The sequence below is a fragment of the Hemitrygon akajei genome, chromosome 12, assembly GCF_048418815.1.
Source record: "Hemitrygon akajei chromosome 12, sHemAka1.3, whole genome shotgun sequence".
NCBI lineage: Eukaryota > Metazoa > Chordata > Chondrichthyes > Myliobatiformes > Dasyatidae > Hemitrygon > Hemitrygon akajei.
The window spans coordinates 88757368-89247802 of record NC_133135.1 but is presented as its reverse complement, the minus strand read 5'-3'; the positions used below and the strand labels follow the sequence as shown (position 1 = coordinate 89247802).

General features: G+C 40.9%; 1 protein-coding gene across 11 annotated transcripts; it reads left to right on the top strand.

The window, feature by feature from the left end:
• The first annotated feature begins 56644 nt into the window (after positions 1-56644).
• On the top strand, positions 56645-477808 carry rasal2 (RAS protein activator like 2). Of its 11 annotated transcripts, none has more exons than XM_073063630.1 (19): positions 56646-56995; positions 194087-194211; positions 220357-220483; positions 301728-301825; positions 348805-348923; positions 379423-379576; positions 405954-406052; positions 410780-411334; positions 419361-419505; positions 427381-427525; positions 428572-428808; positions 429286-429487; positions 437726-437907; positions 441246-442122; positions 444124-444255; positions 457493-457695; positions 466743-466830; positions 470916-470946; positions 472752-477808. In XM_073063630.1, the coding sequence occupies exons 1-19, from the start codon at positions 56863-56865 to the stop codon at positions 472964-472966; spliced, it is 3867 nt and encodes a 1288-aa protein (XP_072919731.1). In that variant the 5' UTR covers positions 56646-56862; the 3' UTR covers positions 472967-477808. The 11 variants fall into 11 exon arrangements, with proteins under 11 accessions (XP_072919739.1, XP_072919731.1, XP_072919730.1 ...); XM_073063629.1 differs by having other exon boundaries at positions 437705-437907; XM_073063634.1 differs by lacking the exon at positions 56646-56995 and adding an exon at positions 177065-177119 and having other exon boundaries at positions 437705-437907.
• The last annotated feature ends 12627 nt before the right edge of the window (positions 477809-490435 follow it).

Genomic DNA, 490435 nt, shown 5'->3' with positions numbered 1-490435 from the left:
CTCCATGGACTCTGTCTGCACTTCACACTGCTTTGGCAAAGCAGCCAGCACATTCAAAGGCTCCACTCATACTAAATATTCTCCTCTCCACCCTACGCTCCCCCCCCCCCCCATTGGGCAGAAGATACAAAAGTATCTCTCACCAGGATCCTATTGTTGTAAGACTGGTGAATGGTTCCCCAGTGTTATGTTTGTTCTTAATAAAGACAAACGTGCATGGGTAAAAAAACTAACACATTGACCTCCACATTTACAGAATGGCTTCAGCTTGACCACATTTTACTTGGGACACTCCAGCCTACCAAGAGCGTGTGTGTCCCATTCACCAACATCACTTACTGTGCCGGGTGAACTGCCTGCATTGCACACTGAAACTCTTCATTATGTACACACAGAGGCACATCTTCCCCCTTTAAAGAAAACAAACACAATAGTATGTCCTCATAAACCTGTAAGACACAATAATGCTTTCCAACAAAGATGTTTACATTAATTTTCAGTTGTCATAAATGAATACAGACCCTGAATGTACTCAACCACTCTCAATCTGTCTCTGTGGTGGCTTTATGATCCCTGTTGGATTGCTATTTGATTCCACAGATGTCTTGCTTTCATTTGCTGCACAAAATTAGTGTCTTTTTGAGAATTCTGATCAACATGTTCCTTCTTCCTGCCAAGATCCTATCTGATCATCTCTGTTCTTGTTCTTGCTGTGTGACCATAATTCACCTCACATGCCTCATAATGGAGTCCTGGACTATATCCATGTGATCAGTGAGTCTTTGCGCAAGTTACAACTGAGTCTATCTCAATTCACAGAGCACATTCTGTTGGCTGAATATCATTGATAGCAACTCCTCCTGTTGGCTTGTTTTCAACTGTAACTGTTGTTCTAACCTTTGGATCTGTGTGCTCTCCCCATCTTCCTTTTTATTTTTCCTCTTCAACTTTGGAAAGGATCGTGGAGTCTTCAACTGGAAGTCAATGAGAGACAGATTTTGACCCAGGACTAGGAACTTCTTCATCATGATCACTCTGTTTAGCACTGGCATCCTGACTGTAAAGATGATGTAGCTGGTATGGATGTCTATGGAAAGTGGAATTCTTGTGCCTCTCTTGCATTTCCTCTCTGGAGCTCTTGTGGATACTGTTACAAGGTTCTCGTGTTACATTAAGTAAGCATCCAAGCCCCTCGAAGACAGTTGCCTACTCTTCCATTAGTGTTGCATGGTCAACAACCCTTCAGCAGGACTGTAGAAAAAAAGCTGAGGAGTAGATTTGAAAGGTGGGGGAGGGGGAGAGAAATACTAGAGGCAATAGGTGAAACTTGGAGGGGAAGGGATGAAGTGAAAGAGCCAGAAGGCCATGGAAGAAAGAAAATGGGGGGGGGGGGGGGGGGAATAGCACCAGAGGGAGGCGATGAGTGGGCAAGGAGATAACATGAGAGAGGGACAAGGGGTGTGAAGCTCAGCTAAGTATTGGTCAAAGCTAACACCTTCTTTCTGTTCACAGGAAATAATTTATATCGTTCAAACATTATGTTTTTATTTGGAACAAAATAGTCCTCAAATTTTGTCATCTGAGTGTCCAATTTAAAGACTGTCTCATCAATTTCAAAACTATTATATATATCTAAAGCATCTTTGACAATTACATGTAGAAAGATAGACACTTTCAATTTTCCCTCTGTGTCTCTGGCTCTACTCACTGCTAAATATATAATGAATAATTGTTTGAGGTGTTTCCAGTTATCACTTAGGTTGCCAGTAAACCGCATAGCTACAAGAGGATTTAGGTTATCCATTGAGGGGATTTTTAGGCTCCCACCTCATTTTCTTGGTGAATTTCAGAACAGCATGTTCTCTTGCCAGCAGCTTCTTTCTGTTGTCTCCTTCTTTGTTGCTCACGGTATTCAGTTACACTTCATATTTAGACCTCACGCTGACTTCTGACACCATGCTTTTTCTTAATAAAGACAAACTTGTGTAGGTAATAAATTAACACATTGTTTATTTACAGAATGGCTTAATCTTGACCACATTTTACTCAGGACCCTCCAGTCCACCAAGAGCATGTGTGTCCCATTCACCAACATCGCTTCCAGTCTGAGTGAACCACCCACGTTGCACACTGGGAACTGCAATTCTTTATTATGTACACCATGTCATGTTTGTTCTTGATAAAAGACAAACTTTGAATGAGTTTAAATGTTAACACATTTATTGATATATCCCTGTCTTGGGCTTCAAACTCCACACTTTAGCACGCACTCGCAGTTCAGCATATCACCTCTAGTTCCTGGTGAACCGCCCACAATGCACACTGGGAACTGAAGTTCTTTATGATGTACCTGCATGATAACACACCCAATACGATAAGGTGGACTGTTGACCTTAAAATCTACCTTGTTATGATCTTTCATGATGTTGTCTATCGGCACTGCATTTTTTTCTGCAAATGTAACACATTATTCTACAGTCAGTTCTTTTGCAATCCAAACTATTGACTTGTAATTTTAAGGAGAAAGGATGGCTTTTGAACTGGGCCTGTCAGAATGTGAAATGTTTGGGATAATTTTGAGAATTTTGGTCATGCATTGTCAGGACGCAGAGCTCACCAACTCACAAACTACTCGCCCACTTGCCTCATCAGGCTCCACCTGCCCTGTCTGTGGAAGAGTCTGTAGGTCCAATGCTGATATGCATCGTTGAATTCAAGGTAGAGTCTTGGCTGCCTGTATCACCTCCTTGACACTCCAGCTATCACTAGTTTATACATTTAAACTATGGTGTTATCACCTCTTGGATTTTCTTCTTCATATAGCTCTCAGCCTTGCAAATGCACTGCAGGGCCATTAGCTGCTTTTCAAACATTTGATTTCATCTTCAGAAAGGAGACAAGGAAAATATTAAGCACAGAAAATTGTAATGAAGAGCCATGAACGACATGGAAGATGGTATGTGAGAAAGTAAGAATTAGCACTAACTTGCAATTTGATATATACTTGAGAATTTTATGTCAATAGTTCACCATCAGCAGGTGTAATCTGGATAATCCTGTTCACTGCAGTTCAAGAAAAGAATCATGTAACACAGAATGGGTGCAGAAGATGCATTGCTGGTAATGAGCAGTCTCTGTTGAAAAGAGGTTGGGAAAGGTCAGACTGTTCTCTCTACAAGGAGAATCAAGATAATATTGACAGAGAAAAAATACTCCCGCTGGAAGCCTTGGATTCAAAATTATTAATAATATAGTTTAAGGGGAGATCAGAAGATTTTCTTTCATAGTTGGAATTGTTGAGATCTGGAAAATCCTACCTGAAGAGGTAGTGGAAAATTATTCTTTTAGGTTTTGCCAGAAGCATTGATTGATTCTGTTATGTAAGTTATGTCAGTTAAAATTACAGGGGTTGACCAAGGGAATGAGAGCATTTGAATCTTCATCCTGTTAAAGCAGAATGACTTTTGCCAATGCTGTATGATTTTATTATTCCAAAAAGTTTTTAATAAATCAACAATCTTATTTAAACCTCTGAGATGTTTCATATGCAAGAAAGGACACTTTTATCCACCAGATGGTGATATTGCCTTTTATTGACACCATCTCTCGACAGGCACCAAATCATAGCCACATGATAAGAAACAGGAAAGTTAGGATTTTAACTATGTCATTTTTCTACCATGTATGAATCAACGAACAGGAATTTTTTTAAAACCTCATGCAAAACCCAAGCTACTGGCTCATCTGTCTGGCAGTTTCAGTGAAAGGAGCAAAGAAAGGACAAAATAGAATGTCTTCAGCAGCCTCAGCCCTAAACTCTGGACTTCTCTCTTTTACAACTTCACACTTGTGCACTTCTGTCCTGAAAGAAGCTCATTAAAATCCACCATCTGTCCGAATACATCTCCGTGCAGCACTCTGAAAGAGTCAATTTGATAACATTCCTGCAGAGTGCCTTGGGATGTTTCACCATGTTAGAAGCTGTTTATAAATAGCGGTTGCTGTTGTGTGTTCTCATTACAACATTGGAATATTTTCAAAAGCTGTGGGAAATTTGTTTGCATCGTTAGTTTCTACACAATGTGCTCTTACTTTCACTGGTGATCGCATTTCTTCATTCAGAGGCAGCATCATCTTCAAACAGAATTTGTCTGTAATTAAAGTCTGCTCCAGTGGTGCCCTGGATATTGAGTGAGGAAAAATTTAAAAGCGTTCGCATTTGTCTGGTGTCTTCAGTGTGTTGAGTTCATTGAAAAAGCCTTGAAGCCTTTGAAATGTAACTTTAGCAACCTGATTCAGACCAAGGAATTTCTTTGTAAATGTGTGTCTTATTTATGCAAACTCAAGAGTAGTTTTTAATAGAAATATTTTGGGCATCTATATCCATGCCATCTTGAAAGTACGGTAGTCTTAATTTCGCGACAATTAAGGAGAAACTGGTCATTGAGCATAGAATGACTAATGTTAATTGAGGTTATGATAGAAATGCATTTGTTGTTTAGTGCATAGCAAGGTATGGAAATATTTTAATTCTGTGAGAATTTGTATTGGTCCTTTGTGTTCAATAGTGTCTGTTTTTTATATCTTTAGGTGTTTTCTATTTTTGCCTAACTGCATATTTGTTGCTGTGTTTATGCATGTGTCTATGTCTGAATATGGCTGTGTGTATTTTCATTTGTGTATTACAAGGAATGGGTGTCAATGGCAAAGGAAACTTCTACTGCTCATCTGAAAAAACAAACTGCTGGAGCAACTCAGCAAGTCAACCAGAAACTGGGAATGGTGGGGCGTTGGTGGGGAATTTGGACTTGAAACAGGAAATGTCAAAGTTTTGAGTGGAGACCCTGCATCAGGATTCGAGATTCTGGAAAGGGAAGGAAGTTGATATAAAGAGAGGAGAAGGGATGAGACAAGGGTTGAAGGGAGGACCATGGAGGAGTTGGGGATGATGGGCAGATGATATCAATTACTGCTCCAGTCTCATCCCATCCTCTCTCAATATTGGCTTCCTTTCCTCTGGCTTGTGACTGTGGGAAATTGTATGTGCTTACAGAGCCTGTAAGCTCTGAAAATATAGTGCCTATAAAATGTATTCACCTCCTTTGGAAGTTTTCATGTTTTATTGTTAACAACATTGAATCACAGTGGATTTAAATTGGTTTTTTTTGACACTTATCAACAGAAAAAAGCCTTTTGTGTCAAAGTGAAAACAAATAGCAACAACGTGATCTAAATTAATTATATATATAAAACACAAAATCATTGATTGCGTAAGTATCACCTCCTTTAACATGGCACACCAAATCGTCACTGGTTCAGCCAATTAGGTTTAGAAGTCACATAATTAGTTAAATGGAGGTCTGTTTTTAGAGACCTGTGTACAGTCAAGGTGTTTCAATTGATTGTAGTAAAATGGAAGGTCCAACTGCTGGTGAGTCAGTGTCCTGGCAAAAACTACACCATGAAGACAAAAGAGCATTCTGAGCAACTCCATGAAAAGATTATTGAAAAGCCCAACTCAGGAGACAGATACAAGAAAATTTCCAAGTCACTGAATATCCCCTGGAGTACAGTTAAATCAATCATCAAGAAATGGAAAGAATATGGCACAGCTGTAAATCTACCTGGAGCAGAATTCCTCAAAAACTGAGTGACTGTGCAAGGAAGAGACTAGTGAGGGAGGCCACCAAGAGACCTATGACAACTATGGAGGAGTTATAAGCTTCAGTAGTTGAAATGGGAGAGACTGTGCCTACAACAACTGTTGCCCAGGTGCTTCACCAGTCACAGCTCTACATGAGAGTTGCAAAAACCTGTTGAAAATAGCACACTAGAATTCTCAGCTAGAGTTTTCCAGAAGGCAGACTCTGACATCAGCTGGAAGAGGTTCTATGGTCTGATGAAACCAAAATTAAGCTTTTTGGCCATCAGACTAAAGGCTATATTTGGCATAAGCCAAACACAACACATCATCAAAAACACACCAGCCCTATCATGAAGCATGGTGGTGGCTGCATCATGCCGTGGGGATGCTTTGCTGCAGCAGGCACTGGAAGGCTTGTGGAGGTAGAGGGTAAAAGGAATGCAGCAAAATACAGGGAACTTCTGGAGGAAAACCTGATGCAGTCTGCAAGAGAACTGTGACTTGGGAGAAGATTTGTTTTCCAACAAGACAATGACCCCGAGCACAAAGCCAAAACTACACAGGAATGGCATAAAAACAACAACGTTAATGTTCTGGAGTGGCCAAGTCAGAGTCCATACATTAATCCAATTGAGAATATATGGCTGCACTTGAAAAGGGCTGTTCACTCACAATCCCCATGCAATCTGACAGAGCCTGAGCAGTTTTATAAAGAAGAATGGGAAAAATTTGCAGTGTTGAGATGTGCAAAGCTGATAGATGTGGTGATATTTTGTGTCACATGTAAGAATGTAATTGGACGGAGCCCAGAGCATGCGCAGAACTGAAAGTATGATCTAGAAGTGTGGCAGTGTTAAACATGGTTGCTGTTTTCTGTTGTAAATAAAAGTTATAGTTTCTATTCTTCCGGAACCACGGTACATATAAAGAACACAACATTGTGTCAGAAGTCAGTTTGGAAGAATAATTCATTTTGCTAACGTGGGAGAAGCGAAGATAATCGGAAAAAAGAATGCAAACTTTTTCGTTGTTTGCTAACAGCTTAAAGAATGGAAGTTTTGCAACCTCCGTCGATGCTGCAGCTGACTGGAAATGTAGCTGAAAACTGGAAAAGATTTAAACAGCATTTTGAAATTTATTTATTGGTGATCGGAGCAGATAATAAAATGGAGAAAACAAATGCTGCAATTCTACTCCACGTGATTGGGGATGACACAGTTGAGGTATATAACCATTTTACTTTTGAGAATGGAGATAATTTGAATCTAAAAGCAATAATCATTTTGAAAATGCAAAAAGCAAAAGCATTTTGTATACTGAAGCACAATGTGACGTATGAACAGCACAAAGTCTTTACAAGCAAGCAGAAAGCTGGTCAAATGTTTGATCAATTTGTTACGGAATTGAGAAATCACAGTAAAACATGCGAGTTTGCAGAGCTTACAGACTCTCTCATTGAAGACAGAATTGTTTGCGGAATTCTGGATAATGGTCTGAGAGAAAGACAGTTAAAACAAGATTTGAATTTGGAAAAAGCTGTAGCACTCTGCAAAGCTTCGGAGACAGTGATGTCACAGGCTAAAGAGCTTTTTATCAAAAATGGCAGCATAGACACTGTGAAGTGCGAACATATTAGAAAAAATAATGAAGTGACAACGAAACCGACGGAGAGCAAGACGCCATCTGAAAGAAAAAAACTTTGTGATTGCTGTGGGCGGCAGCACTGACCTAAAATGTGTCCAGCGTATTGGAAAGTGTGCAACAACTGTGGTAAGAGTATTATTTTTCACGCAGTTGCATAAGTAGAAAGCAAATAAAACACGTAAATGCAGTGCTTGAAAATGAATGTGAGGAGTTTTATATTGCTGTGCTTTGTGAAAACAAACAAAGTAAGAATGACTGGACTATTCCATTGCAAGTGAACTAAAACATTATTCTGTTTAAATTGGATACCGGAGCACAAGTAAATGTTCATGCAGAATCTGAGTTTAATGCATTAAATCCAAGACCAAAGTTACATCAGACAAATATAAAAGTGACTGAGTATTCAGGTACAGACACTCCAGTTAAGGAACATTTGTGGCGAAAGTATCACACAAAAATAGTGTGCACACGCTTTCATTTGTGGTCGTGCCAAAAAAATGTACAGTCAATACTGGGTTTATCTGCCTGTGAGAAACTGAATTTGGTGAAAAGAGTCTTAGTCCTGGACAGTGACACAGAGTCAGAATACAGTGACTTGATGAAAGAGTGAGAGAGAACAGAATTTGATTCCAATGCCCCAAAAGTAAAAGAAGTCATAAAGGAAAATCCCAGACCCATCCCTTTGTTACCAGCATCTGACAAAGCATTGTCACCAAAACTAATCTTGCCGGTACAGTACAATACTGATCTGAAGCCAAAGAGTGACAAGAATCAGGACCCAATTGAAGAAGTGAAAGCACAAGTGAAGGAATTGAGAAGTTTTATTGAAATAATGAAGTCTCAGCATAAAAAAGAGATTACACAGCTAATGAATGAATTGTGATTTCTTTGCAAAGATCTCAAGAAAGAGCCAGCTTCAGAGTTTCAGTTAACTGATGCAGACCAGACGAAACATGAAAATAACAACGAAACACAAGAACTGTGTGAACCACTTAGAAGGTCTAATCGTGTTCATAAACCCCCAGAGAGACTGATAAACATGTTAAATTATGCATTTGTTTTGATTAATGTTGCTAATTGTTTTTCTTTTTAAGGAAAGAAGGATGTGGTGATATCATGTGTCATGTGTCAGAACGTGATTGGACGGAGTTCTGAGCATGCGCAGAAATGAAAGAGTGATCGAGAAGTGTGGCAGTGTTCAATGTGGTTGCTGTTTGCTGTTGTAAATAAAAGTTCTAGTTCTTATTCTTCCAGAATATAGTTTGTTCTTAGAAACCCACAGTACATATAAAGAACACAACAATAGAGACTTATCCACACAGACTCAAGGCTGTCATTGCTGCCAAAGGTGCATCTACCAAATACTGACTTTAAGGAGTGAGTAGTTATGCAATCAATTATTTTGTGTTTAACCTTTGTAATAAATTTAGATCAATTTGTAGAAATTTGTTTTCACTTTGACACAAAAGAGTCTTTTCTGTTGATCAGTGTCAAAAAAGCCAAATTAAATCCACAGTGATTAAATGTTGTAAAACAATAAAACATGAACATTTCCAAGGGGGGTGAATACTTTTGATATGCTCTGTATTTCTATTATAATTACTTCAAAACATTTCAGAAGATAAGGTAAAGAACTGAAGTGGAATTATGGTCCATGCACAAGTAATTATACAGTCTACACATTAGTGGTGATAATGGCAACCATAGGAATAAATCACATTCCTCCCCTCCTTTCAATGAAGCATTACCCACTAATACTCAGCACTTATGCAGTCTTCATTCTCAATGTCCACACCAATCTCACACCCAAACCAAAGGTCATTTCACCACCACAGTGGAAAAACCCATACCTGTTACTCACAGTTTCCGAGCCTGCAGGGTTCTACTGATTGTCACCACACTATCAGTTATTTCGCTAATTTAGTTTACTGTCATATACACTGGGATGTAAGGAAATTCCTTGATCAAATGAAGCTTACAGAGTGACAGCATACATGATAATAATAAATACATTAATGTATATAAAACAAAAGAATGGTACAAAATATAGTGTGGTATTATAGCAGCAAACTGAAGTAGGGCATAAGGAAGTGTTAAATGGAAGAGGTAGAAGCAAGGGTTAAAGAACATGGCTGCACAACAGGAAAGGGGATGTGAAACAGGTGACTGTTCCAGAAGTCTGATGGCATTGAGAAAGAAGTTCTTGAGTCTGGTCACCCAGGCTTTCAAGCTCCTCTATCTTCTCCTAGAAGATAAAAATGGGAATGGCCAGAGTGGTAAGCATCTTTACCTACACTGTTAGTCTTATTGATGTAACACACCATGAAGGTGGACTGGATGGAAGGAAGTGATGAGCCTCTGACAGACTGTGCAAGGTTTACTTCTCTCTTCAGGTTCCAATGATCCACAGCAGAGCAGTTGCCAGTCCAAACCAAGATGTAATCCATCAGGATACTCTCTACGGTGCATCTAGAAAGTCCAGATAATCCCTGTGGATAATCGAAGTCATCATCCTCTTAACGAAATGTATAGCTGATGCACTTTCTTGATCATTTATTAATATGGTGAGACCACATCAGATTTCTGGTGATAAGTTTGCCAAGGTAGTAGTTAATCATCTCTACAGCAGCCCTTTGATGAGAACAGAGTAGGGTTCACCACTCCCAGCTCCCTGCTTCCTTTGGACAAGAGCCAGCTCAGGTGTGTTGATGACATTAAGGGTTAGATACCATTTCACAAGATCAAGTTGGCACGGAATTTGAACCTCTCAGGGAGTAGAACAGAGGAGTGAGCATGGCAACCCTTGGGAGCACCGGTACTGAGAATTAGGATGGATGAAATGTTACCACCATTTCTACCAACTGAGGCCTGTTGGTCAGAAAGTCAAGAAGCCAGTCACAGATGGGGTCCCAAGGCCAAGGTCCAAGAGTTTACAATGAGATCCTGTGTTATGGTGTTGAAGATTGAGTTGAATATGAATAATATATTAAGATGTGTATTCTTATTGTCAAGGTGATCCAAAGCTGAATGTAGTGCAAGGGAAATGCATCCTCTGTTGATTTTTTTTTGCCTGTGTGTAAAATTACCTCCAGAAGGATGCAGGTTTGAAAATGATGGAAAAGACCAGATGATCATTCAAACTGGACTCAATGGGATACACAATGCCCTACAAGTCATCTTTAAATGTGAATTACCCTTAGAGAGTAAGACCATATATTTTGGGTATATACCTCAAGAATGGTTGAAAAGAGATAAATATTTAATGAATATACCGTTGGTGGCTGGTAAAAAGACTCTTACTAGGAAATGGTTATCACAGGAGAACCCAACTTTAAATGCACGGATGGAAATCACAATGGACATTTACAAAATGGAGAAGATAACAGCATCTGTTAATCATAAGCTGGAACAATTTGATTCATACTGGGAAAAATGGTTTAACTACATAATACCTCATAGGCCTGATTTTATTCTCACAAATCAATGAATATGTTGTAAAAAAAAACTTGTACATAGTTTTCTCCTTTCACTTGTTCTTTCTTTCCTCTCCTTTCTATAAGTGTATACCTCAGATCAATATTATGTGGAGATTTGTGGCATATATGACTATATGATATATATGTACAATATCTGAAATACATCTTATGGAAATGTTTGTTTGATGATAAACTTCAATAAAAAAGAAATTACAAAAAAAACCAAACTGCACTCAACACCTGATGTTGGGCAGCCACAGTCCATCTCCAAACTGTGTTCTCAGAATCCTTCCATACACTGTGTAAGTGAGAACTGGATTTGTGTGTACACTGCTGCTTTAGGTCAATTAATTAAAATGAATCTCAAGGTTGTATATGGTGACATTTCTGTACTTTGATAATAAATTTACTTTGAAATTCATTGAAGGTTCATTGTTATGGACCTCTACCTCTCTCAGTTTGTACTTACTGGTCAAATTACAAGCAAAAAAAACATACATCTCCTTAATGGTTCGAAACAGCCGTGCATGGAACCTTGAGATCAGCAGCCCTCACAACCCCATCGCCAACCTCATCTTCCCTCAAGTACTGGCACTTCAACAATATAGTAGATATTTGGCATATTTACTACAAGGAGAGCAAATCACAGTATCCCTGCAGGTGGTCAAAGTGCTACACCTGCCTATTTACCTCCTCCCTAACCTCCATTCAGGGCCCCAGGTGAGGCAACACCTCACCTATGAATCTGCTGGGGTCTTCTATTGTGTCAGTGCTCTTTTGTGGCCGTCGGTTAGACCAGTCGTAAATTGGGAGACCGCTTTGTTGAACACCCCTGTCCATTCACGAAAAGTGGAACTTCCTGGTGGCCAAACATTTAATTCTGATTCCCATTCCTGTTCCAATATGTCAGTCCATGGTCTCCTCTGGTGCCACGATGAGCCCATACTCGGGGTGGAGAAGCAACACGTTATATTCCGTCTGGGTAGCCTCTAACCTGATGGCATAATTATCTATCTCTTCTTCTGGTAAAAAAAATTACCTTCTCCTCTCCTCTTCTATTCCCCACTCCAACCATTCACCTCTTCTCACCTGCCTACCACTTACCCCGGGTCTCCTCCTCCTCCCCTTTCTCCTAGGGTCCGCTGTCCTCTCCTATCAGATTCCTTCCTCTCAAGCACTTTACTTTTCCTACCCACCCTGCAGCAAGAGGCTGCATCACAGGCACTGCCCTCCCACCATTGAAAGCATCTTCAGATGCTGAATGAAGAAGATGGCATCCCTCATGAAGGATTCCTATCACCCAGAACGTGTAGTTTTCTCACTGCTACCTTCAGACAGGAGGTACAGAAGGTACCTGAAATCCCAGAGCATCCGGTTCAATAACAGTTACAGCACATTCCTACAATGAACCTGCACAATCCCTGCACTGCGGTGGGAGGGAGAACAGCCAGAGGTCGTGGTTCATATTGGTGCCAATAACATAGGCAGGAAAAGGGAAGAGGTCCTGAAAGAAGACTACAGGGAGTTAGGAAGGAAGTTGAGAAGCAGGACCTCAAAGGTAGTAATCTCTGGATCACTGCCTGTGCCACGCGACAGTGAGAATAGGAATAGAATGAGGTGGAGGATAAATGCGTGGCTGAGGGATTGGAGCAGCGGGGCAGGGATTCAGATTTCTGGATCATTGGGACCTCTTTTGGGGTGGGCGTGACCTGTACAAAAAAGACGGGTTGCACTTGAATCCCAGGGGGACCAATATCTTGGCGGGCAGGTTTGATAGAGCTGTTGGGGAGGGTTTAAACTAGTTTGGCAGTGGGGTGGGAATCAGAATGTGAGTGCAGGGATTAAGGTAGAAGGACAAGGGCATGATGCTAAGAGTTCTGAGTTGATGAGGAAGGACAGGAAGGGGACTAAACATAATTGTATCCAGTTAAAGAGGCTGAAATGTGTCTATTTCATTGCTAGGTGTATTAGGAACAAGGAGGATGAACTTAGAGCATGGATTAGTACGTGGAACTACGATGTTGTGGCCGTTACTGAAACTTAGTTGGAGGGAGGGCAGGATTGGATGATGCAGGTCCTGGGGTTCAGGTGTTTTAAAAGGAATAGGATGTGAGGTAGAAAAGGGGGGGAGTGGCATTGCTGATCAGGGATAGTATCACGGCTATAGAAAGGGAGGACGCTGCAGAGGGAGTGTCCACTAAGTCGGTCTGGGTGGAAGTTAGAAATAGGAAGGGATCAATCACTGTGCTGGGAGTAGTCTATAGGCCCCCAAATAGCCCTCGGGACACCGAGGAGCAGATAAGTAGGCAGATTTTAGAATGGTGCACAAAATACAGGGTAGTAGTTATGGGTGATTTCAAATTCCCTCATATTGACTGGCACCTCCTGACTGCAAGGGGGATAATTGGGGCTGAATTTGTCAGGTGTGTTCAAGAAGGATTCCTGACACGGTATGTGGACCAGCCGACAAGAGGAGAGGCTATACTGGATCTAGTTCTGGGTAATGAACCTGGTCAGGTGACAGACCTCTTGGTGGGGGAGCATTTCGGTGAGAGTGACCACAACTCCCTTAGTTTCAGCATAGCTATGGAAAGGGATAAAATCAGACGAAATGGTAAAGTGCTTAACTGGTGAAGGGCTAACTTTGAAGGGATGAGGCAGGAACTAGCGAGAGTAAATTGGAAACAGATGTTCAAAGGGGAAAGCACAGAAGTAATGTGGGAGAAGTTTAGGGATCACTTGAGCTGGGTTCAGGATAGGTTTGTCCCACTGAGGCAAGGAAAAAATGGTAGGAAAAGGAAACTGTGGCGATGAAACACATGAGGCAACTCGTCAAGAGGAAAAAGGAAGCATATGTTAGATATAAGAAGCAGGAAATGGTAGGGGCTCATGAGAAATATAAGGTAGCCAGGAAGGAGCTAAAGAAAGGACTTAGGAGAGCTTGAAGGGGGCATGAGAAGGCCTTGGCATGTAGGATTAAGGAGAACGCCAAGGTGTTCTATGCGTATGTGAAGAACAGGTGGATGACGAGAAGAAGGTGGGACCGCTAAAGGATAAAGAGGGCAACATGTACCTGGAGGCGGAGGAGGTTGGAGAGGTCTTAAATGAATACTTTGCTTCAGTATTCACAAGTGAAAAGGATCTTGATCAGGGTGAGGTTGAAGTAGAGTGGGCCTGTGTGCTGGACAATGTGGAGATTACAGAAGAAGAAGTGCTGGATCTTCTTAAAAACATCAAGATTGATAAATCCCCAGGGCCGGATATGATACACCCCAGGTTGTTGTGGGAATTGAGAGATTGCTGGAGTATTAGCTATGATCTTTGAATCCTCTTTGGCTCCAGGGAAAGTGCCGGAGGACTGGAGAATGGCAAATGTAGTTCCCTTGTTTAAAAAAGGTAATAGGGAGAAACCTGGGAACTATAGACCGGTGAGTCTTACGTCGGTGGTATGAAAACTACTGGAAAGGATTCTTAAGGATAGGATCTACAATTTAGAAAAGTACAGTCTGCTCAAGGATAGTCAACACGGCTTTGTGAAGGGAAGATCATGCCTCACGAGCCTGATTCAGTTTTTTGAAGAGGTAACAAAAGAAATTGATGAGGTTAGGGCAGTGGATGTAGTCTACATGGACTTTAGCAAGGCATTTGACAAGGTCCCTCATGAGAGACTCATCCAGAAAGTCATGAGGCATGGGATAAGTGGAACCTTGGCTGTTTGGATAAAAAATTGGCTTAAATGAAGAAAGCAGAGGGTAGCTGTGGAAGGAAATTATTCTGCCTGGAGGTCAGTGACCAGTGGAATGCCACAGGGATCTGTCCTGGGACCCCAGCTATTTGTGAGTTTTATAAATGACCTGAATGTAGAGGTGGAAGAATGGGTGAGTAAGTTTGCAGATGACACAAAAATTGGAGGAGTTGTGGACGGAGCTGCAGGTTGTCAAAGGTTACAAGAGGATATAGGCAGGCTGCAGAGTTGGGCAGAAAAATGGCAGATGGAGTTCAATCCGGATAAGTATGAGGTGATGCATTTTGGAAGGACAAACCAGAAGACTGAGTATAGGCTTAATGGTCAGTTACTTAAGAGTGTGGATGAACAAAGGGACCTTGGGGTTCAAATCCATACATCCCTCAAGGTCGCTGCACAGGTTGATAGGTAGTTAAGAAAGCCTATGGGATGCTAGGCTTCATTAACAGGGGGATTGAGTTCAAGAGTAGAGAGGTCATGTTGCAACTCTACAAATCTCTGGTAAGACTGCACTTAGAGTATTGTGTTCAGTTCTGGTCACCTCATTATAGGAAGGATGTGAAAGCTATGGAGAGGGTGCAGAGGAGATTTAACAAGATGTTGCCTGGTTTGGAGAACAAGTCATATGAAGCAAGGTTAGCAGAGCTGGGACTTTTCTCTTTGGAGCGTAGAAGAATGAGAGGGGACTTGATAGAGGTCTACAAGATTATGAGAGGCATAGATAGGGTGGATAGTCAGTGCCTGTTTCTCAGGACACAAATAGCAAACACCAGAGGGCATATGTACAAAATTAAGAGAGGGAAGTTTAGGGGAGACATCAGGGGTAAGTTTTTTACACAGAGAGTTGTGAGTACCTGGAATGACTTGCCAGGGATGGTGGTGGAGGCTAAAACATTAGGGGTATTTAAGAGCCTCTTGGACAGGCACGTGGATGAAAGAAAACTAGAGGGTTATGGGGTAGTGTGGGTTTAGTCCTTTTTTTAAGGATTATATGGGTTGGCACAACATGGAGGGCTGAAGGGCCTGTACTGTGCTGTAGTGTTCTATAGTTCTATGGTTCTATCCCAACCCTACCACAGCAAAGGATCACTACAAATCACATTTTCCACTGTATAATATCTCTGATTATGACTTTATTTTTGGAACACACACAAAATGCTGGCGGAACAGGCCAGGCAGCATCTATAGGGAGAAGTGCTGTCGACGTTTCAGGCTGAGACCCTTCGTCAGGACTATCTGAAAGGAAAGATAGTAAGAGATTTGAAAGTAGGAGGGGGAGGGGACAATGCCAAATGATAGGAGAAGACTGGAGGGGGTGGGGTGAAGCTGAGAGCCAGACAGGTGATTGGCAAAAGGGATACAGAGCTAGAGAAGGGAAAGGATCATGGGACGGGAGGCCTATGGAGAAAGAAAGGGGGAGGGGAGCACCAGAGGGAGATGGAGAACAGGCAGAGTGATGGGCAGAGAGAGAAAAAAAACTAAATATATCAGGGATGGGGTAAGAAGGGGAGGAGGGGCATTAACGGAAGTTAGAGAAGTCAATGTTCATGCCATCAGGTTGGAGGCTACCCAGTCGGTATATAAGGTGTTGTTCCTCCAACCTGAGTGTGGCTTCATCTTGACAGTAGAGGAGGCCATGGATAGACATATCAGAGTAGGAATGGGACGTGGAATTAAAATGTGTGGCCACTGGGAGATCCTGCTTTTTCTGGTGGACCGAGCATAGGTGTTCAGCGAAATGATCTTCCAGTCTGCATCGGGTCTCACCAATATATAAAAGGCCACACCGGGAGCACCGGATGCAGTATACCACACCAGCCGACTCACAGGTGAAGTGTCGCCTCACCTGGAAGGACTGTCTGGGGCCCTGAATGGTGGTGAGGGAGGAAGTGTAAGGGCAGGTGTAGCAGTTGTTCCACTTGCAAGGATAAGTGCCAGGAGGGAGATCGGTGGGAAGGGATGGTCGGGGGGGATGAATGGACAAGGGAGTCGCGTAGGGAGCGATCCCTGCGGAAAGCAGAAGGGGGGGGAGGGAAAGATGTGCTTGGTAGTGAGATCCCGTTGGAGGTGGCGGAAGTTACGGAGAATTATACATTGGATCTGGAGGCTGGTGGGGTGGTAGGTAAGGACAAGGGAAACCCTATCCCGAGTGGGGTGGTGGGCGGATGGGGTGAGGGCAGATGTGCGGGAAATGGAAGAGATGTGTTTGAGAGCAGAGTTGATGGTGGAAGAAGGGAAGCCCCTTTGTTTAAAGAAGGAAGACATCTCCTTCGTCCTGGAATGAAAAGCCTCATCCTGAGAGCAGGTGCAGTGGAAGCGGAGGAATTGTGAGAAGGGGGTAGCATTTTTGCAAGAGACAGGGTGGGAAGAAGAATAGTCCAGGTAGCTGTGAGAGTCTGTAGGCTTATAGTAGATATCAGTAGATAGGCCGTCTCCAGAGATGGAGACAGAAAGATCAAGAAAGGGGAGGGAGGTGTCGGAAATGGACCAGGTAAATTTGAGGGCAGAGTGAAAGTTGGAGGAAAAGTTAATGAAGTCAACGAGCTCAACATGTGTGCAGGAGGCAGCGCCAATGCAGTCGTCAATGTAGCGAAGGAAAAGAGGGGGACAGATACCCGTATAGGCTTGGAACATGGACTGTTCCACAAAGCCAACAAAAAAACAGGCATAACTGGGTCCCATGCGGGTGCCCATGGCTACACCTTCGGTTTGGAGGAAGTGGGAGGAGCCAAAGGAGAAATTATTGAGAGTGAGAACTAATTCGGCTAGACGGAGGAGAGTGGTGATAGAGGGGAATTGGTTAGGTCTGGAATCCAAAAAGAAGCAGAGAGCTTTGAGACCTTCCTGGTGGGGGATGGAGGTATATTGGGACTGGACGTCCATGGTGAAAATAAGGTGGTGGGAGCCAGGGAACTTAAAATCATTGAAAAAATTCAAAGCATGAGAAGTCTCACGAACATAGGTGGGAGATGGCCTATCTACTGATATCTACTATAAGCCTACAGACTCTCACAGCTACCTGGACTATTCCTCTTCCCACCGTCTCTTGCAAAAAAAATCCCCTTCTCACAATTCCTCCATCTCCGCCGCATCTGCCTGTTTTCCATCTCCCTCTGGTGCTCCCCTCCCCCTTTCTTTCTCCATAGACCTCCCGTCCCATGATCCTTTCCCTTCTCTAGCTCTGTATCCCTTTCACCAGTCTGGCTCTCAGCTTCACCCTACCCCCTCTGGTCTTCTCCTATCATTTCGCATTTCCCCTCCCCCTCCTACTTTCAAATCTCTTACTATCTTTCCTTTCAGTTAGTCCTGACGAAAGGTCTCGGCCCGAAACATCAAAAGCATTTCCCCCAATAGATGCTGCCTGGCCTGCTGTGTTCCACCAGCATTTTGTGTGTGTTGCTTGAATTTCCAGCATCTGCAGATTTCCTGGTGTTTGACTTTATTTTTGCACTTGGTTTTTACACTCTTTTTTCCCCCTCTCTTAGCTGTCTTGTAGAATTCATGAACAATTTATGTAGGATATTTATTTACACTACACGCTGCATCCGCAAAGGAAACAGCATTATGAAGGACCCCATGCACCCCTCATACAATCTCTTCTCCCTCCTGCCGTCTGGGAAAAGGCTCCAAAGTATTCGGGCTCTCACGGCCAGACTATGTAACAGTTTCTTCCCCCAAGCTATCAGACTCCTCAACACTCGAAGCCTGCTGACACCTTGTCCTATTGTCCTGTTTATTATTTATTGTAATGCCTGCACTGTTTTTGTGCACTTTATGTAGTCCTGTGTAGGTCTGTAGTGTAGCTTTCTCTGTGTTCTTTTTTTGCGTAGTTCAGTCTAGTGTCATGTACTGTGTCATGTTACACCATGGTCCTGAAAAACATTGTCTCATTTTTACTATGTACTATACCAGCAGATGGTCGAAATGACAATAAAAGTGACTTGACTTGATTTTGTCTGCTCTGTGTTTTCTGTACTTATGTGCCTGTGTTGTTTTCTTTTGTTCCTGTGCTGTACTTGTACACGTAGCAATAAACTCACTGTGCTTCATCCTTAATCATCAAATCCAGTTCTTCGTATCCACTCTCTGTAAATGAGTACTCTCCTTAGATCTTTCTTTATTCCTCAATAATCCTCACTCATTTCCAATATCTTCCCTCAATTGGGACGAGAGACTCAAATGTCTCCTATCTTTCCTCTTAATTCAGGTACTTTGCCACAAAGTATCTACCTTATGTTTACTTCCTTCCTTGCAGTTGAATAACTCCATTGTATCCCAGTGACCAAACTCAACACAGTGTTCAAGGTAGAGACACAAGAGACTACAGATGATGGAATTTGGAGAACACACAAAACGCTGGAGGAACTCAATCGATCGGGCACCTGTGGAACATCTATGAGGAAAATGGACAGTTGACATTTCAGGTTAAGAACCTTCGCCTGGTCCATTTCCCTCTGTAGATGCTGATTAACAGAGCTCAAGCTGCAGTGTGCAGAGCTTTGGACAATATTAGCATGACAGCTCTCTTGGTCACAGGAGTTCAACGGATCATTGGGTTTGTAGACCGTTTTGTGCATCAATCAGATATTTGAGTCTACACTCTGTAAGGTTTCCTGAATCTTTTTCAGATTCATTTTAGGCTATTTTGGTTTTATTCATAGTGTTAAATAATGTTTAGTTTTCCTTCTTACATGCTTAGTGTCCATTAAATTTAATCTTCCATTGATCTCTGCCCTGCATTCAAATTTTGTTCAGTTATTCTGTAATTTCTCAGCTGTATCATTTGATTCCATTGATCATTCCAGTAGATCATCAAAAATCTGAGTTATTTACATAGAGTGCAGGTCATTAATATCAATGAGAAACAGATGTTCTCAGCTCAAAGAGCTGGTGCTTCCCTACTCTGATCTCGCCTTCTCTCTCAACAGGACTCCTCGAGAAAGCCATAGACACCACCATCTGTGGGTTCCTCTCCCAGCTGCACACCGTTCTTAATCAGGTTTCATATCACCGGCATATGTCATGAAATTCGTTAACTTTCACCACAACAGCACTGTGCCAGTAACTTCACCAGAAGTACTGCAGCAGCGAGCAGTTAGAGACGGACAATAAATACTGACCTCACCAGCAATGTCCAGATGCTGAAAATTAAATTTAAAAACCTACCATTCTATCATTTCACTTTCTCATCCATTCCTTTTCTTCCGAATTGTCACAACTGGAATGTATTTACATAGACTCTCTAGCTTAACCTTCTCATCATCCAGATAAACTCTTTGCCCAGGTATCGCACCTGAATGGACTGATCTGCTGTTCATCTCTGGTTCACATTGAATCCTCTCTCTGCCATGTTGCTGCAAGTTATGTCTTCACCTTCTTCGCCTTTAATTGATACCTAATAAGCCCTAAAGTTAATGCCAAGAAGATGAACAATTGAGTGTCTCCCAAAAGAACATTAGGACAAGAGTGAAACTGCATTAAACCTCTGCAGATACTGACTTCAGGTCACATCAGAACAATTTTGTTCTCACCCATTGTTTTTATTTTGCCCCTAGCCACTGACTGATACATACCAAAGGGATTTTGCAACTATCATTAAATTTGAGACACCAGAGACTGCAGATGCTGGAATCCACAGTGCCAGAAAATCCCAGATTATTGGAGGCACTCAGCAGGTCACTCAACATCTATGGGGGAAAAAGATTATCAGCATTTCTGATCAACAATACCTTTCTCCCCACAGATGCTGCTCTATCTGATGAGTTCCTCCATCAATTTATGTTTTCTTCCATCACTCAATCTGATTTTGAACTGAGACTGCTTCCCCTTACATTTCTATGTCCAAAATGCCTTTGCCACCTCTCTAATACATCCATGTTCCCCATATTTCATCTTATCAGATGTTGAAACATGATTTTTTTAAACTTTTGATCTGACTTTCAAGTGTTCCCCTGCCAGCCTAAATCCATGCATTCTGAAAATTTCAGCTCATCTAAAAACCTGCAGTCAATATTAGGTCCTGTTCATTTATCTCCTCTGTGCTCACCAATCCATAGACTGACTCTTGTTTGAACAGGGAGCACCTTGATTACCAAATTTTCACTATTTTCCAAATCCTTTCATGGCTTCACCCCTCCTGTTCTTGCGATTATCTCCAGCCTATAACAATCCAAGGCGTCAGTGTACTTTCCCAATTTTAATTTTTCCACCAGTGGCGGCTGTGCCTGAAGCATTTGCAGCCTTAATCTCTGGGATTCCCTTCCAGAATCTCTACACTTCCCAAGCTCTTGCTTTGTGCTTCTTATTATCTATTTCTTTACCATGTTTTTGGTTACCTGTTCAAGAATTTGCCCGTTGGCTGAGTATCCGTTCTTGGTTGTTCACACTCCCTTGACTTGCCTTTTTATTTAATTGGAAGTGTTAGTTAAATGCAATTTATGCATATGTTTGTGAAAGGGAGAGAGAGAGAGAAAAAGTGTCTCTCTTGTGCAAGCATGTGATGAGTGTGTGTTGCATGTGTTCGACACACAGGCACACGTGCAGGGCATATCTGTATGTGTGTGTGTGTGTGTGTATATTTCTATTATACACATTCAAGTTTCTTTTTATTCTTTTTATAGCCACACACCCAAATGGGACAGAATCCAACTTCTGTGCAAAAAAACAAGTGCTGCATTGTTCAAATCGAGTAAATAATTTCTCAGTTCAGAAGTTTCACTGTGGACTCCCACATGCTTATCAAGAATAAAGAGGGAGGAACAGTATCTACACTCAAGACTCCAGCATAACAAAGCCCCCTTTATGAATTGTTTGTTTATTTTACTTTTCAAGGTATTTATTACTCATCTTCCTGTGAGTAGCAAGCACAGCCCCAGGGCAGGGAGATGTAATCAGCTGCTAAATTTACCTGGATATACTGGAGAAATTGAAAAGAGGAAAGACTGAAGCCAAAAAAGCCCCAAACACAGCGCACCATAGCAACTTATAGAAAAACAATTTCTTCGATTCAGTCTGTGAAAACTGTTCAATTTTGTCATTAGCACAAAGGAAAGGCAAGGTCAATGTTAATTTTCCATCCTCAACTATCGGAGAACTGTGTGATTTGCTCTGTCAATTGACAGATCATCTTGAGTGAACTGCAGAGCTGTTTGGAGTCAGGTATTAACTAGACAGGGTATGGGTGGTAGATTTCCTTCTCAAAAAGGCACACATGAATCATATTTTTTTAAAAAAAAGAAAATCAGGTTATTTCATGATCAGCTTTCAGCCTTCAGAATTCAGCTTTAATTAATTAATTTGCATGCACCCTCCCTGTTGTGCTCCCCACCCCCAGGGATTTAGACATATTTAAGGTATCATTTTTGAACAATGATTTTCCTAGTTCTGAAACAAAACTCTCCTATCAGGCTCCATAAAGTCTGAACTGAATCAAGATAAACTCTTATTTATGCATATTTTTAAAAGAAGGCAAGTTACCACATGACAATTAATAACGACACTTGCAGCTCGTAAAGAAAGTAATAATTAATTTATTTCTGTTTATACCTTCTCAGATTTGGCCTAACACAATAAAAAGTACTGCCAAATGTTGTATGTGCAACCTCTGCATTCTTGACTGCTGCATTTGGTACACATTTTTCCACAAAGTAAAGAATTGAAAATGCAGGGTGACTTGGACAGGTTGGGTGAGTGGGCAAATGTATGGCAGATGCAGTTTAATGTGGATAAATGTGAGGTTATCCACTTTGGTGGCAAGAACAGGAAGGCAGATTACTATCTAAATGGAGTCAAGTTAGGAAAAGGGGAAGTACAACGAGATCTAGGTGTACTTGTACATCAGTCAATGAAAGCAAGCATGCAGGTACAGCAGGCAGTGAAGAAAGCTAATGGCATGCTGGCTTTTATAACAAGAGGAATTGAGTATAAGAGTAAAGAGGTCCTTCTGCAGCTGTACAGGGCCCTGGTGAGACCCCACCTGGAGTATTGTGTGCAGTTTTGGTCTCCAAATTTGAGGAAGGATATTCTTGCTATTGAGGGAGTGCAGCGTAGGTTCACAAGGTTAATTCCCAGAATGGCGGGACTGTCATATGTTGAAAGATTGGAGCGACTGGGCTTGTATACACTGGAATTTAGAAGGATGAGAGGGGATCTGATTGAAACATATAAGATTATTAAGGGATTGGACACACTGGAGGCAGGAAGCTTGTTCCCGCTGATGGGTGAGTCCAGAACTAGAGGCCACAGTTTAAGAATAAGGGGTAGGCCATTTAGAACAGAGATGCGGAAAAACTTTTTCACCCAGAGAGTGGTGGATATGTGGAATGCTCTGCCCCAGAAGGCAGTGGAGGCCAAGTCTCTGGATGCATTCAAGAGAGGGTTAGATAGAGCTCTTACAGATAGCGGGGTCGAGGGATATGGGGAGAGGGCAGGAACGGGGTACTGACTGTGTATGATCAGTCATGATCACAGTGAATGGCGGTGCTGGCTAGAAGGGCTGAATGGCCTACTCCTGCACCTACTGTCTATTGTTTTACAGTTTTTTTTTGTGGTTTGAATTGGAAGAGGGATGGGAGCAGCTATATAGCATGTTGGTGAGATCACACTTGTAGTACTGCTTATAGTTTGCTCCTCAAGGAGGAATGTATACCAGCATTGGAGATCATTTGGAGAAGGTTCACAGGGTTGATTCTTGAGATGAAGGAGATGCTTTATGAGGAAAGGTTGAATAGATTTTCTTATGTATTCATCAGAAGAATTGTAAAGGCATTCATTTGAATATATTAAAAGCTGAGATGGACAGAATTTTGGACAACAGAGATGTCCTGCATTTTGGATACCTGGCAAGATTTGGTTGCATCACAGTCTGGTGCGGAGGCTCCAAAGCTTAGGGCTGCAAACTTAGCCAGCTCCATCATATGCTGGCCATAATTCTCCCCATCATCAAGGGCATCTTCAAGAGGTGGTGCCTCAGGAAAGTGACATCTACCATTAATGACCCTCAGCATTTGGGACTTGCTCTCTTCTTGCTACTACCATCAGAGAGGAGCTACAGGAGCTTGAACCCCCACACTCAATGATTTAGAAGCTCCCTCTTCCCCTGCACCAACAGATTTCTGAACAGTCCAGGCCACTACTTTGTTTTTGTTTACATTATTTATTTACCTCTATTATTTATAGAATTTTATTTTTGTTTTTGCCCTGTACCACTGGCACAAAATAACAAGTTTCATGTCATTGGACAGTGATAATCGATCTGACCGATTCTGAAGTTGATAATCATGATGAATAGTTCAACGGGCTGTTTGAGCTCCAGTTTCCTTTGTGCTCATGACAAAATTAAACAGTTTTTATAGGCTTCATGTGGCCCTTTTTCTTTATACATTTTCATTTTCAAGAAAATATTGTGCAAAGAACATGTTGATTTTAGAGATGTGCATGGCTTATGTTAACCATGTACATTGATATGAGTGGAAAGCATCTTACATTCAAACACACAATATAAGTAGATATCAACACACACAAAATGCTGGTAGAACACAGCAGGCCAGGCAGCATCTATAGGGAGAAGCGCTGTCGACGTTTCGGGCCGAGACCCTTCGTCAGGACTAACCAAAAGGAAAGATAGTAAGAGATTTGAAAGTAGTTGGGGGAGGTCCCACTTTCCTTTTGGTTAGTCCTGACAAAGGGTCTCGGCCCGAAACGTCGACAGCGCTTTTCCCTATAGATGCTGCCTGGCCTGCTGTGTTCTACCAGCATTTTGTGTGTGTTGTTGTTTGAATTTCCAGCATCTGCAGATTTCCTCGTGTTTGCATATAAGTAGATATATTGAGATGTGTTTCTTAATGTATAGAAATAGTTTCATTTGATAACCAAGACATTCTTAGGACTATCAAAAGCAGAGAGACTGTTTATTTAAATGAAAATTGATTATTTCCAGGGTAAAAGTTATTTCAAGTCACTCCAGAACTTTGTCCAGACACATCCCATCAGGAATCACACATTCAATGGCGACGTGTTTTTGGCACCAGAGGTGCCTCAGTCAGTGCTGTTCTTTCAGCAACACAATTTTAAGCATTTCTGTTGAATTTGGGTCTGAACCAAGGCAGTCATTGGATGCTCCCGAGACACTTTGTTTCTTTGTTGGGGTTGGGGTTTGTCTGCACACCATTAATTGAAGGAACATTCCAACTTTGATCTACAGTATCAACAGTCTGCTGAACACTCTGGAAACTAGTGACTTAATCTGAATCCTACTTCTATTGACCTTGGAGGTTGATTCCCATTTCAACACTTCAAATGTGATAGGCCTTACACTGGTACTGCTGCTGGTTTCCTGGGAGCTATCAGACGGTCCACAAGCGAGATCAACAAATCTGAGAGAGGTGGGATATAAATGCTCATTCTCACATACCACATCCACAAGGAATCTATGAATCTATTCTAGTTCTGATTCTGATAAACCCATACACCCACTTTCAAGGAAGAGCCATCACAGTCTCAGGTTTACTGAACCAAGCAGATCCAATGATGTGACCTTCTACAGACCTCCAGGCTCACTCCAGTGGCTGAACTGCTTTGCCGGTCAAGACTGAGGTCATGCTCAGACTTAAATGTTCTTGTTTTGGTGATTACAGCATTGGAAGAACACCTGATTTATCTACACAGATCACTCTTAAATACAGAACCTCAGACCTCTCGAAGAATAAAGGTTGGTGAAGACATCATGAGCAGCATAGTGATGCAGCAAGTAATGCTGCTCTCTATCAGCTCCAGTAACCCAAGTTATGTTGGGTCCTTGGGTGCTGTGTCCGTGGAGCTTACACAATTTTCTTATGACCGTGTGGATTGATGCCAGATGCATCCTAAAGATAAATTGGCCACTGTAAATCACCCCATAGTCCAAATCAATGACAAATTAAAGGATAAGTGATAGACATCTGTGAAAGGATAAGCTGCAGCTCTATGTGAGAAATGAAGAGGAGGTTGGAAATGCGAATCCTCTGCTGGGACATCTAATTGTGTGAATGACCTCCTTCTGTGTCATGGTTTGTAAGATGGGGAATGACTATTAATCAGCAATGTCAGACTTAAGGTTTCTTTCTTCTTCCTCAGTTGTAGCTATTTCAATGAATAGTTCTCTCAGATGTTCTCCTGAGATGATGCTTGTACCCAACCCATCTGTGCACTCTTCTCCTTAGACTGTTATTAACAGCAGAACTTGCTTTTTCTGCCGTCATCTACCATGGCCCATGATCCCAATAGGAAACACATCACAGTAATCAGATTTCATCTGAACCTCTCGCTGAAAGAGTAAAAAAATATACTCACATTTAACTACAACATAATTAGGTCATGGGACGTAAGAGCTTTAAAGCATTCATAATACATTTATTTACCATTGGGATGTTTTGTATACAGTAACCAAATTACTCACTTCAAATATGTGATTACAGATTTTCTTTGATTCAGGACCTTTCCCCAATGTTCCCACCAAAGTGTGCTTGTGTGCATACAGACACATCTTTTGCTGCTAATGCACAAAAGGTCACCCTCTACCTCTTCGGCATGTTAAGTATATATCATGATAGTGTACCATCACATTTCCTTTTCTGGTTTCTGATGCAGACGATGTTGACAATGTGGAGTTTGCATTATTTTTTTCAGCAGGTTTTAGAAATGGCTTATTTATACTGTTTTTATAGATTATTGATTCTCTATGTCAAATTCCAAAGAAGCAAAGGGTGTGAAGCACAAATGAATTGCTAGTTCATTTAAAATGGAATGGCTTAATGAAACAGTAAAAACTGCTACACTGAAAGCTCATGAGGTCAGGAACGTGCAGCTATGAGAAATATTTACATGCAATACAAAAATTGGTGTTATCTGCATGTATTGTCTTGGTGTACAAGTTGCTGGAGTATTTACAAGTGGGAAGAAGTGCAGTGATACTTGAAAACTTAACTTTTTAAAGTGTCATTTAGCAAGTAAATCACATACATACAGTGTGCAAAAGCTCTGGCAAGAAAATCCTTCATTATTCACCACAGGCCTGCTATGTATGTTTTGTGAGAGTGTAGATGAATGAGAGCAAAATCGATCAAACCCACAAGAGATCAAAGTTCTTATTGACAGTGTTTTGCTAGCTGTTAAAATGAATACTACTCTATAAAATAATTCAGTGCACACATATTTTTATCACTGGGCAAAAAATTGCACAGCACAAGATTTTTGCACAAAAATTAGCGGGATCATTACTTTCCCCTTTCTTTCAGTGTTATCAAGGTTAATAAAGTGCAATGGGAAACAGCAATGTGCAGTAATTTCACAAGGACCTAATGATAGAGATGCAATTCATGTGCGTCTGCATGCTCAAAGGTCTTTTAGTATACATACAATGTAAATTGTGAAGTCACAGGAACGTCTTTTTTGAAACAGTGCTTCACATTTAACACAAGAGATTCTGGAAATCCTGAGTAAGACACACAAAATACTGGGGAATATATCAATTCAGGCAGCATCTATGGTGAGGAATAAACGGTTGACGTTTATTCAACCCTTCAGTTCACCACCCTGCTTCCCCATTGTGCTCACTTTCCATATTGGCTTTATTTGTTCACTACTCTATAATTGTACATTCCTCATTCCCCTACCTTTGCTAGATCTTTATCTCTACCTGCAAGGAGGTTGCTTCCTCTACACTGGCGTGGACAGTGACTGTCCATTGTGGATGCCTAAACTTTGCTGTGTCTGCACAGTGCCAGGGTGGGTGGGGGCATTTTGGGATAGCTGGTTCTGGAGAACAAGTGGGAGCATTGGCTGAGAGCTGGTCCTGAATGACATCGCAAAGGAGGACAGCAGTTTCATGCTGGCAATGATGTTGTAATTCTCACATACATGTGCAACAGGGTGAGGATCTGGTGTGGCCCAAATCACGCAGCTGTGATGGAAAAACCTCCAGACATGTACCAATCCTGGTCACCAGCTACCACAACAGAGCTGAGTTTTGACACAGGGTCATTGAGCACCATCATGGGCATAAGCCTCCCCACCATTAGAACATCTTTAAAAGCCCATGCCTGAAAAAGCTGGCATCCATCACTAAGGACCCTCACCACCTGAGACATGTCCACTTGTCATTACTACCATCAGGGAGGAAGTACAGGAGCCTGAAGGCCCACACTCAAGGTTTTATGAACAGCTATGTCCTTTCTGGCATCAGATTTCTGAATGGTCCATGAAACTATGAACACTAGCTTCCGATTCCTCTTCTGCACTATTTATTAATTTATTTATTGTTTGTTTGTTTATTATTGTAACTTACAGTAATTTTTGTCTTGCACTGTATTTCTGTCGCAAAACATTAAATTTCATGACATATGTCAGTGATAATAAACCTGATTCTGATTCTGGTATGAAACATTCACTCTGTTGCTCTTTCCACACGAAACACCCCGGTTCCCTTGGCTGCGTGAGTCTAGGGAAGACACTTTCAAGTCCCACCAAACTCGTGAGATTGAGATGGCTTCGTGTAAATGCTGTGTAATCTGCTGTCCTGTTACAAATCAGTGCCACGAAATAACAGACAGTACACTGCATACGGTTAAAGGAATTATATTTATGAATCTTAACTAAAGGGTTAGTAAAGAATATGGAAAAGAATAGGGCCAATTCCAATTAAACAGTCAAATGTGCACAAGCTGGAGCTCATCTTGAACTTCTCTGTCACACGCACGCTGGGCCCTCGGTCAACGTGAAAGCCCACACTACCTTCTGAACGTCGTCCACAATCCATCTCAAACAAACGGGTCTCCCACTGGATCGTATGCTACGACCGGTTCTCCCCAGTGTCTTCTCTCTTCATCTCCTCTCGAACAAAAGCTCCAAGCCCAACCTTAGTGTCCATCACCAGGGAAACCTCCCCTTAATCCGACCCATCCTAACCGGATGGCACACATCTCTCATCTCTTATCTTCAACAATAACCCAAACAAGCTGAAAACAAGCTGCTCTTACAGAACTGCCTGAAATGAAATACATACAGCATAACAGTAAAAATATGAACTAAGGCATTACACACAGATGCTGCCTGACCTGCTGAGGGCTTCCAGTTTTTTTTTTGTTCTTCATTTACTATATAGCTTTCTGACCCCTGATAGTTCTTGTGTTTTATTAGGAAGCTGCTCTCTGATCACAAATTAACAACAACCTGATCCTAGTGGACAGTAAAATGCTCTTGAGTGACAGTTAGTATCATCTGGTAAGATCAGCCTGAATCCAGAGAGAGGCAAAAAAAATGGTCTGGAAGGTACCTTCATGGAAGTTGCATGACAATATATCAGCTGCAGTGTAGAAGCATTAATGGTGTCCAGCAACAGGAATACACACTGTCCTCCAGTGTGAAGGTGTTGCTGCTTTCTGACTCTGCGTGGCCTTGTACTGAGTTGGAGATGAACTGTTTCCAATTCCTTGCTGTCTGATGTATTTGACCTAGTTTGCTGTTCCCTCCTCAGGCAGTTTTGAGGATGAGAGCACAGTAGTCATGTCTGCTGTTACAGCTCTGTGTATGCATGAATCTGACTTGTCAAGGCCAGTACCTATAGCTCAACCCTAAATGGTACAAAAAAGTCCTGGCAAGCTGTCTCTGTGAACTGCAGCATTCCCTCTAGAGGTGGGAACACCACAATGCTGTTGAGCAGGGAGATACAGAATTTAGATGTGGCAATTATGAAGCAACGGCAAGATTTTCACAAGTCAGAATTGTGTCTAACTTGACAGGGATCTGCAGGTGGCAGCGATTTTTTCTTTTCTTGTTTTGATGGTAGAGGTACTGGATTTGGAACTAGTTACGGGAGTACATTTTGTAGATGACACATATTGCAGTCAAGGTGGTGGAGAGAGAGAGAATATTTAATGTGGTAGATGGAATCCAGTTGAGATGTTGAGCTTTCTCAGTGAGTTTGAAGCTGCTTTCATCCAGACATGTGGGGAGAGTATTCAACTACACTTCTGTCTCGTTCAGTGTATATGGTGGAAGGAATTTGGGCTGGCAGAACGTGACTGACATGCAGTGGGATACCCACCCCCGGCAGGCTTCTGTAGCCATATTATTCACTTGGCTGGTCAGAGTTCAAAGTTCAAAGTAAATTTATTATCAAAGTACAAGGATATCATCACATACAGCCCTGAGATTTATTTTCTTGTGGACATACTCAATAAATCCAATAACCATAATAGGATCAATTAAAGACAACAAACTGTACAAATACAAAAAGAAAGAGAAAAAGAAATAATAATAACAAATAAACAATAAATATCAAGAACATGAGATAAAGAGTCCTTGAAAATGAGTGCATAGGTTGTGGGAACAGTTCAGTGATGGGGTAAATGAAGTTGAGTGAAGTTATCCCCTCTGATTCAAGAGCCTGATGGTTGAGGGGTAATAACTTCCTGAACCTGGTGGTGTGAGTCCTGAGGCTACTGTACCTCCTTCCTGATGGCCTCAACAAGAAGAGGGCATTACCTGGGTGGTGGGGGCTCCAGATGAAGGATGCTACTTTCCCTGCGACAATTCTCCGAGTGGATGTGCTGAAAGTGGGAAGAGTTTTACCCATGATAGACTGGGCCACGTCCACTACTTTATGTAGCATTTTCTATCCGGGGCATTGATGTTTCCATACCAGGCTGTGATGCAGCCAGTCACCCATCTATAGAAGCTTGTCAAGGTTTTAGATGTCATGCCAAACATTAGCAAACTTCTAAGGTAGTTTTTGATCATTGTTAATTGAAACTGAGCAGTATAAATGTACCTTTCTACAAAGTCTTAATTCTAATTTACACACTTGGTTTTTCATCATTTTAGCAACAATTGCTAAATGACTGTAAGTCTTATATCTTGTGGATGATTGTTTACCAACTGAAACACAAGCACGCACATCTGAATTCCAAATTAGTTGCACATGACTAATGAGAAGACTGTGTGAGGCACTAAATGAATTAGTGAGGGAGGTGGGTGGAGACGGTATGCTCTAATTTTGAATTGTTTTGTTGGTCACCAGGGTCCAGAGAGTTTTTTAAATCTGGAACTCACAAGGAGTCTGACAAGAGTATTTCAAGATAGCATTGCATTTCTCCCCTCAAAAGGAAACACTTAGGTTCCAGGCAGGAACTTTCCTCAAATCTCTGAATAAAATCAGGAACACTGTCTGGAGACAGATGGCCACAAGTTCTGTCGCTTGATCTGTTGTTTAGCATGGTGGAGACCACTTATGCAGCACCCCGCAAGAAGGTTTACTCTCAATGAAAGGAAATCAACTGAACAATACACTTAGTGGCTGCCAAAACTCATGAATGTAATGGTCAAGGCAGTACATTTTGGAAGCAGTACAATCCATCGCTATTATTGATTCCACTTCTTCCATTTAAATTTCCTCGGGGTGAAGGTCAAACAAAAAAAAATCACAAATTTAATCATTTAATTGAGCAACATTCCAGAATACTCAGTGACCTTTTTGCCTCCATATTTTACTTATCTTCCTTGTTCCCAGGATAAGAAATGTTATGCTCCACGCAGCATTAGCCTTTGCATAGCATTTTTTTTTGCTTTATTAAAGAGTTATTGATTATCATTTTAACTCAGAGGTTTTCTTGTTTGCTTTCCAGCCCACCCACGACCAAGGACTTACATTGCATAGATCATAAGGAGATAGTGGAGGTGTTAGCCAAGATCCAAACAAAGTAATATCCCAAATATAATAATGTGAAAATGAGATCTATGTCTATATTATATTAGGAACATTATTCTTAGAAATGAAGGAACCTCTAATTGAGTCACAACTTGCACTTTTGACATGAACATATGAAGGTTATGCGAAATGCTACCTGCTGAATTGTGATTAAAAATCCCCTTAAGCACAGAGAGGTGAGCTAAACAGTTAAGGCCGATTAAGAGGAAAAATCTTGTACAATTTCTCATAATTTCTCATTTATGTGAACAAAATTAGTCACTGATCGCCAACCTTTCATTAAGAATATAATTGTTTCACACAGATTTTCTTGATGTGTTTAATGATTGGCGCATAGTTTTCCTTTCTAGTTAATTTGTTTCTCCTATTATAGTTTGGTCAAAGTTCCAGCAGAAATATTTGGCAAGTGATTTGGTTTGTGTCCAGGTCCTGTTTCAAAATCTTACAAAGAAGGTCTCTGTGATTCAAATGCATCTTTTGCCTCTAACACTTCTATGGATTATCAAAGAAAAAATTCTTTGACATTAATGAACAAAGAGATAAAACAGGGTCAATTGTTTTAAAAAGAAATGCAGTAAGCTATCAAATAAGACAGTGAGGATGTCGAGATCTCCCATAGAATCACAGAAGGAAACAAAACAGCAGAAGACCATTTGGCTCACTGTGTCTATTCCAACTCTTTGAAATAGTTGTCCAATTTATCCTTTTTCCCACTTTGCTGAAAGCCACACTAATGTTTGAACATTAAAACAATTCTGCTTTGATACTTACTAATTGTTTCCACCTCCCTTAAGGCAGGATATTCCACACCATAATAAAATAATGTGCTATAATCCCTTCATCCATCCTATGCTTCTTTCGGTTAATACAATACACTACCACAGAAAGCAATTTCTCCTTTACCACGCTTCAGAAGAGCTTCATGATTTTGAACACCTCTATTGAATTTCCTCTGATGAAAAAAGAACTACTTTTATATCTGATATAAATTAAGATTTTCAACTGTTGAGAAAATCTCCAATGCACCATCACCAACACCTTGACATCTCTTTTAAATTGCATTGCCCACTATCGAATTCCACCATTTGTTTGTTTTTAGAATGGCAGCAAGAGAGTCCTTCAGTGACCACTGGCAAACAATGGAACACAAGATCAAGGAAAGATGGAAAATCAACTCTTAAAGAGGGAAAAAGGATAAGGATATTGTTCAGAGGAGTATATAGAAATTCGTCAAATGGAAAAATATTGCTCTTTCTTTCTAAATCTGTTTATTTTATATAATGAAAAAAGGGAGTCACAAAACTCACTCCCGGTGTGCTCTGCTCACTCTACAGGATGAGAAAGAACTCAATCATTCATGCACCCTTGACATCAAATTGTAATCTACCTGAGCGTTGATACGGATGAAGAATAACACATGGGAAAATCAACTGAATAGAAATGCCCAGAAGTTGGAAGATGAACAGAAGATCTTAATTTTCCAAGTGTTTCAAGCTCTTAACATTTGGCTCTGATGACAAAGTTGCTGCCAACAATTTCCTGAATTAGTAGAGAAATAAATCTGGCAGAAAGTGTTCTCTTCAAAGACAACTCCACATTTAGGGGGAGGGAATGGGAAAGTGACAGTGGAAAGAGGAAGGAATCAAATTCATTCTCAGATGGACAGATCTTCCTCCTCACGGGTAGGACTGCACTCATGATCTTGGGAAATTTGTAGTTGGTAGTCACGGTTATTTGAGCTGTCCCAGTAAAACATGCATTGAGGAAGACACCAGGTGCAAGCAGCATAGGAACAACTATTATGCCTTAAAGCAGCAGCCTTCAATAAGTACCAATCACCCCACACTAACATCCACACCAAAACTGAGGCAATAAAACCCCAACAAGATTTCTGAACAACAAATGCCACATTTTTAGAGTTTTATTGTATGGCGTGTGCAGTTGGCTTTAATTCCTTCTTTGTTCAAGCATAATCAAAGGTCAATATTTTCATTTATTATCAAAGTATGTTTGCATAGTACGGGAGAACTGTCTTCTCCAGATAGCCATAAAACGAAGGAAGTTAGTTCAGAGGGAAACAGCAAACCCACACCTTCCCATACTGAAAGGAATGGCAACACAACCATCAAACCCCACCACTAAACTCCCTCCTCCAGCATCAAGTGCACTAGAACACTGACCTCCAAATACCTCTCTCCTCACACAAAAAACTAACAAAAACACAACAAGATCATCAAACCCCCTGATCCTCTCCCCATGCACAAAAAAATCCTGAGAAAGAACGGACAAAAACACAGAATATAAAAACCATAAAACTGAAAAAGTCCATTATCCATGGTCCAAATGCATAAATGGTGACATCCTCCAACATCATTGAAAGACAGACACAGAGGCCTACCCTCCAGGCACACCAATGGCCACACAGGCTCCTTGTTAAAATGGATAACCATTTAAAAAGGTGTACTATCCAATCCTCTGGGAATTCCTTCCAGTGATGTAGCTTAAAATATGCCTCCTCCATGTCTGAAGTGGTGAGCTTTTGAAGGCAACCTTTAAATTCAGTGTTGTTTGTCCCTCAAAATCACATTGGTGGAATTTTGTGTCCTGGTCAATATATTGAGGAGGTCCCTGAAGAGCTTTATCAAAAATGGATGCTTGGAGGTGATTTTGGCTTCAGTCATCTTTGCACAACTACTTAGATTTCATTCCACATGATATACTGAACGAGGAAGTACCTCACAGCTAACATCTAAAAGGTAGCACCTAAATCCCACTATTTGGACTTCCCACTGTTTTATGTGGAACCTCATTTTTGCCAATTTTCATAGTCCTTCCCCATTCCCCTCCACCCCAGTTCCCAGTTACACAGATGGAATATATAAATGCCAGCAATTGGCCAGATGTCTTAAAAAAAGAATTGAATTGAATGGAATTGATTTTATTACTTTCATCCTACATATACACAAGGAGTAAAAATCTTTACGCTACGTCTCCGTCTAAATGTGCAATGTGCAATTTATAGTATTTTATAATAAATAGTATGTACAATAGGATAGTCAATATGACATAGAAATACAGCTGTATCAACATGAATTAAGCACTCAAATAGCCTGGTGGAAGCCTGTTGGTCCTGGCTTTTATGCTGCGGTACCATTTCCAGAATGGTATCAGCTGGAACAGTTTGTGGTTAGGGTGACTCGGGTCCCCAATGATCCTTTGGGCCTTTTTTACACATCTGTCTTTGTCAATGTCCTGAATCGCGGGAAGTTCACATCTACAGATGTGCTGGCCTGTCTGCACCACTCTCTGCAGAGTCCTGTGATTAAGGGAGGTATTGTTCCCATACCAGGCAGTGATGCAGCCAGTCAAGATGCTCTCAATTGTGCCCCTGTAGAAAGTTCGTAGGATTTGGGGGCAATAAGTACATAAATAAGTACTAGTGTGCGGGAAGAAACCAAACTGAGTGAACAAAATTAGATGACTGTTGATGTGAGGTAGTATAATTTTTTTTCATTCACATTTGGAAGAACAAGAGTACTTGCAAAAACACAGTTATCGAATTATGTCAGGAGATACTACAAGTAAAACCCATATTACATGATCACCGAAGTAAATGTAAGGCAGGGTGAGTTAACTACTTTACACTTTTTTCTCACTTTTATGATCTGTGGAGATCACAGGTGAGTTCAACATTTATTGTCAATCACTGGTTGCCCTTGAGGAGGTGGTGAAAGGCTGTTTCCTTTCGCTGCTGCCATCCAGATGATAATGATGTGGCCCAAGTGCTGTGTGGTGTGGAATCTGAAGTTTCATGAAGAAATGGTGATCTGTTTTCTTTCAGGATGGTATTTACCATAGAAAAATATTTGGCCAATCACTACAATGTGCCTGGCAGCTATTAAATACTCTGATCATGGTTATATGTGGTGGAGGCAATTCATATTTATGATGGAGAAAAGCATGTCTGGCATGGGCCTTGTAGATTTCTCATTTAAGAACACAGAAAACATGAATAGTGCAGCACAGTATGGGCTCTGTGGCCCACAATGTTGTGCCAACCTGTACAAATTTACTCCACAATCAATTTAACTCTTTACTCCAACACAATTCATAACCCTCCATTTCTCTTGAATCCATGAGCTTATCTAAGAAACTTCTAAATGCCCTATTGTATCAGCCTCCAATACCAGTGTGTTTGAGGTACCCACCGCTCTCAGTGTGAAAAATGGATGACCTCTGGTAGTTTCCATTGCCCACTATCTGTGCCTCTCATAATCTTTGACAATTCTGTGAAAGCGCATCTCATCCTCCTTTGCTCCAAAGAGAAAAGTCTGAGCTCTTTCAACCTTTCCTCATTGGACGTGCCCTCTAATTTAGCCAGCATTCCAGAAAAATCTCGAACTATCTCCGACCCCAAACTAATGAAGACAGCGCATCATATACCTTCTTAACTGCCCTAACAGCTTGCATGGCAACTTTGACAGATGTATGGGCTTGGATCCCAAGATCCCTCTGTTCATCCACACTTGTAAGAATCCAAATTGTCTCACTTCATTTTTTTTTTGGATTGAGCTCTATCTGCCATTTCCCTGCCCAGTTCTTTATCCTGTTGTAAACTTAGTGACATCTGCAAACTTATTAACCCATCCTTCCAATTCTTCATCTAAGCAATTTATTTAAAAAAAACGAAAAGAGTAGGGTGTCAAAGAACATATCCCTGAGGGACACCACAGGTTTATTCACGTAGGGAGAGGCCGATATGCCCATTAGATTTATGCTGGCTCTCAGAGCGATTCCACATGTTCCATTCCACTTTTCTGTCACCTATTCTCTCGCACATACACATCAACTCTTCATGTCTTGAAATGGGAAGGAGAACCGCCAGAGGTTGTGGTACATATTGGTACCAGCGACATAGGTAGGAAAAGGGAGGAGGTCCTGAAAACAGACTACAGGGAGTTAGGAAGGAAGTTGAGAAGTAGGACCTCAAAGGTAGTAATCTCAGGATTACTGCCTGTACCATGTGACAGTGAGTATAGGAATAGAATGAGGTGGAGGATAAATGCATGGCTGAGGGATTGAAGCAGGGGGCAGGGATTCACATTTCTGGATCATTGGGACCTCCTCTGGGGCAGGTGTGACCTGTACCAAAAAGACGGGTTGCACTTGAATCTAGAGGGACTAATATCCTGGCGGGAAGGTTTGCAAAAGCTATTGGGGAGAGTTTAAACTAGAATTGTTGGGGGCTGGGAACCGAACTGAAATGATGGAGGAAAGGGAGGTTGGCTCACAAATAGAGAAAGCTTGGAGAAAGTGTGAAAGGGAGGACAGGCAGGTGACAGAGAAGGGACGCACTCAGACTGATGGTTTGAGATGTGTCTATTTTTTAAATCATTTTTTAATTAGTTTTTCTATACATTTTACAAATTAAAAACCCCAAATCCCAATGAGGAACATTAATACAGTGCAAAATTAAGCATACAATGACAATATGCTACAAAGGAAGAGAATTTGACAAAAAAGCACCCAAATTGAAGACAAGTAAACTTAGTATCCTCCCCAAGCCCCACAACACAAAAAAAAACCAACTCCAGACCAACCACAACATAATATAGAGAGTATAAATCAGGACAATAAAACTCCCAGACTGTGAATACACTTAGCAACAGAGGATAATAATGCCTACTACCAGAAAAAAAAAGGGAGCTGAAAGCAAGGGACCGAAAAGAAAAAAAAACCCTAGTCAAGAGGAAGGTTATGAAAGTACTCGATAAAAGGTCCCCAGACCTTATGGAACTTTAGATCCGAATTAAGAACTGAATAATGAATTTTTTCGAGGTCCAAGCAGGCCATAATGTCGTTAAGCCATTGAGCATGAGTGGGCGGGGCAACATCTCTCCATCTAAGGAGGATCAAGCATCTAGCCAGGAGGGAGGCAAAGGATAATATTCGGCATTTGGTCGGACTCAGACGTAAATCTGTCTCGCCCCAGAAACCGAACAAAGCAATTAAGGGATTTGGTTCTAGGTGCTGATTCAGAATACACGATAACGTAGTGAAGACATCTTTCCAAAATTTCTCCAAGCTAGGACAGAACCAGTACATATGGATGAGAGAGGCCACACCCCTCTTGCATTTATCACAGAGCGGACTAATGTTAGGGTAGAATCGAGATAGTTTAGATTTATGACAATCTTAAACTGTAAAAGGCGAGCACAAAGAGAGGTTGAGTTAACCGATTTGAGAATCGAGTCCCAGCTCTCATCGAATAAGGAGGTATTTAAATCCTGCTCCCAGGCCATTTTAATTTTATCCACAGGGGCCCGTCGTAAGGCTGCTAATTTATCTCGAATAATTGATATTAAACCTTTACCTAGTGGATTAATGGAAAGAAATAAGTCCATAGCGTTTTTCGCAGGCATTTCAGGAAAGTTAGGAATTAAAGGAGCAATAAAGTGTCTAATTTGGAGATATCTAAAAAAATGAGCATTGGGCAGATTGAACTTAACAGAGAGCTGCTGAAAAGAAGCGAAGCGATTATCAATGAAAAGATCTTCAAAATGTCTAATGCCCTTCCTATACCAAACATGGAATGCTGAATCGTACGTAGTAGGTAAAAAAAGGTGATTATGTGCGACAGGGCTGGAAACGGAAAAACCATGGAAACCATAGCATTTCCTAAACTGAGCCCATATACGCAAAGTGTGTCTAACAAGAGGATTAGCTATTAATCTGGACAGACTACTAGGGAGTGCAGAGCCAAGAAGTGCAGAGATAGATAATTCTTTAGTGGAGCTCAACTCCATTGCCACCCAATTAGGGCACTCGGGTTGGCCGTGGAAGAAAGACCAAAAGGTAGCACAACGTATATTAGCTGCCCAATAATATAAACGAAAGTTAGGTAAACCCATGCCACCCTCTTTTTTAGATTTTTGGAGATAAACTTTATTAATTCTAGAGCGCTTATTCTTCCACAGATATGACAAAATAATAGAGTCTAAGGAATCAAAAAAAGATTTAGGAATAAAAATTGGGATAGATTGAAATAAGTATAAAAATTTGGGGAGAACATACATTTTAACAACATTAATACGACCTACCAAAGACATAGATAGAGGTGACCATTGTACCAGACTCTGTTTTGTAGCATATGAAAGATTGGCAAAGTTTTCACGAAAGAGATCTTTAAACTTCCTTGTGACTGTAATTCCAAGATAAGTAAATTGATTATGGACTACTTTAAAAGGGAGATCATGAAATGTTAGTTCTTGTGCTTCTTTATTAATTGGGAAAAGTTCACTCTTATGTAAATTAAGTTTATAGCCAGAGATCTGGCTAAACTGGTCAAGAAGTGAAAACATTAGAGGTAAGGATGTAGACGGATTTGAGAGAAAGAGTAATAAGTCATCAGCATAAAGAGAAACTTTATGCTCAACACCCTCTCTCCAAATCCCGGTCAATTCAGGACAATTTCGAAATGCTATCGCCAAAGGTTCTATAGCCAAATCAAAGAGAAAGGGACTTAAGGGGCATCCCTGACGGGTGCCACGTTTGAGATTAAATACCTGGGATTTCTGAAAATTAGTTAAAACAGAAGCAGTAGGACACAGGTACAGCAATTTGATCCAAGAGATGAAACTTTGACCAAGGTCAAATTTTTCTAAGACTGCAAAAAGGTAGTTCCACTCTATACGATCAAATGCTTTCTCCGCATCGAGGGAAATAACACATTCAGGAATCCCAGTTGGAGGTGAGTATAAGATATTGAATAAATGCCGAATGTTTAAAAAAGGGAGACGGTTTTTAATAAAACCTGATTGGTCATCAGAGATAATGGAGGGAATAACGGTTTCTAATCTATGAGCCAAAACTTTAGCTAAGATCTTTACATCAACATTGAGCAAAGAAATCGGCCTATACGAGGAGCACTCTGTTGGGTCTTTGCCCTTTTTTAATAGAAGAATAATAGATGCCTCATTGAAAGAGGGTGGCAATTTGCCATAATTAAACGAGTCAGATAATACTGAAAGTTACTGAGGAGAAAGAAGTGAAGAGAATGATTTATAAAATTCTACAGGGAACCCATCAGGTCCAGGAGATTTCCCTGAGGACAGTGCAGAAATTGCAAAAGATATTTCTTCTGATGATATAGGCGCATTGAGTTTGGCTTTAAAATCAGATGAAAGTGGAGGAATATTCAGATTCTTTAAAAATTGATCAACAGAGATATTGTCATTCAAAGATTCAGAGGAATAAAGCCGAGAATAAAAATTTTTAAATGCGTCATTAATTTCTAAATGATCCGATGTAAGGTCTCCGTTCTCCTTCCGGATCTTTGTAATATGTTGTTTGGCTTTGGAACGCCTCAGCTGATTGGCTAGAAATTTACCAGACTTATCCCCATGAATGTAAAAGCGACTCCTGCTTTCGAGAAGTTGGCATTCGACAGGTTGAGTAGACAGAAGATTAAATTTAGTTTGGAGTTCAACACGCTTCTTGTATAATTCAGGGTTCTTAGTTTGAGCATATAGTTGATCCAATTCTTTAATCTGGTTAACGAGGTCTAATTGATCTGCACAGGATCTTCTGTTGAGATTTGCTGTGTAAGAGATTATTTGACCCCTCAGATATGCTTTCATGGCATCCCAGACAATCTGGGATGGCACTTCAGGTGATGTATTAGTGTTAAAATTAAAGGTTATCTGATCCTTAATAAATTTTAAAAAATCATCATCCTGTGGCGACCCAATTACTAGCACACTCGAACCGGCTGACAATTAGCCAGAGTGCAGGCACAAAGGAAGATAGCCTCAAGGGGTTTCAGTACATGCCTCTCGAGGTATCGGGTGGGGGAGACAGGCTTTAAAGCAAGACTGTGAATTTGAAATAAACTTACTCTTTGGCTGCAGTTTATCGACTCCGTGTCGTTATTTCAGCGCTGCGTGTAGCACACCGCTACAATCCGATAATAAAGTTGAATCAAACCGCCAGTGTTTATTCCTCTGAGGGAGACCAGGAAAGTTCAGAGAGAGAGTAATTGGGGCATGTATACTCTGATAGTCACGAGAGTGGGCAAATGGAATAAGTTGGTTATCGAGTAAGAAATAGTCAATTCTAGTGAAGGTATGGTGAACATGTGAGAAAAAAGAATAATCTCTCTCAGTAGGATGAAGGAAACGCCATATATCAGAGATACCAAAATTAGAGAGAAACGATTGGATAGCTAAGGCAGATTTAGTAGGTGATCTGGTGACAGAGGATGATTGATCCAGATTAGGATCTAACCAACAGTTTAAGTCACCACCCAGTATAAGAGAGTATGAGTTTAAGTCTGGTAGTGAGGGAAAAAAACGTTCAAAAAAGTTAACATCATCAAAGTTGGGGGCATACAGGTTTGCTAGTGCAACTTTAGTGTTATATAGTTTACCAGAAACAATAATAAAACGGCCATTTGTATCAGATATTTTATTATGGAGTTCAAAAGGAATATTTGAGTTAATAAGAATGGAGACTCCCCTAGCTTTAGCGGCAAAGGATGAATGAAAATGCTGACCCGCCCACTTGGACAGAAGCCAGGAGTTATCAAAACAACGAATATGAGTTTCTTGAAGGAAAGCAATATCAGCTTTGAGTTGTTTAATATGTGAGAATACCTTCCTCCTTTTAACAGGGTGATTCAATCCCTTTACATTCCAGCTCACGAATTTAAGTGCACTAGCCATTTTCAATTACTAATGCATAAAAGGCAGCAGGCATATAAAAAGTCAAGCAATACAATAGCAGTCTGGGAGCAGAAATGTAAACATAGATTCGTAAAATCAAAACATAGACACGTCCTGAGCAATAAAGAAAAACAATAAATACAGTGAGTGATGTTGGAACTGGAAACTCCCCCATCCACACAACCCAAAACTAGACGGCTACCAAAAAAAGCAGCTAGCTCTACCAAAAAATTAACCCAAATACAACTTCCAGATCTGTGTCATTAACAGCAGTTCCGTATAAATACTATAGCAAATGGTAACTACTTTATGCACTAGAAAATATAACTACAAATTGGAACATCTTCTGCAGAAATATAAGACTTAATACAGAGAAAATCGGAAGAAAACCAAAACTAACCTAACCGCGAAAAATTATAGAAGAATAAAGTAAGAGAAAGGGGAAAAAAAGGGGAGGAAGGGGAAAATTATAAATTTAAGAAGAGTACTTATCAACCATTTACAGAGAGGAGAGAAAAAAAATCAGAGATTAAAAAAGGGCAAATATAAATAAATAAATAAATAAATAAATATATAGATGGATAAATAAATAAATAAAAAGAAAAAGAAATCAGCAATTAAACTGTGAACCAACAAACAGGGAGGCCTTCACTAAAGACTTCAAACCTCCAAAACAAGTTAGAGTCAGTTGTAGAACTCTATAGATAAAGTTATACAAGAATAAATTAGATTACACAAGTACTATTTAAACGTCCATAGGGAAACATTAAGCACAGAATGTCTATTTAAAAAAGACACACCAAATCCAGGGAGAGATTGTCAACAGCCCTTAGAGTTTCAATGAATAATGTCTGAGTGATTCAAGTAAAGTCTAAGTCCAGAAAAAGTAATTTTACTACGAGAAGTACTTATCCACCATTTTAGGAGGTCCGATCGGGTTCCGAAGATGACTGGATAGCCGGAAGACTTGCCACAAATGCTTCAGCCTCCTTTACTGACTTAAACCACTTATATTTTCCAGTATTACGCTTGATTCGTAAATTGGCAGGAGTGCGAAGAGAGGGTTTAAAACCACGATCAAAAAGCACTTTCATTACGCCTTTAAACTCAGTGTGCATCTTTAAGGTTTGGGGTGCAAAATCTTCCACAAAGCGAATGATTGTATTTTGGAAAGTAAAAGTACCTCTGCGACGTGCCTCCATAATCAGACGGTGTTTTACCTGGTATTGATGAAAGCACAAAATTACCGGTCGCGGGCGGGAGCCCAGAATTCCAGGGGGAACGTAGACCCTGTGTGCCCTTTTGAGCTCAGGCGGGATTGGAAGCAAATCTTTCCCGAATATCTCACAGAGAAACTCGGCAAAAAACTTCATGGTTGATCCCTGTTCGGTGGCCTCTGGCAACCCAAGAATTCGAAGATTACAGTGTCTGCTGCGATTTTCGAGATCCATCATTTTGGAAAGGAGTTTGTTACATTTTTCCTCTAGGCTGGAACAGAGAGTCTCCAAGTATCGAACATGACTTTCTAAATCTTCAGAAGTCGAATCGATGCGAAATAAGTGTTCAGCATGTTCGTCCACTCTATCGTTGATCCGATCCAGTTTGGCTTCCAGCTGTTTGAAAGCGGTTCTAAATTCCTTTAAAATATCGTCTTGGAGCTGTTCCAGCGCAGCGAGGGTCTCAGCCGACAGAGCCGGAACTTCCTTTCTCCTGGATTTAGAACTCTTGCTAGACATTGTAAGGTAGATGTGTTCACAGGCAAGTAAAAGAAACCGAAAAAGTTCCTAAGGTTTTAAAAATGGAGACATTTAGTGCAAAGATAGCGACAATAACGGAACAAAAGTTCAGAGCAGCTAAGCAATCACCATCTTAACGAAAGTGAGATGTGTCTATTTTAATGTGAGGAGTATTATGAATAAAGTGGATGAGCTTAGATCGTGGATCAGCACTTGGAGCTATGATGTTGTGGCCATTACAGAGACTTGGATGGTGCAGGGGCAGGAATGGCTACTTCAAGTGCCAGGCTTTAGAAGTGTCAGAAAGGATTCTAGATTTAAACTCTAGTTTAAATCTGGCGATGATCTTTGCATCCTCAATGAGGACGGAAAAGGTTCTGGAGGATTGAAGAGTTGTGGATGATGTTCCCTTATTCGAGAAAGGGAGTAAGGACAGCCCAGGAAATTATAGATCAGTGAGTCTCAAGTCAGTGGTTGGTAAGTTGATAGAGAAGAGCCTGAGAGGCAGGATTTATGAACATTTGGAGAGGCATTATATGATTAGAAATAGTCAACATGGCTTTATCAAAGGCAGGTCGTGCATTACAAGCCTGATTGAATTTTTTGAGGATGTGACTAAACACATTGATGAATGTAGAGCCACAGATGTAGTGTATATGGATTTTTAGCAAGGCATTTGATAAGGTACCCCATGGAAGGCTTATTGAGAAAGTAAAGAGGTATGGGATCCAAGGGGACATTGCTTTGTGTATCCAGAACTGGCTTGCCCACAGAAGGCAAAGAGTGGTTGTAAATGGGTCATATTCTGTATGGAGGTCGGTGTGCCTCAGGGATCTGTTATGGGACCCATACTGTTTGTGATTTTTATAAATGACCTGGATGAGGAAGTGGAGGGATGGGTTAGTAAATTTGCTGATGACACAAAGGTTGGAGGTGTTGTGGATAGTCTGGAGGGCTGTCCAAGGTTACAGCAGGACATCAATAGGATACAAAACTGGGCTGAGAAGTGCCATATGTAGTTCAACCCAGATAAGTGTGAAGTGGTTCATTTTGGTAGGTCAAATATGATGGCAGAATATAGTATTAATGGTAAGACTCTTGGCAGTGTGGAGGATCAGACGGATCTTGGGGTCCGAGTTCATAGGACGCTCAAAGCAGCTGCGCAGGTTGACTTTGTGGTTAAGAAGGCACATAGTGTATTGGCCTTCATCAATCGTGGGATTGAGTTTAAGAGCCCAGAGGTAATGTTGCAGCTATATTGGACCCTGGTCAGACCCTACTTGGAGTATTGTGTTCAATTCTGGTCGCCTCACTATAGGAAGTATGTGGAAACCATAGAAAGGGTGCAGAGGAGATTTACAAGGATGTTGCCTGGATTGGGGAACATACCTTATGAGAATAGGCTGAGTGAACTCGGCCTTTTCTCCTTGGAGCAACAGAGGGTGAGAGGTGACCTGATAGAGGTGTACAAGATAATGAGAGGCATTGATCGTGTGGATAGTCAGAGGCTTTTTCCCAGGGCTGAAATGGCTAGCACGAGAGGGCATAGTTTTCAGGTGCTTGGAAGTAGGTACAAAGGAGATGTCAGGGGTAAGTTCTTTATGCAGAGAGTGGTGAGTACATGGAATGGGTTGCCGCGACAGTGGTGGAGGCAGAAACGATAGGGTCTTTTAAGAGACTCCTGGATGGATACATGGAGCTTTGAAAAATAGAGGGCTATGGGTAAGCCTAAGTAGTTCTAAGGTAGGGATATGTTCGGTACAGCTTTGTGGGCCGAAGGGCCTGTATTGTGCTGTAGCTTTTCTATGTTTCTAACTCCCCTGACTCTCCTGCCACCCACCTATAGTAGGGGTAATTTTCAGTGGCCAGTAAACCTTCCTTCTAACCAGAATGTCTTTGGGATGTTGGACAAAAGGTGTGCATTAGGAGGAAACACATGGTCCCACATAGAACATGCAAGCTCCACACAGATAACATCTGGGGTCACCTCTGGTTTCTGGAGCTGTGAAAGAGCAGCATTTCCTCCTGGTCCAGTGTGCTGCCATTGTTATTATGGAAATCCTGGCTTGGTCTTCAAACCCTCAACTCTCAACAGATGAACTTCTTGTGCAGCCATGGAATGTAGTGGATAGAAGATAAAAAATATTTTGGAGTCAGCAGGTTGTAAACCATGCAATAAGATGCTCTCACCATCAAAATCAGTGTAAGGATTAAAGAAGAGTTGCAAGTACATGATTGACTCTGGGTTATCTTCGGGCAGATTGACGAGTTTGCAGTTGAAACAGGGAGAACCCAAGTCTTCCTGGTCTAACCTTGCTGAGCTCTGAAGTGCTGTGTTAGTAACACTGCTCACTGTTAGGTGATTGCTGCCTCTGCAGCAGGTTAACTTTAGCATGGGTATTGGATGACATTTGAGAGGGGTTTTAGGTGGTTGCTGTAGTCAGAATCTTCATGAGGGCGAACCAACTGCAGCTCACTCTCAGTCATCAACGTCATGTGGGATGGGTATTGCTTCTAACATATATCAGCTTCTTTAGGACACTGACCAGCCAAGTAAGCAATACAGATGAAAAAAACCATTGTTGCCCTTTCACTGGAGCTGCAACAGCTTTGAATATGGTTGTGAAGTTGTGCTATTAAGATCATTTTGATGGATCTAAGGGCAGACAATTGCAGCATGGTGGGGCATTGTCAGGAGAGGTGTTCAGGGGAGGCCAGAGCTCAGGGTGGTGCTGACAGGTATGCACCTGCTCGGGCTAATCCAGGTGCATGGTCTTCAAGTAGATCTGCTACCAAAATGTAACCTGGTGCAGACGATGCTCTGGCCCTTGGCTGAGTTCTTGCAGTGGATATGCTATTCCTCTCCATTAGCTGTATTTATGCATTATCCATAGAATGACATCCATGTCAGATAATCGAAAGTCCACTCCAGTGATTTTCACAGCCCGATGATGTCAAAAACTGTTCTGCAGCCAATTAAATACTTTTAAAGTGCAATTACTTTAAAGTAAAGCACAATTACTTTGAAGTAAAGCAGGAAGCATGGCAATCAACTTGTGTACAACAGGCTTCCACAAACAGCAGTGTGACAATTACTGGATAACCCCTTTGGTGTCAAATTGGAACTGCAATGACACCAGGGATCACTCCTCTGCCTTTCTTTTAAATAATTTAATGAGCTCTTTTATGTCTGTGACAATCTAGATGGGATCTTGGTTTCAAGTCTCATCTCTACCATGTCAGACCAGATATTTTTGCTTAAGTTAATGCAGGAGAACTTGAACCAAAAAGCTTCTGTTTCAGAGGTAAGGTCACTAACAAATGATGTACAATTGACACTAACAACATAAAGATATCTACAACAGAAATATAACTGAGCTCAAATACACAGCAGACGATTGTCGCAGTCTCCTGTTGTGTTCGATTTTTGCTTACGTTTATATTGGTCGTAGCTGAAAGGGACAAGCAATAATGGCCCTGACCATTCTGAGTATGATTGGACTACATTGTGAGTGGCTTGAGTTTAATCTGTTTAGGTCAGAATTAGAATCAATAGGTTCAATATGTTTCAAAGGGACATTTAACGTCAGAGAAATGTATACAATATACATCCTGAAATTCTTTTTCTTCGCAAACATCCATGAAAACAGAGAAGTGTCCCAAAGAATTAATGACAGTTAAACATTAGAACCCCAAAGCCTCCCCCAACTCTCCCCTCATACGCACAAGCAGCAGCAAAGCAATGACACACCCCCAACTCCCACCAGCAAAAAAACATCAGCACCCTCCACTGAACACTCAGGCATGCAGGAATCATCAATAAAGACACAGACTAGCAGTACCCCAAAGACTACTCATTCACCCGGTAATTCGACATACCACAGCCTCTCTCTCTCCCTAATAAAGGAAAAAAAGAGGGGAGACATAACAAACAACTTGCTTAGTTATGATGTTTAAAGTCTGTTGCGTTGCTTTTTCCAAGCTCTGCGCCCAGAGAGTTAGCCCCAGGAAGGCGCAGCTCTTCGGACACACAACCCATGGTAGCCAGCCTGCTGCTCCTGATGTTCTGTGTTCTCCTGTGACACTTCAGTCAGAGGCACTGGCCTAGGATCAGCCCATCTTCAGAGACACGGAAATCCAGAACCCGGAGGCGTACTCGTCTTCCAGGCCACGTCCTTGGCATATCAAAAAGCAGCCGGTCATGAGGCCCTGAGAGCGGGTCACATTCCGGCGAAGAACTGAAGTCAGAGTGTAACTCCAGGTCTGGGTCTTCAAAAGAACCTTGAAAGGGAAAAAAGAAATATCAAAGATAGAAATAGAGCTGTTTCCGAAGATGCAAGTAAAGGAGTCACTGTTTAGCACCATCATCCCTTTGCTCTGCCCCTCTGATAAACTCCGATAGAATCAGTTTATTATCACTGACATGTCAACATGAAATTTGTTGTTTTGCAGCTGCAGTTCAAATTTCCAAGTTTTGAAGTAAATTTATTATCAAAGTACATTTATGTCACTATATACAATCCTGAGATTCATTTTCTTGCAAGCCATCACAGCAAATATGAGAAACAGAACAGAATCAATGTAAAGACTGGACCCAACAGGACGGTCAAATAACTAATGTACGAAAGATAACAGACTGTGCAAATGCAAAAAGAAAGAGAAAAAAGATCATAATAAACAAATAAACAGTAAGTATCGAGAACATGAGATGAAGAGTCCTAGAAAGTGAGTTCATAGGCTGTGGGAACAGTTCAGTGATGGGGTGAGTGAAGTTATCCCCTCTGGTTCAAGAGCCTGATAGTTGAGGGGTAATATTTGTTCCTGAATTTGGTGATACGGGTCTTTAGGCTCCTGTACCGTTTTCCTGATGGTAGCAGCAAGAAGAGAGCATGGCCAGGACGTAGGGGGTCCTTGATGATGGATCCTGCTTTTTTGTGACAGCGCTCTGTGTAGATGTTCTAATAGTGGCAAGACATAAAAATTACCATAAGTTACAAAAATAAAGAAGTCTATGGTTTTATTGTCTTGTGGTAATAAAAGAACTCAAGGTATCGTTCGTGGATATTCAGAAATCTGATGGCAGAGGATTGTCCTAAAGTTTACAGTAAACATAGTTGCATTACAGCCCAGAAGAAACATTGTAAAGGCATTAAATATATTTTAAAATTTTCCTTTTTGTGCTTTATTTACTTGTCCTGGAGGAAATGAGGTTACTCAACTGTGAGTCAAAAACCAACTGAGATTGGATAGCTGTGTTTAGAATGATGACTCTAATCTTCTTGCCTCCATCCAGCAAAGTAGTGGATGGACAAGAGATGGAATGGGACTAGCAAACAGCCCTGGCCATTGAAAGGTGAGCCATGACATGATAGAACAATATAGTGGCATCATAAAGAAAGCATACAAAAAGTGAATAAAAATTAAAACCAGGTAGTGGACTCAGTTGTCCATATCTGCTGTTGCGTTCAAGATCTTTTCTTGAAGACCATCCACTGACTCTGCAGTTCACTGTATCCTGGTGTTTACCAGATGTCTCATTTGAGCTTGAATAGTCACAATGCAAAGCCTGAGGGTTGGCCTTCACAAGATCCTTGAGCCCACCTTTGGACAGTGCACAAACCAACAAGTGCCTGAGATGTAAATCTCAGGAGTGCAGTAGCGCTTTTCTCGACTGGGTAGGTTACTGACTAGCCAAGTTGGCTACAGAGGTAATTCAGGATCTTCTGGGTGGTGTCCCTGCAGGAGGTTGTCCAGTTGGCCTCCTGTCCATTCTGGTCCCACTATCAAGATCTGTGTCCTTCCTGGCACACCTGCTTACACATAGTTGCAGCAGTAATGTGATGTGTATAGGGTGGCTGGCATCATCTGTTTGCTTCATCCTCAGCTTCAGATGGTAGGTGGTACTATTCCAGTGAGGAGTGTGGATATACAAGCAACACACACAGGATGCCAAAGGAACTCAGCATCTATGGAAAAGAATACAGTTGACATTTTGGGCTGAAATCCTTCTTCATCACTGAAAAGGAAGGGGAGAAGTCAGAGAAAGATGGGAGGGAGGGAAGGAAGTAGTACAAGGTGGCAGGTGATAGGTGAAATTGGGAGAGGGAGGGGTGAAGTAAAGAGCTGGGAAGTTGATTGGTGAAAGAGATACAGGGCTGGAGAAGGGAAATCTGATAGGAAAGGACAGAAAATCGTGGAAGAAGGGGAAGGGTGAGGAGCACCAGAGGGAGTGATGGGCAGGTAAGGAGATAAGGTGAGAGAGGAAAATAGGAATGGGGAATGGTGAAGGGAGAGGGGGGTTGCAATAACTGGAAGTTTGAAAAATTGCTGTTCATGCCATCAGGTTGGAGGCCAACCAAACGTGTTAAGGTGTTACTCCCCCAACCTGTGTGGCCTCATTGTGGCAGCAGCGGAGAGCATGGATTGACATGTCGGAATGGGAAGCAGAATGGAAATGTGAAGGCACCGGGAAATCTTGCTTTTTGTAGCGGAGGTGCTCTGTGAAGTGGTCTCCCAATCTACGGCAGGTCTCACTAATATACAGGAGGCCATACCAGGAGCACCAGATACAGAAGATGACCCAACAAGTTCGCAGGAGAAGTGTTGCCTCACTTGGAAGGACTGTTTTGTAGTTAGGGAGGAGGTGTCAAGGCAGGTGTGGCACTTGTTTGTCTTGCAAGGCTAAGTATCAGGAGGGAGATCAGTGGGGAGGGACGAGTGGAAAAGGAGTCGCATAGGGAGTGATCCCTGTGGAAAGTTGGGGAGATGGAAAGATGTGCTTGGTGCAGGAATCCCGTTGGAGATGGCGGAAGTTATGGAGAATTATGTGTTGGATGCGGAGGCTACTAGGGTGGTAGCTGAGGACAAGAGGAACCCTATCATTGGTGTGGTGGAATGAGGGCAGACGTGTATGAAATAGAAGAGATGTGGGTGAGGGCAACACTGATGGTGGAGAAAGGAAAGCCCCTTTCTATGAAGAAGGAGGACATCTCAGTTGTCTGAAATGAAAAGCCTCATCCTGAGAATAAATGCAGTGGAGACAGAGAAACTGAGAGAAGGAGAAGGCACTTAATAAGTAACAGGGTGTAGTCCAGATATCTATGAGAGTCTGTGGATTTAGAAACGATATCAGTAGATAGCTTGTCTCCAGAGATGCAGAAAGAGAGAATGAGAAAGGGGAGAGAGGTGTTGGAAATGGACCATGTAGATTTGAAATTGAAATTGAAATTTAAGTTTTATTTCAGTCAGTACAAACCTAACAAAAAGCATAATTTTCAATGATGATTTCATAAGCCAAAATTAAATAATACAAAACTTTGAAACAGACCAAAAGGGTGTAGGCTGAAGCCACAGCTTATTACGCCTACCCCTCTTACTTATACAAAAACATATATGGCATCAATCATCACATCAAAACAATCAATTTCATAATCTTTTAACACAAAATCCAATTCCAAGTTGTGGTGAACTACATATACCTGTCTGGACATGCCTCCCCCCCCCCCCCCCCCCCCCACTGACTGCTCCTGTGGCTCCTCCCATGGACCCTGGTATAAAGGCGATTGGAGACACCGCCCCGGCCTCAGTCTCCAGGATGCAGTGCAGTGGTCAATTGCTGCTTGTTCTTTCTTCCAGCCAATAAAAGCCTATATCTCGCCTCACGTCTCTAAGAGTTATTGATGGTGCACCACAAGTATAATTTATTTACATTACTCCCATTCATTTTAAATCATGTATTTTATATTCATTAAACTATTTTAAAATAATTTTTTAAACTTGTTAAGTGTGGCGCATATTTTTAAATTCTTACTACAACTGTTCCATAGATTCACCCCTCTGACTGAAATACAACGATTTTTTACATTTGTTCTTATCCTTTGTTTTTGAAATATACACGTTCCTCTCAAATCAAGTTGACTTTCTCTCATTTTAAACAATCTTTGGATACTTTGTGGCAACTGTCCATTTTCTACTTTATACATAATTTGTATTATTTTAAAATCTACAAAATCTCTGAATTTTAAAGTATTTAGTTGAATAAATAGTAGATTGGTTGGCTCATAATAACTTGTCTAATTTAAATTCATATGGCTTTCTTTTGGAGTAGAAAAATTGAGTTTGTCTTTGTTTTGTACATATTTCCCCATACCTCTACACAGTAAGTCACGTATGGGACTATAAGTAAACAGTATAATGTATACAAAGATTCCTGATTTAAGAAATCTTGCACTTTGTACAGTATTGCAATAGATTTTGACATTTTTGCTTTGACATAATTTATAAGTGGTTTCAGCTTAATTTATTACCTATTACCACTCCTAAAAAATTTGTTCCAGATACCTTATCAATTTCAACATCATTTATTCTAAGTTTACTATATGAGTTTGGTACACAGTTTCCAAATATTATGTATTTAGTTTTACTTAGATTCAGTGACTTGTTGGTATCAAACCATTTCTTTATAATTTTTAGTTCTTTCTCCACTGTATCCAAAAGTTGTTTCAGATGTTCCCCACTACAAAATATAGTTGTATCATCAGCAAATAATATACATTTTAATGTCTGAGAAACCATATATATATCATTTATATACAAAATGAACAGCAATGGACCAAGCACTGAACCTTGTGGTTCAAGTTACCCTCAAAAGTTTTGAATTTGAGTTGTTTATATGTACATACTGATACCTGTCTTCTAAATAACTACTTAAACCAGTCATGTGCCACCCCTCTAATACCATATCTTTCTAATTTTGTTAATAATAATTTATGGTCAATAATGTCAAATGCTTCTTTTAGATCAAGGAATATTCCCACTGTGCATTCATTTCTTTCTATAGCATTTGATATTTCTTCTATGAAATCTATTAATGCTTTTGTAGTGGTTCTTTTTTTTCTGAAATGATATTGCTGTTCACAGAGTATATTATGTTTTATTATAACATCATTTAATCTCTTACAAATACTTTTTCCAATATTTTGGAAAACTGTGAGAGCAAAGAAACTGGTCGATAATTTGAAAATACATGTTTATCTCCAGCTTTGTATATTGGAATGACCTTGGCTATTTTCATTTTACTGGGAAATTTTCCAGCAATCAAAGACTGATTACAGATATGAGTCAGTGGTTTCACAACAAAAATAATTATGTTTTTAATTAAATACATATCATATCCATTCCAATCTGTTGATTTCTTGCTCTTTGATTTATATATTATTTCAATTATTTCTTTTTCCTCAGTTGCTGTAATAAACATAGTGTAAGTGTTTATATTGATAATCTTATTATTTACTCCATCTTTATTGCTGGGTTCAGTAATTGATTTAGCTAATTTGATTCCCACATTAACAAAAAAATCATTAAACCTATCTGCAACCAAATTAATATCCTTTATTACCATATCATTGTTTGAATTGAAGTAATACGGGTAAATTGTTTTTCTTTTATCCTTTTTAATAATTTCATTTAAAATTCTCCAAGTATTTTTGGGCAGGGTGGATGTTGGAGGCAAATTTGATGAAATCGATGAGCTCAGCATAGGTGCAGGAAGCAGCATCAATGCAGTCATCGATGCAGCATAGCAAGAGTTGGGGACTGATGCTGGCGTAGGCTTGGAACAGGGACTCTTCCACATAACTGACGAAAAGGCAGGCATAGCTGGGACCCATGTGAGTACCCATGGCTACACCTTTGGTCTGAAGTAAGTGGGAGAGCTGAAGGAGAAATTATTGAGGGTGAGGGCTAGTTCCATCAGATGGGAGAAGAGTGGTGGTGGAGTTGTTGGGTCTGTTGTTCAGAAAGAAGCAGAGAGCTTTGCAGAGAAGCAGATGCAAAAGCTGTTGACAAGTTATTGGCTTAAAGGTGCTAGAGTTTGTGCCATATAAATACACTGCCGTTGATTTAAGTTGTTGTCATAATGGGCAGAACAGTTAGGAGAGCTGTTGCCTTGTGTCTCCAGCGATCCAGGCTCAATACTGATCTCTGGTGCTGTCTGTGAGAAATTTGTGCATTCTTCCTGTGACCGCACGGGGTTCTCTTGGGTGTTCCTGTTTCCACCCATAGACATTCAAGTTGGTATGTTAGTTGGCCAAAGTAAACTGTTACTCATGTGTAGATGTGCCACAGTTGTTGATGGGAATGTGGGAATGTAACAGGCTCAATGGCCCGAAGTGACTCGCCAGGAAATATGGAAACATAAATGAAACTATGTGCGTGTGGAAGGATTGTTTGCAGATGGGTAAAGGAATAGCGTAGTCCTACTAGGATACCATCTGTAAGCTGGATTCAAAGGGTGAAGAGGTACATTCCTTGGAATTTACTGCACATTGGTTGATAATTGAAGAAACCACGATCAGTTGGCACATAGATACTTTTGGAAGCTCATTGTTGTTGGGCATATGAAAATCAAAAAGATGCAGGTGGTGGAAATCTGAAATAAAATAGATTATGTTGGAGATACTCAGCCGGTCAGGAAGAATCTCTGGAAAGAAAAACAGAGTTAAGCTTTCAACTCAAAGACCCTTTCTTAGAATAGTTATGGGGGAAGGTGTATCTTGATTACTTTTTATTGGGACAGAGTAAGCTGATAGTAAACAACAATGCGGGGGGGACTCTGGTTTATTGAGGAGAAATACTGGTGGGTTGTTGGTGAGACAGAGGGGGAGGGTGGTGGATTCAGTTACCCACTACGATGATGGGACAGGGATCTATTCATATAATTATAGGCATCAATTGAGTTAAGTTATTTGAGTTGGGGAAGTTTGTGTATCAGAGATTTTTTTTGAGCAATAATGAAATCCTGGAGACACGCAAATTAAGGGCTGCACTAACCTCCACCCAAAAACACCACTGGCCTGAAAAGTACTGATAAATCCAGACATTAAGTATCGCCACATCATTATTGTGGGTATGTGCAAGGTGCAATCTGATTGTAGGAGGTTTGCTTTGGAACAATGGTGGTGACGGTGTCCTGAGAGATTGCAGATGCTAGAATCTGAATCAGCACACAAAGCACAGGCAAAACTCAGCAAGTCAGCAGCAAATATGGAGGGTAATGGACAGTAGACATTTTGGATTGATTCTTTATCTGGGCTTGGTGTGATTATGGGTTCTGTGGTCTGGGAGTGAGTGAAGGCTCCATGAAGGGTAATTCAAACTGGCACAACACACACCTATCAACTCATTTAATTGTGCATATTGTGCATCCTTATTTAAGATGACGTAGGCTGTAACCAGCAACAATATACCAGTTCAACTCAATTGGTAACTGAAAATTTTAATGTAATTAGTTTTGCTACAACAAGTGTATGGGACATTGGAAAAAAAGTTGAATTTCCCCATGGGGATGAATAAAGTATCTATCTATCTATCTAAAAAACTGCTGATGTTGGAATTACAAAATAAAACAGAAAATGCTGGCAACATTTAAGCAGCATTTTGGTGGAAAGAAAAATAGAGTTAAGGTTTCAGGTTAAAGAACTTTTATCAAAACTTGGAAATGAAGAAAACAATTTGGTTTCAAGATGTAGAGAGGTTGTGGGGGGGGGGGGGGGGGAAGAAAAATGATGGTCAGGTTCAGATGAGTTTATTGTCAAACATACCAGGGTGTAATGAAACTCCTTGTTTGTGTGACTCACATTGTAAAAAGTGTAATAAATACAACAATAAATTTAGCAACAAGGCCAAAATGGCACAAAGTATCAAGGTGAAAACTGAAGTAGCTCAGAAAAAATACTAAAGCGACATAAACAAAGAGGTGAAGGTAAAGGTTGGGGAGGAAATTTGGAAGAGGTAACTGGTTTGGAAGTCTGATAACAATGGGGGAAAATTGTTTGAGTCTGGTATTCTGAGCTTTAAGCTCCTGCATCTTTAAGAAGGTGGAAGAGAGACAAGGGAATAACCGGGGGGGGGGGGGGGGCAGGCATTTTTGACATTACAGTTAGCCTTCCTTTGGTGATGCACCACAAAGATGGACTGGATCGGAGGAAGTGATGGACCTCTGATGGACTACAGTTTTTGCTACATTTGTGAATTGTGCTGGAATATTAAACAATCAAAGGCTGAATTGCTTCACAAGGCAACTCCTCCTCACAAATGGCAAACAGCACGCGAGGACTAAAGATGAAGTGTTAACAACGAGATAATCCATCTAAGCCTCCACTTGAGTTCTCCACCACCAAGTCATTGGCAGTTCAATTTACTCTGGATCACATAAGGAAGCAGTCGATGCACCAAAGCTGACTGCACCTTTAGTTGCGAGGTCTCAGCAATGGAAAGCATTGGCATCGACTTGAAAGTGTGAAAAGTAGCTTGTATTATATATATATATATATATATATATATATATATATATATATATATCCCATCTTCAACAAGTAGAACAAACCCACTTTGGCTATTTACCATGTGCTCCTGATACTCACAGTTGATAGAAAACTGATGACAAAATCCACAAACAAATGGATGTTACTGACCAATTTACTGACCAATGTTACTGAGTCAATTTATTAATTGACTCACCTTGGGCTTTACCAGAATCACTCATCTTCAGGTATTATTACAGCTTCAGGCCAAACATGGTCAAGTGAGATGAGACTGCGTGCTTTTCATTTGAATGAGGCTGGTATGTTTCAGATCAATGGTAATTTGAAGAAATCTCCATCAACAGAGCATTGCTCTTGCAAAGGTAAATGGTTATTGTGGTAGGAAGCTGGTCATTTCAACCTCAAGGTTTATATCAGTTTTGTATCCTAGGTTGGACCATCTTCTGTTATTCATTGAGGATCTGTCCTCTATCACAAAGTTGGGCAGGCAATTGTTCCATAATAATTGCATTCAATGTTTAATTCCATTCACCTCCTCAGATAATAAAACAAATGAAGGCAGTAAGTAATATCTATGTGGTCACTTTCAAGTGTAAGTTTACCAATTTCTCATTAACATTCAACAGCATAATTCTATATTATCAATGCTTTGTGTGCCACTATTGGCCAATAGTTTAATCTAACCAGCTATATAAATCACGTGGCTATAAGCATGGCTCAAAGGAGGGTTATCCTACAGCAGGCTGTTCATTTCTGGACATTGTTCCACCATGTGTAAGGGAGAAGTCAGAAATACGCTGGGAGTATTTTCTTGAATGGGTCTCTCAGGAAGCTTAACAGTGATATGAACAAAGTAGACTACTCTCCCACCAAATGATCCTGCTGTTAGGGATGGGAACATTTACTCAATAGATGATTGGAGAACTACCAGAGTTATGTTTTTTTTTAATCTTTCATTTGTTGCAATTGGCTGAAGATTTTCTGGGCAAAAATCTAAATTAGGATAATATATAACACGGGGGCTGGAGTTTTAGGAGAAAGATTAAAAATTGGGAAGTTGTCCTGGATAGGTGATTGAGGCACAATCTCACCTTTAGAGGAAGGAGTAGTTGTAGCAATAGTGTGTGGTGAGGTCTGGTGGATGAGAGCATGGGAGATGAAATAAGAAGAGGAGAGAACAGATGGAGGGAGGTAAGAGGCTATGATGGAAAGGTGTCTGATGAAGGAGGAAACGGAATTTGGGGGATCAGCAGCAAAGGGAGTAGGGTTGAGTGCTGAAGGGGCTGGAGCTGTGAGAAGGTGGTTAATGAAGGGGAGGAAGATGAAGAGGAAAATATTTGAAGGGAGAAAAGAAGATTGAGGAAGACAGGAAAAGGGACATTGAGGGATGATATTGCGTTGGAAGGGTGAAGTGAAGAGTTGTGTGGATCTGTGGGTGGACCTGTTAAACCCAAGTACAACGTTGGGATTTGTGACTGAGTTCTCAGGACCCTGGGCGTGACTGTGGGATCTCTGGTTGGGGTCGATGGCTCTGGATATGATTGTAGGGCTGTTGCTTTGTGCGATGGCTCTGGGGGCGATTGCGGAGCCTGTTGCCATGGCTCACTGTGTGCAGTAGTTCTGGCGCCGGTATCGGCAGCAGTTCGTGTCCTGATCCTGGGCCGATCCGATTGATTTGTTTCCCGTTTGCTCTCTCTTCCCTGCTGCTTTGCATTGCTTGATTGAAGCAGAAGTTGGGAACGTCCGCCGAGGCCCTGGGCACTGGTGTGGAGGTGGCCCGGAGCTGGGCTTTCTGTTCGGACGAGCCGGCGCCGGCAGGATTGCAGCCGGCATGGAAGCGCAGGATGGAGCCGGGAGGCTGGACCTGCTGCCGGCTGCCGGGGTGGAGGAGTCCGCGCTAGACCCGGTGGAACGGATTTTACTGGAGTCTGTATGTCAACAGCAGGGATGGATCAGGGTGTACGGTAAGAGGGGGAGCAAAGCTTGAGGAGTGAGGAGGGGGCAGTGGACAGTGGATGGGGTGAAGGTTCTTGGCATGGATGGGAGTGGCGGGGACAAAGGTCGGGGCAGGGGTTACAGCTGAGTACCGGAGGCACTGGGTATTGGATAGGGTTGGTCATACAAGTTGCTGGGGATTACAGGGAAAAGGTCAGTATTTTGGGTGAAGAACGAGGGCCATTAATCAGGCGGGACTGTGGAGAGGGACGTAGGCCGTTGACTTTATGGCTGATAACTCGTGAGTGATGGTGGAACCGGACACTGATGGGCGCCTTTCACAGACGAGCGAGCTGGCAAGACTCGGCTTGAGAGACTGTCTCTGTGATTGAGGAATGAGTTCGGAAAATACCGCGAAACAGGAGGGGGGAGACGACCACATGAAAGGGATGCGAAGCAATGGGAAGCAAGAACAGGAAATGAACGAGCTAACTTTATAATATTCTATTGAATTCACTTTTTTATGTTTTGCAAATTGTATTCTAAACGTTAGGATGTCTGAGTGCTGTTTGAGAGAGTGCCTTTCTCACTTAAAACATACTTCTAGTCAAATTGGCACATCAGAAAGTATTAGCAGTAATATTATGTGGGTAAAGTTTTATAAACTACAACGCTACAAACTGTGATATTGTTTTTCTGATGTAATTAGTGATAAGATACCGTTGGTTAACTTGTTTTTTTATTTAGAGTTCTCTTTACAAAACTAATAAACAATTTTTGATTACAAGAAACAGAGCAGCGTGTATAAGCAAAATACTAATTTTAATCTTGGTTATTTCAACTTTGCAGTCAAGTGAATGAGTAAACGGACTTTGCATTTCATTATTCCAATCTGACAATTAATACTTTTGGAATGTAACAAATGAACCATGATTAAAAATGAGCAGTTGCTCAACTCCATTGATGGTTCAATCTTAAGTTCAAATTGTGCTCATTGTTTCTGGTTCAGCAATTATACCTTGTATGTTAGATGAAGTATTCCATTTAGTCAATGAAAAAGATGTTTGCCTCATGACACACCGGTTACAATTTTGTGTTAAAATTATTTTGTTCATCTTTATATTTAAGGTATAAAGAGTATTTTGTGTTCATGTTAGTGAAGGTAATGGAAAAGGAAATCGGGTGCCAGAATGTAAGGTGAATTATGAGGGAAGAATCTTGGAACTGGAGAATTATTTAGCTTTGGATTTGTCCGTGCAGGAACATTGTACAAGCAGGACACTCAACAAATAGGAATTCTTTTCTGATGAGTAGTCGAAACTTATAGCTTTAAACTAAGACTTATGGAGAGAAAAAACAAATGGTATTGATCAGCTGTCATTTTATGGCCTGGAGTTTTGAGGAGCTTCCCAGTGGGTTTATTAAATGTGTTATTAAGAAGCTGAATTTGTTGTATTTAGTAGAAATGTGGATACCAATTAACTATAATGACAGTAGATGAGGGAGAAGAAACTTTGTTAGAAAAAGTTTTGAATTGCATAGAGAGATCTGCTGTACATGTGCATCATTAAGTGTACCAAGTGAAGCACACACAAAATGCTGGCAGAACTCAACAGGTCAGGCAGCATTTAATAAAATGAATAAATAGTTGATGTTTTGGGCCAAGACTCCTCATCAAGACTGGAAAGGAAAGGGGAAGAAGTGAGAATAAGGAGGAGGGTGAGGGGAAGGAGGACAAGCTAGGTGATTGGTTAAGCCAGGTGGGTGGGGAGGGGGTATGACGTGAGAAGCTGGGAGGTAATAAGTAGAAAAGGAAAGGGCTGGAGAAGAGTGGATAATAAGAATCTGATAGAGTGGATAATGGAAGAAAGGGAAGGAAGAATGGCAATTGGGGGAGGTGATAGGCAGGTGAGGAAGAGGGGTGCCAGTGTGGGGAAATGAAGAGGGAAGGGTTGAGAGGGAAAAACTTGATGGAAGTTGAAGAAATTGATGCTTATGCCATCAGGTTGGAGACTACCCAGACGGAATATGAGGTGTTGCTTCTCTAACCTGACAGTGGCCTTATCGTGGCAGCGGAGGAGGCCACGGTCTGATATGTCGGAATGGGGATTGGAATTAAAATGGTTGGCCACCAGCAAATTCTGCTTTTTGTCAAGGCGTTCAACAAAGTATAACTTTGTGGTTTTTGTAGTTGAATATCTTGCTGATGTACAGTGTGTTCTAGCACACAGTTTGGGAATAAAGTTTGTGTAGAGTGCCAGGGTTCTGTCACACCACTATCCCATGAGGAACCACTCCCTTCAGGAAAAGAATGGGGGAGGGTGAATTAAACATGGGTAGGGCTGGAGTTAGCTGTCCTTTTGAAATTCATCTGAGTAACACTAATGAATGCAGTGTGATTTCATCTTCTGGCAGAATAGTAAGTTTGAAGTCATGCTGACTCAATCCCAGCTGACAAAGTTTGACACTTTTTCAACATGTTGTATGTTCTTTAGTTGGCTAGTCCAGGAACAAAAGACTAAAACTGCCTTTTTTGAATTCTTTGTTATTGATTTCTTTTCCCCTTCTGGGTAGCCACTGAGAAACTAGCCAATATCAGAGAGGAACTGAAGTAACCATCCTCATCTGCTTGTCTCTGATAGGCACAAATGAGTGCTTGCTGGATAAATGCAGACTTATTATTAACTCTGCTGTAAGAGGGTACTGTGAAACGTCCATATTAATTTGCACAGACTCATGCTGGTTTGCTAGCTGCTATCTGAGTAGCAACTTCAGTAAGCAATAGAACCTCTTTAGGATTTATTTACATCATAGTTATTTTGTGTTAAATCTTAAGAGTCTTCTTGCATGTGATTTATTGTTGGTTTGCACTTATAAGTGCAGTCCAATTCTAATCCTGGCAGGTGCCCCTTAACAGCTGGTCTGTTGTTAAGGGAACAGACTAAAACAGAATGGTTTGTACTATCCTATTTGTGTGGAATAAATGAAATTGAAATGACTAAGTTTAAGTAAATCAGAATTGTAACAAATTTAAATGGTATCACCTTCTGAAGTTGTTGTATATAGTGTGCTATATTTCAAGCATTTCAGTTTGTGGGCAGTGTTAGGTGCAAGTAGAAGTGTTTAAGGTCAAGCTTATCATCTGCTTCACCATCCATGAATTGCTTTTTGTTTAGGTGTGATGTATTTAACCAAGATTAGTGTCTTCAATGGCAAGGAATAGTTAACTAGGCATGCCATACTAATGCTTTGAAGTGCCTCAACTTGCATGAAATATTGATTTCTTAAATCAGCCATAAGTAACTTTTGATACCAGTCAAAATATTAGAGTCTGAAATTTTTGGGCATTTTCAGTACTTTATGAATGAAGGACTGCCTTGATATTTCGCAGGACCTGTATGTTTCAGCTATTCGTTATATTCATCATATTGATCAACTAGTGTATTCTACTTTGCTGTTTAAAGTGTAAATATTAAATACGCTTTTAAAACTGGATTATGGACCTAATCTGAATCGAAATGCTGTTGTCGTGTATCACTCAGGTTTGCTTGATGATGTTTGGCAATGGTAGGGAGAGAATATTATTATTTTTGTCCACTCCAACAAAAATGCAGATAGCCCTCAGGAAACATCATTTAGCACTGGTTTCACTCAAATGTTATTATTGGAAGATTGTTATAACAAAGGATTGAATGTAGTGGGTGGAGCTGTAGTGAATGGGATGAAGTAAAAGGTAAAAACAGTGAAATTGAAAGATTAACATAAAATACTGGAAATGATGTGAAAATCTGGGTGCTGCTTGCATGACCTGTGAAATTATAAAAATAATTTTAAAAAAGAGGTTTATTAGAAGTATTGTCATCTGCCACAAAGGCAGATTATCCAAAAGTGTTTATGGGCACAGTGATTGCAAGCAGAGTGTTGAGAGTGAAGAAAATTTGTTCAGTACAGTATATGTTACTTAATGAAGCATTTTGAACTTTGGTCCGGAGAGTAGTTTCATCAGAATGTATGGTGAAGTGCTCAATCTTGAGGTTATGCTCATTCAACTGTCCCAGAACTCACATTTTAATTTTATCCTTTGTGCATTATCATTGTGCTATTTTTCAAGAAATTGCCCCATATTCCCTTCCATACACTTAAACATGTTAGCAAGCTGAGAGAATATTGTGAAATGTCTATATTCAGTACATGTAGGGATTTAGGAATTAGGGGCGATTGAACATATAGCTTAAATTTTGGAAATTGTAGTTTATATTACTTTGTTCTCCTTCTTTGGTAGACTACATATGTTATTGATGCCATAAAGTGTCCTTAACACTTCTAAAACAAAAGAGATGATCATGGACTTCAGGAGATCAAAGGACAGAGTACACACCCCTTCCATATACATGGAGAGGTAGTGGAAAGTATGGAAAACCTAAAGTTCCTTGGAGTTATGTTGTTAAATCAGCTGACATGGACCACCAACACCTCACTGCTTGTAAAAAAAAAAGCACAACAAAGACTCTTCTTCCTCAGAAAGCTGAAACAGGCCAAACTCCCACAAAAGCTGTTGCTTAACTTCTACAGAAGCACAATTGAAACCATCCTGACCAACAGCGCCACAGTGTGGTATGCCAGCTGCACAGCCGCTGAGCGACAAGACCTGCATCGTGTGGTGAAGGCGGCCCAGCAAATTGTCAGGATGGAGCTCCCAGGACTGGACACCATCTATTCCAGCAGACTCAGGAGGAAAGCAATCAGCATAACCAGAGACACCACGCACCCTGGCCACTCACTATTTGATCCGCTGCCGTCCAGCAAAAGGTTCAGGACACTAAAAGCCAGAACAAATAGACTGAGAAACAGCTTTTACCCCAGAGCTGTGGTCTCCATCACACCACTCCCACAGAACAATGACTGAAACTGTGAGCACACACATGCACACACAAGGACTCAAATACTTGCACTAAAGGCACTTTGTGCATTACTGTGATATTCTGCCGCTGCTGTAACTTATTTTCTGCTACTTATCTATTTAATACTGTTTTTCTATTACTGTCTTGTTTTTAGCTACCGCTTTGTTTGATTGCCTGAGAGGAAGCCAAACAGAGTTTCATTGTACCTATGTATAATGACAATAAAGATCATTCAATTATGTATGTTATTGATTCTGTTTCTACAGAAATGGCTATAAATTGTAATGAGAACTTGAAGTGAGGATGCAGCCAAGTATTCTGGATGATCTTCTGAAACTTATTTCAGGGCTTGGTAAGGATGGGAATTATGAGTTCAGAAGGATGAATCTGTATGCTTGCCTGTCTTTCATAGTTTTCCTCATAGCCTATTTAGTGAAAAGTGCAATGTCCTGCTTGGTATCTTACATAGCTAGTAGAAATAGCAGACATTGAATATCTGACAGACTGAATAAAGCATCATTATTTCTAGATTTGCAAGTTTCTCTGTGGAAATTAGATTTGATGTCTTATTTGTTGCTATACTCAGAAATATTTTTGTTGTTTGTTGTTGAATGCCAATAAGAGGATAACAGGTTCTGTATCAAAGAAGAATCATTGATCTAACCAAAGATTTGATTTTTAAAAAAGTAATACACACAACCTGATTTTCAGCATCTGCAGATTTTCTCTTGTTTGTAATTTGATCAAGAAAGTTGGTTTTGAGCAGTCATAGAGCTGGAGATGCATGACGGTTTGGAAGAATGGAAGTTGCTGAAACAAATTTTCAGTGATTCCAGTGAAAGCAGAAATCCGTAGCTATAAAACAAAATGTTTTTGGGACAGTGTACTTGAAGACTAAGCGATTATTGACTTGTGAGATGGGGCCTTGTAGAGGAATTTGAACAGAAAAGTTATTTTTGTAAATGGATTTTGGAGGATAAATTAATATTAGACTAATGGGCAAAAAATTATGTAAAAATTAGGTAATACAGAAAGCTGATGAGGAGGGCATTGGAATAACTTAGTCTCAAGTTGATGTGGGAGTGAAAGGTTCAATGATAGTGGCTGATGTTAAATGTACAAAAAAAATGGCAGAGGTAGGCAATGTTCCTGAGGTGAAAATTTTTTTTCTGCATTAATTGGGATTTTTATTTGAGGTCTGCTGAATCCTAGTCAAAAGTTTGTTAAAGGATAGCATTCTTTGCACATGGAGTTAAAATTCATGAAAAAGCTTTATCACAATGAATTCAGCTGGGTGTCTGGTTAGGTTGAATAGGTTGAAGTACCGAATTTGTATGTGTTGTGGTCATAGAGTCACTGCTTCCAGTTTGCCAATGACTGTATCAGGAAATGGTTTGGCTGTGTGAACCTCAGCTCAGGCTGACTCTTCAATGATGCTTTTGTTCAGCTAGTTCAATCATTACTTTGGTGTGGCTGGAATTAGTCTTTATGTTGAAAGAAAATGAAGTAGAAATGTACTATACAATGAAAAAATTGGACCATTTGAGTACTCTGGGATAGGAATAGGATTCAAATGAATTGAATTTGCCATAGTATGGGGAAGTCAGTGGTAGTATGGCAGCAATTAGTGATTGATGTACTTTGATCTATTTCAAAGCATCATTACAATAGAGCTATTGCAATTGTTATATAGAATTGTTCATCAGATACCCTCCTTGTGAACATATGAACACCCAGAAACATTGAAAACTAACAAGATCTTTCCTAGATATTTTCAGTTCCTGTTTCTCAGGTTTAGTGGATTATTCTGCAAATATAGAACAAAACGATGTTTGTATTGAACTAAATCATTGAATTATTTTGTATATGTCTGTATTATGTTAGAACTAATTTTAATCACAACATATTTTAATTGTAAAATCACGAATCTACAAAAGTATAAAATAATAACACTAAATTTGTTTTAAATTTTGTTTATCAGTTTCCATGTTCCTAAGTTCTGTCCCATAAGATCAGCATTGGGTACATCAGATACTTGGTATGTGAAATATATATTCCATTGGTAATTTAAAGGTCTTCATTCTGGGCAGTTGGGGGATAATACATGACGGGGGATTTCTCTGTGCAGTTCCAGTATTTTCAAATTTTAATACTGTTTTTGTGTCATATGTCAGAAATCACTATTTCAATTTGCTATTTAGTGAACTGTCAGTCGGATGAAATGGTAACTGACTTAAGGTCAAGTGCTAAATTTGTTCCTGTATTTCTCTTAATAGTTTTTCTGAGCTTATCATTTAATAAGATACTATCACAGTGACAATCTACAGAAACATAATCAGTTTTACTATCACTGGCATATGTCGTGAAATTTGTTGTTTTGCAGCAGCAGAACATTGCAATTCATAATAATAAAAACTATGAATTAAATAAGTATATATAGTGCCTTGAAAATCTATTCAGCCCTCACATCTATTTTCACAATTTTACTGTATCAATTTCTAAATTTAAAATATATTGAAGTAGAATTTTTTGAGCTAATCTACGAAACATTACACGTCGTGTTAAATCGAAAGAAAAATTCCTAAACCTGTGAACAATTTACCAAAAATTAAAAACCAAAATTTTGAGACTATAAAAGTATTCATCCCCATTGTAATTACTAACTTTCCTCAGGTGAAATTGGAGGAACACTTACTTTAAATGAGTTAATAAGACTAAATACAGTACCTCCTTTCTCTGTAAGGGCTAACAATATGGTGGATTTTCAACAGACCATACCAAAATGAAGACAAAAGAACATTCAAGACAAGTCAGGAAAATAATAATACAGAAGCTTAACTCTGGGGAAGGGTACAAGTCCATCCTAAAGTCACTGAACATACCTCGGAGCTCAGTGCAGTCCATCATGATAAAGTGGAAAAGTATGAAACCATAGCCATACTGACTAGGTCAGGCCACCCTGTTAAACTTAATCACCAAATTTAGTCACCAGAGAAGTATGACACTTGTAAGAGTGGCTACTATGATGCATCAATCACTCAGAGTGAGCTGCAGAGGTCAGTGGCTGCAACTGGAGATAAAGTTCATGGCTCCACAATCTCTAAGGCCTTGCACAAAAAGGTAAGGCTATGCTTGCCCATAAAGACTTTGCACAGTTTCATTTAGAAGATACTATAAAGATGGGAAAGATGGTCTCATGGTTGGATGAAACTAAAATGGAATGGTACGTATGGTGTAAATCTAATACTACGCATCAGCCAGGTAACACCATCCCTACTGTAAACTATGCTTGAGGTAACCATCATGCTACGGAGATGCTTTTCAGCAGCAGGGACTAGAAATTGGTCAGGATTGATGGGAAGAGGGATGCTGCTGAACACAGTGAGATCGTGGATACAAACATGCTAGCTTCTGCCAGAAAGCTTAGACTGGGGAAGAAGTTTGTCTTTCAACAGGACAATGACCCAAAGCAAACATGGAATGGCTTCAAATGAAGAAAATTTATGTCCTTGAGTGCCAAGTCAAAGTACTGATTTTAACCCGATCAAACATCTCTGGCAAGACCTGAAGATTGCCATCCACTGTTAACTTGGCACACTTTGAGAAATTTTGCAAAGAGGAATGGGCAGTTTTTCTATTATAAGATACATATTTTACTTCACCTATGATGACCCTGTCTGTTTGTTTTTATCCTGTTTGTTCTATTATTGGCCAAACAGTAAAAATAAAGTTTAAAAAAAAGAGGAATGGGCAAATCTTGCTCCGTCACATTATGTAAAGCTAATAGAATTTTATCCAAAAAGACTACTGGCTGTAATAGCTGTGAGAGGTGGTGCAACTAAGTAGTGAGCAAAGGTGGATAAATGCTTTTGAATTGCTGACATTTCAGTTTTTGAAGTTTTAGTTTTTCATGCTTCACAATTTTCTCTGTTTTTGGGCTCTACTGTGAAAAAAGGAGCAAATACTCAGTAAAATTAATAAATAACTCATTGTAATACTCATTTGTGAACAAAGGATTGGTGTCTGAATACATTTTCAAGGCACAGTATAAAAAATCAAATTAAATAGTGCAAAAATAGAGAAAAAGTAGTGAGGTTGTGTTCATGGATTTATTGTCTATTTGGAGATCTGATGTCGGAGGGTAAGAAGCTGTTTGTGAAGCATTGAGTGTGTGTCTTCAGACTCCTGTACCTCCTCCTCGATGGTAGCAATACGAAGATGGCATGTATGGCATGTCCTGAATGATGGAGTCCTTAATGATGGCTGCAGCTTTTTTGAGGCATTGCCTTTGAAAATGTCCTCAATGCTAGTGCTCATGATGGAGCTGGCAGGATTTACAACCTTCTGCAGCTTTTTTTGATCTAGTACAATGGCTCCTCTATACCAGTCAGTGATGCAACCAGTTAAAACGCTCTCCATGGTACATCTGTAGAAATTTGCAAGTATCTTTGGTGATATACCAATTTTTCTCAAACTGCTGCCTTCTTTGTAATTGCATCAATATGTTGGGCCCAAGATAGATCTTCAGAGATGTTGATACCCAGGAACTTGAACCTGCCAACCCTTACCAGTGCTTATAATCTTGATGAGGACTAGTGTTTTTTTCCCTCAACTTCCCCTTCTTGGTCCACAATCAGTTCCTTGATCTTACTGATGTTGAGTGCAAGGTGGTTGTTATTGTTGCAACACAACTCTATCTTGCTCCTCATCACCACCTGAAATTCTTCCAACAATGGTTATGTCATCATCAAATTTATAGATGGTATTTGAGCTGTGCCTAGCCATACAGTTGTGTGTGTAGAGAGAGTAGAGCAGTAGGCTGAGCAAGCATCCTTGATTACCGGTGTTGATTATCGAGGAAATGTTATTTCCGATCTGCTCATACTTTGGTCTCATGGTGAGGAAGTCAAGAATTCAGTTGCAGAGGGAGGAATAGTGACCCAGGTTTTGGAGCTTGTTGATTAGAACGGAGGGTATGATTATGTTGAATGCTGAGTTGCAATACATAGACAGCAGTCTAACATATTGTAGATATTACTATTGTACAGCTGATCCAAGTCTGAGTGAAGAGACAGGAAGATTGCATCCATTGACCTCTTGTGGCGATAGGCAAATTGCAGTCCATCCAAAGTCCTTGCTTAGGCAGAAGTTGATTCAAGCCATGACCAACTTTTCAAAGTGTTTCATCATAGTAGATGTGAGTGCCACTGGATGATAGTCACTGAGCCAGCTCACCCTGCTCTTCTTGGGCACTGATATGGTTGTCAGTCTTTTGAAGCATGTTGGAAACTCTACTGCAGCAATAAAAGATTGAAGGTGTCATGAACAGTCTCACCATGGGTTTGGCACAGGTTTTCAAAACCCTCCAAGGCAAACCATTAGGGTCTGATGCCTTGTGAGGGTTCACCATCTTAAAAGATATTCTGAGACAGAGATCACAGAGTTGCTAGAAGCTACAGGAATTCACACGGGTAGTTTTATTCTCCCTTTCAAAGTGTGCATAAAAAGCATTGAGTTCATCTTAGAATGAGTGTTTAAAATAAAATTAAACCTGTGCAAGACACACAGTAAATCATGCAATACACTATTTATACATTTATTGATATAATTTAAAAGATCAAATTTCTTCAGTAGTGTTTTGTCATTTTTTAAAAAAAAATGTTTTAAAAATGTACATTCTGTTGGGAATTGATCAATCAATGAAGTATTGAAAGTTATAGTGATCAGTTCACTCTGCCCACCCCTGAATGAGTTTTCTGGCTCTTCTCTTATAGTAGGAGATAGAAATTTGAGCATCCTCACACTTTGGTAGGAAATGAACACCTCTGTGACTTGTGTTAATACCAAGTTCTTATAATTTAAATAAGTGATTGTGATAAAACAGCTGGTAATACATCACAGGTATTATCTTGCTACTCTGTGGTTAACAATGAATAGAGATATTTGAAAACTGATATTGCATAAATAGTAGAAAATGACAATCAGGCCTTTTAGAAGTGATTTTTGAATTGCCACAGTTATACACTTGGCTCATTTTTATTGTCACTTCACGACTGGAAATTCAGCTATGAATTTCAGCTTGGCAGTTTAAAGTTTTCTTATGCTAGACCTTCTATTTGATTTTTCTCAACCTTCACAGGTGTTTTGTACCTTTGACAGCACCATTTGCAGAACATAGAGCCCGCTGAAATTGTAAGGCTACTCTGTATTTGGGCAGGTGGCATTTGAGAAATCTAATACGTAGAGCAATGCAGTTGGTGTCTTTAACGGCGTGTGGTGTTTTCATTACTCAGGCTGTGTTGCCTAAATTAACAACTCAGTGGTGTTAGTGTCACTTCAAGAATTTGTTGCCAGAGCATGTTATGAATGTCTTCTTATAGATAGTAGATTCAGATTTATAAATTACTTTAATTTTATAAGATATTTGGACATAAATTAGTAAAAAAAAACTGGACTGTCTGGTGTTGGTAATTCTAATTAGAAGGCTTGTATTCTTCTGGAATGTGCCTGACATGGTCTCTTCTACTCCCAACACTCCATAGTTCCCTCTTTTGGAGGAGCACAGAAGAATTTAGCACAGGTATAAAATACAAATCTGATCCAAATCTAAAGATTTCAAAATTTATTTTTGATATTGGACTCAAACTTGAAATATAGTCATGTTGTGTCATGTAGTCAGGCTCTTGAACCGTGGTTTCAGCTTTTTAGCTGAATTTCAATTCCTTTGGTGATGCTTTTACCAGATTGTTCAATCATATTCAACATTGTTTTAAGGTGCTGCTGTTAACACTGATATTGAAAATAGTTTGGTATGTTTGTGTGTTGAATACTTGTTACCTGGAAACCACAAGTCACAAATATTTACTTGCTCCTGTGAATGATGTCACTGTTGCTTTTTAACAGCCACAGATGAGACTTCACTGAACTTGGTGCTCCCATTGAAAGATGAAATTTTCCTTTATATATGTGTTTTCTTACTATTAATTACAGTAAGGAGCCTTAATCTTTAGAAAGCATCAACAAACTAGATGGGGAAATTGTTTTTTTTGGAATTCTCTTTGTTTTGGATACAGTCTATGTAGGGTCCAGGCAGTTAGTTGGTGTCACTGAGGGAATTGTCAACTTAGTACCCTAGCCAGCTTAATTTTTTGTAGGGCTGAAAGTGAGTAACTTGGATTCAGTGACAGTTTAAAGCTTGAAAAAAATCAAGCATAAAGGAAGTAGCAGTTAATGTTAAAAGAAAAATTTTCCACATCACATGTTTTCAAGCATAGCAGTTATATTTTTCAAGCAGCTGACCTTCAGCAACAAGGCTCTTGTGTGTATATCCTCAAATGAAGCCTCATTTGAATTATGCTCTGTTACTGCAGTGAGGCATCACTTGTCATTATTTCACAAACTTAGAGAATCCCTGAATGTTCTTGATGAATTGGCTTCGTTCTTTGAAAGATTGGAAGATCTGTAAAGATGGTAGCTTTTAACTATTTCTTATTCCTAATTCTCTGATGCAAAAAAAAACTTATGACTTCACATTTGCAAAATTTCTGAATTGATTTGATTTCCTTGTGCATAAATTAGCAAACAGTAAATTTGTGATAACTTGCAAACAGTAAATGTGGGAAAGAAAGTTTAAAAAGAGCTTAACTTTTTTATTTGCAAGTTTTAGTCAACAATGACTCTGTTAATTTACTGAGTCTTTAAGCATATCTACTGTTAGATCTATTTTGACTGAGGTACCATTCTTAGATACCACGTTTTACAAGGGTGTAGAATGTTTGTGCTGTTATTCTTCTGCACCAAAAACTTCATAAGCCAACTGCAGTGATAGTGAAACATAAAAATTAAGCACCAATCCTCATTTAAGAAGGGGAATAAATCAAACCAAAATTGGTAGATGTAAGGAAAATTTTAGATTGTGTTCCCCGAAGTGCAGGAGATTGAGGGGTGACCTAGATTGTACAAGGATTTATGCATTTCACTCAGGGGAAAATTGGCAAGATTTTTGTTTAGAGTTGCAGCAATGCTGCCAGGATCTGAGATCCTGTGTCAAATCTGCTTAAATTCTTAGTGAATGGTAACAGCATTATTAGATGATGTTTGGCAGTTATGTGCTCTCATCAAATTTTTGATTGACTGTGAAACAAGGCTAGTTTAGATTTAATTGTATGGATTTGTGACTGATGTTCTCCTGTGTACTGTGAAAATTGTCTGCTGTTTTATTGGCAGAAAGTTGTCATCAGTAAGAGGAATCTGCTTTGATTGATTGCTGCTTGATTCGTTGCTTAATAATTTATTTGGTTTCATTTGTCTGACTATGAAAAAAGCTTGGGGAATGGTTTTGGCTGTGGCAGTTGTCTCTTATTGTGGGGAAAATGCTGTCTTTATACTTGGGTCCAAAAACTCAAGGCCCTTTATCAAAGGAGTGCAAATAACCAGGGGTTTATGGGTGGTACCTTTTCATCTTTGCACACCCACAAGAGCTACCCTGGGAGAATTGTCAAACAAAAAGGAAGTTTTGTATTCCTTGGAGAGACAAATTCATTATTAAGATCACTTATTTGGGTAGTATAGGGTCTCAATTGATGCATTTCTATCCTGATTTGTTCAATATTTAGGTTCTCTATTGGGTATATAAAGGAGAACAGGGCTGGAAGTTTTAACCCTTTGAACAAATTTGGTCTGAGTGGTAATTATCAAGAGCATTGGAATACACACAGACGAAATGCCAAGTATAGAAATGTAGTTATTGTTGGAAATTGCACTTCATTTGGGCTGGGACTGATGTCCTTGTGGGATGTTCTTGTGGAAAAGTTGACCATTGTAGCTGAAGATAGTTTAAGCTAAACTGACAAAAGGATTGGCACCAAAATATTAAAAAAAGAGGAATAAGGTGAATTAAGAAGTGAGACTGTTGACTAGCACAAGACAGAATGTGGTATTATTTGGTACTAAAAGCAGATTTATTGTAAACAAGAGAAAATCTGCAGATGCTGGAAATTCAAGCAGCTCACACAAAATGCTGGATGAACTCAGCAGGCCAGGCAGCATCTATGGAAAAGAGTACAGTTGACCTTTCAGGCCGCGATCCTTCAGCAGGATTTGTGAAGGTTCTTGGCTAGAAACATTGATTGCACCCTTTTCGATAGATGCTTCTTGGTCTACTGAGTTCCTTGTGCATTTTGTTGTTTTGATCAAACTTATTATCACTGTTATTTGGCATGATAAATTTTTATGGATGTGTTGTGCAGAGTGTATTGATTGGCTGCATCACAATCTATGTCCTTGACCAGAAAGTTCTATAAAAGGTAGAGCATACGGCCCAGTCCATTGAGCACATCTATGTGAAATGCTGTTGTAGGAAAGCAGCATCCATGATAAGGGACCCCCAGCAGCCAGGACATGTTCTTTTTTTTGCTGCCACCTTCAGAAAGAAGGTACAGGAGTCTCAGGACTTACACCACCAGGTTGAGGAACAGTTACTACCCCTCCCTCAGTCATCAGGCTCTTGAACCTTCTTTATTTATTATTATTATTATTATTATTATTATTTGCACAGTGTTGCCTTCTGCATTCTGGTTAAACACCCTATTTGGGTAGTCTTTCATTGATTCTGTTACAGTTATTATTCTATAGATTTGTTGAGTATGCCCACAAGAAAATGAATCTTAGGGTTGTAAATGGTGACATATATTTACTTTGATAATAAATTTACTTTGAATTTTGACGGATGATGTGAACTGTGCTGTTTTGTTGCTGCAGTACAGCATAAAAAGGTAAAATTACTATAAATTACAAAAGTGTGAAAAAAAAGGTGCTCATGAACCTTTCAGAAATCTGGTGGAGGGGAAGAAGCTGTGCTTAAAACATTGAGTGTGGATCTTCAAGCTTCTGTACCCCCTCCCTGATGATAGCAATGCAACACGTTATGTCCCAGATGGCGAGGGTCTTTAATGATGGATTCTGCTGCCTTGTGGCACTGATGCTAAAGGTGTCCTCAATGGCAGGGAGGTTTGTGCCCATGACAGAAATGGATGGATCCGCAAACTTCTGCTGCTTCTTGCCACTCTGTGTAGTAATGCTGGTCAATTTTTTCTCTACCGTATATCTGGAAGAACTGGCAAGAGTCTTTGGTGACATAATAAATCTTGTCAGATTCCTAATGAAGTATAGCCACTTGTATGCCTTCTTCATGATTGCATTAATATATTGGGCCCAGGATAAATCTTCTGAGATGTTGATGTCCAGGAATTTGAAGCTGCTCACCCTTCCCACCACTGAGCCCATAATGACTGAAAGCTTCTTGACTTTCCCATCATGAGTTCCACAATCAGTTCCTTGATCTTGTTGACTTTGAGTGAGGTTGTTGATCTCATTCAACTGATCTATCTCACTTCTGTACACTACCTCATTGCCAACTGAGATTCTGGCAACAACAGTGGTGTTATTGGTGAATTTATCATTGGTGTTTCATCAGTGCTTAGCCACATAGTCATAAGTGTAGAGACGTATCTTGTGTTGATTGTCAGTAAGGCGGGGATGTTGCTACTGATCTGCACTGATTGTGGTTTCCTGATAAGGAAGTCGAGCATCCAGTTACAGTGGCCCGGGTTTTGAAGTTTGGTGATTAGTACTGAGGGGGATGATAGTGTTAAATGCTAGATTTAGATGCGTTTGTATAATTGCACAGAATATGTTGTTTGTTGGTTTTCTGCAAGCATAAATAGCTCTGTGGGAATATAATGTCCTGCCAATAAAAGAAAAATGATGGTGAGTTGGCACTTAATATTCACAGGTACAAATTATAATCTTTTTTTCTCAATATGGAATTGAATACATTTTAAGTGCGCTTAGTTTCGGGGTTATGGGAAAAGGGTGGAGAAATTGAGCTGACTGGATGGGTTGATGAAGAGTTGTTACAGACTTGTGTTTTTTCATCTTGGATGTATTTTTAGGTTCCAGGATTTGGCTCCAATTCAATACAAATTTCAGTAGTTGAGAAGATGTATCTGGGGGCTTGAAAATGAGGAGACTTATTTTTATCACAGAGTGTAATTTACTTGAACTAGATCAGTGGTAGGACGATTTAGGAGTTTAAATTAATCCACATTAATTCAGGGTTAAGTTAGCTGATGCGAGTTATCATTTCAAGATCATTGTCTTTGAGCAGATGTGAAAACTGTGTAATGGTGATGTTTTCCTGCTTTGCTTCAGATGGGAACTGGATAAGTTCTTGAGAGGGTATGGATGTTTCTGGAACTATGAATATCTGTAGTTTAAAAGAATAATATAAAAACCTTGAAAATAATCAGCAGGTCAGGGTACAGCTGTGGGACAAGATAAATAAGCTAATGTTTAACATCCAAGACCTTTCGTTAGAACTGTTCTGATGAACAGTCTTCAACCTGACATGTTAACTCTTTTGAGGTCAAGCAAACTGGCCTATAATTTCCCTTCTTCTGCCTCCCTTCTTGAAGGCTGGAGAGCCATTTGCAATTTTCCATTCCTCTGGAATCATGCCAGAATCTAGTGATTCTTGAAAGATTATTACTAATGCCTCCACAATCTCTTAAGTTACCTCTCAGAACCCTGTGGTGCAGTTCATCTGGTCTGGGTGACTATCTACTTCAGACGTTTCAGCTTCTCAAGTACTTTTCAGATTCAGATTCAGTTTATTGTCATTTAGAAACCACAAATGCAATGCAGTTAAAAAAAAAAGAGACAACGTTCCTCCAGAATGTTATCACAAAAACGTATGACAAAACAGACTACACCAGAAAATCCACATAACGTTTGGCAATCCCCAGTCCAGAGTCTGGAGAGACTGCTGCGTATTAATATTGCGCTACCATTTTAGCACATTCTCCGGAAAGGAGCTCCAAACCCACCAGACAAACAAGACCAAAAACTAAAGCTACAAGACCTGCACAAAACCACATAGTTACAATGTATAGTTACAACAGTGCAAACAAGAGCATAATTGATAAAAAACAGACCATGGGCACAGTAAAAATAGTCCAAAGATGTTAAAAGACTGTAAGTTCGAAAGAAAACCACCACTCAGTTTCCAGAAGTCCTCAGGGTCCCAATAGACTCGTCATCTCACGCAGGCGGTAGAAGGGAATACTCCCGCTGTGGACTTCCACGGCGCCGCCCGACTCAGCCTTGCAGACGCAGCACACAGTGAGAGCGACCTGATTGCAGCGGACTCCGAGTCCGTCGAACCTCCGAGCCTCCGACCATCCCCTTCGGCACAACTTCTCCGAGCACCATCCTCTGCCAAACGTATTAAGACGGCCCCGCCAACGGCCATTGGCAACCCGACCCCGAGGACTGGGGGCCTGTTCTTCCCAGCAGAGACCCGGACCTCACAGCAGCAGCAGCACGAAGAAGGTCTTCCTGGAGATATTCAGATGTTCCTCCGTGCTCCCACGTCCGTTTTCATCCAATTATGATTGCACACGGCACCCCGCTTCACAAATAACAGATAATCAGCTCTGGAGTGGCCACTGCAAGCTGCGTCGCGCCGCCATCTTGGATCATAATTTCCCCTGGTAATAGCAATTAAGCTTGCTTCTGTCCCCTGACACTCTCAAACTTCTGGCAGACTGCTAGTATCTTTAACAGTGGAGACGGATGCAAGGTACTTATTTATTTCATCCACCATTTCTTTGTCCCCCATTACTACCTCTGCAGCATTTTCCAGTGGTGTGATATCTACCTTCGCCTCTTTATATAGATCTGAAAAAAAAACTTTTGGTATCCACTTTGATATTACTGGCCTGCTTACCTTTATGTTTCATCTTTTCCTTCTTTATGACTTTTTTAGTTGCCTTCTGTTGGTTTTTCCAATCTTGTAACAACCCAGTAATTGTTGCTGTATTACATGCATTCTGTTTTGTTTTTATCATTGTTGACTTCCCTTGTCAGCTATGGTTGTGTCGTCCCACCTGTAGAATACTACCTTGGGATGTATCTATCTTGCACATTCTGATCTCCCTCCCCTGAAACTCTAGCCATTGTTGTTCTGCCATCATCCCTGTCATCCCTGGTAGTGTCCCCTTGCAATCTACTTTTGCCAGCTCCCCTCTAATGCCTGTAATTCCCTTTACTCCACTGATAGATATTTACTGATAGATCTGAATTTATCTTCTCCCTCTCAACCTGTATGGTGAAGTCTATCACATTATGATCGCTTCTCCTCAGGCAGGGGTTCCCAACCTGTGGTGCCGAAAATGGAATTTCGGGGGTGCGACAAAGAGTGCCTTGTGTCCTTGAGTGACGAGTCATCACTCAGCCAGCTGTCAGTGTGCCTTGAGAAGTGGTAGTAACGTTTGTCCCAAGCACACTCCAGTCTCCCACTGCCCGGTCGAGAGAGACATAAACTCACTCCAGTCTCCCGCTGCCCGAGTCAGCGTTGAGGATTCTCGTCAGTGTTACCTGGGAGTTACACCTCAGAGTTGAGGAGTCTCATCAGTGTTACCTGGGAAGTTGCACCTCAGAGTTGAGGAGTCTCATCAGTGTTACCTGGGAAGTTGCACCTCAGAGTTGAGGAGTCTCATCAATGTTAGCTAGAAGGTTACATCTTAGAGTTAAAAATCATCTCATAATGCCAAAATCTTTATACATCCCGAATCAACCCTCAAGTAACGACTTCGCGTTAAAACCAAACCCGCAGACAGTAAGTAAATTATTCAATTATAAAATTTTAAAAAGCCGCATTTTGATAAAAAGCAGCTGAAGTCATTCATTTGTATTTGTCTCAATGCATTAAAGAAGTTTTTGAATTTTGAAGGTTTTTTTTCTCTTAAAAGGTTTTTTTCTTGAATTGTTGATAATTTTGAATTGTGTTAGTTGAGGAGGTATCATGGTTAGCACCGAGGACTTTGAATCGTGTGATGGGAGTTCATATCTCCGGTAATAATTGGAAATAGGTGTGTAAAATCAGTAGAGAGTAGCCTAATAAGTCGCGTCGCATCCCCGTAGCATTTCCACCTGACGATTTATCTTGGCATAACCGCAGATAATATCGTAATATATTCGAAAGCGTATTTCTCGCGATACTTTGTTATAGGCATGTCTGGTTGAGTAAAGCGGTCATCCCTGACTTAGTCAGATAGTTTTTCTCATATTAGCTCATATTTTTCTCTTTACCCTTAACCCTTCATCATGCCAAAAAGGAAATGGAATGATGACTATGTGTGCTTTGGTTTCACTTGCACAACAGGAAATGATGCTTGCAAAAACCCCAGTGCATTCTTTGTAGCGTTGTGTTTTCCAACTCAAATCTGAAGCCATCCAAGCTTCAAGAGCACTTCAAGAACAAGCATGGCTGAGCTGATGTTGAAGGACATGATGTTGGGTCATTGAAAATCAAAAGAGCTCGTTTTGATTCACAAGGAACTCTTCCAAAATTAGGTTTCGTTTCTGTTGAAAAACCACTACTTCTTGCTTCATACCAAGTGGCATATACACTGGCCAAATCCAAGAAGCCCCATACAATTGCGGAAGATCTCATCAAGCCACGTGCACTGGAAATGGCAACAATTATCCTGGGCAAAGAAGCAAGAAAAAAATTTGAACAGGTGCCCCTATCAAATAATGTCATTCACAACTGTATCAGTGATTTGAGTGAAGATATTGTGGACCAAGTCATCTCAGATGTCAGAGCTAGACCTCTTAAAATCTCTATTTAGTTGGATGAGTCAACTGATGTCTCCAGTTGTAGTCAACTCATCACATTAGTGAGGTATGTCAATGATGGTGCTGTAAAGGAAGATTTCTTGTTTTGTAAAGATCTGAAAACAAACACAACTGCAAAGGATATGATGCAGCTGGTGAAAGACTTATTTGCCAAACATAATTTAGATATCAAAGTCATTGGTTCTGTGTGCACTGATGGGGCACCTGCAATGCTTGGAAATAAATCTGGCTTTTCTACATTGATGAAAAAGGAGATTCCAGACTTGCAAGTTACCCATTGTTTTCTTCATTGGCATGCTTTGGCATCAAAAACATTGCCTCCAAATTTGAAGAAAATCCTTGATACTTGTGTGAAGATCATCAACTGGATCGGGGGGGCGTGCTTTGAACCATTGCATCTTCAGATCATTTTGTGAGGATCTGGGAAGTGAGCATTCAGTTTTGCTTTTCCACACAGAAGTCCGTCGGTTGTCACGAGGACAAGCTTTAACCCGCTTCTTTGAACTGCGGGAAGAAATCAAAGTTTTTCTGGAGGAGTGTGAATGTAATCTGGTTGGGGCAATGGAATCACAGGAATTCGCCCAAATGCTGGCTTACTTAGCTGACATTTTCACTCGTATGAATGACCTGAGTGTTTCTCTTCAAGGAAACATATTGAAGGCTTGTGAAAAGTTGAATGCCGTCAAAGAAAAGTTACGTCTTTGGCGTCGAAGGATGGAAAGAGGCAGTCTCTCAAATTTTCCTTCACTAGAAGAGATGGTTAATGATGCTGGATCCATAACTCCTATTGTGCATGAAGAAATTGTGGCTCATTTGGAAATGCTGTCAGAATCGCTTGATGGGTATTTTGCTGCTGGAGACCTGAAGATTTCAGAAGAATGGATCATGAATCCATATTCCAACAATTTGGAGAAAATGTCAGATGATGAAGAGCTGAAGGAAGATCTTATTGATTTGCGGACAAATTGAGCTCTTGAAATGCAATTTGAAAGCAAGACTTTGGAGGAGTTTTGGTGTGCAGCACTGGATATGTTCCCAATACTTGGTGGAAAAGCACTCCGTGTCCTCATTCTATTTGCAACAACATACTTGTGTGAATCTGGATTTCAGTTCTCTTTTGTCAATCAAGACAAAATCTAGGAATCGCCTGAATCCACAGGCAGACCTGTGGATCGCAGTCAGCAAGAAAGTTCCACGTTTTGACAAAATCATGAATGAGAAGCAGGAGCAAAGAAATCATTGAATTTTATGTTCACAATTGGAATTGATTTTACTGTTTACAATTTTTTCTGATAAATTAGAATCTAATTGCTCAATTTATATTTGCATTTTATGCACTGAGTTAAAAGCTTATTTTTTTAAGTTCAGTTTGTTCACCCGCAGTATTGTATGTGGTTCAATTTGTGGTTCAAAAATTAGAAATTAGACTTCTTCATCTTCAAATGTGATATTACTTTTGTAGGGGGTGCGAACATTAATCAAACATTTCCTAGGGGTGTGGGGCATAGAAAAGGTTGGGAACCACTGTCCTAAGGGTTCCTTTACCTTAAGCTACTTAATCAAATCTGGTTAATTGCACTGCACCTAATCCAGAATTGCCTTTTCCCTAGTGTGCTCAATTACAAGCTACTCCAAAAAGCTATCCTACAGGTTTTCTACAAATTCTCTGACTTGGAATTCAGCACAACCTTGATTTTCCCAATTCATCAGTATATTGAAATCCCCCGTATCTTGCCCTTTTGACATGCATTTTCTATTTCCCATTGTAATATGTACCTTACAGCCTGGGTACTGTTCAGAACCCTGTATATAACTCCTATCAGGATCTTTTTACCCTTGCAGTTTCTTAACTCTATCCACAAGGATTCTACGTCTTCTGATAATATGTCACCTCTTTTTGAGGATTTGATTACATTTGTTTTTACTAACAGCCACCCCACCCCTTCTGCTGATCTGTCCATCCTTTCGATACAGTTTGTATCCTTCAATGTTAAGCTCCCAACTATGACCCTCTTTCATCCACAATTCAGTGATGCCCACGATGTCATACGTACCAATCTCTTAACTGTGCTAGAAGGTCATCTATTTTGTATACTGTATGCATGCAATATAACACCTTCTGTCCTTATTTGTCACCCTTTTTGATGGATTTTCCAAAACAAATTTTAAAAAAATTCAATGACTCATAATAGAATGACACAAACTGAAAATGTTATTCTTTCTTGAATCAAGAAAAAGATTTCTCAGTGAATTTACCACCTGAATAGCTATGCTAAATGGGCCCAGACAGTCTTAAATTCCAACTGAGGAGTTCAGAGTTTAATGATCTCATAAAATAAATCTGTTTTACCTGGTCATAGTGTACCTGCAATATAAGTGGAAAATTCATCAGAATTTCTTCACTGTGGAGTTATCCTGTGCTAAAAATACCCATGTGTTCATGTTAGGCAAGGAGAAAAGAGATATCTTGCTGCATCTTCTGTCACTGGTCAGTTTAACAGTTAATTTTTTAATAATTTCTACTTCAAATGATGTGTCCTGCATTGTCTTACATATGGAGCAAAAAACAAATGACAAAACAGATGGCATTACTTAGTTTAGTGCACCATAGCATTGGTGGATACAGGTAGGCTTTCATCTTATACACTACATTTGGGGTATTGTCAATCATAGCAAATTGTAAACTTTAAAGAAGTCTTTTGTAGTTCCCAAACTTCAGCAGTGACAAGCAAGGCTGCTATTTTGATTCTGTCATATTCCACTGCAATAAAGGTGGCCACATTGCCATTTGAAGCAAATACAAAAATTTTTAAAAAACAACAAATAAGTTATTTAGGAGCACTGATGCTACAAACAGTGAATAAATACCAGCAGCAGGCCTCAAAACATACTTCACATACTGAATAATTTTCTTATTTCAGTAAATGGAACTTTGTATTTGGTTCTTTTGCATTATGTATACAATTAAATTCCCAATTTCTAGAAGGCATGAATAAGCCTTTTATTTTGTTGCAACAAAAATGCTTATTCTTTATTTTTTTCAGGTTCATTCAAAGCAATGGCTTTTCATATCTACAGTTTCTATTCAACAACCATAGAGTGATACTGTTAATATCTCCCTTGAGATAAAATTTGCGATTCATTTAGGGAAACTCCTTGTGGCCTCCACATTCCATACCCACGATTGTACATCATGTTAAAAGTGATTTATACATTTCAGGAGAAGACTGAAATTTCACAATTGATGATAAGCCCCACGGTCTGCTCAGATAATCAACTAAGCTGTTCATGGTTAAATTCTTACTGGCCAGAGCCCAGTATTCCAGCATTTGGTATTATCAGCATATTATTAAAGCCATTTCCTCATAAATTCACTTTGACCTGTTAAAGATTAAACATTTACACAAACAAAACATGAAGCATGACTTCACAAATATTTCAACATTTAATTTAGGGAGGACATCCTGTTTTGTGCTACTAGACATTGTCCATTACATGAGAATCAGTGCTTGACTTGGTGACAGCGCTTATTATAAAATAAAAATTTAAAAGGAAAAGAAACAAATGGGAAATGAAAAACAGAACCACAAAAGTAATATTTCTATTTGGATGCAGAAGTGCAAACTAAAAACTGAAAATGCTTGAAGTATTCAGCAGGCCAGACAATTTCTATGTAGAGAGAAACACTGTTTAGCTGTCATTAGGCAAAAGGAAGATATACAATTAGAAGGAAGGGAAAACAGATGAAGTAACAAGAAGTGTGATTAATGAAATGCTGTGGAACTGTACTAGATGTAAAAGCAAACTAACCATCCAAAGGAAAATGATGGGAATGCCATAACTATAAAATAAAATTGCCAGAAATTCTTTTTACTGTAATTTGCAAAACAAATGCTAGGTCAGGGTTCAGGGGTTTTACTATCAAAAATTAACAGCTGGATTTTGGAATAATCAAATGACATGACCATTCTTATGATTCTGTGATGGATCCTGCACACAACAGTCATCAGCAAATATGCTCTATTCTGGAAGCAACACACAAAGCTAATCAGGATTTAAAAAAAAATCAAAACTTATAACAATACCTGACCATAATTCAAATGAGAAATGAACTGAGCCTCCTTGCTGAATTTCAACACAAAAGTGAAATTGACATAAAATTTTCAAGAAGGTACAACAGGCAGGAAAAGGCAAGCAATCTCTAAGTAAGTCCTCCATGTTATAAATCCTTAAAACATGCTTTTAATCACAAGCAACACTTAGTTTCATCAGTGAGTTAAGTCCAAGATCTCATGGCAACAACTCTTGATTCAGTCAGAGGCATGTGTTTGATTACCTCATTGCTGCAAAAGTGTCTACGTCTTCTATGCCTTAATAGGAGATGATGACACCCTAATTCCAGGATGTTAAATCACATGGGATCAAGGGCAAACTCGCCAAATGAATACAAATTAGGTTGTAATAATGTGAGTCAGAGGGTTGTAGAGGAGTCCAGTTTTTCCTGACTAGAAGCCTGTGGCCAAATGTGTACCACAGAGACAGGTGCTGTTGTTTATCATTTATATTGAGATTGTAGATAGCATGGTAAGTTTGCAGATGACACTAACATTGGTGGTAGAATGAACAGTAAAGGTGGTTATCAAGGACAGGATCTTGATCAATTGGTCCATTTGGTCAAGGAATGGCAGACAGAGATTTAGTAACATAAATGCAAGGTGTTTCATTCTGGTCAGTCAAGCCAGGGCAGGATGTACATATTAAATAGTAGGGCATTGGGAAATGTAGAACAGAGAAGTCTGAGGGTGCAGTGACATAGTTCTTTGAAAGTGGTGACACAGGTAGATAGGGTGATGAAGAAGCCCTTTGGCGTCTTCTTCATCAGTCAGAATATTGAGTATAGGATCTAGAATGTCATGTTATAGCTGTACAAGACATTGGTAAGGCCCCATTTGGAGTGCTGCATGGAGTTTTGATCAGTCTACTATACAAAGTTTACTATTTGATTAGGAGAGCCTGCATTAAGGAGGCCTATATTCTCTGGAGCTTAAGAGAATGGAATTTGATCTTAGTGAAAAGTTTTCCTTGACTGAGAAGTCTAAAACTAGTGGCCACTGTCTCAGAATAAGAGGTAAACTGTTTGGGTTGAAATGCAAAGAAATTTCTTCAAGCAGAGAGCATGACTCTTTGGACATCTCTTACATAGAGGTCTATGGTCATTAAATTGATTCAAAACTGACGCTGAATAGTTTTGGCATATGAAAGAGAATCAAATTATGATTCTGGGATGGTGTAGGAAAATAGAACTATGGTTTGAAGGTCCATGATACTGATATATGACAATACAGTGACGTGCAAAAGTTTGGACACCCCTGGTCAAAATTTCTGCTACTGTGAATAGTTAAGTGAGTAGAAGATGAACTGATTGCTAAAAATCATAAAGTTAAAGATAAAAAATTATTTTCAACATTTTAAGGAAGATTAGTGTATTTGTTTTGTACAATTTTAGAGTGAAAATAAGGAAAGGGGCACCATGCGAAAGTTTGGGCACCCCAAGAGATTTGAGCTCTCAGATAACTTTTACTGAGGTCTCAGACCTTAATTAGCTTGTTAGGGCTTTGGCTTGTTCACAGTCATCGTTAGGAAAGGCCAGGTGATGCAAATTTTAAAGCTTTATAAATACCCTGACTCCTCAAACCTTGTCCCAACAATCAGCAGCCATGGGCTCCTCTAAGCAGCTGCCTAGCACTCTGAAAATTAAAATAAGTGATGCCCACAAAGCAGGAGAAGGCTATAAGAAGATAGCAAAGAGTTTTCAGGTAGCCGTTTCCTCAGTTTGTAATGTAATTAAGAAATGGCAGTTAACAGGAACGGTGGAGGTCAAGTTGAGGTCTGGAAGACCAAGAAAACTTTCCGAGAGAACTGCTCGTAGGATTGCTAGAAAGGCAAATCAGAAACCCTGTTTGACTGCAAAAGACCTTCAGGAAGATTTAGCAGACTCTGGAGTGGTGGTGCACTGTTCTACTGTGCAGTGACACCTTCACGAATATGACCTTCATGGAAGAGTTATCAGAAGAAAGGTCAGAATGATTTGTTTAGCGTTACTGCAAGGGTTCTCGCTTCTTGATCAATATTAGGCATATCATCCTCACAGATCAATTCAAAATCTGAGACATTTTGTTGGTTGATTCTCGTCATGGAGGAATATAATTTAAAACATTTTGGCTCAGGCTGACTTTAGATTGTCTGCTAGTGAATCAGGTTTAAACGTCATATCTGATCAAGCTTCCATAACATGAACCAAGATTGTTCTTATAACCACTGCCCATTCCTCTTGCTTCAATACTTATAGTTATTAATTCTGAAGAGCTTTTGATTTGTAGTGATTACCATAAGTTATGGTGAATAATCAGAAGTACTTGATGTGGGTTAAGTATTTCTCTGTTCCTCTTATCTACAGTATTCACCATAATTGACTCAAGCGCTTGGAGGGAACCAAAGGATTAGTTACTTGGTTATCACTAAAATATCCAACAACTTCTAATGATTTTGGAAAGGACAGCTTTCCTGTGCAAACGAATGTATTCTTTTCTCATTTATGGGAAATTAGCCTTCTGTCTCTAGATAAATAAACAAACCCACAGATCAGGCTTCAATTTTGCATCTGTTTGCAAGTACTCATTTGTCAAAAGCAATTCCAGTTAAATATTGTGGATTTCCTTTGTGAACCTGCAAAGCATCTACAATGTTGTGTATTTTTCCCAATTTAACCACAAAACTCAGTCAGCATTTTCAGCCATCAAAATATAATCTTCTCAGGATATTGATTACAGATAGGAATGTTTAGGGAAAAGATTGGTACACTAACTGCTTTGATCTTAAAGACTTCTTGCAGATTCAATTCTAGGTTGCATGCTTTAAGAACTTTCTTATCTGCCAACATTCAATCATAAGCAATAAAATATAATTTAAGAATAAAAATTAATGGCCCAATTGTCCTTTGATCAGACTAAACCCCCATCAAACCCCTCAATCTGAAGGAAACAATTCAAAAACCACACTTGAAAGCATGATTACTGATTTAATTTCTCCGTGACAAGTAGGACCAGCAAATAATTGCTAAATACAATGAAATTCTGTTAATCTGGCACACTTAGTAGTGGTGCCAGAGTGGCAGATTTTTCATACCATTTGATGTTATTCCAAATTGCAGAATCTGGAGAATTATTGGTCATAATCTTTCAGTGAATTGCCTACAATCTCATGGGGGAAAAACTGAGAAACTGCAGTAGTGTTAAATTTCAAGTCTTGCAGATGTTGACCAGCATGTTATTTCCTCTTCATTATCTTAAGGATAATCCTAACTGGACCCAGAAACAATAGTATTAACAATTGCCACTGTGGGCTTTGTTTCCTGTCTGTCCTGCTCCCCCTATCTGGAACAGATCTGTGGAATTCATGGCCACATACAGTTGTGGGGACCAGGTCATTGGGTGTATTTAAGGTAGAGGTAGATAGGTTCTTGATTAATCAGTATGTGAAAGGTTATGGGGAGTAGGCAGGAGAATAGAGTTGAGGGGGAAATGAATTAGCCACGATGAAATGGTTTAGCATACTTGATGGGCCTAATAGTCTGATTCTGCTCCTATCTCTTATGGTCCTATAAAACATCTTTTACTGGATCCTGCTGCTTTTCACAGAAAACTATGAGCTTTTGATTATAAATACATGTCAATTGTAATTTCTTATGTAATTTAATTTCATAAGTAAGAAATTACTGTTTAGTGTGATTAAGTGGGATTAATTCTCTGAGTGCAATCATTTAGATTAGATACATTGTTTCTCTCTGCTTTCTTAGCAACTGTTTGGAAACTTGGCTGAGGTCTGCTGACATTTCCAAACTAATAAAAATGACTCATTTTGCACTTCTTATAGGTAATCATTCTCAGAACAATCATTTGATTTTGCATTGCATTTCTGGGAGACAAATGTGATTAGTATATTTGTGGATGACATAAACTTGATTGTATAGTGACTAGCTAGGTTGTCAAAGGCTACCTCAGGATATGGATGTAGTGGAAAGTTGGACAGTGTGTTTGCAGATGGAATTCAATTCCAACAAGTGCAAGGTAGTGTGTTTTATTAAATCTAATAAGGATAAAAGACATTGAGAGAATGATAAGGTGCTAAAAAAGATTGATGAACAAAGGGAACTTGGGGTTCAAGTTCATACTTCTCAGAAAGTGACAACACAGTAGATAGTGTGGTGAAGAAGATATATGGCAAGCTTGCTTTCATTGACCAAGTCACAGAATATAAAAGTTGGTATGTTAATATTGCCACTTTACAAACCATTAATTAGACTGCAGGCAGAGAAGTGTATGCAGTTCTGGCACCACAGTCTACAAAGGATGTGGTTGAGATGGAGCGTATAGATCAGGATGTTGCCAAGATTGGAGGACTTTAATTAAAGGAAGCGATTGGATAGACTAAGCTTGATTTTGTTAGAGGAAATGAGGCTAAGGGGTAAACTGAAGTTTATAAAATTGTCAGAATAGGGTAGATAAATTTTTTCCATGGTTGGAGTATCATAAAAAAGAGGGTATGGGTTTATGATTAGAAGGAGGAGATTCAAAGGGGAATTTTTTTTAATGTAGTGAGTGGTAGATATTGGAACATGCCACCAGAGTCAGTGGTTAAATCAGATACAATCACTACATTTAAGAAACATTTAGACAGATGGTTGGGTTGAGTTGTTTTCTGAACTTGACAATTTCCTTGCAAATGTTTTGTCACCATACAAGGAGATGACATCATTGCATTGTGATGCTCCTCATATGGTGACAAAACGTTTGCAAGTAAATTGCGGGGATCAGAGAGCAATCCAACCCAACCATCGACCACTTGAGCTACACATTTTCTGCTTTTTCCCCCCCCCCCCCCCCCATTTTGACAGGTATTTGAATTGGCAGTGCAAGGAAAATGGGATTAGTATAGCTGGCCAACAAGTTTGGCATGAATGTGGTGGACTGAACTACCCATTTCTGTGCTCTTTGATTCATTGTCTCTGCATGATTCATTTTCTGGATTTTTGAGTGAGTGAAGCTTCGATGGGGCAGAATTGGGTGCAAACAAAACAGTCTCCTTATGCTGTATACAGAGGAACCAACCGGGGTAGGAACACTGGACCTCTTCTTAGAAATGAGGCAGGCTAAGTAATTGAACATAGAACATAGAGTAGTACAGCACAGTACAGGCCCTTTGGCTCACAATGTTGTGCCGACCCTTAAACCCTGCATCCCATATAAACCCCCACCTTAAATTCCTTCATATACCTGTCTAGTAGTCTCTTAGATTTCACTGGTGTATCTGCCTCCACCACTGACTCAGGCAGTGCATTCCACGCACCAACCACTCTCTGAGTAAAAAAACCTTCCTCTAATATCCCCCTTGAACTTCCCACCCCTTACCTTTAAGCCATGTCCTCTTGTATTGAGCAGTGGTGCCCTGGGGAAGAGGCGCTGGCTGTCCACTCTATCTATTCCTCTTAATATCTTGTACGGGCAGTCCCCGGGTTACGTACGAGTACCATTCCTGAGTCTGTCTTTAAGTCGGATTTGTACGTAAGTCGGAACAAGTACACCCGGCATTATTTAGCGTCAGTTAGTCAAACGTTTGTCTTAGTATATAGTGTATATTTTACCTTTCTATGCATATAAAACACTTAAGAAACATATGTATTCCAATAATTAAACCACTGCGTTGCTTAGTAATAATTGTAGCTTTCATTGGGGCAGGGCCTTTCACATGCTCCATTATTCACACTTTATCCGTTATCCTTTAAAATTGTTCCGATTGTTGACCGACTGTAACCTAATGCTTTTCCAATGACCGATGGCATTTCACCTCTCTCCAAACGCTTTATTATTTCCACTTTATTTTCAATCGTAATCGCTTCCCGTCAACGGAACAGAAACACTGTGGAGGGCGGGTCCCAAGCTGTGCCAGCTTGCGAGGTCCGCTGGGTCCTAAGGACCACTGCATTGAATTCCCCGGGTCCTAAACTGCTCCGCACTGAAACAGGTTAAATGGGACAAGTGGGGGCTGTACTGGGTTTGGGTATTTGATCCTCCACAATATTCTGGGTGGGAATTTAAACTGGAGGTGGCAGTGTTATTTTTACGAGGTCGAGTTGTGAGCTCGACATCAACCCGGCACGGATGGTATGGGAGTCTCTGGTTCGACATCAACCTGGCATGGGAGCAGTCTGTCTCTAAATCGAACTCGGGAACCTCCGTTCTCCAGCCCGGAGCTGATCTCACTGCGCCATCAGCTGACCGGAACGGGGGGGGGGGGGGCGTGGGGTCAGGGTGAATCTTACTAAGAAGAATTTAAGCCAAATACAAAGTTAAACACTCAACACAGTGTCAACGGCAATGACTTAAAATGGTCGACGGCGTCGCGATCTGACTTAAAATGGCGGACGGCGTTCTCCTTCCTCGGTTCGTAAGTACGAGTTGTCCGTAAGTCGGACATTCGTAACTCGGGGACTACCTGTATACCTCCTATCATGTTTCCTGTCATCCTCCTTCTCTCCAAAGAGTAAAGCCCTAGCTCCCTTAATCTCTGAATTAATCTTGAACTGGCAATTGAGGAGCACTTTGGGTCCACAATTCTCTCAATTTTCTAATAGTCATCAAAAAAAAAGATAGAGCAGGTCCACATGTTAAAGTCCTGAACTGGAGCAGGCCCAACTTTGATGACATTAAACAGGATCTAGCTGGGGTCGATTGGTGTCCCTATCTAAAGGCAAGGAACAGTTGGCAAGCAGGAGGTTTTTGAAAGGGTCATATCAGAGGTCCAAGGGCAGCATGTTTCTTTTAGTGTGAAAGGTAAAAATATGAAGTTCAGGGAACCCTGGCTGATAAGAGGTTTTGAGGCTTTGCTGAGGAAAAAGAAGAAAGTGTAGACTGAATTTAGGCAGATGGTTATGAATATACGGTAAAAAGTTTAACACCAGACTTAAGAGGGAAATCAGGAGGGCAAAAAGAAGGTATGCTATGGATTTGTCATGTAGGGTTAAAATAATCCTAAGAGGTTCTTCAGTTACATCAACAGTAAACAAGCAATTTGGTCTTCGAGAGATCACCAAGGTTGCTTATGTGTAGAGCCAGAAGAAACGGCTGAGGTTTTTGTATCTCTATTTCTCCTTTGCATTTACTAAGGAGAACATTATGGATGCCAAAGCAATGAGGGTAATAAGTCTTGGATCATTGGTATATTAAGATGGAGGAAGTATTTGCTGCCTTGAAGTGCACTGAGGTGGTCACATCTTCAGGACCTGACCAAGTGCATCCCCAGACCTTATGGGAGACCAAGGAAGAAGTCAGAGGCCTTGTAGAGATATTTACTTTGTTGTTAGCCACTGGTGAAGTTCTAGAAGAGTGAAGGGTGGCTAATATTGTTTCATTGTTCAAGAAGGTTAGCAAGAACAGGTCAGGGAGTTAAAGGCCAGTGAGCCTGACTTCAGTTGTAGGAAAATTATTGGAGAGAATTCTGTCAGACAAGATCTACCAACTGTGTGTGGTAGGTCTGACAAATCTTTTGGAGGTTTTCAAAGAGGTGGGTAAAGGGAGTGCTGGAGGTAGGACAGTAGATGTCTATTTGGACTTCAGTCAGGCCTTCGACAGCTGATTTTAAAGGTCAGATTGTATGGGATTCGGGGAGAGCAACTGAGGTCGATTCAGAACTTGCTCTGTGTTTGGAAGTAGAGGGTGATGGTTGAAGGCTGATTCTCTGAATGATAGATAGATAGATAGATAGATACTTTATTCATCCCCATGGGGAAATTCAACTTTTTTTCCAATATCCCATACACTTGTTGTAGCAAAACTAATTACATACAATACTTAACTCAGTAAAAAATATGATATGCATCTAAATCACTATCTCAAAAAGCATTAATAATAGCTTATAAAAAGTTCTTAAGTCCTGGCGGTAGAATTGTAAAGCCTAATGGCATTGGGGAGTATTGACCTCTTCATCCTGTCTGAGGAGCATTGCATCGATAGTAACCTGTTGCTGAAACTGCTTCTCTGTCTCTGGATGGTGCTATGTAGAGGATGTTCAGAGTTATCCATAATTGACCGTAGCCTACTCAGCGCCCTTCGCTCAGCTACCGATGTTAAACTCTCCAGTACTTTGCCCACGACAGAGCCCGCCTTCCTTACCAGCTTATTAAGACGTGAGGCGTCCCTCTTCTTAATGCTTCCTCCCCAACACGCCACCACAAAGAAGAGGGCGCTCTCCACAACTGACCTATAGAACATCTTCAGCATCTCACTACAGACATTGAATGACGCCAACCTTCTTAGGAAGTACAGTGGACTCTGTGCCTTCCTGCACAAGGCATCTGTGTTGGCAGTCCAGTCTAGCTTCTCGTCTAACTGTACTCCCAGATACTTGTAGGTCTTAACCTGCTCCACACATTCTCCATTAATGATCACTGGCTCCATATGAGGCCTAGATCTCCTAAAGTCCACCACCATCTCCTTGGTCTTGGTGATATTGAGACGCAGGTAGTTTGGAGGCCAGTGACTAGTGGAGTGCCCTAGAAGTTGATGTTTGGACTTCTGTTACTCATTATTTATGTAAATTGCATGGTAGCATAGTGGTTAGTGTAATGCTTTACAGCCCCAGAGAACAGGGTTCAGTTTCCATCACTGTAAGGAGTTTAAAAGTTCTCCCTGTGACTGGGTGGGCTTCTTCCGTGTGCGCTGGTTTCCTCCCATACAGGTTAGCATTAGGAGTGGCAAGCTATGTTGGCCTCAGAAGCATGGTGATACTTGCAGTCTGACCACAGCATACCCTCAATTATGTTGTTTCTTGATGCAAACAATGCATTTCACTGTATGTTTTGATGTAAATGAATAAAACTAATCTTCTAAATCATTTGGATATGGAAGTACATGGCATGAATAGCAAGTTTACTGGATGTGTTATTGATAGTGAAACAGTTTACAATGACTTACAAAGAGATTTTGATCAGTTAGGGCTGAAGAATGACAAATCGATTTCAACTTATCTAAGGGTAAGGTGACGTATTTTGGACAGTCAAAGCAATGGAAGACCTATTCTGTGAATGGCAGAGCACTGACAAGTGTTATCTTACAGAACAGAGGGACCTGGGGGTGCAAGTGACACAGTGACAAGATGGTGAAGAAGGCATTTAGTATGATGGCCTTCATCAGTCAGACCATCAATTTAGGAGCTAGGACTTTATGATGCATTTATATAACTTGGAGTATCGTGCTCAGTTTTGGCCACCCTGTTACAGGAAAGACATAGTTAAGCCAGAAAAGGTACAGGAGAGATTTCTGAAGATGCTGCCTGGACAAGAGGACCTGACATGTAGGGAGAAGTTAGCAATGCTGTATTTTTATTCCCTGGAGCGAAGGAGAATGAAGGGTGACCTAGAAGTTTACAAAATTATGAGGAGTAAGCCTTGCAGAGTAATGGGCTGAATGCGGGCAACTTGGACTTGTAGTGAGAATGCTGTGGTTGCCATGGACTAGCTGGTTTGAAGGACCCATTTCCTTTTTGGATTATCCTAGAGTAGACTTGGATTCTATGTCAGGATGAAATCTTCTTTTTCATATTGACCGTGATGCCACTTTTGTAGCTTTCAATGTTGTTAGAATTCATTTATACCAGGAAGTTGTAATTCTGAAATTTCTCTGAAATTTATTTCTGCTATTTTGCCTGTTTTATCCATTTATACCTCTTCTCTAAAATTATCCATTGCCTTTTCCAGGTCATCACTTAAAATGTGTAACCTTGACCTGACTCTGACAGAGGAATATTGTACCTGGAAACTTTACATTTACACTTGCTTGTATCAATTACTGTTGTTAGAGGGCAGTTGTTTACCTGTTTGAAAACCCAGTGAAACTGGCTCTAGTTTTGTGGCTAAAGTTAGTAAAATCAGGACAAATTGTGATTTGAACTTTTGTCCAAACAATTGATCATTATGGAAACACATCAAGTCTTTGTCTCCTCTAGTGGCAACCTTATTCAATGAGTGGCTGAGCCATATGCATCTGAAAGTTGTTGACATCAATTTTTCTTTATATTTAAAGGAGAATGAAATTGGTCATGTCTGTGACTTTGTGGATGTATAGCTAAAGTTCTGGGTGCTCTCATTAGGATTGGCCAGCATTAGATTGATTTGTGAATTATTATGTGCTTTCGTATTATGATATTATCAAGAGATACGATATGAATAATGACTGTGTGCATGAAACAGGCCTCATAGGAGACTCCAGATCCTGCAATCTGCAAAAAAATAACAAAATGCTAAAATATCTCTGAGGTAGAAGTGGACATTTTAGTTGGGACCCTGCATCAGAGCAGAGAGGGAAGATGAAAGATGACCAGTATATGTTTATCTCCAGGTTATGAACACCCAACTTGTGGACATCCATGCATATTAACAAACTCCCATATTTTTAATAAATTTGACAGTTTGGTGTACATACGTAGATATGAGCATTCCTCTGAATGGTAGAACTGCTTTCCTCTTTCCCTATTTACTTTTAGTAGCTGTTCTTTATCAGTTGCTCTTTGATGCCTTTTCTTACAATACTCTGGATGCATGGTTGTGATGTTGAAGGGTGTCTGTAAAGCCAGAAGGTACTTGTTACCCAGGAACTGTCAATATAACATTATGGATGGGTTAGGATAGTGGCTGATAGGTTAAAGGAATGATGGAATGAGGATGTGAGATGAAATCATGTGCGGGAGGGGATGGAACTAAATGAGGTGATGGGCAGATGGTATCAAGTGGAAGAAAGAGAGAGAAAAAACACAACAAATGGAATGGAATAAGAGGTATTCTTACAATTTGCATTTGGCCACTCCAAAACAATGGAGAAAGCTAAGGGCAGACAGGCTGGTATGGGAGAGAAGGAAAAGTTAGAATAATATATACCCAGAAGCTTGAGCTGGCCATTGCAGACAGAGTACATGTTCTGCACAAAACATTTGGCTTGTCTGTTGTTTTCATCCTTTTCTTCAAAGACAGAACAACAGTGGAGTTCCTCACCTTTCACTCCATGAGCCTTTGCATCCAACACATCATTCTTCACCATTTCCATCAGCTCGATCATAATCCCGCCACCAGTGACACTTTCTCTTTGTTCCCCTGCATGCCATGGTAGCATAGACGTTAGTACAATGTGATTACAGCTCTGGGCTTTGGAGTTCAATTGCTGAAAGGGCAGGAAGGGCCTACACTGCACTGTATCTAAATTCATAAATAAATAAATATCACTCTCCACTCCTTTTCTGCAAGAACAGCTCTTCTGAGGACTTTCAGGTCTGCTTATCCTACCCTGCCCACCCCTCCCCAACCTCTGACACTTTCACCTACAACTTTACGAAGTATAACACCTGTCCTCCTGTCCTCTCATCACCTCACTTACCACCGTCCAGGTTATCTTAACACTCCTCCAAGATGGACAGATGCTCCTTTGCCTATCTTCCAATTTGTCAACTGCATTTGGTGCTCACGAGACAGCCTCTTCTACTTTACCCATCCTTTACAGAAATAGATTCAGGAATGCTTGAGATGCCTATTGACTCTTTTAGCCTAGCAGTTTTGAGTGCAGTTAGTGCTATCTTCATAAATGTGTCAATTAAAAATACTTGAAAAAACAAAGACTGGAAATTCTCAATAGGTTTGGTAGTACAAAGAAATAATGTTAATTTTCTCAGCCAGTGACACTTTAGTAGTTCAGCTGCATTGATCCCTGTTGCCTCTTGCCAGTGCTTTCTGTTTGTATTTCATATTTTCAGTAACAGAGGATATTTTAGTTTTGAATCTTTGGTGGAAATTGCTGTTAACCTTTATTAACATCTCCAGAACCACAGTCAATTTTTGTAAGTATATGGAGGTGTGTTGATGAACACTTTGAGGTGAATGATTATTTAAGTTGGTTTCATCAATTTATTTAATAAAGTAGCTATTTATGGCTAAAATAGGTAATTATTTAACTGCCTTTTAGTGGTTTTGTTGTCAATATTTTGTGCGTGAAATGTGCAGAATCAATTTTCAAGAAAGTGGCATGGGTAGATTACAGAGAAAAATTGTGGGCTGTACTATTGTTAATGATCCATGGGACAGATGAAAGGGTTTGGATAGAAATATTTCTTTGGCTTGATTGAGTCTCTTATCCTCGGGGTGTCTTATGATTATAACTACTTTTACATTGTTGTTTGTGATATTTTATGTGATAACAGGAGATTTACAATCCATGTAAGCATATGGCTCATCGGTATTTTTAACACTACCAAAACACTTTGCTGTTTTTATGGATTTTCACTGAATATTGTTCATGATTTTTCAAAGAACAGTTGTTAGCCATTTGAGAGTAAAGGATAATTAAATATTTCACTCAGAAAGATTTCATGTTGAAACTTGCCACTTGCACTGTTCAATTTCATGTGTCTGCCTTCAACAGGTTCTGAAAACAGCTGATGCAGTTTCCTGCACTGTAGCAACTTTGTTCAAATTGTGCAAGTGCCATTATAAGGCTTTAACCAGAGTTCTTAAGGTCTTGAGGTAATGGGAGACTGATGTTCAGTCCAGAGCTCTTTGAGTAGCTTCATCAGCATGCAAGTTTTCCTTTTGGCTTTTTTTTTTTCAAGCATATTTGGGATTCAGGCTGCATATCTCACCATCCACAGTGGCAGTTCTTGAGCACAACCAGAAGTGCAGGTCTGGAAATCAAAGATGTCTATCTCTGAATCAGTGGAAACATATTATGTGAGTAAGCAAGAGGTCCTAAGCCCTGTTTTATCCCTCCATTACTGGCAACCAAGGCTTTGGGTGTTTTAGTCCCAAGATTTGGAATTTGCTTTCTTCTCTCAACCTTATTACTTTTTCCTTTAAGATTCTGTTTGAGACACACCGTGGACCAAATGTTTGACTACTCTTTTCATAATGCTTACATTTGTTTAATAGTATGCCTGTTAATATTCAATTGCACCAAATATGCTAAATTAATGTGTTGTTTTCGTGTACTTTTGTGGTGTTAATTTTATATCCCCAGTGTAACACTTTTGTTATTGTTTTATTGTAAGGTCTCTGATGTTTAAGTAGATGACCCTTTTGTGTGCTGACTTTGGTGAAAAATTTTAATCAATAAAGGATGTTGATGGCATTGTCAAACAAAAGAAAATCAGCAGATGCTGGAAATCCAAGCAACACAGACAAAATGCTGGAGACACTCAGCAGGTCAGGCAGCATCCATGGAAACCAGAGCAGTCACGTTTAGGCCCTGGACTTTTCAGCTGCTCAGATGCTTAGATGCTGCCAGACTTGCTGAGTTCCTCCAGTACTTTGTGTGTTGATGGCATTGTATTTGCTATGTATGTTTTGGTAGTGGCAGGAAAACTAAAAACCTAAATCAAATTTTCCCTTTACCCCATAAGATATACTGTTAAATTAATTAAAAATTATGAAAAAGAATCTTTTTAAGTTTGTATGATTGATTTGAGGTGTTAAAGTACAAATTAATTAATGTTCCATCTATGTTTCCAACAATTTAAATTGCAGTTTTTATCTCTCTGCAGTTAGAATTTGAGAATATCTCGAATTCCTTGTGCCTTTCTAAATTTATTTCCAATTTTACTTGGTGGGGAGATGAAAACAAGTTAATATAAGATATATATATGTGTGTGTGTGTGTGTGTATTTATTAGAGGTACAGCATGGTAACAGGCTCTTTTAGACTACAAGCCCATATATATATGCCATTTATACCCATGTGACCAATTAACGTACTAACCCACACGTCTTTGGAATATGGGAGGAAGCTGGAGCACCTGGAGGAAACAGACGTGGTCACAGGGACAACGCATAAGCTCCTTTCAGATAGCAGTGGAAGTGAACTCTGGTCACTGGCACTGTAAAGTTAAGCTAATTTTTAAGCTACCATGTTGCCCAAGTTAGTGCACAATATTGATAGAGTACATATTACAGTACAGTTAGATGCAGTAAGAGCTGTTTCATTATAGTGGTTTCTGCTGATATGGTGTGTTTGATAGTTGAAGCAGAAAATACTGCAGAAACTAGAAACACAAAACCAAAGAAGAGAATGGAAAATGCCGTTGCTGATGTATTTGGTCTAAATGCTGTTCTGAGCTATTTGTGGAAGCATCATTAACGGAAGAGCTGGCAAGGTATTGCCAAACAAGACCTAACCTGCACTTGTTCATGGGTCCTAGGGTAGTGTAATTCTCATTGTTGGTTTACCTGGACAATTTCTTAATTGAAAGAGCAGTTTTGTACATAAGAAATATGTCACCTCAGATTGCCTGATTGATGCAACCTGTAGTGAATGCAAGGGCATACCATCTTTTGATTTGATATGTAATCTTATTTTCACCCAAAGGTTCATTACTTCTACATTTATTAACCAACTCTAAAGTAACTCGTACAAGGCTGATGAACTTCTTGCAATGATCACCTCTGACCCAATGATGAAAGAAAGGTAATGGATGAAAAAGCTAAAGCAAGTTGCTCAAGGAAACTACCATGAACAACATTTGGAGCAGTATTTTGGCATGTTTGTCTCTAAATGACAATTTGTAACTCTAATCATTGAAATATTTTTCTTTCCCTCTTCATGACATGCACTGCACTTATCAGATATCTTCTTCCCCAGCCCTTTGCCTTTCACCTCCCAGCTTCTTACTTCATCCCACCCTCCACCATCAGCCTGGCTTCATTTATCACCTTCTTGCTAGTCCTCTTTCTCCTCCCCCCCCCCCCCCCCCCCCATGCCTTCCTTTCTAGTCCTGAAGAGTCTTGGCCTGAAACTTCAAATCTTTATTTTTTCCATAGATGCCTGACCTGCTGAATTCCTCCTCCAGCATTATGTGTGTGTTGCTTAAGATTTTTTGGGTTTATTAGTTGCATATTTGGCCATATATTGTGAGGGCAGTCTCTTTTAACTTCCCTCTAGAATTGAGCTGTTTGATCTTGTTTCAGACATGTTTGTGATAAAGTCTGGAGACCGGTGGTCCTGATGAAAACAAACTGTGAACAATGAAGCAGTTTATTGGTATGTCCACATGATAGCACAATCAATAACACATTCCATTGCTTTGTGATGGCTGAGAGTAGACTGCAATTGTTAGCGGTATCGGATCAATCCCTTCTTTTGAACAAAACATTGTGCAGTTTTCTACATTATTGGCTAGATGCCAGTGCTTTAACTGTACTGGAGCAGCTTGACAGGAGGTACAATTCCCAAGTACAGCTCATCATTACTCCATCCAGGATGTTGTCTGATCCCATGACATCTGCCAAATGCAGTGTTTTGCAGCCATTTATAAACATGTGAATTAGGAATGGGAATAAGCCACTCAGTTTTTTGAGTTGCTTTGCCATTCAATATGACTAGAGTCTGATCTGATTGCATTCTCAACTCTACATTCCAGTCTGTCTTTCACCCACTTCTTAAAAAGAATTTCTTGATGCCGTTATGAATGAATCAAATTGGCTTCTACGATCATGAGAACTTGGTGAAATAGCTGAGATGAATCATCATTTGGCACATCTGGTTTAACATGGTTGCAAGCTCTTCAGTGCTGTCTTTCATATATGTATGTTAGGTCTTGCCATCACTGAGGATGAGGATGATTTTGGAGCTACCCCCTTGCCAAGATATTTAATATCCACGATTCATGATAAGCTGTGGCAGGACTACAGAACTTTGTGATCTTCACTCATGATTGTGGGATTGCTTAAATCTATCCCATTTTGTATTTGCTGCTTAGCACATGTCACCTTGTCTTGCAATTTCACCAGGTTGGCACCTTAATTTTAGGTGTGCCTCGTACTGTTCTGCTCATTGTCATGGTTGTTCTCCAGGCTTGATTGTGACGATGGAGTGAGTAGGATATGCTGAGCACTATAGCTAGGGATTGTAATGGTGTGGACTTCTGCTGCTGTTGATACTTCACTGTTGTTCCTCGTCGCGTGTTGTGGCATATTGGGCAGCAATCTTGCTGTTTCTTTAATGTTTGTTTTCTATCAGGCCAAGTTGCTAGCTCAATGCAGTCTTGCACAGATGGAAAGCGTGCAAGGATCCAGCCTGACTTGAACCCGGGCCCACTTTCCATGAAGCCCATTGCGGATGCCACTACACCACCAGCTGGCTAAGTTGATATTTCATTGCATCTTAAACCAATAGCATCTGTTCATCCATCCAGTTTTCATGCACGATGAAAGGTTTCCTCATTGAAACGATGGAGCTCTGCAAGTAGGATATGGTGGCTGCACCTATCATGTCTGTTCGAAACAGGTGTAGTTGCAACTGCTGGACTTATAAGGTAGTGATCAAGTCCTCCTCTAGATCAGGGGCCCTGATATGTACATGGTATTCAAGATGCTACCTCACAATGAAATTGCAGTTACTTTAAAATGACTTCACAATTATTCTCATCCTCTTGCTACTATTCCAACTTATTGTTTGCTGTATATCTATTAACTGTGCGTAAGGGCATCCAGATCTCTGTACCTCAATGTTTTCAGTTTCTGTGCCTGAATTTCCAAGTGTTGCTCAAGACAGAAGAGCAGTGATTAAAGGAAGTTAGTAAACACGAGGAAATCTGCAGATGCTGGAAATTCAAGCAACACACACAAAATGCTGCTGGAACACAGCAGGCCAGACAGCATCTATAGGGAGAGTCACTGTCGACGTTTCGGGCCGAGACCTATAGATGCTGCTTGGCCTGCTGTGTTAGTAGGTGTAATTGGGAGGTTTCAATACCCATTGGTGATTAATGCCATGAAAATGGTAAAAGGAAGGTGCAAAAGTCAGCAGCAAGAGGCTGTTGATCTAGTTGGTTAATAGAAGTTCTTTTTAAATGTAAATTTGTTAATGAAGAATTGTAATTGGATTGTAATGAAAGATGTCACTGATATCCTTAAGGGGATGAAAATTGCCATTTTTACCCAGTCTGGCCATGTGTAACTCCAGATGTTTAGACAAAATGAGAAACTCAGTGTTAACACAGAAAGACAGTGCAGTCTGCGTGTTGAAGGGTAAAATCTTACAGCTGTTTTTTCTAGTGTGACTCCAACCATAGTGTTTCACAGGGAGGCCAGGTGTGAGCATTTCAGCATGGCAGAATGCAGAACAAGCTCTCTTAAGTGCAGACAGCCAGCTGCAATTAGAGAACTGTTTTGACAGCTGGTGAGGCTCCACCCCACTATCTACAGCTGTCGTGGTTATTGCATTTTTGTACATCTTTGACAGTAAAAAATTCACTAGCACTTAGGATCTGCTAAAAGAAAGCAAATTGTTATTTTTGGATCTACTCAATAAAACCAGCCAGAACACTGAAACTAAAATCATACAACACACACAAAATGCTGGTGGAACACAGCAGGCCAGGCAGCATCTATAGGGAGAAGCACTGTCGACGTTTCGGGCCGAGACCCTTCGTCAGGACTAACTGAAATCATATCTCTATTTCATCTTTCTCCTTGCAGGCATTATCCTCCATTTATTTTAACGGGGTTAGTTGTGCCTACATCAGTTTTCATCCCCTTCCGCACAATTAATAGAAGTTAATGACGAGACCATTTCTCCAATATTTTGTGAAATTCACCATTGTATTCAGTGCACCAACATAAGCAATGACTGTTTAAAGGAAACAGTATTTGAAAACTAGCAACAGCTCTAGGTAGATGGGTCTCGGTCAGAAACGTTGGCTACTCTTTTGTCACGAATGCTGCCTGACCTGCTGAGTTCTTCCAGCGTTGTGTTCGTATTCTTTGATCCACAGCATCTGCAGTTGTATTTTTGAGCTCTAGGTAGCATTGGTGCCTGTCCTTATCCACACCATGAGATGGGGACTATAGAAAGAGTCACTTTAAGTATATTCCCTGCAGGGAGGTCCAAATTATACTCTCTCTGCTCTGCTGGGAAGGACATGATGTATGTTTGCCCTTCACCTGATTCCTGAAACAGCCACTCCGATCTGAGCAGGCAGGAAATGATTCCTGCTATTCAGTGCTGTCCATAATCTTTAGGAGCAGAAATAAGTGTAAAATCTTTGCAAATAGGTTAAACTAAATTTGATTTCTTGTATTTATTGATTCTGCAGGTGGGAAACAGATTAGGGAGTTGAACTGCAAATGTAAAAAGAAGTGGGATAACAGTTAAAAAGTGAATTTTTTGAATTGATTTTTTGTAGTTTTATCACTACTTGTATGAAACAAAAATGTAGTTTTATCTCATACTCATGTTAAAAAGAAAGATATTTAACACAAATTTAGTATTCCATCCTCCTTCTAGTCCATCATTAAAACAGAGGGCCTTTCATGGAACACACACAAAATGCTGGTGGAACGTAGCAGGCCAGGCAGCATCTGTAGGAAGAAGTACAGTCAACGTTTCAGGCCGAGACCCAGGGTGCGAGACCCATTTTGTGTGTGTTGCTTGAATTTCCAGCATCTGCTGATTTCCTCGTGTTTGGGCCTTTCATGGAGTTGTGTGGGGCTGGGATGACAGTGTAGATTGGTGGTGGTGGTTCATGTCAAAGCTAAAAACTCTTAATCTAGACTTAAGAAAAGTTCATGTATATTATCTATGTTTTATGAGATAGAATGGGGCAAAAATAATAAGAATCTGAAAAGTCTGAAACTAAACTTTGTCCTGTTTTATCATGGTAAATGCTGCTTTGTGCCAGAAGTATCACCAAATCATCAGTTGCTTCACCCCCGTTTAAAACACTGTTTGTTATAAAATTATTTAAATTAGTATTATGAATTGATCAGTAAGTACAATACTTGCAGCTGCAATTATTAATTGCACAATTAACTGAACTACATGTTATTTCAGAAATCACCTTGAGAAGAATAGTCAAGCCATGAGTTACATGTTCCATTTGTTTACCATTTTAATTAGCAGACAGGGATCCACATTGCTTTTTATTAGGCGACTGTGTAAAATGGTGTCTCATACAGATACACACTTCCTTACCATTCCTGGATTTCAAACAAAGCATGGCATCCTTTCCCCTCCCTGGCTGTTTTTTGAAGAGGCAGAGTCGTCTACCACACAGAAACTCCACTGCGCCCCAGAGCCTAGGTTTAATTATGGCATGCAACCTCTTATTCCTTATCTCAGTCACACTGATTGTTTCTAGAGTCCCACTCTGCTAGTCACTTCATTCATTTCTGCTTCACCCTCATCAGCACAGGGCTGTCAGCTTATGCAAGGGTTAGGAGATACTACTCAGGTTTAGCTTCAGAGGTCTTGCTGGATCACTACAAGGTTGACTACAATGTGGCAAATGTATTTGGTTGATTGTTGCTCATCTCCCAATATAAGAAGCAGTTGCTGAAGTTGATCCCCAAGAATAAGTCAGTGGTGGGAACCAAGGAAGAACTTTTCCTCCTGTGTCAGAAATCCAAGTTTCTTAACCTGGACTTAATTCTGCAGGAACTGTTTGATTACTTGGTCAAGTTGCCACTTTATGTTTTTGATCAAAGTAACATCAGTAACTTATTTGGCATTAAGCCACAACACTTGGTATCTACAATAATACAGTTCCAATTAGGATAGCTAGATGGGGCTGTGAGTTTCTCTTTCGGTCCCTGTGTCATGATAATATTATTTAAAATAATGATCAGGAACATGCCTGATAAATTATGACAATGATTCATCAAAGCTCTGAAGATGAATTGAACATGAAGCTACAGTACTGCTCTGTGTAGCACAATTTATTAGTGCTGTTGCCAAGCACTGTACTCTGTATCTAGGTGTTGATCTTTCATCTCAAGAACCATGTATTGAAAGCATAAAACTGTTAATTTGCATACTAATCAATATGTATGGCATTACAGGCAACGAGTGCAATATAATGAACCAGGAAACAATGTGGTCTACTCCAAAGTAAGATGTCAGTTAAAAAATTGGCATATTCTGAAACTCTGAAAAGAGTACTGGGGATACACAGCAGGACAGTCAGCATCTGTTGAGAAACAGTTAACATTTTGTTTGATGATCTTCAGTAAGATTCTGATGAAGAATAATCAACTTGAAATGTTGATTGTTTTTTTCTTTAGAATGATGCTACCTGATCAGCTGAGTATTTATAGCAAGCTGCTATAATTAGCAAAAAAACTTTTTAAAAAAAGAAGTCTTCTCCATAGCAGAAAATTCCCTTTGATTTTTAAATGTATACTAAATTACTTTGCCAGCAAGAATTCCCTGTCATAAAGATATACACAAGCTTTTGTCTGATCATTTCAATTAAAAATTATATTTTTAAAAATTTCAAATTCTTAATTACAGCTTGGTTTATAAATACCTGTTTTTCATGCTTGGATGACTAGTAGACAGAATGCAGAGATACAGACATGAAGTTTGTTGTCTGAGAAAATTCTATACTGTAGCTGATTGAGGATCATTTCCCAATGGTACTGAATCCCAGTTTTTAAGCGTATTGCTGTTCTGGCATACACATACTCTTAATCTGGGCTTCATGTCTGTTCCCCATCAGTAGCCAAAGATGGTGCATCTAAATCTGTCATCTCCTTGAGCTATCAACAATGTATTCTGCTCAACAAAATACTCTTTCATTCTAAATATAACATATTCTCAAGTCCATTAGTGATATCATTTCCAGCCCTTTTTGTAACTTACAACACCACCTTTATTCAGGATGTTAACCTTCCCTTTCCTGTTATCCAGTCAGTTAGTTGTAATATAGGAAATTCCTCGAAACTCTTTTTCCAAACAGGAAAACCACTTCCAGGCTTTGTAAAATAAAACAGAAATAAAGCTCCACAAGATTTGCTTAAAATTAAAGATTTAAAGTCATTATCCATACACTGACAAGAAGGGAATGCCATCACCTTTAGACTCCTGTTCATCGTTAACCAAGAACTTAGAAATACAACTATATTTTAATCATAGAATGGCCAGAACCGTGGAATTTCTAATCAAACACAGGGAGTACTTTCACCACCAATCGTTGAAGGCAGCAGTTCACAATCACCTTTTTGAGATGAGCATTTTCAATTATATTCATATTTCAGGAGTAAATAATAATAGATCATTTCATTTTCTAAAGAAATTTTGTTTTTTAACTATCTATGTACCCAGGGATATTCTCTGCCATTCATTAGCTTTGGGTAAAGCCAGCTAATGGAATAATTTTGATGCTTTTCTTCTTGCTGGTCATTTATGTCTTTACCTGAAAGTTATTGTAATTAGGAACAGGAATGGCCAAGTTTAATTTTGAACCATTGTTTTAAGTTGCTGCCCCCCCAGTAATCTTCTTATAAGGCAGTGAAATCTCGTCGTACTAAGATATCGAAAATTTAAGGTAGTTAAATTAAGGTAGTGCACAGAACCTTCATGTCAAAACTTAAGACTATTTTCCCAGCCAAATTGATAGAGAAGCTCAAAATCGCAATGACCTAGTAAATTCCATTCCAAGTTGTGGCCAAGTGAAGAAATTGTCTCTTGTCACATTTGAATCCGTTGGCATGAATATATGGTATCATTGTGCACAAGCCTGTCACCTGCAAGTTAATTGATTTGTATTTTAGCAGTGTACCTACCATATGTGCAATTGAAGGGGGAGCAACATACCTTCAACAAGTAGTAAGTAAAAACTTTAGAAGAAAAGGGAAACAAGCAAGGAGAAGTTGGTTGAACAACACAAGGAATGAAGCTATTTTAGGCTGATGGAAGCGTACAGGAATATAAAGGAAAAACTCATGTCAGCCTACTTAATTGTACAGTTGCTTAATGATGGGTGATCTGTCTCATCTTTTCACTGTCCAGATGAATTTACTGGTTTTTTTTCTGTTACTGGGCCAAATCCTGCTAATTGGATCAAACGAGCCCTCCTGCAAGCTATTGTTGCAAATTGTGATTTTTGCTTCTGAAACATCTTGGAAAGTCCTCTAAGTAAGAGATGTTGTTTAGGACCCTATCACACCTGCCTTTGCCTTTAGTCAGAAAATCTCACATTTCTACAACAGATTCCCATCCTCACTTTACCACCAACTTCATTGGTGACCCCTTCTTTTTTGCTGCCCTTGATTTATTGATTTACTTGATGCTTGACAGTGAGAAGATGGAAGACATTTTTCTCAAAACCTGCCAGATTTACAACATCGCTTTGAATTTGAGTTAAATTTTTAGACATGTACGTGTTCCATTGACAGGAGTAATGCGCATGCGTGCAGACAGGGTGTGGGGAATGGTGGGATGTAAAGGTGGTGGCCCTTGGGTATTGAATGGAGACATTGAAAGTAAAGTTATTTAAGCAAAAGGAAAACTTGTCCTTGTTTGGGTGTTAACACTGGGAACAGGAGTAACATCTACATAGAGGTTGAGCACTGGTTTGCACCTTTCTTATTTCCTCTCCTTTCGAGATATTTGAGTGGATAAGCTTTTGGTTATCTTTGTTATTCAACTCTGCCCTGAGTGCTGTGGATCAATTATGTTCAAGTCTGAAATGGAAATTTGGTCTCTGAGATAAGAGTCTTAGGTAATTTTAGTGAATGGCAAAACAGACTGGGGAAATACTGTACATAATCTGTTTTGCTCCTGTTAATATTTGTTATATGTCTTTATTACAGGCTCTTTTTGTGGTTCAGTATATTTTACTTTTGGATAACACTCATGTGAAGAACATATGTATGTTTCACGGATCTCTCTGTATATCTATCAAGGTCATTGGCCATATTGTGATACTGGTTTAATTGGTGAATGTAGGATCAGCATTCATAAAGGATACCACGTGGATGCTGTATGTGGTCCTTTTGCTATGTAAAGTTATCATATAAATGAAAGCTGTTCATTTGATGTGTTGTTCAAACCAGTGCAGCAATTATTTCAGATTGCTGCTGATCTACAGTTTCATCTCAGCATTAAGAGATCTGAAAACCTTGACACTTGCTGACCTTGAACTCCTAGGCAATGGATTTTGAAACATTGCTGCAACCACGTGCCAACATACTGTAGAACAATAGTATGTTAAATAACAGAGATGCAAATTTTGAGATACTGTCATTGTTTTAAAAATATAAACAAATCTGCATTCAAGACTATGGGCAGGATCATTTCCTGCTCTCTTGGGAAGAAAATGGTTGGACATATTTGGCTTTTGTATATTTTTCCCCTCTATGTCAATATTTAGATATAATGGAGAAAGGAAGAATGCCTATTTTAATAGATGTACATATGTTGATGGAGGATTGTAAAATGATATTAACCACTTGATTTTATTTTTCAAAGTTAATCTTACATCCATTTAATTGTCTTTTCCATTGTCTTTTAACCTCATTAAAAAGAACCAACAAGAACTCCTGTAATATGTTTCTAGTTGACTTGTGAACTGCAGTTGGCAGAACAAATTAAATTGCAACTTGCAGCTCAAACTCTCAGTTTTATACCTTTGAAATTACCGAATAAATTAATCAGCTGATTTGCAGTTCTATTTATCAAGAGTTCTCCATGATCCTGGCCGCAGTTTACATACCACCATCGGCCAACTGTAATCAGGCACTTCAGACGTCACCAAACAGGAAACAGTCTACCCTGACGCATTTCAAATCAATCAGGGGCTTCAACCAGGCTTGTTTGAAGAAATCTCTGCCCAATTACCAAGGGTCCCAATACGCTAGACTACTGCTATACCACGATAAGGATTGCATACTGTTCCATGTTCAGACTGCATTCCAGGAAATCTAGTCACTTGGCTGTCCTGCCTGCAGACAGGCAGAGGCTGAAGAACGAAGCCTCAGAGATAGGGACAACGAAGAGGTGATTGTGGGAGGCAGAGGTGTGGCTATGGGATTGCTTTGAGTCAGGTCACTAGGCCATGTTCAAGGACTCATCATTGGATCTAATGAATACACCACAGTTGTCACATAATTAATAAAAACAGTTATTAAGTGTGTCCCCACAACATCATTCAGAATCTTCACCAACCAGAAGCCCTGGATGAATCATGGGATTCACAATCCGCTAATGGTCAGATCAGAGACCTTTAGGTATGGCTATCAAAGATGCAAGAGGTCCAGGTACAATCTCTGGAAAGCCATCTCATGGGCAGTGCAATTCTGGATTAAGCCTGAATCAATGAAGGATGCTTAACAGCTGTGGTATTAGCTTGAATGCTAATACCTCTTACAAAGTGAAATCAAGCGACATAGGTGACAACAGGGCTTCACTTCCAGATGATCTCAGTGCCTTCTATGCTTGCTTTGACCATCAAAATATGGAGGAGCCTTCATGAATTCCCACAGGCCCCGATAACCCTTTGATTTTAGATTCTGGGGTTGATGTGAGAGCATCTTTCAGAAGGGCGAACTTGCAAAAAGCATCCGGCTCAGATGAGGTATGTGGCCGAGTACTAAAGACCTGTGCTGATTAGTTGGCTGGAGTATATCTTTAACTACTCGCTTAGGCAATCTGAGTTACCTACTTGCTACAAGCAGGCCTCGATCACACCAGTGCCTAAGAAGAATGTGGTAACCTGCCTCAACAACTATCATCTAGTAACACTTAGATCAGCAGTGATGAGGTATTTTGAGAGGTTGGTGATGAAACACACAACTGCCTGAGTAGCAACTTAGATCTGCTCCAATTTGCCTACCGGCACAACAGGTTCACAGTAGATGCTGTTTCATTGACTCCTTATTCAACCCTGGAACATCTGGACAGCAAAGTTGCATACATCAGGATGTTCTTTATCAACTACAGCTCAGCATTCAACACCATCATCCCCTCAGAACTCATCAATAAGCTCCAAAATCTTGGTCACAATACCTCCTTGTGCAATTGAATCCTCAATTTTCTCACTTGCAGATCCCAGTCAGTTCAGATTGGCAACAACATTTTCTCCATGGTCTCCATCAGCACAGGTGCACCACAAGGCTGCGTGCTTAGCCCCCTGCTCTACTTGTTTTATACTTATGACCGTGTGGCTAAGAACAGCACCATTGCCATATGCTAATTAGCTGATGACACTCCTGTTCTCGGCCAAATCAAAGGCAGTGATGAATTGCCATATAGATGAGAGATTGAAAATTTGGTTGAATGGTGCCACAACAATCATCTAATGTCAGCAAAGTCAAACAGTTGATTATTGATTACAAGAGGAAGAAGTTGGAAGTCATTGAGCCAGTACTCATCAGGGGCTCAGGGTTTGGAGATGGAAAGAGTCAGTAGCTTTAAATTCCTTGGCATTATTATATTAGAGGATCTGTACCGATACCAGCATGTAAATGCCATCACAAAGAAGGCATGGCAGCGCCTTATCCTTCTTAGAAGTCTACACAAATTCGGCAAGTCATCTGAAACTTTGACAAACTTCTATAGATACAAAGTAAAGAACATCCTGACTACTTGCATCATGACCTGGTATGGAAACAATGATGCCATGGAACGGAAAATCTTACATGAAGTGGTGGATACAGTCCAGTCCACACAGGCAAAGCCCTCCCCATAACTGAGCACATCTGCAAGGAGCACTCCACAAAAAAAACAGCATTCATCATGAAGAATGCCTACGATCTAAGCCACATTCTCTTCAGTCAAAGCTGGTGACAAAGCAGTATGTAGGAGGTAGATGGGGAATCTGGCTCAGTGGTGCATACAATCTCTCACTCAGTGTCAGCAAGATCAAGGAGCTAATTATTGACTTCAGCAGGAGGAAACTGGAGGTCCATGAGTCAGTCCTCATCAGGGGATCAAAGGTGGACAGGGGAAGCAGTTTTTAATTCTTCGGTGGAATCATTTCAGAGGACCTGTCCTAGGCACAGCATAAGTGCAATTATGAAGTGAGTACGGCAGCAGCTCTGCTTCCTTAGTTTGCAGATTTGGCATAGCATTTAAAACTTTGACATGCCAAGTCAAGTTTGTTGTTATTTAACTATATACATGTATGCTGTCAAATGAGACGTTTCTCCAAACCAGGGTGTAAAGCACAGTAGTACATATAACACACAAGAACTTATTGTGTGTTATAACTTATTGTAAGGATAAAATCTACAGATGAATTACTCATAAATAAACAAATTAAAGTGCATAAATTAAACATTGTGGGGCACAGAATGTATTAGCAAACAATACTTCGAATGTGATATGGCAGGGAGTTCAGAAGCCTAATGGCCTGAGGGAAGAACCAGTTTCCCATCCTGAGCATTCTTGTTTTTATGCATTGGCATCTCCTGCCTAATGGTAGAAAGTCAAGTATGATGTTGGATAGCTGGGTGGGATCCTTAGTAATACTAAGGGCCCTATGTACACAGTGTTCCTGATAAACGTCCCCGATGGATGTTAGGGAGACCCCTATGATCATCTTGGCCATTATCACAGTCCTTTGTAGGGATTTCCGGTCTGATGCTCTGCTGCTCCCATACCAGATGGAGGTGAAACTTGTCATGATGCTCTCAGTGGCACTCCTATAAAATTCAGTTAAGATGAGGTGGTGGCAGGGGACTGTCAGTTGCCTCAATCTCCTTAGGAAGTGGAGGTGCTGCTGTGCCCTTCTGTTCAGGAAGGTGATATTAAGGGATCAGGTGAGGTCATCTGTGATGTGAACTCCCAGGAACTTAGTGCACTTAACTCTCTACGGAGGAGCCATGTTTTCTTAGAGGGGGATGGTTCCTTGGTTCCTTCCTGAAGTCCACAATCATTTCTTTGGTCTTCTCCACATTCTGACTTGGGTTGTTCTTCTCACATTAGTCCCCCTGCTTTTCCACTTCCTACTCTTTCTCATCATCATTGTCGATGAGGCCAACCACTGATGTGTCATCCACAAACTGATGACATGGTTTGAGCTGAATCCTGTGACACAGTCATGTGTCAGCAGTATGAACAGAAATGGGCCGAATACACAGCCCTGGGGAGCACCAGTGCTCAGTATAATAGGACTAGAGATGTTGCTGCCCACATGAACTGACTATGGCCTTTCTGTTAAGAAGTCAGTTGCAGAGGGAGGTGTTGTGACCCGGTAAGGACAGTTTCTGGGGTACAATGATGTTAAATGCTAATCTGAAGTCTGGCATATGAGACCCCATTTTCCAGGTGGGACAAGAGAGAGTGGAGGGCAGAGGCATTTGCATCATCAGTGTGTCAATTTGAGCAATAAGCAGATGGTAAAGGATCCAACCACAAACATAAGAAAACCTGCAGATGCTGGAAGTCCAAAGCAACACACAGTATGATGGAGGAACTCAGCAGGTCAGGCTGATGTTTTGACTGAGTCCTTTCATCATGACTGATTAAGGGTCTAAGCCCAAAATGTCAACTATTTACTCTTTTCCATAGATGCTGCCTGACCTGCTGAGTTCCTCCAGCATTTTGTGTGTGTAACTTTAGACAGGGTCCAATGTAACTGGGAGTGAAGCTTTAATGTAGTCCATGACCAGCCACTCAAAGCATTTCATAATGGTTGATGATTAATGCCCCCGGATGATAGTCATTTAGACAGGTTACTGTCACCTCCTTTGGCACTGGAATAATGGTTGCTGCCTTGAAAAACAAGGGGACACTAGACTATTCCAGAGAGATGTTGACAAATTTCTATAGATATGTGGTGAGAATATATTGACTGACTGCATCAGAGCCTGATATGGAAACACCAATGCCCTTGAGTGGAAAATCCCATGGCCCAGTCCACCACGGGTAAAGCAATGTCACAGGAAAGCAGCATCCCTTATTAGGGACTCCTTACCGCCCAGAAGATGCCTTCTTTTTGCTGCCACCATCGGGAAGAAGGTACAGGAGCCTCAGGACTCACACCACCAGGTTCAGGAACAGTTATTAACCTTCAGTCATAAGGCTATTGAACCAAAGGGGATAATTTCACTTAATTTCACTTGTTCCATCATTGAAATATTCCCATGACCTTTGACTTACTTTCAAGGACTCTTCATCTGATGTTCTTGATAGTTATTGCTTATTTATTTATCATTTCTTATCTTCTGTATTTGCAGTTTGTTGTCTTTTGCACATTGGTTGTTTGTCCTCTCAATGTTGATTTTCTTATGGTTCTTGGATTTGCTGAGTATGCCTGTAAGAAAACAAATCTCAGGGTTGTATGTTGTGACATACATGTACTTTGATGATAAATTTACTTTGAACTTTGAATTAATTAATATTATCCGATTTGCTCCCACTGTAGTTCAAGCAAAAGTGTTAAAATATTAAGATGTTTCAGTTCCGTTTCTCATTTGTGTCTTGCGATTAAATCTGGCATTTAAAAATTATGCACAGTTTGAATGAAGAATATAACAAATAATGTCTGCTATTCAATTATGTGCTGCATTGGTTTTGGAGAGAATTTTAATCATGACAGATGGTAAAAGACACGTCTGTCAGACCATGAAATGTGATGGTTGTTAAAGTTGTTAAAGGTGAAGTGAGTATTTTACATCAAATATATATTAGAAGAGGATAAAGGAAGAAGGATAAGTGTGTTCCTGTTGCTGTATTTTGGAAATCAATTTTGAATAAACAGCTGTGTTCACTGATCTTGGTCCATCTGTTCAGTTTGCTACAGAGCATCCATTTGTCCTTCACTTGAAGAAAGGTTTTGGCTGAAGTTTCAAGTGGTATTTTGTTTTTAGTGTAGTTGCCTATTTATGAAGCATTCATTATCTCTACTTCCTTTAAACACCACATGGTTTGAAGAATTTTGGTAAGTGCCTTGTGTCCGTTGATTTCAATGGGACATCCTGTTAAGTTGAGGTTATTTGATTAATTTTGTATTATGATGTGTATCACACATTAGTCACCTGGTCAGTACTGAAGATTAGCTCGCTGTAAAGTCTGCTACTGATGATGTTTCCCGATCCACAATTAAATATTTTAATTCTACCCTATTTTTCTATAATAGTAGTATTTCATTTGCTGTTTTCAGTCGACTGGGTTTTGAAAGTGTGGACCTGTTTCTGTCTATAGGTGAAGGCGTTTCTATTATTGCAGTTCATCATCAAACAAACATTTTCATAAGGTGTATTTCAGACATTGTACATATATATCATATAATCATATATGTCACGAATCTCCACATAGTATTTATCTGAGGTATACACTTATAGAAAAGAGAGGAAAGAAAAAAACAAGCGAAAGGAAAAAACTATGTACAAGTAGGGAGTGATCTTTTTTTTACAACATATTCATTGATTTGTGAGAATAAAATCAGGCCTATGAGGCATTATGTAGTTAAACCATTTTTCCCAGTATGAATCAAATTGTTCCAGCTTATGATTAACAGATGCTGTTATCTTCTCCATTTTGTAAATGTCCATTGTAATTTCCATCCATGCATTTAAAGTTGGGCTCTCCTGTGATAACCATTTCCTATTAAGAGTCTTTTTACCAGCCACCAACGGTATATTCATTAAATATTTATCTCTTTTCAACCATTCTTGAGGTATATACCCAAAATATATGGCCTTACTCTCTAAGGGTATTTCAAATTTAAAAATGTCTTGTAGGGCATTGTGTATCCCCCTCCAATAGTCTTTGATAACAGGGCAGTCCCAAAAAATATGATAATGATTTGCATTTTGATTTCCACAATTTCTCCAGCAAACAGGGAGGTTACTATCATAATGGGATTTCTGAGAGGGTGTAATAAAATATCTTATCAAGTTTTTCCATCCAAACTCCCTCCATTTCTGTGAACTGGTACACTTCCTCCATATTGTCCATTCTTCCTCAGATATAATTATCCCTCCTTCCTTCTCCCATTTTGTTTTAATGTATGAAGTCGAATGTGTTTTGAGATTTGACAAACCCTTATACATGCTTGAAATGATTCTACTACCGTTATCTGAATTATATGCTTTTCTAAATAGCTCTGTCAAGTATGTACTTGCCTTGGTTACATTTTTAAGCGTCCTATTAACATATTGTCGCATCTGTAAATACCGATAAAAATCTTATTTTTCTAGTAAGTGTTTCGCTTTAAGCATTTCAAAACTGAACAGTGTTCCTTCTTTCATTATGTTGCAAAGAACTGTTATTCCTTTAGCTGTCCAGTCCTTAAATCTAGCATCCAGTTTATTCGGTGTAAAATCCAAGTCATATGCACATCATTTAAGAATTGCAATATCTCCCTCTAGATTATATTCTTTTATAGTAATTTTCCATATTTTAAGAGTCAATTTCACCCATGGGTTATCAATAGTATTTATGTACCTTTGCAGGTTGTTATCAGCCAAAATTGCTTGTATGGGGATGGGAAGTACCCGCTCCTCAATGTTTTTCCATTGAGCGTCATATGATGGGTTACACCAACATATCACAGCTCTCAACTGTGCTGCAAAATAATAATCTCTAAGAGAAGGTAGGCCCCATCCCCCCCTTTTCCTTTGCTAATTGCAAAGTTTTGAGACGAACTCTGGAGGTCTTCTATCCTGCCAAATTACCTTGATAATATCTTGTTCCATTCATTGAATTGATTTTGATTAATCTCTATTGGTAAGGTCTGAAAGAGATATAACAGTCTGGGCAGTATATTCATAGACTCAATCCTTGAACTGAGACTGAAAAAAGGAATCAGGTTCCATCTTGCCATATCTTTCTTAATTTTTTTATATAAAGGCTGATAATTACATTCTGATAATTTTGCCAAATCTTTTGGCATAATGATGCCCAAATATTTGAAAGACTGTGTTTGCCATGCCCAAGGATATCTACTTTCAATTTCTCTTGGTGGGCTGTAGTTATATGAAAGTAATTGGGTTTTATCTATGTTGATCTTGTATCCTGATAATTCACTATATTGTTCAAAGGATTGCATCAATTTAGGTAAATAGTATGTTGGTTGCCCTAGATAGATCAAAATGTCATCCGCATAACAAGCCAATTTATGCTCTGTCCCTTTAATAGTAATTCCCCTGATATTTTCATTTGGTCTGATGTTTTGAGCTAATGGTTCCAGATATAATGTGAAGAGTAGTGGTGACCATGCACAACCCTGTCTTGTGCCCCTTTCTAGGGTAAGACTATTTGATAAATATCCATTGATTTTAATCCTAGCAGTAGGGTTGTCATACAGTGTCTGTATAGTTTTAATAATTGTGTCTTGGAAACCAAATCTGTGTAAAACTCTAAAGAAAATTCCAATTAACCTAATCAAATGCCTTTTCAGCATCCACGCTTATCACTATTGCTTGGATTTTATTTTTTTGTATATGATCCATAATGTGAAGTGTCCTTCGTATATTGTCTTGTGTTTGGCATTGTCGTATAAAACCTGTCTGATCGTTACGTATCAGTATGGGTAGAAACTCCTCTAATCGTTTGGCCTTGATGGAGGTAAATAATCTATAATTACATTAAGAACGGATATTGGTCTAAATGACCCGCATTCCATTGCATCTTTGCCTTCTTTCAGTATAGCTGAGATTATTGCTTCCTTCCAACTGGATGGCATTTGTGCCTTTTTTAGAGCCCAGTTCAGTGTGGGGAGTAAAACAGGATCATTGAGTAGACTTGAATTTAGTTTCCAAATAGTATTCTTTGGTTGTAGGTCAAAATCAATAGATAAATATATATAGGTGCATGGTCACTTACATCTATTGTCTCAATTCCACAGGAGTTTATTTTGTCTTTGTCTTTTCCAAATGTTATGAAATCGTCTATTCTTGTATATACAGAATGGGGAGCAGAATAGTCAGTGTAATCCCTTCTGTTGGGGAAAAGGTCCCTCCATATATCAATTAAATCAACATCCTCAAAAAGTGTATTAACTGTCTTATGTAAGGATTTTGTTTCATAGGTTTTTCTATTGGAAGAGTCTAACTTTGGTTGTAATTGTAACTTTAAGTCTCCCCCACATATCAGGAGACCGTTTGTTTCCGCTACCATAATTATCAGTAATTTTCTGAAAGAAACCAATATCATTTTCTGGAGGTGCATATATATTCAATAGTGTAACTGAATTTCCATCTATATTCCCCCTTACCAGAATATATCTGCCCTCCTTGTCTCCCATTTCGAATACTTTTTTAAAATTTAGCTTACTTGAGATAAGAATAGCAACTCCTCTCCTATGTCCTGATTTATATGAGGAGTAAAACAAATCAGTGAAGCCCATTCTGTTTAGTTTTCTATGCTCATTATCACTTAAGTGAGTTTCCTGTAAATATACTACATGGGCTTGTTCTTTTTTCATTTTGGATAAAATTCTTTTACATTTGATTGGATTTAATAGCCCATTGACATTAAAAGAAATGAATTTTACTTTGTCCTTAGCCATCTGTATTTATGTCAATGTATCATTGAAATTAGCAGAATAAAACTTAATCGATCTACTCCCTGAACAAATAAGAACCAAGAAACGCAAATAATAACAAAAAAAAGGTAACGAAGCTGTGATTCCAAGGCTGAGGTCTCTAGTAGATGGCCCTGGGTTGAGCTAGAGGAAATGTCTAGCTGTGGGGGATAACTCCTCCTATTTGTGAGTTGAGGGCCCCCATTGCAGTATCCATAAAAGTCAGTGAACAAATCCATTACACAGAAAAGATTTCCCTGTGTACTCCTCCTATACATACATACATACATACATACATACATACATACATAAATAGATAGATAAATATCTATATATACACACACACATACGCACATATATATTCTCATTTCGGTGGGGGAAAAAGGAATAAGTGAGCAAATAAAGAAGAATAAGTGAGTAATATAAAATCCACATTATAATAAGTATTTCTCGAGATAGGTATATCAGTGTCTACTTTTGCTTCCGTTTAGCTTCTCAACATTTTTAAAGTTAGCCAAACCTTATGGCTGTTCTGGAGGGGGTGAGGGCTGTCTTTGGAAAACTCCCAGTCTCTTCCTGATATACTTTTCTTGCCCTCCTCCCATCTCCTGCTTTCTCGATTCTCATAATATTTCCCAAGCAGAGCGGGATAATTCCTCTGCCAGGCTTTCACTCGGTTTGATCACGCTGACGGGCAACCCTCTGGCCTTCATGTCTGTAGTCGCCTCTTCCACTGTCTGATACAGTTGGATTCCATCTTGATAAAACCCTCCAAGTTTAGCAAGGTACGGAGTTTGAACTCTAATCCTTTCTTGCTTTAGTATTCGCTTTACTTCAGAGTATTCTTTACGTTTCTGCAGCACCGCAGGGGGGTAACCTTGATCGAAATATATTAATTTATCATCTAAAAACACCCTCTTCTTACCCCAGGCCCTTCGTAGAATCTCCGCCTTGGTACTGTATTGAAGGAAATTAATTACTATTGAGTGTGGCTTATCTTCTCTGCCTCGGGTAGGCCGCGGGACGATCGCGCAATGCGCCCTCTCGATTTCCAGCTCCATAGTCAAGGGAAGCTTGAGTGCATCCCGCAGCAACTTTCCTACAAACTCCGTCATAGACAAACCCTCCGCTCCTTCAGGAACATTGTATATCCTGATATTTTATTGCCGTGATCCTCCCTCCTCTTCAAGCAGTTTACCTTCTTGTTGATTTAATATTTTTATCGTCTTACTTAGCATCTGTTCCACGTTTTGCACGCGATCTTCCACCTTCTCAATTCGAGTCTCTGCCACAGCTATTTTTTGATAGATGTTGGTGAGCTCTGATTTAATATCATGTAGCTGCTGTTTTATATCTTTTTGGAACTCCCGTATCTCTTTCAAAATTTTGATCATATTTGCCCCTTCGCCTGAACAAGGCCCATCGTCAGCTTCGCTACACGCGGTCGGGTAGGAGAGCTGCTCGCTGCACCCCTCTCGTCCACAGGCTCCGCACTGTTGCTTTTTTTATTTCCATTTTTCCCCATTCTTGCCCCTCTTATTAGTTCAAATACTTTCGAAAAATCCTATATTTGATTGGTTAATGGGGCAAAGTATGTGTTTTTCCGGAGGAGCTATTGACTTAAGCTGCCATTCTCGACAATGATGTCACCGGAACCCTTCAAGATTGTATTTTTCCAAGGTTTAAATCTGGAGAAGTATACAGCCTTCAAGACACAGTGCAGTTTTCAAAACTATGACTTGGTATTTGGACCGAAAGTCAATACCCCAGCATGAGTTTTTTTACTATTTTACAAAAATCTAGTTGTGTAAATCAGATATTACTACATTATACCATAAGATATAGGAGCAGAATTAGGCCATTTGGCCCATTGGGTCTGCTTCGCCATTTCATCAAGGCTGATCCTTTTCCCTCTCAGCCCCAATCTCCTGCCTTCTCCCTATATCCCTCCATGCCCAGACCAATCAAGAATCTATCAATCTCTGCCTTAAATATACTCAGTGACTTGGCCTCCACTGCTGCCTGTGGCAATGAATTCTGCAGATTCACCACCCTCTGGCTAAAGAAACTCCTCATCTCCGTTCTAAGTGGATGTCCCTGTATTCTGACACTGTGTCCTTTGGTCTTAGACTCCCCCATCATAGGAAACATCCTCTCCACTCTGTCGAGGCCTTTCTTGGCATGTCAAGTAGGTTTGCGTGCTCCTCTTTGAAAACTACATTGAACTTACTTACTTGATTTGTGTTTGAAAAAGAATTTTATCTCAAGTGAGGCTTATCAGCTGATAAGCCAACAACAGTATGTGTTTTTCACTAATCAGAAACATTCAGTACATGATGGAATACAAATGAGAAGGTACTGCAAAAGTGTTTAACTAGGTCTGCCTGCTATGTTCTGAAAATTAAATCTGAAATGCTCCATGTACAGAAGTTTTCATGCAAGTACGTTTTGTGGGTACGTGATAGATTTGAAGATTACTGATCTATGCAGAGCAATATTCCAGTTCTGAAGAGAGAAATCAATCTGTTTGCTTAAATTTTATGCTTGGGCTTGCAAAGGTTTTGATTGGTGGGAAAATAAACCCACAGTTGAGGTAGTATGAGGAGTGTGTATAGTAGGACCATGACTTGGTTTCTTGCTCTTAGGATGTTTCTAAATAGCACTTTCTATTGTTGTGGGTCATTTGCCAGTATGAGCTGTTGCCAAATGCCAAATTTTTACCTAATGCCAAAACCTATATTTGCTCCAATAAGTGACCAAATGTTGCATCTCTCATCTCTGCTTAATAAAAGTCTGTGTCTGATGACAAAAGGACAATGTTAGTTCTATGTGATAAGCTCTGTTACCACTGTGCTGCATATGTCTTGGATTTGTGTATCTGTGCAAATTCATTTGCAACTTTCCTCCTTTTCTCATGAAATACCCTAATTTTTACAGAGAGAAGTTGCTGTAGCTTGTTTTTTTTTCTTGCTCTTTAAATAGATGGTTTACTGAATAAACTAACCTGACTGGACAGGAATTTAAAAGGAGAGATAATTACATATTTCTGATTTTTAACGTGTAATATTGTGTTTCACAAAACTTACTCGTTTTGAGTTCCTTCCTGCTTAGGTTATTCTATAATTATGTCACAGGAATTGCTCTTCCTGGTTTCTTGTTCCATGTTACTGTTGTCAGTTCATTTTTCCATGGGTGCTCTGCTGTTTGCTGTCATTACAATTTAACATATTTTTAGTTCAACTTTCTCCCAGTTTAGTTTAACCATTCCATTGAGAAACAATGTGGATTTAAGAATTGGTGCTCCAGCACTGATATGTTTTTCCCATGGCAACTGTTGTCAACATGATTAACAGGCACCTCTTGATGCAGCATTTGTTGACCTATATAAGAAACTTTGACATGGTTAGCAAGAATGGTATCCACAAGATCTGTTGACAAATGGCTCTCTGCCAAAGCAGCTCTTAAGTGTTAATATAGCCAATGCAAATAATGCAGAAATCAGCAAAACTTCTGTTGACTTTAGCAAGCATATCTCACACATAGTTCACTCAAATATAATTGGATGCAGGCAGTCTTCTCTGGCTGATATACAAGAAATGCATGCCTCAAGCTCAGATAATGAAGGCTACATTCTTTGACCAACCCAAAAATAGCTATGGTTCTGTGAAGGCCAAATCTCTGATATAGTGACAAGGTCAAGCAAGGTCTTAAAAGATCAGAGACAACTTTAAGAGCCTTGTCCACATTTGCATATGCTGGACAAGTCAGGTCAAGGGTGTTATCACTGTAGAGACCCACCAGTGTACAAGTTGAAGCCCCAGAAACAGTGGACTTTTGTACCTCCATATGGTAAGTGTTCTGAAGGTTTGTCATTCATGCATGAGATTCTTCTTGTAAAACATTGCTAACCACATTTGATTGACTATCAAGTCTCATAATTTTTTTAAGATGTTGGATGACTTTTGGAATATATTTATTCCATAATTATTAATGTTTTCTTTTAATTAATTCTGTTTTATGTTCATTTTACTTATTTTGTTTACACTTAGGTTTTTTTTTGCAAATAAATCTTTCAAGTTGAACAATTACCACTTTCCTGGTTTTTAAGCCTTGGGTTCTTGATAGCTCAAAGCATTTGCTTCTTTCCGAGAGATTTTGCTGTCAATTCTTTTGGTCCGTTCTGCAAGGACACCATGTTATTCTGATTGGGTGATTGGTGTAAATGTTTTCAGTCCCAGTATTGTGTCTGATGAAAAGGAACTTATTCCATCGTCAGTCCTTCAATTCTGTGTTTATTCTTGTGACTTGTTTGTTTCTGTGTCAATTTGAGTGATGATGGTATTAATCCAGTACTTTTTATGTCATTTTCAGAGCATTTCAAAGAAATTATTTGTCAATGAAGTAATTATAAATGATACCCCTTCCTCAGGATCTCAAATAGAAATGTCCTACGGTTCGAACAAGGATTTGTTCTGACATGGTTCACTGACTAGTTGATTTTCCACTTGAATATACTCATCTTCTTAGGTACACCATTAGGATTGAGTTTGACTTTCATATATATCAGTTTTATGGTTTCTGAGCTGGGTGGTGAGGCAAATGTGGGAATAAAAAGCTTTTGCATGTTGAGTACCCCTTGTATAAAAGTCCAAAATCTGAAACATTGAAATTTCAATTTATTTTGAGTGCCAACATGACCTCACAAATAAAAAAAATTCCATGAAATGCTGGGAAGGTTCCCAGACAATGTACAGGTCTGTGTGTATCACAGACAGTTCTGAGAAGTGACCTCACATATGTGATGAACAGAAATTAATGAAAAACAGAAAAACACAGCATAAAGCAAAATATGATCATGTATCGTCAGCATTGTAGTGAACGTATGCCATTTAATGGTGTGCTGATCATGAAACAAAGAAGGATATATCACAACAAACTGAAAATTGAAGGTAATTGTGAATCTTCAGCAGGCTGATTGCTGAAATTTAAGGAAAGCCACAGCAGTAAATTTTTAAAGCGTCTGCTGATTACAGAAATCTAACACCAGAGCAAGTCTATGATTCTGATTGGTCTGTACCTTACATAAAAACTTTAAAAAAAATTAAAGTACAAATGCAGTGTAGTGTAACCTTCTAATCAAAACGCAGCATCATAGGTGGAGATTGAGAGCCTGCTGTAGTTTGTTGTTCAACTGCTGATTCAGGTATTCTCCTAATACTGCTGTGCTGCTTTTGTTACCCCCACACATTATATCTTCATTATATTAATGGTATGCAAGAACTTTTATATACATGTGATGAGCGAGTGTAAAACAAAGATTGCTTACTGGTAGCACTGAAACTCAAAGTTGGAAATGATGGCAATCCCACTCTATCTCATTATGTATTCCAAAATGCAAAACACTTCTGGCCTCAAGTATTTCAGATAAGGGGTACTCAACCTGTATTGTTCATAAAGTCCAGTAAACTATTCTTTTTTGTAGAATTTTATTCATGACTCTTTACTTGGTTGAAATTGCATGAATCCAGATTAACAACAGTATAGTTACCTAGAAAGCTACTCAGTTTAAAAGTAGTTATGCCTCTTCCTGATTATGCCAGTGATGTCCATATTTGATAAGAGAACAATAAAAAAAATGAACTGCATGTTAACAGGTCATTGACAGTTCTAGCTATTGAATAATAATAGTTAACTCAACTGCAGGAGGTTCTGAGGGGTTAAAGATAATGAATGAGGAAAGAGAGAGGAGTAAGTGAAAACATGAACGTAAAGAAATGGGGTGGAAATAATAGGTGGTGTTTTACAATGGGTAAGAACAGGAGGCTCCTTGAGAAACTGAGGTTGAATGGCAAATGCGACAGACAGTTGGAAAGTATTAGTGAGAATTTGCCTCAGTGCCAGCATGATTTTGTTGTGGTATTCTGTGTTAAAAGTCCTTGTATAAAGTAGGAGGGGGAATAACATTGCTAAATTCAATTCATAGCAGATGAATGTAATTAAAAATTTTTAAAATCCTAGCAAGCAATTGCTGAATTTTATATTATTATCTCAAACCGGAGAGGGAACAAGCATGTGCTCAGTACTTTTATAAACAGCGTGTTCCAATTCCAACCTCACTCCTTCCAAATGCTCTGCTCTCCGCTCCCTCCGCACCAATTCCAACCTCACTATAAAACCTGCTGATAAGGGGGTAGCTGTTGTAGTCTGGCGTACTGACCTCTACCTGGCCGAGGCACAGTGGTAATTCTCTGATACTTCCTCTTATTTACCCCTTGATCATGACCCCACTAAGGAGCACCAGGCCACTGTCTCCTATACCAACACCAACCTTACCAGCTCTGGGGATCTCCCATCCACTGCCACCAACCTCATAGTTCCCGTTTCTACCTCCTAGCCACGATCCACAAACCTGCCTGTCCAGGTAGACCCATTGTCTCAGCTTGCTCCTGCCCCACTGAACTCATTTCTGCATACCTTGACACTGTTTTATCCCCCCTTGTTCAATCCCTTCCCACCTATGTTTGTGACACTTCTCATGCTTTGAAAATTTTCAATGATTTTAAGTTCCCTGGCCCCCACCGCCTTATTTTCACCATGGACGTCCAGTCCCTATATACCTCCATCCCCCACCAGGAAGGTCTCAAAGCTCGTTGCTTCATTTTGGATTCCAGACCTAACCTATTCCCCTCTATCACCACTCTCCTCTGTCTCGTGGAATTAGTTCTTACTCTCAATAATTTCTCCTTTGGCTCCTTCCACTTCCTCCAAACCAAAGGTGTAGCCATGGGCACCCGTATGGGTCCCAGTTATGCTTGCCTTTTTGTTGGCTTTGTGGAACAGTCCATGTTCCAAGCCTATATGGGTATCCGTTCCCCCTCTTTTCCTTCGCTACATCGACGACTGCATTGGCGCTGCCTCCTGCACGCATGTTGAGCTCGTTGACTTCATTAACTTTGCCTCCAACTTTCACCCTGCCCTCAAATTAACCTGGTCCATTTCCGCCACCTTCCTCCCCTTCTTGATCTTTCTGTCTGCATCTCTGGAGACGGCTTATCTACTGATATCTACTATAAGCCTACAGACTCTCACAGCTACCTGGACTATTCCTCTTCCCACCCTGTCTCTTGCAAAAATGCTAACCCCTTCTCGCAATTCCTCCATCTCTGCTGCATCTGCTCTCAGGATGAGGCTTTTCATTCCAGGACGAAGGAGATGTCTTCCTTTTTTAAACAAAGGGGCTTCCCTTCTTCCACCATCAACTATGCTCTCAAACGCATCTCTCCCATTTCCCGCATATCTGCCCTCATCCCATCCGCCCGCCACCCTACTCGGGATAGGGTTTTCCTTGTCCTCACCTACCACCCCACCAGCCTCCAGGTCCAACGTATAATTCTCAGTAACTTCTGCCACCTCCAATGGGATCCCACTACCAAGCACATCTTTCCCTCCCCCCCCTTTCTGCTTTCCGCAGGGATCGCTCCCTACGCGACTCCCTCGTCCATTCGTCGCCCCCATCCCTTCCCACCAATCTCCCTCCTGGCACTGATCCTTGTAAGCGGAACAAGTGCTACACCTGCCCTTACACTTCCTCCCTCACCACCATTCAGGCCAGACAGTCCTTCCAGGTGAGGCGACACTTCACCTGTGAGTCGGCTGGTGTGGTATACTGTGTCCGGTGCTCCTGGTGTGGTCTTTTATATATTGGTGAGACCCGACGCAGACTGGGAGACTGTTTTACTTAACACCTACGCTTTGTCTGCCACAGAAAGCAGGATCTCCCAGTGGCCACACATTTTAATTCCACGTCCCATTCCCATTCTGATATGTCTATCCACAGCCTCCTCTACTGTCAAGATGAAGCCACATTCAGGTTGGAGGAACAACACCTTATAGACCAACCTGATGGCATGAACATTGACTTCTCTAACTTCCGTTAATGCCCCTTCTCCCCTTCTTACCCCATCCTTGATATGTTTAGTTTCCCCCCTCTTTTTTTTCTCTCTCTCTGCCCATCATTCTGCCTGTTCTCCATCTCCCTCTGGTGCTCCCTTCCCTCTTTCTTTCTCCCTAGGCCTCCTGTCCCATGATCCTTTCCTTTTTCCAACTCTGTATCCCTTTTGTCAATCACCTTTCTGGCTCTTAGCTTCATCCCACCCCCTCCGGTTTTCTATCATTTTGCATTTCTCCCTCCCCCTGCTACTTTCAAATCTCTTACTATCTTTCCTGTCAGTTAGTCCTGATGAAGGGTCTCGGCATGAAACGTCGACAGCGCTTTTCCCTATAGATGCTGCCTGGCCTGCTGTGTTCCACCAGCATTTTGTGTGTGTTGTTTGAATTTCCAGCATCTGCAGATTTCCTCGTGTTTGCTTTATAAACAGCTTTGTGTGTTTAAATTTAAAGTAAAATTATGATCAAAGTATGTGCAGTATATGCCACCATATATTCTCTTGAGATTGATTTTCTTGCAGACATTCATAGTAGAATGAAAAACTAAACACAGACTAACGAACAGCCATTGTGCAAAATAAGACAAAATAAAAATAAGATGCTTCCATACCAGGCCACGATGCAAGCAGTCAGGCTACTCTCTACTTTGTATCTATAAAAGTTTGTCAAAGTTTCAGATGACTTGCCGAATTTGTGTAGACTTCTAAGAAAGCTAAGGCGCTGCCATGCCTTCTTTGGGATGGCTATACATGCTGGTCTCAGTACAGATCCTCTGATATAATAATGTCAAGGAATTTAAAGTTACTGACCTTCTCCATCTCTAGTTCACGATTCCCTGGTGACTACTGGCCCACTGACCTCTGACTTCTTCCTCTTGTAGTCAACAGTTAACTGTTTTATTTTGCTGACATTGAGTGAGAGGTGGTTGTTGTGGCACCATTCAACCAGATTTTCAATCTCACATCTAAATGGCAGTTCATCACTGCTTTTAATTTGGCAATGAACACACCTGTGACTTGGGCTAATTTTTATATAGCATTGGAGCTGTACTCAGCCACACAATCATAGGTATAAAGCAAGTAGACTGGGGGCTAAGTGCACAGCCTTGTGTTACACCTGTGCTGATGGAGATTGTGGAGGAGATGTTGCCAATCCAAAGTGACTGGGTCTGCAAGTGAAGAAACCGAGTATTTGCACACAGAAGTATCAAGACCAACATTGATGTGAGCTTCATATACATTTTTCCTTAAAATTATTTATAAAAAATGAAAACAATTGAAATTAAGAACACATTTAAAAGTAATTTTTACTTCTGTTGTGGATAGAGAAATGTTTATGCTGCATTTGCTGGATAAACAGCTTGTTTGGATGTCTCAAACTTACTGTGGTGTAGGTTTTTTAAAGTTGTTAGAGCATTTACAGAACTCATGATTTAGCTGCTTTTATAGTTTTACACTTAATGACTAACAACAAACTTTGTAGATCTAATTTCATAGCAGAGACAAGCAGTTTAAAAAGTATTTTGTAATATTGCATGCATATTTTAGCAATATAACATTTGAGTTTTTCCTGATCCGTGTATAAGGCATGATTGGTGTGTAACTATCAAGACATACAAAATGCTGCCTGTGTAAATCTGTAATTGGCCCCAACATTTCTGTTTTTCTTTCCAACATGTTCATTGGCAATGAACGTGTTCTAGGTTCATATACTGTTATTTTGAACATCTGGGGGATGAAGCGAATCACAGTAGAAGTTGGATTATGTGGATTATGTGTTGATTGGTGGCTGGTAGTATCCTACATGTTTTAGGTGTGTTTCTTGAGTCAGACAGGCATTCCCTAAGCAATCCTGAAGAAGTGTCTGAAATGTCGGCTGTTTACTCTTTTCCATAGATGCTGCCTGACCTGCTGAGTTCCTCCAGCATTTTGTGTGTGTTGCTTTGCCTGATTCAAAGCCTGGAAAAAAAATTGTTTTAAGTTGCTAAATATTTGCTTCTCTTCAAACTTCCTCAGGAATTTGCTGGCAAGTTCAGGCCTTACAGAATTGACTCTTGAATCCTATGAAATGTTGTGTTTGGATCAGGATTGTGGTTGCCTAAGAATCTTAATATAATGTGGTATAAATTTTTGTTCTTGGAAAAGTGTTTGTCATTATTTAATGCAGCAATTCAGACTGAACACAAAACAACAAGTACAGTTTTGCAAAGCTAATGTTCCAGATTTTTTTAACTTTTGGCATAGAATTGACAATGTTACAATTGTGCATTCGGCTAGGCAAGTGACGGGTAGGTAATTGGAAAATTTTTACTCTAAACATGATTTTTGTGGACTGTTCTCCTCAAAGCTCGAGTTGTTATTTCATGTAATTCTGTGCTCCAGTTATGGTTGAGTGAGGAGCAAAATTGTGGTTACATTTCTAATGTCTTAGAGCTGTATATTCTTGACAGTTGATTAACTTCTGTTTATTGTGGGATTGAAATCAGGAGAATTGTTTTATGAGCTGGTCTTTCTTCTATTATTTATCATACTAGTTGGGAACCTTTTCCAGCTCTGTTTAGGAGCAACAATGCAACCTTTCAGAAAACATGCTAGTGTACTGTGGTGTCAGATGAATCAGTTTGATTTGGATTGAAGTACAGCGCTAGCAATTGGGGGGGTGGAGTAATATGCTAGAGTTCACATTCCATTACATGAGCTGGGTCGTTTACATTCAATTAAATAAATTGTGGAATTAAAAAAATCTCTCCAACAGTTTACCCATCTCTGATGTAAGACTCACTGGTCTATAATTCCCAGGGTTATCCCTATTGCATTTCTTGAACAAAGGAATAACATTTGCCACCCTCCAATCATCTGGATGACTTCTTTGGCTAAAGCCCCAACAACCTCTTCCCTCAGTTCCTGTAGTACGTGGACAAGTGGAAGAAAATGGTGGGAGTTCATGTGAATATGAGGAGAATAAAATTAAATTAATGTAAATGGATACTTGGTGGTTGTTGTGGGTTCACTGGACCCATGTGTCTGTTTTAGCACCCTGTGGATCTATGGATTTCTTACTCAGCACAATCACTAACAAGATATCCAGCCCATCACCACTCCTGATCCAGCATAGTGACACCGAAACTGCACTTAAATGTGAGCTTATAACTTTTGGAGAAGTGCAGGGAAAGAAGAAAAAATAATAGAGGGGTTTTTGAATGACATTTAGTTTTGTGTGTTGTGAAAGGGTGTGTACACTTTAATTGAAACACTCCTTTCTAAAAGTTGCACTGCTTCTAGTTGTGTCACTCATGAAATTTCTGGGTTGTTAGATCAGAAATTTTGGGGATCTCCAGGCTGGAGTGAGCCTGACATTAATCGAGGTTTTTCTTCCTATGTATACTTTGGTAATAATTAAAATGTTTGAATTGATGTGCATTAACCAGTTCTCTGCAAGCAAATTAAAAATTAACCAGCAATTAACTTAAAGTAATTTTGTCTTATTTCTCCTGTTTCTTAGTTACTTTTACTTTTTTTTGTAATTTCTATTCAAAATTATAAACTGACTTAAAGCTGTTTTGAGTTTCAAATCCAGTTCTGTAGAACTGACTTTGGATCAGTCATCTCTGAAGGCCCTTTTGTGTCAACAATTTGAGGTTGCAAAACCATCAAGACAAGATCCAGATTTTTCCTAGACTAGTTGACTAGGCTTGAAGTGCCTGGAGAGTCAATGCAATGCTGAATCTAGCAGATAAAAAGGTTAAGCAGTGAGCATGAGCTGGATGAACTTGATTTTCACAAGAAATATTCATATTTTTTTCTTACTTTGTGTTCTAATGGTGTGATTTTCCACACTGATGTTTTTAATATATTAAAAATATATTTCTTAAAGATGACTTTACAGAATGGTTGATTAAACCCTGGTCCATGTCTGTTCTTTTTCCTACACTTTTGCTCTCTGTCTTCCCTCTTCATAGAACCATAAATGGATCCCTTTTATCCTTCAGTTGAATTTTTCCAGCCTCTGCTTTGTAAAGATCATTCTCTGTTATTCCCACAACCTTTAGGATGATGCTACCTTCAAAGACATCTTCCTCCTCTCTGTGTTCTAAAGGAAGTGTTGCCTTCATGATCTGTTCTTAATTTGTTCCCAATAACTAGTCTGTATCTCATGGAGTAACACCTCAACTTTCAATTATGCAGATTTTGCACCCAGACGAACTTCAGACTGAGTTCACCAATTTTATGCTACAAGTGTTTTATTGATTACAGTGATTGATGTTGTCAGTTATAGGTACTTGTACATCGTATTTTGTTTCTCCTTTTAACCATTCACAGCACTTTTTGGTTTGCATCTCTCTTATGTCAATTAATCATTCATATTTGTAATCCTGTTAATAACCTTACCTCAAATTTTTACCTCCCCCACCTTTTGCAATCACATTATCTATGTATTTGCTTAAAACCAAATGTATTTCAAATTTTGGCAATTGCAGAAAAGTAGTTCAAACTGAAAGCTTCACTGGTTTCCCTCTACCAACAGTGAGTATTTCCAACATTTTCTATTTTATATAGACTGCTTTTTTTTAGATTTGTCAAGAAAAAGTGAATCCATACTGATCTGTGATGTGGGCAACTATTTCCTCAAGTGTGGAAAATGTAGTCAAAAACAGATGGAGGATAAATTCCTTTTCAGGGATGTACAGGGAGTTACTTTTCTGTGAGTGGAGTTTAGGGAAGCATTAAAAGGAAGTGGTGTGGTGGGGCCACTTTGAACAACAAACCTGCATGTGTAGCCACTGAAATTCCCTGTTTCACAACATATAGAGACCGCCAATGGGAGAGTTTGTGTTCTCAGTTGGAATCTTCAGTTAAGTTCTGCGGTGCTCGTGATTTATAAATTCAGACACAGTGGGGATTGAGATTTAATTTAGGACAGCATGACTCTAAAATGTTCCATGTTATTTGAAGCACTTCCTGTATGTGTTTCATGTTTTCACAAAACTCCTATAGCAGGTGTATTTTTAGTAGCTGCTTTATCGGACTGGCTACTGTCACAGGAAATGTTTGAATAGGGAAACAGATGGCAATTGTGATACTGAAGTAAATGATTAAGGCATGTGCTGTTTCTGTTCATCTTTCTCTCGGCATCAAATTAATTAATAATTTAAGCTTTGTTTACTACAGCTGTAGTAACATTTGTGTACACGTAGAAACTTGAGTCAATGTTTCTGGAAGTTCGGTTCGTGAGTGCAGGCAAATGGGCAGGCGACGGCTGATCTGACTAGTGGGCAGGTAGGTAGTTTGTTGTGTATTGTATTCTTCCTGCTTTTACAGAGTGTGATGCCAGTGCATTCACCCAAGGTTTTTTATATTGTTTGAATGCTCCTTCCTTCACTAGACTGTACAGGTGTGGGTCACAGATCCAAAGAGTTCGTGGGGAGGATATATTTTAAAGTCCATGAGTGCTTGCTCAACAGAACTGACTGAGTGTAATTAGAGCCTCGATGCTGGGGATGTTGAACTTGGACGCTGTTGTGAGTTTGCTGTGATGTGACTCCTCAGATAAGAGAAGCAGTTTACATTTTCCATTAGCTTTTATTTTTAGAGGGCAGCGAGGAAAAGTTGGTCAAAGCAGGAGGAAGGCCATTATCTCAGTGGATTAGCTTTATTTATTTGTCACATGTAAGTTGAAACGTACTGTGAAATATGTCATTTTTGTCAAATCAAATCAGCGAGCCAACATAGTATGCCCACAATTCACTAACCCTAAATGTATGCCTTTGAAATGTGGGAGGAAACCGGAGCACCCAGAGGAAACCTATACAGTCACAAGAAGAATGTTCAAACTCTTCACAAACGGCAGCTGGAATCAAACTCTGATCTTACAGTTGGCGCTGTAAGGCGTTACACTGAGTGCCTGCCTGCTGGTCAAATCTGGCATTGTATGCTCAGAGATGGAGCCAAGCTGCTTTGTCTTGCAAGTGTTGAGTGTAAAACCCATCCTATCATATGCTTCAAAAAACAAATTTGAAATGGCTTAGTGCTTGGGTTCTGAGTACACAGCAATGCAGACATCTGCTCTTTCTACGTTGGCTTTGCAACTCACAAAACTGGAATGGAAACAAGTGAGGGACTGTTGAAGAAAAAGAGTGCAGTAGGGGAGCGTTCAATTTGAGATTGCGGACCTTAGCCTGCAGATTTTTATTAAGGTTTGAAGCAGCTAGTTGTTTATGTGTGTTAACTGAAGACTTAAAATTCCAAACTCACTAATGGAGGCAAAAGTGTTTCTTTAAAAAAAATCACAATATTACAGCTCAAAAATATTTCTACATGTCAGCAACATAGTTCAATCAAGTTCTTAATTAGAGGTGTTTGATATTGTTGGAGGTGTTTAAAGCAGGTGAATCTACTCAATAGCATCAGGACCTCCTTTTGGAGTTGAGGGGAAAGGGGGTAGAAGAAAAAATATCGTGAACGTACAGCAACATTAGCAGTTTTCCCAAAGGATACCAGTATTCTGTTCCCTTCAGAGTAATTGCATCTTTGCAAAATATTTTCACTCAGTTTCTAAATAGAATCTTTGAAGATGCTGTGCCTTAGAAGCAGAGTATGGATTTATATTTTGAGTTGCTTTTCATAGTAAATGTGAAGAATACATGGGAAAGAACAAACAGCTAATGTGATAAGAGTGTAGGTAAACAAATTGGTTCCCGCACTGTCATATTTACGTATTACTAATATGGTTGTTACTTTTGATTGGGAATAAATCTATTACCTGTGCATCGGGAGAAGTTTCTTGAATATTGTAGTGATTTAAAGTTTAATGAACATTTAGACCAATGTGGCTAGAAAACAAAAATGCCAATAGTATTAATCAGCAGCTGTATTCTGAACATTATCACTACAACACTGGAGAAAGCAGGCAAAACACAATTGCAAAGTCTGTAGTAATGAGTGCAGGTCTTCCAGGGTTGTGTAAAATGCTTTGTTGCAACATATGTGAAGCATTATATTTTACACTTTATTTTTAAAGTTGTATTTTTAAACCCTTGTTGGGGTTTAACATTTCTTGTAAACCGTTTGTACTAGTTTGGTCAATTTACTGAGAAATCAGACAATGCTTGAAAGAGCACTTCATTTACTATATTGCAAGAAAATCATTTTTCAAACTGACACATAGGTATCATGGAAGGTCAGTTAAACTGCACGTTTTGATTTCAGCCAGACTCCACAAAGAATTCTGATGTGAAAAACTGAAAATTGGTACTGTAATAAAATAAATGCAAGTTTCACGGTATTGCTGCTCTCTTTGAAGTAAATTTATTATCGAAGTACATATATGTCACTATATACAACCCTGAGATTCATTTACTTGCGGACATACACAGAAAATTCAAGAAACACAATAGAATCAATGAAGGACCACCCCCAACAGGAAGGTCAAACAAGCAATATGAAAAGGCAACAAACTATAGAAATACAAAAAGAAATAATAATAATAATAATAATAATAATAATAAATATGCAATAAACACCAAAAGCATGAGATGAAAAGTCCGTGAAAGTGAGTCCATAGTTTGTGGAATCAGTTCAGAGTTGAGCTAAGTGATGTTATCCATGCTGGTTCAAGAGCCTGATAGCAGCATTGAGAAGAGAGCATGGCCTGGATGGTGGGTGTCCTTGATGTTGGATGCTGATTTGTTTCGCTGTGCTTCTTGTAAAAGTGCTCAGTGGTGGGGAGGTTTTGCCTGGATGTTCTGGGCTCCATCCAGCATGTTTTGTAGCCTTTTCCATTCCTGGCCATTGGTGTTTTGCATAGTTAATGCAACCATTAGGTTATTTTCCACTGTGCATCTATAGGAAGGTTTTATGGGGCATGCTAAGTTTGTATAAACTTCTCTGAAGGTAGAGGTGCAGTCATGCCTTCTTTGTGATGGTATGTGCTACGTGCTTGTTACTTCGATACACTCAACTGAGTCAGAGCAGCAACCATATGTATACTGTATCTACAAAAATCACAATCTTCATGACTAAGAGCAAAAGACAATGATTACAAACATCAAATGACAATGTGAGAAGTTTTGCTTTGGACCACTGTTGCTATCATCACTATAAGGAATAAGCTGCATTGGAGCATAAATAAATTCTTTTAGGCACAAGAATTTGACCTCTTCTAGATCTGTTTGCAGCATTGTACTTATTTTGCTTGTTACAATAAATCTGTACAGTTCTTTCTTATCTTCTTCAGCCATTTTTTTCAAATCACATTTGGGTTCACTCGCCTCAATTCTGAACTGATTCCACAACTAAGGACTTGACAACTCATGTTGTTGGTATTATTTATTTATTTGTCTTTTATTTATGCAATTTGTTTTCTTAAGGCCCAAGATCTTAAGGCACAAACTAACGGAGATGGGAGTAGACTCTCACATGGTGGATTGGATAGTGGACTACTTGACAGATAGACCTCAGTATGTGCGGTTGGGAGACTGTAGGTCTGACACGGTGGTCAGCAGCACAGGGGCACCACAGGGAACCGTACTCTCTCCGGTCCTGTTCACCCTGTACACATCAGACTTCCAATATAACTCGGAGTCCTGCCATGTGCAGAAGTTCGCTGATGACACGGCCATAGTGGGGTGTGTCAGGAATGGACAGGAGGAGGAGTATAGGAAACTTATACAGGACTTTGTGATATGGTGCAACTCAAACTACCTGCGTCTCAATATCACCAAGACCAAGGAGATGGTGGTGGACTTTAGGAGATCTAGGCCTCATATGGAGCCAGTGATCATTAATGGAGAATGTGTGGAGCAGGTTAAGACCTACAAGTATCTGGGAGTACAGTTAGACGAGAAGCTAGACTGGACTGCCAACACAGATGCCTTGTGCAGGAAGGCACAGAGTCGACTGTACTTCCTAAGAAGGTTGGCGTCATTCAATGTCTGTAGTGAGATGCTGAAGATGTTCTATAGGTCAGTTGTGGAGAGCGCCCTCTTCTTTGTGGTGGCGTGTTGGGGAGGAAGCATTAAGAAGAGGGACGCCTCACGTCTTAATAAGCTGGTAAGGAAGGCGGGCTCTGTCGTGGGCAAAGTACTGGAGAGTTTAACATCGGTAGCTGAGCGAAGGGCGCTGAGTAGGCTACGGTCAATTATGGATAACTCTGAACATCCTCTACATAGCACCATCCAGAGACAGAGAAGCAGTTTCAGCGACAGGTTACTATCGATGCAATGCTCCTCAGACAGGATGAAGAGGTCAATACTCCCCAATGCCATTAGGCTTTACAATTCTACCGCCAGGACTTAAGAACTTTTTAAAAGCTATTATTAATGCTTTTTGAGATAGTGATTTAGATGCATATCATATTTTTTACTGAGTTAAGTATTGTATGTAATTAGTTTTGCTACAACAAGTGTATGGGACATTGGAAAAAAAGTTGAATTTCCCCATGGGGATGAATAAAGTATCTATCTATCTATCTATCTTTAGCACATTTGACCATATTTAGTTGTGCAGTTTTGTCATAAACTCTATTGTATCCCTTTTTTCTGTAAATATCCACAATAAAATGAATCTCACTGTAGTATTTGGTGAAATATGTATGTTTTGATAATAAATTTATGTTGACTTTGAGATCATGACGGCCATGACAGCACTTGACATCCAGTCAAACTGCAGTTTATTCTTTAGAATTTCTGAATGACTCTGATGTTAATATCCTGTTAAAGATGAGAAAATTTAACTGCATTATTAATACAGCTTGGAAAATAAATGTAACTAAAATATTAGTCCTTCTAAGTAATCAAGACCAATAAAACAAAATAATAATTAAAAGGCAGACTTTCCCTCCTAATATTTTCCCTTTCACTCCCCATTACATACGAGGTGTGTTGGATCTTTTATCAAGTCTGACTGGCACAATGTCTAAGAAATGATTTCCCCAGACCTGGGTGAAGGGTACTTTTAGCAGAGTAAGGCTCCTCTACTGAACTTCTCATAGAGTCTTGTGATCGAATGACTGGCAGATTTGACCTTCCAAATTTGAAATAAAACTCTTACCTTTCAGATTTTGTTGATAAATTATACAAGTGTCAAGTAGTTAGTGCTTGTGCAGTTTAATTTCCTGTTTCAATCTGTTATTTCTGATTCTTTTGTGCAAAGCTGAGACAACAATTTGCCACAATTTTATTTTAAGAATGCTTTTTTTCCCTCATCCTTTGAATGGATGCAGGACATCCAGAATAATAACTACTGAAATATACTTCCTTATGTTCTCAGTATGCCTTTAGCTGTAGAGTGTTGGGGATGGAAGACCTGTTTCTTAAAAATTTTCCATTCCCTTAGCCTTAAGTTTTCTTCTTCAATATTTGATTTGATACCACTTGGAATTTCACTGTAACTTCACATACACTTGGGCCACCTGTTCTGCATAACAAACTTCATCACCAGCCGGTACCCATATTCAGTGTGTGCAGGTAAAGGGAGAAGTCTTTATAAGTGATACACTTGAACTATTGCAGCAGACTTCTTCAATAGCAAGAAGACATGTTGTAATGCAAGAGGCAGCACCAATGCAGTCGTCGATGTAGCGAAGGAAAAGAGGGGGATGGATAATGGTATAGCCTTGGAACATGGACTGTTCCACAAAGCCAACAAAAAGGCTGGCATAACTGGGACCCATACGGGTGCCCATGGCTACACCCTTGGTTCAAGAGGCTTTGTGGAACAGTCCACAAACTCGTGCTGAGCTCATCGACTTCATTAACTTTGCCTCCAACTTTCACCCTGCCCTCAAATTTACCTAGTCCATTTCCGACACCTCCCTCCCCTTTCTTGATCCTTCTGTCTCCATCTCTGGAGACGGCCTATCTACTGATATCTACTATAAGCCTACAGACTCTCACAGCTACCTGGACTATTCCTCTTCCCACCCTGTCTCTTGCAAAAAGGCTGTCCCCTTCTCACAATTCCTCCGTCTCCGCCGCGTCTGCTCTCAGGATGAGGCTTTTCATTCCAGGACGAAGGAGATGTCTTCCTTTTTTAAACAAAGGGGCTTCCCTTCGTCCACCATCAACTCTGCTCTCAAACGCATCTCTCCCATTTCCCGCACATCTGCCCTCACCCCATCCACCCGCCACCCCACTCGGGATAGGGTTCCCCTTGTCCTTACCTACCACCCCACCAGCCTCCAGGTCCAACATATAATTCTCCGTAACTTCCGCCACCTCCAACGGGATCCCACTACCAAACACATTTTTCCCTCCCCCCCCCTTCTGCTTTTCGCAGGGATCGCTCCCTACGCGACTCCCTTGTCCACTCGTCCCCACCATCCCTTCCCACCAATCTCCCTCCTGGCACTTATCCTTGTAAATGGAACAAGTGCTACACCTGCCCTTACACTTCCTCCCTCACCACCATTCAGGGCCCCAGACAGTCCTTCCAGGTGAGGCGACACTTCACCTGTGAGTCGGCTGGTGTGGTATACTGCGTCCGGTGCTCCCGGTGTGGCCTTTTATATATTGGTAAGACCCGACGCAGACTGGGAGACAGTTTCGCTGAACACCTACGCTCGGTCCGCCAGAAAAAGCGGGATCTCCCAGTGGCCACACATTTTAATTCCACGTCCCATTCCCATTCTGATATGTCTATCCATGGCCTCCCCTATTATCAAAATGAATCCAAACTCAGGTTGGAGGGTCCAACCTGATGGCATGAACATTGACTTCTCTAACTTCCGTTAATGCCCCTCCTCCACTTCTTACCCCATCCCTGACATATTTAGTTGTTTGCCTGTTCTCCATCTCCCTCTGATGCTCCCCCCCACTTTCTTTCTCCTGAGGCCTCCCGTCCCATGATCCTTTCCCTTCTCCAGCTCTGTATCACTTTCACCAATCACCTTTCCAGCTCTTAGCTTCATCCCACCCCCTCCGGTCTTCTCCTATCTTTTCGCATTTCCCCCTCCTCCCACTACTTTCAAATCTCTATCTTTCCTTTCGGTTAGTCCTGACGAAGGGTCTCGGCCCGAAACGTCGACAGTGCTTCTCCCCATAGATGCTGCCTGGCCTGCTGTGTTCTACCAGCATTTTGTGTGTGTTGTTGTTTGAATTTCCAGCATCTGCAGATTTCCTCATAGGTTACACTATTGGGTTTTAAATTTGGTGTTCAACATGAAGTACTGTACATGGGTTTAAAATTGGAGAAATGAGATTTTGTGTATTCTAAAAGATGAATATGTTAAAATTAAACACATTAAAAGCACATTTCTTTTCGGGACAAATTTGGATGATCATTCTAAGAACCAGTTCACAGTGATAGGAATACAGCCAATCTGAATTCTGACCAGTGGTGCCGAAAAGGTAAAACAAAATCAAAGATTCTTTTAGAATCTGATAAATCAATGAATGCTTAGAAATAACCTACTGTTGATGTTTTGAAAGAAAAATAATTGGAGTATATTTTTGAGCATGGGCCTCAATGACTCAGATGAGACACATTTAGCCAAGGACTATCTAAAATGTATTGTGTTTGATATTTTGGAGCAGCATTCAGTTCATGTCTCACAAACAAATATCAGCTGGCTGCAGTGCCACACCACCAATCCGACCTTCAGTTTGTTTTTGTCTTCACTCAATTTTGATCAAATTGGTTTTCAAGCTAGTTGAATCATAAAGAAGAGCCAGATGTGAAATCTGTCTGAGAAAGTAATATCTAGGTGATGTGTGGCTGCTCAGCACTTGCATAGGGCCTTGACAGGCACTTGTGCAAGTGAGGTGTTCATGTGGATAGGGAGCTTGCTGAATCTAGATATAGCTGTGATATAAAGCATTTGGAGAAAGAAAAATTCAGGCTGTTCTGATGCATAGATCTCTCAAAGTAGTTGTATGAGAAAACTGGATCCTTTTCCTCTTTTGCTTTGAGTGTGTTACTTTTTTGGTACCAGGGTTAAAACTTGCACTAAACATTTTTAGAATATTAAGTGGGCACGCCAAGGCCAGCATTAATTATTTGATAAGGTGGTGGCGAGGCTTCACCAAGAGTAGCTGCAGAGTGTTTCAGGATTCAGGTTCTCCGAAAAGAAACTCGGGTTGTGTAATTACTACACATCTGACTTGATGGTGGAGGTTGTGGGGTTGAGAGGTGCTATCCAAATAGCCTTGGTGAATAATGGCTTTGGACTTTGTGTGGCACACTACAGACTTGGTGTATCAAAATGGACAAGGGGAATATTTTGTGAAGGTGCATGGAGTACCAATCAAGGATATCACTTTGTTGTGGATGGTGTAGGATCCAACTGTTTGCCATTTTCTTTGCAGTTTAACAATTAATTAGCTGCTTGTATTTTAAGTAATTCTGCAAATAATTTTGGAAAGCTTCTTTGTCTTTCATTAAGTGGCTAGTATTTTCTTATTGGTTAACTTTTTAATGCAGTATTGGTTAAATGTATTCTAATTGTACTATTATCGATAGAATGGAATTTTTCATATCTTTATGGTATAAAAGTAGTTGTTTTGTGCTAGGCACCATCTTTTTCTTCTTTAGATCCTCTCTTCTTCAAGTAATAAGACCCCCATGTCATTGTTCTCTTTGTTCTACCAACTCCTAATAAAATAATCATGAAGCAACAGATTTTATGCCTCATTCTTGACTTCTAAAAGAACCTTGGATTTAAACACCAGAATTCCAACAAACTGGAGTGGCTAGCGATGATATTCCGAAGCTTAAAATTTGTTACACTTGAAGACAAATAGATTTTTTAATGTGCAGCAAAAGGGGTAAGAACTTCCTGTGTTCCTCTGCTGTATGAGAGAAAAGTTCTGGCTTCAAATATTTGATGGATATCAGGATTGAGAACTTCTGTGCTGCTATTTAAAAGAGAAACAGCTGTCGAAGTATTGGTTGCAATCTATTTGGTCCTAACCTATTTGGTTACAATCTATTTTGGTTGCATGACACTCTATTTTGGTACCTGGTGACAATTGTGATTGTACAATCTACTTGGCTGTAATCTATTTGGTCATGATCTATTTGCTAGATCAATCTACAGTTGTGGGATCAACCTATAGAGACGAAGTGGATTTCTTACAGCTGTAGAAACCTCCATCAAGAATGAACAACTGCTTAAAAAAAACTTATGGATGCCATACAACGGCCATCAGAAGTTACTGTATTGAAATGTAAAAGCTACCACCATACAAACAGCAAAAACTTTGATCAAGGACTATATTCCCAGATTGGGGATTGCCATGCCATATTGATGCTGACCAAGGAACACACTTCACTGTGACTGTTTGTCAGGAATTGTGTCGACTGATGAACATTGAATAGTCTTTTTATAGTACACATCACCCAGAGTCATCTGGATAAGTTGAACGAATGAGTGAAACCACTGAACGATTGACTAAGTATCATAAGGAAAATATACTATGGCCTATGGTCTTGTGTAGCAGCAGAATAACCCCAAACAAGAAAACTAAACTATGTCCATTTGAAGTCGTTAGTGGGTGTCCTATGTCACTGCTGGGAGCCCTCAATCTTAGAGAGGCAAACAATTTAGTTAATAATTGTATGAAATCAATCCAAGCTGTACAGTCTGCTTCTCAAAGGGTTTCTGCCACTTGGGAAGACCTAACAGAAGGAGGATACACCCTGATTCCTGGTGAGTGGGTTCTGATTAAGAAACCTCATAAGGAAGTACTGGGAGTTTGATGGGAAGGTCCTTACCAAGTGCTGCTAATTACCAACAGTGAAGGTGGAAGATAGAAGTAAATGGATACATGCCTATCACTGTAAGTGAACGGAAGTGCTATCTGGCAAAGACAGTAAATGCTGTGGTTAGTATACTGGTAACCTCTGTTGCTGTGGCTATGCTGCTGGGTTACAGTGAGCAAATCACTAACCAGCTGGAAGACTTCAAACAAGTCAACAACCATTGGATATTGTAAAGTTTATTCCAGTATTATTTGTTGTTACATTTTTGCCAATTTTCCCTTCTTATAATGTGCCAGTTTAGATGATTTGTAATGTATACTTGTGTTATTGACAATGAGAAATATTACAATTCTGCAAATCTCTTGTCAAGTAGTAAGAAATGGTGTAAGTTCATGGACCAGTGTGAGCCTACATCTCACTTCCATGTAGTTGGTTAGAATCTCGTTATTTCAGGTATTTTTTTTCTGCCATGAGACTTGCACGCACCTTATCTTTACTTCCCAAGTCTAGAAGTAAATGTGGCATTTCAGAAAAGATAGTTTTCCATCAATTTTATTCCTGTTTTATGGTTTGTAAGGAATATAAGAGAGATTAAAAATGTTCCTGCAGCCTTGGAAAGAGTAAGCAATGACACAGCTGAAGCCTTGGGAAAAGTAACAACAGAAATGGTTGCTATGCATAAGATGGTCCTTCAAAATAGTATGGCATTAGATATCGGCAGTTAAGAGGGGGGGAATTATGTGCAGCTATAGGCAAGGAACATTTTACTTGTATCTTCAGATTCATCAGGTGTATAAGTAATTTGGCTGATCATATTTTTAAAGAAGCAGCTAAAATACATCGATCTGATGGATGGGATTTCTTTGATTGGATTCATTAAAGTCTTGGAAGCTGGGGTTACTCAATATTATGAGTCATATTATTCATACTAATATACCTTATCATAACTTACATCTATTTTAGTTGTTTAAAGGCGAACATAAACAGAGTATTCAAATTCTTGTAATCTGCCTAACCATGACATGATCTTATGAATAGAATCATAAGACCATAGAACATTACAGCACAGAAACAGGCCTTTTAGCCCTTCTTGGCTGGGCCGAACCGTTTTTCTGCCTAGCCCCAGTGACCTGCACCTGGACCATATCCCTCCATACATCTCTCATCCACGTACCTATTCAAGTTTTTCTTAACTGTTAAAAGTGAGCCCGCATTTACCACTTCATCTGGCAGCTCATTCCACACTCCCACCACTCTCTGTGTGACGAAGCCCCCCCCCCCCAATGTCTCCTTTAAACTTTTCCCCCTTCACCCTTAATCCATGTCCTCTGGATTTTTTTTCTCCCCTAGCCTCTGCGTAAAAAGCCTGCTTGCATTCACTCTTATCTATGCCCATCATAATTTTATATACCTCTATCAAATCTCCCCTCATTCTTCTACGCTCCAGGGAATAAAGTCCTAACCTATTCAACCTTTCTCTGTAACTCAGTTTCTCAAGTCCCGGCAACATCCTTGTAAACCTTCTCTGCAATCTTTCAACCTTTTTAATATCCTTTCTGTAATTAGGTGACCAAAACTGCACACAATACTCCAAATTCAGCCTCACCAATGCCTTATACAACCTCACCATAACATTCCAACTCTTATACTCAGTACTTTGATTTATAAAGGCCAATGTACCAAAAGCTCTCTTTACTACCCTATCTACCTGTGACGAAACTTTTAGGGAATTTTGTATCTGTATTCCCAGATCTCTCTGTTCTACTGCATTCCTCAGTGTCCTACCATTTACCTTGTATGTTCTACCTTGGTTTGTCCTTCCAAAGTGCAATACCTCACACTTGTCTGCATGAAACTCCATCTGCCATTTTTCAGCCCATTTTTCCAGCTGATCCAGATCCCTCTGCAAGTTTTGAAAACCTTCCTCACTGTCCACTACACCTCCAATCTTTGTATCATCAGCAAATTTGCTGATCCAATTTACCACATTATCATCCAAATCAATAACCAGATGACCAATAACAATAGACCCAGTACTGATCCCTGTGGCACACCACTAGTCACAGGCCTCCACTCAGAGAAGCAATCCTCCACTACCACTCTCTGACTTCTCCCACTGAGCCAATGTCTATTCCAGTTTACTACCTCACTATGTATACCTAGCAACTGAATCTTCCTAACTATCCTCCCATGCGGGACCTTGTCAAAGGCCTAAAGTCCATGTAGAATACTTTGAAGAATATATAGTTTGATACTTTATAACCTAAGTAGTTCTTTGATTATCCTATATGTAACATATATGGCACAAGTTTTTTTGCCTCTGAATTTTAAGATGTAATGAGTCTAAACATGTGATTTAGAATCAAAGGGGGAATTGTTGGATCTGACTGTTTAATTGCTATTTTCTTTGCAGTTGAACAATTAATTATCTGCTTGTATCTTAAGTAGCTGTTATATGCTTAAGAGTTTAATATGCCTCTAATGGCTATACAAAGCATAATTCTGGAAAGCTTTGTATTTCATTAAGTGGCTAGTATTTTCTCATTGGTTAACTTTTTACTATGGTTTTGATGAAGTATTTTCTATTATTATTTATAGCTTAGAATGGAATTTTCTTAACGCTATGGTATAAAAGTAGCTGTTTTGTGTAAAGTGCCATCTTTCTATTCTTTAGATCCTCTTTTCCTCAAGTAATGAGACCCCCCCCCCCCGTTACTGTTCTGTTCCTGTTCTCTTTGTTCTATCAACTCTTAATAAAACGATCGTGAAGCAGCAAGTTCAGTGCCTCATTCCTGACTTCTAAAAGAATCTTGGATTTAAACACCAGAATCCAGCAATGGTGTTGAATTTTTTGAGTTTTGATGGAGCTCTATTCATCCAGGGAAATGGGAAATATGCCATCAGACGAGTTTTGTGGACAAGAAAAAATCTGCAGATGTTGGAAATCCAAGCAACACCCACAAAATGCTGGTGGAACTCAACAGGCCAGGAAGCATGGAAAAGAGTAAACAGTCGATGCTTCAGGGCGAGACCCTTCAGGAAGGGTTTTGTGGAAAAACTTTATTAGCTATGTTTGAAGGCAAGTGGTTTTTTGCTTGAAGAATTTTCAAGTGAAAAGGATTTTGTGAAAGAGGAAGTGTAAAATTCAGTGTTAGATGAAAATTCCACATTCCAAGGTCTTGTTTCTCAATCTGTCTGCTTGAGTAATTAATCTATAAATGTTGGATGTTGAAAAGTGCAAAGAACTAACTTGGTGTGATTTAAAAACTAAAATGACAGTGATAAAGAACTCAACATCTGTCTGCTATACCAAATTACATCTTGGTAGGATTTCAGCCATAAACCAAAACTGTTTTAACCTGTCAAAAGGAAAAGTCTTCACTGTCTATTTCCCCCCAACAGTCTCTTTGGGAATAAAATAAGTGATGTTGGCGGAAAGTCCACCTTGATGCACTTTTTTGCAGAGTAGTCATGATCTAGGAATATGTTCATAATGCATTGCACATTGCTTTTGTAAAATTTAATAATATATTGTATTTTTGTATTTGTTAAAAAGCTAAGTTCTTGGAAGAACCTGAATATCTCCCTATGAATGGAGTGAAATTTTAGAATGAAAATTTCCATTGCATGTTAAATGTGTGAAAAAGCTAATACAGTTGGAATAATATTAGAATTGTGTTTGCTGAAGTGTTGTTACCTTGCTGTGATGCTGCTTCAAGTATGTTTTGCTGACAAAGCAACCCGAAAAGCTAAAACCTGCATTTGAAACCTGTTTTTATTTCTCAAAAGGATTACTAAAATCTATCAGTGGTGTGGATCTTAGGTGTATTGTTACTGAATAGAGCTTTCTTTGTTAGAGTTGTTGTTGTTATTGAACTAAGGATTCACACAGATTATGGCCTTTTCTAGATGTTTGTTTTTGTTTGGATTTGTAGGTTTTGGAAGGTGACCTCTGATTTTTGCTCCCAGTCAGCAAAGACCTGCACTGGTTTATTTACCGTAGATTCCGGATTTTAAGCCGCTACTTTTTTCCCACATTTTGAACAGCTTTGAACTTTGCGGCCTTTAAAACGGAGCGGCTAATACATGATTTTTTTCATGCCGCCTCGTAAACATTTTGCCTCATAACAGTAGACCAATAAAATTGATGAGTAGTTCACAGAGGTCCAATGAAATTGTACGATAAATCAAGCGCACTTTCACAATTAAATTATTGTAAATCAGTCATTTGTACTCACCCTCATCAACATGGAAAACACTCGAAGCATTGTGCTGCCTTATGGCAGTTATTTAGTTTATAATATTTTTGCTTAGTAATTCATTTTCTAGTTAAAGTTAGAAGAGTTTTAACTATATTTGTTTTCTGTACTACATCGCGGGATGCTATGACGTCACACCCGGTTTCGCGGTGTCTTGTGGGAAAACGCCGTTTGCGAATAAACGGAAAGGTGGGGGTCGAGCGGCGGAGCGAAACGCTGCTTTTAAGTTAAAGGCAATCAATAACTTTTCCTGGTAGGCTGCAGTATATATATTTTTTACCAGCCGTTAGGAGATATTGGAATGTTGTTCAGTAAAGAAGTATACGCAACGTATATTTAAAAGTAGCCGCGTTACGGGCACGGTTCGAAAAAAAGCATTTGCAATATGTATTTGTTTTTGTTACCATATGGATTTAATTAAAAGTTAAAAAATCTTCACGTGTAATATCTTTCTGTGTAAATATCTCATATTACAACGTGGGACACCTTCGGCCGAAAATCCGGTGCGGCCTAAAATCCGGTGCGGCCTTTACAATTAAAAAATTGATTTTATTTCTAAAATTAGAGCCAGCGGCTTTTAATCAGGTGCGCTCTGTAGTCCGGAATCTACGGTAGACTGATTGCTTCTTTTGAACCCTTCATCTATTCTTGGTGATACAAGAGATCACAGACATTGGAACCTGGAGCAACATGCAATCTACTGGAGGAATTCAGCTGTTATGTGGCATCTTTGGGAGGAAAGAAATTATGAACGTTTCCGGTTGAAATTCAGCATCAGAACTTGGTGTCTAGAGTACAGTCGGCACTCCTTATCCGCGGATTCCACATGCTCAAATTCAACCAACCATGAATCGCGAAAACCTGGAAGTGCTCTTCCAGCACTTGTGGTCCGAACATGTACAGACTTTTTTTCTTGTCATTATTCCCTAAACAATGCAGTATAACAACCATTTTACATAGCATTTACATTGTATTAGGTATAAGTAATCTGGAGATGATTTAAAGTATATGGGAGGATGTGCGTGGGTTATCGTGGATCGGGATCGAAAAAAATCGGAAGTTCTCTTACTAAGTAAGTCGGAACAGGTACATCCGGTATTATTTAGCGTCAGTTATTCAAACATTTGTCTTAGTATATAGTATATATTTTACCTTTCTATGCATATAAAACACTTAAGAACGTATGTTTCAGCGCCGGACTCGAGAACGGAAGTTCTCAGGACTCGGGACAGATTGCTCCTGAGTGCCGGGTTGATGTGGAGGATCAAAAACCCAAAACCCCAAAACCCAACAATTAAACCACTGCGTTGCTTAGTAATAATTGTAGCTTTTATCGGGGCAGGGCCTTTCTCACTTTTTCTTTTAAAATTGTTCCGATCGTTGACCGACATAGCCTAATGCTTTTCCATAGACCGATGGCGTTTCACCTCTTTGCGATCGCTTTATTATTTCCACTTTATTTTCAATCGTGATCGTGATTATTTTCATGAACAGAAACACTGCGCATTCAGAGCTCTGGCACCGGGTCTTAATGTCCACCACACTGAAACAGGTTAAATAAGGTCTGGGGTTCCGCTGGGTCCTAAGGTCCACCGCATTGAGACAGGTTGAATAAGGGACTTGAGCATCCACAAATTTTGGTATCCACGAGGGGTCCTGGAACCAATCCCCCGCGGATAAGGAGGACCGACTGTAATTTACTGCCAAAGTGGTGACACTGAAATTCTAAATTTTCTTAAGTACTTGTAAGTATTAGTAAGCCATGTAGCGGGAAAGCATATTTGATAGTTGATTCGAGCAGCTCACACAAAATGCTGGAGGAACACAGCAGGCAGATGATAGTTGATTTCTAAGTGAAATACAGGTAATAAAATATTTGGGTGTATGCTGACTTAACTTTGCCAATCACACGGCAAAGCAAATGGTTTATCAAAATTTGTTGGCTGACCTGATGAGGTTAAGCAAGATGACTGATGAAGGTTCCTGTTTATCTTATAAAGGGTCAAATAAGTTTTACATGTTGATTTGTTCATTGAAGATCAATGAAGACAACTTAATAAAATTTTTGATTTGATTTCATGGTAAAGCAGAAGATAGATTTTTCATAAATTTAAAAAAAGCTGTAGGTAAGATCCAAGGAGTTACATTCAGTACATTTAAAAGAGAAAAGGTAATAAATCTGGGCATGGATCTTAGTTGGAGTTAAGGTACACTTTTTAATAAAGAATTCTTACAGTTTTTAGAGGCATTTAATTGAAATAATTTAACATCATTGTGCTGTTTGCTTGGAAATTGTGTTTACTTCTGAGCCAAAAATAAAATGTCATTATTCTTTTAACTATATCTCAAATTTATAGTTGGTATGTATAACTGCAGATTTCATGGATGAGATAACTCACAGGGGATTATCAAAAAAAAACTGACCTACATTGCAATCTGCTAAACATCAATCTGGAAAGTGGAATTTTTAATTTGGTCACTCTTATGAGTCCATTACTGATCCATTAATGTGCAAACTATATGGGCATTTGTAAATGTTATAAAATTTTGGGCTCAGTTTTTGACAGGATTTGAAATTGAATTTCTGCAGCTTGATTTGTCTACATAGCACTTATTTATCACAGAACAAGTTAGTGTTCAGAACTCATCAGGTCCACAATAAAATGAATATTAAATCATGTCAGACTTCAAGCTAATTGCAGCGTAGAGATCACTGAGCCAATAAACAAAGTGTGAGATGGGGGCACTGTCAGAGTTAAATTGGAAGGAATCCATTGTTATTGCAGTTCAACATAGGGCCAAATAACCGACTTGGTGAAAGTCATAAAGAATTGGATCTACTGGAAATCTGAAATAAAAACAAAAAATGCCAGAATTTCTTGAAAAAAAAATCTTACTTCCTGCATCTGCATCTCTGACAATTTTCATGTTTGTCTTTTGTGGCCTCATGACTCTCAATAACTCTTCCATGTTGGCCATTGTAAATTATAAAAATTGTTCTGTTGATATTCTTGTTATTATAATTTCCTTTAAAGTCAAAGAAAGTTATTATTGAAGTCCTTGTATGTCACCGTATACTACCTAAGGCCCCTGTATCTCCTACCTGATGGTAGTAGCAAGAAGAGTGCATGGCCTTGATAGTGGCCATGCTTGATAATGGATGCTGCTTTTTGTGGCAGTGCTCCTTGTGAATGTGCTCAATGATGGGGTGGGTTCTTCCTGTACTATACTGGGCTGTATTCACCTCTCTCTGGAGACTTATCCATTCTTGGGCATTGGTAATTCCATACCAGGCTGTGATGCAAGCAGTTAGGCTCCTCTGCAGTATGCATCTCTAGAAGTTTGCCAATTTACGTAAACTTCTTAGAAAGTAGAGAATAGATTATCACATGTACATTGTTCTTTCCCAGAATTCAATTTATGGTTTGAGCAAAATTTGAGAATAGGAAAACCGGTTGTTAATTACTTCAAGGTTCAAATTTGTAATTAGCAGCAAAGCTTGTAAGGAAATGACACTGATGGAAAGGTAAAACTGATCAGGTTCGTGAAACCACTTCAGATTTGAAAGTGCACATTTTCTGTTACTGTTGTCCAAAAATGAGAATGTTAAGGCAATTCATCTCTGCTACTGTTAACCAACCTGGACTTCACTGCTGCTCTCAATTGCTTCCCATTTAAAGCTTTTATGGTCAGCCATGTCACATGTCCTGCTGCTGGCTTCTCCTGTAGCTTGCTTACAGTGTTTATCTAATCACACTAATACAGAGTGGGAATAAGGAGTTGTTGCTGATTGGAATTCTTGGCAAGTTAAAATATGAAATGTGAGCAGAGGATTTTATTTGATGGTTTCAAAGCATGTAATTTGAACTGCACTGGCCACTCCTTTTCTAAGTCATGATGGCCCATCAGCTGTTGCATATCTCTTGAAATAGATACTTAGTCTGTTTTATGATCTTAACACGTGATGCTTTGAATGTCAAAACTTCCCTATGAATTGGACTGATGGCATTTCTGTATGCTGGTGCAGCTGTATGCATTGCATTCATCGCTCTGGAAAAGGCTTTGTAAAGTTCATCAGTGTGAACTGAAGTGAAATTCAATGATTTAACTTCGGTTTGGTGATCAAGTATTACTTGACAGGGACGACAAAATAGGCATAATGTACTGAGGGCCTGATACAAATTAGATCTTGTTACTTGATGGTTTGAAAATATCAGTGATTGGGTGTGTTTTTGCTGTGGTCATATTAAAATTTTTATGCGATGGTAAATGTGTTTCAAGAGAGATAGCTTGATATCTCCTTACCTGCCTATCACAGCCCTCTGGTGCACATTCCCTTTTCTTTCTTCCATGGTCTTCTGTCCTCTCCTATCAGATTCCCTCTTCTCCAGCCCTGTATCTCTTTCATTAATTGACTTTCCAGCTCTTTACTTCACCCTTCCCCCTCTCCCAGTTTCACCTATCACCTTGTGGTTTTTCCTCCTCTCCTCCAACTTTCTTAGTCTGACTCCTCATCTTTTTTCCCAATCCCGATGAAGGGTCTTGGCTCAAGAGGTTGACTGTACTGTTCCACAGATGCTGCCTGGCCTGCTGAGCTCTTCCAGCATTTTGTGTGTGTTTCTTGAAGTGTGTGCCTGCCAAGTTCTGTTATTTCAACATTTCAGTGTTTCACAGTATGTTTGTAGCTACGAATGAGGTCATTCAAAACATTGAGTCTGGACTGACTTGATTAATGAGTAATTCTAGATCATCCCACACCTCAACCCAACCTGGTAGTCCTGTAAATTCATTACTTTTAAATACTTACCCTGCTTCCTTTTGAAGGTGACAGTTGAATCTACCTTCATTATGATCTTAAGCACTACATTCCAGCTGTAACCTCTCAGTGGGTAAAAGAAAAGAAAATCCCAGTGGTTGGTTCTTTAGCTTGTGACCTTTGTTCTTGATCCCTCTGCCAACAGAAGCATTTTCTTACCATACATTTTGGCCCAATTAGTCAGTTTCATGGAAGCAGTTAAAAAGGTACAAAAACATACAAACTACCATTTAACGAAGTAACAAATTCTATATTCAAATGAAATACGGAACAAATTAGCATATTGTTGATACTACTACAGTACCATAAAATTTTGTATTAGTTCCTAGTAGTTATCGACAGAGGAATTCATCCGGCTTACACTGCCATACTGTTTTGATTGACTGTAAATGAACAAGACCGGCACAGACATCTGGTGTGGATAATGGACTACCTTTTATACAATGCTTTCAACGATTGCAACCTCCAAATCTTGATTTTCATTGTAATATTCAAGATGATTATCGATACTTGTTGAAATAGTGAAATTGTTTCATTTTCACTCTTGGCTGTTTGTGGCATCTTCAAACCTGAATGCTTGAAACCAGAGTGAGTAAAACAATTCTGAATTGTCTTGGGGCTTATTTCTCGCTGATTACCAGTGACACAAATGCATGCAACTGATGTTGTTTAAAAGCTGTTTGCTTGAAGCATGGTGTAATGTGTATGACCACAACAAATGCACGCGACTGACCCTCGTCAGAAACTGCTTGGCAACAGTTTCCTGTCCCAATTAATGTCCCAGATAAAGGAAGGGAATCACTGCTATTTTCTTGATTAATTTTTGTTCTTTTTAAGAGTTGTTCCAAATAAGTGGCTTCCCTGATTAACCGATGGCCCAATTAAACGGAATCCACTGTATTTATTTTTCTTATCGACTCAAGGACTTTAGAAACGATCTATCCCTCTGTTTCAGTTCTTTGGAATGATTTTGGTAAATATATTCTGCAGGCTCCCCAAAACCTTTACACCTTTACAAAAATAAGGCACCCAGAACTGTGATCAGTCCTCCAGTACTCCAGCTGTGGCCAAGCCTTTGCATTATGAATGTTCATCATGACTTCTTGTATTTTATGTTTCTATTTATAAATTAAAGCTCAGGATACCATATGCTTTATTATCTTCTTTGTTACCCTCTGTAACAGAAATATGATAGCAGAGGGGAAGAAGCTGTTCCTTAAATGTTAAATGTGGGTCTTCAGGCTGCTTTTTTTTTACCATCAATACATTCATTTCACCTGCCTGTCTCCATCTCCTTGAAATATATTGCCCTCTTTCTCACAGGTTACTGGGCTTCCAAGTTTTCTATCATCTGCACATTTTGAAATGGTGCTTTTTATAGCCAAGTCCAAATCATTGATACTGACACCTAGAGTTTCCCCACTGGACACTTCCCTCCAGTTAGTACTGCCCTCTGTGTCTGTTACTTAGTCAATTTCTGTCAATGCTGCCATCTTACACATGACTTTCAGTCTAGTGAAAAGAATATTATGTGCCCCCTTCTTTTGGAAGTGCATGTAAACCATATTGGACAGAACAGCCCTTTTTACCATTTCATCAAAAACCTTGACCAAACTAGTTGAGTGTGTTATATCTTTAACAAATCAATGCTGGTTTTCTCTAATCTATCAACACTTTTTCAGGTGACCACAGATTCTGTTCCTGATTATTAATTCTGAAACTTCCCTGATTTTTACAGTAAAACTGATGAGTCTGTAATTAACTGGAGTTACCCCTGTATCCTCTTTTTTTTTTCAAACAGTTGTAACATTCTGACCCTGAGGTTCTCCTTGAATGAGTAGATGTTTGGTAGTTTAAACCAGAGCTGTGCTTCCCTCAGCAATTTGGCATGCAGACCATGTAGCCAGATGGTCTATTGATGTGAAGTGTAACTAGTCCTTCTAGTTCCAAATTTTTATCAATCTTTTGGACGTTCAGAAACTCAATTACATCTTCCTTTGCTGGTGAACACTAACAAAGTTTCTCATGTTCTCTGCCTTGATGAGTAAATTTCCTTTTGCTCTTGTCAGCCCCACCTCTTTTAGTCATTTTCTGTTCACATGGTTATGGTATCCTTTTATGTTTGTTACTAGTCCATTCTCATTTCATTTTTCACTTGCCATCTGAACCTGGTTAACATGTACGTATTAAAATTCAGCATCTATCAAATGCTTTATTTTGCACCTTTTTTTAAAACTGTGCTTTTCGCCATCCTGGAGCTCTGGCATTGATATTTTTATCTGCCTCAGGAGAACTTGCCTCAGCTGTGGTTGAAACACAAACACTTTAAAACCTCCCTGTTGCTCAATTATAGTATTACCTGCCAAGCCTTTATTTCACTTTACATGGACCAGATCTGTTCTTATTCATTGAATCGCACCCTTCCCCAACTGACTGCTTTAATCTTGGGGTGGTCTATATCCCTCTATTTAACAATTCTGTTATCACCATTTCCTATATGTTCCCTCACTGACATTTGCTGACTTGGTGTGGCTCATTTCCCAGGATGTCATTCTTTACTGAGATTCTCACAGTAACATTGTTCTTAATGTTAAAACTTCTCAACACTCAAAAACTTCTATAGTTGTACTGTGGAGAGCATTCTGACTGGCTGCATCACTGTCTGGTATGGGGGTGGGGGGGGGGGGGCTAGGGCTACTGCAAGGACCGCAAGGAACTGCAGAAGGTTGTAAACCTAATCAGCTCCATCTTGGGCACTAGCCTACAAAGTTCCAAAGTACTTTAGAGAGCGGTGTCTCAGAAAGGCAGTGTCTATTATTAAGGACCTCCAGCACCCAGGGCCCTTTTCTCACTGTTACCATCAGGTAGGAGGTACAGAAGCCTGAAGGCACACACTCAGCGATTCAGGAACAGCTTCTTCCCCTCTGCCACCCGATTCCTAAATGGACATTGAATCTTTGGATACTACCTCACTTTTTTTTAATATACAGTATTTCTGTTTTTGCATGTTTTTAATCTGTTCAATATATGAAATTGATTTATCTGTTTATTTATTATTATTTTTTATTTTATTTATTTTTTTCTCTGGTAGGTTATGTATTGCATTGAACTGCTGCTGCTAAGTTAAATTTCACATCATATGTCAGAAATAAAGTCTGATTCTGACAATTTGTTAATAGCAATGATTTACATCAGATGTGTCTTATGTTATTTGTTGTTTTGATCTATCGCTAAGTTTTAAAGCTTGAAGTAGACACTTTACGAAACATTTTGAGAAATTAACAACATAGTATTCAGTTCTATTGAAGTGCAATATTTATTTCATGTTCTTCATTCCTTTCATAAGTTGAAGGTTTGTGTTATCTTGTCAGTAATACCTGAACATTGATCAAAAGAGATTGCTGCACTCCAATTTGAGCAATGTGGGGAAAAAAAGGTTTCTTTTGTAGAGGTTAGCTTTGGATTAGAATGAGGCTGTGTGTTTTTTTAAGGAAACCACCAAAACAAATTTTAGGAGATGGCTGTTTAATTAAACAGATGGGGATAAATAAATTTGTATTTGAGCTTACTTTGCCGGCAATCAGCAAGAGCTCAAGAACAGCAGCGATAATCTGCACAAAGCTAACAAGGCTGCGAAACAGTACAGGGATGAGATTGAGTCTAGATTCACAATGAACAGCGCACATGACTTCTTGTGAGGACTGCATACCATCACAGACTTCAAAGCCAAATGTAGTGGTGCTGCCAACATCGCGACCTCTCTCCCAGACAAGCTCAGTCACTTTTATGCTCAGTTCGATGTCGCTAACTCTGAGCCTCCGAGGAAAGCCACTGCTACAACCTGCAATCTGGTCATCTCTGAGGCTGAGGTATGCAGATATTTCCAACGAGTGGACAGTCACAAAGCTGAGAAACCGGGCAGCATGATGTGCACAGCACAACTGGCAGGTGTGTTTGCAGACATTTTTAATCTCTCTCTCTCTCCCAGTGTAGAGTGCCCTCCTGCTTCACATTATCCACCATTGTCCCTGTACCAAAAAAGACCAAGATAACGTGTCTGAACGACTGGTGTCCTGTCACACTTACCTCAAATCCTCAATGGGGATGAGAGGGGATCTGATTGAAACATATAAGATTATTAAGGGATTGGACATGCTAGAGGCAGGAAACATGTTCCCGATGTTGGGGGAGTCCAGAACCAGAGGACACAGTTTAAGAATAAGGGGTAGGCCATTTAGATCGGAGTGGAGGAAAAATGTTTTCACCCAGAGAGTTGTGGATCTATGGAATGCTCTGCCTCAGAAGGCAGTGGAGGCCAATTCTCTGGATGCTTTTAAGAAAGAGTTAGAGCTCTTAAAGGTAGCAGAGTCAAGGGATATAGAGAGAAGGCAGGAACGGGGTACTGATTGTGGATGATCAGCTATGATCACAGTGAATGGCGGTGCTGGCTCAAAGTGCCAAATGGCCTACTCCTGCACCTATTGTTTATTGATGCTTATGTGAGAATGCTGTTCTTGGACTACAGTTCAACATTCAACACCATAGTTCCATCCAGGCTCGACAATACAGGAGCCCCTCAGGGCTATGTACTAAGTCCCCTCCTTTACTCCCTGAATTCCCATGACTGTTTCGCCACCCACAGCTCTAACCTGCTAATTAAATTTGCCGATGACATCACATTGATTGGCTTTATCTCAAACAATAACGAAGTGGCCTACAGGGAAGAAGTCAACTCTCTGACACAGTGGTATCAAGAAAACAACCTCTCCCTCAATGTCACAAATTCAAAGGAACTGGTTGTGGATTATAGGAGGAATGGAGATGGGCTAACCCCTATTGACATCAATGCTTCTGGGGTTGAGAGGATGAACAGCTTTAAGTTCCTGGGCATCCACATCACCGAGGATCTCACGTGGTCTGTACATACCAGTTGTGCGGTGAAAAAGGCACAACAGCACTTCATTCATCTCAGATAGTTGAGGAAGTTTGGTATGGACCCTTAAATCCTAAGAACTTTCTTCAGGGGCACAATTGACAGCATCCTGACTGGCTGCATCACTGCCTGGTATGGGAACTGTACCTCCCAAAATCGCAGGATTCTGCAGTGAGTGGTGCTGATGGCCCAGTGCATCTGTAGTTGTGAACTTCCCATGATTCAGGACATTTACAAAGACAAGTGTGTAAAAAAAGGTCTGTAGGATCATTGGGGACCTGAATCACCCCAACCACAATCTATTCCAGCCGCTACCATCTGGGAAATGGTGCCTCAGCATAACAGCCAGGCCCAGCTTCTTCCACCAGACCATCAGACTGATTAACTCACGTTGATTTGAGTGTTTTCTAAATTACATTTACTGTTCTATTTATTATAAATTATTATAAATTACAGTAGATTATTTGGTGAATGAGATTTGTTATATTGTCTGATGGAATGTGATCATCCAATTCTTACCAAAACACAAGCAAAACAGCAAGAAAATCAGACTCTATTTTAGTGTTGTGCATGTTGAGTGATGTCTTTGTGTGCTAAATCTCCATTACTACCTCATCAAACACAATTAGAGCAGAGTAATTCATGTAACCTTGCAGGTAATATTGTTGCATGAATGAAGTCACTGGAGAAACGTACTGGTAGATACAAAGCAGCTTCTTTATTCGACAAAACAAGGTACATCAGGGCATCTTATGGAGATGCTGTCGCTCAAAGGTCTGGCTGGGCCAATGTGGAGCTCAGTATTTTATGTACCAAACATCAAAGGACAATTCCATATTTACAGTAAATGGACAATGATTTCTTTGTAACTACATACAACCTTCACAGTTGTGATTCGCATCCACATCACAGACATCCAAATAAATTTTAATCAGCATTGTCTGGTTTGGAAACCATTGTTCAGAGCTGCACTTCAAATTAAATCCACAATACATTTTCAGATGTGAAGTCTGGTGAATGTATGTGTTTAGGACACATGCATTGCTAAATGTATGTGTCTTAAACCTAAAAATTGCTCTAACAATCCACGTATCTGAGAATTAATATTTATTTCTTAAAAAAAGCTCTGACATGTAATTTCATAATGCAATGGTAAGAGATTATCTTACCCATTGAGCCTTTAATGACTTTGTCTCTGATTGATCCCATTCCTCTGTTCTATTCCTGTAGTTCTAGAAATGATTTACAAATATGTAGCTATTCAATTCCCCTTTGAAAGCTTTCTTTGACATTTTACCTACCGCTGGCTTATAGACGGTGGATTGCAGTTCATAACTACATTCTGCATAAGTGTTTTTTTCCAATATCCACCACACCTATATCTTTTGCTCATCAGTTCCCTTATTTTAAAACCATTTGCCATGAAGCAGTACCTTTGTGTTTACTCATAGCAGTTATGATATGCATAGATTTTGTGTTTTGGCCTAACTTCCTTCTTTGCTTCAAAGAAATCAAACTCATTTTCTGCAGCTGAAATCAGTCATTCCGAGAAATATTGTAGGGAAACTTTCCTCCACCACTTCTGTGTACTACTTGAATTTTCATGACTGTCTTTAGAATCAATCCTCGGATTGTTGCTAAACCAATGTTTTATAACATTCCAGCTTTTGTGTTCTACTTTTTAAATTAATTCTAAATTACTCTTACAAATGCTGCCACTTTCAAATATTTCTCAATATATGCATTCAGATCTTCTTATAAGCCATTTGTATCTCTGCCATTTAGTTTACATTGACTCTTGTTCTTTTGCCAAAAATATCACACCTCACTCCATTAAAGTTCATTGTTCCTATCTATCAATGACTTAGTGTAGTTTGGTAGTATTCTCTTTGAAGTTTTGTCAAGATTCTGTGCTAACTGCACAAACATTTGCCTTTCCTGCTGCTGTGATATAGACTTGGTTGTGGTTCAGTCCTCCATTAGCGTTCCTTCAGCAATGAAACAATTAAAATTATTTCTTTGCTACTTGTCAGTATGGAGTGAGCCATGTGCAATGGTAGCCTGTGAGGTCTGGATTTAGGGGGCTGGAGTACTTAGCATAGCCTCTTAGATTGAAATTCCTCTGTTTGGCTGCACAGCTCTCAACCCAGAGATTTCTGCAACCAGTATAAGGTGGTTGCTTGCCAATATATCCTAATACTATTCACATGCTTGTAGAAAACCTCTGGATCTTCTTTGATATGAATTGTGATTTTTAAAAAAAATTTCCCTTCCTATTTCCCTTTCCATGGTCTTTTTCAACCGGGTTCATATTTGAGCTATTTACCTAATGTGCCTCATAAATCTTGTTTTATTTCACCTTATTCCTTATTTCCTTTATTGTTAAAATTCAAATTTTGATTTCCTTGTATTTACCCTTTTATAAATATATATACTCTACATCTGAAATGTTACTACTTTAATGTGTCGCCCATTATCCTCTTTCAATTTTTGTACATGTATTTGGTTCTACAGCATCTTGTCTAAAATTTTTCTCCAGTTCAAGGTTTTGCTTCTCTCATGCTTCTCTCTTACACCATCCCCTAATGAAACATTATTTCCAATTCTGCTGCTGGCTAACCCTCTCTTATTCCTCTTTTCTACTGTTATATGTATTTGCTTACCCCAATGCCATTTTAGTTCAAACCCTTCCAACTACATGATTATTATTATTATTATTCCAACTACATTTTAGTTTTTCGAGGAGGTTACAAGGAAAGTGGATGAAGGGAAGGCAGTAGATATTGTCTACATGGACTTCAGTAAGGCCTTTGACAAGGTCCCACATGGGGGGTTTGTTAGGAAGATTCAGTCGCTAGGTATACATGGTGAGGTAGTAACTTGGATTAGACATTGGCTCAATGGGAGAAGTCAGAGAGTGGTAGTGGAGGATTGCTTCTCTGAGTAGAGGCCTGTGACTAGTGGTGTGCGTGCCACAGGGATCAGTGCTGGGTCCATTATTATTTGTCATTTATATCAATGATCTGGATGATGATGTGGTAAATTGGATCAGCAAGTTTGCTGATGATACAAAGATTGGAGGTGTAGTGGACAGTGAGGAAGGTTTTCAAAGCTTGCAGAGGGATTTGGACCAGCTGGAAAAATGGGCTGAAAAATGGCAGATGGAGTTTAATGTAGCCAAGTGTGAGGTATTGCACTTTGGAAGGAAAAACCAAGGTAGAACATACAAGGTAAATGGTAGGGCATTGAGGAATGCAGTAGAACAGAGGGATCTGGGAATACAGATACAAAATTCCCTAAAGGTGGCGTCACAGGTAGATAGGGTCATAAAGAGAGCTTTTGGTACATTGGCCTTTATAAATCAAAGTATTGAGTATAAGAGTTGGAATGTTATGGTGAGGTTGTATAAGGCATTGGTGAGGCTGAGCTTGGAGTATTGTGTGTAGTTTTGGTCACCGAATTACAGGAAGGATATTAATAAGGTTGAACGAGTGCAGAGAAGGTTTACAAGGATGTTGCCGGGACTTGAGAAACTGAGTTACAGGGAAAGGTTGAATAGGTTAGGACTTTATTCCCTGGAGCGTAGAAGAATGAGGTGAGATTTGATAGAGGATTAAAAAATTATGATGGATATAGATAGAGTGAATGCAAGCAGGCTTTTTCCACTGAGGCTAGGGGAGAAAAAAACCAGCGGACATGGGTTAAGGGTGAAAGGGGAAAAGTTTAAAGGGAGCATTAGGGGGGTCTTCTTCATTCAGAGTGGTGGGATTGTGGAATGAGCTGCCAGATGAAGTGGTAAATGCTTGCTCACTTTTAACATTTAAGAAAAACTTGGACAGCTACATGGATGAGAGGTGTATGGAGGGATATGGTCCAGGTGTAGGTCAGTGGGACTAGGCAGAAAAATGGTTCGGCACAGCCAAGAAAGGCTAAAAGTGAAGATAAATTGAAAGAAGCAAGCTTGCAATAATCTTATTCACTGTGAAAAGGTAAATATGTAAATTATTTGTGCCTATATTTCACATGCATCCAATCAAAAATATCGTGTAGGGGTGACTTACTTTAAGCAGTGGTTCAAAGCTTCAAATACTAAAAAGCCCACTAAATTGGCATTTATTGTTAATATAGTGCCTCTGTTGGCAGACAACCTTTTAAATTGATTTAGGTGTGAATCAAGTTCACAGTAGAAATTGTCTAAGTTAATGTAAGTGCCTATTAAACTGATGTTCAGAGCTGTCAGTATAGCTGTCATTTGTGAAGAAATGGAAGAATCTTTATGGAGAATAATTTGGGTTGGAGTAATGTGCTTTGGTAGATTCAATGGACAAAATTATCAAAGTTTCTGCACATCTGGTAGCCATATTGTATAATTCTACTTGGTTGCTCTTACTTTGTATCCCTTTTCTAAAGCTTCACTGGTTCTGGCATTTAAAGTGCTTATCCAAGTGGTACAAATGTCCAGGATTTTTAAATTATTGCTTTGTTGTGTATTGAGGGTTTCTGCTTAATAGGAAATGGACTCCAGATCCCCACCATTTATTTAAGGTAAAGATGATTTTGGTTTAAGATGGTGCTGGTGAAGAACAGCAACGATTTGCTGGTAGCAAACAAAACTATTAACTACATTATTAATCACAATTTTTCTTGGAAATGATCACTGCACTCAATACTCCGTAACTTCAGAGTTGAGTTTTTGAACCCGGCATTTTTGTGGTATGCACTGAAGTTTCAAAGCTGTTAGATGGTTGTGGCATGGTGGTTATGGACTGAATCGAGCTAATGGAGCCCGAGAGCGAGGATTGGTTTGCTGTCTGGCCAATTTAGGCACCAACCCAGATTGGAACGGTTGGGTATGGGCCGAATTCAGGCTGTTGGGCCTGGGCATGAGAGCATATTGATGTGGCTGGACCTGGGTTCAAGATCGAGGAACGGACCTGAATTATGGCTGATTTAAGCATTGAGCCAGATTGAAAAGGTCAAGTTGTCAGGGCCAGAGGAGAGCGGTGGGCTGGTGTTCATCTTGCTTCTCTGCGTGGTTTACTCATTTGTGCGCTGAACTGAGCAGTGGTCTGTCGTGGCTGTGAACTCACTTTAGTGAACTTCAGTTCTGAATGTTCTTTGTTTTTATTGCTGGCATGATTTGTTTTTTTTCTGACACGTTGGGTGTTTGATGATCTTTTTTAATGGGGGAAAAAAGAAAAAAGACCATTCTTCTTTTTTCTATTAGGTTTTGTAGCTGCCTTTAAGGAGACGAATCTCAAGGTTGGGTATAGTATATAGTATATATACTTTGATAATAAATGTACTTTTAACTTTAAAAAATTTATCCTCAGCTCCCCTCTTATCACTGTCCAAATCCAATTAAATTAAATCTATTGACCTCTCTGCTAAAGTACACATGTCGTTTTCTGTTTGCCCCTCAAAAATTTATATAGTTCAATTAAATCTTGCCTCCTTTCTTTCTCAGAAAATTACCCGAGTCTTGATGTCTAATTTAATAGCTATAATGCCAAAGCCCTAGCAACATCCTCTTAAATCTACTCTGTTATCTTGTGCAATTATCTTTCTCCATGCAGTGCTACGTAGTCAGAAAAGCATCCAGTACTTAGCAGTGGCCCAGTTTCTGTTTACGTGTTCTCTGTTCGTGTATTTTATGCTTTGGCAAATGAAGGTTTCCGAAATAAAGTTTTCAGTATGCCTTTTGGATCACCACACTTATCTTAATGGATTTGTGGACAGAATCCAAGATCGATCTGTTCCTCGACATTTCTCAGTATCCTACCGTTTCATCACATACAGCTTTACCTTGTTTGCCCTTCTCAAATGCATTACTCACACTTGTATAGATTGAATTCCACTTGGACCATTTGTGCTAACCTGAACAATCCATTGATATCTTCTCATATTCTTAAACATACTTCCTTACCGTCGAGTACACTGCTAATTTTGATATGTACACACTTTTAAATGTGCCAGGTGCCTTAATATATCATATTTTGTCATTTACATTACTTCACATTCTTCAGTGTAAATGCTTATGTCAACTTCCACTTCATACAGATGGATGCAATATCTTCCTTGAGAATGTTCACAGTTTGTCATTTCAGTCTTGCAGAAGAGCATCTCTAGACGTACAGCATGTTGAACTTTGATGTGGATGGCAAAAGCAGCAGAAGACCGCTGCAGATTCCAATCCTAGACCTAATAAAGTGGCTACTGAGTGCCTTCATGAATCCCTGGCATGCTTTCAAGGTTTTGTCATTGTGATAAGTGTCTGCATTTCATCCTCCTTTCTTCAGAGTCTAGATGCTGTATTGACAAGATGCTGACTTTCTTATTGCTTCCTGAGAGTGGTGTCCCTTGGGAATTTTCTACCCTAGAGGGCTGTGGAGACATAATGACTGATTGATAGAATTCTGGATACTCGAGGCACTGAGGGGTATGGGGACGTAGCAGGCTAATTGTGTTGAAGTAGAAAGTTAGCCAAACTTTCATGGAATGGAGGAGTATATTTGAAGGGCCAAATGGTCTACTCATGCTTCCATTTCTTATGTTCTTAAGTGCATTGCTGTTTTATCTTACATATAGAAATCATCTGTGTTTTATTGTGGGAAATGAAAATAGATGTAGCTTATTTAATGTTCATGGGTTAACGCCTGGCACTGCAAGAGGAAAACACTGTGTATATTTAGAAAATCTAGTGTAGTGGTCACCAACCTTTTTAAGCCCAAGATCCCCTACCTCGGCCTTAGTAAAAGGCAAGATCGACCTACCAAATCGTTTAGAGAAAAAGCAGCTCAGATTATACTTCCAACTTGAGGCCCTTTATTTGGGCTAATTGTATTTTAATTACATACAATGCTTTTGTCGAACTTTCAAATTAATTCAACCAAGAAAACACTGTAACTAGCAAATCAAACAGGCCATAGTGGCATTGAGCTCATCCAGTAACGCCTTGAATAAGCGGTGCTGAAACGCTTTTGCTCAAATCAAGTTTATCAGTTTGACCACCGCTGAGGTTACATGAGAAAAGTCCACGACCTTCCCAGCCAAGGCTTGCTGATGAATCACACGCTGATAATCCAGGAAGTCGAGAAAATCAGGGTCATTATGGCACAGTGCTATAAAAATCAATGCGCACACCACGCATTGCTGGGGCCTCATCAGTAGTAATTGCCACCAGTTTATGATTGGAGATTTCATTTTCACAGACATTTTTTAAAAAACTCATTGTAAATATCCTCACCTCTCGTTCTCTCCTGTAAGTGCAAAAGAGTGAGGAAGTCCTCCTTTGTTGTAAAATCCTGGAAAGCCATTCTGACAAGTACAACAAGCTGAGCTGTTTGCATTACATCCAGGGATTAATAGACCTGTAGTGAAAAATATTCACAGAGTGACAAGTCCTTTAACACTTGTCTATCCACATCCTCTGAGCAGCATGTTTGCTGGGCCTTCAACCCCGATTTCAGCTCCTCAACTTTCCCGGTGTTGGTCAACTGTTACTCAGACACTAGTATTAGTTTCAGGGGTATGCAGGCTAATGACACCATTGTTTTTGTTTCCCATTTCTTGTACATTTGGGGAATGTTGGAATTTAAAGGGGGAGAAATGTTGTAATGTGAGCATTATAAAGATAAGTTAAAACCAATTAGGATTACAGTAATATAGCAATACTCCCGCTATGGAAAACTGTTTGTAAAGAGAGATTGTTTCCGGGGTTGTGGGATTTTCCTTCCAGTCTTTTCTGCCCGGTGGCGCATTGGTGAAAACTTCTGTATGCGAATATTGTTTTACCGTCCTAGATAAAGTTGTTCTTTTTGGGCATGAAGTTGTCGAGTGGTCCTTTTTCAAAGTAGAAGTTACTACATATTTGTATCAAAAGGTTTATCAGGCATAATGTATTTGTGTATTTATTTTTCATTTTTTTTCGGGATCTACTGGAAAAGTCTCGAAGATTGACTGGTTGGCGACCACTAATCTAGTGGTTTGAACTCTGGGTGGGAAAACCCAGAGTAAAACTAATTAGAACATTTATATTTATCGTCTCCATGAATCAAATTTATGTGCTTAGGAATATTTTCAGCTCTGTTTTAATCAAGCTTATTGTGTCAGTGAGCTGCCAAACAATCAGGCTCATTATCTGAATCAATGAACTTTATTTGTCCAAAGGAAATTGAGTGCAGATGTAACTGAATGTCTATGTGACTATCAAGAGCAAATGTAATTGAACAAAAGCTAAATACAGCAGATGCTAAATATAGAAATCCAAAATCATAAATTTGGGATTTGGTTGATCAGGGCAGAATTCAAAGCTCATAATAAGGCTCAGCAGCAATACAGATCCACAAAGCCTACAGAGCTGAAATTCTGTGGATGATGGAGAGTCTTTGAACCAAAACATTCTCTTCCCACAGATTCCCAACAGCTACACATTTTTGATCTTTCTCTGCATTTCATACACAAGCCACTAAAATTCCTTGGTAAACCAACAAATTTTTATATGCAAAAAGGTTTTTTTCATTTTCTTTCTTTCTTTGAATTCCTTTCATTTTCACACTTCATGCCTCCTTTGCCACCTTTATATTAACTCTTTTAGCTCATCTGCATCCCTTTCCAACTCTGTGTTGTTCTCGCAGTTTATTTTTCCTTTGAGCTTTTTATCAGCAAACTTATATCTTGTATTCCATATTTTCATTAAAATCATTAATATAGATTGTAAATACCCAATGCTCTGTAGTAATTCTTGTCAAAAAATAACACCTAGCCACCATGAAAGGAAGTTTTGTCGACTTCATGTAGTTTGAAAAATGTTCCTGTTGATTGTGTTTTATTTAAATTGAACCAAAGAAAGTGTGATGATTGTGGGAATGTGACTTAAATAATTGATTTATAATGTGTTTTCTCTATTTTCCAAACAAGTGAACTGGAAAAATGAACCAGTTAAGGTGGCATTAAATCATAGATTGTATGGCATCCGTTAGTCTCGCGAGACCATAGATCTGTGCCTGTGAAGTCTTCTCCAGGGTGCAGGACTGGGCAAGGTTGTATGGCAGACCGGCTGTTGCCCAGGCAGCAAGTCTCCCCTCTCCATGCAACAAGTGTTGTCCAAAGGAAGGGCATGGGCTGATACAGCTTGGCACCAGTGTCATAGATTAGCTGTTTTCTAATTACTGTATATATTCTAAATAAAAACACAAAATGCTGGCAGAACTCAGCAGGCCAGACAGCATCTATGGGAGGAGGTAGTGACGATGTTTCGGGCCGAAACCCTTCATCAGGAGTCAGGAGGATACTAAGACCATCATGTACTGCATGACTATCCCACCATTGAGTTGCGATGAAGTTGGCCATTGGATACCATTATCATGGAATTGCCTGGATTTGTTGCGTACTGTTGCTCTGAGACGGTGTGTGATCCAACAAATGGACTCTGTGGTTGTCTTGGACATTTTTATTATGTTTGCAAGACCCTGTTGGACGTCGGTAATACCACAAGTCCGGTTCAGTGGTGAATCTGATGGCAGGGGAGTTGCGTTGCCTTGGTTGTGGAGAGGACTATGTTGAGGCCACAGTATCATTTGTTGCAGGTGCCCGGGGATGAGAGCCGAACCTGTGTAGGAGGGAGTTTGGTCTTCTGTTGGGCACCCTGGAACCTGTCCTAGGTTGGAGGCTGGCGCCTTCCATCTGTGCTGCTGTTCAGTGTTCACTCAGTGCTGCCCTCCTGCTTGGTGGAAGAACAAGCTGGACAAAGACAATTTACAGTAATGCCTCTCAGGAACTTGGGCTATAATATTTGTTCTTTGTGACTGCGTGTTTTTTAAAAAATCGGAAACCATATGCATTATTTATGCTATGTTCAGTGTTCTGTGTGCTATTAATAGGTTTGGACCTTGGCCATGGAGGAACACTGTTTCATTTGACTATATTCATTTGTAGTTGAACGATAATTGAACTTGAACTTGAAGCTTGAATGGGTGACAAAGTTTTATTCCTGGGATTTAAGAGTATAATGAAGGAGGCTGACCAGTTATGCATTAGAATAGTCATGACTTGAGTATAAAGCATAGGCTGAGATTTTGGCACCGTATTGGTGGAGATGGACGATGTTATGGAGATAGCAATTTCCATAATTTCATGGCTGGAATAGATTTTCTGAACTTCATTGCAGCGTCATGTGACGTCAAAGTTTATGCAGTCTTGTTCAGTTGCAGTTGTGCCAGAAGAAGAAAAGGATGTAGTTGGCGAAGAAGGTTGTTGATAGCAGGTGAAGGTCATGGCTTTTGCTCTTTTATTTTAAATTAAGAGGGAATATCTATTCATCTATTGCTGCATTTCAAAAAGGTGTTTGACAACTTAGTGACAGCTGGAGATCTCGAAAGGTGGCGTTGTCTGTCAGCAGTGTGATGCTGTGTTTTGTTAAATAGTGATGTGCTAATATGGAATAGACAAAGATGAGGTTTAAATGCATGGACAATATCAGATGGTGTGAAAAGCATGAACCATACATGATTTTTATTTTATTTTGAGATACAGCACAGAACAGGTCCTTCCAGCCCAACGAGCCTTGCCACCCAGCAATTGGCTTATTTAACCCTAGCATAATAGGACATACGTGGTAAATGTATAAATGGTAAATCCAAATAGGACATACATGGTAAATGGTAGGGCATTGAAGAATGCAGCAGAACAGAGTGATCTAGGAATAATAGTGCATAGTTCCCTGAAGGTTGAATCTTATGTGATAGGGTGGCGAAGAAAGCTTTTGGTATGTTGGCCTTTGTAAATCAGAGCATTGAGTATAGGAGTTGGGATGTAATGTTAAAATTGTACGAGGCATTGGTAAGGCCGTATTTGGAGTATTGTGTACAGTTCTGGTCACCGAATTATAGGAAAGATGTCAACAAAATAGAGAGAGTACAGAGAAGATTTACTAGAATGTTACCTGGGTTTCAGCACCTAAGTTACAGGGAAAGATTGAACAAGTTAGGTCTTTATTCTTTGGAGCGTAGAAGGTTGAGGGGGGGACTTGATAGAGGTATTTAAAATTATGAGGGGGATAGATAGAGTTGACGTGTTATAGGCTTTTTCCATTGAGAGTAGGGGAGATTCAAACAAGAGGACTGAGTCGAGAGTTAGGGGGCAAAAGTTTAAGGGTAACATGAGGGGGAATTTTTTTACTCAGAGAGTGGTAGCTGTGTGGAACAAGCTTCCAGTAGAAGTGGTAGAAGCAGATTTGGTATTGTCATTTAAAGTAAAATTGGATAGGCATATGGACAGGAATGGAATGGAGGGTTATGGGCTGAGTGCGGGTCAGTGGAACTAGGTGAGAGTAAGCATTCGGCACAGACTAGAAGGGCCGGGATGGCCTGTTTCCGTGCTGTAATTGTTATATGGTTATATATAATCACGGGAGAATTGACAGTGACCAATTAACCTATTAAGGGTATATCTTTTGGACTGTGGTAGAAAACCGGAACCCCTGGAGGAAACCCACACATTCACGGGGCATGTGTACAAACTTCTTACAGATGGTGCCAGAATGGAGCTCCAAACTCTGACACCAAGAGCTGTAATAGTGTTGCGCGAACCACTACTCTACTGTGGTGCCTATTGCCTGTGATTCAGTAGACCATTTGTAATGAGATCCAACCCATGTAGACACTGGAGAAGGATGACCCTCCAAAGTTCCCTAGATTGGAAATTGTAAATAATAACACTACATCTTAAGAATGGAGGATAAAAGAAAGTAGACCAATTAGCCTACAATTTATTGTTAACAAAATGCTGAATTCCTTGTACTGGAAGCAATTAGGACATCTAGAAGGTTATAATATGATCAGCTAAGTACAAAGTATTTTTATGCAAGGGAGTTGTATTTTACAAACTTTGCTAAGTTATTTGAGCAAGATGGAGGATATTTGGCTTTCTTGTGGAAGGTACAAAAGGATGTATTCATTGAGTTGAGGGCAATTTATTAGCATGGATCAAAGAGGGAAAAACTGAGAATGGAGTCATTTTCAGATTGGCAAATGTATTTGTAAGATATCTTTTATAAATTTGGCATAGCAAGTTGGACATGGTCAGTCTGTTCTCTTGATTGCAGAATTTTAACAATAGAGCTAATAGAAAAGCATTCAAATGTAAGCATTTTCAACGCCAAGTAATTTGGAGCCCTCATTGATGACAACAAGTTGAAGGTGAGAAGCACCGGTGAGTCAGCAATCATAAGCAAAACACTGCAATTGTTGGATGTTTTAAATGTGTTCAAAGTACAAGATAATATTTTAAGTGTGGTATTTTGTCGGACTTACCAGTGTAAATATGGCGGCAGGGTCTACTGCTGAACTGTACAGATTTTTTGTTCTGTTGATGAATATTGCTTAAGTGCTTATAATTTTATTTTGTCACAATAAACTTTGCCAATTCAGACAGATGCAGTTATGCATATGCTTGATCACAGAAAGTATTTGCTTACACTTCCAATTTTAGGAGACATGTTCTTTAATTATATCAGTCATTTTCATGTGATCACCATTCTGTCTCCTACTTATTGTTTCTGTGGAAGTCAGATGCATAAAAACAAGTGAACACTGAGCTGTTCTAGGCAATGAATGTTTTAGCTTTTGCGAAGTGCTGTTTTGTGAAATATTTTATGCTCCTTCAAAATATGATTAAAGTTATTTTAATATGAAGGGTATATATAAGTAGGGATTGAGCAGAAAATGATTTGCTGGCATTGATGGATGAGATTTCAATTTTACTGTGTATTTGCCATTACCAAATAGTTCTTCCCTTTCAAATGCTTTTGGAAATTGTCTTCAGATCAAAATGTTGAAAAATAATTTACATTTAAAACTGAGGTAAGTGTGATTATTTGAAACAGGAGTTTTAGAAAGACAGATTTAATTTTCAGCTGAGTGTGTAAGGAATGTCATGGAGATGAAAAAGCTGTAAAGATAAATTAAATTAATGGCACAATTCCAAAGCAGATCTTCCATTTTCAAATAAAGTCACTTCATCTCATTTTCTTTCACTGCTGTGTAATCTTGCTCAGGCCACAGTATTGGATGAATTTAGAGGCTATCAAATGCTTCTGATTGAAGGTTTTTGTCCTGATTACGATTGTGTTAGCTGCTTTTTGACGTAGATGTTCTTAATTCCTTGTTCAGACTTTCATTACAGGGTATTTGACCTGTGCTCAAATTTGCACGTACTGAACAGGGAAAAAAGTACTCATGTACCTGGTCACAATTGTAAGTCAGTATGCAGAAGAGTAATCATGAGATAGAACACAGTATACTATGGTGTACTAGTTCTCCATTGTGCTTAGTATCCATTCAAAACATACAGAAGATTGTGAGTAATGTTCAGTTACATCTGTGATGAGCAGATGGTAGCTGTGTTTGCACTAGAGGAGTATTTTGGCCACAGATTAGCATTTTTCACATGAAGTATCTGAAGCATGAAATCGATCTGTTGAAACTGCATTTGTTGGATAACAAACTGGAAAATGCTCTTCACACACTTGCTAACAAAGGATCAATGATTAGATATTATTTTAAATCATGATGTTCTCCACAATATTGTGCTGCTAGGGAACTTCAGATGTTCTTGGTTGATAAGTGAATTGCATTTACGTTGCAGGACTTTTTGCATTATATAACTGATATTTAAGTTTAAATTGTCTGAATGAATTTCCATTATCAGATAGTCACTGCACCTGTCAGCTGCCAGTTTAAAACTGAAAATGGGAGGGGACTTGGGATGGCATGTGATAATTAATATGGTGGTGTCTGGATACATAATTGTGCAGCATTTATTAGAAATAGAGGCTTAAGTTGACAGCTTTTTTGAAAAGTCTGTATAATCTAAAGTTGATTTTGCTTTAAAAAATGAAACCAGCATGAGCATTTTGTTTTATTTAAAGAGAATGCATCAGGTTACTATCAATATGTTTCTTAAGACTATGAACATTTTTACCCTTGGGTCAAACCATCTGATCTGCTTTTCCTGTGCTGTTTTCTTGGTATCAAGAGTTGTGCCCTTTGTTGTCCCTGTCCACCTCTAATGCAAGCAACATCAGGTGCTGAAATCTTTATAAAAAACAACACACACAAGATGCTGGAGGAACTCAACAGGCCAGGCAGCATCTATGGAAAAGAATAAACAGTCGATGTTCTGGGCTGAGACCCTTCATCAGGACTGGGAAAAAAGATGTCAGTGTAAGAAGGTGTGGGAGGAGAGGAAGAAGTACAAAGTGAAACCAGGAGAGGGGAGGGGTGAAGTAAAGAGCTGGGAAGTTGAATGGTGAAAGAGGTAAGGGGTTGGACAAGGGGGAAACTGCTAGGAGAGGATAGAAGGCCATGGAAGAAAGGGAAGGGGGAGGAGCACCAGAAGGAGGTAAGGAGCAGGCAAGGAGATAAGGTGATAGAGGGAAGCTACCCAGATGGAATATAAGATAATGCTTCTCCAACCTGAGTGTGGCCTCATTGCGGCAGTAGAGGAGGCCATGGACTGACATATAGGAATAGGAAGTAGAATTGAAATGGGTGGCCAGTGGGAGATCTTGCCGATATACAGGAGGCCACACCGGGAGCACCGAATACAGTAGATGGCCCCAATAGACTTGCAGGTGAAGTGTCACCTCACCCGGAAGGACTGTTTGGGGTCACCATCAAGCCTGCAGATAAGGGGGAATCTGTAGCAGTCTGGCGGATTGACCTCTACCTTGCTGAGGCCAGGCAACAACTCTGAGTCCTTCTCTTACTTACCCCTCGAACAGGTCCCCACTAAAGAGCACTAGGCCATTTCACCTGCACTATCACTGACTGTATTAACTCTGGGCATCTTCCATCCACTTCCACAAACCTTATGGTTCCCTTACCCCAAACCTCCCATTTCTATCTCCTTCCAAGATCCACAAACCTGACTGTTCAGGTCGACCCATTGTTTCCTCCTTTACCTCCTCCCATAGATGCTGTCTGACCTGCTGAGTTCTGCCAGCATTTTGTGTTTTTTTTTCCCATTGTTTCTGCTTATCCTCACCGAACTTTTACTCAACTCTGTTTTATCCCTCCTGATTCAGTCCTTTCCTACCTGTATCTCTGACACTTCAGATGCTCTGGATCTTTTCAATGATGTTAAGTTACCTGGCCCTGATCGTCTTATTTTTACCGTGAATGTCCAGTCCCTTCCTCACCTCCATTCCGCATCAGGAGGGCCTTAAAGCTCTCTGCATTCTAGACAACAGACCCAACCTGTTCCTGTACACCACCACTCTCCTCTGTCTGACAGAACTGGTTCTCACTCTCAATAATTTTTCCTTTGTCTTCTCCCACTTCCTTCGAACGAAAGATGTAGCCATGGGAAGACGCATGGGTCCCAGCTATGCCTGCCTTTTTGTCGGCTACATGAAACAGTCAAATCTACCTGATCCATTTCGGACACCTCCCTTCCCTTTGTCAATCTCTCTCTACGTCTGGAGACAGTTTATCCATTGATATCTTTTATAAACCACTGATAATCACAGCTACCTGGACAGTACCTCTTCCCATCCTGTTACCTGTCAAAATGTTATCCCCTTCTCTTAACTCCTTTATCTTTACTGCATCTGCTCTCAGGATGAGGCTTTTCATTCCAGAACTAATGAGATGTCCTCCTCCTTCAATGAAAAGGGCTTTCATCCATTATCAGCACCGCCCTCATCTGCATCTCTTCCATTTCACACATGTCTGCTCTTACCTCATCCACCCACCACCTCACCAGGGATAGGGTTACTCTTGTTTTCACCTACCATCCCACTAGTCTCTACATCTAGCACATAATTCTCCAATGGAATACCACATCTTGCCCTCCCCACACACTTTTCACAGGGATCACTCCCTATGTGACTCCTTTGTCCATTCGTCCCTCCACTGCTGATCTCCCTCCTGGTATTTACCCTTGCAAGTGGAACAAGTGCCACACGTGCTCCGACACCTCTTCACTCACTACCATTCAGGGCCCCAAGCAGTCTTTCCAGGTAAGGTGATACTTCATTAGATGTTGTATCTGTATCTACTGTATCTGGTGGGCCCATTGTGGCCTCCTGTATATTGGTGAGACCTGATGCAGATTGGGAGACGGCTTTGCTGAGCGCCTATGCTCCATCCGCCAGAAGGAGCAGGATCTCTCTGTGGCCACCCATTTTAATTCTACTTCTCATTCTCATTACAATACATGGTCCATGGCCTTCTCTACTGCTACGATGATGCCACACTCAGGTTGGAGGAGCAACACCTTATATTCCGTCTGGGTAGCCTCTAACCTGATGGTATGAATATGGATTTCTTGAACTTCTGGTAATAGCCTCCCCCTCTTCATTCCCCATTCCTGTTTCCCTCTCTCGCCTTATCTCCTTACCTGCCTATTACCTCCCTGTGATGCCCCACCCCTTCCCTTTCTTCTATGGTCTTCTACCCTCTCCCTTCTCCAGGCCTTTATCTCTTTCATCATTTAATTTCCCAACTCTTTACTTCACCCCCCTTCCCAGTTTCACCTATCACCTACTACCTTGTACTCTTTCCTCCACTGTACCCTGACTCTGACTTCTCATCTTTTTTTTCCAGTCCTGATGAAGGATCTCAGCCTGAAACGTCGACAGTTTACTCTTTTCCATAGATGCTCCCTGGTCTGCTGAGTTCCTGCAGCATTTGGTGTGCGCAGCATCTACAGATTTTCTTGTGTATGCCAAAATATTTATGCTGTGTCTGTACGTGCCTACAAATAAAGTCAAGGTGTTTTTGTGAGCAGTCATAATTATACGTGCAATGCTGAATCAAGTAATACATATGGAATTATGAAAACTCACACATTTGTTAATAAGAATCATTTTCAAAGTGGTATTGTACAGAGCAAAACTGTACTTATTTCATTTGAGATTCATTTATGTTGATCCCTTCATTAATGGTTTTGTTTGTTCAATAAACGTTTAAGACTTTTAAAAGTTTTTAAGATGATTTTTAGGTGACCACATGCTATGTGGTTTCTGCTTTGATTGCAGCTGTTCTTGGAGTTCTAAGTCCCAACTAAATTGTTCTTGGAAATCTGAATGGTCATTGGAATTTTTGAACATAAATCCATACTGAAACCAAAGAAACGTTTATACTGTATAAACAGTCCTTAGTTCTGCAGCTGTAATTCAGGTTGCATCCAGACAAAACCACATTCACACTGACTGGCTTAGATTAATGATTGCCCAAGGGAGCTGTGTGCATAACTTGGTACAAATGAGAACATATTCCTTTGTGAATAAGTTAAATATATTACACTTTGAGAAGGCAAATTAAGATTCTATGAAATAGGACAAAGCAAATTTACATTGTACCTTTAAGGTTAAATGAGTCTGTTGAATACTTTGAAGGTTGCAAGTTATGTGTCATGTCAAGAGAAAATGATGTGAGGCTTCCCCCTCCGTCATGCAGTCATGATGCATTTCAGCTTAAGTAATTGATTTCTGATTTTGAATTCAAAAAGAACTCAACACCTGTAAGAAGTCAAAATAATATGCAATAAATGCTGAATTTTTAATATAAATTCATTGTCAACCAAAACTGGGCAAGTTAATTAGGCTGGCGTTGTATTACTTTCATCTTTTTAATCATTGGTAAATTTACATTACACAGTATTTAAGTACTCTAATAATTTCACCTTTTCAGCCCTCTAGATGTTAAACTTTTCTCTAGCTGGGGAAATAATTTGCATTCTCCATAAGGACTTTTTTTTGAGAAGATTTAGCTCCAACTTGTAAAATCAGCTTGCGAAGTTGAGCATGTGGATATTGAAATGTGACTTTCTGAAAATTAGATCTCTCTGCTGCCCTGGCAATTTTATGGAACACTGTCCTTAGAGAAACAACAAAAGCTCATATGAATGGATGTAATGCTGAGCTAATTGGAATAGGCATCTGCTCTTTAAATAATACTTATTTTGTCTTTCAGCAGATTTTACCATGTCTGAAGTTAGGCGGGGAGGAATTGGGGAGCTGCCACCCTATTGGCTGACATTGACAGCTGGGAATATGTTGCATAACAAGATTGGTTGATCAGTATATAAAAAAGAATATGACTGAGCAAAGTCAGTATGGATTAATGAAAAAGGCATTCTGTTTGACTGCTGTTTTAGTTCTTTGAGGTTGTACATAGTAGGGTAGAAAAAGGGACGTGTACATGTCATGTAATTTTCAGGAAGTTTTCAATGAGGATTCAGGCAGGAGGTTGATGACCAAGTTAGGAAAATGTGAAATTGTTGTTATATTTTCTCTCTGGATTGATAATTGGTAACTCAGAAAACAATGAATAGGAATAAATAGGTCCTCCTCACCTTTGAAGATTGTGATCTGTAGAGTACTGCAAGAATTGGAGCTTGTGCTCCAAATATTTAAAATCTACGTTAATAATTTGGCTGAGGTGACCATATTTCCAAGTTTGCTGGGAATAGAGAATTCAAAGAGTCTCCAAGGAGATTTTGACAAGCTGAGTGAGGAAACAATATCTTGTCAGATGGACTACAAAGTGGAAAAATGTGAGGTTATCCATTTTGTTGCAAAAATGGAAAAGCAGAATACTTTTTGAATGCTAAGAAATTGGGAAATGTTGATGTTCAAAGAAACCTGGGTGTCATTGTACGTGGCTTACTGAAATCAACAATGCAGTTGCAGCAGTAATATAGAAAGCAAATGGTAAATTGGCATTTATCGCAAAAATATTTAAGTACAAGAAGAAAGATTTCTTACCATGATTTTATAGGACATTGTTGAGACAGCACCTGGATTATTTTGTCCAATATTGATTTCGTTATTGGAGATGAGTACAACAGAATAATCACCAGACTGGGAAGGCATGTTTTGTTTTATGATGAAAGTTTAAGTAGGCCAGGCCACCATTACCAGAGTTTGCAAGAATGAGAAGTGCTTCATTAAAGTGTACAGAATCCTTGGTATTGATGAACAATTAATGTTTTCCCAGATTTGGGAGTCGAGAATTAGGAGTCCCAGTCACAAATTAGCATTGACCATTTAGGATTAAAATGGGGAGAAATGTCTTTTAATGAGAGCATGGTGAATCTTTGGAATTCTCCACACTGCAGAGCAGTTGAGACATCAATTGCATTTAAAATGTAATTAATCAATGGAGTTTTAGATATTAGAAAAATCAGGAATATGGTAAGAAAATGGTGTTGAAATCGAAGCATTGAGATTCAATGCTTCTTCAGAGTGTTGTAAAGCATGAAGATGTACAGATGCATCAGCATGAGGGAAGAAAGTAGGTAGAAATCAGTCGGCTTCTTGCCCACATTTAATATGATGCTGAGACCTCACAAGGTTTGTCAGGTTCACTCCACCTGCCTGTATCCCTGTCTGTGGAACAGGAGGTATCCAGCGATTGGCAGAGTCTGCCGTATTCTGTTAAAGATAGGATTCTAAGTATAACTATGTCTAGTGGTTGTTTAACTCATTCATGGAATGTTGGCGGTCAAATGTTTGAGGACAATTTTGCATGTTTGAGTGGGCTGGCTTTGACCTTGTCATACTAAGGTCAATCCCAGAAAGCCATTACTGGTTTTATTCTTTTTTCATTTTAACATTGCTATCATAATAGAGCTGAGTGATTCGCTATACTAGTTCAGTGGGAAGCTGAAATTGACTACATGGCTATGTGTCTAGAGTTACTTATGTACAGCTCAGAATAGGTAAATGCAACAGATTTCCTTAGAGATGTTTTTAACTATAATAATCTAGTAGTTTCACAATTGCTTTTATGTTTCGTTTTTAAATTCCAGGTTATTTTTAACTAAATTTAAGTTCCACAGCTGCCGTTGTGGGATTTGAGCTCATGTCTCTGGATTGTTAGTGCAGGCCCTGCAGTCCAGAAACTTAACCATCATGCCAGCGCTGTTCCTTTCTTTAACTTTTGTGGTCCATTTATGACTAAGGAAGATGATACAGCAATCCATATATATTCCATATAATCACAGTTGTCGAGAGTATCTTAAAGGGCCACGTATAAAATACTTGAGGTTCTCTGAGATTTGTTTCTTTAACAAACATAAATTATGCAAGTGGTAAGAGCTCTCAAATGTGAATGAGTATTTTTATTGCATCCTTTACTGCTGTCACATTATTGGTCATTTTTAGCAGGTAGCTAAACAACATGATTAGTTGTTCCCATCTTCACATATGATTTCTTTGTTTTTATTAGATATTTGGTCAACTTTTTTGCAATGCAAGCAAATTTAAAAATTTCATTCAAAATTTACAAACCTCAACTAAATTGTATGTGTCTGTGGTGACTTTTCTCCTGTTAGCAGAGATGTAGGTACTTTTTTTATTACATTTTAAAGATTTCCTTCAAGTAAGAATAAAGTGCAATGTTGTCGAAGAGCAATTTAAAATCAAAATTGGACTTGGACTAGATGCATTAGTGAACAGTCTTCTCTTCAAGGAGTGATTATGTTCTTTAATGTTGGCAGCAGGCATATTAAAACTATGATTCATTTACTGAAGCACTGTGAAATGTTTGTATTTGGAAGTAGTTTGGAAGCATCCTCAGTTTGTTATTTCTTACTTTCATTTGATAAATCTATCTCATTATATGGTACTTTTACTGTTAAATGGAAGTATGAAAAAGCATGGGGACAACTGATAAGCCTTTGCATTCTTAGCCAGTCTATCTTGGGTGACTTTTGTTTATGACATCTCTCTAAGTACTGTGAAGTGTGGATTTTAAAAAAGTTTCTTTGAGGAAAAAATACTTCGCTAGCTACTAACTAATTTAAACAACTTCTCAACATTGTTGCTGTCTGGTTATTAGTCAGAACAGTGTCATGTTACAAATAATGTTTTCACAGTGATGCAGTTACTTGCACTGAAGTGAGTTAGACCTCAATTATGTTCCTTATCAGATCTTTACACCACTCAAACTATAGACATTAAACAAAACAACTTTAAAAGAGAAGCAAATCATAAGCATGAGAAAGTCTGTAGATATTGGAAATCCAATGCAACACACACAAAATGTCAGAGGAAGTCAGCAGGTCAGGTAGCATCTATGGAAATGAATAAACAGTCAATGCTACAGACCGAGACCCTTCTTCAGAACTGTAAAGGGGAAAATGCCAAAATAAAAAAAAGTGAGTGGGGATTGGGAAAGAGGCTAGCTGGAAGGTGATAGGTGAAACCAGATGTATGGGAAAGATGAAGGGCTAGAGAGGAAGGAATCTGATAGGAGAGGAGGGTGGACCAAAGGAGAAAGGGAAGGAGGAGGGGACCCAGGGGGAAGTGATAGTCAGGAGAGAAGAGGTAAAAGTCCTGATTGGAGGAAAAGAAGTGGGGAGAGGGTGGGATTTTTTTTTTACCAAAAGGAGAAATCAATATACCATCAGGTTGGAGGCTACCCAGGTGGAATATAAGGTGTTGCTCCTCCACTTTGAGGATGGCCTCATCTTGGCACAAAAGGAGGCTATGGACCGTCATATTGGAACGGGAATGAGAATTAAAATGTTTGGCCACCAGAAAGTTCTGCATTTGGCAGATTGAGCAAGGATGCTTGATGAAGCGGTCCCCCAATTTCCGATGGATCTCACCAATGTAGAGGAGGTCATGAGGAAAAGAGGTAAATGTTCTGTGAGAGATTGGGTGAAATATGAAAGATTTTTCTGGTTTCATGTTACCATCGACTTGACAAATCAAGTTTAAGTATGAGCTGGAAGTCATTGTCTTTGCTCAGTAAGGAAATGTTACGTAACACAATCCCAGAAAAATAACTATACCATTGATGGTGCCATCTCAATAAAAGTGTTAAATAAAAGATAGGCTGCAAATATTTTAAATACTTGTATAGTGGTGATATGCACAGATGAAAAGCTTTGTAATTCTGCAATGACCAATCAATGTAATGCAATGAAATGGCTTTTCAGAACATTTGCATAAATATTTTTAGTTATGGATTTCAACATTTCTGTTAGCAGTACGTGCCTGTGTGGAAGTTTAATAGTTATGCAATGAGGAAGATGGTAGTTATCATATCAGCTATTACATAATGATTTGGTATAATTCCATAGTAAAACTTCTTCTAACATGATTTCAAGAACATTACTCTTTTTTTGCTTGAAACCACAGATTTTGACTTATAGGGGCTAGATACAATTGAGCTATCTTACTCTGGTTGTGGATGAATGGGTTTTCTGAATTGGTAAAATCTGCTGGATTGAAACCTGGTACTTGATGTATATTATTTGGATATGGCCTGTTTGACTTGTTTTCTTGGTCAGAAGTGACTTGTAAGGCTGGACCAAGTAGGTTACAGTGGAATGAAATCAACAACTCAGTTGTGGTCCAGCAGGCCTTTGAGGTTATCTTTTCACTGGGTGTTGACTGCCTCCTTGTCTTTGTTCACCTTCATATTGGGCCCTCAAGGTAATTTGGGTCATGGTGGCAAAGTGCCAAAAAACCACCACCAAACATAGCTCTTGGTGAGTTGCTGAGCCTCTGTCCCTCAATTGTTAGATTGAGGATTTTCTCCAGTACTTCATCTTTCAGGTGCTTATATTAACGTTCCTTTTCTCTTGCTGAATGGTGGAGCTAACTGGTGGATCTAAGTGAATGGTGGATCCAGATGCACTTTGTTTGTGGTTTACTAGTTTCTTCATCTTATGGTCACTCTCATTGGACCATTCCTAGTACTTCCTCAAAGAAAAGCCAAGAGACTCCTTACATCACGGGTTTCCAACCTTTTTTTATGCTATGGACCCTTGCCATTAACCAAGGGTTCTGTGGACCCTAGGTTGGGAACTGCTGATTTACAGTTACCAATTATTGTGACCTTTTGGGCAGCTCATAAACTATTTCTTTTGTGGCTTCAACTCAGATTGTTAACTGTTTTTGTTTCCACAAATGCCACATAACTTGCTGAGTTTTCCAGCATTTGTTGCTCTTAGCATCTACAGATATATCTTTGATTTTGATAAGTTGCCTTTGAAACACTGCCTCAGATGAGCTACCTTTTGAAGAGTGCTTCAGAGCTTCAACATTGATCTTCTTGGGCAACACTTCTGTTGGTGTTCATGGTTGAGGACCTGGTTGATAGAGATGATAGAGCAGATTCAATTATGGATGGTCTAACTGTTCCTGTCATGGTGTGTGTGATGTCTGGCAGTCCCTCATGTATTGTAATCACTGCCTCTGTTATGATTCTGGTTGTTGCTATGTGGCTTTGCTTTTGTCCCTTCAATGGAATAGAATGTTCATTATGACTGGACTGTTCTTCAAGCAATTTCTTGTCCTTAAAAGAAAGGAGACAATCTCCCAAAAAAAAAGCAATAAAGAAGTTGAGGTTGACCAGGAGGATCAGTATGTCTTTCTTTTAGATGCTGACAATGTTTCTCTTCAAGTTTGAGGTGAAATTCTACTTGCCAAGATCAGAGAGCAACCCAACCAAACCATCGACATCGGAGTTACACATTTTCCAAATCATTTCCTACAAATTATATGCTTTGAAACATTTTATTTTAATCATCAGGCTTGATGTATAGGATATTATAAAGTCAGGTCAAGCAGTATCAATGGAAAGAGAGACGATAGAGCTTCATGCTGGTGATCTTTCATTGAGTGTTTTGAGGAAGTTCTCTCTTAATTTACATTTCAAGCCACAATGCTATTTTGTTTTTGACTGACCCAATCATCATTATGAGTGAGAACAGCATTATCACTGAATGCAGTTTTTGTTTGTAAAGGTATGTACCACATTTAAGGTGGAACCTACATTCTGATGCTGCTATAGTGGTGTTACTCAGTTTTTTATTATATTCATTCAAGGGATGTGGGCTGAGCCAGCATTTAATGGAGATACGAGAGAGTGCATATTGCAAGGATGGGAGCTGCCATCAGTGTACTGGAGGAACTCACCGGGTCAAGAAGGAGTCGAGTCTGAATTTAGCCTTGTAGGTGGTGGATATGTCAGCTCTGGGAAGTGAGGAGATAAAGATACTTGCCAAAAAGTTTATATCTGAATGTACTTGACACTTGTCATTTCATGGGGAATCAAACTAGGGGTAATTTATACTGTTACAGGAGAGTGCCATTCAATTGCTCTCAACTATTCCACCATTTCACTAAATAATGCCTGAACTACGGTTTAATCACATATACCAGCAATGGTTTCATTTTTCATTTGAATCTTGAAATACACTATCAAACCAGCTGAACATTTCATTAGGATAGAGTTTACGATTTCCACTTTGTGTGAAGAAGTGCTTCATGACCGCCGTACTGAACACCCCTTATCCGATTTCAAGTATACGTCCCTTGTTCTGGACAGCTCAGTTATAAAATCAAACACGGCAATTATTATAGTAGGCTGCATGGCCCAGAGAATCTTGCTGACTCTTTGTGCAGCAATTGAGTTAAGTCCTGTTTCTCTGATGCTTATCTGTAAGTACCTACCGGTAATTCTTTTTCAAAAGGTAGTAATTGAACCTCCATTCGCAACGCTTTCAGATTGCGCCTTTCTGCTTATTCAGCAAGTGTGCATGCACAAATTGAATAAGTCTGGAAAATGGATGTTGTTCAACCCCATGCATAATGATTGTTTAATATCTTCAAGTATCCTTAATTGTGATGTTTTCCTCCATGTAAGATTTGAATCTTCTGTTAATCACACTAAATCTTTATCCTTTGGTCCTTGATCTTTTGCTGAATGCCTAGTCCAGAGAAACTAAGAATGATATCATTTGAACACCTACAACACATTACTTAGATTCCTCTACTCCAGGGACAACAATCCATGTTCTCATATCTATCATAAATGAAATCCCTTATCCCAGGAAATATACTTGTAAATCCCCCATATGGCCTCTTTATCCTCAAGAGTGGTAAATAGATTTGGATGGAATGACTTTTAAGGGTGATTTATTTCTTTTCTCCTCATTATATCTGCCAGATATTTAAATCATCTAAAACATAATTATGTTAATCCTTATCTTATTGTTGCATATTCAGTAGGATGTATACCTGTCCTATATAAATTCCATTCACAGTTAACACTTTTAGCCCATGTATTATTGAGAATATTGTGATTACACATTTTCCAAGATTATGATCCCTTTTCTCAATGAGTGGTATGCAAATAGCCTCTGACAATCAAGTTCAGCTCCTGGCCTTCACAAGTGAGCTCAGTGGAGCCATTTCTACTGACAGGCAAGAGGGCAAAGGCAGGTTACTGGCACTTTAAATCCAGTTGCTTTGGGCAGTTGGGGCTCCTCAGCCATGGTAGGAGAAGAAAGAGTCTGATCTCAAACGTCTGCTGTGGTGGCTATATCCACTCATGATGAAGGAGTAAACCCCGAGGGAAAATATCTGGAGCTGGAGTCCCTAAGACAGTCCTGTGTTGAGTTCAACAATGACTGGCAACTCCTGTGATGACACTGGTTCCAGAATGTGTCGGTCTCTGCAGCTCCTTTGGATTCATCAGCTGCATGAAGAGGGGAGCCTGCTGCATGGGCTTGCTTTCCATATCGTACTGCTCTGGCTTGCGTGTCATGTCAACAGCTGGGATGCAATATCCACGATCGATCCTGACCAACAAGAGCCTCAATAATGTGCAATCTATTTTCCACAGGGAATATGTGATAATGCACAGTTTTAATTTATTTAGCCTTCAGTATGTGTTTCTCTCCAAATAGAATTTTCAAAATTAAACTTGTAATAATGATTAATAACAGTTGAAACTGCTAAGTAAATATAGGTTTTGTTTTGCATATTCAAACAATCAAAGTAATATTGAATTTCTATAATGAAATGGCAGATTCTTAACAGTGTGGAGGAACAGAGGTCAACTGAGGAAGATCTGTACCAGCAAGGCGGCTGGACCGGATGGAGTATCCCCACGATTACTGAGGGCCTGTGCGACTGAGCTGGGAGAACCACTACAGCGCATCTTCAACATGAGCCTGGAGCAGAGAAGAGTACCCAGACAGTGGAAAACATCCTGTATTGTCCCGGTACCGAAGAAACCACAACCAAAGGAGTTGAATGACTTCAGACCTGTTGCCTTGACGTCGCACGTGATGAAGACCATGGAGCGGCTGATAATACAGAATCTGAGGCCACAAACCAGGCACGCCCGGGATCCTCTTCAGTTTGCGTATAAGGAGAAGGTGGGAGTGGAGGATGCTATCACGTATTTGCTGCACAAATCCCTCTCTCACCTGGATGGGGTCAGTGGTGCTGTGAGGATTACATTCCTGGACTTCTCTAGTGCCTTTAACACCATCCAGCCCAAGATCTTAAGGCACAAACTAACGGAGATGGGAGTAGACTCTCACATGGTGGATTGGATAGTGGACTACTTGACAGATAGACCTCAGTATGTGCGGTTGGGAGACTGTAGGTCTGACACGGTGGTCAGCAGCACAGGAGCGCCGCAGGGGACCGTGCTCTCTCCGGTCCTGTTCACCCTGTACGCATCAGACTTCCAATATAACTCGGAGTCCTGCCATGTGCAGAAGTTCGCTGATGACACAGCCATAGTGGGGTGTGTCAGGAATGGACAGGAGGAGGAGTATAGGAAACTGATACAGGACTTTGTGATATGGTGCAACTCAAACTACCTGCGTCTCAATATCACCAAGACCAAGGAGATGGTGGTGGACTTTAGGAGATCTAGGCCTCATATGGAGCCAATGATCATTAATGGAGAATGTGTGGAGCAGGTTAAGACCTACAAGTATCTGGGAGTACAGTTAGACGAGAAGCTAGACTGGACTGCCAACACAGATGCCTTGTGCAGGAAGGCACAGAGTCGACTGTACTTCCTTAGAAGGTTGGCATCATTCAATGTTTGTAGTGAGATGCTGAAGATGTTCTATAGGTCAGTTGTGGAGAGCGCCCTCTTCTTTGTGGTGGCGTGTTGGGGAGGCAGCATTAAGAAGAGGGACGCCTCACGTCTTAATAAGCTGGTAAGGAAGGCGGGCTCTGTCGTGGGCAAAGTACTGGAGAGTATAACATCGGTAGCAGAGCGAAGGGCGCTGAGTAGGCTACGGTCAATTATGGAAAACCCTGAACATCCTCTACATAGCACCATCCAGAGACAGAGAAGCAGTTTCAGCGACAGGTTGCTATCGATGCAATGCTCCTCAGACAGGATGAAGAGATCAATACTCCCCAATGCCATTCGGCTTTACAATTCAACCGCCAGGAGTAAGATATGTTAAAGTGCCGGGGTTAGGACTCAATGTATTTAAGTAAACTACTTAAGAACTTTTTAAAAGCTATTATTAATGCTTTTTGAGAGGGTGATTTTAGATGCATATCATATTTTTACTGAGTTAAGTATTGTATGTAATTAGTTTTGCTACAATAAGTGTATGGGACATTGGAAAAAATGTTGAATTTCCCCATGGGGATGAATAAAGTATCTATCTATCTATCTCTATAGATCCCTCAAAATTGCAGTGCAAGTGATTGGGAGGTTAAGAAGGTGTATGGCGTGTTGGCCTTCGTTAGCCAGGGGATTGAGTTCAACAGCCACGAGGTAACATTGCAGCTGTATAAAACTCTGGTTAGACCCCATTCCAAGTATTGTATTCAGTTCTGGTCTGATTAATGGGGTTTGCACTTCAAATGTGCTCAGATACCTGTCCAGGTTTCCCCTGCTATCTGAAGGTAGAACGTTCCTATGAAATGGTTCGTAAGCCGGAATGTCGTAAAGTGAAGAAGCAATTACCATTTATTTATATGGAAAAAATTTGTGAGCATTCCCAGACCCAAAAAATAACCTACAAAATCATGCCAAATCACACATAAAACCTAAAATAACAGTAACATATGGCAGGAATAATATGATAAATACACAGCCTATATAAGGCAGAAATACTTTACTGCAATCATTGCAGCACTGTCTAGTGTAGCGTATAATCTCACTACGTAGCGGAAGCAGTCTCTCCAGTAACCTTTAAGCTATGAAGCTGCCAAATCATACCAAGTAGCACATAAAAATACACAGCCTATATAAAGTAGAGGTAATGTATGTAGTGTAGTTTCACCTACCGGAATCGGGAAGACAGCGAGCACACTGATGATGGTGTGTTAGGCTGAGGTGTTGGAGGTTGGGGTGCTTGGCAATTTTTTCCAATAAATTGCAGTTTCATCACAATTAAACAGTTGCTTACACGAATAACCACCTTCTGTAATTATTTTCTTCAGTTCTACTGGGAACTTTTTGGCAGCTTCAGTATCAGCCGAAGCACTCTCTCCAGTAAACTTTAAGCTATGAAGCTGCTCTCGCCTCAGAAACTGATCAAACCACCCATGACTACCTTTAAATTCCACTTTCATCACCATCGTCCAGTGCTTTCTGTTTTAGCTTATTCTGCTTCCCACCCTCCCCCCACCTTCTTTATAGCGCCCCTGCCCCCTCCCTCTTCAGTCCTGACAAAGGGTCTGGGCCCGAAACGTTGACTGCTCATTTCCACGGATGCTGCCTGACCTGCTGAGTTCCTCCAGCTTGTATGTGTCACTCAAAAACTTCTATAGATGTATCGTGGAGAGCATTCTGACAGTTGCGTCACTGTCTGAAATGGGGGGGGGGGGGGGTGGCTACTGCACAGGACGAAAAGAAGCTGCAGAGGGTTGTAAATCTAGTCAGCTCCATCTTGGGTACTAGCCTACAAAGTACCCAGGATATCTTCAAGGAGTGGTGTCTCAGAAAGGAAGCATACATTATTAAGGACCTCCAGCACCCAGGGCATGCCCTTTTTCAGTATTACCATCAGGTAGGAGATACAGAAGCTTGAAGGCACACACTCAGCGATTCAGCAACAGCTTCTTCTCCTCTGCCATCTGATTCCTAAATGAACATTGAATCTTTGGAGACTACCTCACTTTTTTTTCAATATATAGTATTTCTGTTTTTTGCATGATTTTTAATCTATTCAATATACGTATACTGTATAAAGTATACTGAATCAGAGTTATTATTATTATTTTTCTTCTATATTATGTATTGCATTGAACTGCTGCTGCTAAGTTAATAAATTTCACATCACATGCTGGTGATAATAAACCTGATTCTGAGTCTCGTGAGTTTGCCATGCACTGGGATGAAGTCTCTTTGAAAAGTGATCTTTGAATTTTTGGCCTCTGATCATTCATTTCTTCATAAATATAATTTTTAAAAATCACTGATTAGCTGGGTTGCAGTATGTACCCAATATCCCTATGTAAACATCTCGAAGTGACACGACACACCAGTAAGCTAGGAATGGATGGGCAGAAACAGTGGCTCAGTTGCTGAAGACAGCCCCTCAACGAAGCCCACTGAAGCTGTTGATCTGATGGCTCCTGAACTGGAGCACTCGTTAGCGCAACTCATCAACTGCTGGCAAGGCTGTAGTTGCATATCCAAAAAAATTGTATTTCCTTGTGTTATCTCTGTGTTCAATTTTGCCATTTTAAGATTGGATTTTACATGGATTTTACAACCATTTTACATCCTGGTTCCTAAGGCTGGCGAAGTTGGTTTGGGATGGGGGGAGGTGGGGGACGGGTGGAGCAGTGGGGATGAGCTCCCTCTATCTATTAAATGCTCCTAATGGCGTACATCTCAAATAACATTTGACATCAGAGTTCAGCTCTTGGCTTTCTTTTGTGGCTAAGCCTGGTGGAACTGTTTCTACTAACTGAAGAAGAGGCAAGGCAGGCAACTGGTGCCTTAAACCTGCCACTTTGGGCTGATGGGGCTCATCAACTGTGGTGTAGGAGGAAGGAAACTCTAATCTCAAACCTTCACTGCCTTGCAGCTATACCTACTCATGGGGAGGGCTTCAGGAGTAAAGCCCAAGGAAAAATTTGGAGCAGGAGACCCTAAGGGAGTCCTACATTGTGTTCAGCACTGACTGGCAACTTCTGTGATGTCGCTTGTGCCAAACTATATCGGCCTCTGCCATTCTTTTGGATTCATCAGCTGCTTGGAGAGTAGGAGCCTAATGCATGGGCTATAGCTTTCTTTCCATATTTTACTGGCCTGGCTTGCATATTGATTAATGTTTTGATTTCGAAGCAGTCAGCTAGGACATAACATCCATGGTCAACCCTGACTAACGGAGGACCATTTTATATCCTTGTAGAGTTCCATGACGTCCTTGCTCTATCCATGTCATTGTTAAACCTGGTGAGGCATTGGATCCTTGGGATAGACTTAGATTATTTGGATTACCACTTTTCAAATGTCGTACACTGTATATATCTGTACTTTAAGTTTTTGTACAGTTCTTTGAAGTTACATGTGCTGTGGATAAAGGGGAATTGATGGATGCAGTGAACCTAGATTTCTAGAAGACATTTTATAAATATTTTTTCATCAGAGATTATTCAGAAAGCCAAAGGTCATGCTGTGGGAGGTAAAATATCTATCTGGATAATGATTATTTGGCAACAGAAAGTTGGTATTTATGGATCTTATTCAGTTGGTGAGCTGCAATGTGACAAATTGATGCGAGTCATCAACTTTCAGCAGTTTATAATAAAGACTTGGATTAAGCTACTGAAGATATGGTTTCTAAATTTGCTGATGGCACAGAAATAGGAAAGTAATTGCAAAGAGGACATGAGCAATCTTGAAACGAGTTTAGATAGATTAAGTGGATGGGCAAAGTTTTGACAAATGAAGGATAATGTGGATAAATATAAGATGATTCATTTTGGCAGTAAAAGGAAAAGCACAAGAAATATTGCGGATGCTGGAAATTCAAAGCAATACATACAAAATGTTGGAGGAACTCACCAGGGCAGGCAGCATCTGCGGCAATGAAAAAATCATCAACTTTTCAGGCAAGACCTGAAGAAGGTGTCGGCCCGAAACATCAACTGTTGGTTCCCTTCCATGGATGTTGCCTGAGCTACTGAGTTCCTCCAGCATTTGTGAAAATAAAAGTGAGCATGTTATCTGAATAGTCATAGATTGTAGAGCTCTGAAATACAGGCGTATCTGAATACCCTGGTGTATGATTGTCAAACATCAAGTAATTAGGAATGCTAACAAAATGTTATTGCTTATTGCAGGGGGAATTCATTGCAAAATTTGTGTGTTTGTGATGCAGTTATGGGCAATGGTGCAATTCATTCTGGAGTATTGTCAATAGGGTTTTCCTCTTAACCAAAGAATGTCAATGAATTGGAAGCAGAACAACGAAAATTTACCGGGCCTCCAGTGGGTGGATTACCTGATGAGATGAATGGGGTAGACTTGTTTTGCTGAATGTTAGTAAAATGAAAGAAAAGAATTGAAGCACAAAAATCCATGGTGCATATGGAGATGATACTTCCTCTTGTGGGAAATTCTTGACCTATTGTGCTTAAAATTAAGGGATCATGTATTTAAGATGCACAAGGTAAAATCTTTTTTCTCTTTGAGGATCCTGAATCTTTGAATAATTCTTCCTCAAAGGGTTGGTGGAAGCAGAGACTTTGAATATTTTTAAGACAGAATTAGATTGATTCATGCTAAACAACAGAGTGAATGGTTATTAAGGGTAGGGGCATATGGAGTTGCAATTGCAGCCAAATCAACTGTGTTCTATTGAACGATGGAGCAGTTTGGATGAGCTGAGTGACCATCTCTTGTTTGTATATGCTGAAGAATTTCCTATTTATTTGTGTTGAATATTGCATTTTCATTTTTGTTGGCATTTTCCTGTTTGTAGCTTTTTCAAGTATCTTTTGTATGTTTATCTTGGCATCATCTATTGACAACCTTGTACTCTAAGTTTAAATAGATGGTTTGGTATGATGTATAAATTTCTGCCATTTTCAATGGAGTGACACCATAAGTTTATTGTGGAAGTTGAATCCTGATAAAATCACTCATACGGTATACGGCATAATTACAAACTCTTTATTCAAAGCCTCCGAGGCACTTCAGTTAGTCGCTCAAACAGGAACAGTCTGTGACTGTTTCTGCTCAGTCCACCAACTAACTGGCAGTTTCTCTTGCAGGATATAGATGTTCAGATACCCCCCACACTAGATAGGCTGGAACCAGACTTGTCTATGTGCATGACAGTACCTTGAAATACTGTCTAACTCCTAGAAGAAATATGGTTCAGCATGACTTAGCACATCTGTTGATCATCAGCGGTTTCTTACAGAAAAACAGGCTGCTATTGCTGAACTGACCGTGTTAACCTTTTACATACTTTATCATTATGATAGATAGATAGATAGATACTTTATTCATCCCCATGGGGAAATTCAACTTTTTTTTCCCAATGTCCCATACACTTGTTGTAGCAAAACTAATTACATACAATACTTAACTCAGTAAAAAAAAATATGATATGCATCTAAATCACCGTCTCAAAAAGCATTAATAATAGCTTTTAAAAAGTTCTTAAGTCCTGGCGGTAACCCCTTCCAGTCTCCTTAAGCAGCTGTTTTTTCCTCAGTATATATGCTTATAGGCTTATCTTGTCCAACATCTTGTTGTCTGCCTGCAGTGCATACCCATGCAACTGTAGGAGATACAGCACACTAAAATGCTGGAGAAACACAGCAGGTCAAGCAGAATCTATGGAGGGTGATAGGAAATGAACAGTTATTGTTTCAGGCCAAGACCCTTCATCAGGAATAGAATAGAAGAGAGCAGAAAGAATAAAAGGTTGGGAGGTTGGGGGGGTGGGGGGGGGGTAAGTAGGAATGATGTCAGAAACTGGGAGATGATAGGTGGAAGAGGCAAAGGGCTGAACAAAATGGAATCTGATAGGAGAGGACTGTAGACCATGGAATAAAGGGAAGGAGATCGGGAAACAGCAAGAGGAATGTGTGGGTGATGGGCAGGTTGGAAAGGTGGGGGAGGGGAAAGAGAAGGGATAAAAGAACCAGTGGGATAAAAGAAACCGGGGGAAGGCGGAGATAGAGAGGAATGTTTATTGTATGTTAGAGAAATTGGTGGTGATGCCGATAGGTTGGAGACTATGAAGGGTGAATATGAGATTATCTTCTCTCTACATTTAGCTTTAACTTAACAGTAGAGGAGGTTGTAGGCAGACATGTCTGTGCAGGAATGGGAAGTGGAATTAAAATGGCGGGCCAGAGGGAGATTATGGGTGTTAAGGATAAGTGGAGCAAAGGTGTTCAAAGAAAGGTGAGCACAGTCTACTTTGATGTGGATGGAGGCTGTACTGGAAGGAATAAATCAGGGGTCATCAACCTTGTTTGCACCGCGAACCAGTTTAATGTTGACAATATTCTTGCAGACCGGCTGACGTGGGGGGTGGGGGGGGCAGGGTGGGTGGTGTTGTTAATCACGACCGGACTATAGGTGATAAGTCAACTATAAGTCACTTATGTGGCTAATACACTCAATTTCATTTCTAAAAGGGTTTATCTAACGAATTTAATATTAAACACACAGTGCATATTTTTCTCGCATGAATATAGTGATAAGTCAATTATAAGTCACTTATAAGTCAATAGCATCGTAACATTTTAAGTAATGTTTGGATATTAAACACACAGTGCACATTTTCCTTGTATGAACATATAAAATCATTGCAACACACCAATATCATTGAATCAGTGGGAGCCCTGGGCTTGTTTCCCTGCAACAAGACGGTCCCATCGAGGGGTGATGGTAGACAGTGATATGAGAAGGGGGTTCCTTATGTCCAGTCTATTCCGCAATTTAGTTTTCGTTGCATTCATTGCAGAAAACTCCGCTTTGCAGAGATATAATGTTGGAAATGGTAGCAACGTTTTCAGTGCTTTCATGGCTATCTCAGGATATTCAGACTTGACTTTGATCCAACGTTATGTCAAACATACTTTTCAGCCCACCGTCATTTGCAAGCTTGAGGAGTGGATCTTCTTCCCACGCTGACATGGATGATTCACCAGGGACATTCACAAATAGCTTGGGTCATTTACGGTTGGGAAGTAACACTGGAATTCTGTTGACAGCGAAGTTAGGTGATCATGCACTAGCTGTGAGAAAGATGGTGCAGCCTCAGTCTCTCCCAAAATCCCAGCTAATGTTGGGAACGTGTCAAAAACAGGTGGAATACGTTTAAAAACAGTGTGTAGACTGGCACACTCTTTGACTCGGGAAGTGAAACCAGACAGCCGTCCAGTCATAGTTGCGGCCCCGTCTGTGCATATTCCAACACAGAATGACTAGTCCAGTTTGCCTGACATGTAGTCATTCAAAGACTTGAATAGTTCTGCCCCAGTTGTGTTAGTTGGCAGTGGCAGTGCACACAACATATCCTCGTGCACATTGTCTTGAAATATATATTGCACATAAACCAGCAGTATTGCCTTGTTGTCAACGTCGGTAGATGTGTCAACCTGTATGGCATACCATGATGACTTGTTAAGCGGTTTGATGTGCTTTGATGTCATCTGCTATGTTATTGATTCTCCTTGAAACTGTGGTAGCTAAAAGAGAAACCTGTGCCATCTTGTTAGCTGTAGCTTCTCCCATAGCACATGTCCTTGGCAGCAGGTAGAATCAATTCTTTACCAACAGTGAAAGGCTTCTTAGCCTTAGCAATACAGGTAACCACTAAGTACGAAGCTCTCAGAGCAACAGCATTTGTGGAGGTGGTGGCTCTTAGCACTTGCTTCTGACCTGCTTACCCATGTTCTTTCTGCTAAAAAAACTCAACGGGTTTGTCTTTAAGTACAGGGTGCTTGGACTCAAGGTGCCGAAGCAGTTTTGAGGGCTTCATTGCTTTATTAGACAGTTTGTCTCCACATATCACACACGGGGGCTTGGAGCGTGCGAGTCACTGGTCGCATTAAAGCCATATTTTATGTATTACTCGTTGCATTTTCTGTTGAAGGAAGCTTTCTTTTTTTCTGCAGTCTCGGCCTCAGCTGTCTGTGCACTGTCTTCATCGTTAGGCCTTTTATGTCCCTTACCACCTCTTCCAAAGAAACTCTCAAGTGACATTTGTTTTTTTACTCATCGAGTAGTTGCAGGTTAATGACCAACTGATGACCTCGCATGGGTAATGACCTCGTGTGTGTTCAAGTTCAACAGTGGGCGTGACAGGGAATGAGGAAAGGTGCAGCTGACTCATATCGTTTCATACCGTCAAATCATATTGTTTCCTCGCAGCCGGGTAGCGCATGCTTTGCGGCCCGGTACTGATCTGTGGCCCGATGGTTGGGGACCACTGCTCTAGTGGAATAAATTACACCAATGTGCAAAAGATGCAACACTAGTTCTTTTACCTCCTCCCTTCCTATTGTCCAGAGGTCCAAATAGTTTTCTGTGATAAAATAATGACCAATTTGTACCTCTTCCATTTTGGTAAACTGCATTCAGTGCAGTTGTCTCTGTGATAGAGAAACTGAATACTGTTAGAGTGACTACTTTGACAAATCCTAAGTACAAGATTCTGTAGATGCTGGAGATCCAGAGCAACACACGCACGCGCGCACACACACACCTGTGAAGGAACTCAGTAGGTCAGGCAGCATCTATGGCAAGGAATACACAGTCAATGTTTTGGGCCAAGATCTTCATCAGAACTGGAAATGAAGGGGGAATAAATCAGATTAAGCAGCTGGGTAGAGGACAAGGAGTACAAGCTGGAAGGTGATAGGTGGAAAAGGACTGAAAGAGAAGGAATCTGGTAGGAGGGGAGAGTGGACCATGGGGAAAAAGAGAAGGAGGAGGGGCAACAGAGAGAGGTGATAGACATGTGAAGAGAAAGAAGGGTAAGACAGGTGTCAGAACGGGGAATGGAAAGAGAGAGAAAGGAAAAGGGGAGAAATTACTGGCATTTAGAGATATCAGTGTTAGTGCCATCAGGTTGGAGGCTACCATATGGAATATGAGGTGTTGGTCCTCCAACCTGAGAGTGGCCTCATTGTGGTAGTAGAGGAGGTCATGGATTGACATGTTGGAATGGAAATAGCAAGTAAAAATAAAATAGGTGGCCATAGGGAAATCTTGCCCCTTGTGGCGAATGGAGCGAAGGTGCTCGATGAAGTGGATACCCAATCAGGTGTCACTGAAATATAGGAGGCCAGACCGGGAGCACTGGATGCAGTAGACTTGCAGGGGGCCTGTTGCCTCACGTGGAAGGACTCTTTGGGACCCTGAATAATGGTGTAAGGGAGGAGGTGAAGGGGCAGGTGTAGCACTTGTCCAACTGCCAGAAGCAAGATAAGTGGAGAGGAATGAATGAAAAAGTGAGTCACAGAGAGGGTGATCCCTGTGGAAAGCGGAGATGGGGAGAGAAGGAAACGTATGTTTAGTGGTAGGATTCCATGGAAGGTAGTTCAGAAGGTGCAAGATAGACATGTCCCACAGAGGAAGAAGTTCTCAATTGGCAGGGGTAGGCAACTGTGGCTGACAAAGGAAGTTAAGGACTACATAAAAGCCAAGGAAAGGGCATATAAGGTAGCAAAAGTGAGTGGGAAGTTGGACTTGACTTTTAAATCCATGAAAAGGCTTCTGAAAAAGCTACAAGAAGGGAAAAGATGAAATATGAAGGCAGACTAGTCAATAATATAAAGCAGGATACCAAAAATGTTTTCAGTTATATAAAGAATAAAAGGGAGGTGAGAGTTGATATTGGACCACTGGTCAGGTCGTAATGGGGACAAAGAAATGGCAGATGAACTTATGGGTACTTTGCATCTGTCTTCACTGTGGAAGACACTAGCAGTGTGCCAGAGGTCTGTGAGTGTCAGGAAGCAGGAGTGAGTGCCTTTGCTATTACAAAGGGAAAAAGTGCCAGGCAAACTGAAAGGTCTTAAAATGGATAAGTCACCTGGGCCAGATGGTCTACATCCTAGAGTCCTGAGAGAGGTTGCTGAAGAGATAACGGATGCATTAACCTTAATCTTTCAAGAATCACTTGATCCTGGCATGGTGTCGGAGGACTGGTCGATTGCAAATGCACAAAAATGCTAGAGGAACTCAGCAGGCCGAGCAGCATTTATGTAAAAAAGTAGTCTATGTTTTGGCCCGAAATGTCAACTGCACAGTCCTGCTGAAGGGTTTCGGCCGGAAAGCATTGACTGTACCTTTTTCCATAGATGCTGTCTGGCCTGCTGAGTTCCTCCAGCATTTTGTGTGTGTTGCTTGGATTTCCAGTATCTCCAGATTTTCTCTTGTTTGTGAGAGAGGGGTGGTAGGTGGGTAGGAGAAGGGGAATGAAATGATATGAGCAGTTAGGAGATGATAGGTGAAAGAGGCAAAGGGCTGTTGTGGAATTATAGGCTAGTTAGTCTAACCTTAGTGGTTGAGAAAGTATTGGAGTCTATATTAAGGATGAGGTTTTGAGGTACTTGGAGACTAATGATAAAGTAAGTCAAAGTCAGCATGGTTTCTGTAAAGGGAAATCTTGCCTGACAAATCTGTTAGAATTCTTCGAGGAAGTAATAAGCAGGGTGGACAAAGGAGAGGCAGTGGATATCATTTACTTGGATTTTCACAAGACGTCTGATAAGGTGCCACACATGAGGCTGCTTAACAAGATAAAATCCTATGGTGTTACAGGAAAGATACTGGCATAGATAGAGGAACAGCTGACAGGCAGGAGGCAGCGAGTGGGAATAAAAGGGGCCTTTTCTGGTTGGCTGTCATTGACTTTTGGTGTTCCTCAGGGATCTGTGGTGGAATTGTTGTTTTTCAACTTGTTTGTCAATGATTTAGATAATGGAATTGATGGTTTTGTGGCAAAGTTTGTGGATGATATAGACAGGTGGAGGGGTGGGTAGTGCTGAGGAAGCAATGTGATTGCTGCAGGATTTAGACAAATTGGAAGAATGAGCTTAAAAGTTGGGAGATGGAATACAGTGTTGGGAAATGTATGATAATGAATTTTGATAAAAGGAACAACAGTGTGGACTATTATCTAATTGGGAGAAGGTTCAAACATCAGAGGAGGAGAGGGATTTAGGAATTCTCGTGCAAGACTCCCAGAAGGTTAATTTACTGGTTGAGTCTGAGGTAAAAAAGGCAAATGCAATGTTGGCATTTATTTCCAGTGGAATAGAATATAAAAACAAGGAGGTATTGCTGAACCTTTATAAGACACTAGTCAGGCCACACTGAAGAGCATTATCAACAGTTTTCAGCCATCAGAAGGGATGGAGAGAGTCCAGAGGAGGTGCACGAGGATGATTCCAGAAACGAAGGGGTTAGCATATGAGGAGCATTTGGCAGCTTTGGGCCTGTATTCACCGGAATTTAAGAGAATGAGTGGGGATCTCATTGAAACCTACTGAATGTTGAAAGGACTAGATAGGGTGGATGTGGAGAGGATGTTTCATATGGTGGGGGTATCCAGAACTAGAGGCCACAACCTCAAGATTGAGGGGTGACCCTTTAGAACAGAGATAGAGGAATTTCTTTAGCCAGAGAGTAGTAAATCTGTGGAATGCTCTACAACAGACTGCGATGGAGACCAAGTCCTGCGGAAGTTGATCATTTCCTGATCGGCCAGGGCATCAAAGGATGTGGTGAGAAGGCAGGTGTATGGAGTTGAGTGGGGTACAGGATCAGCCATGATGGAATGGTGGAGCAGACTCAATGGGCTGAATGGCCCTAATACTGCTCCTATGTCTTATGGTCTTGTGGACTTAAGAAGGCGGAAGATACAGAAAATGATGTGTTTGAAGTAGATGCCTCTGGAGTAGTAGGTAAGGACAAGGGAAATCCTACTTTGTTTTGGCATCTGGAAGATGATGTGAGGGATGGATGTCTGGGAAGTAGAGGAGATGCAGGTGAGGGCAGCATCAATGATAGAGGAAGGGAACCCTGTTCTTTGAAGAAGGATGTCTCCAATATTGAAAAAAGGAAATTTGAGGAAAAAGATTTGTTAATTTTGAAGAGGGGGGGGGGATAAAAGAAGTATTTTCTCTATTTTGGATTATTTTATATTGTTGAGAAATTGATTGCATCCTTTTCCCATGCCACCACCACCAAAGGAATCACCTTTATCAGAGGAATTAAGTTGTTACTTCTGTTGAAATTGTCATTATGAACTGGGGTTGGTAGATTACAAGTAAAGCAATGTAAAAATCAAAACTTCAGATTTAGCCAAGCTTAAATCTATGAAGTAGAGGACTTCACTAAAGTCCTAAGCATAATTATATTACCCATATTTACTATTAGAAAATGAGAAGAAGCATGGTGCATACATGTGTGTCTACAAATGGGAAGATCATATTTGGTAGTCAACACCACTCGCCAATTACGTACTGCAGTTTCTGGGTTGTATTTGATCAGAATATTTATTGTTGCTATCAGGCTGAAGACAGTTTGACTTGTATTTGCAGGGCAAGGATGTTGCAGACTGCAGTTTGTGCATTCCTGTCACACACAAAGTTGGGCGTCTTGCGATTCTGTGATGTAGTGCTTTTAAAAAGAGGAGGGGGTGGTCGCTTTGCTCAGTTCAATGCCAGTAACTGTACTGCAGTATTTCTGATTGCAGAGAAGGGAATGTGTTCACCTAAGCTGAGAAGATATAGAATCTTGTAAAACAAGACTTATGTGATGTGTAAACTGATTTAATAGCTGTGCATTACATGGAGCAAGGCATTAGTTAGTGCGCTCATTTCTGCAGCAGAGTTGTTCCTTTTTAGAATGAATAAGGACTTCTACTGCTGCAAGTGTCCAACATAGTGACGAATTGGATGCAGCAGTTGGCAATTCCTGATGGATCGAGTGGGCCTGAAAAGAAGGTTGTTGTACTTCTGTTCAAAATCGTGTGCATCTGAGATTTCAGGTAAAGTGGATTAGGTTATTGTGCTGGTGTTACAGCCTGCTAGTTGGCCTTTTTAGACATCTGATACACAATGAATATACAAAACTAATAAATCCTAAGCTCAATATTTTGATGGGATAGCACCCATGCAAGCTAAAGTATCACAGGTGTAGCTTGCAAAAGAAAATGTATAGGCTGATAAGCACTACAGGAGATGGGCAATGCTGGAACTGGTTTGTTTCACCCAGTTTAGAGAACCAATTAACTCATGAAGTATCAATTAATTTTCTTTTTGTATGAGCTATTGTTATAATGTGGCAAATTTGGAGTCTGAATACCAATTTTTGTGATTAGATCTTCAATATTTTCTTTAATCTTTGTTCTGTTTGTGACTGGTTATTCATTTATTATATTTTCGGTCAATATCTTTGGTAAAATTGACTAATCTGGGTTCCTTTAATAGATCTCATTTGAATTGATAAACACATTAATAATAAAGCATGCACATTCTAGGTTACACTGGACTTATTACATCTATGTTTTCTTTGACTACTGCTCCATCTTTCTGTATCTTCCTTTTCAATGGATTTCTGAGGTCTATTGGAACATCTGTTCAACACTGAAAGCAAGTAACTTAATAGTAAGGTACACATCAGGTCATAAAGGTCTCATTGGTCAAGTGCTTATTGTTTTCTGTCAGATTTATTTAAATGATAGAAAACATAGGTGTATCAATTAATTGTGAGCTTTGATGTTTTGTGTTAGAATTTCACTCAGACTGTTATTTTTGCTCTTAACACAAGTTTATTTTCTGAAGATGTGACCAGCGATGCAAAGCATAATTTGAGCATTTTTTAAAAAAAGCATTATTTATTATGCTAAAGTTGGCAAAAGTCCTGCATGTTTCTCAGAACAATACACACAAATGCTGGAGGAACTCAGCAGTTCAGGCAACATCTATAGTAATGAATAAACAGTTGAGTTTTGGGCTGAGTTCCTACGTCATGACTGGAAGGACACCAGAATAAATAGGTGTGGGGAGGGGAAGGAGGACAAGCTAGAAGGTGATAGGTGCAGCTAGGTGGGTGTGACAGATAAATGTTTCTCAGAATCTAGCATTATACAAAAATTGTAGTTTTTGCTATAGCCAATGGTGATTTTAATGTATGGAGAAAACAAAACCTTTGGAGTCTGTGCTACTGTGAGAATTGAGTGAATTGAATAGATGCTTTGAAATTTCATGCTGCTTTCTATGGTCAAGAGGCACTTAACCTTGCTGCTATAAATTTGTTCTTAAAAACTTTTATTGTGTTGGAAAAGTATATTGCAAACTGCTTGACGCCAGTGGCCATAGTGTTGCAGGTACAGTATGTCATTGTACTACCAGTTTAAGGGGATGATATGGCATAGTATGACTGAAAAGCATATTAGCTTTGGTGCATCTTTCCGATGTTGATTTAACTGCGCATTGTATCACATTGTATCTTCACAGAGTTTTAAGCGGTGAATGTGGAAACATGTTCAGTCACAATAATCTTTTATTATAATAGTCAATGAACGAGTAGCAGACTCAGCTCTCCTATCTAGATTGAGCAGGGTTTGAACTTTGTTGATGTTGTTATAAAATTGTGTTGGTACTTTCGGTGAAAGGAATGGTTCATGAGTGTGGCTCACATGATGTTTGCAAAAGTAATTAATAATGAACATTAAAGGAGGATTTTGCCAGTATTTCACATAATCCATGGATAAACAATAAAAACTGCAAGGTCTGGCAACTTGTTCTAAACCCCTCCCTCAAGAAGCTTAATTTTATAACTCCTTTCTACAAGTGTGAATTATTGACTATGATTTTGATATCCTAATCATCATATAGTTTGGTATTAACTAATAGATAAAAAAGGTTTGGGACAACGGACCTAAGATCTACATTTCTAAGAAGTAGAATTAATCTGGGTGGATAATAAGACATAGCAAGGGCAAAAAACAGTTGTGGAAATGGTATATTGACCCCCAAAACAGTAATGGTTTTGTTTTCCCGTTATGTACAGTGTATCAGGAAATTAGAGGAGCAGGTAACAAGGGTAATGCAATAACCATATGGGACTTTGGTCTACATGTAGACTGGGAAAACCAAGCTAACAGTGATGCTGTTGAAGATTAATTCTTATAAGTGTATAAGAGATAATTTTAATGATCAGTATGTTAAGTTAAGTAATGCAGGTGCTATCTGTTTTAGATCTAATATTCTGTTGTGAGAATGGATAGGTTGAAAATCTGCTTGTTAAGAGCCTTTTGGAGAACTACATAATATAAAATTTAGGAATGATGTTCAAAAGAAATTTCAATTTGAAATGGGTCTTTCAAGTCAGACTGAAGCAAAATTTGGGGAAATGGGTTGGTTATGGTAGATTGAGAAGGTACATCAAAAGGTCTGATGGTAACCAAGTAATGGTTGACTTCTAAAGAGTTGAGATTACGTGATTGCTCTTTTGTTTCAAGCAAAAAACTACATTTGGAAAAGAAGTACAGCTGTTGTTATTAAAGAATGGCAGATAGTATAAAGATTTGGTCTTAGCTGCTTGTATCTGACAGAGACCACCTGTTTTCTGACCAGATCCTCAATATCATTTCTCAACCAGGCTTCCCTTGTCCTTCACTGTTACACTGTCTCACTTTAAAAACCATGCACTTGTCAGAGATTCCTTTTCTCACTGACAACTTTTTCCAGTCAACCTTTGTAAGGCCTGTCAAAATACTGCCATCAGATTAGCCTTCTCCCAATTTTAGACTTCAATTTGTGATCAGTCCTGTGTCTCTCCATCTCTATTTTGAAACATAAATCATGGTCACTAGTCCCCAAATGCTTCCCCACAGACATGTCTGTCATTTGCTCAGCTGATTTTGTGCTGAGAGGTTGATTGCTTGCCCCTCTCTAGTTGGACCATCTACATAATGATTGAGGAAAACTTAACTGTGCATTCTTAAACAATTTCTTTTAGCATAATGGCAGTTCCAGTCAATATCAGAGAAGTTAAAATCACCACCAAAAACTTAAAATCACCAAGTCATTATTTGAAAGCTGTCTGTAATCTCCTTGTATAGTTGTTCCTCTAATTCCTGGGGACTGTTGGAAGGTCTATTATGCAAACACAACAAAGTGCTCATTCCGTTCTCATTTATGTTTTTAATATTATTTAGAGATACAACACTTATAGCTTTATGAGCCACACTGCCCAGAAACCCACCTATTTAACGTTAGCCTCACCACAGGACAATTTCCAAGACCAATTAACCTACTAACTGGGAGGAAACCAGAGCACCTAGAGGAAATCCACATGGTCATTGGTAAAACGTACAAACTCCTTACAATGGTACTGGAATTGAACTCCAAGCTCCGGAACATCCAAGCTGTAATGGCATCATGCTAACCGCTATGCTACCGTGGAGCCTTCTGCATTCCACCTGTGTAGTCTAACTAAAGCTTCTGTCATTCTTAGCATCGCAAATGACTCTTGAGTAAGTTCAGCTGCTTGTTGCAGGGAGGCAGGAGCCACTGCTGGGCACTCTAACAGAGACAATGGAGGTTTCTGTGATTTCTCTCATTCATCTGTAGAACACCAGGACTACAGAGGAAAGTAAAAGATCTCACCTTATCTTTCCTTTCCACGTGCATCCTCCTTGACAAAGCCTCTCAAGACAAAACTCCAGCATTTGCGTCTCACATACAACACTTCAGCCTCACTGCAGCCACTCTCACAATGAAACATTGAAGTTAGTGATATAATAAGTGGACTTCATATGGATTTACAATTGTGATTTACAAACTTATTGGATATTTATTGAGGTTGGAACAAGCAGACCACTTGCTGATTTTGGACTTTCAGAAGGCCTTCCGTAAGATGTCTTATGACGTTTCTGAACAGAATCAGAGCATATGATTTTGAGGATTTAATAACACAAACTGAGGTTTGACTAATCGCAACAAAACAGCTTGGAAATGAATGGCTCCTGTTCAGTGTGGAAACTTCACAAAAGTTTTCATTTGTTGAGAAGTTTAAAGGGATCTTCATATCCTTGTAATAGATTTCTGGAAATTAAAATGGAGGTTAGAGCTGTTAAGAAGGCAGTATGTGCAAAAAGTATGGTTGCATCCATTATAATAAAGCTCTAGAATGTTATATATCGAATTTTCCAACTTGACAAAGGATACCCTATGATTTTGGGAGGTCTGCAATGTTCATCAATTGATTTTATGGATAGCAGGTTTGTTGTAGGAAAAGAGGAAAGGCCATGATACAGTGGCACTGCTATGTGTGGTGACACTTGCAGGCTGCCCCCATCTCAACCCAAGGCAGTTGTGAAGGCTCACTTGATGAGTCAATTCACAAGAAAAAATTTTTGATATTAAAAGAGATGAACACATGTAGGGTTGGAATAAGGGAGTGGTACTGTTGCTGAAAGTCAGCCACAATCTTACTAAATGATCATGTACACACAACTGGTGGATTGCCCTACTCTTGCTTCAATCTATTAATGTTCTTTTACTTTGTACTTTAACAATAGAACTTGACTTCCTCTCAATTCTCATGGGAGTTGTCCATGCATTGTTGAAGGTTGACATTCTGAAGCTCAAACAGAAATGCTTTCAACTGGTGAACAACAGAAGGGAAGTAGTTTCCCTAAGTTTGATGCTGGAGATGTAGATTTTGTTTTGACACCTTTTGAAGTTTATAGAGAAAGATATTAAATCTATTTTGTGTCTTTTTATTTGCAGATGTGAAAGGTCCTCCAACACACAGACTGTCTTGTGGCCAGTCCCCATATGCAGAAACAGCCTGGGATCAGAAATATTGTATGCTAACTGACAGCCAGATGATCCTTCTGAACAGGGAAGAAGAGGTAAAAAAATCATAATGCCTGCATTACTAATCAGCAAAAATGACCAACAACTATGTACAATTCTTCCCCAGGTTATGATAGCATTCTGTTCCAATTCTGTGAATTGTTTGTCACCCAGAAGATGGCTGCAGCCCTGCAAAACCTGCAATTCCATCTTGCTGGTCTCCCTAGTGCTCATTTGTATGTACAGGGAGTACCTCAGTCAGGCTTTCATAAGCTGCTGAGGTTTGCATGAATAGACTTTACAGCTTTTGACGCATCCCAATAGAGACAGAGTATTTCAGAACATGGTCAAATAATTTTTAAATGGATTAAAAGAAATACTTCGCATCATTTGATCTCCTTGATCACTTTGCTTTCCTAAAACCTTTTCAAAAAAACAGAAGGCTGAAATGAAAGAGATGGGGGAGATTTTATGTGATTTTGGGGATTATCATGCTTTTTGGCCCAAGGAAATCTTATCTGACACTGAAATCACTCGAAAAATAGCAACAACACACAGAAAATGCTGGTGGAACACTGCAGGTCAGGCAGCATCGATAGGGAGAAGCGCTGTTGACGTTTTGGGCTGAGACCCTTCGTCAGGACTTGATGCTGCCTGGCCTGCTGTGTTCCACCTGCATTTTGTGTGTGTTGTTTGAATTTCCAGCATCTGCAGATTTCCTCGTGTTTGCTCAGAAAAATAGCAGTTTTGTTCATTGTCAAGTAAATACTAGTTTTGTAATTATGTTGGAACAACTTGTCTTGAGGATGTGATTAGTCCTCTAGTGCAAGTCTACATCACCACACTCAAGATATTGTCTGGTAGATGCCCGAGTTGGAATTATACTGGAAAAACTAACTGGAGGTGTGACTAGTACTTTACCACAAATCTTGAGTACTATACTTGGGATGTTGTTTTGTTCCTTTACTTTGTTGCATCAGTACTTTTTGCCATTTCTTGATATCATGTACGGTGAATGGACACAGCTGAAGGTTGGCTTCTGTGATTTTGTGGATCTCTAGAGGAAGCTAAGGTGGATCATCCTCTCTGTCCCTCTGGCTAAATATGATTGTGATTCCTTAAACCTGCAAGAGTGCACGTGTGGGGGTTCTGCCATCATTAAGGTCCTTAGATTGTCCTTTCATTAACTGTTGAATTGTCCATCACGATTTATACTAAGATGTGATTGGAGTTTTGATCTAATTCATTGGACATAAGTCCCTGTCCATTTCATGCTGTTTTTGTTGTTCACCACTTGTGTCATCCTGTGGTGCTTCAGGTGACCACTGTGTTTAATTTGTCTGTGATTCAATTCCTTTACTGCACTCCTCACTGTTGATCGCCTCCCCATAATCGATCATCTTATTTTGAATGTAATGGTAGAATGAAGCACATGTGGTTTCATGATATGTAGTTACACCTTGTGGTTGTGTACTGATCTGTCTATTTATCATGAACTGCAGGTCTATTCTAAGTAAAGAAAATTTATTTAGTTAGTTATATGGCATCCTCAGGCAAAATCAGAGATGGAGGAATCTGCACTCCTCGTGGTGCTCAGACATAGCAGTTCTGAATAACTCTTGCTTACTCAGTTTGGAATATACTAACGGTGAAATGTCACCCATACTACTTGACAAGAGCATTCACTTTAGCTATCCTGATGGTAGTCTTCATCCCACCTCAAATGGACATGGAGCCTGTATTCAGTGATCTATACTCTGCGGTCAGGAGCTTTGAAAAAGGGATACCCAGAGGCCCTTTTCATCATTGCCGGTGACTTTAACCAGGACAACTTCAAGAGCATGTCTCCTCAACGATCAGAAGATCAAACACCCTTGACCATTGGTATATCCCATCAAAGATGCCTACTAAGCCATCCTTCATCCACATTTTGGTAAAACAGGCCCACTAGGCTGTGCTCCTACTTCCTGCATACAAATAGAATCTAGTACAGAAAGTCATACAATGCTGGTCTGGGGAAACAGATGAGATTCTATGCAACTGTTTGAGTCAGTAGACTGGTCCATGTTCAAAGACTCAGCTACCAGCCAAGATGAGTATGACAACACCATCAGGGACTTTATCAGCAACTGTGTTGAGGATTTGTACCAAAGAGGACAATCTGGGTGTTCCCAAACCAGAAACCATGGATGAACTGGGAGATCAATTCTTATCAAGTTTAGGTCTGCAGCATTCAAATCAGGTGATTCTGAGCTTTATAAGAAATCAAGATATATCCTCTCTAAAGCTATCAAAGATGTTCAGAGACAGTACCAGTCTAAAATTGAGTCCCAGTCCAGCCGTCAATTGTGACAGGGCTTGCATACTATAATGGGCTACCAAACAAAGATGCATAGCATCGCTGACAGCAGCACATTCCTTCTTAATGAGCTTCACAATTCTCTGTATGTTTTGAGCAGAAGGGAAATGAGTATGAAACGAGACTATCTCCCGTGCACCTGAATCTACAGTCACTGTCATGGATGTAAAATCAGTCTCTGGAGAGTGATCCTATGGAAAGCATCAGGCCGAATGGTGTCCCTGCTGTGTCTCTTTACCCTGTACTGATCAGCTGGCAGAGGTATTTTGGGCATTTTTAACCTCTCCCTACTACAAGTTGAGGTTCCTGCTGTTTTTAAGAAGAGCACTATCATCCCCGCACCCAAGAAAACCAAGGTAATGTGTCCTAATGACTAACACCCAGTGACTCTGGCATCCACCATCATGAAGTACTTTGAGAAGCTGGTCATGGTATGTTTCAACTCTTAACTTTGCAGACAACCTTGACCCAATGCAATTTGCCTGCCACAGAAGAAACGGGTCTACACCAGACAGGAGCTCCCTGACTACAATCATCTCTGGAGCATTTGGATAATAAGCTGCCTACATCAGATTAGTGTTTATTGATTACAGTTCCACCTTCATTACTATTAATCAAAGCAAATTCATCACTGAGCTCTAGATCTTGGGAGTTAATTTCATCCTCTGCAACTAGATCTTTGACTTCGTGATCAACAGACTGTAAATCAGAAAGGATAGGAAGGAACACCTCTATCGCGATTATTCTAAACAGTGGTGCTCCACAAAGTTGTGTCATTAATCTCTTCTCTACACCTGTACACTCATGACTGGTGAGATTATGTTCTTAACTCCTACAAGTTTGCAGATGGTACCACTGTTGTGGGCTGTATCTCAAGTAACATTGATTTGGAGTACTGGAAGTGATAGTGAGCCAAGTGACATGGTGTCATAACAATAACCTTTCCCTCAATGTCAAGAAAACAAAGAGAGCTTATCATTGACATCAGAAAGGGAGCAGTGCACATGCTCTTGTCTACATCAATGGTGTTGAAGTTCAAGTTCTTGAGTGTGTAGATCACCAATAGATGGACTTGGTCCAACCACTTTGATGCCACAGCCAAGAAAGCACATGAACATCTCTACTTCCTCAGGAGGCTATTCAGCATTTTATTGTTGACCCTTCCCAATTTTTATTGATGAATCGTAGAAAGCATTCTATGAGGATGCTTAGTGGCTTGGTATAGCAACTGCAAGAAACTGCAGAGAGCTGTGGACTGATTCTGATTCTGACACATACTATACTTCCTGCTGCCTTAGTAAAGCAGCCAGCATAATTAAAGACCTTGCCGTCCCTGGACATTCACTCTTTCCCCCCCACCCTACTCACTTTGGGCAGAAGATACAAAAGCCTGAAAGCATGTACCACCAGGCTCAAGGACAGTTTCTATCCCGCTGTTATCAGATTCTTGAACGGACCTTGTTAGATAAAAGGAATTCACAATTTACCGCGATATGATCTTGCACTTTATTGTTTCCCTTCATTGCACTTTCTCTTTAGCTTTTACGCTTTTTTGTTTTACCTGGTTCTAGCTCATTGCACTGTGTAATGATTTAAATCTGTATGAACAGTTACAAGACCAGCTTTTGACTGTGTCTTGGCGCATCTCACAATAGTAAACCAATGCAATGTTAAACCAATACCAATGCATTTAACATACCGTAGATTCCAGATTATAAGCTGCTACTTTTTTCCCACGCTTTGAACAGCTATGAACACTACGGCCTTTACTACGGTGCGGCTAATGCAAGGTTTTTTTTCATGCCGCCAAAAACATTTTGCCTCGTAACAGTAGACCAATAAAATTGATGAGTAGTTCACAGAGGTCCAATGAAATTGTACGATAAATCAAGCGCACTTTCACAATTAAATTATTGTAAATCAGTCATTTGTACTCACCCTCATCAACATGGAAAACACTCGAAGAAAAGCATTGTGCTGCCTTTATGGCAGTTATTTAGTTTATAATATTTTCGCTTAGTAATTCATTTTCTAGTTAAAGTTAGAAGAGTTTTAAGTATATTTGTTTTCTGTACTACATCCCGGGATGCTATGACATCACATCCGGTTTCGCCGCGTCTTGTGGGGAAAATACCGGTTTGCGATAAACGGAAAGGAGGGGGCGAGCGCATTAGACCCGCTGCAAACATATGATGCAGCTTTTAAGTTAAAGGCGATCAATAACTTTTCCTGGTAGGCTGCAGTATATATTTTTTTTACCAGTCGTTAGGAGATATTGGAATGTTGTTCATGCACTGTTCAGTAAAAAAGTATACGCAACGTAATTTGTGTGTTACCGATACGTATGTATATTTAAAAGTAGCCGTGTTACAGGCACGGTTCGAAAAAAAGCATTTGCAATATGTATTTGTTTATGTTACCATACGGATTTAATTAAAAGTTAAAAAATCCTCACGTGTAATATCTTTCTGTGTAAATATCTCATATTACAACGTGGGACACCTGCGGCTTAAAATCCGGTGCAGCTTGTACAAGTACAAAATTGATTTTCTTTCTAAAATTAGAGCCTGCGGTTTTTAATCAGGTGCGCTCTGTAGTCCGGAATCTACGGTAATTATTGTGCCATGCAACACAATGCGTGGAGAATATTTTTGGTGCACATGGAATTTAGTCTGCCCATGTATCTTACAGGCTCACTATTACCAAAAATTTTTATGGATGATTGCATTGGCATATTGTGGGCTGCAGGTTTATCCCTCATATGGAAAAGTAGAAACTGTGGATGCTGGAAATCTGAAATAAGAACACAAAATACTGAGAACAGCAGGTTAGACAGAATCTTGGAGAGAGAAATAGGGTTAACATTTCAGGTCCTTGACTTCTCATCAGAATAGTTGTTCAACGTGAAGGAACAATAATGATTCATGAACTGAAGAAGGATGGTAGGTGTAATCAAGAGAAGGTTTCCTTGTCTAAGTTTACTTGGTGCCATGAAACTCAGAGTTCTGAGATCTCCCTTCTGCTACTGCCGTCTCTCGCAGATTTGTCCTGTTAGTAGAATGATCTGCCAGGGATTGTAATTGACGACTCTGGCACATCAAGACCATAAGATATAGGAGCACAATTAAGCTATTCAGCCAATCAGATCTACTCCACCATTTAATAATGGCTTTTTTTTTAAACCACATTCTCCTATCTTCTTCTCATAATCCTTAACCTCCCTTACCAATTAAGAGCCATCAGTCTCTACCTTGAATGCTCCCAATGACTTGACCTCCACAGCCATCTGTAGCAATCAATTCCTCAGGTTCACTTCCCACTGGCTGAAGAAAGTCCACTGTATCTTAGTTTTACTGAGAGGTCTGCTTATTCAGAATCTGTGCATCTTCTGCACATCCACTCTTCACTGAGATAAACTACTTCGACTCAACTTTGAAACTATTTTTCCAATTTAGATAACATTCCCACAGATATTTGTGAGAAGGACATTGGATGGTTGACTGACCTGGTAGTGATGTTGCATTGTCTGAAATCAGTGAGTGGGTTATGCTTGGTGGTCCATGTAGTTCATTCTTTTCCTGTTTTCATGTTGCAGTTGGGTAAAATAGAGAAGTTTTCTAGTCTATTTAAGTAGATAGTTAATGGATGACTTCGTTCTTGTATTGGCCAGGCTGCAGGGAAGGCAAAGTTTCTTCCCTAAAGGGGTATTAGTGAAGTAAGTTGTTTTTTGTTTTACAATCCATCTTTGTTATCATTATAACAAATGATTTTTTGTTTTAAAGTTCCAAGTTATTAACTGAAATTAACTTGCACAACTTGCATGTTGGTTTATTGATTTGTCTGTAGTCTTCTGGTAACTTAACAGCCACTGCCCACTACTGCACCTCTTATCATGGTGATTTACGTTGGTCTTCAAGTGGAGGTTTGTGTCCATTAATCTTCACTCATGGTGTAAGAAGTTTCTTGATGATTTTAAAAAAAAATCTTAATTGGAATTGTTGTAGACTTTACATAGATAGGTCAGATGTATGGCAGGTGGAGCTCAATAACCTGAAAATATGCAGTTTGGGAGGGCTTGCATGGAATGGATATATGATGCATAGGATGATCTTTGAGTATAGCTAAGCTCTAGATAGATAGATAGATAGATACTTTATTCATCCCCATGGGGAAATTCAACTTTTTTCCAATGTCCCATACACTTGTAGCAAAACTAATTACATACAATACTTAACTCAGTAAAAAATATGATATGCATCTAAATCACTATCTCAAAAAAGCATTAATAATAGCTTTTAAAAAGTTCTTAAGTCCTGGCGGTAGAATTGTAAAGCCTAATGGCGTTGGGGAGTATTGACCTCTTCATCCTGTCTGAGGAGCATTGCATCGATAGTAACCTGTCGCTGAAACTGCTTCTCTGTCTCTGGATGGTGCTATGTAGAGGATGTTCAGAGTTATCCATAATTGACCGTAGCCTACTCAGCGCCCTTCGCTCAGCTACCGATGTTAAACTCTCCAGTACTTTGCCCACGACAGAGCCCGCCTTCCTTACCAGCTTATTAAGACGTGAGGCGTCCCTCTTCTTAATGCTTCCTCCCCAACACGCCACCACAAAGAAGAGGGCGCTCTCCACAACTGACCTATAGAACATCTTCAGCATCTCACTACAGATGTCCTTTTACAAAATTCCTTGTTGTTGGCAAAAGAAGTGTATGATGATCAAATTTCATGGGCTACTCAGGTTCAAATTCAAATTTATTAAATGAAAGACATCTTTCTGGAACTTTATACATGATTGATTCAATGTCAGATCAAGTACCATGGACACTTTGTTATGCTATTGTACTTTGCATTTACCTGTATTACACTTTTCAGTAGCTTTTACATTTTATTCCAGCTCAGTGTACCGTGCAACGATTTGATTTGTATAAACAAGTACAGGTAGTCCCCGAGTTATGAATGTCGGACTCGTACTTACGAACTGAGGAAGGAGAATGCTGTCCGCCATTTTAAGTCAGATCCCAACGCCGTCCGCCATTTTAAGTCGTTGCTGTTGACGCTGTGTTGAGTGTTTAACTTTGTATTTGGCTTAAAATCTTCTTAGTAAGACTCACCCTGACCCCCCCCCCCCGTTCCGGTTGGCTGGTGGTGCAATGAGATCAGCGCCGGGCTGGAGAACGGTTTCTGAGTTCGATCCAGTGACAGACCGCTCCCGTGCCGGGTTGACGTCGAACCCGCAACTTGAACTCGTAAAAAAAAACACTGCCGCCTCCAGTTTAAATTCCCATGCGGAAAATTGTGGATGATCAAATACCCAAACCCAGCACAGCCCCCACTTGTCCCATTCAGCCTGTCTCAGTGCAGTGGTTGTTAGGACCCAGCAGACCTCGGGAGCCGGTGGAGCTTGGGACCCGCCGCTTGCAGTATTTCTGTTCCATTGACGGGAAGCGATCGTGGTTGAAAATAAAGTGGAAATAATAAAGCATTTGGAAAGAGATGAAACGCTATCGGTCATTAGAAAAGCATTAGGCTACAGTCGGTCAATGATCGGAACAATTTTAAAGGATAACAGATAAAGTGAGAATAATGGAGCATGTGCAAAGCCCTGCCCCGATGAAAGCTACAATTATTACTAAGCAACACAGTGGTTTAATTATTGGAATACATACGTTTCTTAAGTGTTTTATATGCATAGAAAGGTAAAATATATACTATATACTAAGACAAACGTTTGACTAACTGACGCTAAATAATACCGGATGTACTTGTTCCGACTTACGTACAAATCCGCCTTAAATATGGACTCAGGAATGGAACTCGTATGTAACCCGGGGACTGCTTGTATACAAGACAATCTTTTCACTGTATCTTGGTACATGTGACAATAATAAACCAAACAAGCAATTCTGGTAGCTACATTTTAACTAGCATGGACCTGATGGACTGAATGGCCTTCCTTGCCATAATGATTGTGTGAAATGAATTCAAGCCTTGGAATGATAGCAGAAATTGTTGCCCTGGATATTATTAAAGATCATTATGGGAAAGACATTGTTAAGATAGAAAGAGTGCAACAAAGATTTAGAAGAATCTTGCTGAGACTTGAGGGGCTGAATTATAGGGAAAGGCTGGGCAGGTTTGAACTTTATTCCTTGGTATATAGGAGAATGAGGATTCTTATAGAAAAGTAGAAATCATGGGAAGGGGGCATTGATGGTGTGAATGCACACAGTCTCTTTTCCTGGGAAAAAGAATCAAAAACTTGAGAGAGAAGGTTAAAGGTGAGAGGGGAAAGATTTAAAGGGGACCTGAGGGACAACATTTGCAGACAGAGGATGGTACCTATATGGAAAGAGTTGTCAGGGAAGTGGTTGAGACAGATACAATAATAATAATAGCCAAAAGACATTTGGTGAGGTGCATGGGCAGGAAAAGTTTAAAGAGATCTGTGCTATACATTACCAAATGGGATCAGTTTAGATGGGAATCCTGGTGGGCATGGGCAAATTGGGCTGAAGGGCTTGCTCTGTTAATCTGTGACTATCAAGGACTTTGGCTCTGATAAAGGATTGAAAAAGTTAGAAACTTTTCCCTCAGGAGTGTGGAAGTTCAAGAGATGACCTAGAGACTTCCAAGATGATGAGTTTGGATGGAATAGCAACACACACAAAATGCTGGTAGAACGCAGCAGGCCAGGCAGCATCTATAGGAAGAAGTACAGTCAATGTTTCGGGTTGAGGTGTTCCAGCAGCATTTTGTGTGTGTTGCTTGAATTTCCAGCATCTGCAGATCTCCTCGTGTTTGAATGGAATAGAATGCCTTACTGTCTTGAATTTCCAGCATCTGCAGATCTCCTCGTGTTTGAATGGAATAGAATGCCTTACTGTCTTGAATTTCCAGCATCTGCAGATCTCCTCGTGTTTGAATGGAATAGAATGCCTTACTGTCTTGCTTGCTTTGCACTTTCTCTGCAACTGTTAACAGTTCACCATTTATCTCCTCCTTCACCTCCATTCGAGGTCCCAAGCAGTTCTTCCAGGTGAGGCAGCTAGGGTGAATTTGCTAGGGTTGTCTAGTACTCCTAATGTGGCCTCCTCTACATTTATGGGCTGCTTTGTCGAGTACCTCTGCTCCATCTGCCACAAGTAGAACTTCCCAGTGGCCAAACATTTGAATTCCATTTCCCCTTCCTGTTCTGACATGTTGGTTCGCGGCCTACTCTTTTGCCACGTTGAGGCCACCTTAGTGGAGGAACAACACCTTATATTCCGTCTGGGTAGTCTCCAACCTGATAGCACGAATATCAATTTCAACCATCTAGTAAAGAAAGATTTCCTTCCTCCTCCCCTCTTCTTCCCTGTCCTCTCCTGTACTTCCCTTTCTCCTGTGGTCCAATGTCCTCTCCTGCCAGATTCCTTCCTTGCCAGCCCTTGACCTTTCCTACTCATTTAGCTTCACCTATCAGCCTGCTAGCCTCTTACTCTTACCCCCACCTTTTAAATCTGGCATCTTCCCCCTTCCTTTCCAGTCCTGGAGAAGAGTCTCGACCTAAAACGTCAATTGTTTATTCATTTCCATAGATGCTGCCTGACCTGCTGAGTTCACCCAGCATTTTGTGTGTGTTGCTTTAGATTTCAAGCATCTTGTTTATGAACCATTAACAGTTCATTCTCCATTCTGTTACTGTTTTTCCCAAGTACTGCCTCAGTGACCCGCTGTGATAAATGGCTGGCATGCAGAACAAAAGTTTTCATACTTTCTCAGTATATGTGAATAATAAACCGATTTACCATTTTAGGTGAAGGAAAGCTATTCTCTGGTGCAACATACAGCAACAAGGGTCATAAATTAATAATCAGTAGAGAGGATCATTTGGGGGTGACAGACTAAAGGGAGAATATGCATCGACCACTCTTTCAAAGGGGCACCAAAACCAAGTTCCTTTGCTATATCTTGGCCAATTGCTCTGTGCAATAAAATTGAAGACAAGCTTGAAAATTAGAAAGAGCAACTGCACATGCTGAATGGTTCATGTTGGTAAACATTTGACATTGCAGCATGTCCAGGGTAAAATTATGGGCGGTTTGAAAGTTATTTGAGAAACTGCATTCATTCAACACATGGTCCTGTAACCTGAGACTGAGCTGGATGCGAGTTCAGACAAAGTTAGCATTCTCAGCTCTATGGAATGGTGAGACCAAACATGAAAGAGTTTTACACTGTAATTGACCTGGGAGTGCTTGATGTTTCCTGGGTGAAAATAGAAGCTTTATTTGTTCAGCAATAATATTCTTCACCATAGGCATGGTATGATGGGTAGCATGCTGTTTTAGCAGGATAGAGTAGTTCAAAACTGGAGAGCGTGGGCTTAAAATGAGATTTAAAAGAGACTTGCGGAGCATCTTTTTCAAACTAGTTGCCAGAGAAGTGGTAGAGTTGGTTACAATTATGAATTTTAAAAAACTTGGACGGGCACATAAATAGAAAAGCTTTAGAGGGAAATGGGATTAGCTTGGTGGGGCAAATTGGTTAGCATGGACAAGTTCTAAGCACCTTTATTGTCAGAAGTATGTACACAGATAACAAGCCAGATCTTCACAGGCTGCTCCTCTCCAAAGTGCCAATTGTGCAACCCCCAGCTCCGACTTTGGCCTTGATGTCCAGGCCAGGTCTTCATGCACTGCCGCTGGAACCCCCATCTTCCCTTCCCTGACCACCACTCCGCAATCCCGTCTCTCTTATGTCCCACCGCCAGCTCTTGGGCCATCAGAGATTCCATCTTCCTCTAACCCCACCAACCTCCCTTCCCCTCAGACACACTAATCCTCTTCCCCCCTCCGATCCCAGCTCTCATCCATGCCAAGTTTTTACCATTCCGTCAGACCTTCCCCTCTCTGAGGCAGAACGTTCTGTCCTCAGCAAGATCCTCACTTTTGTTCTACTGCGCCTACGCACTGAGTTCTGTGCCCGCCATGATTCTGAGCTCTTCTTCGGCTGCCTCTGTTTCTAAGTCTATTTCTTTGGCAAGGACTACTCCCTGCACTGATGACCCCTTCTCCTGTCTTCAACCCTCTTCCTCTTCTTGGACACCCTGCTCTGGACCTTTTCATTGCTGATGGGACATTAACCGTCTAAAATTTAACACTCCTCTCTCCTATTCCGACCTCACTCCTTACGAATGCTCGGCTCTCCACTCCCTCTGCACTAGTCCTAACCTTATCATCAAACCTGCAGATAAGGGAGGTGCTGTAGTAGTCTGGCGAACTGACCTCTACCTTGCCGATGCCCAACACCAACTCTCAGATACCTCCTTTTACTTACCCCTCGAACAGGACCTCACTAAAGAACACCAGGTTACTGTCTCCCAAACTATCACCAACCTTATTGACTCTGAGGATCTCACATCCACTGCTATTAACCTTACAGTTTCAGCACCCCACACCTCCTGTTTCCACGTCCTAACCAAAATCCACAAACCCACTTGTCCAGGTAGAACTATTGTTTCAGCTTGTTCCTGCCCCACTGTATGTGTCTGCATACCTCAGCTCTGTTTTATCCACCCGGTTCAGTTCCTTCCTACCTCCATCTGTGACACACCATACGCTATTGATCTTTTCAAGGATTTCAGGTTCCCTAGCCCCCATCATCTTATTTTTACTATGGATGTCCAGTCTCTATATACCTCCATCCCCCACCAGGAAGGCCTTAAAGCTCTTCATTTCTTTCTGGGCACCAGACCCAACCAGTTGCCCTTCACCACCACTTTCCTCCACCTAGTGGAACTTGTCCTCACTCTAAATAATTTCTCCTTTGGGTCCTCCCACTTCCTTCAAACAAAAGGGGTAGCAATGGGCACTCACATGGTCCCAGATATGCCTGCCTGTGTTGGCTACTTGGAACAGTCTATGTTCCAAGCCTACACTGGTGACCACTCCGCACTTTTCTTTATCACTAACTTTTATTGCAACACCAACAAATTACATTCAATACAACTAGTTGCCGATTACATTTTGACTGTTTAACCCAGCCACCCCCAACACTCGTCCCCACCCCCCTGCCACCCCTCTCTCTCCCCCACCCCTCTCCCCTCCACCAACCAACTGAATAGTAGTGCATACACAGCCAGAGCATTCCTATTTTAACAGAAGATATTGAAGTTAGATATCAAATTTGTCCACATTGAGATTGTGTTTGGTCGTGCATCATTTACTCTTGCTGATGATAATTCCGGGTAAGAAATGTCCAAAAAGCTCCGAAGCCAGTGAGTACTTGAAATATCACGAGGAGGTTTCCAACGCTGGACTACAATCTTCTTAGCTGCAGTCAGGCCTGCCAGCCAGACTTTGTGTGTTTTTTCCATAAGGGAAAGCGGGGAGTCATCATTTAGATGATGTACAGTGGGGTCCATTGATAATTGTACCCCCGTTAGTTCTGTAAAAGTACTGATAACCTTCCCCCACAAACCAAAAACCCCTGGACATTTCCAACAGTTCCGTGGGGGCAAAATGAGCAATATGGGTCAGGAACCAGTCCCATTTGATGTCTAATTCTCGGTGTTAGATATGCTCTGTGACAAAATTTCAAGTGTATATACCGATGATTTGGGTTTTTCGAAGCACTGGCAGCATTATCCCAAATTGCATCCCAGTCTAAGTCTTGTCCCAATTCAGATATGTCCCTATCCCAGGCTTTCATTCCTGATGTGGGCGTATATTTCTGTGAGTTTAATTTATCATAGATATATGAAACTATCTGTCTTGGAGCACTCTGTATCCAACTTAAAATGGGATGGTCCTTTAAATCTGACCCCCAGGGGACCCTGTAGGCTTTACAAGCTGATCTTACTCTAAAGTAGAAGAAAAGAGTGTTTATCAATATTTTATCAAGATACCAGTTCTTGAAAGCCAAGGATAGTACTTGCCCCATTAATATCTTGAAGAGTAGTAATACCTTTATCCTCCCAAGTTGTGTTAGTGAATGGTTTCCCCCCCAGATAGAAGATGATTATTGTTCCATAATGGAGATGATTTGCACCATACGGTTTTAAATTTTAGGAATTCTTTTGCTGATCTAAACACTTGTAGCATATGGGTTAACATTGGACCATAATACAAATCACATTTTTTTGGTAGATATACCTATAAGGAGAAAGTCCTTCAACCTTATTTGTGCTATTAGCTCTTGTTCTATATTTTTCCATGATGAAACTTTATCCTCCTCCATCCACTAGCTAAGACTTTTTAACACAAATGCCCAGTGATAAGGTTTAAAATTTGGACATGCCAATCCCCCATCCGACTTTCTGAATTGTAGAGCTGACCACTTTATATTGGGTCATTTACCGTTCCAAACAGCGTCGTAGTAAGGAGTCCAGTTTTTGCCAATATCCTGCTGTGGCGCAAGTGGGATAATTGAGCTGATAAAATTAATGCAGGTTAAGATGTTCATTTTAATGACCTATATACGGACTGGGACTGATGCTGGCAGGTGTCTCCATCTATTAATATCTTTTTTTTCAAAACTAAAGAGTAATTTGTTTTAGCCACAGACGATAGGGAAGTATTAACTTTAATACCCAAGTAGAGGACCTCATTTGTAACATTAATCTAGGGAGGAAGAGACACGTTACTTTTATCTGTATTAATCAGCATCAGTGCTGATTTTGACAGATTAGCTTTGTATCCTGAAAGAAATCCAAATTGCTTCAGTGTTTTTAAGACATATGGGAGAGTTTGTTGAAAATTTGCTATATAAACTAATGTGTTGTCCGCGTAAAGTGATATCGAATGTGATGTTGTACCTATAGTAATAGGGGAGATCTGAGGAAAGTTTCTAATTAAATGTGCAAGTGGTTCAATAGATATAGTAAAAATGAAAGGAAACATAAGGTCCCCTTGTCCCATGCCCTGTCCTATGTCAAATAACTGTGAGAAACCTCCTTCCACACATACCTGGGCTGAGGGATTAGCATACAGTGTTTGAATCATATTGATAAATATATCACTGAATTTAAATTCTTTTAGAACTCTCCAGAGGTATAGCCATTCAAGGCGATTGAACGCTTTTTCATCATCTAGAAATAGCAGGCCACAGGCAGGTGGGATTTTATGTGTTGCACTCAGTATGTGTAAGAGCCGGCGAATATTATCAGATGCGAGGCATCCCCTGATAAAGCCCGTTTGATCTGGGCTAATCATTTTCCCAAGTACTGTCTCGAGTCTACTGGCTAAGGCTTTGGAAAATATCTTGAGGTCGGCATTTATCAAGGAGATTGGACAGTGATTGGCACACTGCGAGAGATCCTTACCGGGCTTAGGTATAACCGTGATCAGGGCTATGTTTAGATCTCTATGGAAAGCGCCATTTCCAATAGCATAATTTAATGTTTCTAGCCATACTGGTCCAAGAATATCCCAAAGTGCTAGGTAAAGTTTCACAGGTCTGCCATCTATACCTGGCATACGGCCCTTATTTGTAGCTTTGACTGCTTTGAGTAGCTCATCCAGTGTAATAGGAGAGTCTAGAGTAGTGATTGCCAACCCGTCGATCGCGATTGACTGGTCGATCTTTGAGACTTTCCCAGTAGATTCTGAAAAAAAATGAAAAGTAAATACACAAATACTGTTGAGAGATTGTTTCCGGGTTGCAGGGTTTTAGTTCAGTTCTTTCTGCCCAGTGTGCATGCGCATAGCTCCCCCGTACTACACAGTGTACTTCAGTGGTCCCCAACCACCGGGCTATGAGGAAACAATATGAGTCAGCTGCACCTTTCCTCATTCCCTGTCATGCCCACTGTTGAACTTGAATGCACGCAAAGTTATCAGTCACCTAGATGCAGTGATACCCTCACACCAGGGATCATTGGTTGGTCTTGGGTAACCGGCTGCCTCGCGCAGCCGGCGAGAAGTGCTGTTGGTACCGGCCTGGAGCACGGACAGATGAGCACTGCCTCTGAACCTGGTTCAGCACACCGAATGTTCGTGGGGAACCCGGTGCTAAAATATTCGCAGATGACCTAATTCGGGCTCAGGGTCTCATAAGTAGCAGAGCAGCTACCTTGCTGTGATCTACTGAAACAAACTTTTATTGGCCGATAGATCGTACGGGGGAGGCAGGCGCGTGCCCTGTCGCACTCCTTGCTTGCTCGGTCGCCCTCTGCAGACTGTGACCGCCGTGGCCCCGGCACGGGGACCTCCGGCCCTGACCTTGTCCTCTCACCCCACACACGACCGGCCGCACCTGGCCAAGGCGTCTGGTGGCGGATGGGCGGGAAACTAGAGTTCAGGCCCAGAGGATGTCTAATGAGGCAATGAAGCCCTCAAAACTGCTTCGGTACCCTGAGTCCAAGCACCCTGCACTTAAAGACAAATCCACTGAGTTTTTTTAGTGGAACAAATGTGAGCAAGCGGGACAGAAGCTAAGTGCTGAGAGCCACGTAAATTAAATTGCAGAGTAGACTGGGCATAAGGAACCTGCTTCAAGTATCGCTGTATTCTGGTTGTGTTTAACACACACACCGCCCCCCCCCACCGCCCGTCGGCCAGTCCGCAAGAATATTCTCAATATTAAACAGTTCCGCGGTGCAAAAAAGGGTGGTGACCCCTGGTGTACATACGTTATTTCTACTTCCGGGTTGCGGGGTTTTACTTACGGTCTTTTCTGCCCGGTGTGCATGCGTGTGACTAACCGATTTGTGGTCGATCTTTCCTTTCACTAAGGCCGAGGTAGGGGATCTTGGGCTTAAAAAGGTTGGTGACCACTAGTCTAGAGTTTTGGTGTCCTCTAATGACAACGCAGGGAGGTCTAATCCACTAAAAAAAAATTGCTGAAGTCATTCTGAGAAGGAACAGAGCCACTTGTATACAGTTCTTTAAAGTAATTCTTGAATGTCTCATTTATTTCCTCTGAAGATATGTTTAGCACATCTAATCACTGGTATAGACCTTTTAGCTTCCTGTTTGAGCGTTAGAGCCAAAGGATGGCTCAGTCCGCTGCCTTCTGTATAATAATTAGGTTTGGTTATATGGATCATATATTCTGCCCTGCTTCTTAATAAATCATTTAATTCTGCTTGTTTTGTTTTGATCTCGTTTTCTTTTGTTATGGTGTATCTCCTTTTGGATCATTCTCCAAAACCTTACTAGGGTGGAGATCTTTTGAAGCTGGCTTTTATGTAGGTGGGAACTGAACCATATGACGTTATTTTGTAAGAAACCCTTGATGGAGGCCCAAACCACTGTCACATCCGAGACACTATTTTTATTAAATTTATAAATTCCGTCAGTTTTGTCCTCAGTTGTGTTAGAAATTCAACGTTTTTTTAGAAAGGTGGAGTTAACCCTCCACTTAGTAGCCTTATTTTTGCTTTTGCCACAATTAAAAGTAGATATAACCAGGTTGTGATCAGATAGATGTCTGGGCAAAAATTCTATTGAGCGTACCAAAGGCAGCAAACCAGAGGATATAAGAATGTAATCTATCCGAGAGAAAGTTTTATGTCTTGTGGAGAAGACGGATTATGCACCCTCTACACTTCAGTTAAATTTAAATCCGTTAAAAAGAGGTTAAGTGCTTTGGAAGCAGATTCTTGAGAGCTTGATATTGTTGAGGAAGTTTTATCAAGATTATTGTTTGCCAAAGCATTCATGTCCGAACCAACATATAGTTGGTAGTCACTTAACTTCAGTAATTGTGAGGTAATTGAGGGAAAAAACTCAGCCTCGAACATAGTTGGGACGTATAGGCTAATGAATGCAACTTTTTTACCCTGAATAGATGTACAGCAAAAGCTAGGCGTCCTTCATTGTTGGAGCCAGTCCTTTCAATTGATACATTAATACTACGTCGCATTAATATCATAACTCCTTTTGAATGAGTACCATCAGCTGATGCCACAACAAGTTTATAAAAGTGGTTTTGAACCCTAGGAATGTCATTAGGTTTAAGATGTGATTCCTGTAACTGCACGATATCTATTTTTGTTCTGCATAAGAAATCTAAAACCTTTGAATGCTTGTAGGGGGAGTTTAATCCTCTAACATTAAATAATACAATAGTAAGATTTTCTAATTTACACCCCACACTTTTCCTACACTACATCTACAATTGCATGATGCTGCTTTCTGCACCCATGCTGAGCTCGTCAATTTCATCCACTTTGCCTCCAACTTCCACCCTGCCTTCAAGTTCACCTGATCCATCTCTCTCTCCTCTCTCTCTCCTCTCTCTCCCCTCTCTCTCCCCTCTCTCTCCCTCCATCCCACCCTGCTACTTGTAAAAATGCCATCCCCTTCTGTCAATTCCTCCCTCTCCGCTGTATCTGCTCTCAGTTTGAGGCTTTTCCATTTCACACACGTGTGTTCTTACCCCATCCTCCCGCTACGCTACAAAGGATAGGGTTCCTCTTGTCCTCGCCTACCACCCTACCAGCCTCTGTGTCCAGCACATAATTCTCCGAAACCTCTGCCACCTCCAACTGGATCACACCACCAAACACATCTTTCCCTTCCCCCCACTTACTGCTTTCCACAGGGATCACTCCCTACACGACTCCCTTGTCCATTCATCCTTCCCCACTGATCTCCCTCCTGGCACTTATCCTTGCAAGGGCAACGTGCTATATCTGTCCCTACACCTCCTCTCTCACTACTATTCAGGGCCCTAAACAGTCCTTCCAGGTGAGATGACACTTCACCTGTCTGTCTGTTGGGGTCATGTACTGTGTTTGGTGCTCTTGGTGTCTCCTGTATATTAGTGACCTGACATAGATTGGGAGATGACTTCATCTAGCATGTATGCTCCATCTGCCAGAACAAGCGGGATCTCCCAGTGGCCACCCATTTTAATTCCACTTCCTATTTCCATTCCAATACGACCATCGATGGCCTCCTCCACTGTCATGATAAGGCCACATCTAGGTTAGAGGAACAACATCTTGTATTCCATTTGGGTAGCCTCCAACCTGATGGCATGAACATCAATTTCTCAAACTTCCAGTAATGCCCCCTCCTTCACAATTGCCCATCTCCTTTTCTCTCTCATGTTATCTCCTTGCCCATCCATCTGATGCTCCTTTTTTCTTTCTTCCGTGGCCTTCGATCTCTTTCACCAGCTCTTCCTAGCTCTTTGTTTCATCCTTCCCCTTCCAAGTTTCACCTATTGCCTGCCGTTTCTCTCTTCCCCTGTCCTCACCTTTCAAATCTACTCCTCAGCTTTTTGTTCTCCAGTCCTGACAGTTTCAGCCTAAAACGTTGACTGTACTTTTTTCCATAGATGCTGCCTGGCCTGCTGAGTTCCTCTAGTAATTTTTGTGTGTTGCTCGGATTTCCAGCATCTGCAGATTTTCTCTTGTTTATTCACCTATCTCGTGGTGTTTCTCTAATCCCTCTCTCCACCTTTCAAATCTACTCCTCGGCTTTTTTTTCTCCAGTCCTGCAGAAGAGTTTTGCTCTGAAATGTTGATTGTGCTTTTTTCCATCGGTGCTACCTGGCCTGCTGAGCTCCTCCAGCATCTTGTGTGTGTTGCTCGGATTTCCAGCATCTGCAGGTTTTCTCTTGTTTGTGCCACAGATTACAGCTCTGATCAAGGAAGTTTTAAATGGTCCAAGTATGATCTCCGGAAAGCCATCTCATGGGTGAAATGCCAATTCTGGGCTAAACTTGGAAATAACAAAGGATGCTTAACAGTTATAGCAGGGCTCAAATACTATCATCTCTAATGAAGTGAAATCAAGTGACATATGTCAACAAGGCTTGGCTTCCCGATGAGCTTAATGCCTTCTATGCTCACTTAGACTGTCAAAACATGGAGGAACCATTACGGACACCCACAGCTCCTGATGATTCTGTCATTTCAGTTGCTGAGGCCAATGTACGAGCAGTCTTCAGGAGGGTGAACCCATGAAAAGCATCTGGCCCAGACAGGATACCTGGCCAAGTACTAAAAACCTATGCTGATCAACTGGCTGGAGTGTTCACTGAGATCTTTAACCTCTCGCTTTGGCTGACTGAGGTACCCATCTACTTTAAGCAAACTTCGATTATACCAGTGCTGAGAAGAACACGGTAATCTGTCTCAATGACTATCGTCCATTACCACTTGCATCTGCAGTGATTAAGTGTTTTGAGAGGTTGGTGATAAAACATCAACTCCTGGCTGGGAAGTGATTTAGATCCGCTCCAATTTGCCTACAGGTCCACAGCAGTTGTCATCTCATTGGCTCTTTACTCAACCCTAGAACATCTGGACAGCAAAGCTGCATACATCATGATGCTCTTCCATGACTACAGCTCAGCAATCAATTCCGTCATCCCTCAAAACTAATCAATAAGCTCCATTTGGATCCTTTATTTCCTCACTTACAGACCCCAGTCAGTTTGAATTGGCAACAACATCTCCTCCACGGTCTCCATTAGCACAGGTGCACTACAAGGCTGTGTGCTTAATCCCCTGCTCTACTCGCTTTATGCCTATGACAGTGTGGCTAAACACAGCTGCAATGCCATATTCAGTTTGCTGATGATGCCCCTGTCATAGGCCAAATCAAAGGTGGTGACAAATCATCATATAGGAGGGAGATTGAAAATCTGGCTGAATGGTGCCATAACAACATCCTCTTAATGTCAGCATGAGACTATTGGGAGGAGGAGGAAATCAGTCGTCATCAGAAGATCAGAGGTAGACAGGGTCAGCAACTTTAAATTCCTCGGTGTTATTATTTTGGAGGACCTTTCCTGCGTCCATCATATGAGTGCATTTACAAAAAAAGCACAGCAGCACCTCTACTTCCTTTGGAGTTTGTGAAGATTTGGCATGACATCTAAAACTTTGACTAACTTCTATAGATGTGTAATGTGTAACTTCTATAGATGTGTAATGGAAAATCTATTAACTGGCTCCATCACAGCCTGCAAAAAGTCCTGCAAAAAGTAGTGAATACGGCCCAGTCCAGCATGGGTAAAACCCCTCCCCACCACTGAGCACATCTACATGAAATGCTGTCACAGGAAAGAAGCATCCATCCTCAGGGGCTACTACTGCCCAGGACATGCTCTCTTCTTACCACCTCCATCAGGAAGACAGTGCAGGAGACCCACACCACCAGGTTCAGGAACCGTTATTACCCCTCAACCATATGGCTTGTGAACCAAAGGGGATAACTTCACTCAATTTCACTTGCCTCATCATTGAAATGTTCCCACAATCTATAGACTCACTTTCAAGGTCTCTTCATCTCATGTTCTCAATACTTATTTCTTTCTTTCTTTTAGTGTTTACAGTTTTTTGTTTATTGCACACTGGTTGAATACCCAAGATGATGCATTCTTTTTTAGATTCTACTATGGTTATTATTCTGTTATGGATTTATTAAGGATGCCTTCAAGAAAATGAAACTTGGGGTTGTATATGGTGACATGTATGTACTTTGATAATAAATTGACTCTGACTGACTTTGAGATTCATCCTCCCGCAGGGAGCCAAAACCAAAGAAACACCATGGAACCCATTCAATAAAACATCAAATACCCAACGGGAGGTGATTCTGGTGTGATGGTGACTTGAGTTTACTTGGCTTCAAAGAAAATTGGTTGTGGTATTTTTGATACATGAAACATTTTGCTGCAGTATCAATGCAGATGTTGATGTTTTCAGGCAATAAGAAAGCTGTTCTCAATAATCTTTCCTGATGATGAACTGTAAATTAATTTGTCATGTAGGACTCCACCTGTTTGTTCTTCAATTCTGTCCCGTGGATAGTACCTCAGACTTGCTCTTCTGTACATTGTACTTCTGCAGATGAGGTGAACAGGACTCTTGAGTTTGCTGATTCCCGTGCAGTATGTCCTATTTGGTGGCAGTTAAAATGTAGACATACTGAAGCCAGGTGACTTATATAAAAGCAGAAATGAGACTTGTTGTTTGCAATTTTCTTGGCTGACTTTCCATTTCTGGCTGTAGTCCATTGTTTTTCATCAATCCAAGTTGCTTGTAGCATCAGTGGGACTCAGCTGACAGTAAGTGCATGTTGCCTTTGCCAACTTAGCTGCTATCCAATACCTCTTAGTCATGTCAAGAATGGAAGTATTCAGTGCACTATCCATGCACTTAGCAGCCTTGCGTAATTCCTCTTGTGTCAGATCCATTGCTTGGATTTTCTTATTTGTCAGCTCACATTCTAAAAGATCCCAAAACACACAATCTAGGAAGGTCTGAAAGGGCAGCATATAATTATTCTCTTCAATCTGACAAATATTCATCAATCATCTCGTCTATTTCTAGGTTGCATGATCCAAATGTGTAGCTCTTAAGTTTCTGGGGGTGCTTGATTAAAATGTCACTTCAGGGTTTGTAACTATATCTTCAAGAGAGATCTTGGCCTTGGTTCGCGGCACTACTACACTCACTACCAACTTGTATTTTTCAACTTGTTGTGATATCACCACCATCACCACCATGTATGTTTTCATTGATCTATTTTGCGTCATCTTTGAGACTTCAGCAATGTAGACCTCAGCGTAATGGAGCATTTACCAGCAGCTAATTCAGACATCAGAAGATTGAGAGGAGGGGATTTCAATTAGGTCCACTGCCCATGTAGAAAAGGCGGCAGCAAGTGGGATGCAGCAGTGTAATAGAGCATTATAATAATAATGAGGCTGCTCACAGAGAAAAAGTCATCATCCTGACACAGTGGTGTCAAGAAAACAGCCTCTCCCTCAACATCACAAAAACAAAGGAACTAGTTGTGGACTACAGGAGGAATGAAGACAAGCTAGCCCCTATTGACATCAATCGCAGGATTCTATAGAGAGGTGGTGTGGACAGACCAGTGCATCTGTAGATGTGAACTTCCCATTATTCAGGACATTTACAAAGACAGGTGTGTAAAAAGGGCCCGAAGGTTCTTTGGGGAGCATCCCAACCACAAACTGTTCCAGCTGCTACCATCTGGGAACTGGGACCGCAGCATAAAAGCCAGGACCAATAGGCTCCAGGACAGCTACTTCCACCAGACCATCAGACTGCTTAACTCATGCTGTAATTCATGCTTAATTTAACTGTATTTCTATGTTGACCATCCTGTTGTACATAATATTTATTATAAATTACTATAAATTGCACATTTAGACAGAGATGTAACAAAGATTTTTATTCCTCGTGTATTCTTCAATTCAATTCAATTCATTGACCAGTGATCAATCCACATTTGTGATTGATTAACAAGAGCAAATTAAAGGAAGGCAGGCCAAACACAGCAGCCATTGTCTGAGTGGACAGAGTCAGAGTGGTGATCTTCAGGCTTTAACTCTTCGGCTTCAGTCAGAGAAAGCAAAAGAAAGCTCTGGGTTAAGTTTTTTTTTCCTTCCCCCCCCCCCCCCCCCCCCTTATATCTGTGCTGTTAGGACAGTAGGGATGCCAGACAGCACAGTGGAATTCTCCTCTTGCAGGATGGGGTAAGGCAGGGAGACCTCCAGTGTTCCTGACAACTGTAAATGCTGTAGCATCTAATAATTTGTGTTAAGGAGTTGGAACTGGAACTGGATGAACGCTGGATCATTCGGGTGGCTGAAGGGGAGATAGATAAGACATATGGAGCGGTAGTTACATCCAAGGTGCAGGACACAGGAGTCCAGAAGCGAAAGGGGTTAAGGAGTACCCCTGAACAAAAGGTGTATCACTTTCGATACTATTAGAGGAGAGGCAGTGGATGACCAAACATAGAAAAGGTCTCGGCATTGAGTCTGCCTCTGTATCTCAGAAGGGAAGGGGGGAGAAGTGGAATGCTATGCTGATAAGGGATTCATTAGTTCGGGGAATGGACAGGAGGTTCTGTGGGCAAGAAAAAGATTCCCCAATGGTATGTTGCCTCTCAGGTGCTAGGGCCTGGGACATCTTGTAATGAAGTCCTCAGCATTCTTAAGTGGGATGGTGAACAGCCAGAGCTCATTGTCCATGTAGGTACCAATGACATGGGTAGGATGAGTGACAAGGTTCTGCATTGGGAGTTCAGGGAGTTAGGTGCTAAGTTGAAGGGCAGGACCTCCAGGGTTGTGATCTCAGGATTGCTACCCATGTCACGTGCTAGTGATGCCAGAACTAGGAAGAATATACAGTTGAGCATGTGGCTAAGGAGTTGGTGTAGTAGGGAGAGCATAAGATTTTTGGATCATTGATCTATATTCCAGGGAAGGTGGGACCTGTACAGAACGGAATGTTTGCACCTGAACTGGAACGAGACGAATATCCTAGTGGAAGGTTTGTTAATGTTGCATGGTGGGGTTTAAACTAAGAGTTGCAGGGGAATGGGAAAAGTAACTGATAACCTGAGTTGCTTATATTTCAATGCAAGAAGTATATAGGAAAGGCTGCTGAAGATGAGGGAGCTGGTTTACAGACAGGCAATGTGTAGTGAGGAGAGGCTGTTGATGGGGCAAAATTGCAGTCAGCAGGATGAGTTGCAACTTAAAAGACATAGAAAATTGAACAAGGTGAACACAGGACTGAAGATGTTGTATTTGAATGCACGCAGTATACAGAATAAGGTAGATGAACTTGTAGCACAGTTACAGATAGGCATGTATGATATAGGCATCACTGAATCATGGCTGAAAGAAGATTATAGCTGGGAGCTCAATGTCCAAGGATACACATTGTATCGAATGGGAATGCAGGAAGGCAGCAACATTGCTCTTGGTAAAAAATGAAATCAAATCTTTAGCAACAGCTGACATAGGGTCAGAAGGTGTTGAATTATTGTGGATAGAGCTAAGGAACTGCAAGAGTAAAAAGACCCTAATGGGAGTTGTATACAGCGCCCCCCCCCCAAACAGTAGTAAGGATGTGGTCTACAAATTAGAGTGGGAGATAGAAAATGCATGCCAAAAGGGCAATGTTACAATAGTCATGGAGGATTTCAATATGTAATTAGATTGGGAAAATCAAGTTGGTGCTGGGTTCCAAAAGAGGGTATTTCGAGAATGCCTATAAGGTGGCTTTTTGGAGCAGCTCATGGTTGAGCCCACTAGGGGATCAGCTATTCTGAATTGGGTGTTGTGCAATGAACTGTAATTGATTAGAGAACTTAAGGTAAAAGAAACCTTAGGGGCAAGTGATCATAATATGATCAAATTCACCCTGAAATCTGAGGAGAAGCTAAAGTCAGATGTATCAGTATTACAGTGGAGTAAAGAGAATTACAGAGGACATGAGAGAAGAATTGGTTGGAAAAGAACACTGGCAGGGAGGATGCCAGAGCAGCAATGGCTGGAATTTCTGGAAGCAGTTAGAAGGCACAGAATATTTACATCTCATAGAGGAAGAAGTATTCTAGAGATAAGGTGACACCACCTTGGCTAACAAGGGAAGTCAAAGCCAACATGAAAGCCAAAGAGAGGGCATATAATAGAGCAAAAATTAGTGGGAAGTTAGAGGATTGGGAAGCTTTTAAAAACCAACAAAAGGCCACTAAGAAAGTCGTTAAGAAAGGAAAGATGGAATATGAAAGCAAGCTAGTCAATAATATTAGAGAGGATACCAAAGGTTTCTTCAGATACATGAAGTGTAAAAGAGAGGTGAGATTGGATATCAAACTGCTGGAAAATGATCCTGAAGGTAGGGGACAAGGTAATAGTAGATGAACTGAATAAATATTTTGCATCAGACACGAGCAGTATGGTGGAAGTTCCAGTGCTAGGGGTCATGAAGCATGTGAAATTACTATTTCTTGAAAGTAGGTTCTTGGGAAACTAAAAGGTAGATAAGTCACCTGGACCAGATGGTGTACACCCCAGGGTTTTGTAAGAGGTAGCTGAAGAGGCATTAGTAATAATCTTTCAAGAATCACTAGATTCTGGACTGATTTTGGAAGCTTGGGTAATTTCAATTCTAGAAGGGAGAAAGGCAGAAGAAAGGAAACTGTAAGCCATTTAGTCTTACCTCAGTGGTCAGGAAGATGTTGGTGTTGATTATCACCAATGTGATTGACATAGCCTTTTTCAAACAAATATTCTTTCTTGCAGAAAAATAACACTCAGCCAAGAAATGTTTGAGGTAATCAAAGTCATCCAATAGATTCACGGAATTCGTAAACTTTCAATATTCAGAGTATACACAGAAATTTTTTTTTATGTGCTATCACAGTCAATACAAGAAACAGAACAGAATCAATGAAAGACCACACCCACCAGGGTGGACGAGCAACCAGTGTGGTAAAAACAACAAATAGTGCAAAAGCAAAAAGAAGGGGAAAAAGTAGTAATGAATATTCAATAATAAGAGAATAATAATAAATAAGAGAAAATTAGATGAAGAGTCCTTGAAAGTGAGTCCATATGTTAAGGGAACGGTTTAGTGATGGGGCAAATGAGTGAAATTGAGTGAAGTTATCCCCTTTGATGGTCATGGGGTAATAACTGTTCCTGAACCTGGTGATGCAGGTCCTGAGGCTCCTTTTGGCAGCAGTGAGAAGGGAGCGTAACCTTCATGTTGGATGCTTCCCTGCAACAGTGCTCCATGTAGTTGTGCTTTACAGTGGGGAGGCCTTTACCCGTGATGGTACAGTGTAAAGGAGCAGATCGCTCAGTTTTGGGGATTTCTCTATTTTCCCTTGATCAAAATTTGAATGGAAATTTCATTGGTTGCATCTACTGAGCCCATTTGTGTAAGGATGCAGTTCTGGCAAGTTCATGGTAACCAGATTGCTGTAGTTAAAAATGCAGGTTTAATCTTCATGTCACATGTTTCAACCTAGAAATGTGTCTCGCAATTTGAATAATCCTGCAGTTGGTGCAGTCTTTTGGCAGGCTTGAAGTTGTGGGGTTGACCAATGTCATTCTTGCACAGGGGAACGTCGATATGCTACAGGATCAACAGGTGGAGTTCTCAAAAGGACGAATGCTGCGGCGGACAGTTAGCGTTCCATCTGAGGGGCAGTTTCCAGACTATCAACAGGATGGCAACACTAAACTGGGTGAGTTCAGCCGGGCTGCAGTACAGTAAGTACTGAGTGATGCTGGTTGATTGAATCTCTGGTTTTCACATCTTGAGTGCACATTGTCTCTAACGATGCCCTCTCATGGACAAAAAGTGAAATGTAATTTGCAAAGGGAAAAATATCTTTCCAGCTCAACAGGTAATGTCGCCATCTCCTGGCTGTTAAGTAAACTACCTGCCCAAGTTCAATACAGTGAGCTGGGGTCATTTGTATATTTTTATTCTGCCCCCCCCCCCTTTCTCCCTAAAGCTCTTGAGTCCTGCTTAGCAAAAAAAAAACATTTAAAAATAGATATGTGAGATAATGTGTTCCCGAATGAGTAGCTTGCATCAGCAGAAATAGTTCTCTGCACTGTTCAAAGATTTCCTTTTTGGGAAATTTGGTGTTTTTTGGAAATGTGATTTTGGAGATACAAAATCAGTTGTGAGGAATGAGATTTGCTTGTCTGAAACACAAACACTTTTACAAAACAACATTTTTAAAAAATGTTCAACGTTTTGTTTGTTTTTAATCAAACGTTTTGTCTGATTTGGGTAGAATTTCTAATCAGGCTGGAGAAGTTTCAATGAGTTTTGAAAAGCCTGGGAACAAAATTAAAACAAAGCTGCCAATGAATTTCAGTTCTATGAGGTATGATGTGAGAGATTCCAATGAATTTGAGAAGTAGCCTCATGGTAGAGCTGAACCATTACTGCTCAAAAAGTTACTGATCTTGTTTGAGAAGTATGAGATGTTGCTGCTTTGACTCGGGTTTCTTTTCCCAATAAGGGAATAAATACATTCTTTTTATATGCCATTTTTCCAGTAGCATGGTGAAGATTGAGATCATTAAGTTGTGACTATTAATAGGTTATGATTTATGTCACTGTACAAAACTGCTCATAATTATTATGCTTAAGTCATAATTATTTCTGTTTTGTTGGGAAAATTCTACCTTTTTTCATTTCACCTCTGTAACTTAAAGTTATTTTTCTACTGGAATCATGCCTCATTTTCTGTCACTTTTATATGGGAAAAGAAAATTGAACATATCTCTTTGTAGAATTTGTGAACATAAAATAGTTTCTGGATTTTTTGTGTTTTATGTTGACCTTTGTTAATTGTTGGAACCTGTTTAAATTTCATTCCCAGTACTAAATAATGCTGTGTTTTATTTGACATGATATGCAGAAATAAGTTTTACCCTAAGATGGCCATTACTACTATATAATATTGTTATTTCATAATATTCATAACTTCAGAGCAAAAAACAAATGACTGGAGGAAGTCAGCAGGTCAGGTAGTATATGTGGAGGTGAAGGGTAAGTGAATATTTTGGGTCGAGATCTGGGCTGTGAACCAATTTTATGTATATTTCTTCACAATGGAATAATTTTAACATACAGGGGCAAATTTGGGGGGTGGGGCTACTTAAGTCTTAACAAGAGTAGAAATTACTTTATGCAGTGATAGGACTGAAGGCTGACAAGACTGCAAGTCTAATTGGCTGCAGAAATGGGTTCCATGATAAAGCAAAATTCCCTAATTCCATTGAGGCAATGATTTCATGTGCTACATAAGAATGAAGCAAGGCAGCAAATGGGAAACTACAAGCCAGTTAGTTTGACATCTGCTATTAGAAGACTGCTGGAGATCATTATGAAGGAAGTAGCTGCAAGATACCCAGAAAATCACACAATCACCAAACCAAGGTGAGGTTAAGGGAAATCATTATGATGAATCAAAGTTTGTTGAGAATGTCCCTGGCATTGGGGGTAAAAGGAATGTCTTTGGATTTTCCAACGGTTGCTGATAAGGCACCACTTAAAAAGTAATTTTCCAAGGTAAGATCTGTTGAGGTAGGTGTAATATAGTAAGAAGAATAGATGGATGGGTACCAGAGCAGACAAGAATGTTGGAATAAATGAGTCATTTTCAGGTAATGAAACTGTACTTTTGTGTGGTTCCAGAGGGATCATTGTTAATGATTCGACTGTTTACAATCTATATCAATGACAAAGAATATAAACAAGAAAGTTCCAAATAAATTTATTATCGAAGTACATATAAGTTATCATATGCTACCTTGAGATTTGCTAACAGGCTCAGGAATAGACCATTTCAATACTCATGCCTAGTCTGCTAATCACTCACTTCTTGGGTGATATCATTCCCACTTTCCTGGGCTTCTGTAACTCCCTCTGCAGCAGTATCCTTGATTTCCTTATCAGGAGACCACAATCAGTATGGATGAGTAAAAACATCTCCTTCTTGCTGTTATTCAACAAAGATGCACCTCAAGGATGTGTGCTTATCCCACTGCTCTACTTTCTATGTTCGTGACTGTGTGGTGAAACACAGTTCAGGCACCATCTATAAATTCACCATTAAAACCAGTGTTATTGGTAGAATCTCAGCTGCCAACAAAGAGGGAAAGGAATGAGATAGATCAGCTAGTTGAGCAGTGTCACAACAACACTCTTGCACTCAGTGTCAGCAAGACTAAGGAATTGATTGTAGACTTCAGGAAGAGGAAGTTAGGAAAACACACAGTCTTCATTGAGGGATCAGCGGTGGAAAGGGTGAGGATGTGTTAATGTCTGTCCTGGACCCAACACATTGACGTAATCAAGAAAAAAGCATGCCAGTGCCTCTATGTTAGAGTCTGATGTTATTTGGCATGTCACCAAAGACTTAGAAATTTCTATAGATGTACACTGTCTAGTGCACAGGCTCCAATGCACAGAGTTGCAAAAGGTTGCAGAGTCATCGAGAACATCTTCAAAAGGCGGTGCCTCAAGAAGGACCCTCACCACATGGAATATGCTCTCTTCTCATTACTGGGGCATTAGGGAGGAGGTACAGGAAGCTGAGGACCCACACTCAATGACTCAGAAATAACGTACCCCTCTGCCATCAGATTTCTGATTGATGCATGAGCCTATGAACACCACCTGATTATTCTCTTTATTTTAGCAGTATTTATTTTGTAAGTTATATGTCATGTCTTTGCACCTTACTTATTGTTGCCAGCAAACAACAAACTTCACATCATATAAGTCAGTAATAATAAATCTGATTCTGATTTTGATTCAGTCCCATACTTAATAGTACAGATGTGGCCTCACCAGCACTCCAGGTAATTTGGAGAAAAAAAATCTCCACTTGAAATCCTGTTACAGTTGAGGCCAGCATTCTGTCTAGCTTCCCAAAGCAGTTTGACGTACAACTGTGATCTTTTATGGTGCTGAACTAGGAGTTTTCAGAACATAAAATGTTGTTCTATTTGAATTCATTTATGTGTTTAATTGAATTTTTCTTTAAGGGAGCAGTTAACCAAGGCCTTGGTAAGTTTAATAGGAGCGAAGAAACAAGAACTTCTTTCAAGGGAACGCAGACAATAGAAAAAGATCAATTTAAAGAGCATCTGGGAACTTGGGCCCAGCAGTTGGAAGGGAAGTGGGGAGTGGAGGCCTTGGTAAGCGGAAGGGAGCCAGGCAAGCATTGATTCGGAATAATAGGTCATCATGTTACCTGTTTGGAAGCTACATCTGTCCATTTGCCTCATTCATTGTTTTCCCTGGAGCTAAGCGGGGAACCATTGAGATTTCAGATGATGGGCCAGATTTTAGAGAGTGGATTACAAGAGTTTGACCAGTGATTTCAGTGATTTCTATCATGAAGATGCTCATGTGCCTCTGAAACCAACATTTTCAATATCTCACCTTTATTTTCAAAAAAGAAAAAAAAAATTATTTTGACATGGATGACCTTACAGTTTTCCTCCCAAGTATTCCATCTGACTTGTCCTTCCCCATCCTTTTAATTTGTTAGTAACTCCTGAACGATCCTCTTGTCAACCACTGACACAGTTTTGTATCGTCAGCAATATTGGATGTATTAGACAATACCAAAATCTTGATACAGATTGTCAACACCTAGGGCCTCAGCACCGTTTTGTCTGTCATCCTGCTGTCTCAAACTCACAATCTAAAAATGGCCTAGGTATTTCTACTCTGTGTTTTCCATTTTGTTGCTAATCCACAATCCTTGCATCAGTTATCTTCAAAATGTGTATTCCAGTCTTTGTTTGCTTCTGTTTTATGTGGCACCTTATTGAAGGCTTTCCCACAGTTCCAATGCACTGTCAATTTATATGCTGTTATCTGTTCTACTGGTTGCAGTCTCAAAGAAGGGATCTAGGTCTTTAATGTGCTGGAGGCAGAATTTAAAAATAGGAAATTCTTGCTGTCACATTTAGAGTGCTCCATACAGTTCTGATCTCTATATTTCGAAGTATATACTTGGCATTGGGGGCAGTTTTATTAGATTTTGTAGGAAGGAAGGTTTGTCTATGAGAAATGATTGAGTATACTGGGAATTTGGAAGAGTGAAAGGTGAAACAAGTGAGATTGCAAGAAAGCTTGATAAAGGAGATATTTTCTCCTCGTGGGGAAATCCAAGACCAGGGAGAATAGTTTGAGAGGACATTGGTGCTAAGGTAGAATTTCTCCTGAGTGTTGTGAACTTCTGCAATTCTGTACCACGCAGAGTTGTGCAACCTGAATCACTGAATCTATTCATCACTAAATTGGTCAGGTTTTCAGACTATAATGAAGTTAATGGATTTTGGGAACTAGCAAGGAAGTAGGGGCACAACCAAGACTGGATCAGCTAGGACAGTATGGATTGGTGAATCTTTTGGGGACTATTCCTTTTGTTCTGGAGTGACGATTTCAACTTTCCACAGATGGTAAGTTCTTCCAGCAGTTTTGTTGTTTGTTTCATATTGCAGCATCTGCAGGTGTATTTGCTTTATATCTACAGTATGAAATGGGTCTGACTTAACCGACATCATTTTTGAAGAAATTGCTTATCGGTTACAAGAAATCAGTGCCATTATTTCCTTCAAAACTGGTATTACTTTTTTCATCTGGAATTACCGGTACTCCATTAACAAATATATTTGCATTTGTAGTTTGCTTATGTGTCCTCTCAAGACAGTAGAGCTGAGGCATATAGTTGCTGTTTTTTTGTATGATTTTCAAAAATTGGCAAGAGTCATTTGTGATTATGCAAATTCAGAGAAAAGTGGCTTTTGTGGTTGTTCAGGTCAGTCTTATCATGATGCGTTCTGCCTTTCATATCATCTTGTTATTGTGGATTGTTATTGTCTTTCTGCTAATGATGGAGCCTGTTTTGATTTATTGGGCAACATTTAGTTTTTTTCTTCCAAAAACACTTATTGAGAACCTTGGGGTTTGGAGCTGTAGGTATGCTTGGCCTTTGTGCAAAATGGCGATAAACAGTGTTTGAAACTGAAGAACCAACAATTCTTTTACATAAATCTGGAAAAATGGATACGGTGCAGCTGAAAAAAAGTGTAATTTGAAGTAGAGCAATAATGTACCCATTCCCTAGTCTCTTTGTACCTGGTGATAAATTTGACCTCTGATTTTCTGGCAAGTATTTCATCTGCTCTGAAAATAAATTCTGATATTGATCTTCTTAAAGTGACACCAACAATAATGTAATATTCAACATTCTTTTGCAGTGTGATTTTTCAGATATATAGTCCTGAAAATTAAAACTCATTTGGTCAGCTTTAACTGATGGCATTTTCTGTGAATTCATGCAGTTTGACAGTGTTAGTAGTCATGTTGCATTCTCTATCCTCACAGAGTTTGGTAATCACCTCGCAGATCAATTATAGGTTCACCAAAATGCCTGGGCTGCTTTGCAGTTGGATGGTAATGTCTCTCCTTCGCATCCTTAGGTTTATTCCAGGATGCTGCTGTGATTTCTACCACATCTCATAATTTGCTATTTACCCGCAGTGGCCACTTTATTAGGTACGCCCTGTACTTGCTAAAGTGTCCACTGAGTTTATATTTGTGGTTTTCTTCTGCTGTAGCTTGTCCATGTCAAGGTTCGAAATGTTGTGCATTCAGAGATGCTCTTTAACATGTGGTTATTTGAGGTACTGTCGCTTTCCTGTCAACTTGAATCAGTCTGGTCACTCTTCTCTTAACTCTCTCATTAACAAGGCATTTTCATCTACAGAACTGCTACTCAACTGGATGTTTTTTTGTTTTGTTGCACTGTTCTCTGTGAAGAGACTTGTGCATGAAAATCCCAGGAGATCAGCAGTTTCTGAGATACTCAAACCACCCCATCTGGCACTGACAATCATTCTATGGTCAAAATCGCTGAGATCACATTTCCTCCCCCTTCTGATGTTTGGTCTGAACAATAGTGGACCTCTTGAACCTGCTGGCATGTTTTTATGCATTTTGCTGCCACATGATTGGCAGATTAGACATTTGCATTCACGAGCAGGTGTATAGATGTCCTAATAAAGTGGCCACTGGGGTTGTTGAGGGGAAGTAGAATCACCAGATCTCCACATAGACACAAACAGAGAAAGCTTTGTCTACTGTTTTTTCAATATCCTTGAACAAACATGGGAATCTGTTGGCATCACCAACTTTCCCAAAACTCATTGATTCTGGTTTTACATTTATGTTGTATTACTTACAGCAAAGATTTTCCTGAAAGTTTGTTGTCAGGAGTGCTTGGCCGCAGCCCTATTGTGCCTTTGTAGCAGCTTTGCACTAAGAACATGCTTCTTACAAACACTGTCCCTCACCTGTTTTCCTGACCATCTGAGAGCATTCCTATGCTTTTCAGCAAAGAGACTCTGAGGTGGCAAGTGCTACTGAATGATTTTAAATATAGCATTGATTCTGCCCTCCTCTATTCTTCTGAGATCTGAACTACCTTTATCATCAGTCATCTCCAGATGCTGGAAAAATAACACTCATGTTGTGTCTGTAAAATTGTCCAAATTCACTGGTAGGTTAAACGAACCAATGTTCTCTCTCAGGCCAGTGTCTGCAGCATCGAGGCCTTAACTACTCTCCACTCCCTAGGCTGGGCTAGCTAAGTCATTTGATTCCCTGACAGCAAACTTCAGAAACTATCACTTTTTTCCCTAACTCTCACAGATTACCAGGCAGATAGGACAAAAAGATCTAAGGTTATGCTTAAAATTTACTGAAAGAGATAGCTGGTAACCTGTGGACCATGGGAAAGCATTTGAGATGGTATTGAGAACCTCAAGGCAATGCACTGGGAGCTTACAACAGCTCTGGGATGAAAGGATGTTGCTCCCTCACAAACTAACCACTCAACTTCCCCATAGCAGTTTCCTGTATCTTATGTGGAAGAGAGAATCACCCACGTTGACTTGGAAGCTATTTCAGAATCCAGAGTGGAAGGGTCATTTTTATTCCCAAAGGACTGCCCAAGAAGAGGATTTGTATGGTAATATGCCCTGGTAAGGGTTGTTGCTGAGGTTGCAAGCTGTGATCCTTTGCCAGCAACTTGCATTATCTTGAAATAGATCAGTAGAGGAACTTGCCGTGAAATCAACACAGGAATATCCATTAACACTGTTCTGGGAGACCCATAATTAAAGATCAAGATGTTTGAGACATTTAAAAACTGTGCGGCAAGCACGCTCACTGTTTTAATAGATAGACGATTGAGTACCTTTTCATGTAACTGAGCTATGCTGCTTGCTAAGTGACTAAAACGCCTAAGTGGTTTGAACCTGAACTGGTCAGATTTTTTTAAAGATCCAAAATTCAAGCCATCAGTTGTACTGAAGAATCTTTCAGTTAGTAAGAAAGGCAAATTATCTCAGATACCCACTCCTTACCATGTGGGCTTTTCTGTCACTAAACATTCTTATGATTGCTGTTTCTTGGCAAATGTGTACTGTTCATGCTGCAAATAGTTGAGCTTTAATTAAAAATGAAAACTGAGGGGTTATAATTGTGTTCATGGTAAGGGTGCCGTAACAGTTATTCAGAACCGTGAGTATATAGCAATAACACTGTTGCATACAATTTTGTACTTATTTCCTAATGCAAAAACAAGATGTTGGGTTATCATTGAGTAGACTTCAATTTAAAACCAAAAGTTTTGGATCAGGTTTCTGTTCAACAGAAGGATGGATTGCATGGGATCAGCTTTCTATTGTATATTGAAACTTTGGGATAAATAAGCCCTTTGCATTTGTGTCCCACAGTAATGAAATGCTGAACAAGTGGGTGACTGGAATTATTGTAAACAGGGCACCATTATTTATGAAATGACCTTCGAAGAATGGAGTGGGTTTTAATTACATTCAACCAAGTGTGTGTATTCAGGACAACCTGCTGAGGCTGCCACGAGAGCACAGAATCCAGTGACAAATCTGAAGTATATTCTTGACAACCTGACTGGCCACAGACGGGTCACAACTCCTGTTGCTGTCATGAAAGTTGCAGTTTCCTTCAGTTCTTGATTTATTTGACTGTACAACTTCTGAAGATATCATTGGCCAGCTGTGTTAAGATACATTGCTTTCTTTTTGTACACTAACTCACCAGGGAAGATATTATTTACCTTCAATGGTATTCAGTTTATTGGGACAAAATGGAGCAGCTAGTTAGGATCATCAATTCTGGTAAGAGTTTTCTGTGCATATTTGTTAAGCAAAGCTATGTTCTGAAATTACTTAAGTACTAACAATGATTCTTCTGCATTTTTGAAGTAAATTCTTGGACCATACCTTCTACATTGTATCATTAGATGCATGGTTGTCCTTCCCAAAACACCTCAATCTGTGTCATTTTATGTTTACCAGAAGGGAGGAAGGAAAGTTACACAACATTGTTTTGTAACATCTGCTCAGCAAGAATTTGTGCCATATTGCCATATTTTTCCTTCGCAGGTAACGATCCAAATTAAGTCTATATGTTATTACATCAGTTTTCTTCACCTTTTCAGATTGTGCTTTCCATTTCATAACCCACAGCATTAAATGGGTCTTCAGCTCTACCGATCCCCCACTCCTACCCTTCTTCACTTTTGCCAGAAGTTTTTATTCATATGAGAAAGGCCTGAAGTTAACAGGTTTATATCTCTTTTGAATAAAGTTGTTTGTAACATTTACATATGAAGTGAACCAAATAATATTTCATCGTGAGTGGTACAAGTATTTAAGAATCTCATCTTTATCTCTCCAGTTATTTTCTCTGCAACTTCCTTTATTGTGACATTTCCAGCCATCTTTGTTGTAAAGATTATCGCAAAACATTCAATTTGTGCTTTTCAATATTCTTTGCCTGCATAACAATATTTTTTTGTTTCCACTCTTCCTTTTTTATAAGTATAGTATTAAACCTTACATTATAAACCTTATAATGCATTCATTGCCCCTTAATTCTGTTGCCAGGTATATTTTATATTATGCTTCTCTATTATAGACCTGATAGGTATAGATTTTCTGTTTCCATTGTGTCTTAACATTAATTGCTTTTGTCAAAGTGTAGATTCAGTTCTCATTTTTGGTATCCATCAGACCTTATTGCAGAGTTCTTGTAAATCCTGTGCAAAAAAAGGCACTATTGAACCAAATGTAAAATCAAAAATCAGTGAGAAAAAATGAAGCTGATAATTGACAGCACAGATATGATTTGTGTTAGGAAGTGAAAAGTGATTTAAAAGTAGCTGGACAATTTGGAAAAAACAAATTTAGGAAACAGACCCCTTGCATAACTGGAATTCAGGATGTCACTCTGGTCTGAATAATTCTGCGCAGTACCTATTTTGGGATCACTGCCTTGTGTAGAAGCAGGTTCAAAATTGCTTGAAGTAAAGTTGACACCTTCTGGAAGTCTCAGTTCTCTGGGAAATGAACCACTTCTGACATCTAACCTAAAGCTGGCTTTGATAATTTTAAAATTTTCAAAATCAGGTTTATTATTACTGACATATGTCATGAAATTTGTTGATTTGTGGCAGTAATGCAGTGCAAGACAAAATTACTATGTTACAAAAAAAGTAATAACAAGATAGTGCAAAAGAAGAATAATGAGGTAGTATTCATGGACTTTTCAGGAATGGTATGGCAGAGGAGAAGAAATTGTTCCTAAAATGTCGAATGTAGGTCTTCAAGTTCTTGTACTTCCTCCCTGATGGTAGTAATGAAAAGAGAGCATGTCCCAGATGCTAAAGGTCCTTAATGATGGGTGCTGCCTTCTCGAGACACTGCCTTTTGAAGATCAATGACTTGTATACAGAAAGGTGCCAGAAAAAATCCAGTAATATTATGAAGGATCCCACCCATCCTTTCCATATCATGACTACTTTATCATTTCCTGTCAGTCACCTTCTGTACAGACACTTCTGTGCGAAGCATCACTTTATGTATGTTCAATCAGTCTATACATATTAAACTTATGTATTTATATTTATTGTCTTTTTATTGCTCTCTTTATCTTATTTTTTTGTGCTGCATTGGATCTGGGGTAACAATTGTTTCATTCTCCTTTACACGTGTATCTTAGAAATAACATTCAACAATCTTGAATAATTTGGATGGTGGAGAAATTAGTGTTCATGATGGGGCTGGCTGAGTCTACAACTCTCTACAGCCCTTTTCAATCCTTTTAATTGGAGCCTCCAGATCAGGCAGTGGTGCAGCCAGTCAGAATGCTCTCCACTATGCATTTAGAGAAATTTGTTAGAGTTTTTGTGGCATACCAAATCCCTTCAGACTCCAAATGAAGTATAGCCTTTTTTATGGTTTATTAATACATTGTACCCAGGATAGATCCTCTGAAGTGTTAGCACCCAGGAACTTGAAGCTGCTCATCCTTTCTACCACTGACTGCTCCATGAGGACTGGTTTGTATTCTCCCCACTTTCCCTTCCTGAAGTCTACAATAAATTTCCTGGTCTTGCTGATGTTGAGTACAAGGTTGGTGCTCACCACTTAAGCAGCTAATCCATCTCACTCTTCTAGGTCTCCTCATCGCCATCCGAGATTCTGCCAACAACAGTGGTGTCATTGGTGAATTTATAGATGATGTCTGAGCTGTGTCTAGCCACAGAGTAATGAATGCAGAGAGAGTAGAGCAGTGGATTAAGTGTGCATCTTTGAGGTGTTCCAGTGTGATTGTCAGCAAGGGGAATTGCTGTTTCTGATTCACATTGACTTTCAAGAATCCAGTTGTATAGAGAGGTACATAGGCCCAGGTTTTGAAGTTTGTTGATTAGTACTGTAGGATGATGGCATTGAATACTGATAAATGGCAACATGACATGTGCATTGAGGTTCCCCACTTGTTTGTTTGCTTGAATTAAATTCGCCACTCAGAAATAATATTGTCCATTGATTAATTTTGACGAAGTTTAGAAAATACATTCCTTGTCCATTTATCTTTTGAATGAGGAATGCCAGCTTTTATAATCAATCTTCATGAAACATTTAAAGCTGAGAATCATCTTGCAACTCTTCTCTTCAGCCCACTCAATATCATCTTTTTGAACAGATCCAGGTTGGAGTCCTTTTTCTAGCTGAGGCTTAAAGAATTTATTGTGAAAGGACTGGATAAATAGGATCATCCTTGTGCACCTTTATGTTATGTCTCTAGGTTTTTATATAAAGAGATTCACAGTATTCTAAGCATGGTTTAACCAAACCTTCTTGGCTTTTCTAGAAATTAGCTTTTTATGTTTTCTGTGTCATTTTTCTAGTTGTAAATTTTTCTATTTGTGATACTATTAATGTTTTATGGATCTACAGCATGTCATTTAGTGTCTTGCATTCCAAATGTAGTACATTATGATTGAAGGTGTCATTGCTGAATTTGAAAACCTTTGTGCAAATTGCAGATGTAAATGTGTTGATTCTAAGGTAGCTTGTTTTAGTAAATGTATAAATGATTATTATTCTTACTCTGTTGTTTCTGCATTTCATATTATTGCATGTACAGTACTGTGCAAAAGTCTCAGGCACATGAATATAGCTGGGATGCCTAAGACTTTTTGCACAGTATTGTAATAATTTTATGTATTGCATTGTATTGCTGCAGCAAATAGAAAAAAACAATTTCATGATATATAAGGCCATAGACCATAAGACATATGAGCAGAATTAGACCATCTGGCCCATTGAGTTTGGTCCGCCATTCAATCAAAGCTGATCCTTCTTTTCTATCTCCTCAACCCCAGTTCCCGTCCTTCTCCCGATAACTTTTGATGCCATGTCCAATCAAAAACCTATCAATCTCTGCCTTAAATACACCCAACAACCTGGCCTCCACAACTGCATGTGGCAACAGATTCCACAGATTCACCACCCTTTGGCTAAAGAAATTTCTCCACATCTCTGTTTTGAAAGGGCATCCCTCTATCCTGAAGCTATACCCTCTTGTCCTAGACTCTCCCAGCATGGGAAACATCCTTTCCATATCTACTCTGTCTAGGCCTTTCAACATTCAAAAGGTTTAAATGAGATTCTCTCCCCCCTCCCATCCTTCTGAATTCCAGCGAGTACAGACCCAGACCCATCAAACGTTCCTCGTATGATAACCCTTTCGTCCCTGGAATCATCCTTGTGAACCTCCTCTGGACCCTCTCCAATGCCAGCATGTCTTTTCTAAGATGAGGGGCCCAAAAGTCTTCACAGTACTAAAGGTGAGGCATCACATCCTTGCTCTTGTATCCTAGACCTCTTGAAATGAATGCTAACATGACATTTGCCTTCCTCACCACCAACTCAAACTGCAAGTTCATCTTCAGGGTGTTCTGCACAAGGACTCCCAAGTCCCTCTGCATCTCAGTTTGCTGGATTTTCTCCCCGTTTAGAAAATAGACTGCACATTTATTTCTACTACCAACGTGCATTCCATGTATTTTCCAACATTGTATTTCATTTGCCACTTTATTGCCCATTCTCCTAATCTGTCTAAGTTCTTCTGCAGACTACCTGTTTCCTGAATGCTACCTGCCCCTCCACCAATCTTCTTATCATCTGCAAACTTGGCAACAAAGCCACCTATTCCATCATCTAAGTCATAAGAAGAAGTGGCTCCAATGCTGACCCCTGCGAAACACCACTAGTCACTGGCAGCCAACCAGAAAAAGATCTTTTTATTCCCACTCGCTGCCTCCTACCAATCAGCCAATGCTCTAACCATGTTAGTAACTATCCCGTAATACCATGGGCTCTTAATTTGGTCAGCAGCCTCATGTGTGGCACCTTGTCAAAGGCCTTCTGAAAGTCCAAATATATTTACATCCACTGCATCCCCTTTATCTCTCCTACTTGTGATCTCCTCAAAAAATTCCAACAGGTTCAACAGGCAGGATTTTCCCTGAAGGAAACCATGCTGAATTTGTACTATCTTGTCCTGTGTCACCAAGTACACCATCACCTCATCCTTAACAATTGACTCCAACATCTTCCCAACCGTTGCTAACTGGTCTATAATTTCCTTTCTGCTGCCTTCCTCCTTTCTTAAAGAATGAAGTAACATTTGCAATTTTCCATTCCTTTGGCACCATGCTAGAGTTCAATGAGTTTTGAAAGATCACTTCTAATGCCACCACAATCTCTAATGCTACCTCTTTCAGAACTCTAGGGTGCACTTCATCTGGTCTGGGTGACTTGTGTACCTTTAGGTCTTTCAGCTCTTTGAGCACCTTCTGCCTTGTAATAATAACCACACCCATTTCTCTTCCTTCGCACACTACAACATCAGGCATACTGCTAGTGTCTTCCATAGTGAAGACTGATGCAAAATACTCATTTAGTTCATCAGCCATCTCCTTGTCCTCCGTTATTATTTCTCCTGCCTCATTTTCTAGTGTTCATATGTGAGTGATGATAAATCTGATTCTGATATGGGTCTCTATTGTGGACTGAGAGTGTGAAGGGGACAGGAAGAGGAGAATCATGGTTGGGGAAAAGGGGAAGGGAATGGAAAGCACCAGAGAGACATTCTGTTATGATCAATAAACTAATTGTTTAGAACCAAATGTCTTGGGGCTGGATGTGTCTGCACCCATGCCACCCCCTGCTCCTGACACTTCTGGACCACCTGCCCTACACTGCCGCCGCAGTACTCCCCCCTCACCATTCCCAATATCGTTTGCTCTTGTCAGATTTACAATCTCGTTCTGCGGTCCATGTTGATAAGTACAGTACTGTGCAAAAGTGTTAAACACCCTAGCTATATATATTTGTGCCTAAGGCTTTTTGCACAGTGCATTATTCAAATTTTATTACACTATTGGTCCCCTTTTGTGTTGTACTCTCAACTGTAAAAGAACTGAAAATGGCAACTGAAGAGCTTATATTTGTGTTTGACCTAAGCAATTTGTCCAGAGTGCTTCACGTAATAAATTACAATGAAATATCAAGGCCCCTCCTGCAACACTAATCTGCTTGAAATGTTTGTTGATAAGGAAATGAGAACTTCTGTATCTTCATTGTGATGGGAATTTGTCTCATCTGAAAGTGATTCAGGCCCGTAAGTGTTACTGACCCAAGCAGACAATGCCAAGTGTTTAAGTAAGTTGTGATTGTAAAATTTTGATTCATAATCAACTGAAACTTCAGATTTCGTTAAATGTTGAATTGTGTGAATTAACTTTTGTTGATTTTGACACAGAGAATCAGTAGGGAAAAGTATCAAGCTCTTGACCAGGATTGAAAATGCAGATTTTGGTACTTAGAGACAATGTCACTTATGCTGGTGCAAACAACGCATATTGCCCAATTATTGAAATATGATACCAAGCATCTAAGAGTATTTGTTCAGATTAAACATTTAAAATCTGGACATGTTTCTCATTGTCCTCAGATATGACATTCAGAATCAGGTTTATTATCACCGGAATGTGTCGTAAAATTTGTTAACTTAGCAGCAGCAGTTCAATGCAATACATAATCTAGCAGAGAGAGATGGCAGAGGGGAAGAAGTTTGTTCCTGAATTGCTGAGTGTGTGCCTTCAGTACCTCTTACCTGATGGTAACAGTGAGAAAAGGACATGCCCCGAGTACTGGAGATCCTTAATAATAGACACTGCCTTTCTGAGACACCACTCCCTAAAGATGTCCTGGGTACTTTGTTGGCTAATGCCCAAGATGGAGCTGAATGGATTTACAATCTTCTGCAGCTTCTTTTGGTCGTGTGCATAACCCCTCCCCATACCAGACAGTGATGCAGCCTGTCAGAATGCTCTCCACAGTACAACTGTAGAAGTTTTTGAGTGTATTTGTTGACATGCCAAATCTCTTCAAACTCCTAATAAAGTATAGCCACTGTCTTGCATTCTTTATAACTACATTGATATGTTGGGACCAGGTTAGACCCTCAGTGATCTCAACACCCAGGAACTTGAAGCTGCTCATTCTCTCCACTTCTGATCCCTCTATGAGGATTGGTATGTGTTCCTTCATCTTACCCTTCCTGAAGTCCACAATCAGCTCCTTTGTCTTACTGACATTGTGTGCCAGGTTGTTGCTGAAGCACCATTCCACTTGTTGGCATATCTCACTCCTGTACGCCCTCTTGTCACCACCTGAGATTCTGCCTTCTGATGGAGATCTGGGGCACTTGTGCTTTTTGTCGATGGCAGAAATGCTGCAGCCATAGTGTGCAGTGTCATGGGAATCGTTGGTTGATAAAACAAGTGAAGAGTATTCAATTACACAAAAACTGCTGGTAACATTTTGCAGGTCAAGCAAAATCCACAAGAAACTGAGCTAACATTACAGTTTGATGACCTTTCATAAGTATATGTTAGTTTTAAAATGTTAATTTCATGGTTTGGTTCTTTGAGCCTTGTTTTGGCCACTGCTCCTAGTCATGTCTTGATATAATGTGAAGTAAATCAAGCTTCTTGCTGATAATGGCACTCTCAGGAGAAGCCTGAGATGACAGTGTACTCAGCACTCTGACAGAAAGTGGTGCCTCGCATTGGGCATTTCTTGGCTTTATCATTCACCACAGGATGTGGTGTTTGGATCTGACCATTCAGTTATAAGAGTATTAAAATACTGTCCATTATTTGCTGCTACTTGCTGTTAAATACCTTTGCCACTTGATATTTCATTTTTTACTACAGTACTTTCAATGATACAATTGGTGCTTCTTAAGCATGCACTTACTTACATGTTAATTTAGTGATGCAGACCATAAAGTTACAGGTTTTCTTATCTATTCTAATCTTATCTATCTCACTGACCTTCCAAGAATTCTCTGGCTTTTTAGCTCTCTGATGGTACATATCTCATGGTTTAATCACTTCACCAGTGATAGTTGTGCCTTTTGCTACCAAAATAATTGCTGTTCTAATGGCATATAGATAGCCCACAGAGCCAGTTCCTAGTTGCCATCCTCATTTCTTTGCTCCTTACTCAGCCGTACAAATATTTTATTTTAAGTGCCTATGTAATTGTATTTTTAAAAAAACAATAGATCTCAAAGAGATCTTTTAATTGAAACATATTGGGACTGTTTTGGCCCAACTAACCAGCTGTCACAATTAGCTGAATTTTCATGGAAATGGTTAAAAAGGTATAAAAAAGACAAACTACTGTTAAACTGAGCAATAAATTATGTATTTAAATGAAATACAGAACAAATTGGAACACAAAACCAATGCTACTGCAGTACTATAAAACTTTGTGTTAGTTCCTAATATTTACCAACAGAGGAATTCATTAAGTGTACATTGCTGTGTAAGGAGTGTCCAGGGAGGGGTAGCACCTCTGGTGAAGGGGCTTGTCATGTCCATTCTGGGGTCGTTCACTTGTCTTTGGTCCCCATCAGACACTGGGCTCTCACCTATGCTCCAAGTAGCAGTTTGCATGTGACAGAGTCTACACCTGTACACTGCTTCGACAGGTAGGCTAAACCAAGTGAAGGTGGCTGATGGGTCTCATACCCTAGTGAAATAGGAAAATGCCTTTCCTAGCATCTGAAGTCAGTTTGACAGACTAGGCAGGTGAGATCCAATGGCCAAGATGGCGGTTCTGTAGCACTTCATGGAGAGCGAAGAGCATGATAAGGCACAGAAGAAGTCATGGTTATCCACTGAAAACAAGGAAGACTCCAGGTTTAGATGACTACACAAACCACTGGAGCCAGACTTCCAAGGTCAAGAGAGTGGAACTGTCCCAGTGCAACGGCTTTTCCACTTTTAAAACTCTCCCACACAGGTTTCACCGTTATCATTGGGTGTGATGAACATATTGTTTGATTGACTGAAAATGAACAAATTTTGAACAGTCACCTGGTGTAGATAATTGTCTGCCTACATACAATGCTTTTGATGATTGCATCCTCCAAATCTTAATTTCCATTGTAATATTCAAGATGATTGGTGTCAAATTCTTTATAATTCCTAACTTGTTGATGTAGTGAAATCAATTCATTTTCATTCCCGGCCACTTCTGGCATCACCAAGCCTGAATGCTTGACCCACAGTGAGCAAAACAATTCTAAATTGTCTTGCAGCTTATTTTGCGTAAACTGTCAATGACAAAATCACAGCTTTTTGAACACAAACACATGCATCTGGTGTGACTTAAATTAACTTCTCTCTAAGCACTGTGTAGTGTCCAACAGCCATACATGTGTCTGCAACTGATTCTTGTGAGAAGCTGTCTGCAACAGTGACCTGTCCCAATTAAGTGGCATAGAGTCCCAAATAAATGGAGGAAATCCTGGCTATTTTCTTGATTAGTTTTTACACTTTAAGAATTTTCCCACATAAACAGCTGATTTTATACTTGATATCAGCTTAATTATGAATTCTTTGTGCTCTGTGAAGCACTCCCTCAAAATGACCTGCAGTTTTCAAGAATTTTCAGTGATCTGTGTACATATACACCAAGACCCTCCGTACACTTTGGAACTGTGTTCTGGAGTCTTCATTGTCTCTCCCTGTTCTTTCTGCTGAGTTGTAGCATTTCATACTTTCCTGTTCTGCATGTTTTCAATCACTAGTCTTCCCAGTTTAACTGTCAATGTCACCTTGAATTTTTTTGCTCTCCTTCTCACTGTATACTACATTTGAAAACTGTAAATCTGGTAATTTTACTTTACATTGCCTGTGATGGATATTCAGTATCCTGGTCAGAAGCTTTTTGCTAATCTCTGCTTTTTAGCAGAAGTAACTGTTTAAGTATCAAGATGTTCGTTGTTTTTTTTAAAAACTTTTATTATTTAGCATTTCTCTTATGAAGCAATGCTGTCCAGGCTCAAGACACTATTTTTGACTGACTGAGATTGCAACCTAATCAGAAGAAACAACATTGTCTGTTAACCTAAACTCCTGCCATCTGACCTGATCAATGCGGTTGTGAACACATCACATGCAGATGAGGTCATCACAAGATGACCGGCAAAAGATGTAAATACTAGAAGGCAGTTAAGGTGGGAGGTGACAGAGGGATCTGGGAATACAGATCCAGAAAGTGGTGTCACTGGTAGTTAGGGAAATCTGCAGATGCTGGAAATTCAAGCAACACACACAAAATGCGGGCTGAACGCAGCAGGCCAGGCAGCATCTATAGAGAGAAGCGCTGTCGACGTTTCGGGCCAAGACCCTTTGTCTTCGCCTACAGGAGTTAGGATATTATGTTGAAATTCTGTAAGACATTGGTGAGGCCTGATTTGAAATGTTGTGTGCAGTTTTGGTGACCTACCTACAGGGAAGATGTAAATAAGATTGAAAGAGTGCAGATAAAATTTACAAGGATGTTGCTGGGACTTGAGCTGAGTTATAGGGGAATGCTGAATAGATTATTCCTTAGAATGTAGAAGATTGAGGGGAGATTTGATTGAGGTATACAAAATTATGAAGGGTATAGGTGGGGTAAATGCAAGTAGGTTTCTTTCCACTGAGGTCGGGTGAGACAACAACTAGAGGTCATGAGCTAAGGGTAAAATATTTAAAGGGAACATGGGGGGGTGGGGGGACTTTATCACTCAGAGGGTGGTGAGTGTGTGGAATGACTTGCCAGTGCAAGTGGTGGAGGCGTTGTCGATTTCATTTAAGAGATATATGGATAGGTTCATGGATGGGAAGGATATGGAAGGCTGTGGTGCAGGTGCAGATAGAACAGGCAGATTAATAGTTCGGCATGGACTAGGTGGGCCAAAGGCCCTGTTTCTGTGTTGTAGTGTTCTATGACTGTGAGGTTACTGATAGACATCTATAACAGTAAGACTTAAAATCTTGGCTTAATTTTTACAACTGTAGATGTTGATGCACTCAATATCATCACAAGCCATGCCTAAGTCACTGATTTATATTAAATGAAAGCAGTAAGACCCATCGCTGACCCCTTGGGAACAAGACATTCTGGTATTCTCCATTCTGGGGAAAATAACCATGTCCAACTACTTTAATATGAACTTTAATATGAAATTCTATCTTTGTTGCTGATGATCCTTTAATGACACAGTTGGCAAAACTGATGACTAGTCTTCTGTGTTGCATTGTCAGGAACTGAACCTCTTGTATTTCCTCTTAAATCCTCTCCACCACACTTTCCAATTCACTCCTTAAACCATACTTTTATGACTCATCCTTAGGCTTTTGGTTTCCTATTAACTTAAGTGGTTCAAATTGCTTTAGGACATTGGATCCTTGGTCCTCCCCTTCTTACCCCATCCCTGATTTATTTATTTTCCCCCCTCCCCCTTTTTGTTCTCTCTCTGGCCCATCACACCTTGCCTGTTCTCCATCTCCCTCTGGTGCTCCTCTCCCCCTTTCTTTGTCCCTGATCCTTTCCCTTCTCCAGCTCTGTATCCCTTTTGCCAATCACCTTTCCAACTCTTAGCTTCACCTCACCCCCTCTGGTCTTCTCCCATCATTTAGCAATTCCCCCTCCTACTTTCAAATCTCTTACTATCTTTTCTTTCAGTTAGTCCTGACAAAGGGTCTCGGCTGGAAACGTCGACAGTGCTTCTCTTTATAGATGCTGCCTGGCCTGCTGCATTCCACCAGCATTTTGTGTTGTTGCTTGACTGATGTCTGTTTCTTTCAGGCATGAATTCAGGAAACTCATTGAAAGTTGTAATGCTATCAAGTTGGCTAATAACGTTAAATAAATCTAATTTAGAAAACATGGAGCAAACTTTATTAAAATTGCTTTTTAAGTGTCTCCTGGGAATGAAAATGACCAACAGACTGCACAACAGCACCTTTCTCCATTTAACCTACGAACCTATTGAACCCATGAACACTATCTCACTACTTTTTAAAAATGTCTGTTTTTCAAGTCACATCAAGTTTATTGTCATTTCGACCATAAACTGCTGGTACAGTACATAGTAAAAACGAAACAACGTTCCTCCAGGACCCTGGTGCTACATGAAACAACACAAAACTACACTAGACTTTGTGAGACAGCACAAGGCTACACTAGACTACGTAAAACAACATAAACTGTACTAGACTACAGACCTGCACAGGACTACATAAAGTATACAAAGCAGTGCAGTGCAGTACAATAATTAATAAACAACTTAATAGGCATAGTAGAGGACAAATTACAATATAATAATAAATGATGTAGATGTTAGTCTAGACCCTCGAGTATTGAGGAGTCTGATGGCTTGGGGGAAGAAACTGTTGCACAGTCTGGTTGTGAGAGCCTGAATGCTTTGGTACCTTTTGCCAGATGGTAGGAGGGAGAAGAGTTTGTGTGAGGGGTGCGTGGGGTCCTTCACAATACTGTTAGCTTTGCGGGTACAGCGTATGGTGTAAGTGTCTGTAATAGCGGGAAGAGAGACCCTGATGATCTTCTCAGCTGACCTCGCTATCTGCTGCAAGGTCTTGCGATCCGGGACAGTGCAATTCCCGAACCAGGCAGTGATGCAGCTGCTCAGGATGCTCTCGATACATCCTCTGTAGAATGTGGTGAGGATGGGGGGGGTGGGAGATGGACTTTTCTCAGCCATCGCAGAAAGTAGAGACACTGCTAGGCTTTCTTGGCTATGGAGCTGGTGTTGAGGGACCAGGTGAACACCAAGAAATATGGTGCTCTTAACAATCTCAACGGAGGAGCCGTCAATATTCACTCCGTGCTCTCCTGAAGTCAACAACCATCTCTTTTGTTCACATTCAGAGACAGGTTGTTGGCTCTGCACCAGTCTGTTAGCCGCTGCACCTCCTCTCTGTGTGCTGACTCGTCATTCCTGCTGATGAGACCCACCACTGTCGTGTCATCAGCAAACTTGATGTGATTCGAGCTGTGTATTGCTGCACAGTCATGGGTCAGCAGAGTGAACAGCAGTGGACTGAGCACACAGCCCTGGGGGGCCCCCGTGCTCAGTGTGATGGTGTTGGAGATGCTGCTTCCGATCTGGACTGACTGAGGTCTTCCAGTCAGGAAGTCTAGGATCCATTTGCAGAGGGAGGTGTTCAGGCCCAGTAGTTTCAGCTTTCCAGTGAGTTTCTGAGGGATGATTGTGTTGAATGCTGAACGGAAGTCTATGAACAGCATTTGAACGTTTGTGTCTTTTTTGTCCAGGTGGGTTAGGGCCAGGTGGAGGGTGATGGCAATGGCGTCTGTTGAGCAGTTGGGACGATACGCAAACTGCAGGGGGTCCAGTGAGGGGGCAGCAGGGTCTTTATGTGCCTCATGACGAGCCCCTCGAAACACTTCATGATGATGGATGTGAGTGCAACGGGATAGTAGTTGTTGAGGCAGGACTCTGAAGACTTCTTAGGCACGGGGACGATGGTTGCGGCCTTGAAGCAAGTTGGAACAATGGCGCTGCTCAGGGAGATGTTGAAGACGTCAGTGAGAACATCTGCCAGCTGGTCTGCCCATCCTCTGAGCACTCTGCTAGGAATATTGTCTGGTCCAGCCACCTGGGAGGAAGAGTGGTCTTCCTTGCCACCACGTCATTTTCCTCCTTGAAACGAGTGTAGAATTTGTTCAACGCATCTTGGAGGGAGGCATCACCAGCACAGCCAAGTAATGTCCTGTAGTTGGTGATGTCCAGAACGCTGTTCCGCATGTGCTGCGTGTCGCTGCTGTCCTGGAAGTGGCTATGGATTCACTGGGCGTGTGCACGCTTTTCCTCTCTGATGGCCTGGGACAGTTTGGTCCTCGCTGTTGTTAGGGTTGCTGTGAAGGCAGAGTCACGGGTCCTCAGCAGCACACGCACCTCGTGGTCATCCATAGCTTCTGGTTAGAGTGTGTAGTGATGGTCTTGGACACAGAGATGGCTCCTGCTGGCCAGGTTTTCACCTGCTTCAGAACTGGTCTGGAGTGTCTGACGAGTGGTTTGTATGCTGGGATCAGCATAACAGAGATGTGGTCTGAGTATCCAAAGTGGGGGCAGGGCTCCGCCTGGTACATGTCAGGATGTTTGTGTAAACAAGGTCCAATGCGTTCTCTCCCCTCGTTGCAAAGTCCACATACTGATGAAATTTGGGGAGCACTGACTTGAAGTTTGCATGGTTAAAATCTCTGGCGACAATAAACAGTCCATCAGGGTGTGCATTCTGCAGTTTGCTAATAGTCCCATACAGTTCACAGAGCGCCTCCTTAGCATTAGCGCTGGGGGGAATTTACACACCTACTAAAAGACAGTGGTGAATTCCTGTGGTAAATAAAATGGTCTGTATCTAACAGTCACAAACTCCACTAGCAATGAGCAGTAATTAGAGACCAGCACAGAGTTCTTGCACCATTACACTATTTATCTTTATTACGAACCCCATAACTGGGTCACTTACCAGCAAAGATAGAGAGGTCCGTTGAAGTCTGATGGTACTATTTTAACAGTATTTATTGGTAAAAATACACAAAAATAATATCAATGCAAACATACAGATACTATACGTCGTCAATACTAGATCTAAAAGTGCGGGTATAATAATAATCAATAAGAAATAAGCTCTATCGTTGTCTAGGGGATAATGTATTGTCCGATGGAAATATAAAAGTCACTTTAGTTCATTCAGGCTGCAGCTTTTGGTTGGAGTCAAGAGAGATTTTTAGAACTTGCCAGCTTTTCCTTTTTATGATGTTGATCCTTCGAAATTTCGCTGGTGGTGGTCTCTTCTTTAGCTAAGCCGTCTTCCGTGGTAAGGCCCCAATCCCGGCAACGGGAAAGGACACACGTGGGCCCTCCACCGGCTGTCGCTATTAAACGCTGTCACGGGATTTCTAGCGTTTCTCCTGGTGCGTCTGAAGGGGTTGTTCCCCAGACCCTCTTTTATCCTTACTCACGGGGTCTCAGATGTCAATCAGGTTGGGATGATACAATCCCTCAACCAGCCCACTCTGGTCATTCCCTGAGGGCTTCAATGAATAGTACAGTACTCAATACACAATTCCGTCTCCAAGAGACAATGGCCGTTTTCCGTGGCTTTGTATCGCTGAGGGGCCAGGACATTCCAAACCCCTTGTGGATTCTGTGTGTCTCTCTCTCATTTCCTGGGTCCCAGACCCGCATTAATAGCGATCTTGCGATTCTCAAAAAGGGGGGGGGGGCTACTTTGTACCCTTCGACCCCTCAGAGTTGGGGCACTTTCGTAACATCTTAATTCAAAGTTAGTTAATATACACATATATTACTTGGAGTACTGTGTCCAGTTCTGGTTGCCTCACTATAGGAAGGATGTGGAAGCATTGGAAAGGGTACAGAGGAGAATTACCAGGGTGTTACCTGGTTTGGAGAGTATGCATTATGATCAGAGCTAGGACTTTACTCTTTGGAGGGAAGGAGGCTGAGAGGAGACATGATAGAGGTATACAAGATATTAAGAGGAATAGATAGAGTGGACAGCCAGCACCTCTTCTCCAGGGCACCACTGCTCAATACAAGAGGACATGACTTTAAGGTAAGGGGTGGGAAGTTCAAGGGGGATATTAGAGGAAGGTTTCTTACTCAGGGAGTGGTTGGTGCGTGGAATGAACAGCCTGAGTCAGTGGTGGAGGCAGATACACTAGTGAAATTTAAGAGACTACTAGACAGGTATATGGAGGAATTTAAGGTGGGGGGTTATATGGGAGACAGGGTTTAAGGGTCGGCACAACATTGTGGACCAAAGGGTCTGTACTGTGCTGTATTGTTCTATGTGTTATACTTACTGCAATTCAGTTTTCTTCTGTATTTATCATTTATTGCATTGTACTGCACTGCTGCTGCTAAGTTAACAAATTTCACAACATATGCCAGTGATATTGAACCTGATTCAGATTATTATGATATTTAAGTTTGAAGTTACAGCAGATTTCTTCTGAAGTGCTCATTTTTGTCTCCCTTGCTGTCTGTTGTTAGCGCAGTAATTTAAATTTAAATCATATGACTTTAGAAGCACGATGTATCAGTTCAAATGAAGTTTACGAATGGGAAAGGCTGAGGAAGCCTTTGGGCATTAAAGTGAAATTTGTAAATATGCAGCTGTCATTGGGTGAAGTGGAAAAGAATCATTGTCTGTGTAATGTGCTAATGTTGTTAAGTCTGTGTAACGCTGTATAGTCCAAGGGATATGCCCAGCAGAGTAGAATATACAAATGAAAGCAAAAGGGATGGTGGCCTTTATTTATGGATGGCAGCCATAATTTAAACAGAAACAAACAAAGGTTGTCTAAAATTGAAGAAATTGATACCGAGTTTGAAGGCCCCACTGTGCCCAGATGAATGATAGTGTTGTTTCTTGAAACCACATTGAATCTCATTTCAACAGTGAAAGAGGCCACCTTCAGAGATTTTGGAGTGGAAATGTGATGGGCAATTGAAGTGGCAGATACCTGGAAGTTCAGGGTTATGCTTGCACACTGAGCAGTGATTTTCTGCAAAGTGATCACCTAACTTTCTGTATATTTGTTTTTTCCAATGTGGAGCAGACCATATTGTTGACATTGAATGTAATATATGAGATTCAAAATAATTCAAGTGAATTGCTGCATAATGTGGAATGGATGATTGGTTCCCAAGATACCGGGAAGAGAAGAGTTCTAAGGACAGTTATTACATTTCCTGCAGTTGCATGGGGAAGTACTTTTGCATTTGAAGTTGTATGAGACATTAGTAAGGCTTAATTTAGAGCATATATGTCAAACTCAAGGCCTGCAGGCCAAATCCGGCCCGCGGTGGAATTATCTTTGGCCCGCAAGATAATATCTAATTACTATTAAAGCTGGCCCCAGTAATCGAAGCGCCTATGACGTATGATATGGCTAATGCTGAGTTTATTCAGGTACCAGGTTTTCAGGGTTTTTAGTGTTTATTCAGCAGTCTTGCTCGGCAGTCTTCTTCATAAGAAACGGAATTTGTAAAGTGAAACACTTTGTAGTTATAGCAGAGACTGAGACACATGAGAGCAGGCTGAAAAAACGGAGGCAACGAAAGCTGCGTTCGCACGCGTCTGACTGATCCGGCCCGCATGAAGCTGCATTTTGCTCAATCCGGCCCATGACCTAAAATGAGTTTGACACCCCTGATTTAGAGTATTGTGTGCAGTTCTGGTCACCCACCTACAGGAAAGATCTCAATTAAATTGAAAGAGTATGGAGAAAATTGCACAAGGATGTTGCCAGGACTTTAGGACATAAGTTATAGGGAAAAGTTGAGTAGTTTAAGACCTATTTCTTAGAGTGCAGTAGAATAAGGGGTAGAGATAAGATAAACGGAAACAGGCTTTTCCCTCTAAGGTTGGGTGAGGCTACAAGTCATAGGTTAAGGCTGGAAGGTGAAATGTTTAAGGGGAACATGAGGAGGGGCTACATTCTGAGGGTGGAGAATATGGAACGAGTGGAAGTGATGAATGCAGGTACAAACTCAACATTTAAAATATTTGGTTTAATTAAAAATATTATATAGGCAGTCCCCGGGTTACGTACGAGTTCCGTTCCTGAGTCCATATTTAAGTCGGATTTGTACGTACGTCGGAACAAGTACAGCCGGTATTATTTAGCGTCAGTCATACGTTTGTCTTAGTATATAGTATATATTTTACTTTTCTATGTATATAAAACACTTAAGAAATGTATGTATTCCAATAATTAAACCACTGTGTTGCTTAGTAATAATTGTAGTTTTCATCGGGGCAGGGCCTTTCAAATGCTCCATTATTCTCACTTTATCCGTTATCCTTTAAAATTGTTCCGATCGTTGCCCGACTGTAGTCTAATACTTTTCTAATGACCGATGGTGTTTCACCTCTTTCCAAACGCTTTATTATTTCCACTTTATTTTCAATCGCGATCGCTTCCCGTCAATAGAACAGAAACACTGCGGGTGTCGGGTCCCGACCTCCGCCAGCTCCCGAGGTCCGCTGAGTCTTAAGGACCACCGCACACCGTCAACGGAACAGAAACACTGCAGGCAGCAGGTCCCGAGGTCCGCTGGGTCCTACCGACAGGCTGAATGGGACAAGTGGGGGCTGTGCTGGGTTTGCGTATTTGATCATCCACAATATTTTGCATAGGAATTTAAACTGGAAGTGGCAGTGTTTTTTTTATGAGGTTGAGTTGCGAGCTCGATATCAACCTGGCACAGATGGTACGGGTGTCACTGGATCGACATCAACCCGGCACGGAAGCCTCTGTTCTCCAACCCAGCGTTGATCTCATTACGCCACCAGCTGACTGAAACGGGGGGGGGGGGGGGGGCAGTCAGGGTGAACCTTACTAAGAAAAGTTTAAGCCAAATACAAAGCTAAACACTCAACACAGTGTCAACGGCAATGACTTAAAATGGCGGACGGCGTTCTCCTTCCTCGGTTCGTAAATACGAGTTGTCTGTTAGTCGGACGTTCGTAACTCGGGGACTATCTGTACATGCTTTAAATGCTTTGTAAGTTGATCAGTGGGATGCTTCATGATGATGTGTGATCCATCATTGCAATGGCGGAATTTAAATTCTTATTAATCTGAAATTTCGAAGAACAGGAACTAGACACAGGAACAAGTACACCAAAAAGACCAGAAAATTCACTAGTGCCCTTCAGGAAGTCTGTTGTCATATCCTCACCAATAGAGCACCAAGCTGATCATTACAGTGCTTTTACCTTGCAGCCCAAACTCTGAATCACAGAATCAATATCGCAGATGCATCCTGTGACCACTATTAAGCTTGTTACTAATGGGGAAAGAAAATTCAGGCTGTGGAAAGCAGTGCAGCCAAAGAGAGGGGAAGACATCCTAAGATAACCCTGAGATTGCACCTCAGCACAAACAGCCATGCTTCCATGCGGTGGTGTCTGAAAAGAGGATGCTGTCCGAGTTGCATGCCATCTTGGACAATGACTCCCATCCACTCCATAATGTACTGGTTAGGCACAGGAGTACATTCAGCCAGAGACTCATTCCACTGAGATGTAACACTGAGCGTCATAGGAAGTCATTCCTGCCTGTGGCCATCAAACTTTACAACTCCTCCCTCAGAGTGTCAGACACCCTGAGCCAATAGGCTGGTCCTGGACTTATTTCCACTTGGCATGATTAACTTATTATTATTTAATTATTTATTGTTTATATTGCTATATTTCTTCACTATTCTTGGTTGGTGTGACTGTAACAAAACCCAATTTCCCCTCGGGATCAATAAAGTATGTCTGTCTGTTGCCCCAGCCTATTCAATATCAGCTTTCCCGGGTAACTATTGCATCGTGTCTGGGTGCTTCATTCACACTGACATTAGTATGTATATAATATTCAAGTGACTCTTTTGGGAATTGATTTCATTAGTCTCCATCTTGGGAACACATCTTGAGCAGTCCTCCAGGTAGTACAAGAATGTTTGTAATTCCAAACCTACCCCATGTGGTTAAATATCTTCTGGTGTTGTCTTGCAAGTTAAATTGTGTCATTACTTCTATGTTCAAACAGAAAGAATAAAATTGGACCAAATGCTTGGTATGAATCTAGGTGTCAAATTCAGACAGAACAATAGCAAAGTCATTCCTCGCAATATTGTATTAAAAGCCATGTAATGGGATGTTGGAGATTCTTGGTGGGTCAAACAATATATTTTTCTTGACAGATGCTGCCTTGCCTTCTAGTGCCTCCATCATTTATTTTAGATTTCCAGCCCCTGCTGTTTTTTTTGTATTGCTCTGAATCAGGTTTTATTATCATCCTAAGCTGTAGGTTTCTTCTCAGGTTTGTTATCTGTTGGTGAGGATATGACAACAGACTTCCTGGAGGACACTGGTGTACTTGGTTTGTTATTTGTTAACTTAGCAGCAGCAGTTCAATGCAATACATAATCTAGCAGAAAAAAAATAAAATAAAAATAATAATAAATAAACCAGCAAATCAATTATGTATATTAGATAGATTAAATAAGTGCAAAAACAGAAATACTATATATTTTTTTAAAGAAGTGAGGTAGTGTCCAAAGATTCAATGTCCATTTAGGAAGCAGACAGCAGAGGGGAAGAAGCTGTTCCTGAATCGCTGAGTGTGTGCCTTCAAGCTTCTGTACCTCCTGCCTGATGGTAACAGTGAGAAAAGGGCACGCCCTGGGTGCTGGAGGTCCTTAATAATGGATGCTGCCTATTTGAAACACCGCTCCCTGAAGATGTCCTGGGTACTTTGTAGGCTAGTACCCAAGATGGAGCTGAATTAGATTTACAACCTTCTGTAGCTTCTTTTGGTCCTGTGCAGTAGCCCTTACATACCAGACAGTGATGCAGCCTGTCAGAATGCTCTCCACGGTACAACTACAGAAGTTTTTGAGTGTATTTGTTGACATGCCAAATCTCTTCAAACTCCTAATAAAGGCTCTCCTTATCTGCAAATTCTGCATGCATGAATTCAACCAACTGTGAATCGAGAAAACCCAGAAGTGCTCTTCCAGCACTCGTTCTTTGAGCATGTACAGACTTTTTTTCTTGTCATTATTCATTATTCCCTAAACAATGCAGTATAACAATTTATTACATAGCATTTACATTGTATTAGGTATTATAAGTAATGTAGAGATGATTTAAAGTATACGGGAGGATGTGCGTAGGTTATCGTGGATCAGGATCGAAAAAGATCAGAAGTTCTCTTACTAAGTCGGAACAGGTACATCCAGTATTAGTTAGCGTCAGTTAGTCAAACGTTTGTCTTAGAAAATAGTATATATTTTTCCTTTCTATGCATTTAAAACACTTAAGAAACGTATGTATTTCAATAATTAAACCACTGCGTTGCTTAGTAATAATTGTAGCTTTCATTGGGGCAGGGCCTTTCTCACTTTATCCTTTAAAATTGTTCCGATCGTTGACCGACTGTAGCCTAATGCTTTTCCAATGACCGATGGCGTTTCACCTCTTTCCGATTGCTTTATTATTTCCACTTTATTTTCAATTGTGATCATGATTATTTTTATGAATGGAAACACTGTGGATTCAGAGCTCCGCCGGGCCCTAAAGACCACCACTCTGAGACAGTTTAAACAAGGTTAGGGGTTCTGCTGGGTCCTAAGTCCACCACACTGAAACAGGTTAAATAAGGGACTTGAGCATCCGTTTTTTGATATTGGCGAGGGGTCCCGGAACCAATCCCTCTCAGATAAGGAGGGCCGACTGTATAGCCGTTTTCTTGCCTTCTTTATAACTACATCGATATATTGGGACCAGGTTAGATCCTCAGAGATCTTGACACTCAGGAACTTGAAGCTGCTCACTCTCTCCACTTCTGATCCCTCTATGAGGATTGGTATGTGTTCCTTCGTCTTACTCTTCCTGAAGTCCATAAACAGCTCTTTCATCTTACTAATGTTGAATGCCAGATTGATACTGCGGCACCACTCCACTGGTTGGCATATCTCACTCCTGTACGCCCTCTCATCGCCACCTGAGATTCTACCAGCAATGGTTGTATCGTCAGCAAATTTATAGATGGTATTTGAGCTGTGCCTAGCCACACAGTCATGTGTATATAGAGAGTAGAGCAGTGGGCTAAGCACACACCCAAGGTGTGCCGGTGTTGATTGTCAGCAAGGAGGATATGTTATCACCAGTCTGACAGATTGTGGTGTTCCAGTTAGGAAATTGAGGATCCAATTGCAGAGGGAGGTACAGAGGCCTAGGTTCTGCAACTTCTCAATCAAGATTGTGGGAATGATGGTATTAAATGCTGAGCTATAGTCGATGAACAGAATCCTAATGTAGGTGTTTGTGATGTAGCCATGGAGATTGCGTCTGCTGTTGACCTATTGTGACAATAGGCAAATTGCAATGGCTCCAGGTCCTTGCTGAGGCAGGAGTGCAGTCTAGTCATGACCAACCTCTCAAAGCATTTAATCACTGCAGATGTGAGTGCGACTGGGCAATAGTAATTTAGGCAGCCCACATTATTCTTCTTAGGGACTGGTAGAATTGTTGCCTTTTTGAAGCAAGTGGGGACTTCTGCCTGTAGCAGTGAGAGGTTGAAAAATGTCCTTGAATACTCCCGCTAGTTGATTGGCACAGATTTTCAGAGACTTACCAGGTTGAGACCTTCCACCTTGCGAGGGTTCACTCTCTTTATCGGCCTCTGAGACGAAGATCACAGGGTCATCAGGTGCAGCAGGGATCTTCACAGCTGTAGTTGTGTTCTCCCTTTCAAAGTTGGCATAGAAGGTTCATCTGATAATGAGGCATTGCTGCCAATCATGCTATTGGGTTTCGCTTTGTAGGAAGTAATGTCTTGCAGACCCTGCCAGAGATGCCATGCATCCAATGACGCCTCCAACCTCATCCGAAATGTCTCTTTGCCCTTGAAATAGCCCTCTGCAAATCATACCTGTTTTTCTGGTACATTCTGAGGTATTCTGAGCTTTTTCGTTCATTTTCTGAAAGACTTTCAAAATTCACTGTCATTTCTATGCAAATTTTCAGGGAGTGGAGGGAGAGGGTGGAGTCAAACAATTAGTATATTTCAATATATCTATTGATTAACTTACATGAATATGGGGTAATGAGATTGTTAATATGAACAGATATAATGTAATTGGTAGTTTTAAAAAATATTTTTGTCCTTTTATATACACTTGTATTCTGTATTCTTCTACGTAGAAACTAATAAAAATATTGGGAAAAAAAAGAAAATGATAGCGCATCTACCATTTCCAAGCTGTTTCAGATATGAGTTATTTGAAGCTGATGATTTACTTATGTTTGAGACACTGAAACAATTATACATATCCTCTCTGTTTTTTTATGCTCATTATTTCTCATACCTTCTTGACTTCATTGTTCAGATTGCCTCCTTTGAGTGTAAATTAATAATGGGAGTTTTCAAGGATTATGCTACAGTTGGAAAAGCCCATGCTTCTGGGAATTAAATAGCACCTTTTAATTGGAGAACATAGTGACTACAGTGAAATGACTAAAACTTGTGAGGGTTCTTGAGGCTTAGCTTAATTATACTGCAGCCCAGCATCCTAGAGCGCCATGCTGAACTCTAAATATACTTTCAATGGTCAAGAGCAAATGTGTGGTCAGGACCATTGAAAAGACTTCAGAGACTGTGAGAAGCTGGGGAAAAACACACATTAGAAAATGGAACTGATTAACAAATGGATTATGATTTTTTTTAAAAGAACAAGACAGCGCCAATTTCTTATACAATTACCTGTTTCTCGAGTAGTTATCTATGAGCACGTCAGCAAAAAAGTCATCATGAGCTTTTGTGCAGAGCACTGCTGGAGTTACTAAATCTACAGAGATGGTTAGCTGTACTGGAGTCTGACTTTAATTGTGTTATACAGGTCACCCCCCCCCCCCCATGCAAGACAGTGATGCAGCTGTCAGAATGCTCTCCACGGGACTTCTATAGAAGTTTTTGAGTGTATTTGTTGATGTACCAGATCTCTTCAAACTCCTAATGAAGTTTAGCCACTGTCTTGCCTTCTTTATAACTGCATCAATATGTTGGGGACCAGGTTAGATCCTCAGAGATCTTGACACCCAGGAAACAGCTCACTCTCTCCAATTCTGATCCTTCTATGAGGATTGGTTTGTGTTCACAGCATGCACAGCATTCATTAAAGCAGGTTTGCAACCAGAGCATTACAATGCAGGTTAAATAGGACTTCATCACAAATGCGTATGGATATGTGCCTTGTCATTTAAGATGGAAAAATATGCTGTGGCCCACTGTTGTAATTATGATCATGTGCTATACAAACATAATTGACTTGTATAAACCTAAATTTTGTGTGGTTGACAAAGAAAATTTTAAAAAGCTTGTTTATTTTTAGTCAACACACACAAAATGCTGGTGGAACGCAGCAGGCCAGGCAGCATCTATGGGAAGAAGTACGGTCAATGTTTCGTGCTGAGACCCTTCGTCAGGACTAACTGAAAGAAGAGATAGTAAGAGATTTGAGAGGGGGAGGGGGAAATCGAAATGATAGGAGAAGATGAGGGGGAGGGGTGAAGCTAAGAGCTGGAAAGTTGATTGGCAAAAGGGATACATAGCTGGGGAAGGGAGAAGATCATGGGATGGGAGGCCTAGGGAGAAAGAAAGGGGGAGGGGAGCACCAGAGGGAGATGGAGAGCAGGCAAGGAGTGATTGTAAGAGGGACAGAGAGAGAAAAGAAAAAAGGGGGGAGATAAATAAATGAGGGATGGGGTAAGAAGGGGAGGGGGCATTAACAGAAGTTAGAGAAATCAATGCTCATGCTATCAGGTTGGAGGCTACCCAGATGGCATATAAGATGTTGTTCCTCCAACCTGAGTGTGGCTTCATCTTGACAGTAGAGGAAGCCATGGATAGACATATCAGAATGGGAATGGGACGTGGAATTAAAATGTGTGGCCACTGGGAGATCCTGCTTTCTCTGGCGGACCGAGCGTAGGTGTTCAGAGGAGATCTGCAGAATGTGGGAAATCTGAAAAAAATGCTGGAAGCCCTCAGCAGGTCATTCCAAAGGATTGTTGACCTGAAGCTTTAACTCAGTTCCTCTTTCTACAGCAGCTGCTTGACTTTGTGTAATCATATACTCGTTATGCTTGGGTTAAGCTTGTAGGTCTGAACTGATTTTGGACAATTGGTTGAAGTTTTCTTCAACCAATACTCTGGCGGGTGTTCCTGACCTGGGATCCCAGACCCCTTCATTAATGGTAAGGGTCCATGCCATTAAAAAAGTTGGGAGCCGCTGGTTTAGAACATGACTTTTAACTGTTTCCAGGATGTGCTGTGTGTATTGCTTTCAGGGAGAACTGTTAAAAAGATTATTTAAGGTAGATTGAAAGCTTTTGAGATAAATGAACGTGAAGGGTTTCACCTGATATTTTGATTACCTGAATAATAGAACCCATACAATTCCTCTGCTTTTAAGGGGTTAATCCTCATCATTTGAACCCCTTGACTTGATATGTCATGAATGGAGGATGTTTGAAATGGAAGTACCTTTGTTTTGAGCTGTATTAAATCAGCATAGTCTGAGCCAGGCAACTTTCAATTTGCCAGACAGCCGATGATTCGGTTGGGCTGGAAAAGAAGCCCAATTTCTTCAGCCTACCTAATTTTAACACTTCACTCCAGGTTTTATTAACATGAGTTGGAGTAAATATACCATCTTCCTTGGATGGTTCAGGTGGCTGACATTTGGTCACTTTGTATGGAATGCAGCTCAACATGGCCGGATTTTGGTTAGTTATGCCAGGGCAGGACTTGCACAGGGACCTGGAGAGTACTGTAGAACAAAGAGACCTAAACATGCATGTATATTGTTCCCTGGAAGTGTTGACACAGGTGGACAGGGTTTTGAAGCTGGTGTATGACATGTTTGCTTTCATCATAAAGGGCAATGAGTGTAGGTGTTGCGACGTCATGTTACAATTCTGTAAGTCATTGATAAGACCTCACTTGAAGTACTGTGTTCAATTCTGCTTGCTGAGCTCAGGGAAGAAGGTCATTGAATTGGAAAGGTTGGGGCACACAAGGTTCACAATTACTGGGTACTGGGACTGGAAGTCTTAAGTTTTTAAGAAGAGATTCACCAGGTTGGGTTGCTTTTCTCTGGAGGAATCTGAGGAGCGACTTTGTAGAGATATATAAAAATAGTGAGGGGAGTAGATAAGGTGGTTGATCACAGCCTGAATACCAGGACAAGGGAGTCAGGGCAGAGGTTTAAGGTGAGAGGTGAAAATTTAGAAGAGAGCTGAGGAGCAGCTTTTTCACACAATGATGGTAGGTGTACTGCTCTGGAAAGCTGTAAGGGCAGGTATCATTAAAAGGTTTGAAAGGCATTTGGAATGGTAATGGATAGAAAAGACCAAGATAGGTATGGGCCAGATGGAGGCAAATGGGACTTTCTCAGATAAGCATCTTGGTCAGCTTGGATGTGTTGGGTTGAAGGGGTTGTTTCTGTGCTATATAATTCAATGACTCATAGTTGCCAGTAAGGGAGGGGAATTTTATTTGAGCCAATAAAAAGAAGTAGGTTAAAAGCAGAGTGGCCAGGGTTAGAGTGATCAGGCTTTGGTGTAAACCGGTGGAGGCTCTAAGTAAGTTGTGAATTTCTTTTCTTTCTTTGTCCATTAGTACATAGTTAGTGGGGGGTGAGAATTGGACCAGGTTTAATTATATGTTTTTCGTGTGAGATGTGGGAACTCTGGGAAACCTTCAGTCTCCTTGATAACTATATCTACATGGAGGGTATCGAGCTATACTCCTCAGAGTCTACGTTCAGAAATTAGAGCTACAGCTTGATGATCTACGGGAGAGTGATGATGTGATAGATAGGAGCTACAGGGAGGTATCTAGTTGATTGTCAGGAGAGGGAAAGGGAATAGGCAGCCTGTGCAGAGTAGCAAGTGGCCGTTCCCCTCAATAATAAATATACTGTTCTGGATGCGGCTGGGTTGGGTCGACCAACGGGGGAAGCCACAGTGACTGGGTCTCTGCAACTGAGTCTGACTCTGTTACTCAGACTGTTCCTCTATTCCTCTTCCCCCTGTTGTAAAAGGGGGAAGAGGAATAGAGTCAGAAGCAGGCAGGAGATTCTGTGGATGTGGAATGAGTCACCCAGATGGTATGTTGCCTCCCGTGTGCAAAGATCAGGGATGTCTTGGATCCACAGCATTCTAAAGGGGAAGGTGAACAGCCAGAGGTGTTGTACATAGTGGCACCAACAACAGCAAAGAGATGAGGCCCTGAAGAGAGAATATAGAGAGTTGGGTAGAAAACTGAAAAGCAGGACCTCAAGGGCAGTAACCTCTGGATTGCTGCCTGTGCCATTTGCTAGTGAGGGTAAAAATAGAATGACTTGGCATATGAATGTACCACTGAGGACTGGTGCATGAGGCAGAATTTCAGATTTCTGGATCATTGGGATCTCTTCTTGGGAAGGTATGATCTGTACAAAAAGGATGGGTTACACCTGAACCTGGGGGGGGGGGGGGGTGCAGTGGAACTAATATCCCTGTGGGCAGGTTTGCTGGAGCTATTGGGGAGGGTTTAAACTTATTTGGCAGGTGAATGGAAACTTGAGTGAAAGGGATGAGGACAGGGGAGTTGGTATACAAGTAGATGTAGTGAGACTGAGGAAGGACAGGTAGATGATAGGGCTAAATTACAGTCAGTGGGATGGGTTGAAATTTAACATGGGGGAAAATTAAGAAAGGTGATTAATACAGAACTGAAAGTGTAATATTTGAATGCACATAATATACATAATAAGGTAGATGATCTTGTAGCACAGAGCAGTTGGCAGCTATGACGTGTAGACATCACTGATTTGTGGCTGAAAGAAGATCATAGTTGGAAGCTTAACATCCAAGGATACACATTGTATCGAAAGGACAGGCAGGTGGGCAGAGGGGGTGGGTGACTCTGTTGGTAAAAAATGAAATCAAGCCATTAGACGTGACATAGGATCGGAAGATGTAGAATCCTTGTGGTAAAGTTAAGAAATTGTAAGTACAAACCCCATTTCTAGAAAAGTTGGGAAAAGTTGGAATAAAAACAAAATTCTGTGATATGTTAATTCACATGAACCTTTATTTAACTGACAAAAGTACAAAGAAAAGATTTTCTATAGTTTTACTGACCAACTTAATTGTATTTTGTAAATATACACAAATTTAGAATTTGATGGCTGCAACACACTCAACAAAAGTTGGGACAGAGGCATGTTTACCATTGTGTTACATCACCTATCCTTTTAATAACACTTTTTAATCGTTTTGGAACTGAGGATACTAATTGTAGTAGATCTGCAATTGGAAATTTTGTCCATTCTTGCTTGATATAAGACTTCAGCTGCTCAACAGTCCATGGTCTCCGTTGTCTGATTCTCCTCTTCATGATGCGCCATACATTTTCAATAGGAGATAGATCTGGACAGGCAGCAGGCCAGTCAAGCACACGCACTCTGTGTCTACAAAGCCATGCTGTTGTAGCCCATGCAGAATGTGGTCTGGCATTGTCCTGCTGAAATAAGCATGGACGTCCCGGGAAGAAACGTCGCCTTGATGGCAACATATGTCTCTCTAAAATCCTAATATACGCCTCAGAGTCAATGGTACCTTCACATACATGCAACTCACCCATGCCGTGGGCACTGATGCACCCCCATACCATCACAGATGCTGGCTTTTGCACCTTTCGCTGATAACAATCAGGATGTTCGTTTTCTTCTTTGGCACGGAGAACTCGACGCCCGTTTTTTCTGAAAACTAGCTGAAATGTGGACTCATCTGCCCACAGCACACGGTTCCACAGTCTTTCGGTCCATCTGAGATGAGCTCGGGCCCAGAGAACTCGCCGGCGTTTCTGCATAGAGTTGATGTATGGCTTCCTCCTTGCATAATACAGTTTCAAGTTGCATTTCTGGATGCAGCGACGGACTTTGTTAAGTGACAATGGTTTTCCGAAGTACTCCCAAGCCCAGGTGGCTATAATTGTCACAGTAGCATGACGGTTTCTCAGGCAGTGCCGCCTGAGGGCTCGAAGATCACGCGCATTCAACAGTGGTTTCCGACCTTGCCCTTTACACACTAAGATGTCTCTGAATTCTCTGAATCTTTTCACAATATTATGTACTGTAGATGTTGAAAGACCTAAATTCTCTGCAATCTTGCATTAGGAAATGTTCCTTTTGAACTGATTAACAATTCTCTCACGAACTTTGGCACAAAGGGGTGAGCCACGACCCATCCTTGCTTGCAAAGACTGAGCCTTTGATGGACGCTACCCAGTCATGATACCTCACCTGCTACCAATTAGCCTGCTTAATGTGGAGTCTTCCAAACTGGTGTTACTTGAATTTTCTTTGTACTTTTGTCAGTTAAATAAAAGTTCACGTGAATTAACATATCACAGATTTTTGTTTTTATTACATTTTGGAAAATATCCCAACTTTTCTGGAAATGGGGTTTGTAAAAAGACTGTGATGGGAATTATATACAAGCTTCTGAACAGTACCCAGGATACGGAGTACATATTACAATGGGAGATGGGCGAGGCATGTAAAAAGGGCAATGTTACGATAGTCATGGGAGATTTCAATATACAGTTAGATGGGGAAAATCAGGTTGACATTGGATCCCAAGAGAAGGAATTTGTTGAATGCCTACAAGATGGCTCTTTAGAACAAGTTGTTGACCCCACCAGGGGAAAAGCAATACTGGTTTGGATGTTGTGCAAAGAAACAGAGTTAATTAAGGAGATCAAGGTAAATGTACCCTTTGGAGGCAGTGATCATATTATGATAGAATTCACCCTGCAGTTTGAGAGGGAAAAGCTAAAGTCAGATGTTTCAGTATTACAATGGAATTACGAGAATTACAGAGGCACGAGAGAGGAGCTGGCCAAAGTTAATTGGAAGGGATGGTGGTAAAACAGCATTGGCTCAATTTTCTGGGAGCAATTCAGAAGGTGCAGGATAGATACATCCCAAAGAATTATTCTAAAGGCAGGATGACACAACCCGGCCGACAAAGGAAGTCAAAGACGGCATAAAAGCAAAAGAGAGGGAATATAATATAGCAAAAAACTGGTGTGGTTAGAGGATTAGAAACTTTTTTTTAAAAAACAAAAGAAGGCAACTAAAAAAGCCATAAGAACAGAAAAGATGAAATATTAGTAAGTTAGTCAATAATATAAAAAATGATGCAAATCATTTTATTTCTAATATATAAAGAGTAAAAGAGAGGCAAGCGTGGATATTAGACCATTGGAAACTGACACTAGAGAGTTAATGGGGAGGACAAAGTAATTGTGCGTGAACTTTATAAGTACTTTGTGTCAGTCTTCACTGTGAAAGTCTCTCACAGTATGCCAGAAATTTGAGTGGGGGCAGAAGTGAATGTAGCTGCTATTACAAAAGAGAAGGTGCTTGCAAAGCTGAAAGGTAGATAAGCCACATGGACGCACCTCAGTTCTGAATGAGATGGATGAGGAGATTGCAGAGGCATTAGATAGATAGATAGATACTTCATTGATCCCAAAGGGAATTACAGTGTTACAGTCGCATTACAAGTACACATACAGTACATACACGAATCAGAAGAGAAGTCAGAAAGAATAAAACATAAACTACCTCAAACAGTATAACAGGAAGGAGATCATAATTTCTCCGACTACTAGTTGACTCATTATAGAGCATATGACAAGATAGGCAGAACTCAGCATGGTTTCTTTAAAGGAAAATCCTGCCTGATAAACCTAGTGCAATTTTTTTAGGAAATTACAAGTAGGCTAGACAAGGGAGATGCAGTGGATGTTGTGTATTTGGATTTTCAGAAGGCCTTTGACAAGGTGCCGCACATGAGGCTGCTAAACAAGAGCCCATGGAATTACGGAAAAGTTACATACGTGGATAGAGCGTTGGTTGATTGGCAGGAAACAGAGAGTGGGAATAAAGGGATCCCATTCTGGTTGGCTGCCAGTTACCAGTGGTGTTCCACAGGGGTCCATGATGGGGCCACTTCTTTTTACGTTGTATATCAATGATTTGGATTATGGAATAGATGGCTTTGTGGCTAAGTTTGCTGATGATACAAATATAGGTGGAGGGGCTGGTAGTGCTGAGGAAATAGAGAGTCTGCAGAGAGACTTGGATAAATTGGGGGAATGGGCAAAGAAGCGGCAAATGAATTACAGTGTTGGAAAGTGTATGGTATCTGAGTAGTCAGGGCATCAAAGGTTATAGTGAGAAGGCGGGGGAATGGGACTAAAGGGGAGATTGGATCAGCTCATGATGAAATGGCGGAGCAGACTTGATGGGCCGAATGGCCGACTTCTGCTCCTTTGTCTTATGGTCTAATGGCCGAGGGTAAGAATGACCTCATACAGTGCTCTTTGGAGCAGTGCAGCTATATTAGTCTATTACTAAAAGTGCTTCTCTGTTCAGCCAAGTTGTCATGCAGAGGGTGAGAAACATTGTCTAGAATTGCCAGGATTTTCTGTAGGGTTCTTTGTTCCACCACAGCCTTCAGTGTATCCAGTTTGACTCCAATACAGAGCCAGCTTTTCTAATGAGTTTAATGAGCCTGTTGACATCACCCACATTGATGCCATTGCCCAAGCACACCACAGCATAAAAGATTGTACAACAGAGTAATAGAGGATGTGAAGGAGGCCTGCATATTCCAAAGGACCTCAGTCTTCTCAGGAAGTAGGGGCGATTCTGGTCCTCTTGTATATAGCCTCTGTGTTGGTGCTCCACTCAAGTCTGTCATCCAGGTGCACCCCCAGGTACATGCAGGTCCTCACCACATCCACATTCTCACCATCAATAGTAACCAGGAGCAGTGCAGGCTTAGTCTTCCTAAGTCCATCACCGTCTCCTTTGCCTTACTGATGTTGAACTGCAAATGATTCAGCTCGCACCTTTGACCAAGTCCTCTACCAGGGCCCTGTGTTCGTCCTCCTGTCCTCCCTATATACATCCAATTATTGCTGAGTTAATCAGAGAATTTCTGCAGATGAATCAGTGTTGCATCTAAAGTCTGAGGTATACAGGATAAATGGGAAGGGAGCCAATACAGTCCTCGTGGGGCTCCAGTGCTGCTTATAGCCATGTCCAACACACAGCTCTGAAGCTGTGGTCTGCATTATCCAGGATACAATGGAAGTGCCATCCTGCATTAAATGGAGCTATTCCCCCAGCAATGAGGGCTGTATGGTATTGAAAGCACTTGAGAAATCAGGAAGTGGGATTGTCACAGTGCTGTCCTACTTATCCAAATGACAGTGAGCTGTGTTCAGCAGGTACATGACAGCATCATCAACTCCAGTGTGCTGGTAGGCAAACTGCAGGGGATCAAGGGCTGATTTGACCAAGGGTCAGAGGTGAGCGAGGACGAGCCTCTCTAGGGTCTTCAGTAGTGATCTTTCAAGAGTCATTAGATTCTGGAATGATTCAGGGGATTAGAAAATTGCAGATGTGACTGCACTCTTTAAGAAGGGAAGGAGGCAGAAGAAAGGAAATTAAAGGGACCGCTTCTTTTCACCTAGTATGTCCGTGTTTGGATGATGGAATTGATGGCTTTGTGGCCAAGTTTGTGGATGATACGAATATAGGTGGAGGGGCAGAAAGTGTTGAAGAAGCAGTGAGTCTGCCGAAGGACTTGGACAGGTGAAGAGAATGGGCAAAAAAGTGGCAGATAAAATAAAGTTTAGGAAAGTGTATGGTCATGTACTTTGGTAGAAGAAATAAAGTTGTGGACTATTTTCTGAACAGAGAGAGGAAATTCAAAAATCAGATATTTAAATGGACTTGAAAAGCTTTGTGTAGAGTTCCCTAAAGATTAACTTGCAGTTTGAATTAGTGGTGATGAAGGCAGATGCAACATTGGCATTTATTTTGAGGGGATTAGAATATGCAATCCTGCTGGGATGTAATACTGAGGCTTTATAAGGCATTGGTCAGCCCACACTTGCAGAATTGTGAGCAGTTTTGGGCCCATTATCGAAGAAAAGAGTGTTGGCATTGGAGAGAATCCAGAGAAAGTTCATGAGAAAGATTCCTGGAATGTATGGTCAGAGTTTGATTACCTTTGGCCTGTACTCACTGGAGTTTAGACGAATAAAGCCGGGGGTGGGAGGTGGAGATCTCATTGAAACCTATTGAATATTGAAAGGCCTAGATAGAGTGGATATGGAGAGGATGTTTCCTATAGTGGGAGAAGTCTAGAACCAGAGGGCAAAGGCTCAGGATAGAGGGATGTCCATTTAGAGCAATGAGGAGGAATTTCTTTAGCTATAAGGTGGTGAATCTGTGGAATTTATTGCTAGACAGCTGGAAGAGGCCAAGTCATTGGGTATACTTAAATTGAAGGTTGATAGGTTATTGATCAGTCAGGTGTTAAAGGTTATGGGGAAAAGATGGGAGAATCGACTTGAGAGGAATAATAAATCAGTCATGGTGGAATGGTGGAGAGAAGACCTCAGGCTGAATGGGCTAATTCTGCTCCTTTGTCTTATGGACTCCATAACTTTCTGGCTGCCTTCTCAATTTTCAATGATCCATGCAGTCTCATCTAGGAATTGAAATATTGTTTTCATGTAGCCAAATGGGAGAAATGAATTCAAAATTTACATTGTTTTCACAATAAAGCTGGCATTTGAATACATAACAGCATCTTAGTTGAAGAATTACTTATTTTGATTGGTTACGTTGTAATGGTGGTAATGGAGATGAACCCAGTGGATATGAGAAAAATGGTGATGATATTGATAGTATCAAGTGACCACAGTGTAGCAAGTTGAAGCACTTCCTACTGGAGAATCCAAATTATTATTAAAGAAATGAGAAAGGAGTAGTGATCTAAAAAAGAGAAAGTTGCTTGGTCACGAGGCAAGGACTTTTGTGGTCTTGTGTCTTTGTAAGTAATTGATGGTCAAGGCAGTATTGGTTGGTGACTTGATTAGCCTAGATCTAATGATACGATTAGCTTATTTTCTGCAGTGTGGGTTCAGTTGCTACTTTTGAAGAGAATAACATTGTCATCTGTAACAAAAATGACAGGTGCCATAGTAGTATAGTGGTTTGCGTGATGTTATTAAATCTCAAGCGTCAGAGTTCACTTCTGGTGACATCTGTAAGAAGTTTATACAGCCTCTCTGTGAACGTGTATGTTTCTGGGTGCCAGTTTCCACCCACATTCCAAAGATGTTCTAGTCATTATAAATTGTCCTCTGATTTGGCTAAGGTTAAATAGGTGGGTTGCTGGGTAGTGTAGCTATTTTGGCCAAAAGAGCCTGTTCTACACGGAATCCATAATTAATTAAATAAATAATAGCCATGTTGCTTGAGCATGATATACAGGCTGAACAAGAATTAGCAGTGTTCTCAACATTGTGTATAGCAATAACTTTATTGACCTTGTGTCAAGATGAGTTTTGCTTGCTACTGTTTTACTTTCAATTGAAGTTGCCAAGGACCAGTTATATGAATTGAGTGTAAAATATCTAAAATAATAATTGCCTAGGCACAAGATTCAAGCAACCCAATCCAATGGACTTTGCAAGAACATCTTTGTTAATAACTGAGGACTAGAAATTTGTGACAGTTGACCACAAATTATTCAATAAAAAGTCTGATGTAATTATTGTATTGGGGCTACTTGAATATTTCAATCAGGGTTCAACACCTTTCTATTAGCTTCCTAAAATATGCCTTGCCTTGTAGCAATAGAGACCCAAAGTTGAGTGACACTTGACCTTGTGTTTTCATATGGCATTTGGTCACACATAGGGGTAGGAAAACTCTTGCTGATTAACAGCATTCATCAGTTGATTGTCATCCTCCTCCCTGTTGAGCATGACGTTGTAATCCTTGAGGGTAGTACTTATCAGCAACTTTGGCTTGATAGTGTCACTCTAGACTAATCTGGTAAAATATCAGACTAGCCTATAAAGGCGTGACAACCAAAACCCAATTGACTTCAGCTTTTGCAAACTATCACTTCCTGATGTGTCCATTCACAACATTATTAGGAGGAAGAGCCACCACCATGCCTGCATTTGATGCACCCGAAGTCCCATCTTCACATGGAGGGTATTCTCCTCTGTAGTACAACTATTTTGCAATATGAAATAGAGAGAACAAAAATACAAGCAGCCATGAAGTAGCATGGGGCATAATTAGAATTGAATTCCAGCATTTAATGAGGAGTGTAAAACAACATTCCAGAAACTTAGAACATTAAACAGTATAGCACAGGAAAAGCCCTTCAGTCCACCAGGTCTACACAGACTATTGACAGGTAGTTATGAGGAAGTAGAGAGGCTACAGTATGACTTAGATCGAAGTGGCTGATGGAATACAGTGTCGGGAAGGGTATGGTCATGCACTTAGGTAGAAGAAATGAAAGGGCTGACTATTTTCTAAATGTAAAGAAAATACAAAAATCTAAGGCGCAAGGGGACCTGGGCAGGATCCTTGTGCAGGATTCCTAAAGGTTAATTTGCAGGTTGAGTCTCTGGTGAAGAAGGCAAATGCGATGCTAGCATTCATTTCAAGAGGACTAGAATATAAAAGCAAGGATAATTGTGAGCACCTTTGGGCCCCTTATCTTAGAAAGGATGTGCAGAAACTGGAGAGGGTTCAAAAGAGATTCACGAAAATGATTCCTGGATAAACGGCTTGTCAAATGAAGAGTGTTTGATAGCTCTGGGCCTGTATTCACAGGAATTCAGAAGAATGAGGGGTGAACTCATTGAAACCTATCGAATGGTGAAAGGCCTTGACAGAATGGATGTGGAGAGGATGTTTCCAATTGTGAGAGCCTCTAAGTCCAGAGACCACAGCTTCAGAATACAGGGGTGTCCTTTTAGAACAGGGTGAGGAGGAATTTCTTTAGCTAGAAAGTGATGAACCTGTGGAATTCATTGCCACAGGCAGCTGGAGAGGCTAAGTCTTTATGTATATTTAAAGCAGAGGTTGATAGATTCTCGATTGATCAAGGCAGGAAGAAGGCTACGGATGAACGGCTAAGGATTTCCGGAGCGAAGGAAGTTTTACCACTCGGGGTAAAAGAGGGGCAAGACTGTGCAGGCACGTGACGTCAGCCAGTAGAGCGGGAAAAGTTTAAAAAGAAGACCGCCATATCCAGCAGGCAGCATTCGGAGCGGGCAGTGGAGTGAGAGGTAGCAGAGTGATAGGGTTTTGACTCAATGGACTTAGGCGGTAACGAGGCGAGGTAGGTCTACCTGTGTTAATTGCAGAAAGGAAAATAGTATGTGTGTGAGGCCGGTTTTCTGTGCTTGGTGTCAGATGTGGGAGGTCCTGGAGTCTCCCAGCCTCGCAGACAGCCATATCTTTACCTGGTGTGTCGAGCTGCAGCTCCTAAGGGATACGTTAGGGAACTGGAGATGCAGCTTGATGACCTTCATCTGGTCAGGGAGAATGAGGAAATGATAGAAAGGAGTTATAGGCAGGTGGTCACACCAGGGCCACGGGAAAAAGAGAAGTCAGGAGAGGGAAGGGAAGAGTCAGGTTCTAGAGAGTTCCCTTGTGGCTGTACCCATTGACAATAAGTTCTCCTGCTTAAGTAATGTTGGGGGGACAGCATACTTGAGGGAAGCAACTGTGGCCGTGCCTCTGGCACAGAGTCTGGCCCTGTGGCTCAGGAGGGTAGGGAAAAGAAGAGGAAGGCAGTAGTGATAGGGGACTCTATAGTGAGGGGGTCAGACAGGCGATTCTGTGGATGCAGGAAAGAAACTCGGATGGTAGTTTGCCTCCGAGGTGCCAGGGTCCAGGATGTTTCAGATCTCATCCAAGATATCCTGCAGTGGAAGGGAGAACAGCCAGAGGTCATGGTACATATTGGTACCAATGACATAGGTAGGAAAAGGGAAGAGGTCCTGAAAAAAAGGATACAGGGAGTTAGGAAGGAAGTTGAGAAGCAGGACCGCAAAGGTAGTAGTCTTGGGATTACTGCCTGTGCTACGCGACAGTGAGTATAAGAATAGAATGAGGTGGAGGATAAATGCGTGGCTGAGGGATTGGAGTAAAGGGCAGGGATTCAGATTTCTGGATCATTAGGACCTCTTTTGGGGCAGGTGTACTGGGGAGAGTTTAAACCAGCATTGTTGGGGGTTGGGAACCGAACTGAAGAGACTGGGGAAGAGGAGGTTGGCTCGCAAGAGGGGATAGAGAAGGGATGCGCTCAGACGGTCAGTTTGAGATGTGTCTATTTTAACGCAAGGAGTATTGTGAACAAAGCGGATGAGCGTAGAGTGTGGATCATTACTTGGAGCTATGATGTTGTGGCCGTTACAGAGACTTGGATGGCTCAGGGATAGGAATGGTTACTTCAAGTGGTGGTTTTAGATGTTTCAGAAAAGACAGGGAGGGAGACAAAAGAGGTGGGGGTGTTGCACTGTTGATTAGAGATTTTGTCACGGCTGCAGAAAAGGTGGACGCCATGGAGGGATTGTCTACGGAGTCTCTGTGGGTGGAGGTTAGGAACAGGAAAGGGTCAATAACTTTACTGGGTGTTTTTTATAGGCCGCCAAATAGTAACAGGGATATCGAGGAGCAGATAGGGAACCAGTTCCTGGAAACGTGTAATAATAACAGAGTTGTCGTGATGGGAGATTTTAATTTCCCAAATATCGGCTGGCATCTCACCAGAGCAAGGTGTTTAGATGGGGTGGAGTTTGTTAGGAGTGTTCAGGAAGGTTTCTTGACACAATATGTGGATAAGTCTACAAGAGGAGAGACTGTACTTGATTTGGTATTGGGAAATGAACCTGTTCAGGTGTCAGATATCACAGTGGTAGAGCATTTTGGAGATAGTGATCATAATTCTATCTCTTTTACAATAGCATTGGAGAGAGATAGGAACAGACAAGTTAGAAAAGCATTTAATTGGAGTAAGGGGAATTATGAGGCTGTCAGGCAGGAAATTGGAAGCTTAAATTGGGAACAGATGTTCTGAGGGAAAGGTACAGAAGAAATGTGGCAAATGTTCAGGGGATATTTGTGTGGAGTTCCAATGAGACAGGGACCGTGTTAAACAAAGGGTGTAATAAATCTAATCAAGAAGAAAAGAAAAGCTTACAAAAGGTTTAGAGAGTTAAGTACAGTTGGCCCTCCTTATCTGCAGATTCCGCATGCGCGGATTCAACCAACTGCGGATCGGGAAAACCCGGAAGTTCTCTCTCCAGCACTTGTTGTTTGAGCATGTACAGACTAATTTTTCTTGTCATTATTCCCTAAACAATACAGTATAACAACTATTTACATAACATTTACATTGTATTAGGTATTATAAGTAACCTAGAAATGACTTAAAAGTACAGGCAGTCCCTGGGTTATGAATGAGTTCCATTCCTGAGTCCGTCTTTAAGTCGGATTTGAAGTCAGAACAGGTACATCCGGTATTATTTAGGGTCAGTTAGTCAAACGTTTTTCTTAGTATATAGTACATGTTTTACCTTTCTATGCATAAAAAACACTTAAGAAACATATGAACCTCAATAATTAAGCTACTGTGTTGCTTAGTAATAATTGTAGCTTTCATTGGGGCAGGGCCTTTCACATGCTCCATTAAAATTGTTCCGATCGTTGACCAACTGTAGCCTAACACTTTTCCAATGACCGATGGTGTTTCACCTCTTTCCGATCGCTTTATTACCATAGAACCATAGAACACTACAGCACAGTACAGGCCCTTCAGCCCTCCATTTTGTGCCGACCCAAATAATCCTTTAAAAAAAAGTACTAAACCCACACTACCCCATAACCCTCCATTTTTCTTTCATCCACGTGCCTGTCCAAGAGGCTCTTAAATACCCCTAATGTTATAGCCTCCACCACCATCCCTGGCAAGTCATTCCAGGCACTCACAACTCTCTGTGTAAAAAAAAAACAAACAAACAAACAAACGAACAACTTACCCCTGAAGTCTCCCCTAAACTTCCCTCCCTTAATTTTGTACATATGCCCTCTGGTGTTTGCTAATGGTGTCCTGGGAAACAGGTACTGTCTATCCATCCTATCTATGCCTCTCATAAACTTGTAGAACTCTATCAAGTCCCCTCTCATTCTTCTACGCTCCAATTTTTTTCCCCCCAACTTTATTACTACCACATTATTTTCAATTGTGATCATGATTATTTTCGTGAACAGAAACCCTGCAGTTTCAGAGCTGCCCCACCGGGTCCTAATGTCCATCACACTGAGACATCTTAAATAAAGTCCAGGGTTACGCTGGGTCCTAACGACCACCGCACTGAGCCAGGTTAAATAAGGGACTTGAGCATCCGCATTTTTTGGTATCCACGGGGGGTTCTCAGAACACATCCCCCACGGATAAGGAAGGCCGACTGTAATGTTAGGGATCTAGAAGATTATAAAGCTAACAGGAAGGAGCTTAAAAAGGAAATTAGGAGAGCCAGAAGGGGCCATGAGAAGGCCTTGGCGGGCAGAATTAAGGAAAACCCCAAGGCATTCTACAAGTATGTGAAGAGCATGAGGATAAAGCGTGAAAGAATAGGAACTATCAAGTGTGACAGTGGGAAAGTGTGTATGGAACCAGAGGAAATAGCAGGGGTACCTAATGAATACTTTACTTCAGTATTCACTATGAAAAAGGATCTTGGTGATTGTAGTGCAGACTTGCAGCAGACTGAAAAGCTTGAGCATGTAGATGTTAAGAAAGAGGATGTGCTGGAGCTTTTGGAAAGCATCAAGTTGGATAAGTTGCAGGGACCTGATGAGATGTACCCCAGGCTACTATGGGAGGCGAGGGAGGAGATTGCTGAGCCTGTGGCGATGATCTTTGCATCATCAATGGGGACGGGAGAGGTTCTGGAGGATTGGAGGGTTGCGGATGTTGTTCCTTTATTCAAGAAAGGAAGTAGAGATAGCCCAGGAAATTATAGACCTGTGAGACTTACTTCAATGGTTGGTAAGTTGATGGAGAAGATCCTGAGAGGCAGGATTTATGAACATTTGGAGAGGTATAATATGATTAGGAATAGTCAGCATGGCTTTGTCAAGGGCAGGTTGTGCCTTACGAGCCTGATTGAATTTTTTGCGGATGTGACTAAACACATTGATGAAGTAAGAGCAGTAGATGTAGTGGATATGGATTTCAGCAAGATTTGATAAGGTACCCCATGCAAGGCTTATTGAGAAAGTAAGGAGGCATGGGATCCAAGGGGACCTTGCTTTGTGGATCCAGAACTGGCTTGCCCACAGAAGGCAAAGAGTGGTTATAGACAAGTCTTATTTTGCATGGAGGTCGGAGATCGGTAGTGCGTCTCAGGGATCTGTTCTGGGACCCTTACTTTTTGTGATTTTTATAAATGACCTGGATGAGGAAGTGGAGGGATGGGTTGGTAAGTTTGCTGATGACACAAAGGTTGGTGGTGTTGTGGATAGTGTGGAGGGCTGTCAGAGGTTTTAGCGGGACATTGATAGGATACAAAACTGGGCTGAGAAGTGGCAGATGGAGTCCAGTGCAACTTTGTGGGCCGAAGGGCCTGTATTGTGCTGTAGGTTTTCTATGTTTCTATGTTTCTGTGAAATGGTGGAGCAGGCTTGATGGGACAAATGGCCTAATTTTGCTCCTGTATCTTATGGTCATGGTCTATTGAGGTTTATTTATCTACCTGCATGTGATCCATATCACTCTATTCCTTACTATGTGTCTAAATGACTCTTAAACCTCATTTTGCAACACCCAATTGTTTTGCCTTTTCTCGTGAAAGTGGGCAAGGTGCATTTTTTCATAGTGACATTGCTTAATTCAATTATAGGCATGTCAAACAAGTTCATCTGAGTTAGCTTGTCCCAATGATGACCTTATTTGAATTACTTAGCATGAATCATTCATCTTTGCCACATGAAACAATATTTATTTGTATTACCAATACTAAAATGTTCCTTAAGGTTGTGTACTGATCCACCCTTTCCTAATTCCCATACATTTTCAACTCTGAATAATTATAAGTGAAACAGGCTTTTTTCCCCTACCACTGTACTGAGCACTATCACATTAACTCTTCCTAAATATCATAAAATACAAGAACATAGAGAACATAGAATAGTACAGCACAATACAGGCCCTTCGACCCACAATGTTGTGCCGATCCTTAAACCCTGCCTCCCATATAAACCCCCACCTTACATTCCTCCATATACCTGTCTAGTAGTCTCTTAAATTTCACTAGTGTATCTGCCTCCACCACTGACTCAGGCAGTGCATTCCACGCACCAACCACACTCTGAGTGAAAAACCTTCCTCTAATATTCCCCTTGAACTTCCCACCCCTTACCTTAAAGCCATCTGCTATGAATTCACAGTGACAGCAGTGGAAATGCCTGATCAAGTTCATAATTCATTTTAAAAGGAATTCCAAAAATATTTTAATTTTCAGTGGCAACCTTCAATTATATTTATGTCAGGACTTAGCCTTCAAAAAATTTCATTGCAAATCTATGGAACTCCAATGAGAGCAGGTTCTCACTGGGGAGAAAATGACCATATTCTTCCTAACAACACACACAAAATGCTGGTGGAACACAGCAGGCCAGGCAGCATGTATGAGGAGAAGCACTGTCAACGTTTCGGGCCGAGACCCTTCATCAGGACTAACCGAAAATAAATTCTTCCTAATCTCTTAATCTATCTCAGATCTCGCAATTCTTTAAGAATTCTGAATTCTTTCAAGTGAGGTCAGAAAGTTAGCCACTTTCAGATATTTGTTAAGATCTACCCATTAAACCATACTTCTGATTATATATCCTAGCATCATTTTTGCCATGAGTCCTTAGGACATTTTCTCCATTTAATGCCCTATTCCGCGCACAAAATTACTCCTTCCACTTCACTGAAACATAATACTGCATTTGCTTTCTTCATTTAGCTGTTTACCAGTAGTTACTTCTTGCATAATGAACATTTTTAAAACTTGCATGCAATCATATCTTGGTATTGGCCTATTTGTGTCAGTGCCTGAGGGTTTCTGTGCTTTGCACTGTGTTGTGTTACAAGGAAACATTTTTTACAGTGGAAAAATTCTGTTAAAATAGTTTTGTGTAATAAATACTTCTGTAAAGATGTATGTGAATTGTTTTAATTCTTGGCATTGGTGGGAAGTTCAAGTTCAGCATGGATGATTGGAAATTTTTATAGGTTCAAAGTAAGTTCACTTTGTTGTAGTTAGTGCCATACCAGCAATTTGCAGAGTATCTCAAACTTAGTAAAATACTACAAGCAAATGGTGATGGTATACAGTGGGGGCATGATGTTTCACTTCTCTGTTTGATTTCTCTCCTGAAGGTAGTTGGTGATTGATAGACCATTTAGATGTGTCAATAAGGTAGTATGATTGAATTTTTACATCTTGTAAGTTGAAAGTATTTGATTTTCATATGCAATGAAATGGAGGTCCCCTTTCTCTTCGGTGGACAATAACTACAATTACAGTACTTGAAGCACTTTTTAGGAAATTTTAGGATTTAGGATTTAGGAAATTTTTATACTTCTCTGAAGTTGAAGCTTCTTCAGATGTGGTTCATAAATGTGTGTTTTATCTGTTGAAGACTCTATTTTTTATTATTATTACTGGCGATAACATCAGGCCAACCTCTGGAACTCCTAATTCATTATTTACAGTGAGCTACAATGATTGAATAGGAACTTTACGTACGATAAATCAAAGCAGGTGTTGCCTTTCTCTGCCATCCAATCTGACCTGTTCTGATTGTTTGCATCAGTGTCAGTTCCTTTGATTTCCTTAATATCTGAAAATCAGTTAGATTTCCATTTTGACCTGTACTTTGTGACTGGGTGTTCACAACTTCTTTTGGATTGTGAGTTTCTTAGGTTTAGTGTAGTCTGGCTGAAGAAATCTATTTTATCTCTGTCTTGAATTGTTATTCCTTATTTTGAAACTAAGCTCTGGTTCTTGACATCCCAGCCAGTGAAAATGTAAACTCTACTACACTGCTTAGTCCTTTACAAATTTTATACAATTGTGAATATAACTCATTCTTCCAAATTCAAGACTAAACATGCTGTGTCTCCTTCATCTCTTATGCAGTATAACAAAACTCCATCCCAGGAATCAACCTGGTTATTCTTCTTATGCACAATATTCCTCAACCCCTTTCCCTAGTATTCCATTGTACTAGAGCAAAACCATGTCTGCTCTTGTACTTAAATCCTCTGGCAATAAAGGCAATCAATCTGCTTTATTTCCAGTTGTCTGCTAAACCTACGTATTTTGTATACAAGGACTGTTCTTCTGGAAACCGTCACATTTCAATCTTTCTTGTTGAAAACATCATTGCCTTGCTACATTTTTGATCAAAAGAGATAACTTCATATCTTTTCACATTATATTCTATCTAACTTGTTGGAGATTCTTCACCTGTCTACAGTCCCCTGATGTTTCTTTACATTTTGCTATGTTTCATAAGAAACCTGGATATAATACACATGATACTACTTCACTGAACTCATTGATACAGGTAGTAAATAACTAGAACTCTCATACAGATTTCTGGCACACTTGACTGGTCAAAACCTCCTTTCCTTAAATGACCTGTTTATTCCTACTCTTTCAGCTATTAGTGAGTCTATTATCCTCAATACTGTGCTTCCTTATTTTGTTGGAAAATCTCTTTTGTCACATTTTATTCTGTAAGTCAAAGTACATCTTAACAACTGGCTGTTATCTTTTCTGCTTCTTAAAACATCAATAAATTTCAGCGGATTTGTCAGACACAAAATCATGTTTAGTCCAAAACTGTTTTATTTTCCTAATGCCTTCTTACCGCTTCATTCATAATAGAATCTGGCCATTTCCTTTCTGATGATGTCACTCTAATTGGCCTTTAGTTCCTTGATTACACTCTCCCTTCTTCCTGAAAGTGTGGTGTTATATTTGCTCTTACAATTCAAAGATTCAAAGTACATTTATTATCAAAGTATGTATATGGAATACAATTCTAGAATCGATGGAACTTTGGAGGTTACAGAGTCATAGAGAGGCACAGTCCTTTCAGCCACCCAACAAATGTCCAATTACCCGAACCACACTAATCCCATTTTTTTCATTCTCTCCACTAAATTGGAGCAAGAAGGCTGCAGGTAAACGGCTAAGGATTTCCAGAGCGAAGGCAGATTTACTACTCAGGGTAAAAGATAGGCAAGACTGCGCAAGCACATGACGTCAGCCAGTAGAGCGCAAAAGGTTTAAAAAGGCAAGGAATCTTCAATGGTTTATGATTCGGAGCAAGAAGGCTGCAGGTAAACGGCTAAGGATTTCTGGAGCGAAGGCAGTTTTACCACTCAGGGTAAAAGAGAGGCAAGACTACACGGGCACGTGATGTCAGCCAGTAGAGCACGAAAGGTATAAAAAGAAGACCTCCCTATCCAGCGGGCAGCGTTCTGAGCAGGCAGCACAGTGATAGGGCTTTGGCTCAACGGGCTTGGGCGGTAACGGGATGAGGCGAGGTAGGTTTAACTGTGTTAATTGCGGAAAGGAAGTAGTATGTGGCTGGTTTTCTGTACTCGGTGTCAGATGTGGGAGATCCTTGAGTCTCCCAGCCTCCCAGATGGCCATAATTGCACCCGGTGTGTCGAGCTGCAGCTCTTAAGGGACTGAATTAGGGAACTGGAGATGCAGCTCGATGACCTTCGTCTGGTCAGGGAGAGCGAGGAGGTGATAGAAAGAGCAGGTGGTCACACTGGGGCCACGGGAGACAGACAGGTGGGTCACAGTCAGGAGGGGGAGGGGGAAGGGGAAGGGTCAGGTACTAGAGAGTACCCCTGTGGCTGTACCCTTTGACAAGAAATACTCCTGTTTGAGTACTGTTGGGGGGGGGGGGGGGGATCAGCATACCTGGGGGAAGCGACAGTGGCTGTGCCTCTGGCACAGAGTCCGGCCATGTGGTTCAGAAGGGTAGGGAAAGGAAGAGGAAGGCAGTAGTGATAGGGGCCTCTGTAGTTAAGGGGGTCAGACAGTCAATTCTGTGGACGCAGGAAAGAAACTCGGATGGTAGTTTGCCTCCCAGATGCCAGGGTCCAGGATGTTTCAGATCGGGTCCAAGATATCCTGCAGTGGGAGGGAGAACAGCCAGAGATCATGGTACATATTGGTACCAATGACATACAGTCTATTCTGGGGTATAAGCCGACCCGGAGTGTAAGCCGAACACCCCCCCCCCCCCATTTCAAGGTTAAAAAAGTGACTTTTTAATGTTGCCTTTATATAAGCTGACCCCTTTTGTAGAGGTTTTTGATTTAACCAGAAATGATCACAAGATCTCATATGCCGGTACTCAGCTTTGCCGGATCTGGACCCTGGAAATTTTGTAAACTAGTACCTGCTAAGAAAACAGGCCTACACATTGTAGAGCATTGTAGAGCAAATTCTTAATAAATAAATCAGAGAGAGAAATTTTGGATTAGGTTTCCAATGGAAAAGAATCCTCTGAAATGTAACCACGGTGAAACCATTTAGCGCCCATCATTAAAACATAACACGGTGTGGCGGGATCAGTACGTGTACTCAGTATTGAGTTTGTGACCACCATGTATAAAAGATTAAAACAATTGCGATATGATGCAGGCTTCAAGCTGAAGGATTTTGCTAAAGGAACAAATAATTCTGCAGCTGCTAAGAAGTTTAGTGTAAACGAGAAACAAGTGAGAGAGTGGAGAAAGGCAGAGGACACGCTGAGGGAAATGCCAAATATGAAATGTGCAAACTGCAGGAAAACATGCCACTGGCCAGAACTGGAAGAAAAAGTTTTAGAGTGGGTGAATCACCAGCGATCGTCTGGATACATTGTTAACAGAGAAATGATTCGAGTTCAAGCGTTGAAATGGGACAAAAAACACCATGAGGTCAGCGAAAATTTCAAAGCTGCGCGAAGTTGGTGCACCCAATTTATGAATAGACATGATCTTGTGTTGAGACAAAAAACAAAGATTGCTCAGAAAATTCCCGCTGGGTGTTGATTACGTTCAAGAACACTGCTGGACGAACAAAGCGGGTTGCTTGAAGTGGGTTAAAGAGGTGTGGCGTCGACGTCCCGAAGGTTTCAGGAAAGAAAAGTCGCTACATGTCTGGGACATGTTCAAAGCGCACTTGTCAGGTGAGACAAAAGCAGCATTAAAAGCTGAAAATAAGGACATTGCAATCATCCCCGGTGGTTTGATGTCCGTGCTTCAGCAACTAGATGTGAGTTTAAACAAACCAAAGAATTCATGTGTCGACAGTGGAACCAATTTGATTCAAAAACAGCCAATAAATACGACGTGTCTTCCGTGTATTCGTTTTTCCAAAGTTGGCACCCTTTGTATAAGCCGACCCCCTAATTTTAGGACCAAAATTTAGAGCCAAATTCTCGGCTTATACACTGGAATTTACGGTAGGTAGGAAAAGGGAAGAGGTCCTGAAAAAAGACTGCAGGGGGTTAGGAAAGAGGTTGAGAAGCAAGACCACAAAAGTAGTAATCTCAGGATTACTGCCTGTGCCATGCAGCAGTGAGTATAGGAATAGAATGAGGTGGAAGATAAATGCGTGGCTGAGGGATTGGAGCAGGGGGCAAGGATTCAGATTTCTGGATCATTGGGGCCTCTTTAGGGGTAGGTGTGACCTGTACAAAAAGGATGGGTTGCACTTGAATCCCAGGGGGACCAATATCCTGGCGGGGAGGTTTGCTCAGGCTACTGGGGAGAGTTTCAACTAGAACTGTTGGGGGTTGGGAACCAAACTGAAGAGACTGGGGAAGAGGAGGTTGGCTCACAAATAGAGAAAGCCATGTAGACAGTGCGAGAGGGAGGATAGGCAGGAGATAGAGAAGGGACGCACTCAAACGAAGGTTTGAGTTGTGTCTATTTTAATGCAAGGAATATTGTGAACAAAGCGGATGAGCATAGAGCGTGGATCAGTACTTGGAGATATCATGTGGTGGACATTACAGAGACTTGGATGGCTCAGAGACAAGAATGGTTACTTCAAGTGGTGGGTTTTAGATGTTTCAGAAAGGACAGGGAGGGAGGCAAAAGAGGTGGGGGCGTGGCACTGTTGATCAGAGATACTGTCACGGCTGCAGAAAAGGTGGACGCCATGGAGGGATTGTCTACGGAGTCTCTGTGGGTAGAGGTTAGGAACAGGAAGGGGTCAATAACTTTACTGGGTGTTTTTTATAGGCTGCCAAATAGTAACAGGGATATCGAGGAGCAGATAGGGAACCAGTTCCTGGAAAGGTGTAATAATAACAGAGTTGTCGTGATGGGAGATTTTAATTTCCCAAATATCGATTGGCATCTCCCTAGAGCAAGGTGTTTAGATGGGGTGGAGTTAATTAGGAGTGTTCAGGAAGGTTTCTTGACACAATATGCAGATAAGCCTACAAGAGGGAGAGACTGTACTTGATTTGGTATTGGGAAATGAACCTGGTCAGGTGTCAAATCTCTCTGGGGGAGCATTTTGGAGATAGTGATCATAATTCTATCTCCTTTACAATAGCGTTTGAGAGAGATAGGAACAGACAAGTTAGAAAAGCATTGAATTGGAGTAAGGGGAATTATGAGGCTGTCAGGCAGGAAATTGGAAGCTTAAATTGGAAGCTGATGTTCTGAGGGAAAGGTTAGGAAGAAATGTGGCAAATGTTCAGGGGAAATTTGTGTGGAGTTCTGCATAGGTATGTTCCAGTGAGAGAGGTAAGTTATGGTAGGATACAGGAACTGTGGTGTACAAAGGCTGTAATAAATCTAGTCAAGAAGAAAAGCACAGCTTAAAAAAGGTTCAGAGAGCTAGGTGATGTTAGAGATCTAGAAGATTATAAGGCTACTAGGAAGGAGCTTAAGAAGGAAGTTAGGAGAGCCAGAAGGGGCCATGAGAAGGCCTTGGTGGCTAGGATTAAGAAAAACCCCAAGGCATTCTACAAGTATGTGAAGAGCATGAGGATAAGACGTGAAAGACTAGAACCTATCAGGTGTGACAGTGGGAAAATGTGTATGAAACCGGAGAAAATAGCAGAGGTGCTTAAAGAATCCTTTACTTCAATACTCACTGTGAAAAAGGATCTTGGTGATTGTAGTGATGACTTGCAGCAGATTGAAAAGCTTGAGCATGTAGATAAAGAAAGAGGATGTGCTGAACCTTTTGGAAAGCATCAAGTTGGATAAGTCACCGGGACTGGATGAGATGTACCCCAGGCTACTGTGGGAGGTAAGGGAGGAGATTGCTAAGCCTTTGGCAATGATCTTTGCATCATCAATGGGGACAGGAGAGGTTGTGGATGTTGTTCCTTTATTCATGAAAGGGAGTAGAGATAGCCCAGGAAATTATAGACCAGTGATCTTGCCTCAGTGGTTGGTAAGTTGATGGAGAAGATCCTGAGAGGCAGGTTTTATGAACATTTGGAGAAGTATAATATGATTAGGAATAGTCAGCATGGCTTTGTCAAGCGCAGGTCATGCCTTATGAGCCTGATTGAATTTTTTGAGGATGTGACTAAACATATTGATGAAGGAAGAGCAGTAGATGTAGTGTATATGGATTTCAGCAAGATTTGATAAGGTACCCCATGCAAGGCTTATTGAGAAAGTAAGGAGGCATGGGATCCAAGGGGACCTTGCTTTGTGGATCCAGAACTGGCTTGCCCACAGAAGGCAAAGAGTGGTTTTAGACAAGTCATATTCTGCATGGAGGTCGGTGACCGGTAGTGTGCCTCAGGGATCTGTTCTGGGACCCTTACCTTTTGTGATTTTTATAAATGACCTGGATGAGGAAGTGGAGGGATGAGTTAGCAAGTTTGCTGATGACACAAAGGTTGGCGGTGTTATGGATAGTGTGGAGGGCTGTCAGAGGTTTTAGCGGGACATTGATAGGATACAAAACTGGGCTGAGAAGTGGCAGATGGAGTTCAACCCAGTTAAGTGTGAAGTGGTTCATTTTGGTAGGTCAAATATGATGGCAAAATATAGTACTAATGGCAGTGTGGATGATCAGAGGGATCTGGGTCCGAGTCCATAGGACGCTCAAAGCAGCTGCGCAGGTTGACTCTGTGGTTAAGAAGGTGTAGGGCATATGGTGTATTGGCCTTCATCAATCGGGAATTGAATTTAGGAGCTGAGAGGTAATGTTGCAGCTATATAGGATCCTGATCAGACCCCACTTGGAGTACTGTGCTCAGTTCTGGTTGCCTCACTACAGGAAGGATTTGGAAGCCATGGAAAGGGTGCAGAGGAGATTTACAAGGACGTTACCTGGATTGGGGAGCATGCTTTATCGGAATAGGTTGAGTGAACTCGGCCTTTTCTCCTTGGAGCGACAGAGGAGGAGAGGTGACCTGATGAGAGGCATTGATCGTGTGGATAGTCAGAGGCTTTTTCCCAGGGCTGAAATGGTTGCCACAAGAGGACACAGGTTTAAGGTGCTGGGGAGTAGGTACAGAGGAAATGTCAGGGGTAAGTTTTTTTACTCGGGCAGTGGTGAGTGCCTGGAATGGGCTGCCGGCAACAGTGGTGGAGGCGGATATGATAGGGTCTTTTTTTTAGATTCTTTTAGATAGATACATGGAACTTAGAAAAATAGAGGGCTGTGGGTAATTTCTAAGGTTGGGACATGTTCGGCACAACTTTGAAGGCTGAAGAGCCTGTATTGTTCTGTAGGTTTTCTACGTTTCTAATTCCATTTTTAAAATTCTCCGCATATTCTCATCAACTCTAACCTTTTCATGAGGGGGTAATTTATGGTGGCAATTAACCATGAAGCTGCACATCTTTGAGATGTGGGAGGAAACTGGAGCACCTGGAGGAAACCTGTTTGATGAGATTGGAGAAAGTGCAAACCACGCAGATTGTGCCTGAGATCAGCATTGAACCCAGGTTCCTGGCACAGTGCAGAGTCATCACCTTCAAATTCCTATGATGCATTTATTCAGGTCCTGAAGATCTCTTGGTCCTATTTATTACATCGTTATACAATCTTGAATTGACTGCTCTTAGTTTTGCTGCCATATGAGGTTTTAGGAAATTAATTTATACTTTCTCCTAATTGTCCAGCAGTTCAGTGAGGTGATTCTGCATTCATTTAATTTGGGAACTTGGCCTTGGAATGCAATCTGCTCTAATGAGAATTATCCACAGTCATTTTTATTTTGGCAGAACAATCTGAGATACTTCAGAAATGATGAGTTTGAGCTCTGATCCCATTCATGTCTCTACCAATTACTTAAATGCCTGTAATACAGAATTGTTCTGAGTGGGTATTTTTTAGATTGTCTCAGTCATATTCCACATGTTTAATTCCTTGTTTATAGTAAAGTGGAGAAACGAGGAGAAAAGAAGCATTTTAAAGTAAAAGACCAAAAATTAAGGATTGAATCATTCAAAAGGGCAGAAAGCAGAATGAAAGTTTTGAAGCAATAATTTTATTCTGACTTGTATTGTTAGTCCATGATTTTGACAATCATTTTATGGCCCACCCTGAATTTAATGTTTTAAAGTGCAGGGTATCTCCAGCTAACAAATAGGTTTCATTTTCATAGAAGTCTAAAAGTCAATTCTGCCCATAAGTCAGAAAATACATTTTTTTTTAAATCACTCCATAGGGTAACTGCATTTCTATAGTATTACAATGAATGAATCAAAGATAATTAAGACTGACAAGAAGTGGAAAGGACCAAGATATCTTCAGGATCTGAACAATTACAAGAAGCGGAAAGAGAGGAAACTAGTTCTTTTAATTATAGGAATGGAAGTTGGCATGTAATTTGTACTTTCGAAATGAATAATGCAGGTTCTCATTAGGGGTGTCCATAGCTGGGCGTATGTAACTCTGAGACCAGCTGCAATGTATTTCCACAACTATGGTCTTTTGTTTTCAATCCAGATGAGGAGACATTAGGTGTCTTGGCATATATTTTTGAAGTATGTTGATCTGGAAATTTATATTGCCCCTCTTGTGGAGCAGAGAATGGTGCAGAAAAGATTCTGTTAAATATTACACCCCTTCCTAAACCATTGTGCAATTATGGGTACATCTTTTTGTTATTTCAAGTTCAAGTTTAATTGTCATTCAACCATACATGGATACCCATGAATTCAACCAAAGAAAACAGCGTTCCTCTGGGGCCAAGATGCAAAACACGTTACCACCAGTCATGCACAGCACAAGTCGCATGCAGATAGCAGTAAAAATATAGTCACACACACAAATATAATATAGCCCAAATCCCTGAGTCCATGGATGTTGTTGGCAAGAACATGCCTACAGCAGCCAATAGCGAACCAATATAGTGCTCATCAGATTCTAACTGAGTTTCTAAGAGAAACTTAAGGTTGTATTTATGCAATGTAGATAAGATGGCTGTCACCCACAGCCAGCACTGCCAAGCAGAAAAGTTGGTCCCATTTTAATAACTGTTGAATACTGAGCAAATATATGCAACGTGAGTTAATTTGTTCCCAGCATTGTCTGGTTTCTGTTTGTTACTTTAATTTTAGTTCATTAAACTGGTTTGTTAAATAGTCACGATGTTCTAAGTCATATCTAAGGCGTGAAACCCAGTGAAAAATGGAAATCTCATTCCAAGTGAAATTGCAACATGTGCTGTCAAGAGGACATGTAAATAAACAGCTTTGTTTTATTCAATAGTTAGCAGCTGGACAATTGGACCATAAGACCATAAGAAAAATTGAAGTGAAAAGGATTTTATCTTGCAGTATGGTTGTCCTTAATAAATGCAACTAGAAAAATTATGATGTAATACCACAAAAATCATGGGACAGTCACCAATGAACAGCTGAACTGATAAGAGTAGAGGGTTATTTATCTTAAGGACCTTAATTCCAGCAAAGCAGGTGTTTGAGTGATGTCTGAAAAATTTGGGGCCATGTCTTTCAATCATTAGTAGCCAGACCCTTTTCTTGTCCATGTTGTGACTAATGCTTAAGGCATGCAGAAAGCATACAGGCAGTGTGAGTGACTTGAGGCATCCAGGAACACAGAACAATACAATGGACCATCTATTTTCTGTCAGTGAGGTACGTGAAGACCTTCAACAGCCCAGTCACTTTCCTTCAATGCACTCTGTATATGATCTGAAAAAAGAAATTGCAAAGCATGGTGAAACCGATAACATTCAAGCAGTCATGATCAAGTAATTTTGTCATTGCTATAGAAGTCCTTCCTACAGAAATGCATATCAATACACTGACTTCATGCTGTGAACAAAGAGAATTGAAGTGAAGCAGTCACAGATGAGCCATTGCTCATAGTGAGAGATGCCTTCTCTGTATCTGCTTTCTATTCCAGTCTGTGAGAGCCTTTGAATGTCAAGTACGTGGCAAAGAAAATGCCCTTTTAGAGTTTTTGTAACTCCTTTAAGACTAGTGTCCTTCTAACCTTACTGAAGTCAAATAAAATGTGGGGTCTGAAGCAATGTACAGAAAATAGTTTTTGTTCAATTTTGAAACACAAGAGATTCTGTAGATGCTGGAAATCTAGAAACACAGAAAATGCTGGAGGAACTCAGCAGGTTAGGCAGCATTTATGGAGAGGAATACAGCTGACTGTTTATCAGGACTCACTTGTGTATGTTTTGCTCAGTTTCCTTTTGTTCTCCTGTGGATTAGACAACCGATCTGGAATTTACTGATTACAATATAGAAGGTGGTCTTTTGGTTCATTGGGTCCACTCCGAGTCGCAGCAGAGCAGTCTCATCGGTTCCACTCCTGCTCTTATCCCCTGTTTCCTTTTAAGAGATACAGCGCGAACAATACCTTCCAGCCCAATGAGTCACCATGCCCAGCAACTCATTAGATTGTCGGAAGCAACTGGAACACCAGAGGAAACCCATGTGATCACGGGACGATGTACACATTTCTTACAGAGGATGCTGCATTTAAACTCCAATCTCTGATGCTCCGAGCTATAAGAGCTTTATTTTAACCACTACGCACAAATCCATCAGTCCCATTTTGATTCTTCTGCAACTCATTGCCTCTGAGGAATATTTAGCAACAGTCAGTTAACTAACCAGCATATCTCTGCCTTGGAAAAGGAAATCGTAGTACCCATGCTGTGCGAACTCCACATAGCTTGCAAGGTCAGGATCCAGTCCAGATGACTGGGGATGTAATGCAAGAGCATTACCTGCTGCAACAAAGCACTCCACTTGGACACCAGCATTCAAGCACAGTCAGGGATTCACTGGTGGAGTTGCCTGAATTTAGTGAGATCAAGGAGGTGATGAGGATGAAGGATTATTGATGAAGGTGAGGCAGTTTGGTGTGGTGTGGAATTTAATAACTGAGGAGTTGTCACTTCATTACAGAGTTAGAATTAAATTGTTCTAGGGTTGGATCAAGGCATGTGTTGAGACTGTCTCCATTGGCCTGGCTTTCTGATGAAGAATGATGTTTGTGGAGGACCTGTCTCGCCATAGGATCCATAAGATAACCAATTTTATTATTTTTAAAATGTGGTTTAAGTATCACAAGTGAAAGTGACTACTAATTTCAGCACATTTCTCTATCAATTAAAAACAGTATTACTTTTTCACAATTTTGCTGGTGACGGCTGCAATTCTTCTGAAAATAATCCACAGTTTGGTTAGACTTCAGTCATCCATATGCAAAATCCATCCACAAAAAGAGATGAGGAAGAGAGAGGTAGCTGGGTGACTGTCAGGAGAGGGAAGGGGAATAGACGGAATGAGCAGAGCACCCCTGTGGCCATTCCCATCAACAATAAGTATTGGATACTGTTGGTGGGGATGACCTATCAGGGACAAGTTACAGTGGTCGTGTCTCTGGCACCGAGACTGGACTCTCAGCTCAGAAGGGAAGGAAGGAAAAGAGGAGAGCAGTATTGATAGGGGATTTGATAGTTAGGGGGACAGGTAAGAGGTTCTGTGGGAGAAATCGAGAATCCCGGATGGTCTGTTGCCTCCCTGGTGCCAGGGTCCACGATATCTCGGATGGAGTTCTCAGTATTCTCAGGAGGGAGAGTGAGCAGCCAGATGTTGTGGTCCATGTAGGGACCAATGACGTGGATAGGAAGAAGGAGGAGGTCCTGCAAAGAGAGTTTAGGGAGTTAGGTGCAAAGTTGAAGGACAGAACCTCCAGGGTTGCAATCTCAGGACTGCTACCCGTGCCACGTGCTAGTGAGGCTAGAAATAGGAAGATAATGCAGCTAAATACGTGTCTAAGGGGTTGGTGCAGGAGAGAGGGCTTCATGTTTCTGGACAATTGAGCCTTGTTCCAGAGAAGGTGGATCCTGTTCCGACAGGATGGGTTGCACCTGAACTGGAAGGGGACTAACATCCTTGTGGGAAGGTTTGCTAGCGCAGCTCCGAAGGGTTTAAACTAGATTTGCAGGGGAAGGGGAACCAGACTGTTAGAGCAGATAGTGAGGTGAAGGAGGATGAAGGTCATGCGAGAACTGCAAGTATAGTACATGGTGTAAAGGCAGATCTAACATATAAAGAGGCTTTGAGGAAAGAGAAGCAGAATAAAGGGTGTAAAGGTAGTAAGGTAGAAGGGCTTAAGTGTGTGTACTTCAATGCAAGAAGCATCAGGAACAAAAGTGATGAACTGAGAGCTTGGATACATACTTGGAATTATGATGTAGTGGCCATTACAGAGACTTGGCTGGCATCAGGGCAGGAGTGAATTATCAATATTCCTGGATTTCAATGATTTAAAAGGGATGGGGAGGGGAGGGGAAGAGGGGTGGTATTACTGGTCAGGGATACTATTACAGCTACAGAAAGGGTGGGTAATGTAGCAGGATACTCTTTTGAGTCAGTATGGGTGGAAGTCAGGAACAGGACTCTACTGGGTGTATTCTATAGGCCCCCTGGTAGCAGCAGAGATACCAAGGAGCAGATTGGGAGGCAGATTTTGGAAAGGTGCAAAAATAACAGGGTTGTCATCGTGGGTGACTTTAACTTCCCTAATATTGATTGGCACCTGATTAGTTCCACTGGTTTAGACGGGGCAGAGTTTGTTAAGTGTGTCCAGGATGGATTCCTGTCACAGTATGTTGACAGACCAACTAGGGGGAAATGCTATACTAGATCTAGTATTAGGTAACAAACCTGGTCAGGTCACAGATCTCTCGGTGGGTGAGCATCTGGGGACAGTGACCACCGCTCCCTGGCCTTTAGCATTATCATGGAAAAGAATAGAATCAGAGAGGACAGGAAAATTTTTAATTGGGGAAGGGCAAATTATGAGGCTGTAAGGCTAGAACTTGCAGGTGTGAATTATGATGATGTTTTGCAAGAAAATGTACTATGGACATGTGGTCGATGTTTAGGGATGTCTTGCAGGATGTTAGGGATAAATTTGTCACGGTGAGGAAGATAAAGAATGGTAGGGTGAAGGAACCATGGGTGACAAGTGAAGTGGAAAATCTAGTCAGGTGGAAGAAGGCAGCATACATGAGGTTTAGGAAGCAAGGATCAGATGAGTCTATTGAGGAATATAGGGTAGCAAGAAAGGAGCTGAAGAAGGGGCTGAGGAGAGCAAGAAGGGGGCATGAGAAGGCCTTGGCGAGTAGGGTAAAGGAATACCCCAAGGCATTCTTCAATTATGTGAAGAACAAAAGGATGACAGGAGTGAAGGTAAGACCGATTAGAGATAAAAGTGGGAAGATGTGCCTGGAGGCTGTGGAAGTGAGCGAGGTCCTCAATGAATACTTCCATTCAGTATTCACCAATGAGAGGGAACTTGATGACGGTGAGGACAATATGAGTGAGGTTGATGTTCTGGTGCATGTTGATATTAAGGGAGAGGAGTTGTTGGAGTTGTTAAAATACATTAGGACGGATAAGTCCCCAGGGCCTGACGGAATATTCCCCAGGCTGCTCCACAAGGCGAGGGAAGAGATTGCTGAGCCTCTGGCTAGGATCTTTATGTCCTTGTTGTCCACGGGAATGGGACGGGAGGATTGGAAGGAGGCAAATGTTGTCCCCTTGTTCAAAAAAGGTAGTAGGTATAGTCTGGGTAATTATAGACCAGTGAGCCTTGCGTCTGTGGTGGGAAAGTTGTTGGAAAAGATTCTTAGAGATAGGATCTGTGGGCATTTAGAGAATCATGGTCTGATCAGGGACAGTCAGCATGGCTTTGTGAAGGGCAGATCGTGTCTAACAAGCTTGATAGAGTTCTTTGAGGAGGTGACCAGGCATATAGATGAGGGTAGTGCAGTGGATGTGATCTACATGGATTTTAGTAAGGCATTTGACAAGGTTCCACACAGTACGCTTATTCAGAAAGTCAGAAGGCATGGGATCCAGGGAAGTTTGGCCAGGTGGATTCAAAATTGGTTTGCTTGCAGAAAGCAGAGGGTCGTGATTGGATTGGAGGGTTGTGACTAGTGGTGTCCCACAAGGATCGGATTTGGGACTTCTACTTTTCCTGATTTTTATTAACTACCTGGATGTGGGGGTAGAAGGGTGGGTTGGTAAGTTTGCATACGACACAAAGGTTGGTGGTGTTGTGGATAGTGTAGAGGATTGTCGAAGATTGCAGAGAGACATTGATAGGATGCAGAAGTGGGCTGAGAAGTGGCAGATGGAGTTCAACCTGGAGAAGAGTGAGGTGGTACACTTTGGAAGGACAAACTCCAAGGCAGAGTACAAAGTAAATAGCAGGATACTTGGTAGTGTGGAGGAGCAGAGGGATCTGGGGATACATGTCCACAGATCCCTGAAAGTTGCCTGACAGGTAGATTGAGTGGTTCAGAAAGCTTATGGGGTGTTAGCTTTCATAAGTCGAGGGATAGAGTTTAAGAGTAGCAAGGTATTGATGCAGCCCTATAAAACTCTGGTTAGGCCACACTTGGAGTACTATGTCCAGTTCTGGTCGCCTCACTATAGGAAGGATGTGGAAGCATTGGAAAGGGTACAGAGGAGATTTACCAGGATGCTGCCTGGTATAGAGAGTATGCATTATGATCAGAGATTAAGGGAGCTAGGGCTTTACTCTTTGGAGAAAAGGAGGATGAGAGGAGACATGATAGAGGTATACAAGATATTAAGAAGAATAGATAGAGTGGACAGCCAGCGCCTCTTCCCCAGGGCACCACTGCTCAATACAAGAGGACATGGTAAGGGGTGGGAAGTTCAAGGGAGATATTAGAGGAAGGTTTTTTACTCAGAGAGTGGTTGGTGCATGGAATGCACTGCCTGAGTCAGTAGTTGAGGCAGATACACTAGTGAAATTTAAGAGACTACTTGACAGGTATATGGAGGAATTTAAGGTGGGGGGTTATATGGGAGGCAGGGTTTAAGGGTTGGCACAACATTGTGGGCTGAAGGGCCTGTACTGTGCTTTACTATTCTATGTTCTATTTTTTTCATTGGGATTCATTCTGTCATCAATTCTGTGCTAGGTTGCTAATCAACCCCATTTGTTTCCCTGTATTCTATTTTCTCTTATGTAACTATCAACTGCACCTAATAAAGTAGAATAACTCCTCCCACCCAGAAAATTAGGGATAATTTACAGCAGTCATTTGAGGTAGCGTATTTTTAGAATGTGGGGTCAAGTGTGGAGTACAGTGGGGAATCAGCATGTCCACTGGGAGACACTATAAATACCGCATGAGCATCACCAGAAGATAAATGGAATATGGGGTTTTGAAACTCTGAAGCAGTAGCACTACCTGCTGCATCCATTACCCTCTCCCCCAGGATTGGAAAAACAATATTCCATATATCATCTGAAAAGACTGCTGTAGAAATAATCACTTTGGAGGTACAGTACATGCAAACTCTGCCTCTTTCACCTTTGTTGTCATAATGCAGTATTTGAACTACCACTGTACAGCTATGGAAATTTGCAACAGGTTTTGATGATTTTCCAGTCCTCCTCAAACCCTAACGAAGTGGAGCCATTGGTGTGCATTCTTCGTTATTGCATCAATATGTTAGTCCCAGTGCACATCCTCTGAGATATCACCATCCAGGAACTTAAAGCTGCTCACTTTTCCACCGCTAACCCCTCAATGAGGACTGGTGTGTGTTCTTCACAATCAATTTCTTCATCTTGCTCGCAGTGCATGCAAGGTTGTTGTTGCAAACCACTCAAACTAGCTGATCAGCCTCACCTCAGTGCACCTGGTCATCATCTGAGATTTTACCAACAACAGTCTGGTATGGAGGCTCCAATACACAGGCTTGCAAGAGGCTGCAGAGGGTTGCAGGCCCAGCCAGCTCCATCAGGGGCACACCCCTCAACACCATTGAAGGCATCTTCAAGAGGCTTTTCCTCAAGAAGGTGGCATATATCAGAAAGAACCTTCACCATCTGGGACATGCCCTCTTCTCATTACTACCATCAGGGAGGAGGTATAAAAGCCGGAAGCCTCATGTTCTATGATTCTTCCACTCTTCCATTAGATTTCTGAATGGTCCATGAACATTACCTAATTATTCCTATTTTCTTTTATTTATTTATTATAGAATAGAATAGAACTTGAATGTCATTGCCCTAGACAATAAGATTGCAGTGCTACTCCCGTCTGTGCAAAATACATATTTACAATGCATGTGGTACAGCTTAATTTTTTTTAAATCCCTTATTTACTTGCAACAAGTGACTTTGATACTCCATAACATTGAAAGACCATTGGCAAGCCAGGCTGTAGCATTATTCAGATGCACAACAGCCCTCAAGAAGAAGCTGTTTTTCAGTCTTGCTGTCCTGACTAAGATGTTTCTGTATCTCCTTCCAAATGGCAGAAAATTGAACAAGCAGTGTCTGGAATGGGATGGGTCTTTAATGATGTTACAAGAGTGGCATAGGCATTGAGAGTTGTAGATTGTCTCCAGGTCCGGTAGTTGAGTCCCAATAATGTGCTGAGCTGACCTACTCCAGCTGTCGTTGGAGTGCTTTGTGATCTGTCTTGCTGCAGCTAGAATACCGCACCGTCATGCCATATGTCAGTATGCTCTCTATCCCACATTGATAAAAGTTGGCCAGCAATTTTTGAGGTGGATTACCTCTCCTTAAGCACCCCAGGTAGTATTTTGTAATTTATACTAATTTTATGCTTTTGCTTTGTACTACTCACAAAACCACAAATGTCATGTCAATAAACGGGAACTACCAAGGAGCAGTTGTAAGTAATGGTAATTTGGTGAACAGTCAGTAGTAGGGGAAATGCCAGTATTGACAATATACACCAGCTGTCATCAACAGGTTACTGCATTTCAACTTGTGATTTATCAATGCTCCAGGGTAGCTTGTATGAGGAAGGATACCTCAAAGATCTGACTATCCAATGTTATGATTTTGATGCATTGTACCAGTCACTGGTGTTTATGTGGGAGCTTGCTGCCGTTATTGAAGGGTGTTTTATTATTTTTCTTCAGAAGCTACAGCATTGAGGAGCATTCCTGGAGTAATCTGCTATTTTGGTAAAGGTTGTTTATTTAAAAGAAAGCTACTTTTGCACTTGATTTTCAGAGCCTGCTAAAGAAACAGAGAAGCTCATGGTTGACTTGAAACTATTGATATTGCCCAGTGCTTTTGGTTGATTTTCCTATTTCTTTCTCCTCTTTTGCTATAAGCCTATAAAATGTGTCGGAAAGCCCAGGCAGTAAAATGCTGCTGTCCATCTTTCGCCTGTGTTTCTGTGATGTCATGTCTGAAAGTGTGCGACATCTTTGTACTTGTGTCCAGTTTTGTTCTTTTGAATTCAGTTTGAATTCTTTTTTTTGTTTTATCACAGCAGGGAAAGCTAGAATCTTCAAAATTTGGTAATGTGGGTGAATAAACTCATTTCCTTACACAATAAGCACCACTTAAATTATAACTTGCCACATTAATTTATTCATATCTTGGATTGGTTATAGTGCTTTGTCAGGCTTTATAGACAAGCGCCGGTAAACCCTGGACTGAAATGTTTTCTAGTTTGTTTCCCCAGTGCTGTTTCTCTATTAGGGCTTTTTCATTAATTTTCTGTGGTGATTACATTTATACTTGGACAAATTGTCTCCATAATTCCTTTGTGATGTCTGCACAGTAATGCAAGTTATAGACTGATGTTCAGTTCTATTCGTAGTGTTTAGTAGGTTAGGAATTGATTTATGTGCTGCATTGCTGAAAATTGACTACTGAGTAATTTATGCCCTTTTTTTAAACTCCCTGACTCCATCCATGCTTCAACCCAAGAGAAGAGTCATCATATGGGACAAGTGCACAATTTGAGGCTCAAATATTTATGTTACATCTCAGAGTATTTTTGTGCGCACTTAGGGACATATCAAGTACATGTATGTCAGTTGTTGTGTATGAATTCCACAGGTAATTCCACTTTTGCATGGAAAAATGAGAAACCTTCACTCTCTGTCTCTGGTTCTTTCTGCCTTTCTCTGTGGATTTCTTTTTACCTCTAAATCAAAGTCAAGTTTGTCACTTAATTGGGTAACACTTTACTCAGGATGTGATTTTTTAGCATGATTCAGATATGATTTGCAGAGAGGCCAGGATGAGATTGGATAATTCCCTTAAAGATGTGAAAATATTGTTTGGGATAGTTTATGCTTGGGAACTATCCTGTGTCCTGGTACTACTTCACATTGAGTAGTATTTGCAATGCTGTGAGATGGTACTGATAAGAAAATGTACCTTATTGTAGTATACTTCTGCAGAATTGCCTGCTTTCCTGAATAATAATGGGACAGCATGACAACCCAGGGCATTGGAGTTTGGTGTTCAATCCCAGCATTTTCTGTGAGGAGTCTCTGTACGTCCTCCCCGTGGAATGTGTGGGTTCTCCCGTTTCCTCCCATAGTGCAAAGACGTACCAGGTAGGTTAATTGGTCGTTGTAAGTTGTCCTCTGATTAGGTTAGGGTTAAATTGGGGTTGTCAGGGGTTGCTGGGCGGTGCGGCTGGAAGGGCCTACTCTGCATGGTATCTCTAAATAAATAAATAATGTGTAAATGGGAATTTCTTATGTTTCTTGAAAATAAAGGCTACATTAGAAAACAAATTCATTTGCTTTGGTTGTGATAAAAAATACTTGGTTTGCTAGATAAAATCAGCTGGTAATCGTTAATGCTGCTGACTGCAGATGCACAGGCACAGAAAATCTTATCCAGGAAATGCACTAAAAGCTTTAATATCTCTCTTGGCAGCTTTTATACAATCCATTAAAATCCATCAATATGAACTGTGTTGTGCGCCAATGAGAGAGGCCAGTGATCAATAAAACACTTTGCATATCCATTTATTGGCTGGCTGTCTTGTTGTAATATATGAGAAAGGATAATAGAGCTGTATGAAAGGTGTTGGTATATTTTGTGCAGCCTTTGTGGCCAGAGTCCAGATTCTGTGGACAGACAATGAGTTCATTCCTCCATGGTAGAGCAGAGTGGTCAAACTGCGTTGAAGATGAGGAACAGCTTCTTTTGTTGCTCGGTAGAAAGCAGACTTTACCTGACCCCTAAACCCTTGGAAAGGTCTTTTGTCTTGTGTGTATTTGATCGAAGTGCCAGTTGCCAGTAGTGGGTGATGCAAGGCTAATTGGGATGTTGAAGCTTGTTTGGGTGAGATGCTCTGTATCGAGTTGGTGTTTGAGAAGTATGCAGAGATTCTGGTGCTGCTTGTAATTGTGAACCTTTGATCTCATGCTTAGCTGATTTGTTCTCTGAAATGCTGCTGCTGGGTGGGTGTGTGTGTTTGCTTCAAAGGTTTTCTCTTTAAACACAGATTAAGGAATTGAAAATAAAGTTTTGTGATTGCCTGTTGAAAGTGCTAAGTTTCTGCTCAAAAACGGTGATGTAGAACAGTTGAGAGTTTTTGTGCGTGTCAATGGACAGCAAACAAAGGAGTTTCTGATTTTTTTAAAAAATATTCTCTTGAAACACAGATAAAGGAATTGAAAATTTTAAAAATTGTGATTGCCTGTTGAAAGTGCTAAGTTTCTGCTCAAAAACAGTGATGTAGAACAGTTGAGAGTTTTTGTATAGTGTCAATGGACTGCAGACAAAGGAGTTTCATATTCAAAAAAATTTAAGCATTCTGAATAATTGTGTTTGTAAAACAAAGGGAGTATTTTAATATTTCCAATTTGCAGCAAGAAAGCTGTAGATGTCAGCATTGGAGTTTATTCTACAAAGCAGGATTATTGTAAATTGGAACCCTACTGGACTTCAGTCTAGTTTTATTTACTTGATAACTAGAGAATATAAAAACAAAGACATGGTTGTAGAAGTGTTTTGCCTATATGCTGCAGCAGAGTGCATTGTTGTTTACATTAAGAGGACTTGGGATGAGAGGTGAACACCTGCCTTGTTTTCATTTTTAGTTGTCCTAATGATGACACACTGGAATGCTCACTTTTAATTTGATAGTATCAGCTGGGGTATTAGTCCATGGCATGGCACTGTTGTACAATGATCCTAGGTCTACAATTCTCATCCATTTATAGAGAAGATCTCGAGTAAAAGAAATTTTTACTGGGCCGATCAATTTAAAAAAGAAGCTCTGTATAAATATGTTGGTGGATTTTCTGTGTTTCTTTGAAGCTCTGGAAGAAATAGCATCATTTGTTGGGAAAATCAGAGTATATTGCAAATAGTCAATTTTCTAATTAGTTTAACTGATGATGGTCATAATGTTAGTGCAGTTTATTTCTGACTGCACAGGGAGTGGCGTGTAGCTCATGCAGTACTTCAATGAATTTAAGTACTTAGCTGTAGGTTGATTATGTTTTCCATTTGAAAGACTCTTGCTTCCCATTTTATTTTTTTTACTATTAATTCTTCTTTGGAGAGGAGTTTGGGCTATTATTTTCATGTTCACCGCAGCTGGTGTTATAAAGTGTTAGAATTACAGCTGCTGCTTCTGCATTGAAACCTATCTATACTTGTGGATTTTTTTCTGTTGAGACAGGAATCCAACACCACCTTCATGTACTTCACTAAACAAGATATTGCTGGAAATGCTCCATTAGGCAGCCAGATCTATTGGAGAGCAAGTGTTTCAGGTAGATGACTAGAGGATGTCTGTTGTGAAAGAATCTTCATAAGCATGTTGATATTCTTGAATGTTAGATGGTGGTGGTAAGGTGTGTATTTAAATTTGGATGTGTAGGAATGGCAAAAAAATTACTCATTTTTTTGTCTTGGCAAATTGTCACAATTGAGGGAGAGTAATTACTAGCTCTGGGCGTTGAACTTTCATTGATGGTGCCTGTCTTTTATCTTTTAGTGTGTCACAAATTAGGCTGGTAGATGCAATGCCTGGTATGATAATGAGGCTGTTACTGGAAAATTAAGCAGTGTGAATGTATGCCGCATGAGGTCAAGAAGGGGCACTGCAAGACTGAATCCTCTGGCTCACTCTTTAAGCTTTCAGATTGAAAAAATGCTGTTTGGATGAGTTAAAAGGAGCCTTAGCCTTGTGATTAAAATTTGTGTTTTGTTTGAGGCTATGGTTGTTCGCTTAAAACAAAGTAGGCAGATCCCCAACTGTCAAAACACCCTGATAGATATTGTGACTAAAGTATGAGGCTAGAAATTTGTTTCTGTCCATCTTTGACTGTGCAGGATCACAAGCGAGTTATCACAGCCTGAAGCAAGAGTCAGCATCTTCAGAAGAGGAGGTATATAAAGAGGAGCAAATGAAAGATTTTTGCTTCACATGTTGTTTTGGACCACCACCTATTTTGATTATTAAAATTCTTTATTAGGCAAGGTGGCTGGTTTAGCTTTGTATTTTCAATGTAGATTTCACACTAAGTATTATAATCAGACCTCCTGAAAAGTGGAATGAGTGAGATAATCTATTTTTTTCTGTTTCTACGTAATGTTTTGAAAGACAATGTATTGTTAACAAAATTTTCAGATCTGCTTAGTATGCATTAGAGTTAGGGTATGGTTCTCAAGAGAACAGATTTTCCATAGTAACAGTTTGGTATTACTTGTGTTAAATCATGAATAAGATGATCCATCATCACTTGGAAGAAGAACCTGAGTTCACTTGCTTAACACTCTACCACATGCTGTACTTCCTTACATCAAGTGGTTATAACTTGGATTTATTTGCATCACCAGCCACTCTTTCCATCGGCGGGCCAGCCTCATCTTGGTACCAGCTCGGTGCCAATGCAGTCATGCTCGATAACAACTCCCTTGTCAACGCTGGTGTTTTCATTTTGTCACCACTGTACAGTGCAGGCCTCCGGCGAATATGGCTGTCTCGGAGATCAGCCAAGTCCCAGCTCTCCTTTCAGTGCATGTGGTAAGTTGGTGGAGTTTCACGAGTTTTTGTTTAAAAGCTTATATGTTCAGTGTACCAAACACATTGCTTGATTAACAAGATTGGTGCAGTATAACATTTGCTAGCACTGCAGTTTCTCATACATTCAGAAGTATTTCCTTGCTAGAAAATGCTGGTCATGAGAGATGTTTTGATCACAGCAGATAATGTGATTATGTAACTAACAATCAGTGAGGGAGTTGATGCCTGTAGAGTGCCAGTTATTTACCTCAGGTAGCATGATAGCAATTGATGGCACAAACATGTAAAAAGAATTAAGAGCTGAATTATTGATTGGTCTAATTTTGATGAAAATTTGTTTGAAACTTTAGTTTCACTAATTTTTAAACCAAAGCATAGCACCCTAAACCATTTGTGGGGCAATACTAACCTTCGTTTGAACATTTGCATTTATTCCATTTGTATTTGTATTGCCAATTCAGAAAATTATATTTCCAGTCTACAACTAAATTTACTTGGAATTTGTGATGGCTTCTATAAAATGTCCAGAATTCACCCAGAAGTGTGAGTAATGTGTAAATGCCATCACTGAGTCACAGTTTGAAATTGCTTTTAAATCTGTTTGATACATAATTCCCAGCACAAACCTCCATCCCCAACTCTTCCCCACCAATTCTTGTTCCATTCAGTTTGTACTTTCTAACTGCACATACAGATTATGAGTTGCCCATGTTGTAGTCCATTTAATACAATTTAGTCAGATCCAGTATACCCTGAGGGTAGGTATAAATTTTGGATTTGAAAAATATGTAAAATGCATAGCCATGTGTCCATGGAGAAGTAAAGCCAAACAAAGATCATTGGAAGAAGTTCTGCTAATCTAACCGTGGTCCAAGCATCTTGATTACAATGGTCCATTTCTGCATTGGTTTCTTCCATTTGAAGCCATACAGTATGTTGGAAAATTATTGTCTCACTGCTGGCTAAAGAATGACTGAGAACATGCACTTTTATAGAATCTGAATTATAAAAGCTATGAATTTCCAAGCAGAATGCCAAATAATAATTTGAGATCTGCAGCTCGAACAGCTTACAGATGAATAGAATTGTTGATTTCAACTATTTCTGATATTAGTTGGTTCTTGCTGAATTATAGCTTTTTCTATATTTGTTGCAAAAGCACCAGAGCCTGTTTGTGATTCTGATCAAAAACTAATGCAGGGCAATGAAATATTTCCTGTAAAATACCTCATATATAATTACTTAAATCTGCCTGTTTCTTGTGATGGTCACTGAACTGTACCAGCAGAGTATGGTGAGGCAGGTAAGATAATATTGTTTATTAGTTATAAAAGCAGATTTATTAGTTATTTTTGCTTAATGACTTCACGATAACTAAACCTGGTGAAGAGATTGACCTGAAATATTAATTCTGTTTCTTTCCGCACAAATTTTGCCTGCCTTGTTGAATATTTCTGGCATTTTCTGTTTTTATTTCAGATTTCCAGTATCTGCAATCTGGTTTTCTCTCTGGGATTGTTTTGATTTGGATTAAAACTATATTAGGTTATTAATTGCAACTACATTGGTAGTTGAAATCTGATTAATCCAATTAACAGTTTTGTATGCAAACTATTAATTTTTATGTCAACAATTACATTAGCTGTGTTGTGTTGGTATGCCCAGCCTGGAGATGCTCAAAGGAGTCAAGAGTGGAAAGGAGTTGCATGAAATATCAGGGACAGCTGGAATAGACCTAGTGTATTGTGGGCTGCAAGACTGGACCTTGACGTACAACCTTCATGCTCAGTATGCCAGCACCTGAACAGTAGAGCTATAATGGAGTAGCAGTAAGCGGATGTGGAAACTTAACAGTATGGATTTATTTGTTGATTTGATTTCCATGGATTACTTTTCTTGTGATGAGATTTGAAAGGGTGGTAATTATCCTGTTTTCTGCTCTATCTCTGATTTTCCTGTAATTCATGTCCAGGAAATGAGCATGTTTTTTGTTCCACATTTAGACCTTTGCAGCACAGGAGCTATCTGTTGGTCTTGATGTTCCTGCTGACCGTGATACAGAATTTAATTGCACATCTGCCTGCGTGTGATCCATATTCCTCAGTTCCTCACCTGTTTGTGCATCTGTCTAAATGCCTCTTAAATATTGCTATTGTATTGGCTGCCACCCCTTCAACATGCAATGGATGTATTTTTGAACATAACCTTGATATGCTGTAAGAGCAACAGTTTTAAAACTTATTCAGAGGATAAAGTTTGCTGTACCAGTCTTCATAAATTAGATATCAGTAAGGTACAAAATATGAGAAATACCGGTATTTACAGTGCTGTCTGAGCCAATTTGGTATTTGTAGCAATCCAGTACCTTGTTCTGTCTCTCAAACATGGTCATAATCTACATCGAAGCATGGTGTACATAATGCTTAAGGTTTATTTGTAAAGTGTAGTAATTTCTTTATCTTAATTACACCAAATTGGTAAAGGGATTTGTTTGAGTCTTAGAAAGTGACAAATAACTTAGTGTATTAAGTCTTAATGTATTAAACGATGTATTAAATCTTGGCTGGAAAAATATTTCAGTCAGCTCTTGTTCCTGAGCCATTTGTCTGACCCATCGACTGCAGGGAATAGTGAGTAATTAATCATTAGTAATCAGCTTTGAATAATGGGGTTCTGTGTGGGAAATGGATCCATTAATTGAATAAACTGGATTCATACATCACACTCCTCTGGAAATGGTAGCAATAAGCCACTAAACAGAGGAAGCAGTAACACTGATGACTCAGATACTGTTGTTGTCCAGATTTTTTGTTGTGCATTTCTGAAACTTGCAGTAATAACGTTGACGACACAACTGACTTTCACCGTATTACAATGAACTATTAAGAATCTACATCAGTCAAGACGAGCGAGTAAATTACAGATAAGATCTTGCGTAGATTCATCAAAGCACTTTAAAGAAATGTGATGTGTTCGGTATAATATAAGTTGTAAAGAGTTTAACTACTTTTACTGGTGCATAAAACAAAACTGCTGGATGAACTCAATGGGTCATAGTTTATACTACAGATGATAGCATCTGCATCTTAAGTGACTGTATTTTTGAAAGTCCATTGGTTTCTTAACTGTCTCAGTGTATTCTCTTTATTGGTGTCTGATGCTAAACCTGAACGTTTAGGGAAACCTGGGAATGCAACATTTAAAGGTTTCACTGCTAATGTAATGCTTTTTCTGTAACAGCAGTGGTTGGGTTATGACTAGAGATAACGGGGGTTTGGAATGTGCGCCGTCCAATGAAGGGAGTGTTTTTTCTTTTTGTGTGCCTGTGAGTGAGGTGATCTGGGTTTCTTTATTCGGCAAGAGATGAACAGAGAAGACTCCAGAAAGGATAGGTCATAGATAGCAGGACAGAGTGGACTTGAGTGGGGCTGGGAGTCAACGAAGCCCGGGGAAATTGATGGAGGACCAACGAGAGGGAAACTGTGAGCTCCAACGTGCACATTAGACTGTTTCATTAAAATGGGCCCTTTTCTTTTTGTTTTTCTTTACTAACCCTTTTGTTGAATTAAGAATTATAAAGCTAAATCATTTAATTGCATATGGTGTACTGTCTGTTATTTCGTGGTACTGATTTGTAACAGGTGAACAAATCACACAGCATCCATGCAAACAAGAGATTTTGCTCAGATTTCACAAGTTTGGCAAGGCCAGAAACTATCTTCCCTAGACTGACGCCACCGGCTGAACCGGAGAGTTACGTGCAATATAGAGCCATTTACGAAAATAACTCAATGACAGCTGTGACCTCTCAGATTTTATAGTAAACAGAGGTAACTTTTTTTCTTGCAGAAGGCCCAGGTAATGTGATGTAAATCCTAATGACTGTGACAGCGTGGTCTGGGTAAAGCCCTTTATTTTCCTCTAGCTTCAATCCAAGGGGGCTGTTGCATTGGTTCAAATTTGCCAAAGCTAGACATATGTACTAGACATTATTATAGATACACATTGGCATGTGGTATATTAGTAATAATCCAGCACTCAGGTCATTGGGAGTGACAGACTACCAAATTTTCTGGACTATTGGATATTACTCCTATTAATATCCAACTTATTTTTACACTTTATGCAAAATAAATTCTCAAAATACTAGTGAGTTTAAAGGGGAAAGGATATGTAAAGACCCCGGCTCTTGCTGCAAATCTGCCCATGTTCCCTGCCTTAACTTTAGCTCTGGCTGCATACCTCGTCCCTTTGATTCACGTTCCAAGAAGTGTGGGAGAGATGCTATACACAGGATTTCTGAATAATCAGACCTGTTACTATATTTTCTGAATTTGATGTGGAGATGAATACAGCTGTAATTTATGAAGTTTAAATAGGGTATAAAACTTCACAGCAATTTTTCAACAAGTATTAGATCCTCACATTTCAAAAGTAATATCAGGGTTGTTGGTTTCTCAGCTAATCAAATCTGGTAATCAGTTCATGCAACAGACGGAGATGCAGCTTCAGTTGCTATTCATGAGGCAATAGGAAAGGTATGTTGCATCATTTTTAGTTGACAAAAGGCATCTAATGAAATTCTTCCTGATATTTAATATTGTCATTTTTTCAGAAATGGCAATCAATTGGTGATAAAGAGACATTTCTGTCAATAATGAATATTTTATTGACATCTTTGTTTGTTTTGTATCCAGAAGAAGTTGTTTATCGTGTAACTCCAGACTTTATCTTCTCTTCTTACCCTGTTTCATTTCAATAATGCTCTTACCTTTCTTCAGTCCCAATTGGACAGATAGTGTTATTGCGAAAGAGTTAATGGCAGCTGTTACATATTCACAGGTTAGCACAAACAACTGCTTGATATGTGAATGATCTGGCCACAATAACTACAGTTAATTTACAGCTATTATACACTTTCCTCATTCTATCCATACTCTCAGAAACCCACACACACACACAATGACACATATGCAAAGACACGCACATATGCGCAAGAATATGCTTATAGAGCCATGGACTTGCATACAGGTATGAACACACGGTGTTCCCACCTTTGGGTGCATGCTCTATATGTATGGACCCTCTCCATTTTATTTTCATGGAATGTGGATAATGTGACTGTCCATTTTTATCGCCCTTTTCAAGTTGTCCCTGGGAAGGTGGGAAGCTGCAATCTTGAATTGCTGCTGTCCTTGTGTTGTTAAGAAATTTATTCCAAGATCTTGATGCAGTGTTGATGAAGGAAAGGCTAAATAGTTCTCAGTGAGAGATGGTGTCTGACAGGAAGGGAAAATTTTCCCCGTTCATCCACTCTGCTGGCCCATTTCAGAATTTACAGTTCTTGCAATGTGAGTGTTGTCTAAAAGACATCAGTCAGTGGCTACACTGCATCTTGCAGATTGTACATAGCAGAGAGATTATTCTCCACACTCTGACCTTTCCTTTAACTACCATCAATTTTCACCAATTGCTGCTTAGTTTTCTTTTTTTCTGTTTCTTCTTCTCCTCTCTTCCAGACTGGTCACCAAAGAGAGAACAGAAGCACTGGCTCATTTGACTCGTTTTTATTCATCCTTTACTGACCCCAATTCAGTTGCTTTGACATTTAAAACCAGTGTTCTAGGGCTGTGCTTCAGTATAAAGTTAAGAACTAACCCAACCGTAGGCAAGCCTAATCCAGCTCAAGGTAGTGAATTTAGATTAATTTTTTTGATACCCAATCCAAATAGAAACATAGAAAACCTACAGCACAATACAGGCCCTTCGTCCCACAGTGCTGTGCCGAACATGTACTTACTTCAGAAATTACCTAGGGTTACCCTTAGCCTCTTTTTTTTCTCAGCTCTATGTACCTATTCAGGAGTTTCTTAAAAGACTCTATTGTATCCAAATCTGGCAAATTAACAAGTCCTGGCTGACATGGGTCAGGTAATCAACCTCTACAGATTCCTGCTTATCTCCCTCCGGCAGCTGTATCCCACCTTCACACACCCCTCACAAAACCTTGCTCCAACTGTTGATTTTTCGCTTTTGCCTCTATTTCCATCGATCATTCACCTCCCACTGTCTTCCATTGCCACCCCTGCTCACCACCTCTACGTGACACTATCTGCTTGTCATCATACAATCCTCCTCAGTTCCCCAATTGTCTCTGAATCCTTCACCTCTCAATGCCAGCCATCTCACCTCTCTGCTCTCAGTGCTGATGTACAGTTTCAACCTGAAAGTCACGATTAACTTGCTCCCACCAATGCTGCTTGACCCACTGAGTTCCTCCAGCAGATTGTTTGTTGCTCTTCTGTTCCCTGTCAGATGCTGTGATGGTGGTCCATCAATTCAGACTATCCAGGTTTCAGAGGAAAGACTGCAGGTCTAGTGTGTATCTTCACCTATTTGGCAGCTATCAGTGGCTTCATTGATACCCAAACGGCAATGGAGTAGCACTCAAAGGAGCTGGAGGAACTCGGTGAGACAGACAATATCTGTGGGGAGGTGGGGTTGGAAATTAACAATCGATGTTTTGGGTTAAGACCTTTCATCAGGACCTGAAATGCCAACTTTTAATTTCCCTCTATAGGTGTTGGTCTGACTTGCTGAGTTCTTCCAGCTGCTTCAGATTTCCAGCATCTACAATTCCTATGTCTCGAGATAGTACTATATTTTGGATTCCTTTGAATTTCAGACAGTGTGCACATATTTCTTTTCAATAATATGCTTATTTATGAATTATGCTTCCTTTTTGCAGTGCTTCCCACATTGTCCATTTCGATGTGTTGCCAAAAAGGTGCAAGATATCACAATGGTGTTAAAGTTTAGGTGGTCCTGGCCAGGTCAACTTAGAGCCTGGCAGTACTATAAGCAAGTGGTGAAACTGGTAATTAGCCTGGTCTACTGCCAAGCATTAGCAGCTGGCAAAATTGCCCTTGTTGTGGGACAAAAACTTTGGAATATTTTTGGCAGATTTGGACAGCTTGACCTCCCAGACAAGTGCATGTGTTGGAAATCTAAAATTAAAAAACAACATGCTGAAACTACTCAGCAGGTCAGCAGCATCTGTGGATAGAGAAAAATAGGTAATACTGCTGATGAAGAGTCTTTGACCTGAATGCTAATTGACTGGTATTCAATTTCTACTCATGTTGCTTGACCTGCAGGGTGTTTCCAACACTTTCTGTTTGCATTTAAAGCAAGCTGCCTAGCTTAATCCAATATGAGTCTGAGGACATAAGAAACCAACCCAATTTAATCCAATTTATGTATTCATGTTCTGTCAAGCTCAACACTATACTGTCATCAAATGGGAATGAAGTTGTTCAAAATTTTAATGTGAAATTTTATTAAATAAATGGTTACTACATTATCAACAGAATTAATTCTGCAAAAAGTTATTTTGGCTGCATTTCCAGCCATTCATTATACATGTATTTATTGAAAGTGGAATTGATTAAAGCTTGCTGATACAATCTTGGTTTAATATAATTAGTAATGTCCTTGCCAAGCACTTTTTAAAATATTGCTTCTGGAGTCTTGGCAATTTTCCCTGTGTTATAGAAATGAAGAAACAATAAGAGTGGCCTTAGTGAAGGGTTTTGCTGGGGAGACATTTTTAAAAGCTTAAAGCCATTAATTATGAACTAAGAGAATCAGCTGGGTGACCCTGAATAAGAGAAGATGAACAAAGAAAGGAAGATTTTTTCTTTCTTTTCCACCAAGAAGTGGAAAAGAATGAGGAAAATGCTGCAGAAACTGAAATTTAAAACATTTGTAATAGAATTCTCACAAATGCTTCTACTTTCTAGGAATTGTTGGTGATACGATTATTATCTACATGTGTGTAAAAACAATCAAAATTATCTCCAAAAAAAATCTATCATTTGGCAGGCTATTTCAACATCGCTGTGATAAGAATAACAGCCAGACAGTTTGAAGTTGGGCATTTATCCTTCATTCGATTTGATGGGCCTTGCACTTGTGTTGCCCCTTACTATCTGTTCCACATTGCAAATTGCATATTCTCTGTCTCTTCTCATTTACTCCAAGATTACAATGACATCACCCTTCAACATAGGTCACACTCCAGGTATTTATCAGGAACAGTAAATAATTGTCCATATTACATCCTTTCTCTTGAGATCATAAAAGTACAGTTAAATTTTGTTTAAGTCCCCATTATGATCATCTGCAGCATGGAAAAATTCCTGAAGTTCATAAGGAATATTAAAATAATTTTGTCATTTGTCTTAAAATTAGTCTTCTATGGGAGCATCAAAACACAAAAGCTTACCAAATATTGTAAAACTAAACCAATTGTTTAAACGCCACATCATGGCTAGATAATTGTCAAGAATAGAACAACATTCTCAGTGTCTTCTGATGGTCTTTTTTTGGTGGGGTAGTAAGTAGATTTACTACTTGCTTTTAGTGATTAAACAGAAGTGTAGTGTAAATTTTTTTGTGTGGATTATCCTATATTTCCCACCATTGTACTGTGATTATGTTTGTGTAATTTGAATTTGGCAGGCGAGAAAGTTGTGAACAAAGTCTGACATATTTTTCACTAAACAGGTTACATCTATGGTGAGGTCTATGAAAATTCGAGATGCTGAGGTGGTGCTGAATAAACAGATCAGTTCCAATGTAGACTAGATTATATAGCTAAGGTGTAAATTCTAGAGTGTCATAAACCCCATTGATGAAAGACTTCACTGAAAAAAATGTGAACATATTTATTTATAATGTCAAATTTTAAGTTATGAATTATAGGGAGAAAGAAATTCCGCATGTTTTTCCCTGTGCACTCTCTAGCCTTGATTGAAAAGGTTTTTGACAGTGGGTGTAACAGAGGGTCCATCCTAGCTCCTAAGTTGCAGACTATGCCAACTCATTGCCCAGTGGCACCAGAGTACTGTGAAGGCTGCTTTACAATTGTCTTTCTTACAAAAGTTAGAGAATTCTTAGCCTCCAGTTATTCTATGGCTCATGTCCCTGCCCACATCTTGCTGCAATGTAGTCTCATTTACAAAGTGAATTTCAAAGCAGTGATACTTTTGGTATAAAGAGTTTGATTGTACCTGCTGTGTGTGGTACTGTCCATTTCCAGTGAGAATTCAGAGACTTTATTCTGATGAATATTAAGGTTTCAGCAAAAGCAATCTTAACTCATTTTGTTTCTTCAACAGTACTGTGTTTAAATGAATCAGAAGCTGACTTTAAGCATTTATATGTTGCAGAGCCTCCTGGAGACCGCTCCCCACGTCGTAGGAGTATATCAGGGCCAGGATCATCTGAGAAAGCAAATGGAATGGAGGATTCCACATCCCCATTCAAGGTGACGTATCCTCAATTGAAATATATATGTTGCTTTTTGTCCCTATATGTGCTACAATAAATGCACAAATTTTTAACTATAAGTGATGTCTTAATGGATCTATTTACCATGATTTTTTTTCAATTATGCCACTAACAGTTCATCAAGTGCAAAATAGTTAAATACTAATTCACATTGACCAACAGTATAACTGCATAGTCCCAGAAGGCAACTGTGGATTTCAATTGCATCAGATGAGCAGACTGTTCTAATGTTTCATAATCATCTCTCAGTTTAGCTGACCCTAAACAGGTGAACTGATCAGTGATTGGTCACATAGCAAATCTATTTACTCAAAGTTATCTTAAAGAGACAGTTCTTAAAATGTGTCATTCATGAAAGTAGAAGATTAATATTGAAATAGTTCAGCTATGATGTTTTAGTCTCGAATGTTAGAATTGTTTGCTTCTTTTTGTTCAGGCAGGAAACGAAACCACTTGGTCATTATTTAGAAGCTGTGATCTTTAAACATGGTGTACAGAGAAGTACAACTTGAATACCATATGTCTTGGCAGGGATATTACAGTGCAGATTATAAAATATTGCAGTGTCATTCAGCATTCATTTCTTATTAAATCACCAACTCTTACTTGGCATCTATCTTCTGCTATTCCTTGCTTGATTTTCTGGCAACCAAACCTGAAAGAATGTTGCTGTACATCGATAGCCAGTGTTTTCCATGGTACCATCTCACTGGGTGACTGTATTGATTTATTTCTCAGGAGTCTGGTCAGAAAATACTATGAATTTTTCAACTGTCATGTCCCAAACTTTCTAGCCTAAAACAGAACAACTACTTTCTTTTGAAGGGGTTCAAACAAGCTACAGTGTAACACCACAAGGAGTTCCAATTTAGCATATTTGACTTCAGGGATTCGGGGAACCAAGCAGTAACATTTTTCCCAGCTCCCTTCCCACTTAAATAAGCTTCCACATTACAATTCCACTTGTAAGACAGAATATTGATTTGGGTTCTTTTGAGATTATCACTGAGATGACTCTTTGACTTCCATAAAGGAATAGAATAAGGAAATGTCACACGAGGTTCCCAAGATGATTTGGTGTGCTTGCAGGAATTGGTGTTGTTAAGCATGGGTTAAAGAACAGATAGGGAAGCCTGAGAAGCAGAAGTTAACTTTACTGAGTATTTAGTTAATTTTTCATTTTTAATTTTGTGTTGTTCCCCTTGGAATCAAGGTTGCTTGCAGGTTCATTTGTTTAGCCACTGTCAGCACTAAAATTACTTGTTCTGTAGCTGTATTCTCAACCAAATATTAACACGATATGTGGGGATCCATTGTGACCAAACATAGTAGGCTGGTTGTTACAAGTGTGAAATCATATAGGATCCCAATCAGTCACTGAAAATGTGGATGTTTTGTTTATTTCCCTTCATCAAATTGCTAATAATTTTTGAGTGAGATCAACTAAAACAAAGCAGACCAAGACTTATCACTGGAATTGTGTTCAGAAGTTATATTTTAAAGCCAGCAGTTAAATATTACCTCAGAAAAATATAGTGGACTATATTATCTACAGTAGTCCTCACTTCCCTAAAATAATCAATTGAATGTATTGACAGAATTCCATACAAGACATTCCTAAGGATTTTGGGAAAAAACTAGTTGTGGTTTCAGTGGAAAGTCTTTATATTTGCTCACACTGCTGAAGATCCCTAGTCATTTGTACTCCACTACCACAAAATATTCCATGTTTCTGCATTGCATCCACTAATTCCATTCAAAATATTTTGTAAAACAATTTGAGTTCTTAAAATTCTCCAGGAATATACAGTATCTACCACTGATATTCCCTGATTAATATCAGTGTATTATTTCAATTCAACCTTGTGTCATTCAAAGGAGAGATCAGATTTCATACAATTGTCCTTGGGATATATGATACTTCTGCACTTCAGTGAAAGCATATCATCTAAATTCTCATGAACTACTTCACAGGCACTGATGTTTAGTCATATTGTACCTTAACATTTAATTCCTTTTGTGATGGTGAGAAGCAATCAGTAAGGATACAGATATTTTCTGGAGTTTTAGACAAATTAATATCTATATAAAATTGCCGTACTGTATATACCAAACTAGTGCAATTAATCTGTTTTATTACATGCTACATTCTGATCTTAAATACTCTCTATGCTGACTTGCAAATCTGATCTGGGTTATTTGCATCAAACTGTTAATTACTGTTGAACGTACATGTGTAACCTTGTTTTTAATAGGTGAACATTACTTTCTGAGCAGTAAGGGTAACAATTGCTGTAAGCTAGTATTGTCAGTTAATGCGATCAATTTAACAGGATTACAAAGTAACCTTTTACTTGATATTTTATCATAATTCAAGCCAGCATCCTTGTGGATTTACCACAATTCCACGCAGCCCTCCTTCCCCACTTCTCCCTCTATTTTTCCTGCCCCCCCCCCCCAAAACATTGAGTGGTTGTATGGCTGCAAGCTGAGCTTAGATGCCAAGCCCCTTTATGCCAGACAGAGATGCAGCCAGTTAGAATGCTCTCCACTGTACATCTGTAGAAATTTGTGAGTATCTTTGGTCACATACTACGTCTCCTCAAACTCCTAATGAAATAAAGCCGCTTCGTGCCTCCTTCATAATTGCATCAATATTCTGGGCCCGGGATAGATCTTCAGAGATGTTGACACCAGGAACTTGAAATTGCTCACTCTTTCCCCTACTGATCCCTCGATGAGGACTGGTGGTAAGTGATGTAATGGAAGAAATGGCAGAATTATTGCAAATCATATTAAATTTTTGAGTCAAAAGGACCCAAGTTGTTGTTATGTAAACTGAGATGTGACCCAAGGTGATTGCTACATGGACAGATGAGTCTTTAAACAAAAGGGATCTTAGTTGAAAACAGTAGAAGATAATTAATCCTGGTAATGATTGCTCAGGCACAGCAATGCACACTCCTGAGATCAGTAGAGAGCATCATGCACTTCCTTGATAGCTCCTCTCAAAGGTCAGTGAGAATTGCAAATACTGATTTCATCTCTGCACTTTTTGTCTGCAAAAATTATGCAAGACCATCCTCAGTCCCAAACATCCAAAGCCTCTTTTGATTTACTGCAACTGGTTGAATTGCTGATATAGTTACAACAAAATGTTACCATTGTAAATTATGGACTTGAAGAAAAGTTAAGTTCCTTTAAAATTAATTTATCTTCTATGTTAAAAAAATTTAAGAACATAGCAAATAAACTTTGCTTTGGGGGACTCAGAAAACAGCAAACATATGTCAGGCTGCTGTTTATCAGCTTGGTGTTAAACATTATCTTCCCATCTACTGTCTCTTGACATGACTGTGTGGCTTAGCAGAGCACACCTATAATGGCACCTATAAATTCACCGATGGTACCACTGTTGTTGACAGAATCTCAGATGGTGACAGGAGGCGTACATGAGTGAATTAGGTCAGCTGATTGAGTGGTGTTGCAACAATAATCTCATACTCAATGTCATCAAAACAAAGGAATTGATTGTGGACTTCAGGAAGGGGAAATCAGGAGAAAGCACACCAGTCCTCATTGAAGGGTCAGCAGTAGAAAGGGTGAACAGCTTCAAGTTCCTGGGCATCAACATTCTCATGGGGGCTGACATATTGATGCAGTCATGAAGAAGACACCCAAGTGGCTTTACTTAATTAGGAGTTTGAAGAGATTTGTTACATCACGAAAACCTTTTGCAAATTTCTCTTGATACTTGGTGGAGAGCATTCTGACTGGTTGAATTGACAACTTGTAAGAGGTCTTCAGTGTGCAGGATTGAAAAAGACTCTTCCAGCTCCAATCTCACCACTGAGAACATCTTCAAGAGGCAGTGCCTCAAGAAGACAGTATCAATTACTGAGGACCCTCACCAACTGAGACATGGCCTATTCTCGTTACTAACATTGCAGAGGAGGTAAAGGAGCCTGAAGATCCATATTTATTTTTTTAGGAACAACTTCTCCCCCTCTAGCTTCACCTCATTTTTACTTCCATTTTGCCAGTTTCAATAGTTCTGTCATAACTTTTCTAATAAGACAAAATAAAACAGTGCTTGTGAGATGCCTTACTTCCACCTTAACCGTGTCTCCCCCCCCACATTGTTACTATGAGTTCCACTTACCACACTTCAGCTTCAGTCTCTTTTCCTTCCACTTAGCACAAGCAGAGCATTCACTGGTCCTTGTTGTCCACATTACAACCTTCCATGCTCAATACATCTTCTGTAATTCCTGCCACCTTCAATGGGAAACCATTGCCAAGTATAATGTCACTTTCCCTTTTGGCATTCTCCCATGCTCTCTGTGACTTTCCAGTTCATTCTATCTTTTGCTACACCTACTCTTCTTCTTACTTTTACAACTATAAGGAATGCCTTGCTGGCTTTCTTTTTACCTCTTCTCTTCCCATCATCCAGGAACTCAAACACTCCTTTCAAGTGAGGCAGCAATTTACTTGCATTTGCTGGATATTCCCTGCATTTTTTGTTTTATTTCAGTTTCCAGCTTCTGCAGTTTTTTGATTGTTTTTCAGCATTTTGTATGTTTCAATGAGATCATCTGTAGAAAATGTAGGACCAGTTCCGTTGAATATCTTCTCATAGGATATTTTCCCCACAAGATTCTCTGGTGATACTTTATTGTAATCTCTGCATTCATAGCAGGAGTGATATCAGATTTGTACATTTTCAGTAAATCAATTTCTAACTCCTGATGATTGGTATTCTTATCCTTTTTTAAAAAAAATTGGAAGATGTATTTCTTGAAATTACACAATTAAAATCAACACTTTCATTTGTCTGATGTTCTTTACATTTACAATATTAAATCCCATGTCCAGTAGATTGGAGAAGAATCCGAATTATATTTCTTATTACTGACACGAGATATTTTGAGTGAAATTTGTTGTTTTGCAGCAGCAGTACAGTGCAAAGGTAAAAAAAATCTGTAAATTACATACGGTAAATGAAGAATGCAAGAAAACAATGAGGTAGTATTCATGGATTATTCATAAATCTGATGTGGAGGGGAAGAATTATTGAGCTTTGGGTTTTCAGGCTCCTCTGCCTTCTCCCTGATGGTAATTACAAGAAGCGAGCATATCCTGGATGGGGAGTTTTATTGTTTGCTGTATTCTTTTCTCTTTCCATATGAAAATCAAAGCTGATCGTTGTTGTTTTGTCTCTGCTGCTTTCCACTCCACCAATACATCTTTTGGCTATTTTTGGCTGTATTAATGTCAATGTTGGCTTTCTCTCTGTCTTTAAAATTATTGTTTGAGTTCACTCTAATAAATAATACCAAGTACCTCTGGCACTTTGCATGTGTTGCCCTTGTTTATATATGAAACTTCTTGTTGATTTGTGACCAATACTCAATATTGGATATTGCATGAGAACCCAAACCCATACTCTCCAGGCACTTAGTTGAATGTGTTTGCTGCTGGAATATTAATAAGGGTTTGGAATTTATCTTAATTTTTCAACTTGTGAGTACCATTGATATTCTGTTTAAGGCAGGCTTAGAAGAGAAATCTGAAATTTTCATTGTCTTTTAGGTTCACAATTTAATTTTGCCTTCTAGTTGTTGCTACCAAAACTAACACATTTACTGGGTTATAGAATGTTGTATTCTTCAAAATTTGAAGTAAATTTATTATCAAAATATGTATACATTACCATCTAGACCATGCCCTCTATTTGCTACTGCCATCAGGCAGAAGGTTCAGAAGCTTTAAATCCCACACCACTAGGTTCAGGAGCAGTTATTACCATACAACCATCAGGTTCCTGAACCTGTATGGATTACCAGTGTTGATAACACTAGGCCTAGTGTTCAGGGTCTTGATCATTAGAGAATTCGTTGATTGAGGCCTAATACTTTGGGTCCCAGTCATTGGAGAGACCACTGTTTTGAGGTCTAGTGTTTGGGATCCTCATCCAGGGTCTTCATACATCGTCATCAGTTAGTCCTGGGGTTGATACTGGAGATCGAAGCCCGAAAGGTCCATCAGATATCCAGAAGCTGAGGCCCAATGGTCGAAGCTGGGTTTGCAAGTTTCTGTGAGGCGATTGGGAAAGTCGAAGCCTAATGTTCATAGATCTATGAGTCTGCTGGAGGCCAAAGATGGCCTGTCCTGAGGTTGGAGGATTGTGTATGTGTTTGTGGGTAGGTGAGAACATCGGGGCTTATTTTCTGTTGTTACTTCCTTGTGTTCTGTGTCGTTCTGCTGAACACTGTGAGCGTGCTATGCTGTCACCGGGAAGTGTGGCAACACTTGCAGGCTGCCCCCTCATATCGTTAGATTGTATTGGTTGTTAACGTAAATGACGCATTTCACTGTATGTTTCAATGTGCACATGATGCATAAATGAATCTCAGAATCAGGTTGAATATCTTTGGCATACGTCATGAAATTTGTATTCGCAGCAGCAATACATAATAAGAAAACTATAAATTACAATAAGAAAGATATTTAATTTTTTTTAATTAAATAAGTAGTGCATAAAGAGAGCAAAACAAGGACAAACTGCTGAGGTAGTGTACATGGGTTCATTGTCTTCAGAAATCTGATGGCAAAGGAGAAGAGGTTATTCCTAAAGCATTGACTTTGTGTCTTCACCCTCCTGTACCACCTCCTTGATGGTGACAGTAAGAAGAGGGCATTCCTGGGTGATAGGTGTCCTTTATGACAGATGTTGCCTTTTTGAGGCAATGCCTTTTGAAGATGGCTTGATGCTGGAGAGGCTAGTACCCATGATGGAGCTGGCTGAGTTTACACCATTTTACAGCTTTTTCTGGTCCTGTACAGCGGCCCCTCCATACCAGATGTTGATGCAACTGGCTCGAATGCTCTCCACGTTCATTCAAAGAAACTTATGAGAGTCTTGGGTGACATACCAAGTCTCCTCAAACTCTTAATGAACTATAGCCACTGTTCTGCCATCTTTGTAATTGCATCAATATGTTCGACCTAGGATAGACCTTCTGAGACGTTGACATGCAGGAATTTGAAACTGCTGATCCTGCAACGAGGACTCTTGTATGTTCCCCTGACTTCCCCACAATCAATTCCTTGATCTTACTGATGTTGAATTGAACGTTGTTGTTGTGACACCACTCAAACAGCTGATCTATGTCACTTCTGTATGCCTCCTTGTCACCATCTGAAATTCTGCCAATAATAGTTGTGTCATTGGCAAATGTACAGATGGCATCTGAAGTGAACCTATCCACATAGTCACGGGTGAAGGGAGAGTAGAGCAGTGGGCTAAGCATGCATCCTTGAGGTACACCAGTGCTGATTGTCATTAAGAAGGAGATTCTGTTAATTAATTAATTAATTTTTATTATTTATTTAGATATACAGTGCAGAATAGGGCCTTCTGGCCCTTTGAGCTGTGCTGCTACAGCAACCCCTAATCACAGGACAATTTACAATAACTAATTAACCTACCCAGTTTGTCTTTGGACTGTGGGAGGAAACCGGAGCACCCAGAGAAAATCCACTCATTCCACAGGGAGGATGCACAGAAACTCCACACTGACTGGATTCCCAATGAGGAAGTCAAGGATTCATTTGCAGAGGGAGGTACAGAGGCCCAAGACTTGGATCTTGTTGACTAGTATTGAGGGTTGATGGTGCTGAACGCTGAACTATAATCAACAAACAGCAGCCTGACCTTGGTGTTGCTATTATCCAGGTGATACAAAGCCAAGTAGAGAGCCATTGAGATTATGTCCGCTGTACACCTATTGTAGCGATAGACAAATTGCAGCAGGTCCAGGTCCCTGCTTAGTTGAGAGTTGATTCTAGTCATAATTCACCTCTCAAAGCACTTCATCACAGTGGATGTGAGTGCAACTAGGTGATAGTCATTGAGGCAGCTCACCCTGCTCTTCTTGGGCATTGGATTGATTAGTGTCCTTTTGAAGCAGGTGGGAACCCTGCTAGAGCTGTCGTGCATCTGATTCAGTCTCTAACTTAGATCAAAATCATTCTTAAAAGAGCCTTCCGTAGGTTGTGTCTGGACTTCAAGGTCACCAATTTTGAATACCACAGATCTAGTCCTCAGCAAATTATTAACCTCCTTGTTCATCCACTGTTTTTGGTTTGGGTATGTCTAGATTGTTTTCAAAGGCACATACTCATCCACAGAGGTCTTGATGAAATGGATGACAACTGGCATATTAATTTAGTTTTGAAGATGAATTCCTGAATATTGTATAGTCCACCAACTCAATGCAGTCTTGAAATCTGAATCTGAACTTAAATTACAACTACTCTGAACTGATTCTATGACCTACAAATACATTTTCAAGGCTCATGTTCTCATTGCCGTGTAGTCTAATGCTTCACTTTACTTACTCATGGCGCTGAACCCACATTCTGTGTGAAAAGGACTGCCATGATTCAAACTTTCCTCAAAGTCTGTTATGAACTAACTGGCTAAGTCAGAAGTAGTGGCACTTCCTTCGTAGAACCAATTGTCTGCACAAAGAATTTCTTTCAATGGTGTTTGTCCTTCAGGCAGGGTTCCACAAGCATCTTTCATTGTGTTCCTCACTTCTCCCTCAACTCTGGCAAAAGAGGACCCCCCCCCCCAATCACAACAACCCACATTCTCCTAGAAATTGGATGCAGCTAATCTCTGTCAAATGTTCTATTGCATTCCATTGAACAGAATGTTATCAAGACAAACCTGGTTGTTAATAACTCATCAGGGGTGATTGATGTTCGTGGCCCAAGGTAGAAGGAAATGAGTTATTAACTTCAAACTTTCTGTATAGTCACTCAAAGAGTTGACCTGCATGTGCATGTAATGAGAGCTCTATAACTCAAATCTCCTTCTACCTTAGGCCACAAACTTACCAATCACCCATCTGTGGACACTTTCTGGAGGTTCAAGATCCGTATGCTGTACGACTGCTGGACTAAGTGTGTAAATGTAGGAGGGGACTATGTTGCAAAATAAATATGCTAGGTTTTCTAAAATTGACTCATTCTACCTTAGGCCACAAACTTATCAATCACCCTGGTAATACAATATAGCAAGCACATGTAAGATATCAGTGAAATACAGCCACATAAAATAAATAGTTCAGACCCTGAGTCCATGATTGCCACAGAAATCTGCAGTCAACCACAATACAGCTTGTCTTCAGTAGAGCAAACACTGGAGTCAGGGGGCAATTCCGACTCCAGCCTGGACAATAGGTCACACCACTCCCAGTGGAGTACACTGGCTGGACACCTCTCTCACGGCAGCTGTAAACAGGCAACTCCACTGCTTGAGGCCTTCTCATCGCTATGACTGAGGTCAGGCAGCTCCCCCATACATCAGTGAATTGGACTTACAGAATTTCACATTAACAATGTGCAAAAGGGTCTTGCGATCACAAGGAAATGACTAAGAAAGTCACTCGTTATAAGACTGCATGCCTCCTTTGCACACCAACTCCACTGAAGCATCTCTGATGCAAGTGCAACACGATCTGCACCAAGTCCAGCTCCTTCAGTTTCTCTGCCATTGAGCAACTCGCCGATGGGGTAGTTCTGTGGTACTTTAAGTTCTTAATCTCCAGCAGGATCTTGCAATCATTAAAAATACATTTAAAAATGACATTAGCACCCTCTACTTAGGAAACAAATTTATGAATAGGGTCTTGTACAATGCATAGTCAAGGGTTGTAAATTAAAGATAATTTCAGGCACTTGAGCACTTGGGTGCCGCGCTAGCATAGTGGTTAGAGCAAACATATTACAGCTTGGTGTGTTCCGGCATTTGGAGTTCATTTCCGGCGCCTTCTGTATACCCTGATGTAGAATGAGTAGGTTTTCCCTGGTGTTCCAGTTTCCTCTCACAGTCCAAAGATATATTGGGTAGGATACTTGGTCATTGATTAAGGTTAATTGGATTTATTGTGGTTTGCTGGGATGGCATGGCTCGACAGGCTGGAAAGACCAACTCCATGCTGTATTGCTAAATAAGTAAATAATTTAGTGACTTAGTGGATCACAGTGGATTTTGGTTAATTGGAGAGTTAATCAGGGCAGCTACTTATTTGGGACAACTTTTAAAGAATAAAAACTAAATTGATGAAATAGTCGAGATTCCAGTTGTTTATCTGGGACACTATGCCGCTTACTTGAGGCAAGAAACTGTTGCTGAACAGTTTCTAACTAGTTTTAGTCTCATGCATTTGGGTGGACGTTAGACACTACACTGTCCTTAGAGGGAACAGTTTTTAAATAGTGTCAGTTAGGTGTGTTGGTGTTCAAAAAACAGTGATTTTGTCACTGATAGTTGGTGCAAAATAGGCTGCAAGACAATTTAGAATTGTTTTGCTTAGTGTGGTTTCAAGCATTCAGGTTTGGAGAAGATGCCAGAAATGGCTGGGAGTGTAAATGAAACTACAAAATTAGGAATTATGAAGGTATTGACAATCATCTTGTCTGTTACAATGAAAATGAAGATTTGGAGGAAGCAATCATCAGTAGCTTTGTATGAAGGCAGTCCATTATCTGCACTAGATGTCTGCACTGATTTTGTTCATTTACCATTAATCAAATGAACACAGCAGATGAACTCCTCTGTCGATATACGTTAGGAACTAATGTGCAGTTTTATGGTCCTGTAAAGGTATTGTGAGTGTTAAAATTTATTCGGTATTTCATTTAAATACATAAGTTGTTACTCAGTTAAACGGTGGTTTGTCTTTTTTATACCTTTTAACTATTTCCTTGAAACTTAGGCTAATTGGGGCAGCTGCTTAATTGGGCCAAAACATACTGATCCCAATTTGTCCCAATTAACCAGAATCCACTGCGTAGTGATCCCAAGAGGTTGTCAAGAATTGATTGTACAATACATCATTTTAAGAACTTTTTTCAGTGCTGTGGTATCTCCTTACCAGATTAAATAAATGAGCATCTTGACAATAATTTGGTTTTTATCATAATGATGTATAAAATTTTAGTATGTTGTACTAATAATGTTACATATTTATAAAGTTCGGAGCCAAGAAGATCAAATTGTCTCAAGTTGATTGCAGCTTTTGCAAAGAGTGAAAGGTTTTTCTCAAATGAATACAGTTTTAACTTTTCTATGCATTCCAGAATACTGCAGATGTGAGTGAATTGCAATTCAAGGATGACCAAATTCAAAACAGCCTGCTAATTTCATGTATTTCAATAAGTTGAAAATGAATGAATATTCTTTTTTTGGAAGGTAAATTGTGAGACAACTGCAAGACCAATGCAAAGAAGAGAGATTTGTACAATGCAGCTTATAACATTGGGCATTTTACAAACAAAGCAGTAATTTGAAAGTGCTGGTAGATAGATAGATAGATAGATACTTTATTCATCCCCATGGGGAAATTCAACTTTTTTTCCAATGTCCCATACACTTGTTGTAGCAAAACTAATTACATACAATACTTAACTCAGTAAAAAATATGATATGCATCTAAATCACTATCTCAAAAAGCATTAATAATAGCTTTTAAAAAGTTCTTAAGTCCTGGCGGTTGAATTGTAAAGCCTAATGGCATTGGGGAGTATTGACCTCTTCATCCTTTCTGAGGAGCATTGCATCGATAGTAACCTGTCGCTGAAACTGCTTCTCTGTCTCTGGATGGTGCTATGTAGAGGATGTTCAGGGTTTTCCATAATTGACCGTAGCCTACTCAGCGCCCTTCGCTCAGCTACCGATGTTAAACTCTCCAGTACTTTGCCCACGACAGAGCCCGCCTTCCTTACCAGCTTATTAAGACGTGAGGCGTCCCTCTTCTTAATGCTTCCTCCCCAACACGCCACCACAAAGAAGAGGGCGCTCTCCACAACTGACCTATAGAACATCTTCAGCATCTCACTACAGACATTGAATGACGCCAACCTTCTAAGGAAGTACAGTCGACTCTGTGCCTTCCTGCACAAGGCATCTGTGTTGGCAGTCCAGTCTAGCTTCTCGTCTAACTGTACTCCCAGATACTTGTAGGTCTTTACCTGCTCCACACATTCTCCATTAATGATCACTGGCTCCATATGAGGCCTAGATCTCCTAAAGTCCACCACCATCTCCTTGGTCTTGGATTGATTATTATCAAGGATTACCACACCCCTATTTGGTTGGGACAGCCTGGATGACTTAAAAATAAAAATCTCTTGTTCTGATGTTATTGCTGTTTCCATTACTGGAGGTGGATGCAATGAGGGAAACAGATTTTGTGTGTGCTGTTGGGTCCCAAAGGCAGCAGGAAGAAAAGGGTCCTGCAGGTATCAGCAGAGGTGTCTGTGTTTTTTGCGACTGGGTTCAAACCTCGGAGAGAATAGATGAACAGTGATACAGGGGCAATGGGGTGAGAGTGTTAGCATATTGTAGGATACGAGCCGTGAGGGGAGAATGGTATTAGACTAGACGAGATTGTATTTCTGACAGTGCAGTATAGTCTTGGAGGACATTCTCATTTTTGGCAGTCCCCATGTTACAAACTCCTGGCTTAGGGACATTCCATCTAAACAAACTTCAAGTCACAGGTATTCAGATATGTTTGTTGTTACTAATGGCAGAACTCTTTCTTTCTCCTCTCCTCTCTCTTCCCCCTCCCCCTCCCTCCTCTCCCCCCTCAGCCCCCCTCTCTCACCCCCTTCTCATCCCCCTCCCCATCTCTCTCCCCAACTTCCCCATCTCTCTCCCCCAACTTCCCCAACTCTCTCCCCCATCTTCCCCATCACTCCCCCTCCCCCACTCCCCCTCCCTTTCACCCCTCCCTCCCCTTATAGTATTTTCTTTCTTATTCGTCATGTGCTTTTGATGCCGTTCATAATAAAACAGCATAGTTACCATATCAAGTGATTCTTGTGTATTTTCCAACTAATGGACAATATTGATTTGTAGACAAAAACAGAACCTATTCATTACTCAACATTTAGGATGTGGTATGATGCAACTGTGTTGGTGCTGCTTCATACACCCACACTGAGCTTGACAATTTCAGCAACTTTGCCTCCAACTTCTTCCCTGCCCTAAAGTTCACTTGGTCCATTCCTGACACTTTTCTTCCCTTGATCTATTTACTGATGTCTACTGATGTTTTTGTTATAAATCTACTGACTCTCACAGCTATCTTGACTACACTTCTTCCCACTCTGTCACTTATAAAAATGCTGTCCCTTTTTCTTAGTTCCTACATCTGCACCGTTTCTGTTCCCAGGATGGGACTTTCCTTTTCAGTACACCAGAGATGCCCGCCTCCTTCAGAGAATGGGGTTTCTCTTCCTCTACCATTTATGCTGTCCTTACCTGCGTTTTCCTCCATTTCCTGGACATTCATGCTCTCCCTATCTTCCCACCACCTTAACAGGGATGGAGTTCCTTTTATTCTTACCTACCACCCCACGAGCCTCCGCATTTAGCATATCATTCTCTGCAACTTTCACCATCTTCAAGAGAATCCTGTGACCAAACATATCTTAACTCCACCCCACACCGCACCACACCACTCACTTCGCTTTCTGCAAAGATCGTTCTGTCCCTGCTTCCCTTGCCTCCCCACTAATCTTGCTCCTGGCACTTATCCCTGCAAGCGGAAGAAGTGCTACAGAAGCCCATTCACCTCCTTCCTTACCCCAAACTGTCCTTCCAGGTGAGGCAACATTTCTCTTGTGAGTCTTTCGAGGTAATCTACTGTATCCGATGCAGCTTCCTTATATTGTTGATACCCAACATAGATTGGGGACCTCTTTGCAAAGCACCTTCACTCCATCTGCAACAAGTGGGGTTTTAATTCCACTGTCTATTCCCATTCCAACATATCTGTCCATGGCCTCCTCTACTGCCATGATGAGGCCAGTCTCAGGTTGGAGGAACACCTTGTATTCTGTCTGGATAGCTTCCGACACGATTAATTTCTCTAATTTCCAGTAATAGCTCCCCACTCCCTTCCTCTATTTCTCCATTCTGGCTCCCCCTTACCCCTTTTTTCTCCTCACATGCCTCTCACCTCCTTCTGGTTCTCCTCCTCTTTCTTTCTCCGCCATGATCACTCTCCTGTCAGATTCCTCCTTCTTCCGTCCTTTACCTTTTCTACCTCTCACCTCCCAGCTTCTCACTATATCCCTCCTCCCCACCCACCTACCTTCCCCCTCACCTGGTTTCACCTATCAACCTTTAGCTTCTAGTCCTTCCCCTGCCCCCACCTTATTCTGGCATCTTCCCCCTTCCTTTCCAGTCCTGGTGGAAATGTCGGCTCTTTATTCTTGTGAGCTCCTCCTTTTTCGTTTTTCGTTTGTTCTTGTGGATGGCTATGGACTTCATTCTCAGCCTAAGTACTTGTTTAAGACACCATCGTTCTTTATTTTCTTGAGGAATGGCATTACGCCTGCTTTGCAATTTAATGGTTGTCCTGGATTTGTTTTCATGAGTCACTGCAGAAACTCGTACCTGAGGCTTTATTTTAAAATAGAAGGATACTGGGGTAAATGGTTAACTTGTAATTCAACACTGGTTTTACATGACTGAACTGCTACAGGCTTAAGGTGATTGTAGTGATTGTAGTGATAATGTGGTTCACTCCTGTTCTCTTTGATCTCCACAATAATCATTGAAAGCAGTTGTATTTTTACCAATGTGTTATTTTATCCAGCTGCCAAGTGTTGAAATAGCAGCTTCTTTGGATTTGGCAAGGGTTTTAAACTGGTTTGAATTTTTTTTAACAAAGAAAATTATTCCTTTCTCCTAATTATGCAATCTGTCTCCATTTACACTGGGAGTCATTCAGGAGGAACCGAGTACCTGATTCCGCCTTAAAAGAATGCACTGATAGGCTACAGAAGGAAAGTGCCTGTTGCTAGGGAGGGGTCTCCAACCATGGCAACTTCTGGGAAAGTGTTTCACTGTTTCAGTGAGCAGAGTTGTAGACTTGAGTTTAAACTGGGAGTGGCAGAGTGAAGAAAAAATTCATTTGACCTCTGACCTTCCCAAGTGGACTCAGTGGAATTCTTGAAGGTGCAGGGTTTTCATTTGGAATGTTCATCTACTAGCGTGGATTTTTTAAATAGATAATATGGCTGGAAATGGATGCATTTACATGCTGCATTGTCATTGCTAAGCCAAATACAGGGTTAAATTGTGAATTGCTTAGTTGAATGAATTCATACAATATGGATTGGCTGGACTGTTTATCCACTGCAGGAAATGATATACTGATTCCTACCTTTAGGAGATGTAAGTATATATTGTCTCATGTTGTTTGTAGCCGCCTTTGACAGTGTTTTTTATCACGACTTTTCTGGGATGTCATTTGGATCAGTTGAATTTGTTTATTAAAATGGTTTTTGTTGGAGGAAATTTTGAAATATTGTCCTTGTGAACAGATGGGTGAACTGCATTTCTTAGGGTAAAGATTTGACATTGTGAGGTGTCGAGTTATAATTGGGGCAGAAGCAAATGAGAAGGGAGCCTACAGATGAATGTTTAATTTCATTGAGTGGACTATACAACAAAGGTGTTCAAATGAAATAGCTTGTTGAGATGAATAAAATTAGCCAGGAACATGGGGCTTTAACAACAATGTTTGCAGCATAAGCTGGACTAGCAAACCTGGGCAAGTTAGTCCAGGCAGTCCCTCAAGTTTAAACTGACATATTTGCAGTGCCATTTCAAATTTCTTCATCCCGCCTCCTGTGTTTAAATAAACACTAAATGTTTATTAAAATATGCAAACTGTTCGTTGACCTCCTGAATATCCATAAGGGTGCATTTATTGGGTCAGATTGGTCCATTGATTACCATTTGTACACCAACGGCACCTCCACTAAATAAAGTGTTTTCTCTTCCTTTCCCACCTCCTCTCAGCCCCCCTTACTGCCTCACCCTCTCCCCCTTGCACCCCTCTCCCTCCACCGTCCTAGCCCCACATCCCCTACCCCCCACCCTCCAGCCCCCCTCACACCCAACTCTCTCCCCCCAACTCTCTCCCCCAACTCTCTCCCCCCAACTCTCTCCCCCAACTCTCTCCCCCAACTCTCTCCCCCAACTCTCTCCCCCAACTCTCTCCCCCAACTCTCTCCCCAACTCTCTCCCCCAACTCTCTCCCCCAACTCTCTCCCCCAACTCTCTCCCCCAACTCTCTCCCCCAACTCTCGCCCCCCAACTCTCGCCCCCCAACTCTCGCCCCCCAACTCTCGCCCCCTCAACTCTCTCCCCCTCCCACATCCAGAAAAGTGAAAATGGTCGTCATGTCATTTCTGATCTCTCTTGTTGTTGTCCTCCAACATTTTACATCTGTGTACATGCAGGAAATTAATGTGTTTATGAATAATCTCTGTCGGCATGAAAATGTATGTGGAGGCAGGCAGTGGTTTTTAGCTACTGCAGGCCCTTAATGATTTAGTACTTTGGGTTAAGTATTCTCTTGTCTCCTTGTTCCGCGTGTAGCACTCACAAATATTATTGTTTTAACTCTCTGTGTTGTGCTTTGCGGTAGAGTGGCTAGTACAGAAGGAGTTTGAATGCATCATGCTTCATTATTTTCATAAATTCTATTTCCATGACTGTGATTGCTCTTGGCTAATTTTTCTGCAGAAGTAGTTTGCATCTGCCTTCTGGGCAACATCTTTACGAGATGAGTGACCCCAGCCATTATCAATTCTCTTCAGAGATTATCTAGCTGCCATCAGTAGTCACATGACCAGGACTTGTGATTTGCACCAGCTGCTCATATGACCATCCACCGCTTCCTCCCTGATCCGGGGGGGGGGGGGGGGAAGCAAGTGCTATACCTTGCCCAAGTGTGACCCACAGGCTTGCGGAGGGAAGGAGAGCATTATGTCTCCTTTGGTAGAGATGTATCTCCACCCTGCCATCCAAGGATTAAGGAGGCAAAAAACAAGAGGACATAGTTTTGTTGGAGGTGAAAGCTAGAATAGAACCTGGGAGGCAACTTCCTTACACAGTGGAATGGAGATATATGGAACTGCTGACAGGATGTGGTTGAGGCAGATACATTAGATATATTAAAGAAGTATTGAGACAGATATATTGATGCCAAGAGTTTAGAGCAGGGGTTCCCAACCTGGGGTTCACAGACCCCTCAGTTAATGGTAAGATTCCATGGCATAAAAATGGTTGGGAACCCCTGGTTTAAAGGGGCTTGGATCAAGTGCTGTGAATGAAGGTTTCCCATGGTAGTCTCATTCAGAAAATCAGGAGGCATGGGATCCAGAGAAACTTGGCTGCGTAGATTCAGCATTGTCTTGTCTACAGGAGGCAGGTGGTGGTAGAGGGTCGTCTGTAATGAATTCTTTCAGTATTTATCAGTGAGAGGGGCCTTGACAAATATGAGGACAGCAGAGAACAGGCTGATTGACTGGAACCTGCTGATGTGCTGGTATATTTTCTGCCAGGTGGTCGAGGGCCAATGGTGTGCCACAAGGATCTGTTTTGGGTCCTTTGTTTTTTGTGATTTTTGTAAATGACTTGGATGAGGAATTGGAAGGTGGGTTAGTAAGTTTGCTGATAACTCGAAGGTAAGTGGTGGTTGTGGATAGTGTAGAAGGTTGTTGTAGATTACAACGGGGCATTGATAGGATGCAGAACTGGGTTGGGAAGTGACAGTTGGAGTTCAGTCTGGAAAAGTATGTAGTATTACGCTTTCGAAGATCAAACTTGAAGGGGAGTACAGGGTTAATAGGAAGATTCTTGGCAGTTTGGACAAACAGAAGGATCTTGTGGTCCTTGTACATAGATCCCTCAATGTTGGTGCAAAAAAATTGAAAAGGTTGTTAAGAAGGCATGTTGTGGGAATGCTACAGTATTGAGCAAATGTCTTAGGCCATGTAAAAAAAATCTGTAAAGCAAAGATGCTTTCAAAAATAATGAAATACAAAGTTTCTAAATATCAAAAATTATATTAAAGGACAGTATTTAGTAAAAAAAAAACTAAATCAAAGCAATATTTGGTGTGACCGCCTTCTTTAAAACTGCATCAATTCTCTTAGGTGAAGTCACAGCTGCAGTTTTATAAGAAAATAAGAAAATCGGCTGGTAGATTGTTCTAAGGATCTTGGAGAACTTGCCAAAGTTCTACAAACTTCAACTGTCTCTCTAGGTAATCCCAGAGAGCCTTGATGATGTTGAGATCAGAGTTCTGTGAAGGCCATACCATCTGAATCCATATAAAAATTATAGGGTGCCCAAGACTTTTGCACAGTACTGTATGTTACTGCCGGAATGTGTAGTGACATTTGTAGGCTGCCCCCAGCACTTCGGTGCCCCCTTTGGTGTGTTGATTGTTGATGCAAATGGCACATTTCACTGTATATTACAATATGCACATGACAAATAAACTTGAATCTTTGATCTTGTACTTTTCTGTATTTTATTATCCTTGTAAATGTGTTTTTTGCTCTCTCCAATGTCTCGATATTTTTTCAATAATCTAGCAAACTTGTACTGCATTCTGAGTGGCCTAATCAAGGCTCGGAGGAGATTCAGCAGAACTTCCCTACTTTTCTACCTGTCCAGAAATAAACTGAAGTGCTTTTTTTTAAGACCTTGCTGCAGTGATAGGTATGTTACCATTCATTTGGTATTTCAACCATTTGATAACGTGGCTTCCCTATTCTTCCTGCCTTGAGTTTGTCTGTGTTGACCTTTTAGTGTACATTAATTGCCAAGCAAAATTTTATTATTGACCACCTACAATTTGTTACAGTATCATTAGTTATTAATTTTTTTAAAATCATGTTTTATAATTTTTTATTTTATCCATTTGTGCCATTCTCTTTTGAAGATGCCAACTCAAAGGAAAAGTGGCAGTGTGGGCGACTGCCTTTATCTTACTTCTTCCCTGGGTGGCTCTTCTTGTGTCAGTCAGGGCAATGGGATGGAAGCTCTGTTTGATTAAAGTGGTGATTCCACTCAAATACAACTATGTTTGCAAAAACACAAATACTGATACTGTATTAAAGCAAAATGCAAACATGAGAAAGTCTGCAGATGCCTGAAATCCAAATCAACACAAAGTGGTGGAGGAATTTGGCAGGTCAGGCAGCATCAAAGGAAATGAGTAAACAGTCAATGTTTTGGGCTGAGGCTCTTCTTTATGACTGAGAGGTAAGGGGAAGATACAGAATAAAAAGGGGGGAGGGGAAGGAGGTTAGCTGGAAAGATGATAGATGAAGCTAGGTGGATGGGAAAGGTCAAGGGCTGGAAAAGCAAGAATTTGATACGAGAGAAGAGTGGACATAGGAGAAAGGGAAGGAGGGATGGACCCAGGGGGAAATAATAGGCAGGTGAGATGATCTGAACAGTCAGAGTGGGGGACAGGGCAGGGGGGAGTTTGTTCACCGGAAGGAGAAATCGATATTCGTGCTATCAGGTTGGAGGTTACCCAAATGGAATGTAAGGTGTTGCTCCTCCGCCCTGAGGGTAGCCTCATCTTGGCTCAAGATGAGGCCACAGATCAATACGTCAGGACAGGAATGGGAATCAGAATTAAAATGTTTGGCCACCAGGAAAATCTGCTTGTGGTGGATAGTGTAGAGGTGCTCAATGAAGCGATCCCCCGATTTAAATCGGGTCTTACCAATGTAGAGAAAGCTGTACTGGGAGCACTAGACACAATAGATGATCCCAGCAGATTCACAAGTGAAGTGTTGCCTCACTTGGAAGGATTGTTTGGAACCCTCAGTGGAGGTGAGGGAGGAGGTTTATGGGCAGGTGTAACACTTAAGATGCCTCTGCTTGCAGGGTTAAGTGCCTGGAGGGAGATTAGTGGGGAGGGACAAATGGATAAAGGAATCACAGAGGGAGTGATCCTTGCAGAAAGTTGGGAGAGGTGAGGTAAAAATATGTTTAGTGGTAGGATCCCTTTGAAGATGGTGGAAGTTAATGTATTGGATACAGAGGCTGATGGGGTGGTAGGTAAGGACAAGAGGGGCTCTTGCTATTATGGCAGCAGGATGGGGTGAGTGTGGATGTACTGGAAATGGAGGAGATGCAGGTGAGGCCAATATCAATAGTAGAGGGAGGGAACTCCTACCTTTAAAGAAGGAGAACATCTCTGATGTCCTGGAATGGAAAGCCATGTCCTGGTAACAGTTACAGTGGAGGCGAAGAAGCTGAGAAAAGAGGATCGTATTTTTATAGGAGATAGGTGAAATAAAATATAATCAGATAACCGTGGGAATCAGTAGGTTTATAAAAAATGTTGGTTGACAGTTTGTCTTCAAAGATGGAGACAGCGAGATCGGGAAAGGGGAGGGAGGTGTCAGAGATGGGCCAAGTGAATTTAAGGGCAGGGTGGAAGTTAAAGGGAAAGTTGATAAAATTGATGAGTGCATGAAGCAGCGTAAATGCAATCGTCAATGTAGCAGAGGAAGAGGGGGAGTATTAAGGGAAGACCTTGAACTTAGACTGTTCTATGTAGCCAACAAAGAGACAGGCATTGCTGGGGCCCAGACAAATTCCCTTGGCTATCCCTCGTTTGGACAAAATGAGAGGAGCTGAAGGAAGAATTGTTCAGGGTGTGGACCAGTTCTGACAGATGGAGAAGGATGGTGGTGGAGTGGGATTGGTTGGTTCTTTTGTCAAGAAAGAAGCAGAGAGCTTTGAGGCATTCTTGATGGGAGATAGAATGGAAAGCGATTGAACATCCATGGTGAAGATGAGGCTGCTAGGGACAGGAAATTGAAAGTTACTGAGGAAATTGAGGGCATGAGAAGTGTCGAGGATATAATTGGGAACAAACTGAACCAAGGTGATAGATTGGATCTTTGGATTGTAGAACTTACAAAATAAAAAAACATTGGGAATATACATTTGTTAAGTCAACATTTATGGAAATTCTGATTTACCATGCCAAGTTAAGTGCTTACAGAAAGCTGCAATTAGTTTGGCATCAAGAGATACAGCATGGAGGCATCAACCACCTACTTATATAGATCCTGCATTAATCTGGTTGTTTTTAATTCTAGAGATACCTTTACTTCCCAAAAATCTTTGCACATTTTATGATTAAAAGACAAATCAATGATCAGTTCCTCGAACTTCTGAAAATTTGCATCATTTTCTGATGTTGTTATGTGTCTGCACAAATTTGCTTACATATTTCCACTAATGCGATGTTTCCTTTGATGTGGGGCGTTGAACCTATTACAGATTGTATTTGGTCGCTGCTTAAACTACTTGTAAATAAATAAATAAATAAATAAACAGACAAACAAATAAATAAACAAAAGAGTGCAAAGCTAGAATTCTCAAATAGAAATTGGGGATTCAGGATGCTCAAGGTCAGTGGTAAACAAAACAGAGTTCACATTTCAAACTAGGCACTTGTAATCAGGACTGGAAAAGAAGACAAATGTTCTTTTCCAACTGCAGAAAAGGTTGTGAGTGGTGAGAACAAAGGGAGTATCTGTGATAGGCTGCAGACCAGTTGTTTAAAACGAGGCAGATGGAGATATAAAAGAAAAGTGAAAGAAATTGGAACAGAACATGAAGAGAGAAATGATTTTGAACTTAGAATTAGGATCACCCTCAACTTCATGCTTATTTCTGGCCGGATGTTTTCAGCTCTGACTGGCAACACCTCTGTCTCCTGATCCAAGTAGACTTCTCCTTGCAATCCCTAGCTGTCTCACAGCCTATTTATCCCAGTGTCGAGCACCGAATTGAGTATTTTAGTATTTCCGCTGCACTTGTTCACTCTAATCCAACACCCTTTGAACTTGTAGCACTCTGTTCAGTAAATACTAATAATAATAAGGTCATTAAAGCTGCTAACAAGGTCAGTGCTATTGTGATGTGTTGAAATGTGCTGAATCTTGCTAATATCAGCCTTCAGACACTTTCTTGCAATAGGCAGTAGCCCTCAAGAAATCAGGCATTGCCTTCCAAGCAGTTCTGATCTCATTCCTTGAGACACTTCTCTTTATTGACTCTTGGTAGTCCTGCAATTTCCAAGATCCTACCTTGACTCTGCTTCTTTGTTTTTAGTGTATTGTATTCAGTGCTCACATTGTCCTTTGGAGATTAGAGAAACCAAATACACTTTGGCCACTTTGGAGAACATCTATCTAATCTACAAGAGTTTCCCTGAGATTTCATCCTCTTGTTGCTTCATTTCTCTGTTCCAGTTTCTCCCTGCTCTCTCTACTTTCAGTCTTCTACATTGCTTCAATATTGTCTACCAAAATCTCAAATAAATTGCTCTTCATTTTTTGTCTGGATATGTTGAAGTTTCAGAATTTACATTGAATTTAACAATTTTGGGTAACATTCTCTTGATATGGCTGTACCTTTAATGTTTCTTCCCATCGCACCATCCAGTGGTCCAAGGGTGTTGCTGACCTGAGTTGAAAATATTGAATAGGTTACGATTTTATTCCCTGGAGCATAGAAGAATGAAGGGAAATTTTATAAGTGGTATACATAGTTATGAATGGAATAGATAGGGTAAATGCAAACTTTTTTTCCCACTAGGAATGGGTGAGACTTTAACTAGAGATCATGGATTTAGGGTGAAAGATAAAATACTTAAGGGAAGCATGAGGAGGTTCTTCTTCACTGAGAGGGTGATGAGTGTGTGGAACAAGCTGCCAGCGGAAGTGAAGAAAATAGATTAATTTAGGAAACGGGACAGTTCCATTTCCATGAGATTATCTCAATAAGTAGCATTCAACTTTGATGTGAATTGAAATTCTGTGTGATGCTTATTGTAGCTCATGTTATTTTCTGAATTGGCGCTGTCAGTATAGATTCCAATTTAAAGTTTTAGTGTAGTACTGAAAGATTGCTGTTCTTCTAGCATTTCTATACTTAGAATGTGATGTTAAGAATTGGTTTTCCATCTCAGCAGGATGTAAATAACACCACAGGAATGCCAGGGAATGTGTTTCCTTTCACCAGAAAAATATTTTCCCCTCAACCAACATCACACCAACAGATTACATGATCATTGTCACATTGCTATTACTGGGGTCTTCCTTTGTGCAAACAACTTTTTTCGTTAAGGCAATCCACCTAGCCGCAAAAGTTGTTATATAAAGGCTTCTTTTATTTTTGCTCTAACTTTAACTATTACTTATTCAGTTATGATATTGCAATGTCCACTTGAATTAATGGTTGACATACACAGCTCCATTTCTCAATCTGAAACTATTTGCAATTGCAGCACATTTTGCAATATTATATTCTTACCCATCAATAATGGAAGACTTATGAATTAATAAGCAGTCCCACTTTGATTGCAGGATGATAGCTGAGATAGGACATGATATTTCTGTAAATCAATAGTTGGATAGATGGGATATGTATACTGTTGATAAATTTACAGTTGCTAGAATCTGGTGATGTCATTGAGAAAGGCTCTTTTAATTGTATTATATATTGTGTGTGTATGTGTGTATATAGTGCCTATAAGAAGTATTTTCCCCCTTGCAAGTTTTCATGTTTGCATAAGTATACACTTTTTTCAAGTCAGTATTAGTAGATGCACCTTTGGCAGCAAGTACAGCCTTGAGTCTTTGTAGATAGGTCTCTATCAGCTTTGCACATCTGGACACTGCAATTTTTCCCATTCTTTACAAAACTGCTCAAGCTCTGTCAGATTGCATGGGGATTGTGAGTGAACAAGTACAGCCACAGATTCTCAATGGGATTGAGGTATGGACTCTGGACTCCAGGACACTACATTTATTTTGTTTTAAAGCCATTCCTGTGTAGCTTTGGCTTTATGGTCATTGTCTTTGTGGAAAACAGATCTTCTCCCAAGTTGCGGTTCTCTTGTAGGCTGCATCAGGTTTTCTGCCAGAATCTCCCTATATTTTGCTGCATTCATTTTACCCTCTACCTTCACAAGCCTTCCAGGGCCTACTGCAGTGAAGTATCCCCACAGCATGATGCAGCCACCACCATACTTCACGGTAGGGATGGTGTGCTTGTACTGAGTGAGGAAACAGATTCAATAGGTCTCACGGACAAGGACCCTGGACACACAGCCTTGGTAGTAAAGGATTTTATTTACAGAAGGCAAACGTGGGAAAATGGCAACAGGAGCAACACACACACACACACACGCACACCATTTACAGTAGTCGGATAGGCAATAAAACATGTGGACAATTAATAACAAACTTGGGAAAATCACGTGGAAACAAAGTACACGCACACATACAACCAAGGGAAAAGTCAATATGATGCCCACCACCCCCCCCCCCCCGACTTTGTGCGGGCACAGCTCTTCTGCTTAGGGACAATACTCACACTCCCAACCCTATTCAATGCACAACTCACCAACAGCAGGGTGGCCCCTCGGAGATAGCAAAAAAGAGAGCGGGTCAAGCACACATGGCTTCCTTTATAGTGCAGCTGGGCTGGAAGGTTCAGCCCAGGTAATTCACAGGGAAGCCAATGCCTCATTGCCAGCTGAGTTAAGCTGATTACAAAGGTCAGTTGCCCAAGTGCAAGGCTAATTAAAGGGGCTAATGGTTAGGTGTGCATTGATGGGCGAGGAGGGGTCAAACATTGATTGGCAGGTGGTGTGTCTTTCGACCAGGTAATGGGCATGTGACAGTCACGACCTCTCCAATATGGTGTTTTAAATGATGTGCAGTGTTTGGCTTACACCAAACATAGCATTGAGTGATGGCCAAAGAGCTCAAATTTGGTTTCCTCAGACCACATAACCTTTTTCCAGCTCACATGCCTTCTGACAAGCTCTAGCTGAGATTTCATGTGAGTTTTTTTCAGCAGTGTCTTTCTCTTTGCCATAAAGCTGTGACTGGTGGAGCACCTAAGCAACAGTTGTAAGCGCAGTCTCTCCCATCTCAGCCGTTGAAGCTTGTGACTCCTCCATAGGTCCTCAGTTTTTGAGGATGGCCTGCTCTAGGCAGATTTACGGCCGTGCCATATTCTTTTCATTTCTTGATGATTAACTTAACTGTACTTCAAAGGATATCTGATGACTTGGAAATTTTCTTGTATCCATCTCCTGACTTGTGCTTTTCAATAACCTTTTCATGGAGTAGCTCGGAATGTTCTGTCTTCATGGTGTAGTTTTTGCTGGGACACTGACTCACCAGCAGTCGGACCTTCCAGATACAGGTGTATTTTTACTACAATCAATTGAAACATCTTGACTGCACACAGGTTTCCAAAAACAAATGTCTATTTAATGAATTATGTGACTTTAAATCCAATTGGCTGTGCTAGTGATGATCTGGTGTGTCATATTAAAGGGGGGGTGAATACTTAAGTAATCAATTATTTTGTGTTTTATATTTGTAATTAATTTGTAGAGATCTGTTTCTCCTTTGACTTGAAAGAGTCTTTTTCTGTTGATCAGTGTCAGAAAAGCCAAATTAAATCCACTGTGATTCAATGTTGTAGATAGCTAGTGTGCTAACACTTTGCACAGTACTATATTTGTCAAAGTAGATTGGAGAGCAAGTTTGTAAATCTGGTGGGAGGAAAGAATGTTGGGAATGGCCAGGGTGGAGAAGGCCATGGGAGGGGTGTGGGACAGGTAGCAGAAAAAGAGTGCGAGGTCTGTGTGGGTGCAGGCATACTCAGCCCTGAGACACCAGGCAAGGTCATTTGATTCCAAACTATTGGTTTATTGATCATTACAGAATGTCTCCTTTCTCCTTTTCCCAACTATAATTCCCCTCTCCCTGCCCCTCCCACTCTTAGTCCACAATGGAGACCCGTATCAGAATCAGGTTTATCATCACTTATTATTATCAGCAGTACATAAAACATAACCACTACAGTACTGTACAAAAGTCTTACGCATGCTAGTTATATAAATGTACCCAATCTTTTGCACAGTACTATATATATATATGTGTGTCTGTGTGTGTGTGTGTGTGTGTGTGTGTGTGTGTGTGTGTGTGTGTATATGTATGTATTCATCTGTGAAAGGGTGCAATTGTGCTGTTGTTGTAAGTAAGTAAGTAATGAGTAGGAAAGTAGTGATGTAACTTAATAGTCTTGAATCAAATGCAATCCAATATTATTTTGCCTTGATTGCCAGAATGATCTAATATCCACTGACAGCACTTTAGGAACAACACAATGATTTCAACACAATAGCGAAATTAATTTAAATTCAGTGCTTAAATTAATGTACTTTACCTATACCCCTATAAGTTTTATGCTATTGTACTTTTTTACTTTTGTGTCCACTGAGAGCACAGAAGAGAGGTCAAAGATAATGCAAAGTAATGGATGTGTAGAACAATACTTGAAACACAGCACATCTGCAGGAAAGGTGCCAAGTAAATTGAAGTGCAATGTCTACAATGTGTAAATATTTTTTCTCTCTTTGAACATTTTCATCTTTTATGCCATTTCATTTTTCCCACTTCGTCTGTGTATGTTCTCAACGTTAACTTTTTGTCCTTTGCTCTATATCTTATTACCTCATCTGAGACTAAGCAAGAAGATTGGATCATCAATCAGTTTGGGGCAGATTATTCATTTAATTGTGGCTCATTAAAAGGGTTGGAAGCAAGTCATAAATAAGATATTTTACACTATTTTCTCATTTATTTCTCTGCTTTTCCACCTCTTGCAAGATTTGACTGATACTTGACCCCATTTATCCTTCTCTGCTTCAATGCCACGAGTCTGCTTTGCTTTCCATTCTGCCATCACATCAGACTGAGGATTTGGATTTAATGCTTTGTCTATGTATATCTTTGTACTGTATCATAAAGGCTGTGCCTATTCTGCTGGGCTTTCAAGTAAAAAGGAATTTCTCTACAGAGAAATAATGGATGAAAACTCACTGTCATTTGTTTTTATTGTGTGTTCTTTTAAATGATAGATTAAATGAAGAGGGCAGTGTTGTATAGGAAGAGTCAATCTTCTAGAAAATATATGCTGAAATTACAAAAAACATATCAACTATAAGCATATCGTTAACTATCAATAGCAATGGGTATATTCTCTTCAGCATTGAAAATAACTGAATGGGTAGCAGCCCTATCTCTGTTATTGATTTCTGAGTGAATTAGGTTATCAGTAGCATTGTGCTATTAATTGTCCTTTTTGTCGAGGAAGATAGGTAGTTGTTTCTTTTAACCTTGTACCTTGTCCTTTTATCATGTGAAGTGTTTTACTGTTATTGATGATGTACCGTTTTGAGCAATGATCCACAATTGTTGATGGTCCATGATTCTGCACCTCTCCCAAAATGTTTAAGCGCTTCAAGTCGAACATAAAGTTCAACTGAATGGAAACAAACACTTTTAGAAACATAGAAAACCTACAGCACAATACAGGCCTTTGGCCCACAAAGTTGTGACGAACATGTCCCTACCTTAGAAATTACTAGGCTTACCCATAGCCCTCTATTTTTCTATGCTCCATGTACCTATCCAAAAGTCTCTTAAAAGACCCTATTGTATCTGCCTCCATCATCGTTACCGGCAGACAATTCCACACACTTACCACTCTCTGGTTAAAATACATACCCCTGACATCTCCTCTGTACCTACTCCCCAGCACCTTAAACATGTGTCCTCTTGTGGCAACCATTTCAGCCCTGGGAAAAAGCCTCTGACTATCCACACAATCAATGCCTCTCATCATCTTATACACTTCTATCAGGTCACATCTCATCCTCCGTCGCTCCAAGGAGAAAAGGCCAAGTTCACTCAACCTATTCTCATAAGGCATGCTCCCCAATCCAGGCAACATCCTTGTAAATCTCCTCTGCACCCTTTCTATGGCTTCCACATCTTTCCTGTAGTGAGGCGATCAGAACTGAGCACAGTACTCCAAGTGGGGTCTGACCAGGGCCTTATATAGCTGCAACATTACCTCTCGGCTCCTAAATTCTTTCCACGATTAATGAATTCCACCGTATGCCTTCTTAACCACAGCGTCAACCTGCTCAGCTGCTTTGAGTGTCCTATGGACTTGGACCCCAAGATCCCTCTGATCCTCCACACTGCCAAGAGTCTTACCATTAATACTATACAGTCGGCCCTCCTTATCCGCGAGGGATTTGATCCGGGATCCCTTGCGGATACCAAAATTTGCAGATGCTCAATCCCTTATTCAACCTGTCTCAATACGGTGGATCTTAGGACCCGGCGGAACCCCAGACTTTATTTAACCTGTCTCAGTGCGGTGGACATTAGGACTTGGCGGCAGCACTCCGAATCCACACTGATTCTGTTCACAAACATAATCACGATCACGATTAAAGATAAAGAGGAAATAATAAAGCGATCCGAAAGAGGTGAAACACCATCGGTCATTGGAAAAGCGTTAGGCTACGTCGGTCAACGATCCCAACAATTTTAAAGGATAAAGTGAGAAAGGCTCTGCCCTGATGAAAGCTACAATTATTACTAAGCAACACAGTAGTTTAATTATTGGGTTTTGGGGTTTTGGGTATTTGATCCTCCACATCAACCCGACATGGTGGAAAGTGCACTCGGGAGCGGTCTGTCACTCGATCGAACTCGGCGCCGAAACATACATTCTTAAGTATTTTATATGCATAGAAAGGTAAAATATATACTATATACTAAGACAAACGTTTGACTAACAGACGCTTAATAATACCGGCTGTACCTGTTCCTACTTACTTAGTAAGAGAACTTCCGATTTTTTTCGATCCCGATCCACGATAACCAACGCACATCCTCCCGTATACTTTAAATCATCTCTAGATTTCTTATAATACCTAATACAATGTAAATGCTCTGTAAAATAGTTGTTATACTGCATTGTTTAGGGAATAATGACAAGGAAAAATGTCTGTACATGCTCGAACAAGTGCTGGAAGAGCACTTCCGGTTTTTTGTGATTCGTGGTTGGTTGAATTCACGCATGTGGAATTTGCAGATAAGGAGGGCCGACTGTATTCTGCCATCCTATTTGACCTACCAAATGAACCACCTCACACTTACCTGTGTTGAACTCCATCTGCCACTTCTTAGCCCAGTTTTGCATCCTATCAATGTCCCGCTGTAACCTCTGACAGTCCTCCACACTATCCATAACACCGCCAACCTTTGTGTCATCAGCAAACTTGCTAACTCATCCCTCCACTTCCTCATCCAGGTCATTTATAAAAATCACGAAAAGTAAGGGTCCCAGTACAGATCCCTGAGGCACACCACTGGTCACCAGCCTCCATGCAGAATATGATCCATCTACAACCACTCTTTCCCTCCTGTGGGCAAGCCAATTCTGGATCCACAAAGCAAGGTCCCCTTGGATCCCATGCCTCCTTACTTTCTCAATAAGCCTTGCAAGGAGTACCTTATCAAATGCCTTGTTGAAATCCATATACACTAGATCTACTGCTCTTCCTTCATCAATGTGTTTAGTCACATCCTCAAAAGATTCAATCAGGCTCGTAAGGCATGACCTGCCCTTGACATAGCCATGCTGACTATCCCTAATCATATTATACCTCTCCAAATGTTCATACATCCTGCCTCTCAGGATCTTTTCCATCAACTCACCAACCACTGAATTAAGTCTCACAAGTCTATAATTTCCTGGGCTATCTCTACTCCCTTTCTTGAATAAAGGAACAACATCCGCAACCCTCCAATCCTCCACAACCTCTCCTGTCCCCATTGATGATGCAAAGTTCATCGCCAGAGGCTCAGCAATCTCCTCCCTCGCCTCCCACAGTAGCTTGGGATACATCCATCCAGTCCCGGTGACTTATCCAACTTGATGCTTTCCAAAAGCTCCAGCACATCCTCTTTCTTAATATCTACATGCTCAAGCTTTTCAGTCTGCTGCAAGTCATCACTACAATCACCAAGATCCTTTTCCATAGTGAATACTGAAGTAAAGTATTCATGAAGTACCTCTGCTATTTCCTCTGGTTGCATACATACTTTCCCACTGTCACATTTGATAGGTCCTATTCTTTCACATCTTATTCTCTTGCTCTTCACATACTTGTAGAATGCCTTGGGGTTTTCCTTAATCCTTCCTGCCAAGGCCTTCTCATTGCCCTTTCTGGCTCTCCTAATTTCATTTTTAAGCTCCTTCCTGTTAGCCTTATAATTTTCTAGATCTCTAACATTACCTAGCTCTCTGAATCATTTGTAAGCTTTTCTTTTCTTCTTGACTAGATTTATTACAGCCTTTGTACACCACAGTTCCTGTACCTTACCATAACTTCCCTGTCTCATTGGAATGTACCTACGCTGAACTCCACACAAATATCCCCTGAACATTTGCTACTTTTCTTCCGTACTTTTCCCTGAGAACATCTGTTCCCAATTTAAGCTTCCAATTTCCTGCCTGATAGCCACATAATTCCCCTTACCCCAATTCAACACTTTTCTAACTTGTCTGTACCTATCTCTCTCCAATGCTATTGTAAAGGAGATAGAATTATGATCACTATCTCCAAAATGCTCTCCCACTGTGATATCTGACACCTGACCAGGTTCATTTCCCAATACCAAATCAAGTACAGTCTCTTCTCTTGTAGGCTTATCTATATATTGTGTCAAGAAACCTTCCTGAACACTTCTAACAAACTCCACCCCATCTGAACCCCTTACTCTAGTGAGATGCCAGTCGATATTTGGGAAATTAAAATATCCCATCACGACAACTCTGTTATTATTACACCTTTCCAGGATCTGTTTCCCTATCTGCTCCTCAATATCCCTGTTACTAATGGGCGGCCTATAAAAATCACCCAGTAAAGTTATTGACCCCTTCCTGTTCCTAACCTCCACCCACAGATACGCTGTAGACAATCCCTCTATGATGTCCACCTTTTCTGCAGCTGTGACACTATCTCTGATCAACAGTGCCATGCCCCCACATCTAAAACCCGCCGCTTGGAGTAACCAGTCCTGTCCCTGAGCCTTCCAAGTCTCTGTAATGGCCACCACATCATAGCAACAAGTACTGATCCACTCTCTGAGTTCATCCGCTTTGTTCACAATCCTCCTTGCATTTAAATTGACACATCTCAGACTGTCCATCTGAGCATGTCCCTTCTCTATCACCTGCCTATCCTCCCCTACACACTGTCTCCAAGCTTTCTCTATTTGTGAGCCAACTGCCTCTTCCCCAGTCTCTATAGTTCGGTTCCCACCCCGCAACAATTTTAGTTTAAACTCTCCCCAGTAGCTTTAGTAAACCTCCCTGCCATGCACTAATCCATGCTCTAAGTTCATCCTCCTTGTTCCTTATACTCCTAGCATTGAAATAGACATACTTCAACCCCTTTAACTGGCTACAATTATGTTCTGTCCCCTGCCTGTCCTTTCTTATCAACTCAGAACTCTTAGCATCATGCCCTTGTCCTTCTACCTTAATCCCTGCACTCACATTCTGATTCCCACCCCCCTGCCAAACTAGTTTAAACCCTCCCCAACAGCTCTATCAAACCTGCCCGCCAGGATATTGGTCCCCCTGGGATTCGAGTGCAACCTGTCCTTTTTGTACAGGTCACACCTGTCCCAAAAGAGGTCCCAATTATCCAGAAATCTGAATCCCTGCCCCCTGCTTCAATCCCTCAGCCATACATTTATCCTCCACCTCATTCTATTCCTATACTCACTGTCCCAAGATTAATCCCAAGATTACTACCTTTGCAGTCCTGCTTCTCAACTTCCATCCTAAATCCTTGTAGCAACTCACACAAAATGCTGGTGGAATGCAGCAGGCCCGGCAGCATCTATAGGAAGAAGTATGTTTGATGTTTCGGGCCGAGATCCTCCGTCAGAACTAACGGAAAGAAAAGATAGTAGGAGATTTGAAAGTGGGAGGGGGAAGGGGAAATCTGAAATGATGGGAGAAGACCGGAGGGGGAGGGATGATGCTAAGAGCTCAAAAGTTAATTGGAAAAAGGGATAGACAGCTGGAGAAGGGAAAGGATCATGGGACAGGAGGCCTAGGGAGAAAGAAAGGGGGAAGGGATCACTAGAGGGAGGTGGAGAACAGGCAAGGAGTGATTGTGAGAGGGACAGAGAGAGGAAAAAAAAGAGGAGGGGGAGATAAATAAATAAATAAGGGATGGGGTAAGAAGGGGAGGAGGGGCATTAACGGAAGTTAGAGAAATCAATGTTCATGCCATCAGGTTGGAGGCTACCCAGACAGAATATAAGGTGTTGTTCCTCCAACCTGAGTGTGGATTCATCTTGACTAATGATGAGGGGCATGAATAGACATATCAGAGTGGGAATGGGACGTGGAATTAAAAAGTGTGGCCACTGGGAGATCCTGCTTTCTCTGGTGGACAGAGCGTAGGTGTTCAGCAAAACGATCTCCTGGTCTGCATCAGGTCTCACCAATATATAGAAGGCTGCACCGAGAGCACCGAACGCAGTATATCACACCAGCCAATTCACAGGTGAAGTGTTGCCTCACCTGGAAGGACTGTCTGGGGCCCTGAATGGTGGTGAGGGAGGAAGTGTAAGGGCAGGTGTAGCACTTATTCTGCTTACAAGGATAAATACCAGGAGGGAGATTGGTGGGAAGGGATGGGGGGAAGAATGGACAAGGGAGTCGTGTAGGGAGCAATCCCTGCAAAAAGCAGAAGGGGAGGGAGAGGGAAAGATGCATTTGGTAGTGGGATACTGTTGGAGGTGGCGGAAGTTACGGAGAATTATACGTTGGACCTGGAGGCTGGTGGGGTGGTAGGTGAGGACAAGGGGAACCCTATCCCGAGTGAGGTGGTGAGAGCAGGATGGGGTGAAAGCAGATGTGCATGAAATGGGAGAGATGCATTTGAGAGCAGAGTTGATGGTGGAGGAAGGGAAGCCCCTTTCTTTAAAAAAGGAAGACATCTCCTTCGTCCTGGAATGAAAAACCTCATCCTAAGAGCAGATGCGCTGGAGATGGAGAAATTGCGAGAAGGGGTGGTATTTTTGCAAGAGACAGGGTGAGGAGAGGAATAGTCCAGGTAGCTGTGAGAGTCCGTAGGCTTATAGTAGATATCAGTAGATAAGCCGTCTCCAGAGATGGAGACAGAAAGATCAAGAAAGGGGAGGGAGGTGTCAGAAATGGACCAGGTAAATTTGAGGGCAGGGTGAAAGGTGGAGGCTCCTTGTAGTCTGTTTTCAGGACCTCTTCCCTTTTCCTACCTATGTTATTGGTACCAGTATGTACCACAACCTCTAGCTGTTCTCCCTCCCACTGTAGGATATCTTGAACGCGATCTGAAACATCCAGGACCCTGGCACCTGGGAGGCAAACTACCATCCAAGTTCCTTTCCTGCGTCCACAGAATCGCCTGTCTTGACCCCCTAATGATAGAGTCCCCTATCACTACTGCCTTCCTCTTCCTTTCCCTGCCCTTCTGAGCCACAGGGCCGTATTCTGTGCCAGAGGCACGGCCACTGTTGCTTCCCCCAGGTAGGCTGTCGTTCCCCCCCCCCCCCCCCCAAACAGTACTCAAGCAGGAGCACTTATTGTTCTAGGAGACAGCCACAGGGGTATTCTCTAGTACCTGACTCTTCCCCTCCCTTCTCCTGACTGTGACCCACTTGTCTGTCTCCTGTGGCTTCAGTGTGATCTTGACTGATATCTCTTCTGAAAGTTCTTGCCTTCAGGAGTTCTTGAAAATGCATAAGCCTTTCTCCCCTGGGACTGCCTATTGTGATTTGGAGGTATTGAGTATTATTACAGAAATAATTATTTTTCGACATTATTGGCAGCCCAGGAGTCTGAAAGTAATAGAGTAGAGTTTTGAGGCCCAACATTAATTGATGAGGGTCTGAAATTATGCCATCTCTGATAATAGGCCTTGTGGTTCCTGGAACATGATGGAAGTTCTGTGACATATAAGCTTGCTGTCATTGTCACATCTTTAATTTTAGTTTTTTTTCTTTTTGTTGAGGCATTATTTTGAACAGAAGTTTCAAAAGTTGGTGTGAAAAACCATAATGAATTAGGAGAACATTTGTTGCCAAGTGGAGTGGCAGATAGAACTTGTTTAAACAAACATATTCTGTATTGGATTTATGTTTAAGATTCATTAGCTTTGATTTAGTCTGCTTTGATTTTTGGGAGAAGTCTTTGTCTTCTGTTTTATCAGAAATGGTTAGTTAAAGATTAGCTTAAATACATAGATTTATATATAGATAAAGCGATGCTTGGTACAGGAATATCTGCATATAAGGTGATTTAGACAGGAATTGATGAAATAGTGGTGATGGGGAGTGTGGTGGGGTGGGTTAATGGGTGTCAGTGTTGATTAGCCTGACAGCTTGGGGGAAGTAACTTATTGAGTCTGGTGGTCCAAGCATGATGCTGCATAGCCTCTTCCATGATCGGAGTGGAACAGACAATTCATGAGCAGAATGGGTGGGATCCTTCATAATATTGCTGGCCCTTTTCTGCTACCTTTCTGTATATATGTCTTTAATGGTGAGTAGGCTGGTGCACTGGGCAGTTTGAACTATCCGTTGTAGAGCCCTTCTGTCTGCCACAGTGGAGTTTCCATATGGTGCCACCTGTTAGGATGCTCTCAGCTGTCCATTTGTAGGTCGCGAGTATTGGCGTGCATAGTCTAGCTCTCTTCAGCCACTTCAGAAAGCTGAGGTAAACACAAAGTACACTGCAGTTGTTGTGGTCAAAGCAACATGTACAACAAGCTTGAGGAACTCAGCAGTTCGGGCAGCATCCGTGGAAATGAGCAGACAACGTTTCCACGGATGCTGCCCGACCTGCTGAGTTCCTCCAGCTTTTTGTACGTGTTGCTCAGAAAGTTGAGATGTTGGAGACAAAGGAATCTCAGAAAACTACTGCACTGTAGTATGGTTAGCACAACACTTTATAGTACCAGCGATTCGGGTTCAATTCCCGCCACTGCCTGTAAGGAGCTTGTATGTTCATCCCATGACCCTATGGGTTTCCTCCAGGTGCTCCGGTTTCCTTTCACAGTCCAAAGATGTACAGGCTGGTAGGTTAAGTGGTCATTGCAAATTGTCCCATATTTAGGCTAGGATTAAATCAGGCAGCATGGCTGAAAGAGCTGGAAGGGCCTATTCTGTGTTGTATCTCAACAAAAAAAGAGCCACATTAAATGTTAATGTGGAAATACATTTCTGGCTATTTTAATGTAGATAGTATTATGGGTTTCATATAAAACTCTGTTTAACAATTTGAATGTAGGTTTTAAAGAAAATATTCTTCTTGGCAGTGACACGAAAGCTAAATTTTTCCACTATCTCTGCTAGGTTTGTAGAAGAAATATATGCTTTCTTTTGTTTTTTGAATGTACTGTGTGTCACCAATCTGAAAACAAAGGAGCTGCCACTTCATCAGATCTGTCTATTTGTACAAGTTGTTTACTGTCTGACAGAGAATGCCTTAGATTTCTGATGTCTGCAGAGTATTGTTCTCCCCTTGAGAAATGCTGGAATTTCTGATGCAAGAATACTTTGAGCTTATGATTAATTAGCATATGCTATATTATCTTCTGGATCTCCCGGTTTCCATTGAGTTGGTCCTACTATTTTCTGGAGGAGAAACAGAATCCCTTAACAGCTACTATTTATGGAAGAATTTCAGGGCAATCCAACTACAATGATGTTTTTCATCTTCTGTTGTTTAGGAGTCATCAGATGGGTTGTGAGCAATGTACTAGAAGCACTTTCTTTGTGGGATCCTTGAAACCTAAAAAACATTAATTTTCTGGAAGTATAGTTTCTGTTTCCATCATTGTATTTCGGGCAAAGCTGATGGGCATATAGTGCATGAAGAATGGTTAGTCCAGTAATTAATGATCATTGTCATGATATGGCTATCTTCTTCACTGCTGTTTTAGTAGAGGCCACCCCATTGAGTGCCAAGATCTGAGGACTTATCACAGATAGTGACACAGTTAATACCCGCTTGAACAGCACTTGAAGAACTTATTGTCCAATTGTGAGTACCCTTGATTCTTAATCACAGCACGTTTTCCAACACAGTCTAGCTGCCATTCCAGTCAAGCAAGGAGCTGGAAGATCCATATATCAACTGAAAAAACAAGGAAGCCTCTAAAGCAGATGGTATCCCAGCTTAAGTTTTAAAGGTTGATGGAAAAGAACTTCATACATGCATTAATTGACTCATCTCCTGTATCAGTGAAGAGGCATCTCAGCATGGACAAATTGTGCCAACAGGCTGTGTTACTCCATGACTCAGATATACGTTAGGAGACTTCAGAAATGACGTGACTATCTTCAGAAGGGAAGCAAAACAAAATTTAGCAATTACCAAGGGATTACTCTATTGTCTGCCACCAGGAAGTTCATTGCAAGGGTCTTCTTAACTGCTTGCTTCCAGAAACTAAAAGGTTGCTCCCTGAATACAGTGTGGATTCCATCCACTGAGAGCACTATAAATGCAATCTCCAACATGTGACAACGCCAGGAAAACTGCAAGGAACAATATCAATCAATCTTGATCGGTTCTGATCTTAAGTTTTTGATTCTTTCAATCAAGAGGAATGACAGATAATCCTTTAGTTGCCCTCAGAAACTTGCAGCTTCTGCTTACTACATGATGGCTTCCAAGCTCTGATTCAAATCAACTAGTCCACAAGAGTCCGAATCCCAGTGCAGACTCTGGTCAAGCGAGGCAGTGTCATCATTCTAAATCTTATTTATTTCAAGCTTTCTTGCTGCAATATTACTCTGATAAACTTGCTGCTGGTGGTGATTGGGACACTGTGAATGTACTTACTGACCATCAGTAAGATCATTGCTATTTTTGTATTCCATGTTCACATTAGTCAACTAACATAAAAATCCCTCTATTTCCTTTGTATCTAAAAACCTACTTCTGACTTGCAGAGATTTCGGAACTGAGTCTTCTTAGGTACACCGTTCCAACGATTTATCATGTTTTTGGTGAAGAAAATGCTGTTTGTGTGTGTTTCAAACGGCAAGTCACTTATTTTGGTACAGTGTCCCTTAGTTTCATGATCCCCACTGGAGGGAAGTATCCTTCCTGCATCCATCATGTCAAGCCCTTAAGAGTTTTGTTTTTGATACGTCATTCTTTTAAAGTCTGGAGTATTTACCTCATTTTGCCTGATCTCTCCTCACAGGATACCGTCAACCAAGTGATCAATTTAGTTTGCTGTACTGCCTCTATAGCAAGTGTATCCTTTCTTAGTTACTACATTGTTTCTTGTGCAGTCTCACTACACCCCTTTCAAATGGTCTTCGTACCCACATTATGATACTGAGTTTCTATATTTTGTATAAAAATGGATGACCTCACATTTTTCTATATTTAATTTGCTTTGACCTCACTCATTTGCCTTGTCCACCAATATCCCTGAGATCTCTCTGCATTCTCTTCACAATACACACAGCTTTAGATCATCACCCCGCTCATCAAATCATTGATGTAGATTCAGAACAACTGGGGTCCAGCATCAACTCTATCAGAGCCCCACAAATCAGTGTCTTGACCTAGCTATTCCCACCTTGAACATGAGGTTCGGCAAATGCTGGAAGTCTAGAGCAACACATACTAAAGGCTGGAGGAACTTGGTAGGTCAGGTAGCAATCATGAAAGTGAATAAACAGTTGATGTTTTGGGCTGGGACCATTCTTCAGGGATGGAAAGGAAGGCGGAGGATGACAGAATGAAAAGGTGGGGGGGTCAGGACTAGCTAGACTGTGATATGTGAAGTCAGGTGGGGGTGGGAAAGGTAAAGGTTTGAACAAGGAGAAATTCAATAGGAGAGGAGAGTGGATCTAGGAAAAAAGGGAAGGAGGAGGGGTACTGGGGGAGGTGAGGAGAATAGGTAAGAGGCTAGAGTGGGGTGGGGGAATTTACCAGAAGGAGAAATTGATGTTTATGCCATCAGGTTTGAGGCTACCAAGGCAGAATATGAGATATTACTACTCCACCTGGGAGTCATGGCAAAAGAAGAGGCCATGAACTGATATGTTGGAACAGGAATAGGGATAGAAATTAAAATGGTTGGCCAGCGGGAAATTCCACCTTTTGTCAATTGCTGGGATATATGCCAGGAGGTATGAATTAACAAGGGAATTACAGAGGGTGCAATCTTTGTGGAAAGTGGAGGAGTTGGGGGGGATTAAAGAGTTGTTTCGTAGTAGGAACCCATTGAAGATGGTGGAAGTTGCAGAGAATGATGTGTTGGATGCACAGGCTGATGGGGTGCTAGTTGAGTACAAAAGGCAGTAGGAAGATGGGGTGAGCATGAATGTCTGAGAAATTGAGGAGATGCGGGTGAGGGCAACATCAATGATCAAGGAAAGGGCTCTTTGAAGAAGGACAACATCTCTGATGTCTTTGAAAGGAATATCTCATCCTGGAAACAGATGCGGCAGAGGTAAAAGAACTGAGAAAAAGGAATAACATTTTTACAGGAGACAGGGTGGGAAGAGGTATAGTCAAGATAACTGTGGGAAACATTAGGTGTATAAAAGATGTCCAGAAATAGAAACAGAGATCGAGAAAGGGGAGAGGGGTGTCAGAAATGGACCCAGTGAATTTAAGGGTAAGGTGAAAGTTGAAGGCAAAGTTGATGAAATTGTTGAGTTTAGAATGGGTGCATGAAGCAGCACCAATACAGTAGTCAATATAGCACAGGAAGAATTAGGTAGCGTTACCAAGGAAGGCTTGGAACATGGACTTTTCTATGTAGCCAATGAAAAAGCAGGCATAGCTGGGGTCCATGCAGGTGCCTAGGACTATCCCTTGAGTTCCTATGCCTGCCTTGTTGTCTGTCTATTAACCAATCCTCAATCCATGCCAGTACATTACCCCAATCCATTGTGCTTTAAGTTTATTTTGTAACTGCATTGTGTAGCATTTTATTATGGGCTATCTGAAAGGCCAAATACATGGTATCCACTGGTTCCTTCTGTTCTGTTCTGCTTGCTACAATTACAAAAGCTGTAGCAGGTTTGACAAACATGATTTCCCTTTCATAAGTCCCTCTTGGCACTAACCAGTCTGATTGTTATTTTCAAAGTGTCCTTTTACCACCTCCTTAATAATAGTTTCTAAAATATTCCCTATTTCTTGCATTGAGAGTATAGGGACCTGGTCAGTTTGCATGTGGCTACAATATTATACACAGGCCTTATCTCCCTACCTATAGAAATATATACCTGCAGTAGAGGGAGCAAGCAAAGGTTCCCCAGATTGATTCATATGGTTTGTCGTATGAGGATAGGATAAGTGGGCTAAGTTTGGGGCTTCTCTAGCATTTAGAGGAGTCAGAGGTGATTTCATTGAAATGTACAAATCTCTTCAAGCTGCAAAAAATAAAGCAGATGTGTTTGCCCTGCATCACATTGGTGTTCAGGATCAATTTGTTTTAAACACAGAGAGTGCTGACTGTTAAAGTTCATTGCAACTTTTACTCTCATTTTCCTACATTACACAAATAGTCTTAAGTTCAGAAAGATCAGATTGCATATTAATAAGATATATTATTTAGACTTGACAACTGCTTCACTTCAGTTAGACAGTTGGAAGAATTTATACTCCTATTACAAGGATGACGTGATTCTTTTATGAGCAAATCAGTTATTTTTGTAACAAGCTTTCTGTTTTGCGATTAATTAGCCTGCCTACATTCAAATAGAATTTTTGGAACTCTCAGCACACCATCGATATATGTGTATACATCGATAGATGTATTGGAAAACACCTAAGATTATGCTTCAAGGATTTCTGTTGATGTTTCTGAGAAAGTGAGTAGCATTAGGAATAAGGTACTACACTACTGTGTTTCGATTCTGAACTACCATTTTGTTTCTTGCTATTATCCGTTCCTGCTGGATGAAAGCAGTTGCAGGAGTCTCATATTGTTTTGTAGCTAGCTGTAACTGACATTGGGTTATTAAATCGAATTGAAATTAGAGATTGAATAATCTCTAACTCTGGAAGGATTCAGTCTCTCCTGCATGTGATATGCTCAACAGATAAGTAGCTATAGCAAAAGATTGCAGATGGTGGAAATCCACAAGAAAATACAGAATGCTGGAAATACTTTTCCGGTAGCAGGACAAGAACTATCTGTGGGCAGACAAACAAGAGTCAACATTTCAGGCCATGAAGCTCCATCAGAACTAAAAAAATGTTTTAAATTGCTTAAGTAGGTGGGCGGTGTAGGGTGTTTGAGATGGTATGGCGGAGGTGAGGGAAAGAACAGAGAGATGAGAGATGGAGAACGAGGTTGTTAAGGTGCTTTGACAGGCCAGGTGCAGGAATGATGTTTCCTTTGGCTGGCTTGATAAGAATCAGGTTACAATCTCAACAAAATGAATTGACCATTCATGACTGAGAAGAGATTTCCACATCTGAAGCATGTTAAATTTTTTAAACTCTCAACCCAAGAGGGCTGTGCCACTCAGTCACAGAGTATCTTCAAGACAGATGGATGGGTAGGATTTTGGGTATGTGGAAAATTGGAGTTTATAGGATTTGTACAGCAGAGTGGTGCTGAATTGAAATGTCAACCGTGATGTCAGTGAATGGTGGAACAGGCAGAAGAGGTCAAATGTTGACTCCTGCATCTGTTCCTTATGCTATGTAATAATAGAAGATGATGATTTGAAGTTGAATTTAAGATTCTACTTATTTCTTAAATTGGTTATACTTTACTAAAGTTCTGTGGGTTCAGAAGTGACAGAGGAGGGTGCCGTGTGTAATAGGAGGGACTAGGAAGTTTGTGGCAGGATTGGTTGTTGAGCAATTTGGGAGGTGGTGTGCTGTGTCCCTCACACTCGGCTGCTGCATGGAATAGTTGTTTTGGTGCCATTCTGAATGATTATTCTGTATTTTGAGCAGCTATATGCCATTGATTCTCAGATGTTGTTGGGGATGTTGCATTTGGAGAACATCCACAAATCCTTTTTTTTTCTGCACACCTGGTAATCTGACAAGGAGGGTGGCTGGTGTTGAAGGTTATGCATACATATGGAAAGAGGGTTGTCTAATAGGCAGGAATCAGGAAATTGGGATAAGGGAGGTGTCCTTAGGTTCACAACCTGTAACCAGTGGAGCAACGTGTGGGTTGATACTCGGAACACAACTAATTACTATATATATTAATGACTTTGAAGGAAGAAGCAAATGTATACTAAACATGTTTGCAGACAGATAAAAATACATCCTAACCTGGTTGGTCCTTCCAAAGTGCAACACTTGTATGCATTAAATTCCATCTGCCAGTTTTTGGCCCATTTTTCCACCTGGTCCAGAGATGCATGGTCTTTGATAGTGCTCCTTGCTGTCTCCTACACCCCAATCTTGGTGCCATTCAGAAGAATGAGAGGGGATCTTAAAGAAATATACAAAATTTTGAAAGAGATAAGATAGAAGTAGGAAAGTTGTTTCCATTGGTAGGAGAGACTAGAACTAGGGGACATTGCCTCAAGATTCAGGGGAGAAGATTTAGGACGGAGATGAGGAGAAACTGTTTTTCCCAGAGAGTGGCGAATCTGTGGAATTCTCTGCCCAGGGAAGCAGTTGATGCTTCTTCACTAAATATAGTTAAGAAACAGTTAGATAGGTTTTTACATAGTAAGGGAATTAAGGGTTATGGGGAAAAAGCAGGTAGATGGAGCTGAGTTTATGGACAAATCAGCCATGATCTTATTGAATGGTGGGGTAGGCTCAATGGGCCGGATGGCTTACTCCTGCTCCTATTTCTCTGTTCATCAGTAAATTTGCCAATCCAGTAAACCACATTATCATCCAGATCATTGATGTAGATGATAGACAACAACAGACCCAGCAACGATCCCTGTGGCACATCACTAGTCACCGGCCTCCAGTCAGAGAGACAACCATCTCTTACCACTGACTTACTTTTCCCATGAAGCCATTGCCTTATCCAGATTACTCTATCATTTTTAATGCCAAGTGACTGAACGCCCCATGCGAGGCCTTGTCAAAGGCCTTGCTAAAGATCATGTCAAAAAACATCCACTGCTTTTACATTCATCCTTTCCCAGTAACTTCCTCAAAAAACTCCATAAGGTTGGCTTGACATGACCCACCACACACAAGGCCATGTTGACTATTGCTAATTAGTTGCTGTCTATACAATTACTTACAGCATGTAAACAAGAGAAAATCTGCAGATGCTGGAAATCCAAGCAACACACATAAAATGCTGGAGCAACTCAGCAGGCCAGGCAGCATCTATGGAAAGAGTAAACAGTCAACATTTTGGGCTGAGACCTTTCAGTATATCTGGTTCCTTAGAATGCCTCTCAGTGACTTTCCCTCTCCTGATGTCAAGCTCACTGGCTTATAATTTCCTGGCTTGTGGCTAAGGACATTTTAAATATCTCTGCTGGGGCCCTTGCAATTTCTGCACTAACCTCACACAGGGTCCAAAGGAACACCTTGTCAGGCTCTGGGGATTTATCCACCCTAGTTTTCCTCAAGACAGGAAAACACTTCCTCCTCTGTAATCTGTATACAGTCCATGACCTCACTGCTGCTTTGCCTCATTCTATAGACTGTGTCCATCTCCCAAGTAAATACAGATGCAAAAAAATTCAATTTAAGATCTCCCCCAATTCTTTTTACTCCACTCTTTGATTATCCAGAGGACCAATTTTATCCCTTGCAATTGTTTTGCTCTTAATGTATCTGTAGAGCAACTTCTTGCCTTCTCCCAGCTCTCCTGATTTACTGTTTAAGTGTTCTTGCACTTTTATTCCTTATGTACCTCATTTGTTCCTTACTGCCTATAACTACTATGCACTTCCTCATTTTTCTTAACCCGGACCTTAATATCTCTCGAAAACCAAGGTTCCCTAAAAGTGTTATCCATGCTTTTTATTTTGACAGGATCATACAAACAGTGTGCTCTCAAATTTTCACTTTTGAACACCTCCCAATTACGAAGCACATCTTTGTCAGAAAACAACTTATCCCAATCCACACTTGCCAGATACTATTGTCTATTAAAATTGGTCTTTCTCCAGTTCTCCAGAGGATCAGACCTATCTTTCTCCGTAATTATCTTGAGTTATTCTGTCTCATTCCCTAATCGGAGATTAGTATTGCACTGACCTCTACATACTCATTAAGGAAACTTTCCTGAACACATTTGACAAACTCTATCCCATCCAGCTATTGTACAGTATGGGAGTCCCAGTCAATAGGTGTAATGGTAAAATCACTTACTATCACAACCTTATGTTTCTATCAAGCATCTGCAATCTCTCTACAAATTTGCTCCTCCAAATCCCTTGGACTGTTGTGGGGTCTATAATATAATCCCATTAATATGGTCATCCCTTTCTTATTCCTCAATTCCATCCATATGGCCTCAGTTTATGAGCTTCCAGCCTGTCCTGTCTGAGCACAGCCATGACATTTTCCCTGACTAGTAATGCAGACATCCCACCCTACAAAAATTCATTTTGGGGAGGTAGCACCATCAGTTTGTGGGAGACTCCCGGGAGAGGCGGGATGTCTGCAATAGAGTAGCTCCTTAGCAGCTAGCCAGCTAGTTTAAATAATGTTAGCTATGCTAATGAACGAATGACACCTGTTAAACTCACCTCAACATGTCTTTTACATTTTAACCCACCATGGGCAATAGAAAAGTCACTGTTGCAAACAGTGCAGCGAGCAACACTGTCATTATTTTTTACCCCTAATAGGCAGGGGTACACTTTAGTGTAGTCTGGGGAGAAGAATGTTTTAAATTTCGGTTTTTTGGAACACTCTGCCATGGTGCTCTCGTTCTCTCTCTCTCTCTCTCTCTCTCTCTCTCTCTCTCTCTCTCTCTCTCTCTCTCTCTCCCTCTCCCTCTCCCTCTCTCCCTCTCTCCCTCTCTCCCTCTCTCCCTCTCTCCCTCTCCCCCTCTCCCCCTCTCCCCCTCTCCCCCTCTCCCCCTCTCCCCTCTCCCCCTCTCCCCCTCTCCCCCTCTCTCCCTCTCTCTCTCGCTATCTCTATCTCTATCTCTATCTCATCGATTTCTGGGATATTGTATATAATTTGCGGGCATCAGGGAGCCGCTATCAATATGTGGGAGACTCCCGGAACTTCCGGGAGAGGTGGGATGTCTGGTAATGCCACCTCTCCCTCTTTAATCCCTCCCACTTTACTACATCTAATGTAATGGATCTCCAGAACCTTGAGCTGCAGTCCTGCCCCTCCTGCAACTAAGTGTCACTAATGGCTTCAGTGTCATAATTCCACATGCTGATCCATGCCCTAAGCTCATCCGCCTTTCCTACAATGCTTCTTGCATTGAAAGAGATGCAACGCAGAACATCATTTACACCATGCTTAACCTTTTGATTCCTGTTTTTGTATGTGGGCTTAACAACATCTTTTTCCAGCACAACTAAACTACTGCACTGGCTCTCTGGCTCCCATCCCCCTGCAACTCTAGTTTAAACCCCCATGTAGCACTAGCAAACCTTCCTGCAGGGATATTATTCCCCCTCCAGTTCGGGTGCAAACCATCCCACCAGTACAGGTCCCACCTATCCTGGAAGAGAGCCCAACGATGCAAAAATCTGAAGCCCTCTCTCTTCTGCATTATCTCCGTAACCACATGTTAAACTGTATGATCTTCCTACTTCTGGCCTCACTAGCACATGGCATGGGTAGCAATCTTGAGATCACAACCCTGGAGGTTCTGTCCTTTAAATTAGCACCTAAGTCCCTGAACTCGCTTTGCAGGACCTTGTCACCCTTCATACCCATGTCATTAGTCAATGTGCACCACAAACATTGCTGCTCACCCTAATATTAAGAATGCAGTGGACTCCATCTGAGATGTCCCTGATGCTGGCACTCGTGTGGCAACGTATCATCCGAGAATCTCATTCTCATCCACAGAACCTCCTTTCTGTACCCCTCACTAAGGAATCCCATATTACCAGAGCTCACCTCTTCTCCCCTCTTCTCTTCTGAGTCACAGATCTAGACTCAGTGCCTGAAACCCGACTGCTGTGACTTTACTCTGCTTGGTCATCCTCCCTAACAATATCTAACAGTGGCAATCCTCCTGTTGTTGAGGGGAACTGCCTAGGGGTACTCTGCATTGGCTGTCTATCTCCTTAGCCCTCCCAATGATCACCCGGTTACCAGTATCCTGCGGCTTGAGTGTAACTACGTCCCTATAAGTCCTGTCAATCAACCCCCTCAGCCTCCCGAATGATCTGGAGTTCATTCAGCTCCAGTTCCAATTCCTTAACAAGGTCTGAAAGAAGCTGCAGCTAGATGCACTTTCTTGCAGTTGTTGACATCAGGGGCACTGGAGGCCTCCTGCCTTATCACATTCCGCAAGAGGAGAATTCCACTATCCTACCAGGCATTCCCACTGCTCTAACTATGCAATAAGAAAGAAAGAAAAAGAAACAAAAATATATACCTACAGCTTCTGCTCCTATGAACCAAAGCATGAAGTCCCCACTCTAACTCTGGCCTACTCACACAATGGCCACTCCACTTAAACCTAACTTATTTTTATTGGCTCTTGCCAGTTGCCTAATTATGCACCCTCCAATGTCTCCTTGGGAATCATGGCACACAGAACATATTGATTGTCCCACTTGTTTCTTTTGAAATCTCTGTTACTTTTTAAAATAGAGTAATTGGTTTATTATTGTCAGGTGTGTCATGACACTGTGAAAAGCTTTTATTTGCATGTCATCGAGACAGATCCTTCCATACACATGTCAGGGTAATACGAAAAATTTTGAAAAATGCAAAATATGGTGTTACAGTTACAGAAAGTATGCAGGGCAAGTAAACAAGTGCAAGGTCCATGACCAGATAGATTGACAAATTTAAGGCATTTATATTTAACATAGAAGAAGGCTGTTCAAGAGTTTGATAAACAGCAGGATAGAAGCTGAGGAACACACAAAATGCTGGAGGAACTCAGCAGGCCAGGCAGCATGTATGGAAGAAAGTACAGTCGGCATTTTGGGCCAAAACCCTTGTCAGCTCTCCCAAAGCAGTGTCAAATGCAGACACAGTCTGTGAAAGAGGCTGGTTTGCATGAAGGACCGGGCTTATGTTTACAACTCTCTGCAATTTCTTGTCGTCTTGGGCAAAGTAGTTGCCATATTAAGTTGAGATACATCAAGATGGGTTGCTTTCTGTTGTGCATTTGTAAACATTGGTAAGAATCATTGGTACCATGTTGAATTTCCTTCGCGTTCTGAGGAAATAGAGGTGCTACTGTACTTTCTTGTCCGTAGTGTCCACATGACTGGATTAGGACAAATTGTTAGTGATATTTACACTTGGGATCTGTTAGTTTTCATCCATCTCCACCTCAGCATTGGTATAGACTGGGATGAGTACTCCGCCTTGCCTCCTGAAGTCCATGACTGGCTCTTTTGTTTGATTGACATAGTAGAAAGATTGTTCTTTTGACACCACATCAGTGGGCTCTCTATTTCCTGCCTGTACTCCATCTTGGCATTGTTTGAGATATAGCCTCTTACAGTGGTATCATCTGCAAGCATGTAGATGGGATTAGAGTTGTATTTGGCCACACAGTTGTGAGTGCATAACAAGTAGAATAGGGGGCAAAGAATGCTGTCTTGTGGGGCAGTAGGTTGAGGGTGATCGTGTTAAAGTTGTGGTTGTCTGTCCTTACCAACTGTGGTCTATTGGTCTGGAAGTCAAGGATACATTTGTGGAGGGCAGTATTTATTATGTTGGAGCTTTAATGCAAGTATTATTAATAATTTTAAATTGGAAATATCATGGATTTTTAATTCAGCAGACATAAATTTTATTATTTGTGGTTTGAATTTGAAAGGATTGAATGGAGAATGCTCTATATTGAGAACAGAAACAGTATAGTTTGTTTTCATATTTTAACAACTATCCACCAAATACATTACTAGCTTCATTTGTCTTTCATAGATCAACTTAAATGTCACTTGAAATGCTAATTATTTTTTCTTCTGTCTTTGTTGCAGGGATTTTTCAGTAAAAGATTAAAAGGGTCTATCAAACGAACCAAGAGCCAGCCAAAACTTGACCGCAATACCAGCTTCCGTCAGATACTACCATCACTGAGGAACTCTGATAGTGACCGGTAAAACATTATCATTTTACTTAACTGCATTTTAGAGTATTGAAGAATGCTAGTTGTAGAAAACTGTGCATGTTTTAAAACTCTGACTCCTTTTTCCTGTTGATATGAAATACGTCTGTATATCAGTCTGAGGGCTAAACCTGCAGAGATTTCCTGTGTGTCTGTGAGAGAGAGAGAGGACATGCTTTTAGGTGGAGTGGGATTATGTGGAAGTCTGGCCTTTCAGTTGAGCGGAAGGCAGAAGCACAGGATGAAAGGAATGGAGACTGTTGATGATTATTTTATGTCTGATTAAATGATATGTCCTGACGTGCCCTCATCTGATCCATATGCAAAATTTTGCAGGGAATTCTTAATTGCTGTGCATTTAAATATACAATTCTGTTGAAATACACAACTTGATCTCATCAAATTTGAACAGATGTTAAGCCAACAGCAAGGAACTTGGTGAAGAATTAGGAATTTTATGGGTGAATAATGGAATACGGAATACCAGGGCTTTTTCACTGTATTCCACAGAAAAGGCACAGCATTATTTTTTTAAAAAAGATTTGTGGTGATAAGGCATCTGATGATCACGAAGATGCAGAAAAAATTCATTGATGAGTTGATGAAAATCTAACATGCAGAACAGCAACATCTGTGTGATGAGCAAGTGTTAAGACAAAGCCTGCTTATGGAACACATAAATTCAGAGTCAGAAATGATGGCAATCCCAAGCAACCTCCATTATAGATTCCAAAATCCAGAAAAAATCTAAAACACTTCCAGCCCCAAGCATTTCAGATAAAGGGTATTTAAACTGTACATGATGTGTTTTTATGTAATTGTGTCTGTGGATTATTTGAGGAAGGGCAGTCATCTGTTTTACATTATTGTCTTGAATTATGTAAAGGCAGAAATATAATAGCTGTTAATGTGTATCTGTCTTCCCCTTTATCCTCTTATAGTTTATTGCTTCTTGTCTAAGTACCTCCCTGTCTCTGAGAATTTTAATTAGTTCTTCAAATCATCAGCATGCCAAAGAATTAAACAGAATTCTGGTGGAAGAGTGCAGCATTTTCTCTAGTGTTTTATTGAGAAAAAAAATGTGAGATCTCATTTCTTTATCACAACTTGGGAGCAAATTTCCAGAAGTATCAATAACAATTTAGTTTTTGGGCTGTTCTCAGATTTCAACATTCAAAGCATATTTATTATCAAAATATGCATATGTTAACATGTCCTACCTTGAGATTAATTTTTTGCAGGTATTTATAGGAGAAATAAAGAAATTCAATAGAATCTTTGACAAACCATACATAAACAATAAGGTGCAAAAGAAGACAAACAGCAAATAAAAAAGAACTAAAAACTTAAGTAGTAAGAGTCCTTGAAAGTGAGTCTGTAAGTCACAGAATCAGTTCAGAGTTTTAGCAATTGCAGTTATCCACGCTGGTTCAGGAGCCTGATGGTTGTAGGGTAATAACTATGGCAGCATAGCGGTTACGGCAACACTATTATAGCTTGGAGAGTTCCAGAGTTTGGAATTCAATTCCGGCGCCGTCTGCAAGGAGTTCGTATGTTTTCCCCACGTGATTTTCCTCCGTGTGCTCCAATTCCCTCTCACAGTCTGAAGAGGTACTGTTTAGAAGGTTAATTGGTCACTGTAAATTGTCCAGTGATTATGCTATTGTTAATAAGTGGGTTGCTGAGCTGTGTAGCTTGTTGGACTGGAAGGGCCTGTTCCATGTTGCATCTCTAAATAAAACAAAATAAAAACTGTTTCTGAACCGATTGGTGTAAGACCTAAGGTTTTTGTACCTCCTACCCACTGCAAAAGCAAGAAGAGAGCATGGCCTATTTGATGGTGGATTCTTTTCTCTTGTGTCAGGGCTCATTATAGATGTACTCAGTGAGAGTGTTGCCTATGAAGGACTGAACTCTCTCTGCCACTTTCTGTAGCCTTTTCCTTTCCATACCAGGCCATGATGCAGCCAGTCAGGGTACTCTCCACGGTGCATCAATGGAAGTTTGTGGTGACATGGTGAAGCAACACAAACTTCTAAGAAAGCAGACGTGCTGTGATGATATTTATGGGTTGGTCTCAAGACAGATCCTCTGATATGTTAATGGCAAGGAATTTAAAGCTACTGACCCTCTCTACCCCTAATCCCCTAGTGGGTACTCTCTCATGGACCTCCTGTTTCTTTCCCCTATAGTCAATAATCAACTCTTTGGTTTTGCTGATATTGAGCGAGAGGTTGTTGTGGTACCACTCTATCAGATTTTCAAACTTCTCTGTTGATTTGCCACCACCTTTGATTCAGCCAAAAACAGTGGTTCATCAGCAAATTTAACTACGGAACTGGAGCTGTATTTTGTTGCACAATCATAGGCATGGTGAGAAAATGGGAGATAAGCTCACAGTCTGGTGGCACACTTGGTCTGATGGTGATTGTGAAGCAGATGTTGCCAATCTGTACCAACAGGGTCTGCCAGTGAGGAAATCAAGGATCCAAGTGCACAGGTAGGTACCAAAGCCCAGGTCTTGGAGTTTAATGATGATTTTGAAGGGAATGATAGTGTTCAATGCTGAGCTGCTATCATCCTGATATATGCATCTTCGTTGTCTAGGTGTTCCAGAGCTGAGTGAACAGCGAATGGAAAGGCATTTGCTGTTGACCTGTTATGATGGGAAGCAAATTGGAATGAACCCAGTTCGCTCCTCCAGCAGGAGTTGATATGCTTCATGACCAACCTCTTGAAGCACATCATTACTGTGGATGCAAGTGCTACTGGATGATAGTCAATGAGGCAGGTTACCACATTCTTCTTGGGCAATGATTGAAGCCTGCTTGAAGCAGATGGGAACCTCAGACAGTTGAAGCACGAGGTTGAAGAAGTCTGTAAAAATACTCCAGCTTGTTGATTAGCACAGGTCTGGGCCAGATGATTTCCATGGATTCACTCTCCTGAAGGATGTTCTCACCTCAACCTCAGAGAATGAACTCACAGAGTGGTCGGGAGTTATGGGGATTCTTGAGAATACCTCCATGTTCTTTCAGTCAAAAGTGAGCATAAAAGGTGTTGAGCTCATTTGGGAATGAAACCTTATTGTCATTTACATATGTTGCTTGGTTTTGCTTGTAGGAGGTGATGGGTTTCAAGCTCTGCCACAGTTGTCGAGGTGTTATTCAGTAACAAAAGAGTAGTTGAGAGAAAAGGCATTCCTTCAAAGTTATGTCGAAATTTGGATGACTGCAATTCACCGACACTGATGGAATTGAACTTTTTTATATTCTTTAAGGAATTGAAGAGAAAAACACAGTGATAGTGAGTAAATCTGAGTGAAACTGATGACAAATCTATAAATCCTTTTCAGTTTTCCGATTCTTGAAGTTCAAGCTTTCTGATATCATGATTCACCAAAAATTTACGTTATAAAAAATAAACTACCATCAACAATTACATCTCATAAAATAACAGTTGAGAAATATGCAAGTGCACCTTTGATTTCTCCAGATAGTGGTGCAAGATACAGAATTCGATGGAGTTTAGATGAAGTTATCAATAGGCTTCCACAACAGGTAACAGCTGCTGGAGATAATTTTTGATGCAACACACAATTTGTTGGAAGAATTTAGTGGGTTGAGCAGCATTTGTGGAAAGAAAGGAATTGATGATGTTTAATATGGATCAACTTAAAAAGAAGGCTAATGGTGCGACAAGAGACTGAGGTAATTGGTGGACTGGGGCGGGATGAAAGATGACGGGCATGTTGAGCCAGGGAAGGAAAAGGAGGGGAAATGATTTTGGGGACAATGGCAGATGGCGGCCAACAGAGTGGAAAAACCTGAGAAACCAGTGGAGTGAAGTACAGGGAAGGGTATGTGGAGATCGGAGACAGCTGCTGGAGAGAGATAAGCAAGAAAATAAGGGGCTACGAATGCTGGAACCTGATGAGTTAATAAGGTGATAGTGGGAACCATGGGAAGAGAGGTGAATGGTCAGTGGGGCAAGAACCAGATAGGGGAGAGGTGGAAACCAGTGATGATTGGTTGGGGCCAGGAAGGGGACAAAGATGGCAATGACTCCCATTATGCTCTACTTGAGATTTTATGCAACTTTACAATAGTATGTCTAACGCTTTAACCTCGAGAACTTTATTTTTACAGTTCACTACTGTCATTTTAATTAGGAAATGGTGAGGAGGCCTCTCCTCTGAGGCACCAACTTTTATTTGCAGTTTGTGAAGCTTCAGCCAAAATAATAAAGAATCTGACGATCTTGACTTTTTTTCATTTTGATTTGTAACCAATACAATACACAAGCTGTCTGTTGCTAGGCACTACTCATTATTTCCTCCAGTATTTGGTAAGTCAACATGGTAAATTATAGCAAAACACACAAAATGCTGGAGAAACTCAGCAGGCCAGGCAGCATTAGGAAAAGAGTAAACAGTTGACGTTTTGGGCTGAAACCCTTAATCAGGACTAGGGAAAAAGAACTGAGGTCAGAGTAAGAAGGTGGGAGAGGGGAGGGAGAAACACAAGGTGATTGGTGAAACCAGGACAGGGGGAGGAGTGAAGTAAAGAGCTGGAAATCTGGTGAATTGGTGAAAGAGATAAAGGGCTGGAGAAGAGGGAAATCTGATAGAAGAGGACAGAGGGCCATGGAAGAAAGGGGGAGGAGCACTAGAGGTGATAAGCAGGTAAGGAGATAAGGTGAGAGGGAGAAATGGGAATGTGGAATGGTGAAGGGGGAGCAATTACCAGAAGTTTGAGAAATCGATGTTTATTCCATGAGGTTGGAAGCAACCCAGACGAAATATAAGCTGTTGCTCCTCCAACCTGACTGTGGCCTCATCAAGGCAGTAGAGGAGGCCATGGACTGGCATGTAGGAAAGGGAATGGGAAATAGAATTAAAGTGCGTGGCCACCGGGAGATCCCTCTTTTTCTGGCGGACAGGGCGGTGGTCTTCCAATCTACTTTGGGTCTCACCAGTATACAAGAGGCCACATTGGGAGCAGTGGATACAGTAGGTGACTTCACCAGACTCACAGGTGAAGTGTCAGCTCACCTGGAAGGACTGTTTGGAGCCTGAATGGTAATGAGAAAAGAGGTGTAGGGGCAGGTGTGGCACTTGTTCCGTTTGCAAGGATAAGTGCCAGGAGGGAGATCAGTGGGGAGGAATGAATGGACAAGGGAGTTGCGGAGGGAGTGATCCCTGCAGAAAGTGAGGGAGGGGAGGGAAAGATGTGCTTGGTGGTGGGATCCTATTGTAGATGGCGGAAGTGACAGAGAATTATGTGCTGGATGCAGAGGCTGGTGGAGTAGTAGGTGAGGGGAAAAGGAACCCTATTCCTGAAGCAGACGTGCACAAAATGGAAAAGATGCGGGTGAGGGCAGCACTGGTGTTGGAGGGAGGGAAGGAAGCCCCTCTCTTTGAAAAAAGAGGACATCTCCTTAGTTCTGGAATAAAAGACAATAGACAGTAGGTGCAGGAGTAGGCCATTCAGCCCTTCTAGCCAGCACCGCCATTCACTGTGATCATGGCTGATCATACACAATCAGTACCCCGTTCCTGCCCTCTCCCCATATCCCTTGACCCCACTATCTATAAGAGCTCTATCTAACTCTCTCTTGAAAGCATCCAGAGACTTGGCCTCCACTGCTTTCTAAGGCAGAGCATTCCACATATCCACCACTCTCTGGGTGAAAATGTTTTTCCGCATCTCTGTTCTAAATGGCCTACCCCTTATTCTTAAACTGTGGCCTCTAGGTCTGGACTCACCCATCAGCGGGAACATGCTTCCTGCCTCCAGTGTGTCCAATCCCTTAATAATCTTATATGTTTCAATCAGATCCCCTCTCGTCCTTCTAAATTCCAGTCTATACAAGCCCAGTTGCTCCAATCTTTCAACATATGACAGTCCCGCCATTCCAGGATTTAACCTTGTGAATCTACACTGCACTCCCTCAATAGCAAGAATGTCCTTCCTCAAATTTGGAGACCAAAACTGCACACAATACTCCAGGTGGGGTCTCACCAGGGCCCCGTACAGCTGCAGAAGGACCTCTTTACTCCTATACTTAATTCCTCTTGTTATAAAAGCCAGCATGCCATTAGCTTTCTTCACTGCCTGCTGTACCTGCATGCTTGCTTTCATTGACTGATGTACAAGAACACCTAGATCTCGTTGTACTTCCCCTTTTCCTAACTTGACTCAATATAGATAGTAATCTGCCTTCCTGTTCTTGCCACCAAAGGCCTTATCCTGAGAGCAGATGCACTGGAGACGGAGGAATTGAGTGAAGGGGTGGCATTTTTACAAGTAACAGGGTGGAGAGATGTATAGTCCAAGTAGCTGAAGAGTCGGTGGGCTATAGCTTCTCTTTTCTATTTTGAATGTATAACTCTTTTGTTCTTGATGACAGATCTCCTTCACTTAGAGTCATGAGTCATGTTAGTCTAGGTTAGCAAACTCAGAAGCAAGTTATTATGGACAGCTGGAGCACAGATTAAAAACCTAATTATAAACGTTTTGGTCTCTTGGATGTATACAGCAGCTGATCTGTCTCATGAAAGAATTGTGGAAAATCTGTGATTCGACACAAGAAGACTTTATAGTGTAAGATGAGTCTGATTTAGACTGAGCAAGGAGATTGACAGTTTCTGTCAGCATGAAGGAGTTTTAACTATGTGTTCAGGATGTTTTGTTAAACAAATTCTGGTCACATCTTTTACCAGCACTGAATACTTAATATGCAGCCAGTATTGATGAATGCAAGATCATATCAGCTTTCTTTTTGAGTGATGTTATATCCAAAATAAAAATATTGTCCTTGTTTCTGAAAAGTGTGGTTGTCTGTTTTTTTCATGTTCTGATGTGTTTCTGGGCTCTGGTTGCTAAATTTTTTGTTGCCATTTTGGGTAATTTTGAATTGGGGCAGCCTGCAGTTAACAAACACTGAGCTGAATTGTGTATGCCTTGACTCTCTTGATTTTGTGTTTTTATCTTCTGTGTTTTTCACCTGTTTATCTTTTGTTGCCATTTGGGCGATTTGTTTTTTCTTTGTGATGTGGGGGAGAGGGTGTTTGATGTTTTTCTTTGAAAGGGTTCCATGGTTTTTCTTTGTTTTGTGGCTGGCTGTCGGGCAGATGAATCTCAGGGTTGTTTACTGCTTACATACTTTGATAATAAATGTACTTTGAGTCTTTAATAAAAAGGACATTTAATTTATTTTACTTCATTTGACATTGCTTCTCCATTTGCATGGAAGACAGCCTCAGGATTAAAAAGATAGTCATGTGGTCAGATGTTATTTGGTGTTGTTTGATGAAAAAGATAATCTGTATTAACAGTAGCCATTCAAAGTACACTGTCTTCACTTATACAGGAACCGTAGTGAAGGCATGTTAGCACTGGGATCTTCCTTTGAACAGTTTTACTCCCAAAGAAAATATTAGTTCTAATGCATGCGTTCATTAAATAGTCTTATCTATTATAAGCCATCTGCACAAAGCTTCTGGCTTTCTATCTCCAGTGAAGTTGTTTACTATCATTCAGCTGCAGGCAAGTGACCTATTTCACATTTTGTTCTTGATTCTTCCTAAATAAAATACAATTGCAGATTGTTTTTGGAACAGCCAAGTATTAGAATGTCTGTTGTCTCATTCTGTGGTGTAGTGACAGGAATACCGGTACTAGTATTTGTAATTGTTATTGAGGGTGCCTTATAATTATGTTGTGTGAAATTACAATTAGTTTGGATAAAGTGATTGAGAATTACAGTTTCCTATTAGCTTGAGAGATTACTAATGTGGAATTTAAACTTGGTGTGTTGAATGATTATAGTCAAATTTTAAGTAATTTTTAAAATCAGAGCATAAGGGGAGTCTGAAATTCAATATTTAAATGATGTACAGAAGTTGAAAACTTCATGTTGAAAAAATGCTTCAATTATACACAACTGTTGAAACCTGCTAAACTTAGACAGCTTACTAGAAATTTTGATCTGCCCAGATAACTTTTATCTCGGCAAATGATCACATCCGAAGCGGTTTTTTTTTAAAAACTATCATTCCATGCTATTGAAATAAGCTACAGAGATAGTTTTCTCGATCAGGCTACAGATCATAATTGAATTCAGAATAAGAATGAGGTTTGTTATTGCTGACATTTGTCATGAAATTTGTTGTTTTGCAGCAGCAGTACATTGCAATATGTAAAAGTACTGCAAGTTATGGTAAGAAATATGAAAAATAAGTAGGGCAAAAAGAGAACAAAGTAGTGAGGTAGTGTTCATGTATTTGAGGACCATTCAAAAATCTGATTGTGGAGGTGAAAAAGCAGTTCCCGAAATGCTGAGTCTTGAAACGTGGAATCATAGTGTTTTTAGCTCTTGTACCTCTTCCCTCTTGGTAGTAATGAGAAAGGGGCATTTTCTGGGTAAAGAGGGTGCTTAATGATCGATGCTGCCTTTTGGAGGCATTACCTTTGAAGATGTCCTTGATGATGGGTAGGCTGGTATCTATATGGAGCTGGCTGAGTTTACAACCCTCTGCAGCTTCTTTCCAGTCCTTTGCATTGGTGCCTCTATGATGCAGCCAGTCAGAATGCTCTCCAAGGTGCATCTGTAGAAATTTTCTAGAGTTTTTGGTGACAGTAAATCTCATCAAACTTCTAATGAAATATGATTTAACTGCTTCATAATTGCATCAATATGTTATAATATATTGCAGTTGATATTATAAAGAAAATTTGTGTTGGCTGTTATTGCTCCAGTTAGGATTTCACAACAGGAAGTTTTGCAATGGTATAGCAGTACTGATTAGATATATAGTATGTATCAGTAGACATTATGAACAGAAAGCAATTCTTTCATTTCTAATCAGAGAACGTAATCAGTATACAGTTAAATGTTTTATTTAAAATGAGTAAATTGAAGATAATGCAGTAGTTAAGGTATAAACTATGTTATTTCAAAGAGCACTTATGATAGGAAATACTTCTATGTGCAAAATAGCTAAAGGAAGTTTCTGCAAGTCATACTTCATTAAAACTATACCAAATAAAGGAACATTTGCTCTTGTATTATAAATCTGAAATGTGGTTGAAACTACATACCTCAGTATGTGCGGTTGGGAGACTGTAGGTCTGACACAGTGGTCAGCAGCACAGGAGCGCCGCAGGGGACCGTGCTCTCTCCGGTCCTGTTCACCCTGTACACATCAGACTTCCAATATAACTCGGAGTCCTGCCATGTGCAGAAGTTCGCTGATGACACGGCCATAGTGGGGTGTGTCAGGAATGGGCAGGAGGAAGAGTATAGGAAACTGATACAGGACTTTGTGATATGGTGCAACTCAAACTACCTGCGTCTCAATATCACCAAGACCAAGGAGATGGTGGTGGACTTTAGGAGATCTAGGCCTCATATGGAGCCAGTGATCATTAATGGAGAATGGGTGGAGCAGGTTAAGACCTACAAGTATCTGGGAGTGCAGTTAGACGAGAAGCTAGACTGGACTGCCAACACAGATGCCTTGTGCAGGAAGGCACAGAGTCGACTGTACTTCCTTAGAAGGTTGGCGTCATTCAATGTTTGTAGTGAGATGCTGAAGATGTTCTATAGGTCAGTTGTGGAGAGCGCCCTCTTCTTTGTGGTGGCGTGTTGGGGAGGCAGCATTAAGAAGAGGGACGCCTCACGTCTTAATAAGCTGGTAAGGAAGGCGGGCTTTGTCGTGGGCACAGAACTGGAGAGTATGACATTGGTAGCAGAGCAAAGGGCGCTGAGTAGGCTACGGTCAATCATGGAAAACCCTGAACATCCTCTGCATAGCACCATCCAGAGACAGAGAAGCAGCTTCAGCGGCAGGTTGCTATCGATGCAATGCTTCTCAGACAGGATGAAGAGATCATTACTCCCCAATGCCATTCGGCTTTACAATTCAACCGCCAGGGGCAAAATATGTTAAAGTGCCGGGGTTAGGACTGAGCTTAAGTTACCATTCAATGTATTTTAGTAAACTATTTAAGAACTTTTTAAAAGCTATTTATTAATGTTTTTTGAGAGGGTGATTTTAGATGCATATCATATTTATACTGAGTTAAGTATTGTATGTAATTAGTTTTGCTACAATAAGTGTATGGGACACTGGAAAAAATGTTGAATTTCCCCATGGGGATGAATGAAGTATCTATCTACCAATCTATCTATCTATGTATAATATTTTCACTCAGTGGGCACTTTATTAGGTACACCTGTACAACAGTTTGTTAATGCAACTATCTAATCAGCCAATCATGTGGCAGCAACTCAATGCATAAAAGCATGCAGACATGGCCAAGAGGTTAAATTGTTGTTCAGACCAAATATCAGAATGGGGAAGAAATGTGATCAAAGTGACTTTGGCAGTGGAATGATTGTTGATGCCAGGCAGGCTGGTTTGAGTATCGCAGAAATTGCTGATCTCCTGGGATTTTCATGCATAACACTCTATAGTTTACAGAGAATGGTGCAAAAAAACTCTAAAAACATCAAGTGAGCAACAGTTCTATGGGCAAATTGCATTGCTAGTGCCAGAGGTCAGAGGAGAATGGCTAGACTAGTTCAAGCTGACAGGAAGATGACAGTAACTCAAGTAACCACCCATTTCAACAGTGGTGTGCATCTCTGATCGTGCAATGCATCAAATCTTGAAGTGGAATGGCTGCAGCAGCAAAAGACCAGGAATATACAGAAATATACTCAGTAGCCGCTTCCTGGTATCAGTGGTGTGGAAGTTACTGGAGGGGAATCTAAGAGTCAGGATCCACCAGCATCTGGAAAGGTATCGATGGATAAGTGATTAACATGGCTTTGTGCATGAGAACTCATCTCACAGATATTTGATTGAGTTATTTGAAGATGTGACCAAGAGAAGTGACAAGGGCAGGGTGGTAATGTTGTCTACAAAGAGTTTAGCAAGATCCCTGACAAACTTCCAATCTGACAAACAAACACGAGGAAATCTGCAGATGCTGGAAATTCAAACAGTAACACACACAAAATGCTGTGTTCCATCAGCATTTTGTGTGTGTTGCTGTTCCAATCTGATAGGCTAGTTCAAAGGTTAGAGCACATGGGATCCAGGGTGAGTTTGCAAATTGGACATAAAAATTGGCTTAATGGTAGGAGTCAGAAGTAGGTAATGAAACATCAGGATTGAGGCCTGTGACCAGCAGTATACCAGTGGGATCAGTGCTAGGCCCCTCTTGTTTATCATCTACTGTACATCAATAATTTGGAAGAGAGCATCATTGGCATGGTTAATAAAGTTGTGGATGATACCAAAACTTATAGTGGATAAATATTTAATGGTTATAGTGGACAGTGAGGAAGGCTATTTAAGATAATAACACAATCTAGAATAACTGAAAAAGTGGGCCAAGGAATGGCAGGTGGAATTTAACTCAGACATGCATTTTGATTTTGTTTAGTTAAGTTACGGCAGGACTTGCACAGTAAATTTCAGGGCTGTGGAGTTACTGGAGGGGAATCACCAGTAACAGAGACTGAAGGGTAGTTTATTGTTTCTTGATGGATGCAATTGGCATATTTGCCTTCATCAGTCAGGACTTTGAGTAGAAGAGTTGAGACATTGGACTGCAGATGCTGGATCATTTTGTTATAACTATACTAGTTGTTGATGAGTCCACATTTGGAATATTGGGTACATTTCTGGTCAGTGAATGATAGGAATGATGACGTTACAATGGAAAGGACAAAGAAAAGATTTCATAAGGATGCTACTGGGATTGAACAGCTTGAATATAAGGAGAGACTGGATAAGCTGGGGCTTGGTTCCCTCAAATTTAAGAGGCTGAGGGGAAACCTTGTAGAGGTATATATAATCATGAGGTGCATAGATAAGGTGAAAGGTCACAGTCTTTTTGGAGTCTAAAACTGGAGGGCATAGATTTAAGATGAGAGGGGAAAGATATAAAAGGATCCTGAGGCTCAAGGTTTTCCACACACAGGTTAGGTATATGGAATGAGCTGCTGTGTGAAAGCTGTATAGTCATATACAATTACAACTTTTAGAAAGTATTTAAGTTGGTATATGGATTGAAAAAGTTTGGAGGATATGGGCCAAACACAAGCAATTGAGAGTAGCTCATGTAAGCAACTTGGTCAGCATGGGCGAGTTGGAGCAAAGGACCTGTTTCCATGCTATATAACTCTGGCTCAAAATTATCTTCAAATATTTTTAATAAGGTTGATAAGTTTTGATCCTAATTGTTTTTAATGTTGTTAACAGTTAACCTTATTCTGTCACATCCAGATGAGGTATAAGTGAAAGGTTATACCTATACCTAGATGAGATTAGGGCAATATTTGGTCCTCGGTGAGATTCTCTCAAGTTTCATTGTAGCTTGGGTTGTTACTAGCCATGCTATTACCAGATTCATTGAATTTAGTTTTCCAACTTACCTTGATGTGATTTCAACTCTCAGCTTTATCCAGGTAACCATTACAATCACTGGACTGCTTTAATGGAATTTGAAATCTCATTTAAGTTCAATAGGATGGTAGCTATGAGAAAATTAGACTAGTCCATAGCAATTGAAGCTGGCTGATGGGATAAAGCTAAATACAGCTTTTCATTGCCAAAGAGAGCTAGATACAAATATTAGCCTGCAAAAATATATTTTGTTGATATCTTTGATCAACATTGCCTATTTTAATCTCTAGATAAATAATGACAAAAATTTAATTGAATTTTGTTGTCAAAGCCTATAAAATGGAATGGACTTTAAGGGATCAAAAGGCATTTTAGAATAGAGTTACATTCTTTCTGGAAAGTAGAACAATAACTAGGCAAATTAAATGGCAAAAGGAAGAATAATTCCATTTTACAAAATGCAGCCATTGGCAATATTGAACAAAAGCTTTTTTCTGTGATTAGTTTGTATCCTGGGAGACCAGATAGTTTCAGGTGCCCCTAACAGGCCTGAATTAAAATAAATGGTTTCTGGAGAGAGCACTTTAATGGACTTGAGCAAGTTTGTCTAATTATTTATCATTTGTATTTCTGAGTAGGTAGACGATGCCTAAGATTTCTATTAGATCAGATGACTGGGAATGAAAACTGTATCTATGGTGTCATGGTGGGTGTTTTGCAGCAGTCAAGCATTGTCTATCGAGTCCATATTGTGTTGTTCCTCTGAAAAGGAATACAAAATAGTTCCTTGCAGAAAGTATATCCTCAGTAGTTGATTTGATATCTGCATTTTTGCGTGCAGTTTATAGCTTTCAATGAGCATAGGTGAGACTGCCTATGAATCTAGAGGTTGAAACTGATAAAGTGCTGAGCCTTAGAACTGATGCTAAATGAGCCAAGTATCTATTTTTTGAGTGCATAATTTGTCCCAGTGTAACTTTGAGCTGTATTTACCATAAGGATCCCAAGTCTGATTCCTGACCTTTGCTGAATTCACTTTGATTGGACAGCAACCTCATAACTAACAAGAGCGAATTATGACAGCTTAATAAGGGGAAGTTCTGGTATCCCTGATTAGTTATTGATGTTAGATGTGTGTTTGTGAACATAGATTAGCAGTTGAAAACCTTTGAGATGCAAAATGTAACCCAATCATGATTGTTATTTATCAATTCATGCTAGAAATTGGACAAATTGATTGAACTTAGTTCCTTTGACCTTGAGAGAAATATTCTGATCTTACTGCACCTACTCTTATATATCTGGTGGGCCTTCACAAAAGGAGTGTTTCAGTACTAAACAAATTGTCCTCTATTAAAACAACTGGAGACATCATAGTTGATCGGCACCAATTTTAATTTGCATTTGTTTATCTTGTAATTAAGCTGATTAATTCTGCATGAGGATCAGAGATAGAGCTTCCTTCAGATATTCCTCATACCATCTGCTGTCAGTCAGGCTGCTACATTCATTCTTCTCAAATGTACAAGCATAGAGAAGGGTTGAAATATTTAGTATTTAAAGAAATTGATTTAATTGGGCAGTGAAAATGCTGCAATAAAATGTGATTTATCTGGCATCAAAGCTGCGAATTTTGTATTGTGGACCCCAATGTGAGCTGTTTTCCTTACAACTTGTAAACTGCTTTAGCACAGCCTCAGCAAGGTGTCATTAACTGATTTCTTGGTGCTCATTTGTTTTTTTTAGTTATAGAAAATATCTACAATTTCTCATCCTTGTCTCTGGTGTGTGGATTTCTTTTTGAGCATATCACATCTACACAATACAAAATAAATATCTTTGACTCCAAGAAGTTTTGCATGATAAAGTTTTCTTTATTATAATAGGCTATTATACTGATAAATGGCTTCTGGGGCTTCTGTAGGAAATATACATGTCATTAAAAATGGCCAGTGTTTCTGATTTAGACTTTAGAATGAATATAATTCCATTCATTCTGGTTATTCCCCAACTGTTCAGGCAAGCAACCACTTTGCTAATAGAACTTTTGAGGTTTTTAACATAATGTTCATCATGATCTTTTTGCCATGTTTTACTGAAACCAATCAAAAGCAGCACATTTTTTCCCCTCATGTTTCAGGTCGCAGTTGTATAGGTTAATTGTAGATCTTCTATACCACCTTCTGCAGGCCAGAGAACACTAGACACCAGAATACTACAGCACAGTACAGGCCTTTCAGCCCTTGATGTTGTGCCGACCCATATATTCCTTAAAAAAGAAATACTAAACCCACACTATCCCATAACCCTCTATTTTTCTTTCATCCATGTGCCTGTCCAAGAGGCTTAAATACCTTTAATGTTTTAGCCTTCACCACCATCCCTGCCAAGTCATTCCAGGCACCCACAGCCCTCTGTGTAAAAAAACTTACCCCTGATGTCTCCCCTAAACTTCCCTCCCTTAACTTTGTACACAATACTCTTAAGTGTGGTCTCACCAGAGATTTGTAGAGTTGCAACATGACCTCTCTACTCTTGAACTCAATCCCCCTATTAATGAAGCCTAGCATCCTATAGGCCTTCTTAACTATCCTATCAACCTGTGCAGCAACCTTGAGGGATGTATGGATTTGAACCCCAAGGTCCCTCTGTTCATCCACACTGTTAAGTAACCGACCAATAAACCTGTACTCAGCCTTCTGGTTTGTCCTTCCAAAATGCATCACCTTACACTTATCCGGATTGAACTCCATCTGTTATTTTTCTGCCCAACTCTGCATCCTGTCTATATCCTCTTGTAACCTTCAACAACCTACAGCTCCATCCATAACTCCTCCAATCTTCACGTCATCTGCAAATTTACTCACCCATCCTTCCGCCTCTTCATCCAGGTCATTTATAAAAATCACAAAGAGCAGGTGTCCCAGGACAGATCCTTGCGGGACTTCACTAGTCACCAACCTCCAGGCAGAATACTTTCCTTCCACTACTACCCTCTGCTTTCTTCCTGTAAGCCAATTTTTTATCCAAACAGCCAAGGTTCCACTGATCCCATGCCTCATGACTTTCTGGATGAGTCTCTCGTGGGGGACCTTGTCAAAGGCCTTACTAAAATCCATGTAGACCACATCTACCGCCCTACCCTCATCAATTTCTTTTGTTACCTCTTCAAAAAACTCAATTACACTTGTGAGGCATGACCTTCCCTTCACAAAGCCATGTTGACTATCCTTGAGTAGACTGTACTTCTCCAAATGCTCGTAGATCCTATCCTTAAAAATCCTTTCCAATAGTTTGCAGACCACCGACGTAAGACTCATTGGTCTATAGTTCCTAGGATTCTCCCTATTACCTTTTTTAAATAAGGGAACTACATTTGCCATTCTCCAATTCTCCGTCACCTCCCCTGCAGCCAAAGAGGATTCAAAGATCATAGCTAATGCTCCAGCGATCTCTTCTCTCACTTCCCACAGCCAGCCCTGGGGACTTATCAATCTTGATGTTTTTAAGAAGATGCAACAGTACTTCTTCCTTAATCTCCACATTGTCTAGCACACAAGCCTGTCCTATTTCGACCTCACCCAAATCAAGGTCCTTTTCACTTGTGAATACTGAAGTAAAGTATTAAATTAGGACCTCCCCAACCTCCTCCACCTCAGGCACATGTTGCCTTCTTTATCCTTTCATTCTTGTCATCTTTCTGTTCTTCACATACGCATAGAATGCCTTGGGGTTCTCCTTAATCCTACATGCCAAGGCCTTCTCATGCCCCCTTTGAGCTCTCCTAAGTCCTTCCTTAAGCTCCTTCCTGGCTACCCTATATTTCTCATGAGCCCCTCCTACTTCCTGCTTCTTATATCTAACATATGCTTCCTTCTTCCTCTTGACAAGTTGATTTACGTGTTTCATCAGCCACGGTTCCCTCTTCCTACCATTTTTTCCTTATCTCAGTGGGACAAACCTAACCTGAACACAGTACAAGTGGTCCCTAAACTTCCTCCACATTACTTCTGTGCTTTCACCCTTGAACATCTGTTTCCAATTTACTCTCACTAGTTCCTGCCTCATCCCTTCATAATTAGCCCTTCCCCAGTTAAGCACTTTCCCATTTTGTCTGTTTTTATCCTTTTCCATAGCTATGCTGAAGCTAAGGGAGTTGTGGTCACTCTCACCAGAATGCTCCCCCACCAAGAGGTCTGCCACCTGACCAGGTTCATTACCCAGAACTAGATCCAGTATGGCCTCTCTTCTCATGGGCCAGTCCACATACTGTGTCAGGAATCCTTGTTGAATACACCTGACAAATTCAGCCCCATCCAGTCAGGAGGTGCCAGTCAATATGAGGGAACAAAACTGAACCCACATTGGTTTTTATTCTGTATTGTGGAACTTACTGACCAACTTCTGTGTGAATTTAAAAAGCTTACATCCTGTTCAATGTTGTATCACTCCAAAGGAACCCTCCTTCACACAATATTGATAGTCAACAATGCATATTAAGGTCTACCATATATACATGAGTAAGGGACCCATGTGTCGGTACAAAAGACAATACTGGAGGCATTTCCAGTTGCCTTCAGCCAGAAACAATTATAGATTATCCACCAAAAGAAGTGTCTTTTTCAAAGATCTAATTTGGTTTCCTCCAATTTGATTCGCCCTAATTCAGTGCATAGTTACATGACCTATCATGAACTGATCTAAGTTAGTCAATTCACTACACAACTTTTAATTAATGCAAAGATTGTATTTTATTGTCTTTACACAAATACTCACAGACCACTTCTCCAATTTATAACACTGAAATAGGGGAACTCTCTTTGGCCAAACAATTGATCCTTCAAATCCCAGCCCCTGGCATTAGGGTCTTCCTTGCAATAGTTAGCCTTTGGAGTTGCATTTGATGCCCCTCATTCTTATTCATTTTCACTATCAGTTCAATATGCTGTGTTTTGGTCTTAAAGGCTGTGACCTGCCTTGCTAACATGTGTCAGCTTTTCATTAGTCCAAGGCAGCATCATTTTTGTCCCTCTCATAAGTATCAACTTGTAATAGATATCTCTTTGTTCTGAATCAGAGAAGATCAGCCAGTTCTAGGCTCAAGTTACTCAGGTCAGATATAAACTACCCTATTGATAAATCTATTCATAAACCTGCAAGTTCCATCTTACCAAAACAAATCTCACAAGTAACTTTTTATTTGGAGATAATCTTTAGTTCAGCAGGTTATCGAGAGCTTTATTGTATCCAATTTTAAGTGCTTTGATATAGCTGTTCTTGTGTATAACCAGTTCACAAAATGGGGATTGCAGAGCAGTTTCACGGAATGGAGACCTCTATTCCTTCAACCTCATGGCAAGAACAAAGACATTTGGTTTGTCTACCTCCACTGTCTTTGACTCTTTCCAGTTAGATGTTTCCTTCCGTATTTTACATGACTGTACCGTGGCTGAAGACTTGTGTTTCAAAGCCAGCTACAACATGCAATTTTGTCCAGGTACAAACTGCCCACAAGAAGCAGAAAATTCACATTTCCTAGACTTTTCCCACCAGTGCCTTTGCCTCACATACTTCCTGGTAACCTTTTATCTCTCAGGTGCTCATCATTTCTCCTGCTACTCACACAAACCACAGGCAACTACATTTGTCATTTAATTTACCAGCATATCTTTGGAATTTGGGAGGAAATCTGAGCATTTGGAAAAATCCCTCACAAAATTCCACACTAACATGCTAATTTATACAGGAGCTGCTGGAGGTCAGGATCAAGCTATGCAGATGAATCCAATCATATCAATTATAGCAAGACACACAAAATGCTGGTGGAACACAGCAGGCCAGGCAGCATCTTTAGGAAGAAATACAGTTGATGTTTCGGGTCGAGACCCTTCTTTGGGACTAATGGAAAAGAGAGATAGTAAGAGGTTAGAAAGTGGGAGGGGGAGGGATGGATCTAAGAGCTGGGAAGTTGATTGACAAAAGGGATACAAGGCTGGAGAAGGGGGAGTATCATAGGACAGAAGAAAAGGGGAGGGGAACACCAGAGGAAGATGGAGAACAGGCAAGGAATTATTGTGCGAGGGAAAGAGAGAAAAAAAATTTAAATTATAAATTAGGGATGGGGTAAAAAAGGGAGGAGGGGCATTAACAGAAGTAAGAGATATCAATGTTCATGCCTTCAGGTTGGAGGCTACCCAGACAGAATATTAAGGTGTTGTTCCTCCAACCTGAGTGTGGCTTCATCTCGATAGTAGAGGAGGCCATGGATTGACATATCGGAATGGGAATGGGACGTGGAATTAAAATGTGTGGCCACTAGGATATCCTGCTTCCTCTGGTGGACAGAGCGTAGGTGTTCAGTGAAACGGTCTCCCAGTCTGCGTCGGGTCTCACCAATATATAAAAGGCCACACCAAGAGCATCGGACACAGCAGACTCACAGGTGAAGTGTCACCTCACCTGGAAGAACTGTCTGGGGCCCTGAATAGTGCTGAGGGAGGAAGTGTAAGGGCAGGTGTAGCACTTGTTCCGCTTACAAGGATAAGTGCCAGGAGGGAGATCAGTGGGAAGGGATGGAGGGGGATGAATGGACGAAGGAGTCACATAGGGAGTGATCCCTGCAGAAAGTGGAGGGGAGGGAAAGATGTGCTTGGTGGTGAGATCCTGTTGGAGATGGCGGAAGTTACGGAGAATTATATGTTGGACATGGAGGCTGGTGGGGTGATAGCTGAGGACAAGAGGAACCATCGCTAGTGGGGTGACGGGAGGATGGAGTGAGGCAGATGTGCGTGAAATAGGAGAGATGCATTTGAGAGCAGAGTTGATGGAGGAAGGGAATCCCCTTTCTTTAAAAAAGGAAGACATCTCCTTTGTCCTGGAATGAAAAGCCTCATTCTGAGAGCAGAAGCGGCGGAGACGGAGAAATTGAGAGAAGGGGATGGCATTTTTACAAGTAACAGGGTGGCAAGAGGAATAGCCCAGGTAGCCGTGAGAGTCCGTGGGCTCATAGTAGACATCAGTAGATAAGCTGTCTCCAGAGATAGAGACAAAGAGATCAAGGAAGGGGAGGGAGGTGTCAGAAATATAAATTACAGTCTTTTCTCAATCATCAGTAAACAAGTGGAAGGCTGTTTTGGTGTTATACACCAAGGCAGCTCTTGTTAAAAATAAGTTAATGAGAATTGAGGGAAAATTCTTTACAATAAATGGATTCATACCAAGAACCAAAGATTGTGGTTGTTGCAGGTCATTCAATGTGGCCACAGGATTTTGCTGCAGGAGTTCTTCAGTTCATTGTCCTTTGTTCAGCCATCTCTGTTGGCTTGTCTGAAGTAGGGCGCATTCACATTTTGCAGTTCGTTTCCAATACAGAGCAGTCCCTATTTACATACAGTACATCAGAGCTTCACCTGTCTGCTAATAAATATCAAATAATTTTGGTGTTAACAAAGTGCTGGGCAATAATCAACTTTGACAAGATCCTTTGAGCTTCACTCGGCAAAGCTTCATTGTCAACATCCTGATGGTCATTGTTGACAGAAGCTTAAATATGCTTGCCACATAATTGCTACAGTAATAAGCAAGTCAGATGATGATACAATTGATGGTAAATGACTTGCCTCTGGATTCCCCAAATGAAACACTTATGTAATTGAACACTTTTTCATAAGTACAGCTACATCCAAGGCTCAACAAAAATTAGGAGAGAGCAGTCTGCATGATTGGCTAACTATTTGAACATTCACTCCCATTGCTGCTAGGTTATTATGTTTACAGAGTGCACAAGTTACAAGCCATACTGCAGCAATTCACAAAGGTTCCTTTGACAACAGTGCCCAAATCTGAAACCTATTTCAGTCTGAGGAACAGCAGATGTATAATAACACCACCACCTGTAACTCCTCCACATCAAACACATTTTGAAATGTGAATCCATTTAACATTGCTAGGTTTAAATCTTGTGCTATTTCATAAAATCATTTAATTCATCATTCTTGCTTAATGCCATTACCCACCTTTGCAAATATTATGTTGATGCTTCAAGGCATTATAATCAGATTTTTTTCCTGCTCAGAGACGCAGCTATATTAAATAGAGCAATAATGACTGTAGCTAAGTTTGCTACAATGCACATTACCATAATGAAAATTGGTTATAACAAGATTAGTGGTTTAGGAACATTATTTGCATTACACAGGTTGTATTAGTTATGGTGTGATCACATACAGGAAACATGTTTAAATCTGTGCTTTGTAGGCAACTGTAGCCTGTTCTTCTATGACAAGGTTTATGAGGTTTGTAAGATTATAACCGTTGTGTTAAAGCAGAAATACCCGTCTTTCACTTGCTCTGTGAATTAGCGAGTAGTCTGCCCTTAAAATTAAAGTACGGTAACGTAGCTTCTTCTTGAAACCTTATGCATTTGAAAAGGATTGAAACAGTTTGGCTGTTCTTCCTTCCATAAATTGCAGTTGGAAGGGTTTTAAGGACAGACTGATTGTAGTCAGTAAATCATCATAAACACTTTGAACTGTAATGATATCCCAGCTCAAGCAAAGGTTCTAACTATCAAGGCCTAGTATTCCAGTAGCTTGAAATGGATGGGCAGAATGAGTGTCACAATGACCACTTTGATTGAGGCATCCAATCGCTGAAATACCAGAGTTGTGCTCAAGTCTTCGGGGATGACTGAATGGTAGCTAAAGGTATTTGCAAATCAAGAATACAGTGCCTTGTAAAAGTATTCAGCCCTCAACCCTTTGTTCACATAAATGAGTATTACAACTAAGAATTTTGAACAGTTTAACTGAGATTTTTTTATTTGTGAAATCACATGGCCCTTTCTTCACATCAGAGCCCAAAAACAAGAAAAATTGTAAAGCATGAAAAACAAAAAAAATTCAAAAACTTAAATGTCAGCAGTTCAAACAGATTCAACCCCCCCCCCCCCCCCCCTTTGCTCGGTACTTAGTTGAACCACCTTTTGCAGCTATTGCAGCCAGTAGTCTTTTTTGATAGGTCTTAATTAACCTTGCACAACATGATGGAACAAGATTTGCCACTCCTCCTTGAAACAGTTTAGCTGAGGAGCGGCAGTGGACAATAATCTGAAGCTCTTGCCAGAGATATTCGATTGGGTTAAGGTCAGGACACCACTGACTGGGCCACTCAAGGACATCGATTTTCTCATTTGAAACCACTCCGTGGTTGCTCTGGCACTATGCTTTGGGTCATTGTTCTGCTGAAAGATGAACTTCCTTCCCAGTTTAAGCTTCTTGGCAGAAGCTAGCATGCTTTTATCAAGGATCTCTCTGTATACCTCTTCCCATCAATCCTGATGAGATTTCTAGTCCCTGCTGCTGAAAAGCAATCCCATAGCATGATGCTACCTCCACCATACTTTACAGTAGGGATGATGTTAACTGGGTTTTGGCATAGTATTAGATTAACGCCACACATCCGTATCGTGTTGAGGCCAAAAATTTCCACTTTTGTCTCATCCGACCACAAAACTTTCTTCCACATATTTACAGTCTCTTCAAAGTGATGTTTTTCAAACCCTTACAGGCAAGAATGTGCTTTTTGTTTTAGCCAGGGCTTCTTCTTTGCCACTATTCCATAAAAACCCTTTTTGTACTAGGCCTTAGAGATAGTGAAACCATGAAATTCATCTCCAGTTGCAGCCACAGGCATCACAGTACCCTTCCTTTCAAGTGTCATTCTTCTCTGGCAATTAAGTTTAGAGGGGTGGTCTGACCTAGGCAGTGTAGCTGTAGTTTCATACTTCTACTTTTTCACAATGGACTGCACTGAGCTCCAAGGGATGTTCATTATCTTTGAGATGGTCTTGTACCCTTCCCCCATATCTCTATTATCAATCCCTGACTTGTCTTGAATGCTCTTTTTTCTTCATTTGATTTGATCTGTTGAAAATCTACCATACTATTGGACCTTTCAAAGAGAGGAGTATTTATTCTTATGAATTCATTGAAATTTTTTACATCAATACATTTGGTGAGTTGGTACGGCAATACTATAGATTGCACCTGAGGAAAGTTCGCATAGTAATTATAAATAAGATGTATACTTTTTCAGCCTCACATGACATGATGTTTTGTAGATTCGCTCACAATTCTCCTTCAATATATTTAAAATTTTTGAAAACGAGACCGTAAAATATGAAAGTAGTTGTTGGGGCAGAATACTTTTTCAAGGTTCTGTATAAACCAAATGATGGATAGACAAAGCAGATCAGGCAGCATCTGTGGAGAGAGAATTGCTTTAATATTTCAGATCTGGGACTCTTCATCAGAAAGTAGCCTTTAAAGTACAGAATCAAAATTAAGTAACCTTTTTTTCTGTCTCTATCAGTACCGGTCATTTCTTGCTGTCATCATGTTTGCGTAGTTCTCCTTTAGTAGAGTCTGGTCTACTGGGGGTGTCCCAGAACCTTACCATTAGCAGCACATTACATGGACAAAGAAGTTCAGTCTGGTTTTAACTGCCATATTAAATCCTCTGGTCAGATCTTATTGGAGATGTTCCTTTTGTCCTTCCTACCCTTCCCCCATCTTTTCTACCAACTTGTTTTCTTTGTTCTGATGATGGATCCTGGATCTGAAATGTTAACCATTTCTTTTTCCATGGATGCTGACTGCCTGTTGAGTGTTTGTGGCGTTTTCTGTTTTTATTTCAGACTTCCAATATCTGCATTTTTAAAAATTCTTAATGAAAATATGATAAGTATTCATACATATTGCAGTCATTTTCAATTTTGGAGGCCTGTCTTCATACAAAATTGCTGAATTTTAGTTTGCTAATGAATAACAACAAGGAATTTTCTTCAAATTGAAATAGCTGTTCAACTAGTATTCTTCAAAACAAGGTTGCATGGAGTTTGTAATCCTTGGCATTTTTAAAATTAAATTGTCCAAGGCAATTTAATTAAACAAATGAGTCATTGTGAGGTTTTCATCCTTATTCAAAGGATCTAAGTGCTAGGACAAGCACAAACCAAGGCAAACACTTTGTTAAATACCATGCGAGTTCTGCTGTTCAATGTGCAGAATGTAATTTTACATGATTTAGAGTATCATTGTGGCCCATGTAACATGAGAGTTTAACTGCGTGCGTCAGTTTTACCTCTTCATTTGAATGTAGATGCTAGGCAGTGAAGTGAGATTATATGTTACCTTAATTCTGTTGTAGCTCATCTGTTTCAAAGAATGTTTTTTTATGAATGTGCTCATTTCCTTTCCTTAACTGTCCATGTTTTTTTTCATAACCTTACTCTCTGTGAAAGACTTAATGGCACACAATCCCATATATCTTGTTTGGCATAATACAATTGTGCCTGCTAAATTTGAGATCTATTGAAAGGCATATTCCTTTCTGGGATTGCTTAGAATAGATACCTTCATGCAGCTGTTATTCTGCCATCCTGTGTGGTTCTAATTAGCATTTATTTTGTTCAGTGGATATTTTACTTTTGCTTTCATCATTCAGTTTCCTGATTTGTTGTATTTAATTAAAACTGTGTGGCTACCTATGCAAGAAATTCATACTTGCAAAATATCAGCTTTCATATTAATAGAAGGTAAAGCAGTTTAAAATATTTTTTAAATCTTTTTTTCTCTTGTTGTTTTAAGGATAAATTATGATGGTGTACATTTTATCCCTTGTTCCTGGCTTTGTACAATTAATAAGCTGTGTTCTGGGTAGTAGGTATCTTTTATTGTACTTCTGACCATCCATCATTCTATATTTAATCCCTGTCACTACAGTTTAACTTGGCCTGAATCCAGATGAAAGCATCTGTATGAGAGCATTTTACGCAGTGGGCTGCTGCACTCGAGCTCAGTGCTCAGCTGGAGTGTGCTCAGAGAGGCTGAAGATGTCATGTGATGGACAGTACATCTCGAGGTGAAATTACTATTGTTCATTTTGAGGGTCACATTGATTTCTTCTGCTGTGTTTGTTGTGCTATTAAGCGAGTGCTGCAGTAAAGAAGCAGGATTCAAGTGACTGTGGTGCTCATGGCCCCTGCTGGCTTCAGACACTAATCTTCTCATAGGTGCATTGCCATAACAACTGCCCCAGGTGGGTCAAAACAATATACGTCAGGCCCATGTTTTGCTGTTTCAGAGGCAGTGATGAATTGTTAGATTTATTTAAGAATCACTAACAGCCCTTTGAACAGTGTGCTTCCTTGTACTGAAATATGCAAAGAACGAATCACTGCTTCTTGTGCCTGGAAGTGAAGAAAATCATTCGACTCCCATTGTATTCCAGGAAGCAATGAGAGTGCTTTGACCTGAACTAGCTGTGTGCTTGAAAGGAAAATTCGAAGACTGGCTGTTTCGATGCCTGTGATGGGTAGAACTTGGAAGAATCTTGCCTTCTTCTGCACAAGGATTGCCGACAATTGAAGATACGTAATTCACATATTCAGCCAAGTAATTTAACCAAGGGGGGGAAATGTCCCAGCCCTCAAGTGATCAGAACATGGTGGATACTTGGCTCTGCTCTTTCAAGAGAAAAATTAGTATATTTCACAGCTTTGACTAAAATGATGAGGACTGCTTTTTTTTTGTCTTATGGGAGAAGGAGTAATAACTGGAGATGACCTGATAACTGGCCTGTAATGGAATACTTCAATTGTTAAAATTGGAGTCTCTTCTGAAAAAGCTTTATTTTGAAACTTTTTTCCCCCATGGAGTTTTAAAAGTGTGTAAGCCTGCAATGTGGAGATGCTTGTTTTAACAGGCATAGTGTTTTCAGGAGCAAAACTATCTTTGATGGAATTAACCTCTGAAGATTTTAAGGCCATTTGAGGTCTTGAAAATACTGGAGAACCATCATACTCAAGGTGTGTTTTGAAGATTGTGAGAATTGGCTTTACCTTTGGTCTTGGGAGAAGGGGGAAGGTGAAGTCACTTTTTCCCATAACTAGTAGCACCATCATCATGATCTGGGGATGTTCTGTTAAGTGGCTGCGTTGCTGTCTAATGTAAGTATAATATTATGTCAGTTTGTTTGAGCATTTTCCAGGCTTGACAACAGAATTTTGAAAAATACTATGTGTGTTTGTTGCCATTGATGTTTTGACATGGAGATTACATTTTTGGATGCTTTCTTCAGCGCCCCAATGTCTATCCTGTGTGTTTCTTATTGCCTGCACGTGTGTGGCCCACTGACTTGTTATCATGTCTTCAGCTGTAGTGTGGAAACCTACCACAAAATAATGAATAGCATGAGTTAATCATTGCTATTGTTTTATTTTTCTTCGAACCTCCTTGCCCAGCTCCAGCTGATTACAAAAACATGTTCTCCAGGCCTATAATGAAGAGTTGATGATATGGATTTACAACTATGATTTCCCTATGAAGAAAAGTAATTATAGGTGTTACTGTAGTTGCAAGCATTCATGTTATGTTGAAGTCTTTGTAAATTTACTCACTGACTCACACTAAGTTTCTTTTGCACATGAGAATGTGTTATTGCTATAAAGGCAAATTATAAGTGACTATTAGCTAAATTTATCTGTGCACAGTAATCCCAAGATATCAAAAGCTAGCCTAAATGTGGTGCATTGAAATGACACTTGGGTCAGTGCTTCTGTGATGAGGAATTCAATAGGGTCGGAGACTAACTGATTTCACTTCGTTTCTTAGAACCCCCTGCATTATTTTATATTACCTTTTGCTACAGAATAAGAATGTGTACGGTATGCCTTGCCTTGGGTCATATTTCTGAATTGGTCAACTTGTTCCACTGAAACAGTGGAACATTTTTCCGAGCAATTCTATGTGTTTAATGAAAATACTGTACAAGCTTATAAATGTACTTTTTCACTTTATGGATGCAGATTTTAAAGAAAACTGTGACTGGTATGGTTGTTTTGCCTTTGCATTCAGGTTTCTTTGAATTATGGGAAGAGATAAAGTTCCAGAATTCTTTCAAAGAATTTAAATTGCAAGCATAAAGGTTATGAGACTGCACATGGAGAATTAACCCCCATCAGTGTGAGAACATAAAAGAATTACCTTTTGCAGGCTGGTTTGTGGACTATAGTGAAGTTTACTAGTGAGCAAGGAAGTCATCGTCACCTTTCCCACCCTCTGCCTGCAGTGAACATTAAGATATATCCATATATATTCTTCTGGAAGGACTTAGTGAGCAATGTTTTTTTTATTCATGCTGTCTTTATTCTTAAGCTCTGAATGGTTTTTCAAAGTGAAAACAGTACAAAAGCAGAACAGCAGTATCCATTCCTAGTCAAATCTATTTTTGGAATCCATGGAAAAACACAATTGTTCCAGACTTTAAATGGAGAATGCTTTAAATGTGCCATTTTCAATCAAAGCTTGTTGTTGTCCAGTGCTTTTTCACATCCCCGAAGTGTTTGTTAATGTACTGTTTGAATCAAATTGTTTAATGGCTTTGCAGTATTTGACATTGCACACAAGCTGCAGTTTCATTTTTTGTTTTGCATATGTGCTGACTTGTCAGTTTCCCAACTAAACTGAAGCACTGCCCTGGCACTCATGGAACCTTACTTTTTCAAGCTTTGTATGCTTTTGAAGATCTGTACTCTGCATCTCTTTCACTGGAGCAGCAATGTGAGGAGGGTTAGGGTAAACAACTATGTTTTTCCTGTTAAGCAGAGAACAAACCTTGGAGCTATACAGGGAACAAATTTCTATTTTAAAATTTATACTAAGGGAGTCCATATTACCTGCAGTGAATGCTAGTAAGTTCCTGGTCTTCGTCTTATTAGAAATTGCCAGGCAAGGTCCAGGTATTTCTCTTCTCATTTGGAAAAAAATAGAGAGCAGATTTTTGCTCTTGCAGTTCCTTCAAAGTATCTAGCTCATTAGCATTGGTCTGATAGACATGCATGGCATGGTGCCTGCAGGCTTGTAAAGAGGAAGAGCAAAATATAGAAGGTGATTTTTTAAATGTCTTTCTAATTACTAAAATATTAAGCAAGTAATTTTAATTGTTTATGTTTTAAATATCTTCTACATTACTTGCTTGAGGTTATAAACCATTGAGTAAGTTTTTTGTGGGAGAATGTATTTTTCTATTTAGGTACTGAGAAAATAGTTGTGACAGCTAATGACACATCCATCCGCTCAGTAAAATGCAAGTATATTCCTCTTCAAAAAAAAATAGCAGATTGTGTGTTGTTGAGCCAAAATAGTTTGGAGCATCCCCAGGTTTAATCTTGTGTGGATTTGAGTGATAAAAGAATGAATCCTGGTTTTTGCCAATGATGCCAGTCTAAATTGAAATTACACTGTGTACATTTTCCAGCAAATATTGAATGTATTGGCTGTGATTTCCCTGCCCTGCCTTTAATGTGAATAACTACCTACATTTTTAGTCAAAGCTGACATATAGTATTACCAGTGGAATGAGGCATTGCGGAGCTCCTGATGTCACGTTTGGGTTGGTGCCACTTAAAAAAGGGAGAAAAAAATAAATAGGAGCGAAGCAGTCTGTGATTCCATTTTGTGAAGTTTTTTTTATTTGTCAGCCACTACTATTAAGTACTTTATTTGGGGAAACTGGTTAATATTTCAGTGAACAGGTGATCAGCTGGTTAGTTGTGCAGAGGAGATGGGAGACATACATATCTTGATGGAGAATTAGCTTCATATTTTCCTTAACAACTTCATGTTTTCTGTTAACTCTTGGCTGTGTGCAAATTTGTTGCAGAAGAGTACTTCAAGGGTATAGTGGTGTCACTGTGAAGAGGCAGGTGCTTTAAGAAGGCAAATGCTCTCTGACTCCTAAAAGGATTTACTCTGCAAAGTAAATTAGAATATTGCATTCTAATCAAATTTGAACAAAATGAAAATAAGCTCCTGATTTTTTTCCCATTGTCATTTTGCTGTGTAATCTTGTTGAGTGATATTGCATTGTAATTTTGCAATTTTTTTCAATACCTGAAGGTTTCAGCAATGATATGCTGATATACTATGGACGTTGGTCCAGTATAATCACTCATTTGCTGCAAGGTACTACTTTTCTTAGTTTCTATATAAAGAAAGATATATTTCTGTGAATTTACCCCTTCCCACCATTATATTCATGTATACTGGGTTTCAGTTAATTAGGCCACTTGGCCCGTTGAGTCTTACTGCCATTCATCATGGCTGATTTATTATCCCTCACAACCCTATTCTCTTGTCTTCTCCCCATAACCTTTGATGCCCTGACTAACCTAGAATCTATCGACCTCTGCTTTAAATATATCCAATGGCTTGGCCTCCACAGCCATCTGTGGCAATGAATTCCATAGATTCACCACAATCTGGCTAAAGAAATTCCTTCTCATCTCTGTTCTAAATGGAGATCCCTCTGTTCTGAGGTTCTGTCCTCTGGTCCATGACTCACCCAGTATAGGAAGCATCCTCTCCCCCTCCATTCAGTCTCACCCTTTCATTATTCAATAGGTTTCAATAAAATCTCCCCTCAAGCTTTTAAGCATGCTTTTTACAGGTCCAAAGCAGTCAAATGTTCCTCATTTGTTAACCTTTTCATATCAAGAGTCATTGCTGTGAATCTCCTCTGGACCCTCTCCAGTATCAGCACATTTTTTCTTTGAAAGGGTCCCAAGATTGCTCACAATGCTCCAAATGTGGTCTGACCAGTGCCCTATAAAGCCTCATATTACATCTATGTTTTTATATTCTAATCCTCTCAAAATAAATGCAAACATTATATTTCCTTTCCTTACTAATGACTCAACCTTGCAAGTTAATCTTTAGAAAATCCTGCACAAAGACTCCCGTCCCTATACACCTCTGATTTTTGAATTTTCTCCCTGCTTAGAAAATAGTCTATGCCTTTATTCCTTCTACCAAAGTACATGACCATACACTTCTCTACACTATATTCCATCTGCTATTTCTTTGCCCATTCTCCCAATTTGTTTAAGTCCTTCTGCAGACTCCCTGTTTCCTCAACACTACCTACCCTTCCACCTGCCTTTGTATAGTCCACAAACTTGGCCAAAATTCTGTCATCCAAATCATTGATATATAGCATGAAAAGTGGTCCCAGTACTGACTTGTGTGGAACACCATTTGTCACCAGCATCAAACCAAAACAGGCCCCCTTTCAAGTCATTGCTTAATCAGGGCAGCTGCTTAATTAGGACAACTCTTAAAGTGTAAAAACTAATTGAGAAAGTAACTGGGATTTCCTTCATTTATCTGGGACAATATGCTGCTTAATTGGGACAGCAAATTTGCTGAACAGTTCCTAACTAGTATCAGTTGCCTGCACATACATGGCCATTAGACACTACACTGTGGTTAAAGCAAATAGTTTGTAACTATCATTAGTAGTGTGTGTTTGTGTTCAAAAAGCAGTGATTTTTGTCACTGATAGTTGGCAAGAAATAAGCAGTAAGACAATTCAGAAATGTTTAGCTCACTGCGGTTTCAAGCTTCATGCTAGGAGATGCTAGAAATGGTTGTGAGTGAAGTTAACAAGTTAGGAACTATCTGTCAGGAAGAATTTGAAGGTACTACCAATCATCTTGAATGTTAGAATAAAATTGAAGATTTGGAAAATGCAATTGTCAGAAGCATTGTATGAAGGTAGTCCATTATCTGCTAAGTGTTCGCGCTGATTTTGTTCATTTACAGCCTATTCTCCTTTGATAACTATTTCAAACTAATAATACACAGCTTTATAGTACAGTAGTAGTATTGGTAATGTTCTAATTTGTTCTGTATTACATTTAAATACATAATTTGTTGCTCAGTTAAATGTAGTTTGTCTTTTTTATGCAGTTTTAACGAATTCAATGAAACTTTGGCTAACTGGGGCAGCCACTTAATTGGACCAAAATGTGCTGGTCTGATGTGTCCCGGTTAACTGGAATCCACTGTATTATTTTCTAACAGACAAATACAATCATTAATGGTTCTACTCTTCATTATCTCTTAAATCTCTTGTGTTTGTTTATAGGACAGGATTGGTAAAACTGAAGTTTTTATTTGTTCTATGTGATGCATTTTGCCATGAATTATTTATTGTTCTTTGCAGGTCTCGTGCTTTACCAAAATTGAAAGAATCTCATTCGCATGAATCCCTGCTGAGCCCTAGCAGTGCAATCGAGACATTGGAATTAAGCATGGAGCAGGATGTCTTTATTAAACCTTTGCACAGTAGTATCCTGGGGCAGGACTTCTGCTTTGAGGTACAGTTTTATCATCTAACTAGGTTTTATCTGGGATCAGAAATATGGTGCATTTTATAAGGCTAAGAATGACTCAGAATTAAGTTGTGATACAACAGAGGTTAAATGCCTGTTTGGGTCATAGGTGAGTTACAAAATACATTATTCACCAGCATAATTGAGCAGGTAAATTTTGTAGCTCTCCTAATTTATTAATTTAATTTAACTTGAATTCTACAAGTAGACTCTAAGTATAGATGAAGTAACTGAGAATTTCAGTCATCTAGTTCTTTAGTCCCCGCGGTGGAATGGAATGTGATCATGACTATCTCTGGGTCAAATTGCATCAGTCTGGAAATTTGAGCTGCATTTTCTGAACATGTAGCACTTTGTTCACCTGGCACACTTTTCATTTCACTTGTGCAAGGAATGACTTAATTTGGAGTGTATCCCAAGAAATTAGGTCACGTTCCCCAGAGTGCCCATTGCTGGCCATTCTGAGAATAATTATGTTTTCATAACACTACTGCCTAAAGGGGGTCTCCTGGAGCAGATCCTAGGCAAGTCTGCTTTTGTCTGCAATTTAATTGCTGTTCTGAGGCAGTGAGGAACAGCCAGCTGTTGCATTGCTCTCCCTTCCCACATCCTTCATTGTACCAAATACCTCCTCCCCATAAATATGTTTCTAATATGCCAGCCTTATCCCTTACCAAACAATGCACAGTTCCCACACCAATATTTGAATCAAACCTTCCCCCCACCCTTAAACAAGCTCTGATTTCCACCCTCTATTTCCCAACCACTGCCAATTTCTCTCTTTCCCTCTCTTCCCCTCCTGCAATTACTTCAATGAACGACCATCAGCAGAGAGACATCACAAAGAGAGCATGCTCCTGTGTACCACATATGAGATAGATGCTGACTGTGGCATGGCAATGATTTGGGAATTTGCAAACCTTTTATTAAAGCACTTAAGGAGCTTGTGGTTTCCTGTTTCTCAGTCGCAGGCTCCACCATGAGCTGGATAGATTTTAAAGATTTTTCTCCACAACCTATCATCACTTACCCATTTAGTAGGTATAAGGAACATTTTCTGTGAGCAGGAATCTGTCCTGGAATTTACTGTTGCATTCTATTTGGATATATAAAGTCTGCACTTTGGGTGCAACTTATAACTAAAGGAATAAACACAAGAGAATCTGCATATACTGGAAGTCCAGAGCAATACACTCAAAATGTTGGAGGAACTCAGCAGGTCAGGCAGCATCTATAGAGATTTATTTTGAAAGGTCTCAACTGAAACATTGACCGTTTATTCCTCTCCACAGATGCTGCCTTACCTGTTAAGTTCCTTTAACAAGGTAGTTACATTTCAGCTGATGATTGGTGTCAAGCGACACAAGGTCATCTATAAATTACTGCCAGACCTTTATGTTTAATAAAAGCAATATTTAAGTTCCTAGTTTTAACATTTGATTTTTTGTGGTGTTAAGCAGTCATTGAGAATGATATTAATGATTCATGTTCATTAATTCTGAAATATCTACAATGTTCCTGACTTGGTCACAAGTCTAACAGCTTTCATTGTAAAAGTCTGATGTTTTGAAATTCTGATGAATTGACCAGCTTTTAATCTAGGACTGCATTATGAAATGAGATGACATTTTTTGCTGATTCTGCATCAAGTGGTATTACAAATTGTTCTTGAAAGGACAAGGCATCCCCTCAAGAGGGGAAATCTTACTGCTGTGGCGACCCACTTCCTAGCGCACTCGAACCGGCTCACAAATAGCCAGCGTGCCGGCATAAAGGCCAGTCCCAAAAGAGCGCCAAGTCTGCTTCACCAACAAAGGGAAAAGCCCGCGCGGGACTGTGAATACGTGCCCCCTACAGCATCCGCGCCCGGGGAGGGCAGGATCAGGGAGGCTTTAAAGCGAGGCCGCGAAGTTTGAATAAAATCTTTTTTAACTGCAGTTTACTGATTCCGTGTCGTTATTTCAGCGCTGCGTGTAGCTCACTGCTACAATTGGTGACCCCGACGGCCCAAACGATATTTGGGCCGAAGATGACCGATGCCGCATCTGTTCATGCAGTTTCATTGAAACTGCCAAGCTTCTGGACGCTGCGACCTCACCTATGGTTTCAGCAAGCAGAAGCCCAATTCCACGTTCGGCAGATAACCTTGGAGGACACACGTTACTGCTACGTGGTGAGCTCCCTCAACCGGGACACAGCGGCCCAGGTTGAGGAGTTCATACAGTCTCCCCCGGCGGACGGAAAATACACGGAATTCAAAGCCCTGCTCATAGGGACTTTCGGACTCTCACGGTGCGAGCGGGCTGCCCGCTTACTGCACCTGGATGGTTTGGGAGACAGACCTCCATCGGCTTTAATGAATGAGATGTTGTCTCTGGCCGGAGGACACAAGCCCTGCCTCATGTTTGAGCAGGCATTCCTGGAGCAGCTGCCTGAGGACATACGCCTGCTGCTGTCCGACGCGGATTTCAGCGACCCCCGGAAGGTGGCAGCCCGGGCGGACTTGCTGTGGAACGCCAAGAAGGAGAGTGGGGCGTCCGTCGCACAGATCACCAGGCCACGCTCCCAGCAGCAAACCAGACCAGGCCTGGCCACAGAGCCCGCTAACCCCAGAGGCAGGGGTGAGGAGACCAATGAACAATGGTGCTTCTACCACCAGCGGTGGGGCGCAGAAGCCCGCCGCTGTTGCCCGCCCTGCAAGTTCCCAGGAAACGCCAGGGCCAGCCGCTGCTGATGGCTACGGCAGCTGGCCATCAGGATAGCCTCCTGTATGTGTGGGACAAGCGGTCGGGACGCCGTTTTTTGGTCGACACCGGTGCCGAGATCAGCGTCTTACCTCCGACGAGTTACGACACCCGCAACAGGGCCCCGACCCACTTCCTAGCGCACTCGAACCGGCTCACAAATAGCCAGCGCGCCGGCATAAAGGCCAGTCCCAAAAGGGCGCCAAGTCTGCTTCACCAACAAGGGGAAAAGCCCGCGCGGGACTGTGAATACGTGCCCCCTACAGCATCCGCGCCCGGGGAGGGCGGGATCAGGGAGGCTTTAAAGCAAGGCCGCGAAGTTCGAATAAAATCTTTTTTAACTGCAGTTTACCGACTCCGTGTCGTTATTTCAGCGCTGCGTGTAGCACACCGCTACACTGCCTTTAATTGAAACCTGGAAACTTAAATGGAGTTATTTGTCCTGAGGAGACCAAAATTAGATAACTTTTAAAATCAAGTGTGTTAAGTATACAGCTGAGAAGAAGGAAGCACTGTAAATTTTATTGGATAAATATGATCAATTTTAGTTTAACATATTGTCTAGGTCAACTGAAAGATAGACAGAAAGCAGCTACCTGTAAGCAGGAATTAAGTTTTCCTTTTGAGTAAATTCAATCCGATAGGAACAAATTAAATCTGATGGGAAAGAATTGGGTCATTGCCTTCTTTGGAAGCGATCTCTCCGTCAGGAACTTGAGCCATGTCCTGAAGCATGTTAAATCCAAATATTACTGTTGATTGTGTTTAAAATTTCAGTAAAGTTATATATGTTGTCCAATATTTAAAGGAGATTTGAACTTGGTGAATGATTTCTGAGATTTTTTTAGGTAAATATGACTACAATTTTAATATACAAGGAATCTCCCAAATTTTCTTATAGACTAATTGTATTGTCTGCCTCAAGAGAGACTGGATTTGAGGTATAACACACAGCATATAACTATTTCAAACCGTAAATACAGTCAGTGAGAGTAGGAGCACATAGAATTCATATGCAATGTGTTGGTGGAGCAGGTAATTAATTAATTTGCAGTTTTACCTCAAAGCCTTTTCCCTTTTAACATTAATACAATAACTGGCTCCTTACTCCCAAAACTTATCTGCAACTGTGCAAGTTGTGGTTATTTGTTAGAGAGTGCAAGCTTTTGGCAAGCTCTCAAGGCAGTTTGTCACCAGACTAACCTACCAGCCTGGTGATCCTGAGTGATGCATATTTAATCTCTAACAGTTGAAATCCCATATGTATCAAAGGCACAAAATTCAATTCCATTCCTCATTTTGCAGCACCAAATGTCCTGTATCCCCTTTCACTTCTGGTTGGAACTCCACTGTCACATGGAAACTTGGATTTACAAATTGTTTTCAGAGATTGTTACAAATGATAATGCAGAAACTGAATCGCATCCTGTAATCCCATGTATCTGAAACTCATAATCTACGGCAGCACGAGTAACTCTGTAGCCCCAAATTCTGGTTCAAAATGATGGAGTTTGCTACTGACCTTAAGGAGGATTGCCAACAGATGAAATCATCTTTTTGGTTTGCCGTTCCTCCTTCCAGCTGGACCTCTGCCATCTAGAACAGTCATATCAACAAGCAGTTTTACTAAAGAATTCCTTATATAAAGCTAAGAAGTGAAGAAGACCAAATATTTTACAGTTTACAGAAAGAAAGAAAGAATTGGAGACTAGAAATTTCTTAACTTCACTGCATAAGGAAAGATATTGTATAACTGAAAGGGGACATAATCTGGAGGAGAGCAACATTATGTCTGGGTGGGATTTCTGTTACAGTGAGATGATCAGTGTTAACTAGCTAGCACAAGGTCTTTAAAAAATCAAGGTCTTCATGCAAAGACAAAATGTTCAAGACAATTGAAAACTAGGGACTGCTACAAGAATTTAGGACATATTCACACAAGATTTGCTAATCTACTGTATGTGCAAGGCCACTGATGTTGATATCCTCTTTCTCAGACAATTCCTTAATCACCCCTCTCTCCTCTGCTGTTCTCCCCTAACCCACTGGCAGCTGAAGAGTTGGAGAGCAATCGAAGGTGGTGGGGTGTGGTGGGAGAGAAAGGATCTACAGTCTGAGATACGTAACCTTGATATCACTCATGTTATTGCTACTAAATCTCACAGTTCACTGCTGAATGTTGTAGTTGAAAGGTTACCCATGTTGCATGCTCAGTGAGGGAAGAATATATGTACATTTCCTTCAGACCACAGGATTAGAGGGTGGGTGGGTTGGAAGGTGGTTGGTGCTTCCGATGTGAATATTCATTTATTTTGCCCCCACTCACCCACCCCAATTGTTATACTATCCAGTCATTAAGTAGAAGCACACCTCTGAAGCTGGAAGAATGCTGCTTGTAATTTGGTATGTTCCTTAAGCAGGGCCGGACTTTAGACAGGGCTAGGCTGGGCTGCAGCCCAGGGGCCAGAGCTGCAGAGGGGCCCAAAATAGTTAGCTATCATCATGGCAGACAAAAAAATACGAGAGTGGAGCACAGAAAAGGAAAAAGAAACAAGAAAAAGAGGACTGTGAGAAAGAAGTATTAAAAAAGACATTGAAATTGACAGAATTTTTTAAACCTGTTCTGGATGATGCAGCAGTACCATCGCTCTTGTCACAGTCTGAGACCGGTGGGCAAATGGAGACTTGTCCAACAGCTAGCGCTAGCACCAGCGTTAGCACAGGACCACCGTCGTTGCCGCAGTCAGCAGCTAACATTGAAGGACAGAGAGTATGACTTTAGGATTCCCGATCACAGAGGCCTCCGAACAACCAAGTCAGGCCGCCATTAATGTTAACGTTACTGCTATTGGGAATCCTTACAGCACTGATCCTGCTCGCTGGGGAAAGGAAATGTTAGATGATTCCACCCGAGCATACTGGGCTAAGAAAGGGCCAGAGTCCTGCCAGAATAAGGATGTGGATATCAAAACTTCGGAACGAGTATACAAACAGTAGAGACGTTTTTTCCTCCAAATTTCACTTCAAATGCAAGCTTGGGAAAGCGATACTGACCTACGTTACACTAGCGTCTGACAGCGAAAGAATAGATACAGAATTAAGAGATGAATGTTGACATAAGCAACTGCAGGGGGCAGTGCTATGACAATGCTGCAAATATGTCCAGTGCATACAAAGGCTTACAATCCTGCATCAAGGAAATCAATCCACTTGCTGAGTGGGTTCCATGTGCAGCACACAAACTGAATCTCGTTGGAATCAACAGTGTCAACTGTTGTGTTGAAACTGCTGATTTTTTCAGCTTCGTGCAGAATGTGTTCAACTTCTGCTCCAAGTCAACTTCTTGGTGGAAGGTGGTGACCGCAGGGCTTCAGCCTAATGCGAACAGCGCATTGAAACTCTGAAGTCTCTCTCTAAAACTAGATAGGCTGCACATGCAGAAGCCACACAGGCATTGTGTGGAAATTATGCCAATATTCAAGATTCATTAAAGAGCATTGCAGATGACATTAATCAAAATGTGGCAATTAGAAATGAAGCAGGGTCACTATACAAAAAAGGACAAGCTTGAGATTTTTTCTGAGCAAATTGTGGCATTGCATTCTTCAGTGCTTTGAAAGTGCAAGTGTTGGATTGCAAGCTGTAAATCTAGACCTGTGTAATGCTGTGGATTTGATGAGATCACTACGAGGATACATAGCAAGCTTGCGTGATCAATTTGATACTTTTGAGACCCAAGCTAAAACTATGTCTCCAAAAGTCTCACAAGTGTACAAAGAAGACACCCAACGACAAAGAAAACGTGAACCCTTTCTGGGTGAATCCACAACACCTGATTGATGTTGGTTCGTCAGCCAGAGAAAAACTCTCAGTTACTGTTTTTTTGGTCGTGATGGATAGATTACTTGCAGAAATTGATTGAAGATTTGCATCATATAATGACCTTAACAACACATTTGGCATCCTAAACAATATTCCTTCTCTCTCTGTACAAGATCTGCGTAACAGAGCATCTGATTTCCGAAGCAGATATTCAGTTGACCCGGAGTTAGACTTTGTGGAGGAGATTGTCTATTTCAGGGAATTTCTAAGTGGTAAAGATATTTCATCTGCAACAGAGCTTTTATGCTTCCTCAGAGAAAAAAAACCTGCAGGTCATCTTCCCAAATGTAAGCATTGCTTTGAGGCTTTACCTGACTCTCCCTGTCACAAATGCAAGTGGTGAGCAATCTTTCTGCAAGCTCAAGCTAGTGAAGAATAGGCTCAAACCCACAATCGGACAACACAGGTTGAATCATCTTACTCTGATGCCACTTGAAAGTGATCTTGTTCGGAAACTGGATTTTAGTGTTCTGATCAAGGACTTTGTTGCGAAGAAATCCAGAAGAACTAGGCTTTAATTTTGAAAAACAAGCACCTGACTTTGTAAATATCTAGGCTTGTGTGGCAGTAGGCTAATAACTGACTGTTTACAAACCTAGTAAGTAATAAGTGGTTTTCACTCTGCAAGCCACACAGCACAGCAATAGGTTAGTATGTGCTAGATCTCATTTTTCAAAAAGATTGTTGGAGTATTGTCAAGTTTCCTAGTTTGCCATACTGCCATCTCTCTTGGCCTTTTTGTCTCTCATTTCCATTTTACTTTCTCAAAACACGGTTGAGAAAAGTACCTAGATAAAATGGCTTTGGCATTGTTTGAGAAATAAGGCCTATGGTATGTGCAGCAATAGCTAAATAAAGATTTAAGATTGGGTACATCATACTTGGTCTCCCTCATAACTGAAATGAACACACTACAGTGTTACACTGAGAAACCTGATATCTTTGCAAGACTTCCACAAATAGTGCTGGAAGGCATGATAACAACTTCTAGGCTGAGGATTAAAGTCAAAGCTGAAACAGATAATATTTTAAAATTATTTTTAAATATAATTTTGAGAGAATTATCTGAAAGAATAAGTACTGAACTACAAGACACAGGTTAACAGCACAATATGCTGTTTAACAAAGTAGAACATTTTCAGTATTCATACACAGTTGAAGTTCTTGAGCAATTTCTGGATTCCTGTATTTACTGCTTCAATGTGCATATTTTGTTTTGAAATTTCTTCCACTGTTAACTTCACTGTTATTCTCAACACAGATTTTGTGCCCCTTTTTATTCCTGCAGGTTTTGTTTAGTTACCTTTTTGAAGACACTGAAATCTGGGATAGTGTAATATGGGTACTTTTTGAAGTTTCTGCTCTTTTGTGTAAAGTCTTAATACAGCAAAGCTTACAATAGGGTCCACTAAATGTACAAGCACTCACTGGACATTAGAGATAATTTTTTAGTTGATCATCAGACTCTGGTACCTCTACTAACAACTTTATGTGAAACAACTTCGAGTTCCATATTTAAACAAATATTGCATTCACGCAGACTAGTGAGGTATGAACTTGTATTTCAATTACTTTTGCTCATACAAAGACCATAGAACAGTACAGCACAGAAATAGGCCCTTTGAACCAAAGTGTTTTGCTGAACCAATTAATCTAGTAATTATACTAATCCCTTCTACCTAAATGAAGTTGATATCCCTCCATCCCACACATCGACCTATCTAAGAGCCTCTTGAACACCTTTGTCGTATTTGCTTCCACTACCATTTCTGGCAACACATTCCAGGTACCCACCACTCTGTTTAAAAAAAACTTTCCCACACATCTTTGAACTTACCCCATCTCACTTTAAATACATGACCTCAGGTATTTAGACATTTTGACCATGGGGTAAAAGATACCAGCTGTCTATCTCTCTCTCCGATAATCTTATAAACTTCTGTCAGATCTCCCCTCAGCCTGCACTGCTCCAGAGAGAGTAGAGAAGAATCACTCCTTATGGCATATGCAGGCAGTTCCCTGGTAAAATACTATATTTATGCCATTATTATTTGAGGGAAAATATATTTAATGTTGATAAACCTGACATCAGCAAAGATTGGTATTCAATTTCTAAGTGACCTCTTGTGGAAATGAAATTGAAGTATTTGAATACTTTTTAAAAAAATACACGTTTCTGTGCAAAGGGAGAACTGCATTGTTCGAGGTGTGAATCATTGATTGAGACATTCAGTGAAAGCTCCTAGTCAAAGATCCTCATGTGAAGATTCAAAGAACTGGAATGCTGTTCTGGCCACATATACCTTCTGTTCATGCCACTTAAAAAATTAGGAAGCCTAGTGGTCTGGTTTTTATGGGACCTTGATTAGAAGACACGAGTTGGTATACTGAACACTGAAGGCCAGGAATAACTTCAAATGTAAGAATTGGCTTGCACTTTGTACTTTGGGAAGCCTCGTTGATATGAAAGCTGTTGCAGAAAACAGCCTATATAAATAACCAATCTTTCATGCTAATTGTCCCCATCCCAAATTGTTCAATCTTGTGTGCTATGACTTTACAACCACTGTTTGCTTTTCAGATTATAGGAAGTCATTCCTGCCTGTGGCCATCAAACTTTACAACTCCTCCCTCGGAGTGTCAGACACCCTGAGCCAATAGGCTGGTCCTGGACTTATTTCCACGGCATGATTAACTTATTATTTAATTATTTATGGTTTATATTGCTATATTTCTACACTATTCTTGGTTGGTGCGACTGTAACGAAACCCAATTTCCCTCGGGATCAATAAAGTATGTCTGTCTGTCTATAACCATGGAAGATTTGGGGACTTACTCATCCACTGATTGCAAAAGAACATCTGCGAGCTAATTACCTTTGTAGAAACAGAGCTGCATTGTAACCAAAGCTGGGAACTATATATTTGAATCCAAATATTCTACATTTAAAAAAGGGGGGCAAAAAGGAATAGGGATAGTGTAGTATTATTGGTAAGAGAGGAGATCAGTGCATTGACAGAAAATAATCTTAGCTTGATGGATCATGATGTAAAACTAAATCAATTTGGTGTAGGCTAAGACATCCCAAAGGGAGAAAACATGGTAGGAACTATTTATCAACCACTAAAGAATCATAGAATCATAAAGTTGAGGTTATTGTTAGATGCACATACTTGAATGTACAAGTGCAATGAAAAACTTACCTACAGCAGCATCGCAGACACATCGCATCATATAGGCAGCATTTGCAAGAAAATATGAATTAAACATAAATTATATACAATTTTTACAAGAAAAGTACAATTAGGACAAAAGAAAAAAAAAACCCAGAGTGATTAGAATGCTCATGGTGTTGCTAAACTGCAGTGGTGATTAGAGTTTTTCTGGTTGGTTCAAGAACTGAATGATTAAAGAGAAGTAGCTGTTCTTGAACCTGGTACTTCAGACTTCTATACCTTCTACCCAATGGTAGCTGGATAAGCTTATAGAGTCATAGAACAATAAAGCATGAATACAGGCCCTTTAGCCAACTATTCCATGTGAGCATGGAATTAATCCCAGTTTCCTATGCTTAACCTATATCTCTCTAAGCCCAACTCTGTGTATACCTATCCAAGTGCTTCTTAAATGATACTTCTTCAGGCAGCTCATTCCACAAGCTATAACCTTCTGTGTAAGATGGTTGCCCCTCCATCTGTTTTAAATCACCCCTCTACCTTATTTTATGCCTTTATGATTTTATAAACCTCTAATAAGATCATCTGTCGTTCTCCTACGTTTCAATGTTGGCCAACCTCTTCCTATAACTGAGGCCTTCTAGTCTGGCAGTGTCCTTGTAAATCTTTAGTGCACCATTTCCAGTTTAACAATATTTTTCCTTTAACAAGGTGGCCAAAACTGTACATAGTACTGAAAATGTGTCCTCACTAACAACTTGTACAACTGCAACACCATGTCCTAACTCCTATACAAAATGCCTTGACTGTTGAAGGCCAGCATGCTAAACTACTTTTTCACCACCCTCTAAATCAAAATTGCTATGATTATGTCAAAGATGAATTCATGGAGTGTATTCACTTTTCCTAATTAATATGTTGAGGAATGACTGAGAGGGAAAAATTTTGGTTTGGATTGTGTTTTATACAAGAAGAAATTGATTACAGAATAATTCTGTTGACAAGAGCCTTTGGGGAATTGATAGTAATGGAAAAGAATTGATGATAAATTTGAAAGTTAAACTTGTGTAATTTCAGTGTGAAACTGTGGCAAACTAATGAAGCTCTGAAAGCATAATAGGAGAGTTGGCTATGGTTGATAGAATACATTGAAAGTTGTGATAGCAACTAGGTAGCTCTGGGCATTTAGTTCAAAAATTGCCCAAGGATTGGATGCTTTAAGAACTGTGCTGAGGAGTACAGTTGGACAAGTGTGAGAAAATAGGTTATAGGAAGTAAATGGGGGAAAGACATTGGTGGGATTGATTTGGGAGATGGCAGAGGCACAATTTGCTGAATAGCCTGCAGGCCATCCCTGGATTAAGATCACTTGACTTAGGGACACCTGACAAACAAGCTCCCATAATATTATTAAATTCAGAAGCCCAATGTTTATGCTTGTTCCAACGAACGGCAGAAACGGCTTCCTCGCTTTCTCTCTCCACTTGTTGTTATTGATCTTTCTTATCAGCCTTTGTGCTTTTGATGCTGTTTATTACAGTACCATGGAGTTCTGGTTACCATGTTGAATGACTTCTGTGTACTTTCTTATTTATGGACAAAATTGACTTATTGTGAACACATCTGTAGAAACAGAACCTGTTTATTATCTGAAGCCAGCCTGTTCTCTCTTCAGATATTCAGATATCTTCAGATAATGCTAGAGAAATAGTAATTGGGAGGGGGGAACAAAGAAATGGCAGAAGAACTTTAGAAGTACTTCGCATTTGCCTTCTCCATGGAAGACATTCAAGAGTTTCGGGGCAAAAGTGAGTGTAGTTGCTGCCACTAAAGAGAAGGTGCTTGGAAGCTGAAAAGTATGAAGGTAGATAAGTCACCTGGACCAGATTGCCTACACCCCCAGGTTCTGAAAGGGGTAGCTGAAGACATTTTGGATGTATTAGTAGTGATCTTTCAAGCAGCACTAGATTCTGGACTGGAAAATTGGAAACATCACATCACTCTTCAAGAAGAGAGCAAGGCAGAAGAAAGGAAATTATAGGTAAGTTAGCCTGTTTTCAGTGGTTGGGAAGATGTTGGAGTCCATTATTAAGGAAGAGATTTCTGGGTACTTGGAGGCACATGATAAAATAATTAGGTCAAAATCAGTTTGATTTCCTTCAGGGGAACTTTATATAGTGCAGCGAAGTATATGGTCAAGCACATTGGTAAAAGAGATAAAGGTGTAAACTGTTTTCTAAATGAGAAAATTTATAAATCAGAGGTACAAAGGGACTTTGGTGTCGTCATGCAGGATTCCCTGAAGGTTAACTTGTAGGTTGAGTCGCTGGAAAGGAAGGCAAATGCAATGTTAGCATTCATTTCAAGAAGACTGGAATATAAAAGCAAGAATGTAATGCTGAGCCTTTATAAGGCACTACCAGACCACACTTGAAATGTAGTGAGCAATCTTGAACTCTTATCTAAGAAAATATGTGCTGGCGTTAGAGAGATTCCAGAGGAGGTTCATGAGAATGATTTAGGTGCCGAAAGGGTTAACACATGAGGAGTGCTTGCCTTTACTTGCTGGAGTTGAGAAGAATGGGTATCTCACTGTAACCTATTGAATATTGAAAACCCTAGATAGGGTGGAAATGGAGAGGATGTTTCCTATGGTGGGGGAATCTGGGAGCAGAGGGCACAATTTAGGAATAGAGGTACATCCACTTAGATCAGGAGGAATTTCTTCAGCCAGAGTGTGGTGAATCTGGGGAATTCATTGCCACAGACAGCTGTGGAGGTCAAGTCACTGGGTATATTTAAAGTGGAGATGGATAGGTTCTTAATTAATCAGGGCACCAAATGTTACGCGGAGAAGGCAGGAGAATGAGGTTTAGAGGGATAATAAATCAGCCATAATGGAATGGCGGAGTAGACTCAAATGGTGAAATTCTGCTCCTATGTCATATGGTCTATGATATTCTCATGTCATAAGGAAGTATAGAATGTAGATGCAGGCTGATGAAGAACATTAAAACAACTTTTAAAAACTTCTGTGGGGAAATAAAAAGGAATGCAATTGTGCGGGCAAACAAAGCTCCTTCCAGACAAACAAAACCTGTAATGAGGAGTAAGGACAGAAAAATTAAACATTTCCTTTTATGGAAGTAAATACACAAACCCTGCCAAATATTTTGGAGAATGAAGAAGTAAAGGAACAAAGTATTACTCACAAAAAATAGTACTGATGAAGGAGGCATGTTTTAAAACTGATAAATCCCATTGATGTATATCCCAAAGTTTTAATGGCAATGGCTTTTGATGTTGTGAGTGCTCTGGTTATCAGGTTCTGCAGATTCTATCATTGTCCCGTGGATTGGTGGCTAACAAATCTGACCCCACACTTTAAGAGAGGAGGGAAAGAGAAAATGGGAAAATCTGGCTTGTTGACTAACATCATGGGTAATTAAAATCTGATATCTGCATTTAAGAATATCAGATGTCCAAAAGTAACCAGTGGAGTGTAAACATAAGAAATTCTGCAGATGTTGGGAATCTAGAGCAACACACAAAATGCTTGAGTAACTCAGCAGCATCTGTGGATTGGAATGAACAGTTAACATTTAGGGCTGAGACGCATCATCAGGACCACTTTATTAGGTACCTCCTGTACCTAATAAAGTTTATTGGATATTTTTTGATTTTCGTACTATCCTCTGTAAAGTCCACAGAAATCAGTAGTTTCTGAAATACTCAAACCACCCCATCTGGCAGCAACCATCATTCCATGGTCAAAGTCACTTTGATCACACTTCTTCCCATTTTGATGATTGGGCTGAACAACAGCTGAACCTCTTGACCATGTCTGCCTGATTTTATGCACTGAGTTGCTGCCACATTATTGGCTGATTAGATATTTGCATTAACAAGCAGTTAGATGTACAGAAGTAGCTAATAGTGTGGTCTCTGAGTGTACACAGGTGTCCATAAATTCAGTGTTCATAACCTGAGGATGGCCTATACCTTGAAAAGAATAAGATTTAGCAAAGTCCACGTGGTTAAGCAAGGAACATCCTATTCAACTAATTCTTTCAGGATGTGACTAGTAGAATACATATTAAGCTATATTGGATGTAACATAATTGGGATTTTGGAATGCATTGATAAGGTCCTACATAGAAAGTTGGTCAACAAGGTTGTAAGGGATGAAGTTGCAGTTCATTTACTGACATGGACTGATGTGGACTGATAGAAAGAAGACACTGGGATTAAGAACGTTTCAGATTGACAAACTGCCAAGCACACAAGGTTTGGCTCTTGTTCCCCAGCTTTTCACTGTCCAAATCAACAATTTAGCTAAGATTCTTGTTGAGACAAAGCTAATGGGATTGGGAGTACAGAGAAGGTTGTAAAATGCTTGAAGAGGGTGTGGATGAGCTGGGTGAATGAGCATGTTCAGTGCAGATGGAATATAATGTGGAGAAATGAGGTCATTCACTTTTGTGCACATAACAGAAAAGCAGAGTGCTTGTTAAGTGATGAGAGATTTGGGAGTGTTGATATTCAAATGCACTCTGGTGTGCTATTGAAGGCTACCATACAGTGCAGAAAGCAATTAAGAGGCAAATGATAACCTTTAAAATTAGAGGGTTTGATTACAGGAGTAAATAGGTCTTGTTAATGTTCTTTTGAACTTGAGTATGAGCTTCTAGCAAACTAAAGATTCTAATGCCTTTCACTGAATCCTTAGATATTTAGTAGTCTGGAGGGCGGAGCTGTAGAGGCTCAGATGTTGTGTTCATTCAAATCAGAGGTGAGTCAATATCTGGCCAGTAATGAAATCCAGAGATATGGGAATTGTGATGGTAATGACCCTGAGGCAGGAGGCAAGCCTTGATCTTGATGAATGGTGGAGCAGTCTTCAGGGGCCAGAGGTCTATTCCTGCTTCTATCCTTGCATTCTTAACTGAGTATCAGCCAAGAGCTATTGTGGATTCCAAAGCAGGAGCACTTTCTGAGCCTTGTGTGAAAAGTGCATCAATATACCGAAGATCTGCACAGCTCTGCGCAGTCCTATTGAATGACCTTGAACAATAAGTGATTAATTATTCTACTCTGCCAGAAATGATTGTGCTACTTGCGCATTGTCGTTCCTGAATGAACTTTCATGCCCTTGTTACCGAGCAGTCTGTAGGGAATACCATGAGCGACAGTGACATGAAACAGCTGCAGATCAAGCCACATTTAGCATATTGAGTCTGCACACCTGTAGTGCATTCTTGCTGGCCTGGTCAAATCAGCAAGGTTGCTAAAACATTGCATCATCTACCTCCAGAAAACGAACATTCCAACACAGTGTTTTCCAAAATACTTAAAATTTGCTAAAATGTATAGTACATTTCAGATCAGACTTGAGAAGGAAAACACTTTAGTAATCACTCCCTATTGCTTTCCCTCATTGGTAGTTGCCATTGGTGCTACTGTCCATTGCGAGCTGACAAATTCTGCAGCATCTCCTAAGATCCATGGAAGCAATGCATCCTGGCTATCAACGTGAGATATATTGCCACATTTATGTTGCTAACTGCAGCACTGGTGATTGTACTTTACAAATGACCCTCTTGTTTCAGAGCAATACTGCCTTTCAGCCATGAATACAAAATATTACTGCTGTGTTGTTTACCCTTATCTCATTCCCTATGCTCTTCAAATGTTTATTTTCTAATTTTCTTACCCTTGATTTCATAAGGAAATGGTAAGTTCGATGAATAAATACTTCAGTCCTTACAGTAAAAGAAAAAATTAATCTACCTGTCATTCTGGGTAAACCAATAATAAATAAAAGGCATAATAAAGGTTAAGGGGACACACAAAAAGCTTAAGGGAAAAATAAGTGTCTATGAAGACTTACAGAACCCATGTCCTCTTGGTTTTCATCCCAACATTTTAAGGAAGATGGTGAAGGATTTACAGATTCTATTGCCTTACGGCTCCAAGCTCTGTCAATTCTGAAATTGTTCTTTGGCTTGAGGATTTACAGTGAAACAGAAACCATGCAATAATGCTCTGTTATTTAACATTCATCATTTGGGGGGGGGGGAACAAGGAATTTATAATGAAGGACAGAGTGACAGAGCAGCAGAGCAGAGTTTCGAAAGTGGTTAGAGAGAGGCAACATGCATTTGTTATGGATGGGCTGTTGAATTTTATTTAAAGAGCTAACTAAAATTACTATGAATTATTTTTCACACACTACCAGAGGATATTCAGGAACTTTCCAAATAAGATACAGTTATCTGCAATTAAAGTTTGTGGGGAAAAAAGTGATTATATCTTTTCATGATCCCAGCAGAAGTTAAAGGATAATGAATAATTTTATTGAAATGTTTGAGTTTGAATGTAATTGATCAGGAAGATAGATGCCTTTTAAGGAAATCCTTAATCAGATCCAGGCTGTTTTAGAACAAAATCAGCAACCAGTTTAAATACTTGTGCAATTCCTTCCTATAAAAAGCAAGATATACTAGTTCAGTTAACAAATATAAATCTGAGATTTTTGCTGAGCCAAAGCATGTGGGTGAATTCAGAATAGAGATTGGCTATGTTCTCACTGAACAGTGGAGCTGCCTTGAGAGCAGAATGGCCAAATCCTGCACATGTAATGTCCACAGTCTTGTTCTTGACTTCCGCCTCAATCTATTCACAATGCATATATGTATATTTATAGTTTTCCAATATTGTCTCCCTTTGCCCAGCAGATAAAATTTAAAATTATTATTCTCCAGACACATCATTTCACCCCATCTCTGGAACTACTCCACTCTTTCTGCCTATCACCTCTCTCATGATCCTGCCCTCTTCTACTACCCATAGTGCTTTCCCCTTAGATTCCTCCTTCACCTCTCCTGGTTATCCCCTCCCTGCTTCCCCTCCCCCACCCCTTGATCTTTCCTCTGATTGGTTTTCCACCCTCCCCCCACCTTCTTTATGGGGCCCCTGCCCCCTCCTTCTTCAGTCCTGACAAAGGGTCTCAGCCCGAAACATTGACTGCTCATTTCAATGGATGCTGCCCAACCTGCTGAGTTCATCCAGCTTGTTTGTACATGTTGATTTGACCACAGCATCTGCAGTGTACTTTGTGTTTCCACTCTTTCAGTACCTTCCCAAATCTTTTTCAGTTACCCCACCATCCTTCAGCCCAGCGTTGGCTTGAGTCAGTTTATCTCACTTGAGTTCTTTCAATCAACACTTGAACTAGTGCTGGGTTTTCCTTGTGTTGCTTTAAGACTGAATTAATAATTATACACAGTGGCCACTTTATTAGGTATACCTGTACAACTGCTTGTTAATGCAAATATCTAATCAGCCAATCATGTGGCAGCAATTCAGTGTATAAAAGCATGCAGACATGGTCAAGAGGTTCAGTTATTGTTCAGACCAAACATCAGAATGAAGAAGAAATGTGATCAAAGTGACTTTGACCATGGAATGATTGTGTGTGCCAGCGGGCTGGCTTGAATATCTCAGAAACTGCTGATCTCCTGGGATTTTCACTCACAAACAGTCTCTCGAATTTACAGAGAATGATGTGAAAAACAGAAAAAAACATCTAGTGAGCCACAGTTCTGTGGGCAAAAATGCCTTCTTAATGACAGGTCAGAGGAGAATGGCCAGATTGGTTCAAACTGACAGGAACTCAAATAACCACAGATTACAACAGTGATGTGCAGAACAGCAGCCTTGAATGCACAACATGTCAAACCTTGAAGTGGTTGAGCTACAGCAGCGGAAAACCACAAACATACACACAGTGGCCACTTTACAGGAGGTATCTAGTGGAAACTTGTATTTCACTAAGTGGTGAAGTAAACTGGTGTGTTCTCTCCTTCCAGTGAGTATAATAATGGAAATAATAAACTCTAATGATGAAGAGGGGACCAATGTAGAATTAGAGAAATAAAGGGCATAGACTCAGATGCATGACAAAGTTCAAGCATTAAGTGAGAGGAAGAGAGAAGAGTCCTCAAGAAGATGTTGGAAGGGATGGTATAGGTGATGGACAGACTGCAGCTAGAAAGATTAGCTCAAGGTCAAAATTTGTGCAACGGTCGTGTCATCAAAGGTTCATTGAAGACGTCCAGTGGTTTGAAGGCAGATCCTCCTCATTCACGTGTGAATGAATAATGATGTTCAAAGGGACAGTGCATTTGTAATTTCACTTACTATGACAGCATTTTATAATAAGAGCTCACAGAACTTTGAGATTTCTCCTTTTCAGTATTTTTACTGGATCTGCTTATTTTAATGTAATATTGTTATCTTCTGGCAATATGTTCCATCAATGCCCTTCTTAATAGGAAATTCTCTCTTCAGAAATAGCAGATTCACCATGGTAACAGAAGGCTGCAGGCAAAATTTCAGCCTAATTATAGCATGTGATTATTTCCTCAAATACCCCATAAGTAGTTCTGTGGACACCTAGGTTGCTAACTTCAGACAGCAAACATTATTTGAATTTGGATCCTAGCACTGACCTCCCATTGCTGGTAAAGGAAATGCCAATGTTCCTCTACTGGCACAGAGATGACTCCTTAACCACAAAGGATATGGTTTCCCTGGTGCTGCTGCTTTAATGCTACCTCTGGGTTAAATAGATACCACTCAATGTTACAGGATATCCTTTTGTCCTGCCAGAAAAGAGTTTCAAACACTTAGCTATGAGATGTAAATGGTATTTGAATTTTCCTGACATTGGAGAATGTAAGTGGTGTAGAGCTCCAGTAGTTTGTATTGTACTTTGGCACACTGTGGCAAAGATTAGTGGTTTGAACAAAAGCTTTTTGCAAGTAATAAGTGTATAATTCCCGGAAAGATAGTCCTGCACTGATCTTCCTTGTGAAGGGATGGAGTCAAATGCTGTCAGTCTTATTTGTATTCCTTTGGCTTTGGTGCTACTGTGCTGTTTTGTCAGCCTGATAAATTCTTCCTTCTTGACTGGGTTACAGCAAAGTGCAAGTGTAACTGAAACATCCATTCTTCTGAGGGATACTTACACAATTTATATGAAACAGTTTTACCTGAGTACACAATACATGACTTTAGCTTTCCTGTAAAACCATGAAATGTCTTCAAGCTGGCTTTCAAGATCCATGATCCAATGGTGCACCCAAATGTTTGATATCAGCATTGAATTGGTATTGTTTCCAGTGCTTCATTACATAAGACTATAAGACACAGGAACAGAATTAGGCCATTCAGCCCATTTGAGTCTGTTCAGCCATTCCATCATGGCTGATCCCGGATCCCACTCAATCCCATACACCTGCTTTCTTGCCATATTGTTTGACGCCCTGACCAATCAGGAAATTATCAACTCCCACTTTAAATATACCCACAGACTTGGCCTCCAATGCAGTTTGTGGCAGATCCCACAGATTCACTACTCTCTGGCTAAAAAAATTCCTCCTTACTCTGTTCTAAAAGGTTGCTCTGTGGCGACCCACTTCCTAGCGCACTCGAACCGGCTCACAAATAGCCAGCGCGCCGGCATAAAGGCCAGTCCCAAAAGGGCGCCAAGTCTGCTTCACCAACAAAGGGAAAAGCTCGCGCGGGACTGTGAGTACGTGCCCCCTACAGCATCCGCGCGCAGGGAGGGCGGGATCAGGGATGCTTTAAAGCGAAGCCGCGAAGTTCGAATAAAATCTTCTTTAACTGCAGTTTACCGACTCCGTGTCATTATTTTAGCGCTGCATGTAGCACACCACTACAATTGGTGACCCCGACAGTCCAAACGGGATTTGGACCGGAGATGAACGACACCGCACCTGTTCATGCAGTTTCATTGAAACTGCCAAGCTTCTGGACGCTACGACCTCACCTATGGTTCCAGCAAGCAGAAGCCCAATTCCACGTTTGGCAGATAACCTCAGAGGACACACGTTACTACTACGTGGTGAGCTCCCTCGACCAGGAGACAGCCACCCAGGTTGAGGAGTTCATACAGTCGCCCCCGGAGGACGACAAATACAAGGACTTCAAAGCCTTCCTCATAAGGACTTTCGGACTCTCACGGCGCGAGCGGGCTGCCCGTTTACTGCACCTGGATGGCTTGGGGGACAGACCTCCATCGGCTTTAATGAATGAGATGTTGTCTCTGGCCGGCGGACACAAGCCCTGCCTCATGTTTGAGCAGGCATTCCTGGAGCAGCTGCCCGAGGACATCCGCCTGCTGCTGTCCGACGTGGATTTCAGCGACCCCCGGAAGGTGGCAGCCTGGGCGGACTTGCTGTGGAACGCCAAGAAGGTGAGTGGGGCGTCCGTCGCACAGATCACCAGGCCACGCTCCCAGCAGCAAACCAGACCCGGCCCGGCCACAGAGCCCGCTAACCCCGGAGGCAGGGGTGAGGAGCCCAACAAACAATGGTGCTTCTACCACCAGCAGTGGGGCGCAGAAGCCCACCGCTGTTGCCTGCCCTGCAAGTTCCTAGGAAACGCCAGGGCCAGCCGTCGCTGATGGCTACGGCGGCTGGCCATCGGGATAGCCTCCTGTATGTGTGGGACAAGCGGTCGGGACGCCGTTTTTTGGTCGACACCGGTGCCGAGATCAGCGTCTTACCTCCGACGAGTTACGACACCCGCAACAGGGCACCGGGTCCCCCCCGAGGGCCGTGAACGGCAGCACAGTAAGGACCTACGGCACCCGTATGGTGCAGCTACAGTTCGCCTCCAGCCGGTTCACGTGGGACTTCACACTGGCTGCCGTAGCCCAACCGCTTCTGGGTGCGGATTTTTTGCGGGCTCACAGCCTACTGGTCGACCTGCCCAGGAAGAGACTGGTCCACGCCGAGACCTTTCAGACGTTCTCCCTGGGTGCAGCCCAGTTGCCAGCCCCTCACCTCGACTCCATCACGCTGTCTGACAACGACTTCACCAGGGGCCTGGCGGATTTCCTATCGGTTCTGGCACCGCAGTTCACGGCAGCCATGCCCCGACACGGCGTACAGCACCACATCCCGACCCAGGGACCACCCCTCCACGCCCGTGCTCGCAAGGCTTCCCCTGGACAAGCTCTGACTGGCGAAGGAGGAGTTCAAGAGGATGGAGGAATTGGGGATCATACGGAGGTCCGACAGCCCATGGGCCTCCCCCCTGCACATGGTGCCCAAAGCAACAGGGGGCTGGAGACCATGCGGTGACTACTGCAGGCTGAACGAGGCTACAACACTGGACCGCTACCCTGTGCCGCACATTCAGGATTTTGCAGCAAACCTGCACGGCGCACGGATCTTCTCCAAGGTGGACCTCGTCCGGGGATACCATCAAATCCCGATGCATCCGGACGACGTCCCCAAAACGGCACTCATCACCCCGTTGGGCCTTTTCGAGTTCCTCCGCATGCCGTTCGGCCTGAAGAATGCCGCACAGACGTTCCAGCGGTTAATGGACGCGGTGGGACGCGACCTGGACTTCGCTTTCATCTATTTGGACGACATCCTCATAGCAAGCAGCAGTCGTCAGGAGCATCTGTCCCACCACCGTCAACTCTACGCCCGACTGAGTGAATACGGGCTAACAATCAACCCGGCCAAATGCCAGTTCGGGCTCGACACCATCGACTTCCTGGGCCACAGGATTACTAAAGACGGGACAACCCCTCTGCCCGCTAAGGTAGACGCAGTCCGCCATTTTCCCCGACCCACCACAATCAAAGGCCTTCAGGAATTCGTGGGTATGGTAAATTTCTACCACCGCTTCCTCCCTTCAGCTGCCCGAATCATGCACCCACTGTTCGCCCTGATGTCGGGTCTGGGCAAGGATGTTACCTAGGATGAGGAGTCCGCCGCCGCTTTCATTAAAACGAAAGAAGCCTTGGCAAACGCTGCGATGCTAGTGCACCCCAGAATGGACATCCCTACCGCCCTCACAGTGGACGCATCCAACACGGCAGTCGGTGGGGTACTGGAGCAACTCATCGCGGGTCGCTGGCAACCACTGGCGTTTTTCAGCAAACACCTGCGACCACCTGAGCTCAAATACAGTGCTTTCGACCGGGAACTGTTGGCGCTATACCTGGCAATCCGGCATTTCAGGTACTTCTTAGAAGGTAGGCCCTTCACTGCGTTCACGGACCACAAGCCGCTTACCTTTACGTTCACAAAGGTGTCCGACCCCTGGTCGTCCCGCCAGCAGCGCCATCTGTCCTACATCTCTGAATACACGATGGATGTCTGGCACGTCTTGGGTAAGGACAATGTCGTGGCGGACGCGCTCTCTCGCCCTAACATTCATGCCCTTTCCCAAGGGGTAGACTTTGAGGCGCTGGCAGAGGCGCAGCAGGCAGACGAGGATATCCCTAGTTACAGAACCGCAGTCTCCGGTTTGCAGCTCCAGGACCTCCCCGTAGGCCCAGGTGAGAGGACCCTACTCTGTGACGTCACCACCGGCCAACCCCGTCCCGTTGTCCCGGCAAACTGGCGGCGCCGTGTTTTCGACTCCATTCATAACTTAGCGCACCCCTCCATCAGGACAACCGTCCGGATGGTCTCCAGCAGGTTCGTTTGGCACGGTCTCCGCAAGCAGGTCAGTGAATGGGCCAAAACGTGAATGCACTGCCAGACGGCCAAGGTGCAGCGGTACACCAAAGCCCTGCCGCAGCAGTTCCACCCACCCACCGGCATTTCGACCACATTCATGTGGATATCGTGGGCCCCTTACCAGTGTCGCGCGGAGCGAGGCACCTCCTGACTATTGTGGACCGGTTCACCAGATGGCCAGAGGCGATCCTGCTCACCGACACCACCTCTGAATCTTGCGCCCGGGCACTGATCACCACCTGGGTGTCCCGCTTTGGTGTACCGGCCCACATTACCTCCGACAGAGGCGCCCAGTTCACCTCCAGCCTGTGGTCAGCTATGGCCAGCCTTTTGGGGACACAGCTGCACCGCACAACTGCCTACCACCCACAGTTGAGCGGCCTGGTGGAGCGTTTCCACCGTCACCTAAAGTCGGTTCTCATGGCCCGCCTGCGAGGAGCTAACTGGGTGGACGAGCTTCCCTGGGTCCTACTCGGCATCCGCACGGCGCCCAAAGACAATCTACACACCTCGTCGGCCGAGTTGATGTACGGCGCACCCCGGTCATCCCCGGGGAGTTCATACCAGCCCCAAGGGGGCACGACGAAGAACCCGCAGCAGTCCTGGGCAGACTACGCGAGAGGCTCGGCAACCTGGCCCCCATACCCACTTCGCAGCATGGGCAGAACCCGACCTGCATACCCAAAGACCTGCAGAACTGTAAGTTTGTGTTTGTATGAAGGGGCGGGCATTGGCCACCGCTGCAACGGCCCTACGAGGGGCCGCTTACGATGCTCAGGAACAACGGGTCCACGTTCGTGCTGGACGTTGGGGGGAGAGAGGAGGTTTTCACAGTGGACCGCCTCAAACCATGTGGACGTGGCGCAACTGGTCGAGTTCCTGGCACCGCGGCGCAGGGGCCGACCTCCCCAACAGGGTCCGGCCCAGACTGTGGACATTGGGGGGGTGTATCGCCGGTTCTGGGGCGGGGGTGTTATGTGGCGACCCACTTCCTAGTGCACTTGAACCAGCACTTGAACCAGCTCATAAATAGCCAGCGCACCGGCATAAAGGCCAGTCCCAAAAGGGCGCCAGGTCTGCTTCACCAACAAAGGGAAAAGCTCGCGCGGGACTGTGAGTACGTGCCTCCTACAGCATCCGTGCCCGGCGAGGGCGGGATCAGGGAGGCTTTAAAGCGAAGCTGCGAAGTTCGAATAAAATCTTCTTTAACTGCAGTTTACCGACTCCGTGTCGTTACTTTAGCGCTGCGTGTAGCACACCGCTACAGCTCCTCAATTATGAGGCTGTTTCCACCATAGGAAACATCCTGTCCACATCCACCTTATCTTGTCCTTTCAACATTTGGTAGATTTCAATGAGATCCCGTGCCCTTGCATTCTTCTAAATTCCAGTGAGTACAGGCCCAAGGCTGCCAAATGCTCTTCATATGTTAAGGCCTTCATTCCCGGAATCATCCTGGTTAACCTCCTCTGGATTCTCTCCAATGACAACACATCCTTTCTGAGATAAGGGGCCCAAAACTGTTGACAGTTTTCCGTGCAGCCTGACTAGTGTCTTATAAAGCCTCAGCATTATTTCCTTGCTTTTATATTCTATTCCCCTTGAAATAAAAATGCCAACATTGAACTTGCCTTCCTTACCATAGACTCAACCTGTAAATTAACTTTCTGGGAGCCTTGCATGAAGACTCCCAAGTCCCACTGCACCTCTGATGTTTGAATCTTCTCCCCATTTAGTTAATAGCCTGCACTGTTGTTCCTTCTACCAAAATGCATTATCATACATTTCGAAACACTGTATTCCATCTGCCACTTTTTTGCCCATTCTTTCAATTTGTCTCTCCTGCTGCAATTGCATTGCTTCTTCAGCACTGCCTACCCTTCCACCTATCTTTGATGGCCACAAAGCCATCATTTCCATTATCTAAATCATTGACAATGTGAAAAGTAGTGGTCCCAATACTGACCCCTGAGGAACACCATGAGTCACCAGCAGCCAACCAGAAAAGGCCTCCTTTATTCCCACTGCTGTTTCCTGCCTGTTAGCCATTTCTCTATCCATGTCAGTATCTTTCTGGTAATGCCATAGGATCTTATTTTGTTAAACAGCCTCATGTGTGACACCTTATCAAATGCCTTCTGACAATCCAAGTAAATGATACCCACTACCTCTCCTTTGTCCACCCTACTTGTTACTTACTCAAAGAACTCTAACAGATTTGTCAAGCAAGATTTCCCTTTACAGAAAACATACTGACTTTGACTTATTTTAACATTAGTCTCCAAGTACACTGAAACCTCAGCTTTAATAATAGATTCCAACACTTTCACAGCCACTGAGGTTAGGCTAATTGGCCTATAATTTCCTTTCTTTTGTCTTCCTCCCTTCTTAAAGACAGGAGTGACATTTGTAATTTTCCAGTCCTTCGGGAGCATGCTAGAATCAACTGATTCTTGAAAGATCATGACTGATGCATCCGTTATCTCTTCTCAACCTCTCTCTGGACTCTGGGATGTAGTCCATTTGGTCCAGATGACCTATCTACCTTTCAGTTTGCCTAGCACTTTTTCCTTTGTAATAGCAATGCACTCATTCCTCCTCCCCTACACTCATGGACCTCTGACACACTGCTAGTGTCTTCCACGGTCAGACTGATGCAAAGTACCCATTAAGTTCATCTGCATTTCTTTGTCCCCCAGTACTTCCTCACCAGCATCATTTTCCAGTGGTCCAATACTAACTCTCACCTCCCTTTTACTCTTTATATTACTGAGAAGACTTTTAGTATCCTGCTTTATAGTATTGGTTAGTTTGCCCTCATATTTCATCTTTTCCCTTCTTATACCTTTTTTTGTTGCATTTTGTTGGATTTTAAAAACTTTTCAATCATCCAACTTCCCACTCTCTTTTGCTACTTTATATGCCCGTTCCTTGGCTTTCATGCTGTCCTTAACTCCCCTTGTTAGCCATGCCATTGCCTAGCCCTGCCATTTGAGAACAACTTCTTCTGTGGGACATATCTATCCTGCACCTTGTGAACTACTCCCAGAAACTTCAGCCATCTCTTCTCTGTCGTCATCCCCACCAGTATCCTCCTCCAATCCACCTGGGAAAGCTTCTCTCTCATGCCTCTGTAATTCCCTTTATTCCATTGTGATACTAATACATGTGACTTATGCTTCTCCCTCTCAAATTGTAAAATGAATTCAATCATATTATGATCACTGCCTCCTAAGGGTTCCTTCACATTAAGCTCAATAATAAGATCTGGGCTATTACACAGCACCCAATCTAAGATGGCCTTTCCCCATGTAGGCTCATGCACAAGCTGCTTTAAAAAGCCATCACATAAGAATTCAACAAATTCCCTCTCTTGCAATCAAATACCAACCTGATTTTCCCAGCCCCTTTGCTTATTGAAGTCCCCCATTGCCATTGTGTCATTACCCTTATTACATGTCTTTTCCAGCTCCCTTTGCAATTTTAACCCCACATCTTGGCTACTATTTGAAGGCCTATATATGATTTCATAATGGTTTTTTCATCCTTGTAGTTTCTTAACTTCACACACAAAGATTTAACATTATCTGACTGTATGTCACCTCTTTCTAAAGATGTAATTCCATCTCTTACCAACAGAGCCACACCACTGCCTATGCCTTCCTGTCTGTCCTTTTGATACGAAGTATATTCTTTGATGCTAAGCTCCCAACTATGACCTCCTTTCAGCTATGACTCAGTGATACCCAAAACGTCATACCGACCAATCTCTAATTGTGCCACAAATTCGTCCACCTTATTCCAAATACTACGCTCATTTAAATACAGCATCTTCAGTCCTGCGTTCTTCGCTCTTTTGAATTTTGTCTCTGTGGTACAATTTAATTCTTTGCTCTGTCTTTAATACGTAAAGTAGCAGCACTGGCTTGGTTTTCACCTTGCCCTTGTAGCATGCCCAGGCATAACCTGACATATTTTGTGTTGCAGGTATCATACACAGGAGGAAGTAAGTGCTTTAGCTGCTCATCTGTGGCAGAGAGAGATAAGTGGATGGAGAACCTTCGGAGAACTGTGCAACCAAACAAGGTAGTATGTTTTAGTAAAAATGTATTACTAAATGTATTAAAGTTGTTTGTTATACTTTTAAAGTAAAGAAGTTTGGCGACTGGATTATCAAATCTAGCTGTTAAAAATGTGCACTTTATGCAATCCAATAGACAGTATTAAGATTATTACTAAGAGCAAGTGAATGTCAGGGCAGTTTGCTTTTATCTAGTCTTGTTATCTGTAAATGACAATGACATGCTTTTAAATCATTCTGCATTAATGAGGAACTAGCTCCGAGGGTGGGCTGGATATCCTGCAAAGCTGTGATCACTTCTTAAACCAAGGGATCCCTTCTTGACCCTTCATCAAGGGTCTCTCAGGAAAAAGAAAACAAGAGTTATTGAGGTAATTAATACTGTACGTAGGTAGTACAGTGGCGAAGCAGTTAACGTAATGCTATGACAGCACCAGTGATCCAGGTTCAATACCACTGCTGTCTGTAAGGAGCTTGCATGTTCTCCCTGTGACCTTCAGGTGCTCCTTGTTTTCTCCCCCATTCCAAAAACATACAGGTTAGAGTTGGTCAATTGTGGGCATGCTGTGCTGGTGTGGAATAATGGCGACGCTTGCAGTCTACTCCCAGCACATCCTCAATCAGTGTTGGTCATTGACGCAAACAGCACATTTCACTGTATGTTTCAATGTTTGGATGTATATGTGATATGTAAAGCTACATTTTAATCTTTTACTCCAGGAATTGCTCAAATCAGATCAATGTCATGATTTTATTGAGCAGCACATGAGTAATCTACTTGTTTACACACTCATCAGGGCCCAGTAGCTCACCTCTGAAGTTTGTTCCTTGAAGCACATGTGCTGCAGGGTGCTTTGCATATGTGTGCCATTCATCTTAACTTAGCAATGGGATAAGAGATCCCAACGCTCATTTCAACGTTCAAAGTAAATTTGTTATCAAAGTACATATATGTCACATTTCAGTCACTATCCACTACCCTGAGATTTATTTTCTATTCTTGTCCTCAAGCAAGCTGACCATTCCAAAACTATTATTTGAATTAAACTTTGCGCCAAGTGTTCGTCTTGTGCTTTATTTCAGCTTCCCAGATTTTCAACCTGTTTCCTGCAGCATATAACATTCGTTTTTCTCAGCTTCAGTATCTTTTTGGCCTGCAATGACACAATATCTTACAAAACTTAACATGCAAGAGGATGTTTTGTATTTCAGAAGTTTGAGGATATGACAGTTTCAATTGATAGCATCAATGGGTGATTGCTACTCTAAAGAAGAGATCAGATGTTGCAGAGTAGAGGAGCGGACCTATTAAAGTGGCCACAGGAGTGGAACCCGATGTGGTCTTTTGCTGCTACAGCCCATCCACTTCAGTGTTCAATGTGTTGTACTTCAGAGATGCTCGCCTACACACTATTGTTGTGGCACATGGTTATTTAAGTTAGTCTCACCTTTTGTCATCTTGAACCAGTCTGGTAATTCTCCTCAAGGTGTTTTCACCCACAGAACTGCCACTCACTGGGTGTTTTGGTGGGGGGGGGGGGGGGGGTTTGCTCCAATTTTTGTAAACTCTAAATTTTTGAGAAACTCAAACCACTCCATTGTGAACCAACAATCGTTCTACTGTCCAAGTCAGTTAGATCACATTTCTTCTCCATTCTGATGTTTGCTTGACCATGTCTGCATACTTTTATGCATTGAGTTGCTGCCACGTGATTGGCTGATTAAATATTTGTATTAATGAGCAGGTGTACAGATGTACCTAATAAAGTGGCCACTGAGTGTAGCTGCGTGTTCATCCAGCATTTACTATTTCCTGACACTGGTGTCCAGTCAAATTGGATGCGTTTTTCAATTGAGTCAGTACATTGCATATAAAGTAATAAAGTAATGCTGACTCTAGCAGTAAGTCACTTTGAATTATCACTTGAAACCTGCCCTAAACCTCATCAATTCATTGGGTCAGTTTTATTCTGCACTGCAGTTAGGTAATAAGGCTTATCTCATCTTGTTTTTGGATTCAGATTACAATAAGGGTGCTGTAAAAGACTTCTGAGTAATGTTACTAACATCGTTCATCATGTGCAATGGACAGTGCTGTCATACTTAGCAAGTCTTGGCAGATTCAGTGTTCTCAAGGATGTTAATGCTATGCTGATCTTTCTGAACAGAAATAAGCATTTGGAAGGGCCATTATTATTGAACTGCAATGCTCATAACTTCAATTAACCACATTTACAAAGTTCTGTGTATATTCTTCATGATGTGAAAGATGCAGAATGTAATTATGTGCATGCTCATAAGGTCTGAACAATCAGGTCAGTCTTGCTGATTTAATCTGCAACTTTCTGCTCCTAACAGTAATGCTGTTATTCACCTCTCAGCCTTATATAATGCTGTTAGGACTCTGCCTTCTGTCTCCAAGGACTGTAAAACCTGGAAACGGTGGGTGCACTCCAATTTTGACAGTGTTCATATCCGTGTCTGACTCTGTGCTTTTATATTTGTGCGCAGTTCACCGTCACATTCTGTTCTTCTTTCAGGTCTTTTCATTGCTGCTTGCCAGCAGCTCAAATGCTGGTGTGTTCTTCAGATAAATAATAATATGATGTACAGCTTTTGTGGTGTTGTGGGACTGCATGAGGCAAGCATTGCTTTCACATGAGCAGGGCTTTTCCAAAACTGCAGCACATTACAGTGTGCTCACCCGTGTGTACGTGGCATCGCTCTATCCACAACCTTGTTCGTACTGTCAGTCTTGTGAGTAAACTGAATCGGCCCACAAGTCACTCACGTGGCAATGTATGTGAACTATTAACCCAGTGCAATGTTTCATTCAATTTACCACTTGAAGGAATAGTCCTCCCTGCATTAGCCAGCTGCTTTCAAGTGCACCTGCTGCAAACTTCCACCTAATCAGAATTTGTGTCAATATTATCAATGGGGTGTGCTCAACCTGGTCTGGTTGCATTCTGGGATTGATCACGTATCTTCTCGCGCGTGTGTACTTGGTACTTTCTCGATCACGTTTTTCTGTTTTCCATTAGTGTTGATTGATTACTACACTCTTCCACCTGTGACTATTAATTTTCCTCCATTTCCATCTGCAGCTTTTTATGTTATCTCTAAGTGTATATTAATTTATGCATAGGATGCTTTCGGTACACAGGTCATCATATCTTTAAATATTCTCCTTTGCATTGATATTCTTTTTGAAAGCAGGCTAAATTACAGATTGCATTAATAACATGCGGATGAATGTTTTTTGCCTGCTTTCTGTTTTACTTCATGAAAAATAATAATTTGTCGTGATTATAGTTTGAGCATTTCAAAAGTATTTTGGAAATATAACAAAACATAACACCAAGCAAAATCACACAAGAAGTTCTGATTATGGGGTTTACTGATGCTCTGTGTTATATATTTTCAAATATTCTATTCTCAATCGGACATCCTTGAAGCAATGGTAAATTACTTTTGCAAGTGCAAAATCCTTGACTCAACCTCTCAGATCAATTATATGGGCATACCAAAGAGGGCTGGTGGTTATCATGCTGTAATGACTGTGCTCGGGAATGTGTATAGGATTGACACTCATTCAGTTTGGTTCCGTCAAATTGTGGGTCTTCAGCTCAGTTTAGCTACAGCCCTACACCTGCTACTGTATCACAGCATCTGTGGAGGGAAATCGGTTTCTCCTCATCATATGCTGGAAGGCTACTAGTCAACCACACAGTGCAGTAGCTCTAACTCCATGGCTTATAAAGATACCTATGTTCATCTCTCATCGGAAGATTTTTATTTAAAACTATCTGTAAAATTAGAATTTTAATCAGTTAATGATTCAGACAACAGAGCATCAAGTGGACCCTTATTAAAAGTGCATTTTGACCATTGGAAGTACCCAAAAATTCATGCTGTTAATCCCCAGTTGTCACTTCTCAAGATTTTTTATCAGAAGACAACTTGATTTGATAATGCCAGATAAGCCATATAAAGTACTGGTAAAGTTAATCATTACATTTTTACAAATTTACCAGAAGTTTGGATGAGTACATGATAGGAAAGTTTCAGAGGGATTTGGGCAAACTGTGGGCTTGCTTAGGTGGGTGCCTTGGTCAGAATGGATGAGTTGTGCCAAAGGGCTGTTTCTCTGCTGTATGACACTGTAATTCTGTGAGGAGAGGTCTGTATGACACGATAATTCTGTGAGGAGAGGTTGACAAGATGGTCTACTTTGAAGGTCAGTTTCCAGCTCTGTTATTGGGAATTATTGTTATTGTCACTGTTTACTCTTTAACTTCTGCTGCAAATGCACCTTGTTAATTTATTTGTGGTAATATTACCTTATGTGTTGCGTGCGTAAGTTATATGTGCTATGTTGTGCACCTTGGTCCGGAGGAATGTTGTTTCGTTTGGTGATATACATGTGAATGAATGAATCACAATGAACTTAGCTTCAATTTGGAATTGACTTGAAAAGCCTTCAAACAAGTCCTAGTTTATCATGTATTATAAAAACGTATTATTAGGAAATTAGAGGGGAATGTAAATCATGCTGGGATCAAATATCCAGCCTTTCAGTTCTACCGATCATCACCATCATCATTATCAATTACAAAAAACGGCATGCTTTGAACTCAGTAACCTGGATAGGTTTTTTGTGCATATGAAAAATAATCAAGAAATGATTGGACTAAGAAATATTGATAGATGCATTGCTTTATGTTTGCAGGACAACTGTCGCCGTGCAGAAAATATACTCCGGCTCTGGATTATTGAAGCAAAAGATTTAGCCCCTAAAAAGAGGTACTTCTGTGAACTGTGCCTGGATGACACACTTTATGCACGAACTACTAGTAAAATAAAAGCAGATAACCTTTTTTGGGGTGAGCACTTTGAATTTTACACTTTGCCAATGGTCAGGAATATTACTGTGCATATTTACAAGGATATGGACAAGAAGAAAAAGAAAGATAAGAATAATTATGTGGGATTAATCAATATTCCAATCACTAGTGTCACTGGACGACAGTTCATAGAGAAATGGTACCCTGTCAGCACACCAAACTCAAACAAGGGCAAAGGAGGAAGCCCTTGTATCCGCATTAAATGCCGCTATCAGACAATTGCCATTCTGCCTATGGAACTATATAAGGAGTTTGCAGAGTTTGTCACCAATAACTACACCATGTTGTGCTCTGTTCTGGAGCCAGTTATCAGTGTGAAGAACAAAGAAGAGATGGCCTGTGCACTTGTTCATATCCTGCAAAGTACTGGTCGTGCAAAGGTAGGCAAAACAATTACTACGGTAGCATTTGGACTGCCTTCTATCTCTTCTTGTGATAATAAGCTGAACCAGATAAAAATATTGACACATTATCAGCAAATTTAAACAATGAAATTGTTCTGTGTTTTTTTTTCCAACGTTTCAACTGTTTATTTCAGTCAATTTAAACTGCTGGGTCTTTCAGCGGAATCTTGTTCTATTCAAGCCCCATGAAGTAATTATTATTTTCTAGGTGGCTGCTAATTTGTCTGCATATTTGTCAATTGAAGCTCTTAAGTTTGGATGTTAAAAACCAGTAGAGTCATGGATTTTCCTGAGAGATGAATACATTGGTACAAATTTAGCTGATCTCCTGTGACTTCTTTCAGCTGATGGCACTTCTTTTATTTGGTTTAGAACTCTGATGCAATGAGACAACACAATGTGAAAACATATTGGCCTTCTACCATGATACCAAGCAAGGAAACAAACCATTCAGTGATTGCCGCCCAGTCAGCTGATGGTAACTGTTGAGACTCATTGATGAAGGATAGCTGGGGAGAATGGGGAAAATTCTTACACCATCTCCAGTTTGCTCTTCTGGGATTACATTGGAACCATTTCACTGGGATTTCCACTGAGAACCCATACCCATTCAAATCTTTATCAGTCTTCCTAAAGCAGAAAATATTCTATCATTCTATATCTTTCCAGATAGTAATTCTCACATTTCTTGCTGTTGAACATGACATAATTTAGCTTAAATTATTAAATATAATACTTGATGTGGCTTGAATCCATTATAGCTTAACCTTTTTATCAATGCTATTTTTGATCGACCAGTAAAATACATTCATTGATATTGCCTATATCTATTGCAGCAGTGTGTAAATCACAGATCTTGCAATGTCAAGCCTTTATCAAAATGGGCTGAATTGTCCACCCTGTCAGTTGTGTACATCCTGTTTCCCTCTCTTACCTCATCTCCATACCTGCCCATCACCTCCCTCGGGTGCCCCTCCCCCTTCCGTTTCTTACATGGTCTTCTATCCTCTTCTGTCAGATTGTCCCTTCTCTAGTCCTGTATCTCTTTCACCAATCAACTTCCCAGCTCTTTACTTCACCCCCTTCTCTCCTCCTAATTTGAACTATAACCTGCCACTTTGTACTTCTTCCTCCCCTCCCCACACCTTCTCCAGTCCTGAAGAAGGGTCTCTGCCCGAAACATCAACTGTTTATTCTTTTCCATAGATACGGCCTGACCTGCTGAGTTCCTCCAGCATTTTGTGTGTTTTACTTTGGGTTTCCAGCATCTGCAGATTTTCTTGTAGCTGTGTACATCGTTGGCATTCCTGCTTCCTGGGTCTTTGAACTTCTCATCTCTGGGCTTTTGCAAATTGTTGTCATCAAATGAAAATAAATACTGCTTCTCTGCAGCAGTGTCTTGTCTGTAGTTCAGTCACAGTCTTCTGAAGCTTAAACATTTGAAATAATTCCCACTGTGGCAATTTAGTCTGTTTTTGTTTTATGTTCTCTTTTTTATATTGGAGTGGTTTATTGTTTATTTGTTTCTTGGGATACTTATCACTAAGGCTGAGATTTCCAATATATTCTTGTTCAGTTTTAAATCTCTTCTGTTTCTCTCTGCACTTGTGGGAGAAAGGCATGCCAATCATTCACAATTGTTGCTACTGCTGTCTGCTGGAGAAAATTCTCATGAAAGCTCAGAAGATAAAGAACCTTTGCTAGAATAAGGTCACAGCTACTGTGTTTGTCATTATATTGAATGAACAATTACAATGGAAACTTTGTTGCAGTTCGTGTTTCAGAACTGTGCCCCAGGTCAGATAACTGTCAGGAGGCAATAATAGACCATGTGAACTCAGGCTATATCTCTGATTATTTAGTAACCTTTGTCTGCAAGAGCAACCTTCTGAGTTGCCGCATTGGCTCAGTGGGTTAATGATATTCTGTCTGCTCAACAGTCCTGAGACCTGGGGGCTGATCTACACTCTGGAATGTTGTACTGATGCTCTTTCAGGTGAAATGGTAAAGCAAGGCCCCTTCTACCACAAATATGGATGTAAAAGGTACCATGTCACAGTTTACAAGACCAGGGATTACCCACTCCCCTACTGCAGCTAATATTTGTCCCTCAACATCATAAAAACAAGTTATCTGATCATTTTCAGATTAATTTATTTGCCACATGTATGTCAAACTATACAGTGAAATGTGTCATTTGCCTTAACAACCAACATTCGGGCGCCGGCATAGTATGCTCACACTGTTTAGCAGAACACAACACAACACAACAGCAAACAAGCCCCTTTCCTCTCTTCCACCCACACACCCCTCCAAACCCAGGACAGACCGCTGAGCTTCCAGCAGAGTTGGGGACAGTAGCCCTCCATCTTTCCCCAGAGCACTTCACATTGATGTTCATGAGGTGTGCTAAAACTGGCTTTTGCATTTCTCATATCACAGTGTTATGACACTTCAAAGAAGATACTCTTTTAGATCTGAAATTCTTTCAAATTTTTTAGGATTGTGATAGGTACTATAAATATGCAAGTTCAGTATTGATGGAACAGTGCTGGAGAATCCTAAGTTTGGCTTTTGTCTCTTTGAGTGTGGCAGTGAATGAAAGAGATGTTAAATGATTAGCTGGAATACTCTTGTTTGCTGGTGTTATAACAGAAAACAGCATCCTGAAAAAGGCTGTTGGCCCGAAACATTGACTGTTTATTCATTTCCGTAGATCCTGACCTGTTGAGTTCCTCCAGCATTTTATGTGCGTACTTTGGATTTCCAGCATCTGCAAAATCTCTTGTGTTTATAAAACAGAGTAATTTTATGTTTCCCTAAAATTTCACACACATGTTTCAGTGTTTGCTTTATTGTGTGTTGAAAAGGATGAGATATGGGGGGAGGGGGAATAATTTGCCAATTGAAAACTGCTTGGCTTAGAGACATTGTCTTTGTCAGTTCACTAATTGTGGCACACTGATTTCGCTGAAAGATTATTGTCTGAAATTACAGCATCTCAGAGTTGCATATGGTGGCATATATGTGCCTTGATAATAAATCTACTTTGAACTTTGAACAAAATTACTGCATTTTCTGCAAATCTGCAGAAAAAAATGCTTCTTTTCTTGAATTGTAGAACCTTTAAGATGGAACTGTTGGAAAATGTGCTGTTTCTTTTTCCTAAAATTCTGTGCACTGTACTTGACAGGGCTTTTGATTTGACCATTCCATTTCATTCACTTTGGATTCTCACCCATTTCTTTGTGAGATTACTCCTGAATCCGCCTTTTGGCAAACCAGAAATTCAATGAGTTGTCATCTGCCATTTCCAACATTCAACCTCACAGCCTCCTCAGATGCATCTCCCACTCTCCTTTCTGCATTCATAAAGAAACATTCCCTTCCCGACGCATCTTGCTTCCCAGCCACATAAGATACAGTACTTGTTCTTTTGCGTCCTTCTGTTCCCACTAACCAAACATCTTTTACGGTAAAACAACAAAATTCTTCTGCAGTGATAAAATGTTTTGAGAGGTTGGTCATAACTAGACTGAATTCCTGCCTCAGCAAGGACCTGGACCCGTTGCAATTTGCCGATCACCACAATAGGTCAATAGCAGATGCAATCTCAAGGGCTCTTCACATGGCTTTAGACCACCTGGACAACACTACAGCTCAGCATTTAACATCATCATTCCCACAATCCTGATTGAGAAGTTGCAGAACCTGGGCCTCTGTACCTCCTTCTGCAATTGGACCTTGACTTCCTCACCGGAAGACCACAGTCTGTGCAGGTTGGTGATAACATCTCCTCCTCGCTCACGATCAATACTGGTGCACCTTGGGTGTGTGCTTAGCCCACTGCTCTACTCTCTATATACCATGACTATGTGGCTAGGCATAGCTCAAATACCGTCTATGAATTGCTGATGATACAACCATTGCTGGTAGAATCTCAGATGGTGACGAGAGGGCATACAGGAGTAAGATATGCCAACTAGTAGAGTGGTGTTGCAGCAACAACCTGGCACTCAACGTCAATAAGCCGAAAGAGCTGATTGTGGACTTCAGGAAGGGTAAGACGAAGGATCACATACCAATCCTCATAGAGGGATCAGAAGTGGAGAGAGTGAGCAGTTCAAGTTCCTTGGTGTCAAGATCTCTGAGGATCTAACCTGGTCCCAACGTATTGATGTAGTTATGAAGAAGGCAAGACAGCGGCTATACTTTATTAGGAGTTTGAAGAGATTTGGTATGTCAACAAGTACACGCAAAAACTTCTATAGGTGTAATGTGGAGAGCATTCTGACAGGCTACATCACTGTCAGGTATGGGGTGGGGGGGCTATGCACAAGACCGAAAGAGACTACAGAGGTTTGTAAATTTAGTCGGCTCCATCTTGGGTAGCGTACAAAGTACCCAGGACATCTTCAAGGAGCAGTGTCTCAGAAAGGCAGCTTTCATTATTAAGGACCTCCAGCACCCAGGGGATGCTCTTTGCTCACTGATACTATCACGTAGGAGGTACAGAAGCCTGAAGGCACACATTCAGTGATTCGGGAACAGCTTCTTCCCCTCTGCCATCCGATTCCTAAATGGACATTGAACCCTTGAACACCTTTCAACAATGTCAACAAATTTCACGACTCATGCCAGTGATAATAAACCTGATTCTGATTCTATGTTCAAATATGTATACAGTAGTTTCTTGTTGAAATTGTTACCAACTGAAGATTTGGTGATAACTTTGGAGGATCTTCCCTCAACTATCAGCCCTTACCTTCTCTCTCTTGATTTATCATTTAACTCTCATCCAATTACCACCCTGTTCACTGCCGTCATCTTTTTATTTAATTTCTCCTCTAATCTCCCCAATCACATATTTCCCTTCTGTTTCTGTACTTAAAACATGTTCATCTCCAATTTATTCCAATCCTGATAATCATCAATCCAAACTGAGTTTTGTTTTTCTCTCCAGATGTTGCTGATGTGCTGAATGTTCTGTTTAAAAAAGATGTCAGGTGATTTGACACATATTGCTTTATAACCTCCAGCCAGTAGTGACCTTTTATGCTGTGGACTCACGTCATTTGGTGTTAATACAGATGCTCTGTCTCTTCGTCCTTCCCCTTGGTTTTTTTCCTACAAGTTTTTTACTGTGTCATGTTGCATTAATAATCTAATACCTTGTTATGTTGTCTGAATAAAGATCATGCAAAAGGGAAAAATGTTTAAATCAGTCATAATGGTTTGAAGCAATTAGCGAGTGCAATGTTATAGATCTTTATTTTCTTGCTGGGATCAAGGTAATGGGAAATTGGGAGTTTAGTACTCAGAAGCTACTCCAGCGATTACTGACAAACACAAATTATTGGTGTCATTTTGATTAGATTATCTTTAACTTTTCTCATGTTTGGGTGGTGTCCTTACCAAGTAATTTGGAACCCTTGCCCAGATTCAGTGTTAGGAGATGCAAGATATCCAAAATAACCTGTTGATGAAGCTAATAATTGTCACAGTGCTGCAGCTGGTAGAGCTGCTGCCTCACTGTTCCAGTTCAGTCCTTACCTTGGTTCTGTGTATGTATGGAATCTGCACATTCTCTCTATGTTTGCATGGGTTTCTTCTGGTTTCCTCCACAAATGGGTTAATTCAGTGGTCCCCAACAACCGGGCCACCACTGGGTTAATTGACCACTGTAGATTACCTCTTATGTGTAGATGTGTGGTAATCGGAGAAAATTGATAAGAATACAAGGAGAGTACAGTGGCTTAGAGTAAAACTGGTGTCAGTATGAGTGCCTGGTGGTCTGCTTTCTCTCGGTTAGTTGAAGGACCTAATTCCATGTAGAATCTCACCATAATAATGTGACTGTAACCTATCTAACCCTACTTTAATGCAACTGGATGGTTTGAAAACTGATTCCTCTGAAGTATTACATTCAGATTTGCTTAAGTTCTCTCTTGCTAACATCTATTTTATTTGTTTAACTTTTTGTCTTTTTGTTTAATTAATGCTTTTGAGAAATGTGTATCTCACCACTCATGATTGATGTGTTGTTTATAGCGCAGCATTCTCAGGTTAGCAACTGAATTGGTGTTAATTTGACTGCACCACATTGTAAAACTCAGTCAAAGTGGTGCCTGATATGACAGTATCTGCAGTGGGACAGTGGGGAGGGCACTCCCTATCAATAGCGGGCAAGAGCCTGGTCATCAGGTGTGAGGTGCTCTCAGGGCTGCTGTACTTGGCACAGGTGTGGCCAATCCCCTGCTCCTTCAGCTCGGAAATCACCCGAGCCGTCTTCAGATTCGTCTGGAGATCCAAGATGGGGAGGGTCAGACGGACCACCATGCACAAGTCCCTGGACAAAGGGGGCAAAAACGTTCACAGTGTTGCCCTCACCCTGATGGCCAGCTTTGTGTGTGGCTGCATCAGGTTGTGTGTGGATCCCAGATATGTGGGCACCAAGTACCACTACGTGCCCAGGTTCTACCTGTCAGCTGGTCGTTGCCACTATACCTGTCCTTCGAAGAGAAGTTCCTTCGGGTCAACGCCTTTGACCACAGGGCCATTAGGCAGTGGTCAGCACGTAAGGACCTGCAGGCACTGCAGGAGAAGGACGTGATGGACATAGTGGTGTGGTTCCCTGAGCAGACTGTCCAGTTCATCTGGCAAAATGCCTCATTGCCAGACCTCACCAACAGGCACTAAGACCTCACCTGGCTGGCGCTGAGAGGGGCCCTCCCAGTCCGATCCCTCCTGTACGCCCGGAACGTCGTCCCCACACCCCTCTGCCCACGGGAGGACTGCAGTGAGGAGGAGTCGGTGACCCACCTCTTTGCACACTGTGGGTTCGCGGAGAAGGTGTGGAGGAGGATGGAAGGGACAGTGTCGAGGTTCATCCTGAGTAACAGAGGACTCTCTGATCTACGGGCTGTTCCCGGGGATGCACACGGAGACCAACATCCAGTGCTGCTGGCAGATCTTCAACTCGGTGAAAGATGCTCTTTGGTCAGCCCCAAACTTGATGGTCTTCCAACACATGGAGATGTCCGTGGGGGAATGCTGCCGACTGGCACATTCTCGGCTGCAGGAATACGTGCTGAGGGATGCACTCAAACTTGGTGCAGCCACCACAAGGGCCCGGTAGGGAAGGACCACAGTCTAGGGTTCTTCTCGCACGGGAGTTGAGGGTTAGTGGGGTGGGGTGTATACCCCTGAACAAGTGTATGTAAATATGAAGTAACACAGTGCCACCTGGGTAGCAAAAGGGTGGGAATATAAAGACTGTAATGGAAACATTTGTAAAGGACTGAGAGTCATTGAATGGTTTATTGTACCTAATTATATTTTTGAATAAAGTATATTTTGTTTAATAAAAAAATTACCCTGGACAGTCTGAAAGAGAAGGGAGATGGATGTTGATTGTGATTGCTTGGAACCACTTGATTTTTTTCTTCAGTAAGCCCTTCATGCTGTTGCTCAATCTTTATTATGTTTTGGTATTGTATGTATTATGCTCAGCTGCTTTAGAAACAGATATCATGTCATTTCTTCTTAACAGTCAAATTTTTGGATAATTTTATGTGTTGGAATGCACAGATAAGAGGATTTCAATATCAAATGTTCTTTCTTCATTGGCATAAACGTCAGAATCTCAATGTCTCAGAAATAGAAGTTTTTATATTGCTTCTCTTTCCCAGTAACTGCATTTAAAGAATTAACCTGAAGCTATACCATCTATAAAACAGAGTCACATTTGAATGCCCCTTGTTTGGCTCAGTGCCAACTCCTGTACACAGAAGGTAATGGAGAATGATCCACTCCCCTGTATTTCTGTTCACCTAGATATGCCTCATTTCCAGTCTCTATGCTTCCACAAATTGGTCTTAATCTCTTTAGATTGAAGCTCTGTGAGTGAGTGCTGATGTTAGTGAAGATTTCATTTTCTCAACACATTATAGAACTTCAGCTGTTACTCGTCATTGAGGCTTTTAATTCATTCTGCATTCAGGATTTCCTGACTGACTTGGTGATGTCTGAGGTAGATCGATGTGGGGAGCATGATGTTCTCCTCTTCAGGGAAAATACCTTAGCAACAAAAGCCATAGAAGAATATTTGAAGCTTGTTGGCCAGAAGTACCTCCATGATGCCTTAGGTAAGATACAATGATATATGAATATACTGGTCTGTCTTATGTTCACTGATGCTGCTGCTATCGCTCAGGTACCCTGGAAGAGTTTGGTATAGGAAAATACATACAAGTATATGAGGGAGGATGACAAACATTGTATTTCCCCCTCCTCTAAATATAAATAATAATGAACCAAATTTGACTGGATTTACCTGGGATATTATTCAATCTTTTTGCAGTATCAGGAAACTGTCTTCTTTCACAGAAGTGACAAAATCATGCCATGAGAAAAGTTTACATGAATGTACACTTGCTGGAGAAATCAGACTCAGAAGCAAGTGCTGGCCATGGTTGTCTCCAAGGTCAATTGATGACTTCAAATCTAGAGTTGATTTACACAAAACCATTGAAAGCATAAGGGTATAGGCCAAGACATATTCGCCACAGGAGGTACATGGCTGGTTCTGACACTGTGATACCCGGTGACAGTGTGCAGAATGATATTTGCTTCCTAAACTGGTTTCCAGTGGAGAGAGCCAACCAGGAACCTTTCCTGGAATCTGCTGCAATGCTTACAACACAAGCTAGTGGATGCTTTCCTCTTGTGAGAATATACATTCAAATAGGGAATGAAGGATGTACCGCACTCTTTATTTTTATATAATAGCTTCTAACCTGTCAAACCCTTAAATGCCATAAGACCACCACTAATTCTGCTGATTTCTAGAGAACAGTCTATTCAGTCTTATTTCAAAGGGCAACTTTACATCCCAGAATCTGTTGAATACCCTTCTGAAGCAAATACATCCTTCCTTGGTGAAGGAAACCAAAATTGTGACCTGGATAGTCTCCACAAGCCCTGTATGCATACAGCACCTCCTTACATTTTAACTCCTATCCTCTTGCAATGTAGCCTAGAATAAAAAGTACTTTCCAAATGATTGTGTTATTCTGAAAGAAGCATTCCCAAAGTTCTCAAATCTCAACATTTACTAAGTTCTCTTTGCATTTGTACCCTTGTAAGTAAGTTCACTATACTTCAGTTCAAGTATCATCTCCATGCCCAATCACTTAAATAGAACCATGGAACATTTACAGCACAGAACCATTTGGCCCTTCTTAGCTGTGCCAAACCATTTTTCTGCCTAGTCCCACTGACCTGCACCTGGGCCATATCCCTCCAAACCCCTCTCATCCATATACCTGTCCAAATTTTTCTTAAATGTCAAAAGTGAGCCCGCATTCACCACTTCATCTGGCAGCTCATTCCACACTCCCACCACTCTCTGCATGAAGAAACCCCCCACCCAATGTTCCCTTTAACCTTTTCCCCCTTCACCCTTAACCCATGACCTCTGGTTTTTTTCTCCCCTCGCCTCAGTGGAAAAAGCCTGCTTGCATTCACTCTATCTATACCCATCATAATTTTATACACCTCTATCAAATCACCCCTCATTCTCCTACGCTCCAGGGAATAAAGTCCTAACCTATTCAACCTTTCTCTGTAACTCAATTTCTCAAGTCCTGGCAACATCCTTGTAAACCTTCTCTGCACTCTTTCAACCTTATTAATATCCTTCCTGTAATTAGGTGACCAAAACTGCACACAATGCTCCAAATTCGGTTTCACCAATGTCTTATACAACCTCACCATTACATTCCAACTCTTATACTCAATACTTTGAATTATAAAGGCCAATGTACCAAAAGCTCTCTTTGCGACCCTATCTACCTGTGATGCCACTTTTAGGGAATTATGTATCTGTACTCCCAGATCCCTCTGTTCTACTGCACTCCTCAGTGCCCTACCATTTACCTTGTATGTTCTACCTTGGTTTGACCTTCCAAAGTGCAATACCTCACACTTGTCCACATTAAACTCCATCTGTCATTTTTCAGCCCATTCCTCCAACTGGTTCAAATCCCTCTGCAAGCTTTGAAAACCTTCCTCACTGTCCACTACACCTCCAATCTTTGTATCATCAGCAAATTTGCTGATCCAATTTGCCACATTATCATCCAGATCATTGATATAGATGACAAATAACAATGGACCCAGCACTGATCCCTGTGGAACACCACTAGTCACAGGCCTCCACTCTCTGGCTTCTGCCATTGGGCCAATGTCTAATCCAATTTACTACCTCTCCATGTATACCTAGCAACTGAATCTTCCTAACTAACCTCCCATGCGGGACCTTGTCAAAGGCCTTACTGAAGTCCATGTATACAACATCCACTGCCTTCCCTTCATCCACTTTCCTGGTAGCTTCCTCGAAAAACTCTAATAGATTGGTTAAACATGACCTACCACACACAAAGCCATGCTAACTTTTTCTAATAAGTCCCTGTCTATCCAAATACTTGTAGATCTTATCTCTTAGTATTCCTTCCAATAATTTACCTACTACCGATGTCAAACTTACCGACCTATAATTTCCCGGCTTACTTTTTGAGCCTTTTTTAAACAACGGAACTACATGAGCTATCCTCTAATCCTCCGGCACCTGACCTGTGGATATCGACATTTTAAATATTTCTGCCAGGGCCCCTGCAGTTTCAACACTAGTCTCCGTCAGGGTCCGAGGGAATACCCTGTCAGGTCCTGGGGAATTATCTACTCTGATTTGCCTCAAGACAGCAAGCACCTCCTCCTCTTTAATCTGTATAAGTTCCATGACCTCCCTACTTGTTTGCCTTGTTTCCATAGACTCCATTCCAGTTTCCTTAGTAAATACAGATGCAAAAAACCCATTTAATATCTCTCCCATTTCGTTTGGTTCCATACATAGCCGACCACTCTGATCTTCAAGAGGACCAATTTTATCCCTTACTATCCTTTTGCTCTTAACATGCCTGTAGAAGCTCTTAGGATTATCCTTCACCCTGACTGACAAAGCAACCTCATGTCTTCTTTTAGCCCTCCTGATTTCTTTCTTAAGTATTTTCTTACTCTTTTTATACATGTATACTCTCCCTATACATGTTATACATCTCTCTCTTCTTTATCAGAGTTCCAATATCCCTTGAGAACCAAGGTTCCTTATTCTCATTCATTTTGCCTTTAACCCTGACGGGAACATACAAACTCTGCACTCTCAAAATTTCTACTTTGAAGGCCTCCCACTTAGCAATCACATCCTTGCCAGAGAACAACCTGTCCCAATCTACACTTTTTAGATCCTTTCTCATTTCTTCAAATTTGGCCCTTTTCCAGTTTAGAACTTCAACCTGAGGACCAGATCTATCTTTATCCATGATCAAGTTGAAACTATGTTACGATCACTGGAACCAAAGTGTTCCCCTACACACACTTCCATCACCTGCCCTAACTCATTTCCTAATAGGAGATCTAATATTGCATCCTTCCTAGTTGGTACATCTATATATTGATTTAGAAAACTTTCCTGAACACATTTTACAAACTCTAACCCATCTAGACCTTTAACAGTATGGGAGTCCCAATCAATGTGTGGAAAATTAAAATCCCCTACAATCACAACTTTCTGTCTCCTGCAGTTGTCTGTTATCTCTCTGCAGATTTGCTCCTCCAATTCTCACTGACTATTGGGTGGTCTATAATACAACCCTATTAATGTGGTCATACCTTTCCTGTTTCTCAGCTCCACCCATATGGCCTCAGTAGACAAGCCCTCTAATCTTTCCTGCCTGAGCACTGCTGTAACATTTACCCTGACTAGCAAAGCCACCCCCCCACCCTTCATCCCTCTGCCTCTATCACGCCTGGAACATCGGAACCCTGGAACACTGAGCTGCCAGTCCTGCCCCTCCTGTAGCCAAGTTTCAGTAATGGCTATGATGTCATAATTCCATGTGTCAATCCAGGCCCTCAGCTTGTCTGCCTTTCCCACAATACTCCTCGCATTGAAATATACACACCTCAGAAGATTATTAACACCACACACAACCTTACTATTTGTGACTTTGCATGAACTACTAACATTATTTATTTTTACCCTCGTTCCACTATCTACTCTGGCACTCTGGTTCCCATCTCCCTGCAAACCTAGTTTAAACCCTCCCCAATAACACTAGCAAACCTCCCTGCAAGTATATTGGTCCCCTTGTAGTTCAGGTGTAACCCGTCTCTCTCGTACAGGTCCCACCTGCCCCAGAAGAGGTCCCAATGATCTAGAAATCTGAAACCATGCCACCTACACCAGTTTCTCAGCCATGTGTTCATCTGCCAGAGCATCCTACTCTTACCCTCACTGGCACGTGGCACAGGCAGCAATCCGGAGATTATTACCCTCGAGGTCCTGTTTTTCAATTTCCTACCAAGCTCTCTATACTCGCTCTTCAGGACCTCCTGACTCTTTCTACCTATGTCATTGGCACCGATGTGTACCACGACATCTGGCTGATCACCCTCCCACCTCAGAATGCTGTGCACGCAATCAGAGACATCCCTGTCCCTGGCACCCGAGAGGCAACAAACCATCCAGGAGTCTCTGTCACGACCACAGAATCTCCTGTTTGTACCCCTGACTATGGAGTCCCCTATCACTACCGCTCTCCTCTTCTTCCTCCCTCCCTTCTGCACTGCAGAACCAGACTCAGTGCCAGAGATTCAGCTGCCGCAGCTTGTCCCAGGTAAACCATCCCCCCCCCCCCAACAGTATCCAAATTGGTATACCTGTTTTGGAGGGGAATGGCCACAGGGAACCCTGCACTACCTGTCCTTTCCCCTTCCCTTGCCTGACAGTAACCCAATTACCTGTGCCCTGTTTCTTAGGTGTAACTACATCCCGGAAGCTACTATCTATAAACTGCTCAGTCTCCCAAATGATCCGGAGGTCATCCAGCTCCCTCTCATGGTCTGTTAGGAGCTGCAGCTGGATGCACTTCTTGCAGGTATCATTGTCAAGGACACTGGAGGTCTCCCTGACTTCCCACATCCTGCAAGAGGAGCATTCCAACATCCTGCCTGGCATATTCTCTAGTCTGAACAAAAAAAAAGAAGAAAAACAGAAACTTACCGGAACCTACCCTCGCCACTGCCTGTTTCTCGCCGAAGCCTGATTGAGCCAAAGCCATCCCACTCCGACTCAATCCACTCCAACGATGACCGCTGTATATGGCGGTCTTTCTTTTAAACCTTGGTGCGCTACATCACGTGCCTGTGCAGCGTAGCCTCTTTTCCCCGAGCTGTTAAAGAAAAGAAAAATGATCTTCTCTCTGCGATGCCTTCAGTCTTCCACTCTCAGCCTCTTGCTTCGATTGAAGTGTAATTTTCCAACTTCCACCCTGCCCTCACATTCACCTGGTCCATTTTCAACACCTCCCTTCCCTTTCTCGATCTCTTTATCTCAATCTCTGGAGAATGCTTATCCAGTGATGTCTAGTACAAACCAACGGACTTTCACAGCTACCTGGACTATACCTTATCCCACCCTACTAGTAAAAATGCCATGCCCTTTTCTCAATTTCTCCGTCTCTGCCACATATCCTCTCAAGATGAGGCTTTTCATTTTGGAACAAAAGAGATGTTCTCCTTTTTCAAAGAAAGGGGCTTCCCTTCCTCCACCATCAATGCTGCCCTCAACCGCATCTCTTCCGTTTCACATACATCTGCTCTTACCCCATCCTCCCACTACCCTGACAGGGATAGGGTTCCTCTTGTCTTCACCGAGCACCCCACCAACCTCATCATTCTCCGAAACTTCTGCCACCTCGTGGGATCCCACCACCATGCTCATCTTTCTCTCCCCCCTCCGCCCCCCGCCAACTTTCGGCTTTCCATAGGGATCACTCCCTACAGGACTACCTTGTCCATTCATCCCTTCTGGCACTTATCCTTGTAAGCAGAATAAGTGCTACACCTGCCCCTACACCTCCTCCCTCACTACCATCCAAGGTCCTAAACAGTCCTTCCAGGTGAGGCAAAACTTCACCTGTGAGTCTGTTGGGGTCATTTACTGTGTTCCGTGCTCCCAGTGTGTCCTCCTGTACATTGATGAGAGCTGATGTAGATCGGGAGACCGCTTCGCTGAGCATCTACGCTCCATCCACCAGAACAAGTGGGATCTCCCAGTGGCCACCCATTTTAATTCCACTTCCCATTCCCATTCCTATTCTGGTATGTCCATCATGGTTCCCTGCACTGTCGTGGTGAGGCCACATTTAGGTTGGAGGAACAAGACCTTATATTACATTTGGGTAGCCTCCAACCTAGTGGCATGAACATCAATTTCTCAAACTTCTGGTAATGCCCCCCAACAACCCCCCCCCCCCAACTTCTCCATTTCTCAGCCCCTTTTCCCTCTCTCACCTCATCTCACCAATCAACTTCCCAGCTCTTTACTTCATCCCTCCCCCTCCGGGTTTCACCTATCAGCTGGTGTTTCTCTCTCCCCTCCCCCCACCTTTTAAATTTACACCTAGGCTTTTTTTTCCCAATCCTGCTGAAGAGTTTTGGCCCAAAATGTCGACTGTACTTTTTTCCATAGACGCTGCCTGGCCCGCTGAGTTCCCCCAGTGTTCTGTGTGTGTTGCTCGGATTTCCAGCATCTGCAGATCTTCTCTTGTTTGTGATGTGATTTTCTATGTTTACTTGCTACCTGATTTTCCAGTATATCTTCAGAACACTGAGCCCTCTGATCAAAGTTGTTAGGTTCCTGAGACTCAAACACTGATTCTTGTGGAAGGCCACTGGTTACATCAAAAAATGACATTTTTATTCCTGTAACACACACAAAATGCTGGAGGAACTTATCAGGTCAGGCAGCATCTATGGAGAGGAATAAACAGTCAACATTTTGGACCAAGACACTCAGAAGAAAAAAAAATCATCAGAAGCAACACACACAAAGTGTTGCAGGAACTCAGCAGGTCAGATAGCATTTATGGAAATGAATAAACAGTTGACCTTTCAGACTGAGACCCTTCTTTAGGGCTGGAAAGGAAGGGGGAAGATGCTGGAATAAAAAGTGGGGGGATGGGAAGGAGGCAAGCTGGAAGATGAAAGGTGAAACGATATGGGTGGGAAAAGTAAAGGGCTGGAAAAATAAGGAATTTGCTGGGAGAGGAGAGTGGACCAAAGGAGAACGAGAAGACCCAGGGTGAAGTAATAGGCAGGTGAGAAGAGGTAAAAAGAGGTAAATGGGGGGGATTTTTTTGCTGGAAGGAGAAATTGATATTCATGCCATTAAGTTGGGGGCTACCAAGATGGAATATAAGGTGTTACTCCTCCACCCGAGGTGTCCTCATCTTTGCATAAGAGGAGGCCACGGTCTGACATGTTGGAATGGGAATGGGGATCAGATTTTAAATGCTGGGAAGTTCTGCTTGTGCTGAAAGAAGCAGAGGTAATCAACCACCTTCTACCCACTTGGGTGCCCTCCCCTTTCAATGGTCCACTCTCCTCTCCTATCAAATTCCTTGCACTCCAGCCCTTGACCTTTCCCACATCACCTTCCTCTCCCCCACCTTTTTTTATTCTGGCATCTTCCCCCTTCCCTCTCAGTCCTGAAGAAAGGTCTCAGTCCAAAACGCCGACAGTTTATTCATTTCAATAGATGCGGCCTGACCTGCTGAGTTCCTCCAGCATTTTGTGTGTGTTACTTTGGATTTCCAGCATCTGCAGCCTTTCTCATGCTTAAGATTCATCAGAAGCAATGCCCTTTGAAACCAAATGTGTTGATTTTGATGCTGGACTTGTTTGCTAAATAAAAAGAGCATTTGTTGCTGCAAATTACCTGTGTACTTTTCTATTTCCTAAGATTGTGCTTAATGATGATCAGTGAGCACAGAGGCAAGAATTTGATCTTTGTTGAACCAATGAGATGTCACTGTTCTTATGGTTTAAAATGTAGTGTACCTATTGTTCCAGTAAACAATAATACTAACCTAATTCTACCTGCTTGTATCCTGCTTCAGGAGAGTTCATAAAGGCACTTTATGAATCAGATGAAAATTGTGAGGTAGATCCAAGTAAGTGTTCATCGAGTGAACTGCCAGAACATCAGAGTAACCTCAAAATGTGTTGTGAATTGGCTTTCTGCAAGATTATCAACTCCTATTGGTAAGGAACTGTTATTTGGGAAGGAAGTGAAGGGAAACTCAATTTAAATATATTTTTTATTTTTTTCAAGGAGCATGTCAGATTTCCTAATTATCTGGTCTGTTTGAAGTACCAGTTAGATTCCAATAATCTGCTATTTATCAATTTGAAAATCTACATAGTCTGACATCTGCTTCACCCAGTGACGTTTTACGCTCCCTTTTGCACTCCAGGGTGTCCCTGTTTCTGTAATTTCTACCATTGGAACCCAGGTTTGCACTCTTCTTTTTCCACTCACAGGGCTTTGGTTCCCATACTCCCTCAATACCCCGCTTCCCATTTCCCCATTTTACTCTCTAGGGCCCTGGTTTTAAGCCTCCCTTTTACACTCATTGGGGCTCCTGTTTCTGTATTTCCTTTGAACCTTTCTGGTTCACTGAGAAGACTATTGTCACACTATGTAACATTGAGAAAAATGAATTAATAGAAATAACATCTGAGAATCCAGAAAGCCTGCCAGTCTAGCACCACCAAAGTACAAAGTGTGCCAGGTTATCAGAGTCTTACTGATTTATCTCTGCTACAACTTAATGGGACAGTAGGGAGGCTATTCAGCAATCCTTGTTCATTCATGTACCTTTCTCTTGAGCTTTCTATAGCCCTTAATTATTTCCGCCAAATCCATTCATCTAGAAATCCATTGCACATCATGTGTGACAAAATCTTCCTTTTTTCTTTTTAGCAGTTTGAAGTTTTATCTGTTATGTTTAAATTTCTACGTTCAGTTTTCCCATCAGTGCTGAATTTGTATTTATCTTTCTCTTTCTTGCACCTACTCCGATAGAAATATTTTGTTAGTTAATTATTTTATGGAGAATTTTGAAATGTGAAGATATCCAATAGATAATCTCAAACCCAGTATGAGTAAATATAAGGACTATAATTCTGATGTACATCCGGAAAATCAGCAACATCCATGATGGATGAGAGGAGGTTAATGTCTATGCAGGCCAAATACCAGTTCGTCTGCCACATGACTCATCTATTTTTCCTAACTTTTTTTTCAGTGTGTTTCCACGGGAACTTAAAGAAGTCTTTGCCTCGTGGAAGCAGCAATGTTTAATCCGTGGGAAGCACGAAACCAGCGAGCGCCTAATCAGTGCCTCACTCTTCCTACGTTTCCTCTGTCCTGCAATCATGTCACCCAGCCTGTTTGGCCTCATGCAGGAGTACCCAGACGATCGAACTTCTCGCACCCTCACCCTCATTGCCAAAGTCATCCAGAATCTGGCCAATTTTACCAAGTACGTTACGCACTGCCATATCTGCTAAATTAATCTCAGTTGCTCGAGTGTTACGCGAGTCAAGGTTAATTATTTGTTTTGTATTGAAATTCCATATATATTATCAGCTTTGATTGCCCTAATTTGTATTTTGTAATTCTTGAAAGTCCAGATTAATATCTGAGAGTGAATAATTTAATCATGGGGATCAGCAGTTTATAGTGAATTTTAGAGGAGGTAATTCTAGACAAGTGAAGAAGTGTGCTGACTATGGTCACGAGTCCATTCAGCATTCTGAGTTGCTGAATATGAGGGTGCAGGATGCTAAATCTACAATTTCATGTATGTCCAGTAGCTGCAGATAGTTTGTTAAGAACTGATTTTAGTTGGAGACACTGTTCTGCAGGGTACACTGATAACAAATGTTTAACCCATCCATCATTTCCCACTGTGACAGTCAGCACTTCATCTTTCAATCACTTCCACTGATTTCCATAGGTTTGGGAACAAAGAAGAATACATGGCATTTATGAATGATTTTTTGGAACATGAATGGAGTGGAATGAAACGTTTTCTGGTGGAAATCTCAAACCTAGACACAATATCTAACACGCCAGGCTTTGAAGGATATATTGACCTTGGTCGTGAGCTCTCTGTCCTGCACTCATTGCTCTGGGAAGTGGTGTCTCAACTTGATAAGGTACTTGAATTGACTTAATGATAAACTATTTAGTATTGTAGTTGAGGTACAATATTAAGCATTTTAATAGTCTGATATTTTTAATCTTATGCATGTTTTAATACTTTACTGCTTTAACATTTTAAACTTCACTTTTCTGATTAACACTGAAATAATGAGGCAAACATTTTTACTTAAGAAGATCAGAAAACATTCTTCATTAATGATTCTATATGAGAGACTTGTGTTATATGGAATAGTGAGGTATAGTTGGAGAAGTGATGCTGTGGAGCTAATATGAGCTGGGGGGGAGGGGCAAACATGAGATTCGTCCCAGAGAAATAGTGCAAGCTAACAGAATCTATAAAATTGAGGAATTGGTACAATGGTTGTTAATTTAGAAGAGAAGTTAGTAATCTTGTAGTTAATGAAAATGGATTATGCTTTTTATTGGTTAGGAATGATAATATATTTGGTAATTAAATTGAAACAAATTTTTTTTGGGTCTGGCTGAACTTGCTTCTCTCAAGTTATTTCAGTAAAATTTTAGAAGAAGAATGGTTTAAAAAATAGATTGAAGGTGCAAAAGATTCCAGGTGCTGTAATGTGCAACAAAGAACAAACCACTGGAGATCACAGCAGATCAAGAGGCAAAAGATTGTCCTCATTTCAGGTCAAGACCTTGCATTAGGGCTGAGGATGTAGAGTGGATATAGCCTAGGTAAAGAGGTGAAAGGGAGGAGCAAGGTATGGGTTACTGATGTAGCTGGATCCAGGTAGGGAGGGGGATGATGGAAAGATAGGTAGGGGAGGAGAAGGGAGGAGTTGGGAGACACTGACTGGTGGGCAATGGGCAGAGGTAAAGAAAATCAGGCAAGAAAAAACAAAGGTCTGATGGAGCCAGGTGAGAAGAGAGGATGATGGTAGAGACAGAGACTGGGAGGTGATACACATATACAAGAAACTGTATGTGCTGAGATGTGATGGGCAAATGGAACCAGGTGAAATTCAATAGATAAAAGTGTGTGGGTGACAAGTAGGTAGAACCAAATGGGAGAGGAGATCAAAACTGTATGACCAGGAAGGTCACTGGAGAATGTGTGTGGATCAGAAGCAGAGAGAAAGGAGGAGATGAAATGTGGACTATCTGAAACTGGAAAATTAAATGTACGTGCCATTGGGATGCAGACTCCAAGCTGAGTTAGAAACTACAATTGATTTCCAGTTTTAAGAAGGCCACAAGATAGGACATTTGGTCATTCATCTGTTATACAGATACAGAGTCAATTTTATTGCTCCTCATTCTCCTCTCCCACTTCCTTTCCAATTCACTGCTCCTCCCATTAGAGAATTGAAATCCAATGTTAATGGTGCTCATGAAACATGCTGCCAGAATTTGATAATATCGCTGATTCCCCTTCATTGGCTCAAATCAACATCTGTTTATTTTATCTCTAATGTTTGTGATAAGTATCAGAACTCAGGTAGTGTGTGTGATAGATATTAGAGCATCTAGAATCATGTATTGCCATGGCAGATTGCTTTTCAATAATAATAATGACCAAGATTAGACTTCAAGTACGACTTATTAGTTGCTGATTAATCTCCAGTTATTGATGTTGCTAGGATTCTTTGACATTATTAATCAGATGTGTGTCATTATTTAAAACAGCTGAATTCAAAGTGATCTTCAGGACACCACTTCTGTTAGTGAGCAGAATTTTATAGTGCTTAAGAATGCAGGTCTGGAATACATAAGGCGACATTTCACTGTGAGCTCCCAAAACATTACTGAACAGCCCAGAGAATGGCCATCAATCACTGTCACCATAAGTGGCCAGTGTACTCTTCTGTGTGAAGGGCAAAATGGAATCAAATGATGTTTGAGCCACAAATAAAATCATGTTGTGCACAGCAGGGGCTCAAAGGAACATGGTTTTTGAGTGAGGGACATGTGTCACAATTATTTGTACGTTTGTACTTTCTAATGGTTCTTAATGTGTGGACATTCATAGAGTAATGCATATACAACATGGAAACAGACCACTCATCTATCCTGACAATAGTGTTCACCAAATTAGTTCGATTGGCCTTATCCTCTAAACTCCTCTTTTCCATGTGAAAGTTTGGAATTTTGTTATTGTAATCACTTCAACCACTTTCACTGGAAGCTCATTCCATATATTCACCACCTTCTGTGTGAAGAAATTTCCCTTCAGATCCCTTTTAAATCTTTCAGTCTCCACCTTAAGCCTCTGCACTCTTTAATTCCTCTTCCCAGGTGGAAGACTGTGTGTGTGTCACCTTATCAATACCCCTTGTGATTTTATACACCTTTGTTTCTGCATGGTGGCCTATGCAGTGGTCACTCACACCTATACTGTTACGACTGATATATTTCCAACAGGAAAATGGGTGGGGATGAGGTCCCATCCCTCACGTTAAATTGCTTACCATAATCTCTTGCCTGTGTTTGACTTTAACATTCTCGTCTATATTTTAAATCTTTCTTTGATTTTATCTCTATCCAACTTTATAATTTCCACCGTAAGAACACAAGAAAATAGAGGAAAGAGTGGTAGACCTGACCCTTCAAGCTTGCCTTATCATAGGATTGTAAAGCACAAAAGTGCGCCCTTCAACCCATCATATCCATGCCTTTGCCTACGTACATTCATTTTATGTGGCCTTGTTAGATCTGCATCCTTGTATATCTTGCCTGTTTAAGTGCCTGTGATAATGTCTATTAAACAGTGATTATATCTGATTCTACACCTCCTCTTGCAATGAATTCCAAATGTCAACCACTTTCTGTGTAAAAAAAGAGAAACTTTCTCAAAGATCTCCTCTAAAACCCCTTTCTCTTACCTTAATACATGTACTTTCTTGATTTTGATACCCCTTCCATGGGAAAAAGATTCTGATTATCGACCCAATCTATTCCTCTTATAATTGTATATACAGAGTCATAGAGAACCCAGAACAGAAGCAGGCCCTATCTGTCTATCTAGCCCATGCTAAGCTATTATTCTGCCTAGTCTCATCGACTTGCTCCTGGACTATAGCCCGCCATACCCCTCCTATCCATGTATTTATCCTGACTTCTCTTAAATTTGACATCAAACTCAAATCCACCACTTCCACTGGTAGCTCATTCCACACTCTTACCACCTTGAACAAAGAAGTTCCATGTCATGTTTCCCTTAAACATTTAAGCTTTCATCCTTGGCTCATGACCTCTAGTTTTGGTCTCACCTAACTTCAGTAGAAAAAGCCTGCTTGCATTTACCCTATCTCTACTCCTCAAAAGAAGTTTATACATTCTCCCCATTACTGTGTGGGTTTCCTCCAGGTACTCCAGTTTCCTTGCATGGTCCAGAGACATACTGGTTAAATTGGTCATTGTAAATTGCCCTGTGATAACAACCAGGACATCTCAGTTCTCAACTCTGCCACAATCTCATCTGCCACTCCCCGGGCAGGCTATCCACAGTCACTTCACTGCAGGGGACCAGTAGGAGGACTGTACCCTGCTGACGGAGGTCTCCCATGCCTCTGACGCATTCTCCTTCTCTCATACTTGTCTGATCAGCTCAACAAACGAGGGAGGGGGCATGTCTTACGAGACAGTCAGAGACCCCAAGCGATCAGGTTCTGGGACTGGACGCCTTTCTCTATGGTCCATCCTTAACTGATCCACCTCAGTCTTCTGAATGGCCCCTCTGCGCCGCAAGCAATTTAACTGCCTCTCTAGCTGAAAGATGTAGGCAGAAAGCTTCTGCCCCTTCTCATGACACGTGTTCTGAAACCCCATCATGATCTCCATTGGGCTTCCCGTCACACAAAACACCTTCTCTGGTGCTTGCATGTAGGCCACAGAAGTGGCAAGGGGGTTATATAGAAACATAGAAAACCTACAGCACAATACAGGCCCTTCGGCCCACAAAGTTGTGCTGAACATGTCGCTACCTTAGAAATTACTAGGGTGACCCATAGCCCTCTATTTTTCTAAGCTCCATGTACTTATCTAAAAGTCTCTTAAAAGACCCTATCTTAACCACCTCCACCATCGTTGCCGGGAGCCCATTCCACACACTCACCACTCTCCGAGTAAAAAACTTACCCCTGACATCTCTGTACCTACTCCCAAGCACCTTAAAATTATGCCCTCATGTAGCAGCCATTTCAGCCCTGGGAAAAAGCCTCTGACTATCCACACGATCAATGCCTCTCATCATCTTATATACCTCTATCAGGTCACCTCTCATCCTCCTTCGCTCCAAGGAGAAAAGGCCGAGTTCACTCAACCTGTTTTCATAAGGCATGCTCCCCAATCCAGGCAACATCCTTGTAAATCTCCTCTGCACCCTTTCTATGGTTTCCACATCCTTCCTGTAGTGAGGTGACCAGAACTGAGCACGGTACTCCAAGTGGAGTCTGATCAGGGTCCTATATAGCTGCAACATTACCTCTCAGCTCCTAAATTCAATTCCATGATTGATGAAGGCCAATACACCGTACGCCTTCTTAACCACAGAGTCAACCTGCACAGCTGCTTTGAGTGTCCTATGAACTCTGTGCCTTTCTGGCTCTCACTACGTCAGCAGCACACCCACTCAAGCTTTCAACCAATCACTGTCGTTTTATGTCACAGAGCACTGCCACTCATCTAACAACTGAGAGGTCTGCTCCGCCCAAGTCTCATACTCCTCTTCCCCTTTAGGGGTGGGCTTCATTCCTGAGAATAGGTGGAGCATATTGTGGTGAACTACATATACCTGTCTGGGCACGCCCCCCCGCTGACTGCTCCTGTGGCTCCTCCCACAGACCTCTGTATAAAGGCGATTGGAGGCACTACTCCTCCCTCAGTCTCCAGGATGTTGTGTGATGGTCTCTTGCTGCTGGTAGTGCTCTCTCTTCCAGCTAATAATAGCCTATCTCTCGCCTCACGTCTCCGAGAGTTATTGATGGTGCATTACATATGATATCTGGGACTTTGAACCTGGGCATTTTTTCATTTATTCGCAAGAGAGGTAATGGTGGATACTAACTCAGAATTGTCACTCTTCACTGGGGGAGTGGGATTCATTAGATATTCCAAATCAAACCACTCCTTCCCCTTGCTAAGCAGAAATGAAAGAATCCTGTCTTTGACGTCTCTGCGCCCAGCTACGGGAGACTCAACTTGCTATTCAGCCCACTCACCTACGCTCTCCTCCTCCCGGAAAGTATGGACAGTTCAAAGCCTGCCCCCACCCCCCGAGCCCTAATAGTATCAGGCAGTTCCACTGCCGCTACGTCAGTGCTAGTCTGAACTAAAATAAAGTCTGTGCCCACATTTTATCCATTCTCCGTCCTACAATTGTAACCTTGCCTACAGCTTTAACAGTACTTAAAACTTGAATTAACAATTCATCAGGAGTATAAATATCCACCCCACTCAACACGCACACATTTGTTACTGGTAACCCGGTAGATGCACACCATTGCTCAAACCTGGCAGCATCCATACCTACGTATTGTAATTGCTTTACCAGACAATAGTTTAGCACACACTTAAACACACAACTGACTGGTTCAATGCTCAGGGCAGTCACACAGCATCCAACAAAATCAATCCTGGAACGATACCCCCCCAGTTGTAATCCTCAGGTTCGGCTGGCAGCGTTGTGTAAGGAAGACAGTCTCTTACCCTGTTATCTCTAGCCATAACCCAAACATGTGAAATCTGAGATGCAAAACCTCTTGTTTGTGTGGACACTGTGTGATCTGTTCCCCCATTACAAATCAGTACCACGAAATAACTGACAGTACACTCTATGTAATTAAACAATTTAGCTTTATAATTCTTAATTTGACTAAAGGGTTAGTAAAGTAAACAAAAAGAAAAGGGCCCATTTTAATGAAACAGTCTAATCTGCACCAGTTAGAGCTCATGCTTTCCCTTCCATTGGTCCTCCTTCAATTTCCCCGAGCTTCGTTGACTCCCAGCTCCACTCCAGGTTCACTTCATCCTGGTGTCTACGACCTCTCTTTTCAGGCATCTTCTCTCTTCATCTTCCACTGAACAAAAGACCCAGATCGACCAAAAGATTCAGGCACACAAGAAAAAAATACTCCCTCTTTGGCACGTTCCAAAGCCCCTGTTATCTCTAGCCAAAACCCAATCACTGCTGCTACAGAAAAACCATTACATTAGCAGTGAAACCTTTCCCAGGGTGTTACTCCTATTTTATGCCCTTTTAAGAGACTTTTGGATAGATACATGGGGCTTAGAAAAATAGAGGGCTATAGGTAAGCCTTATAGTTTCTAAGGTAGGGACATGTCTGGTACAACTTTGTGGGCCGAAGGGCCTGTATTGTGCTGTATGTTAACTACCTGCTGCACCTGTCTGCTAACTATATGTAATTGTTGCATAAGAATGTCTGGATCCCACTGTGCCTCCACTCTTTTGTAATCTTTTGCCAGTTTAGTTATAACTACCTTTTAGTTCTTCCTAACAAAGTGTGTGGCCATATTGAATTCCACTTAATAGGTTTTTGCCCATTCAATCAATCTATCTCTACCGCTCACCAGGGTCACAATATTCTCATATTGTTAGAATTCCCTCTTTTGGCAAATTTTTGTTTTACCCCCACTACCATGACCCATCCTCACCTTCCAGATTATTCATATAAGTAAATAATTGAAGGCTAAGAACTAATCCCTGGAGTACTCCATTCTTATACCCTGAAAAAGCATTAATTCTGTTTTCTCTGTATACTGCTCATTCTAGCACGTGTCCTCCAGTGCCATAAACTCTCAATTTATCTATCAGCCTCTATTAGTGTGTCTTCTCAAAGCCTTTTAGAAATCTAAATAAACCATATCTACAGGCTCCCCTCTGTCTCCATTAAGACATGTAATTTTCTAAAGATATCTGCATGTTTCCATGTGACCTGCTAGTTATATGCACTACTGTTGCTGTGTCCTTAGTTGTCAGGGTCATTTGTTCTGAATTCTCTCTGCAAATCTCTGGTTTTGTAACTCTTTTGTCACCTTTAAGGCATTTCTTAAAATCTTTTGTGAACAAATCTTACAAGCTACTTAAGTTACCAGTTGTCCATTTCTGATTGATAGCACTACTATGAAATGTCTTGGGGAGCTTTTGCTAAGATAAAGGAATTACATGCATACATCTGGCTGTTTTAATTGTTGAAGGGGTTTGGTTGGACAGCCAGTTCATTCATTGATGTTTCTGGTCTTTGCATGTTACAGCAAAATTAATTTCTGGTCTTTGCATGTTACAGCAAAATAAAAAGGGCATAAAATATGTTTAAATTTTATTCGTTTTCATTTCACTTTAACTTTCCATATGAAGATAAATAGTTTTATTTCATTTTGGAATTGCATTAAAGTAGAATTTACTCATTTGGAATGTTGGTGTATTGTTTTTCTTCGCATTTAGGACTTAATATGCTCCTTGGTTTGTAGTTAGTATTGGTCAAAATTTGGCAAAAGATTGCAAAGGGATTTGAACTCCTTGAGTGAAAGAAGTAAAAGATCCTGCTTGATGAGGACAAGAAAATTGAGATGATGGAATCATACCATTGTAGAAGTTAATGGGGAAAAATGGACAGGATTCCCTTGTATCATGCCCATGAAGGTGGATGACTTTAGTGTGAGGGAAATGGTGAGACAAAGAACCTACACTAAGAGTAGTGTTTTTGTAGAAAATCCAATGCAGACTTTCTTTCATCAGTAGTCTTATGGCTGAATTTATTCTGTATTATTGTACTGTATTTTTTCTGTCTTTCTAATATAGAAGTAATAATTAACATTGTGAACATCAAACTGGCATTTAAATTGTCTGCATGTTTATATAGTTTGGTTTTACTCTTGTTGTTAGTGTCTGTTCTTTTGCCTGACTCCCTCTGGATGGATGGAATGTTTTCTTTTAAGTTGCTTTTTTAGTCATTTAAGATATTTATTTTGCATGTTTTGAATGAATGAATGCTGAAAAGTTGTGGAGCAGTTTGAAGCCACATTGAGTAACATTAGTTTTGTTTCTAATTTCTTTTATGTCCCCTTTCTCTCTTCTTCCCTTCCATTCATCCCTGCATCATTTTTGTTCCCTCCCTCCTTCCCTCAATCATCACGGTTATGTTATTCGGAACATCTGCATTCTGGTCTGTTCACATCAATCGCCATCCTCCACCAAATAAATTGTGGGCTTTTCCGTGGTACTGTCCAACCAGGGTGAAAATTCATTTCTACAGGCAACAGTAGCGAAGCTTGGCCCTCTCCCACGCATACTCAGCGATATCACCAAATCACTAGCTAGCCCCACACCAATTCAGCAGCAGGTGCGGCGCTTTGGCGAGAACCTCAGCTCATCCCCAAACGTGAGTGGCAGTGTGTCATCTGGGCTCCAGCGGATATTCGAGGATCCAGCTGACAGGTAGGACATTTTTGCCAAACATTCACCTCTATGTCGTCTGTTGTGTGGCTGCCCTGGTTGAGAAAGGGTCTTTTATAAACTGTTCATTTCTGTCCATCCCTTGGACTAGTCTCTGAGTGAACTCATTACTGCTGAAATGGACTGTAGAAGTCTGCTTGCCCTAAATCTGAACACTATTTCAAACTGTGTCAAAATTCAATTGGAGGTCGAGGACCAGAGGCAAGGGGATTTTTAGAATGAAGTTTAGGATTAGTTGTCTAAATCAAGGTATTTTGTCTTAAAAAGAAGGGATTGGAGAGACAGAGAATTTTGGACCTTTTTCTATTTTTTCCTCTCACACCAAAGCTGAGCTGCTCTTAATGAATGTAAATTTACCAGTAGATTGCTTTCAATGGAGACTTTAAGGAGAGATTGGGAAGGCTGTGTTTGCCCTCATTGAAAATGTAAGAAGTTGAGGGATGACCTCATTAAGGTTTATAAAATTATGTTGGGCATTGATAGGATAGTTGGAATGAGTCGCTTGAGGTTATATGTTCCAGGTGAAAGGGAAGAAGTTTAAAAGAAATCTCAGAGGCTTTGTGGAATGAGGATGTGGTAGAGGTGGATACAATTATGGTGTTTAAAAGGCATTAGGATGGAGATGTTGATAGGAAGAGTGGAGAGATATGGGCCTACTGGGAGCAAGTGGGATTAGCATGGATAGGCACTGCAGTCAGCATGGATGAATTGGGCCTAAGGGCCCATTTCTGTGCTGAACAACTCAATGACTCCAAATTACTACTTGTGTCGATTGAAAGAACTGTTTCTCCATACCTGCTGCAATTGCTGTTCCCAGGTTTGCACGAAATTTCAACATACTTAAATGTTAACATTGCAATTCGCTCTCTGCTGATATATTGAGTGCTTGCAGCATTTTCTGTTGATGCTTATAGTGAGGTCAAAGCTTTTCAGTGATGAATTTCAGGTCCATGCTGCCCTTTGGTTTAAAGAAATCTTCAACATCCTGGTAATCATTCATTCTGTTGAATTAAGTCCTGGCTCCTAATATTCTCCTGAAGGTGATAGGTCCTTTTCACAGTGTCCTGGCCCAGAGTAAATGAGGGAATGACATTGATAGGATTGTTCTGAGAGCCAGCATACTCTCAGTGAGCCAAGTGCCCGCTTTCTGTCGTGAGGGAAATGAAATATGAAACCTTTCAAGAGAGAATCTGTTGTCATCCTCCCCTTTTCCACCTTGGCACATATTGCCTCCTAAATGTACATTCCTTCAATAGCTGGGATTATGTGTAGGTTGAATATTATCCTTCTCATATTCTGTGCCTCAGCCAATAAAGCCAAATGCAAAATGTGCCATTTTAACCATCTTACCAAAACTCAGTGGCCATGTTATTAGGAATGCCTGTATACCTGTTCATTAATGCAAATATCTAATCAGCCAATCATGTGAGGTAATTCAATGTATAAAAGCATGCAGATACAGTCAAAAGGTTCAACTGATATTCAGACCAAACATCAGAACAGGGAAGAAATGTGATCTGTGATTTTGACCATGGAGTGCTGGTGCCAGATGGGGTGGTTTGGATATCTCAGAAACTGGTGATCACCTAGGATTGTCACACATAACAGTCTTTAGAGTTTACAGAGAATGGTGTGAAAACAAAAAAAATCCAGTGAGCCGCAGTTCTGTGAGCAAAAATGTCTTGTTAATGAGAGAGATCGGAGGAGAATGGCCAGACTGGTTCAAGCTGACAAGAAGGTGACGGTGATTCAGATAATCACCCATTACAACAATGGTCTGCAGAAGAGCATCTCTGAATACATAACATATTGAACCTTGAAATGGATAGGCTACAGGAGCAGCAGATCACTCCAGGTTCCACTCCTGTATCTAATAAGTTGGTCACTGAATATACCTCCATTGGGATCTCTAGTGAGTTTTGTTGAGAAGTTGGATAGCTGCAGGAAAGAAACTTTGGTGACGACATGTAGTCCTGGTAGTGATGGAATTGTAGCATTGCCCTGATGGCAATTTGGTGAATAGACTGCTAGGATGGGTGGAGTCAGCAGTAATTTTTCCAGCTCTTTTCTTCATTCTGGCAATGAACAGGTCTTTTAATGTTGGTAGCTGACAGCCAACGAGCTAACCCAGCGAGCTGACAGTATCTGTCAGCGGATTATGAACTTCCTGACAGGAAGGGAGCAGTATGTAAGGCTGGGCTCCTACTTGTTCAATCCAATCTCTATAAGCACTTTATTTTACTTTATACAAATGACTGCCTCCACAGACAAATCCAGATGACATGACTGTAGTTGGTCTCATCTCTAATAATGATGTGACTTGCTATCAAAGAGAGATAGACCATCTTGCAGCATGGTGTACTTGTAACAACTTGGAGCTTAATTCTATCAAGACAGTGGAAATATGGATTATCTTCCGTTGACAACCTCCTACCTGCACCCACTTTAGAAATTAATGGTTAGGCTGTGTCTGTGGTCGTGTCATTCAAATTCATGTGAAGTACCATTACCAATACATTGAAATGGAACAAGTACATTATTCTCTTCTTACACCACCTTAGAAACTTAACATCTCAGAGAATTTTTACTCAGCCATTACGTATTCCTGTAACCAATATTGCAAACCCTCCCTTCTCACCCTCCCTTTTTATGTCAATAACTAGCGACATCACACTGCTATCCTACCTACTCTAAGATGCTTTTCAGTGATTGTGGCATCATTATACATTGACTTTGCACTGGGTACTTACCTTCCTGTTTCACTTGTCCTTATTCCTTGAAATATAGATCTGTGAGGCACTCATTGTTTATCATTGTTTATTTCCTTTGCAAACTTCTTTTGCTAATTTCTTGTTTTCACAGTCAGCTTTGCCTTTCTCCCTCCTGTTTCTCTGTCTGCAACCACCTCCCTCCATGCCAAACTATTTAAATTCTCTCCAATTAGACTCAAATCTTCCTGCACTGATGTCAAACTTTCTAGCTAGCACTGGTCACACCTCCTGCAAAACTAAACTCCAGGCCTCCCTCCTGCACTATTTATGTGCACTGTCCTCTTATTTGCACACTCTTCATCACATCTCATTAACAGTTATATGAGATTCATTTTTTTATTATCTTCCATAATTCTTTATGCTCTGTGAAAGTAGCAAAGCTCAGCAAATTGGTCAACTAACATGGCAGCCTGATCAGTGAATAACCAACACTATCTAGTATAAGAGAATTGAGGAGTGGGATAGAGAATAAATATATTAATAAATGTTTGGAGAGAGATGTTTTTAAGAAATGTAAATATGCAAACAAAAAATACATTTTTATTTCAGTGATGTGCAGCAATTACAATCTCCAACTCAAGAAAACGTTGAAGTGTTTTTACAGAGCAAGCAGCACTTTCCAGGCCAGCCAGCCTCCACACACAGTATGACTTACTCTGACAGGGATGAAGAAGAGTCCACTTTACCTAACGGCAGGAGTGTATCACTCGTGGATCTGCAGAGCACAGCTGTAACTCAAGGGACAAATAGTGTTCCTGTTGTTTCCAGTGTACAGGTCCGGCAACTTGGCAGCCAGGCTTCAATTACACATACAGCAAACATCAAGCAGCTGCGAGAATTGCAGAGTGGGGCACAGAGTGCTCCCCAAATCCGTAGGCCTTTGCATCCAGCTCTGAACCAACAGAGCAGCCTTCAACCTCTGTCTTTCCAAAACCCTGTTTACCAACTGAACAACCCTCCAGCAGGAAGCAGTAAAACTGGCATGGACTCCAGTTCTGAAAACCTGAGTTCCTCAAGCTCCCGGAGCCATACCAATAGCGAGGAGCTGATCAGCAAACTGAGTGCCCCCAGTAACAGCAGCATTGAGGATTTTGCCAAACGCAGCGCATACAGTGAAGATTACACCAAACGACACACCATGCCAGACAGGAACAATCTTCCAGTAGCATTGCCACGGCAGAACAGCATTGGGCATTCACAGCTCCGCAGGACAGATTTGTCAGGTTCCAGCAGTCGAGCGAAAGCACCACATTTATTACCTCTTAGTTTGTCACAGAGAAGCACTGGGAGCATAACAGGATTAGCATCTACGTCACCCGAGCCACCACACAATGAAAGCCGCTCACGACAACCATCAACTTCTTCCAAAGGAGAAAGTCCTGTGCCCAAAGTCCGGGCAGTACATAGACAGCAGCAGGCACACCAGGTGAGAAAGCCTCTAAGCCAGGGGTTGCCAACCTGGTGCCCTTGCTTAATGATATTGGTCCATGGCATAAAAAAGGTTGGGAGCCCCTGCTCTAAGCTATTGACACTGTTCAGCACCTGTTTTTTTTATCAGCTATTTTGTTTATTGACTTTACTGAGAGCTCCATCCTGATGAATACTTTGGCTTTTGCTGGGGTGCTTTTCTACAGATGCTTCACTTAAACTGCTAGTATGAAAACTACCAGGCTAGTTCTCAGAAGCAACTGGTGCTGCACTCAGCACCAGTTGCTTTTGTGTGGTTCAGGTTGATTAGCAGCAGCAAGAAGAAGGAACCTTTGATGGATTTCATTTCATATATGTCCTGGTTCTGCCTGTTCTCTCATTGATGTACATCCTCATTCTCTAAAGTGGCATAGTGTCAGGCCTTGTTTCAACTCAGACACGTAAATTGAATACATACTAGCCCTAAAGTGATGAAAGTTGCTTTGTATAGCTACAGAGATCCATTTTTAGTAAAAGTGAGCAGATTCCACCTTGCGGTGGGTATAGGCCCAGAACTACCCAGACCTGACTGCATCTGGAAATTTGACCCCAGTGCAGCAGTGCTGAGCTAAAACTGAAGTTACAGCACTGCTTCTTCAACTTAATTCCCATTACACCTCGTTTGAGAATAGGAAGAAATTATTCATGCTAAAAGCGGCCCTGCAGTACTAGCCTTCTTCAGTTGGATGACAACAACAGATTCCCTCTGTCACGGTCCAGTCAGTCGACTCCTTGTTTCAGTTAATTTCCTTTTCCCTGTGTTCCACTGGGCTCCTTGATTAGGGCACCTGATCCTTATTCGAACGGGTCAGGACATAAGCGCCGGCTTACATCTACTTGGCGCTGGTTCGTCACCTCAGCAGAGCAGCAAGTCCAGTTCCGAGCCCGAGTCGAGAGCCTGCCATCCAGCTGAGAGCTTGCCGCTTCATGTGCTACCCAGAGTCAAGATACGAATGGACTTTCGTTGTTTGTTCTTGTCGTCCTGTGTCTGGCTGAGTATTGCAGGCCATTTGCCACTGCTCCGAGCCACCTTAAGAATTGTCAGTCGTTATTTGTTTTTGTCATCTCGTTCCCAACTGAGTTGGTCCGGCCGTTTTGCCGCTACTCCGAGTTGGGAATTCTGTCTCTTCGTGTCTAGCTAAGGATTGCTGGCCATTTGCCGCTCCTCTGAGCCAAGATATGAATCGTCTGACTTTGTGTGGCGTTGTCGTCTCTGTGTTCCAAGTTCCAAGTTAAGTCCAAGTCCAGGCTTGTCGTCCAAGTCAAGTTCAAGTCCTGGCTCATTGCCCAGTTCCAAGTCAAGTCCAGGTCCTGGCTCATTGTCCAGTTCCAAGTCAAGTCCAGGTCCTGGCTCATTGTCCAGTTCCAAGTCAAGTCCAAGTCCTGGCTCGTTGTCCAGTTCCAAGTCAAGTCCAAGTCCTGGCTCGTTGTCCAGTTCCAAGTCAAGTCCAGGTCCTGGCTCGTTGTCCAGTTCCAAGTCAAGTCCAGGTCCTGGCTTGTTGTCCAGTTCCAAGTCAAGTCCAGGTCCTGGCTCGTTGTCCAGTTCCAAGTCAAGTCCAGGTCCTGGCTCATTGCCCAGTTCCAAGTCAAGTTCAAGTCCTGGCTCATTGTCCAGTTCCAAGTCATGTCCAAGTCCTGGCTCATTGTGCAGTTCCACGTCATGTCCGAGTCCTGGCTCATTGCCCAGTTCCAAGTCATGTCCGAGTCCTGGCTCATTGTGCAGTTCCACGTCATGTCCGAGTCCTGGCTCATTGTGCAGTTCCACATCATGTCCGAGTCCCGGCTCGGAGTCCAAGTCCGGCTCCGTGTCTGTGTCCTGCACTTCCCGCGTCAGCTTCCTCCACTCCCCAGTCGCTCCGTGTAACACCCTCTCCTTCACAAACTTCACAACGCATTGAGAAAATTTAATGTTAATATCAATATGTACTCAGTGTTAGTCGTCTGACTTTATTCATTGAAGGTTCAGTCACCGGTTGAGACTGCCACCATGTCACCAGTGGAGAGGACAGCTGCCTGGGTTCTGAATAATGGACAGTACTTAGAGGATGACGAGACAGACCAAATTCATGAGGAGAGTAAACATGCAGAAAAGGTATGATGAAATTTGCTTACTTAACAAATTAACATTATGGAACATGGAATCTTGATAAAAATGACTTTGTTTTACAAATTAGTAGTAGCAAAGTTCACAAGAAGAAAGAAAAAGATCAGGCTCTTTCCAGGACACAATATTATGCAGCTTTCACTTGTGTGACCAAAGCTATGTTAATAAATCGGCTTATTAATTTTAGTATGTCGCCAATGTCATGTTACTTATTTTAAGTGACATCTGTATGCAGCAGGGTCTTGATGGATAGAGAAATTCTTTCTGCACATTGAAGTGGTGCCTGGAAGGAGGGAATCTAGATTAGTAATACTGGCTATTATCAATGTGTAACAAGATCAATTTGTGTTTCTATTATCCCTGTTGAAGGATACGCAGCACCAGTGAGATTACGCAAGTAAATCACCATCTTTTCCTTTAGTTACTAAACACTGGAGGATTTTACCTATCAATTTCATACACTCTTTCACACCCTTCAACTAAAAATCAACTGCTGTAATGCTTAAGCAGTCAGCCTACTGCTACTTTCTTCAGCATGTCACATACACCAAATCGCTGTGAAATACCATTCTTTTGTGTTTTTCCATTGTTAGAACTGTCATCTTAGATGCTTCCTGGTAACCTGTGAGTATATCAAGCAGTTGATAGTGATTGGTTCTGCACTGAGATGGCACACTTCTGGAGTGACAAGCACTGCAGAATTTCTAGGCTTCTCTATTTTTGCAAAATATATTTAAAGTAATTGTGACATTCTATGGTTGCCCAAAATATTCATAATCAGCTTATTATTGTCACGTGTACAGAGTAAAAGTGGAAATAGATTCTTCATATGTTATCCATACAGATCATTTCAAAAGATAAGTGCTTTGAGTTAGTAAAGGGGAAAATCAGTAACAGAATGCAGATTAGAGTGTTACAGTTACAGAGGAAATGCAGTATAGTTCAACAATAAGGTGCAAGTGTCATGACAAGTTAGATTCAGAGACCAAGAGTATGGAATTTAAACCAATTTCCATTTATGACATTGATTCATATCAATGTAATTACTATTATTTAAATTTAGGACACTAGCTTCAGGCCTGTATCTCACTCTTGGCCTGAATTTAACTTTCTACAATGATGTGATCACTCTTTCCTGGGGCATCCTTTTGTCATGGGTCATCCACCAGAGATGCTAAGCCAGGAAAAACAGTTCTTGTCAGTTCAGTTAGTAACATTGTCTGGTGTGTTGAATTATTAAAATAGAATACCTTTAACACAAACCTCACATACCCACTGCTACATCACATTGAATAGCTGAAAAATAAGCTTAATTGTGTATTTAAAATAAACATAATCTTGAACATAACATTTCAGTTGTTCCAGCAAATGTCCCCAGTTCATCCCCTTTGACCCGTACCAGTTCTTATTGATGCAGTTCGTGGTTGCATCACATCTTGGTATGGCAACTACTGTACCTGATACTGAGGAGAGCTGTGGATACAGCTCAGCACATCACAAAAACCTCTGCCACCCGGACATTCTCTCTTCTCCCCCCTCCTGGCAGAAGATGTATAGGCTTGAAACCAAGTTGAAGACCAGCTTCTATCTGCTGTTATAAGACCGCTGATGGACTTTCTGTATCATCTTTAGTGGCAAGTGATCATAATATGAACGAATTCACCCTGAAATTTGAGAAGAAGAAGCTGAAGTCAGATATATCAGTATTACAGTGGAGTAAAGGGAATTACAGAGGCATGAGAGAGGAGTTGGCCAGAATTGATTGGAAAAGAACACTGGCAGGGATGATGACAGAGCAGCAATGGCTGGAATTTCTTGAAGCAATTCAGAAGGCACAAGATATATACATCCCAAAGAGGAATATGTATTCTAAAGGCAAGATGACACAACCTTGACTAACAAGAGAAATCAAAGCCAAAGGGAGGGCATACGATAGAGCAAATATTAGTGGGAAGTTAGAGGATTGGGAAGCTTTCAAATACCAACAGAAGGCAACTATAAAAGTCATTAAGAAGGTAAAAATAGAATACAAAAGTAAGCTAGCCAATAATATTAGAGAGGATACCAAAAGTTTCTTCAGATACATGAAGTGCCAAAGGGAGGTGAGAGTGGATACCAGACAGCTGGAAAACAATGCTGGAGAGGTTGGAATGGGGGACAACGAACTGGTGGATGAACTGAATAAGTATTTTGCATCAGTCTTCACTGTGGAAGACACTGCCAGTATGGTGGAAGTTCTGGGTGTCAGGGGCATGAAGTGTGTGAAGTTAACATAACTAGAGAGAAGGTTCTTGGGAAACTGAAAGTTCTGAAGGTAGATAAGTCACCTGGACCAGATGGTGGACACCCCAGAGTTCTCCAAGAGGTGGCTGAATCACTAGATTCTGGAATGGTTCCAGAGGACTGAAGGATTGCAAATGTCACTCCAATCTTCAAGAAGGGGGAGAGGCAGAAGAAAGGAACTAGAGGCCAGTTAGTCTGACTTCAGTGTTTGGGAAGATGTTGGAGTTGATTATTAAGGGTGAGGTCTCAAGGTACTTGGAGGCACATGATAAAATAGGCCATAGTTTTCTCAAGAGAAAGTCTTGCCTGATAAATCGGTTTGAATTTGCAGGTTGAGTCTGTGATGAGGAAGGCAACTGCAATGTTAGCATTCATTTCAAGAGAACTGGAATAGAAAAGCAAGGATGTAATGTTGAAACTTTATAAAGCGCTGGTGAGGCCTCACTTGGAGTATTATGAGCAGGTTTGGGCCCCTTAGAAAGGATGTACTAAAACTGGAGAGGGTTCAAAGGAGGTTCATGAAAATGATTCCAGGATTGAATGGCTTGTCATACGAAGAACATTTGATGGCTCTGGGCCTGTATTCACTGGAATTCAAAAGAATGAGGGATGGCCTCATTGAAATCCATCGAATGGTGAAAGACCTTGATAGTGTGGATGTGGAGAAGATATTTCCTATGGTGGGAGACTCTTAGACCAGAGGACGCAGCCTCAGAATAGAGGGGCGTCCTTTTAGAACAGAGATGAGGAGGAATTTCTTTGGCCAGAGAGTGGTGAATTTCTGAAATTCTTTGCCACAGGCAGCTGTGGAAGTCAAGTCTTTTATGTATATTTTAAGGCAGAGTATGATAGATTCTTGATTGGTCATGGCTTGAAGGGATACAAGGAGAAGGCAGGAGACTGGGGCTGAGGAAAATTGGGTCACCCATGATGAAGTGGCGGAGCAAACAAACAAATGGCTAAATTCTGCTCCTATATCTATGGCCATATGGTCTTATGATAAGGTGGACACTTAACTTCGCAATACCATGTCATTGCTTTGTACCTTATTGTCTGCTTGCAATGCACTTTCTCTGTAACTAAAGCACTATATTCTACATTGTTATTGTTTTTCTCAATGTACTTGTGTAATGAAATTTTTATGGATAGTTTTTCTTTGTACCTTGGTACTTGGGACAATAATAAACCAATTTATTTACTTAAGTGCTGAACTTGAAACCCCTTAAGTTTTGTGATCCTAGGAAGTTCATTCAGCCTTCACAGGGGACTATTTTGGACAGTTGTAACATGGAAGAGCCAATTTCACTATTTCCCCTGCGCCCTTGACAAAACCATAAACAAACTCCAGAGTATCACTCCTTAATCATGTCTTATGTTCAAGTTTAATTGTCATTCAACCATACATGAACTCCATGGATACAGCCAAATGGAACAGCAGTACTCCAGAGTCAAGGTTCAAAACAGTCACACACAGAACAAGGCACATAAAGCACATATAAAATGGCAAGCACATATATGATATCAGTAAAATGCAGTCACACAAAAAATCCAAGCTCCTGAGACCATGAATATTGGGGCAATCTGTAATCGAACACAATACAGGTTGTCTTCTGCTGAACAACCAGTGAGGACGCAGGCAGCAACACAGTCCATACTAAGAGTAGCTCCTTCAGTTGCTTTGCCCATGAGCAGCTTGTTGAAGGGGAAGACCTGTAGTACTTTAAGTTCTTAATGACCAGCAGGATCTTGAGATCATAAAAAATACATTTAAAAAGGACAGCAACACTGGAGGAACTGAGCAGGCCAGGCAATAACCTCTTTTAATTCTCACTGAAAGCTTTACCTAAGGAGTCACTGTTCTGATGTCAATGATAGCACTGGCATTTCCCTTCTTAAAAATATTGTCACAAGTCCATCTTTGTCCAACTGCATCAACAAACCAAGGGCTTTTAAAATGAATAGACCAACATATCTAAACTTTAGTTGTACCTATAACCAGGGCTTTTTTATTGCAGGGTAGCATCTGGAAAGGTTTGTTTAACCCCGCGCCCCCAAATTTCTACGGTCTTATCCATGATGCAGCGGCAGGACTATATTTCTTGGGGCATGTATCAGATTTAGTTAAAATACATTTAATAACATTTGACTTGGTGAAAGGACTGAAATCTTTAATCCAATCATTGGAGTTAATATCTTCTTTAAAATAGTTTACCCCAACCTCTTGCTGAGGCAAACACACCCAGTACACAAACCCTCTGTCTGTCAGTTAAGTTCCTCGAAATAATGACATTACTCCGAGGTTCCCCAACTTAAACACTCTCTGAATTTGAACTTGAATCCCAAATTCTATCTAATCTGATAAGTCAGTTCCTGTAAAGTTAAACAAAGTTTATGAGTAGCTTTAGTCAATTTTTTCAATATTCTTATAATAGTTCTGGCTATTAAAATTTTCAATTTTAGAATTTCTAGAACAATCCCTTTTGCCCCAAACATCACAGACTTTTGTTCAATAGTTCTAAAGTTCCTTTTACTATCAGAGAATGTATACAATATACAACCTAAAATTTTTGTTCTTCGCAAACATCCACAAAATCAGAAGAGTGCTCCAAAGAATGAGTGTCAGTAAAAACGTTAGAACCCCAAAGTTCCCCACTTCAGCAAAAAAAGCATCAGCACCCTCCAGCAGCCAAGCAAACAATAGTAAAGTCCCTAAGAAAGGCCATGATCTCCAATACAACAAAAACTAATTGTTCACCAGACAATCTGACATACCACAGGCACAGTCTCCCCTTTCATAGCGAGAGAGGAGACAAACAACTTGCTGATTACAGTGTAAAACTCTACTGTGTTACTTCTTTTTCCCTGAGTTCTCTGACTTGAGAAACTCGCCCCCACCAACAAGAGAAAGGGACACTGTGTGTGATTCACCAAGTACAGAGCCCCCGACAGCCGATCCGATATCCTGATTTCTCACGCGATGCTTTAGTCAGTGGCTAGGGCATAGAATCAGCTCGTCCCTAGGGTTGCAAAGCCTTGGAACCCCAAATACCTGCTCGTCTTCTAGGCCATGTCCTTGGGATATCAAAAAATGGCCAGTTGTAAGTCCCCAGGAACAGGTCTCCAAAAGCTTATTGTTTACACAGGAAGGTTGGTGTGAAAAATAAAATAATGCTCTCATGTTTCATCTTCCATTTCTTGCTATTGTTCTAATAAAACTCACATTTTGGACCATCACAGGAAACATTTCTTAGTATTGACTCTAAACTTGTCCTACTGCAAACCGTTTCCACAATTTTTAAGGTTTATGGTCATGCCCTTAGAATATCCTGTTGCTAATTAATGCACCATTATGAGCAAAGGCAAGTGCTGCACATGACATGTCAAAACCATTGAGATAAAAACCATTCCCATTTTGCTGTAACAGGCAATAAAATGTCCATTATGGAATTAAATAAAATGGTTGAAAGCCGATTATCCTGCTTAATTCCACTTTGATTAAAGTGGGAGCACTCTTTATCAGTCCTTCCTTTGGGAAAAAGAGTGGAACATATGGAATAAAGATCTAAAACTAACCCTATAAAATCCTTGCAGACCCCTAACGGGCATACTCTCTTGCTAATTAGTTTGTGTTAAACCAAGTCAAAGGCTTTTGCCAAGTCAATTTTTAAAAATCTGGTAATTTTTTTAAATTCTTTTTCGACGTGGTTAAAAAACTTATTTAAAATAGCAATATCCTGATTGCTGCCAGGGGTTGCCATAAAGAAACTCTTTTTGCCATTCATTAGTTAAGATGATCTTATTTTCATGTGAGAATTTCAGCCAAAGTTTTCAATACATTAGACCTAATTGTTATTTAATAACTCCAAGCAGGAATTTCAGCTTTTAGTATCCCATCTATCCACAAAGTACATAGTCTTGTTTACTAACTACAAAAGATACTAGAATTAGAACCTTAATATAGTTGAGGTTCTGGTTCCAGTTCCTTGTCTGACGTAACAGTTAGTTATCAAAGCCATATGCCTCTTGTTAATGTTGACTATGTGCCTTTTACCTGTAGATTTAGCTGGCATCTCTCTGGCTACTAACACATTAATATCTTTCCGCTTTGCATACTATCCTATTCAGTTCTAATAGCTTAACAATTTCCTCTTTAATCCAGGCTGACATCAACCAACCACTTTTCTATCAGCTCCATTCTTACTGTTATTCTCACTCAGTGCCTTATCTTCCAGTACTCTTGGTAGTACACCACTGGATGTCTCATGATGGCTGAGACCTCTCAGAGATAAAGAAAGTATTACATATTGCACATTTAAACTTTCCATAGCTATCTTATCAACAGCAACCTACATCAACACAACATTTCGTGGAATGACAGACTGTAGTGGAATATTTATTGAACTTGTTTCATCCACTACACTGCATCCATTCTAATATCCGCATTGGGATGATGTTTTTCATTATGCTCACAATAACCACTAAAAGCCAAAAATTCTTTTGTTAAAACTTCACAGAAGAGGTGGGATATTCTACTACAACCTTATTCACTCATATATCTGCTGTCACAGCATTGCCATCTTACTATTATTGCTCCCATTGTCACCATCACTAGGACAGCAATTGGACAGTGATCGGCATGTAATGTCCTGCAGGCGCTGCAGGAGAAGGACAAGATGGACTCAGTGGGGTGGTTTCCTGAGCAGACTGTCCAGTACATCTAGCAAATTGCCTCATCGCCAGACTTCACAAACAGGCACCAAGACCTCGCCTGGCTGGCAGTGAGAGGGGCCCTCCCAATCAGATCCTTCCTATACGCCCGGAACATCATCTCCACTCCCTGCTGCCCACGGGAGGACTGCAATGAGGCGGAGTCAGTGACTCACCTCTTTGCACATTGTGGGTTCGCGAGAAAGGTGTGGAGGAGGATGGAAGGGATGGTGTCAAGATTCATGCCCAGCAGCTGCGTAACTAAGGACTCGCTGATTTACGGGCTGTTCCCGGGGACGCACACGGAGACAAACATCCGGTGCTGCTGGCAGATCATCAACTTGGTGAAGGACGCACTTTGGTCAGCCCAAGACTTGATGGTCTACCAGCACACGGAGATGTCCGTGGCTGAATGCTGCCGGCTGGCACATTCTCGTCTGCAGGAATACGTGCTGAGGGATGCGCTCAAGCTTGGTGCAGCCACCGTGAAGGCCCGTTGGGGAAGGGCCACAGTTTAAGGATCATCACCCGCCGGAGTGAGAGGGGTCGGGGGGGAGGAGAATATCTCTCATCAGCGGTGTTGATAGATGAGTCAACGTGGTGCCCCAGGAGTGGCTGGAAATGTATAGACAATAAAGGAACTTTGGTAAAGGAATAAGAGTCAATTCCTGGATGTTTATTGTTAATATTTTTTTATTTTATTGTAAAATAAGTCTTTAATCCTTACCTAAAGGTTGAGAGTCAATGAATGGTTTATTGTAAACATCTTTAATTTGAATAGGAACAGAGAGCCAACGCATAATTTATTGTAAATAACTTTATTTTGTAATATTCCTGTATAAAGTATTTTTGGGAAAAAAACTAATAGTATTTAAACCCCTTGCATTACTTAGACCACTAAAACCATCTCTATAAGTAAAATAAATCATTATAACTATCTTTAGGCTGGATCTCCAAAATGTTATCATTCAAATTCTGAATCAAAACTTAATTCTGAACCTACTAGCAGTTTTGGTCTTATCCTCACTGTAGCGGTGTGCTACACGCAGCACTGAAATAACGACACGGAGTCGATAAACTGCAGCCAAAGAATAAGTTTATTTCAAATTCACAGTCTTGCTTTAAAGCCTGTCTCCCCCACCCGATACCTCGAGAGGCACGTACTGAAACCCCTTGAGGCTATCTTCCTTTGTGCCTGCGCTCTGGCTAATTGTCAGCCGGTTCGAGTGTGCTAGTAATTGGGTCGCCACATAACCCCCCCCCCCCCAGAACTGGCGGTACACCCCCCAATGTCCACAGTCTGGGCCGGGCCCTGTTTGGGAGGTCGGCCTCTGCGCCGCGGTGCCGAAAACTCGACCGGTTGCGCCAAGTCCACATGGGCCAGTTTGAGTCGGTCCACCATGAAAACCTCCTCTCTCCCCCCAACGTCCAGCACGAACGTGGACCCGTCGTTTCTGATCACCGTAAACGGCCCCTCGTAGGGCTGTTGCAGCGGTGGCCGATGCCCGCCCCGTCGTACAAACACAAACTTACAGTTCTGCAGGTCTTTGGGTACGCAGGTCGGGTGCTGCCCATGCTGCGAAGTGGGTATGGGGGCCAGGGCACCGAGCCTCTCGCGTAGTCTGCCCAGGACTGCTGCGGGATCTTCCTCTCGCCCCCTTGGGGCTGGTATGAACTCCCCGGGAATGACCAGGGGTGCGCCGTACACCAACTCGGCCGACGAAGCGTGCAGATCGTCTTTGGGTGCCGTGCGGATGCCGAGTAGGACCCAGGGAAGCTCGTCCGCCCAGTTAGCTCCTCGCAGGCGTGCCATGAGAGCCGACTTCAGGTGACGGTGGAAACGCTCCACCAGTCCGTTCGACTGTGGGTGGTAGGCAGTGGTGAGGTGCAGCTGAGTCCCCAACAGGCTGGCCATCGCTGACCACAGGCTGGAGGTGAACTGGGCGCCTCTGTCGGAGGTAATGTGGGCCGGTACACCAAAGCGGGACACCCAGGTGGTGATCAGTGCCCGGGCGCAAGATTCAGAGGTGGTGTCAGTGAGTGGGACCGCCTCTGGCCATCTTGTGAACCGGTCCATGATAGTGAGGAGGTGCCGCGCCCCGCGCAACACTGGCAGGGGGCCCACGATATCCACATGAATGTGGTCGAAACGCCGGTGGGTGGGGTGGAACTGCTGCAGCAGGGCCTCGGTGTGTCGCTGCACCTTGGCCGTCTGGCAGTGCATGCACGTTCTGGCCCAGTAATGGACCCGCTTGCGGAATCTGTGCCAAACGAACCTGCTGGAGACCATCCGGACGGTAGTGCGGATGGAGGGGTGCGCCAAGTTATGAATGGAGTCGAAAACACGTCGTCGCCAAGGTGCCGGGACGACGGGACGGGGCTGGCCGGTGGCGACGTCACAGAGTAGGGTCCTCTCACCTGGGCCTACGGGGAGGTCCTGGAGCTGCAAACCGGAGACTGCGGTCCTGTAACACGGGATCTCCTCATCTGCCAGCTGTGCCTCAGCCAGCGCCTCAAAGTCTACCCCTTGGGAAAGGGCGTGAATGTTAGGGCGAGAGAGCGCATCCGCCACGACATTGTCCTTACCCGAGACGTGCCGGACGTCCGTCGTGTATTCAGAGATGTAGGACAGATGGCGTTGCTGGCGGGACGACCAGGGATCGGACACCTTTGTGAATGTAAAGGTAAGCGGTTTGTGGTCCGTGAACGCGGTGAAGGGCCTACCTTCTAAGAAGTACCTGAAATGCCAGATTGCCAGGTATAGCGCCAACAGCTCCCGGTCGAAAGCACTGTATTTGAGCTCAGGTGGCCGCAGGTGTTTGCTGAAAAACGCCAGGGGTTGCCAGCGGCCCGCGATGAGCTGCTCCAGTACCCCACCAACTGCCGTATTAGATGCGTCCACTGTGAGGGCGGTAGGGACGTCCATTCTGGGGTGCACTAGCATCGCGGCGTTCGCCAAGGCATCCTTCATTTGAATGAAAGCGGCGGCGGACACCTCATCCCAGGTAATGTCCTTGCCCGGACCAGACAGCAAGGCGAACAGGGGGCGCATGATCCGGGCAGCTGAAGGGAGGAAGCGGTGGTAGAAATTGACCATACCTACGAATTCCTGAAGGCCTTTGATCGTGGTGGGTCGGGGGAAATGGCGGACCGCATCTACCTTAGCGGGCAGAGGGGTTGCCCCGTCTGTGGTAATCCTGTGGCCCAGGAAGTCAATGGTGTCGAGCCCGAACTGACATTTGGTCAGGTTGATCGTTAGACCGTAGTCACTCAGCCGGGCATAGAGTTGTCGGAGGTGGGACAGATGCTCCTGACGACTGCTGCTTGCTATGAGGATGTCGTCCAAATAGATGAATGCGAAGTCCAGGTCACGTCCCACCGTGTCCATCAACAGCTGGAACGTCTGTGCGGCATTCTTCAGGCCGAACGGCATGTGGAGGAACTCAAAAAGACTGAACGGGGTGATGAGAGCCGTTTTGGGGACGTCGTCCAGATGCATCGGGATTTGATGGTATCCGCGGATGAGGTCTACCTTGGAGAAGATCCGTGCGCCGTGCAGGTTTGCTGCAAAGTCCTGAATGTGCGGCACAGGGTAGCGGCCCGGTGTTGTAGCCTCGTTCAGCCTGCGGTAGTCGCCGCACGGTCTCCAGCCCCCTGTCGCTTTGGGCACCATGTGCAGGGGGGAGGCCCATGGGCTGTCGGACCGCCGAATGATCCCCAATTCCTCCATCCTCTTGAACTCCTCTTTCGCCAGTCGGAGCTTGTCCGGGGGAAGCCGCCGAGCGCGGGCATGGAGGGGTGGTCCCTGGGTCAGGATGTGGTGCTGTACGCCGTGTCGGGGCATGGCTGCCGCGAACTGCGGTACCAGAACCGATGGGAAATCCGCCAGGACCCTGGTGAAGTCGTTGTCGGACAGCGTGATGGAGCCAAGGTGAGGGGCTGGCAACTGGGCTGCATCCAGGGAGAACGTCTGAAAGGTCTCGGCGTGAACCAGTCTCTTCCTGGGCAGGTCGACCAGTAGGCTGTGAGCCCGCAAGAAATCCGCACCCAGAAGCGGTTGGGCTACATCGGCCAGTGTGAAGTCCCACGTAAACTGGCTGGAGTCGAACCGTAGCTGCACCGGACGGGTGCCATAAGTCGTTATAGTGCTGCCGTTCGCGGCCCGCAGGGGGGGACCCGGCGCCCTGCTGCGGGTGTCGTAACTCGTCGGAGGTAAGACGCTGATCTCGGCACCGGTGTCGACCAAAAACCGGCGTCCCGACTGCTTGTCCCAGACATACAGGAGGCTATCCCGATGGCCAGCCGTCGTAGCCATCAGCGACGGCTGGCCCTGGCGTTTCCCGGGAACTGGCAGGGCGGGCGACAACGGCGGGCTTCTGCGCCCCACCGCTGGTGGTAGAAACACCATTGCTCATTGGGCTCCACACCCCGGCCTCTGGATTTAGCGGGCTCTGCGGCCGGGCCTGGACTGGTTTGCTGCTGGGAGTGTGGCCGGGTGATCTGTGCGATGGACGCCCCACTCACCTTCTTGGCGTTCCACAGCACGTCCGCCCGGGTTGCCACCTTCCAGGGGTTGCTGAAATCCACGTCGGACAGCAGCAGGCGTATGTCCTCGAGCAGCTGCTCCAGGAATGCCTGCTCAAACATGAGGCAGGGTGTGTGTCCGTCGGCTAGAGACAACATCTCATTCATTAAAGCTGATGGGGGCCTGTCTCCCAAGCCATCCAGGTGCAGTAAACGGGCAGCTCGCTCGCGGCGGGAGAGCCCGAAAGTCCCTATGAGCAGGGCTTTAAATGCCGTGTACTTGCTGTCCGCCGGGGGAGACTGTACGAACTCCGCGACCTGGTCCGCTGTGTCCTGGTCGAGGGAGCTCACCACATAGTAGTAACGGGTGTCCTCTGAGGTTATTTGCTGAACATGGAATTGGGCTTCTGCTTGCTGAAACCATAGGTGAGGTTGTAGCGTCCAGAAGCTTGGCAGCTTCAAGGAAACCACATTAACAAATGCAGCGTCTGTCATCTCCGGTCCAAAAACGTTTGGACCGTCGGGGTCACCAATTGTAGCGGTGTGCTACACGCAGCGCTGAAATAATGACACGGAGTCGATAAGCTGCAGCCAAAGAATAAGTTTATTTCAAATTCACAGTCTTGCTTTAAAGCCTGTCTCCCCCACCCGATACCTCGAGAGGCACGTACTGAAACCCCTTGAGGCTATCTTCCTTTGCCTGCACTCTGGCTAATTGTCAGCCGGTTCGAGTGTGCTAGTAATTGGGTCGCCACATCACCATAAATATTTCCCTACCACTATCCCTGGTGTTCTTTAAAAGCAGAGATAAGTAGTGAGCAGCACCCCACCATTGAGGACATCTTCAAAAGCTGGTGTCTCAAGCAGGTGACAGCCATCATTAATTATCCTCACCGTCCGAGACATGCCTCCTCATCAGGGAGCTTGAAGATCCATAGTTAACATTTTAGGAACAGCTTCTTCCCTTCTGCCAACAAATTTCTGAACAGTCCATAAACCCATTCACAACATCTCGCTATTCCTCTTTTGCGCTATTTATTTTAATTGTGATTTATTTTAATTTAGTATGCCTTCACTGTACTGCTGCCACAAAACAACAAATTTCATGACTAATGTCAGTGACAATAAACCTGATTTTGATTATGATTCTAAAATTCTGTGGGTGAAAACAATGTGATCTTCAGTAGTGTCTGAGGTTCAAATCAGCCCGACATGGGTCTCATGAAGTCTCTGTGGAGACTACAGCAGGAAAATTGTCTATTTGAGAACATAAACCAGAAATGACCATCCCACCCAGGGGAACAAAAAGACATATTTTTTAACATTCTGATCATTCCATGCCCAGCTGCTTTTAAGATAGGTTTCCATAGCTGATCAGAAGGCTCATGAATGAAGTCTTTTTGGTATGTAAAAAAAAGTCTCATCTTGGCTTTGCTGCCAATGTAGAATATGCAGTAGAGACAAGGAGATTCTCTAGAGAGAAACAGCCACTTTTACACCGTGTATAGGGATGAGGTCATCCTCTTTATTTCTGCCAAATCCTACTGCATTTCTGTTGACTGTGTCGGGATCGCTTTGTGCAATTGTTAAATATCGTTGCTTTACAGTGGACTAGACCATTCATACAGTTTCATCTTTGTTGACCTGCAAGCAAGCTACATCTTTGGTGCTTTCTGGTTGGTTGTGTAACACCACCTGATTTCTCTTCCAGTATGAGCAGGAGATCACGAAGCTGAAGGATCGGTTGAAGGTATCGAGTCGGAGGCTAGAGGAATATGAACGGCGCCTGCTTGCCCAGGAGCAGCAGATGCAGAAGCTCTTACTTGAGTACAAATCCAGGTTGGAGGACAGTGAGGAGAGACTGCGTCGGCAGCAGGAGGAGAAGGACAGCCAGATGAAAACAATCATCAGCAGGTCAGCTACACTGCAGCTTGTGGGAGTAGTGAGTATTTACATCGAACATAGCACAGGGCAATGATATCTACATCAAACATAATGTTAAGTTGAACAAAATCTCTAAAGCATATTTAAAACACTTAGTTCCCTATCTCCTATTTTGATCTGCTGTAACTTAAGGTGCCAGATCAAAAGAGAGTATTGTGTAAACACCAAACATCCCACTTCTTTTCATAGAGAAGCACAATAGGATAGCTAGAGGTGCTGCCTCGCAAAATTAGAGGCAAAGACTCAATGCTGGCCTTGGGTGCTGTGTGTGGCATTTGTACATTCTCCTTGTGACTGCTCCAGTTTCCTCCATATCCCAAAGACTTGCAGGTTGGTCAGCTAATTGGCCACCCTAGGTTGCCCCTCCCTTGTGGTTGAGTGATAAAAATCTCAGGGAGTTCATGGAAATATGGAGAGAATAAAATAGGATTAGTGCAGATGGGAACTTACTTGATGCCACAGACTTGGTGGGTTGGAGGACCTGTTTCTGTGGTGTGCGACTACAGCGTACATAACAAGATTGTTATGTTTTAACAAGAGCACAACAACTACCAGCAAAATATTAACAATAAGCAATAAGCAAATTGTCTGAAAGTTTAGGAGTTCAGTTATTAGGACCGTCAGTGCTTGTCTTTGATTAGCATAATTTCATTCTGAGAGATCCATTCATTACGCTTTCTCACCATTTTCAGGTGAATATTGCCGCAAGTGAAATTGGAATCTGTTTAAACCATATCAGAATTGGTTACATTTGTGAGCCATATCCTTGGATTGCTAGTAACTTTGGGAAAACTCGCCAATCACTGTTATATATAAGTGCTCATAAGTATACAAGAAACAGCAGGAATAAATTTCAGCAATAACCTGATATCTTTGATTTCCTTAATATCAAAATCTGTTTTTTCTACTTTGAATATGATCAACTACTGAGCCCAACAGAGGGTAGAAAATTTCAGATTCATTTTTTTCTGGGTGGAATATTTTTGTAATCATGTTAGTCCTGAAGAGCCATCTCCCTAAGTTTCAACTATTACTCTAGTTTTAGACACATCAGCAAATGAAGCACCATCTCTATATCTACACTGTCAGGCCTTGTAAGAATGAGATCACCTCTCATTCCCCTAAACTCCAGAAAGTATAAGCCAAATTTTCTTAAGATCAGTAACATTTAATTTAAGTATTTAACTGCCACCATGGATTTTAAGAACATAACATAAAACATAAGAAATAGGAGCAGGAGTAGGCCATCCTGCCCATCGAGCCTGCCCCGCCATTCAATAAGATCATGGCTGATCTGTCTGTAAACTCAGCTCCATCTACCTGCCTTTTCCCCATAACCCTTAATTCCCTTACTATGTAAAAACCTATTTAACTGTTTATTAAATATATTTAGCGAGAAAGCCTCAACTGCTTCCTTGGGCAGAGAATTCCACAGATTCACCACTCAGTGGATTTGAAGCAAGAAAGCTGCGAGTGAATGTCTGAGGATTTCCGGAGCGAAGGCAGTTTTACTACTCGGGGTAAAAGAGAGGCAAGACTGTGCAGGCGCATGACGTCAGCCAGTAGAGCGGGAAAAGTTCAAAAAGAAGACCGCCATATCCAGCGGGTAGCGGAGTGAGAGGTGGCAGAGTGATAGGGCTTTGGCTCAATGGGCTTAGGTGGTAACGAGGCGAGGTAGGTTTACCTGTGTTACTTGTAGAAAGGAAGTAGTATGTGTGTGAGGCCGGTTTTCTGTGCTCGGTGTCTGGTGTGGGAGGTCCTGGAGTTTCCCAGCCTCGCAGACAGCCATATCTGCTCCCAGTGTGTCAAGCTACAGCTCCTAAGGGACTGAGTTAGGGAACTGGAGTTGCAGCTCGATGACCTTCACCTGGTCAGGGAGAGCGAGGAGGTGATAGAAAGCAGTTACAGGCAGGTGGTCACACGACAGTGAGTATAGGAGAAGAATGAGGTGGAGGATAAATGCGTGGCTGAGGGATTGGAGCGGGGGCAGGGATTCAGATTTCTGGATCATTGGGACCTCTTTTGGGGCAGGTGTGATCTGTACAAAAAGGACGGGTTGCACTTGAATCCCAGGATGAACAAAGCGGATGAGCGTAGAGTGTGGATCAGTACTTGGAGCTACGATGTGGTGGCCATTACAGAGACTTGGATGGCTCAGGGACAGGAATGGTTACTTCAAGTGGTGGGTTTTAGATGTTTCAGAAAGGACAGGGAGGGAGGCAAAAGAGCTGGGGGCATGGCACTGTTGATCAGAGATAGTGTCACAGCTGCAGAAAAGGTGGACGTCATGGAGGGATTGTCTACGGAGTTTCTGTGGGTGGAGGTTAGGAAGAGGAAGGGGTCAGTAACTTTACTGGGTGTTTTTTATAGGCCGCCCAGTAGTAACAGGGATATCGAGGAATAGATAGGGAAACAGATCCTGGAAGGGTGTAATAATAACAGAGTTGTCATGATGGGAGATTTTAATTTCCCAAATATCGATTGGCATCCCCCTAGAGCGAGGTGTTCAGATAGGGTGGAGTTTGTTAGGTGTGTTCAGGAAGGTTTCTTGACACAATAAGCCTGCAAGAGGAGAGGCTGTACTTGATCTGGTATGGGGAAATGAACCTGGTCAGGTGTCAGATCTCTCAGTGGGAGAGCATTTTGGAGATAGTGATCATAATTCTATCTCCTTTACAATAGCATTGGAAAGAGATAGGAACAAACAAGTTAGAAAAGCATTGAATTGGAGTAAGGGGAATTATGAGGCTGTCAGGCAGGAGATTGGAAACTTAAATTGGGAACAGATGTTCTCAGGGAAAAGTACGGAAGAAATGTGGCAAATGTGCAGGGGATATTGGTGTGCAGTTCTACATAGGTGCTTTCCAGTGAGACAGGGAAGTTATGGTAGGGTACTGGAACTGTGGTGTACAAAGGCTGTAATAATTCTAGTCAAGAAGAAAAGAAAAGCTTACAAAAGGTTCAGAGAGCTAGGTAATGTTAGAGATCTAGAAGATTATAAGGCTAACAGGAAGGAGCTTAAAAAGGAAATTAGGAGAGCCAGAAAGGGCAATGAGAAGGCCTTGGCAGGCAGGATTAAGGAAAACCCCAAGGTATTCTACAAGTATGTGAAGAGCAAGAAGATAAGATGTGAAAGAATAGGACCTATCAAGTGTTACAGTGGGAAAGTGTGTATGGAACCAGAAGAAATAGCAAAGGTACTAATGAATACTTCAGTATTCACTATGGAAAAGGATCTTAGTGATTGTAGTCCTGACTTGCTGCAGACTGAAAAGCTTGAGCATGTAGATATTAAGAAAGAGGATGTGCTGGAGCTTTTGGAGAGCATCAAGTTGGATAAGTCGCCACGACCGGATGAGCTATACCCCAGGCTACTGTGGGAAGCGAGGGAGGAGATTGCTGAGCCTCTGGCAATGATCTTTGCATCATCAATGGGGATGGGAGAGGTTCCGGAGGATTGGAGGGTTGCAGATGTTGTTCCCTTATTCAAGAAAGGGAGTAGAGATAGCCCAGGAAATTATAGACCAGTGAGTCTTACTTCAGTGGTTGGTAAGTTGATGGAAAAGATCCTGAGAGGCAGGATTTATGAACATTTTGAGAGGTATAATATGATTAGGAATAGTCAGCATGGCTTTGTCAAGGGTAGGTCGTGCCTTACGAACCTGATTGAATTTTTTGAGGATATGACTAAACACATTGATGAAGGAAGAGCAGTAGATGTAGTGTATATGGATTTCAGCAAGGTATTTGATAAGGTACCCCATGCAAGGCTTATTGAGAAAGTAAGGAGGCATGGGATCCAAGGGGACATTGCTTTGTGGATCGAGAACTGGCTTGTCCACAGAAGGCAAGAGTGGTTGTAGTCAGGTAATGTTCTGCATGGAGGTCGGTCACCAGTGAGGTGCCTCAGGGATCTGTTCTGGGGCCCCTACTCTTTGTGATTTTTATAAATGACCTGGATGAGGAAGTGGAGGGATGGGTTAGTAAGTTTGCTGATGACACAAAGGTTGGAGGTGTTGATAGTGTGGAGGGCTGTCAGAGGTTACAGCGTGACATTGATGGGATACAAAACTGGGCTGAGAAGTGGCAGATGGAGTTCAACCCAGATCAGCGTGAAGTGGTTCATTTTGGTAGGTCAAATATGATGGCGGAATATAGTATTAATGGTAAGACTCTTGGCAGTGTGAAGGATCAGAGGGATCTTGGGGTCTGAGTCCATAGGACGCTCAGAGCAGCTGTGCAGGTTGACTCTGTGGTTAAAAGGCATATGGTGCATTGGCCTTCATCAATCCTAGAATTGAATTTAGGAGCTGAGAAATAATATTGCAGCTGTATAGGACACTGGTCAGACCCCACTTGGAGTAATGTGCTCAGTTCTGGTCACCTCATTACAGGAAAGATGTGGAAGCTATAGAAAGGGTGCAGAGGAGATTTACAAGGATGTTGCCTGGATTTGGGAGCATGCCTTATGAGAAAAGGTTGAGTGAACTCGGCCTTTTCTCCTTGGAGTGAAGGAGGATGACAGGTGACCTGATAGAGGTGTACAAGATGATGAGAGGCGTTGATCGTGTAGATAGTCAGAGGCTTTTTCTCAGGGCTGAAATGGTTGCCACAAGAGGACACAGGTTTAAGGTGCTGGGGAGTAGATGCAGACAAGATGTCAGGGGTAAGTTTTTCACTCAGAGAGTGGTGAGTGCATGGAATGGGCTGCCAGCAATGGTGGTGGAGGCGGATACGATAGGGTCTTTCAAGAGACTTTTGGATAGGTACATGGAGCATAGAAAAATAGAGGGCTATAGGCAAGCCTAGAAATTTCTAAGGTAGGGACAAATTTGAGGGCTGAAGGGTCTGTATTTTGCTGTAGGCTTCCTGTGTTTCAATGTTTCTCTGTGGGAAAAGCAGTTTCTCCTCATCTCCGCCTAAATCGTCTCCCCTGAATCTTGAGGCAATGTCCCCGAGTTCTCGTCTCACCTACCAAAGGGAACAATTTTCCTACTTCTATCTTATCTGTCCCTTTCAAAATTTTCTATGTTTCTATAAGCTCCCCTCTCATTCTTCTGAACTCCAGAGAGTATAGTCCTAGGCAACTCAATCTTTCCTCATAGATTAACCCCTTCATGCCTGGAATCAACCTGGTGAACCTCCTTTGCACTGCCTCCAAAGCCAGTATATCCTTCTTCAAGTATGGAGACCAGAACTGCACACAGTTCTCCAGGTGTAGCCTCACCAGTACCCTGTATAGTTGCAGCATGATCTCCCTGCTCTTGAATTCAATCCCTCTAGCAGTGAAGGCCAACATTCATTCTTAATAACCTGTCATACTTGCAAGCTAACTTTTTGCGATTCATGAACAAGCACTTCCAAGTCCCTCTACACAATAGCATGCTGCAGTCTTTCACCATTTAAATAATAATCTGCTCTTCTATTATTCCTTCCAAAGTGGATGATCTCGCGTTTACCAACATTGTATTCCATCTGCCAGACCTTGGCCCACTCACTTAACCTTAGTCTCTCCACATCCTTTGTACAATTTGCTTTTCCACTCAGTTTAGTGTCATCAGCAAATTTTGCTACGCTACACTCAGTCTCCTCTTCCAAATCATCAGTGTAAATGGTAAACAGCTGCGGGCCCAGCACCGACCTCTGTGGCACCCCACTCACCACTGACTGCCAACCGGAGAAACACCCATTTATACCAACACTCTGCCTTCTATCAGTTAACCAATCCACTATCCATACCAATACACTTCCTCCAACTCCATGCATCCGTATCTTATTTATAAGTCTCTTGTGCGGCACCTTATCGAACGCCTTCTGGAAATCCAAGTATACGAGATCCACCTGTTCCCCTCTATCCACTGCACTCATTATGTCCTCAAAGAACTCCAGTAAGTTTGTCAAACAGGACCTGCCCTTCCTGAATCCATGCTGCATCTGTCTAATGGAACCACTGCTTTCTAAATGTTTCGCTATTTCTTCCTTAATGACGGCTTCAAGCATTTTCCTGACTACAGATGTTAAGCTAACTGGCCTATAGTTGCCTGTCTTTTGCCTACATCCTTTTTTAAAAAGAGGTGTGACATTTGCTGTCTTCCAATCTGCCGGGACCTGCCCAGATTCTAGAGAGTTTTGATAAATGATTACCAATGCATTTACTGTAACCTCCGCCAATTCCTTCAGCACCCTGGGATGCATCCCATCAGGACCAGGGGACTTATCTACCTTCAGGCCCTCTAGTTTGCTTATCACTATCTCTTTAGTGACAGTGATTTTCTCAAGGTCCTCACCTCCCATTTCGTCCATAACATCCTTCTTTAGCATATTAGACATGTCCTCCACCATGAAGACCGACACAAAATAGTCGTTCAATGCCTCAGCCATTTCCTTATCACCCAATATCAATTTCCCCTTCCTGTCTTCCAAGGGACCTACATTGACTTTAGCCACCCTCTTCCGCTTTATATATTTATAAAAACTTTTGCTATCTGTTTTTATATTTTGTGCTAATTTACTTTCATACTCTATCTTCCCTTTCCTTATTTCTTGTTTAGCTGTTTTCTGTTGCTTTTTAAAGTTTTCCCAATCCTCCAGTCGCCCACTATTCTTTGCAACTTTGTACACATGAGCTTTTAATTTGATACTATCTTTTATTTCCTTAGTTATCCAAGATTAGCTCTCCCCACACTTACTGTCCTTACTTTTGACTGGAATATACTTTTGTTGAGCACTGTGAAAAACCTCTTTGAAAGTATTCCACTGTTCCTCAACTGTTCTACTAAATAGCCTGTGCTCCCAATCCACATTAGCCAACTCCTCCCTCATCCTGTTGTCGTCTCCCTTGTTCAAGCATAATACACTAGTTTTAGATCTAACTATTTAATCCTCCATCTGAAAGCGAAATTCAATCATACTATGATTACTCTTTCCAAGAGGATCACTGACTACAAGATTGTTAATCTTACCTGTCTCATTGCACAGGACTAAATCTAAGATAGTATTTCCCCTTGTAGGTTCACTAACATGCTGCTCAAGAAAGCCATCACAGATGCTTTCTATGAAGTCCTCCCCAAGACTTCCTTGAGCAACCTGATTCACCCAATCTATGTAGAAGTTAAAATCCCCCATGACAACTGCTGTTCCATTCTTACAAGCCTCAGTAATTTCTTGGTTAATTGCCATTGCCACTGCAATATTTTTATTAGGTGGTCTATCGACAACACCCACCAGTGATTTTTTTCTTTTACTATTCTTAATCTCTACCCAGATGGACTCAACATTCTACTCCGTAGATCTTATATCGTCTCTCACAATTGCCCTGTTCTCATCTCTAATCAGGAGCACCACCCCACCTCCTCTGCCTTCCTGCCTATCTTTCCGTTTTACCTGATGCCCTTGGATATTTAATTCCCAGTCATCTCCACCTTGCAACCAGGTTTCTATGTTTACATTTTTCACATTTAAAAATGTGTTTCTATGTCAACAGTCTAAGACTTTAATTACTATACTGTCATAGCCATAAGAGGAAAGGCCATTCTTATTAGATTACCAGATTTTATTTTGTATGGTCATAGTGAGGAAAAGATTATGAAATCCTTAAATGCAACCTAGATATATTTCATGACAATGAGAGCTTTCAAAACCACATGGGTATGTTCCTGCATCTTCTCAAATTCATGGCCCCAGGAGGCTTCAAGGAATATAAACCAGAAATAGCATCAGAACTATTATAGATATCCGTGGTTGTGTGAAATGTCCTGATGCCATAAATTTTAAGACTTAAGTAACAACCAGGTTTGAACCAACGTGGTAACTAATTAATGCATTGTTCTCCGAAACCACAAGGAAGTACCCCTTGATCATTCCAATCAAGTATGATTGGAATCATACTCTTCAAGTATGATTCTTCAAGTCCTCTTCAAGACTTCAAGAGGACTTGAAGTCCTCAAGTCCTTCAAGGACTTCTTCAAGTCCTTGAAGAACTCTTCAAGGACTCTTCAAGTCCTGCAAAACTTTCTGAATCTGGTCTCTTCTGCATACCCATCCATCTTGTATTCAATCCACACAAGGACATCATAATTGGTAACATATTTTCTGCTGTAAGCCCCCTTTCTCTGAAATACTGTCATATGGACTGTCTTGGGTCATTTGTTCTACACTTAAAGACATAACATAAATGCAAGTTGTGTGAGCATCACTAGATCTAAGGTATACACCAGACTGAACAATTAATTTTGTAATAATTACTGCTTTATCACTACATGTTTAGGCTGATTGTTGCTAAATGGTAGGTTGTGAAATATTTCTGTTTAGTGTAAGAACAATTTTGCATTGTGAGTGCAAAACTGTAGCCCATTGACGTCAGTATCTTGAAAGTTAGAAACTGGCTGCATTATTGATCATAGAGTCACAGAAAAGTACAGCAGGGAAACAGGCCTTTTGACATACGTTGGTGATATTAAAGCTGATTCTGATTCTAGGCCACGCCAAACCACCTAAACTATACAGCCCATAGAGCATAAGCAATAAACTGAAGACTAAGGACATCAAGTACTTATTCTGCAGTGTTCATTTACTATTAAATTGTCTTGTGACTAATGGGAATTAACACAACTGCATACAACGTGGTGTACAAATGTGAATTCCAAATGTTTCATGAGCTCGCCTATCAGTTTAGGCTTCTATTAAATGTTGAAACTAAGTTCCAAAATTCAACTATGCTAGATATGAAGTCTGAACCATTACAGTACAGGGAGAAGGAATTAGAGCAACAAATCAATGCTGGGCACCCCTCCAACTGCCAGATCAGAGCAGCAGGAATAAGAACTGATGAATGGTGTTTGGTTGCTGGATCTGGGTTACCTGCATAACTGAAGGTGTTTAAGGGTAAATTTTAAAAAAAGATAAACTTGGACTGAAAGAGATTCAGATGTCATCCCTAGTGAAACATAAACTGCTCTTGGTGTCTTATGTGCACTTCTAACAATTATAACACATTGCTTATCTTCTCCGGTTTGTAGACTCATGGCGGTGGAAGAAGAACTGAGGAAAGATCACTCAGAAATGCAGGCAGTAATTGATGCCAAACAGAAGATTATTGAAGCCCAAGTGAGTATACTTCAGTGTTCAGTCAAATGCTTTTTATTGTGAACATTGCAATTATCACATTTCTTTTTGATTCACAATGTCCGCAGAATGTACTTATTTTTTATCAGTTGTGGGAATTATGAAAAGTCCAAAGGGAATGTAGAACATTTGTTCCTGAAAGTTAATGATTAAGGAATAAAAATACTACCATGTGAGGGGTAATGCTATGTAGTGCAGAGAGAATCCTAGGGGTGAGATTAAGTTAATTACGCAGAGAAGAAAAGTGCTTAATTGAGAATTATAATGAAGCCCATGATAACCACAGAAGCTTGGAAGCTGCTGGGAGTTGCTGCTGTGAAGTCAGCAGAAGCTGACTACAGGAAGAAATAAAGTACAATTGGGGATAAATTTATTTTGAGTTATTTACAGAAAACATGTACTCAATTCTGTAAATTCAGTTCCTTCAGCTGGTATAATATCCCAAGTTACTGATGGCACAGATATGTGGGTGGATGCTCATCTCAAAGTCAGGTATGACACTGAGTTAATGAAGTGTCTCTTTCAGCCTCTGTTACTAGGAAGAAAGAATGGAGTTGTAACCTGGATCAATGTCAGTCCTCCACACCCCTCATAAATTACTGTGAGATTCTTTTCCAAGCACTTGCAGAAGCTGGCACTGATTATTACTGCTATCTGTCTAGTCATCTTCATCATATAGTCACTTTTCTTTAAGGCATTTAGGAGTATTATTTATAACTTTCTTAATTTGATCTAGTGTTACTTCATTGTAAAATTTTTGTGATTTATTAGTGTCTCAATTTTTGAATGGATTCTCATTTGAATAAGAAGTGTTCAATATTAAGCTTGTGCATGTTGATTTTTAGTCAGTATCGTGATAAAATTGATCTTCATACGTGTTTTTAATGTATTTTTTCATTGTTTTGAGAATTGGGTATCATTGGCGAAGGCCAACATTATTGCTCATTTGTTACATGTTTCAATTTTTTCAACAACAAGTTTCATATTCATGCTGTGGAAAGAACAAAAGATAACTATAATCCAGGGACATCTGCACCATCTACAAAACAAAAAGAATAGGCAAATGGTAACATAGCAACAAATCCAAATTAAACTGAGAACTTCCTTTTCATTGATTATTTAACTGTTCAGTGAAATATTCATTAAGTAAGTCAAGTAATTACTGAAATATTTTGCATGTGTTGAACTGTGGATGAGAGCAAAGGAAGGAATATTTTGTGACATTCACAAACTTTTCCTTCATTGGAAATTGGTCTGAGCAATTGAAATTTCCACATTATTGATTAATGGTTAGCCTTGAATGATATTCCATGATAGCAAGGCAAGAAAGAGGACGGTAGTCCAATTAAATGCATGGTTAAGGAATTGCTGCAGAGGAGAGGACTTTAGCTATATGGAACATTGGTCTCTTTTTCAGAGCAGGTGGGACAACAATATCCTTACAAGGGGGTTTGCAAATGCTACCCAGGATGGGTTAAACAAGTGTGAAAGGGATATGGGAGCCAGAACCATAGGTCTGTAGTGGAGTTTAGAGGTTAAGTCAAGTAAGTCTGATAGGAATGACAGGCAGAGCCAGGTTTATGAACTGTGGGGCTGATGGGGCTTAATTGTATTTGTATTAATGCAAGGCAGAGCCAGGATTAATGTATGGAACTACAATGTTGTAGCTATTTATAGAGACTTGGCTGAGAGAAAGGCAGGATTGCCAGCACGTGATCCAAATTTGATTCAGATGAGATGTAAATGGATGTATCAGAGGTGGGGAAGTTACAGTACTGATCAGGGAGATTGCCAGTGGTAGTTAAAGGTACCTGGGAGGGCTCATCCAGTGAGGCAACATGGATAGGGTTCAGGAATAAGAAAGGAGTAATCATCTTGAAGAATCATACTATCGCTCTCCCAGTATTCAGCAGGAGATAGAACAGATATGTAGGCAGATTATGATAGGAGATTTATTGGAGAAAATTCTTAGGGGATAGGTTTTACTTGCATTTGGACAGATACAGTCTTAATGGGGACAGTCAACATGGCTTTGTGCAGGGATGGTCGTGTCTTACAAACAATTTAAGTTTTATGAGGAGGTTAGGGCAGTGGACTTTAGTAAAGCTTTTGACAAGCAGTGAGATCAAGAAGATAATGGCTTATGGGATTCATGGTGACTTGGTACATTAGATTCAAAATTGGGTTGACCACAGAAATCAGAGGGTAGTGATAAAGGGTGTTATTCTGACTGAAGGTCTATGACCAGTGGTGTTCTGAAGGGATCAGTGCTGGGAACTCTGTTATTTGTGATATAAATGATTTGGAGTAAAATGTAGGTGGGCTGTTTGTAGAGGACACAGAGATTGATGGAATTGTGGGTTGTGAGGAAGGTCGTCCAAGGACACAAAAAATATCAATCGTTAGGAAATGTGGATGAAGAAATAGCAGACGGAGTTTAATCTAGCCAAGTATGGAATGTTGCACTTAAGGATGACAAATGTAAGAGAGAATACTAGAAAATAGGAGAGTGGGCAATCAGGCCCTTTAAGTGTGTTCCATCATTTAAAATGATCAGGGTTGATCTATGTAGCCTTCACTCCTCGTCTGTATCATTTCTCCATTGCATCTATACCTCGATCTATCAAATATTTACCCACTCCCAATTTAAATTTGTCTGATGATTCAAATTCTGCCACCCACCAGGGCAAAGAATTGCAGAATTTCACCACCATCTGAAAGAAGGAATTTCTGTGAACCTCAGTTCTAATGAACGACCTTTTATCTTGTAGCTATATGCCCTAATTCAAGACTCTCCCGCTAGTGGAAATGTCCCAATATCTGCTCTGTCAAGCCTCCTTAAGATCATCATATTATATGTTTGAGTCAGGTCATCCTTTATTGTTATAAACTCCAAGGAATACAGACATAATTATTGAGTTTTTCTTGGTAGAACAACCCCCTCATCCCAGTAATTAGCCTTGTGAATCATCTTCATATTGTCTCCAATGTTTCTATATCCTTTTTCAGGTTAGGGGAGCAAAACTGTGACAGTATTCTAGATGATGCCTCACCAACACTGTACAGTTGCAATACAACCTCACTGTTCTTAAATTCCAACCCCTTTACACTGAAGGACAAAATATCACCTGCCGCCTTAATTATTGTTGAATCTGTCTAATAGCTTTTTGTGATTCACTAGATCCCTGTGTACTTCACTCACTTTCATCTTCTCCGCCTTTAGCTAGTAATGTCTTTTGACTTCTCTTACTGAAGTTACTAATAACCTTAAACTTACCCACATTAAACTCCATTTGCCCACTCACTTCAGCTATCTGTTTCTGCTTCTGTCCTCTCTTCGCTCTTGTCACTTTCAGCCCTTATTTATGTATTTTTATTGATATACAGCGTGGAATAGGTCCTTCCTGTCCTTCAAGCCACGCCACCCAGCAACCCCCAATTTAACCCTCGTCTAAGCACAGGACAACTTACAATGACTAACTAACCTACCAACCAGTATGTCTTTGGACTGCGGGAGAAAACCGGAGCATCTGGAGGAACCCCACACATTCCACAGGGAGGACATGTAGGCTCCCTACATACATCGGTGCAAATCGAACCTGGGTCACTGGCACCATAAATTATTGTGCTAACCACAGCGCTAACATAATTATTCCCTGGTCCCTCTAATTTCTCTTATCATTCTATCTTATATTTTTCTTTTGTTCTCTGCTCTTCCACAAATTTTTTTTCTCCCAAAATCTCTTCCAGTTGCTCACCATGCCAATAAATGTTCTTCCCAGTGGCCCAGCTGAGAACTGGCATGTCTCTTTTGGTGAGGTCACTGGCTGGAAGGTAATTCAATCAACATTGAAACACTTGCACATCCATCCTGCTTTAATTTTTTGAATAATTAATATCTACCTTGACATGACCTTTGGCTAACATCATCGATTGTTTGATCGCCTTGTGTGTAATAATGTGCTTTATTCCCTCATTTGTGTAATCATCACAAAGCTGCTGTTTCTTCAGAAAGTAGCTACACTTGCCAAATATTGCCCATGACATGTTCACTGTATTGATTACAGGTCAATTGTGAGGATGGGATGAGCATAACAGGCAAGTAAGATTCTGTTTTCTAGCAAAGAAGTTCAGAGAGATGAGAAAACCCCACTGGTCCTTTCCTTCTCCAGCTACCATTGTATGGACTTGTCATTGCACGTTCTGCCTGTGTATATTATTTTCCTCACTGCATATATCAACCCCATATATTCTTTTTTGAAAAAGAGCAATGGCAAGATCCGAGAAATTTCAAAGATGTAAATGAAGCATCACAATGCAAGTATGTGGTTCACTCATGACTACCAAACATGGTGTAACTCCATACAACTATGGTGAACACACAAAGGATCTGAAAAGAAACACATCCAAATTTTCCATTCTCTTTAACCTGTTTTCCCTCCATCTACAGATACCCTTGGCATTGATAACTCTTTGGTCAAATGGCCATTTGACATGCAGAGCTTGAAAGGTGATTGCCACGCAGTTCAATGGTGGGAGATCATGAATGCCAAGGATAATTCTTCCAAGTAGACTCTCTTAATAGCCATGGGAAATGGGCCATGGGTGAGATCAGTCAACAAAGGATTAGGCACCAAAAGCCAGAATCCTTATAGCCTATATAAATTATTAACAAATAATGAAATGTATTGGGCAACTACACCAGTCAGGAATCCTCCTAATTTCCAAGAGAATGTTCAAGTTCATAATGGGTTCAACAAAGCATCAAATTTTATTCTGAAAGATTATCATCAGAAGGCTCTAGGTTTCAAACTTTAAGTTGGTTCTTGGTTGATCTCAACCAGAGTGAAGTTAAAACACCATATTCCTCCTTTGTGCCCTTGGTTTGTGGATGTTATAATCAGCCATTGCACTAGCTCCCAGTGGCTATCCAGTGAGAGATACTGGAAATAATTAGCTCTCATTTTCCTTGATCAAATAGCTCATCAGCATTCAATACCTAAAGAGATGAATAATGAAGCTTCAAGTTTACAAGTTGATGTTCTGTCAAATGCATAATTTTATTGGAATGCCAGATATTTTGATGAATTATCTGAAACTGTGACTCTTTTCTAAAAAATATAGAGATGTTCATCATTTGACATAGTGATACCATCCAAGAACATTTGTTTTCCTCTAGGAAGTGAAAGGAGCACATACTGTATAATGGAGATGAAATATCGAACTAATAGCATGCAATTTACACTCCTCAGTGAGAGCATCACTTTTGTTCTTTTACAACTGTTGCTTCATTCTACTCATCTTCACTTACTGCCTTCGAAATTTGCATCATCTCACTTACCCTGCCACCCAGTCATCAAAGTGCTTGTGAAATCATAACACCTTCTGTATAAGTTCAACCGGTCCCAGAAGTGAAAATTCAGTTCTTCAACATGTTCCAATGCAAGTAAAAACCTCTGTTAATACAGCCGGGTGAATTCAGAGCATAAGAAAAGTGCTCACCTTTGTTGTGTTTGAGAATTGTGCAAAATGTGAATGTTATGGAGGTGATATGTGAAACATCTGTAGGTGACAAAGCCAATGCCTTTACAGTAGATGGTGCTTATGCTGGGGTCTGCATTGCATCTTGTAATAAAGAAAAGCAATGGAAGAAAAAATGCCTAAACCATTGCAATAGTCTGTACTTTGGAGGGAGTTGGATCAGAGGATTTTCTTCAGGTCTTTGTCCACTTCCTTTCTCCTTTATCTGTGTTGTGTCTTCTTTGCTGATAATCTCAATGAATGGTATGGCTATTATTTGTATAATATTTATACTATTAAAAATCACCCAAACGCACTGCTGCCAGAGAAATTCAGCTCATTCCCAGCTCCCAGTGCTTGACTTGCTTTCGCTTTTCTCTTAGGAGAAACGAATCGTCACCCTGGATTCTGCCAACTCTCGGCTGATGAATGCTCTAACACAGGTCAAGGAACGTTACAGCATGCAAACTCGCAATGGGATCTCTCCGACCAACCCCACCAAGCTGTCAATAACCGAGAACGGGGAGTTCAAGAACAGCAGCTGTTGAGGGAGAATCTAGATGCTTCTCGGCAGACTCACATGGATTTAGCTTTCTGAATTCACTCCTGATTTATTCACAGGTGCTGCTAAGACTGTTTTATAATGCTTTGGATTGTAAGAGATTATTCATGGGGTCAATGCCTAATATCATCATGTGCACTCTGCGGAAGTCTTACTCCACTCTGGAAACTGTATGAAACCTGTACAGAAATGAAATGTAAGACTGTATTGGGGTAAATAATTTTAGAATTTAAAGTAACTTTTTTTTCTAATTATTTCTGTCAGACTTCCTACTCTGCAAGATGTTCCAAAGAAACAGTAGAGAATGGAACAATTATTTCACAAGCAGTGGAATTTTCAAGTGTTGTGTATTTTCAAGTTTAAATATTCTGGCTTAGAAGGTGTACATATCTAGCTAAGAAGCACATAGAAAGAAGATAGTATGTTTAAAAAAGAGAGATTACAGTATGTGAAGTGTCTGCTTCTTTAATTAACACACTACATTGGTTACTTGCAGGGTAAAATACCCCATGTTAAATATGTTAAAACTAAGATATTTTACGAGTTTTTTGGCAGAAGAATCTGTCATGAACAAAAACAAGTTGTATATCACAGTACCTTAGAAATAATTCTGTTTTTAAAATCAAACTTTATCACATTGAAAAGTGTTCAAGAATGCAACCATAGAAGAAATATTTCAAATTTACTTTTAGAAAACTGTATAAAGTAAAATGCTGCCGTGTGTGTGTGTGTGTGTGTGTGTGTGAGAGAGAGAGAGAGAGAGAGAGAGAGAGAGATAGACACATGATGATGATAATGACCATTTTCTGTGGTTCTACAAAACAAAGTGATTTGGGGAATGATGGTGCTGCCATAATGGATAAAGGGAACGGTAATAATGCAGAGCATGATTTGCAAGCACGCTTTACTTTCTAAAATCAATTCATTTTCCAAATGAATCTCCTTAGTTTTTTAAACTCAATGCATCTAACTTTATTAGAATAATGTTTTGCCAAATTTGTATCTAACTAACCAATTTGAATGTCTCGTGGAGCTGTTCTGCAAGAATGTTGAAGCTAGAAAGTTTTCCCTTCCCTCCAATCAACTGCTGGTAGATGTCTGGCAGTTACTGCTGCTGTTTTTGTTTATTGAAGATGTGAAGAGTGTGAGTTTAATCTTAAATTGTTGGCTCACTTTTGATGAGAACTGTTGCAATGAGACAAAGAAAATAAAATATTGTTCAATTTTTTTTCTTTTAATATCTGTAGCTTTTCTGCATACAATCTTGCATGCTGATTTGAAAGGAAACAGCATTAAAAGATATAGCAGGGCATCTTTTTATCAGGAAAATTAAACAAAAGCTGGATGAGATCCAAAACACTGATCAGATTATCTTTAACTCAACTTTGATTCTGTCACAGCCAGTCAGTACAAGTATCTCCTGCAACTGTTCTGTGGGGAGTGTTTAAGATGAAATGTTGCACATGACTACTGGTAGACTTCTTGTAGTTCCTGGGGCTTAAAGAGTCTAAAAGTACTTGAACCTTGTAGTCATTTATTAAAATTGGATCTCCCTCCATCCCTTATGATAGTAAAATACTTAACATTGTGGAATACAGACTCTAGAAAAAAAGAGGGTCCAAGCATAACTGATAAAGAACTTAATGTTGGTGTTAGGGTAAAAAGAAGTCTTTTGTTGTGAAGAATTAGGGAAACTTTAGAGACATATGGCCAAAAAATTGATAAAAAGAGAAAAAGGCTGAGAGTCAACTACCAAGCAATGGACTATAAGAGCTTTAAATATATCAAGAAGAAAAGAATAACAGAAGTAAATGTTGGTTCCATTGAAGATGAGACAGGGAAATTATCGAAAGGAGAATGCAAACAGTTTGTATCTGTCTTCACAATTGGAGCAAATTAAAAATAGCAGGAACAAGGGAGGCAAGAACTTGGGATTATCACTATAATAATATATATACTCAGTAAATAGATGAGAATAAGTAGTTCCATATCTCCTGGAAAGATGTTAATGGATTGGAAACAAAATGTAGCAAGAGAGAGAGGCTTGAAAGCAACAGGCCAGACAGCTAAATATTTCTTTTAGAAAATGCTCGATTTCCTTATAAAAGGTAGATCACATGATACATTTGGGAGTTCTGTAAGTATTTGGATTTTCAGAAGGTGTTTGACAAGGTGCCACACATACAGTTGGTACACAAGATAAACTGCTGATGGTGTTAGGGGAAGTGGGTCAGGATGGACTGAAGACGGATTATTCTATAGAAAATAGAGAGCTGGAATAAGCAGGTCTTTTTCATCTGGAAATTTGTAACTCGTGGAATATCTCAACGATCAGTTCTTGGTCCTCAGTGATATATGACTTATTTCAGAGACCTGGATGGAAGAGTTGGCAGAGTGAAAAGTGTCCAAGTTTGCTGGACATGGATGGAAGGGCATGTTTTGTAATCTGCAACTGGATGTACTATAGATAGTTTGAGTGAGTGATCAATATCTTAGCAATTGGAGTTTAACATAGGAAAATGTGAGATCATGCATTGTGTTAAGAGAAATCAAAAGATAAAGATACATACATGGAGATTGCAGATGAATAAAGTATTGAGGGATCTAGGTGTGTGTGAATCAGAAAAAAGTCAGGTGCAGCAAGTTGTTATTAAGGCAAATGATGTATTGCCCTGTATTGTAAGGGGTTGGAATTTAGAAATAGGGGCATATTCTTACAACTCAACATGATACTGGAGTACTGTGCACAATTTTGATGCCCTTATTAAACAAAATAAATACTGTAATACTGTTATTGAAGGCAGTCCAGAGGAGATTCACTAGGCTAATTGCTGGGATGAGAGGAAAAAGAAACAAGATCTATATTATTTGGAGTTTAGAAGAATGGGGGGGGGGGTGGGAGTTGTCTGCTTTTAATGAAATACAAATTCCTTAAGGAGAAAGACAATAGATATTGAGAGATTTCTACCAGTGGAAGAATGTCAAACGAAGAGACAGTTACAAAACTCGAGGCTAGTCATTTCAATCTGAGGTGTATTGGAACTACTACTCGTAGGTGGTAAATCGCCTGAATTCTGCGCCCTGGAGGGTTTTGGAAGCTGGATCACTGAGGGTATTTGAAGAGGAGATAGGTGTGCTTTTGAAAGATTGGTGAATTGAGGACTGAACTAGCACAGAAGACAAGATGAAGCCATGATCATGTAGAATGGCAGGAGGACTTTGAGGGACCTACTTCTGACCCATCCATATAAAATGGTAGGCTGACTTGAGGGACATACACCTGTCCTGTTTTCTTATGCACAGAGTTAATATGCAGGTGAAGCAAATAATTTGGCATGTTGGCTCTTACTGAAAGAATAATGGAGTATGAAAGAATACGCATACATCTGCATAGCTTTGTTGAGACTACATGTAAATTACTGGAGTTTTGGTCTCCTTATTTAAGAATATATTTGCTTCAGAAGCAGTGCAGAAAAGGGTCACTACATTAATTACTGGGATGAAGAATTCATCTTAATAGGATTAATTAAACCCATCTGCATGGGATTTAGTGGATTAAGAGGTGATTTTATTGAAATGCACAAGATTCTGAGGAGGATGTTGGCAGTGGTTGCTGTGTGGCTGCTTCTCCCCTCCCCCTCCCCCTGCCCCATATAGGAGAATACAGAACTCATAAGCATAGTTTCAGGATATGCATACTCAAGACTGAGATGACAGGGATTTTCTTTTCTCACTGTTGGGTATAGATTCTTGAAATCCTCTTCCCCAGAGAACTGTGGATGCTGAGTCATCTGCTGTATTCAAGGATCAGGTGGAGTTTTGGATAGCATCAAATCAAGTGTTGTTTGGATTAAGGAGAGGAAAGTGAAGTTCACGTGAAGAGATCAATTATGTTTTTGCTTGGGAGAGAAGATTTGAGGGACAATATGGTATATTCTTGTTCCATTTCTTATTTATAAATTAATGTATTTATCAACTACCAGCTGATGCAGGGTTTCAACCTGAAATGTTAGTAATTTATCCCCCCACCCCACCACTAACACCACTTCTCAACTTCTGGATCACTGAGTTCTTCCAGTAGATTGTTAGTTGCTAGTTGACTCAAATCTGTCATTTGTAATAGCTCAGGAAACCAACCTGAACATTGTTTAGATGCATTTAAGGATGGGTAAAAAATGCTGGCTTGGTAACATGAATTAATTGAAAAATTGGATGCTAGCAATCAGAGGTGTTAAAGTGATATCCCAAAGGAACACTTAATTAAAGGCCCACCACAGGAGCTACCTGGCCTCAACCAGCACAGAAGGTTATTTGCATAAACTGCATATGTGGTTAACCACTTGACAAATGTAAAATGAAAGAATTACTCAACCATGAGTGTGCTTTGAACCTGGCGACTGTTGAAGAGAAGATGCCAGCATCGTCCATCTCACAACAATCCATGTCAAATTTATTGCCAGTCTCAACGTTCAGTTTAGAATGTTTGGTCAGTGGCTTTGCATATGCTATTTGATTAAAGGTCTGCTTTGAGACGGTATGATTCTGCTGCTCAGCTGAAGCAGTATTTAGATCAACTGTATCACACAACAATTTGAGAATTACTGTTCATTTTTTGTTTCTTAAATTCTTGAATGGCAGGAGCTGATGAAATTTTTGGCTATTGTTCAGAAAACACACATTAAATTTGTTTGTTTTGTAACATGACATGAAAGGTTCAAAGACATTCTCAAAAGATTTTGTATCGGTGGAAATTGCATTGTATTGCAATCTGCGTCTTTAACGCTCTAACAGAAAAGCACTATTGTTTATGTAGTCAGAGTAAAACACTGAAATAAAGCCTTCAATGCTGGTAATGCAATATTACCTATATTTGTAAAATGTGGCATAAGTGTTTGCTGTCTGATCTTATGTTTGTTACCCCATTTTTAATAGCTTTTTTCAGAAGGAGAAGGATGACAAAACAGTTCACATCCTATTCAGTAAGTGCATTCAAACAATGCACACCACATAAACCTCAGAGTGTAGGAGGTGAAAGACCTTTTGTTTCCAGGATCACATGGCTATTCTGTGAGTCACCAGAGTGAATTACTTTTGTCTCTATTTTTGTTGCATTGCAGAGCAATACAATAGCCAGATTATGCTGAAAGGAGCAGATTGGTAACAACAGGGAGCTCTGCTTGTTGGCTTTCGTTCTCTAAACTGAATTGAGAACCAAAGCAACAAAATGAATTTCAACCTAAATGCTAGATTACTGAGGTCATCAGGCTTTTGTAAAAATAAATCTGTATTTCCAAACAAAATAGAAATGAATGTCCCTCACCTTATTCTGCAAAAATAGAATTACAAGCTTCTTGATGAAAGAAAAATAATGTAGGAAGGATATTTCAGTAAAAGATACACCAATGCATTTTCGGAAACATTCTTGAGAATTTTTGTGAAATCTGATCAAACACAATAGTGAAATCTGAAACTGTGCCACGTACATGAAGTATGTAAAAAGAGAAACTGCTGGAAATACTCGATAGGTTAGACTGCATCTGAGAGAACATAGAATATAACAGCACAGTACAGGCCCTTTGGCCCACAATGTTGTGCGACCCTTAAACCCTGCCTCAGCATTTGCTGTATTTTTAAAATCTAAGAATGAAACAAGTTTCTGTGGGGAGAAATTAATGATCTTGAGGCTGCATAAAATTAGCACATATTAAATTTCTGATCATGGCTATTGAATCGTATACAAATCAATATTTACCAATCTTCAAAATCTGGGCCTCTGTACCTCCCTCTGCAACTGGATCCTCACTTCTTTTTCAGGAGACCACAATCAGTGTGGATTGGTAATAACATCTCCTCCTCACTGACTGTCAACACAAGAATGGGTGCTTAACCTACTCTCCCTACACCCGTGACTGTAGGCTAAAGGACAGCTGAAACACCATTTATAAATTTACGGGTGACACTACTCAAATCTCAGATGGCAACCAGGCGTAGTGCAAGAGTGAGTCAGTCTGCTCGCAGAGGGGTGTTGCAACCACAATTTAGTTTTAGTATCAGCATCAGCAAAACCAAGAAACTTTGGGCTTCAGGAAGGGGAATTTGAGACAATGTGCACCAATCTTCACTGCCCGGGTTCTAATGTGAGGCATGATCTACTGTTTGGACAATTTAATGCTGGCTCAGATAAACTGGAAAGGTGTGGTGACAGGACTGGAGGTGAGGGTCAAGCCGATTTTGCTCGCTTTCCTGTGATGTTCACTGTTCTCTCCATGACACTGAGGCTGTGAGGCTGTCTATCTCCGAGCTTCGCAGCGATTTGTCCTGGTAATATGATGAACTGAATCCAAGGCTTGGGCCTACTCCGGGGATTCAGATCTAAGGACTCAGTATGGTTCATTCAGAATGCTGGTGCTTGCTTCTATTGTTTGCATGATTTGTGTTTTTTTTTTACTTTCTGTGCATCAGGTGTTGCAACTTATTTTAATTGGGTTCTTTAGGGTTTCTTGCTTTGTAGTTGCTGGTCAGCAGACAAATCTTAAGACTGCATAATTTATACAGTCTTGGATAATAAATGTACTTTGAATTTTGGAAGGGTCAGTGGTGGAAAGGTTGAGCTGCCTCAAGTTCCTGGGCCTGGGTATCAAGTTCTCAGAGGAGCTGTTCTGGGCCCAGCACATTGATGCAATTACAAAGAAGGCACACCACCAGCCATATTTCATTGGGAGTTTGAGGAGATTGTTATGTCACCAAAGACTTGCAAATTTCTATAGATGTATGGTGGAGAGCGTTCTGATCAGCTCCATGACCATCTGGTGTGGAAGCTCCAATGCAGATGGGTGGAGACTCAGCCGGCTCCATTATGGGCACAACCCTCCAAACCATCCAGGACATGTTCAAGAGGACTTGCCTTAAGAAGGCAGCATCCATTATTTTTTTTTTAATTAGTCATTATTTTTAATTATGTTACTCCAATCTATAATAATACCTAATCTTTCAACTTTCGTGGTATCTTGGGAAATCTTTTTAAAATTCTCCATGTTGCTATGTGTGTCCCCACCGATCATCCAGGCAGAAAGATAGAAGAAAAATAGAGTATAAAGAAAAAAACAAAATACCCCCTTAATAATGTTGTGAAAAAAAAAGAACACAACATTACCCCCCTCCGTTGTACGGGTCATGGCAATCGCCATGATTACACACGTGAATCCCGCAGTAACCGATCCAAAGCTCCCCAGCCCCCCCCCCCCGCAACATAAAAAAGTATATATATATATATATATATATATATATATATATAAGAAGAAAAAAATATTATTCTCAATTAGTATTTCTGAAATTTTACTTTTCTCCCCTGTATCATCCTTAAATGTCCATCACTTCCATTCACTGTCTCTATCTTCATCTTTAATCCATTACGCTTGGAAGTCTCTATGTGTAATTAGCGAATAAATGGAAGTTTTTGTGCAAACTCCTCCGCTTCTCGATAATCGGTAAAAAACCTTCTTTTTCCCTCCTCCAAAAAAATTATCAGTGTTGCTGGGTGACGCATTATAAATTTATAACCCTTTTCCCATAAGACTTTTTTCGCTGGGTTAAATTCCTTCTTTCTCTTCAAAAGGTTATAACTTATATCAGGATAAAAAAGAACTGCCTTCCCTGCTATCATCAATGGCCCGTTTCTCTTTTTGGCACATTGGGCAGCTGCCTTCAGGATCTTTTCTTTATCTTGGTATCTTAAGCATTTTATCAAAATTGATTGTGGATTTTGATCAGCTTGAGGTCTTGACCTTAAGGCTCTATGAGCCCTTTCAATCTCAATTAGAGTTTCTCCTTCCATTTCCAATTTTTCAGGGATCCATTTTTGAAAAAAATTTATTGGATCTTCTCCTATATCTTCTTTGAGTCCAACAATTTTAATATTGTTTTATCTACTAAAATTTTCAAGCTTATCAATTTTTTCCATAAATTGTTTTCTTTCTGATGTCCAGGCAGTAATATCATTTTCCATTTTATTCATTCTTTCAACCATGTCTTCCATTGTAGTTTCCAAATCTATAATACTCTTTTCCATTTTTTCCTGTCTTTTTGTCATTTTATCAAACATAATCTCCATATTTGTCATTTTTCTTTTGTTTACTTTTAATGCACCTAATTTAGGCATTATTTGCAACAAAGTCTTTTCTATATTTCCAGAAAAACTTTTACCTCTATCTTCATCTGATTTTTCCAGAGAATCTGACTCTCCCTCAGATTAGCATCCATTATTAAAGGCCTTCACCATTTGGAACATGTCCTCATCTCGTTACTACCAATGGAGAGAAGGTATAGGAACCTGAAGATCCACTCAACACTAATTTAGGAAAAGCTTCTTCCTCTCTGCCATCAGATTTCTGAAGTCCACAAATTCATAAACATTATTATTCCTTTTTTGCACTATTTTTTAAAATTTCATAATTGATAGTTTTTTAAATGTCTTTGCACTGTACTGCTGATGCTAAACAACAAATTTCAAGACGTATCAGTCAATGATAATAAACCTGAGTCTGATTTTGGTCTACTCCAGGGGGAAATGTGAATGTAAATTCTGCACCCCTTTGTGCACAGTGGTAAGTTCATCTGAAGTAGTGGCCCATCTGCTAGTGTTCACATGGGAAATGGAAAGAAAGAAAAATAATTAATATTTTTAAAAAAACTCAAATTCTATGCTGAAATCCCCAACCTGGCGAATTACAGCAAATCAGATCTTTGAAACATTGTACAATTCTGACAATTGGAGATCAATGTGTGAAGCCGTGCACTTCCACCTAAGAAAATGGATAAGTTCATTTTCTAAATGCCAAGAAACTAGGGACAACAAGAAAGCAGTGAGTCCAATTTGTAAAACCCAAATAAAGCAAGACAGGAACAAATATCAGCAGAAAAGCTAATGCCAAGTTACCCTTTATCTCAACAGGCAGAATATAGCTAACTAATAGCACAGAAATTGAAGTGCTCTGCCAATGTGTGGCACAGTCACACAGCTGGCAGAGCTGCTGCCTCTCAACTCTCGAGACCTGGCTCAATCAAGTCTATGGAATCTGCATGTTCTCCCTGTAACCATATCTGTTCCCTCTGGGTGCTCCAGTTTCCACCCAGTTCTGGATTAATAGGCTACTGTAAATTGCCCCTAGTATGCAGGTAAATTGTAGAATCTGATGGGAATACAGGGAGAATAAGTTAGATTAGTGTAAATGTGTGTTTGAGGCTTGGCACGGACTTGGTGGGCTGACAGACTTGTCTTCACACTGTGTGCAATGCATTTCAGAAACAATGTACTTTGGAGGTGCTGCACCCCAGATTCACCAAAAGGATTTAGAGGGTTATTAATAGAAGCAATTGTATTCTCTTAACCTGATTAAAGTGTTTCAGATGGTTAGAAAATTTGCCAGGATAAATGAAAATAATCCCTCTTTAATGATAGACAAAAACAAGGGGAGATCAATTTCAAGCTGTAGTAATTCCACCTGCAAGTTTGCAGATGATGCCGGTGTAGTGGACTGTATCACAAAAAATTGATGTATCTGAGCACAGGAAGGAGATAAAGAGCTAGTGCTATGTGTTACACCTTTCCCTCAATGTCAACAAAACAAAAGGGCTGATCATTGACTTCACACAGGGTATTCATTGCTCATACTCTTGTCTACATCAGTGTTGCTGAGGTTGAGAGAGTTGAAAGTTTGTATGAGTGAACTGCACCAATAGCCTGCCCTGGTCCAACTATGTAACGCCCATGGTCAAGAAACCTCACCAGCTGCACTGCTTCTGCAGAAGGCTAAATAAATTTGGCATATCACATTTGACACCCCTAGTTTTTATCAATGCACCACAGAAAGCAACCTTTCTAGATGCACCATGGCTTGGTAGGGCAACTGTTCTGCCATGACCACAAGGAACTGCAGAAGTTGTGTTCATAACTCAGCAGTTCAGAAAAACCAGCCTCCCTCCATGGACTCATGCTGCCTCAGTAAAGCAGCCAGCACAATCAAAGCTCCCACCCATCTTGGACATTCTCTCTTCTATCCCTTGCATTGAGCATAAGATACAGAAGCCTGAAAGCACATATCACCAAGCTCAAGGACAAATTCTACCCTGCCAGGAGACTACTCAATGGTTATCTTATATGATAAGATGGACATGACCTCACAAGCTACTTCTCTATGGCTTTGCTCTTTATTGTCCTACCTGCACTGCGCTTTCTCTGTAGCTGTTACACTTTATTCTGCATTCTGTTATCGTTTTACTTTGTTCAAAGTAAATGTATTATCAAACTACATATATGTCACCATATACAACCCTGACATTCATTTTCTTATGGGCATACCCAAATCCATAATAGAATAATAACCATAATAGAATCAATGGGCATTCAACCAGAGTGCAAAAGACCAACAAACTGCAAATACAAAAAGAAAGGCTTAGTAATAATAAACAAACAAATACTGAGAAAACATGAGATGAAGAGTCCTTGAAAATGAGTCCATAGGTTGTGTGAGCATTTCAATGATGGGGTAAGTGAAGTTAAACTCCTTTGTTCCTGAATCTTGTGGTGTGAGAATTTCTAACCAACTCCAGTCAATGTATAGCTCTAAAATCACAATCAAAAGTTTTCATGTGAAAGTTTCAATGCTTTTCAACTGGGGAGTTAGGCTAGACTAAAGTTACAATCCATAAACTTTATGAGCTACTTTTAGAAAGAAATCCAGCAGAAACTGTTATTATTTTGCTCAAGGGTTGAAAAGGTTATACTTTGTACTTTTCACATCTGGTTTATGTGGATAAAACCACTTGTTGACCCAAAACATACTTGCATCTCATTAAAGAGTATACTGTAGTGTACATCCAATTTAACCTGGAACAGAAGGACTACAACATAATATGGTCAACTCTAGTGACTGCAGTACAGAGTTAAATCTGTAAAGATCTCTTTACACTGTCATCAAGTTTTTAAAGACTTTATGCACAAAATGCGCATTCTGGATCATTAAGCTACATCATCAGATGTAGCTGGTAATGTTGAATCCCTGGAAACTAGTTTACAAATCCAAACAATGTGGCAGAAGATGCATTCAAAGTGCTTTGGAAAAGTATACAAATTCAATCTTGGGTCACTTTACTTGGATGCCTCATAGTCTTAGTGTCAATGGTGATCAACCCGATGTAATGAAACAAATACCACAGTTGATTCTTTTCCACCTTTATTAGTAGCAAGCTACGAGAGGGAACATTCCATCTGCACTCACAGAGAATCAGACACTTGAAGTCTCTCTGTCTAAGGACAGAGATACAGAGTTTTTTATACCATCTTTGTCATGAATGCCATCAACAGTGATAGTCTGAGACAAAGGGCACTTAATCACCTAAAACAGAGGTAAACGTACTTGCCAAAGCACACATCAGGCAGAGGTAATCAGAAAACAGAGTACAGATTGTTACATCCTGCAAGTGAGACGAGTCAGCAGGACAAATTGATCCTTTAACATCTCAATACAAAAGAACAGATCCATAGACATTCTGGCTATTCAAATAGAGCAAAACTTAATAATTTAGATAACAGACTTCACCAAAATTAAGAAAGAAATATAGAGAATGTCCTGCCTTATCTCCACCTTTTGTCGAAACCAAACGGTGTGAAAAGTTAGGAAACATCTTCTTGTGGGTTTTGTAAATTTATAATCCTTATTTTCACTCAAAAGCAGTTGTGAGACATTATTCAAACATACTGCTGTTACAGACATAGTCGGTACTTAACCCAAAGTTGAAATTTAAACACGAAATCAAAAGGTGTGAAGAGTCAGGAGACCAACAGCTGCTCAAACTGCAGCCATTCTCAAACCAGAATACACAGACTCAACCTTAACCATTATTTATAGGAATCGGAGACTCCCTAATTTCCTTAAAACTTTATCATTAGGAATCCTCTCCATGGACCACTGCCAAATAACAGACAGTTCACAGCTTCCGCTCTCTGGATGTGGAAGCCCAATAGTCAAAACCCTGTGTCTATAAACTGGGGAAGTCAGAGGCCCATTGTCTGCAAGTACATTAGAGGCCAAAGGCCTCAAGGCTGTCTTGTGGTTGGAGAACTGTGGGTGTGTGAATGGTGTTGTGTTGATGTGTCCTGTGTTGTTCTGCTGGCCATTGTGGGCATGTGTTGTTAGTTCAAAGTTCCAAGTACATTTATTATGGAAGTATGTATACCATATACAACCTTGAGATTCATCTCCTTACAGAAAGACAAAAAACAAAAAAACCCAATGGAGCCCATTTAAAAAATGACCGTGAAACACCAAGTGCAGAGTGTGGTGAACTACATATACCTGTCTGGACTGCTCCTGTGGCTCCTCCCACAGACCCCTGTATAAAGGCGATTGAGGCCTGAGCCCGGCCTCATTCTCCAGGATGTAGTGTTGTCCATTCTTCCAGTCAATAAAAGCCGATATCTCGCTTCTTACGTCTCAGAGTGAGTTATTGATGGTGCATCACAGAGGAAAAAAAACCATGTAAACAATAAAAGTAAGCAAATTTAATTCAGAACTGAAGTTCCAAAAGTGAGTTCACAGCCACAAAGCTAGTCATCACAGCAGCCGATTCATTAGTTATAGGCCACAGCCTCAGTTCATCTCAGGACAGGATAGGCTTCTTCACCTCTGCCCTCTGTCACCACAACACAGGTGTCCCCCAGGGTTGTGTCCTGTGTCCCCTTCTCTACTCCCTTTACACCAACAGCATTGCCACACACAGCTCCAATCTGCTGACCAAATTCACAGATGATATGACTTTGATCGGCCTTATTTGTAGTGGTAATGAGACCACCTGCAGAGGAGAGGTTGACACTCGGACACAGTGGTGCCAGGATAACAACCTCTCCCTCAATGTCCAAAAAACAAAAGATCTGATTGTGGACTACAAGAGGAATGGAGACAGGCTGGGCCCGATCAACATAAATGGCTCTGCTGTTGAGAAGGTGAGTAGTTTCAAGTTCCTCGGTATACACATCACTGTTGATCTCATCTGGACTGTATACCTTGGCTTTGTGGCAAAAAAAAACATCTCTTCCACCTCAGGAGACTGAAGAAGTTCAGCATGGCCCCCAAATCCCTAAGACCTTCTACAGGGGCACCATTGAGAGCATCCTGACTGGCTGTATCACCACCTGGTACGGGAACTGCACCTACCTTGATCGGTGGGCACTGCAGAGAGTGGTACCGACAGCCCAGTGCATCGGTGGACATGAACTTCCCTCCAGTGAGGACATTTATAGCAGCAGGTGCAGAAAGAAGGTCAGGAAGATCATTGGGGACACCAGTCACCCCAACCATAAACTGTTCTAGCTACTTCCATCTGGCAAACGCTACCGCAGCATGAAAGCCAGGACCAACAGGCTATGGGACAGCTTCTTTCTACAAGCCATTAGACTTAAATTCACTTGTCTGGACATTGCAATGGAGTCATGATGCAAAGATTTTTACTCCCTCGCTTTGTGAGATGGATGTAAGATTTAAATAAATTCTAAATTCTAGCACACACAAAATGCTGGAGGAACTCAGCAGCATCTATGGAGAGGTACCAGCAGTTGATGTTTTGGGGTGAGACCCTTCAACAGGTCTGTAAAGGAAGGGGGAAGAAGCCAGAATAAAAAGGGGGTGTACAAGCTGGTAGGTGATAGGTGAAGCCAGGTGAGGGGGAAGGTAGATGGGTGGGTGGATGAAATGAGAAGCTGAGAGTTGATAGGTGGTAAACGAAAAGGGCTGGAGAAGACGGAATCTGATGGCAAAGGAGAGTGGACCATGAGAGAAAGGGAAGGAGAAGGGGCATTAGAGAGAGATGATAGGCGGGTAAGGAGTAAGGGGGGAGCCAGAATGGGGAAAAAGAGAAGGGAGGGGGGATGAACTGGTGTCCTGCCAGCTTGTACTCTACACTCCCACACCACCTTCTTCTTCCCTCCTTTCCAGACTGATGAAGGATCTCAGCCCAAAACCTCACTATATATGTTTCCTGACCTGTATTCTGTGATCAGCATGGACAAGGTGGGTGAAAAGTGTCTGCTTCTGTGCTATAGTATTCCCAGGCACCTAGGTTCCTCCTGATAACCAACCCTCAGGATCATACATGTTTCAATAAGATCACTGCTTGCTCTTCAGCTGTTTGTAGATGTTACACATTTCAGCCCCAGCACGCTAGGAATTATTTTTACAATACTTGAGAGATTTCCAGAAAAATGGAGAAAGCACTTATAAAGCCTCCTTGAAAAAGTGGAACATCAAGACTACCTGGTAGGTTGGTGTCCCTACTCCAAAACACACTCAGTCTGGAGAAGCAAATGGAAAAATGCTGAATGCCTTCAGTTTCTCCAAGGAGAGCCAACAGAAACCAGCTTCAAACAAGAGAATAAGAAGAAGGTCTGTTCAGCTCAAATTACTGGTCCCGTTTGACACCAATTGCCCCACAGTTAGCACAGTCTGCAGATCTGGTACAGAACTCCCTGGAGTACTGATGTCAGTGGACAGCTATAGCCTGGCTGTGCTGGTATGTTGGAGTTACCCAATGAGTGGGAGTGGGGTGGTTATGGGACACAGAAGGGCAGGATAGATTTGGGAAATCTTAGATGGGCTTCAGGAGGTAGATTGGGGAGGTGCAAGGGTTGATGGTACATTTAACCCATCACGGAGCAAGGTCAAGTGATACTGGGCCCCAGTGACTGCACAGTAGTCAATGGATGAAGTCTTGAGGAATGCCTCAAAAAGAAGCCTAGATAGAGTGGATGTGGAGATGTTTCCTATTGTGCTGGAGCCTAGAGCCAGAAGACATAGCCTCAGAATAGAGGGACATATACCTAGAACAGAGATGAGAAGGAATATTTTTAGCTAGAGGGTGTTGAATCCGTGGAACTCATTGCCACTGGTGGCTGTGGAGGCCAGATCATTGGGTGTATTTAAGACCGAGATTGATAGGTTCTTGATTAAACAGTGTGTGAAAGGTTACAGGGAGAAAGCAGAAGAATGGGGGGGGGGGTGGAAATAATGAATTGGAGAAGTAAACTCAATGGGCTAAATGGCCTAATTCTGTTGCTATCTCTTATGGTCTCAGTAGAGGACAGCTTGTGGGAGGGAAGTTCAGATGGAGGCTAGTAATGGAAGTGTGAAGTGGTGATCTCGAAGGTGGTCACTGAGACCTTGAGTTATGCAGGGTAAAGGAGCAGGAGGAGGCCAAAGAGGTGGGAAAGTGGAGGGACTTAAGATGGAGAGGGTGAGAGAGCTCTTGAGGTGGGGAAATAATTTGATTTCCCTGTGGCTGGGCAGACTAAAACAAAAGGACATTAGTTAAAGCTGAGAGGTTCAGAGATAATCTGAGAGGAATTTTTCCTCATAGAGAATGATTGGAGCCCCATACTGTCTAAGGAGGTGGTGGAGCCAGATACTCTTACAATATTTAAGAGGCATCTAAAGAGACATTTGAATTGCTAAATCTCAACAAAACACCAATATAGACAAACTGGCAGACCTCAATTATCTCCAGTAACATTTGATTGGTTACCTAAACAGGTTTGTAGGCTGGTGCTTAGGATGCACCCGTCCCTCAATCAGCCACCCCAACTCTCGTCATGGATGCTGCATGCAGAAAGGCTCCTGTCATGTCTACTTCCCTTTTGAATGGCATCGCCGGAACCATTTTAAACGAGGTTGTAAATCTACACTTATTGCTGAATTGCCCCTTTGGCCTGTGAAAGTAAACACAAGAAATTCTGCAGATGCTGCAAATCCAAAGGTCAGGTCAGGCAGCTTCTATGGAAATGAACCACCAGTTGACATTTTGGGCCTGGAAAGGTAGGGGGAAGGCACTAGGATTAAAAGTTGGAGGGAGGAGCAGGGGGGTAGTTAGAAGCTGAAGCCAGGTAGGTGGGAAAGGTAAAGGGCTGGAGAGGGAGCTATCTGATAGCTGAGGAGAGTGGACCACAGGAGAAAGGGAAGGAGCAGAGAGCCCAGGGCGAGGTGATAGGCAGATGAGAAGTAAGAGGTCAGAGTAGGGAATAGTAGAGGGGAGGGGAAAAAATTACCTGAAGGAGAAATCGATATTTGTGCCATCAGGGTGGAGGCTACCCAGATGGAATATGGGATTTTGCTCATCCTGAGGGTGGCCTCATCTTGGCATAAGAAGATGCCATGGACCGACATGCCGGAATGGGTTGCCAACCTATCCCGTATTAGCCAGGACATCCCGTATATTGGGCTAAATTGGTTTGTCCCATATGGGACCGCCCTTGTCCCGTATTTGACTGCTACTACTCTGTAATCACCAGAGGACACGCTTACAGACAGATCCTAGATCTGATGCAACAGCGTGTGTGTATGTTGCATGTGCTGTTGATGCCACACACGAGTGATTCACCTGTCATCCAATCACAGGCCCCCTTATGCGCATCAGTTGTGTGCTATATTTTGCCAATTCCTGCCAAAACAAAAAGTTTCAGTAATGTCTGGTATTGTTCGGTTGGTATGGCATATGCCAATATGGATAAACCTCCAAAAAAGAAAAGACTGCAGCTATAACAAGCAATGGGAAGCAAAAAAGACATGGGTTAAGCCTGTCAGTGGTGACTCGACACCAATGAAGGCCTTCTGTACTTTATGCCGTAGGGAATTGTCAATTGGCCACGGAGGTGAGAATGACCTAACTCAGTGTGCTTCCACAGAAGTGCACAAGAAGGCCACACTAGCTAAAGGTACAGGCAATATTGGTGCAATCTTCGTGAAATCTACTGCAGAAAATGACAAAATCACGGCAAGTGTACCACACGGTTAACACAGACTCAGCTGCAACTGCACCAACTGTCTTGCTAAGCTCAACAGTGTTTTGTTTAATGACTCAAATGTTGTGAAGAAGATGCACTTGGGAAGAACAAAAGCTTAGATGATTACAATGAATGTTTTAGGACCAAAGACTGGCGGGATATTATGGATGATCTGTCCCCGATCAAAGAAGATGAGCCCACGGAGCCTGCGTATTTCTCAGTTGCCACCAATGCCTCAAACAAGGGAGATAGAAAAATGTTTCCTGTGTGTGTGATATTTCTCTGACTGATGGAGTGCAGTGTAAGTTACTTGACTTTTATGAAGACAGTGATGAAACTGCAAATGGAACACATCAAGCTCTGATGAGCTGTCTGGAAAAGTATGAACTGGATATTAGACACGTCACAGCCTATGCAGCAGATAATGCCAATGTAAACTTTGGAAAACACCACTCAGTTTACCAGTTATTGAGCAGTGCCAACAATCACATTCTGAAAGCTAATTGCCCAGCTCACATAGCTCATAACGCCTGCAAGCACACCTGTGATCAGCTGTCAGTGGATATTGAGACAATTGTTCTAAAGGTCTACTGCCACTTCCCAATATCTGCTTTCCAAAGAGAGGAACTGCGTTCAATTTTTGCCTTAGTTGACATTGAGTGGCATGAAATTCTGCGTCA

Coding starts and splice junctions, on each gene's coding strand:
- rasal2 (XM_073063629.1), top strand. CDS start 56,863: ATGGAAGCGCAGGATGGAGCCGGGAGGCTGGACCTGCTGCCGGCTGCC. Junction 220,484..301,727: donor GGATGGCAACACTAAACTGG/GTGAGTTCAGCC, acceptor TATATGTTGCAG/AGCCTCCTGGAGACCGCTCC. Junction 411,335..419,360: donor AAAGTACTGGTCGTGCAAAG/GTAGGCAAAACA, acceptor TTCTGCATTCAG/GATTTCCTGACTGACTTGGT.